Source organism: Narcine bancroftii, chromosome 6 (genome assembly GCF_036971445.1).
Source record: "Narcine bancroftii isolate sNarBan1 chromosome 6, sNarBan1.hap1, whole genome shotgun sequence".
Taxonomy (NCBI): Eukaryota; Metazoa; Chordata; class Chondrichthyes; order Torpediniformes; family Narcinidae; genus Narcine; species Narcine bancroftii.
In genome coordinates, this window is record NC_091474.1 from 71,625,705 (window position 1) to 72,180,446 (window position 554,742).

Sequence of the window (554,742 nt, forward strand, 5' to 3'; positions counted from 1 at the left end):
CCTTCCACCGATCTCACTTCCCTCTGACCTTACTGTTTCTGAATATTCATACCTCAACTCTTTCACCGTTTCCAACTCTCTGCCCATTTCTTAACTCAGGGCTCTGGCTCCTCTCTCCCCCTCCCCCATCTTTAAAATTCTCATTCCAACTGCATTCCTTTGGAGTTTGCTCATTGACCTTCATCACTCTAACCAACTCGTCACAAGGACTAACCTGATAACTATGGTGCTGTTGTCATTTGGTGAACTTGTTTTACAGATGTCTCAGATATTTCTTCCACCTTGAAGGGGGTGGCATCGTTAGCGAAACACTGTTTCAGCACCACCGATTGGGGCTTGAATCCCATGCTGTCTGTAAGGACTTTGTACGTTCTCCCCATGTCTGTGTGGGCTTTCTCCAGGGGCTCCAGTTTTCTCCCACTGTTCAAAACATACCGGGAATGTTGGTTAATTGGGCAGTACAGGCTCATGGGCCTGTATGTCTAAATTTTTTAAAAAATTAAATTTGATCAGTCTATTCCTATTGACGTCACTGTTGCCACTATTCCTTACTCTTGACAGCACATGATGATATCATTCAGCCATTAGTCCCTTTTCCTCCACTCCTGATTTCCCTTTGGATATCTTGCTGCTGTTCCACACTACCTCCAGCACCTCAACTTTTGAGAAAAGTTATCAGGCTCTTGCCTTTCCCCTTACTAATTAACCATTGCAAAAAGACCTGTCTGCACTACTGAAATGCAATTAGAAAAATCTGCATTCTTTAAAAACATTTAACATTTAAATCATGAAAATCTTCAAATATGTGAATTCATGTTTAACTGAATGAAGCAGACAATTAATAAAATGTTAATAAATACTTTATTTAAAATTGCAGGCACTTAATAAAGCTAATAAGTAAAATTTAGTGTAGACAACTCCTGGTAAAGCCACCAATGCAAGTTCTGATTGCATTGAATATCATGTACGAAGAGAATTAATAAAATCCTATCAAGCATTCTATGTCATATATTCAAAGTAGTCTGAAAAAGTTGATACATTTCCTGACTTAATTTTAACATTTGTGAATATTATATGTTGCACATTTTTTTGCCCACAATAAAAAATGCCACATCATGATTACATGATCACCAGCAAGGACCAATGCCATATCTGGCTGTAACACGAGGTACGAGTTGCCATTTGTAGACCATTACCTCTTCCACATGACCGCATTTCAGAAATCTATTCTGTAAAACACTGCTGAGCATAACCCAGTGAAATAACATGATCTTGCACTTCAGCCATGCCTTGGGTACCTGAGCATCATCCAACTTCAAAAATTAAATCCAACATTTTGGGATATGCATTTTCTAGCATGTTATGTATGCAATGGACATACTTACTAATGTAACAAAATATTAATGAGGGTGCTGTAATTATTGTCAAATTACACTTGGGTTACCCTATTCATGGAATAAATATTCCAAGAGACCAAAAACTACAATGTCACGGAATGAATTAGGTTTTAATTTCTCTTGATGTAAATCTCCATATTTCCAATTGTTGCTATATTTTTAAGCATTAATCTGTGCAGTAAAAAGATGAGCATTTAGGGACATTTAAAATGAACCAGTCATTGCCTTTAACTTTTTCTGACACTTTTAAAAATTTATTTGGCAAGGTATTTCATAGAAATGTTTTCAATGCAAAATGCTGCCGCAAAACAATTTTGTGACATGTTCATAACAAATTTTGATGCTGAAAAGACTCAGACAGGCACATGGATGAAATAAAGATAGAGGGTTATGAGGTTGGGAGGGGTTTAGTTTTTTGAGTAGGTTTATAAGTCAACACAACATTGTGGGCTGAAGGGACTGGACTATGCTGTAATGGTTCCATGTTAGATAGAGTACACTTCATTATACCATTGATTCTTGAATGCGAATGGCTAAATTGAAGTCAAATTATTTTTTTTATCTTATTCCACTGGAGGGCAATTCTGGCTGGCATTAGTTCAAAGATATATTTCTCTCTTTTACTTGGATCCAATTAAACCACTTGATATAATTGAAAATTTGAGATCTGTCCCTTCACCTATCACTTCCCAGCTTCTTTCTCTTCTCCCCTCCCTCCCGTATCCACCTAAGATCTCTTGCCTGTTGTCCTGTGCTCCTCCCCACCCCCCCCCCCCCCTCTTTATTCAGATGCCAGGCTGCATTTTGCTCATACCTTGAAGGGCTCAGGCCTGAAACATTTCTTTGGCATTATAATTAAGTTCATGTTCAGCGATCAAGAATTAGGGACTGGTATTTAATGTATGTAAAACCAGCTTAGAACTTACTCTGCAACTCCACAGTTGTGCAGCAATCCAAGCCTGTGCAGCTAGTGTCGGCAAAATCAAGCTGAACCAAAACTTTGTTCAAGATAGATCAAACCATTTATACGACTTGCCCACAAAATAAGTTCTATATCCATTTCAGCAAAATAAATCACATGTGATGTCACATTTTACTGGTTTAAGTCATTTAAGACTCCGCCAGTACTTTTTGCTTGAATGGCAGAAGATGGAGAAACTCCATGTAAAATATGTAGAGGCAAATTGGTAACAGGGTATTGAACAAATACATAATTACAATGATTCCTAAAAAGATATAAAACAGAAGTGTAAAAATACAGCTGGAGATTTTCTTAATTCTAATGGAAGTGTCATACATGCAAGAAAAATACAGTATTAATAATTAACAAAGATTCTGTGTGTCATTGAATGCTGCAATTAGAAACATTGTCAACACTAAAAAACACTGCCACTCAGTTTAACTTTACGTTCCCAGAGCACCAGATGCAAAATCTTTTACTGATCCTTTTAGAAAATGGAAAGGATCAGGCCAACTTGGTGATTTACTGATACCACGGAGTCTTCCGAACCCATCGCAGAGTGAACCCTGCATCCGTTCTGATCTTAATGGAAGCAGCCTCAGCCTCTCGCACAGTCTCTTTAACAGACTGCATCAGGTTTTGCGCATTGTGAACCAACATTTCTGTAGCCTGATAGGAAATAATAAAGAGCATGTAAATATTAGATAAAAGCAAATGAGCAATTTTGAAAAAATTACAGCAGTTTAAAAAACTACAGTTCTATATATAAGCATGCCTGCTGTTAGGAGATGGTGATTACAATATGACAGGATTCACTCTGCAGTTCGAGAGGAGAAGCTAAAATTGGATGTGTGGATGTTACAGTAAAGGTAACTGCAGAGCCATGAGAGAGGAGCTGCCCAAAGTTGATTGGAATGGGCCCCTTGCAGGAAGATGGTCGAGGAGCAGTGGCATGAGTTTCTGGGAATAATTGAAAGACAAGGGTCACTACATTCCCAGAGACAAAGATTCTATTGGGAGGTTGAGCATAATCACATCAGTGAAGCATAAAATAACACATATAAGGGAATTTCATGAGTACTATTTGTATAATTTTTGTATTCAATATTATTTTGGATATAGTACATTATGATTTAATTGTTTAATTATTATACTCATAGAATTTGATGTCCTGAACAAAATAAGTTGTGTCATAATTATGGTTATTCTTCTCATATACATTTGAGATATCAAATCACATCATAAACATGTGATATCATTAGTACACCTTGTGTAAAGGGTTTTTATTAAACAATAAAAATATTTTAAAAAGGGAGGGTGAGGCAACCATGGCTGATAAGGGAAGTCAAAGAGCATAAAAGCAAGAGAGGACACACAGCATTGAAAAAAATTAGCAGGAAGCCAGAGAATTGGGTAAATATGACAGCAAATTAACCAATAATATAAAAGAACAGATCCATATTTTTTCAGATGTATAGAGTGAAAGAGAGGAAAGAATGGACATTGGATCACTAGAAGATGATGCTGGAGAAGTGGTAATGAGGAACAAAGAAATTGTAGATGAACGGGTATTTTGCGTCTGTCTTCACTGTGCAAGATGTCAGTGATTTGCCAGAAATTCAAGAGTCAGGGGCAGAAATGAGAGGAGTCACTGGTTACTAAAGAGAAGGTTCTTGAGAAGCTGAAGGTGGACAAGTCACCTGGACCCGATGGACAAAACCAGGTTTCTGAAAGATGGAGCTACAGAGATTGTTTACACAATGGTAGTGACCTTTCAAGAGTTGCCAATGGTTCCAGAAGACTGGAAAATTGTAAATGTCACTTTAGAAGGGACAGCGGAAAAAGAATTAAAGGCCTGTTAGCCTAACTTCAGCACTTGGCAAGATTCTAGAGCCCATGATTAAGGATTAGGGTACAGGGTACTTACAAGCACAAGATACATGGCTTTCTTCATGAGAGAACTCGCCTGACAAATCTGTTGAAGTTCTTTGAAGAAGTATAGAACGTAGAACACTACAGCACAGTACAGACCCTTCAACCCTCGGTTGTGCCAACCCATATATCTCTTTAAAAAAAGTTCTAAACCCACCCTACCCCGTAAAACTCTAATGAGCAGGACAGCAAAAAGGAGAATCAGTGGACATTCTCTCCTTGGATTTCAAAAGGCTTTTGACAAGGTGCCGTACACAAGGCTTCAAAACAATATCAAAGGCCATGGTATTTTGGGAAAAATACTGGCACAGAGATTATTGGCCAACTGGCAGAAGGCAAAGAGTGGGAATGCGGGTCTTTTCTGTCTGGCTGATGATGACTAGCGGTGGTCCACAGGGGTCAGTGTTGGATCCGATACTGACTAGCGGTGCTCCGCAGGGGTCGGTGTTGGGTCCGATACTGACTAGCGGTGCTCCGCAGGGGTCGGTGTTGGGTCCGATACTGACTAGCGGTGCTCCGCAGGGGTCGGTGTTGGGTCCGTTACTGACTAGCGGTGCTCCACAGGGGTTAGTTTTGGTCCGATACTGACCAGTGGTGTTCCACAAGGATCGACATTGGGTCTGTCATTGACAAGTGGTGTTCCGCAGGGGTCGGTATATTGAGTCCGTTACTGAAGGTCCAGAGGAGGTTTATGAGAACAATCCCAGAGATGAGAGGGTGAACATACGAGGAGTGTGTGATGCCTGTGGGCCTGCACTCAATGGAGTTTAGAAGGATGGGAAGAGAGAGAGAGGGAGAAGGAAAATCTCAGAAACAATCTGAATATTGAAAGGGTCGGATAGAATGAACGCGAGGAGTTTTCCAGTTGTTGGAGAATATAAATAGAACCAGAGGATGCAACCTCAGAATAAAAGGGGATTCATGTGGAGCAGGAATGAGAAGGTTCTTCAACCAGAGAGTGAGGAATCTGCGGAAATTGTTGCCATTGACAGTTAACGAGGCTGTCATTGGATTAAAGCAGAGGTTGATAGGTTCTTGATTAGTCAGGGTGTCAAAGGTTAAGGAGCAAAGGGAAGAGAATGAGGATGAAAGGAAGACTACATCAGCCATGATTCTAATAGAGGAGCAGACTCAATGGGCTGAATTCGCCTCCATAGTTTTATGGACATGATATCTGTCATGGGGACATGAGTTGAAAACTTGTCATTATTATAAATTCTTCCATCCTTTACTTGCACAAAACTTTAGTCAATAGTTCTCAACAAAAAGCATTATGGGAATACTTTTGCCACGTCTGCAGTAATTCAAGGGCTTATTTAATGAGGGATGGCCATATTAGCTATATCAACTTCCTGCGCATGAACATAAAAATATTGTGCAAATGTATTTTTAATCAGTTATGGATACCATTATTTAATGCACATCCATAAAATAGGACAGGTGTGACTCAACTACATGGCTTGGTTCTGCAGTCAGACATCATCCATACCAAATAAGGAAGGAGTCTTGCTGTCCTCAAGGACTGGATGGGTTTCTGCAGCATTCCAGTAGATTTATCGGCAATATTCTAAAATCTAGTTGCTTCGATCTTATCTATTCCTTTCAGAAATTGTAGCTCCATAAGATCCTACTCCCCTCATCATTCAAAATGCCATTTGAGCACAGTCCCAGTATATTAAATCTCTCCTCACAAGATAATCTAATCTGGTGAACCTCCTCTGCACCATCCTTTCTCAAATAAGGAGACCAGAACTGCACACAGTACTCCAGGTATGGCCTCAACAGTACTCTGAACAGATGCAGTAGAAGCTCCCAGCTCTTAAATTCAAACCATCCAGCAATGAAGGCCAATGTTCCACTTGCGTTTTTCCATTACTTTTTGCACCTGCAAATTTACTTTTTGCGATTCATGCACAAGCACTCCCAATTCCCTCTGCAGCATACTATAATCTTTCACCAATTAATCATTTGGCTGACTTATTTTTCTTTCCAAATTGGATGATCTCACATTGATTGACGTACTCCAGATCCTTGCCCACTCACTAACCTATACATAGCACTCTACAGTTTCTCACACAATTTTCTTTTCCACTCAATTTAATGTCATCAGGCAAACTTGGTCCTCACGTCCAAATCACTTATGTATATTGTGAACAGTTGTGAGCTCAGAAACCAATCCCTGCAGCATCCCACTAACCCCTTATTGCCAACCAGAGAAATATAGATTTTATTTACAGCACGGTAGAAGTCGATGCTGCTCAATTACACCCAAATTGATCCACAGACCCATACATTTTGGAGGGTAGGAGTAAACCAAAGCACCTGGGGAAAACCCACGCAGATGGGGAGAACTTCTTACAAACAGTGTCGGATTCGAACCTGGATTGATGGTCCTGTAATAGCATCATGCTAACTGAGCTGCCAATTGTGTGCCTTTGATTGGTTCACTAATCCTCTATTCCCGCATACATTATTCCAACTCCAGGCATCCTTCCCTTGTGCAGAGACTTTTGTGTGACACTTTTATGAACATCTTTTGGAAATCCAGGTAAAGCACATCCACCTGCTCCCCTATACCCATTGCACTCATTATATCCTCAATGAACACAAGTTAGCCGAACATGCCTACCCTTCCTGAATCCATGGTATGTTTGCCTGATGGAGCTATTTCTATCCAAATGTCTTGCTCTTTCTTCCTAATGATAACTTCAAGCATTTTCCCAACTACAGACATTAATCTGATCTAATTAGCTTACTTTTATGGATGGTGACGACCAAGGTGAATTTGTGAACACAGGTAAATAATTAAAGCAAGGGAATTTTAATGAACACAATGATTTGAGCAAGGTAAACACAACATCTCTATCCATCGCTGCTGCTGGTACTGACAACAGCTATTGTTCCCCTCTCAGAAGTAGCCTGTGTTCTCATGGTATCATTTTTATGACAGGAGCATGCGACTTAAAAGTGTAAAAATAAGTCCAATTAAAATTATCTACCATATTATAAAGAGGGTATAGCAACTTTAATTAAACAAGTTAGTTTGAAGTAAAAAAAAATCAGTTGGAGGAAGTCAGTGGGTCAAGCAGCATCTGTGGGGGCAAATGTTTCCTTGGTTTCAGTCATTGAAGAGTAAAGTCTCACCTGCTCAGATTCTTCCTCACTAATGTTGGTCCTTCCCAACATTGTAGCTTTGACAGTGGAGAGAATTTTAAGTTGCGTGCTGATTGTTGGAATACGTTCACACACCTGTGATTAACAGAAGAAACCGAGGCTATGAGTAGCAGGAAAACTGCCCTACACCACAATTCCCAACTGCCTTCCTTTATTCCTGGGCAGTGGACAACATTCATTGTGCATCCTGAATGGAAAATATGCATGATTCCAAACATTAAGATCCTTCCCTTTATAAACTGTTTCACTTGTGTTTGGGGTTTGGCTCCATCAGGTTTTTCCAAAAGAACTCTGGTGATTTAACATGTCAGACGTTTTTCTAAAATGTTCCCACATTTAACTGAATTATTATCCTGATACTTCAGAGTTAATTTGGCATACCTGCAGGAGATTAGTTCTGATTCGCTTATCAGTACACTGTTTGGCAACCTCTTTTGCCAGCCGTGTCACTTCATCGGATGCCTTGGCTATATCCTTGGCACAGTGAATAAGAGCACGTTTGTTCCCGCTGCCACCGCGCACAAGTCGAGACATCTCTGCCATCAACAAGGCCATTCTCTTGGCAGCACCAATGATGTCATTACCCTGATAAATAAAATCACAAGAAAGATTAAATAATGGCCAAATTAAGATTATTTGATTATCTTCTTTTGTTTTTAAAAATTAAGTACATCACCTCAATCCTTGCTGCTGTCCTGATATACATTGTATCTTCTGATTTTGATTGTTTAAAGCCCCCCCCAACCAGTCTGCAAACCTACCCTACAAATTGACTGTGACAATAAATTATCTTTGTCATAAATAATGAATTATTAAATTTTAGTGAACTGACAGCCCAGTTTTATCTGTTAAATAGCACTTTAAATCCACAATTTTAAATTCAACTTTCAATGCTGAAAGACTAAAGAATATTGCAGCCCATACCTTCCATAGCGTCATCAACGATATCGTGGCTTACTAATAGTTTCAACCAGCTTCGGAGTACATTTGATTTCATCTAACTGTGCCAACTAACTAGAAGGTAATTTCAGAACAAAGCACATCACCTCAACAGGTATAAATTGAGTAACAACATTTGCAGAATTTGATTGCCTCCCCATGGTGAAATTACAATTTTTTAAAAAAGTTGGTGAACAATGAGAAATAAACTTCAAAAAAATTAGCTCTACCTCTCTTCAAACTCAATAAATTATTAATGATACAGAATTGATTCCAAGCCTGGGACTGATGTCAGTAACTTCATTCACCCAAGGTTACAGCAGAAAACAACAAAAAGTGTCATCTTGTGAACTTTGCAGGGAAAAAGTCACCTACATTTCAGTGATCTTTAGGTCAGGTCACATTACTGTGTGTTGAATTAAAGAACAATGAGCACAAGTGGGATTTTATCTCAGGAGGAGTCAATGGGTATAGAACAAAATCCAGATGTGGAATGGAGGACTCAGTGTCCCTTTTTTGGTTTGAGGTTTGGACAAGCAGGGGTCCTCATCTGGAGGAAGCAAGGTTGACAAAGTGGAAGTGTGCTGATAGGAGTGCATAGTGGTGCTGCGGGGCAGGAATGGGTCTTTTTCTCCTTTCTATGTGCATGTTAGAAATGTAAAACACAACCTCCAGTAATTCCTTAGATGGACCACTAGATGGAACTCAAAAACTGAATCAAACACAGCTTGTACGAGGTTGTCAAAGGAGGCAAACTGGGCTTGTAATTCTTCAATCATTCTTTATAACTTTTTAAAAGATGAAAAACTTCTGCAAGCCTTTTAAATGTTTTATTTTGCCATCACTATTTCAGTCAATTTACTTCCACCCACTTCTCTCTCCCGGCATGGGAGACAAGGTTGAGCCTGAAACAGTGCAGCCCAGGAAGTCGCTTTGGCACACCACATCTGTGCTGACCGGGATGCATCCTATCTGCCTGCACATCCTCTGTATCCCTCCACTCATGGCCTGTTCGTGTCTGCCTAAATTTTGCTCAAACGTTACTTTTGATTCTGCTTCCAGCACCTCCACTGGCAGCCTGTTCCTGGCACCTACCACTTCCTGTGCAAAAACAACTGGCTGAAAAAAGAAAACTCCTTAAAATTTTCCCCTCCCCACTCTAAAAGTATGCACTCTTCCACCCCAAGAAAAAAAAACTCTGATTATCTACCCAATCTATGTATCTCATAATTTGCACATCTCACAATCAGGTCTCCCTTCTGCCTCACCAGAGAAAATAATCTAGGTTTTTCCAACCTCTACTTGTACATAATACTCTCTGATCCAGACAACAACCGAGACCCTCTTTTGTGCCACATCCTTCTTGTAATGCAGTGACCAGAACTCCACAGAAAAATGTGGCCTAACCAAAGTTTTGTAAAGCTGCAGCACGACTTCCCAATTTCACACTCAGTATCTAGACTGGTAAAGGCAAGTATTCCATACGTTTTCTTTACCCCCCCCACCACATCTATGTGCAATGCCATTTTGAGGGCATTGTGGATTGTACAATAATGCACATATGGATCTTGCCCTTTGCTGCACGCTTTTGTCTTCCATTTGATCTCTTCTCCACCCATATTTCCAACTGCTGTGCTCTTTGAAACCTTCTTCACTATCCACAACTCAATTTCCATGGTCAGTGTGTGATTATGTATGAACAGAAGCCCTAGCACTGGCCCCCTGTGGAACAACACCAACACGGATCTCCACCCCTGCCCTCTGTCTTCTGTGGCCAAGTCTATTTTAAATCCAATCTGCCAAATCTCCATTGATCTCAAGTGCCTTAATCTTCTAGATCAGCCTATTATGAAGGACCTTATTGAATGTTTTACTCAAGTCCACATAAATGGCCTCCACTGCCCTGTTCTCATGATTCATCATCATCTCCTTGCGACTCTCTCCACCCCACTAAAACCCACATCGCATCTGTTAACCACGCTACCTCTCAGCATCAGAGATGTGTCTGATCTTAACCTCCACCGCTGTCTGCCCAAGTTTGCATGTTCTCCCTGTGACTGCATGGGTTTCTTCTGAGTGCTTTATATTTCTCACCTGACTCATGTGGGTTGGTAGGTTAACATACTGCTGTGATCTGCGCCTGGTGTGTTGTGGGTATTTGAGTCTTGGGAAAAACTAAGGAATGTAGGGAGAATAAAATAACAAATATAGACGGCTGGTGCAGTTCGTGGGCCGAAGGGTCTATTTCTGTGGTGTACCATTTCACATCCATGACTTTAGCATGTTGTCCTTGTGATTCTCTCTTTAATAACATCACCACTCAGATACTTGAATTTGCAAGTTTTTAAAAAAGTGAATCACATTTATTGGCTCAAATTGAGGCAGGATGAGTATTTTCCATAAAAGGCACCGATTAGTCAATCACCGTTACTATTTTATCAGTTTCAAAATTATGTTTCAGGGCGGATCAGTTAGTGTCGAACTAAATTAACAGAAAAATAAGTTTCTCACCTCCAACTACAAAGTTAGTAAAAGAAAACAATGGTTGCAAACACATGCAATTGAAAAGAATGACATTTTTTGGTGCAACAGGAAAGGAATTAAATGTTAATGGTGAAAAGACAAAGCAAGAATGCAATAGTTTTTTGGAAATTTTCTCCAGAAATGCTCTGTTCAAACTTCACAGTAAATCCCAAATCCTTCAATCCCTGTTTATTAATTTAAATGTTGTCATTGTTCACACTAAAAGCAAACTGAAAAAGTCCAACGTTGCACAAAATGGCATACGGCAATTGGCTTCAATCTGCAAGGATCAGGCCATCAGCTGTGCATTCCAAAGAACTACAAGACATGGATGAAATGTTAGTAAAAAGAGGAGAACCATGCCACCCACCTTCCTTACAAAACATCAAAAGCCTCTAGCACTAAAGTCAAGTAAAGTTAATCCAGACCGAATAGAGAATGAAAAAAAGTTTCATTCAACATCAAACGGTCTGTGTTAGTAAGGCTGCAATCAAAAAAGGAAGAATGTCCATAAAATATTTTGAAAAGAAAAATTATAAGGATAAACTGCATAGTTCACTCTGACTTGGCTAAACAAGACTTCGAAAATTCAAAGTTTGTAACTTCTAATGTACATCTACATTGCATCTGTAATATGGTAGCAGAGATATTTAAATTTTATGTGCTTTAATTGTTTAACGAAATCCCAAATAGAAAAGTTTTTTGCATTAAACTGGTGGATTTTTTTTAGATTTGAAATACTGTGGTTCCTACAAAAATGATAGAAATAAAATGGAGCGACTATGTGCTCTTAACCCACTCATTCTGGGTTTAAGTTGGTCTCTGCCAAGGTGCAAGTGACATGGGATGACACCAGAATTTTATCTAGAGTCAAGGAGGATTGTTCAGCCAACACCAGGCACTGCAGGCAATGTATATATACTTGGTGGTTTCTTTGGAACAAGGAAGGCCCTCTTGACATAATGGAAGAACTAAAACAATGTTTCTTCACACTGGGAACAAGGAGCAAGGTACAAGAGATTAAATATTGTTTAAAAGGATTGGGGTTAGCATTGAATAAACTTAATCAAACAATCCAAAATGAATCCAATCATGTTTCTATAAACACCACTGCAGAACTGTACCAATCCTACAATTATTTTCACTTGTGGGCTTTATTTTCACTATTCAGGATCTTGAGAACAGAAATGTTCCATCAAGTTCTATATCAAAGCATATTTTCTGTTTACATTAGCCACAGTGACAACATCACTTGTCTCAATGGATCAAGTGTTCCTGATGGCTAACTACCACTTCCCTGCAGGAAACTCTGCTCCAAAGCACAGGACACGCTGGAGATCAGATGCAGGAAGACAGAGGAGCTAAATACACTTCACATCTAATCCTTCAATGTTATGCCAGCCAGAGCTGTAAAATCTTGCACAGCTCCAATCAGTGGAAGGGGTACACAAACATTCACTACATGGTGATGTAAAGGTGCTTTGTTAAATTTGACTTTTAAATGAACACATTAGTTAAATTTATTCTCATTTTAATTTTTTTTTTTTAAAAACTCTTGAAATGTTTAGATATTTAGAAACAGTAAAACAGATCTTCCCACAATGCAGCTGGTCTGGAGGTGAAGTCTTTGTTTCCAGATGTCTGGTTGTCACTGTGGCTCACTCCAGCTCATTATTTATCATGATCCCATAGAGATTCATGCAGCTGCCCACTGTGGAAAGTTGTTGTGGCAAAGGAAGTTACCATGAGGCCTGGTCAAACCCAATCCAGCCCAATGTCTTTAGTATGTAGAGGAGAAAAAAAATGGAGAAATAATACAGTAATTCTTGTTAGATGATTTCAGTGATAAATCTGGGAAGATGTCTGTGTAAGGCAACCTGATCATTGATCCACATCCGTGACAATTCATGCCTGCTTGAATTTCAGACATGATCATGCAATTCCAATTTTTCATGAGGGCCAATTAAGATATAATCAAACAGAATGGCTGTTTTATACATATTTATTCATGTATATTTAAACATTTAGAATCCTTAACACCTGAGATGCTGATAAAGTTTATCTGAATCATGAGAAAAACCAAACAACACTTAACAGGCAAGGTTCCAAATTAATCTTAAGAATTGTTGTTAAAATTTGTAAAGTGTCTTCCAGAATCTCTCTAAATTTGGAAACTCCCAAAACATATGGATCAGAGAAACTACAAAAATTTTACACTTCTCACATAATGGATCAATACCTGCTTAAAAACAAAATAATTTAAGTTTGGACATATGTGTTCTGTGTTCCACCTTAAATTGCACAAAATGAAGAATCATTAATCAAGCTGAGAGTAGAGAACCAATTTTCATCTGAAAATGTAAAGTTCATATCTCGTTCCCAATCGCTCTTGATCCCAGCCAGGTGAACTGAATTTAAATCCAATAAATTCATATAAGTAAATGATGTTAATCCACCATGAAAATGTTAGAAATTTGTGAAAAATCCAAAAGCTTTGGTTTTTCTCATGATTCAGATAAACCCATATCGGCATCTCAGGAAAAAGCTTTAGCCGATGAGCCAGATGAGCAATTTTATTGAAATGGAAAGATAATTCATAATATCAGTGGTTTTATGACATCATGTCTTATTTTAGTTTAGAGAAAATTAGATACAATATTAAAGATAGAAAGTTTCAATTTATGAAATTGTGGGCAATTTTTCTTATAATTGGAAGAATTAAGTTATTGAATGTTCTGGTCGTTCATTGTCCGTTCTCCGTGGGTACCCAGTGGTTCCACATAATTTACTTTTTAAAAAATTTATAAGGTAACCTTGATTAGAGGGAGGACATAGATTAGATTTAGTTTTCATATTTTTTCTCTTTTTTCCTTTATTTTATATGTTATTTCAACAAATGGGTTTAACTTGGTCACATAGATCATTTCAATTAAATGTTTCTGAGGTTTTATAAACAATTATTGATGTAGTTTTATCTACTTTTTTTCCATTGGCTTTTTTTTGTGTGTGCTTACTTGTATACAAATGAATTATTATGTAACTGTCAATTCTGTATTTATGCTTATGTTAAACTCAAAAATATGTTAAAAAGAAAAGAATCTTCAACACCAATTATTTCAGTCAAATGGAATTAAATTGACTTGTTTTGATTAAAGTTTAAGAGATTACATTTTAAAATCTTGGATAAAACATTATATTAAACCATTAGATAAACCAAAGTGGTTCATAGAAGAAAGTGATTTCTACCCATGCAGAATCTAGCCATAGTTATCTTAAAACCATTTTTAAAGACATTCCCAGAGACAGTCTTCCTCAATGGTTAATGCTAGCCAAATCTCCATGTTTATATTCATCGCAATGGCAGCCCTTGGGAAGAAGCAGCATAGACAATTTCAATGACTTAGTGAAAAATGGTTATGACGTACAGTATTTAGAAACTGGAAGTCATTCAGAAACTGTCATCTATGGCTTCACAGGCAATAGAGAAATAGCAATGTTCAAAGTTGCTAATGGAGATGTTCATGTATTCTTGTTAGCCAGTGATTAAAAATGTTTCCAAATGCATCAAAATTAACTTTTTATTAACTGCTGACCTTGAGCCATGTGAAGCCAATTTCAGATCTTCAACAATGCAGACAGACATTTTACTTAAGGCTCACAAAATCCAGCAAGAATCTAAGGTGGTGCAAATGGGCCCAATCTTTGAAAGACTGGATGCAAACGAACCAACTGCTATTGGGAAAAACTGAAGAGTACCTTACTAGACCATTTTCTTGCTTCTCGATGCAAAGACTGAGCTGCAGCCAGAATTGGCTGGTTAACTGGCTGATTTGGAGGCATTAAGAGTAGCTCAGGCTCGTACTCGTCTTCATTGTCAGAGGGAAGAGTCAACTCAACATCATCGTCATCCTCATCATTATCATACACATCTACATCAGCCTCAAGTGCTTCACTTGCCTCAGCAGTCCCATCAGGCTTTAATGGAACCGCGTGCAGAGGGAGGATGGAAAGACAGCGAAAGAGTTAGTGAAAGAGACAGGAGGAGGAAAGAGGATATGTACCGAGTTATTTCAATAATTGGGTATCTTCACATTCTGCAAATGAGGAAAGGGCAAAAAAAAAAGTTGGGAAAGTCATCAAGGAGAGAGCAGTTTTTTTTTTTGTTTGTGACTTAATACTGCTAACCCCGAAAGAACAGATAAATCAGACTCAAAGGATTTTTTCCCATCAGAAATCCCTTCTCCAACCCACAAAAAAAAGCTTTAAAAATTCCTGTACATTCACTGTTGTGAAAATTCGAATACAGGAAAGAAAACTAGAATAGTTATTACATGTACAATAGCAGACAGAATGCAAAGGCAAATAAAAGTTAGGACACTCAAAGATTGGAATGATGAGACCATGAGGAGGGTGAGGGAATTAATTAACACATTCTTAAAATAATGTCAAAAACAAATAAGATACAGAATTTAATTACAATTACAAAATTGCATTTATCCTGTACTACTTTTACCCTAAACAACCTCTGAAGCTTCTCTACAGTGTAGTCAGTACAGTAGTGTAAGAACCTTGGCAGTACAGGCAAGCTCAACTGCTCTTAGGTTTTGATTGACGAATGAAGGTCAGCCAGAACACCCAAGATGCTGAACTAAAGCATTGACCATTGCTATCAATGGATGCCTCCTGACTCACTGAGTTCCTCCAGCATCTCATTGTTTGTTCAAGGTTCCAGCATCTGCAGGTTTTGTGTTTCGCAAAAGAAAACTCTCCTGGTTATCTTTAGAATAGTACAATGGGATCTTTTATGTACACCCAGGCATCAGATGGGGCCTCAGTTTAATATCTAGCTGGTGCATCACTTCAAGTGGGATTCAACCTTTGGATTCAAGTGAAGGAGGGACCTTTGATCTCAACCAATGGAATCTAGGAAGGAAGACATTTCACTCACATCTTGGCCTCAATTTTGACATCAGCAAATTTTAAAAATATAGTGCATGTAGGATGCAGTTCCTCTCATTCCCCACCCATGACTGAACCAAACCAAACTATTTTTCAATGAAATTAGACCAAACTTAATGAAGTCATCAAAATAAACCCAAAATTTTAATATTCAGAAGTCACAAGCCAAATACAATTTAAATTAAACAGATTATAGGATAACTGGCTTCACACAACTCATGAACATTATTCAACTTGCTATCATCAGTAATCCTTGAGAAACAACAATTGCAGAAGTTCTACCCACAGACTTCACATGAATGGCCACTGGCTTTTCCAGCCCGATCACAGGCTTGAACTTGCCTTCATCTCTGCCACGTAAACCTTAGCGAGACATGGGCGTCCCTACAGAGATGCCAATAACTACACATGTCACAACGTATTGTTCCCATCTGATGGCCAAACAGTCAATCTGGTCGGCGACCAGATAAAAACCAACCTTAAATTTGACCCTGGGAACAAAATTGGGAGAGAGGTTTTGCAAAAATCTAGTCTTCAGTATAGGCATCCCACCTTAGATTTCAGAATGCAAGCCACACATATTATTATTCCAAATAGATAGTTTGTACCCAAATTCACCTTATTAGTTCAAAATTCATTGGAAAAGAAAGTTTGATCATTTACACCACAAATGTGTCAAGTAAAATCTTTCTTCAGCACTGAAAACAGAGAATAGAAAAGAAAGATTAGGAAAGAAAAGTGAAGGATTGTATGCATTGTTATTGTAAGCTTAGATTGCCATGAGAAACAACACTTCTTATTTCTAGACTAGACCATCATTTTAAATGCAAAATTCTTTTTCTTTCCTAATTTTCCTCAAACTTTACACCATATTAAAAAAAAGGCCAACAAACCATTTATTTTCTTCACCGCCTGCAGTAGCTGGATTTGAACCTTCAGTGACTGATGCACTATCGGCCTCAAATCGCACTGCGTCTCCCCTTTTTCTTATTTCTTGCCATTTGGATAAAAATCTGTTTTCCTATTATAGCCACCAAAGTGGATAATAATAGGAAAGCACACAAACCTCAAGTATCCAAATCGGTGGTCTTCAAACTTTCTTTCCACTCACATTCCATCTTAAGTGATCCCTCCCTCAGCCATTGGTGCTCTGTGATTCGTAAGGGATTGGTTAAGGTGGGATGCAAGTGGGGGAAAAAAAGGTTGAGAACCACTGGTCTAGACCCAATTGTTACTGAAATATTTTGCTTGAGAAAAATCGTCATTGGTCCCTTTCCTTTGGAGTTATGAAACCATGCACATAACGTGTCAATTAGGTACAACTGAAACAGTGGTTTTCGAGCTTTTTTTCCCCCCACTCACAAACCACCTATGGCATAGGGATTACCCAAGGTGGTCTGTGAGTGGAAAGAAAACATTTGAAAACCACTGATCTAAATGCTACTGCGTTTGCTATATATTTCCCCAGGCTCCCAACCTGTTCAAGTCACCTTGCAGCCTCTTAAACCTTCTTCACAGCTGGCAATGCCACCCGGCTTAAGATCACCAGTAAATTTAGAGATATTATATTCAATTCCTTCATCTAGCTCATCAATATACATTGTAAACAGTGGGGTCCCAGCACCATTTTGCCATGTAATTGCCTGCCAATCTTAAAAGGATCCATTTGTTACAACTCTCTGCTTCCAGATTGCTATCTATGTCAGTATCTCAACTCCTGTACTACTTTCTCTAATTTTGCAAGCCAATCTCTTATGTCAGACTTGATCAAAAGCCTTCTGAAATCCCAAAAACACCACCTCTTGTCTTACACATTTCAAATCAACAACGAAAAGCTGGTCGAGTTACCATTTGAACTTCAAATAAATTTACTAAATGCAATTTGTACGATCAGTGACCAGATTTCTGCATGTTACCTGTCTAAACGTCAGACTCACAAATTATATGTTTACATGAAGTTAGAACACTCTGAAAACATTACATTTTAGAAGGATGGAAATGTGTACTTTGAATCAAGAGACTTCAACAGGAATAGTTATTTCAAGTAACATTCAAATTGGACTGCTTTAGTTTTCAATGGAAATCAATGACCTGATAGAAAATTAAACCGTCAAATTAGAATAAACATCAATGTCACCTGCTGTTTATTGAACATTCCCAAATTATGAAAAATGTGCTTTTGATTTTTTTTTTTTTAAAAGACTAAGATCCTCACCTTGCTAGACCACTTCCGGGCTTCATCATGCAATTGGCGAGCAGACTCCATCATGGGCTGATTCACTGCTTCTCCGGCTTTCATTTCAGGGAATTCCTCATCTTTTTCCTCAGGAGGTGGTGGCCTTGGTGGTGGAACCTGACCCTCAGGAAGTGGCGGTTTAGGAGGAGCAGGTTCATCATTCAGCTGAGGGTAATAGATTAGATGGTCATATTCGAAAGCTCAAATTTTCTTTGTAATTGCTGCCCAATTTGATGATTAATCTGAGCATTTTTAAATAATTGAAAGCCAAAATTGAAATAAAGTGAATGTAGTATAAATCTTGCTAATTACCAGTAAACAAATGAGAGATTGAGTTGCCTAGGACTGTACTAGCTGGAATGATGAAAGGGAATCATATATAAATGTATTAAAATTATGACATGTATAGATAAGATAGAGGTTGGTAAGTCATTTCCATTGGTGGGGGTGACTAGAACTAGGGGACATAGCCTCAAGATTCAGCATAGTAGATTTAGCACAGAGATACTTGGAAATCTGACTCCCCTCAACAGATTGCACCATGAAAGACAGAGATGAACAGTTGTATACCTATGGAAAAAAAAATCACATATAATATAAAGAACAAATGTGATTGTATTTATAAAAATATGGCAATCATATTTGGATTATATAGGGGCCCAAATGTAATAAAAAAGGTGCTGCTATTATAAAAATATAAGTGACCTCTCCAATGAAGATTTTCCTTTTTTAAACCCAACTGTAAGCCCTGACGGTGTATGGATTTATATTGGGGGGGAGGGGGTTTTGTAGTGTTTTGCTTTGTGTTTATATATATATTATATATTTTTATTTTGAAAATGGAAAGTTTTGATATGCATATTTATGGGGGAAAAAAAAAACCCAAAAAATTTAGAAAAGATTGCCTGGCCTGCAGAGAGCGAAGTGTGGAAATAAAGGGGTCCTTTCTGACAGGCTGCCGGTGACTATTGGTGTTCCGCAGGAGTCAATGTTAGGTCTGCTACCTTTCACATTATAATGTTAACGATTTAATGATTTTGTGGGTAAGTTTGCAGATGATACAAAGATTGGTGGAGGTGCAGATAGTATTGAGGGAACAGAGTCTGCAGAGGGACTTGGACAGGTTGGGAGAATGGGCAACCAAGCAAGAAGCAGATGGAATACAGAGGAGGAAAGTGTATGGTCAGGCACTTTGGCAGAAAGAATAACAATGCAGATTATTTTAAGAAAGCAGAGATCCAAATGGACTTTTTTAGGCCACGCTTTTAAGGAAGGATATGTTGGCGTTGGAGCAGGTTCAGAGGAGGTTTATGAGAATTGTCCTGATTGAGAGGGTTAACATGAGGTGCATTTGCTGGCAATTGGGGAAGAACTGTGAGGGAAAGGCAGATGGGACCACATGGATCCAAAGAGTGGAGGTAGGGGGTGAAAAGGGAAGAATCCAGAGTAAAATTGGATTGAACCAGAGAGGGAGGTTGCTGAGAATGGAAGGGAAATTGAAACATTCATTCTTACTACTGAGTTGTAAAATGCCCAGGTGAAATAGGAGGTTCTGTTCCTCTAATTTATATATCAGTCCTCACTCTAATAGGAGAAGGATGGACAGGTTGACATGAAAATCTGAAGAAGAATTGAAATGGCTTACAACCAGGTTTTACAGTATGCCCATTATGGACAGAGAGCCAATATTCTGAGAAAGTGTCCCCATGTCCGTGCTTCATCTCACCAATTATAGATCTCATCAAGTAACTTTGCCAGTTTTTAAACTTACACATTGAACTTCACTGCTGTGAAAAGCAGTAATCCAAAGGCTATACACTCAATTGCAATACTACATCTTGGGAGTAATTAATAAACTCACATTAAAGTAGTGATGCATTTCTTCTACACGCATTTACATTATTAATTTAAATATTCTGTTCATAGTTTGACTTCATGCCATATTATGTGCATTTTCCCAGTTTGTCGAAGCATTGAAAGTTAGTTACATTATATAAACAAATTAAACTATTTACTATCCAAAATGGACAAACCTGAAGCTGATCAAGATCAGGTGGTGGAGGAGGAAAGTCTGGCTCCTGAGGCTGGAAAGCTTCTCGAACCGTAGCTACAGCACCGAGAATCCGATAACCACAATCCAAGAAGCTCTTCTGCAGGCCTGAATCAGAAAAGTAGACATGCGCTTTGCTAGAAAAATTAAATGGCAGACTATTTTCTAAATGCAAGAAAATTGAAAATTCCCAGATGCAAAGTCCTCATACAGGTTAGCCTAAACTTGCAGGTTGTGTTGGTGGTGAAGAAGGCAAATACAATACTGGCATTCATTTCAAGATGAATAGAATCCAAGAGCAGGGATGTGATGTTGAGGCTTTATAAGACACTGGTGAGACATCACTTAGAATATTGTGAGCAGCTTTGGGCTCCTCATTTAAGAAAGACACGCTGACATTGGAGAGGGTTCAGAGGATGATTCCAGAAATTAAAAGGTCTTCATCTGAGATGTGTGATGTGGACACGTTCCAGTTCGCCTATCGCAGCAACAGGTCTATCCATCTCACTGGCTCTTCACAAAGATGCATTCATCAGGATGCTCTTTATCGACTACAGTTCAGCATTTAACACCATCATCCCCTCAAAACTGATCACCAAACTCCAAGACCTGGGCCTCAACACCCCACTGTGTATTTGGATCATGGTTTTCCTCACCTCCAGATCACAATCAGTGAGGATTAGTAAGACCCAGAGCACCACAGGGCTGTGTTCTTAGCTCCCTGCTCTACTCACTTTACACCTACGACTGTGTGGCTCGGTGCGACAATAACACCATCAACAGATTTGCCGGTAGTGGGTGGTATAAAGAAAGGGGATGAGCCAGCACACAGGATGGAGATTGAAAACCTGGCCGTATGGTGCACCAACAACAGCCTTGCACTCAATGTCATCAAAACTAAAGAGCTGATTGATGACTTCAGGAAGGGAAAACCAGAGGTGTACAATCCAGTGATCATTAGGGATCAGAAGTGAAGAGGGTGAACAAAGTTAAGTTTTTGGGGAGTCACTACCTCAGAGGATCTTTCCTGGAGTCAACACACTAATGGCATCGTGAAGGAAGCATGCCAGCGCCTCTACTTCCTCAGGTGTTTGCGGACACCAGAAACCCTGGCAACTTTCTGCAGAGGTGTGGAGAAAAACGTGCTGTCCAACTGCATCATGGTCTGGTATGGGGATACCAATGTCCCAGAGTGAAAAGCCCTCCAAAAGGTAGTGGACAATGCCCAGGATATCACGGGGAAAACCCTTCCCACTATTGAGAACATCTACAGGGAGTGCTGCTGTCAAAGAGCCTCACCACCCAGCATACGCTCTGTTCTTGCTGCTACCATCAGGAAAGAGGTATTGGTGCCACAAGACTCGCACCACCAGGTTCAGGAACAGCTGCTACCCCTCCACCATCCGACTCCTCGACAACAAATTCAGCCAGGGACTCAGTTAAGGATTCTTACTTTTGCACTTTATTGATTTTTTAAATTCTCTCTGTGTTGCAGTCAGTTTGTTTACATTCATTATCTGTTCACAGTTCTTTATTGGTTTACACACGTACAATTTTTTCTGCACTACTAATAAATGGTAATTCTACTTCGCCCCCAAATAAAGAATATCGGGGTTGTATGTGATGTCATGTATGTACTCTGACAATAAATCTGAAATCTGGTCTATTTGACAGCTCTTGATCTATACTCATAGGAATTTAGGAGAATGAGGGTCGGAGGGGATCTCATTGAAATATTTCAAATGTTGAAAGACATGGACAGAGTCGATTTTGAAAGGTTGTTTCCCATGGCAGGACAGAATTGAAGGGTGTCCACTCAGAACGAAGTTGTGGAGGAACTTGTTTTAAGCCAGAGGGTGGTGAATCCGAGGAATTTGTTGCCACAGGCAGTTGTGGAGGCTAGGTCATAGAGTGCATTTAAGGCACAGATTGATAGGTTCTTGATTGGCCAGGACATCAAAAGTTATGGGAAGAAGGCCGGGCAGTGGGAAGATGGATCAGCTCATGATTAAATGGTGGGCTGAATGGCCTATTTCTGCTCCTATGTCTTATGGATATTAGATTGGGACTCAACTTCAGCTAGGGCTATATTTGCAATAAATGAAGCAAGGACAACATATTATGCATTCCTAATTAGTGGGTCCATTTCAGTTTCATCTTCAATTGATGAAATCCATTGCCCCAATTAATGTTCGTGACATACATTGGTCAATCCTTAAAGGTGCCGGTGCTGAAAAGTACTGAACATAATTGTCAATGATTATATCCTGTTTAATTATCTCCTCCACAAAACATCAACTCCAATGATGTAATATGGAGAAGAGATTTATGCTTAATAAAAGTGAAATGATGATCTAAATGGCTGATGAGCCTCCCATGAGTAGGGAAGCTACTGGAGAGGATACTTGGGGTTAGGATTTATGCACATTTCGAGAGCCAGTCAGCATACCTTTGTGTGAGGCAGGTCACTGAGAATTTTGAGAAGGTGACAAAGGTGGTAAAGTGGATGCTGTCTACGTGGACTTTAGTCAGGTATTTGACAAGGTCGGCTGATCCAGAAGGAACAGATGCATGGCAAGTTGATCGTCTGGATTCAGAATTGACTGGAGCAGAGAGGACTGAGGAGAGTAGTGGAACCACGTTCTGATCGGAGGTCTGTGACAACTGCTATCTCACAGGGATTGGTGTTGCGACCCCTGTTTGCAATCTATATAAATGACTTGGATGAAAATGTAGGTGGGTGGATTAGTAACTTTGCAGATGACACAAAAATGGCCGGAACTGTTGAGTGTATAGAGCTATCACAAAGTACAACAAAATATAAAGCAATTAGGGACATCAGCAAAAAAATGGCAGATGGAGTTTAATTGAACCAAGTATGTTGTCAAGTACAAGGGGAAAGTAGAAGGGCCCCTAACAACATTGATGTACCAGGGGATCAGTGGGTCCAAGACCACCGTTCCCAGAAAATGGACGTGCAAGTGGATGGAGTGGTAAAAAAGGTGCATGACATGCTGAACTTCATTGGGCAGAAAAATGAAAATATGAATATTTGTAGTGAAATTTGTAGTTTTCTTTTGGCCTGCATGCAGTTCGATGGGATGAGGCAGAATAAATAGTTCAGCATGGATTTGATGGGACTAAGGGCCTGTTTCTGCACTGTAATGTATATGGTTCTAAGAAGCAAGTCATGTTATTGTAATGTAAAACTTTGGTTGGGGCACCCTCGAGCATTGTGTGCAGTTCTGGGAAGGATATGCAGACTTTAGAAAGGGTACAAAAGAGTTGTACCAACATGCTCCCTGGATCGAAGTGTCCAAGTTACAAGAAGGGGTTGCACAAATTTAGGTTGTTTCTCTGGAGCATCAGAAGCAGAAGGGGGGAATGGACATAAATTTATAAAAACATGAGAGGCAGAGATAGGAAAAAGATCAGAATCTTTTTCCCAGGATAAAACTGTCAATCACTAGGGTACATGAATTTAAGGCGAAAATTTTAAGGTGTGTAGAACAAGATTTTTTTAAATAAAACAGGGTTGGATGCCTGGAACTCACTGCCAGGGTAGTGGTGGAACCAAACACAATAGTAGCATTAAAGCAGTTTCCCAATAGACATGCAGGAAATGAAGGGATATGGATCACATGCAGGTTAAAGACATTTAGTTTAATTCAACATCGTGTTTAGTCCAGACATTACAGGTCTAAAGGCCAATTCCTGTTCTGTTCTACGTATCCAAAACATAACAGGCTGGTTTTGGTAGAGAAAAAATAAAATGAAATCAATGTGTACAGTGTTGATAACAAGCTCACCTCTGTCAGACTACTATTCATCGACTACAGTGTCAAATAAACTTGTACGGAACGTTTGCGAACATGGATCATGATTCCTGTCACACCAGCTGCATTCAGTGAGGACTGATGACAGCACCTCCTCCATGATCATCCTCAACAATGGCGTTTCACAAGGCTGTGTACTCCACACCCTACTGTACTCCCTGTACACAGTTCCAATTCCATCTATAAATTTGTGCTGGACACTAGGGTTGCAGATAAGATCTCCAATAACTAAGAGCTGGAGTACAGACAGAGGAATTAATAGCTTGGTGCAAGGAAAACAACCTCTACTTCACTGTCAGCAAGACCACACAGCTGATCTTATTCTTAGGAGTGGACCTCACTCTTAGAACCTTAGAACATTACACCACAGAAACTGCCCCCTTCGGCCCTTCGAGTCTATGCCAAACTTTTTTTTTGCCTAGTCCCACTGACCTGCACAGTCCATTGCCCTCCACAACTCTCTCATCCTCGTACCTGTCCAAATTTTTGTTAAATGTTAAAATTGAGCCTGCATTCACCACCTCAGCTGGCAGCTAGTTCCACACTCCCACCACTCTCAGTGTGAAGTTCCCTCTCATTTAAGAGAGGGAAACCCTTTCACTCTTAACCCATGACCTCTGGAGTGAATCTCAGCTACCCTCAGTGGAAAAAGCATATCTACATTTACTCTGTCTAGCCCCTCATAATTTTTAATACCTTAATCAAATCTTCCCTCATTCTTCTACACTCCAAGGAATAAAATCCTAACTTGTTTAACCTTTCCCTGTAACTCAGTTCTTGAAGTCTGGGCAACATCCTAATTAATCTCTGCACTCATTCTTTCTTATTAATAAATTTCCTGTAGTTGAGTAACTAAAGCTGCACAGAATACTCCAAATTTGGCCTCACCAATGTCTTAAACAACTTTAGCAAAACATCCTAACTCCTATACTCAATACTTTGATTTATGATGGCCAATGTGCCAAAAGCTCTCTTTACAACCCTATCCACTTATGATGTGACTTTCAGGGAATTACGTATCTGTATGCCCAGATCACTCTGTTCGACTGCACTCCTCAGTGCCCAATCCTTCATGCATGTCCTTTCTTGGTTTGTCCTTCCAAAATGCAACTCCTCACACTTGTCAGCATTAAATTCCATCTGCTCCAGATCCTTCTGCAGGCTTTGAAAACCTTCGCTGTCCAAAACACCTCCAATCTTGGTCTCATCATCTGTCTGCTTCGACAGTTTATTATTTTTTTTCCACACTGTGAACCATATCAATCAAAATACATACAAACATTTCCCTCTTAAATATACAGAGTTGCATTTTCTCCCCTTTTTTCCTCCCTTCCTTCCCTCCCCCCTTCAAACCCATTAAACGTTCAACATATACAATACAATAAAACCATTCAACAATGTAATCACACAATGAAAATAAACAAGAAAATTGTGTCATCTACACACTGGATCAAGTCATTTTGTCTTATCATTTTATCATTTTAGGGGATGGAGGTCCAAGGCAAGCTCTCTCTGTTATGTTCCATGTATGGTTCCCAAATTTGTTCAAATAATGTGACTTTATTTCTTCAATTGTATGTTATTTTTTCCATTGGAATACTTTTATTCATTTCTATGTACCATTACTGTATTCTCAGGCTCTCTTCTGATTTCCAAGTTGACATTATACATTTTTTTGCTACTGCTAAGGCTATCATAATAAATCTTTTTTGTGCATTATCCAATTTGAGGCCTAATTCCTTACTACATATTACTTAGAAGATAGATCTCTGGATTTTTTGGTATGTTGCTTTTAGTGATTTTATTTAATACCTGATTTAGATCTTCCCAAAACTTTTTCACTTTCTCACATGCCCAAATTGCATGTACTGTTGTTCCCATTTCCTTCTTACAGCGAAAACATCTATCTGATAATGTTGGATCCCATTTTTAAAAACTTTTGGGGATGATATATAACCTGTGTAACCAATTATACTGTATCATGCTTAACCTTGTGTTTATTATATTTTTCATAGTTCCAGAGCATAACTTTTCCCATGCTTCATTTTTTATCTTTATGTTTAAATCCTTTTCCCACTTTTGTTTGGGTTTATAGCTTATTTCATAATTTTCCTTCTCTTGCAGCTTGATGTACATGTTCGTTATAAATCTTTTTATTATCATTGTTTCTGTAATCACATATTCAAAGCTGCTTCCTTCTGGTAATCTGTCTGTTTCCCAATTTATCCTTTAAGTAGGCTTTCAGTTGATGGTATGCAAATATTGTACCATGAGTTATTCCATATTTGTACTTCATTTGTTCAAATGTTGATAAATTATTTCCCAAAAAACAATTTTCTATTCTTTTGATTCCTTTTCTCTCTCATTCTCTAAAGGAAAGGTTATCTATTATAAAAGGGATTAGCTTATTTTGCGTCAATAATAACTTTGGTAGTTGGTAATTTGTTTTTTTTTCCTTTCTAAGTGAATCTTCTTCCATATATTGAGTAAATGATGCAATACTGGTGAGCTTTTATATTGCACTAGCTTTTCATCCCACTTATAAAGTATATGTTCCAGTACCTTCTCCCCTATTTTATCTAGCTCTATTTTAGTCCAATCTGGTTTTTCCCTTGTCTGATAAAAATCTGATAAATACCTTAATTGTGCTGCTCTACAATAATTTTTAAAGTTTGGTGACTGCAAACCACCTTGTTTGTACCACTCTGTTAATTTATCTAACGCTATCCTCGGTTTCCCCCCTTTCCATAAAAATTTCCTTATTATTCTCTTTAGTTCATTGAAGAATTTCTCTGTTAAAGGAATTGGTAACGATTGAAATAAGTATTGTATCCTTGGGAAGACATTCATTTTAATGCAATTTACCCTCCCTATCAACATTAGTGGTAAATCTTTCCAATGTTCTAAGTCTTCCTGTAATTTCTTTATTAATGGTTGATCATTTAATTTGTACAGGTGGCTTAAATTATTATCTAATCTAATACCTAGGTATCAGATTGCTTGTGTTTGCCATTTAAATGATTTTTTAAAAATTCTGGGTAATCCGCATTACTCATTGGCATCGCTTCACTTTTATTTGCGTTGATCTTGTACCCCGATATTTCTCCATATTCCTTCAATTTCTTATGTAATTCTTTTATTGATATTTCTGGTTCTGTTAAGTATACTATGATGTCATCTGCAAATAAACTGATTTTATACTCCTCCTTTATTTTTATCCCTTTTTTTATTGCTTCGACAGTATTGAGGTGGTCTACTATGACAGGATGAAGATCCTAGGAATAAACATCTCCACTGACATTCAAGCAATGACCAACACGTCTACTTACCTCAGAAACCTGAAGTAATTTGTCACCTGTGCTCCTTAACAACTTCAACAGATGCACCATTGAAAGTATCATGTTAGCATGCATTACTGCATGATGTGGGAACTGTTCCTTCCGAGACTGCAAGGATCCCCAGAAAGATGTGTATGCATCTCAGTCTATCACATTTCCACCCCTCAACTCTATCGATACTTCCCATTGCCTTGAAAAAGCAGCCAACATATTAAAATCTTCCTTCCACCCCAGACACACTTAGTTCACCCTCCTCCTGCATTTTGGAGAGTTTTGTTCCATTAGCTATGTATGGACTGTTCCTCACATTAGTAAAATCACAATGCTTTGGCTCCCTGCTAACAGCTCTTTCTCTTAACTTTGCACTTTTGTATCGTACTATGTATGGGATGACTGGTTGGACTGATCACAAAACAAGCTCTCTTTCTGCAGTTCAGTAGGTGTGACAATAAACTTGAACTAATGAAACACAGTTTTGCCTTACCAGGATCTGAAATGTTTCCAGCTACAGCTTTTGCTCCCATAACCATGGGTGAGATGGTTTTGCTTAGTTCATCAGATGCTGCCTTCACAGATTCACGAAATTTTGGGTCTTCTGAGTTTTCAACTTCCCTTTTAGCAACCAGAAGAATTCTGTTTGCACGACGAGCAATGCTCGTTGCTCCAGCAACCAGCATTTGAGGTTGTACATTGGCCATTGCTACCTTGCATTTATCTATATCTTTCTTGATGGCTTCCTCAGAGGCATCCAATAAGGACCTGGTATCAATAGCTTCATCGACTAAACCTGCAAGATAAATTGATCCAGCATCAAGTTCAAATTTTCAATGTGGTCATTCTATTCTTGCTGGTTGCAATAGTCATTAATGATCGTGATGTGAATGTTGGAGATATTTGGAAATGCAAGGGCTCATTAGGGATGGCTTTTTGCATGGGGCGGGGGGGGGGGGGGGAAAGAAAAAAAAAAAATCACATTTCACATATTTGACTGCATTTTCTGAAGAGGTGACCAAGAAGGATGATGAGGGCAGAGACTAGATGCAATGTGGACATCAGCCATGCCTTTCACAAGTTCCTGCACAGAAGGCTGGTCTGAAGGTCAGATTGCACAAGATCCAGGGGGAGCTGGCAAATTGGATAATTGGCTTGATGGCAGTCAGAGAGGGCATAATGAAGGGCTGTTACTCTGATTGGAGGACTGTGGCCAAGGGCGTTCCACGGTGCTGAGTTCACTGTTGTTCCTCATCTTTACAATTTGGTAAACAATATAGTTGACAGTTTGCAGTTGACATCAAAATTGGTGGTCTCATGGTCAGTAAAGGAGAGGGAAAGATTTAAAAGCGACCAGAGTTGCATCTTCTTCATACAGAAGGTACTGTATATGGAATAAGGTGCCAGAGGAAGTGGTGGAGGCATGGTCAAATGCCACATTCAAAAGACATTTAGACAAGGACAAAACTGGAAAAGATTAAGGGATAAGGGCTGAATGCAGAAAAATGGTAAGAGCATGGTTGTCTTGGGAAGTTGGGCTGAAGGGCCTGTTTCCATGTTGTAGAAATCTAAGACTCTACGATTAATACATTTTCAGATGACGCTAACTTTGTGGAGCTGTTGATAGCGAGCAGGATAGCCTTCAGTGACAGAATATTAATTAGCTGTAAGATGAGTGGAGAAATAGTATTTTATCCTGTTAAGTGTAATATTCATCTTGGGTATCACCCAAGGATAGTACATATACCATGAATGGGAGGGCATTTTGAACTATGGAACAAATGAATCTTGATATACAAATTCAAAGATGCCCCAAAAGTGGCAGTGTGTGTTAACAGATTGGCGATGTGGCAGACCTGATGCTTTCTTCCATTGCCCAGACATATAAAAAGAGCAGGGAGATCATGATACAGCTTTATAAAAGGTTGGTTAGATCAGTCATAGAGTTGTCGGGAATAGAAGTAGCCCATTCGTCCCAACTCCTCTATAATGACTGGTGAGCACTTTTCCTTGTTAATCCCATCCCCCAGTCATTGGTGTAGAGTTTTCAACAGCAATGAAAATCAGGTACTCGTCTGGTGCCGCTGAAATGCTATCAACATCCCAGCTTCAAGCATTCATTCAAGCAGTGCATTCCAGGAACTCAACCCTCCCCCACCCACCCACATACACACTATATCCCCTCTGAATCTCTTTGCCCTTACCCAAAAGGCATGCCCAGTTTGACAGACACTGATATATGGAAAAGTTTCCTGCCGTTTATCCTATCTATCCCCCTCACAATTCTGTATACCTCAATGGGCAGGATCAGAGGACGAATTTTTTTTACCCTCTCCCAGAGGGTGGTGAGTTTCTGGAATGCATTGCCTGAGCAGGTACTCTCACATCTAAGAGGCATTTGGAAAGGCATTTGAATTGCCAAAGCATAGTCGACTGTGGACTAAAATGGAATTAATGCAGAGAGATACTTGATGGCTGGCATGGGCAGTCACCCAAATGGCCAATTTGTGAACTGTACGTCAAAAGCCACTACAAACTGAGAATGTGGAATCAAAGCATGTGTATTAAATTGGAAGTGATCATCTAATTATTTTTTTCCCCAAAAAATGGATTTCACTTTCATAGAATTTTCATCATGACTAGATATTTAATTAAATCTGAGATTATTTCTAGTGAGGGTTTGTTAAAAGATTGCCTCGATACTTAAGAATTTGAACTCACTGTCAAGTCGTGTGTTTGGAAATATCGTTTAGGAGAGTTAACTCAAAAGGATTTGGTCGCTCCATGAAACAGAAACTATTTGCTCACCAGTCATTTTCTCAACATTATCAATCCACTGATTCTTCATGGTTTCGAAATGTTCATAGGCAGCCTGGTTATCAGGATTTCTCAGTAAGATACGAGCAGCGGATACGACCTGTACAAAGAATTGAGTCATAGTCAAATTGAACATTTGGTAGAATTTTCATCTAGAGGGGGATTGGGAAGAGTATAGTTTAAATATTTTAACAGCAAAGACAATCCTTCCACAATCACATTAAGGGCTTACTTCTGATCATATCCCCATTTCGTCTGAAAATTGTCGGATAAAAATAAAACAGGACAAAAATAAAGACTAGTTAATGACTCAATCAGCTGATTCAAATAACCAGATTCATTTTTCATCAGATAATCAATGCATGACGGTACATTGACAAATTGCTCAGTTTTCAGTTCATGTGAACACCTGCGGGAAAAAAAATCAAGGATCACAATATATGCACATATATATCAATCTTATAATGAAAGTTAAGAAACTTGGCCGGAGAAACCTGCTATCCAGGAAAGTCCCGCAACCATGGGCCCTTCAGGGTGTGAAAAGAAAAAAGATAAAGTTAAGAAACTTGCATCTAAAATGAAACTAATGGGGAGAGGGGAAGAGAGAAATGAGAAAGTTATAGAGCAAGATATTTAAACTTGATTTGAATAATTACAGAAAGTACCTGTGGTGTTAACTCTCGGGCAGATTTCACAGCTGTTTGTATACCCTCCACGGTACTTCTGTTTGCTGCTCCAACAGCAGCAGCTTTCTCTGCTGTGGAACCCAGTTTAACAGCATGATTCTCAAAATAACCTGCCCTCTCCTCAAACACCTGCAGAAGAAAATACATTTTAGGTTTAGATCCATTAATTACAAAGGAACAGTACACATCCTGTCCTGATGTTGGGTCTCAACCATCCCTTTATCTCCATAGACGCTCCCAGACATAACAGCACAGTACAGGCCCTTCAGCCACAATGTTGTGCCAACCAACAAATCTGCTCAGCAAAATGAACCCCTACCATACACTTATAATTCAATTATAATCCTTTTTTTTGTATCCACATGCCTGAAGAGTCTTTCATATATCCTTCTTGCCTGAAGAGTCTTTTGTATATCCTTCTTGTTGTAGCTTCCACTTGGCAAAGCATTCCAAGCACTCACTATATACTGTGTGTAAAATAAACCCACCCCCTGACATCTCCCCTAAACCTTTCTCCCCTCACCTTGCACAGATGGCCTCTGGTGTTTACAACTCTCACCCCCGGGAAAAGATGCTGGCTGTCACCTCTCAACCTTCTTCTCTCCAAAGGAAAAAGCCCTAGTACTTGCCTCATAAGCCACATCCTCCAATCCAGCAACTCCTCAAACATCTCCTCATCACCCTCTCCATAGTTTCCACATCTTTCTTGTAATGAGGTGTCCAGAACTAAACACAATATTCCATTCGGTCTAACCAGAGTTGTATAGAGCTAAGAAACACATTTCTTGACTCCTGAACTCATTCCCAGACTACCAGACCACAACCCTACTTAACTACCCTATCAACCCATTCAGCAACCTTGAGAACTAGGATTTGGACCCCAAGGCACCTCTGTTCCTCCATGCTGTTAAGTATCCTACCATTTAACTCTGTACTCTGCTTTCCAAGTTTAACCTTCCAAAATGCATCCCTTCACACTTATCCAGATTGAACTCCATCTGCCACTTTTCTGCCCAGTTCTAGATCTTGTCTATATCCTGTTGTAACCCTTCTTCACTAACCACAACACACCTCCAAACTTCGTGCCATCTGCAGCAATTTGCGTTTTACTGTAAATATCTATATTACTCTCTGAATCACAATGTAAAATTTGTTGGCTCCAGAGGAAAGATTTCTTTACCAGAAATAAAATTTTTAAAACTCCATGTAAACCTATCTCTGTCATGCCACAGATAATGCATGCATCAGGGATGGAGGGAATGAACATCTCAGGTGGTACCTATCTAGCAAGTTGATTTATTCTGGATGACGTCAAGCTTCTGTTAGTTGGAGTTGTGTTGATCAATGTAGGCAAGACGTATTTCAACACACTCTTGACCTGCATCTTGAGTAGACACATTCTTATTTGGATGGACTTCAATGTCTTGGTATATCAGTATCACCAGTTTCATCAGCCACTTTTGCTGATGGAAAATGAAGTTCCCTACTCAGTGTACATTTAAGTGCTTCATCCAAGGAGAGTTCAGCAATTGCAATGATGAGATTTTAACCTGCCACTCCACACTCTAGATTATCAGTCTGAGACCATTCTTAGTGAAAAACAATAAAGCATCAGGACCTGATGGGATATCTAATGAAATACTGAAAGCAGCAAGAGAAACACAGATAAATAAGCCTCAATTAATGGACCTTCAGATCTGGTGCAATGAAACTTACAACCTTGCATCAGAATTTTTTAAAAGGGTGATGGATCTGACAGCATTCACTATTGTGGCATTGTCCTCATCTCCTCTGAAAACGCTCTTTCCAGAATCTAACCAAATTACCTGCTCTCACTTTCATAAGTACTCCCAGAGTCCCATTGTATATCCAGACCATTACAAGGTAAGATAGACTGACGGATCCAGAGTTTCAATGGAGAAACATTTGACCTTGTGGTTTTAATTCTGTCAATCACAAAGCGATGTGGAAAATTACATCAAAGTATTTCTATCAAAACAAATTTACCATCGTTATACGTTCATGATCAGATGACTATCTCCGACCTTCATAGTTGATGTACATCTGAATGCTTTGTTTTTTGATCTGGATAAAACAGGGTTATTTGCTGCCACCCACCACCACCTGTTTTTATAAGGAGCTGTGAAAATATTAATCCAAGGATGTCTGCTACATGGGGTTTTATTATTGTTGCAGATGTCTGTTCAGTTCTACCATGGGATTGAGTGGCATTAAAGGGGTATGACCAGTCTGCTGGAGGGCCTCAGTGGATCCAACAGCATCAATGGGAGAGAAAGAATTGTCAATGTTTCAGGCTGGACCCTTCCATGAACATTCAGTCTTGAAGAAGGGTTCCAGCCTGAAACAATGACAGCTATTTTTCTCCCATTGAGTTCCTCCGGCTCACTGTTTGAGATTTCAGATTCCAGCATCTGCAGTCTCCCGTATGTCTCAATGTTGACGAGATTCCCGACTTTATTGCCTCTTTAGTTTAGTTCACTTTGGATAAACATTACTTTTTTTTTTAAAAAGCATTACCTCCTCTCTATTTGGTGTATCCAGGGGAGATGTGGCTGCTACAGCAAGCAATTTAATTGGAGTGGTTGTATCACTGAACACATCAGATACTTCTTGGGTCATAACTTCTTGCATTTTTCCTTTTAGGTCCTAGGTTTGAAAAAAGAGAGACAGTTTTAATTTACTTAAACAAAATTGCACGGGACCAACATGTAAAATGAGCTTTGTTCAAATTAACGCCAGTCTACAATGGGAAAAGCTGGACACAAAACTTCGAAATGCTTAAATTTCTTGGTGGGGAGGGAAATGTCCTTTGGAGCAGAGAAAACAAAAAAATGACACAAAATACTTTGTAAATTGAACAGAATGTTCAAATATGGTTCAGCTTCTCCAGAAATGCATCCAAATAAAATTAATTCATTTTTAACATATTTCAATGCAATAACAAAAAAAAGATTCAATGGAATATAAAGAAGAAAAAATGACTGTGCAGGTCTATGCAGAATGGAATACCTGTAAAAACTGAAACTTTAGATAAAAAAAATTAGAGGAACCAACACTCAAAATGTTGAGGATGAACAGTACAACATTACTTCGTACCAATACATCAAATCAATGACAGAGACCAGAACATGCCCAGAAATTGGCCAGGAAATGCAGCAAATAGTCCAAGGACTAGGAAAAACTTAGAATTCAGCAGAGGAAGATAAAAGGTCTAATTAGAAAAGGGCAAATAGAGTACGACGGGAAATTTGCAGGGTAAAAACAATTCTATATCTATAGAAGCTTTGGCAAAGAGAAAGAGACAAGTTAAAGCAAATGAATACCCCTTGCAGTCAGAATCAGGTGAAATAATAATGGGGAACAAGGAAATGGTAGACCAATTAAACAAATTCTGGGCCTGCCTTCACTAAGATACAGACAACAATCCAGATGTACTTGGGTACAAGGGATAGAGGAGGAATTGATGAGAATTATCATCAGTTGTGCAATTGAATTAGGTAACCTGATGACATTGAAAGTCAATAAATCCCCAGGATCTAAAAATCTGCATTCAGAGTGGTTATGGAGATGGCCTTGGATATAGTGGATGCATTTATGATTTGTTTTCCAACATTGTATACATTCCAGATCTATTCCTTCCCATTGGAGGGTTGCCAAAGTGACACCATTTTTTAAGAAAGGAGGGAGAGGAACCAGAGAATTACAGACCAGTTTGACTGATCTCATTGGTGGGCAAAATCCTAGTCAATTATTAAAGCTGACGTGGCTGTGCATTGGGTGAGGATGAGAAGATCAGTCCAAATCAGCACAGAATTATGATAGGAAATCATGCTTACCCAAATCTTCCAGAATGTTTTGAGAACTTAACCAATAGGGATAACATGATTAGCGTAGCAGTTAGCGCAATGCCATTACAGCACCAACAATTGAATCCCTCGCTGTCTGGAAGGCGTTTGTATGTTCTGCAGGGGCTCTGCTTCCCTCCCACCCTTCAAAACGTGGAATTGGATGCTAGATTATCCACTTTGGTTACAATAGAAAGGCAAATTATTATCTGAATTCCTTTTTCCTCAATTACTCAACCATTAACTTACTAAATAATGACATTGATCTGTGTTTAACGACTGCAGTCACGCTTTTGAAACTTATCACGTATTGAAATAACCATGTTTAAGATGCTTCAAGAATATTCACTAAACTCTGCACTCTCAATATCTTATTAAAATTAAATAAAGAAAAAAAACGCACCAAAATAATATTTGGTTTCTCTAGTGTAGGGGAGAACACATGGCAATAAGATGTCGGAACATGAGTAGTCCATCTGACCAATGAAACCTGCTATTCGATTCAAAAAAAATCACAGCTAATCCAGTCATGGACATGGCTCCACCAATGTGCTTTTTTTATACATTGTGAAGTACACCAAATTTTAGTACAACTCAATTGCTACTTCTTCTCACTGACTGGATCCCTGGATGTGGGGAACAGAATAGGCAAAATCTTACATAGCATTTCTTCTTCAGTTGCATATAAAAATGCCACAAGGTGAGGGTTAGTAAGTGGACCAGGACATTAGAAGAGGTCTCTTTGGAATGCTGAAAAGGGATGGGAAAGATGCATCTTAAAGTGCAAATTCATTGGAGGTGATGGAAACTATGGAAGCTAATGTGGAAATTTTTTAACAAATTTTAACTTTTGATGATACATCATAGTAGAAGGCTTTCCAGCTCACAAAACCCATTCTGCCCAATTAACCCCCTCCCCACCCCCCCAACCCCGAGCACCCAGAAAAAATCCAAGCAGGTTATGGGCAGACCATACAAACTCATTACAGTTCTCCTTGCAGAGAACATATAAACTCCTGTGCTAATGTGCATTTGGTGAATGGAAAGTGAAATAACCCTATCCTTATTCTGGCTTGGAAGAGGCAAAAGCAGAGAGAATAAGATAGGATTCTTTGCTGAGATCAATAAATATTTAACAGAAAAAATGAACCTATTGTTACAACAATAACATACCACATCTGCAGAATGAAATAACTCGTTTCAATCTGTGCTGATATACTAACATTTTTCACATCATAAATTCCACAGGTAAATACTCTTCAAATAAGCATTTCGTGATCCATTAAGCAAATCAATCCAATTTTCACAAATTTAAAAGATCATGGTACAACAATTAATCTGTTCAAAATAACTGCAAGATAGGAGAACTACAACGTGCATGCTGAATTATATCAAACGCTATAATACTCCTACAAAAGAAGATTCAGTAAACCTTTAGTGCATCCTGGAGCTGTGCAGCAATGGCTCTGGCTTGAGGGCTACCTCCTTCACCTCGAGTTGCCAACTCTGCAAGTAGTCCAGCCAGGTGTTCTACTTTATCACACTTTCCAGTCAGTTCCTGGCGATAAGGTCCCATCAATGCATTGGCCAGTCGACGGCCTTCGGCAACAAGTCCACGGATAGCAGCCTGGCCTGAACGAGAAGGTAAGTCAATGGTCAAATTTTTGGTGAAGTGAAACACAGAAGTCTGCAGACATTGTGATTATATTAAAAATGCAGAAATGCTGGAGGAACATAGGAAGTAGGAACAAGAGTAGGCCAAAAATGGCCCATCGATCCTGATCCGCCATTCAATACAATCATGGCTGATCTAATTTATGACCTAACTCCACCAACCTGCCTTCTCCCCATATCCCCTAATTCCTCTATCATGTAAAAATTTATCTAACCGAATTTTAAATATGTTTAATGAGGCAGCCTCAACCACTTCCCTGGTTAGAGAATTCCAAACATTCACTCCTCTCTGGGAAAAACTATTTTTCCTCATCTCTGTCCTAAATCTACTCCCTCGAATCTCGAGACTGTGTCCTCTCGTTTTAGTTTCCCCGGCCAGCTCAAAAAACCTTCCTACATCTATCCTATCCATACCCTTCATAATCCTATATGTTTCTATAAGATCACCTCTCATTCTCTGAATTCGAGCAAATACAATCCTAGACGATTTAATCTTTCATCATAAGTCAACCCCTTCATCCCAGGGATCAACCTAGTAAACCTCCTCTGGACCGTCTCCAAAGCCAGTATATCCTTCCTCAAATATGGAGACCAGAACTGGACACAGTACTCCAGGTACGGACTCACCAGTACCTTATACAGTTGCAACATTACCTCCCTACTCCTGAATTCAATTCCTCTAGCGATGAAGGCCAACATTCCATTTGCCTTCTTAATAACCTGCTGCACCTGCAACCTAACTTTTTGCAATTCATGCACAAGCACTCCCAAGTCCCTCTGCACAACAGCAAGCTGTAGTTTTTTACCCTTTAAATAATATTCAGCTCCTTTATTTTTCTTGCCAAAGTGGATAACCTCACACTTACTAACATTGTACTCCATCTGCCAGACCTTTGCCCACTTATCCAGCTTAACTATATCCCTCTGCAGACTCTCCACATCCTCATTACAATTTGCTCTTCCACTCAATTTGGTGTCATCCACAAACTTGGCTACACCATATTTTGTCCCCTCCTCCAAGTCATCAATGTAAATGATGAACAGTTGTGGGCCTAACACTGACCCCTGCTGCACCCCATTTACCACTCTCTGCCAACCTGAAAAACTCCCATTTATCCCGACTCTCTGCCTCCTGTCAGACAACCAATTTTCAATCCAGGCCAATATACTTCCCCAGACTCCACTTTCCTGCAACTTACTGATAAGTCTCTTGTGCGGCACCTTATCAAACGCTTTCTGGAAATCCAAATATACAACATCAACCTGTTCCCCTCTATCCACCGCACCCATTATATCCTCAAAGAATCCTAACAAGTTTGTCAAACGAGATCTTCCCTTTCTAAAACCATGCTGCGTCTGCCTGATTGAACCCTTACGTTCCAAAAGTTTCACTATTTCATCTTTATTGACAGTTTCAAGCATTTTTCCAACTACAGACGTCAAGCTAATTGGCTAATAATTTCCAGTCTTCTGCCTACATCCCTTCTTAAAAAGTGGCGTGACATTTGCTGTCTTCCAGTCTGCTGGGACCTGCCCAGAATCCAAGGAATTTTGGTATATGACCACCAATGCATCAACTATAACTTCTGCAATTTCCTTCAGAACTCTTGGATGCATATCATCAGGACCAGGTGATTTGTCTGGCTTTAGTCCCATTAGTTTCTCCATCACTACTTCCTTTGTAACAACTATTTTATCAAGGCCCTCCCCAACATTCGCCTCCTTAACTCCGCACTTGGGCATGCTGACATGTCTTCCACCGTGAAGACTGACACAAAATATTTGTTTAATGCCTCGGCCATTTCCTCATTTTTTGCTACCTGTTTTCCTTTCTTATCCTCCAAGGGTCCTATGTTAACTCTGGCCACCCTCTTCTGTTTTATATATTTATAAATTTTTTTGCTTTCTGTTTTTATATTTTGTGCCAATTTACTTTCATAATCCTTTTTCCCATTTCTTATGACCCGCTTTGTAACCCGTTGTCTCTTAAAGTTTTCCCAATCTTCCAGTTTCCCACTGCTCTTTGCAGCTTTGTACACCTGCGCCTTCAATTTTATACTCTCCTTTATTTCCTTTGTTAACCACGGTTGATTTTTCCCTCTCTTGCTGCCCTTTTTCCTGACCGGAACTCAGCAGCGTCAGTAGGAGTATTTTTTTGGTCAGGTTATCAAGTCATATAGTACAAATAGATCTCACGGCCTAATTCACTTTTCCACCCAAATTGACATTTTGGGCTAGACTCACCTACCTGCATATTCCAATCCATGCACCTCCCAAATAATTTTTGAATGTCAAAACTGTGCCCATTTCTACGCTTTCCCCAGTAACATGTTCCAGATACAAACTATCCTACGAGTGAGAAAATTTTCCCCTCCAGTTCCTCCAACCTATCCCCTCTCACCTTAAACCTCAGACGAGTTGGCCCATCCAATTCAAAACTGGCTGAGTGGAAGGCTATCAGGTGACTCCCCTCATGTTCCATCATTCCAAGGAGAAAAGACAGAGTTCAGTCAACCTATCCCCAAAGCAAGCTCTCCAATTCAGGTAGGAAAAGACATTTTGACAGATATATGAATAGGAGGGGCTTGGAGCAATATGGACCACATACAGGCAAGAGGGATTAGTGCAGACTACCATATTGGATGGCATGGACTAGTTTCAAACATAGCTTATTTCCCCACTCACATAAATTACGTGACAATTAATTACATTTTATCTCAAAATGTTTGGAGTTATTTGTAAATTTTGAAAGGCCCAAGTTCCATAATCTGGACTGCTGGATTCTAGGAGTATGTTGAAAGGCACTATTTTTTTGCTACAGTTAAATATGCTATGCATGAAATAACATGAAAATGAAGATTCATCTTTGAAACTCACCCACGCCACGGTCATCAACTGTAGGATTGTCAATCCAGCGCTGGGCTTGTTCGATTTTGCCCTCCAGATTAACTGCTGCTTTCACTGGCCGACTGTTGGCCACTGCTCGGTTGGTCTTAGTCTGTAAATTCTGCAAGGTCGTGGCAATTTGCTTGGATAAAGCACGAGCTTCAGGGGTATCACCTTTGCCTCTGGAAAGCAGAAAAGGCCTTGTCACAAATCCAGAATATAAAATTAGCAAGCAGTTTAAAAACATGATAAGCTTACAATTTAAAAATAAATGTCTAACTCAGAATGTAAAATTAGTTTAAGGATTCAAGGTGAAATTTTAGTCAATTTGTGAAACTTTGTTGACATTTAAGGACTAGTTCAGGCATAACAGACAATTACAAGCCAGAATGAAACATTTATGCTATACAGGCAAGGTTTGATGAATTTAAGGCAAAGCAAAAAAACCTGATATCCTACAGTGGTAATTTTATTTATACATACTGCCTTCTCAACTCTGACAACTTTGCAGTCATTGCTCCTATTTCATTAATTGAACGCAGTATATCATCACGTTCTTTTGGATCTTCACAAAGATCGGCAATTTTCTTGGCTTCTTTTAAAACGCCACGAACGTGCTCTTCACCTTCAGGACCTCCATGTGGATCAGCCAGCCAGCTCTAAATAAAAACCCAAAGGCATGTGACACTCTGGAAACTAACTCAGGAGAAAAGTTATGCATTTTAATACTGGATCACCTTTCTTTGATCCATCCCAATGGACAGAATTCTGTTCTTTATTTTGTTGATACAGGCTGTCTATATTTAAATTTCAATAATTTTCAGATATTAATCAACAATTAATTTCATGAAGTTATTTTCATCAAATCAATTTTTAAAACATTAGCTTTACTTCCTCTGTGTAACGTAAACCATGATATTGATCAATAGGCGGAATACAAATGATGCAACAGTCCTTGTCTACTGCACTCCTTGCTAACCAAATAAAACTGAGGATTAAAAAATGTATAAATGAATCCACAGAGCTGCTCAATGATTTAATGTATGTAGACAATCTTCCATCCTAGGGAGGGAACAAAAAACAAGCAGTACAAGAGGCAATCCTGGAGAAGCCGCTGCCAGGAGTCATTCATTAAGAAGGGTCTGAACCTCCCTGCTAGCAATAAAATGCCAACAATTATTTTTTTTGTGACCATGCATTATTTTCTTTATCTGAATACCACTGCCAGTGAATTGATTCGGCAGCTTTGCTCAATACCAGAATTAATTAATGATCTGTAGGAAAGTTACGCAGACAACGTAAACTCAGATTTGGGGAAGAAAGTGAATGAATAAACATTTGCGCTGTTTTCAGGCAAGTCCACAACTGGCACATAGAACTTGTTTAAGGTCCAGAGTTAAACAAGAGAATCTGCAAATGCTGTCATTGTAGTTTACACAAGAATACTGGAAAATCTCAGCAAGCCATACCGCGTTCTTTATGTAGCAAAGATAAAGATTTTTCACTCATACCTTAATGAAGGGGTCAAGCCCAAAACATTGGTTCTGTATCTTTACCTTTGCTATATAAAGTCCACTGTTTGACCTGCTGAGTTTCTCCAGCATTTTGTGTAAACTTTTTTTTAAAAAAAGGTTTAGCTTTTTTCAGAGTCCAGGACCAGCTCGTTTCAGTAAGTAGGACATGGAAAGAGAATCTTGGATAAGAGAGGTTGTGAATGTAGTCAGAAAGAAACATGTGTAGGTTTTAAGAAGCTAAATTCGGAGAGGGCTCTTTGAGGACTAGAAAGATTGCATGAGAAGGCTCAGGCAGGACACAAGAAAGGACAAAAGAGGCTGTGGAATGCGCTTTGAGTAGGATCATAGTTTCCTGAGGCATTTATGCTTATCAAAAAACAAGAGGTCAACTTGAGGAAGGATAGGACTGAGAGAACATTTATGTTTGGAGTCAGAGGAAGTGGGCAAAGAACAATACAAGTCTTTCACCCAGGAGAAGGATATGGAGGATAGTAATAATGTACATAATGAAGAGAATGTTGATGTGTTTTGGCATTTTGAGATGAAGAAAGGAGGTATTGGATCTACTGAAAAGCGAGTGGGAAATATCCCAGATTATTAAATGAGGCAAGTTAGGAGATTGCTGGGACTTTGATAGCGATCCTTGTGTTCTCATTATTGACAAGAAAGGTCCCACAGGACTAGAGAGTAGTTAAATTTGTTATGTTCAAGAAGGGAAATAGGAATAATCCAGGAAATTATAGGCCAGTGACTTACATCAGAGGGAGATAAAGTATTGGAAAGGATACTTGGGGGTTCGGATTTAAGCAGATTTTGAAAAACATACCAGATTAGGGTAAGTCAGTAAGGCTATGTTCAGGGCAGGTCATGTCTTACAAATTTGGTTACTTTTTATTTGACGTCATAAAGGCAGTTGATGAGGGTAGGTCAGTAGATGCTGTCCACATGAGCATACAAGGCATTTGACAAGGTCCCTCCTAGTAGTCTGACCCAGGAGGTACACATTCATGGGTTCCATAGTGAACTGATCATTTAGAATGGGAATTGGATAGCCCATAGACAATGGTGTAAAGGTGTTATTCTCTTTGGAGGTCTATGACCAGTAATGTTATGCAATGATCCATGTTGGGACCCTTGCTCTTTGTAAATTATCTCAATTAATTGAATGAAAATGTGTGCTGGTGGGTAAGTAAATTTACAGAAGACACAAAGATCAGTGGAGTTGTGGATACAATAGGGTACATAGGCAGAGAAATGGCAGATAGAGTTTAATCCAGACAAGGGTGAGATATTGCACATTGGGAGGTCAAATCCAAGGGGAAAGGGAAAAGCAAATCGTTAATGACAGGACTCTGAAAAACTGAGGGACCTGGAGGTCGAAATCCATTGCTCCTTGAAAATACCCATGCAAGTACAAAGGGTGTTAAAAGAAGGTGAATGGAGTACTTGCCTTCATCAGATGGGGTACTGAGTATAAATGTAAGGAAGCCATATTGCAGTTATACAAATCTTTGGTAGGCTTCACTTAGAGTATTGCATGCAATTCAGGTTGTCCTATTAGAGGAAGGATGTGAATGCCTTGGAAAGGGTATAGAAGAGATTTACCAGGATGTTTCTTGAATTAGAGAGTACGAGTTGTGGGGAGAGGTCAGACAAACTTGAGTTGCTTTCTCTGAAGTGCCAAAGGCTGAGGGGAGACCTGATAGAGGTATTTAAAATTATGAGAGGGAATGATAGGGTAGACACTCAAAATCTTTTTCCCTACATAAAACTATCAGAGTGGAAGATGTGTTTAAGTTGAGGGAAGAAAATTTAAAGATGTGTGGGACTTTAAAAAAAAAAACACATAGTAGTAGGTACCTGGAACAGGCTGATAGTAATGTATTCTAAACAGATACATGATTTTATATGATTATACATCACGTACAAGCTGTCGTATATGTCTAATTTGGCCTCATGCTTGGTGCATATATCATGGGATGAAGACCTATTCACCATCTGATAAAGCAAGAGGCATCAAGACATGGGATTAAGAAGTTGCTACCTTGCTTAGATTTGTAGAAGATGCTCAGCTTGGATATACCAATAAAATGGAAAAACAAATAAAATCTTCTCCAGAAATATTGTTAAGTCACATATTCAAAAATTTTGATGAATATTAACTTGTCTATCTGGCAACATAAGACGATAAAATTTAGCTTCAAATAATTTTTACACCTGTATAAAATTTCAAATGAAACAGATTGCAAGAATTTTGTTAGTTACCTGAACAGCATCAATTTTCTTAGCAATAGCCTGCTTTGAGTTCGTCATGGCTTCCAGTTTCCTGGCTGCATTTTCCACTTTTGCAGTTAACATATCCAACCCTTGGGATACTTGCTGTGATTTCTGCATGGCTATCGGTGTGGTACCTTGTCCTCTACATATTTAAAAATTACATTCAACATGTGAGCCCTCACACACACAACTCAAACGTCAAGTGCATTCAGTTTGCAGGGCAATGCTTCTGTATAACATATTTTTGTCTTCTCATCACCAGATCCCAGTTTGGATTGGCAATACTACTTCTTCCTCAGAGCATAACACAGGGGCAGTGCAAAGCTGTGTGCTATGTCCCTCTCTCAATACTCATGATTGCAATCCCAAGTTCAGCTACAAAGCAATTTATAAATTAATTGTTGGCGAATCACAGGTAAAGATGAGTGAAGGCATGGCCAAGAGGCCATGCATGTCTTCATTGGTGGAATGGCAGAGGACAGAATTCACACCTTCAAGTTCCTAACCGCCCACATATCAAGAACCTCTCCTGGACCCAACACACTAAGACAACCATGAAGGTGGCACACCAATGCCTCTACTATGTAAGAAGTCTGAGATTAGGCAAGATGTTGAATATTGTTACAGAGTTCTGTGTTGTGTATTGGCCTATGTGTTGCGTGGTTGTGTGTTGGAAAGTGACAGTTTGCCTTAGAGAGCCAAGGTAAAGGTGGACTGCTGAGAGAGTGGGAGATGGACTGAGCAAGTGCAAAAAATGATCTAAAGATTTCTGGATTTGGACGATAAACCACCACTGGGGGTGTTGTGGAGTGGAAGGCGGCCCAGAGCACGAGTCATGGTCTGGAGGACAGTTTAGAATGTTGGGATTTCAAAAAGGATGAACATTCCGAAGACAGCCAAAAGGATCCGGACCAGGCCAGTGGTTCCTCTCTCTGCAAGCAACACAAGACAACTTCGAATTTTGTGCTCTCTCTCTCTCTCTCTTTCTCTCTTTCTCTCAAAAAGATCTTTTGGCTTCAATTTACCAAACAAACTGAATTTTGTTTATGATCTTTGCTTCGGTTGAGATCGAAATTTTGTGAATCTTGTGTGTTTTGTGTCTAAGTTTTTCTGTGGGATGGTTGGAAATATAACTTAGACTTTAATTACATACGTTATATTTAGGCTGGGGAATTTATTAGTTTGACACTGTTATAGAAATTGGCATAATAACCAGTGGGCATTGTTATAAAAGGGGGGATTTTGAATTAAAGTTTGAAGGTGAATTTTTGTTAATAAAATAATTGTTCATCTTTACCCCAGTGTGATATGCCTTCTTTGGGGTTGCTAGTTTGATCTTGTAACAATATTCTATCAAATATCTACAGGTACATTGTGAAAAATATACTGCCTAATTAGTTTGGAAACTCAGGTAGAAGGTTCAGAAGGCTAAAGTCTGGCACCTCCAGGTTTAAGAAAAGTTTTTTTTTTATACCCCAGCAGATATCAAGCTTTTGAACCTCTCTACTACCCTAACCAAACTAGTCTGGGTCACCAAACTGAAATAGACTTTTGTTTTGTTGCACAATCTGCAACCGTGAATATTTCTGTCCTTTTACATTTATTCTTTATTTCTCCCTCATGGCATATTGTAATAATTTAATTCATACTGTAATTGGTGTATCATACACCTGTGGGTCTGCAAGTAAGAATTGCAGTACATCGGTACATTGAACTTATGTTCATGACAAATTCTCACATTCATGTTTACATAAATTGCCATTGTACTTCAAACATACAATAATAGCATTGTAACAAATAAAGTTTAATTATTTCTACTAGGCAATGTTTACATGCATTTAGTTTGCATTACCTGGCTCGTAGTTCAGATACTTGGTCAGTCATCTGACCTAAAGCCCTGGTGGTACCCAGAATCTCCCTCCGTTCCTTGCCTGCACACAATTCTCCAACTTTGCCAGCTTCATCTAATATCTGTTTGATGGCATGCTCTCCAGCATCACCTAAATCACACAAAAGATTCAATGAATCTAGCACAGATGCCCAAAATCCTTGTTAAAAGGCTCAATTAGAATTGTTGGGCAAGAATATTTCAGAATATTATGCAAGCTAGATCTAAGTAAATTGTCTGGTGTTCTTTCTTCGTATCACCATCATTACCTGGAAGTGCATTAGGATCACGTAGCCAGTTTTTAGCTTGGTTTATCTTTGAGTCGATCAAAGCTAGAGCTCTTCTCATGGTCTCAGTGTCCTGTTCAAACAGACATCAGTTGAAATTATGCTACTTAGTTAAAGATCAGAAACCAAAGGGACAAGAAATATACTCATTGAAAATAAGGTCTTCATTCTGTATAAGAAAAAAAAATATTTAATGCTACTTAATCTTTTTTTTCCCCCCCAAATAATCAGAAATTGCTTTAATTATTTTATGTCTTAATATTCTAATTTGGTTCAACCCTCAACTGAGAAATAGAAAATTCACACTTGTGACTGAACGGTATGTTTGTGGTATAGAACATGGAACACTACAGCACAGTACAGGCACTTCAGCCCTTGATGTTGTGCCGACCCATATATTCCTTACACCTCCCTACCCCATAACCCTCTATTTTCCTTCCATTCATGATCCTAAGAGTCTTTTAAATGCCCCTAATGTTTTAGCCTCTACCACCATCTCCAGGAAGGCATTCCAGGCTCCCAAAACTCTGTATAAAAAATCTTATCCTTGATGTCTCCCCTAAACTTCTCTCCCTTCAATTTGTACACATCTCTGGTGTTTTTTTTTATACATAGATACTGGCCGTCCACCTTATCTATGCTTCTCATAATCATTTAGACCTCTATCAAGTCCCCTCTCCTCCTAGGCTCCAAAGAAAAAAGTCCCAATTCTACTAACCTTACTTCATAAAACTTGTTTTCCAATCCTGGCAACATCCCGGTAAATCTCCTCTGCACCTCTCCATGATTTCCACATGCTTCCTATAATGAGGTGACCAGAACACAATACCCCAAGTGTGGTCTTCAGAGATTTGTAGAGTTTTATCATGACCTCTCCACTCCTGAACTCAATCCCCCAGCATCCCAAAGGCCTTCTTAACTACCCTATCAACCTGTGTGACGACCTTGAGGGATATATGCATTTGAACCCCAAGGTCCCTCCATTCATACACAATTAACCAACCATTAACCCTACATTCAGCCTTCTGGTTTGCTCTTCCAAACTGCATCACCTCACACTTATCCAGATTGACCTCCATCTGCTACTTTTCAGCCCAACTCTGCATCCTATCTAGATCCTCTTATAACCATCAACAGCCTTTATTCTTGGGCAGAGGACAACATAATCAAGATCATATTCATTGTGCATCCTGAATGGAAAAATAAGCATGATTCCGAACATCAAGATCCTTTCCTTTGTAAACTGTTTCATTTGTGTTTGGGATTTGGCTTCATCAGATTTTTCCAATAGAACTCAGGTGATTTAACATGTCAGACATTTTTCTAAAATGTTCCCACATTTAACTGAATTATTATCCTGATACTTTACTTCAGAGATCATTTGGCATACCTGCAGGAGATTAGTTCTGATTTGCTTATCAGTACACTGTTTGGCAACCTCTTTTGCCAGCCGTGTCACTTCATCGGATGCCTTGGCTATATCCTTGGCACAGTGAATAAGAGCACGTTTGTTCCCGCTGCCACCGCGCACAAGTCGAGACATCTCTGCCATCAACAAGGCCATCCTCTTGGCAGCACCAATGATGTCATTACCCTTGCTTGACCACTTATGCATTTCCTCAGTTTGGAGGTTTTTAGTAACTATTAATAACAACCTCTATCCAAAACAGTTGCATTCAATTTGAAAGTTCAAACTAATTTCTAATGATTATCAATTCGTGTCAATTCAGAACTACTCCTCTGATGTAGAAGACAATGTACTAACAACTATTACCATATTTGCAAATATGTGTGGCTAGTTGCAATTTTATTTCACGAGAGGGAAACTTATTCAACAACATTCAAAAGAGGGTTTCCTTTTGCACACAAATTCATGAAAAGTTAAGTACTGAATGTATTTAATATTTAAATATTGTAATATTATACTAAAGATATCTCTATGCCAAAATTATTCATTAGCTTTAAAACCGTTCCACAGCTTTGACCAGGCAAAATTCAAGGGTAGGTCATCAGCAGGCATGCCACTTGAAGCTGAAATGCCATAGAGATGTAGGCTTTATCCCAAACAAAGAGAAGGCTTATAAAGCTCAAAAGCATCACTCGTTAACCTCTTGCAGCATGCTGCTATATTGTTTGTCCAAAACCAGATCAAGGTTAAATCACAACCTTTCTCCAATTAATAAGAGTAAAACAATCCACTCTGTTTAGCTCCCACTTTTATAAATTCAGAAGCACATATCTCTTACACTTATCACATCAATTTTTGTCAGGTTAAATGTATCCCAACCAGGTTTTTCCAAAATTTGATGGAAATTTTATTTTACTAAACATCTGCAACAAAACACAATGCACTTCCCAGACAGTGAAGTCCTGAACATTATCTCAAAATCCCTTCATCATGGTGGCTTCTGCACTAGGCATCCTTATACATAAATTTAAAAAATTAGTTTGCAGATACAGCAGGTAGGCAAAATAGAAGGCAAATGGAACACATTCAAAAGGGTCAAGAGTAGTAGGAAATGAGAAGATTGGGAAAATTTTTTAAAGTATCAAGGAGTCACTAAGAAAGCAATAAAGGAAAGATGGATTTCAAAAATAAATTAGCACAAAATATAAAAACAAATAGTAAAAGATTTTACAATTATATCAAAAGGGAAGAGAGTGGACAAAGTGAATGTAGGTCACAAAGAAGATGTGAAGAGGGAATGAAGAAATGGCAGAAGACTTGAACAACTATTTTGTATTGGGGTTCATGGTGGAGGACATGTTTAACATACCAATTAATGCTTTCAAGCATGTGATGATAGGTGAGGACCTTGACATAATTGATGAAATTAAAATGGTAATGCTAAGCAAAGTCGTGGGTTGAAAAGACAGATAAGTGCCTCAGACCTGATGGAATGAACTCCAGGGCCCTGAAAGAAATGGCAGAAGTTATAGTAGAGGTATTTGTTGCAATTTGCTAAAATTCTCTGGACCCTGGGTTAATCCTGGCAGATTGGAAGACAACAGTGCCATGCAGCTTTATGAAAAAAGCTAGTCAGCTTAATGTATGTAGTTGGGAAAATGCTTCAAGCTATCATTAAGGAAGAAATAGTGAGGAATCTGGATAGAAATTGTTATGTCAGCAAGATGGAGTATGGATTCAGGAGGGCAGGTCATGTTTGGAGCACTGAGGATAAAACTAGCTCAGTGAATAGAAGGGAACAGGTGGATCTTATAAACAGTAAAACCCTTGTTATCTGGAATTCAAGCAACTGACAGCCTCAAGCAAATGGCAAAAACTGAAAATAAAGAGGTAAAAAAAATGCAAGTTTAAAATTGGCGCACCTTATGATTAGTTCGCCAATCGTGCAACACGCAATCTCATTCACTTATTTGGCATCTACCAATCCCCATAGGTACCAGATACCAGGGGTTTTACTGTACATGGATTTCCAGAAGGCGCATGATAAGATGCAACATAAAGGACTCATGAACATAAAAGATAAGGATGCATGGAGTTAGAAGTAATATATTAACATGGATAGAGGATTGGTTAACTGAGAGAAGGTAGAGGGCGTTTCTTGGGTTGGTAATCCGTAGTGAGCAGAGTGCTGCAGAGGGCAGTGCTGCATCCATGACTGTTCATGCTAAACATTAACAATCTGGAAGACAGGACAGAGTGAAGTGTATCCAAGTCTACTCATGACAAATTAAGTGGAGAAACTAATTATGTAGAGGACATGAAGAGTCTGCAGAGAGCTATAGATGGGTTGAGTGAGTGGGCAGAGTCTGGCAACTGAGAGTACAATGTTGGTAAATGCAAGGTCATTCACTTTGCAAAAGAAAATAGATCATATTATTTCAATGGTGAAAGATGGCAGCATTGTGTTGCACGGAAAGATTTGAGGGTGCTTATGTGTGAATTGCGAAAGGATAGTTTTAAAATGGGTAAGCAAAAAGACAAATGGAATGTTGGACTTCATGACTAGAAAGAGAGCAGGGAGGTTCTGCTGCACCTGTACAGGCCACACTTGGAGTACTATGTGTCATTCTGGTCTCCTTACTTGTGGAAGGATGGACCAGCAGAGGAGGTGCACCAGCAGAGGAGGTGCACCAGGTTGATTCCAGAAACAAAGGCGCTATCTTAACGGGTGAGATTGATGAGCCTGGGACTATAATCATTGAAGCTTATAAGGATGAAGGGTCTTGAGAACAAATTTAAAATGATGAAAAGGATAGACAGTGTAGAGGCAGGAAAGTTTTTTTCCCATTGGTAGATGAGACTATAATGGATTTGGGAGAGGAGATTTAGGATGGAAGTAATAACTGTTTCTCTCACAGAAAAGTCAATCTGTGGAATTTTCTGCCCAAGGAAGCAGAAGGCTGCCTCATTAAACACATTTGAGACACAGATATATTTTTGCATCGAGAATTAATGGTTGCAGGGAAAAGGTGGGTAAGTGGAGTGGAGTCCACAGCCAGATCAGCCATGATCTTATAAAATGGCAGAGCAGGCTCAACACACCAGATGACTCACTCCTGCTCCTACTTATGAAAAAAATTCAAAACACCATAGAATTATACAAAGTTTTTGTTTAAAAAAAACTCATCGTGGATGAACTTTCCGTTATTAAACTAGTCACAAACTGCCTCTGGTAAGTCAGGGTAGTTATCAAACTCAACATGAACAGAAAATTGATTGGAACTTACAAAGTTTAAACAAATTTTCAAAGGTCTTGTATTTTGGAGAACAATTTATTTGAACTCAATTAATGAATTTTTTTTTAAAAAAAATGCCACATCTGATTCCCCAGAAACCTCTTTCAAACTTTGCCGAGCTTAGGCTGAATGCAAGCCAAAACTAATTTCTTGGTGCATCTTACAAGGTCTTTGCTTTGTCATTGCCTACAATTGCCGAGCTTTTTTTTTGCAGGCACACTCCATCTGATGATTATTGAACAAACAAGGTCTATGTACATATGTCTATCTTTTTCAGGCATGATCTTCTTAAGTCAAACATGCAAAATATTCTGTGCAAGCACTAATCAATTCACCACAACCATATCTGTGCTGTGACACACAAGCTCATCTGAAAGGTGTATCTTTAATAAAAGCGGAATGTGGAGCAGCAAGGAAACAAAGCATCCGGTTCTTTTCCCCATAACAAATTAACATATGCTGATGGAAATACTTGTGTTTACAACAACTTGATGTTCCATCAAAAAAAACAATACATGATTGCTAATAAAAAAATATAAACCAGATACTGACACAGCAGAGGAAATGTTAAAAGGAACCCAATGCCATAATCTGACAGAGGAAGCAAAATCTTATCATTTTTAGCAGAAACACTGATGCGCTGAAAAACAGCAATTGATAGTCGAGATAGCATGTGGCATAACAAGTTATTATAATGAAATTAATGTCTCCAATTGTTTCATATTTTAAGTTAAAATTGAATGCAGTAAGGTAGGCTGGGTTCAGTTTTCAATACTCCAAGTAAAATATCGGAACTAGTGCTTCTGTGTTTCACAATTATTCTTAATTTCATGACTTTTAAAGCTTTACACAAATTTAACAAAATGTGAATTTCAATCACGTGATCAGAATGTTGATTTAACTACAGCTCTACTCTCAACTGGTTGCACAGGTAGTTTACCTTTCAATACTCACCTGACCTTTGGCATTATTTTAATGCAGTTAACAATTTTACAGACTGAACCTGTTTTACATCAAATAATACCTTCCAAAGATTAGGATGACAGGAAAGTCCAAGGGGACCATGCTCTCATGACCATTGATGGCTTGACCGTTGAGATTGTCAAGTGTATCAACTTCCTTGGAGTGCACTTGGCAGAGAATCTCAACTGGTCCCTTAACACCAGCTCCATAGGCAAGAAGAAAGCCCAGCAGCCCCTCTACTTCCTGTGAAGGCTGAGGAAAGTCCATCTCCTACCCTCCATCCTCACTACATTCTACAGAGGATGTATTGAGAGCATCCTGTGCAACTGCATCACCACCTGGTTTGGAAGCTGTCAGAGGACAATGAAGTCAGCAGAAAGATCATTGGGGGTTCTCTTCCTACCATGAAGAACATCTACAGCACTTGATGCAGGTGAAAGGCAATAAACATTATGAAAGACTTCACACACCACTCATGTAAACTGTTCTCCCTTATGCCATCTGGTAGTAAGTACCTTTGCATTCAGGCCCTTACATCCAGATTGGACAACAGTTTTTTCTCCCAAGCCATCAGACTCCTGAATTCCTAGAACATATGTGGATAGTGTAGCATGGCGTTTTACTGTACACGTCTTAATATTGTGTTTAACATCTACTCTAACATATTTACGTAAATATGCTCCGTGGTCCTGGAGAAACTCTATCTCGTCTTTACCGTGCGAGCACGGAATGAACGATAAACAATGGCGACAACTTGACTTTTTAATTAAATCATAGTATCAAAGTTTAGTGCAAAATTATTATAATTTGGTTGCAATTTAAATGAGATTTTTAGTCAAGGTAAGAATTTAATATATTTTGAAGAAATCTTTCTTGAATGCATGAAAAGAAAATCAAATATGGTCAGTGTAAATAGTAAAGATACACTGGATTGCATGAATTTAGAGGCAGTTGCCAATTTGGTTTTTTTTTAAATAAATTCGGTAGGAGAAAGGTAAGGAAGAAACCAACTAAACTTGACTGCTTCACAGGGAATGGGTCCATAAACTTTAAGGAGTCCTAAGGGAGCCACAGCCAAAAAAAAAGGTAAAGAATTAGAGGCAAGATTCAGAACATGAAGTTCTGTTTCTCAGACCAAAAATCTTTGGATTTAACTTTATATTTAGCTTTATATTAACCTTTTATCAATTCACATCTTACTACACATTACTTTAGAATGTTTCAGACTGGTACCTCATTGAATGAAAGGTGCAAAAGAAAAATTAATTACTGGATCGCAGCAATGAACAACCCTTCCACAATATTTAATGGGCAGAGAGCAGCTCTTAAAATCAATAAATATTAGGACAAACATGGAAGAATAGAACTGGGAAGGTGGAGTTATTAAAAGAAGCCTGCGCATCAGTCTTTCTTAACAAAGTGACAATGTTACAGTGAAGGAAATGGAAGTGGAGAGATTGGATAGGAACAGATAAACCAAGAATGCTTATAAAAAGTTGGCAACACTTCAAAAGTGTGGATGGGATTCATTCTGTACTATTGAGGAACTTAAAAGCTTCAACCATAGTCTTCAAATCTTTCTTAAATAGGTGTTAGATAGACATAATTTCACTTGTGACAGGGCCCCAAACAATCCTACCAAGTTAAGCAACACTTCACGTGAACCTGTGGGGGTCATCTACTGAATCCAGTGATTCGGTCGTAGCCTTCTCGGTATCAGACACAGACTGGGAAATTGTTCTGTGAAGCACCTTCGCTCTGTTCGCAGCAATGGCAGGGATCTCCCATGAACAATCATTCCAATTCCACGCCGCACTCTCCCTCCAATGTGCCTATTCATGGCCTCATGCACTGCCAAACCAAGGCTAAACACAAAATTGGAGAAGCAGCATCAATATTCTGTCTGGGCACTCTTTAACTGGATGGCATTAACATCAACTTCTGAATCTCCGGTTTCCATTAGGCCACTTCCCGATCTCACACCCTTCCTCCAACTCTCCATCCACTTTCCTCTCCATTCTGAGAGTTATCCCCTCCCCGTCACCTCACCTTTTTCCTCTTGTGCGCTCTCACCCATACCAAAAGCTCAAGCCCCATCAGGCTGAGCTCTGGCACCTCAGGGCTGTGTGGACACCCTGCTGCTGTTCACACTGCTGGCTCACGACTGCTCGGTCAGATTCAGTTCTAACAGGAATCATCAAGTTTAAGGATGATTCAACAACAGTTAGTATCATCGTCAACAATGATGAGCAAGGCTAACAGATAGGTTTGGAAGGCTCATAAAAGGGTGCAAGAGCAACCAGAGTCTCAAAGGAGATGATTGTGGATTTCAGGAGGATGATGTTCAACCATTCTCCACTAGACATCAATGGTTCTGTCACGTAGAGCACAAAGTTCCTTGGTGTGCCTAAAACGAATAACCTGGACCCACGACACCTCCACATTAGTGACATAGCAGCACCTACACTTCCTAAGGAGGCGGAGGAGCGCAAGGCTGCCAGCCCCCAGCTTACCAACATTTTACAGGAACACAATGAAAGTAGCTACATTATTGCACGGGCACTGCAAAGCCCTGATCCGCAAGTCAATATGGAGCATCATCAAAAGGGCCAAGAAGGTCACTGGGGTCTTCCTTTCCTCGATTGACATTTACTGGGAGCATTGCACAAATAGGGCTCAAAGAATTATAGAAAACCCTTTCCTTCTAGCACACAGCATCTTTGGTCCACTACCATCAAGGAGGTGGTACAGAAGCATCAAACTCAGGACTGTCAGGCGGGGAAATTACTTCTCCCCGCAGGCGATGAGATTGATGAACAGTATCCTGTAACTGAGTAAATCATCCCAAAATATTTATTTTAACTTGTATCTCTATGCATATTAGCAATTATTATGTACAGTGTTTTGTATAGGTGTGTGCACCGTGGTTGAAAGTGCTATTTTTTTTTAGTGCAGTGAGGTGATAATGAACTTGAAGGAGAATAGCCTGCTACTGATGTACAGTGAGCTGTATCCATCTTTACTCTGGACATTTTTCTCTTGATTCCTCCTTCCCTCTAAAAGATATTTCACTTTCCACCTTTTCTTTTTAGATGTGAACTATAAAGAACTTCCTTGATGGTTTCAACAATATTTTATTATACGTCATTTTTAGATACACACCCTGCCAGTGGGAGCAAGCTAACTTCATTCATGTAAAAGCTCACACCAAAATATAGTTCTCACCAGATACATATGTAAATATATTTACAAGAAGAGCAATTGCTCTCTCGATAGTTTTGGAAAACTAAGGGCATCAAAAATTAACTACAGCACTAATCTAGCAACTCCTTTTTTCTGGACATAATGTTATTTAATATCATAATAGATTGGAGAAGAGTGTTTATTGGTACTACTCTGCTCGGAAGTTTTGTCTGATTCTAGTGCAGATTTTTAACTTGATTATCTTCTCAACTTTTGTGGCAATAAAACTTAAAAATGATGTTAAGAATTATGTTGAAACCTGATTAATTACTGTATGTAGTTGAAAAAGTTCCAGATACGTGACCCAACAGCAAATTTATATTTTAAATATTGTGTTCAGCACTTGCTAGCCATGACGTTAATTCAAGCAAACTGCATCACACATCAAGGCGGTAACCTGCATTCTTTCTGTACATGCTTCAGCAGAAAAGCGAAAAAAGTAAGCTTACCTTCTACAAGGGAGAATGAAGAAGAAACAAGGAAAAGGGTAAAAAAATAAGATGTTTGTAATGATCAAAGAAGAAAAAGAATGTTAAAGAAAATTTACAAAACAAGCTATCTTTTCCATCACAAAATGTGATGGAGAAGTTTACATAATTTTCTGAGATCATCATCATTTTTTCAGTAACACAAACAAATAATAACAATGGAATAAATTAGGCTGCTTGTAAAATTGATGGCTTTTTTCAAATTCATAATCTCTGGGCCAGCTGACCAATATACACCAGAAGAGAAACCATGCTACCTTGAGACAGGAACTTCACCTTCACACATCATGGGGACTTGCTATTATACTGTACTCTTCTTCCATAAAAGGTGAATAAACAGGATTCAAAACTATCATTTGTTTACAGCCCAATTAAATAAATACTTAAAAAGACAAATAAGTTGAATTTCAACAGATTATTTTTCAGTGAAACATGAAAATGAAAAAGATGGAATAATATAAAGATTTCGACTACAAAGACTCAAGTGCAGGTACATAAATATTACTAGTATCAGATAATGATTACTCTCTTAAAAAAATGACAAAGAATATCACACTTCAATAGATAAGTTACAAGCACCTCACTTGCTGAAATAATTTCCAAAATATACTTGTATTATGTTCCATTAAGAGTTTCAAACTTACCTTACTTGCCCACGCATCTTCGTCCCAAGATGTCAGCTGCAACACACGAATTATCTCATTGATTTCAGTACTCATTTTTTCCACAGTGAAGTTACGGTTCTTTAAAGCTTCTTCCACTCCTTGGCTTTTGAACTGTTTTGTAGTCACAAAAATCTTTATAGCTACAAAATAGAAATATTTAAATATGACATTTAAAGCAATACAATAATAAAATCAAGTTTATTGTCATCTGATTGCACAAATACAACTCAACAGCATTCTCCTGTCCTCAGTGCAAAACATGCAGACACAGCCAGATGCAACACACATACAGACACAAAATACAGTTACAAACATGTGTATGTGTATTGTGTTTTAAAAAATGAACACGATTCATTACAACCTTATTTTTTGTTTTGTTTTTTTCTTTTTCAATCTTTTTATTATTATTATAATTTATAAACACATACAGTTCAAAGAGATATAAAAAAATACATAGTAAGTAATGAATTAATACAGAGATATTAAACAATAATATTACAGAATAAAAATATATCATTAAAAAAAATTTTTGATCAGTTTAGGGTGTGAACTATCTCTAAAAAAAAGATATAATTAATAACAATATATGAAAAAAGAGAAAAAAAAACCCAAAAAAAAAAAAAAACAAATCTGAATTAAAAAAAACTTTAAAAAAAACCTACAAATATAGCTAAACCACGCCGATCACTCTGATCTCATCTTACAGCCCAATTATCATACATAATCATAGAAAGAAAACAGAGCCAGATCAACTCACCACAAATGAAAATATTGAATAAATGGTCGCCAGGTTAACTCAAACTTAGAAGGGGATTCAGAGACAGAGTTTCTAATTTTCTCTAAATTTAAACATAGTATAGTTTGGGTAAACCATTGGAAAACAGTGGGAGGATTTACCTCTTTCCAATTTAATAGTATAGATCTTCTAGCCATTAGTGTAAGAAAAGCAATCAAACGATCCGCAGGAAGAGATAAATAAGTCAAATCTATCATAGGTAATCCAAAAATTGCAGTAATGGGATGTGGTTGTAAATCAATATTCAAAACAGTAGATATAATGGAAAAAATTTCCATCCAATAATTCTGTAAAGAGGGACAGGACCAAAACATATGTGTAAGGGAAGCTATTTCCAATTGACATTTATCACATATAGGATCGATATGAGAATAAAAGCGATGGAGTTTATCTTTAGACATATGAGCTCTATGAACAACTTTAAACTGTATTAGTGAATGTTTTGTACATAGAGAAGAAGAGTTTACCAGTCGCAGAATTTTATTCCAATTTTCATTAGAAATATGAAGGTTGAGTTCTCTTTCCCAATCATTTTTAAACTTTTCAAAAGTCCCAGAATTTATTTTTGTAATTATATTATATAATTTAGATATCACACCTTTTGGAGGGAATTTTGAATATAGTATATCCTCTAAAACAGTCGTAGTCTCCCGATTGGGAAAAGAGGGTAAAGTCGAAACTAAGAAACTCCTAATCTACAAATATCGAAAGAAATGAGATCGAGGTAAATCATATTTCATGGATAATTGTTCAAATGACATGAAAGAGTTATCCAAGAATAAATCCGAAAAGCATGTTATACCTTTAACTTTCCAGAGTAAATAAGCTTGATCAATTAGAGAGGGATGAAAAAGGAAATTTAGTACAATAGGAGTTTCCAAGATAAAATGACTTAGGCCAAAAAATCTCCAGAATTGAAACCATATACGTAGTGTATGTTTAGCCATTGGATTATCAATTTGTTTATATAATTTAGTAAGAGTAAAAGGGAGAGCAGCTCCCAAAATAGAGCTAATTGAAAAATTTTGTATCGGTTTAATTTCTAAATTTACCCAATGGGGATTTAGAGATAATTCTGAATAATTCAACCAATACCTTAAGTAACTAATATTAATTGCCCAGTAATAAATTCTAAAGTTGGGTAATGCCAACCCTCCCTCGAGTTTAGATTTCTGTAAATATTTTTTCCCCAATCTAGGATTCTTGTTTTGCCAGATATACGAGGACAATTTAGAATCGACCTTATCAAAAAAAGATTTAGGAACAAAAATAGGTATAGCTTGGAATATATATAAAAATTTAGGTAAGATCATCATCTTAATAGCATTAATTCGGCCTATCATGGATAGGGATAATGGTGACCAATTGGTAAGTAAACTGCCGATCAGGTCCAATAGAGGGAAAAAATTAGTCCTAAACAAATCTTTATGTTTTTTAGTAATCTTAATCCCTAAATATATAAAATGGTCTCTAGCTATTTTAAAAGGTAAACTATCATAAATAGGGACCCATCCATTAAAATGCAATAATTCACTTTTATTTAAATTCAGTTTATATCCCGAAAAATTACTAAATTGGGCTAATAAAGATAAAACTGCAGGAATAGAATTTTCAGGATTGGAAATATATAACAATAAATCATCTGCATATAGTGATACTTTATGAATATCCCTGCAACGAATAATACCAGTAATATTGGGTGCTTCTCTGATAGCAATTGCCAAAGGTTCTAAAGCTAAGTTAAATAATAAAGGGCTAAGGGGGCACCCTTGCCTGGTGCCCCGAAATAAACAAAAATATGGCGATCTTTGGGTATTAGTAAAAACCGAGGCAACTGGGGAATTATAAAGAAGTTTAATCCAAGATATAAATATCGGACTAAAATTAAATTTTTCAAGAACTGTAAATAAATAAGGCCATTCTACTCTATCGAAGGCCTTCTCAGCATCTAGTGAAATAACACATTCTGAAGACTTATGTGAAGGAGTGTAAATAATATTCATCAATCTTCTAATATTAAAGGAGGAATAACGATTTTTAATGAATCCAGTCTGGTCTTCAGAGATAATATATGGTAATATCTTCTCTAGCCTTGTCGCTAGAATTTTAGAGAAGATCTTAGAATCAACATTCAACAAAGAAATAGGTCTATAAGAAGAACATTCGGTCGGGTCTTTATTTTTTTTCAAGATTAGAGAAATCGTAGCTCTGTAAAATGATTGTGGTAGTTTACCCAATGTGATAGATTCATCAAACATCTTAATCAGCCAGGGAGAGAGAGTAGAAGAAAAAGCTTTATAAAATTCCACAGAATATCCATCGGGACCTGGTCCTTTCCCCGAGTTCAGTGAGAAAATAGTATTATTGATCTCCGAATCTGTAATGGGTTTACTTAATTCTAAGTTATCTTGAGGTAATACTTTTGGGAATTTCAAATGTTCTAAAAAATTAAACATATTACTAAGGTCTTGAGGGGATTCTGTACTATATAAGGACGTATAAAAATTTTGGAAAGATTGATTTATCTCTTCCTGGTTAACAGTCAGTTCTCCATTCTGTTTGCGAATCTCCACAATTTGGCGTCTAGCTGAAATATTCTTCAGATGATTAGCCAACAGTTTACCCGATTTCTCACTATGCACATAAAAATCAGATTTAGATCTAATTAGCTGGTTTTCAATTGAAGATGTAAGTAACAAATTATATTCCATCTGCAGTTCAATTCTTTGTTTGTAAAGTTCTTCAGTAGGATCAGTCACATATTTCTTATCAATGTCTTTAATCTTCTCAACCAATAGATGAATCTTGTTTTTGATGCATTTCTTCAAAGCTAGTGAGTAAGAAATAATTTGACCACGAATATAAGCCTTGAATGTATCCCACAATATTCCATAAGAAATTTCCGTAGTGTAATTTGTTGAAAAGAAAAAGTTAATTTGTTCTTTCATAAATTTAACAAAGTCTAAATCTTGCAATAATGTAACATCAAAACGCCAGTGTTTAATAGTAGAAACAGAGTCTTTGAATTTAAGAGAGAGTTGTAATGGAGAGTGATCCGAAATGGCTATAATGTCATACTTACAAGCAGTTACAAGTGGAATAAAACGTGAATCAATAAAAAAGTGATCAATTCTCGAGTATGAATGGTATACATGAGAAAAAAAGGAAAACTCTTTATCTGTCGGGTGAAGAAATCTCCAAATATCAACAGCTCCAGAGTTAGTAAGGAAAGAGTTAATATATGTAGCCGATTTATTCGGTAGGAGCTGTGAAGGTTTCGACCTATCTAGCAGGGGATTCAGACAACAGTTAGAATCCCCACCCATTATTAAATGATATTCATTTAGATTGGGTAAAATAGTAAACAAAGATCTAAAAAACTCAGGGTGATCTACATTCGGGGCATAAACATTAACCATGACAACCTTAATATTGAATAATAACCCAGTAACCAATAAAAATCTGCCGTTAGGGTCTACAGTGATGTCATGTCGAACAAATGTAATAGAGGGATCAATAAAAATAGATACACCTCGAGTCTTAGAGCATGAGTTGGCATGAAATTGTGGGCCTTTCCAAGATTTAAAAAAAACGCAGATTATCCTCCTTCCTCACATGAGTCTCCTGTAAAAAAATAATCTGTGCTTTCAGTCTCTGGAATACTTTAAAGACCTTCCTCCTTTTAAACATGTTGTTTAGACCATTAGCATTCCAAGAGACAAAATTAATGTTTTGATCCATTACTTAGGTCAACCCTCCAGTATATAAAGGGTTAACCAAAGCAGGGACCCATGCGCCCGGAAGAAGAATTAAGATATAAGGAAGGACCGGAAATGACGACGTGTCAGCCATATCTCTAGTTCTAAAAGAAAAATCAAGAAAAAACAAAAGAAGATGAAACATAAGAACCCCTGAAGGAAAAACAAAACCCACCCCCCACCCACAAAGCCCCCCATCTGACCAGAGAGTGATCAGAGAAAGAAGAGATAGTACTAAACCTACCCCCATGTCTTCAGACGGCAGCTCCTAATATTAAGATAAGATCCACCACCTAAACTTATAAAAAGGATAACTCAAGCTAAAATCAAATACTAAATATTGAAAGAAAAATATTTAAAAAGAAATAAAAGAAAAATCGTAATTGTGTAGTACCTACTGATAAAACAAAGTCATAAAGAGTTAAATCATTTTAAAATTAGTTTATGAAGAAAGACAAAGAGAAAATGGCGAATGTAAAAAAAACATGAAAAGTTTTAATAAACAAAAGATTAAAAAATCGCCATTTTCAGTAATTCAGAAATAAAATAGTAAAGAATATAATCATATTATTAGTATAGATTCTTCTTTCTTTGGCTTGGCTTCGCGGACGAAGATTTATGGAGGGGGTAAAAAGTCCACGTCAGCTGCAGGCTCGTTTGTGGCTGACAAGTCCGATGCGGGACAGGCAGACACGATTGCAGCGGTTGCAGGGGAAAATTGGTTGGTTGGGGTTGGGTGTTGGGTTTTTCCTCCTTTGACTTTTGTCAGTGAGGTGGGCTCTGCGGTCTTCTTCAAAGGAGGTTGCTGCCCGCCAAACTGTGAGGCGCCAAGATGCACAGTTTGAGGCGTTATCAGCTCACTGGCGGTGGTCAATGTGGCAGGCACCAAGAGATTTCTTTAGGCAGTCCTTGTACCTTTTCTTTGGTGCACCTCTGTCACGGTGGCCAGTGGAGAGCTCGCCATATAACACGATCTTGGGAAGGCAATGGTCCTCCATTCTGGAGATGTGACCCATCCAGCGCAGCTGGATCTTCAGCAGCGTGGACTCGATGCTGTCGACCTCTGCCATCTCGAGTACTTCGACGTTAGGGATGAAAGCGCTCCAATGGATGTTGAGGATGGAGCGGAGACAACGCTGGTGGAAGCGTTCTAGGAGCCGTAGGTGGTGCCGGTAGAGGACCCATGATTCGGAGCCGAACAGGAGTGTGGGTATGACAACGGCTCTGTATACGCTTATCTTTGTGAGGTTTTTCAGTTGGTTGTTTTTCTAGACTCTTTTGTGTAGTCTTCCAAAGGCGCTATTTGCCTTGGCGAGTCTGTTGTCTATCTCATTGTCGATCCTTGCATCTGATGAAATGGTGCAGCCGAGATAGGTAAACTGGTTGACCGTTTTGAGTTTTGTGTGCCCGATGGAGATGTGGGGGGGCTGGTAGTCATGGTGGGGAGCTGGCTGATGGAGGACCTCAGTTTTCTTCAGGCTGACTTCCAGGCCAAACATTTTGGCAGTTTCCGCAAAGCAGGACGTCAAGCGCTGAAGAGCTGGCTCTGAATGGGCAACTAAAGCGGCATCGTCTGCAAAGAGTAGTTCACGAACAAGTTTCTCTTGTGTCTTGGTGTGAGCTTGCAGGCGCCTCAGATTGAAGAGACTGCCATCCGTGCGGTACCGGATGTAAACAGCGTCTTCATTGTTGGGGTCTTTCATGGCTTGGTTCAGCATCATGCTGAAGAAGATTGAAAAGAGGGTTGGTGCGAGAACACAGCCTTGCTTCACGCCATTGTTAATGGAGAAGGGTTCAGAGAGCTCATTGCTGTATCTGACCCGACCTTGTTGGTTTTCGTGCAGTTGGATAATCATGTTGAGGAACATACACTTATATATTTTTTAAAAAAATTCTCACAGAGGAGAAAGAAAATATATAAAAATGTGTTAAAGATGAACAGGATAATTAGAGCTATAATGATCTATTACTTTTCGAATGGTCAGAAATCAGAATCTGACTATTAACCTGAAAAAGACCAATATCTACCGCATTTTTTAATCGGTCACTCGGGCTGAGAGGTCGCGCTAGACGGGAAATTAGCCGACAGGTAGTTCCATGCTGCAGACACGGAGTCGAATATTTGACGAGCTTGGTTCTCCGGAGAAATCCTGAGCCTCGCAGGACACAGGAGTGCAGGTTTCAGTTTCTTCTCAAAACATTCGGACATCATATCTTTAAACAGTCTTCGAGCGCGTACTACCTCCGGACTAAAATCTTCATAGGCTCTTAGACTAAAGCCACGAACAGTCACATTTCCAAGTCTTCTGGCTGTACGAATCAATCTATCCTTTGTACTCACGTAATGCATACGGACCATCACCACTCTGGGTTTGGAAGCTTCAGCATTTCGGTTCCAGATATGATGTACTCTATCAAGTAGCGGTGGATCAGCAGGGAATTCGGATGGGTATGCTTCTTTTAAAAGCTCGGCAAAAAACGTCAGGAGATTTCCTTTCTCAATGCCATCAGGAATTCCAACCAAACGAATATTTTGTCTTCTGGAACGGTTCTCTGAATCAATGCTTTTCAGCTGGAGTGCTTCTAGTTGTTTAATTGCTTTGAAAAGTTTCTGTTCGACCTCAGTCAGTCTAATCTCTTTTTGTTGAACTTCAGTTTGAAGAGCTGCAATTAAGGTATGTTGTTTTTTGGTTTCAGCTTCTGAGGCAATTAAAGCTGTACGAAGTTCAGCTAGGTCTTTTTTGCGACAAACATCTTTGAATTCATCACGAAAGAATTTTAAAAAGTCAGTGAAGGTCATCTCACTTAGTTTAATGTCTGGTTGTTTCTTCTCGGCCGTTACCTTCTTCTGCCCGGGTTTTAGCTCGTGTAGCTTTTCCTTCAGTCATTTCTTCAAAATTTTCAGACTCAAGTATAATTAGAGAAATAATAAAGATCTTTCTGACTTCTGTGAAGTTAGCTCAAAGGTGGATACAGGTTAAAAATAGTATATTTTATGGAGCAAAAACCAAAACGTGTTCACTCCATGAGCACCACCTGGAGACTCCCCATTACAACCTTGATTTCACCTGCAAATTAACTAGAAATTTTAATAACTGATATCCCAAATCACTATTAGTGAGGCAATTTACTAAAACATAAATTTGATTGAGCAAACACTTATGAAAGTAATAGTTACAAAAAAAGGTATTTAGGGACTCAAATCTGATATGTTTGTCAACTGGAAAAATGATTTAAAGTTGCAGTGGATAGGTGGAGAGCTTAAAAAATTAAAATCATATGAAGTAGGAGCAGAATTAGAACATTCAGCCTATCAAATCTACTCCACTATTCAAATCACAGCTAATGCATTCTTCCTTTCAATCCCATTCTCCAGCATTCACCCCATAACCTTTGACGCCCTTACTAATCAAGAACCCATCAACCTCAGCTTTAAATCTACCCAATGACTTTGCCTCCACAACCATCTTTGGTAACTAATTACACAGATTCACCATCCCCTAGCTGAAGGAATTTCTCCTCGTCCCTGTTCTAAAGGGATGTCCTTTTATTCTAAGGTTGTGCCCTCTGGTCCTAGGCTCGCCACTTCCACCTTTCGATATTCAGTGTTTTTCAATGAAATTCCACCTCATCTAATCTTCAGTGAGTACAGACCCAGAGTCATCAAAATCTCCTCATATTTTAACCCTCTCATCCCCGGGATCATTCTGATAAACCTCCTCTAGACTGTCTGTGACGCCAGCATCACCTTCATTATATATGGGGCCAAAACTGCTCACAATACTCCAAATGTGGTCTGACGCACGTCTTATAAGGTCTCAGCATTACATCTTTGCTTTTAGATTCTATCCCTCTTGAAATAGATAACATTGCATTTGTCTTATTGACTTAACCTGCAAGTTAATTCTACACGAGGACTCCAAGCCACTTGAAACCTCCACTTTCTTAATTTTCTACCCATTGAGAAGAGTCTATATCTTTATTCCTTCCCCCAATCTGCAAGACCATACACTTCTCTACACTGTACCCCATCAGCCACTTCTTTGTCCATTTTCCCAAACTTTCAAGCCCCTCTGCAGACTCCCTGCTTCCTCAACATGACCCATGCCTCCACCGATCTTCCTATCATTTGCAAATCTGGCCTCAAAGCCATCGTTTCCATCTAAATCTTTTCTTTTAAAAATATTTATATTGAGTTTAATATAAATAAACATGTATAGTCATCAAGTAATATCATACAATGTCATACCATATACATTCCATATATCTTAAGACATCTAATTCTAATATATATTAATTAGCAATTAATCCATTTCTCATAATGTGTCCAATATTGAATAAAAAAATAAATGGAACAAAATTGAAAATCACTTTATATAGATAAAGGTGTATTTTCATCTTATTTATTAATATGATCCCTGATAACCACACATAAACCCATATTTATGTACCGTATATTTCAGCATACAGGTCAACCGGCGTTCAAGTTGACCCTCTTTTTTCAGGCTGTCTGGGCCTTCCAGAAACAACCCTAATTTTTTTTTTTAAACCCACCAATTTCAAATAACAAAGCTGTAAATTACCAAGTTTTTAAAAACCTCAGCATACCGGCAGGAGCAGCAACCGCCTACAGAGCTGGGACTCAACATCATGCTCCTGGCAGTAGCAGAAACGTTGGCCTACCAGAGAGCAGCGCGACGGTGACCTCAGGGTCTTGGGTAGCAGTTATGGTGGCACCCAGCGGTGGGGAGGTGGTGGGAAGTGGCAGCACCAGCAGTGGGGAAGTGCTTCCATCGATTTATACACTGAACTGATGTAATTTGGTTTTGTTGGTGAATTTAAAGTCTCAAAAGTATATCCGCCATATAAATTCCACCCTCTCCACCCCCCCACCTTTTTGAGATTTTTTTTTTAGCATTTCTCTACTCAACTTAAACTCAACCAAAATATGCGATATATATTCTAAAACTGTTTTTTAAAAAATCAAAATAATCTGACTAATCTAACCCCCTCCCTCTAACCAAGATTAACTTGTAGAAAATGTAAAGTTATGGATAAAATAGCGACTCCAGACAATGGATTGAGAGCCCCAGGAGCCTCCAGACTTCTTAATTTTCCCGATTATATAAAAGTCCATGAAATTCAAATTGAAACTTTCCATCTTGAATGTTGTATCTAATTTTCTCCAAGCTTAAATAAGACCTACTCTGCGTCTGAGTAGGTGAAGAGTCATCTTTCCATTTCAATAAAATTGCTCATCTGGCTATCAGTGTGGTAAAAACCAAAGTTTTCTCTTGGGTTTGCAGACAAGAGGTATATTCTGTTCTCGAGAAAAAACAAACAACACAGGCATGGTTCTATTTTGATCTTAAAAATCATTGATAAAGTTTGGAAAATATTGTCCCAACATTTTTCTAAATTGGGGCACTCCCAAAAATATGAATCAATGAAGCTTCAAAAATTTTAAACTTCTCACATAGTGGATCAACCAACATCTGCATAAAAATGAAATAATTTTGAGTTTGGACATTTGTATTCTATGTACCACCTTAATTTGTAATAAACAATGCCTTACACAAAATGAGGAATCATTAATCAAACTAAGAGTCGAGTACCAATCGTCATCTGAAAATGTTATATTCAAATCATCCCAGCTATTGAGGCTGATCTTAAATAATTTACATGCCACACGAAAAGTAGCGGATCCAACAGCCATCCAAAAAGGCCTCCTGTATTCCCATTCTTTGCCCTTTGCAATGCTCTCTCCACGCTAATATATTTCCCATAATATCATGCCTTCCTATCTTGTTTAGCAGCCTTATTTGCAGTGCCTTGTCAATGTTCTTCTGAAAATCCAAATACACAAAATACACCGACACTCCTTTGTCCTGTTCATTATTCCTCAAAGGATTCCAACAGATTATTTATCCAAGCAACATCTCCTCTGACTTTGGCCAATTTTACATTTTAACTTTAACAATAGAAAAGACACTCATTCTCGCCACTTAAAATCCCTGCTATCAAATTATACTCATTTAACCTACCAACCCCATACATTTTGAGGGTAGTAGGAAACTATAGCACCTGCGACAAACCCATGCAGGTCACAGAAGAACATACAAACTCTTTACAGACAGCATCAGATGCTGTCTTTTCAAGTACCCAGAAACTTTATCCTTAATAATGGTCCCTGCGAGGAGTCACGTGATGGAGTAGTGGCCGGTCGGGTAAAACCAGCCCTCTCCAGAAAAAAAGAAAAAGTCAAGAAAAGACAAAGCTTAACAAATATAAAGTATAAGAAATAGAAGATAAAGTTGCAGAGAAGAGAAAGAAAATGGCACCTAAGAAGGAAAAAGTAAAAACGGGAAAAAAAATAAGTCATCAGAAAAGAAAGGAGAAGGCCTTACCTGCACGAAGGAACAGGGAGCCATGGTGGCAAAGAGCGTCCGATCTCCAAGGTTGGTGTCAGCCCTGCGGAGTCGACCAATGGACTGCAAAAATGGCTCTCTGAGCCAAAGTGCACAACTGCACAATCTAAGGTAAAGGAAAAAACCGACGGGAGGGGGGCTCAGCCGAGGAGCGGGAAACCACGGCGCGACCAGCTGAGGGACGCCCGACACCAGGCCTCTCAGCTGGAAGATGAGGAAGGCAGCAGGAGAGGGAGTGAGGAACCAGGCGAGGAAGTAAGTCGACAGCGTGAACGGCAAGAGGAACCGCAATAGGAAGCCTGACAGATGAGCAGCTCAGAAGGAGAGGACCAACAGCAAGAGGCCCAGCAAGAAGAGGCAAACAACTCATCAGGAAAGACAAAAGAGACACAGATACAAAGAAGAGAAGAAGAAGACACAAACACAGGTACAGACACAGAAGAAGAGGAAGAAGACGACCAAAATCTTCACAGAGAAATAGAAGGTAAAACAGATGGACAGAATATAGATAAAGCTTTTTAGGAAGAACAAATGAGAGCATTAAAAGAATGGTTGTCATTTGAATTTAGTGCAATTAAAAGAAAAATGAAAAGAACAGAAGATAAAATGCAAAGTTTAGAACGGGTCATGACAGAAATAGGGAAAAGAGCAGAAAATGTGGAAGAACGAGAAACAGCAGTAGAAATGGAAGTAAACGACTTAAGAGGAAAATTGGAAGCAAGTGACAAAAAAATTAAAGAGACACAAGAGTTGTTAGCTCAGAAAATTGATATGTTGGAAAATTATAGTGGGCAAAACAACATAAAAATAGTGGGCCTGAAGGAGAGTGAATAAGGCACAGACATGAAGGACTTTATAAAAGGATGGATCCCGAAGGTCCTGGACATGACAGAAATGCAGGAAGAAATTGAAATAGAAAGGGCACACAGAGCACTAGCTCCGAAACCACAGACACATCAAAAACCAAGATACATCTTAGTAAAATTTTTGAGATATACAACGAGAAAATATACTGGAGCGGGCAAGGAATAAACTTAGAGAAGATAATAAACCATTGGAATACAAGGGTCAAAAAATATTTTTTTAACCCAGACATAAGTTTTGAACTCTTAAAGAAGAGGAAGGAGTTTAATTCAGCAAGAAAGAAGGTTATAAATTCATATCAAGACATCCAGCTGGGCTTAAAATATTTATCCCCGGGGAGCAAAACAGACTGTTCTCGGATCGGAGGAAGCACAAGAATTTGCAGAACGTTTGCAAGACAGGAGGAGAGATGAAGAGATGTAATAAGAATGAAGAACGGCGATAAAATATATATAAATATCTAAATACAATGCATATGTAAAGAACTAAAGAAGGAAGAGAGAAGGGAAGGAAGGAAGTAAGGGAAAAAAAGGGAGAACTTTGTTAATTGTGTAAAAAAAAGTTTTCTTGTGGGGGGGGAAGAGAATAACCGTTACTATGAAATCAGTTGACGCTTGTGAATAGGATCGCAATCCAAATGGAAAGGGGAGTTGTGTTTGCCTGGCAAGGGATAAGGGGTAACTCAGAGAGGGGGGGCCATTTGGGGTTAAGGTAATATTGGATATGGGAGTTGTTGGAGTATTTTATGTTTTAAACGTGTTGTCATACATTGAGTTTAAAAAAGGCAAAACAGAGATGAAAATGGAGAAAAGGTGGTGGTGAGGAAGCAGAAATGAGGTGTAAACAGGATACGAGATGACCACGTTCAACTATATGACTATAAACATTAATGGAATACATATCCAAATTAAAAGGAAGAGCCTATTAAATCTATTGAAAAAAGAAAAAAATAGATATAGCATTTGTGCAGGAAATGCATCTAACTGAAGTGGAACATAACAAATTAAAGAGAGACTGGGTAGGACACGTAGCGGCAGCATCATATAATTCAAAAGCTAGAGGTGTAGCCATATTAGTTAACAAAAATGTACCAATCAAAAGAGATGAGGAAATAATAGATCCAGCAGGGAGGTATGTAATGATAAAATACTCAAAATCTTGGAATTTGCTCAATATATATGCACCTAATGAAGAGGATCAAAAATATGCAGGATATTGTTTTGAAGATTGCAGATACACAAGGAAATATATTGATAGGAGGGGATTTTAACCTTAATTTGGATCCAATGTTGGATAAAACTGGACAAAAGACAAGCAAAAAGAATAAAGTGGCCAAATTATGGTTAAATCAATGCAGGAAATGAAACTTATGCATATATGGAGGAGGCAACACCCAAGAGAGAAGGAATATTCATATTATTCTAGTTGGCATAAAACATACTCAAGGATTGATATGTTTTTGTTGTCGGCCCATATTCAAGGGAGAGTTAGGAAAACAGTATAAAGCTAGATTACTATCTGATCATTCATCCTCATTATTAGCAATAGAACTGGAGGACATCCCACCAAGAACATATAGATGGAGGTTAAACTCCATGCTACTTAAAAGGCAGGAATTTAGAGAGTTTATTGAACGCCAAATTAAAACATATTTTGATATAAACACGGAATCACTGAAAGACAAATTTATATTATGGGACGAAATGAAAATCTTCATTAGAGGGCAGATTATAAGTTATGTAACTAGATGAAAAAGGACTACAATCGGGAAATAGAGCAGTTGGAAAGGGAGATAGTAAGTACAGAAAAGGAACTAGTAAAAAGGGATGATATAATGAAAAAGAGAATTGGCGGACAAAAAATAAAATACGAAACATTACAAACATACAAGGTGGAGAAGAACATAATGAAAACAAAGCAAAAGTATTACGAACTGGGAGAAAAAACACATAAAATATTAGCCTGGCAACTTAAAACAGAACAAGCTAAAAGAACTGTATTGGCATCAAGGAAAAAGGACAAACAAATTACATATAACCCAATAGAGATTAATGAAAATTTTAAGGAATTTTATGGACAATTATACCAAACTGAGAACGAGGGGAAAGATGATAAAATAGAAGAGTTTCTAGCTAAAATTGAACTGCTGAAATTGCAAGAAGAGGAACAAAATAAACTGATAAAACCATTTGAAATAGGGGAAGTACAGGATATATTAAAAAAGCTGCCGAACAATAAAACAGCAGGAGAGGATGGATTTCCAATAGAATTCTATAAAACATTTAAAGAGTTATTAATTCCTTCTCTCCTGGAAGTAATGAACCAGATAGAAGAAACACAAAACTTGCCAGATTCATGTAAAACAGCAATAATAATTACAGTAATACCAAAGACAGGGAAGGATCCATTAACACCAGCATCATATAGACCAATATCTTTACTTAACTCAGACTATAAGATAATAGCGAAATTATTAGCAAACAGATTGGCCGATTGTGTACCTAAAATAGTAAAACAAGATCAAACTGGATTTATTAAAAAAAGACGAACAGCGGATAATGTCTGTAAACTTATTAATCTAATTCATGCAGTTCAAGGAAATAAGAAACCAACAGTGGCTGTTGCATTAGACGCAGAAAAAGCCTTTGACAGGGTAGAGTGGAACTATTTATTTAAAGTATTACAGAACTTCAATCTACCAGAAAAATATATTAATTGGATTAAAACATTATATAATGGACCACTGGAGAAGGTAACAGTAAATGGATATGTATCTAACCAATTTAAATTAAGTAGGTCAACTAGTCAGGGATGTCCATTATCCCCCTCATTGTTCGTCTTAGAAATAGAACCATTGGCAGAACTGATAAGAAAAGAAAAGAAAATAAATGGGATAAAAATAAAGGAGAAGGAGTATAAAATCAGCTTATTTGCAGATGACATCATAGTAAACTTAACAGAACCAGAAATATCAATAAAAGAATTGCATAAGAAATTGAAGGAGTATGGAGAAATATCGGGGTACAAGATCAACGCAAATAAAGGTTAAGTGATGCCAATGAATAATGTGGATTATACAGAATTTAAAAAAGAATCACCATTTAAATGGCAAACACAGGCAATCCGATACCTAGGGATCAGGTTAGATAATAACTTAAACCACCTGTACAAACTAAATTATCAGTCACTAATAAAGAAATTACAGGAAGACTTAGAACATTGGAAAAAATTACTGCTAACATTGATAGGGAGGGTAAATTGCATTAAAATGATTGTCTCCCCAAGGATACAATACTTATTTCAATTGTTCCCAATTCCCTTAACAGAGAAATTTTTTAATGAACTAAAGAGAATAATAAGGAAATTCTTGTGGAAGGGGGGGAAACTGAGGATAGTGTTAGATAAATTAACAGAGAGGTACAACCAAGGTGGTTTGCAGTTACCAAACTTTAAAAATTATTATAGAGCAGCACAATTAAGGTATTTATCAGATTTTTACCAGACAAGGGAAAAACAGAGTGGACTAAGATAGAACTAGATAAAATAGGGGAGAAGGTACCAGAACATATACTTTATAAGTGGGATGAAAAGCTGGTGCAATATAAAAGCTCACCGTATTGCACCATTGACTTAATATATGGAAGAAGATCCACTCAGAAAGGAAAAAAACAAATTACCAAATACCAAAATTGTTATTGACACAAAACCCACTAATCCCTTTTACATTAGATAACATTTCCTTTAGAGAATGGGAGAGAAAAGGAATCAAAAGAATAGAAAATTGTTTTTTCGGAAATAATTTATCACCATTTGAACAAATGAAGTACAAATATGGAATACCTCATGGTACAATGTTTGCATACCATCAACTGAAAGCCTACTTAAAGGATAAATTGGGAAACAGACAGATTACCAGAAGGAAGCAGCTTTGAATATGTGATTACAGAAACAATGATAATAAAAAGATTTATAACGAACATGTACATCAAGCTGCAAGAGAAGGAAAATGATGAAATAAGCTATAAACCTAAACAAAAGTGGGAAAAGGATTTAAACAAAGATAAAAAATGAAGCATGGGAAAAGTTATGTTCTGGAACTATGAAGAATATAATAAACACAAGATTATGCATGATACAGTATAATTGGTTACACAGGTTATATATCACACCCCAAAAGTTTTTAAAAATGGGATCCAACATTATCAGATTGATGTTTTCGCTGTAAGAAGGAAATGGGAACAACAGTACATGCAATTTGGGCATGTGAGAAAGTGAAAAAGTTTTGGGAAGATTTAAATCAGGTATTAAATAAAATCACTAAAAGCAACATACCAAAAAATTCCAGAAATCTTTCTTCTAAGTAATATGTAGTAAGGAATTAGGCCTCAAATTGGATAAAGCGCAAAAAAGATTTATTATGATAGCCTTAGCAGTAGCAAAAAAATGTATAATGTCAACTTGGAAAATGGAAGAGAGGGTCAGAATACAGAAATGGTACATGGAAATTAATAAATGTATTCGATTGGAAAAAATAACACAATTTAAAAAATAAAGTTATATTATTTGAACAAATTTGGGAACCATAGATGGAACATAACAGAAAGGGCTTGCCTCGGACCGCTACCCCCTAAAATGATGGGAAGACAAAATGACTTGATCCACTCTGTAAAAGTAGATGACATATTTTTCTTGTTTATTTTTCATTGTGTGAAGACATTGTTTAATGGTTTTATTGTATTGTATATGTTGAATATTTATTGGTTTTGGAGGGGGGTGGGAAGGGGTAGGGAGAGTAGGGGGGAAAAAAAGGGAGAAAATGCCACTGTGTATATTTAATGAGAAACATTTGTATATATTTTGGTTGATATGGTTCACAGTGTGAAAAATAAAAAAATATTAAAAAAGAACTTCTTTTGTCCCAAGGTAAGACCTTTTTGGGATAATTGAGGGAACTTTTTAAGAACAAGTTACAGGCATTTTATTTCCATTAAACCCAGACTTATTCCTATTGTGGAATATAGAAGGAACAAGGCCCAAGTTGAAATTATCAATATATTACATTTGTTAAAATAGCATTAGCAGTAGCAAGGAAATGTATTGCAGTGACTTGGAAATTGGATTCACATTTAAATATGGGAAGATGGAATGCAGAAATTCAAAGCTGTATCCCTTCAGAGAAAATGACATAATTTGAGAAATAAATATGGTATATTTTTGCAAATTTGGAGCCCATATATGCAAATTTTAGGCATAAATACGTAGAAATGTTCTTCCAGCCTCTTAAGACCTGTGTCAACCTTCTTCCTTAAATTGATCATTTAAACTGTTGGAATCCAGTGTTTTGGAACATAATAACCATAATGTAATGAATGAAATTTTCTTAAATTTAAACATTTATTGTTCGGTATAATGGCTTATTAATTATAAATAAAATATTAAAAAAGAGAAAGGCATCTTGTAGACATTCCTTAAGATCCTGCATTAACCCACTTTTCCCAGATTAGAAGAACCCCATAACAGTAATATTGCCTTTCTTACTCCTGTTGTAATTTGCACCCTACATCCTGGCTGCTCAGAGGCCTGTATGCAACTAATATCATGCTTGAAAACATTTTCAAGTTCTATTCACGCTGAGAGAGTTAGATAGACAGATAAAGTCATTTCCAGGCACCTGGCAATTATCAAAATGTGGAAAAGATATTTACCTGAAATAAGTACAGGAAGAAGTTCTTTCACAGTGTTCATAGAATTGACTAGCATTACCCTGTGCTCTTGATGTGTTAGTTCCTGTTGTCTTTCATCAATCATCTTAGCCATTTTAGTCATTCCTGATTTCATGGAGCAGTGAAAGAACAAAGGCACAATTGATACATTAAAGAGATAACAACAATATTTAGACTGTTCAGAGAACAAGAAACTACAAGCTTTATCTTTTGTTACAAATTCAATGAACCCCATATACCAGGAGCAACAGAAATACACCAAAGTAGTGGTTCCTAAAACAAAATGATTTTAGAACAACAAGATCAACACTAAACTTATCGACACAATCCCTCCCCCCAACCTAATCTAAACACAAGTATGTGTAATGTGCTTTCAAGAAAGTCCTTTTTAACTGGACAATCTTCCACTGTCCATGTTTCCAAGGCTACAGTTTCCAATAATCTTCAATCCTGTGAACAGAATCAAACAGTCATTACATTCAAGCAAACCTCAGTGCTTTACTTAGAATGACCAGGAAGGAAAGTTGTGGAACATTACAGAGAGATGGTTGTTGCTTGGACACCCCAAACAGGAGCGTCTTGCAGAAGAAACGTGTCTTCTTTACAGGTTCTTCTTAGAGTTTTTTCTCCTCTTTGCCACACCAGGAAGACCAGCCACCATTCCTGATCTCCACAGACAGTACACTCAGGCTACCATATTAGAGCTCTGTCTAGTCTTGAAAAAGGAAACCTTTTCAGCAGGCTCCTCTTCCATCTAGCCTTTTCTCAGACTGCCTCCTGCTAAATGTTCTCTCTCATTCTTTGCCCCTCCCCTCCTAATGTTCCAGCACATTTTTTTGGTTTCAGTTTGCAAACGTTGCAATTTCCAGACTTTACAAAAAACACATGGCCCTAACTCTGAAAATGTTTCAGTTTCTGGGGTGTGCTTGAACATGTTGCTAAAGCCCAGAACCTCCTGTTTGCACCTGCCCTCAAACCTTGCAAGGCATGCAACCTAACAGCTAACCCAATCCCTTTTATAAGCATATTTTTAATTAACCCATTGTGTCACAATTTATCTACATGTATATACGTATATTAATTACGCTTATATTTATAGCGAAATGTACACATCTTCATATATATACAAAACATTTACACTCAAAATGATAAAATAATTTATGAAAGAAAATCATATTTGGAAAAACAATGGAGTTTTTGTGGCTGTATCTGTCAGAACAACCAAGGGAGAACCAATATATACAAGGTATTTTGATTTTAATAAGGCCTCCTTAAAGATGGGAGGAAATATTCAGGATTGCATTGTAAATTTATGGACAGATAAGAAGGAAAAAGTGGATTTTTTTCAGGGTGGCAGGAGAGATATGGGATGTCACTGGGATCAGTCTTATGACCTGTTGCTCACATTATTTATCCATGATTTGGATGAGGGAATAAAATATAATATTTCAAAGTTTGTGGACATAAAATTGGGTGGCATTGATCGTACGAGGTGAAACCAAAGATGCCCTCGGTATCTGGCACCTATGGGGATTGGTTGATGTCAGATAACTGAATTTGCTGGATGCTTGAGATTGTGTGTTATGTGGATTGGGAAAATGATCGTGGGGGGGTAAGAAGAGCCGATTTTAAACTTTCATATTTTTTACCAATTTATTTTCTGCAATTTTTTTGCCAGTTGCTTGAAATCCAGAAAACGGGGATTTTATTGCACACAGTTTGAATGGGCAAATACATGACTGGTACAAGATCGTCTCACAAATGTTGACGTGAACAGAGATCTGGGAGTCTTTGTGCACTTGTTACTGAAATTAAGCATGCATAAAGAGAAAAGCAAATGGTATTCTGCCCTTCATTCGAAGAAGTTCCCATACACCACACCTGTTGTATTTTTCTTGAATAATATAGAATCTCGCCAAGGAATGAGTGCAGCAACAATTCATCAGACTGATTTCAGGGATGATGGCTCTGAATTGATCCAAAAAAAGACAAAGTTGTCTTGGCCCACATTCAAAATTAGAGGGAATCTCATTGAAATGCACAAAATTCTGTCAGAACCAGAACTGGATGCAAGATAAATGTTTCCCCTCACAAAAGGGGAGGTGGTGGGGAAGAGTCTTGAATAAGAGTCAGATGTTAGGCTTTGGGGTGTCAATACTGAGGTAACAAAAAAAATCGTTACCTGGGAATGAAATTCACTGGAGGAATAAAAAGCAAAAGGAAACAAGAGATAGAGAATGGTCCATGATCACAATAAATAGACAAGCTTAATCAATGGAGCCAAATGTTCCCATTGCCCCTAATGATGTTCTCCATTTCAAAACACAATTGCTGTGCAAATTCATCGACAGTGGCCACCAACTTTATGAAAAGGTAAATTATGATTTTAATATAGAACACGAAACATTTATGCATCTGGTGATACAGATGTGAAATGGAAATTCAAAGATAAAAGACTTTCTTCCAATACAAATATATTTTCTTTACCTAGGAAGTCATAATTTGGTCCAAATATAAAATCCCTCTGAACATTTGGTAGAAGTGTAGCTCGGCTTGCTTTTGTCACAGTACAAATACCAAAGATAATGAATTCCTCACCTGGACCCAAGTTTTTGGTGTATGTCACCAAATCCTCCATAGTTTCTACTACTTCAGCAACTGTAAGATATTCCAAAATTCCTTTGCATACACGGATAATTTTACGGACCTGAGATAAAATTAATAAAGGCATTTTTAAAGATTACAACACAATATAAAATCCATGACAAGACAAGAAAATACACAAGCATTTTGGAAAATTTACTTCAAATGCACTGATTATCTATCTGCACCTTGAAATCCAATCTTTCTTCCAGTGTAGTTCAGTGCAGTCTTCCAATGGGAACTTGGCTTATTGCATGTTGGAGATAGGGGATAGGAGGGTGGTAGAGACACTGAACAGCATTTCTTGAGGTGTGGATGATTGCAGTGATAATGCAACCCAGTTCTTTAACTATCAAATATGGCATTTAAAAAGTAGCATATATGACATGCATAAACTTAAGGGACTTTTTTTTAAAAAAATGAATAATTCATTGAAATAGTATTTTTTTTAATATCTTTAAAGTTAAGGGTAATAAAAACCGTTTCTATGCTTTAAATGGCCAAAATAAGTGAATAAATGGAAATTTTTCCTTTTCTTTCTCCCATGGCAGACTTCACTTCAATTGGCATTGCACCTTTATTTGTATCAGCTAACCAGGATGGGTTCAACAGACAGATTTCCTGAGATAACTTGTAGCCAGCACCCAACTTTGCAGAAGGCTGGGCTGCAGATTCTGTCCAGGGTTTGGCCAGTTACAAGCATATTCACCAAGATTTTCTGCATAAGTCTTAGCACTGCTGTTTCCATTAAAAACAGAATGTACCATCGCAGAAACAGGACTTTCAGACCACATGTCTACATCAAAATGTCCTGCTTTCTCTTGATACATAATTCCTGCATGCACAGTTATACACCTAAGAGCCTCTTGAATGCTGCTATTGTATCTGCTTCCACCGCTATTTCTGGCAGTCCATTCCAAGCACTCTAAGAAAACCCTGATCCACACACCTCCCTTCAGCTTCACCAGCCCACCTTAAATGCATGTCCTCTAGTATTTTACCCAAGGAGAAAGGTTCTGACTGTCTACACTGTCAACAGTGCTCATGGTTGAGAAATACTCATCAGGTGCCATCTCAGGTCCTGACACCCCTGAGAAATTAGCTCAAGTAAGTCCACCTTGCCAGTTGCTACCCTCTTATTCAGACAACATTCTGGAAGATCCTTTCTCCAGCCTTCCGAAAGTTTCCACACCCTTTCTGCAAACTGGAAACAATGCTCCACGTATGCCTAATCAGATTTTTTATTGCTGTAGCACAGCTTCCTTACATGAATAAATTTCTAACACAGATCAAGGAAGGGTGAAAAAGTCAGATTGTCAGCCATGGATAACAGGAAGTAAAGAAATGAAATTAAAGCTAATCCATTTAAAAAAGCCGAGAGTATTGAGAAACTAGAAGATAAGGAAAACTTCAAAAAGCAGGAAAAATTGAGTAAGAAATACGCAAACCTATGTTTTGGATACACTTCCATAAACAACTTGACTGCCCATGTGGGGGGCGCGACTGTCCATGGGGGGGTGAGCAATGGAGTTGTGTACAATTAAAAATCTCTCCATTCCAGCTTTTCTTGGATCCTCGCTTCCTTTTGTTCACATAAATCTATTGATAATCCAGTTGTAAAGCACACTATAAGGATATGGGGCCAGTTCAGAAACCATTTTGGAATTTATGGGTTTTTTTCTAATTCAAGCCCTATTCTTCCAACCTTCCTTACACAATTTAGCATTTTAAGAATGGAAAAGACTGGGTATCAAGTGTTTTAAAGATCTTTCATTTGATCATTGCTTTGCATCATTTGAACAACTTTCTGAAAAGTTCAATTGACCCAATACCCATTTTTTTTTAAGATGCTTACAAATCAGACATTTTCTCCACTCTCAGATACTTAACCTTCTTGATGTACCTGATATGAACGTTGTTGATGTGTTTTTTAATGTACAACCCACTCTTAAAATGTTAATTTCCACGATTTATGATAAGGTGCCAGGTTAAGATCTACCCCTCTTGATAAAATTAAATCTGCATGAGAGCAGGATATAATCCTTTCATTGTCAGATGAGGTTTGGGACTTAGATTGTTAATTCTACATCCCTTTGTACCCATCATTGTTTTTTGCAATTTAAACATTGGCCTGCTCTCCAGTCCAGCAGGGTCTCACTTGTTGACAGTGAGAGTACAAAGATCTTTGTAAAAGTCCCAGAAATCTCCTCACTTATTTCAGATTTATTGTCAAAGTACAATCCTGAGATGCTTTTCCTTGCAGGTCAGGCAGAATTACCACTTATTGGTAGTGAAAAACTGTACATAATGTACACATGTAAACTAAGAAACAGATGCAATACAGAGAGAAAAAAAACAAACAATAAAGTGCAAAAGTAAGAGTCCTTAAACGAGTTTCTGATTGAGTTTGTCACTGAGGAGTATGATAGTGGAGGGGTACAAACTGTTCCTGGACCTGGCGGTGTGAGTCTTGTGGCAGCAGTGAGAACAGGGTGGTGTGGATCCTTGATGATGGCTGCTGCTCTTTGATGGCAGCGTTCCCTGTAGATGTTCTCAATGGTGGGAAAATTAAATAACCTGGGAAATATCCCATCCAGCCCCAGGGTGTCATGCATTTTAATGCTTTTCAAAACTCCAAGCATCATCTCTTTCTTGATTTTAAACTGTCCAAATGCATTAGCACTCTCCAGACTATGCTCCCTATCACTATACTTTGGTGAGGGGGGGGGGGGGGGGGCACGGTAAGCATAGCAGTCAAATCCAGTGCAGTTTGTACGTTCACCACACGTCTGCGTAGATTTCCTCTTGGTCCTCTAGTTTCCTCCCACCCTTCAAAAACAGACAGGGTATGTAGGCCAATAGAGTGTAATTGGGTAGCACAGGCTCATGGATTAGAAAGGCTCGTTACTGTGCTGTCTTTATAAAAAGTTCTTCTCCTGGTGAATTCCAAGGCAAAGCACTCATTTACAACCTCACCCACCTCCACGGATTTAAGCATAAATTCCCTTTAGTCCTTCAGTGCTCCTATCCTCTCCCCAAACAGCCCCTTGTTTTTAATGTATGTCTATGCAATTAATTTTGTTTTGAACAAGTACCTCTGCTTCATCAAATGTCAAGAGCAAGTCTGAAGTTCCAGAAAGAATACCCCTAGAACCATCAATGAGGTAATCACGTGCAGGTACAGCATAGGGATTGTCTTTCAGCATCTGAGCAGCCTGGATCAACTTAGTACAGGCATTTTCAACCCTGCAAACAATAAGATGGGAAATATTTACCGAGTGCTCAAGTAGCTATTATAAACAATAAATTAACTACAAATTGCAAAAGGCATTTCAACATTCAATCTACATCTCAGCGATGGGATCAGAATTCATGACCACTGACACAGGAGTACATTTGAATCCCACAATGGCAGGTGGGACACTTAAACTGATGAACATAAATCAATCTGGAATTAAAGATCACTTTCATGGAACTACTAGCCAATTATAAAAGCTCATTTGCTCCACAGCCGTGCTTCATGGAAGAAAATTTGTCATTCTTACCAGTCCATCTTACTCCTTTCTCCAGACTCACCGATGGTTATAGCATATGCTACAAGAGACTGCAGATGCTGGAATCTCAAACAACAAACCATCAGCTGAAGGGACTGAGCAGGCCAAACAGCATCAATAGGAGAAGAATAACAGCAGACACTCAGAGTTGAAATTCTTTAACAAAACAGTTTTAGTTGTGACTACCTCTCTAACTTAGGGATATTTGGGATGGACAATAAATGCAGTATTTCCAGTTAAATCTACATTCCATGAATGAAAATACAGGTATCCAATAAAATTTGACAAATCTTACTGAATGTAAAGCATAATACGAAGATGCCAGCAAAGAATTAGGTGTCACCGTAGAACTCCAAACACAGAATTATAGCATGTTTACCAAACCAGATGAAGCCATTTTGCCTGTCGCATCAACTCTGGCTTTCGAATTCAGAGCACCTCTTTCATTAGACTTCTTACCCTTTCTTCAGAACACTGCAATATTTTCACTACCATTTTGGAGGCCACTATATTTTCCATGTCTGTTTAAAAAAATGTTTTTTGAGTTATTTAAAATTATTTTACGTCCCCAATTTCTCATCTTTGACCAAAGGGAACAACCTGTCACAATCTTAACCATCCCATTAGCCTTTTCTCAAGATGAAGTCCCAGCCTCTCTCTTCTTCTACCTGCAGCCCCCAATGTCATGAACCACTCTCAACTATCTTCTGAAGGTCGAACTTGGACTTTAGGATAAAATCTCATATTTTCAAAGGAAATCAGCAGTAACTGTGGCCATTCTCCATATCAATGGATCAATGGATCCAATGGATCCATATCAATAGATCAATCATGGAGAGAGAGGAGAGCACAAAGTTCCTTGATGTGCATAACAGATGAACTATCCTGGGCCCACAACATCTCAGTCAGTAAGGTGCAACAGTTCATACTCTTCCTAACAAGGTCAAAGAATGCAAGGCTACCAGACGCAACCTTGACAAGATTTTACAGACACCCAAATGACTGTCCTGTCTGGCTACATCATTGAGTGGTATAGTAGCTGCAAAGCATCAGACCAGAATCAATACATTGAAATGGCCAAGAAGATCATTGGGGTCTGCCTTTCCTCTATTGACAACATTCTTTGGGTTTGTTGCTGAAATAAAGCTCAAAAGAATTTTTGAGGAAACTTTTCATCCAGCTCACAGTATTTTTGTCCTACCAACAAGGAGGTGGTACAGGAGCATCAAAATCAGGACTGCCAGGGTCTCTTATAAATGAGTAAATTATTCCAAAATATACATGTTCATATTTCTTTTGTCTTACATTTTCATTTATATATTGTAAATATTCATGTATAATGCATTTTCTGTATAATGCAACCCCCCCCATTTTTGAGGGGAAAAGGGAGAAAAATTTTACCCCCATTTTTGAGGGGAAAAGGGAGAAAAATTTTACCCCCATTTTTGAGGGGAAAAGGGAGAAAAATTTTACCCCCATTTTTGAGGGGAAAAGGGAGAAAAATTTTACCCCCATTTTTGAGGGGAAAAGGGAGAAAAATTTTACCCCCATTTTTGAGGGGAAAAGGGAGAAAAATTTTACCCCCATTTTTGAGGGGAAAAGGGAGAAAAATTTTACCCCCATTTTTGAGGGGAAAAGGGAGAAAAATTTTACCCCCATTTTTGAGGGGAAAAGGGAGAAAAATTTTACCCCCATTTTTGAGGGGAAAAGGGAGAAAAAATTTACCCCCATTTTTGAGGGGAAAAGGGAGAAAAATTTTACCCCCATTTTTGAGGGGAAAAGGGAGAAAAATTTTACCCCCATTTTTGAGGGGAAAAGGGAGAAAAATTTTACCCCCATTTTTGAGGGGAAAAGGGAGAAAAATTTTACCCCCATTTTTGAGGGGAAAAGGGAGAAAAAATTTACCCCCATTTTTGAGGGGAAAAGGGAGAAAAATTTTACCCCCATTTTTGAGGGGAAAAGGGAGAAAAATTTTACCCCCATACGACACACCTCCCTCGCCCGCCCGAGTCGCGCTGGCGTCCCCTCGCCCGCCCCAGTCGCGCTGGCGTCCCCTCGCCCGCCCCAGTCGCGCTGGCGTCCCCTCGCCCGCCCCAGTCGCGCTGGCGTCCCCTCGCCCGCCCCAGTCGCGCTGGCGTCCCCTCGCCCGCCCCAGTCGCGCTGGCGTCCCCTCGCCCGCCCCAGTCGCGCTGGCGTCCCCTCGCCCGCCCCAGTCGCGCTGGCGTCCCCTCGCCCGCCCCAGTCGCGCTGGCGTCCCCTCGCCCGCCCCAGTCGCGCTGGCGTCCCCTCGCCCGCCCCAGTCGCGCTGGCGTCCCCTCGCCCGCCCCAGTCGCGCTGGCGTCCCCTCGCCCGCCCCAGTCGCGCTGGCGTCCCCTCGCCCGCCCCAGTCGCGCTGGCGTCCCCTCGCCCGCCCCAGTCGCGCTGGCGTCCCCTCGCCCGTCCCAGTCGCGCTGGCGTCCCCTCGCCCGCCCCAGTCGCGCTGGCGTCCCCTCGCCCGCCCCAGTCGCGCTGGCGTCCCCTCGCCCGCCCCAGTCGCGCTGGCGTCCCTCTCCCCACCCCCCCCCCGAGTCGCGCTGGCGTCCCTCTCCCCCACCCCCCCGATTCATGCTGCCATCTCTGATAATCTTACTGATCGTTAAGCCTGGCAGAAAAAATTGTTAAAATAATAACCACATGTATAATACAACCCCCTACTTTGAGCTCGAATTTCGGTACGAAATTTTTCACATTATATACACGAATATTTACGGTATGTGCTTATTATATGTTGTGTAGTGTGTGCATGCGCACAGAGAAATACCGATAGATTTGCTTGCAAATGTACCGACAGATGATAATAAACTTGTATCTCTTATGGCTTGAATGCCTACTGTGGGTAGGCAGGATTCACCACAGCCCACAGACCAAGTGCTTTGTGCCAGGTTTTAATACTAATGTTTAAAAATTCTGTCTTACTGTTTCATGTTATTACAAAAATAAAACTCAAATTTCCTCATGGTATCTCATGTTACAACTGCACAGTCATTTACAAGAGCACATGGAGTATTGAGTGTAATTCTAGTCGCCAAGCCATTACGCTGCAAAAGATGGCGAAAGATTCATATTGTCAGAACTGAGGGCTTGCATTAGAAGATGAGGCTGGATAAGCTGAGGTTTCTCTTGATGAAAAATCAAAAGAGAGATTCTGAAGGAACTCAGTCAGTCTCACAGCATCCTCTGGACGCTGAGTTCCTCCAGCATTTGTGCGTTTTCATGACAATCACAGCATTTGCAGACTTTCACGTTGCACCCCTTTTTCATGCTGGAACATCGTAGGCAGATGGAAAAGGGCAAGTGAGCAGTTTTATGCAATGCTCAATACATACAATGGTGGACAAAGCACTTGACATCACTGTTGCCAAGCTACTGAGAATAATGCTGGGAGAGTTTTGGTGCAGAAAAGAAAAATATAGGCAGTCTCTGAGTAAGAGTTTTGATCAAGAGAATTGATTGTACTCAGATTCCTACACAAATCAGAATCAGGCATTTTTGCAGCAACCCATTTTGTAGCGTTCTGCATCACTTCTTACAATTCCTTTATTTCATTGAACAATTACCCTAACACTACCTATAACACTAGGCAGTGAAGATTTTGTTTCCTAAATATTTTTGGGTGTATTTTATGGATTTTCAACTGCTGATCACAAAAATAGTCTTAAAATTTTCTTACCATGTACCTTTTTTTTAAAGCTATAACCTATTTTTGTGATTTTCTGTCATATATTAAGTCTACTTCCAGCAGACAGAACCGTGAAGTCAAGTTTCTTGTCATCAGATTGTACAAGTACAACCTGAAGAAACATTGTTCTCCTGTCGTTGGTGCAAAACATGCAGACACACAAAACCACACGTACAGTAACACGTATACAGACAAATAATACATATGCAGGTCAAGTATTTTATCCAATAAAATAAATATTGTTTTATACAAATTATAGTCTTGGAGGGTTAGTGTGAGCAGCTCTTTTGGTCATTCAGCATTCTCTCTGCCCGTGGGAAGAACCTGTTCTTCAGCCTGGTGGTTCAGCTCTGATACACCTCTATCTCTTTCCCGACATGAGTAGCTGAAAGATGGTGCATGCGGGGTGGAAGGGGTCCTCAAAGATTCTGCGCACCCTCTTCAGACAACAATCCCGCTAGATCTCATTGATGGGGAGGAGGGAGACAACCTGTCATTGAAAATTCATTTTCTGCATTTGCACTTGGACTTCTTCCCTGCTGATCTTGGGGCAGTCAGTGAAAGGTTTCACCAGGACACTTTAACCATGGAAAAGCCATATCAGCAACTGGAATCTATCAGTGCTGGCCGACTATTGTTGGACACTGACGCAAGAAGCATCAGGTGCTGAATGCAAACGAAAATCAGCGAAAAAAACATTTTTAGGTTAGTTGAACTTGCACAATGTCAGATTTATTGTCAGAGTGCATTCGTGACATCACACACAACCCTGAGATTTTTTTTTCTGCAGGCAAGACAGAATTACCACTTATTGGTCATGAGAAAAAAATTGTAAACATATACATGTAATTAAAGAACTGTAAACAAACTGACTGTGCAATACAGAGAGAATTCTTTTTATTAAAAAAAAATCAATTAAATGGATGAGTAAGAGTCCTTCAACGAGACCCTGATGGAGTGTGTCATTGAGGGGTCTGATGGTGGAGGGTAGCAGCTGTTCATGAACCTGGTGATGAGCGTCTTGTGGCACTTGTACCTCTTTCTTGATGGCATCAGGTGAGAATCGAGCGTGTACTGGGTGATGTGAATCCTTGATGATGGCTGCTGCTCTCCAACAGCAGCATTCCTTGTAGATGGTCTTGATAGTAGGGAGGATTTTGCCTGTGATTTCATGGGCTGTATCCACTAGCTTTTGGAGGGTTTTTACACTCGGGTATTGGTGTCTCCATACCAGACCATGATGCAGCCGGTCAGCACACTTTCCACTACACATCTGTCAAAATTTGCCAGGGTTTCTGGTGTCATTCCAAACTTCCGCAAACTCTCAAGGAAGTGGAGACACTGACGTGCTTTCTTCACGATGGCATTAGCATGTTGGGTCCAGGAAAGATCCTCCAACATAGTGATTCCCAAGAACTGAAATTTGTTTACCCTCTGCTCCCCCAATGATCACTGGATTGTATATCTCTGGCTTTCCCTTCCTGAAGTCAACAATCAGCTCCTTAGTTTTGGAGACATTGAATCCATGATTGTTGTTGGTGCACCATTCAGCCAAGTTTTCAATTTCCCTCCTGTGTGCTGACTCATCCCCTCTCTTTACATGAACCCCTACCATGACATCATCACCAAATTTGTAGATGGTGTTACTGTCGTACCGAGCCACACAATGTGTCAGCTTCATCATGTGATTAAATATGCTATATTCATTAAAAGTTAATTTAATGTTTTTCCAACTTCCTTTGTGATACAGAATATCTGAAATTATCTGTGTGCTCAGCTTGAAGTCGTCTATCATAATCCTCAATTCTTATTCAGGAAGCAAACTTTTTGAAAAAGTTTGTTCTCCAGTGTAATTAAACTGATTGAATATATTCAGCATCTAGGAATTAAAGGATACCATGATACATTTTATCATTATCACTAGCTTGAAAAATGCTTTGAAAATGTATGGGATCATTTTCATGCAGTAAACCTTCTTTAAGGTTATTCATAACCCAGGGAGCCCAAGCTCTGGGAAAAATGGGAGGGAGAGAGAAGAAGCAAAGTTACTAGGTGAAATCTACAACCATTTCCAAGTGTGAAAAAAGGATCAATGACAGTTAAAACTATAACACGTGCAAGACCCATTAATAAAAAGCTTCTCTTGCACAAATGAATTGATATTGCAGTTATTCTACAAAATTACTTTGAATGAACATGAAGTCATATTTACTTAATGAAGGCCGGTGGCATATCCCGCTTCATGACTTGGTCTTCAGTAGTCTGTACAGTCTCTTTCCCAACCTGAAATCAATACATGTTGCCATTTTAATATTCAGCACATTATTTACCACCATGCATAATCTCCATACCAAATACAGTATTTCAACAATAAATAGTAGTGGCAGAGAATTGTTTCAGCAGCGATTCACCATTCTCACTGCCCGTGGGAAGAAGCTGTTCCTCAACTCAGTAGTTCTGGCTTCGATACTTCTGCATCTTTTCCCGATGGGAGTGGGTGGAAGATACTGCTATATGCGGGGTAGTAGGGGTCCGCTCTGATTTGGCGAAGTCTCTTGCAGCTTTAGTCATTAGGGGCATTTGTGCTATCCCAGATTTCCCACATCCTGCAATTGGAGCATACCAATGCTCTAGCTGCCATCCCCACTGCCTCCTCTGGCTTATTATAAAAAGACCTTACCTGTAGCAGGTCCTCAGCCTCTGCTCCCCAAAGCCTCTAAATCTCCACTCCTACACAGGGTCACTCCACTTGACCTTCCCTTCTTTTTATTTGCTGCTCGCTCTATCTGTATCAAAAGACTCCAAACAATCACCAAGGATTTTACTCCGCTTTAATTTAAACTAATCCTGAAACAAAACACAGCTTCCAACAGTCTTAGCTTTGTCTCTAACTTTTGAGGCAATCATCTTGAACCTCAACTTTCCACTCTCAATGTGGCCCTATACACACAATGGCTGCTCTACTTATACCTCTCACCTATTTGAAGTGTCCCACTTTCACTCACTCTCGCTTCAACTCCCATGTTATATCTTTTGAAGCTTTTTCTCTGCAAAACTACATTCTAAATTGATTTCAACCAGCAGCTGGTAGAATTTTCCACATAGCTGAAAGAATTGATTGAAGTAAATACAATAGAGTGGGTGCAAACATGTTAGCAATTTAAAATTATAATCCTCATTTTCCCTAACATTCTTTGAGCTGTTTGGTTGAAACCACAAAACTTCTACAAGACAATCGCAAATAGCAATTAAGGCAAGCTAAAAATGAACTGAGCACCAGTACCACCCAACCACTCACCTGATTAAAAACAGAAAATGCTGGGGAATACCCTGCAGGTCAGTCTATACATAATTTTCTATTTTTATTTCATACAGTTCTGACTTTCAGGTTACTTTTATCACAAATTCTTTTGCTACTTCAAAGTTTTCACTTTCAGTTGAAGTTCATCTGGAGAACTCATTCACATTATTGGTTTTAAATTGTTTACACATCAGCAGCCCACTCTTTACTCTCGTGTTTACTTCAAGTCAATTCTTTTGACGTGAGGCTCAATTCATCTCTATTTAGGACCTTGTTGATTGTCAGTAATTGGATCTTAAAATGCTGACGATATAGTTTTTATAACGATGCTTTTACCAATAAGGAAATTGACATTTCACATACGTCTACTTCATTGCCATGCCAAAAAAAGATGGATCCAATTTTACTGCTCCTTGATGTAATATCACTGATCAGGTTCAAGCAGCCAGAAATGGACATGCTGTCATTGATTGCAAAGGGCAATCTGGCATAATCCCCAGATGTTTTAAACCATTTAATGACTGCAATAGGAATAAGATTTGCATACGAGATTAAAAATTGTAATGTCAAATACTGAACATCAATGTAATTTCAACTTTGCTCCTTTCCAGAACCACTTAAAAGATTATGCAAAATGCTCAGGCACAATTCTAAAGTATTGTGTTAAATTATACATGCAAGAAAATCTATTCAGATATACACATGTTTCTGGTGGAAATAATAATAGAATATATTTTCTGCAGTAGCTTAAGTTTATGTATATCTGAGCAATTTTAATCAATTTAAATTCAGAGAAACCGATGTTGTTAAGTCAATGCAACTTGATTTCAAGCTGAAGCCAAAAACTCTCAAAGCTATGATCTGACATTTAAATAAAAATGTCTAGAAGAGGCTAAAGGATTGGCCTTTTATGCACCTGTTCACATCTGAATGAAATACAACTATCCATAGCTACCTCAATCAGATCTCCCACAACACTGACTGAGAGGAGCTTCAAGCCTTCTGTCTAATCTTGTGTCAAATCCTTGTCATATATGGGGAAAGAAAACATGCAAAGTCAAGTTCCCTTTCAGAATGAACAAATGTATTACGCATTAAAATTGCCTTAATATTGCATAAATTGCTAGAGGAAGTCACATGATGGAGTAGTGGCCGGTCAGATTGAACCAGCACTCTCCAGAAAAAAAGTTTAGAAAAGAGAGCTCAACGAAGATGAAACAAAGATAACAGAAGATAAAGTTACAGAGAAGAATAAGAAGATGGCACCCAAGAGATAGTAAAAATAATGGGGGAAAAAGATGAAGAAAAAACATCGGAGAAGAAAGAAGAAGGCCTTACCTGCACACATGAGAAGGGAACTAAAGTGATGAAGAGCAGCAGATCTGGTGAGTGCTCTGCAAAGTCGTGACCCCCCCCCCCCACACTCCCCCAACCGATGGACTGGAAAAATGGCTCTCTGAACCAAACAAAAGTGTGCAATCAAAAAATAAAGTGAACACCGACGGGAGCTGAGGAGCGGGCAGCTGCAACGCGACCAGCTGAGGGACACCCGACATCAGGGTGCTCAGCTGGAAGGACATAACAGCAGCGAGGAGAGAATCGAGGGTGAATGGCAACAGGACGAGCAACAGAAGGAGCCCCATCAGAGAAGACACTCGACTGGAGGCCCAACAGCAAGAGGAGGACAAAGTCATGGAAGTAATTCATCAGGAAAAGCAGAAGAGACAGATACAAAGAGAAGAAGACAAAAACACAGACACAGATACAGAAGGAGAGGAAGAAGATCAATACCTTCACAGAAAAATAGGAGGTAAAACAGATGGACAAAATATAGATAAAGCTTTTTTTGAAGAGCAAATGAGATCATTAAAGAATGGTTGTCATTAGAGTTTAGTGCAATTAAAAGAAAAATGAAAAGAGCAGAAAACAAAATGCAAAGTCTAGAACGAGTCATGACAGAAATAGGGAAAAGAGTAGAGAGTGTGGAGGAACGGGAAACTGCTGTAGAATAGGAAGTAAATGATTTAAGAGAAAAATTGGAAGAAAGTGACAAAAAATTAAAGAGACACACAAGTTGTTATCTCAGAAAATTGATATGTTGGAAAACTACAGTAGGCGAAACAACATAGAAATAGTGGGACTGAAGGAGGATGAAGGCCCAGACATGAAGGAATTTATAAAAGAGTAGATCCCGATGGTGTTGGGAACGACAGAATTGCATGAAGAAATGGAAATAGAAAGGGCCCACAGAGCATTAGTACCGAAGGCTCAGACACATCAAAGACCGAGATCCATCTAAGTAAAATTTTTTAAGATATACGACTAGAGAAAATATAGTGGAGCAAGCAAGAAATAAAATTAGAGAGGATAATAAGCCGATGGAATATAAGGGACAAAAAATATTTTTCTACCAGGTCATAAGCTTTGAACTCTTAAAGAAGAGGAAGGAATTTAATACGGTGAAAATGATTTTATGGAAAAAAAGATTAGAAATTCATATTAAGACATCCAGCCGTACTTAAAGTATTTATACCTGGGGAACAAAACAGGCTATTCTCGGATCCAGAGAAAGCACAAGAATTTCCAGAACATTTGCAGGACAGAAGAAGAGATGAAGAGATGTAACTGGAAAGAAGCAATAAAGTATATATAAAGATGTAATATTATAAAGTAAAAATAATGTATATGTAAAGAACTAAAGATGGTAAAGAGAAGGGAAGGAAGGAAGAAGGGGAGGAAATGAAGAAAAGAGAGAGCTTTGTTTTATGTATAAAAAAGTGTTTTCTGGAGGGGGCTGGGGGGGAGAAAATAACTGTCACTGTGAAATCAGTTGACGCTTGCGAGCAAGATCGCAAACCAAATGGAAAGGGGAGTTGTGGTTGCCCAGCAAGGGAAAAGGGGCAACTCAGAGAGGGGGGGGGGGGGGGGGGGAGTTGTTATTGGGTGTGGGGATTGTCAGAGTACTTCATGTTTTAAATGTGTTGTCATACATGGAGATTAAAAAGGGAAGCATAAAAGACGAAAATAGGGAAAAAGGGGATGGAGGTAGCAAGGAGGCGGAAAAGAGGTGTAAACAAGATACAAGATGGCCACATTGAACTATATGACTATAGACATTAATGGAATACATAACCAAATTAAATGGAAGAGGCTTCTAAATTTACTGAAAAAAGAAAAAAATAGATATAGCATTTGTCCAGGAAATGCATCTAACTGAAATGGAACATAACAAATTAAAGAGAGACTGGGTAGGACACATAGCAGCAGCATCATATAATTCAAAAGCTAGATGTGTAGCCATATTAGTTAACAAAAATGTACCAATCAAAATAGAGGAGGAAATAATAGATCCAACAGGGAGGTATGTAATGATAAAATGTCAGATATACTCAGAATTTTGGAATTTGCTCAATATATATGCTCCTAACGAGGAGGATCAAAAGTTTATGCAAGATATTATTTTGAAGGTTGCAGCCACGCAAGGAAATATATTGATAGGAAGGGATTTTAACATTAATTTGGATCCAATGTTGGATAAAAGTGATCAAAAGACGAGCAAAAAGAATAAGGTAGCCAAATTTATGGTTAAAACAATGCAGGAAATGAAACTTATGGATATATGGAGAAGGCAGCACCCAAAAGAAGAGGAATATTCATATTATTCTAGTTGGCATAAAACATACTCAAGGATTTATATGTTTTTGTTGTCAGCCCATATTCAAGGGAGTCAGGAAAACTGAGTATACTACAATTGGCAATAGAACTGGAGGGCATCCCACCAAGAACATATAGATGGAGGTTAAATCCCATGCTACTTAAAAGACAGGAATTTAGAGAGTTTATTGAACATCAAATTAAAACATATTTGAAATAAACAGAATTAGTTAAAGATAAATTTATACTATGGGATGCAATGAAAGCTTTTATTAGAGGACAGGTAATAAGTTATGTAACTAAGATGAAAAAGGAATACAATCGGGAAATAGAGGAAACAGATTGAAATTACCAGAAGGAAGCAGCTTTGAATATGTGATTACAGATACCATGATAATTAAAGAATTTATAACCAATATGTACATTAAGCTGCAAGGTAAGGAAATTTTTTTTTAATTTTTATTTTTCACACCATAAACCACATTGACCATGATACATACATTTTCCTTTTCAAATATATAGTGTCATTTTCTCCCCCCCTCCCTCCTCCCATCCCACCCTCCCTACCTCCCACCCCATCCATTTAAAGTACAAAATCTAAGATACATTAAACCAGTCAAACAATGTTGTCATTCAATAAATATAAACAAGAAATTCCACTGAGTCAATTCTTTTCATTTCCTTCTCCTTTCGTTAATTTAGGTGGTAAATGTCCCCGGTAGGTTTTCTCTATTGTGTTTCATGTATGGCTCCCATATTTGTTCAAATATTTCAATATTATTTCTTAAACCATATGTTATTTTTTCTAATGGAATACATTTATTCATTTCTATATACCATTGTTGTATTTTCAAATTATCTTCCAATTTCCAGGTTGTCATAATACATTTTTTTGCTACGGCTAGAGCTATCTTAGCAAATCTTTTTTGTGCACCATCCAAATCAATTCCAAATTCTTTGTTTTTTATGTTACTTAGGAGGAAGATCCCTGGATTTTTTGGTATATTGTTTTCTGTAATTTTATTTAATATTTGGTTTAGATCTTCCCAAAATTTTTCTACTTTCTCACATGTCCAGATTGCATGAATTGTTGTTCCCATTTCTTTTTTTACATCGAAAACATCTATCAGATACTGTTGGGTCCCATTTATTTAACTTTTGAGGTGTAATGTATAGCCTGTGTATCCAGTTATATTGTATCATACGTAACCTCATATTTATTGTATTTCTCATCGTTCCAGAACATAATTTCTCCCATGTTTCCTTTTTTATCTTTATATTTAAATCTTGTTCCCATTTTTGTTTAGTTTTACCATTTGTTTCCTCATTCTCCTTTTCTTGCAGTTTAATATACATATCTGTTATAAATCTTTTGATTATCATTGTATCTGTAATCACATATTCAAAGTTACTTCCCTCTGGTAACCTCAGACTGCTTCCTAATTTGTCAGGTAAGGAAAATGTTGAAACAAACTATAAACCCAAACAAAACTGGAAAAAGAACTTAAATATTGTAAGGTAAAACATCATGAGATGGGAATGTGTAAGGAGTTACCCTGTGCAGGGCTGTAACAAGATGTGAATGCATCCTTGTACTTACAAGATAAGAGAGACATTGATGGATTGAGAGGCAGGAAGCTAGCAGGGAAAGGATAGCAACAGTTTTAGTCATTGGACAAGTAATGATATGATGATGTTCTAAGCACGTATCCAAGGGTATAAAAAAATCACCATTTTGCTGATAACGGCAGAATGCATTCTCCAACTAACATTGTTAGTTGCAAGTGTTACAATCCGGTAATAAAGAACAAAGAACCCTGATTTCGACTCAGTCTGGTGTTTGTCTCACTCATTCATGAACAAAGCAGACCTAACAATTTGGTGACCCCGACGTGATGGGTGAGTGAACACTGGACGACGGTTTCTGTTTTTTCTGACAATCATCTCAGCCGGCTGATAAAAAGGTCCAGAGAAGCCTGTTTTAACAAAATTCTCTTTTTTTTTTAAAATCTTTATGATTGTCAGTAAGAACTGGAGATCGGACAAATTAGACGACCACAATTGAAGGTCGCATGCCAGGATTGTAACACGTAAGTGATTACAGACAAGATAAAAGTCCTTAAGGTGTTTGAATGACATTTATTAAGTGCTTCGCAAGAAACTACTAGAGTTTAAAAGTCTTTATTGTGTCGTTGCAAAGTCCAATAGAGTGAGAAGGTGGTCTATAAACAATTGAGGACCTGAGTTTTCTGCCCTAAACTGGTTATTAAGAGGAGAAATCTCCCACGTGAAGGTTGGGCTTTGAAAGAAAACAAAGGTTCAGGCTTATTGGCCTCAATTGTATCTGAGAGACTGACTTATAAATGTCCGGTAGGTATGATAATGTCTGTACACTTGAGAAGTTAAGAATTTATTTCCCCAATTCGCCGTGGTGGAATACCACAGCAGACACTAGAGACCTTGAGACAACAAAAAAAGTACTCAGGGACGCCTGCCTGGTGAACAAGAACGACGACAGAAGGCTGCGACAGCTGTGTCCGGATCAGGTAGGAGATATTAATGAAAAAGTTGACAAACTCCTAAGAGACACCCGGTTTATTCGAAATACTTTTGATAAGTTAAATGAGGGTATTCCCAACATCACCAAGGAGATAAAGTTACGTAAATTCATAGATTGGTACAGGGAAACAGGACAAAAGTATAGCCCAAATATTTGGTTTTCTAGTTGTAATTTAACTTTCAGACCCCTTTGGGAAAACAGAGAGTGGAAAACGAGCAATCAGAGTATACAGGACAGTCTGAAGTCAATTGGAGGACAAGACTTAGAGACTGTTCCTTTAAAAGATATTAGTCATCCAGCTTGCAAGGAGACATTTTTAAAAGCAATTTTCGTTGACATAGATCCCCTAAACGGACAAGAACCTAAATTAAAACAGGCATTAGAAAGCGGTCCCGCAGCTATGGCTGTACAGTTGCCTGCTAAGACTTTTGACCAAGTTATTAAGGAAATTAATCAGGAATTAGAGGAGCGAAATACCAGTAATGCGGCATTGGAAAAACAAAAAATGCTCCGAAAATGTGTAGACCGCTGGAGGAAGAGGGGTTGGTTACCCGGGGGCACTGAGATGTTCCTGACAGGTGAGGGAAACAAAATTTTAAAACGTAGAGTCTTAGGCAAGCTGGAAGAAACAAAACGGGACACAGAAAACAAAATCTTTAATCGCGAGTCAGAAAAAAAGAGGGTGAGAGACAAGGAGATTCAGTACCGCGATGTCCTAGCTCTATTTGAAGAATTTGGTCTCCCTGGTAACCCACCTGTTACTGCCCCTGTAGAAATAGCTTGTAGACCCCCGCCCTATACATATGTGGAGTCAAAAGGTGCCCCTGGCACCCCAGATGGGATCCTGGAGTCACGTCCCTTATATCCAGATATTGAGACACTGGGGTGTGACAAGAACCTCGGGAATAGGGACACATCAGACGAGGTACAGGCCCCTTTAATAAAAATAGAAGGGGGAGTAATAGATGTGGAGACCCCTCTGGAGTCCAAGAAAATAGAAAAGGAGTTAGAGATACAGAAATGGAACATGAAAAAGGTTCAGGATAACATTAAAAACTTAAACAGAGATATTAATGTGCTGGGGCAGATCAGTGAGGATCAAAAAGAATTAATGGTAGGTGTATTGAAGGAAGTGGAAAAGATAACTACAACACTGTCAGGAGAAATTAAAGCTGAAGGAATGGTGATAGGAGTAAAGGACGAAAAGTGTAGTACAGATGAGGAAACGAGATACGATCCACCATGGGAGGAAAGTAAAAGGAAAAGACTCGGGAGGGAGAAAAATAGACATGCCTACCTGGACATAGTTAGGACAAAAGAGAAAGATGTGAAACAACTAAACTATGGCCGAAAAGATTATCTTAGAGATGAACGTGACCAATATACCTTTGACCCTGAGACATTGGAAGCTGATAGGGACAGTGACAGTGACGAAGAAGAGTCAGAACAAGGTGGGATAAATAAATGCATGCCAAGAGTAAAGAAGGAGCAGAAATCCCCAAAATTGAGATATCAATGCCCATTACTGATCACGGGACGGGGAACTCAAAAATATGTACCCTGGTCACGAATGGACTTAGAGAGTTTAATGAAAAAACTACCTCCGTTGAGTAATGGGGCTAGTCCATGGATTTCTTGTTTTGAGCGAGAAACCTGCCAAGAACAATTAGCACTCGCAGATGTCAGAACTATCATGATAAAATTAAAGGCAGAAGGGGCCCTGAAGCAAATAGAGAGAATTGTAAGAAGCAGTAAATTGGGGGATGAAATAGAATTTAACCCACTTCGGAATAAATTTTGGGAAGCACTTAGAGAAACATTTCCTACACCCTACAGTTTGGATGCCTTGGTAACCCTTCAACTAAAGGAAGGAGAGACTGCACACGAGTATTTCACTCGAGCATGGGACTTATGGGAAACAGGGACTGGAGAAAGACCCGACCACAGCCCCTTAGGAAGGGCTCACTTTCGTAATGGGATAATAAACGGACTACCTGCTACGGTTCAAGCAAAATTAAGGGACATTGTGGGATTAGAGACAATGTCAGAGGATTTGTGGAAAAGACACCTGACACATGCAATCAAACGACATCGTCAATCAGAGCATGCTAAGTCAGAAAGTGCGTCCCAGAAGGAGGTGGACAAGACAACCGATAAATTGGTGAGAGCCATGGAACATATAGGGGTTAAATTAGCGGCCCAACAGATAGTCCCACAGGTCATGGGGCCAGTGATAAATCCGGGACCCCAAGTAAGAAATGGTTGGGAAAGACAGCTAGGTACAATGTATAGAGGGGAACATGCAGTATGCTGGTACTGCCAAAATCCTGGACACTACCAGCGGAACTGTCCGGAGGCTGGGAGAGCAAGGGGAAAAAGATTACCCTCTATTAGAGGCTATCGGGGAAGAGGAGGAAACTTAAGAGGACAAGCAAGGGGTAGGGGTGGACACATTGATGGGCCCCAGAGAATCGGGGGGTGGCAGAGTGATCAACAAGTCCAGGCACCTCAGTGTAATGACTATATTGAGGAAGGTGCTGAATTTGATTATTGAAGGTGCCCTGGAGAATCAAAAATCACGCCTCCCTGGGAGCCACCAAAAATTTGGGGGACGGTAAACGGAGAAAAAATTGAATTTATGGTTGACACAGGGGCAGCAGTTACGACAGTGATTAAAAAACCCCCAGGGAGCACATTTTCGGGCAAAACATTATCTACAATAGGATTCTCCGGGATAAGGGAAACACAGCCCTATACAGATAACATCGACATGACATTTGGACGACAAAGGGTTAAAACGCCTGTCCTGGTTGTGCCAAGTTGCCCCATTAATTTATTAGCAAGGGACATTCTTACCAAACTAGGAATAACCATACAATGTTCTGAGAAGGGCCTTCGGTTAACATACCCAGGGGATACAATAAGAAGGGGAGGACAGTTTATAGTAATGACCCCATCTAACGCTTCAGAAGACTCTGTGGAGGTTAGTATTTTCTGGAGTCGGCTACTGTATGATGAACCAGGCCCAGGGCTGATTAAACAGTTTTTTGAGTGGAGGGCCAGTATTCCTCGGTATGGGGATTACCATTATCCACTAGATCCTATGCATGTTACATTAAACTACACCATCCACCCAGACCAGGAATATGAGGAGAGGTGGGACTCTCTAAAAGAAGGGAAGACAGAAACGATACATTGTCCATTTATCTTTGTAGGTAAGGAGGGAATAGCTGCTATGGTTGTCATGACAGAAGAACAAATGGAGTGGTTCTGCTTAGGAGTAGAAAGTGTGCCTCATGTGACCTTGGGTATTGCCAAAGATCATCACGCTCGACAGCTGGGTCCGATGGTAAAGGAAGCGATAGGGTGTGAATATAGGCAGACAGAAATCCCGGGATATTCCACCTCGGAGGGAGGAAAATTTGTCAGACTGAATATTGAAGCATGGGACCAGGTAGTGAATGAGAAAGTAGAAAGAGACCGAGCCATAGAAGGAGAAAATATTGATCACAGAGACTCAGACAAATATCTTTCTAATCTGAGTCCACATATATGGACAACGGGGCCCTATGATGTGGGAGTAATAAAAGGAGAGGTATTTCTAGAATTGGCCAACCCCGGGCAGAAACCAATATGGAGAAAACAATACCGCTTGTCGCCCAGTCAGGAGGAGGGTATTAAAGGAACGATAGAAGGGTTAATGGAGTCAGGGGTTTTAAGGGCGGCACCTGACAGTATGTGGAACACGCCCATCATGCCTGTTCCCAAACCGGGTAGAAAAGACTGGAGGATGGTACACGACCTCCGGGAGATTAACTTGGCTACCAAGACCATCGGGAGACCAGTCCCAGACCCATATGTAGCACTTAGGGCTCTGAGTCCGGAGCACGAATACTATACTGTCATTGATCTGGCAAACGCATTCTTCTGCTTGAAATTAGCTGAGGAATGCCAAGACTGGTTCACTTTCACTTACCAAGCACATCGGTACACATACACTAGATTACCTCAGGGTTATAAGGACAGTCCAGGACTGTTCAATCAGGCCCTTAGCGAAATCCTAATGAAATTAAAGCTCCCGGAAGATGTTACACTGATTCAGTATGAGCAGTATTACAGATGAGCAGATCAATTTTACAGAGATCTGTACAGTATTACAGATGAGCAGATCAATTTTTGAGGAGACAGATGCTATGGACTGCGCCTTGAACCTAATGTCAGAATCCAACCCACTGAATAGGTGTCTGATATGGGAACAGACGTTTCCCATAGCTCCGGCTAATGTAGCTCCCCCTGTCTTTAGATCCACAGGCATAACTAATGTTACTTGTTTTGCCAACAACAACACAGCAGCGCACGTTTTCCATGTGGGTTGGCTGCCCAGCGACTCGTGCAGGACTCATGTTGATCTCTCACATAGCAGTAGTGCAACCCGCTTGACCCAGGCTAGGGCGGATATTTGGTGGTTTTGTGGAGGAAGAGTGCTGTACAACTGGCTCCCCGCTAACTGGGATGGTCGGTGTGCTCTAGTAACCCTTAATGCGCCAGTGCTGATTGTCAAAAGGCAGGAGGGAGACGAGGATTCCCTAGAATTGCGCCACACAGAGAGTTGGCTGTGGAGAAAAAGGAGGAGTGTAGGACTCTTGGGGCCGGGAGGAAGGAACCCTGATGGGGTATGGATTGATGCCATTGGCCAAGCCCGGAATATTCCGGACGAATTTAAATTAGCCGATGAGATTGCAGCTGGGTTTGAAAGTTTTCCTGTTTTTAGTGCAATTTTTCCCATCACTGTAAATAAAAATGTTAATAGGATCAACCTTATTCACTATAATGTCCAGCGCCTTGCAAATTTGACCAGGGACGTTGTTGAGGCAATACATCAACAACTGTCAGAAACTTCCCTTATGACACTTCAGAATAGGATAGCGATTGATATGGTCCTGGCAGAGAAAGGTGGAGTGTATGCTATGTTTGGAGATCTATGCTGCACTTCTATCTCTAATAACACAGGGCCAGATGGATCACTCACTAAGGGGTTAACGAAACTTAGGGCATTGGCGAAAGAATTAAAAGCCCAGTCTGGAGTCTCCAATCCTGTTTTATCCTGGTTACAGGGAGTGTTTGGGAGATGGAGCACATTGTTAGGACAACTTTTGCTGGGTTTGTTCATTTCTGTATCAATTTTTATCACTTGTGGCTGTTGTTGTATTCCATGCATTCGAACGCTGGTCACGAGGACCATAGAGAGAGCCTTTGCTGACCGTGATGAACTGCCTCCGAAATATCAAGCTGTGCAGGCTGTGGAGCAAGACTATCTCACATTACAGGAGGCGGAGAAAGTTGCTGAGATCGATCTGGAGTCTGAAGGGGAATGTGATGGGAAGGAGGGATTGTGAATTAGATTGTTACACATATAATTTTAACCTTGCTTGTAACCTAAATATTATAACCTTGATTGTAGAACAAATATTATAACATTGATTGTAACACAAACATTATTAATCAGATTGTAGAACAAGTATTATGAATTAGATTGTAGACCATATGTTAACTTGGGAATTTACTAATGTACGGGGGGTTAGCTAGTTTTTTGCTTGGGGGCAAATGGTATGAAACTTGTAAACGGGCAATGGGATCGGGGTGACGGATGGGGGGTGTACGCAAAGGAGGGTTGGGGGAGCCCTCGCCCACCAGCCGAACTACCCTGTGAACAGAACCCGTATAGAGCTTGGCAATAATAGGCGAACTAATGTAACGCGGTGGTAGCATAGTCAGGGCGAGATTGTCCTCTAAAGAGGACAAAGGAGGGATTGTAAGGTAAAACATCATGAGATGGGAATGTGTAAGGAGTTACCCTGTGCAGGGCTGTAACAAGATGTGAATGCATCCTTGTACTTACAAGATAAGAGAGACATTGATGGATTGAGAGGCAGGAAGCTAGCAGGGAAAGGATAGCAACAGTTTTAGTCATTGGACAAGTAATGATATGATGATGTTCTAAGCACGTATCCAAGGGTATAAAAAATCACCATTTTGCTGATAACGGCAGAATGCATTCTCCAACTAACATTGTTAGTTGCAAGTGTTACAATCCGGTAATAAAGAACAAAGAACCCTGATTTCGACTCAGTCTGGTGTTTGTCTCACTCATTCATGAACAAAGCAGACCTAACAATTTAAAAATAGGGAATGAAACATGGGAAAAGTTATGTTCTGGAACTATGAAGAATACAATAAACACAAGGTTACGCATGATACAGTATAAATGGTTACACAGGGTATATATTACTCCTCAAATATTAAAAGAATAGGATCCTACAATATCAGATAGGTGTTTCTGCTGTAAAAATAAAATGGAAACAACAATATATGCAATTTGGGCATGTACAAAAGTGAATATGTTTTGGCAAGAACTAAATCAGATACTAAATAAAATCACAAATAATAACATACCAAAAAAACCCAGAGATCTTTCTTTTAAGTAACATAAGTAGTAAAGAATTAGGCCTCAAATCGGATGAAGCACAAAAAAGATTCATTATGATAGCCTCAGCAGTAGCAAAAAAAAATGTATAATGTCAACTTGGAAAATGGAAGAGAATCTGAGAATATAGCAATGGTACATGGAAATAAATAAATGTATTCCGCTGGAAAAAATAATGTATAATTTTAAAAACAAAGTTACATTGAACAAATTTGGGAACCATACATGGAACATATCAGAGAGAGCTTCCCTCAGAACTCCAGCCCCTAAAATCATAAGAAGATTAAACGATTTGATTTAGTGTGTAAAAGTAGATGACACGTATTTCTTGTTTGTTTTTCCCTTGTGGGAAGACATTGTTTTATGGTTTTATTGTTTTGTATATGCTGAATATTTATAGGTTTTGGAGGGAGTGGGAAGGGATGAGGGAGGGAGGGGGAAAAAAAGGGGGGGAAATAACACTGTGTATATTTAATGAGAAACGTTTGTACATATTTTGGTTGATAGGGCTTACAGTGTGAGAAATTAAAAATTTTTTTAAAAACATTGCATAAATTTCTCAAGACAACATTTTCTATGCTGGCATGAGTAAGCCATGTTTGCTTTCCGGCTTTCATTGCAATAGTTATTTAAATAACCAATATTTTATTCACATTTGTGGTCAACTAATATCCCATGTATTGATTGTGAATGTAATAAATAGGAGGATGGAAGACTCTTGCACTTTTAGACTTTTTCATTTTCCTACCATAAATAGCAAAAGCTCCATTGTGAACAAATACATTTCTTTTGTTATCGGGTGTTGTAATATTTCCTGTGCTGTCATTCAATAAATATTTCAGGATAAAATTCAGAGAAAAAATATCATAAATTTAGAGCAAAAATACATCAACAAGGACAGACAAAAAAATCAAGTGGAACACATATCTGTCAACACAAAGAAAAGGCATCACACCATCAAGTTCAGACTTAAACTACAGAATTTTAAATATTTCCTTTATTTAGTTAATTCAAATTTATTGTAATTTGATTGCACAAGTACCACCTGACAAAAGAGCGATGATCTCCAGTCCTTAGTGCAAAACACACAGACACACAACCAGACATAACACACAATACACATGCAGGACAAGTATTCATCTATACAAATAAATAAATATTGTTTCATGAATACGAGAGCCTCGGAGGGTGAGTGTGAGCAGTTCCTTTGGTCGTTCAGCAATCTCATTGCCCATGGGAAGAAGCTCCTCCTCCTGATGGGAGCAGCTGAAGGATTTTGTGTGCGGGGGTGGAAGGAGTCCTAAATGATCTTACACACCCTCTTCAGACAATTACACTGGTAGATCACGTTAATGTAATGACATAGAAAGTTATACAAATAAGTTGAAGGCAAAAAAAATTCTCCTGTGCATTTGTTACCTCCCGAAATTGCAAAGGAACCTGCATGTTCAGTCATTTTATAATATAATGTTACAATAGTAGATTGTAGAGTCAGGATTTTTAAATGTTCCAATCTGTAGCATACATAGAATCACAGAGTTAAACATCATGGAAACAGAACATGGCCCCAACCTGTCCTTGCTGGCCAAACCGTTTACCTGAACTAGTCCCATTTGCTGACATTTGGCCCATAGGAATCAAGAAAGAGGAATAGTTGCCACAAGGTTCGCACCACTAGGTTCAGGAATAGCTGTTACCCTTCCACCATCAGACTCCTTGACACAAACTCAACCAGGGACTCATTTAAGAACTCATTACTTTTGCCTGCAGGAAAAAGAATCTCAGGGTTGTATTGATGTCATGTATGGACTCTGACAATAAATCTGAAATATGCTTCAAAACTCTTCCAATCTACAGTACGTGCATGCTCCTGGTGGAAAAAAAAGCTATTTTGTAAACTTTGTATCAATTACAACCACAACCCTCCATGCAAAAAAGTTGCCCTTCAAGTTCCCTTTAAATCTTTCCCCTCTCATCGTCAATCTGAATTCACCTACCCAAGAAAAAAGACTGTCTATCCTATTTATGCCACACATAAACATGAAAGTATGAGGCCACCATCTGGTTTGTCGAGCCTGCTCCACTATTTAATAAGACTCTGGTTGATCTCGCCTTGGACTCAGCTCTATCCATCTGCCTTTTCCCCATAACATTTAATTCTCCCAATATGCAAAAATCTCTCAGATACTGAACAGGGCAGCTTCTACTACTTCCTTGGGCAGAGAATTCCATAGATTCATTCCACTCAATTTTACAAACAAAAGGCTAAATAGGGAGAGAATGTTGGCTATGTGTGAAGCCACAGGAAATGTGCAAAGTCTGAAATGAATATTTCTCTGCAGTATTTACCATGGAGAAGGCCTTGACGGTTAGGAAATTCAGGGAAGAGAATAGATGTCTTGTTTAATGTGGATATGCTTCAAAAGAGGAGTTTCTAGAAGTCCTATCCACAAAAGGTGGATAAATCCCCAATACTTGACGAAATGCATCTTAAGGCATTGTGGGAAGCCAGAGAAGAAATTGCAGATAAAGAGTAAAACCCGTGTTATCCAAAATGCAAGTAACCTGCAAAATTTAAAAAACACTCAGAAACAAATAGGGAAGTTTAATTGGTATGCCTCGCCATTCGTTCACCAATCACACAACATGCAATCTCAAGCAACCAGAACATTCACTTTTCTGGCATCTACCTATCCCCATAGGTGCCTGATACCAGGGGTTTAACTGTATTTGTACCATTAGCCACAGATAAGGTAGTGAAAGACTGGAGAGTTGCTAATATTGAGCCTTTATTTCAGAAGCAAGGCAGGTCAGGATACTACAGAGCAGTAAATCTAACATCAGTGGTCAAGTTACTGGTGGGGATTCTCAGGGTTCAAGGTTCCTTTTATTGTAACGTAATGCTACATAAAATTGTAACATACATAATACACTTCAACTTTTGCCTGCCATAAGGCAAAGAGTCACCATGAGCATTGCCTGGCACCTCGAAGAATAAGAGAAGCAAGAGTCCCTTCGGAAACATTGAATATCTGTGGATTCATCTCGAGCTGCTGCCACAGCCTTTATTATCTGAAGACTCCTCTTCAATCCATCGGCATCCAAGCTCCAAATCCAAACCTCTGATGACATCTGGAAGCTATTTGGAAGCTCCTTTTGCCCTCAGCACCTTCTCAAATCCTGATTCTGATTCCTACAAGCCAGTCGCCAATAGCCCCACAGCCTGTGTGGGTCCTTCAGCTAAGCTCTACACTGGTGCTGCTGTGTTCACTTTCACTTTAGGACCATCTCCCACATTTCTCCTTCTCAACAGGGAGTGTTCTCATTTCTGGCACGTTGTGATGGTCTGCAACCCCTCGTGGTACTCTGTCCAGCACAGGCGCTGCCATCTTGGGCACAGATCTTCGTGATTGCAGGATTTAAAAACAAAAACATGATCGGCTCCTTTAACAGGCCATTTCAAGAATGTAGAGCTGTTGGCATTAGAAGGACCCTGCGGAGCAACGCTGTGTCTCCCCACTCTTCAGGGTCCGCATCAACAGCACCACCACTTTTGATAAGATTCTGAGATGCTAGATAGAACATAGAACATTACAGCATAGGGCAGGCCTTTCAGTCCTCAATGTTGGGCCAATCTATACATTCCTACAAAAAAAACTAAGCTCTTCCTACCTCGTAACCCCCTATTTTTCTTATATCCATGTACCTGTCTAAAAGTCTCTAAAATGCCCCCAATGTTCCAGCCTCCGCCATCATTCCTGATAGATTTTGACAGCATGGAAACAGACCCTTCTGCCCAAAGTGTGCATGCCAACCAAGTTGTCAATCCAAGAAGGTCCTATTTTTCTATGTTTGACTCATATCCTTGAAATCTTTCCTATCTATGGCGTCAAAATGTATTTTAAATATCACATTCACTACCATTTCTCTCTCCATGAATCCACCACACAAAAGAGTTAGAATAACACCTTCAGAACCCTTTCAAACTTTCCCTCTCACCTTAAATCCTCCAGTTTTAGATTCACCTATGTTGGGGAAAAAGGCTATGTTTATTTAACCATGTTTAGTACCATTTTATAAACCTCTATGAGGTCTCCCCTCAGCCTCCAGCACTCCAGGGTGAAAAGTACAGGCCTCTCCTTATAATTCAAGCTCACCAGTCCTGATAACACTTCTGAATTTGGAAATGCAAGGACTGATAAGACATGGTCGTCTTTGCTTTGTGGCTAAGTATCTGTCCTTCACAAATTTGATTGAGGTTTTCAAGAGGTGACCAACAAGATTGAGGAGGCCAGAGAAGTAGATGTTTTCTATATGGACTTCAACAAGACTATTTAAATGTTTCAAATGGTAAGCTGGTCCAGAAGATTAGATCACAAGGGATCCAGGGAAGATAAATTGGACACAAAATTGATTTGGTGGAAGGAGATGGAGGGTGATCATGGAGGATTGTTTTTCAATTGGAGGCCATTGAAATTGTTGCTCGGTTCACTGCTATTTGTTATCTAAAGATCACAACACGTAGGAGCAGAAATAGGCTTTTCAGCCCATCAAGTCTGCCCAACCATTCAATCATTAGCTGATCCATTTCCCCACTCAGTCCCACTGCCCAACCTTCTCCCCATAATTTTTAATGCCCTGGCTAATCAAGAACCTATCAATCTCTGTCTTAAATACACCCAATGACCTGGCCTCCATATCCTCTGGCTGAAGAAATTCCTATACTTCCCTATTCTAAGTGGACACTCTTCAACCCTGAACTTGTGCCGTCTTGTCCTAGGTTCTCCCACCATGGGAAACTTTTCTACATCTACTCTGTCCGTGCCTGTCAACATTTGAAATGCTTCAATAAGATTCCCCACCCCTACTTCACTTCATTCTTCTAAATTCGAACAAATACAGGCCAAGAGCTGTCAATGCTCCTCATTTAATAATCATTTAATTCCTGGAATCATCCAAGTGAACCTCCTTTGAATCTTCTCCAGGAGCTGAAGTACACCCCCGACCACTGCGCTGGAGGTGTCTACTGTGAGGGCGGTCGGGGCATCTGTCCTTGGATGTGCAAGGAGGGTGGCTTTGGCTAGGGCGCCTTTGGTTGCTTGGAAATCCTAGGTTTCTTCCTGTGTCTTGACTGGACCCTGCCACGTGGGGAAATAGAGGGCTCATGATGCACGCCGCTGCAGATATGAAGTGATGATAAACGTTGACTAGCAGTCCCTTCATGGTTGGGGAATGAATGGATAGCGTCCACTTTGGTGGGTAATGGCCTGGCCCCATGTGGTTAATGCAATGCACCAGAAAATCAACTGTCTTTCGGCGAACTGGCACTTGGCCGGATTGATGGTTAAACTGAACTCACTTAGCCTGGAGAACAAGTCTTAAGTGAGTGGCGTGCTCAGTACGGGTGTGGCTGGCTATTAAAATGTCATCGAAGTAGATGAAGGAAGGCGAAGTGCAGATCTGGCCCACTGTGTCCAGCAACTTCTGGAAAGTCTGAGCCTCGTTTTTCAGCCTGATTGGCATGTGGAGGAATTCAAACAATCCAAAGATGACAGTTTTGGGAATGTCATCGGGGTGGACTGAGATCCGATGATAACCGCCGATGAGGACCATCTTAGAGAATATCCGTGTTCCTTGCAGATTAGCGGTGAAGTCCTGGATATGGGGCACAGGATGTCTGTTAGGCGTGGTGGCCTTATTTAGGCAGTGGTAGTCTCTGCACAGCCTCCAGCTGCCTTAGGTACCATATGGAGGGAAGTGGCTCTTGGGCTATCAGAGAACTACACAATGCTGAGTTCCTCCATCTTTCAAAACTCTTCTCCAGCCAGGTTGTGTTTCTCCAGGGAATGGGGGGAGGGAGGGGAAGAGAGGCGCTGCACCCTGGCATGGAGTGGAGGACCCTCCATAATAATTTGGTGTCTCACCCAGTGTTTGGGGTCCACTGAGTTGAAATGGGGTGTAGTGAAGGAGGGGATTAGTAAGATTGGTGCCCTTGAGCGAGAGTGTCTGAAATGTCTGGGTGTGTACCAGCCATTGCCCCTTAATGTCAACAAGTAGCAAGTTGGCTCTCAGGAAACCAGCACCCAGTAATGGTTGTTGTACAGCTGCCACTGTAAACTTTCAAATGAATTGCCCTTCCCCAAAGTGGAAGGGAATTGTACGGGTGCCAAATCTCCAAATGTTGGAGCTGTCTGCTGCTCAAAGCTCTTGGCTCACTGCCGTGAGCCTCTAGACACGACCGGGGGGAGGGGAGGGGGGTGGGAAATGCTCTTCTGTGTCCTGGTGTGCACCAAGAAACAATCAACCCAACAGGGAGCCTTGGATGTGGAAGAGGTTATGCAGTTGGCCAGTTGTCACAGCCATCAACGATGGCCAGCCTTGTCATTTCCCTGGAATCCACACAGAGAGCAGCATCGACGGGCCTCAATATCCCACCGTTGACGATAGAAATAGTACTGCTCACCAATGGGGTGTGTCGATCGGGTGGTCGTCACTCAGTCAGCGGGCTTCCTGGCCAGGCGCTGCTGATGAGGTGCCATCACCTGTTTGAGCAAAGGGCAGATGTCCCTCTTTGCTCCCCATAGCACCTCTGCTCAGGCAGCCCACCCTCCTGAGATCGTCAAAGTCTTCCTCCATGATGAGCTGCTGGATCTCTTCAGACAGCCACTCCAGGAAGATCAGTTGGAACAGTGGGCAAGAGGTGTGGCCATCGTTGAGAGTGAGCATGTTGCTCATGTGGACGGAAAGGGCCCTGTCCCCCAAACCATCGATCTGCATCAGTTGGGCCACACACGTGCTTCGAGAGCCTAAAAGTGCAGGTTAATAGCTCCTGGATGGCCACATACTTCCCTTGCTCTGGGGGCTGCTGGAGGAAGTCGATGATGCGGGCTTGGTGTCTTGATCAAAGGCACTGACCATGTGGCCGTAGCTCATGTCTCTGCAGAGATCCAGCAAATGGCTAACTGCGTCTCGGCCTGCTAGAACCACACCCATGGTTGTGACATCCAGAAGCCCGGCAGCTTTAACGCTATGGCATTGATTGTAGGCTGTTCCTCCATCGTTGGGTCCAAAATGCCGTTTGGACCAGTTGGGGTAACCACTGTATCAAGGTCACTACAGCTATAGGTTGAGGTATAATGGGTTATAGCTCAAGGTTGAAAGAAGACTCGCACATCAAGGGAGTGTTATCGACACTGGCTTAAATGGGCTGCAGCTCTGCCTTTTATAGGCAGCTGGCCATGTCACCACCAGGACATGTCTTGAGCGAGGCCAGCTACTAATTGGCTGTCCAAAATGCACAGGCCCAGATTGGACCCCCTGCGATCCACTGGCAGTGATTGGTCATTCAACTGCTATTCTTGCGGCCTATTGGAGCGTTCATCTCATCCAGCGTGCTAGCTACCCGATCATTGTGTTCAACGGCTGTTTGCTCTGTTGGCCCGCTACAGTATTACATAGAAAGTGCAGAATAAAAATGCAAAAGACGCAGTATGGACAGACAAGGCATTTTTTCTCCTCTGGAGCATAGGAGGTTGATTGGTGACATCATGGAAATATAGGAAATCATAAGGGTGTAGAAAAGGTGAATAGGGACAGAGTTTTCCCCCAGTATATAGATTGTAAAACTAGAGGGCATCAGTTCAAGATGAGAGGGCAAAGATTTAAAGGGGACAAGAGAGACAAAGTGTTTCCACATGGAGAGTGGTAGGCACGTGAAGAGTAGAGATAGCACGTTGGAACTTTACAGAAAACTGATTAGGTCTCGCTGAAGTATTGTGTGCACTTCTGGTCCCCACACTATAGGAAGTGAAATTCTGTTGGAGGGTGCAGAGAATATTTAGCAAGTCATGAAATTTGGTGTTTTCCAGCATCCTCATAGTGCAAAAAATACATATTATAACCATCTTACAACATTACTATAAAAAATAAAATATTAACAATAATCGTACACAAAAAGTAAGGGAGTGTCTTTGGTTCATTGATCATTCAGGAATCTGATGGCAGCAGGGAAGAAGCTGTCCTCGAGCCACTGAGTGCTCGTCTTCAGGTTCCTGCACCTTTTCCCTCAATGGTAGCAGAGTGAAGAGGGCATGGCCTGGGTGGAGGGGGTCTTTGAGGATAGAGGCTGCTTTTTTAAGACACCATCTCGTAAATGTTCTCGACGGAGTGAAGTCTGATGCCTGTGATGTCGCAGTCCAAGTTAACAATCATCTGGAGTTTATTCTGGTCCTGAGAGTTGGTGCCTCCACACCAGGCAGTGATGCAACCAGCCAGAATGCTCTCCACAATACACCTGTCGAAGTCTTCGGTGACATACCGAATCTCCTGAGACACCTCACAAAATCTAGTCACTGGTGAGCCTTCTTTGTGATTACATCAACATGGGAGCTCCAGGATAGGTCTTTGGAGATGTTGACACCCAGAAATTTTAAGTTCTTGAACCTCTCCACTACAAAGCCCTCGATGAGGACCGAGATGTGTTCCCCTGACTCCCTCCTAAAGTCCAAAATCATCTCCTTGGTTTTGCTGATGTTCAGAGCAAAGTTGTTGTCATTACATCATTCAACGAGCTGATCTACCTCACTCCTATACGCTTTCTCATTACCATTTGTGATTCTGCCAACAACTGTGATGTCATCGACAAACTTGTAGATGGCATTGGAATTGTGCTTGACCACTCAATCATGGGTGACAAGTAGAGCAGTGGGCTAAGCACGCATCCTTGCGGTGTGCCTTTATTGATGATCAGTGAGGAGGAGGAGACACTGTTTCCAATTTGTACTGACTGTATAACTCACTGCTAGAGGTAGTTATGGAATCGGGTAAAATTAATGTTTAAGAGGCAGTTATATACTCACTTAGACAAAGCTACAGTTCTTTTCCAAACAAAAGAGATTGATAATAGAGGACCAAAAAGATGGATGTGGTGTGCAGAAGGGATAGCTATTGTATAGTCCAACTGTATGATTCTGAAGGAACTGCAGATGATGGAAATCTGAAACAAAATCTGGAAATGCTGGAAAAAAACAGGTCATGTAGAATCAGTGAAAAGAGAATGTCAATTTTTTAGGTCCGTGCATAGCATTTTCTAAAAAAAATTAATCATTACACTTAACAGCTGTTAAATCAACTCGCCAATGCAAAATAGTAAAAATCCACACCAAGACTATTTTAAGCACACAGGAGAAGTAGCCAGATAATCCCACAAACCTGCCACATCATTGCATATGATCAGAGCTTCTCTGCCCCAGATCCCCATACCCCACAATGATACTATCTTTCAACTATTTTCCTTCCTTTGCTTACTTCAGATGTTCCAGTTTCCACGAAGAAACACTACAGCACATAACCAGATCATTCGACCCTTCTAGTCTGTGCTGAGCTATAATTCTGCTTCGTCCCATTGACCTGCATTCAGACCTCCATACCCCTCCCATCCTTTTACCTATCCAAATTTTTATTAAATGTCAGAATTGAGACCACGTTCACCAGTTCAAATGCCAGCTTGTCCCACACTCTCACCACTCTGAGCAGTTCTCCCTAATGTTGAACATTTCACCTTTCACCCTTAACCCATATCCTCTAGTTTTTGTTACACATTATATCAATGGAAAAAGCCTGCTTGCATTTATTTTATTTATACCCTCAACTTTGTATACCTCTATCAAATCTTCCCTCATTCTACTCTCCAGGGAATATTCTTCCCTGTTTAACCTTTCCCTGTAACAAATCAAGGCCACACAAGTTTTCTCTGTTCTCTTTCAATCTTAGTAGTTGTTATGTGACAAAAACTGCAAATACACCAATTTTCCTCACCAATGTCTAACATAACATCCCAACTCCAATACTGAGTACTTGGGCAGAAATTTCCAGAGAGTGATTCCACAAGAAGAAATTTCTATATAGTTCAGTTTTAAAATGACCAAACTATGACATAAACTATGTCTTTTTATTTAAAACCGATTTCTGAAAACAACCACCTTAGAATCAAGATCTGGTATATCAACAAAATTCTCTCATTCCTCTCTCATAGATGAAGTTGAAAACAATTCAAAAAAATTTACCCTGGACCAAAACACGTGAACAAGCAATGTCATCTTTAGTTAAATGCATTTCAGGTTAATGTAAACCTATGAAATTAGGACCAAGTTCATTTGGTTTTCAATTTGTTGCCTAACATACCAATACAAATAAGATGCAAATTTTTCAGTTTAACTAACATTGTTTCAATGTGTTTTCCTTCCATCTGTCCCGCATCGGACTTGTCAGCCACAAACGAGCCTGCAGCAGACGTGGACTTTTACCCCCTCCATAAATCTTCGTCCGCGAAGCCAAGCCAAAGAAACAAGAAAAGGAACAGAATATTTCTGCACCATATCTTTTGTTCAGCTACAGGAAACTTACAATTATCATTTATTACATTTTCCCTAAAGGAAAACCACTGCATTTATTCAAAACATGATTTTACAAGGCTGAATTATGAGTCCAGCAGGGTTTCGCTGCACAAGATTCAGAAGTTCTCCTTTTAAGGCTGCCCCATTGTGAATGCAAAACATTTCCGTAAAAGGCCAAAGCAACTTTTTTTTCAGTTTGGCTTTGAAGACCAAACAGACAATCTCCCTTTTCTTTCTGTGCATCTGCTTTCAAACAGTCATTAACTTTCCACAGGACTCTAACATTAAAGTTTGCCCCTTAAAATAGACCAGCTTGAAGCTATCAACACAAGAGATATACAGTTGCTGCATGTAATAACATTTCAAGGAGTATGAAAATGGCCAAGCTGACTCAGAAACATGGGGAATATTAGCTTAAATATCATTAAGCCGAATATCAGACACTGCCACAAATTACGCTGATTTCCACATTTTGCCTCTCTTTAAGGAACATGCAGTTCATCTATTTGCCCACAAGCACCAAATTGCCAATTTTGCTTAAAACAGGTTTGACACATTAAATAAATTTATTGATAAATTGGACCCCCAAAAGGATCTACATTGTAGGATTGAGTACAAAGCAAAAAAATTAAAGAGGCCTTCAAAAAAAGACACAATTCAGATCAGGCAAAATAAACAGACAAAGATAGTAATGAGAGCGAATTCCAAATTTATTCATAATGTTATAAAACAGCTCTTGGAATCAACAAGGGAACAGTTTCAATAATGGGCCCCAACCCAAGACATTGACTGACCATTTATATACACTGACTGCCTAGTCCCTCCATTGTCTCCTTGTTCGCTCAAAATCGTAAAATCTGCAGTTTTTGAGTTTTTTCCAGGAAAAAGCCTTTTCAGATTTGCCCAGGGGAAGTAACATGGAGAAATTGGAACCAATAGCTTAGGTGCATTTAGATTTCAGATAAACATTGGAAAGATGCTCACATATCATTTTACTGCACAAGGTCAGTATCTATGCTAATATATTGCCCCAAGGCCATGCATTCGAATGGCCGATAAACTGAAATGTGTTCATGAATGGTTCGTTTTTTTTTAGGCTGAAAAGCTGCAACTTGGTGTTACAGGGCAGGGCTGAGGTGAGACCTCAACTATTTGCTATCTATTTGTTCTTTGACAAAATGTCTGTAGTTTAGCCAAATCTGCAGATATTGGGATTTGCGTTGTGAGGATAACAAAGAGGTCTGCAAATGGAGATAAAGTGGGCAAAAATTCAGCCATCAGTAAACGGTGAGCCTATCAAGAGAGAAAGAGAGAATTATAGATTTTTTTTCATCTATGAGAAGTAAAGCATTAGAGGCATCAGAGTAAAATATATTTGAGGACAAGATTAGACCTGTTGTAATGTTGTTGAGAGTTCATTGTTATTTCAACAAGTACAATGGGCAGGTGCCCTGAACTTGCTTCAGTCAAGCAGGAATGCAAAATACACACGTTTGTTCATTCAAGGGCCTTGCTGTTCAATATAGGCGATCGTGTCCCTCCATCCATCATAGATTCTGACCCTCCGAATTGCCTCTCCAGTTTCTAACCAGTATGTTAATCCATCTCTCATTTTCATTCTCTGTCTGCCTCTGCTTCTTTTTCCTTCCATCTTTCCAGTTCTAACTAAATGTTCTGTTTCTCTTTGCATGATTATGCCCAAAGACTTTTGATTGCTGTTTTCTGATTTTTTTAAAATAATGTATGTTTTATTTTCATTCTTTGTAGAACTTCTTCATTTGTTGTCCTGTCCATATACGATATGCGCACCATTCTTTAAGAAACCACATCTCTGCTGCATTGATTCTTTTATCCATTGCATTTGTGATGGCCCGTGGCTCGCAGCCACACATCAATATAGGAAGAATGTAGCAGCTGAGAGTTCAAAGGTTGATGTCCATTGCTATTTTCTAGTTCGTTAGGATGTTTCTCATGTCTATAAATGCTATTCTTGTTTTTATGTCTATTTCACATTTGCCATCAGATGTTACCCATGATCCAAGATACTTGAAGTTGTGAACTTGTTTCAGGATTTCATTTCCCAGTACAATCCTACATTTTGTATACCCATTATAATAGAATAAATCATATGAAAAATATGCCAGGACAAAAATATAAATATGAAAGGATGGATCTTAAATATTCAGTTGTAGTCAGTGCAGCAAAAAAAATGAAATTTCAGTAGTGCTGACAAAACTTTTAGTGGTCCCAGAACAGTTTATAGTTAGGATTGGAGTAGTGTGGGGAGGTTCAAGACTTGTTCCTGAACCTATTCCAAAGAGTGGAGTTCAGGGTTTTGTTCCTTGAATAGCAGAGCAGGCTCAAGGAGGCCATTTGGTCCATTCCTACTGATTTTGTATCCTCACATGCTTCAACTCTTAATGTAAACCATTTATTTTGAATTCTCGTGCGCTGCAGTTTTTCCAAGTGTTGAGAGAGAAAGTAATATATATTTTAGAATCATTTCTCAGATCATAGATAACGGCTCAGAATTTGTGGCTGGTAATATGCCACCAGTTTCGAAAGCTGATGCAATTCCTATTTCACATTTTTACATCCCCAATTAGTACTGCATTGGGTTAAGCCGAACACTGCGCTCTGCATTCCCCCCACCAAGGTAAAGTCCCACCTACACAAATCTAGTCATGTCATGGGCAAAAGAGAGTGAGGTAGGACCTCCAACCATCCAGGAGGACTGAGATGATCAGTGATTGAACACACAGGTCAATTGATTTTGTTTATTAAGAGAACTGATGTGTTATGGGATTAACACAGGAACATGGTCCAATATTAAGAATAAAATAGGATCTCATTGAATAGCAGAGTTGATATGGTAGGCCAAATGACCACTTTTTTTTTTTAAATGTTGTTCTTGCATGAAGGTTTGTCCAACATGCAACTAATTTGAGAAAATAAGTTCAGAATCAACAAGTTTCTGTGATCTAGTTTAAGCTTCACAATCAAAGGAAATGCCTTAACTAATGAGCATCAAATTTAACTCTTGGTTGCATTACACATAGAAAATTAAACAGACCCTCAAAGTAGGTTTCTGCATATTTTGTATTTAAAGATTGAGCAGTTTCATGATTTCCTTGACCCACTGTTACTTCTCATCAACATCAGTGTTCAGTATTAACTGAACTAATTATACTTCAAAAACATCAGTTAGACACTATGTTGGCATTCAATGATGCCATGACTACTCTTTGTCATCTTCTCCAATCATCTCTAGTTCTTAAACTTGAAATGTACTCACGCTTGACAGGATCATTTTAAAATATACAATTATTGGAGATGGAGATGAACTTGGTAACCATGCCATTCCATCCACTCCACCACTTCCACTACACAAAACAGAGAACTTTAGCATTTTGGTTTTTTTTTAAAATCACAATAATGTGCTTAAAATATTGAGAAATTAGGTGGAATTACAAAAAATTCTTAAATGAACCTTTCAAAATTATATTCCATGAAGTATGAAAAAGATTGTAACATCGGCCCCACGCCACCAGCCTTTCAATTTCTTTTCTGTATTGTGCCTCATCATTTGATACCTGTCTCACTCCTGTCATGCCATTGGCAAATTTGAAGATAGAGTTGGAATGGTATTTAACTGAACAGTTACAGGTGTAGAGGGAGTATAGTATGGTTATGGGGAGAAAGCAGTAAAATGGGCTTGAGAGGAAAAGTACATCAGCCAAGACTTGAATGGTGGAGCAGACTGGATTCACTAAGCTTTATGGTTACTGGTACACATCCTGAGAACCGGTATGATCGTGGAGGAGATGTTGTTATGCTTCTTCAATTACTGCAGTCTGTAAGACAAGTGAAGGATCCAGTTGTAAGGGGGCATGCTGAGGCCCGGATCCTGAAGTTTGGAAATAGGCTTGCTGTGAACTATAGTATTGAAAGCAGAGCTGTCGTCTCAGAACAATGATCGAACATTGGTGGCAGTTACAAACAACAGAGAATGCAATACTGGTTATAGTCCTCCACACAGATTAACAGTCCTCTGCCACTTTCCTTTGCCTTCTCTAATCAAGTAATGAATTTCATGCGACAGTCTTTTTGTATTAACTGATAACGGACCACAAGGACCAGGTTGATTGTTTTCCATGTAGACACCATCCACTGCCATACACCCAATCACCTTTGTTACTGCCTCAAAAGTATTAATCAGGTTGTGAGTCAAGACCTCCCCTGAACTCCAATAAGTCCATTTCAGTTGTGATGAGCGGCTGGATGCCGAGTTTGTTTTCCTTATAATGAAAGGGGCTGAGGGGATAACATAATAGTCATACAAAATTTGATGGTTGGCAAGTAAATGGGAGGCTAATGGGCCATAAGCCAGTTGAAGTCTTGAACACAATGAAGGGAAGAGCAATTGAGACAGCTCTCTCTCACTTCCACAACTGAATTGCCAATGCATTGAAGATTGTGGACCATTAACACCTGCGAGGGGTGAACACCAGTACACATTTGATGGTTGGCAAGTAAATGGGAGGCTAATGGGCCTGTTTTTCTGCTGTGCTCTTCATAGCAGGTCCTCAAATAATAAGCTAATATCTGAGTGTTCAGATGCCACTTGAAGCTTTTGTTTTACAGAATGTCAAAATACAAAAAGAGCAATCTCATTGCTCAACCAAAATTTTAAATTGGCTAAATGAAACACGTCATAACAGTTTTTTTAAAAAAATCACTATAGTAAACCACAGAATGCAATTATATCAGTCTCACCAGCTTTGCTAAAGAACTGCTACAATTAGTCTACTTCTTCATCAGAAATTTAATTATGATCAATTTTCCAAACCAGGATACAGTATCTTTGTTTATCCATCCCATCCCCCATGCCTGAACAAGTTTAATAGCTTATCGCATTGGAAATACTCTTACGCAACATCTGAAGGGAAAGGAAAAGATGTAACGTTAAGATAAACAAAGCTTCTTTCACCAGAGTCCCTGCGTGATCTGCTATTACTATCATTTTGTTTCTTTTTATAATTCCCGATTTCCAAAACCTTTCAGATTACGCTAATGGAGACATTACACATTCAGCAATTAACTGCAAATTATCTTCACTCAATTTGAATGGATGAATAATAACGAGCAAAACGTGACAAAAACCGTGAGTGACAACTGATTCCACTTGTTAACAAAAGTTGTGATGAGGGGCTGGATGCCGAATTTGTTTTCCTTATCATGAAAGGGGCTGAGGGGTTAACACAATAGTCATACAAAATTATGAATGGCACAAATGGTAGGATAGGATTTCCCAGATCTGAGGAAGAATTTCTCACCCATAAACCAGTTGAAGTCTTGAACACAATGAAGGGAAGAGCAATTGAGACAGCTCTCTCTCACTTCCACAACTGAATTGCCAATGCATTGAAGATTGTGGACCATTAACACCTGTGAGGGGTGAACACCAGTACACATTTGATGGTTGGCAAGTAAATGGGAGGCGAAAATCACATTCTATTCTTCAAAGATGATTGGTATTTTTTGAAAACGTCTACATATTTGATGCAACAACCAAGATTGCTGACTGTAGATTCATAAAAGACAACCAAAAGTTTGTTGTCCTCGAGAGTGGCAACACCTTCCGGTGTCTGTCCATCAAAGCAACCACCAAACCATCAATGCGAAACAAGAGACTTGGTTTGAAGGTTCGGGTTCTCGGGATATAGATTCCCCTAAACAGTTTTCATTCTCCTTCTCCAACTCATTTTGGAGCTGCGATTTTTTTTTAAAAGAGAGGTCAGTGGACCAGTTACAAACAAAGCCTTTCTGCGCTGTCTCATGGCACAAAAGTCAAACTACTAAATATTTACGGCGGCGAAAGTACAGTGGAAACATCAAAATCGGCTGAACGGTTTTTTTTAAGAAACTAGGAGAGGCTTAAAACAAATCCCGAAGTCACAGAGCAGCACACGCCCTGCCTTTGATGCACCTTCGATGAATCGGATCAAATCCGTGTTCAGTGAAAAGTTGTTCTCTGCATTCGACGCGAACTTACTTGGAGGAGAAATTATTGCTGCTTTGGGAGCCGGAACCGAAAATTAATTACTGAACAACTCTGATGCCTGAGGAAACAAGTTTTCCAGATGGATCAGGTCATTCTTTTCTCCTGCGGGCGAGGCAGAATCAACTCTCAAGGGTGGTGTTGAACACATGCAAACAAGTTTGGGGTCGTGAAAGAGCACTTACCCTGACTAAATTGCTGACAGCTGCCTGCACCGCGGCGACCGGGCCCGTCAGCTCGGGGATGGCCTTGCCGTCCACTTCTCCCTCTTCGTGCATGATAACCAGGTGCGAGATCTGCTGAGCCACCGGCTCCAGGATACTCTCGATGGTCTTCGTGTGAAACACCGGCATGGTGACAACTGCAGCAGGGGCCGAGGCTCGAGGGGAAGACGGCGTGGTTTCGCACCGAAAGCCTGCGCTCGCTCGGCAGCCAAACCACTTCCCTCCAGCCGACCCACCCTGCGAGGACCGTAGAGCCCGACTGCCCGCCCGCTGGCCACCAATGCGGCATGCGGCCACCCCGCGCTCCCATTCGACCACCGAGCCGTCAATCGGACGTCGAGCCTGAATTTGCTCTAAATCCCGCCCCCGACGGCGTCGCTTCCGGCTGCTTCAGGGAATAGACTTTGGCGCCGTCCTCGCCCGCCACCGAAGTGCGAGTGACGTCAGGCGCTCGTTGCCCAAAAAAGGGAATTCTGTCGGGAGACAGGGAGTGTCTGGCGCGATGTCAAGAGGGGGGTGGCGGCCTGGATGGAGTGGGTGAGGTCAGCCTTGCCCCCCAGTCCAGCCCAGCCTGGGCCGTCAGCCGCCCCGCCAGCCCTGCCCCTGGTACTTCGGGCCCATAGTGGATTTCTCCAAACAAAGCAACTCCGTGGAGGGTCAGTTCCTGCCATTGATGGTGCCAAGCAGTTTGCACTAAAATTTAACAACATTGTGGAGAAACTCGGCAGGTCAGGAAGCATCTGTGAAGGAAGAGTTCAGGAGTGACAGCTGGCTCAGTAGATCAGATCCATAGAATCTACAAATTACAGGCACAAAAGGTACCTAGGCTGGAGCAACTCTGCAAGTCGGACAGTGTCCATAGAGGGAAAAGATGTGTTTATATTGCATGTTGGCCTGAAACAACCATTCTTTCTACAGGTGATGCTTGATCTTTAGAATACTTTCAGCAGCTTTTTTTTAAAAAAACACCAAATTTCACAGTTAACTTGGCCCCAGTTATCAAAGACACTATTCCACCCTTTCTACTGATGCTGAATGATCTGCTTAATTTCCATTTATTGATTTTTAGGCTCAGTTTGTCTTAACTTGATAAGTTCAGCCTGCAAGTTCCCACTGTTAAGAACATTCCCACAGACTGGGGACTACCGCAATTAAGCCAAGTTGACATTCTATCACATTCCCTTAGTTCTACACATCGTTTCTCCACTGCAACCCCATACCTCCTGTCATTTGTAATCAACTGCACTTTATATAGCAAAGATAAAGATACAGAACCAATGTTTTGGGATTGAGCCCTTTGTCTATACCTTGATGAAGGGTTCAATCCCGAAAAGTTGGTTATGTATCTTTACCTTTGCTATATTTTTTTATTTTTCACACCATAAACCAAGATTCACACATTTTCCTTTTCAAATATATAGTGTCATTTACTCCCCCCCCACCTCCCTCCTCCCATCCCACCCTCCCTATCTCCCCCCCCCCATACACTTAAAGTACAAAATCTAAGATACATTAAACCAGTCAAACAATGTTATCATTCAATAAAAATAAACAAGAAATTCCACTGAGTCAATTCTTTTCATTTCCTTCTCCTTTCGTTAATTTAGGTGGTAAATGTCCCCGGTAGGTTTTCTCTATTGTGTTTCATGTATGGCTCCCATATTTGTTCAAATATTTCAATATTATTTCTTAAACCATATGTTATTTTTTCTAATGGAATACATTTATTCATTTCTATATACCATTGTTGTATTCTCAAATTATCTTCCAATTTCCAGGTTGACATAATACATTTTTTTGCTACGGCTAGAGCTATCTTAGCAAATCTTTTTTGTGGACCATCCAAATCAAGTCCAAATTCTTTGTTTTTTATGTTACTTAGGAGGAAGATCTCTGGGTTTTTTGGTATATTGTTTTCTGTAATTTTATTTAATATCTGGTTTAGATCTTCCCAAAATTTTTCTACTTTCTCACACGTCCAGATTGCATGAATTGTTGTTCCCATTTCTTTTTTACAACAAAAACATCTGTCTGATACTGTTGGGTCCCATTTATTTAACTTTTGAGGTGTAATGTATAATAAATCTTTAAATGTTTTATAGAATTCTTTTGGGAATCCATCCTCTCCTGCTGTTTTATTCTTTGGTAATTTTTTTATTATCTCTTGTATTTCTACTATTTCAAATGGTTCTGCTAATTTATTTTGTTCCTCTATTTGTAATTTTGGTAGTTCAATTTTAGTTAAAAATTCATCTATTTTGCCTTCTTTCCCTTCGTTTTCAGTTTGGTATAATTGTTCATAGAATTCTCTAAAGTTTTCATTGATCTCCGTTGGATTATATGTGATTTGTTTGTCTTTTTTCCTTGATGCCAATACCATTTTCTTAGCTTGTTCTGTCTTAAGCTGCCATGCTAGAATTTTGTGCATTTTTTTCCCTAGTTCATAATATTTCTGTTTTGTCTTCATTATGTTCTTCTCCACCTCATATGTTTGTAGTGTTTCATATTTTATTTTTTTATCTGCCAATTCTCTTCTTTTAGTTGTATCTTCCTTCATTGCTAATTCTTTTTCTATATTTACTATTTCCCTTTCCAACTGCTCTGTTTCCTGATTGTAGTCCTTCTTCATCTTGGTTTCATAACTTATTATTTGCCCTCTAATGAATGCTTTCATTGCATCCCATAGTATAAACTTATCTTTCACTGATTCCGTATTTATTTCAAAGTACATTTTAATTTGTCTTTCAATTAATTCTCTAAAATCCTGCCTTTTAAGTAGCATGGAGTTTAATCTCCATCTATACATTCTTGGAGGGATGTCCTCTAACTCTCTTGTCAATATCAAGGGTGAATGGTCCGATAGTATTCTAGCTTTATATTCTGTTTTTCTTACTCTATCTTGCATATGAGCTGATAATAGAAATAGGTCTATTCTTGAGTATGTTTTATGTCTACCCGAATAATATGAATATTCCTTGTTGTTTCCTCCATATATCCAAAAGTTGCATTTCTTGCATTGATTTAATTATAAATTTGGTTACTTAGTTCTTTCTGTTAATTTTTTTCTCAGTTTTATCCATATTTGAATCCAAATTAAGGTTGAAATCCCCTCCTATTAATATGTTCCCTTGCGTATCCGCTATCTTCAAAAAAATATCTTGCATAAACTTTTGATCTTCTTCATTAGGTGAATATACATTAAGTAGATTCCAAAACTCCGAATATATCTGACATTTTATCATTACATATCTCCCTGCTGGATCTATTATTTCCTCTTATATTTTAATTGGTACATTTTTACTGATTAATATAGCTACTCCTCTTGCTTTTGAATTATACGACGTTGCTGTTACATGTCCTACCCAATCTTTCTTTAATTTCTTGTGCTCCAATTCAGTTAAATGTGTTTCTTGCACAAATGCTATATCAATTTTTTCTTTTTTCAGTAAATTTAGCAGTTTCTTCCTTTTGATTTGGTTATGTATTCCGTTAATATATATTTTTTTTATTTTTTATTTTTCACACCATAAATCACAATAGCCATGATAGACACTTTTTCTTTTTCACACATTTACAGTGACTTTTTCTCCCCCCCACCCCCCGTCCTCCCAAGCCACCCCCCCACCCCCCCCCCCCCTCTCATCCATTTTAGGTATACAATCTAGGTTTCATTAATTCAGTCAGACAATGTTGTCATTCAACAGAAATACACCAGAAATTCTACAGAGTCCATTCTTTTCTTTCCTTCTCCTTCCATCAACTTAGGTAATGTTTGTCCCCGGTAGGTTTTCGCTATTGTATTTAATGTAAGGCTCCCATACATGTTCGAATATTTCAATATTATTTCTTAAACTATATGTTATTTTTTCTAATGGAATACATTTATTCATTTCTATATACCATTGTTGTATTTTCAAATTATCTTCCAATTTCCAGGATGACATAATACATTTTTTTGCTACGGCTAGGGCTATCTTAACAAATCTTTTTTGTGCATCTTCCAAGTCAATTCCAAATTCTTTATTTTTTATGTTACTTAGGAGAAAGATCTCTGGATTCTTTGGTATATTGTTTTCTGTTATTTTATTTAATATCTGATTGAGATCATCCCAAAATTTTTCTACTCTCTCACATGTCCAGATTGCATGAATTGTTGTTCCCCTTTCTTTTTTACATCGAAAACATCTATCAGATACTGTTGGGTCCCATTTATTTAACTTTTGCGGTGTAATGTATAGTCTGTGTAACCAATTATATTGTATCATACGCAGCCTCGTACTTATTGTATTTCTCATCGTTCCAGAACATAATTTCTCCCATGTTTCCTTTTTTATCTTTATATTTAAATCTTGTTCCCATTTTTGTTTAGTTTTACCATTTGTTTCCTCATTCTCCTTTTCTTGCAGTTTAATATACATATTTGTTATAAATCTTTTGATTAACATTGTATCTGTAATCACATATTCAAGGTTACTTCCCTCTGGTAAACTCAAATTGCTTCCTAATTTATCTTTCAAGTAGGCTCTCAGTTGGTAATATGCCAGCGCTGTATCTCCAGTTATATTGTACTTATCTCTCATTTGTTCAAAGGATAAGAATTTACTTCCTGAAAAACAATTTTCTATTCTTTTAATCCCTTTTTTTTCCCATTTTCTAAAGGAAAGGTTGTCTATTGTAAAAGGGAGTAGCTTATTTTGCGTCAATATTAGTTTTGGTAATTGATAATTTGTTTTATTTCTTTCTACATGAATCTTCTTCCATATATTGAGGAGATGGTGTAATACTGGAGAAGTTCTATGTTGTACCAATTTTTCGTCCCATTTATATAATATGTGTTCAGGTATCTTTTCCCCTATTTTATCTAATTCTAATCTCGTCCAGTCTGGTTTTTCCCTTGTTTGATAAAAATCTGATAGGTACCTTAATTGTGCGGCTCTATAATAATTTTTGAAGTTTGGCAATTGTAAGCCTCCTGGTTTATACCATTCTGTTAATTTATCTAGTGCTATCCTCGGTTTCCCCCCTCTCCATAAAAATTTCCTTATTATTTTCTTTAACTCTTTGAAGAATTTTTCTGTCAGTTGTATTGGCAATGCCTGAAATAAGTATAGTATCCTTGGAAAAATGTTCATTTTAATACAGTTTATCCTTCCTATCAGTGTTAGTGGTAGCTCTTTCCAATGCTCTAAATCGTCCTGTAATTTTTTTCATTAGTGGATTGTAATTGAGTTTATATAATTGGCCTAGATTTTTGTTTATTTGTACACCTAGGTATCTTATTGCCTGCATTTGCCATCTGAATGGGGATTCCTTCTTAAATTTTGAGAAATCCGCGTTATTTATAGGCATTGCTTCACTTTTATTTATGTTTATCTTGTATCCCGACACTTCTCCATATTCCTTCAATTTCTTATATAGTTCTTTTATTGATAGTTCTGGTTCTGTTAAGTACACTATCACATCATCCGCAAATAGACTGATTTTATATTCCCTGTCTTTTATTTTTATTCCTTTTATATTATTATCTATTCTTATCGATTCTGCTAGTGGTTCTATAGCTAGCGCAAACAATAATGGTGATAGTGGGCATCCCTGCCGCGTTGACCTGCTTAAGTTAAATTGCTTTGATACATGTCCATTTACTGTCACTTTTGCTAACGGTGTATTCCGTTAATATTTAAAGTCATATAGTTCAACGTAGCCATTTCATGCTTTGTTTATCTTCCCTTTCCGTTTCTCCATCATCACCTTTCCTTCTTATCCATTTCTGCTTTCTTGTTTTGAACACTTTATAAGACAACATTTCTAAAACATCAAACATTTTCCTTATTCTCCTATTTAAAACTTCTTTAACCCCATTCTCCCCTCCCCCTCCTGAGTTGCCCTTTATCCCTTGTTGGGCAACCACATCTCCACTCTCCATTTGGATTTGCGAATTCACTCGCAAATGTCAACTGAGCAGTGACCGTAACTCCTCCCCACCCAGCACCCCCCGGAAAAGATTTCAATTTTCATATATAACAAAGGTCACTCTTTTAATTCCTTCCTTATTCCCTCTATTCCCTTTCATTCCCTTATTAATTCTTATCTATTCTCTATATATTTTCCTCTAAATATGGATTCATTCATGTATACACATATATACATAAACATCTATATATATATATATATATATAATATATATATATATATATATATATATATATACCCATATACACACATACATATAGTTCGTGGTCATTTTTACTCTCATTACATGTCTTCATCTCTCTGCTTGTTTTGTAGTTGTTCTGCAAATTTTCGTGCTTCCTCTGGATCCGAGAATAGTCTGTTTTGTTGCCCTGGAATAACTATTTTAAGTACCGCTGGGTACTTTAACATAAATTTATATCCTTTTTTCCATAAGATCGTTTTTGCTGTATTGAACTCCTTCCTCTTCTTCAGGAGTTCAATACTTATGTCTGGATAGAAAAAAAATTTTTGACCTTTGTATTCCAGTGGCTTTTTGTCTTCTTATATTTTCTTCATTGCTTTCTCCAATATATTTTCTCATGTTGTATATCTTAAGAATTTTACTAAAATGGATCTTGATTTTTGCTGCGGTTGTGGTTTCGGGGCTAATGTTCTATGTGCCCTCTCTATTTCCATTTCGTCCTGTAATTCTGGTCTTCCTAGGACCCTGGGGATCCAATCTTTTATAAATTCTCTCATATTCTTGCCTTCTTCATCTTCCTTAAGGCCCACTATCTTTATATTATTTCTTCTATTATAGTTTTCCATTATATCTATCTTCTGAGCTAACAGCTCATGTGCCTCTTTAACTTTTTTATTAGATTCTTCTAATTTCTCTTTTAAGTCCTCTACTTCCATTTCTACGATTATTTCTCGTTCTTCCACATTATCCACTCTTTTTCCTATCTCTGATATGACCATTTCTATTTTATTCATTTTTTCTTCTGCACTCTTAATTCTTCTTTTTATCTCATTAAATTCTTGTAATTGCCATTCTTTCACTGATTCCATATATTCTTTAAAAAAAGATATATCCATTGTCTTGCCTTTCTCTTCTTCTTCCATTTCTTTCTGTTCTTCTTCTTCTTCTTCCTCTGGGTTGACCATCTGTTGTTTCCTTGTTTTCTTTTTACCCTCTTCTTTCTTGTTGTCATTATTTTCTCTGTTCTGCACCTGTTGCTGTGTTGCAGGCGTCTCTCTCAGCTGTGGAGATCGACTCCGCAGCTGTTCCCCCCTCCCGTCAGTGTGTTTTTTTTCATGCGCGGTTGCGCACTTTTACTCGGCTCCTCGAGCCATTTTTGTAGTCCCGAGCTCGGGACTTCCACTGACCTGAGGGAGCGGCCTTCTCTCTCAGCGGTGGGCCTCCTCGGACAGGTAAGGCCTTCACCTTCTTCTTCTGACGTTCTTTCTTCTTCTCTTCTTCCCATTGTTTTCGACTTTTCTCTCTTTGCTGCCATTTTCTTCTCACCTTTATTTTTAATTTGTTTTAATTTTTACTCTTGTACCTTTGTGTTTTGTGCGTTTTTTTTTAACTTTTCCGGAGAGGACTGGAATTCCCTGACCGGCCACTACTCCATCACGTGACTCCTCCCTACCTTTGCTATATAAAGTACATTGTTTGACCTGCTGAGTTTCTCCAGCGTCGTGTTTTTATTACAGCATATCAATGGTTTACAGGGCCATATCTGCGGTGAGAGAGAGAAACAAATTATCTGCAGTTTCTATTTGTTTTCAGTCTATTGTTGGACTACTTTCTTGCATCTAACTAGTGAAAATTTTGGAAGTCATTGTACTCAGTCTCAATAATTCCCTAAATCTGATTGACATTCTTTACACTAAAATAGAAACAGAAAATGTTGGTCCCATTTGGCAGATAAAATTATTATATTATATGTGAAAACAAATATTAAGAGGATTTAATGAGAAGGTTAAAACAGATCTTTTAATTTAAAACGGAGTTTTCAACTCACAGTTCTCAATGAGCAGGCATATTAACTGGGAAGATGAGCAAGATTTGTGTGTTCTGTGAGGCCTTCAAACCTACAGACAGTAAAGCATGAAGGAATACGAATTTGTTTCTGGCATCAATTGAAATTGGTTCCGTTACCAATGTAAGACTAGTTGTAGCCAATTTGTATGTGAGGATTCAGAAAAAAATCACAAGTTTTACTTTTAAAGAAGAAAGACTGCAGATGCTGTGATTGTAGTTTGATACACAACAATGCTGGAGAAACTCAGCAGGTGATGGAACATGCTTATCTCTTTATGTCTTCCTCTCCCTCCATCTCAACATGCTGCCTCTTCCTCTCTATATTTTTGGATACATTCTTACTACCATTGATTAAAAGATTAATTTGGTTAATATATCTTGTACAAAGCTCCTAATCTTGTTTATAATTATGGAATAGGATCTTTCACATTCACTCGAGAATGCAGGGGACTCAGCTTAATGTCACATCCAAAAGGCACCAGTTCTGACAATGTCGTATTCCCTTCCTGTTAGACACGAGTGTCATGCTGAAGTGGAAATTGAGACCACACTTCTGACTCAGCTTTCAGCTGAGGCTTATCTCACATTACTTGAAAGGTAATGCACAACTCTGAACTTGGAGTTTGAGTGGATTTACCTTGTCATTCTTGGTGCAGAGTGTAAACAATCCATGTTCTTTCTCCAAATTACTGTCCACAGATATGCACGTGTCAATTGTTTATTAGGAGAAATTTGTGACTCCTTCTCCCTCTAAACTTCTCTCCTATCCTTCACAAACATCAACACCACAAAAAAAAACTTTGAATAATGTGTAGCAAGACCTTTACAATCAAATCATGGAATAATATTGGAGTGTTAATCGTATCTTAGAAAATCCATTTTTGATCTCACAATGTCAACTTTTGTGCATTACCTTCTGATATTCATCAACCTTTTTTTAACCATGTTGCTTATTGACTTTTACTGACTTTTAAAAAGTGTCAATGGTCCAACAGCAATCAAGCTGTGTACTCATTCTCTACTATCCTACTCTCCAACTGGGTTGATGCCAAAAAATGATTAATTCTGGTGTGGGAATTGTGTTGTCTCAAGTAAAAAGAATAATCTCTTTATCTCAGAATTCACCTTCTCCAAACATTTATTAAATTCAGCTCTTTCATAAAGGCCAGAGTAGACTGAGCAGCCTTGGCCCTAGTTACTTCCTTTGCTGACTTGTCCATGAACGGATCCAGACAAAAATTGAAATTCCCTCCAATCAAGATATTCCCGCACCCCTCTGTTATCTTCAAGAATATATCTCGTATAAATTGTTCATATTCAAAATATTCATGTGTCCATGATTTGGAGTACATCTGACAGTACATCATCATGAATCTCCCAGCTGGATTGACGACCAGGATCTGGCCGTGGGAGAAAAGATCGGTGGGCCCTTTCTATTTGGAGGTTTCCCTCCACTCTTTCCTGCCCCAACATCTTAGTGATCCATTCCCTGAAGAAAGCCACCAGAACCCTCTCCTCATCTCCCTCCTTAACCCCTACAATCTTTATATTATTTTCTGGCTAAAATTTTCCATCTTGTCCAATTTTTTCCACATATTTTCACTCTCTTATTCCCAAACATCTCTATAATTTTCTATTCTCCCCACCCAATCTTCCACCTCCTCAACCCTCTCCTCCACCTCAGCCATCCTCCCAGACTAATATTTTTTTTAAATTCTGTTTTCTGAGGCCTTCACCATAGCCTCCATCAGGTTTCTTATGAAGTGTTCCAAGCCCTCCCTCTCCCCTTGATGTATCTTCTCTCTCTTCCCTGCCTGAAAATTCGGGCCACCGTGCCTGTTGACCTCCCCTCGCATCCGTACCACTCCCCGACACCTCCCCAGCACGAGGTCTGACTCAACCATGCCTAGTGGCATTGCTCCTGCTCCCAAGGCCTCCGACACGTGGCCAGGCTCACCCGTACACCGTCCCTGCTGCTCATGGGTCTCCCTCTATGTTGTAGGCAGCGTCACTCTCCCGGACCCCTGATGTGGAGTTGGGATCACCCATGCCTTCTTTGATGTCAGCATTGTTGCCGACGCTCTGCTCCCACCACTTGTGGGACACTCCTCGCACTGTAGGCAGCGTCGCTCCTGTGACACTGCCTATATACTTCTCTGGACCTGCCGATGAGTGGACCCCACCAACACCACCATCAAGGCGATCCCTCACCGATCTTAGTGAATCATCTACTCTTGAGCAGGTTCGGCCATCTCTTTCATCACAAGGCCACCTCTCTGGTCATCGCGGGGCTTCAGGATTGTCAATGTGCTAAACAAATATAGATGGTGGCAATTTGAAATTGAAAACAGGAATTGCTGTGAATACACAGAAGATCAGTGTGTCCATGGAGAAAGAAAAAATTGATCTAATTTTACAGGTTGAAGTTCAAAGTCTTCAACACCTTCAGATCCACAGATACTCTGGGGCATGGGAAGGTTTACATAAGAATTAGGAGCATGAGTAGGGCATCTGGCCCATTAAACCTGTTCCACCATTTAGTAGGATTTTGGCTAATCTACCTGCCTGTTCCTCAGAGACTGTAACTCCTTTAAGCAGTTCCACCTCTCTTCTCTCATAAATCCGCTCCCCTGAATCTTGAGGTGATGTCCCTAGTTCTGTGAAGTTTTGTTAGGTGGTATCATTTGATGGTTATTGTTGAGTTTCTGAAGATTCCTGTTGCATGCACTAGAAGCTTCCAGTGTCAACCCCAGTTAATATTGTGAGATTTCATGTGCTGACAGATAATGGAAAAAAGGTTAATCTGCTCAAGATCTAAAACTGAGGTTGATTGTGAGGAGGGATGTGTAGCAGGTTCAAGGGTCTATGGACCAGCTGAATGAGACTCCAGACACAGGACAGTATGGAAAAATGTGTGGGTATCCTTTTTATAAACAAAACAAAATGGGAATTTTCAAAATGGTGAGAAATTGAGAAATGTTGACATTCAAAAGGATGAGTGTTCAGTATATGTTACTGAAAGCTAACCTGTAGGAATAACAAGGAAGTAGGCAGTATGTGGGCCTTTACAGGCAAGTCCAAGCTTAAATATGTCCAATATCATAGTTGTGGTGAGATCACACCAAGAGTGTGACTCAAAAAAGGATGTAGTTGCTACAGGGGGAATGTTTTTGCCTCATAGGGATAGATTGAGTAGGTTAGACCTCCATTCTGTAGAATTTGAAACAATGAGAGGTGTCAAGTCTCCCATCCCACAGGAACTGCCAAGTCCAAGACTGTATGGACTACCCTGAGTTCCAGCACATTTGGCACCTCTGAGAAGGCCTGTGGTTTCTCCAGCAAGAAGAACCAGGACTGGTCTGGTGAGAATGACCAGGAGCTTCAGGACCTAATTCATTGCTAACACAAGGTATTTATGGATTAAAACTCCACTATGCCTCAAGGGAAAAGGAGAAGAGAGGAGAGGAAGTAAAAATTAGAGTTGTAGGATCCAGTGATCATTGGGGGCTCAGCGGAGCAGAGAGTACGCAAATTTATATTTTTTTGAGTCACTATCTCGGAAGATCTTTCCTGGACGCAACACACTTCCTCAGGAGTTTGCGGAGATTTGGTGTGACATTAGAAAACTTGGCAAACTTCTGCAGACATGTAGTGGAAAGTGTGCTGACCAGCTGCATCACACCCTGGTATGGGGGCACCAATACCTCTGAGCGGAAACCCCTGCAAAAGGAAGTGGGCATAGGCCAGTACATCACAGGTAAAACTCTCCCCACCATCAAGAAAATCTTCATGGAATGATTCTGTCAGAGCAGCAGCTTTCATCAAGGATCCACACCACCCAGCACATGCTCTATTCTCACTGCTGCCATCAGGAAAGAGGTATAAGTGCCACAAGACTTGTGTCACCAGGTTCAGGAACAGCTGCTACCCCTCCATCATCAGACTCCAAATTCATTCAGAGACTCATTTAAGGACTCTTATTTTGCACAATATTTATTTTTGAATATTTATTTTCTGTATAGCACAATCTGTTTACATTTCCTTCTTTGTTTGCATTTCTCTCTTTTGTATATGTATTTTTTCTTGAGTAGTTTTTAAGCACAGCCAATATGTAGAAATTCTGCCTGGCCTGCAGGAAAATTCATCTCAGGATTGTATGTGATGATATGTATGTACTCTTTGACAATAACTTTGATTCACCTGATGCTTGCCTGTGGTGCCTGTGCCGACAGAAACCTCTGCTTTGTTCCAATGTTCCCTCCTTCCATCTACCCACGTTGCATCCAGTCTGCTTCAAGTCCTTGTTTAGAATTCACCTTTTGCTTCTGTCCAACTGTGAAGCAGTTTAGGATTCTCCCCGACATCTTGGAACTCTGACAAGCAGTTGATTTTTACTCAAACATATTGACATTACTCGGAGGCACAGAATATTGAATGGAAGTGTCTTTTATTGGCTCATGTTTATACATATTGAATCCCATGTTTCCTCATAGGCAGCTTGTGATGCCTCCAGTATTTAACAGTACAAATGTTCATGCAGCATGAGCTGAGCTGAAGTTATTGCCCTGAGGTTATCTCAATTTATAGTATACACTCGTACTCAAATTTTCCAGGTCCTGAAACTCATCTTCATCGACATGCATTTGTCATTTTTCCTTTCAGCTTCATTTTACGAAGCATTTGGCGATTATTGCTGCTCACCCTTCATTTATTTAGCCATCTCTCCTTTATCCTGTCCCCAGACTTTCTCTCTAGAAGCTGCTTCTTCCTTAGTATCACTTTCTGTTGACTCTCTCTCTTTGTCTTTCACAGTTCCGGGTTCAATGGTGTTAGCCAGCTGGGTTTCCTTTCCCACACCTGATGACTCTTTCTCGGCCACTGCTTTAGTTCCTGGCTCTTCATCCTTTTCTTTTAGTTTCATCTCGACCTTCTCTTCGCCATTCACTGCTGAGTCTTCACTCTCTTTCTCTTCAACCTTCTCCTTCAAATTTTCTTCTGCCTTCTCGCCATCCTTTACTTTAACAATTTTCTCTTTTGTTTTCACAACCTCTTCAACCTTCACTTCATTCTCTCTTTCCTCTTCACCAGTTGCAACCTTCTCTTCATCCATTACTTCTGCAACCTTCCTTTCTTCAACCTTTTCCTCTTCTTTCTCTCCTGATTTGTCTTCAAATTTCTCTTCATCCTTCATTTCAGCTTTTTCATTTACTGCCTTCTGTATAGCTTTCTCTTCAACTCTTTCTTTTCCCTCCTCAACCTTCTGCTCATCCTTTCCTTCAATCTTTTCCTCTACCACCTTTGCTTCACCCATTTCCTCTTCACCCTTTCCCTCTTCAACCTGTTCACCCTTTCCCTCTTCAACCTGTTCACCCTTTCCCTCTTCAACCTGTTCACCCTTTCCCTCTTCAACCTGTTCACCCTTTCCCTCTTCAACCTGTTCACCCTTTCCCTCTGTAAACTTCTGTTCACCACCCTTTCCTTCAACCTTTTCCTTCTGTTCAACTTTTCCTTCAACCTTTTCCTCTGTCTCTTCAACATTCTCTTCATCCTTTGCTTCAACTTCCTCTTCTGCCTTCTCAACCTCTCCATCTTTTACTTCAACCTTCTCTTCCTCTTTGTCAGCGACCTCCTTTGCCTCATCCTCCTCAACCTGTTCATCTTCTCTAGCTGCTTCTTTTGATTCACCAGGCTCCTTTTCTATATCTCTTTTTTCTGCATTTGCTTCACCTTCTGTTTTTTCTTTCTGAATAATCACAGCTTCTAACTCTGCCATATCGATTTCCTTCGTGGTTGCACTGATTATTTCTTCTACAAACCTATACTGAGGCATAACCTTTGTTGATGTAGCTTTGGTCTTAGTTGTCACATAAGTTGCATGTGCTAAAGGCTGTGGTTTGTATGTATATACTGAGGGAGTGAAGTCATCAAATCTTGTCTCTTCACCTTCAAGGAGTTTCCTTTAAATAGAAAACTAATGTTAGAGCATCAGCAGGAAAAAATGTCAATGAAGCCTGGAACTATAAAAAGCACAGTTATTGAATTAGTTTTATAATGAAGAAGTGAAAATATTTATGAACTGGATTTTCTCCATTCTATGTGACTGCAGTCAACGTCTCTGGTGAAAAGTTCTGCCACCATCCCACATCTCGGGGATCTGTCATAAATCTCGACAGCACAGTTAGCATCACAGTTATCGCAAAGCTGTTACAGCACCAGCCACCTTTGAATCCCGCGCTATCTGTAAGGAGCTTGTACATTCTCCCTGTGTCTGCAAGAGTGTCCTCTGGGTCAACTGGGTGTAATTGGGCGGCACAGGCTCACGAACAGGTGACTGTGCTGTGGGTCTAAATTTAAATGTAAAAATTTTAATTTTAAATTAAAAATCTAGCTTCCAATGATTTCCCTGTAGGAGGAACAAAATGTGGGTTGAAAACTGAACTTTAAAAAAAATATGATTGATCTGTTTTGGGTTTGTTGTATGAAAGAAGGGAATAGAACGTTGACTACAGTGCTGGCACTCACTGTGGCCAATCAAGGTCATAGCTGAACAGGTCCAGCTCCCCCTTCATAAGGAGTTAAAGCATAATGCTAAAGAAACTCAGCAAGTCGAACAGTGGGCTTTATATGGCAAAGATAAAGATACAGAACCAATGTTTCATTGCTTGAGTCCTTCATCAAAGTATGAGCAATATGTAGGTAGGTGCAGGCATGTTGAGTCAGTGGCAAAGAAGGCAAATGCAATGCTGGCATTCTTTCAAGAGAATTAGATTATAAAGGCAGGGATGTGATGTGATTCTATAAGGTGCTTGTGAGACCTCACGGAGTATTGTGAGCAGTTTTGGGCTTCTCATTCAAGAAAGGATGTGCTGACGTTGAAGAGGGTTCAGAGAACATTCATAAGGATGATTCCAGGAATGAAAAGATTATCGTAGGAGGAGCATTTGAGAGCTCTTGGCTTGACTGATTGGAATTTAGGAAAATGAGGGGGGATCTCTTTGAAAATTTTTGAATATTGAAAGACATGAACATAGTACAGGAGTGGCCAAAAAGCAGCTTGTGAGCCACATTCTGCTCTTTAACTTATAATGTGCAGCTCATGGAAACATGCTGGCTGAGACAGAAATCGTACGAGCCAATGCTCACAATGGTAGTTTTAATGAGCGTGGCTGTTGCGACTCTCAAACATCCGAAATTTATCGTATGTGGCACTTGTATTAAGCAAGTTTGGCATAGTTGTTTCCCATGGTGGGAGAGTATAGGACAAGAGGCACAATTTTAGGATTGAAGGGCATCCACTTAGAACAGAGATGCTGAGGAATTTCTTCAGCCAAAGGGTGTTATATATTGGAGGAAATTGTGAAGGCCAGGTCATTGGCCAAATTGATAGACCTTTAACATTATGAATGAATTTTTTCAGAACTTAGGAAGGACATGACCTCCTGTTACCATTCAGTACGAGTAGGTGGAGTGCCTGTTGCGTTATCACTGAGATAAAAGCTAAAATTCACTCTGAGATGAAAATCGGTTGTAATTCCTCTTCTTGAGAAGAAACAAATAGAGCAATTAAGGGATATGGTTCTAATTTTACCTTTAAAATGGTTGATAAAGTTTCAAACTAATTTTTACAAAACATTTCTAAACTAGGGCAAGATATGCATCAATGAGGCCTCAAAAATTTTACATTTATTACATAATGAATCAATATCAGAATAGAAGCAAGATGGTTTAACTTTTGAAATATGTGCTCCATGTCCAACCTTGAATTGCAACAAACAATGTCGAACACAAAATGAGGATTCATTAATCAAATTTAGAACAATATCCCAGTTCTCATCTGAAAGTGACAAATCCAAATCATGCTCTCAAACACCCGATCTTAATGAGGGAAACAGTTCTCAAATCCATCAAATCACTATAAATAATTGATAATGTAAAGGTGAACGTTTATAAGATGTGGGGCCCATTTGTGGAGTATTAACTATAATTTAATGAATTAGGGGTTTGGATGCTCCTGGAACAGCAGTGTCTGGTCTCCAAATGTCATCCTTTGTTTCCCATTTATATTAGATAAGCAAGTTTACCTTGTTTAGAGGGAGGGGTTTGATTATTAGCGTTTTTTTTTTCTTTTTTGTTTTCTTTTTTATTATTTTGACATATGGGTTTGATTGGGAAGGGTGCACACAATTTGTATTATGTATGATCAAGGTTTTATTTGAAATGTACAAATTATTTGTCGTTTCTAATGTTCCAGCTTATGTACTGTATCTATATGTGTATTTTTTTTTATTTTAAAAAGGAAAGGTTACAGGGAAAAAGGCTGGGCAGGGGGGGTTGAGTGGGAAAAGGGATCAGTTCATGATTAAATGGTGAGGCAGACTTAAATGGTGAGTCTGTACGTCTTATGGTCTTGTATTTAAGCCTCACTAACGCTGAAAATAGGCTTCGGGGGAATTGTCACATGCTCTGCATTACAACACAGGATCATTTCATTAGCTGCTTGCTGTTTTGAGAAGTTGCAAATTGTGAAAGGTGCTATAGAAATGGAGGTCTTTCATTTCTGATTTTCATTTTTGAGCACCTGAACTCCTGGTCCACATGCACCATGCTACTGAAAATTCAGGTAGCAATGGACAACAACTTTGTGAAGGATTGAAAGAAAGAAAAAATTAGCAGGGCAACTCTATTAATGAAGGATGAGGTGCCAAATGATAAGATAAGGTATACAAATGCATGTAGAAGCAGATACAAAATGGTAAGGTCAAGCAAGTTGGAGGAGTGGAGAGGCCCACTAGCATTTTCTACCTTTGTGAAACCTTTGTTCAGTGACCAGTGGAACTTTGTGCTCAATTCTGGATGCCTGCTTTAGCAAATCGAGGGTGAAAAAGGGAAAATTCCAAAAATGAGAGACTTTACTTAAAAAGATAGATAGACCAGAAAAATTGGGGTTGTTCTCTGTGGAAAAGAGGAGGTTGCAGGAAGGTTTGATAGAGGTATTATGCTTATGAAGAATCCAGACAGATTAGATCGTTGGTGGAAGGGTGAGGAACAGGTGGGGAAAATTAAGTGATATTTCTTCATGCAATGCAAAGTCAGGGTTGGAATGCACATTCAAACTGCAGCATTCATAAGGGTGCAGGGGATGAATCTGAAAGGAAGAAATGTGGAGGGAGTGGGACCAACTAAATGGTGCTTACATACAGCTGCTTATTTTGGTCCACCAGGCTCTCTTTCCACCCGTAAACTCACTGTCAAACCCAGACCACCTGTAAATTGGAGGAGCAACACCTAATGTCCTCTCCAACCGGATGGCATTAACAGTGACTTTGGGTTCTGCTGTTCTCCCTCTCTTCCTCATCCCTCTGACTTCTTTCCTCCAGTTCTTCACCCGCTTCCCTCTCCATTCACAGAGCCATCCCCCTCCCCTCCCCGTTTGCTGGTGTGCCCTTCCTCCCTTATTACCTATTACCTCCTGCCTGTGGGACTGTGCTCTTCCCCCTGTCCCTCCCACCCATAATTTAGTTCATATGCTTGTCTATATTTTGCTCATGCCTTGAAGGGCTCAAGCCTGAAACATTGGTTATGTATCTTTATCTTTGACCTGCTGAGTTTCTCCAGCCTCATGTTTTTACTTCAATTAATAGTGTCTGTAGACTTTCATGTTTTACTCCTTCTCCATAACTCCCTCCTTGTTTTTTTTTCCTGATCAATCATCACCTTGTATTCAGCAGCTTCTAATTCTGCCATATTAATTTCATCTGTTGTTGCACGGATGATTTCTTCTACAAACCTATACTGAAGCATAACCTTTGTTGATGTGACTTTGGTCTTGGTTGTCACATAAGTTGTATGTGCTAAAGGCTGTGGACCTTCAAGGAATTTCCTTCAAAAAGTACTTTAGTGCTTTAACTCATGATTCTCTTATCCTCCCACCAGACACATTTTCCCTTCTCTTCCCCTGTCTGCCTTCCTCAGGGACCACTCCCTCTGTGACTCCCTTGTCTATATCTCCTTTATCACAAATTGCCCCCTTGACGCCAACCCCTGTGACCACAGAAGGGGCTACACTTGCGCCCACACCTCCATCCTCACTACCATTTGGGGCCCCAAACTGTCCAAGTGAAGAACAGTTCATTTGTGAATCTGCAGTGGTCATCTACTGCATCTGGTGCTCCTGTCGTGGTCTCCTCTACATTGGAGAGACTGGATGCAGACTGGGAGATCAATTTGTTGAGCACCTCAGCTCTGTCTTCCGCAAATAGAGTGGGTCTTCCGTGCCCAACCATTTCAATTCCCCTCCCTGTTCCCTTGCTGACAAGTCTATCCATGGTCTCATGCACTGCCAGCCTGAGACCACCCACAAATTGGATATTCTGACTGAGCACCCTCCAACCGGAGGGCATTAACATTGACCTACAGTTTCCATTAGCCCCCACTGCTCAACCCCCATCTATCTGTTTCCTTTCCTCTAGCTCTATCTCTATCTCTCCTTTAATCTCTGAATCCTTTCCCCCAGCTCTGTATTCACAGCCAAACCCCCTCCCCCATTCAATTTTCACTTTTCCTCTCTCCTGTCCTATCCATATCTTGTCTGTCTGTACTCCTCTCCCTGCCTTTTTTTTGTCTATCCTGCCTTTTAATTCAGGTGCCTGTCTGCTTTTTACTCTCACCTTGAAGGGCTCAGGACCGAAACATCAGTTTTATATCTTGACCTCCTATGGATGCTGCAAGACCGGCTGAGTTCCTCCAGCATCTCTGTATTTTTACTACACTCACAGCATCTGTAGACTTTAGTGTTTCACAGTGATTCTGTTAACTCAATCTCTGCTCCACTTGTGATTTATGGGATTGTGTCAGATCTGCGGAACTTCAGTTTTGTTGTTATGAGCAGAAGGCAATGGTAAAACTGTTAGAAGCTTGGGCTGGAGTCTCGTCTGTGAATAAAACACCTCTGTTTAGTGAACCATTTTAATCTGGTGTGACACTGCAGCCTCCCAAAGATAATTGTTTTTCCTGTAGTTCTAGCATTCGCAGAGTTAATTTATTGATTCCATGACAGTTATATAGGCCTACCGTCCACATCTAAAAGATGATGATGACTGGATAATCTGCAATTTTAACCCTTTTGCTCATCGTTCTCAGCCGGATTTGTTTTTTCTTAAATGTTTTATTTAGATTTACAGCACAGTAACAGAGCCTTTCAGCTCACGAGTTTGTGCCACCCAATTACACCCAATTGACCCATGACATTTTGAAGGGTGGGAGAAAACTGGAACACCCAGAGAAACCCCATGCAGACACAGAGGGAGAACGAACAAACTCCTTACAGTTGCTCCAGCTTTGGATGGAGATCACAATAATTACTTTGTAATTGGAAAGCCTTTGATCTTTCCACACAATGCTGGAGCAGCGACTGCATTCTATAGCATTAAGCACAAAAGTCTGAAGATGCTGTGATTGCAGGGCTGGAAGAACTCAGCCGGTGTCGCAGCATCTATAAGAAGTAAAGATATATTACTGACTTTTTGGGCTGGAGTCCTTCTTCAAGGTATAAGCAAAACAGGAATGCATCAAAATAAAGGCAGAAGAATGAATGGGGGGGGAGGCGGGGGAGGGGTGGAGCCCAGACCCACAGTTAAAAGCTATTAGTTGGATATGATAAGAGGAAGGGAGAGAATTGATTTTGGCTCTGTGAAAGGCAACAGAGGGAAAAGTGGGGAGAGAGAGCTGGGGGAAAGATGACAGGGGAAGAAGGGGGAGTTTATAGAAACCGGACAAGTCAATATCAATGCCCTCCGGTTAGAGCAGTGATTTTCAAACTTTTTCTTTCCACTCACTTTAAGTAATCCCATAGGTGCTCTGTGATTAGTAAGGGATTACTTAAAGCGGTATGTGAGCTGAAAGAAAAAGTTTGGAAACCACTGTTTTAATTGTACCTGATTGACCCACAGTTTCATGACGCCAAAGGAAATGGGCCAATGACAATTTTTCTCAAGCAAAATATTTCAGTAACAATTGGGTTACTCTGTTATTTTGTTTTCAACAGATCCTTTTTTCCCACTCACATCCCACCTTAAGCATTTGACTAATCCCAGAGCATGCATAGCGTAAGGATTACTTAAAGTGTATGTTAGTGGAAAGAAAAAGTTTGAAAAAGATTAGAAGGTTCCATTGAGAATGTGGTGACAATGGTCCATATCACTTCTCAGGAAGGAGATGGTACTTATGATTAAAGGGTTTTTTTTACTCGTTGCAGAGTTACCATGTGATGGTGGGCAGAGACTGGGGTGTGGGTGCAGGGTTGTATGCTGCATAGATGGTGATGGGGGTCACCAGCTGCCACGCAGGCAGGGCGGTAGTTCAGTGATGAGGAATCTGTGAGATCATGAATGGTAGAATTCTGGGCTCAATTGCTCCGATCTGAATTGAATACAGTTTCAAATTTTAAAACGTGTCTGTTTTATGTTTTAAGCGTTGGCTGTGAGGTAGGTATCTACTTCATAAGAAAATACCACACGGAAGAATTATTTTGTTTTCAACAGATCCTTTTAAATATGAAATCAATTCAAAGGAACAGTTATTCCTTCATTGGAATGGCTGCAGTTAAAAGCATGACTCAACAGCTTAGGGATGTGTGATTGCAATGAAATCTTAGCTGACTTGATTCTGTGGTGTATCCACACAACTGCAGCTGACAATATTTCACTGCTGCGCGGGGTCCTTCCTTGGTCGCCTTTCCCTCCAGTCATTTCCATTTACTTTCTGATCATTCATCGCATTACAAACAAAGCTCAACAAATCCTACCTGTACGAGGCGATCTCCACATCCAAGGCCATTTTGACGTTCAGGAGATCTTGGTATTCCCTTAGATGGAGAGTCATTTCCTGCTTTGTATTTTTAAGATCGTTTTCTAATTGTTGAATGACATCCTGTAAAACAAAGAGCAAAACTGTGATAAAGTAGGCAATTGAGAATGGAGTCTGCTGACGCCTAGTCGCTGCAGTTACCTGGTCGTGGATGAGTTGTCCATCGTGACGGACTTCAGCATCGTTCAGCTGCTTCTCTAGAGATTCCTTCCTCCCTCTCAGCGTCTCCAGCTCGATGTTCTTGGACTGCAGCTGGCGACTGAACTCGCTGATCTCCTGCCTTGCACTCTGCAGAGCTTCCTTATTGATTGCCGCTGCATCGCTCAGTTTGGTCACCCTGGACGTGAACCATTCCTCGGCGTGCTGCGTGTTAACGTTGGTGAACCCTTCCATCTGAGCTCGGATCGCCCTCAGGGCTCCCGCCAGATCGGGCTTCGTGAGATCTTTCATTTCCACACTGACCTGTGAAGCTTGGATCTGGGAGAACAGGTCATGTACCTCCTGATCGTGGTTACTCTTGAGAAATGCGATTTCATCCGTCAGATTCTGCGCTTTTCTTTCCAACTCCACCCTCATAAGGTTACTATTTTCTTGCTCTTTCTTGCAGGCCTGAACCCTTGCCTCAATGTCCAGCCGAATCTGTGCAGTTGCCTCGTACTTCTCCTTCATTTGTTGCAGTCTCTCCTTTAGTTGCTCCTGGTCCAGGAGTATCTGTACCTTCTGATTTTCAGTTTCCATGATAAAGTTTCGCAGATCTGACATTTCAGGCTCATAAACACTTGCGAGGCCGAACTCGGGGCTCTGCCTCTCTCTCAGGGTAGTGATTTCTGCCTCCAGTCTTTGGTTCTGCTGCTCGAGTTGCCGAACTTTGTCGATGAAACCAGCAAAGCGGTCGTTCAGCCCCTGCATCAGCAGCTTCTCGTTGAGGTTGCCTGCAATGTGGTCTTCCAAGACCGCAGACCGGCAGAGCTGCATGCTTTCTGAAGGCTTGTGAACCGGGGGGCTGAAACTTCGACTCGCAGACAGGGGACTGTGCTTGAGGGACGATGGCGTTCCTCTAGACCAGATCTGCGTGCGAGGCAGATTTCTGGTGGAGTCCAAATGCATCTTCCTTCTTGGAAGGGCTTCAAATAAATCCCAATCATAACTCATCTTCCTGCTGCAGGACTGTCTGGAACAGTGCGGAATCGCATCGTGTACCGAGGCTTTTATTGGGAAATCTAATGCTGACGAGGCTAAATTGATTCTTCGACTACCTAAAGGAAATTTGTGATGCCTGCAGCCTTTTTCTGTTTTGCATTTAAACTGGCAATGCAGCTTCCAAGTAAGCATCCTGCTCAGCTTCCCCCTCTAATGTTTAAAAGTTGAAAGACTCAAATAATTTCTTCATCTTCATTGAAATAATTGCCAAGGACAAGAGCAGCGGGCCCACTTTGAAATACTTTGCCATCGGGCGCCTAACTACATTTTGCTCACACCTTGTCGACGGGCTCAAGCCCAAAACATTGGTTATGTATCTTTTATCTTTGTTATATAAAGTTCACTGTTTGATCTGCTGAGTTTCTCCAGCATGGCGTTTTTACATTCACACCACTGGGTCTAAAGCCGGGAACTCCCAGAAAAACCAGGGTAGCATGTTCAACAGAAGGCAGCACGGATGATCTGATAAACGTCCATATAACCATATACAGCACAGAACAGGCCAGTTTGGCCCTACGAGTCCATGCCGGATAAGCATTTCCTCTAAAATTACCCTCTCTTGAAGGAGAACATCCTGGTGGTCAACATGGATCAGACACTCAACTTGACCATCCCTATGAGTACAAGGGCTGGCCAGACGCTGGTATCGCGCACCGACTCTCCTGTTCGCCTCTCAAGGCACCATCTACAAGCCACATGCAAGGGCTATGATGGAACATTCCCCATTTCCCTAGATTCTCAGCTCCAATGATGCTGAGCACCATCCTTGACAAAGCAGTCCACCAATCCCTCTGAGTTACTATCAGGGCACTCTGGCTGCAGCCACACAAACAATGCACCTCCCCACCCAGGCCGTGTGGCACCCAAATGGGGTGAGGGAAGAACAACGTCTTCAATGGCCGTTTTGGATGTGGTGCTGGTGACGGATCCTCAAAACGAATAGATTATAAAAGGGACCGCACTCGCTTTCGTTCAGCAGCGCAGCGCACTCTTCCCGGGGAAGCAGAGGCGCACCACACGGATGCTGGGGACCTGTTAGCTCACTGAGCAGCAACAGCCCAGTGGACAAATCTCAAACTTCACAGTCGCAAAAGGAGGGAGTGGAATGACTCTGATTTCGAGTGGAGTTGGGAGCAGAAGTTTCACCGGAACAATATCTTGAAGGGCTCAAGCCCGAAACGTCAATCATGCAACTTTATTTTTGCTACATAAAGGACACTCTGACCTGCTGAGCTTCTCCTGCATTTGGTGTTTTTACGATAAATTTTATCTCATTCCTCACCGGCATTGCCTGAGAATTTTTTTTGGAGGGGGTGTGGCTTAGTTGTTGAAATAAATACTGGGCTCCCATAATAAAGGAGATGGTGCAGCAGCTATGAGCGGGAGGGAGAATGAATGGGAACGTGGGGGAATAAATTGGGATTAGTGTGAAATCAATGTAAATGGGTTAGCACGGACTCCGTGGGCCGAAGGACCTGTTCTGTGCGCTATTCCTCCTGAGCAAAGTTCCTTCGACACTGGTTAAAGAACGGTGGCGATAAAGGTTTTGTCAATGCAGGAATAGACCGTTCGGCCCAACCTGAAAACTTGCCCCCATTTCGCCTGATTTGGTGAATGAATTTCAAGATTCCTCTATTGTCATGTAATACATAAAGTCTGACAACTTTGGCCTCCCTTAAAGGCACCCAAAAAGGCACCACTGGGATTGACCGGCGCCCCCAACAATAAAAGGAGACACGGAGCATAACGCATCCGCAACCTCTGTGTGCCTGGCTGCTAGAGAACAAAGGGAGAAAACAATCCTAACTCAGGCTCAACATACCAGTAGTAAAATAGTCGGGACTGTTTCAGCTCCTGGGCATATTTTGTACAGGACGCTTGAGAAGGGGCCTTGCCCCTTTAAGGATTGTCTGAGGGACCAGCTCAACCTCTGCGTTGCTGCATTGGTTCCGCTCAGCCTTGCTGACTCATGTCTTGGCTCTGGGAGCGTTTGTCTGCCGCAGGAGCTGTGTCCCATGGACAAACAGCGGGCTGGGCTGAAGATGGGGTCGCCCCCACCACCCTGTTAGGAATTAAAGTACCTTTAAAGAAATTGCTCGAGACAAAAATTGAGAACAAAGAACATTTATTACTACAACAATGCAAAGTTGGGTGCTTCCCCTTACCCTGGGAATACACACACACACTGGGGCTCACCCAACTTTTATACAGTTGATTTCAGTGTAGGAATACCCTCCCCCTTACATTCTTCTGCCTCCTGCTGGAGAGGTTTGGCATTAGGCAATCCTGCCTGCCTACGTGCAATTTCAGTATACTTGGAGAACCAGGGGGGGGGGTATCCTGTCGGTGTCCCTTCATGTCATTGTCCTTATTCACACCTTCCTGATTCTCGGGGCTACAGTCTCTTGATATGCAGAGTTGACTCATTCTATCTAGGGTTGGCTAATTTCATATGTATAAATCTGTGTATGGTTAGCTAATTAGAAATGTATGACTTGGTACTTCTGTCCAGGGCTAGGAGACCCTTATCTGATCCAGACTACCTCAACTTCCTACATTCTATTGTACCTTACCATTCCTTATCTTAGTCCTATGGTCTTGTCACAAAGGATAGAAGATTCTTATGTTAATCGTGCTGACTCTGCTTTCCTGCATCCTAAGCCCCAAACTTATCCTGTTTGAACTGGTTTCAGCCATTTTACTGATGAACTTTAGTTTCTTCCATGTTCATAATTTTAGATCAATTTTCCCATCTCTCACAATCCTCACTTTTCTTTTAGATCAGTAATACTGATCTTTCACCATGATCAGTGTTACTGATCTTTGGTTACTAGTGTCAGTGTGACTGATCCCCCCCCCCACCCCCCTCTCCTCACTTTTCTTTTAGATCAGTAACACTGATCTTTCAAGTGTAAGGTGTAGTTTTACCCAGCTGGTCAATAACCGAATTGTAATGTCTGTGTAAAGTCTTTAGGTAGGGGAGCACCATGAAGGTCAGGGGAGTGAGTCCAGCTGCTTATTAGGGTTTGGAGTATCAGGCTCCAGTTCTCAGTAAAGAGTCTAGTCCATCCCATACGTTGAAATATTGAAGCAGTGTCTTTGAAGCACACGACCTTTGTTAAGTGTTGTCCCGACGAAGTCTGTGAGAGGCGCTGCCTTCAGCAGCGAACAAGTAGCAGTCTATGAGAAGCGCTGCCTTCAGCAGCGAACGAGTAGCAGTCTATGAGAAGCGCTGCCTTCAGCAGCGAACGAGTAGCAGTAGTCAGGCGGTTCCGTTTGATTGTGGCTCGTATCTGATGTCCTCTTCAGCCCCGAACCCTAGGGCCACCGATCTCCGAAGGCTGTTTGGAGCCTGATATTAAAGTGTCAAGCAGCTCACGTTGTTGGAAACTGGTGCTCCCTTTCATGGGGTGATGAAAAGTGACCAAGCAGGGGGGGGATTGTTTCTTGTGATTTAACTGTGTGTTGCAGCTTGTCTGCTAACATTAGCATATGTATCATTGAACTTGTGAGTTGCAGCCTGTCTGTGTACATTAGCATATGTATTAACTCTCTCTCTCTCTGTTACATGTACAATCCTGACTACCATTCTGTCTGTCTTTGTCCCACCATGTCCTTTGTGCTATCGCTTCAAAACTCCTGTCTTTAATACCTGTGTAGGCTATGATACAAATTAGATGTACTCCACTAAAGCTGTTTAATTCCCCTGGTCCGTATTGGGATCCCTTATATCCCATTATGACTATACATTAAATCTATGCCCTGTCTACATTCTAAAGGAGCTGAATTGTAACCTCTGCTGCCCCTATTCCAGGGGGCTTAAAACATTAACGAACAATATTCCAAAGAAATTAGTAAACAACAATGAACAATACATGTAAAGCTCATTAAAAACAGCATTAAAATACAATAAGAACTGAATAAAGCACAATAAATGTAAAGCTCATTGAAAACTGCAATAAAATACAATAAGAACTGAATAATCAAAAGACAAGTAAAATACAACAATAACTGAATAAACCATTAAAGAAACGAAAAAAAATGTTAAATTACGGCACTTTGTAACAATCTGACTTTCCTTTGTGTTAGTGTAAAAATTGTAAAATGAAACACAAACCATATTTGCATGGGTTTTGAATATGTTAGACCTTATTAAAATGCAGTTGGAGCTGCTTGTCTGTATGGGGCACAACCCTCCAATTTGTTAGAGTGAGTACATAACAGACATTGCAGCACAAGAGCCCCTGCAAGAGAACTTGAAACATATTCAACCTTTAGTTCTGCCTTAAGTAAAATGCCTTGTGCCACAGCTCACAGGAGCTGGCCTTATTTAAAACAGTCTGTAAAACAGGCACCAAAAAAAAGTTAAAGATGTTCTTATGAAGATTGCACACACAATAATTTAAGTACAGGCTAGTTTCTATTATATTCCACTTAAAAGTTCTGCTGCATGAATCCTGGAGCTTGTGGAGTCATTATTGAATCAAGAAATATTGGTACCATGCCAATCTCATTCTAACATGCCAATTTCTCCAGTCCTTAAGTCAAGATGTACTGAATAGCATCTGGTACAAGATCTGTGAGTTCTCAATGATATTATTATTCTTATGCACCCAATTGTTCTGAACTATGCCACCAATTTAAATCATATTCCACCTATTGCAATACTCACACAGCACCATAGACCAGTTCGCAGGTTTATTTCTCCATTAAGTTGAATCCAGTTGCGCAGGATTTACCTCCGTGATTATTTACAATGTAACTTCTGCACTACCGGATTTAAATATAAACCTGATGAATGGGGGAAAGTTATCATGAATTAAATAACAGCGGCAATACAGAGAAATTGTGCTGAGGCATTAATTTCACTCCAGAGGAAAATGCACCAGAGAAATGAATGATTAAACTTATAGGAATCCCCATAGGAATCCCCAGAGGTATCTTTATTCTCCAGAGGTGGGTGATCTTTAAACTCACGGACCTTGACTGCTGAATGTGTAGAAGAAATGTATTAAATGTGTTGATAGGGCTCCATACCTCTAACTGCAAGACAAGAGCCTGAAGCCTCAATTTCAAGTGCCACAGTGCACTTAAAGGGACATGCACACTCCCCCTTCAACTGGCTGATCCAGCCACTTTACACATCAGATCCTTTCTTTATCTCACATACACTTAAAGTTAAGATGTATAGAACTCACCCTATTTGCGCAAACATTTCTCCCTGCAAATGTTATAACATCACTCAACTCTCAGGTACTCCCTGTGCAAAATCACATTTAAATACAATTTATTTCATAAATTGGAATTAACTGGTAGTTAAATTCGCTAATTCTACAGTATTGAAAAACGATCATTTATGACATTTAATTTTTAGCATGAATTTTAATCAATATTGGTCAGTGACTGAAGTGGGAAGTCGTGATTTATGAAATTATCTCTGGTCTCTACTCTCCCACTCCCTGCACTTCTCCCAACATTCAGGAGCTGGCACACAGTCCCTGCCTTTTTTTTTCATGTTACTCATCTACTATTCCTTTAACTGCTTGCATCAAAATGTTAGCCTTTGCTTTCTGCTTATCCTCAGATGTCTGGACAAATGCTTTTTGTGTGATCTGTAGAAGCTGGGTTATTCCCTGCTCATGCCAATTTTCTGTCTTTTGTAATTTTCTCTTAATGTCTGGGGCTGAGTTGGTAACAAAACCTGTTAGTACCAATTGTTCCCCTGCTGGGGATTCTATGTCGAGACCCCCATATTGTATATATATTTGGTCCCAAAAATTGGTCTAACTGTTCGGCACATCCCTGGGGATCTTCTATCAGGGAGGTCAGTTCTTTCTTAAAGTTACACACTTCAGTACTGGTCAGGGGCACATTTACCAAACCGAGACCCTCTCCCATGGGAACTTCCCGCAGTGGTCTCATCCAATTGGTTTCTGGCTTATTAGGTCTGGGTTCCTGCTCCCTGGGAAATGAATCAAAGGGTTCTGCCCTTTCTTCCTGAAGAGTCTCACACTGTTCTGAATTAAAGTTACCTCTCTCTCCTGCCAACAGAGGTGGTAATCGAGTGCTTTGTGAGCAAGTTATCATACCACTCCTGCTCTCTTCTCTCTTCTCTAGTGGTGGGGGAGGTGGGGAAGGTGCAGAAGGGTAGGTCATAGGAGGGGAAGGAAAGATAGGAGCTGGCATAGGAGGAACATAGGGTGGAGGGAGGGAATGTAACACATCCCAACCCTGTGATTCAGGGACAAGAGGTTCCTCCTCTCTCTTATCCCTGGATTCTTTCTCATTCAAAACCAGCTGTTCAATGGATCCCTTGAGCCAGCAGGCTGCATATTCCCTGCTCTCAACATTGTCTGGCTGGTTTTGATAGAGCCATAAGTTCAAAGCTTCACACATCCATTCATCCTCGGATCCGAATTTTGGCCAGTACACGGAGCTCCCTTTAACCGGGTATCTCACTCATTCATTACAACAATACCTGACCGTCGTCAGTTTGTCTTTACCGCGGGTCTTTCCTGTGCCCCACTCAGATAACATCATCCCAAGCGGGCTGTACGTAGCTATCTGGTGGTCACGTCCTGTGTCAGGACTCTCATCTCTACTGCCCGCTAGTTTGTCTTTACCGCGGGTCTTTCCTGTGCCCCACTCAGATAACATCATCCCAAGCGGGCTGTACGTAGCTATCTGGTGGTCACGTCCTGTGTCAGGACTCTCATCTCTACTGCCCGCTATTCCCATACTTAGGAACAAGTAAAATACTCTTACCGAGTTCTGGCAGTACTGCTCTAGCGCGCGTCCTTCCGCCGTTTGTTCTCAATGCCTCTTCTCGGATATCACTCGCTTCTTCCACTGACCAGCCACCCGTCGCCCGTGAGTCCAGCTGAATCAGCCGGGGTGCACCTACTCTCGTCGTCGGGGCACTCTGTCAGTGGAGGGAGTGTGATCCCGGACGAGCCCCCATTTGTTAGGAATTAAAGTACCTTTAAAGAAATTGCTCGAGACAAAAATTGAGAACAAAGAACATTTATTACTACAACAATGCAAAGTTGGGTGCTTCCCCTTACCCTGGGAATACACACACACACTGGGGCTCACCCAACTTTTATACAGTTGATTTCAGTGTAGGAATACCCTCCCCCTTACATTCTTCTGCCTCCTGCTGGAGAGGTTTGGCATTAGGCAATCCTGCCTGCCTACGTGCAATTTCAGTATACTTGGAGAACCAGGGGGGGGGGTATCCTGTCGGTGTCCCTTCATGTCATTGTCCTTATTCACACCTTCCTGATTCTCGGGGCTACAGTCTCTTGATATGCAGAGTTGACTCATTCTATCTAGGGTTGGCTAATTTCATATGTATAAATCTGTGTATGGTTAGCTAATTAGAAATGTATGACTTGGTACTTCTGTCCAGGGCTAGGAGACCCTTATCTGATCCAGACTACCTCAACTTCCTACATTCTATTGTACCTTACCATTCCTTATCTTAGTCCTATGGTCTTGTCACAAAGGATAGAAGATTCTTATGTTAATCGTGCTGACTCTGCTTTCCTGCATCCTAAGCCCCAAACTTATCCTGTTTGAACTGGTTTCAGCCATTTTACTGATGAACTTTAGTTTCTTCCATGTTCATAATTTTAGATCAATTTTCCCATCTCTCACAACCCCCTCTCTGGCTCCCCCCCCCACCCCTCACTCTGGGGGGGGGGGGTCTCCCATTTAGCTCTTACATGGGGGAGGGGAGATGGTCACCCAGCACTTTAGAGGGGAGATCCTCCATTCCTCTCTCTGGAAGTGAGCCAGGTTCCATTCCCCACAGGCTATGCCAATGTGAGCAGCACATGTTCCCTCTGCCGCACAGCCATAACTGCAGGGCATACAACCCACGCCCCCCCAGACTCTGTGTGGGGAGTGCGGAGGGCAGACACCTCCACCTCATTCTGCTCTCTAATGTGAATGAAGCAAAAGGGTGTCAGGGAACAGGAATGAAATAAGACCGACTGCAGACGCCAAGATTGTTATAAATACACAAAGTGCTGGAGAAGTTCTGCAGCCCCTGCAGTGTCCATTGGAGGCTAAGATATATAACCAATATTTTGGGCCTGAGGCCTTCTTCAAAGTATGAGCAAAATGCAAACAGGTGCCTATATAAAGTGGTTGGGGGGGGGGGGTGAGTGAGGAGGAGCACAGACCAACAGCAAAGAGGATAGGAGGGTAGGAGAGAAAAGCTGAGAATTGATCGGGAAGGCAGTCTGAAGCCTGTCTGACCCTTTAGGTTGAACACCAGGAGTCAGGGGAGGGTTGGTTGTTAGCCTTGGGAATAGGAGCCTGATTGCTGCTCCGCATTATGGGGGATGATGTTCTTGGAGGATATTTCGTGTGGAAAGTTCTCATCGGATGGTGTCTCAGTTGGGAAGGCATGGACTGATGAGGAAGAGTTGGCATGGTTCTGTGGAGGAGAGAATTGGTCTCCAAAATTTGAGTGTTTTTTTTAGGAGAATTAATGCAGAGAGAGTGGTAGATGTGGATTTCATTGAGTCTTTTTAACCAAGGTACAACATGTTAAGGTAATCCAGAAAACTGGGCACATGGTTCCAATGGCAGGTAGGTGGATAAGCCTATCATCAGATAACCCATGATCACACTGAATGGTGGAGCAGGCTCGATTGTCTGGATGTCCGACTCCTGATCTTCTTTTGGGATTCAAGTTGTACTGGTAAATTGGAACCAAAATTGACTGTGATAGGAGGTATAGGACCATATTTAAGTGTGTCTTTGTGACTGGAGGTGGACAAGCAAATAAATCATTTGCTAAGGAAAATGTAGCCAAAATGGACATGAAATATACAGTATACATGGCTTTTATTGTGGAGATGTGTGGATGTGCTCTCTGCAAAAATGGTGAGAAGCAGGGAGTGCTTCTAGGATGAAATTATGTGATATTTCTGTTCAACCTGAAGTCTTATTAAAAGTTTCTATTGCAGTTTGAACTGCTTCACCATAGGTGATATCAGTAAAAACAATGCTGGAAAAAGTTAGGAGATCATACACTTCTTCATATAGTAAAGAACAAGATCACTTTTTGATCTGCTGAGTTTCTCCAGCATTGGGTTTTTATTTCAATCATGATGTCTGCAGACTTTTGTGTTTTACCAGGTGATATCAGTTTTTTTATTCCACTTTTTAAACTATGGGAAGGAAATTCTAGAACTCAGTTCAATCAGATTCCCTAAAGACTGCAAAACACTGCTGAATCCATTCCTAGCTCAGGGAAAGATTAGCAGGCCAGTGGTCTAGGAGTCAGTTCACCAGTGTTGGCTAGTAGTTCCAATTTCTGTAATATTCCCACCCCTGTAACCCCAGTGTTAACTTGTACTGCGTTCACCTCAACAAACCCAGCGCTGACTTCATCAAATCAGGAATCCCTGTCCAAACCTGCCTCTGACCAAGGTGTCATTCATCCTGGTCTCCTTCCTACCTCTGCCATGCCTGTTCATCTATACTGCATTAAACCAAAGTTGTTGTCATTTCACATGTGGGGATTGGAAAATGTTACCAAGGAGAAGAGTTAACCATTCTTTCTGAACTGAAATTTTTTTTTTGGAAGCATAAACTGTACAGCATTATTTAAAAGAGAGCGAGAAATAATCATTTTATTTGCTTGTCCCAAACACAGGAAAGGTTTGGCACAGAATCCAATACAATTGACTTTGTCCCAGAGAAATGGCCTTGAGATACTGCGGAACACTGGATGCAGGACAGGTTGTATTGCTGGAGGATGAATAATATGACAATTCTACACTGTCAGCCTCTAAGTGGTGAGTACTCTATTTTAGTTTTAAATCAATGATCAAAATGGCCTTTCAAAAAGCTTAATATTTCATGCAGTATAAACATAATCATCTTTGTGGATGGTTTTGAATGTAAAATTCATAACATAGAAACATAAACATAGAAAAATAGGTGCAGGGGTAGGCCATTTGGCCCTTCAAACCTACACCACCATTCAATATAATCATGGATGATCAGTACCCAGTTCCTGCCTTCTCCCCATATCCCTTGATCCCCCCCTTTGCCATAAGGGCCAAATCTAACCTACTCTTAAATATTGACAAGGAATTGGCCTCAACTACTTCCACAGATCCACCACTCTCTGAGAGAAGAAATTTTTCCTCATCTCAGTCCTAAAAACCGTCCCCCTTATCCTTAAACTGTAACCCCTGGTTCTGGTTTTTCCCAGCATTGGAAACAACCCTCCTGCATCTCGTCGGTCTAAACCACACATGTAAAACTCTGGCCCGCGGGCCAAATTTGGCCCGCGATGTAATTATATTTGGCGCGCAAGATCATTTCAAAAATGTATTAGAGGTGGCCCGCTGGCCGCCACGCCAGTATAGCGCATGCACAGCTAATACTATAAATCCCAGAATGCATTGGCGTCAGCCCGCTAATCGCCCCCACCTCCTCTGTTTACGTTGCAGGGTCTCACCGTGGACTCTGGTTTTGGGGCCTGGCCGGTGTCAGGGGAAGCCAAGGCCGCTTCCCAGTACCCGGAACCGGAGGCCTCGGGCCTGACCTCGCCAGGACCATTGCCCACTCCCCCTCCCTGCCACAGGCCGACTCGCGACTCACGGTGACGGGGCCGCTGATCCGCCGAGATGCCGCCCTGCAGCGAGAGCCGATGCCCCCGCACTGTCGTTGTCCAACCCGATCGCCCGCAAACCCCGCCCTCCCGCGCACAGGCCTGAGTAAGTATTATGAACTTTAATCTCAGGATAAAACGATCTTCCAATAGTTTCATGTCACAGTGATAAATATATTCCTGGTTAAAAATGGACCTGCACCTGGATACAAGCTCATTAGGCATAAAACTTGAAAAGTGTGTAAATCAAAGGATATCTGTTCCAATGGAAAAAGGGCATGGCAAATAACCCTGCTAGAGTTCATGCCCACAATCAGTCACCCATTTAATTGTTTCAGGAATCATGTTATTCTCCCACATTCTCAATAGCCCTCAGATTTTACTATTCGACAGCACACTAGCAACATTTGACAAATCCTCTATAGAGAAATATTATTTATTGAATATTTTATTTCTCATTTGTTAATGCTTCTGGAAAGAGTTTATCCAAAACTATTATTAAACATTTATTTTAATAAGAAAAAGTTTAACATTACATATGTTGAAAGAAGAGAAAACATGCAGATGTTGTTGAAAATTTTCAATAAATATTTAGTTCGGCCCTCGACTTAGTCCAAGTTTTTAATTTTGGCCCTCCGTGAATTTGAGTTTGACACCCCTGGTCTAAACCCTTAAGAATTTTATATGTTTCTATAAGATTCCCCCGTCAATCTTCTAAATTCCAGAGAATACAAGCCTAGTCTATCTAATCTTTCTTCATATGCAAGTCCTTCCATCCCTGGTATCAGTCGAGAGAATCTTCTCTGCACCCCCTCCATGTCAAGGATGTCCTTCCTCAGATAAGGAGACCAAAACTGCACACAGTACTCCAGGTCTAGTCTCACCGAGGCCCTGTACAGCTGCAGCAGGATCTCCCTACTCCTGGACTCAAATCCTCTTGCTATTTTTTATTTTTTAATATTTTTTAAATTTTTCACACTGTGAACCATATCAACCAAAATACATACAAACATTTCCCTCTTAAATATACAGTGGCATTTCCCCCCCCCCCCCACCACCACCTTCCCTCCCCACCCCCCTCCAAAACCAGTAAATATTCAATATATACAACACAATAAAACCATTGAACAATGTCATCACACAATGAAAAATAAACAAGAAAAATGTGTCATCTACTTTTACACACTGGGTCAAGTCATTTTGTCTTCTTATCATTTTAGGGGGTGGAGGTCCAAGGCAAGCCCTCTCTATGTTCTATAAATGGTTCCCAAATTTGTTCAAATAGTGTGACTTTATTTTTTAAATTATGTGTTATTTTTTCCAATGGAATACATTTATTCATTTCTTTGTACTCAGGCTTTCTTCCGATTTCCAAGTTGACATTATACATTTTTTTGCTACAGCTAAGGGGCTATCATAATAAATCTTTTTTGCACTTCATCCAGTTTGAGGCCCAATTCCTTAGTACTTATATTACTTAAAAGATCTCTGGATTTTTTGGTATGTTGCTTTTAGTGATTTTATTTAATACCCGACTTAGATCTTCCCAAAATTTTTCACTTTCTCACATGCCCAAATTGCATGTACTGTTGTTCCCATTTCCTTCTTACAGTGAAAACATCTGATAATGTTGGATCCCTCTTTTTTTTAAAACTTTTGAGGTGTGATAATTCATTTATAATGTTTCTGATTATCACGTGTAACCAATTATACTGTATCATGCGTAACCTTGTGTTTATTATATTCTTCATTGTTCCAGAACATAATTTTTCCCATGTTTCATTTTTTATCTGTTTAAATCCTTTTCCCACTTTTGTTTAGGTTTCCAGCTTATTTCATCATTTTCCTTATCTTGCTGCTTGATGTACATGTTCATTATAAATCTTCTAATTATCATTGTGTCTGTAATCACATATTCAAAGCTGCCTCCTTCTGGTAATCTCAGTCTGTTTCCCAATTTATTCTTTAAGTAGGCTTTCAGTTGATGGTATGCAAACATTGTACCATGAGTTATTCCATATGTGTACTTCATTTGTTCAAATGTTAATAAATTATTTCCCATAAAACAATTTTCTATTCTTTTAATTCCTTTTCTCTCCCATTCTCTAAAGGAAAGGTTATCTATTGTAAAAGGGAGTAGCTGATTTTGCGTCAATAATAATTTTGGTAGTTGGTAATTTGATTTTTTTCCTTTCTAAGTGAATCTTCTTCCATATATTGAGTAAAGGTGAACTTTTATATTGTACCAGCTTTTCATCCCACTTATAAAGTATATGTTCCGTTACCTTCTCCCCTATTTTATCAAGCTCTATCTAGTCCAATCTGATTTTTCCCTTGTCTGATAAAAATCTGATAAATACCTTAATTGTGCTGCTCTATAATAATTTTTAAAGTTTGGCAGTTGTAAGCCTCCTTGTTTATACCATTCTGTTAATTTATCTAATGCTATCCTCGGTTTCCCCCCTTTCCATAAAAATTTCCTTATTATTCTCTTTAGTTCATTAAAGAATTTCTCTGTTAAGGGAATTGGTAATGATTGAAATAAGTATTGTATCCGTAGGAAGACATTCATTTTAATGCAATTTACCCTCCCTATCAACGTTAGCAGTAATTCTTTAAAATGTTCTAAGTCTTCCTGTAATTTCTTTATTAGTGGCTGATAATTTAATTGTACAAGTGGTTTAAATTATTATCTATCCTAATCCTTAGGTATCGGATTGTGTGTGTTTGCCATTTAAATGGTGATTCTTTTTAAAAATTCTGTATAATCCACATTACTCATTGATATCGCTTCACTTTTATTTGCGTTGATCTTGTACCCTGATATTTCTCCATATTCCTTCAATTTCTTATGTAGTTCTTTTATTGATATTTCTGGTTCTGTTAAGTATACTATGATGTCATCTGCAAATAAACTGATTTTATATTTCTCCTTTATTTTTATCCCTTTTATTTTGTATTCTGTTTTTATCAGTTCTGCCAATGGTTCTATTGCAAAAGCGAACAGTGAGGGAGATAATGGACATCCCTGCTTAGTTTTTTTTTATTTTTTATTTTTCACACTATAAACCACATTGATCAAGATACATACATTTTTCTTTTCAAATATATAGTGTCATTTTCTCCCTCCTCCCATCCCACCCTCCCTACCTCCCCTCCCATTCATTTAAAGTTCAGAATCTAAGATACATTAAACCCATCAAAGAATGTTGTCACTCAATAAAAATAAACAAGAAATTCCACTAAGTCAATTCTTTTCATTTCCTTCTCCTTCTGTCATTTTAGGTGGTAGATGTCCCCGGTACGTTTTCTCTATTGTGTTTCATGTATGGCTCCCATATTTGTTCAAATATTGTAATATTATTTCTTAAATTATATGTTATTTTTTCTAGTGGAATACATTTATTCATTTCTATATACCATTGTTGTATTCTCAAGTTATCTTCTAATTTCCAGGCTGACATAATACATTTTTTTGCTACAGCTAGGGCTATCCTAACAAATCTTTTTTGTGCATCATCCAAATCAAGTCCAAATTCTTTGTTTTTTATGTTACTTAGGAGGAAAATCTCTGGGTTTTTTGGTATATTGCTTTTTGTGATCTTCCCAAAATTTTTTCACTTTCTCACATGTCCAAATTGCATGAATTGTTGTTCCCATTTCCTTTTCACAGCGAAAACATCTGTCAGATACTGTTGGGTCCCATTTATTTAACTTTTGAGGTGTAATGTATAGCCTGTTTATCCAGTTATATTGTATCATACGTAACCTCGTGTTTATTGTATTTCTCATAGTTCCAGAGCATAACTTCTCCCATGCTTCCTACTTTATCTTTATGTTTAAATCTTGTTCCCATTTTTGTTTAGTTTTACCATTTGTTTCCTCATTCTCCTGTTCTTGCAGTTTAATATACATATTTGTTATAAATTTTTTGATTATCATTGTGTCTGTAATCACATATTCAAAATTACTTCCCTCTGGTAACCTTAGACTGCTTCCCAATTTGTCCTTCAAGTAGGATTTCAGTTGGTAGTATGCCAACACTGTATCTTGAGTTATATTATATTTATCCTTCATTTGTTCAAAGGATAGTAATTTATTTCCTGAAAAGCAATTTTCTATTCTTTTGATCCCTTTTTTCTCCCATTCTCTAAAGGAAAGGTTATCTATTGTAAAAGGGATTAGCTGATTTTGTGTCAGTATTAGTTTTGGTAATTGGTAATTTGTTTTATTCCTTTCTACATGAATCTTCTTCCAAATATTGAGCAGATGATGTAATACTGGAGAATTCCTACGTTGTACCAATTTTTCATCCCATTTATATATATGTTCAGGTATCTTCTCCCCTATTTTATCTAGTTCTAATCTAGTCCAATCTGGCTTTTCCCTTGTTTGATAAAAATCTGATAGGTATCTTAATTGTGCGGCTCTATAATAATTTTTAAAGTTTGGCAGTTGTAAGCCTCCTTATTTATACCATTCTGTTAATTTATCTAGTGCTATCCTCGGTTTCCCCCCTTTCCATAAAAATTTCCTTATTATTTTTTTTAACTCCTTGAAGAATTTCTCCGTCAAGTGTATTGGCAATGCCTGAAATAGGTATTGTATCCTTGGGGAAAATGTTCATTTTAATACAGTTTATCCTTCCTATTAGTGTTAGTGGTAAGTCTTTCCAATGCTCTAAGTCGTCCTGTAATTTTTTCATTAGTGGATAACAATTGAGTTTATATAGATGGCCGAGGTTTTTATTTATTTGTATACCTTGGTATCGTATTGCTTGCATTTGCCATCTGAATGGTGATTCATTCTTAAATTTTGAGAAATCCTCATTATTCATTGGCATTGCTTCACTTCTCCATATTCCTTCAATTTCTTATGTAATTCTTTTATTGATATTTCTGGTTCTGTTAAGTATACTATAACGTCATCTGCAAATAAACTGATTTTATATTCCTTATCTTTTATTTTTATCCCTTTTATTTTATTTTCTGTTCGTATCAATTCTGCTAGTGGTTCTATAGCTAACGCGAACAATAAGGTTGATAGTGGGCATCCCTGCCTTGTTGATCTGCTTAAATTAAATTGCTTTGATATATATCCATTTACTGTCACTTTCGCTAATGGCCCTATATATAATGCTTTAATACAATTAATATATTTCTCTGGTAAACTGAATTTTTATAATACTTTGAATAAATAATTCCATTCTACTCTGTCAAAGGCCTTCTCTGCGTCTAAAGCAACTGCTACTGTTGGAGCTTTATTTCCTTCTACTGCATGAATTAAGTTAATAAATTTACAAATATTGTCTTTTGTTCGTCTTTTTTTTAATAAATCCAGTTTGGTCTAGACTTACTATTTTTGGTACATAGTCGGCTAATCTGTTTGCTAATAGTTTAGCTATTATCATATAATCTGTGTTAAGTAAAGGTATTGGTCTATATGACGCTGGTATTACTGTAATTATTGCTGTTTTGCATGAATCTGGTAAGCTTTGTGTTTTATCAATCTAGTTGATTACTTCCAGGAGGGGAGAAATTAATAAATCTTTAAATGTTTTATAGAATTCTATTGGGAATCCATCCTCTCCTGGTGTTTATTATTTGGTAGTTTTTTTATTATCTCTTGTATTTCTACTATTTCAAATGGTTCTGATAATTTATTTTGTTCCTCTATTTGTAATTTTGGTAGTTCAATTTTAGTTAAAAATTCATCTATTTTGCCTTCTTTCCCTTCATTTTCAATTTGGTATAATTGTTCATAGAATTCTCTAAAGTTTTCATTAATCTCCGTTGGATTATATGTGATTTGTTTGTCTTTTTTCCTTGATGCCAATACCATTTTCTTAGCTTGTTCTGTCTTAAGCAGCCATGCTAGAATTTTGTGTGTTTTTTTCCCCTAGTTCATAATATTTCTGTTTTGTCTTCATTATGTTCTTCTCCACCTCATATGTTTGTAGTGTTTCATGTTTTATTTTTTTATCTGCCAATTCTCTTCTTTTAGTTGTATCTTCCTTCATTGCTAATTCTTTTTCTATATTTACTATTTCCCTTTCCAACTGCTCTGTTTCCTGATTGTAGTCCTTCTTCATCTTGGTTACATAATTTATTATTTGCCCTCTGATGAACGCTTTCATTGCGTCCCATAGTATAAACTTATCTTTCACTGATTCCATATTTATTTCAAAGTACATTTTAATTTGTCTTTCAATGAATTCTCTAAACTCCTGCCTTTTAAGTAGCATGGAATTTAATCTCCATCTATACATTCTTGGAGGGATGTCCTCTAACTCTATTGTCAATATCAGGGGTGAGTGGTCCGATAATATTCTAGCTTTATATTCTGTTTTTCTTACTCTGTCTTGCATACGAGCTGATAACAGGAATAGGTCTATTCTTGAGTATGTTTTATGGCTACCCGAATAATATGAATATTCCTTTTCCTTTGGGTGTTGTTTCCTCCATATATCTAAAAGTTGCATTTCTTGCATCGATTTAATTATAAATTTGGTTACTTTGTTCTTTCTGTTAATTTTTTTCCCAGTTTTATCCATGTTTGAATCCAAATTCAGGTTGAAATCCCCTCCTATTAGTATGTTCCCTTGCATGTCTGCTATCTTCAAAAAATATCTTGCATAAATTTTTGATCTTCGTTAGGTGAATATACATTGAGTAAATTCCAAAACTCCGAATACATCTGACATTTTATCATTAAATATCTCCCTGCTGGATCTATTATTTCCTCTTCTATTTTAATTGGTACATTTTTACTGATTAATATCGCTACTCCTCTAGCTTTTGAATTATATGACGCTGCTGTTACATGTCCTACCAAATCTCTCTTGAATTTCTTGTGCTCCATTTCAGTTAAGTGTGTTTCTTGTACGAACGCTATATCAATTTTTTCTTTTTTCAGTAAATTTAGCAGTTTCTTCCTTTTGGTTTGGTTATGTATTCCGTTAATATTTAAAGTCATATAGTTCAACGTAGCCATTTCATACTTTGTTTATCTTTCCTTTCCGTTTCCTCATCATCACCTTTCCTTCTTATCCATTTTTGCTTTCTTGTTTTGAACACTTTATAAGACAACATTTCTAAAACATGAAACATTTCCCTTATTCTCCTATCTAAAATTTCTTTAACCCCACTATCCCCTCCCCTTTCTGAGTTGCTCTTTATCCCTTGTCGGGCAACCACATCTCCCCTCTCCATTTGGATTTGCGAATTCACTCGCAAGCATCAACTGATTTCGCAGTGACCGTAACTTCTCTCCACCCAGCCCCCCCAAGAAAAAATTTTAATTTTCATATATAACAAAGGTCACTCTCTTAATTCCCTCCTTACTTCCTCTCTTCCCTTTCTTTCCCTTATTAATTCTTATCTATACTCTATATATTTTCCTTTAAATACAGATACACTCATGTACACACATATATACATACACACCTATATATATATATATATATATATTATATACACATACACACATATTTTATATTTATATCCATATACACACATACATATAGTTCGTGGTCATTTTTACTCTCATTACATGTCTTCGTCTCTCTGCCTGTTTTGTAGTTCTGCAAATTTTCATGCTTCCTCCGGATCCGAGAATAGTCTGTTTTGCTGCCCCGGAATAACTATTTTAAGTACCGCTGGGTACTTTAGCATAAATTTATATCCTTTTTTCCATAGGATCGCTTTTGCTGTATTAAACTCCTTTCTCTTCTTCAGGAGTTCAAAACTTATGTCTGGATAGAAAAAATTTTTTTGACCTTTGTATTCCAGTGGCTTTTGGTCTCTTATTTTCTTCATTGCTTTCTCCAATATATTTTCTCTTGTATATCTTAAGAATTTTACTAAAATGGATCTTGTTTTTTTGTTGTGGCTGTGGTTTCGAGGCTAGTGTTCTATGTGCCCTCTCTATTTCCATTTCTTCCTGTAATTCTGGTCTTCCTAGGACCCTGGGGATCCAATCTTTTATAAATTCTCTCATATTCTTGCCTTCTTCATCTTCCTTAAGGCCCACTATCTTTATATTATTTCTTCTATTATAATTTTCTATTATATCCATCTTCTGAGCTAACAACTCTTGTGTCTAACTTTTTTTATTAGATTCTTCTAATTTCTTTTTTAAGTCCTCTACTTCCATTTCTACAGCTGTTTCTCGTTCTTCCACCTTGTCCACTCTTTTTCCTATATCTGTCATGACCATCTCTAATCTATTCATTTTTTCTTCTGCACTTTTAATTCTTCTTTTTATTTCACTAAATTCTTGTAATTGCCATTCTTTTACTGATTCCATATATTCTTTAAAAAAAAAATATATCCATTGTCTTGCCTTCCCCTTCTTCCATTTCTGTATGTTCTTCTTCCTCTGGGTTGGTCATCTGTTGTTTCCTTGTTTTCTTTTTACTCTTCTTTCTTGTTCTCGTTGTTTTCTATGTTCTCTTCCTGTTGTTGTGTTGCAGCTGTCAGTCTCAGCTGTGGAGATCAACTCCTCAGCTGGTCCCCCCTCCCATCAGTGTGTTTTTATCCATGCACATCGTGCATGCGCGGTTGCGCACTTTTTCTTGGGTCCGCGAGCCATTTTTGTAGTCCCGAGCTCGGGACTTCAACTGACGTTAGAGACTGGGCTTCTCTCTCCGCGGCGGGCCTCCTCGGACAGATAAGGCCTTCACCTTCTTCTTCCGACGTTCTTTCTTCTTCCCGTTGCTTTCGACTTTTCTTTCTTCACTGCCATTTTCTTCCCACCTTTACTTTCACTTTGTTTTAATTTTTATGTTTGTGCCTTTGTGTTTTGTGTGTGTTTTTTTTAAACTTTTCCGGAGAGGGCTGGAGTTCCCCAACCGGCCACTACTCCATCACGTGACTCCCCCGACATCCCTTCTTAGTTGACCTACTAATTTAAATTGGTTCGATACATATTCATTTACTGTTACCTTCGTCAATGGTCCATTATATAATGCTTTAATCCAATTAATATATTTTTCTGGTAGATTGAACCTCTAATACTTTGAATAAATAGTTCCATTCTACCCTGGCAAAGACTTTTTCTGCATCTAAAGCAACAGCCACTATTGGCTTATTTCCTTGAACTGCGTGAATTAGACTAATAAATTTACAGACATCATCCGCTGTTTGTCTTTTCTTAATAAATCAAGTTTGATCTTGCTTTACTATTTTTGGTACACAGTTGGCCAATCTGTTTGCTAATAATTTTGCTATCATCTTATAATCTGAATTAAGTAAAAATACTGTTCTATATGATGCTGGTGTTAGTGGATCCTTCCCAGTCTTTGGTACTACTGTAATTATTGTTGTCTTAGAAGAAACACAAAACTTGCCAGATTCATGTATCTGGTTCATTACTTCCAGGAGAGGAGGAATTAATAACTCTTTAAATGTTTTATAGAATTCTATTGGAAATCCATCCTCTCCTGGCATTTTATTGTTTGGCAGCTTTTTTAATATATCCTGTACTTCCTCTATTTCAAAATGGTTTTATCAGTTTGTTTTGTTCCTCTTCTTGCAATTTCAGCAGTTCAATTTTAGCTAAAAACTCTTCTATTTTATTATCTTTCCCCTCGTATTCAGTTTGGTATAAATGTTCATAAAATTCCTTAAAGTTCTCATTAATCTATATTGGGTTGTATGTAATTTGTTTGTCCTTTTTCCTTGATGCCAATACAGTTCTTTTAGCTTGTTCTGTTTTAAGTTGCCAGGCTAATATTTTATGTATTTTTTTTCCCTCCCAGTTCGTAATACTTTTGCTTTATTTTCATTATGTTCTTCTCCACCGTGTACATTTGTAATGTTTCATTTTTTTTGTCTGCCAATTCTCTCCTTTTCATTACATCATCCCTTTTTACTAGTTTCTTTTCTGTACTTACCATCTCCCTTTCCAACTGCTCCATTTCCCGATTGTAATCCTTTTTCATCTTAGTCACACAACTTATTATGTGCACTCTAATGAAGTCTTTCATTGTGTCCCATAATATAAATTTGTCTTTCACTGATCCTGTGTTTAATTCAAAATGTTTTAATTTGGCCCAAGTATATCTGACACTATCATTAAATACCTCCCTGCTGGATCTATTATTTCCTCCTCCATTTTGATTGGTACATTTTTATTAATTAATATAGCTACACCTCTAGCTTTTGAATTATATGATGCTGTTGCTACGTGTCCTACCCAGTCTCTCTCTAATTTGTTATGTTCTACTTCAGTTAGATGCCTTTCCTGCACAAATACTATATCTATTTTTTTTCCAGTAAATTTAATAGCCTCTTCCTTTTAATTTGGGTATGTATTCCATTAATGTTTATAGTCATATAGTTCAATGTGGCCATCTTGTATCCTGTTTACACCTCATTTCTGCTTCTTCTCCACCACCATCTCCCTTTTCATATCAGTTTTCCCTTTTTAAACTCAATGTATGACAACACATTTAAAACATAATACTCTCACATCCAATATTACCTTAACCCCAAATTCCCCCCCCCCCTTCTGAGTTGCCCCTTATCCCTTGCTGGACAACCTCAACTCCCCTTTCCATTTGGATTGCAATCCTGCTTGCAAGCATCAACTTATTTCGTAGTGACAGTTATTATCTTCCTCCCCCCCAAGAAAACTTTTTACACATATAACAAAGTTCTCCTTTTTTCCCCCCTTACTTCCCTCCCTTCTCTTCTGTTAATTAAGTACAACATTTTTAAAAAAACATTTATATATACACTTTATTGCCATTCTTCATTCTTATTACATCTCTTCATCTCTCCTGCAAGCATTCTGCAAATTCTTGTGTTCCTCTGGATCCAAGAACAGTTTGTTTTGCTCACCAGAGATAAATATTTTAAGCATGGCTGGATGTCTTAACATCAATTTATAACCTTTCCCCCCCCCCCCCCCCATAGGATAAATTTTGCTGTACTAAACTCCTTCCTCTTTAAGAGTTCAAAACTTGTGTGGGTAAAAAAAAATTTTGACCCTTGTATTCCAATGGTTTATTGTCTTCCCTAATTTTATTCCTTGCCCATTCCAGTATATTTTCTCTTGTCATACATCTCAAAAATTTTACTGAAATGGATCTTTGGTTTTTGATGTATCTGCAGTTTCAGAGCTAGTGTTCTGTGTGCCCTTTCTATTTCAATTTCTTCCTGCATTTCTGTCTTTCCCAGAACCTTTGGGATCTATTCTTTTTATAAATTCCTTCATATTTGTGCCGCCTTCATCTTCCTTTAGGCCCACTATTTTTATGTAGTTTTGCCTACTATAATTTTCCAACATATTAATTTTCTGTGCTAACAACTCATGTGTCTCTAATTTTTTTTTTATGTAATCACTTTCTTCCAATTTTCCTCTCAAGTCATTTGCTTCCATTTCTACAGCCGTTTCTCGTTGTTCCACATTTTCCCTATTTTTGTCATAACCCGTTCTAGTCTTTGCATTTTATCTTCTGTTCTTTTCATTTTTCTTTTAATTGCACTAAATTCTAATGACAACCATTCTTTTAATGCTCTCATTTGTTCTTCAAAAAAGCTTCATCTATATTCTGTCCATCTGTTTTACCTTCCATTTCTCTGTGAAGATCTTGGTGGTCTTCCTCTTCTTCTGTGTCTGTACCTGTGTTTTGTGTCTTCTTCTCTTTGTACCTGTGTATCTTCTGATTTTTCTGACGCGTTGCTTGCCTCACTTTATCAGGTCTCCTCTTGCTGTGGGTCCTCTCTTTCTGAGCTGCTCATCTGTCAGGCTTCCTCCTGGTGCTCCTCTTGCCGTTCACCCCGTCAACTGACTTTCTCACCTGGTACTTCACTCTCTCTCCTGTCGCTGTTTTCATCTTCCATCTGATCCCTGGTGTCAGGCATCCCTCAGCTCCCCCTCCCATCTGTGTTTTCCTCTACCTTAGATTGAGCATTGCCCATGCGCGACTCCTCACGCATGCGCATTTGCGCACTTTTGTTTGGCTATAGATAGAGCCATTTTTGCAGCCCACCGATCAGGGGTTTGCGACTCTGCTGGGCCGGCACTAACCTCTAAGATCAGGTGCTCTTCGCCACCATGGCTCCCTGTTCCTTTGTGCAGGTAAGGCCTTCTTTCTTTTCTGGTGTCTTCTTTTTCCCCTTTTTTTTCTCTTTCCTTCTTAGGTGCCATCTTCTTTCTCTTCTCTGCAACTTTATCTTTCATTTCTATATTTTATATTTATCAAACTTTATCTTTTCTTGACTTTTTTTCTCCCTCCCTTCTTAAAGAGTGGAGTTACATTGGACACCCTCCAATCCTCAGGAACTAATCCAGTATTTAAGGAGGTTTGAAAAATTGTCACTGATGCATCCATTATTTCCTGGGCTACTTTCTTCAGCACTCTTGAATGCAGACCATCCAGTCCTGGGGATTTAATGCCTGCAATTTAACTAATACAACCTCTTGACTTACAATTATTTCCTTTATACTTTCCTTTATACCCTCCCTCACATTAGGTCCCCAATCCTCGACAATTTCCTGAAGATTAGTTATTTCCTCCTTGAAGGCAGAACTAAAGTAGTCATTCAGACAATCTGCCATACCTATGTTCCCAAAGATTAACTCACCCGTTTCTATCTGTAATGGACCCACATTGGTATCAACTTACCTCTTTCTCTTAACGTACCTATAAAAACTATTTTTTTATGTTCCCTGCCAGCTTCCTCTCAATCTTTTACTTTTCTTAATTAATCCTTTTGCCCTCCTCAGCAGAACTCTGAATTTACCCTAATCATCAGGATTTTTTTTGGCTAATTTATATGATGTTTCTTTAGATTTGATACACTCGGATTTCCCTCGTTAGCCACGGATGCGCTACCATCCTTTTTTTTATATAAACAAACAAACTGGGATGTACATTTGTTGTACTTGTTCCAATCAATCCTTAAACGATTGCCATTGCATTTCTGCCATTAGTCCTTTAAGTACCATTTGCTAATCTATTTTAGCCAATTCACATCTCATACCAAAGTTACCCTTCAAGTTCAGAACATTTATATCTGTCACATTCCATCCTAATGAAGAATTCCACCATATTGTGGTCACTCACAATGAGATTGTTAATTGAAGGAGTCACATGATGGAGTAGTGGCCGGTCGGAAAAACCAGTCCTCTCTAGGAAAATAGGAAAAATGTTAGGAAAAAGCAAAGCATAACAAAAAATAGAAGATAAAGATAGAGAGAAGAGAAAGAAGATGGCTTTCAAGAAGGAGAAAGTAAGAACAATTGGAAAAAGTAAAAAAGTCACCAGAGAAAAAAAGGCCTTACCTGCAGGAAGGAACAGGACGCTGTGGTGACGAGGAGCACCCGACCCTCAGGGTCAGTACCTGCCCTACAGAGTCACGACCCACCAGCCGGAGCACTACAAAAATGGCTCTCGGAGCCAAACAAAAGTGCCCAAGCAAAGAAGAGGACACCGTCGGGAGGGGGGTTCAGCAGAGGAGCGGGCTGTCACAGACTGAGCAGCTGACAGGCACAGAGAAATAATAGAAGTCAAAACAGACGGACAGAATAAAGATAAAGTCTTTTTTGAAGAACAAATGAGGTCATTAAAAGAATGGTCATCATTAGAGATTAATGAAATTAAAAGTGAAATGAAAAGAACAGAAAAGAAAGAAGGTTAGAACTGGTAATGACAGAAATAGGGAAAAGAGTAGAGAATGTGGAAGAGCGGGAAACGGCTGTAGAAATGGAAGTGAATTACTTAAGAGAAAAATTGGAAGAAAGTGACAAAAAAATTAAAGAGACACAAGAGTTGTTATCTCAACAAAAATAGTGGGCCTGAACGACAGTGAAGAAGGCACAGATATGAAGGAATTTATAAAAGGATGGATCCCGAAGGTCCTGGGAATGACAAAAATGCAGGAAGACATGGAAATAGAAAGGGCACATGGAGCATTAGCTCTGAAACCACAGACACATCAAAAACCAAGATCCATCTTTGTAAAATTTTTGAGATACATGACATGAGAAAATATACTGGAATGGGCAAGGAATAAAATTAGAGAAGATAATAAACCACTGGAATACAAAGGCCAAAAAATATATATATATTTTTTTTAAACCCAGACACAAGTTTTGAACTCTTAAAGAGGAGGAAGGAATTTAATACAGCGAAATCAACTTTATGGAAAAAAAGTTAAATTCATATCAAGACATCCAGCCATGCTTAAAATATCTATAACCGGGGAGCAAAACAGACCGTTCTCAGATCCAGAGAAAGTGCAAGAATTCGCAGAATGTTTGCAGGACAGAAGAGATGGAGATGTAACAAGAATGAAGAATGGCAATAAAGTATAAAGATGTAAAAACAATGTATATGTAAAGAACTAAAGAGGGAAAAGAGAAGGGAAGGAAGGGAGTAAGGTTGGTAATAAAGAGAGCTTTGCTATATGTGTTTTTAAAAAAGTTTTCTGGAGAGGGCTAGGTGGAGGTGGAATAACTGTCACTGCAAAATCAGTTGACGCTGCAAACAAGATTGCAATCCAAATGAAAAGGGGAGTTGTGGTTCCCCGGCAAGGGGTATGGGACAACTCAGAAGGGAGGAACTTTTGGGGTTAAGGTATTAGTGGATGTGGGAGATGCGGGGGTACTTTATGTCTTAAATGTGTTGTCATACATGAAGTGTAATAAGAGAAAACTAAGATGAAAGTGGGGAAAAGGGGGATGGAGGTGGCAAAGAGGTGTATGTAAGATACAAGATGGCCATGTTGAACTATATGACTATAAACATTAATGGAATACATAACTAAATTAAAGAGGCTACTAAATTTTTTGAAGAAGGAAAAAATAGATTATAGAATTTGTGCAGGAAACACATCTGACTGAAGCAGAACATAAAGAGAAACTAGGTAGGACACATAACAGCAGCATCCTATAATTCAAAAGCTGGAGGTGTAGGTATACCAGATAACAAAAATGTACCAATCAAAATAGAGAAGGAAATAATAGACCCGGCAGGGAGGTATGTAATGATAAAGTGTCAGATATCCTCAGAATTTTGGAATTTGCTCAATATATACGCACTTAATAAGGAGGATCAAAAGTTTATGCAGGATATTTGTTTGAAGATTGAAGACACACAAGGAAATTTATTGATAGGAGGGAATTGTAACCTCAATTTGGATCCAATGTTGGATAAAACTGGACAAAAGACAAGCAAAAAGCATTAAGTAGACAAATTTATAGTTAAATCAATGCAGGAAATTAAACATGATATATAGAGGAGGAAGAGAAGGAATTTTCATATTATTCGAGTAGGCACAAAATTTACTCAAGGATTGATATGTTTTTGTTCTCGGCCCATATTCAACGGAGAGTTAGGAAAACTGAGTATAAAGCTAGACGACTATCAGATCATTCACCCCTATTATTAGCAATAGAACTGGAGGACATCCCACCAAGATCATATAGATGGAGGTTAAAATCCATGCTACTTAAAAGACAGGAATTTAGGGAGTTTTTTTTTGAATGCCAAATTAAAACATTTTGAATTAAACACAGGATCAGTGAAAGACAAATTTATATTATGGGACGCAGTGAAAGACTTCATTAGAATGCACATAATAAGTTGTGTGACTAAGATGAAAGGGAGATAGTAAGTACAAAAAAGAAACTAGTAAAAAGGGATGATATAATGAAAAGGAGAATTAGCAGACAAAAAAAACGAAACATTACAAATGTACAAGGTGGAGAAGAACATAACGAAAATAAAGCAAAAGTATTACGAACTGGGAGAAAAAAAATATTAGCCTGGCAACTTAAAACAGAACAAGCTAAAACTGTATTGGCATCAAGGAAAAAGGACAAACAAATTGCATATAACCCAACAGAGATTAATGAAAATTTTAAGGAATTTTATGAACAATTGTATCAAACTGAGAATGAGGGGAAAGATGATTAAAAGAGGAATTTTTAGCTAAAAGTGAATTGCCAAAATTGGAAGAAGAGGAACAAAAAACAAAACTATTTGAAATAGAGGAAGTACAGGATATATTAAAAAAAGCTGCCGAACAATAAAACAGCAGGAGAGGATGGATTTCCAATAGAATTCTATAAAACATTTAAAGAGTTATTAATTCCTCCTCTCCTGGAAGTAATGAACCAGATAGAAGAAACAAAACTTGCCAGATTCATGCAAGACAGCAATAATTACAGTAAAACCAAAGACAGGGAAGGATCCATTAACACCAGCATCATATAGACCAATATCTTTACTTAACTCAGACTACAAGATAATAGCAAAATTATTAGCAAACAGATTGGCTGATTGTGTACCTAAAATAATAAAACAAGATCAAACTGGATTTAAGAAAAGACGAACAGCAGACAATGTCTGCAAACTTATTAATCTAATCCAAGCAGTTCAAGGAAATAAACAAACAGTGGTGTTGCTCTAGACACAGAAAAAGCCTTTGACAGAGTAGAGTGGAATTACTCATTTAAAGTATTACAGAAGTTCAATCTACCAGAAAAATGTATGAATTGCATTAAAGCATTGGATAATGGACCATTGGTGAAGGTAAAAGTAAATGGATATGTATCAAGTCACTTTAAATTAAGTAGGTCAACTAGACAGGGATGTCCACTATCCCCCTCATTGTTCGCCTTAGCAATAGAACCTTTGGCAGAACTGATAAGAATAGAAAATAAAATGAAAGGGATATAAAAGAGTATAAAATCAGCTTATTTGCAGATGACATCATGGTATACCTAACAGAACCAGAGGTAAATCCGATACCTAGGGATCAGGTTAGATAACAACTTAAGCCACTTGTACAAACTAAATTATCAGTCACTAATAAAGAAATTACAGGAAGACTTAGAACATTGGAAAGAATTACTGCTTACATTGATAGGGAGGGTAAACTGCATTAAAATGAACGTGTTCCCAAGGATACAATACTTATTTCAAACATCACCAATTCCCTCAACAGAAAAATTCTTTAAGGAAGTAGAGAATAATAAGGAAATTCTTGTGGAAAGAGAGGAATCCAAGGGGAGCATTAGATAAATTAGCAGAGAGGTATAATCAAGGTGGTTTACAGTTACCAAATTTTAGAAATGATTATAGAGCCGCACAATTGAGGTATTTATCAGATTTTTTAACCAGACAAGGGAAAAACCAGACTGGTCTAAGATAGAACTAGATAAAATAGGGGAAAGGTACCAGAACATATACTTTATAAATGGGATGAAAAGCTGGTGCAATATAAAAACTCACCAGTACTGCATCATTTACTTAATACATGGAAGAAGATCCACTTGGAAAGGAAAAAATGAATTATCAAATACCAAAATTACTATTGACGCAAAATCTGCTAATCCCTTTTACAATCGTCAACCTTTCCTTTAGAGAATGGGAGAGAAAAGGAATCAAAAGAATAGAAAATTGTTTTTTGGAAATAATTTATTAGCATTTGAACAATTGAAATACAAATATGGAATAACTCATGATACAATGTTTGCATATCATCAATTGAAAGCTTATTTAAAGGATAAATTGGGAAACAGCTTGAGATTACTCGAAGGAAGCAGCTTTGAATACATGACTACAGACAATGATAATCAAAAGATTTATAACCAACATGTACATTAACCTGCAAGATAAGGAAAATGAAATAAACTATAAACCTCAGCAGAATTGGGAAAAGGATCTAAAGAAAGATAAAAAATGAATTATGGGAAAAATTATGTTGTGGAACTATCTTCTTTCTTTCTTTGGCTTGGCTTCGCGGACGAAGATTTATGGAGGGGGTAAAAAGTCCACGTCAGCTGCAGGCTCGTTTGTGGCTGACCAGTCCGATGCGGGACAGGCAGACACGATTGCAGCGGTTGCAAGGGAAAATTGGTTGGTTGGGGTTGGGTGTTGGGTTTTTCCTCCTTTGCCTTTTGTCAGTGAGGTGGGCTCTGCGGTCTTCTTCAAAGGAGGCTGCTGCCCGCCAAACTGTGAGGCGCCAAGATGCACGGTTTGAGGCGTTATCAGCCCACTGGCGGTGGTCAATGTGGCAGGCACCAAGAGATTTCTTTAGGCAGTCCTTGTACCTTTTCTTTGGTGCACCTCTGTCACGGTGGCCAGTGGAGAGCTCGCCATATAATACGATCTTGGGAAGGCGATGGTCCTCCATTCTGGAGACGTGACCCATCCAGCGCAGCTGGATCTTCAGCAGCGTGGACTCGATGCTGTCGACCTCTGCCATCTCGAGTACCACGACGTTAGGGGTGTGAGCGCTCCAATGGATGTTGAGGATGGAGCGGAAACAACGCTGGTGGAAGCGTTCTAGGAGCCGTAAGTGGTGCCGGTAGAGGACCCTTGATTCGGAGCCGAACAGGAGTGTGGGTATGACAACGGCTCTGTATACGCTTATCTTTGTGAGGTTTTTCAGTTGGTTGTTTTTCCAGACTCTTTTGTGTAGTCTTCCAAAGGCGCTATTTGCCTTGGCGAGTCTGTTGTCTATCTCATTGTCGATCCTTGCATCTGATGAAATGGTGCAGCCGAGATAGGTAAACTGGTTGACCGTTTTGAGTTTTGTGTGCCCGATGGAGATGTGTGGGGGCTGGTAGTCATGGTGGGGAGCTGGCTGATGGAGGACCTCAGTTTTCTTCAGGCTGACTTCCAGGCCAAACATTTTGGCAGTTTCCGCAAAGCAGGACGTCAAGCGCTGAAGAGCTGGCTCTGAATGGGCAACTAAAGCGGCATCATCTGCAAAGAGTAGTTCACGGACAAGTTTCTCTTGTGGAACTATGAAGAATACAATAAACACAAGGTTATGCATGATACAGTATAATTGATTACACAGGGTATATATCACTCCTCAAAAAGTAAAAAATGTGATTCAACATTATTGGATAGATGTTTGCGCTGTAAAAAAGGAAATGGGAACAACGCTACATGCAGTTTGGGCATGTATGAAAGTAAATACGTTTTGGGAAGAATTAAATCAGATACTAAGTAAAATACAAAAAAAAAAATTTATTTTAAGTAACATTAGAAGTAGAGAATTAGGCCCCAAATTGGATAAAGTGCAAAAAAAAAATTATGATAGCCTTAGCAATAGCAAAAAAATGTATAATGTCAACTTGGAAAATGGAAGAGAGCATGAGTATACAGCAATGGTACATGGAAATGAATAAATGTATTCCATTGGAAAAAACAACAATTAAAAAAATAAAGTCAATGTTTGAACAAATTTGGGAACCATACATACATGGAACAGATCAGAGAGCTTGCCTACGATCTCCATCCCCTAAAATGAGAATGAAAATGGTAAGACGACAAAACGACAAGATTCAGTGTGTAATACATAGATGATGCATTTTTCTTGTTTATTTTCCTTTGTGTGAAAATATTGTTTTATGGTATTGTAAATATTGAATATTTATGGGTTTTGGAGTGGGGTGGGTAGAGGGGAGGGAGGGAAGGGGATAAAAAGGGGAGAAAAGATCACTGTAAATTTAATGAGATAAGTTTGTACACATTTTGGTTGATATTATTCAGCATGAAAAATTAAAAAATTATAAAACAAGATTGTTAATTAACCCTTCTCCATTACTTAGTACCCAGTCTAGAATGGCTTGTTCCCTAGTTGGTTCCTCAACATGTTGATTTAGAAATCAATCCCTCATGCATTCTAAGAAATCCTCTTCCTCCTTACCCTTACCAATTTGGTTCACCCAATCTACATGTAGATTAAAGTCACCCATTATAACTGCAGTTCCTTTTTTTGCACATTACTAGTTTCCTTCCTAATGCCATCCCTAACCTCACAGCTACTGTTAGGAGGCCTGTACACAACACCCACTAGCGTCTTCTGCCCCTTCATGTTTCACAGCTCTACCCACATTAATTCCACATCTTCTAAGCTAATGTCTTTCCTTTCTATCGTATTCACCTTTTCCCTAACCAACAATGCTACTCCACCTCTTTTTCCATTCTGTCTCTCCCTCCTGAATATCAATCACATTCAATTCATTCATTTTATTATGAATGCTCCTTGCATTGAGACACAAGGCCTTCAGACTTACTTTAGCCACATTTTTATCCCTTTTACCATTATGTAAATTGGATCTCTTTTTGATTTTCACCCTGGTCTTACCTACCAGTCATTATTGCTTTTCACCTTGCTATCTTTTGCTTCTATCTTCATTTTACACCCCTCTGACTCTCTGGACTGTTACCCATCCCCCTGCCACATTAGTTGTAACCTTCCCAAACAGTGCTAGCAAACAAACCTCCAAAGACATTGGTCCCAGCTCATCCCAGATACAGACCATTCTGTTTGTACCAGTCCCATCTGCCCCAGAACCAGTTTCAATGTTTCAAGAATCTAAAACCTTCCCTCCTATACCATTATTCAAGCCACATTCATTCTAGCTATCCTGTTATTCTTACTCTGGACTAGCTCATGGCACCGGTAACAATCCAGAGATTATTACCTTTGAGTTCTTAATTTATTTCCTAACTCCCTAAATTTATCTTGCAGGTCCTCATCCCCTTTTTTATCCCCTAATATCATTGGTACCGATATGGACCACAACAGCTGGCTGTTCATTCTCCCCTTCCAGAATGTCCTCTAGCTGCTCCAAGACATCCTTGACCCTTGCACCTGGGAGGCAACCTACCAACCAGGAGTCTTGTTTGCAGCCACTGAAACTCACATCTATTCCCCTTACAATTGAATCCCCTATGACTATTGCCCTATCACTCTTTTTCCTGCTCTCTCTCACAGCAGAGCCACTCACAGTGCCATGATCCTAGCTACTGCTGCCTTTTCCTGGTGGGCCATCTCCCCCAACAATATCCAAAACAGCATATCTGTTCTTCAGGGAGATGATCGCAGGGGACTCCTGCACTACCTTCCTGTTGGTCACCCAGTCCCTATCCTTCTCTACCCTTTAAAATCGCAGTGTGACCAACTCACTAAAGGAGCTATCCAGCAGCATCTCAGCATCCTAGATGCTCCAAAGTGAGTCCTTGCACAGTTCCAGTGCTGACACATAGTCAATCAGGAGGTGCAGTTGGACACACTTCCTGCGTACATAGTCCCCAGGGACACTGACAGTATCCCTGAGTTCCCACATAGCACAGGAGGAGCATGACACAGGTCTGAGTTCACCTGCTATGCTTGAATCAAACCCTTTGTGTCTAAATAAAATTAAATGAAAAGAATGGAAAAACTCACCCCCTCCATTATTTCTTACCTGTGCCTCTGCCTCTCTTTGTCAAAGCCTCAGGTGTCCCACTCCTTCACTAGACCACCCCTAGCCATGTTCCTACTTTTAAGTGCTGCTAGTCTGTGAAAAATAACTACTCTGCCGCCCTAGACAATTTACTCAATTTCCCTCACCTGTTCTCTCTATGTAATCACTGCCTCAACATTTAACTTGTTGTCAGATACTCAACAGTGACAGATCAATGATTGGGGGAGTGTGATGTTCAGAAATTCTCCTTAGTGGGGAGGTTCAGCAGGATGCAGGCAATGAGTTTAGAATACTTTTATGGATTACATAATTTTATCTGTGGAGCAATAATGCAAAAATGATTCATATCTCACTTAAAGAATGCTGTCAACAAATTCAAAGAGAAGAAATGGCATTAATTAGATTATTAACAACTGGTTTTGCGCAGCTCTCTTCATTTCACAAAATAATAATTCAATAAATTATCAGTCAATGGATGATTCTTATTGCTATTCTCCTTACCTAAAAACATCTAGAAATACTGCACGCTAAAATACTTGCTTAACCCTTTTGGTTTTAGTTTTGGAATCTACTGAAACTGAATAAATTCTGGAATAAGATCTTTCTGCAACCCCTGACATGTCCCCTTTCTAACCAGTGGGTTAGACAGAGGCAGAAGAGATTAATTGGTGCATTCAGGCACCTTGGTACATTGCAGTCAGGTGGAGTTTCTTGTGTACTCTTTTCATTGCCTTGGCTCTGTGTTCCACAACACATCAGCTCTCATATTGCCCTTCTTCATTGGCAGTTGATCTCCATGTTAGTTGACCATACCCGCGAACTCCTGCAGCCCCTTGAGGTTGTCTGGGCCATGATAGTAAAAAATCCATTCACTCAAAAGTCCTGTAAAAATGCAAGGATTGGCATATCATACGCTAACGTAAAAAGGAACACCATGAAATTTGGTCTCACCCTCTGCACTGCAGCAGTCCACATTTGCCACTTTCAAGTGCAGGAATTCTGCTTTATCTTCCTGAAGTCTCAGGGAGATGGAGTGAAAGGACCATGTGATAGCGCTGTAACCATTCTCCACAGTTCGGAACCCTGACGGGTTGTTCTGATCCTTGGTCTAGCAAGGAATCAGTGGATCTGTTGAAGCAATGAGAAGCCTCAGCAAAGGCCGAGTTTTACAGACACTTGATTTGATTGCCCAAATAAGGAAGATTGCTGCTTTTCTGGGTACTCGATGTGTAGAAGACTGACGACAGACTGTGATGGGGTTAGGGTGTTGAGAGCACTAGATTGGGAAGATTAGATTTGCATTATAGATAGGACCCAGTGCAGTGGAAGTGCAGATTGCATTGGAGGGTCACATTCTGCTCCGCCAGTATGTTAAATTCTAATTTAACCAGCATTGTGAAAGACATCTTTTTTGAGCCATCTTTCAAATGCCTACACTGCTCAAAGTGGAAAACGAGCACTGTTGGCCTGCAGTGTTCAGGAACACCAACTGTTAAAACTGTGATAACTATGACAGGAAAGGATTGGAAGAAGAATTTGTAACGTCAGACTCAAAGTGGAAGTTAATCTCACAATTTAGCCTGGCCTTTGTAAAACAAAATATTTTACAAATGCAACAAGTAGAGAAGCTATGTCACACAGCTCCTGTGACCCCTGGTTCAAACCTGGCCTCCAGTGCTGTCTTTGTGGAGTTTGCATGATATCCCTGTGAGTCAGTGGGTTTCCTCTAGGTGCTCTGATTTCCCTCCACATTGCATAGTCTTGCAGGTTGGGGAGATAATTGGATGCTATAAATTGTCTCTAGTGAGTGAGTAGTAGAATTTGGGTATGGAGGGGGTGTGGTGGCATGGGGGTGGGGTGGTCAATGGGAAAAATAAGATGGGTGAGGGTAGGATTAAAGTAAAAATTAGTGCATGATCGCAAGGGGCTTTTACTATATCTCTATGACTATGTTTTTAACTTACAGGATATACTGTATATATTAGTGTGTGTGTGTGTGTGTGTGTGTGTGTGTGTGTGTGTGTGTGTGTGTGTGTGTGTGTGTGTGTGCACAGTTATGTGTATATAAGTGCGAGCACACACATGAATAAATTTCTTAGGCAATTTCCCCCAATTTAAGCTGTATTGGCTGGTTGTTTTATTTAGTTGTTTGTTTCAACCTGGTTAAAGTTCATTGTGGACCTTGGGATGAGATGAAGAACTTAGATGATTGGACTAAAGTTCAGTATCACAAGTTCAAATCCTGCCATGACATCTAAACTATTTAATCTGGTAAATGAAATGAAAAGATAACATGGAATCACTGACCAGGAAACCACTGGATCATTGTAAAATGTGGTTCACTAACATCCTTCAGGGATGTCTAGTGTCACCTTTTCTCATCCTTAAATGTGGGAACCTCTAAACAGCCTTCTTCACTCAGTTAGGATAGCATTCATGAATAAACCAGAATGATAAGAAACTAAATATGCATTTGTTTAATGAAATCTAAGAAAAGTTTGGGATTCAACAGCATCTTAAAGAGTGGAAGTCGATTAGAAAGACCGGTGGTGCACTGAATTTTTCTTTTTTTTCTTCTTTTTGTCATTTTATGTTTGTCACTTTAATTGCTTTAGTTGTTTAATTTTCAAAGTTATATGGGGAGGGAGGGAAATTGTAAGTAAGCTGACATTGTGTTTGTATCTGAGAAGTGAACTATTCAAAAAGAAAGTGTAAATATGTTAAAAAGGATTTTTTTCAGATGTGTTACTGTTTGTTTTGGAAAAATTGAAAAATCAAATTTTCAAAAAAAGTTTGGGATTAAATGTTGGACAATTTACTGTGGAATAAATTTGCCTCGTAAATTAAGGATTCTGTTAAAGATGAAATCTACTTGTGATGCTTCATTTTAATGTGGGCTTGTTTTAGAGACTGAACAGAATTCCACAAACTGAAACCAAACTGGAAATAATCAATACCTGTCAGACTGCCAGACTTGCAGAATTTATTTCTGATGACAGAGAAAATGTACAATGTTAAATTAATAATGGAGGGCTCCAGCAATGCAGGGTTTTTTTGTGCAGAGGAAAACTGTGCTCTCATTGAAATTGAGATAGTCAGTGTTTAAAGGGTCCCTTGGGCATCTCGGGGAAGCCATTGGTCTCTAATGCATGGTCCCAGAACTCTCATTATTGTTGGTCTTTTCCTTCATTTCCAACATTTAGTGTGTTTTTCATTTGCTTTCCATTATAAAAGTCCCATCATTTAAAATCCTCTGACTTCGGTTTTTGCAGGTGAGCAAATCTCTGTCATGTTGTATATTTTACTTTGCCATTTTATGTCATTCTATTGCACTGTTATGTTTTTTCTTCATATCTTTTCTCAATTTACCTCTCTTTTTCTCCATTCTCTGACTTTATGTGACTCATACATGTGGTGTAGTCTCGGAACAAGGGAACCTCACCTTCATCGTTCACTGACATGAGGAGAGATTCCTTCCCCAAGATTCTGCAGGAAAGTGTAGCTGACACCAATGTTGAGATCCACTGTCATTGAAAGGCTGGGGAGAAATGGCCAATTGCTGCTTCTACTTTTCATGTTCCCCCCCCCCCCCATTATATCTTTCTACTTTTGACTTCCCATTATGTCTTGGTCTAATAATATGTTATTGCCTTCCTATTCTGTCTGTATGTAGCTTTCTCTCTCTTTTCTATCATTTCTTTTTATCTCTCATTCCCTCTCTCCCTCTTGTTCTTTCTCCTTTCTTGCTTGCTCTCACTTTCCCTCTCACTTGATCTGTTTTTTCATTCTTTCTCTCATGTTCTCTTTCTTGATCTCCCTCCCTTTCACCATTCTCTCTCTTCCTTTCTCATTCATTCTATCCCTTTCTCCCTTTTCCCCCTCATAATCCTCTCTGAACACCAGAACGAATTTAAAAGATTAACTTTTAAATCTTCCATCATGCGGTGCTGGTGCAGAAAGTGAAAAACTGGGCTTGCTGCAGGGGGTTTGCCAATTGGTGGATTTCAACTCATTTTCACTGAGTTGCAGCTGGTCAATGTTGAGTTAAGTAGCGGAACATCAGGGCAGCCAAACCCCATGGATCATATCTCCTTCCAGTATGAATATGTTGACCATCCGTACATGTGACCCAGACACTGGAGCTGAGGCAGGATTTGCTGTCACTGCTCTGCATTCAGGAGCCATGATGAAGGTTTAGGAATGAGTGAACACCAGCTCAGGTGGTGCAGGCTGACCTGAATCCATCCTGCTCACCAGCCAACATTCAGTGTAACCATTGGGAAGAGGGATGGTTGTTCTGAGAAATGCAGCCCCTTGGAAGACTGGTGTGCAGGTCATGGGGAGGATGAGGGGAGTGGAGCAGGCTCCAGATGGAATGTGGTTTTGATCAGTTCCAGTAACATGGGCAGTAAGGGCTGAGATCTTGCAAGCAGGGAGATAAGGAAAACAGTGAAATGTGCATCTTAGTCAGTGATCTATAGAAAACTCCATATAGAAACCATCATGTGGTGCTGGTGCAGAAAGAGGAAGATGGGCTGATGAATGAGCATCTGGAAAGATGGTGCAGGAGGGAGGGCTTTGGAGAAAAAGGTGGGATTGGTTTGTTCATAAAGGTCGAAAGACTGCGACAGTAGTGAGAAATGATGTTGGCTCAGAGACTCGATGTAGAATCAGTTTGGTGCAGAAGGGAAATAATAAGGGATATGAAGTCAGTGGTGGAAATGGGATGGAGGCTCCTGACAGCAAAAAGGCAGAGTTTGCATCAATGGACTGAAATAATCACAGGCGCGCTCAATCATTGCATAAATTAGATAAGCCAAGTTGTCAAGGATTCTTGCAGCAAAGCATTGAAACCAGGAAAGGATGACAATGAATGTAAAGAGATAGAAGGTGAATTGTGAGAGAGAAAAAGCAAATAAAAAAGACAATAAGAGTTTCAGCCAGCACACAGTGAAATGGAAGCTAGCAGCTGAACAAAATGTTCGATCCCTGGAGAATGAGAGTGGAGAATTAATAATAGGAAAAAGGAAATGATTGAATTGTCACAACTAATTTGGTTCTGTCTTTGTGATAGAAGACACTAAAATATCCCAATAATAATAGATCATCAAGAGGTAATGAGACAGAGAACTTGTGGTGGCATGCCACTAGGCAGGCGAACCGGCCCCGCTTGTAATCCACGCGGCGGGGCAGCCAGCCAAAATGGCGCCGTTGGGACTTTCCCCTTCTTCTCAACATCGGGTTCAGAAGCCCGTGCTGGGGGACCACGTGACGCCCGAGTGACGTCGGCACCCACCAGCGCGGTTCTCAGCCAGGTCTGGGCTGGGATTATAAGTCCAGCCCAGCAGCCAGCAATAAACCAGTTTTCTGCTCACTGAGCTCAACCCGTCTGGTTGCGTGTTCTTTCAGTAGCAGTGTAGCTGCCGCTACAATTGGTGACCCAGACTGGTTCAAACGTCTTTGAACCCAACATGAGCGAAGCTGGGATCAGTGCTATAGCTGTCAAGCTGCCTGACTTCTGGGTTCAGGAGCCAGAGACCTGGTTTGGCCACGCGGATGCTCAGTTTCACCTCTGCCAGATTTCGTCTGACACCACCAAATTCTACCATGTGGTCGCTGCCCTGGACCAGGCCACCGCCAAACGTGGGCTGCACCTCGTTCAGCACCCGCCCGCCGAAGACAAATGCAGGACCATCAAGTGAGTGCTCATCGGATTCCTCGGACTATCCAGGCGCCAGTGAGCCGCTTGGATGCTGCACCTTGATGCCTTGGGGGACATGTCCCTGGTGGAGCTGATGGATGAGATGCTCACGCTCATGGGTGATCACACCAACTGCCCACTCTTTGAGCGAATTTTCCTCGACCATCTGCCCGACGACATCTGTCCATTACTGGCCCAAGAGAGCTTTAGCGACCTGAGGAATGTTGCTCAGAAGGCCCAAGATTCCTAGAGGGCTCAGCGGTCCAGCAGGTCACAAGGCACGGGCATGACCATGCCAAGTGTGTCCCTAGCGCTGTGGTAGAACACCCGGTCCCTGCAGGGGCCACCAAGAGCCCGCTCCGGGCCTCTGCTTCTACCACCAGCACTGGGGAGCCAAGGCTCGGAAGTGTCATCAGCCCTGCTGGTTCCAGGGAAACGAGCAGGCCGGCCACTGTTAATGGCTGCGGCGGCTGGCCAAGGACACAGCCTCCTCTACCTGCGGGACTCAGTCAGCGGCCGGCACTTCCTCGTCGACACTGGGGCCCAGATCAGCATCATCCCGGCCACGGACATCGAGTCCAGGAACCAACCTCGAGGACCTCCCCTCCGTGCAGCCAATGCAACAGAGATCCGAACGTATGGGAACAAGACAGTCCACTTACAGATCAGACAGCGAAAGTTCTTGTGGGGGTTCACCATCTTGTCCCTTCCAACCGCCAGCCTGGGTGCCGACTTCCTCCTCGCCCACGGCCTCCTGGTGGATATTCGAGGTAGGCGCCTGGTAGACACCCGGACTTTTCAGGCCGTTCGCTTCGACACCTCCTGCATAGAGCAGCTGCAGATGGCCACGATCAGCACGCCCAGAGAAGAGTTCCAGCGAATCCTGGATGAGTTTCCGGCCCTCCTCAGGCCACAGTGCTCCACTGCCTCACCATGCCATGGGGTGTTCCACCACATCCCCACCCAGAGTCCACTGGTTCACGCCAAGGCACGCCAGCTCCCGCCTGACAAGCTCAAGGTGGCGAAGAAAGAGTTTTTGCATCTGCTGGAGCTGGGGATCATTTGGCGCTCCGACACCCCATGGGCCTCGCTGCTCCACCTGGTCCCAAAATCATCCGGCGGCTGCCGCCTCTGCAGAGACTATTGACAGCTCAATGAGGCAACAGTTCCTGACCGTTACCCCATCCCTCACATCCAGGACTATATGGCCAACCTGCATGATGCGAGGGTTTTCTCCAAGGTTGATCTGGTGCACAGGTATCACCAAATCCCGGTGCACCCTGAGGACATACCCAAGAGAGCCAACATCACTCCTTTCGGCTTGTTCGAATTCCTTCGCATGCCGTTCAGGCTAAAGAACGCCACTCAGACCTTCCAGCACCTCATTGACAGTGGGCAGGGACCTGGATTTCGTCTTCATTTACTTGGACGACATCCTCATTGCCACCAGGAATCAGGTGCAACATAAGGCCCACCTGCGTGCCCTCTTCTCCCGGCTGGCCGACTTCAGCCTCACCATCTAGCCAGCCAAGTGCCAGTTCGGGGAAGAGTCTATGCAGTTACTGAGACATACCATCACGGCTGAAGGAGCCACGCCTGCCACTATGGAGGTTGCCGCTATCAAGGAGTTCCCACGCCCAGACAACCTCAAGGGGCTGCAGGAGTTCGCGGGTATGGTCAACTTCTATAACCGATTCATCCCAGGAGCTGCGTGCATCATGCAGCTGTTATTTGCCCTCATCACAGCCAAGCACAAAACGCTCACCTGGACCCCAGAGGCCTGCAGTGCATTTGAGGCCACCAAGGACGCCCTCACGAAGGCTACCATGCTCGCCCACCCGTACACCAACCTGCATATGGCGCTCTCCATCGATGCCTCTGCCACAGCCGTCGGCGCCGTCCTGGAGCAGCAGGTGAATGGACAATGGAAGCCACTGGCATTCTTCAGCCGGCTTCTCCACCCATCAGAGCGCAAGTATAGCGCCTTCGACCGTGAGTTATTGGGCATGTACCTGGCGGTGCGGCATTTCCACTATTTCATGGAGGGGAGGACTTTTACCATCTTCACTGATCATAAACCCCTCACTCAGGCACTCGTGATGGCAAAGGATCCCTGGTCGGCCCGCCAGCAACGTCACCTCTCCTTCGTGTTGGAGTTTACCATCAACATTCGGCACAAGGTGAGGAAGGACAATGTAGTCGCCAATGCACTCTCATGACTTGCCATCTGCACGCTGACACCTGGCCTCGGCTTCGACCAGCTTGCCCAGGACCAGAAGTCCGACGAGGAGACGCGAGCCTTCAGGACTGCCATCACGGGCCTGCGGTTCCAAGACCTCCCGACTCCTAGTGACGAAGGCACCATCCTGTGTGATGTCTCCATGGGCACCCCACGGCCAGTGGTTCCCCAGCAGTGGCGCAGGCAAGTCTTCCATCACATCCGTCCATCAGGTCCACAGTCCATATGGTGGCAGAGCAGTTCGTCTGGCATGGGCTGCGGAAGCAGATCGCGGGCTCGGCCAGAACATGCACCCATTGCCAGATGTCCAAGGTGCTCAGGCACACCAGGGTGCCCATGCAAGTGTTCGAGCACGTCCAGGAACGGTTCAGCCACATTCACTTGGACATAGCCGGGCCCTTACCAGTTTCCTGGGGCAACTGTTACCTGTTCACGGAGGTAGACCGCACCACTCGTTGGCCTGAGGCAATCCCGATGCCGGACGCCTCAATGGACTCCTGCTCCCGAGCGCTGTTGCACGATTGGGTTGCCCGCTTCGGCATTCCGAATCACCTCACCAGCGATCAGGGCGCCCAGCTCACCTCTGCGCTCTTGGCACAGCTCGCCAACAGGTTAGGGATAGAGCTACATCGCACCACGGCCTAGCACCCGCAGGCCAATGGGCTGGTCGAGCGTCTGCGCCGCCACCTTAATTTGGCTCTTAAAGCCCAACTCACCAGTCCCGACTGGGTGGACGAATTGTCTTGGGTGCTACTGCCCATCCATTCCACGCCCAAGGAGGAACTGCAGGTGTCATCAACTGAGCTGGTCTACGGTGCACCGCTGGCACTGCCCGGTGAGTTCATCAACGCGCTTCACAACCCCCAGCGGTCGCCACATGAGCTACTTCCCCACCTCCGGGCCCACTTGGACTCCTTCGCACCCCCAACGCCGCTCAGACACGGCACATGGCCATCTTACGTCCCCAGCGAGCTGCACTCCGCAGAGTACATTTTTATTCGGTGGGACCCGCCCGTGGCACCTCTGCAGAGACCTTACGAGGGGCCGTACAGGGTTGTCCAGCGTTCAGGGTCTACGTTCATTCTGGACATCAGCGGCAGGCGGGAGCTGTTTACTGTGGACAGGCTGAAGCCAGCTCACCTCGACCCCACTGAACCAGTGATTGTGGCCCAGCCCAAGAAGGCCGCCCAGCTAAAAAAAACATTGGCGCTGGTTCTGAGGGAGGGGGGGTTGTGTGGCGGCATGCCACTAGGCAGGTGAACCAGCCCCGCTTGTAATCCACGTGGCGGGGCAGCAGGCCAAACTGGCACTATCGGGGGTTTCCCCTTCTCAGCACCGGGCTCAGAAACCCGCGCTGGGGGACCACGTGACACCCGAGTGACGTCGGCGCCCCCCCCCCCCCCCAGCACGATTCTCAGCCAGGTCTGGGCTGGGAGTATAAGTCCAGCCCGGCAGCCAGCAATAAACCAGTTTTCTGCTCACTGAGCTCAACCGATCTGGTTGTGTGTTCTTTCAGTAGCAGTGTAGCTGCCGCTAAAAACTGAACAATCTCCATCCAGAGAGAATGTTCCAGGACAGGAATGTACTGGGGCCAGTTCCCCTGTGGGTGAAAGTTTGTGCAGAAGAATATGGTGAAATATCGAGTATTAAGGTTAATTGGGACAAAAGTGAAATTATGCCCTTGGTTAAAGCTGATTATACTCAACGTAGAGAATTTGCTCGATTTAAGTGGTCAGATGATGGAATTAAATATTTGTGGATTAAAGTTGATAATGGTTTAAATAACTTGAATGAATTGAACTATTTACCTTTACTTAATAAAATTAAAGAAGATTTAAATAGGTGGAATAACTTTAGTAGGTAGAGTAAATTATATAAAGATGAATATTTTTCAAAGGGTTCAATATTTTTTTCAGTCAATTTCTTTTTGGATTCCTCAAAAATGTTTTAAGGATTTATATTTGAGTATTAAGAAGTTTTTATGGAAAGGAAAGATGGCTAGAGTGTGTTTGGAAAAATTGACCTGGAAATTTGAATTAGGAGGTTTGCAACTTCCCCATTTTAAGAACTATTTGAAATTTATTAATGTTAAATCTATGTTAGGAAAATTAAAATCCCCTACTAACACAATCCTATACTTATTACACATCTCAGCTATTTCCTTACATATTTGGTCTTCTAGTTCCCTTTCCCCACTTGGTGGTCTATAATACACTCCTATAATTGTAACCTCACCTTTTCTATTTTTAAATTTCACCACACCACCTCCCTTGACGAGTCCTCCAATCTATCATGCCTCAGCACTACTGTAATATCTTCCCCGAGAAGTAATGCCACACCACCCCCCCCCTTACCCCTCCAGTGCTATCACACCTAAAGTAGCGAAATCCTGGAATATTTAACTGCCAGTCACAACCCTCCTGTAACCATGTCTCACTAATCTCCACCACATCATACTGCCAAGTGGCTATCTACACCTTCAGCTTGTACACCTTCAGCTTGTCCACCTTCCTTACAACGCTCCTTGCATTCAAGTAAATGCATCTCAGAGATTTCCCACATCTTACTTTCTACCTACCCCCCTCTTTACCATCCGCACTATTATTTGTTACCATCCTCCCTCCCCCATCATAGCATCCATCCCTTTCCTCCTCAATCAACTGCTGTTCCACCCCCAAATTTTGTGTATAAGAGTTTCTCTTTGCTGACAAAACCTCTCCCTGCTGTCCTCCCTTACATGGACCCCTTCCCCCAACCATACTAGTTTAAAGCCCCCTTGGTAGCCCTAGCAATCTGGGATTCAGATGTAACCAGTCCGATCAGTACAGGTCCCACCTCCCCCAAAATAGGTCTCAGTGATCCAAGAATTCGAATCCCTGTCTCCTACTCCACCCCTTTAGCCACGCATTCAATCTCCACCTGATTCTATTCCTGCTCTCACGTGGCACATTAAGTAATCCAGAGATTACGCCCTTTATGGTCCTTCAGCTCCCTATATTCATTCTTTAGGACCATTTCCTCCTTTCTCCCAGTGTCATTGGTACCATATAACCATATATAACCATATAACCACTTACAGCACAGAACAGGCCAGTTCAGCTCTACTAGTCCATGCCGTAGCAAATCCCCACCCTCCTAGTCCCACTGACCAGCACCCGGTCCATACCCCTCTAGTCCCCTCCTATCCATGTAACAATCCAGTCTTTCCTTAAATGTAACCAATGATCCCGCCTTGACCACGTCTGCCGGAAGCTCATTCCACATCCCCACCACCCACTGCGTAAAGAAATTTCCCCTCATGTTCCCCTTATAATTTTCCCCCTTCAATCTTAAACCATGTCCTCTAGTTTGAATCTCCCCCTTTCTTAATTGAAAAAGCCTATCCACATTTACTCTGTCTGTCCCTTTTAAAATCTTAAACACCTCTATCAAGTCCCCTCTCAATCTTCTACGCTCCAGAGAAAAAAGCCCCAGTCTGCACAACCTTTCCCTGTAACTCAGACCCTGAAATCCTGTCAACATTCTCGTGAACCTTCTCTGCACTCTCTCTATTTTGTTTATATCTTTCCTATAATTTGGTGACCAAAACTGTACACAGTACTCCAAATTTGGCCTCACCAATGCCTTGTACAATTTCATCATAACCTTCCTACTCTTGAATTCAATACTCCGATTTATGAAGGCCAACATTCCAAATGCCTTCTTCACCACACCATCTACCTGAGTATCAGCCTTGAGAGTACTATTTACCATAACTCCTAAATCCCTTTGTTGCTCTGCACTCCTCAATTGTCTACCATTCAATGTATATGACCTATTTAAATTTGCCTTTCCAAAATGTAGCACCTCACATTTATCTGTATTAAATTCCATCAGCCATTTCTCAGCCCACACCTCCAGCCTTCCTAAATCACCTTTTAATCTACGGTAATCTACCTCACTGTCCACAACACCACCAATCTTTGTGTCATCCGCAAACTTGCTTATCCAATTCTCTACCCCTACATCCAGATCGTTAATAATGTATCAACATAATGTACCAACATGTATCACGAACTCTGGTTCATTACCCTCCTCTTTTAGGATGTCTTGGACACACGTAGTTACATCCCGGAGGCAAACCACCATCTGGTTTCCTTTGCTGTATCCGCAGAATCCTCTATCAGTCCTCCTGACCATTAATCCCCGATAACTATCACCTTCCTCTTCCTTTACCTACCTTTCTAGGCTACAGAGGCTGACCCTATGCCACAGGTACAGCTACCGCTGCCTTCCCCATCCTGATGGTCTCCCCCCCCCCCCAACAGTACTCAAGGAGGAGTAGCAATTGCTGAGGATTACAGGCTCAGGGGCTCTCTCTTGAACCTGACCCTCCCTTTCCTCCTCCTAACAGTAACCCACTGCCTCTCCTCCCATGGCCCTGGTGAGACCACCTGACTCTAATTCTTGGTTATGACTATTTATTATGTATTATGTCCTTATGTACTGACAGAGGTGCACCAAAGAAGAGGTACAAGGACTGCCTAAAGAAATCTCTTGGTGCCTGCCACATTGACCACCGCCAGTGGGCTGATATCGCCTCAAACCATGCATCTTGGTGCCTCACAGTTCGGCGGGCAGCAACCTCCTTTGAAGAAGACCGCAGAGCCCACCTCACTGACAAAAGACAAAGGAGGAAAAACCAAACACCCAACCCCAACCAACCAATTTTCCTTTGCAACCGCTGCAACCGTGTCTGCCTGTCCCGCATCGGACTTGTCAGCCACAAACGAGCCTGGAGCTGACGTGGACATTACCCCTCCATAAATCTTTGTCTGCGAAGCCAAGCCAAAGAGAAAGAGAAAGAGACTGACAATAACCACAACAGCAGTGCGAGTATGAGACAGCTTTAATAAACTAATAGGTACACTAAGAGGTCTTGTCTCTCTGCAAGATGAACCTGGAAGGCTAGACTGTAGCTCTGGACTGCTTTATATACAAGGTCACCAGGATGACCTCTGGTGACCTAGTCGTGTAATTACATATCAACACAATGATGACCTTACTCTCCCAGACCAGACTGACTCGGTTCAGTTCAGCACACCTAGTGCAGATGTGGATGTCCAGGAAGCTACAAGACTCCAGGACCTCCCCACATCTGACACTGAGAACAGCAAACCGTTCTCACACTCATCCTACCTTTCTCCCCCACCTTAAAAGAGAAAAAAAGATATATATTATATGTGACCGTCTTACCTTGGGCCCGATATGTTCGTCCTCAGCCTCTGCTTGCCTTTTGCTTCTCTCTTATTGTTAGTTGTGCCAGGGAATGCTCATGGTGACTGTTTGCCTTATATAAAGTTGAAGTATATCATGTATATTACATTTTAATGTATTATTACATGGCAAGAAAAGGAATCTTGAACCTTGAGGTGAAACCCAGATTGGATCTACCTCGATCCCACTGAAGGAACAGTGCAACTCCTCCTCCCATTGCTTGTGTTCTTAACTATGAACTTCACAACACTGACAAATAACAAGTGTGGTGATGCAGAGCAGATTGTGTAATAATAATGAATTTTAAACCAGTTTAGTTTTGATCGAGAGGAATCTTTCTCATGTTCCTTGTTCAGCTAGTGGTGTCCTTCACGTCTAAACTATGGCACCCAGGAGGACACCTGTTAGTTATTAAATAAAGATTTTGCAAGGAGTGGAAGTGCTTTCAAAGTATTAAGAGTGTTCTGCTTTGAGTTCTTTTGAAAAGATGGCAGTGTTCCAGTATTTTATCTTTTTGGATCATGTCCAAGCATTACAGCAGAGATATTTTGGACAGCTGTTTTCCCAAGGGTCATGGTTGAAGTTTAATGTGATATCCTACATCAGGAAGGATAGCAATGGAGTATGATTGAACTACTGCTCACTCATGTATTTATTTAATCACAGTAGGAATAGCTAAACTCAGACATGGAACAGCAGATGGAGCTGCAGGTCACCAGATTTCTTCATCAGGGACTGGTTTAAATGTTAAATAGGAATTAAGTCCTTATGAAGGGAGAAATCAAGTTCAGGAACTTACAATGAAATCCAAGTATCCAGTGGAGTATAATTAGATCCCAGTGAGCCCCAGAGCGGATTTGCCAGGGTGGGTGGAAGGTTTCCCAGGCTAGTTTGGACATAAATTAGAACTCTCTTCACAGAGGACAAGAGCTGTTTGGAATTTTGTTCTTCATGGGATTTGGATACTGACTTCCCTGGACACTGTGGATTCGGGGATTGGCTGAGAGAGTGACCACTGAAGCACAGGGGAAGCCTTAGGTTGAAGGCACTGAGCGACTAGTTCCTGCTCCTGCTTCTAATCGTGATTCTCACTGGTAAAACTAAGCAGAGCAAGAAACTAGCAAAGAGTCTGATTCTTTGTGTGTATTTTGCAAAATGAAGGAGGCAGGGATGACATCCAGTGGATGCAGAAAGGTCTGAGAAGCAGAAAATCCCTCTTTCCTCATTTAAGCATTTCAACATTCCCACCTTTGAACCAGCTTTTCTCTCATTTCTTTCTCCTATTTTCTTGCACTAATTATTTATGCTTGAAATGTAATTTATAGCAATATGTGCAATATAATGATGTGGCAAAACAACAAATTTTGTGACATGTTCATGACAATAAATTCTGATTCTTTTCCCACCTGTTCGTAAGGAACAGGAACACTCCTGACCCTACTCGTGGGACACTGCATATTAACTGTGTTTTGTAAATGCAGGTTGTTGCAGTTCCTCTGGTGAGTTTCTGGTGATGAATTAACTCCTTCATTTGGACTGAGAATGATAACTCAATCCCAATAGTTGTGAGAATTAAAGGTTTCTTTGGTAATTTTATTCATATTTGTTTGCAAATTATGGAGTTTGCAGCAAGACTAGCTTCTATTGTCCATCCTTCCCTGTCCTTGAGAAGGAGGTGGGAGCTACCTCCTTACACTGCTGTAGTGCCTCTGGTGAAGGTGCTCTCCCTTTGCAGTGATTTCAGTGATCAGGGTTTAGAATGAAGGAGATGCGACCAAGCCTGAAGGCAAATCTATCCCTGAAGATGGAAACTGATGCATTCTCCAATGGGAGCTTGGGAGATGAACTGGAGACTCTCGCAACTCTCCAATCTGGTTGTCATTGAGAATGGCCACCTCCCAACCTTTCGAAGTTCTAATACAGGGATGGCCAAATTAGGGGCCCCCAGGCCAACTGCAGCCTGGCCATTGCCCATTTTTAAGTGGCCCAGGCCAAATTTTAAAAATAAAATGGAATATGGCTCATTAGAACACAATCTCTAGATGTCACTGCCATTTTGAATAACTACTCATCTGATCGTTTAAATGTTATTCATCGATGAAAGCATATACCTCAGTTTAATTTTTTTTTTACCTCATTTGATAAAACCAGAGGTCCCCAAACACTTTAGGCCATCAACCCCTTCATGGAGTCGTTGATCCCTCAGACTCCAGGCATGTACAAATAAATAAATAAATTGATAGATAAATAGATGTGCAGTTTGCATATGCTTTAGTGAGGGAAACTGCATACCATATACATGATGTCTGGGCCTCCCAGCAATAATCCAAACTTTGTTACAACACCCCAATCACCATGTAACAAACCAAGCTGGTCAGATGAAAGTGAAAATTGAGTATAAGGCACAAAATATCCAAATGCATTTGGATTTAGATGAACAAAAACAAATTACATTTATCTGGTGCACTTAATGTAACCACCTTCCCAAGGACAACTCTCAAACAGACTCTGACACCCAGTCCCATCACAAAATATAAGGGCAGGTGATCAAAACTTGGTGAAAAGAGGTTTCAATGACATCTTAAAGGAGGAGAGCGAGCAGGAGATTTGGAAAAGAATTTCAGATCTGATGGCTAGGGAGGGGTAGGGGGTGGTGCAGGCATGACTGCCAGTGGTGAAATAACTAACAACCAACATGGTTAAGAGGCCTGAGTTGCAATGACATTGATACAGTTAGTGAGGTTATCTCTGTTTCACATCAATAAATCACATTAAGCAGTCTATTTTCTTGGACAAAGTGCATTTATTTGTGAATGGCAAGTTGACAGTTCCTTGTGCGTTGAATGTATTTGTAGCATCTTTAAGTTTAACAGCTCATTGAGTGTTCAAAAGTCTCTGAATCCAAATACACAATGTGCATGTATATCAATGTATTAAAATCAACAGAACAGAACTTATTCTGTTGTGCTTAATGTCATTAAAACTATTCCTCAAAGTCAAAGCTCCCCATGGCAAATGGCAATTATTCATGCAATAAATTAAAATTGAAATTATTCCCCTGAGAAATTCTTATATTTCCTGCTGGACAAACTTATATTTCATTTCTATTTTACTGAATCTCATTAAATGTCAGGCCTATCACGCAACATGCATTTCTTATTGTCTGTGAATTTAACACTTCCTCTTTGTTCATTTACTTTCCTTAGAATTGCTTTGTGGATCAGAGAACTTTTCCTTGGCGATTTCTTCAGTCACTGCTGTTTCCACTGTGCTGGTAACTGAGACTTTTGATATTCCTTCCTTATTCTCAATGGTTTTCTCTTCAATTTTCTGAATGACCTCTGTGGAGGTTTTTGTTGTTTTCCTGTCAGTTTTAGATTCCGTTTCCTCTTTGTCCACCTTGATGTCCAACCCATTTATGAGAGCTTCTGGGCTTCTCTCTCCCGACTGCGTGCTCTTGCTTTCAGGAGCACCGGCTGCCACTTTCTCTGCTTCTGGCATTTGCTCTGTTTTTTCTTCACGGTCCTTCTTATCTTCCTGGGTTGATGCTTCCTTGCTTTGATTGCCTTCTTTCCCCTCCTTCTTGCAGATATCCGGTTTTTTGTCTTCACATTTTTCCTCTTTTGCCTGGTTATTTGGTTTCCTCACCTCCCCTGACATTTCTGGCCTCTTTGCTTCTTCACTGGTTTGAACTTTCTGATTTTCACTTTCTTTTGCCAACTCCTGAGGAGCACTTTCTCTCTCCACTTTTGCTTTTGGAGGTTCTTGTGCAATGCACTCCACTTGCTTTTGATCTTTATTTTCATCTGTAACTTCAGCAGCAGGTTCTCTTTGGCTTGTTTCTTTCAACTCCTCTTGTGGTTGAGCCACATGGTCCTCCCCCTGTTCCTCAACAATACTTTCCCCCTTAGCATCGCTAGCCTCAGTCTGAGCTTCCTCAGTTTTATCTTCATTCTCTTTTTTTGCTTCTGCTCTTTCCTGCTCTTTAGACTCAACTTGATCTGTAATAACTTCTCCCTCTGGTCTACCTCCTGCTGTTTTCCCCTCTTCAATGGCTTCCCTATTTTTAAGGCTTTGCTGTTCATCCTTATCTTTTGCTTGCTTTTCAGAATCTTTTTCAGTTCTTTCTTTCTCTTCAGGCTCTCTTTCAATTTTTGCATTTTCCTTCTCTTCGTCTTTCATTTCAATGGTGTCATATTCTTTCCTCTCTTTTCCTTTGCTGGGCTCTTCTTCAAACTTTGTTGTTTCTGCTTTGGTTATCCCACTCTCTTTACTTGGCATGTCTTTCTTTTCAGATTCTTTAGTTTCAACTCTTTGTTCTTTACTTTCTATTCCTTCTTCCTCTGTACTCTCTTCTTTTGTTTCACTGCTCCTTTCAGCCTCTTCTTCATCAGAGGCTTCAGCTGTTGTTGCCTCATCCTTGTCTTCATCTTCTTCTGGTTTGGTTGATTCTTCCTCCTCAAGCTCAAGTTTCTCCCCAGACCCACTGTCAGATACAACTCTTAGAACAGAGTTGTCCAGTTCTGCCATATCAACTTCCTTAGTTGTTTCACTGATGATTTCTTCTACAAATTTGTACTGAGGGGCAGCCTTCGTGGGGGTGCCTTTGGCTTTGGTTGAGGCATAGACTGAATGAGTCAGGGACTGAGTTTGTCGGTAGGTGTAGGAAGGCATGAAATTTCCTCCAATGGAACCAAATCGAGTCTCTTCACCTTCAAGCAGTTTCCTTAATTTTGGAAAGAGAACACACTTACAGGTTAGGATTCATTGAACCAGTGATGTAAACTACATCAATTCTTTGATTTCAAAGCCACTATGATCAGCTTGTTGTTGGAAAATTCTGCCTTCCTTCTTTGCATTTTCTCTCCCAGTATCTGAGCAAGTGACTGGCTCCCTGACCCAGGTCCCTCCACATGCTAGAGAACCAAGGAGAAATAAGCAGTGCACCAATGGCTGGCTGGTGGATGTATGGCCACTTGTGTTTTCATGTAAACAATTGTTTACTCCAACTGTATTTGTTAATTAAAAAGTCCCATCCCCTTGATCCAATTGGAGAACCAAGGTGCTAACCTGCATCTTCCCAAATGGAAACCCTTTGTGGGTGACAGTATGCAGTAAGTTTATGGGAGGGGAGAAATGTGGACATGTTAGTCATCTACTCATCCGGTGTCCACCAATGTCCATTCTCCAGCTCCAGTCGCCCATTTACTCAAGGTGGTTACACTTCCCCGGCATTAACCCACAATAAAGCAATATTAAGGGGAAGTGATCTGTTCATGTGGGGTTACATTAAAAATCATTAAAACCTTCCACCCTGCACTAAGCATCTTCTAGCTACTCTGGTCGGGGAATGAAGGTACAGGAGGATCAGAGCCAGCACCATCAGGCTGAGGAACAGCCTCTTCCCACTGACAGTGAGAACGCTGAACAACTGATAACTGTTTACACTAACCATCCACCACTATTTATTTAATAATATCTATTTATTTTTTGCTTGTAAAAATGTGTGCTATGTCGATATGTGTGTGATCGCCTGGAAGTACAACCACCCCCCCCCCCCCCCCACACACACACAGATACACAACTGTGTGCCCATGGAGAAAATAGCATAATTTAAGAAATGAATCTGACACTTTTGCCAAAATATGGCAATCTTATCTCAAGCACTTTGGTGTGCAGCTGTAGCAACAGCCCACAGGCTAAAAAGCTAACAAAGTGCCTAAAAACAACAGCAATGAAGCTCCTCAAAGAGTGGAGGGAAGCTGAATTTTTCTTTTTCCCATATTTTTCTGTTTGTCGTTTTAATTGTTTAATTTTCAAAGTTCTGGGGGGAGGGAAGGAAATTGTAAGTAAGCTGACAGTGTTTGTATCGGAGAAGTGAATTATACTAAATGAAAGTGTAAATACCTTAAAAAGGATTGGTTTTTTTTCAAATGTGATATTATGTCTTGGAAAAAAATGAAAAATAAAATTTAAAAAAATTTATTGTCATCGGATTGCACAAGTACAACCTGATGGACCAGATTTCTCCAGTCCATTCAGACAGACACACAAGACACAACCCACAAAAACACATACAGACCAATAATGCAAATAAATAATTTTGCTTCATGAATAAAAGAGTCTCGGGAGGGGTGGGTGAGGAAAGACTCCACATATCCTCTCTGCCGCTCTTGCGGTCGGATCCATTCCCCTCCAGCAACCGTACCACACTGTGTGATGCAGCCTGCCAGGACTCTCTCCAGAGAGCTCCTTCGAAGGTTGACATGATGGTGGCCGGTTCAGTCTTCTCAGGAAAATGCAGTCGCTGTTGCACCTTCCTGCCAAGTGAGGAGATGCGTGTCCAATTGAATGATTAAAAATAAACGAATTAAAAATAATTCTCCAGGGGTGGGTTTACGTGGATGACAGCAGGATCACTGTCGACGTCGGTCAGGTGTATGATTGAAGGAGGGGGTTCAGGTATATTTGAATACTGACCTAAAGTAGGTTGAGCCAACTTTTACCCCCAGGGTTTTTGCCGTCTTCACAAATTTTCGCTGAGATATTCGGCACAGAACGTTCTCATGTTGCGCGAGTTTAATGTTGCGATAGTGAAAACTTGTTTGAATTGTTTTGGAGAATGTTTGACCAGATTTGGAAACGATGCCGAAGAGAGGTGATGGGATGGGGGGGGGGGGGGGGGGTGCCCTCATGGTCTCCTCCCACCCTCGTCCCGCAAACTGCAGTATCCACTGCGCCCCTTCCCCCGTAACTCAACTACCGGAGAAAACCAGGCTCAAAGCCTCTGGGTAAGATGCACTCGAACGGACACTGGTCTTTGCAGATTGTGTGCCACAGACGCGCACCGTGTGTGCACGGTCCCCGACTCTGTTCCAGTGGTTTTAACCCTTTCTTACCTCTATTCCCCGGATGGGATGACATTCACTACCTCCGCCTCTGCTAAAAACAGACGAAATGTGGGCTCGGTTTGATGTTTTGTCGCTGGAGACTGTTGTCGAGAGATAGAATTCAGGGGGAAAACTTGGCTCCGATCAAATCGGTTTAATACTTGGGAAGTAAATCCTAACAAGAGAGAAAAGGCTAAACCAATAATCCCTCCAAGTTTGATTGATACTTTGAAGGCTTAAAATCACTTCCAGAACTAGCACAGAAGTCTGTGGAGTAACAGGTCACCAAGACACATAACCGAATCCTTTCAGGATTAACGCCACATATTCTCGAGGAGTATATCTGTCCATCACCATTTAGTGACCTGGGGCGGGACAATGGGCTTCGCCTGCCCTGGAGTTGACCGTCGAACTTACCTGTAGGAGGCGATCTCCACGTCCAAAGCCATCTTGACGTTGAGAAGATCTTGATATTCCCTCAGGTGGTGAGACATTTCCCATTTTGAATTTTTGAGCTCGTTTTCTAATTGTTGGATGATATCCTGTAAAACAAAAAGGAGAAGTTACAGAGTCAGTGGGAGGTGAAGGGGAGATTGGAGCTGGCCAGCGGCTGTCTCACCTGGTAGTGCACCAACTCCGCATCGTGTCGCTCCTCGAGGTCCGCCAGCTGCTTCTCAAGGGTCTCCTTGGTTCCCCGCGCTGTTTCCAGCTCCACGCTCTTGGTCTGCAGCTGCCGGCGATACTCGCTGATCTCCTGCCGGCGATTCTGCAGAGCTTCGTTGTTGATCTGGGCGGCTTCGCTGAGCGCGGCCACTCTGCAGCGGAACCACTCCTCCGTTTCCTGCAGGTTGTCGCTGGTGCAGCCCACCATCTGCGCTCGGATTTCCCTCAGCGCCGCCGTCAGGTCGGGCTTGGCGAAGTCCTTCAGGTCCACGCTGAACTGGGAGGCCTGGATCTGAGCGAAGAGGTCGGCCACCTCCTCCTGGTGCGCGCTCTTCAGGAACAGCATCTCCTCGGTCAGAGCCTGCGCCTTCTTATCCAGCGCTCGCTTGAAGCGCTGGGAGTCTTCGGCGTGTTGACCGAAGAGCCGGGCGCTGGCTTCCATTTCGGCGCGGAGCCGGGCTTCGTCCTCGTACCTGCCTTTCAGGTGCTGCACGTCTCCGGCCAGGCGCTCCCGCTCCAGCTCCACCTGCACCTTCTGCCGCTCCATCCCCTGGAGGAGTTGACGCAGCTCTCGGAGCTCGGGCTCGAAGGCAGCGGCGAGGCGGGAGGGGGAACACCGCCGCTGCCTTAGCTCCACGATCTCCGACTCCAAGCCCCGGTTCTGCTGCTCCAGTTGCCGGACTTTCTCGATGTACCCGGCGAAGCGGTCGTTCAGCCCCTGCATCAGCTGCTTCTCATTCAGGCCGCCGTCATCGCTGAAGGAAGCGGGAAGCGTGAGTTCCAGGCTCTCCGAGGACTTGTGGTAGAGGAGCCCGTGGCCACATCCACTGCGCTTGACTGAGGGGCCGACGTTGCTGCTGCCGCCGCTTCCCCTGGCCCAGCCGTGCGGCCGCGGGACCGAGTAGGACAGGTGCGCAGCCGGATTCCGGACGGGCTCGGCGTGCACCTTTCGGTAAGGCTCCCAACTGTAACTCATGCTGGCAACCGGCGGACCGTCTATCAGAGTGCGGAGTTAGTGCGCTGCCCGCCTTTTATAGGGGCGCGGAGCCCGCATTGCTCCCTGTCCCGGCTGCTACTTGCTATTCGAGAGGGGGGTTTGGGAATGCGATGACGCACACACCTCTCTGACATTGCATTTAAAACGGCAATGATAAATATAGTCAGACTGGCGGAAAAGAAGCGTGGTGGGAAGCTGGGGTCCCGCTAACACCATCAATGCTCCCACATGCGCCGGAATTGGCAGCAGTATTATCTTTAAAAATGACTCTTAGAATAGACTTGTAGCGATGGCTCCGAACTCCGTCCTTCACTTGCACCCCCTGAACGCGCGCCTTTCTCCACAATGAACATTAAAAACTGCAGATGAAATAGTAGCAGGAACTACTATGAGACCAGGCAGCATTTGTGTGTGTGTGTGTGTGTTGCAGTGGGGGAACAACCTTGCAGGACATGAAACGTTGGTCTCTCTGCCGATGCCACCCGAGCGGCAAAATATTTCCCGTGATTTCTGCTTTAATTCTGGCGTTCAGGTCTGGTTAATCGCTGGGTACTTTGCCCAGAGATCCCGGCACTGCCACCAGTCAGTGGTTCCAGCGCCCGACATGCCTCTGACATTCAGCACATCTTAAAGATGAAAACTTGACCTTGTCCGCGCTGTTACTGTCCGCTCCGGCTGAGGCCGGTGGGGTGTCGTGACTCCACTTGCCGGCACTTTACTTGTTGCTCAATTTTAATGGAGGTCAATCTGGGTCTCGGTGAATTAGTGATGTGTTTCTGGTCGTCGTGGTAGTTAATCTGCTACTGCATCCTGTCGATCACCAGTTCCAGTGGACAGTGTGTTGGGAGGCGCAGTGAGGGAGGCGGAGAGGGTGAAGCGGTGGCACTCGGCATTTCCACAGCCTAGTGTCCAGATCTTTCTGGCACTGTCCCTTACATCACCCAATATAACCAGGGCATAAATCGCCTGATTATTTGTTTTGAACAAAATCTTGTCTGCAAGTGCATTTACTATGGGATTGAGAGGGATAGGGGCAAATGGGTACAAGCTCGGGTAGACAACTTGGCAGCATGGACCAGTTGGGCCAAAGGGCCAGTTTCTATGCTGTAACCTTCGAGGATTGATATGTCATGTGCCTCAATGCTGATGGAAGGAGGACCCATTCTTAACAACTGGCTTGGTGCAGGGTTCAGTGCTGTCACTGGCCATTGACACGGCGCTGAGACCGAAGCATTCTGTACAGAGACTGAGCGGAACCCCAAACAGAACCTGATCTCTGACAGCATGACATATATACATACATAATAACGTTTCAGATTCTAAGTGGTCTTGTACCATCAGCTGTCTTTTACAGATTGGGTTCTACTGATAGGCAATTCAGGCATCTGATTCTTCAGAATGCTCCTGTCAGTAAAAGACTTTCCATATCAATATTAACCACGCAAAGAACTCATTCAGGATTCTACCGGTTCTTGTCAATGAAAATCTTTCACAGGGAAATCAGGTGAACAAGGAATGGCATTGTTGGTTCGTCGGAGTTTTATAGAGGGAATCAGGGATGGTGGAGAGATGTGAAACACAAAAATCTGCAAACACCGTGGTTAAAGTAACAACACAATGCTGGAGAAGCTCATCAGGTCAAACATATTGTGGATTCTGACCTGATACGTTGACCATTTCTCCCCATAGATACTGCCCCCCCCCCCCCAAAGAGTCCCTCCAGCTTTAAACTGTTATCTTTAAGCTGAGACCCTTTCAGCTTGTGTATTCGGTGCTTTCTGCCAGACGCCCCCTACTGTATTTTCAATGGCTCAGAAGCCCCGTGCCATCTTGCAAATCGCAGACTATCCCGGTCCCGGAGAGTTGCACTAACCCTTTCACCTCTCCTTTCTCCAATGATCAGCGGCCCTGCCCTGCTTTAACTTGTCATCCTCCCCACGGGACAGGGTGGTAATCCCACCCGTCTGTAGTGGGTGGGAGCAGTCACCAAGACCTAGAATGGGTGGGAGCAGTCACCCAGCACAGACCAGAGTGGATGGGACCAGTCACCTAGCACAGACCTGGAATGGGTGGGACCAGTCACCCAGCTCAGACCTGGAGTGGGTGGGATCAGTCACGCAGAAATGGAGTCTGCCCATGGGCCTGGTGCCAGGTGTGGACCATGAGTCAGGAAGATTCCCTGATCGGCTGGTCTTTGTGCTTGCCCAAACCACAGAGACATTTCAACATCTCCCAAGTAACTGGAGTTACTTCACACAGACTAGGATAAATGCAGCATTCGCAGCAGGAAAACCAAGCCCCAGCTGGGAGAAACATTCAAGACAAAAACAAAAGTCTCTTGCAAAAGTCCTCGCTCACTCTTCAGCAAGCAACCACCAGGCCAGGCAACATCTGTGAAGGTGGTCAGTCAACGTTTAGGGTCGGACCCATGTGCTAAATACAAATTAATGGTCTAGTGACGGTGTCGTCTGTGGAATGAAACGAGAATGTTTGGATCAGTACTGGAGTTAACAATTATCCAAACATTTCCTGTGGTGAGCACATGTTAAGGTTGCAGGGACATTCAGTCCTGGACAGGGTTGATCCAAGACAGTTAACTGCAGCTAACACTGGGTCCCAGCAGTATGAAGGAAGGCCTTGCCTGTGGGGTAGATTGTTTAATGGATACTGACGAAACTTGTCACAGAAAGACAGGACAGGCGCTTCACTGGAGAAGGGCTCTTTTCATAACATGTTGTACCACTCAACTTCTCCAGCCTAGAAAGGCAACAATGTAAACCACAAAAGCTGTCCTGCAATTAGAAAATTGTTTTGGGGAATCAAATTAAAAAAAAAATTATTGACTCTGTTTTAAAAATTATTTCTTTCCCTTTATTTCTCTTGTAGTTGCCTCTGAATGTGCCCTCTTTCTCTATCTTTCCTCTGGATCATTCTTCAGTCTCATTGGGAGAGATTAATTGATGCCAAGGATCCAGTGCCTGTTTTTCATATTACTAAAAACTTGTGATACCGTTTCTTTCTGAACTGAAGAATGGGAGAAAAGAACTCTTGCAGTGAATACCTCCTCCTCCAACAACCACATATGCTGTGCTAAAGATGACAGAATATTACAGATCCATTGAGAACCCTTTTCACATCATTGGGCAAGGCTATTTTGCTGCAGAATCTATCAACACACCCACACAACTCATCTTTGCACAAAGCAAAATTAAAGGTAAGTTGTCACCAATGACCAGAAAATTTCCAAATTAAAGCAACTGGAAATGCTCATCATTAATAGGAGAGCCTCGATGTTAAATGTTTTCACACCTTAATTAATGAGATGTAATTATAGGATGAGGCTACAATTACTCTGGGTACAGAATATTGTGTCCATCAATGAGGTTAGAGGGGAGGAGGATCATGGTTCCCAACATATTCACAGCTCTTCAATGGTTTTGTCTTGTTGAATAATCTTCATTTTCTTTCACATATTCTTAGGAGGTAATGCTTCAGAGATGCCACAACAATCTCACATAGTCTTCTGATAAGGACTATTGCCAACTGCAGAAGAGTTGAATAGAATGAGGTTCCATCTTCAGACTAACGTTGACCCATAGACTGGAATTATATTGATAAAAGAAATCCCATTGAAAACCCGAGTCCATTATAATGTTAATTTAGAAATGCCATTTGTTTTTTTTTCCCACATTGGTCGTACAACAGAGGCAAAGCCTTAGACCAGACATTGGGCACATAGGATTTCTTCACTCAGAGACCTGCGACACTTTGGAATTCAGTACCTCAGAGGACGTTGAGGCTCAGTTGTTTAGTTAAATTGAAATAGCGACTGTTAAATTTCTGGATATGGGGGAAATTGTGGGGTGTGGGGACAGGGCAGGAGAATGGAGGTACAAGTTCAATTCAATATGCAAACGTGCTGGGGAACCTCACCTTCTCATGCAGTAACCATGGGAAGGGTAATCAACATTTCGGGCTATGGTACAAGATCATTTTGGTGGTGATGAATGGCTTGAATCACCAGGTGGCTGCTCCATTTATGACCTTCAACCAAATTTTGAGAGATGTGAACTGCATTGTTTACCATGTACAAAGATACAGAAAAATATTGTTTTGTGCACTATTCAGGTAAATCAATTCATAAAGCAGCCAATTTAACAATGACAAACAGTTAAATAAACAGGTGAAACAAGATAGCTTATCGATCCTGCAACTGTAGTAAACACAAAAATGCTGTTGGAACTAGTACACAGTGTCCATAGGAGGTCTGTTTCAGGCCTGAGCCCTTCTTCAATGTTTAATGGAGGGAGAAGGATTCTGTACTGGTGGGTGGAGAATCCTGGTAGAAGAAGTAGGATGGAGACAGAGATGATGGAAGAAAGGCTCAGGCCCAAAACATTGGTTATATATCTTTACGTCCTATGGATGATGCGTGACCTGCTGGGTTCCTCCAGCATTATATAGAGAATAGTACTTTAGAAACAGTGAAAAGATGTTCAAAGACTTTGAAACAGAAAATACTTTACCATAACTCCAAATGATGATGATACCATCAGCTTCGTGACACAAATCCAAGTGACCTGCGACCCGGAGCTTCTGTGGGCTTAGTTTGAACATGTCAACATCATAATTGCTTTTTTCTAAGCCTCATTTGTTTTGGGGAAGCTCTTGAATAATTATTTTTGCATGTAGCACATTCATTTTTCAATCAATTGAAAAATATTTCATGTTACAGGTTTACAATTTGTTCTTATCAGCAGTTTCCATGACTTGGAGATTTGGCCGTTACTTCAAATTGTTAGATTAAGGATACAATCTCCATCTTTTGAAGTTCTATTCTACTGATAAATTTGTCCAGGGCCTACACATGAAAATGGCCGACGTTGGGGTTCAAGGAAGCAAAACAATTTGTAACCCGGGCTTTGGAAAATTTAAGTAGGCCAGTTCCTGGGAAAGTGGTTGCAGATGGGAAATTCCCAACATGCTCTCCTGCACAATTACAATGGCAGTGAGTAGCTGGAATCTCTGTAATTTGGACAAGATGATCTGGGGAAAATTGTCTATCTGCCATTGTCCAGTTGGCTGACCGAGTTCCTTCCTGTTTGTCCCTTCATGGCCACACCTCCATCCACAGTGACTTCCCATATGCCAGTTCCCTTTGGTTCAGCCCCAGATTTAACCGATGCCCAGCTCTTCACCCATGCTATTCCTTGGTCACCTCATCGGAAATGCAGCCTTTAGTTCACCCATGTTGGGGGGCCTTTGTTCTTCTCTATCCTGAGCTTAGTGAGCAGAAATGCCCAATTGACTGGGAAGTCCCACACTCGTCGTCAGACCCTGTCATGAGCTTCATTTCCTCAGTCGACCCCTACCTGGGCCTAAACTAAAGTCTCCTCCCAATGCATGAGCTTCAGAGAACATCAGCAAAACCACACATCTCCACATGATGACCATATCCATTCCAAGATAAGATTCAAGATTCCTTTATTGTCATGAATTAAAAACAAAGCAATATTACATGAAATCTGCTTTTATCTGCAGTAAGGCAGACTGATTTGTCATCAGCAGAAATTGCCTGAAGCACCTCTTGAAGTCAAAGAAAGAGAGTTTTCTTAGAGACCCTGAGTATCTGTGGATTCACCTCCAGCCTCCGTAGCCACACAGAGTCCAATCCAAACCATCAGCAGCTAAAACTTCAGATCTCACCCCACACCACCCATCCCTTCTGACCTTTTCTCACCCCACCCCCCACTCCTCATCCTAGATTAAAAGTATTTTAAACCTCATTCTGCTGAGGAAAACCATGCCAACCTTGCCTTTAGAAATTAAATTCTTTATGAAATCCATCACAAGGTGCTACCGTCTTACAAAGTGAGAAAAGAAAGATGAGATCTTCAGATTTTCTGCAGACCCTCCCCTATTATGTGTGACACTTCTCTGTATTTTTACTTTCTGAAGCAAATCCACATACTGCAGTGCAAGCAGATTGAAAGATTCAGGAGTTTGCTCCCACCTCGCCTGTGGCATTTCTATAAAATTAGTTTGAGAGATGATGGTAGAAAGATTATTTTCATCTCTTCCTGAATTGAACAAAGGTGAGCCTTGATCATTGTGTTGGTGGATTTCAGCACAGAATTGATTGGTTTCCATCCTCTGTGGTTTATCAGAACATATTGAAGCACGCTTTAAAAGCTCTTCCTTGTTACAGTGATGTTGAGCTGGGTGCTGCAAGATTCCCCTTCCTGGAGAAGTGGCAGTCACTGTGAGTCACCAGTGAGTGGGGTGTTTCAGATCAGATTTGCATTCATGTCCGAGCATCACTGGTGGGGCTGAGCACAAGCTGCTGTATCTGATGGCTGACCACAAGCTGTGATTGCACCCCAAGCTGCCCTCTCCACTCTTACCCCTGTCTCTTTCCTCTTCTCCTTGCCTGCTCTCCCCAATACTCTTCTTCCTGTCTCCCTTGTTGCACGTTCATTTCTACCTCCCCTCTTCTACACTTCCGGCCACCTTCTCCACCTACACTGCTCCTCCATATCTTGCTTCTCACAGTCACTCATTTTCCAATTTCATAATTTTTTTTGACTAATGGCTGCTGTCAATTCTCTCTCCTCCTGATTAATGCTTTTTTCCTTCTCTGTCTCTCCTTCATTCCCTCCACCATTTTCTGCTTTCAGAATCTCAGTCTCTCCCTCTCTCCATCATTCTCAGCCACATCTCTCTCTCACTCTCTCTCTTGCTGCCGCAAAACACCAAATTTCATGACAATAAATCCTGATCCTGATCTCTCCTCCCTCCCCCATTCGCTCTTCCCCCCTTCACCTCCACTCTGTTCTTCGGTTTTCAAGGCAGACAGTTCTATGACCTTCGGTAACCATTATAGCCCATGAATCACCCAAACAGATTAATTGGTGTCAAATCTTCTCCATAGTGGACCCCTGCACAGAGGGAACACACTCAGCAAACTCCCCCAGGGATATGATGATGTGGGGTAGGGAAGATAATTGGGGAATGGGTGAAGTGGGGGAGGGAAGCTGATTGTGGGGTGGATGATGTGGAAGAAGGAAGATAGTTGGAAGCTATGGATGTTGCGGGGAAGGAAGTTGCAATGTGATGACAGGAATAAACTGGATGAAAGAAGACTTCATGGTGTCATCGGGGGAGCAGTGAAGAGAATGAGGGATTGAAGTGAACAGAAGTGAGTGCAGCCTTATACAAAACAGAATATTGTGGGGTAGGGGTGTGAGTTTGGGAGCATATTAGTGAGGGTCATGGGGTTTTGTGGGGGTGTGAAGGTGTTTGGGGTGGGAGTGTGAGTGGGGGTGTGAGGGGTGTGCGTGATATGTGTCCATACCAGCTTGGAGGATTTGTTGGGGTCTATGGTGGTGCATTGACCCCACCGTGGATACAGACATTGTGCCACGAAGGCCCAGGCTGGGAGAGATGGAGGTAGCAGCGTCTGATTTGTGGGCGGACTGTGGGGGAAAGGGGGAGGGTGGGGAAAGTTTAACAATTTGGTCAAAATGTGACTCTTCGGTTTGCAATGGGACACCCGGGCAATTGAAGTGAATAGTCCGGCAGTGCATGGGGTATTGCCACGTTGGATAACGCATCCTGACGATGCCGCACTCCCAAGGTTAGAAGTTACTGCCCGGACCACTCACAGGTTGGATTGAGTTCGTGCTGCTGGGTTGGGAAGAGTTAATGATCCGGGCTGCGGAGGTGGGATTTGGAGAGAATTCTGGAGCATTGCACCAACTCTTGATTCACTGCGGATAAAATGCGGATCAGCTCCTGGTGTGCAAGGGAGGGGAAGGGGGGAGCAGCGAGAGAGGCTCCTCACCCGGTTTGCTCCGCCCCTCGCCACACCCCCTTCACCCTACCTCTTACTCACGGACTACACCATCTTTCTCTCCGTGTCCCACATCTCTCACCCTCTCTACCACTTCCTCTTTCACTATCTTCCTCTAAATCTGTTCTTTTTTCTCCTGTCACCTCATCCCTTCATTTTATCCCTCTCCATTTGATTCTACCTCACTTTCTCCTTTTTACTTTCCTCTCACCATCTCCCTTGAATCTCATGTTACTAAGACGTTCACTGACATGTCAACTCCTCCAGATAATCGGTTCCCTTTCCATAAACCTCTTTTCACAGTTTTATTCCTCAAACTTTCCTACAGTATTAGGAAAGTTCTATAAATAAAATGAGATGAGAAAAACATGACAATAACCTAATTGATATTCGGATTAAAAACAAAATCCGTTTTCATGTATTTAACCATTTCTCGTCTGTTATACCCAGCAACAAGCCGTCATCAAGTTTATTTATAAGCAAGGTTTGCTTCTTGACTGTGTAACTGATGCCAGAGTGGTTGTGTGTGCAAGAATGTGTATGTGAGTGAGAGGGTGTTAATGAACATATGTGTGGTGTAGATGGTGTGTGCGTTTCTACTCATGCAGATGAACAAATTCATGGTGTCAATCTGTGTTACCCAATGTAATAGAAATAGAAAATGAAATTCACTTTTAAAATTTTTGTTTATTTGCAAACCATTGCTAAAATTGGATTACTGAACCATTCCGTGATCTGCACTACTCTAAGGTCTAATCTGACCACCTATTCCCTCTGAAATGTAACAACGCTGTTATGATAAACGTTACGGTATTCTGTTCGAGGTTTTACGTCTTCCCAGGATTATCCCGTATACCCACTTCCCTTTCAGACTCTGGGATGTCCTGGAGCTCAGTGTGAATTTCTGACTGGCCGCTTGGCTCCCTCTGTGAACTCTGCTCAAAGACTGTAGGAGGAGGGTATGGGGGATGTCACTGTAGCAGGGGTGATTCCAGGCATTTATTGCATCTCTAGCTAAGTTGCTGTTTCTTTTCTGGCTGAATACTTTAATGAAGAAATTTTTATACCATATGTTTACCTCAGAAAGCACAGAGCCATCAATGGTTAAGAGAAAATCTTTTACCTTTCAGGTCATCTGATCCTATTCTTGCTTCCAAATTCTCTATCATGGTACATCCACACATTCTAAGATGTGAGAACAAAGGAACTGTCCCCAGGCAAAGTCCCTCAAACTAAGCCCAGAGTGGGAATGGCAGAGGGGTGAGAAGGCTCATGAAACCCAACCAGTCTCCACCATCATAACCATCTCAAATGAACAGAATTCCATCATGACCTTCAATGCTCTTGTTGGACCTAACTGTAACATTGCAGATTAGTTAATTAACTCTGCAGAAGTAATTGTCTTTATTAGGCAACCATTTTAATACAGTTGCACTGAGAGGAATAATCTGCACTGGCTGAGTATTTGCAATCATTATTTTCTAAACTATATCCAAAATGGAGACATTTTGTCCAAAAAATACTATTTTAAATGTCTCCTGAGATTCAGAATCAACATGATACCTGGATACAAAACAACCTCAGTCACCAGTGGTGTAAATCAAAAAGTTCCTAGTGGACTTCCTGATGGTAGTGGATGGAAAGAGCCTTCTATAATTCCTTGAGTCCAATTTAGACAACACTCCCAGTAAGTCTAAATTTAAATGTTGACTCTAGATGAAAGGGAGAATGCAGTGATCCTCTCAAATGTTTTAATGATCCAACCATCAAGAAGGAGGTATGGAGCATCAAAATCCAGACTGCCAGTTGTGTAACTGATGAACAGTATCCTGTAACCATGTAAATCATCCCAAATATTTATCAATATTTATCTTTATTATTGATGTGATCATTATGTACAGAATATTGTGTATTTTGAATGTGTGCACCACGGTCTGGAGAGATGTTCCATCGGGTTGTTTCTGTACAATCAGACGATAATAAAAGTGAACTTGAAAATTTGATATAATCTCAGCAAACTATTATTTATTTGAAACATGTGCATGTGAAAGTAAAACTGTAAATTAAAATAATTAGATCTGACCTAAAAATACGCTCGATTTTTGGAGCATGTTGTACAGGGAGTGCAGAGAAATAGTCTAAGTCTGGTTACAATGGATACTGCCAGATCTGGCTTGCCAAGGTCACCAAGGACAGAGGAAAGTCAGGCTCACTAAACATTCTGCATACATGAACTGACCAAATGGAAAAGAGTGACTAAGATTAACTGAGTTCATCAAATTCAAATCTCTGCTGTCCCTTTGAAATTGAGGCCAAATGGAATCTTTTGCATGTTTGTATGCAAAAATACTTCTTGTTGCTAAATGTTTTATTTCATTTTTGAGCTGGGACCAGGAAAATTATGACTGATTGCTACTTGGACATTGCAACCACTGTGGCAATACATCTCCCAACATCTTATTACACTTGGGATGAATAATGCACATCAATAAAGGTGGGTTTGCTGCTGAGGGATCTTCTGTTGAGCCAATAGCCTTAAATAGCAGCTGACCACAGTTAAAGCAGAGCTTGGCATTGGTCAACAGAAGGTTGACATTGCTCCAGTATGGGTGCACCAATTGACAATGTTACCCTGTTGTCGGCAGGCTGAATGAACTGCACTCTCCCCATCCACTGATCATCAGGGCAGAAAGGAGAGATCCTTTCTGTGAATCCATGAAATTTTCACAGTACAAAATGGAATAAGTAATGGTTCTAGAGTAACATCGAGGAAATGGTGTAAAGCTAACCTACCGGGTGGAAAATGATGCATTAAATCACCACTAGAGTACAGCTCATGAAAACCTATCTTCTCCTGGTCAGATTTCTCATGACATTGAGGGGCCATTTGATCCTGTTTCCCTGCCATCTTACTTAGATTGAAACTGCCTCGCAAGCCTTTTTCAAGACGATTTGAGAAGCTGCAGATGGAACCTTCATTCATTCCTTGGAATCTTGGAACAGTGCAATATGTAATAGACCATTCCCACCCATTGGGTTGATGCTAGCATTTTCAAAGCATGAAATGGTCTGGGATGTTAGGACTTCAAGTGGAGAGGCTCCAAACTATTCAAATCCCATGGGCAGAGAAGACCTTTGGCAGGCTCTTGATGCTCCATGATCTCCTTAACCTTTGTTCCTGAGGGCAGCACCAATAGCAACTGAGGAGGATACAACAGTCCACAGCCCTGGCGGTGACTGAGGAGGTTGTGGAATCAGATGCAATTACTTGGAGATATTTAGACAGACACTTACACAGGCAAGGCTTCGAGGGATGCGGACCTAATATAGCAGTGCAATTAGTGTAAATGGACCAAAAAGGTCAACATAGATATATTGGGCTGAAGGGCCTTTCTCTGTGCAGTATGATCCTCTGACTATTACATGTTACACATGGTGGCACATCTGAGAACGCTCGTATTCACTTTTCTTGTATATGTATTGTTTGTCTGTATGTGTCTCATGCCTGGTTGTGTGTCTGCATATTTTGCACTGCAGACCAGATAACGCTGTTTCGTCGGGTTTGCACTTGTACATCAGATGACAATAAACAACTTGACTTGATCTGCAATTTGTTTGTTAATAATTGATTGGTTAATTAGATAATTGACAGCAGTCAATAAAAAGGAGTCAGGGTCAGAGAGTGGCTGTTGTTGGAGTGGGTCAGAGTAAGAATAAGGAGCTGAGGTTTTGGCTCAAGAGGCCCAGGCAGTGACAACGGTTCTTTATGAAAAAAGGTTTTAGTGCAAAGGCACAGGTAAAAACACGGGTTTATGTGGAGCTGTGCTGCAAGGACTTCCCTGTGCATGTGACAGCCTCCCTGTCTTGTTTCTCAGAGGCCTAAGATGTTTCGAGTGTCCAAAGGTCCAATAGATAGAAAAGGGCATTATAAAAAAAGTGTAGACAATTCATAATTGCCAACAAACCTGATCTCATCTTAATCTCGCCAATGTGGTAGTGATGAAGTCTCAGACTGGAGAAAGATATCTGTTGTTATTAGGTTTTCGCTGTCATGTTGAGTTGCTTGTATCACAAACCACAGAACTCAACAAATTTCCACATTTGCACAAGCGTCCATCCACTGCATTGTAAAATAATTGTGCTGTGAATATTCAAATCGTGAAGTAACAATTGTGACAGTCCGGGTACAACCTGAGCTCGACAGCTCAAAGGTATTTGTAATGTGGGAAAGAAATGCATGTATTGTAAAAGCAGCTAATCATGTTAAAAACTGAAATTATTCAACAAATTGAAAGGAGTGTTTTGAATTAATAGGCCGTGCATTTTAGACTTGTACGAATATTTTGCAGTTATTCTATTAACAACCTAGAAGGAAAGAGACTGCTGTTGTTTGGGTCAGCCTTCCCATCCCAGGGCAGAATTGTTATTCTTTTGTTGTCAAAAGGACCCTTTCAGCCTACCTCATCCCTGCCAACCTGATTGTCTACACGAATCCCATTTGCTGCGTAGTCCGCACCCCTCTACCCATGCCTAGATCCGGAAAAGGGAACGAAAGGATTCTCCTGTGGTACTGTGGCTCTGCTGGGAGTCACCCGTGTATCTTGTACGCACTCACTATGTCCTGCTGTACATTTCCACTTGATGTTCTCTCAGCTTCTGCCAAATTTGCTGATGCTTGAATGGTTGATTCTGTTTATACAGATATATCTCTGGGATGACCAGAATGTGGCATGACGCATGTGGTGGTTCAATTGGTTTGATGTTTAATTAGGCCTTGTACATTAATTAAAGAACATCATTCAGAAAGTCCCTCCTGCATTCCTGCAGAATTTGTAAAGAAGCTGCTGTATTGGATAACATTCATAGAATCAGTTTGCTTGTGCCTCACAGCAGGGCTGTGTTTGGAGAAGATGTGCCTCATTTCAACACTGTTATCTGTCTGGCACACTTTTAAACCAATCCTGGTCACTAACGTTAACCATCTTTGGGGTACTAGAACTCGCTCCCTGAACCTATCATAAAAATGCCACAGGAACTTCTGATAGAAGGTAATTAAATTGTGAGAGGCATTGATAGTGTTGACAGACAGAATATTTTCCTCAGGGTAAAAATCTTGCACTCAAGGGTAGAAATATCAAACAGCAGAGGAGTGAAGGGGGGGATGTTTAAGGGAGACATCAGGGGTGAGTTTTCTTTTTACACAGAGTTGTGGGTGCCTGACAGACATATGAAAGGAAGAAAAATAGAGGATTATGGGGTAGGGAAGCTTTAGTTTTTTTGAGAAATACAGTAAAGTATATGGGTTGGCACAATATTGAGGGAGAGGGGTTGTTTAAGGAAGAAGAGCAAGGCTGAAATTACAATGTTAAAAATAATCAAGAAAATGGCAGTCATTTCTGGAGACATCATCTACAGGAAGAAGCTGCCCCAGTGTAAACTCAAACCACTGCACACTGTGACTGTCCCTTTAAAAGCCTGTGGTACCTGTTTTTTCTCCCTGGCCCTGTCTGGGTGATTTGAGGTGACCACACACATCGCAAGTGTGTTCTAATGAGAACATAAAAACAAATTGTTGGAGGGACTCAGTGGGTCAGGCAGCATCTGTGGAGAGCTGACTATTTGGGTTGAGACCCTGCATCAGGACTAGTGCTCTAGATTCTGCTTCTGCAGTCTCTTGTGACTCTGAGTTCTAATTAGGTTGTGCCAAGCGTAGTTAAATCTGCATCATTTTCATTCTGAACTAAAGTTCATACAGCAGGATTTATTTCAAATTGAACTCTGACATCTTACCTAATTATCTTCACCATGAGCTTCTGTGTAAAATAGGCAAGGTTTGTACCACTGACTTTGTGGACCGAAGCCTCTGGAATACTCTTGCGACACACAAGGCCACCTTGGATGTTTTGTGCTTGGAAATAAATCTGCCACTGAGCAAAATGCCAAACAAGTGGCGCTTTGTCACGCTGGTCCCTGTTAACTGACAAGCTCTCCGGGGAATAAATGTCCTCTCTTCAAACAATAGTGACCTGATAAAAATCAATTGATGGCATTGCAATCTTCCAGCTGGTTCAGAAGGCTTGTGGTGAGTCAAAACCCCTGCAAAGGTGACCTTGGCTGTTAGAAGGAGCTGTTGAATAAAACACAGCAGGCAGAATACAGAATAACATGACAGATAGAATGAGATTGCTGATTGCCTAAATCACTGGGTAATATGTAATGGCTACATGTATTAACTGTCCAGAAATAAGAGCTCTCCGTAGCAGCAGCATGACACCATTACCATTTATATTAACACATCCCCTCTCGATTTATTTATCTTGTGTGTTGATGCTCAGGGACAGAATAAATAATAATGGACTAAATATATCTGTGATCTCCACCCCTCCCTCACTCTATTCCAACACTAGAACCTCCCTAAAAAGAGGACTAATTGTCTTACTGTTGCCTCTCCCCATATGGGCAGATACCCTTCATGTGTGGAACCATTCTTGTAGGTCTCCTCTGCACTTGCTCAAGGACCTTCAATTCTTCCTGAGATGAGGCAATCAAATTCTGACACAACCCTTGAATTGTGGACTCTCAGAACATTATGAAGGTACAATCATAAGGTATTCAGCTTTCCTTCTCTTAAAGAACCCCAAGTTCCCAGCTGTTTTACTCACTACACTCTTGATGCCTTCTGCCACCTTCAAAGATCCCAGCTCCGAAACCCCAGGTCCTTCTGTTCCTTCACGCTTTGGAACACTGCCTGTCTCCAGCCCTCTTCCCATAAAACATCTCCCCAGACTTCTGTATTAACTGCCACCACTCTGTCCTGTTTACAATCCTATGCCGTGATCCTTACTTCTTTGCACACCTCCAAGTTTGGGATCATCGCCAATATTAGATTTATTTTCTTTCTTCCAATATGGTGAGTAATTTCTTTATATCAAAAAGAGTAGAGATATTGTTACTATCCTTTGGGGAGCATCTTTGCCTATTGTCCTCTTGCCGAACTGACAGTTCCCACAAACTGCTATTTTTTGTTAGATGGACAATTCATTGTCACACAGACTCTCCAACTCTTGAGACACAGTTCACTCACCAGCCCTTTTATTTTTACATCAGTCTTTTATTGAGATCCACTTGGACATGATTTGTCACACTCCCCGTCCCATTGCTTCAAAAAAATTCAAACTCCTGAATGGTCAATCGCTTAAACTGTTAATTATTTTGTGATTATTATATCTAAAACCTTACCTGTTCGAGCTTTTTGACCCCCCATCTAGTTACTAAAATCTCATGGTCCTTGTTCTACTCTTGTTTTCCATATTCCAATCTTGCACCTCCCTGAAGCATCAGGATTTGTAGATGATGACAAACCTTTCTGCCATCTCCATCCATGCTCCCTTTAGCAAGCTAAATTCTCCACTTAGCCAAACTTTCCATCCTGCCCACTAATTTTCATCCCTTTCATTAGCTCTACATCACCACTTTCACAGATCCTTGTCCTCAGGACACACAGACAAACAATAAAAGCTTCTTCAATCTTCTTAAATTTATCCTGTACAATGTCATCTGCTTTCAAACATTAACATCCATTTTTACTGTAGAAATATCCATTTTTAGTTGAAATTTCTTCACATATTATTAATTTTCCCTTTCATGTCATCAAATTGATCATCGACACCTGCAAAACCTTGATTCATTTGAAAAACCATATTTTCCATTTGTTTAGCAATGTCTTCTAATATGGGATTGACAGCTTTGATTCCAGCAGAAGTAGTTTTTAAAAACTTGAGGAGAAATAGTCTTTAAAACTTGAGGCTTACGTTCCATAATTCTGGCTGCTTCCATAATTATTGCTTCTTCATCTAGTAAGGCAGGACTGTCCTCTTCTTCTTCACCTGCTGTTGTTATCAATCGGGCTGCAGGTCTGGACCACCCCCCACCCCCGCCCACACCAGGCCGACCTCATTGGCACGGCGGAGGCCGAGTCCCCCCGCCACCCAGACTCAATCGAGCAGGGTGCGCATGCGTGAGCCGAACCGCCGTACAACACTCCAAATTTAGCCTCACCAATGTCTTATGCAACTTTTCCATGACATCCCAACTCGTAGACTCAGGACTTTATGAAGAACAGCCAATGTGCTAAAAGCTCTTTATGACCCTATCTACCTGTGACAGCACTTTCATGGAATTATGTATCTATGTTCCCAGATCTACTGCACTCCTCAGTTCCCGATCATTTACTGTGTTTAGCCTACCTTGGTTTGTCCTTCCAAACTGCAACACCTCACACCTGTCTGCATCTGCCTTTTTCCCAGCTGGTCGAGATTCCTCTGCAAGCTTTGGAAGTCTTCCTCACTGATCACTGCACCTTCCATCTTAGTGTCATCTCAAACTTGCTGATCCAGGTTACAGCAGTGATTTCATGAGTGCATTTAAAAAATGATCATTACCCACAGTGTTTATTAAATACTCACCGAGGCTGAATCTTCCACAACAGTTTCATACAACAAAAATCTCGTGTGTTTGGGATGTAACACTGTCTTGTGATCTGTCTGGATAATAATGTGTTCTTTAAATGTTCCTTTCACATGTGACAGCTGGGGCCTGAGTTGGGAAATCAGCCACTTGCTGCCTGAGGGTCTCTGTGGTTAGTGGTTGTGCAGTGTGAAGCTGTTTTCAAGCTGCACTCATAGCAAACTGGCTTTCCTGCCAAGAAAAGGAAGTCAAGAGCCTCCTCTAGGTGAATCTGCAGCGTGAAACAATGAGCTGTGGTCACAGGGCTTGTGTGCCAACTGATCCTATTTCCAACTTTGCCTCCAACTCCGATTCCCCATGAATGTAGCTCTTGGTCAAAGGTCGAGATTGGGAATGGCTCCCTGAGTAAGCATTTTTTGTCATAAATTGAGCAGTCTGTGTCTCTTTTTGTGTGTCCTTTGCAGATTTGTCAGAAATCATCTGAGCCTTTTTACTTCCTTTGCCTGTTTTGAGAAGGCCTAGGCTGGTGTCCTAAGCAGCGACTGCAACAACTTTTGCTGTGGCTTGGTAACACTCCTTTGAAGTGCTGTGTGTGGAGGGAGGGAGTAATTTAACACTGCAGGTGAATGATTAGGACTAGAAAGAAGGAAGGTGTGTGATAGGTTAGACTCTCCTGGCAGACACCCTCATCACAGACCTTTCCAATTCACATCGCTCCAGTAACTCCTGCTTCATGTCATGTGGAAAAATTGCTTCTTCTTTTCTCTCTCAACCCAAGCTGCTGACTTCGGAGTATCTCACATATTTTCTGCTGCATGTAATTACAAGCTATTGTTCTGATAACTTCATCTCCAGCTTGAGGCTGTGGTAGTTGCCTGGCCCCTGCAGGAGGTAGTCAAGTAACATGAATTGGTGAGGAGTGTTGTGTTAACCATATAACCATTTACGGAGCAGAAACAGGCCATGTTGGCCTTTCGAGTCTGCACCGGTTCACTGATTTTGTGCGCCCTCTTCAGGCATTGGTCCCAGTAGATCTTCATTCAATAACAATGGGCGAATTCAATGCAGGTGGAATCAGATAATAGCAAAACTATGAGCAAACAGATTGGACTAACCACAAAATGCTGAGGATCACTGATGGAATCTATTTACATTCATTGTTATTGCTGAATATTTATTTCCTGTTTGGAACGTAGCTTTAGGTAGTGATCAAGATTAAATTTATTGTTGTATTAATAAAACAGGGTCATATTGCATGAAATAGCTTTTTGCCTGCTGCAAGACAGACAGATTTGCCACCGGCAAGAATTGCCCAAGGTTGTTCACCTTGTGCCTGCAACTGAACAAGGTTGTTTGTCAGTTACTGGCAAGATGCCACACCACTGATCCTTTATAAAACCTTAACAGTTCTAATGACACCCTGCAGATTCCCATGGGTGGGATTCTGTCAAATTTGCAATCTGGTTAAATATTTCCTCCATAAATATTAATGAGACAAAGTCCAACAGATTTTAATCTCGTGAGTGAGCATCTCCAGAGAACTTGGAGTATAGTTCCTTTACAAAATGAAGAACAAAATATATGGCACACATCTGTTATTATGACAAAATAGAGGAAATTTTTGGGTTGAAGCCTTTGAAAATTCAGCTTGCAACTTGTGGCTCAGTAACTCAGAACCTGGCCATGTACTTTAGTTGCCTGGCAAGGGGGGAGGGGTGTGAGAAGTCGCAGTAGACAGCAGTCAGACCTTCAATTCCATTCTGCCTGTGACCATAGTTGCTCCCTGGATACTGGGGATTACAGGTAGTCATGTTGATTTCAAGAGCTGAGCAGAGCATAGTGTGCATATTTTGGTCACCTGACTACAGGAAAGAAATTAATAACATTGAAAGAGTGGAGAGATGACTTACTAGGATGTTGCCCAGATTTCAGGAACTGACTTACAAGGAAAAGTTAAACAGGTTAGGGCTTTATTCCCTGGAGCATACAAGAAGGAGGGAGATTTGATAGAAGTATTTAAAATTATGAGGGGAATATACAGAGTAAATGTAGATAGGCTTTTTTCCACTGAGGGTCGGTGAGATACAAACCAGAGGACATGGGTTAAAGGCAAAAGGGAAAAAATTTAGGGGAATTACAAGGGGAACAACTTCATACAGAGAGTGGTGGGAGTGTAGAATGAGCTGCCAGCTGAAGTGGTGAATGCAAGCTTAATTTTAACATTTAAGAAGAATTTGGACAGGTATATGGATGGGAGGAGTACAGAGAGCTATGGACTGGGTGCAGGTCAGTGGGACTAGGCAAAATAATGGTTCAGCACAGACTAGAAGGGCTAAAGGGGCCTGTTGCTGTGCTATGATATAGTTCTATGGTATATTTGTTATATAAAATACACTGTTTAACCGACTGAGTTTCTTTCGGGAACCTGCCAACAGGTTACTCATAACTTGAAGGACTCAAGTCCGAAACATTGGTTATCTTTATCTTTCCTCTATAAAGTACACTGTTAGATTTGCTGAGTATCTCCAGCCTTGTGTTTTTACTTCTCCAGGGGTAGTTACAGATGACCAATAAATGATGGCCAATCCTGCAGTGTCTAAATCCATGAATATAAAATTGTGAAAAAGCTTGGAATCTAATCACAACTGAAAATAATCACTTTCTGTCTGAACTCCAAGGAAGGACAATACTGCAGCAACAAATTGAATCAGGTTTTGGTTCAAATCTGTCCTACTAAATAATTGAAAGGAATGCCAACCTTCAACATTTTCTCTGGATAATTGCATTGTAACATGGCTTCTTTGCACAAAAGAACAAGGGGCTGGCTCCCTTTATATTCTCAGGGTTCCATTTAAACCAGAAGAAGTGGCTGATTTCAAGAACTTGGACTGAAACACTGCAATGATTAATACTTCAGTGCAAAGTACAAGAGCCCAGGGAGGTGCAAGAAGTGCTTCAGGAATATGCAGGATTTCATTCCACTTTCTGGCAAGCTAAGAACCAATTAGGCAGTTTCTGCTGCTTCTCCTCAGGATATGTAAGTGACCCTGTCACCACTAAAATGCTGCTCTCCCTGCAAATGAGGGGATCTGGTTGTAAAATGGATAGTCTGCAGTGTAGAAGCTGGGTGACAGCCAGCTAACAACAACCTCGTCCTCATCAGAGAATTACAAACTCAAAACCCAACCTTGAGTCTCATTCAAACATGCATTTAATTAGTATCAGAAAAGGCAGGGTGCAAGTGAAAGATGAGTTGGAGCATTGTTGAACAATTGGGGGGCACAGAAAGTGTGGGATGTTGTCTGACCCCAATTCTGATCAGTACATCCAAGGTTAGGAATTCAAATCTCGAAGCTGGATCGTTGCACACTTGTAAATGATATAGCAGTTCCCTTCAGGATGGAAGCCCCCACCTCCAGCTGATCTGCAGAGTGGTTTTACTGGGTGGTTGGATTCCTCAGCCCCACCTCCCTGTGAGAAGTGATCTTGGAATCGTTTGGCATTGTGGTGTGTTGTTGGAGAAAGAGTTGCAGGAATTTGAGTCATTGAAGTGGTTGTGACTCGAACTGTAATCAATGTCCTTGGGATTGATGCAATTTAGGAAAATAATTCTTGATTCTCTTAAGTGTCATGTAAAAAAGTTCCAAATGGTGGGGATTGATAGATTAGGACTGTTTCTACAAGAATTCTTGCTTCATGAGGGACACACCTGTGATGGGGGAGAGCAGCAAAGGTTCCTGGGTTGGTGAGTCATACAAAATAACTGGATCCATTCCAGATTTAGTGATTGTTGTGAGAGTTACAGGATCATGTCCGGGGAACTGTGGAAGGTGGACACGATTTGGGGAGTAAGGAGGCGAGTTACTTGCCACAACTTCTGGCATGCTCTTGTAACCAACTTGTGTATGTAGCTACTCCAGTTCAAGTTCTAGTCTTTGGTGGCCCACAGGATATTTATGGTGTTGTTACCAGGCAGCCAAAGAGATGGAACATCTTTGACCACGTTTTCGGACTCAGCAGGGTTTCAAGTGTTCTGAAGCAGGAGTTGGTCCTGAAACATTGACTCCATTTACCACCTCGGATCCTACCTGACCCCAACTTCCTGTGGCAGTTTGTTTCACTGTTCAGTCTGGTGTGCAGGAAAACAGATCGTGGATGAGTCATGTGACAAAGTTAAATGCAAGCGAAGATATCAGTGATGTGACAGCCTGACTGCCCTTTCCTGGGATTCTGTGGGGTGAGAGGCTACCTTAAACACAAAGGAAGTGGAAACAATAACAAATGGATGAGCTCAGGGAGGCATCTGGGTGGTATGGAGGAGCTGGGCTGAGAGACTAGTGTCTGTGCTACTGCTGAGTCCATACAGCATGTGAAAGGTCTCAGCCCAGGAAAGTGCATCTATGGGGAGCCCTACAGCTTGAAGGCCAAGGTAATTCCATCTGCAATGCTGAGCATGCTGACGTTGACTCGGCTGTCTCTTTGGACCTTCTCGTTGAATTTAGCAATGCTCAGTGTGTCGGGGTCATTTCCTGGCCTCAGCACCTTCCCGCTCCACAGAACCTGCAAAGAAACACAGGCCAGCTATTGCACGGGGCAGTCAGGGACAACAAGGGTGAACCCATCTTTCCACCAATCAGCCAATAGCTTTTAGACAACAGAGGGTCATCCACATGTGCATAGATCAGATGTGGTGGAAACAGTTGGGATAAGCAGTAGAAATTTCAGCCAGTGCATGCTTTGCTGGGAGCGTGCACACAACTTTTGTGTGACAGTGACCCCCACCCTCATGAATGGGAGGCCTTGCGCCAGACCGTATCTGTTTAGAGCAACACCCAATTATATATAATTTCTTTGATCACACATGCTGTTGGCCTCAGTACCGCTCACTGCCAGCATCGACTCTTTAAGGGTATTGTGCACTCACGTTGTCAATAGCGATTATTCCTCCTTTGCGGATAAGTTGCAGACATTTCTCGTAATATAGGCTGTAATTCAACTTGTCGGCATCTATGAAGGCAAAGTCGAAGGTCTCAGCCTCACCTGCCCTCAGCAGCTCATCTGTTGAAACACCAGAGCGAGCAACAAATGGTCAGTGACAGGAAGGCAAAGGGGTGTAATTGGCACTGAGGGAGGGGGGATTGTTGTTTACTTGTGACTAGGCCCTGCAGTGTTGCTGTCCCTTTAGGCATGTTTTTTCCAATTATCAAGGCTAGTCATCACTTCATAAATCATCTCAGCCTTCCCAAGTAAACAACCCCTAAATACCAAACTTCCACAAATTTGAGACCTACCTACAGACTTGTAAAACACAGCTGAACCTTCTCTAGGGCAATCACTTCTTTCCTGTACATGGTACTCAAGCGGTGGTCTGACGCTGTGAGCACTTTTAATGCTCTTGTATTCTGCACCTCAGCTGATAATTGAAGCTTCCCATCAGTAGCTCTCTAACTGAGCCATCCTGCTGCCTTTAAAGATTCTGGGCTCTTCTCATCACCCTCCCTCTTCTTCCTTTTGTTGCTCTGCTACAAAAGGAAAATATCACCTTTGTTCAAATTATCCTCAACTTCTAATTTTTGTAGGACTGCAAACAACTTTGACCTGCTCTCTAAGTCTAATCATTAAGGTCTAAATTCTCTATGTCATGAAAAGTTGACCCCCCACCTCCCCCAGACCATCCTTCCAGTCACAGGCACACAGTGCCTGTCGCAGGGACGCAGCACTGTGTCCCCAACTACCCTTACAGCCACAACCACACATTGCGCCTCCCTTTGACCCCAGGACTATTGTGCCAGGTGCTGCAGACTCCACAGAGACCAACCTCTTCCAGCATGAGGGCCTCCAAACCCTCCTGGAACATCTCGGTAGGGGCTGGGGATTTACTGCGGGAATTTCCTCATCTCCGCAGCATAGGGTTTTCCGTATTGATCCAGTAAAATATCGATGTGGATCTCAACGTATGAATTAACGTGATAGCTTAAACTCAGTTGTGCTTTGTAAATAAGGCTAAAACAGAAAAGCAAAATACGGCAGATGCAAAATGCTGCAAACAGACAGCAAGTTAGGTAGCATCCTTGGAGAGAGAAATGGTGTTAGTTTCAGGTCAGGTCAATGATCTCCATTGCCTCTGATGAGACGTTATTTCCCAGGCCCTACCGAAATTGTGGGGTGAACTGAAAGTTGCTGCTGAGTAATTGGCAAGATGTTTGTGGGTAATTGGAATAATTTAGGAACACTGAGGGTCCACAGATACTTCCTGCATTGCGTTAAGCTGTGAACAGTTCCACAAAGTCCTGCTGGCTGAGATCTACCCCCAGTCATTTTCCCTTAGGGTCCTGTGCTTCACTGCACAATCTGGCAACTTGGCCCAATGGCAGGGACAGATGGGAGGTCCTGGAAGTGGTCAGGAGGGAACACTGCGAGGGAGAGTGAAGACTGTGGCTGGGAGAGGGAGGCCGGCACCACATGACAGCCAGGTCTCTGTCACCAACCTGAATATTAACCCCTTCTCTCCTTCCACAGACACTGCCTGTTGTTTTTGTGCTATTTAGTGCCAAAACCTGCTTAGCTACACTGTAGGGTGCACATCCCAGGTCCACACAGGTTCACACCTTCAACACTGCTGAACTGAAGATGATCTGCCACCCTTTGTGTTGGTCATTTGGAGTATTAAAACATTATAGTAGCGGCTCTTCAGTCATGTAAACCTAATGAATAACAATCTAATTTTAATCTACCTACTCCAAAACAATCTAATACTTCCCTACTCACCCATAACCCTCTATTTTTCTTACATCCATGTACCTGTCCAAGAGTCTTTTAAATGTCCCTATTGTTCCAGCCTCCACCACCATTCTGGCAATGCACTCCATGTTCCCATGTGGATCTTTAAAAATTATAAATAAAATACTTTAAATTAAGTAAAGATGAGTTTCTTACAGAGCTGCCTTGGACTTGAAAATATTGCTCAGTCATCGCCACTAGTGGGGCAAGGCAGGTTAGGCCAGAAGCTGGGTGGGCCTTAAACTGAAAAAGGTTGAGAACCTCTGCCTTAAACAGAAGGCCTCTGGTATTTGCTATTGTTGCTCCAGGAAAACAGTCTCAAGGGGAATATTTTGAACCAGACCATTGCTTCACTGCCAACCCAGTGGATGTTACTCACCAAGTGTTTCTGAAGCTGGTTGAATGCGAAGGTCGATTTTGTGCTCCACTCCAGCCTGTAAGAAAGACATCAATGACTGTGAATGAACAATAAAAAAAAGGTGGCCTGTTCTGAAAAGGTGAGGTCCAATCTGCACGTGTACCCTGACACCCAACAGCAACAGAGAGCTGGGCACACAGGTCTGCTGGGATCAGTTCATCTCAAGAAGAGTCTGGAGCCCAATCCATCACTCTTGTCCTTGCATCTGTAATTACACTGGACAACTTTCTTTCTCCAAAAGATTTGCAGCCTGAAAAAAAATTGGATATTATGGTAGACAATTTCAAGCTGAACACAGAAATAATTTCAAATTTACTGTATCCTATAGGAAGCTGGAGAAATATGAACTTTTATTGAATTTGGCATGTTTAATTGCATAATGATGCTGGCACATTGGGTTAGTTCAACTGACCTTAAAATGTTTTGACATTGATTTTTGTTTGTACTCAGCATCTGGGGCCTCTCATGTCAGTGTCCACTAATAGTCAGTCAGCATTGATGGATTGCAGTTGCCCTGATACCACCTTTTCATGATCGCAAATCCTGGTGAAACCTTTCACCATGTTGGTCATTGACTGCACCGAGATCAGCCGGGAAGACGTCCAAGTACGAATGAACAAAAATGATTTTTCAACGACACGTTGCACTTCATGGTTTTGGACGTTTGAAGCACATTGTCAATCAACTGGATGCAGTTTGGTGCTCTGTAGTTGCCAAGAAAATTCCCAACAATATCTTTAAATGCCTTCCATGCTTTTTTTCTCCATCCTCACTAGCAGATCTTCAAACCTGCACTGGGTGCATGCCTAAGCGTGCTTGCGCTGAGCAAAACACCTTGTTTTGTTGGCAATATATTAATCAACTTTAAACATGATAGAAAATCACAAAAAGAAGTTACATCTAAAAAAGGTATGTGACAGGAAAAATTTAAGATGATTTTCGTTACCAGCAGTCCAAAATCCATAAAATACACCCCAAAATTTTCAGGAAGCAAAATCTTAATTGTTCAGAGTAATGAGTCAGCTGGAGGAAGGGTCACCTTTCCATTGAGGAACAAGCTTACATAAAGCCACTGATTTACCACCCCTATTCCCACAGAGGGACAATTATGATTAGACACCAATAGGTCAGAATCTCAGTGTGTGGACAGAGGATTAGGGAAGGGTGAGTAGTGGGGGGAATAGAGGGAGATGTATCGTGTGCAGCAGCTGAATTTTAGTTTAATTTGGCCATTGTGTCCAGGGTTTGTTCCTGTGTTTCATTTTCTAGGATTTACTAGCTGTACCAAGATAAACAGTCCCAAAATAAATCAGGAATAATTTGAAAATAACTCAGAGATATTTCTGTTTGTTCTGGACAGTCTCATCATCTAGAGCACAAATCTAGCAGGTACTTCTTCAGAAACAGATCATTGTGTATGATGTGAAAATGAACCTTAAGTTTTGATCAAATAACTGGGCTCATAATTTAGCAGATCAGAAGGACAGCAGCAGAAATCAAACACTCACACAAGTCTTTGAAGTTGAAGAACTGAGGTGACATCCAACAACACAACATAATCTTTGAACCAAAGGACCCCCCCCCCCACCTCCCCATCACAGAACCATATTAACATGGATGTGCTAAGAGACTTCACCTGACCATCTGTACACTCAGCTTGTGCCATGGGCTCAACTAGAGCAGCTCTGGACCAAAGCCCTGGCTGCAACCACTCTCAGGCACAGCTCAGCCTCACTGTGAGGTAGGAATGGTAGAGTCAACTGCATGGGTAGGACAGTGTCAGCTGATCCTGCCAACACAAAGCCTCCTCTCTGCAACGGGAACATCCAGACTCAGAGGGCAATGAAGGCTTACTAGACCGATCCCTGGGATGGCAAGACTGATGTACAGGGTGACTGAATCTATTAGTCCTATACTCACTGGTGTCTCCAAGTATGTGACATCTTTACCCTATCTTATCCCTTTCTCTAATCATGGAATCCTCCACTTAGCTGACCTTAAAATGACCTTAATTTTGTATCACCGTGTGATACAATATTATCCATTAGAACCTGAATTGACTTGGAAATTAGTTTAAAGTTTAAATTTATTGTCAGAGTACATACATGACATCACATACAACCTGGAGATACTTTTTCCTGCAGTCCAGGCAGAATTTCTGTTTATCGATAACTGTAAACCATATTCAAGAAAAAAAGATACACAGTCCCTCCAGAATACTTGGGACAAAGACACACTTTTCCTTTATTTGCCCCTGTGCTCCACTTTTTAAATTTGTCATCAAACAATTCACGCAATTAAAGTGCACATTCCAAATTTTATTCAAGGTTATTTGTAAATATTTTGATTTGACAATGTGGAAATCACAACACTTTTTATATATTGTTCCCTCATTTTAGGGCATCTTAATGTTTGGCACATTTGACTTCACAGGTGTTTGTGATTTTGCCAGTAATTAACTGCCAATATACTGGTTAATGTGCCAGTCGGCACACAGGTGCCAGATCACCCCAGGGATGGACTGCCAAAGTAGGGTGCATCATCCCCAGGGTGATTTGACACTTGCATGCTGGACTGTCCAGTGTGAAAGGATGCAGAGAACTGGTTACCAGTGGTCCAGTGTGAACAGCAAAAATTGCTTCTTTAACCAGTTTGTTGAACAGCCAATTTACTGGTTAACCCGTGTGTAAAGGGCTTTTAATTGCTTCATTGGTGCAGGTTCAAGAGAGCTGGGCTTGCCTCTAAGGTTTTGAACACCTTTGGAGTATGTAGTTGCCATTTTTCAACATTAGGACCAGAGTTGTGCCAAAAAAGTCAAGTTTAAAAGAGCCTGCTGAATTCTGGAAAAAGATGAACCTGTGTCGGAGTGAAGACAAGAGCAAAGTGTGGAGGCGTAAAGGAACTGCCCAAGATCCAAAACTTACCACCTCATCTGTGAAACCTGGTGGTGGGGGTGTTATGGCCAGGGCACGTAGAGCTGCCACAGGTAATGGTGACCTTAACTACTGATGTAACTACTGATGTAACTACTGATGTAACTACTGATGTAACTACTGATGTAACTACTGATGTAACTACTGATGTAACTACTGATGTAACTACTGATGTAACTACTGATGTAACTACTGATGTAACTACTGATGTAACTACTGATGTAACTACTGATGTAACTACTGATGTAACTACTGATGTAACTACTGATGTAACTACTGATGTAACTACTGATGTAACTACTGATGTAACTACTGATGTAACTACTGATGTAACTACTGATGTAACTACTGATGGCAGTGGTAAAATGAATTCTGAGGTGTATAGAAACTCATTGGACAGCACTTCATCCTACAGCAAGACAATGATCCCAAACATACTGTTGAGCAACAATGGAGTTGTACAAAGCTAAAAACTGGAAATTCTGGAATGGCCAAGTCAGTCACCTGGTCTAAATCTAATGGAACATAATTTTCATATGCCGAAGAGTATAAAGTGCTGTAATTTCTCCATTGGTCAAACCAAAATGTACAGAAATACCCTTTAATCATATGTGAATTGTTTGATGACAAGTTTAAAATTGTGGAGCACAGGGGCAAATAAAGGAAAATGTGTCTTTGTCTCAAACATTATGGAGGACACTGTATGTATAAAAGAGAGAAATATAAACAAAGAAAGAAATGTCAATAAATTGAGCAATACCAAAAAAATATTCAATATTAAATAACATGCAAAGTAAGAGACCTTAAGTGAATCCCTGATTCAGTTTGTTGTTGAGGAGTCTGATGGTGGAGGGGTAGCAGTTGTTCCTGAACCCGGTGGTGTGAGTCTTGGACCGATACCTCTTTCCTGATGGCAGAGCATATCCTGGGTGGTGTGGATCCTTGATAATTGCTACTACTCTCCAAAGGCAGCATTCCCTTTAGATTTTCTTGATGGTGGGGAGTTTTCCCTGTGATGTGCTGTTTTCACTACTTTTTGCAGGGCTTTCTGCTCAGAGGTATTTGTGCCCCCATACCAGGCCATGATGCAGCCAGTGGAAATCATTGATGAAAACAAAGAAGGTAGATGGAATGGTCTGCATTTAATCAAGATTTGCTCTAAGGCAGTAGAGCAGGAGGTCAACATAACACAATGTCCATGCACCAGCCAGTATTAATGAATAAGTACACACTGCCCCCTATTTTTGCTTTCAATATAACAAAAGAACACATTTAACCATACATGAACTGAAATCTCACCTCTTTCCAAAATGATTTCCCAACGTTGGCAAAGTCCATGTTGATATCACAGGCAATGACGGTCCCATCAGCAGGTACTGCAAGTGCCATGTTCAGGGTGTTATACCCCGTGTAGACTCCTGAGCAAACAAGAGCCACTCAAACAACACAGGTAGAAATGTTTACATCATTCATTATTTACTGATAAAATTTACTTCTAAAACTGAGCAGACCTGCAGATTTGCAATCAGTCCAAACAACTGTTCATCATCTACTGCCTTGTCCTCACCTTGCGTGATGAAGCTGACTCACCCTGGTGACGGCTGTGCTCCAGAGACTGACAACTGCTCACTGGCCCAGCCCATATCTATCTGTTGCATGAGGCAGGTCAGTTCAGGCAAGAGTGGGAGCTAATGCTACTGGATTGTGTTCAGAGCCAGATCACCAGGCTCCTGGTGAAACAGTCAATGTTCCAACGTTGCTGAGAGAATATGAGGTAATACTGATAGGGGAAGTGAATGGCCCAGGATCTGGAAAAATATGAAACTGTTCCAAACATTCCAGAAATGATGAAAGGTTGCAAGGCTCAGAGATGCAGAGGATTCTGAGTGTTCTACTGCATGGATCACAAGGAGTAGTGTGTGGGTATACAGAGTAATTAGGAAAAATAACAAAACAAGAAATTGCAAATCAGGTAGAGTGATTCTAGAATTAATCTGGAGTACCATGTACAGTTCTTAAGGGAAGTAGAACAGAGAGGGTTTACTTGAGTAACACCAAGAATAAGCAGTTTGAAGAGCCTTTCTAAGAGAAATCTGGGAAAAAGTTTGGAATCCATAGGTCCAGGGAGAGATGGGAAGTGGATCTAACGGTGAACATATCAGAACAATCTTGGGCTGAATGGTGTAAGGATGGGATAACTTTGATTAATAATGCGAGGTACGGTTTGGTGCAATACAATTTTCTCCACCAATTATATTTGACTCCACAAAGATTGCACGAATCAAGGTCAGAGATATCAGACAGATGCATCCGATGTGGAATAGAAGAAGGAACATGAGGGTGTGTGTGAAAGTGAATGTTTTCTGGCAAGAGGCATCGGAAGTGTTAACTAAGATTACTGGAGTCAACTTTCCCGGTGATATAAAACTATTATCTATTGGGGAACTTCACAGATATCTGTAACCAGTTAACTGAGTTTAAAATATCATTTACTAAGATTTCTTGTCCATAGCCAAAAAATGTGTTGCAGTCACATGGAAGTCAGACATGCCAGTTTCTTTGAAAAGATGGATAGCAGAAATGGATAGTTGTATTCCCATGGAAAAGATTACTTATAATTTGAGAAATAAACATGACACATTCCTGAAGACCTGGCAACCTTATTTGAATTACATTGGTGAACAAGTATAATATCGTTGTTGCAAATGTGTGATCTACCCTCAATTTTCCATTAGGCTATCTTGCTATATTTATGTAAAGGCTATATACCAGATATATGCTTGAAAACCAAAATTAAAATTTATTTTAAAAAAAATAGAGTTTGGCTTTCGATGGGCCAAATGGTCAAATTTTGCTCCTATGTCTTTATTGAATGGTTCGACTGGCTAAGTTTGCATCCACCAGAATTTCACAATAAGAGTAAAAGAGTAAGTTACAAAGGAATCTAGTGAAAAGTAAACATCCTTGTGAAGAAGAATCAGAACTAGTGCTCACGGTTTTGGGCATTGTAGGCCCCCCCCCCACAATATAGACAGATGAAATGAAACTCTTAGTCTCACATGTCTTTGAAACTTTATTTTCCAAAGTATGATGGAAGTGAATCTGAATATTTTCAAGGCAGACATAGATAGCAAGGGCAGAAAGGTGATTGAGGCTGTAAGGAATGTGAAAATAAGATTATCCATGTCCTTATCAAATGGTGGAGCGGACACAAGAAAGATCATGGACTCCCCCTGCTCCCGATTCCTAGGTTCGAATTGAAAGGCTAACTCAAAGTTATACTATTAAACTTCCTAAATCATGAAGGGGACCTTTTAGAATTGTAGAACATTACAGCAGAGAAAACAAGTCCTTCAGCCCATCTAGTCTGTGCCAAACCATTTGTCTGCCTAGTTCCATTAACTTGCACCCAGTCCATAGCCCTCCAAACTCCTCCCATCCATGTACCTGTCCAAATTTTTTTTAAATGTTAAAATTGAGCCCATATTCACCACCTCAGCTGGCAGCTTGTTCCACACTCCCACCACTCTCTGTGTGAAGAAGTTCCACCTAAACTTTTCCTCTTTCACCCTTAACCCATGTCCTCTGGTTTGTATCTCACTTACCCTCAGTGGAAAAAGCCGATCTACATTTACTCTGTGTATCCCCTTCATAATTTTTAATCAAATCTCTCCTCATTCTTCTATGCCCCAGGGAATAAAGTCCTAACCTTTCCCTGTCACTCAGTTCCTGAAGTCTGAGCAATTTCCTAGTAAATCTTCTCTGCACTCTTTCTATCTTATTAATATATTTCCCGTAGTTAGGTGATCAAAAGTGCACACAAGACTCCAAATTTGGGCTCACCAATGTCTGAATCCCTCTATCATCATTGCTGTTTGTGTGGTCCTGATGTGTAAATCTTGTCACCACCAGTAATTAGCTCTCAGATACACTTACATTCTGCTGAATGTGTGAAAGGTCCAGATACATGCAAGTGTTCCTCTCCAAACGCTGTAAGAACCTTATCTACATTTTGTTTTGATTCAACTGGGTCATGCCCAGTGAGTGGATGGTCCACAGTGATGGGCACAGGGTAGTGGGGGGGTGGTGGGGAGGGGAGGTCTCTGGCAGGGCAACAGATGGAACTCACCGACTTCAATAACCTTCTTGGCTTTCATGTGTTTTACTAGGTTTGCCAGCAGTTGGGCTTCCTCACAAGCCACCATCATAGACCTCATGGGATCCTTCAGAGTACACTGGGAAAGCAAGTCAAAGGTTTCCATCTTCATAGAACATATAACATTACAGCACAGTACAGGCCCTTCAGCCTTTGATGTTGTGCCAACCTGTATATCTTACCATAAAAACGAAACCCTTAACTACCTTGTAACAGTCTAATTTTCTTTCATCCATATGCCTGTCTGGGAGATTTTTAAATGCCCCTAATATTTCAGCCTCCATTACCACCCGTGGCAAGGTATTCCAGGCACCCACAACTCTGTGTTTAAAAAAAAAACAACCCCTGATGTCTCCCCTAAACTTTCCTTCCGGCATTTTCTTCAGATAAAGTTTATTTGTCCATTACAGTGAGAAAGGTTCTTCTGCAAACAGACTAACAAGTTATCTCTTTACATTTGTACAGCTTTGTAAAGAGTATAATTTACACTGTAGGATTACAATGAAATGATAATTTAATCCCAAGCAAGAGCAGAACATGAACTCATTGGGATTCATTCAGGAACATTGACTGTGGCGAAGAACCTGTCTTTAAGCTGCTTTCATACCTCGAGCGTTTTCCTTGATAGGAGGAGGGAGAATAGAGTGTGTCTGGACTTTGATGGATCCTTCAGTATGTTAGCTGCCTTCCCTAGATATAGATGGAGTTTCATGGAGGGAAAGGAAGTCTGTGTGATAGTCCTAGCAGGATCTGAGGGGGTTCACTGCTGTTGCACCATTGTGCCACAGACCTCAGTTGGTCAGCACAGCCAGTTATCTCCATGAGAGTTGATATATCAGCATTGCTAAATCTGTACCTCACAACATTTCTACAGTGAGGTGAGCACTGGCCTTCCAGCTTGAATTCAACCATTCACAAGACAGGAGCTAGTGATGAAAACAGAAGTTGTGTTGTGGACATCACATACCAACACTGACCATTGAATGGAGTTTTGGAGATGTACAAATGTAGCCTTCACCAAAGAAACCTTTCCTCCCAAGTGTTGATCCTTAAACTCCCACACACCACACTTAAAGGTCAGGACATCAATCCAAGCCCAGCTGGCCACAGGAAAGGCCTGTGATAAATCCACACTCCATCTCATGCTATGTTAGCTTTTGGTTCAGTTTCTAGCTTCTTAGTCAAGTAGAGTTTTTTTTCCCCTGTGACAAAATACACCTCCCCAAACTAAGATGCATGAAAGAGCAACTCCAAACCCCATCATCCACTGTGGAATACTGTTTGGTAGACATCAGCCAGCTCTTCACCCTGGGTGATGCCATTGCTGTTTCACACAACTTTATTCCAACAGCTGCTATGAGCAAAGCCCGACTAAGGCCTCCCCTTGACTGAATATTTACTCCCATCTTCACCCAAGGTTTATGTGTTACTTCAGAGAATATTTACCTTTACTATTTTAAACTTGCATATTTTTAACCTATTATTTTATTCTTATTGATTTTCATTTTTTTTTTAAATGTATTTTCCTTGGATTTTTTTTGCCGGTTGCTTCAATTCTAGATACTAGTTTTACTGTACATACATCCAGCTACAATTTGAAAAAGTCTAGAAAACAGGCATTATGGTGAACAAAAAAGGTTTATGGCTATTGGAGGGTTTACCCCTCCCCAACAGGCCACAGACACCAGCCCAGCCCCCACATACCTTCCCGACAGGCCAGGGACACCAGCACAGCCACCACATAACTTCCCAACAGTCCAGGGACACCAGCCCCCACATACCTTCCCAACAGGCTACAGACACCAGCACAGCCACCACATACCTTCCTGACAGACCACAGACACCAGCACAGCCACCACATACCTTCCTGACAGACCAGGGACACCAACACAGCCCCACATACCTTCCCGACAGGCCAGGGACACCAGCACAGCTCCCAGTGGTGACAAAGTGGGGTGGGGGGGAAGAGGTTCACACAGACACTGCCTGTGGCCAACCTCATATCGTTTTCTTTCTCATGGAGTCGTCTTCACTGTTATTCACTCACCTCCCTCAGCTTCTTCAGCACTGGATGTTCCCGTAGGGAATTCTGCAGCACATATTTTGTTAAAGGGTCGTCTTTAGCACCAGTGTGGCTCTTGAATGACCCCGAGTAATGATGTGAAAATAACGTCTTCCCTAAAGGAAAAACAGAGAAGTAATATTCACACGTAAACACATTCAGAACATCCAGACTGTAACGTGATGCACCCATAAGATGTGCCTTGAAACGTTCACAGTCTCTCCTTCCACAGAGCATTAGTGGCATTGAAGAGACTCTGAGACAGGCACATGGGTAGAAGGAAATTAGAGGTTGACAAGGTTGGGAAAGGTTAGAACTTTTTTTAAGGAATATATGGGTCGGCACAGCATCGAGGGCCGAAGGGCCTGCACATGTTCTGTGTACTTGATCTTCAGGCATTTTCTGCCTTTATTGCAGATTTCCATTTTACTTCGAAGCCCAACTCAAAGTTTACAACATATCAGGGCGGGCCCGAACTTTGGTAATTTAGCTCTGCTTCGTTGGACGCTGCAGGACCTGCCAAGTTTCTACAGCACTATTGCGTATGGCAGCGCCTGGTTCCTTCTTCATCCCGCACCCGCCTGACAGCAGGGAGGAAACTTCATACACAGAGAACTCCCAAGGCCAGCACTGAACCCAGGCCGCTGAGGCAGCGGCTCCTCCAGTGGCGCCGAGCCGCTCCTGACTGCCCATTTCCCCGAGCCCCCTGCTGCTTACCGAGCCACAGCCCCGCCGCCAACCCAGCTCCCAGAGCCGTTCCGCACAGCGCAGCTTCCCTGAAGCTCATGATCTCGGTGAAGGGAGATCAAGAGGGAGGCGGGGACCGCAGGGTGAGGGGTCAGGGGCAGAGGGAGGGGGCTCCGGGGCGAGGGGTCCGGATTGGCGACCGCGGGCACTGGGTGGGGCGAGGTCCGGGCAGGGATCGGGGCGTTCCCGACTGGGCGGAGCTCGGCACCCATGGGTGGTTCAGCCAATTCTTGGGTCCAACACCTTGGACTCGCCTCCACAGTCTGATCCTCACTCGCGAGTTTTCCTGTGTCGACTCGCTCCTCACCAAACTGGTGGAGAGGGCTGCGGCTTCGTGCATGTCTTGTTCCGGACTGTGCCTCCACACAGTGGTGGAACGTGTATCTGACAGCTCAAGGCATTTGGGGTGAAGTCCCGGAACATCCACGCTCCCTCTCACTCCGAGCGCCGCCCTTCCGGAGTATCCCCAGCACCAACATCGGACACCCGATTCCTGGTCGTGCACACAGTGGCGGTACAGGGATCGGAACTGGCATTGCAGTTTGAGTGTGTGTGAGAGAGAGAGAGTCAGGCTGATAGTAAGTTTGCAGCAAGCACAAGTTAAAGATAATTGCCAGAGTATTCTTCAGTTGGAGAAAAGGCAGGTGGAGTTTAATCCGGACAAGTGTGAGGGGTGTTGCACTTTGGGAAGTTAAATGTAAAGTCTGTCAGCACTCTTATAACCATTCAGGTCCAGAGAATTCTTGGTGAGTATGACCATAGCTCCCTGAAATAGGTAGAGCAAGTGGACTGCATCAGGTCAGTGGAGCTCGAAGGAAGAATAATACTTCAGCACAGACTAGAAGGCCCAAAGGGCCTGGTTTCTGTACTGTAATGTTCAGTGGTTCTGTGGAGAAGGCATACTGCATGATTTGGTTGCTTTCATCTTATGGGACATTGATCATGAAAGTTGGGAAGTCATGTTGCAGCTGTTGAAAACTTTGTGAAGGATGCAGAGGCTTTGGAGAGTACAGGAGTGATTTACTGGGATGGTGGAGAAGCTCATCAGTTCACACAGGAAGTAAAGTGAGACCAACGATTCAGCTTTGGTCTGTCCAGTATAAGCAAAACCAGGCAGATAGCTCAATGAAAGGTTGGGGAGAGGAGAGGAGAGAGGAACACGGTGAGCAGATGAGAGGTCATTGGTGGAGAATAGAAAAGAGCTGAGGTGATAGGGAGAGAGAGTTGAGGGGAGCTCTCTGATAGAGGGAAGGGGTTAGGAAGCTGGAGGAAGGGAGACAGAAAGATATGGAAAGAGAGAGACTCAGGGGAGGGTCTGAAATTAAAGGTCGATGTTAATGCATCTGGTTGGAGAGTGCCAAAATGTTCCTCCAATTTGTGAGGGGCCTTGGTTTGGCAGTATGAGTCCATGGACAGATCTGTTGGTGTGGAGATGGGGAGTGGATATGAAATGATTGGCCACTTCCTGTTGCAGCAGACAAAGGGAAAGTGCTCAACTAAATGATCCCCCAGTCTGCGTCCAGTCTCAAATATAGAGAAGGCCACATCGGGAGTACCCAATGCAGTTGATGACCCCTGCAGATTCACAAGTGAAGTGTTGCTTTGTTTGGAAAGACTTTCAGGCTTTGAATGGTGGTGAGGTGGAGGTGCATTTCTTGCAGTCACAGGGACAGGTGCCAAGGGGGCAATTGGTGAGAAGGGATGAGTGAAGTCCCAGGTGAGCGGTTCCTACGGAAAACGAAGAGGGGAGCAGAAAATGTTTCTTGTGTTGGTAAAATGAGGAATTCCTTTCCATAATACAAATCTCACACCTGTCAAAGTTAATTTTTTTTTATATAGTTCATGGCTCACCTTCACAATTGATTAAAATTCTGTTGTAAATTTAAATATCCTTTCTCAATGATCACTTCGCCACCAGTTTTAGTGTCATCTACAGATTTACTCATCGTTAATTATAATGCCATCCAAATTGTTAATAGTGAAACAAAGAACGTAACAGCACAGAAAACAGGCCCTTCAGCTCTTCTAATCTGTGCTGAACTATTTATTTAGATTTTCAGTACAGTAACAGGCCATTTCAGCCCATGAGTCTGTACTGCCCAATTTACACCCAATTAACCTATACTATACCCCGGTATGTTTTGACCAGTGGGAGTAAACTGGAGCCCCCAGGGAAAACGTACACAGAATATACAACTCCTTACAGACTGCATGAGATTTGAACCCTCATCCTGATCACTAGTGCTGTAAAGGCATTGTGCTAACCACCACACCAACTGTGCCGCCCATTACCCTGCTTAGTCCCACTTACCTGCACGCATTTCATACCTCCTCCCAGCCATGTACCTGTCCAAAATATTCTTAAATGTTAAAATTAAAACCACATTCACCACTTCAGCTGGCAGCTCATTCTACAGTCCCACCTCTCCCTGTGTGAATAAATTCCCCCTAATGTTCCCCCTAAACTTTTCCCCCTTCACCCTTAACCCATGACCTCTGGTTTGTAGCTCACCTACCCTCAGTGGTACATTTACTCTGTATATCCCCTCATAATTTTAAATACTTCTATCAAATCTCCCCTCATTCTTCTATGCTGCAGGGAATAAAATCTGGGCAACATCCTAGTAAATCTTCTCTGCAATTTTATTGATATATTTCCTGTAGTTAGGTGACCAAAACTGCACACGATATTCAAAATTTGGCCTTACCAATCTCTTTTACAACTTTACCATAAAATTTCAACTCTGATACTAAATACTTTGATTTATGAAGGCCATTGTGCCAAAAGCTCTTTTTATGACCCTATCCACCTATGATACAACATTCAGGGAATTATGTGTCCATATTCCCAGATCCCTTTGTTCTACTCCACTCCTCAGTGTCCCACCACTTTCTATGTACGTCATTTCTTGGTTTGACCTTCCAAAATGCACTTATCTGCATTAAATTCCATCTGCCATTTTTCTAGCTGGTCCAGACCCTTTTGCAATCTTTGAAAAGCTTTCCTCGCGGTCTATAATAATATAAATCAACCATTCTCAACCTTTTTTTGACTATGACCCCGCACCCCCAGGACTCTCCTCAAAGTTTATGGGACTCCTCTGTGAAGCAGTGAAGTTTTGATTTCTTTCATAATTCTCTCCTATTGCCTGCATGAAAATATTTTTTTTAAATTTGTTTGTTCCATGAAGTGAAAAGAAAACAGGCTTTTTCTTTAATGTGCTGTGCCTGATCCAGGTAACAAACAGTGGTGGATTCATCACGATCCCCTGTGGCATAGCATTGATCATGAGCCTCCAAGCAAAAACATCCCTCCATGGCGAAGCCAATTTTCTATCCAATGGCCAGCTCACCTTTTTAAAAAAAAAATTATTTTTCACATAATGAACCATATTAATCAAAATACACACAAACATTTCCCTCTTGAAGATACACAGTGTTATTTTCTCCCCTTTTCCCCCCTCCCTTCTTCCCAGCTCCCTCCAAACCCATTAAATGTTCAACATATACAATACAATAAAACCATTAAACAATGTCATCACACAATGAAAATAAATAAGAAAATTGTGTCATCTACTTTTACACACTGGGTCACTTCATTTTGTCTTCTTCTCATTCTATCATTTTAGGGGGTGGAGGTCCGCAGTAGGCCCTCTCTGTTGTGTTTCATTTACGGTTCCCAAATTTGTTCAAATAATGTGACTTTATTTTTTAAGTTATATGTTATTTTTTTCCAATGGAATACATCTATTCATTTCTATGTACCATTGCTGTACTCTCAGGCTCTCTTCTGATTTCCAAGTTGACATTATACATTTTTTTGCTACAGCTAAGGCTATCATAATAAATCTTTTTTGCGCTTCATCCAGTTTGAGGCCTAATTCTTTACTTCTTATATTACTTAGAAGAAAGATCTCTGGATTTTTTGGTATGTTGCTTTTTGTTATTTAATTTATATCTGATTTAGATCTTCCCAAAATTTTTTCACTTTCTCACATGCCCAAATTGCATGTACTGTTTTTCCCATTTCCTTCTTACAGCGAAAACATCTATCTGATAATATTGGATCCCATTTATTTATCTTTTGGGGCGTGATATATAGCCTGTGTAACCAATTATATTGTATCATGCGTAACCTCGTATTTATTATATTTCTCATAGTTCCGGAGCATAACTTTTCCCATATTTCATTTTTTATCTTTATGTTTAGATCTTTTTCCCACTTTTGTTTGGGTTTATAGCTTATTTCATCATTTTCCTTCTCTTGCAGCTTGATGTACATGTTTGTTATAAATCTTTTAATTATCATTGTGTCTGTAATCATATATTCAAAGCTGCTTCCTTCTGGTAATCTCAGTCTGTTTCCCAATTTGTCCTTTAAGTAGTTTTTCAGTTGGTGGTATGCAAACATTGTACCATGAGTTATTCCATATTTGTACTTCATTTATTCAAATGGTAATAAATTATTTCCCAAAAAAACAATTTTCTATTCTTTTGATCCCTTTCCTCTCCCATTCTCTAAAGGAAAGGTTATCTATTGTGAAAGGGATTAGTTGATTTTGCGTCAATATTAATTTTGGTAGTTGGTAATTTGTCTTTTTCCTTTCTATGTGAATCTTCTTCCAAATGTTGAGTAAATGGTGCAATACTGGTGAACTTCTATATTGCACCAGTTTTTCATCCCACTTATAAAGTATATGTTCTGGTACCTTCTCCCCTATTTTATCTAGCTCTATCTTGGTCAACAATGGATCCACTATTTCATGGGCTATTTCCTTTAGCACTCTGGGACCATCTGGTCCTGTGGACTTGTCTGCCTTTAATCCCTTCAATTTATCCAACACTACCTCATAACTTACACTTATTTTCCCCAGTCCTTCCATCACATTAGCCCCACGGTCCCCTATTATTTCCTGAAGATTATTCATATTTTCCCTAGTGAAGACCAAACTAAAGTAGTTATTTAATTGGTCTGCCATGTCCTTGTTCCCCATGACCAATTCACCTGTTTCTGACTGCAAGGGACCCACATTTGTCTTTACTAGTCTCTTTCTCTTTACATATCGATAAAAACTTTTGCAGTCTTCCCTGCCAACTTGCTCTCATAATCTCTTTTGACTTTCCTGATTAATCCCTTTGTCTTCCTCTGTAGAACTCTGAATTTCTCCCAATCCTCTGGTATTCTGTCTTTCCTGGCTAGTCTATACGTTTCCTCTTTACGCTTGATACTCTCCCTGATTTCCCTTGTATCCAAGGATGTACTACCCTCCTTGAGTTATTCTTTTTCCAAACCGAGATGAACAAACGCTGTATTTCATCCAAGTGATCTTTAAATGCTTGCCATTGCCTTTCTACAGTTAATCCTTTAAGTAACATTTGCCAATCTAACTTAATCAATTCACTTCTCAAACCCTCAAAGTCACCCTTCTTTAAGTTCAGAACCTGAGTTACAGAATTAACCCTGTCATTTTCCATTCTAATGTAAAATTCCACCATATTGTGGTCACATTTGCCCAAAGGGCTTCGCACAACAAGATTATTAACTAACCTTTCCTCATTACTCAGAACCCAGTCTAGAATGGCCTGTTCCCTCATTGGTTCTTCAACAGACTGGGTTAGAAAATTATCCCATATACCTTCTAAGAAATCATCCTCATCAGTACCCTTACCAATTTGATTCATCCAGTCTATACGGAGATTAAAGTCACCCATTATTACTGCCTTGTCTTTGTTGCACGCATTTCCAATTTCCTGTTTAATGCCATCCCCAACCTCTCTACTAAGTGGGCAGCCAGGTGCAGCAAGGAGTAAAAAAGCCGAATGGTATGTTGGCGTTCATATCGAGTTCAGGAGCAGAGAGGTATTGATGCAGTTGCATCGGGCCTTGGTGAGATCTCACTTGGAGTATTGTGCTCATTTTTGGTCTCCTTATCTTTTTTTTTAAATTTTTTTATTTTTCACACCATAAACCACATTAACCATGATACATACTTTTTCCTTTTCAAATATATACAGTGCCATTTTCTCCCCACCCCTCCCTCATCCCATCCCACCCTCCCTACCTCCCCCCCCCCGTCCATTTAAAGTACAAAATCTAGGATACATTAAACCAGTCAAACAATGTTGTAATTCAATAAAAATAAACAAGAAATTCCACTGAGTCAATTCTTTTCATTTCCTTCTCCTTTCGTTAATTTAGGTAGTGAATGTCCCCGGTAGGTTTTCTCTATTGTGTTTCATGTAAGGCTCCCATATTTGTTCAAATATTTCAATATTATTTCTTAAACTATATGTTATTGGTCTCCTTATCTGAGGAAGGACATCATTGCCATGGAGAGAGTGCAGAAAAGGTTACTAGATTGATACCAGGGATGACAGGACTTGCAATATGAAGAAAGGCTAGAACGACTGGGCTTGTACTCACTGGAGTTTAGACGATTAAGAGGAGATTTAATAGAAACATTCAAAATTCTTAAGGGATTTGACAGGCTAGATGCAGGAAGATGGGGAAGTCCTTTGGACTGAGATGAGGAAGAATTTTTTCACCCAGAGAGTGGTGAATTTATGGAATTCTCTCCCACAGGAAGTGATTGAGGCTGGTTCCATAACTGTACTTAAGAGAGAGTTAGATTTAGTACTTGTGATTAGGGGGATCTGGGGGTATGGAGAGAGTGCTGGAACAGGGTACTGAGTGGATGATCAGCCATGATCAAAATGAATGGCGGTGTAGGCTTGAAGGGCCAAATAGCCTACTCCTACATCTATTTTCTATGTTTCTATGGTCCAATCTGGTTTTTCCCTTGTTTGATAAAAATTTGATAGATATCTTAATTGTGCTGCTCTATAATAATTCTTAAAGTTTGGTAGCTGCAAACCACCTTGTTTGTACTATTCTGTTAATTTATCTAGCCCTATCCTCGGTTTCCCAGCTTTCCATAAGAATTTCCTTATTATTTTCTTTAGTTCATTGAAGAATTTCTCTGTTAAGGGAATTGGTAATGATTGAAATAGGTATTGTTTCCTTGGGAAGATATTCATTTTAATGCAATTTACCCTTCCTATCAGTGTTAGTGATAAATCTTTCCAATGTTCTAAGTCATCTTGTAATTTCTTCATTAATGGCTGATAATTTAATTTGTATAGATGGCCTAAATTATTATCTAATCTAATACCTAGGTATCGGATTGCTTGTGTTTGCCATTTAAATGGTGATTCTTTTCTAAACTCTGTGTAATCCGCATTACTCATTGGCATCGCTTCACTCTTATTTGCGTTGACCTTGTACCCCAATATTTCTTCATATTCCTTCAATTTCTTATGTAATTCTTTTATTGATAATTCTGGTCCTGTTAAGTATACTATGATGTCATCTGCAAATAAACTGATTTTATATTTTTTCTCTTTTATTTTTATCCCTTTTATTTTATTTTCTGTTCTTATCAGTTCTGCCAATGGTTCTATTGCTAAAGCGAACAGTGAGGGAGATAGTGGACATCCCTGCCTAGTTGACCTGCTTAATTTAAATTGGTTCGATATATATACATTTACTGTCGCCTTCGCAATTGGTTCCTTATATAATGCTTTAATCCAATTAATATATTTCCCTGGTAGGATGAACCTCTGTAATACTTTGAATAAATAATTCCATTCTACCCTGTCAAAGGCTTTCTCTGCGTCTAAAGCAATAGTCACTGTGGGTATCTTATTTCCTTTTACTGCATGGATTAAGTTAATGAACTTACAGATATTGTCCGTTGTTCGTCTTTTTTTAATAAATCCATTTTGATCTAGTTTTACTATTTTTGGTACACAGCCGGCCAATCTGTTTGCTTATAATCTGAGTTAAGTAGAGATATTGGTCTATACGATGCTGGTGTTAGTGGATCTTTTCCCGTCTTTGCTGTTTTACATGAATCTGGCAAGTTTTGTGTTTCTTCTATCTGGTTCATTACTTCCAGGAGAGGAGGAATTAATAACTCTTTAAATGTTTTATAGAATTCTATTGGGAGTCCGTCCTCTCCAGGCATTTTATTTAACGGTATTTTTTTAATATATCCTGTATTTCCTCTATTTCAAATAGTTTTATCAATTTGTTTTGCTCCTCTTCTTGCAATTTCACTAGTTCAATTTTAGCTAAAAACTCATCTATTTTGTCTTCTTTCCCTTCGTTCTCAGTTCAGTATAATTGTTCATAGAATTCGTTGAAGTTTTCATTGATCTCTGTTGGGTTCTATGTAATTTGTTTGTCCTTTTTCCTTGATGCCAATACCGTTCTTTTAGCTTGTTCTGTTTTAAGCTGCCAGGCTAGTATTTTGTGCATTTTTTCTCCTAGCTCATAATACTTCTGCTTTATTTTCATTATGTTCTTCTCCACCTTATACGTTTGTAGTGTTTCATATTTTATTTTTTTGTCCACCAATTCTCTTCTTTTAATTGTATCTTCCCTTGTTGCTAGTTATTTTTCTGTACTTACTATTTCCCTTTCCAACTGTTCTATTTCCCAATTGTAGTCCTTTTTCATCTTAGTTACATAAACTTATTATCTGCCTTCTGATGAAGGCTTTCATTGCATCCCATAATATAAATTTGTCTTTCACTGATTCCATATTTATTTCAAAGTACATTTTAATTTGGCGCTCAATAAATTCCTGTCTTTTAAGTAGCATTGAGTTTAATCTCCATCTATATGTTCTTGGTGGGATGTCCTCCAGTTCTATTGCTTATAACAGGGGTGAGTGATCAGATAACAATCTAGCTTTATATTCCATTTTCCTAACTCTCCCTTGGATATGGGCTGACAACAGGAACAGGTCAATCCTTGAGTATGTTTTATATCTACTCAAATAATATGAAAATTCCTCTCCTTTGGGTGTTGTCTCCTCCAGATATCCAAAAGTTGCATTTCCTGCATTGATTTAACCATAAATTTGGCTACTTTGTTCTTTTTGCTTGTCTTTTGTCCAGTTTTATCCATCTTTGAGTCCAAATTAAGGTTAAAGTCCCCTCCTATCAATATATTCCCCTGTGTATCTACAATCTTCCAAAAAATATCTTGCATAAACTTTTGATCCTCTTCATTAGGTGCATATATATTGACCAAATTTCAGAGTTCTGAATATATCTGACACCTTTTCATTACATATCTCCCTGCTGGATCTCTTATTTCCTCCTCTATTTTGATTGGTACATTTTTATTGATTAATATAGCTACACCTCTGGCTTTTGAATTATATGATGCTGCCGTTACGTGCCCTACCCAGTCTCTCCTTAATTTATTGTGTTCCACTTCAGTTAGATGCGTTTCCTGCACGAATGTTATATTTATTTTTTCTTTTTTCAGTAAATTTAATAGCCTCTTCCTTTTGATTTGGTTATGCATTCCGTTAATATTTATAGTCATATAGTTCAACATATCCATCTCATACTCTGTTTACATCTTATTTCCACTTCCTCATCACCACCTTTCCCCTTTTCTCCATTTTAATTTCTCAGTTTTCCTTTTTTGAACTCAATGTATGACAACACTTCTAAAACATAAAATACTTCAACCACTCCCAAATCTAAATTTCCTTTAACCCCAAGTGTCTCCCCCCCCCCCTCTCTGAGTCACCCCTTGTCCCTTGCCAGGCAACCACAACTCCCCTCTCCATTTGGACTGTGAACCCATTTGCAAATGTCAACTGATTTCGCAGTGATTGTTATTCTCTCCCACCCAACCCCCTCCAGAAAAGACTTTTATCTTCACATTAAAACAAAGCTCTTCTCTTTTTCTTTTTTTTATACCCCCCTCCTCTTTTTTCCCCCTTCTCCCTTACTTCCCTTTTCTTCCCTCCTTTAGTTCTTACTTATATATTATTTTTACATCTTTATATGTAGTTTGTTGTCGTTCTTTGTTCTGGTTACATCTCTTCATCTCTCTGTCCTGCACAAATTCTTGTGCTTTCTCCGGATCCGAGAACAATCTATTTTGCTCCCCCGGGATAACTATTTTAAGCACCGCTGAATGTCTTAACATAAATTTATAGCCTTTTTTCCATAGGATCGATTTTGCTGTGTTAAACTCCTTTCTCTTCTTTAGGAGTTCAAAACTTATGTCTGGGTAGAAATTTTTTTTTAATCTTTGTACTCCAGTGGTTTTTGTCTTCTCTAATTTTATTCATTGCCTTCTCCAATATATTTTCTCTTGTCGTGTATCTCAGAAATTTTGCTAAAATGGTTCTTGGATTTTGTTGTGACTGTGGTTTCGGGGCTAATGTTCTGAGTGCCCTTTCTATTTCCATTCCTTCCTGCATTTCTGGGATTCCCAGGACTTTTGTGATCCATTCTTTTATAAATTCTTTCATATCTTTGCCTTCTCCATCATCCTTTAGGCCCGCTATCTTTATATTGTTTTGCCTTCTATCTTTCTTTGGCTTGGCTTCGCGGACGAAGATTTATGGAGAGGGTAAAAGTCCACGTCAGCTGCAGGCTCGTTTGTGGCTGACAAGTCCGATGCGGGACAGGCAGACACGGTTGCAGCGGCTGCAGGGGAAAATTGGTTGGTTGGGGTTGGGTGTTGGGTTTTTCCTCCTTTGCCTTTTGTCAGTGAGGTGGGCTACTATAGTTTTCCATTATATCCATCTTCTGAGCTAACAACTCTTGTGTTTCTTTAACTTTTTTTTGTCACTTTCTTCCAACTTTATTTTTAAGCCATTCACTTCCATTTCTACTGCCATTACATGTTCTTCCACATTTTCTAATCTTTTCCCTACATCTGTTATAACCAGCTCTATTCTACTCACTTTTACTTCTGTACTTTTCATTTTTCTTTTCATTTCACTAAATTCTAGTGTCAACCATTCTTTTAATGCTTTAATTTGTTCTTGAACATTTTTTTTATCTATGTACTGTCCATTCATTTTTCCTCCTATTCCTCTGTGCAGAGCTTGGTCTTCTTCTTTCTCTTCTTCTGTGTCTGCTGTTGGGTTTGTGTCTTCTACTTCTCTTCCTTGTATCTGTGACTCTTCTGACTTTCTTGTTGAGCTGCTTGCCTCAGTTTGTTGGGTTTTTTTTTCATGGCTTCTTGATGTTGGTCCTCTTCTTCTGGGCTAGTTATCTGTTGGGCCTCCTGCTTCTGTTTTTCTTTCTCATCCCTCCCTTTCCTATTGCTTTCCTTTTCTTCCAGCTGGGAGCCCTGCTGTTGGGCATCTGTCAGCTGTTCGTGCTGCGTAGGTTCACTCCACAGCTGGTCCCCCTTCCCGTCAGTGTTCTCCTTTTCCTTGTTGTGTGCATTGCACACCTCTGTTGGCTCAGTGAGCCATTTTTGCAGTCCCACAGTTGGGAGGTCGCGACCCTGCGGGGTCTCCACTAACCTTGGGGAGCGGGCTCCTCTCTCCACAGCGGGTCCCTGCATCTTCAAGCAAGTAAGGCCTTCTTCTTTCTCTTCTGGCATCTTTCCTTCTTTTTTTCCCGTTGTTTTTGTTTTTTCTTTCTTGGGTGCCATTTTCTCTACACCTTTATCTTTTATTTGTTGTGTTTTGTGTATCACTTTTTTTCACTTTTTTTCCTTCACTTTTTTTCTTCTTTTCTGGAGAGGGTTGGTATTCTCCTACCGGCCACTACTCCATCACGTGACTCCTCAGCCAGCTCACCTTTGATCCCAAGTGATTTAACCTTCCAGGCTAGCCTGCCTTGCCTTAGCGACAATGTCCGCCATCCTGCCCTCATCAATCCACTCGATCACATCTTTGGAAAGATATCGGATTCATAGTTCCTTGGCTTGTCCATGCTGCCCTTTTTAAATAATGGCACAATATTTGCCATCTGCCAGTCTATCATCACTTATCCTTCAGCCAAAGGTGATGTAAATATCTCAGCCAGGGCCTCCACAAGTTCCCAGCTTTCCACAAAGTGTGAGGATTCCCTGAGGATCTGTTCACCTTAATGCACTCCTAGGACATCAGCTCCTCCTCCCTGGTGCTTCTTGCATTCTCCAGGATGTAATTTTAAATTTAGATTAAAATTTAGACATACAGCGCAGTAACAGGCCATTTGGCCCCAGAGTCTGTGCCACTCAATCTACATCCAATTCACATACCTGGTTAGTTTCGAATAGTGGGAAGAAACCGGAGCCCCTGGAGGAAACCTAGGCAGACACAAGGAGAGCATATAAACTCCTTACACGAGATTTGAAACCAAGGCCCGATCGCTGGTGCTGTAAAGGCATTGCACTTATCACTGTCAAAAATACTACCCTAAACACATTTTCTTCAGTTCTTTGGCTACCCTGATCTTCTCCACAATAAAGACAGATGAGAAATACTCATTTAAAATCTCACCCATCTCCCGTGCCTCCACATAAAGACAGCCTTGTTGATCTTTAATGGGATTGATTCTCTCCATAGCCACCCTTTTACTATTAATATTCCTGTAGATTCTCTTGGAATTTTGCTCTATCCTGCATGCGGCTCCAGCTCATGTTTCCTTTCTGCCCTTCTGATTTCCCTCTCTATGTGGTCCTCTATCTCAGACTCATCAAGAGATCATTCGATCTAGCCTGTTTAAATGTAACATGTCCCCCCTTTTTCTTGATCAGAGTCCCTCATCAACTAGGGTTCCCTAAACTTGCCAGCCTTCTCCTTCACTCTTAATCTTGCTCCTACTTGTCAGCCACTTCCTCACCTGCAAACATCCTTTCCCAATCAACTCCTACCTAATCGTGTAAAACACAGATGTCTGCAGACACTGTGATTATAGTAAAAGCACACAGAAGTGCTGGAGGAACTTAGCAGGTTTCGCAGCGTCCATAGGAGGTCAAGATATATTACCGACGATTTGGCCCTGAGATGCCTGCCTGCATTTTTCTTATACATTGAAGATGGCCTGTGCCCATCTTCAATATATCTTAATATATCTTTACATTGGTAATATATCTTTATTTCCTGTGGATGCTGCAAAGCTGGCTGAGATACTTCAGCATTTCTGTGTTTTTACTCCTGTCTAAGGCTTGTTCCTCGATATTATACATGGGGAATATATTTACTAGCTGTGTATGTATGCAGGACATTGAATGTATTCCTGTGTTCTGACTCTCCAGTAGGAGGAGGCATTTCCATGTTCAATCCATGCCACTCAGTCCTCACTTATACATCTGTTCATGGCCTCATGTACTATCCCACCAAGACCACCCATAAATTGGAGGAACAACACTTGATTTTCCGTCTGGGCACTCTCCAACTGGATGGCATTTACATCGATTTCTCTGGTTTATGCTAGCCCACTCCCCATTCTCCCTCTCTTCCCTTTCCCCTTGTCTTCTTTCCCTTACCTCTCCACCCCTTCCCTCTTTATTCACAGAGCCCTCTCTCTTCTCCTTGTTTGCTGGTGTGCCGTCCCTACTTATCCATCTATTGTTTCCTGCCCTTGGGACCATGCTCCCTCCCCTGCCCCCCACCATTCTGTTCAGACACCTGCTGACATTTTCCATACCTTGATGAAGGGCTCAAGCCCGAAACGTTTGTTATGTATCTTTATTTTTGCTGTATAAAGGACACTATTTGACCTGCTGAGTTTCTCCAGCATCGTGTTTATACTTCAATGGGTCTGGAGACTTTCATTTTTTTATTTTCAATCCTTATTTACCTTGGTTAATGCTGCACCTACAATTTGGCTTCTTAAATCACCTGCTTTCTAAGTTGATTTCCTCCTGTAAAATTCACAGCCTTTCTGTTCAAATGTCACGTCAAAGCATTTGTCATGTCTATTGTCTCTCCTCCCAGCATTGGACCTGTGGATCCAGCCTCCCCATGGACAATGAATTGCATAGCTCAAGAATAGTCCCTCCAGCCCAACATGTCTGCGCTGAATTAACTAATCCCATCTGCTGCACATTGTCTGTGCCCCTTCATTTCCTGCTCGCTCCTACATTTGTCTAAATGCCTCGGAAATGTCACATTCAAATCTGATTCCACCACCTCCAGCCATCTACCTCTCTATGTACAAAAAAATGGCCAAAGCACATCTCCTTTAAACAATCCCCTCTCACCTTAAACGCACGTTCTCTCGTGCACATCATTTTTATGACAGGAAAAAGATTCTGACTGAAATGCATATGAATTTCTCTAGCCAGTGGGTGTTAAATCTGTGGAATTTGTTGCCATAGGCCAGGTCATTGGTGTATTTAACTCAATGAGTGACAGGTTCTTGATTAGCCAGGGCATCAAAAGTTATGGGGAGAACCCTAGTCATGATTACTTGCCCCCATGAAGATGTTTTAAATGGAGGGGCAGCAGTTAGTCTGGTGTTTCACAACTCCAGCTCACCATGTGTGATCCTGACCTCTAATGTGATGGAGTTTGTGATCTTCTCCCTGTGACCACGCACTTCCTCCGGCTGCCTCGGTTTCCTCACACATCCCAAAGATGTGTGGGTTGGTAATCGGCTGCATGAATTGCTCCAAAGTGGCAAAATGCTCAAAGGTGATGGGTGGGCATGTGGGAGAGGAACAGAGAGAGAGCATGAAGGCATAGGTCTACTGGGACCAGGCATGGATCAATCAGCTGCATGGCTTGCACTATTAGTGACAAACATTCTGCCTGTCACTTGTGCCATTAAATGCCCCATTTCACCCCACACCAAGAGTGAGGATTGTTAATATAATTGGAGCTTGGATTTTTTCCCATTCGTTGGCAGCGTCTCTCTCAGGATGATCAGATTTCCATCCTTATTCCTATTGAAGAAGGCCCTCCCCGTTCTCATTGAAAAGCAGCAGTCTGCCCACCCTGCGTGAATGTATTGTCAGACTATAGACTTTGTGATCTAGGACCCTTTCCCACAATCCCTGTCCCAAGTGTGCTCATTGACATTTCTGGCTGACCACAGTGCTGTAAAAAAAATATCGATGGGTTCCAGTTGTGTGCATTTCCTGTTTAAAAAGCACATTAACTACTTAAACTCACAGGAAGGGTTCATGGCTTTGGCCTGCAGGGCCTGACTCACCATTTCCCACTGATGGAGGCAGAGCACTTGAGTTTCATCACAAGATTCAACAAACACTCCTTGTCCCATCAGTGTAGAACAACTGGCTGACTTCTCCCATTAGGCTAAGTCCTGATTAGTTAACAGGTTACTGTCTGAGGCACCAGAAACTAATAAACAGATTATATCAGCCCTCTTCTTTGTGTTCAGCCTGACTCTCACAATGGTTTTTTCCTTTGATGCTCTTTGACTTCAGCCTTACCAGGGCTCCCTCCACACCAATGTATAAACCTCATGCTTGGCTGGGTTTATACATTATACCAGAACTGCCCTCTGTTACTCAGTTAGGCAACACCTCCAATCTTAGCGTCATCCGCAAATTTGCTGATCCAATTGATCACGTTATCATTGATATAGATGACCAACTATGTTCCCAGCACCAACTCCTGAGGCACACCACTAGTCACAGGCCTCCAGTTTGAAAAGCAACCATCACCACACTCTCTAGTCAATGTCTAGTTCACTACTTCACCATGAATATCTTGCGTCTGAACTTTCCTGACTAACCTCCCATGTGGGATCTTGTCAAAGACCTTATTAAAGTCCATGTAGACAACATCCACAGCCTTTCTTTCATCAACTTTCCTGGTAACTTACTTGTAAAACTCTATAAGATTGGATAAACACGACCTACCATGCACAAAGCCATGTTAACTATCCCTCATTTCTGACTGTCCAAAAACTTGTATATCTGATCTCTCAGAACACCTTCCATTAATTTACCTACTATTGACGTCAGGCTCAATGGCCTATAATTTCCAGGGTTACTTTTGGAGTCTTTTATAAACAACGGAACAACGTTAGCTACCCTCCAATCTTCTGGCACCACACCCATGGCTGAAGACATTTTAAATAATTCTGCCAGAGCTCCTGCGATTTCTACACTAGTCTCCCTCAAGGCCCGAGGAAATATCTTATCAGGCCCTGGGGATTTATCCACCTTTATTTGCTTTAAAACAGCAAGCACTTTCTCCTCTTTAATCTGTACAGGTTCCATGACTCACTGCTTGCTTTCCTTACTTCCCACGACTTTGTTCCCATTTCATGTGTGAACACTGATGAGAAAAAAAATTAAGATCTCCCCCATCATATAAAGCCGACACTCTGATCTTCAAGGGGACCAATTTTGTCCCTTTCTATCCTTTTTCTCTTAATATATTTGTAGAAACCACTAAGAATTTACTTCACAGAAAGTTTTCAAAGCTTGCAGAGGGATTTTGACCAGCTGGAAAAAATGGGTTGAAAAATGGCAGATGGAATTTAATACAGACAAGTGTGAGGTGTTGCATTTTTAAATTTAAATTTAGACATACAGCACAGTAACACGAGTCCATTCCGCCCAATTTACACCCAATTAACCAACAACCCCCAGTACATTTTAAAGGGTGAGAGGAAACCGGAGTCCCCGGGGTAAACAAACACAGGCACGGGGAGAATGTACAAACTCCTTACAGACAGCGCAGGATTCGAACCTCGGTCCCAATCGCTGGTGCTTTTAACAGTGTTACACTAACCCTATCCACCTGCGCTGCCTCTTTTGGAAGGACAAACCAAGAAAGGACATGCACAGTGAAGGGTCGGGCACTGAGGAGTGAGGGATCTGGGAATACAGATACATAATTTCCTGGAAGTGGTGTCACAGGTGGACAGGGTTGTAAAGAGAGCTTTTAGCACATTGGCCTTCATAAATCAAAGTATTGAGAGTAGGAATTGGGATGTTATGCTAAAGTTGTACTAGACATTGGTGAGGCCAAATTTGGAGTATGTGTGCATTTTTGGTCACCTGACTACAGGAAATAAATCGATAAGATAGAAAGACTCCAGAGAAGATTTACTAGGATGTTGCCTGGGCTTCAGGAACTGGGTTACAGGGAAAGGTTAAACAGGTTAGGACTTTATTCCCTGGAGCATAGAAGAATGAGGGGAGATTTGATAGAATTTTTTAAAATTATCAGGGGGATAGACAGAGTAAATGTAGATAGTTTTTTCCCCCCACTGAGTATAGGTGAGATACAAACAGAGTGAAAGGGAAAATGTTTCGGGGGAGTGTCTTCACACAGAAAGTGGTGGGAGTGTGGAACAAGCTCCCAGCTGAAATGGTGAATGTGGGCTCAAATTAAACATTTAAGAAGAATTTGTACAGGTACATGGATGGGAGAGATTTGGAGGGTGGGTGCACGTCAGTGGGATTAGGCAAAATATTTTTGGGCATAAACTAGAATGGTCAAAGGGCCCTGTTTCTGTTCTCTAATAACCTATGGTTCTATAAATGTAGGAAATCCCTTCAGAGACAGTGAGAGGATTAAGATTTCGCTGCCTCCTCCAGTATAGCTCCCTCCACCGTCCCCCTGACCATGGTAGTCACTGCATAGAAGGCAGGAGTAACTCCAGTGTAGGTTTGCATCCATTACGAGGGCAACCTCACCCTATTACACCTCACCAGACTCCTCTAGAAAGATGGGCAGCCAGCACCTTTTTCCCAGGGCAGGGATAGCAAACACAGGGAATAACTTCACAGTAAAGGGAGGAAAGTTTAGGAGAGACATCAGGGGTAAATCTTTTACACAGAGAGTTGTGGGTGCCTAGAATGCATTGTCAGGGGTGGAGGCTGAAACATTAGGGGCATTTAAGAGACTTTCAGACAGGCAGATGGATGGAGGAAAAATAAGCCCTCCAAAAGGTAGAGAGGGTTTGGTTTTTTTTTGGTAGAAATATATAGGTTGGCACAACATTGAGGGCCAAAGGGCCTGTACCCTGTTAATAATGTCCTATGTTCTGTGGGAAAGTGCAAGGCTGAGATTGATTGGTCCACCAAAGTTCAAACCCCACGGTGAGCTGAGTCAGCCTCGGATATTTTAAATCTGCCCCATCACTGCCTTCAACCACATCTTAACGCAAAGACAATTTGTACTATAAAATTATTTCTTGGGAAAAGTGACTAAGTAAAACATTCCAAATTGTGTAATCTACCAGAGGCTGTCCTGAGCTCCAAAAGGAGTTAACCTGGAGATTAGACCTCAGTGCCCAGGGCCTGGGGAGGTGGGTGGGAGAAGGTGTTAAATAATTAACATTGGACAAAATCCTTTCTCTCCATGTACCAAGTTAAATGCACACCCAGCTCCATTACCCAGAGGGTAAATCAGGGGTAAAGTTCAAAAGGCATTTTCAGAAAATTTGTTAACTGATGGTGTTTACCTGATCTGTGAAGCTCACAGAATGTGTTGGAATGTGCCCATACTCTATGCGAAGTCACGCTCCATTCATTTCAGGGTTACATTGGGAAAAGTATAAAACAGTTCACCAAAGAACCAGTTCAGGAAAATGATGGCTCATTAAATCTTCCTCATGCAATCTCTGGTCCCGGAAACTCAGCCACTTTGTGATAAAGGTTAATCCTTTGACTTTGACCTTTCCATGGGTTTATCCAAGGTTCCGGTGGCTGGCTATTCCCACTGCAGTGATCCAGCTTCCCTGTTTGACCGGCTGCACACTTTGACCATCTCTGTTTTATTTCAGACCTCCAGCTGACAAACTTCTCTCTTTTTATCCCCATTGAAAGCCCGAGCTTGTTATATGGGATAAAAAGAAGAGGAATCTGTGTGTTCTTACATCAGATAGTGAGCTGGATGTTGTGTGAATGTCATTTGCTCCTGTTCTTTATCCTTGCACCCACAGTCTGATCAGCAAACCACCTGACCTGAGCATTATTATAAAGTACATTGTGTAAATTAGAGGGAAAAAATTGGTGATTAATGACTATTCTAAGCAAGAAAGAAAATAAAATCAGCACTGAACATAGATACTGTATCTCTTGTATACTATGGACTTCAGGAGGAAGCTCCCATGGATCTTTTTTTCAATTGACTGAGTGATATTACACCACCAAATAGTTCTCTATCCCATCATGCCTGTCTCTGGAGATACCATCCAGTGGAGGTACCAGGTTTTGTTCTGCATTAGAGGAAGGCTATTCAGCCCATTAAGGCTCTGTTGGCACAGAGCAATCCATTCCCCACTCATCGTCCCTTAATATTAACCAATAAAACTGCTCATGGACTGGTGAGATTGTTCAGAAGCAGTAGCTTCCAAGTATGTTTTCAAACCCCCGCTGAAACTGCCATTGACTGTTTCACATTCCAAATGCTCCAAGATTTCTGATTCAGGAACAGGATCGTTAGTGTAGCAGTTAGCACAACGGTGTTACAGTGCCAGTAACTGGGTTCAATCCCACTCTGTCCATATGGAATTTGTATGTAATCTACCAGTGGGTTTCCTTCAGGTGCTCCGCTATCCTCCCACCATTTAAAATGAACGAGGATTGTAGGTCAATTTGGCTGCATGGGCTCATGGGCCAAAAGGGCCCGTTACAGTGCTATGTCTAAATTCTGACGCCAGAATCAAGGTCACCTGGTTGTCAGTAGCTGAGCTGAGCACGTGTGGGTGCGATGCTTGATGTGTATCTACTCAAAGGGCAGGCTCACAGCTGCCTGAAGCTCCACAGGTTTGGCCTCCACCAGCCTGCCCCACGCTCTCTCAGTAATCACTCCCTCTGGCCGGAGATCCACTCGCTTGAGGTAGCCAATCAGAAGTAACCGTGCATCACACTGCAGAATCTGGGTCTGTTGACTTTCGTATGCTGGGTATGTAATTCAGTGCAATTTACAGTCTCATCCTCACAATTTCCTTGCGGTCAACACATCTTTCTGCATCCTCTGTCCACTCACCCTCACAGCTGTGGTTCAATCTCTGCCTTCTGCAAACTAAGCCCCAGGTTCCTCATTGCCACTGTTTCCTCACAATGGAACAAGATTCTCAGCACAGAAATAAACAAATTAAACTTAAACCAAGTGCTAAATGGAACTGGACCTCCCCAATCACACTTCAATCAGGTTGATTGTCCATAAAGTATTCTGAGATTTCCAGAGATTGTGAAAACCATGATATAAATGCAAGTCTGTCCTGAATCCACAGAATAATTTAACTGATAAACTACAACCAACACTCACTGGTGAAAGAGCTGAACATGGAAAAAGGGGTTTTAAAATTCTCTGCAGAATGAAAAACACATACACCTTCATATCTAAGCATAAATTGATTGCCCTGGAAAATGTTCTGAGCTAAACTGGATTATTTTCCTCAGCTGTAAGAAGGTCAATGAGATTCAGCTGCTTCAACTTATTTTTTCCATTGGTTAGAGGAAGAGTTCCTGCCCCCCAATTACAAGGTTACAAAACATTTATGGTCAGTTCTGCCTGTGTGTGTGTGTCCTCACAACATCATGAACAATGCTTCAGTCACTTAAATATTTATACCTCCAATTATTGTTTAAAGAGGTTAGACTTTTGGGAAGTTATAGCCTAGAAATTGCGGACAATAACATTAATAGTCAAGGAAAACCCCCCATTGCCTTGTCTGCTTCTGCACCCCTTGCCCCTCACCACAGTCTTCCTTCAGCATGGTAACCCCTCACCACAGTAACTCCTCACCATGATAATCCCTCACCAGTGACTTCATCATGGTCACCCCCTACCAGTTTCCTTTCACCATGGCTTCCTCTCTAGGGTAACCTCTCCCCACATCCAATGCCACATGGTTTCTTATTTCACCACAAACAGACTTCAAGAAAGGACATTGTTGATTATAACATTTTTCTTTTCAATGATTTCACAGATCTGCAGAATTTTCGTGTGCACACAGCAATAAAGATCTTATCTTGTTGAAGTCAAATTCCAACATGGAGTCAGAGATATGAATACATGCCCATGAGAGTGCAGGTATGAGTTTGTAACCCACTTCACAGAATGGATTTGTGTCTTTCTTAGCTGGGCAATGTAAGCGTGCTATTAGCCTCCTTTCTGCACAAAGTTAGGGACTGCCTCTCCCGAAGTCTTGTTTCCTCAGCAACAATGTTGTTCCTCGCCTTTAACTCTTCCTTTCAATGATTTCTCAATATTAACAAAGTCAGGGGTGAGGACAGACCAAGCAAGGTATGGCTGCTGCTTGTTGTATCCTGGCTTGGCTGGAAAGCTACAATAGTGTTCTTCTGTCAGCAATTACTTGGAGCAGAGTTTGCGTGATGGGTTGCATGACTCTGTCCTAAGCAGAGACTAATCCATGTTATATATCTAGTTATATTGGCACAACAGTTTATGGTAATGGACACCATCACCGCTGGGTGTGGGCCAGTCCTGAGCTAACATGACATCCTGAGTCACTCTAACCATGAACTTGCTCTGTCCATCACATTCTGTTTGGGAGGATCCAAGACTCTCACTCAGGACAGCTGAGCTTCACTGAATCTGTGCACAGACAGCACAGTACCGTAGGGAATAGTGACCCGGTGCTCCACTGAATGCTCCATTCTCTGCTGACAGCAGGTGAAATATGGAGGGTCTTCACCACTGGCCTCTGCAAAGATTGAATGATGGGATGAAGACCTGACAAATGGAGTTTAACATAGGAAGTGCGTGGTTAGTTTAGGAAGAGGAATCAAAAGGAAAATTATTACTTAAACTCAGTACAAAAGTTGGCAGGTCTTGTTACAGATGTGTAAAACTTTGGTCAAGATACATGTGTGGGTCTGGTTGCTGCATTGCAGGAAGGATGTGGAGCTTTGGAGAAGGGGCAGAAAATATTCACCAGGATGTTGCCTGGATGAGAGAGTATTAGCTATTCAGAGAGGTAGGACACACCTGGGTTGTTTTCTCTGGAAGCTGGCTGTTGATCAGATATAAAATTAGAAGAGGCACATATTGGGTATTTAGTCAGTTTTTCCCCAGGGAGAAAATGTCAAAAAATGTCAGGTGAGAGTGGGAGGTTTAAAGGCGTTTTAATGATTGGTTCATTACAGGAAATGAAGAAGGAGCAGGATGAGGCCATTTTGCCCTTCCTCCTTCCCCACCATCAGTCAGGCCATGTCTGATCTGTTTTGTCTACACAGATGCTGCTTGATTCACTGGATACTTTTCTTATTTCTGCTTGGCTTTCAATTGTTTCTACTTGAAGAGTTCAAAATGAAAAGGACTGGAAGGCACAAACATGAATCATCCAGCAACTTACAATGGTTTTAGGGTGTTAATCATAACTTGTTAGACACCAGATTGTTTTAATATCACTGGCTTTTGACTGCATCCTTGGACCGGTTAGTCAGTGTGCCTTAGTCAGACTGTGTCAGTACACAAGGCTGAGCTTGCCTCTGGTCGCTGCTTAACAACAATTACTCTTATCACTGGGGAGAGAAAGGTTGCCAGTTCTGCTGGTGTTTCTCTGAGAGATGAAAGAGCATTACGATGCAATTACTTACCCCAAGAAGCTTTCTACTTGCACGGCCCGGGGGAAGAAGTTGCAATTAACCTTTTTTTCTGCTGAGAATTATTTCCTCAATTATTAAAAGTACAGTTAAAAATTCCTTTATTGTCAGAAGTTATCCCCTTTATCTTTAACAGCAGACACCCAATGCTTTGATTTGTACAACATTCTTCTGGCATGTAAAATTTACAACAAAACACACACATATTACACAAATACATCCAGAGGAATGTCCAGACAATTGTTATTTAAAACTTGCTTATTTACAGAAGAATATTTCATTAAAAATTGTTATTTTAGTAGTTTAATCCATATGTAAACCATGTGGAATTTATAAGATCCAAGGTTTAAAATGTGAATAAAAAGTTCAAATAAATGTCTAACAATGGGCTATTTATTGAGATTGTTCAAGGGTTCAGTGTCTGCCTTCCAATTACAATGCATGGAAGATTTAGTAAAGCTTCTCCTAGGGAGAAACAGAATTACATCATCATATTTCCAGGATTAATGACTGGAGATGGTCACAGCAATCATGCAAAGAATTTGCCTTCCGCCAAAATCCTGCTGCTTTGGTTTTCCAGGAGACAGGAAAGTTTAGAACCACTGGGTTCTCACATTCCTTTGGACAGCTGGAGATCCTGAACACCAACCAGCTCATCAAACAAAGCATTGCTGCCGGGAAAAGAGTTGGGAGAGGGAGTGGATGGAGATAAAGTCATTCGCCAACTCCTCAGCATCGTATTTCACTGTGCTCTGTCTTGTCCTTGCTGTAAAGTCTAAGTCATTCAGTAGGGCGGATTTAACCCTGTTGGAGTCTGATGCATGTAATTAACCAAACATTGTCAGGTGTTGGTACCTGATGAGCACAGTAGTGTGTGTGTGTGTGTGTGTGTGTGAGAGAGAGAGAGCAAGGACTCGGGAGGGTACCTTTATAAATAAGTATGGTGGTGATAATGATGAGTTTATTGTCATACACATTGAACAATATACATGTATGTGTCAACATTCTTACTTGCTGCAGTCCAACAAGTACTTCAATAAAAATACAACTATAATGCTAATCATTAAGTAGTATACAAAAGGAAACACAATAGAAAGGTCATAGTGCAAGAAAAAGTGGTGATACAATAGTGCAGACCATTCTTTTGTGGTGTCGGTGTAATGGATGATTAGTGTAACAAGGGGAGGTTCAAGAACCTGATCTAGCTGTTGGAAAGAAATTAACTCAAAGGCACCCAAAGGTAGCAGTGAGGAGAGCTTGTGGCTAGGCTGATGGGGTCCTTTATGATATTAGCTGCCTTCCTGACATAAGTACATTCAATGGATGGAAGGTCAGAGCCTGTGATAGACCTGGCTATGTTTGTACTACATGGTTGTGGACCAAGCCTCAAGAGCTGGAGATAGGGTGGTGGGGCAGGTGGGGATTCTTAACAGGGGTCAGGTCAGATCAGGGGAAGATTGGGTGGGGGAGGGAGAGAGAGAGAGAAACAGACAGTGTGTTTATGTATAAAGTAATACATTTATCTCACGAGAGTCTTCTTTGAACTGTCTTTTACTATAAACATGGCTCTCCCTGCAAGAAGGGTGTGCATCACAGGTTGATCGTGAGCTCAGCTCCTCAGACCCAATCCCTGGTCAGCATCTCATGTTGCTGCTCTGCGTTCTGTCCCAACACTGCAGTCATGGGCACCTACTCATTCAATAGTTGCCTGACATGTATGGGTTAAATACAGACACAATTCCAGGTCAGCTACAGATTCCAATGTGCAATCAGCTACTCTCTAGATAAGTCTGGATCCCACTGGACAGTACAACTAGACAGAATTCAAGATTATTCCTAATGACAAGTTTTATTTGTAATTTATTGGTCATCTCATGACACGAAGCTGCATAAAAAAAATCAAGCCATGTCTGCAGCAACTACTTTCACATATTAAGTAATATTAATTGATCAAGACATTTAAATAAAAACTAATATTTCAATTTTCTCAGTTCCAGAAGTAGGAAAATCAAAACAGGACTAAGACACAGTTGGCCTACGTTCTGAGGGGTGCAGTGACCCACCATAGCTCCCTGGTTGACAAGCGATGTCCCTATGCCACTTTATCCCACTGACAAATAAGCACACAGAACATGAGGTGTTTCAAAACAAAGAGTAGGGATTTATCGCACGTCTTCCCCACAGATAGTTTAGAGAATTCTTTTTGTTTAATTATGATCTCTCGTTGGCTTTCTCTTTCTTCACATGTCTTGTCAGTTCATCAATTCGCAGGTCTTTCAGCTGAACCAGATGTTCCAGTCTTTGTACTTTCATCTGCAGAATCTAACACAAATATTCATGTTGCAGCATTCACTGGAATACTTGGAGCAGCCCCACACTTCAAGCTGGGGCTTTGTTATTAAACTCAGATCATTCCCTTGATGAACCCAGGTCCAGAATATTGAGGTGTATCATTGGGACATCTATTCACATTCACTACTGTCCTCTCAGTACATGTTGGGTGTAAAGTTTACAAAATGCTTTGAAACAAACACAAATTTGCTTCCATTTGAAAACTAACAACATGAATAATTGAATGTGAATGGAGGAGCCATTATCAGAAAGTTCACAGATGACTCAAAGATCAGCAGTCACAAATTGTGTGGAGCTGGACTCGGGCTGAAATTTATGCTTTGTTGAAAAGGGCTGATAACATTCAATCAGATAACTGTGAGGTGATTCTTTTTAGGGAGACTAATGAAATGAGGACATCCATGGGGTTTAAGCAGTTCTGAGGAGCAGAGGGATCTTGGAGAACATCACAGATCACTGAAGGCGGCAGCCCCAGTAGATAACGTGGCTTGGAAGGCACATGGATACTGGCCTTCGGAAAGCTGGTCAATGAACGTAAAAGCAGAGTGTTATACTCCAACTTTATAAAACTTTAGTTAGGTCTTAAGTACAGGACAAAAGAGTTCAACAAATATTTGTTTTAGAAGGGTCTTTTCATCAAGGTTGATGATGACCATTATCAGGTTAGAGAGGGTTATTGCCGTGGATTGTGTGGAGAATTGTCTGTGTAGCCACTGAGGATTAATTTGTAACCAACAGCAACTTTGGGTTTTCCACACAGGTGCAGAGGACTCTCACTGTTAAATAGAATGGCTGAGCTTTTCCCAAGGAGCAGAGGAGGGCAGGAAACAGACGTAATGGGACTGGAGAGGGGTGAAGAGACAAGGTGGAAGTTTGTTAAACCTTGGCCTCAGCAGGTAAAAGTTGCGAAGCTGGTATGAGTCAGGTAATTTTTTATAAATATAGAGGCAATCCATGGTATGTGTGGGTCTGTTTATCCTCAACGGGGCTGCCCAAACTTTGTCCTCAAGAGAAACTAGGTTCTGTGTGTGTAAGTGACAGATCACACAGGGACGAACTTCTGTTTGAGCCCCTGTCTTCTGTACTGAAACTGTTTCTGGTGGGACTGATGTTACCTGGATGCTCAGGTTCATGTTATAGCCCTGTAAAGCAATTGTCATCTTAAATGATTTCTAGGCAATAAGGGTTATGTGTCAGATCTTATGAAGCAGAGGAAAGTTTCCATGGAGAGTTGTTTTGAGGCAGATTCAGGGTATAAGGGTTGAAATTTAAGATTCTTTTGGTGGGACAGAGAACTCTGGGGCCAGTGATGTACTGGAGTCAAAGAACTGGGTGTGAAGACTGAAGAGTGTGGTTGGACAGGTCATCTAACAAGGAGATGAGCATGGAGAACCTTTATACTGCAGAGTGGGTGAGACAGAGAGACAGACTTGGGGATTCGGGATTGTTTTGGCTAAGAACCAAATGTGGCACCAAAACTTGAGCATAGCCCTGACTGTCAGTGGACATTTGATGTTGGTCATAAGTATCCTAAGGCTTAGGTACCAGTCCAAGTTGTTCAACAAGCTGATTGTTCGAAATGAATGTATTGAGGTAGTGAGCTGGGGCCAGACCCTGAACCCAGATAATTCACAAGGATTTAAAATGAAGCAACAATGAGACAAGGTGATTGTTGAATGATTCAGAAATGCCTGGCCCATTCAGTCACACATTGGTTACAGCTTTGATTCTTGCTTTGGTGTTCAATGATACGTTCTTGTGGTCACTGTAGAATCTTTAAGATGGTGTCATCAGCTTTGGATGCCAGTTGAAAGCAGTGGGTTCACCTTCTTGCTCCTACTCCTAACTCTCCTTAGAGCAGCAAGCAGATTAATTCTCCCAGAACCACGCTGCAATTAGTATAATTCTGAGTTCAGGCATTCAGAACTTCCCGTTGAACTTTGTTTGCATTACATACACATAACTGCTTAAGACTTTTAGTCAATTTAATTTATTAAAGAAGAAGGGGAGAGCTGAAGCTGTGTGATACATTGACTCTTCAGATGCTGGGAGTGTCAGTGAAAGAGTCACACTAAAAGAATGTGAGCTGTGTGCTGACAAATGCCTGAGGTCTGAGAAGACTTTGCTCTAATGTTAAGCTACAAATAAGGTCCCATAAAATATGTTAAAAGAAGAATTTGGAGGAAAATGCTGGTATTTAAATGTAAAATAAGGAGAGCACATAGAAAGGAAATTTTTGCTGAGGCAATGATATAGAATTTGGTCTGTGCTTTCCACAACAGGGGCTGCCAATGTGAACCAGCTCTTGGAAGATTGCCCCAGGAGAGAGCAGTTATGGAAGGACATAAGAGATTGGTGTAATGTGAGGAAATGGGAAACAGTAAGGCCAGGATATTCCCAATGATGCAGAATGCTCGAGCAGAATCTGCACCAACAACCCCCTACCACCCACAGAGAAAAAAAAATCGGAGGAAATGATGAAGAAAAATGAATTAACATTTTAAAGCAGTGGCTGATATTCTTTTGAAAAAAACTGTGATAGAAATTTGACATTAAAATACATGTTCTTAAACAAATATCTCAAACTTTACATTGTATATTTTTAATACTGCATAATAAAAAGACCAATAAATGGATATAAAGGGTATGATGTTGGCTGCCTTGAGACAGCATCTCACATTGATGTCTTGAGTACCCATGATGGACTTGGATAGATTTGCTAACATCTGCAGCCTTCTCTGTTCCTCAGCACAATAGTTTTCTAGCCAGGCCGAGGTGCAAGCTGTCAGTGTAGTTTAGAGAGTACACCTCTAATGGTTTGATATCAAAACTAGAGCGTTGGTGTGCCTTTTTGATGATTACCTTAGAGTGCTAGCTCCTGGTGAGATCCTCTGATATGTACACTCCCAGGACCTTGAGGTATTAACCCTCTCAACCACTGTCTGTCAATGTAGACTGGTGTGTGCTCCCTCAACCTCCCCTTCATAACATCCACAATAAACTTGTGTGTGTTTGATGATTCAATTGACATGAGGCGTACTGTTTGCAACTGTTAGTTGGTGAACAATGAATACAGTGCAGTGTTACTTTTGGAAAGGAAGAAGTTTTTGATCATGATCACATGTATTATTTACACTCCTGACTCACTCTCACTGCATTGTGTGGCAGAATTGGGTTAGAAGGATGTGACTCATTCTCTGACCAGGAAGTCTGTTGTGCCCCCTACCTGCCTTACGTACCACACACTCAATCACAGACCAGCCCTTCCTCTGCAATGACATCGGGAAATATCTGTACCATGTCCAAGCAGATTGAATCCTCATGCATGTACCTTTGAGAAACCTTCTTATTCTCTTTCATAGTCATAGAATCACACAGCAAAGAACAGGCCTTTCAGCCCATCTTACCTATGCCAAGCATTCTGGGCTATTCTTATTTTCCTGTATTTGGACAATATCCTTACAGGCCCTTCCGGTGCATATATTTGTCCAAAGGTCTTTTGAAAATCAAAATTTCCCCCACTTCTGTAGTTTTCTCTGGCAGTTCATTCAAGATACAGACCAAACTCTGAGTGAAAAATTGCCTCTCAGCTCCCTCCTGAATCTTTCCCTCTCACCTTAAACCCATGCCCTCTCATTCTAGAATTTGGCAAAAAGACTGTCATCCTTCACTTTATCCATACTCCTCATGAATTTATAAACTATAAGATCACCCCTTAATCTCCTACTCTCCAGGGAACAAAGACCCCATCTATTCAACCTCGCCCAAAAGCTCAAGTCCTCCAGTCCCGGTACCATCCTGGTGAATCTTCTCTGCACCCCTTCCAATTTATGACATCCTTCCTATTGCTGGGTGATCAGAACTGCACACAGTGTGCTCTCACCAATACCTCTCACATTAAACCTGTGCCCCTCTTGATCTCAACTCCCCTGACTTGGGTGTGGGGCTTAAATTTAGATTAGTCATACTGAATGATAACAAGCCCTTCCAGCCGATGCTAGTCAATTACCCCCCAATTGACCTACAACTCGTGGTACTTTTTGAACGGTGGGAGGAAACTGGAGTTCTTGGGGAAAACCCATGCAGACACAAGGAGATTCAAATCCTGGTCTTGGTCACTGGCGCTGTAACAGCACTGCGCTAATTGCTGCCCTAACCATGCCACCCTATTTTTATGTGGCAAATAGATTAAGTCACTTTCTTGTTTCCTGCCCAGACTGCAGGACACCTACAACTGTGGCTTCACTGAACACCATTCTCTCTACAGGATTTCCTCTGAGCAAAGAATCAACCAATCACACTCCTGAAGAAAATACAATGGAGGAGATAAAGTCACACTGAGTGCTTACCTCCACAGTTTCATGAAGAGCCAACAGTGCTTGTTCTTTTTCCTCTAATAAAATTTGAATTTCAGGATCCAAGTGGGAATACATGGGTCTAAAACAAATGTAGCAGAAAAAGTCATTTAATTGGAAAATATTATTACCTTTCAGTAGTGCTGAAATAATGCTGAATCTTAAAGAAAGAGTTAAGGGACTCAGAATCATAATTTATTCTCACGAACGTCATGAAATTTGTTGTTTTGTGGCAGCATTAAAGGTGCTATAAATTACATTTTAAAAAATAAAGTATTGCAAAAAGAAGAGAAAGTGAGCTAGTGTCTGTGGCTTATTGTCTGTTCAGAAATCTGATGGCTGAGGGGAAGAAGCTGTTTTAGTACCATTGGCTATTGGTCTTCAGGTTCCCGTACCTCCTTCCTGATGGTAGCAGTGTGAAGAGGGTGTGGCCTGGGTGGTGAAAGGTGCTCATCAGCAGGATTATAAAGTTTGGAGCATGGTTCAGCAGCCTTCCAGTGGGGAAGAAGAGTTATGTTCTCCTCCATGATATTTGTATACTACTCTAGATAAATCAGAAAGCATGTAATATCAGCAAGAACCCTTCTCAGACCTCTTCCACTCTTCATCAAGATCACAGCTAATCTTCTACCTCAGGTGCATTACCCTGACAGCTTTTGATTCCCTTAATCTATCAATCTCTGTTTTGAATTAACATAATAATACACCTCCACAGATTCTTCGCTCACTCGTAGACTACTCAGGTATTGCTTTGCTTTCCATAGACGACCAATAACAAGCCCACGAATCACCATTGGAAAGAAGGGGTTTGACAGAAAGACAAGATCTTAGGGAGCTCAAAATGCAGTATCCAAAAGGTAGCAATCTCAGCATTACTCCCAGTCCTGTGTACTAATAAGGATGGGACAAATCAAACATGGTTGGAAGGTGTGCAAAATCATGATGGGTACAGATAAAGTAAATCAAACTGAGGTTAGGTGAGAAAAGAACTAGAGAACATGGGTTAAAGGTAAAAGGGGAAATGTTTAAAGGGAACATTAGGGGGAACTTCACGTAGAGAGAAGTGAAAGTGTGGAATGAGTTGGCAGCTGAAGTGATGAATGCAGGTTCGATTTTGACATTTAAGGAAAATTTGGACAGGTACATGGATGCGAGGAGCATGGAAAGTATGATTTGGATGCAGGTCAAATGGGACTAGGCTGAATAATAGTTCAGCATGGACTAAATTGGTCAAGGGGCCAATTTCTGTGCAGTAATGTATATAGTTCTAGGAAAAGATGGTGTCCAATAAGGTCTCATCGAGGAGAGTGCTGAACAAAGTTAGAGCAGATGGAACCTGTTTTAATGTACAGTATTACTGTGGATTCAGAGTTCGATAGAAAAGTGAGTAAGAATAAACAGGTCCACTTTTGTTTTTTTTTATTATTTTTCACACTATGAAACATATTGACCAAAATACACACAAACATTTCCCTCTTGAATATAGTGTCATTTTCTCCCCTTTTTCCCCCCTCCCTTCCCTCCCTCCTTCCCACCCACTAAATGTTCCACATATACAATACATTAAACCCATTAAAAAATGTCCTCATACAATTAAAATAAACAAGAAATTTGTGTCATCTACTTTTACACACTGGGTCAGTTCATTTCGTCTTTTTCTCATTCTGTTATTTTAGGGGGGGGAGCTCCGCGGTAGGACCTCTCTGTTGTGTTCCAAGTACAGTTCCCAAATTTGTTAGAATACTGTGATGTTATTTCTTAAATTATATGTTATTTTTTCCAATGGAATACATTTATTCATTTCTATGTACCATTGCTGTACTCAGGCTCTCTTCTGATTTCCAAGTTGACATAATACATTTTTTTGCTACAGCTAAGGCTATCATAATAAATATTTTTTGTGCTTCATCCAAGTCGAGGCTAAGTTCTTCACTTCTTATATTACTTAGAAGAAAGATCTCTGGGTTTTTTGGTATGTTATTTTTTTGTGATTTTATTTAATACCTGATTTAGACCTTCCCAAAACTTTTCCACTTTCTCACATGCCCAAATTGCATGTATTGTTGTTCCCGTTTCCTTCTTACAGCGAAAACATCTCTCTGGTCCCATTTATTTAACTTTTGGGGCATGGTGTATAGCCTGTGTAACCAATTATATTGTATCATGCATAACATCATGTTTATTGTATTTCTCATAGTTCCGGAGCATAGCTTTTCCCATGTTTCATTCTTTATGTTTAGATCTTTTTCCCACTTTGTTTGGGTTTACAGCTTATTTCATCATTCTCTTTCTCTTGCAGTTTGATGTGCATATTTGTTATAAATCTTTTAATTATCATTGTGTCTGTAATCACATTTTCAAAACTGCTTTCCTCTGGTAACCTCAGCCTGCTTCCCAATTTGTCCTTCAAGTAGGTTTTCAGCTGGTGGTATGCAAACATTGTACCGTGAGTTATACCATATTTGCACTTCATTTATTCAAAAGATAATAAATTATTTCCCAAAAAACAATTTTCTATTCTTTTGATCCCTTTCCTCTCCCATTCTCTAAAGGAAAGGTTATCTATTGTAAAGGGATTAGTTGATTTTGCGTCAATATTAATTTTGGTAGTTGGTAATTTGTTTTTTTCCTTTCTACGTGAATCTTCTTCCAAATGTTGAGCAGATGGTGCAGTACTGGTGAATTCCTATGTTGCACCAGCTTTTTATCCCACTTATATAGTATATGTTCAGGTACATTCTCCCCTATTTTATCTAGCTCTAATCTGGTCCAATCTGGTTTTTCCCTTGTTTGATAAAAATCTGATAGGTATCTTAATTGTGCTGCTCTATAATAATTCTTAAAGTTTGGTAGCTGTAAGCCCCCTTGTTTGTACCATTCTGTTAATTTATCTAGCGCTATCTTCGGTTTCCCCCCTTTCCATAAAAATTTCCTTATTATTTTCTTTAGCTCATTGAAGAATTTCTCTGTTAAGTGAATTGGTAATGATTGAAATAGGTATTGTATCCTTGGGAAGATATTCATTTTAATGCAATTTACCCTTCCTATCAGTGTTAGTGGTCAATCTTTCCAATGTTCTAAGTCGTCTTGTAATTTCTTCATTAATGGCTGATAATTTAATTTGTATAGATGGCCTAGATTATTATCTAGGTGAATACCTAGGTTGTGTTTGCCATTTAAATGGTGATTCTTTCTTAAACTTTGTGAAATCTGCATTATTCATTGGCATCACTTCACTTTTATTTGCGTTGATCTTGTACCCCGATACTTCTCCATATTCCTTCAATTTCTTATGTAATTCTTTTATTGATATTTCTGGTTCTGTTAAGTATACTATGACATCATCTGCAAATAGACTGATTTTTAAATTCCTTCTCCTTTATTTTTATCCCTCATTTTATTTTCTGTTTTTATCAGTTCTCCCAATGGTTCTATTGCTCAAGCGAACAGTGAGGGAGATAGTGGTCATCCCTGCCTAGTTGATCTGGTTAATTTAAATTGGTTTGATATATATCCATTTACTGTCACCTTCACCAATGGTCCCTTCTATAATGCTTTAATCCAATTAATATATTTCTCTGGTAGATTGAACCTCTGTAGTACTATGAATAAATAATTCCATTCTACTCTGTCAAAGACTTTCTCTGCGTCTAAGGCAACCGCCACTGTTGGCGTCTTGTTTCCTTGTACTGCATGGATTAAGTTAATGAACTTACAGATATTGTCCGTTGTTCGTCTTTTCTTAATAAATCCAGTTTGATCTAGTTTTACTATTTTTGGTACACAGTCGGCCAATCTGTTTGCTAATAGTTTATCTATTATCTTATAATCTGAGTTAAGTAGAGATATTGGTCTATACGATGCTGGTGTTGGTGGATCTTTCCCCGTCTTGGTATTTCTGTAATTATTGCTGTTTTGCATGAATCTGGCATGTTTTGTGTTCCTTCAATCTGGTTCATTACTTCCAGGAGAGGAGGAATTAATAACTCTTTAAATGTTTTATAGAATTCTATTGGGAGTCCTTCCTCTCCCAGCGTTTTATTGTTCGGTAGTTTTTTTTAATATATCCTGTATTTCCTCTATTTCAAATGATTTTATCAATTTGTTTTGCTCCTCTTTTTGCAATTTTGGTAGTTCAATTTTAGCTAGAAACTCATCTATTTTGTCTTCTTTCCCTTCATTCTCAGTTCGATATAGTTGCTCGTAGAATTCCTTGAAGTTTTCATTGATCTCCATTGGGTTATATGTAATTTGTTTGTCCTTTTTCCTTGATGCCAATACTGTTCTTTTAGTTTGTTCTGTCTTAAGCTGCCAAGCTAGTATTTTGTGCGTTTTTTCTCCTAGCTCATAATACGTCTGCTTTGTCTTCATTATGTTCTTCTCCACCTCGTACGTTTGTAGTGTTTCGTATTTTATTTTTTGTCCACCAATTCTCTTCTTTTTGTTGCATCTTCCCTTGTTGCTAGTTCTTTTTCTGTACTTGCTATTTCCCTTTCCAGCTGTTCTATTTCCCGATTTTAGTCCTTCTTCATCTTAGTTACATAACTTATTATCTGCCCTCTGATGAACGCTTTCATTGCATCCCATATTATAAATTTATCCTTCGCTGATTCAGTATTTATTTCAAAGTACATTTTAATTTGGCGATCAATGAATTCTCTAAAATCCTGTCTTTTAAGTAGCATGGAGTTTAATCTCCATCTATACGTTCTCGATGGGATGTCCTCCAGTTCTATTGCTAATAACAAGGGTGAGTGATCTGATAACAATCTAGCTTTATATTCTGTTTTCCTAACTCTCCCTTGGATGTGGGCTGACAACAGGAACAGGTCAATCCTTGAGTATGTTTTATGTCTACTCGAATAATATGAGTATTCCTTCTCCTTTGGGTGTTGTCTCCTCTATATATCCAAAAGTTGCATTTCCTTAATCGATTTAACCATAAATTTGACTACTTTTTTTTCTGCTAGTCCTTTTTTCCAGTTTTATCCATCTTTGAGTCCAAATTAAGGTTAAAGTCCCCTCCTATCAGTATATTCCCCTGCATGTCTACAATCTTCAAAAAGATATTTTGCATAAATTTTTGATCCTCTTCATTAGGTGCATATACATTGAGCAAATTCCAAAATTCTGAAGATATCTGACACTTTATCATTACATACCTCCCTGCTGGATCAATTATTTCCTCCTCTATTTTGATTGGTACATTTTTATTGATTAATATAGCTACTCCTCTGGCTTTTGAATTATATGATGCTGCCGTTACATGCCCTACCCAATCTCTCTTTAATTTCTTGTGTTCCACTTCAGTTAGATGTGTTTCCTGCACGAATGCTATATCAATTTTTTCTTTCTTCAGTAAATTTAACAGCCTCTTCTTTTTGATTTGGTTATGTATTCAATTAATATTTATCGTCATATAGTTCAACATGGCCATTCCATACTTTGTTTACCTCTCATTTCCGCTTCTTCATCACCACCTTTCCTCCTTATCCATTTCTGTTTTCTTTTTTTGAACGCACTGTAAGACAACACTTCTAAAACATAAAATATTTCCACTATTCCCACATCTAAAATTCCCTTAACTCCAAATGCCCCCCCCCCCTCTCTGAGTTGCCCTTTGTCCCTTGCCAGGCAACCACAACTCCCCTCTCCATTTGGATTGCGAACCCGGTCGCAAGCGTCAACTGATTTCGCAGTGACTGTTATTCTCTCCCACCCAACCCTCTCCAGAAAAGACTTCACATATATCAAAGCTCACCCTCTTTTTTCCCCCCTTACTTCCTTTCTTCCCTTTTCTTTTCCTCCTTTTGTTCTTACTTATACATTATTTTTTCTTCTTTATATGAAGTTTGTCATCATTCTTTGTTCTTGTTACATCTCTTCATCTCTCTTTCTGTCTTGGAGGCATTCTGCAAATTCTCGTGCTTTCTCCAGATCCGAGAACAGTCTGTTTTGCTGCCCCGGGATAACTATTTTAAGCACCGCTGGATATCTTAACATAAATTTATAGCCTTTTTTCCATAGGATCAATTTTGCTTCTTCAGGAGCTCAAAACTTATGTCTGCATAGAAATTTTTTTTTTGACCTTTGTATTCCAGTGGTTTTTTTGTCTTCTCTCATTTTCTTCATTGCCTTCTCTAATATATTTTCTCTTGTCGTACATCTCAGGAATTTTACTAAAATGGATCTTGGTTTTTGTTATGACTGTGGTTTCGGGGCTAATGTTCTGTGTGCCCTTTCTATTTCCATTCCTTCCTGCATTTCTGGCATTCCCAGGACCTTGGGGATCCATTCTTTTATAAATTCTTTCATATCTTTGCCTTCTTCATCTTCCTTAAGGCCCACTATCTTTATATTGTTTCTCCTACTATAGTTTTCCATTATATCCATCTTCTGTGCTAACAACTCCTGTGTTTCTTTAACTTTTTTATCACTTTCTTCCAAATTTTCTTTTTAAGTCGTTCACTTCCATTTTTGCAGCTGTTTCTCATTCTTCCACATTTTCTAATCTTTTCCCTATTTCTGTTATGACCAGCTCTATTCTACTCACTTTTTCTTCTGTACTTTTCATTTTTCCTTTTATTTCACTAAATTCTAGTGTCAGCCATTCTCTTAATGCTTTCATATGTTCTTGAATTTTTAAAAAATCTATGAACTGTCCATTCATTTTACCTTCTATTTCTCTGTGCAGAGCTTGTTGTTCTCCTTCTTCTTCTCTGTGTCTGCTCTTGGGTTTGTGTTTTCTATGTCTCTTCCTTGTATCTGTGTCTCTTCTGACTTTCTTGTTGAGCTGCTTGTCTCAGTTTGTTGGGTATTTTTTTTTCTGGTGTCTTGATGTTGGCCCTCTTCTTCTGGGCTGGTTAACTGTTGTGTCTCTGGTTTCCTTCTTTCATTCTCACCCCTCCCATTCCCATTATTTTCTGGATCTTCCAGCTGGGAGCCCTGCTGTCGGGTCTCTCTCAGCTGGTCCCCCGTCCTGTTGGTGTTGTCTTTGTCGTGTGGATCACGCATGCGTGATTCCTCATGCATGCGCGGTTGCACACCTCTGTTTGGCTCCGTGAGCCAACTTTGTAGTCCTGCGTTCGATGGGTCTTGACCCTGCACGGTCTCCACTGACCTCAGGGAGTGGGCTCCTCTTTCCACGGCGGGTCCCTGCTTCTTCATACATGTAAGGCCTTCACCTTTCTTTTCTGGCGTCTTTCTTTCTTCTTTTCTTCCCGTTATTTTTGGCTTTTCTTTTTTTGGTGCCATTTTCTCCACACCTTTATTTTTTATTGGTTGTGATTTGTGTGTCTGGGGCTTTGTTTTTTCCAAACTTTTTTCCTTCTTTTCTGGAAAGGGCTGGTATTTTCCTACCGGCCACTACTCCATCACGTGACTCCTCCTCAACAGGTCCACTTTCAATGTTGTGAGTAGTGGGCACTAGTAGGCACCAACCTTTCAAAATATATATCAACTATTTATCAGGGGGGAACCAATTGTAATGTTTCAAAGTTTGCTAAGGATGTTAAAGTAAGTGGGAACATGACAGAAGATGCAAAGAGACTTCAAGGGGATGTTGACAAGCTGAGTGAGAGGATAATGACATGGCAGATGGAATAACGTGGAAAATATAAAGCTACAATAGTAAAATGTGCAGTGTGGATTACTTTCTAAATGAGTTACTGGAAAGTGTCCTTGTACACCAGTCATTGACCTCTAATGTGAAGATGCAGAGACAGGTGGAAGGCATATGGTACATCGGATTTGACTGCTTCGTTGAGAGAAACACAATTACAATTTTACAGGGCATTGGGAAACCACACCTGAAGTATTATGCACCTTGTGTCCCACAACAGGAACAGCATTGGATCCTGTGGATACTCCACCCGTGTCATTTTTTCCAAAATGTCCCCCAATTCTACCCAGAGGGTCTTACCTTGGCACATAGCCAGGTTGAATGCACAAAGGTCACTACCACTAATGTTGCATCTAAAACACAATTCTGGGATTTCTTATGCAATTTTTGCAGCAGAAGGTATAGCTGGTGTGAGAAATTCTATTGCAGCTGCCTAAATCTGCTATTAATAAAGTTGAACCAGCATAGTTGAGGGATTGTGGTTCCTAAGTCTGACTCCCATCTTTACCTTGATTTATAGAGGCCCAGTTTCGGCCTCTCATTTTGAAACAGGAAGTACATAGCCGAGATGAATTTACATATGATCCCTTTTTGATCCCCACATCATTACACAATGGCAGGGCCATCGTTGGGCCTAACTTGTCCCTCAAAATAGATCTTAACTAAAGATAGCAGAGAGTTTTATTTGATAGGTCAAATTTTTTTAATTGCTCAAATGACATAAGCTGCCCCTTCTCACAACAGTCAATAGATCCCTATTCTCAAGAGAATAAGTGCATTCTTGAAATGTTTATTTGGAATATTTTATTTATGATTTCCTAAACTTCAATCAGTTATCAACATTATAGTGTCAATGTTAACAGTATCAGTATTGACTACAATTTACAATTATCCATCTTATATAGTTTTCTGCAGAGTTCAAGCTCTTTTCATCTCCCTCTCTCCCCACCCAACCCTCCTCCCCCCATCACATTTAACACAGTTACACACAATATTCAAGACACTCACAACAGAGGTACAAGGCATATATCAGGGTTTCATGGGATTGTCATGACATGGCAGCCATGTTTTCTTCTCTTGACTTTTCTTGGTTGGGATGGGATGGACCCCAACCACCGATTGAGATATAGACGAGGAAGGTAGGGCGGCGAAGTACGATGGTCCACACTATAATTGTGCTCCTATGGAATTTAGGTATGGTTGCCAAATTTTCAAAAAAAGTGGTATACTTTTTTCTTAAGTTGAAATTAATTTTCTCCAGGAGAACACAGCTTTGCATTTCTGTGTTCCAGTGACTAATGCTCATGCAGAGTCAGATTTCCAGGTAACTGCTATGCACTTCCTGGCCACGGTCAATATGATCATTATGAACTGGATTTGAAATTTGGACAGGTTCATTGTAAGTTTTATGTCTATTATGTTTCCCAACAGGAACAACTCTGGGTCCTGCAGGAATTCTTTACCTATGATTTTTTTCTAGGACTTGGCCTAGTTCCACCCAGAAGGTTCTCACCTTGATACATGTCCAGGTTGCGACATTCTTGAAATGTTCTTAGATTGGTCCAAATGGTAGTTGCAGGTGGAATATTTCCTTTGGCTGAGAAGTCTAAAACTGGGATTATAGCTTCAAAATTAGGCCATTTGGGACTGAACTGAGAAGAATTCCCAAGGCATTCTATTCATATATTAGAAACAAGAGAATAACTATGGAGAGGACAGGACTTAAGGACAGAGATGGGAATTTCTGCCTGAAGCCGGAGTTCAGTGAGGTTCATAGTGAAGGAAGGTGAGGTTAAGTGGCTGCAGAAATGTAGGAAGCAGCTGGTCATTAGACTGGTTCACTTCCTTCCTCAAATGCACTCATTGGGAATTAATGCACACAAAGCAGTTGTTGATTTTGAGCAAGATTGCTTCAGGGAATCACTTTAGTTAAACGCAATCCAAATTAGAATAAAATTGCTTCTTCATATGTTGCCTTTATGGGACGTCTCAAAGTTCTCAATTCTCAATTAATTACATCTGAAGTGTACAGTGAAGTGCACAGATCACGCCAAAATAATAAAAATGACCAGCTAATCTGGTCAGTGTCAGAGCAGCTAGAAGTTCGTCCTCTCCTGTGTATGGAAAATGCTGATTCAATGGGACCATCAAAAGTGGAGCTCAAAGTATATGTTTTGCTAATATATTTGTACAACATAGGAAGCAATTCATCCCATGGAATCTATGCTAGCTCTCAGAGAAGTCCTATCAATCCTCTTCCTCCTCTTCCTCCTCTTATTTTCCCATGAACTACTCTCTTAAATACCCATCAACTCCCCTCACCACAGTTTCTAGGGTGAATTACAGTGAACGTAAATGTCTTTGGGGTGTGAGAAGAAACCGCAACAACCAAGAGAAACCCACAGAGTCAAAGGGAAAACGTGGAAACTCCACAAAGACAGCGCAGACATTAGGATTGAACTGTGGGCCAGTGGCTCTACTCGTGTGCTGTCCTAATTCACAATCCTATTTCTACATTGGAATTAATTTATATGACAGCAATGCTGTTTGAGGAATAAATACAGCCTGTTGCACTGGAAAAGTTTGGAATTCAAAAGAATAAGGATAATTCTAGCATTATTAACATTTATTTGCAGAATAATTTTGAAATTCCATGTGCTGATACAGAAACTCACAAAGCTGACTGAATTTAGATGACTGAGAAAATTGTGTTATTTTTATATTCGTTTTCTCACACTTCGCTTCTTGGCTCAGGCCAGCATATGTTTTTAAAAGTGGAGTAGAATTTTTCCCCAACAGACAATCCCAAGTACCATGACCATATTTCTAGTTCTCGTGCCAATTATTCTCAGGGCCGTCAAACGAGTAATGAATTAAAATCAAATCAATTTCGTCTGTGCTCTCTGCCTCACTTGGGGCAGGACTGTTATTGTCAAAACATATTTAAGAAATTTAGGATTTTTCACTTGGGGTTATCCAAACATAAACTACAAAAGTAAAGAAATTAGCTTCCAGTTAGAGACACAAGAGAGAGAGAGAGATTGGAATCTGGAACAACACACATTCTGCTGGAGCACGTCAGGCAACATCAGTGGGAGAAAACAAGCTGAGCTGTCAGGGTTCCAGGCTGGAACCCTTCATCAGGACGATGTTACCTTCTAAATCAATCAAGGAAAGGAGCTTGGTGACTCAACTGACTATCAATCAATCTGGGATTCATTTAAGGACTCTGATTGGTACACTTTGCATATTTTTCTCTCTGTATTGGAGTTTGTTTACAGTTCTTTATTTGTTTACATGTGTACATTGAGTACGGTATTTTTTGAACTACCAATAAGTGATAATTCTGCCTTGCTTGTCGGAAAAAGCATCTCAGGGTTGTATGTGATGTCATGAATGGACTCTAACAATAATCTGATATCTGAATATGAAAATGTGACAGATAATTTCTATGAATATAAATTGCAACAAATAATCTAAAATACCTTTGAGTGTTGCTCCATATTTCTGGATTGAGTTGGCATCCCTTTACCAGTGTATGTGCTCTGACAGGAATATAACCTGAAAGTAAAATAAAATGACTGACAAATGTGCTTTATTATTGTTACAAAATCACAAAGCATATGTAATCCTGCTCTGGGAGGGGGGGCACACACATCCTGCTCTGGGAGGGGGGGAGAAGAACACACCTCCTGCTCTGGGAGGAGAACACACCTCCTGCTCTGGGAGGAGAACACACCTCCTGCTCTGGGAGGAGGGGGGGGGAGAACACACATCCTGCTCTGAGAGGGGAGGGAGAACACACCTCCTACTCTGGGATTGGGGTGGGAAGAACACACCTCCTGCTCTGGGAGGGAGGGGAGAGCACACCTCCTGCTCTGGGAGGTGGGGGGGAAGAACACATCTCCTGCTCTGAGTGGGGGGGGGGGAGAACACACCTCCTGCTCTGGGAGGAGAACACATCTGCTGCTCTGGGTGGGAGGAGGGGAAAGAACACACCTCCTGCTCTGGGAGGAGGGGGGGGGAGAACACACATCCTGCTCTGAGAGGGGAGGGAGAACACACCTCCTACTCTGGGATTGGGGTGGGAAGAACACACCTCCTGCTCTGGGAGGGAGGGGAGAGCACACCTCCTGCTCTGGGGTGGGGGGGGGGAGGAAAGAACACACCTCCTGCTCTGGGAGGTCTGGGAGGAGGGGGTGGATGCCCCTCCTGCTCTGACAGCTTGTTCCACACCCACCACTCTCTGTGTGAAAAGATGCCCCTCAGGTCCCTTCTAAATCTTTTCCCTCACATACTTATAATGATGCCTTCTAGTTTAAGATGTCCCCAATCCTGGGAAAACACCTTATCTCTGCCCTTCATGACATATGAACTTCTGACTGATAAAGGCAAATGTTCCAAATGCCTTCTTCATCACCCTGACTACCTGTATTGTCACTTCATTGGAATCTCTCATTCTCTCTGTTTTATAGGAACGTAGGGCAAAACAGCACAGTACAGGCCCTTTGTCTCACAATATTGAGCTGACCATATAAACCTATTCCAGCATCAAACTAACCCTTCTCAATCTTGTAGCCTTTGTTTTCTTACAGCCACATACCTATGTAAGTCTTTTAAATATCCTAAAACACACTCCAGGTTCATGCATTGTGTAGGTGTTGCCTTGGTTCAACCTTCACCTTGTACTTCTTTGAGCTATTCCTTGACCCACATTCTCAGTTCATCTAGATCAGAGAACCATAAAACCATAGAACATTATAGCCCTTCTAGTCTGTGGCAAACCATTTTCTTTTGCCTAGAGCCATTGTCCTGCAACCAGTCCATAGCCTTCCATACCTCTCCCATCCATTTACCTGTGTAAATTCTTCTTAAGTGTTAAAATTGAGCCTGCATTCACCACTTCACCTGGAAACTCATTCCATATTCCCACCACGCTCTGTGTGAAGAAGTTCTCCCTCATGCTCCCCCTAAACTTTTCCCCTTTCTCTCTTAACCTATGTCCTCTGGTGTGTATCTCACACCAGCCTATCTACGTTTACTCTGTCCATCCCTCTCATGATTTTAAATACCTCCATCAAATCTCCCCTCATTCTTCTATGCTCCAGGGAATAAACTCAGTTCCTGATATCTGGGCAACATTCGAGTAAATTTTCTCTGCACTTTCTAGCTTATTGATATCTTTCCTGTAGTTAGATGACCAAAGCCGAACACTATACTCCAAATTTGGCCTCACCAATGTCTTATATAATTTTATCATAAATTCTCAACTCCTGTACTCATTACTTTGATTTGTGAAAGCCAATGTCCCAACAGCTCTCTTTACAACCCTGCCCACTTGTGACACCACTTCAGGGAATTATGTATCTGTATTCTCAGATTCCTCTGTTCTACTGCACTCCTCAGTGCCCTACCATTCACTGTGAACATCCTTTCTTGGTTTTTCCTTCCTCAATGCAACACCTCACACTTGTCTGCATTAAATTTCATCTGTCATTTTTCAGCCCATTTTTCCAGCTGGTCCAGATCCTTCTGAAAGCTTTGAAAACCTTCTTCATTGTCCACAATGCCTCCAATCTTAGTGTCATCTGCAAACTTGTTGGTCCAATTTATCACATTATCATCCAGATCATTGATACAAATGACAAACAACAATGGTACCTGAGGCACACCACTAGTCACAGGCCTCCAGTCTGAGAAGCAACCATCCACCACCACTCTCTGGCTTCTTCCATCCATCCAGTCGAATCTACTTCACTATTTTACCATGAATACCTAGTGTCTGAACCTTCCTGATTAACTTCCCATGTGCGACCTTTGTCAAAGGCCTTATTAAAGTCCATGTACACAACATCCACAGCCTTTCTTTCATCAACTTTCCTGGTAACATCCTCGTAAAACTCTTTAAGATTGGTTAAACATGGTGTACCGTGCACAAAGCCACATTGACCATCCAGTTTTTAAAATTTAATTTTTTTAAAAATTAGACATATAGCACTGTAACAGGCTAATTTGGGCCTATAAGTCTGTGCTGCCAAAATTACACCCCATTAACCCCAGTACGTTTTGAAGGGTGGGAGGAAACTGGAGCCCCCGGTGAAAATCCATGCAGACAGGGAGAGAACATACAAAATCTTTACAGACAGCACAGGATTCAAACCCATGTCCAGTCCTGATTGCTGGTTGTAAAGGCATTGTGCTAACTGCTACACCAACAGAGCAGCCCCTACACCAACCATGCCACCTATCTGATTGCTTAGAACACCTTCCAATAATTTACCTACTACTGATATCAGGCTCATCGGCCTATTATTTCCAGGGTTACTTTTGGAGCCTTTTTTAAACAACAGAACAACATTTGCTACCCTCCAATCTTCCAGCACCACACCTGTGGCTGAGGAATATTTCTGCCAGAGCCCCTGCAATTTATACACTTGCTTTCCTCAAGGTCAGAGGGAATATTTTGCCAGGCCTTGGGGATTTATTTGCTTTAAAACAGCATGCACTTCCTTCTCTTTAATGTGCATAGGTTCCATGCCCTCACTGTTTGTTTTCCTTACTTGTCACGACACTGTGCCCATTTTCAGAGTGAATACAGTACTGATGATAAAACATTTAAGATCTCTCTTTTGTCTGCATAAAAAGCAAACCATTGTGATCTTCAAGGGGACCAATTTTGTCGCTTGCTATCCTTTTTCTCTTAATATACCAGTAAAAACCCTTAGGAATTTCCTTCACATTGTCTGCCAAAACAACGTCATGTCTTCTTTCTTGCCTTGCTGATTTCTTGCTTGAGGGTTTTGCATTTTTATACTCCTCAAGAACCTCATTTGCTCCATGTTGCCTATATCTGCTATACACCTTCCAAACCAAATCTCCAATATCATTCAAAAACTAGAATAATAGAACTATGCTGCTAACCTTGCCTTTAATCCTGACAAGAAAATAGAAACTCTGTACTCTCAAAATTTCACCTTTGAAGGTCATCTTTTTTTCCACTCACATACCACTTTAAATAATCCCTCTGCCACCGGTGCTCTGTGATTAGTAAGGGATTGCTTAAGGTGGTATTTGAGTGGGAAGGGAAGGTTGAGAATCACTGCTCAAGACCTACTGAAATATTTTGTTTGAGAAAAATTGTCATTGGCCCATTTCCTTTGGAGTTATGAAACCGTGCACATAATGAGTCAATTAGGTATGATTAAAATAGTGGTTTTCAAGCTTTTTCTTTCCATCCACATACCATCTTAAACAATCCATTACTAATCACAGAACACCTATGGCATAGGAATACTTCAGGTGGTATGTGAGTGTAAAGAAAAAGGTTGAGAACCATTTCTTCAAAATTGTTCTTTCTCCAATTTAGAACCTCAACCCGAGGCTCAGACCTATCCTCCTTAATTAACTTGAAACTAATGGCATTATGATCACTGGACCCTGTTGTTATCTCAGATAATCTTCACTGTCCACTACAAAACCAATGTTAACATCATCTGCAAGCTTACTCATCATGCTAACTACATCTTCATCCAAATTGTTAATAGCGAGGACAAACAACAGCACTGATCCCTGTTGTTCACCACTGGTCACAGGCCTCCGATCTGTGTAACAACCCTCTATCATGCTCTGACTCCCACCATCAACTCAATTCTGTATCCAATTGACTGGCTACCTTGAATCCCATGTGATCTGATGTTTTGGGCCAGACTACCATGTCGCTCCTTGTCAAAGCCCTTGCTAAAGTCCATGCAGACAATATCTACTGCCCTGCCTTCAATCTTCTTGGTCACATCTTTAAAAAACTCAATTAAATTTCTCAGAAATGATTGTCCACATACAAAGCCATCCTGATTGTCCATAATCAATCCTTGCCTTTCAAATGCATGTTAAAGTAGAGCTGTTATAAACAAGAAAAACAACTCACCCTGATAACTCACATCAGTTTCATGATTGTAATCTTTCACATCCTGCCAACATGAAGGAAATTGAATAAATACCAAATATGGTCATCTATTTAGTTCACAAGGTGTTGTGCAACACCAGAAAAAGTTTCATCAGTCTTTTCATGTCACTTCCTTGTGGTTTCTGCAGAATTACCTCATTCCTGAAAATGAATAGTATGAATCTGACATTACTTGGTCCTCAGGTTATAATGTACTCTCGAGAAGCTGCTCTACACCTCAAACTCCAATGCTGAAATAATTGCAAGATTTTTTTTCTTCCCATGGATTGGGTGTTGAACCAGTTGCACTCGTTGTCTGACCTCCAGAATCTACCAATTTCTGGAATATTCAAGCAGAGTAAAATCCCTAATATCTGGCACCTAAGGGGATTGGTAAATACTGGATAAATCAGTTGATTTAGATTCTGTGATGTGTGAATGGAGAACTAACAGCAAGGTGCACAAATTTTAAATTTCCGCATTTTTTACCCATTTATTTTCTGCAATTTTTCCCCAGTTGTTTGAGGCTGCCGGTTGATTGAATTTCTGATAACAGGGATTTTATGGTACTGATTCAGAGGGCAACCAATTTAAAGCTTATGTTGACAAACTTGTTCTGTTCATCCAGTCATTATTTCAGTTTACCAGACATCTAAAGTTCTACATTTTAATTAATACATGTCTTAGCACCATCACATTTATTTTTAAATATTTTATTTTTCACACTATAAACCATATTGATCAAGATACATAAATTTTCCTTTTCAAATATATAGTGTCGTTTTCTCCCCCCCTTCCCTCCTCCCCTCCCTCCCTCCCTCACCTCCCCTCCCACTTATTTAAAGTTCAGAATCTAAGATACATTAAACCCGTTAAACAATGTTGTCACTCAATAAAAATAAACAAGAAATTCCACTGAGTCAGTTCTTTTCATTATCTTCTCCTTCTGTCATTTTAGGTGGTAGATGTTCACGGTAGGTTTTCTCTATTGTGTTTCATGTATGGCTCCCATATTTGTTCAAATATTGTAATGTTATTTCTTAAATTGTATGTTATTTTTTCTAATGGAATACATTTATTCATTTCTATATACCATTGTTGTATTCTCAAATTATCTTCTAATTTCCAGGTTGACATAATACATTTTTTTGCTACAGCTCGGGCTATCATAACAAATCTTTTTTGTGCTCCATCCAAATCAAGTCCAAATTCTTTATTTTTTATATTACTTAGGAGGAAGATCTCTGGGTTTTTTGGTATATTGCTTTTTGTGATTTATTTAGTATCTGGTTTAGATCTTCCCAAAATTTTTTCACTTTCTCACATGTCCAGATTGCATGAACTGTTGTTCCCGTTTCCTTTTTACAGCGAAAACATCTGTCTGATACTGTTGGGTCCCATTTATTTAACTTTTGAGGTGTAATGTATAACCTGTGTATCCAGTTATATTGTATCATACGTAACCTTGTGTTTATTGTATTTCTCATGGTTCCGGAGCATAGTTTCTCCCATGTTTCATTCTTTATCTTTATGCTTAGATCTTGTTCCCATTTTTGTTTGGTTTTACCATTTGTTTCCTCATTCTCCTTTTCTTGTAGTTTAATATACATGTTTGTTATCAAAGCACCATCACATTGAAGAAACATTCCATTTACCTCAACTATGAAGGTAAAAATTTAAATCGCTCTTTAAAGAAGTTGCCATTAGCACAAGGACATATTTTCCAGGCAGGGATTATTTTCTTTGGAGCAGAGAAGACTGAGAGGATATTTAGCTGCAATGTACAAGATGATGAGAGACTGGGTGAGGAGAAAGGATCCATTATCCTTAATTATGGATCATGGTTTTAAGATTCATTGATAGAAGGATCAGAGGGAGTCAAGGTATATTTTTTCATCAAGGTATGTTTGGGGCCTGAAAAGTTAATAAAACCCTCAACATATTTGAAAAATGACTGGATAAGTATTGAAGAGCTCCAGCCTAATAACGGGAAGTGTGAGGAACTTGAATAGATAATTCTTTGGCAGATAAGGGACTTGAAAGTCAAGTGGAAATGGCTCCTTGCTTTGACTTTACTCAATCATCACCTCTGGCTATTCATTCTCCTAGTACGGTTCAGTTGGCCACCTCATTTCCTTACAGTAAACTGGTACTGCTCTTAAAATCTAACTCCTCAGCCGACTTCTTTCTATTTAATTATTAGCATCAGTCAGTCGTGAATCTCTACAATTCTCTGCCCTAGAAGATGTGGCAGCCAGATCCTTGGAGATAGATAAACATTTGAAAGATCAGGGAATTAAGGGTTATGGAGAACTGGCATAGATGAGGAGTTGAGGTCTGGGATAGGTGATAGGGATACAAAATTGTTAGTTTGAATTTAAGGTGCATTTCTAATTGAAGTAATCCTGTTATTAATGCCAGGTACAGTGAAGTTGGTTATTTGGATAATGGTAATGCAAACATAAAAATATCTGCATGGATGCAAACATAAAAATATCTGCATGGGGGGGCATGCTTAAACGTTTAGGATATGAGCACTCTTCTGATTCCAGACCTTCACCATTAGTCTGTAGAGAGAGGCAGTGTTTGGATGGCTTCACCAGCTATATGAGGAGAAACAGGCAAGAGCTTCTGCTCAGTGTCTCCCTGACAGTGCAGCTGAGATCACAATGTCTGGTATTGTAAAGATTAAATATACCAGCAAGCTGCTAAATCAACAAACTATTTCAATTAGTAGCTGTGTAAAAGGTTGTTTATTGCAATGACTGCTTCTGGTCTGGGATCCAGTTTTTATGCAAGGCTCTTTGAGATTGTAAGATAGGGCCTAGGCTGAGAATGAATAATAGTTTGCATGTTTAGTGACATCACTACAATGTTGTTTTTGGAATAAAACTCAGACTTGATTTCTGCTGAGTTGTTGCAATTACTTACATAATTCCATTGAAGAAAAGACATTTGAACATCATATCTTATGACATGTACCTGTTTATGGAGAAGTCTATTTCTTACTTGTATCCCATTGAGTTCCTCCTCAATCTTCTGTCTCAGAGTAGACAAGACTGGTTCGATAATTCCAGGAGAACTCTTAACCAACATTTTCAGTGTTTCCTCAGAAATATGAAAATGCAATTTAAAAAATACCTTCCTGTGTAAATAAATTATTGCAATATATCAATAAACAGTTTTTAAAATATTTTCTGGATGAAAAGGCAGAGTTGCACAACACAGAAGCAGATCCTTCGTGTACCTCATCCATGTCAATTGTTTGCCCATCTCCACCATCCAATTTGCCAGCATTATGTCCATATTCTTCAAGGTGTTACTTATTGAATCACCTGCTTAAATAAATACCTCTTAAACGTAGGATTGTTTCTGATTCCGCCACCTCCAAAGTTTTTCCTAGAGCGACAATAGCAAATACCAGAGGATGTCTGTTTAAAGTGAGTGGAGAAAAGTTAGGGGAGTTGTCAGAGGTAGAGCAGTGGGTGCCTGGATTGGACTGCCAGGGCCAGAACAATAAAGGCTTTCAAAAGTCATAGATATGCACGTGGATAATGAAAAATAGGGGGTTATGGATGTGAGGTAGGGAAGGATTAGATTGTTGTGGAGTAGGTTTACATAGGTTGGCACAACATCATGGGCCAAAGGCCTGTACTATTCTGTAATGTTCTATATTCAAAATCAGTGGTATTCAACTTACCACTTTAAGTAATCCCTGTGCCATAGATGTTCTGTGATTAGTAAAGGATTCCTTAAGCTGGTATGTGAGTGGAAAGAAAATGTTTGAAAATCACTGTTCTATATCAATGGCAAGAAAAACAAAAATAAAATGCAGATGTTTGGAATCTAAAATATTTCAATATATTTGAAAGTCATTATTGTATTTCACTTAATTATGCAATTTAATATTCTGTATAGGATATCTACATGGGAAAATTGTGTAATATGCAGGGATCGGTGAAAAATATTTTTCTGTATGTTTACATATAGCAGAATGCTAAAGAGTGTTTGAGTAATTTCTGTCAATGAGAGAAGAGAAAGCAATGATAAGTTCTTCAGAGAGACATGGCAATATTCTTGGGGTATTCACAATGCAGTAAATAGAAGCTGAGTTACTGGTTCTTTTTACTGCACTATTGGGAATATACAGTTTTTTTTCCCTCGGAGTATGATTGTTTTGGGATAATGCTAGATTAATGGGTATCTTGTCAGCTGCTTTATTCATTCTGAACATTCAGTGGAAATCAGTTCCAGTGCAAAACATGGGGAAAATGCAGTCGCTGTATACATAAATTTAAAAGTGGTAATCTGCAATTCATTGTGGATAGCATGAGGACTGGCTCTGGTATATGGAGGGCAGGCAGAACAATCATCTTCCTGTGAATGCATGATCTATGATGGGACACCAAAGGTCATAAATGTATCATAAACATAATTTTGGATAAACGTAGACCACCATATATGTAATCTGCATACAAGAGGTAGATTGAAAACTTGGCTGAATGGTGCACCAACAACAACCTTCCACTCAATGTCATCAAAACTAAGGAACTGACTGTGACTGCAGGAAGGGAAATCCACTGATCTTTGGGGGATCAGAGGTGGAAAGGGTGAGCAAATTCAAGTACTTGAGAGTCACTATCTGGGAGAATTTTTCCTGGAGTTAAAACACCAATGGCATCGAGAAGAAAGCACGTCAGCACTCCTATTTCCTCAGGAGTTTGTGGAGGTTTGATATGACACCAGAAACCCTTGCAAATTTTTACAGATATGTGGTGGAAAGTGTGCTGACTGGCTGCATCATGGTTTGATATGGGGTCACCAACACCCCTGAGCATAAAACCCTCCAAAAGGTAGTGGACACAACATCACAGGCAAAACCCTCCTCACTATTGAGAAGAACATCTACAGGAAACACTGCCATCAGAGAGTAGTAGCAATCATCAAGGATCTACGCCACCCAGCACACGCTCTGGTCTCACTGCTGCCATCAGAAAAGAGGTAGAGATGCCACAAGACTCCCACTCCCATGTTCTGGAACAGCTGCTACCCCTCCACCATCAGACTCCAACAACAAACTCAATCAGGGACTTATTTATTCTACCTATTGCACAGACAGTTTGTTTACATTTGTTATCTGTTTACAGTTCTTTATTTGTTTACATGTATTCGCTGCATACAGTTTATTTTTGCACTACCAATAAGTGATAATTCTGCCTCACCTGCAGGGAAAAGAATCTCAAGGTTGTATGTGATGTCATGTATGTACTGACAATAAGTCTGAAATCTAACATTTGCTTAGATTCACCTCACCGGTGATCCCGGAAGTTATGATTGAATAACTTGTCGTCAATTCTGTAACATTCTGAATAGTAATGAATGGGTAAATATAATGCGACAATTCAGGTGATAATCAATAAGGTGTACTGGCACAGAAAGGTTTTACATACACATTTCATGATAACAAAATTTAAATGATACTGTATGGACAATGTCTGTTTCTACATTAGTACTTTTCCAGGGACCGGCAGAACGAAGGAATGATTAGGTCAAAGCAGGACCACACAGAGAGTGACATTGGGTCACTGTGCTGTCCTTGCAGAAGTTGCTGTGCAGTTCCTGATCTAATTCAATTTATTTTCTGTAAGAGCCTGTGGTTATATCTGTACCGAGCTGTGAAAAGAAAGTATTACATTTACATAGTGCCTTTTAAAGAGCTGAAAAGATTCCAAATAATTTTGAAGTCAATGGCATTACTGGTACACCACTCAGTGTTACCCTACAGAGCACTAACTCATTATGGTGCTTTGCTCCTCCAGTCCAAATATCCACCAGAATATACATGCTGTCCTTTAAAAGTACCTCCACTCTGGCTGTCAGGGACCTGCCTGTGGGAAGGGGCTAGAGAAGGAATTTCTGCCTGTGAGAAGGGGATATGAAGGGAATTTCAGGCTGGAATCTTGAATGAACAAAAAGAAGCTGGCCGGACTCAGTGGGTCATTCAGTATCCATAGATTGAAATGGTCAATCAATGTGTTGGATCAGGACACATTAGAGAGCCTGTCTGTGGGAAGTGGATGGACAGGGCCTCAGTTTAATATTCCAGTCAATGATGCAGCATTTAGATCACCATTATTTGTCAGATTTTTTTAGTAAATGGTGTAAGGCACACATCAGGTACAGTACAAACACTGAAACCCTTTCATCTTAAATTTAAAATTTTTAAATTTAGACATACAGTGTGGTAACAGGCCATTTTGGACCATGAGCCCGTGCCACTCATTTACACCTGATTAACCTACTCTCTCCACACACACACAGCACAGGATTCGAACCTGATCGCCAGCGCTGTAACAGCCTTGCTCTAACTGTTATGCTAACCGTGCCACCCTTCACTCATTCCTCTCCACCTCTGATTCCCCCAATTATCTTTGGATCATACATCTCTGGTTTTCCCTTCTTAAAGTCATATGATTATGGACTCCTTGATTTTGGTGACATTGAGTGAGAGATTGTTGTTAATACACCAATCAGCCAAGTATTCAATCTCCCTCCTATATGCTGACACATTGCCCCTTTTTATCCAGCCCACCAAAAAGTGTTTGTCTGGAAAGTCTTATTCACAATTGACAGGTAGTGTCGCTGATAGTACATTGTGTGGGAACGGGGCTAGGCCCATCCTTTGCAATACCTGGGACAGTTAAAACTTAGCACACAGCTTCTCATATGAAGTTCTCTGCTGAGCCCTAGTGTCACCACATCATCATTTGAAGTAGATAACTTGTACCTTGCTATACCTTTGAAATAATGCAGCCATTGTCATTGGGGCCATATGGCCCCCTGAGGGCGACAGCACATTTAAGGGGATCATGGACTGAAATCATATTTTTAAAGTTTTATGTGGTCGATAGGAGAGAAATACAAAAGAAACCAACTAAACTTAACTGCTTCACAGGGAAGAGGGCCCATAAGCTTTGAGCAGAGTCCCAAGGAGTCCAGAGCCAAAATTTATTTCAGATGTTTGGATTATCAGGCAGGAGGAAATGGCTTATTTAAGATTATCAAGCAGTCAACAATAAAATGGGGAAGAAAGATGTAGGTTCGAATAAAATGTTCCAGATTTAGGCCTTGGGTAGCTGAAAATGCAGATACTGATGTTGGTCTGCTGAGCTATCTGCCATTCAGTTTTGCAATCAGCTGATGAGTAACTTTCCACATGGTGTATCACACTCGTATGCATTTCAGAGCCCAAGAATCACACTCACAACTTCTTCCAAGGGAGGTCAATTGCTCAACCCCCCCCCCCCCCCCCCACTGCTGTTGCTTGGCCTACCAAGTTCCATAGTGTCTTGCAGACTTTCATGTTTCACTCCTCCAGCAGATTGTTTTGTGTTCCACAATCCTGAAACACACAAAAATGGTGGCACTGCTGGAGCTGCTGTAACGGCAGCACTGCCGCTGGTGCAGACACACAGTGCTCCCCCGTGGGTTTCAACCGCCCAGTCCAACTGCCATCAGCTCTGTACAGGCTTTAAACGGCTTGCGAAAGGAGATGATGGTGGTTTTATTTTAAAATCCCACGACCACGGGGTCTGGGTCCAAGATGACAGCGCCTGTGATGGCAGCAGCCACAAGGGGTTACAGACTCCAGGGAAGCAGGGAACTGACATAGGGCACCAGAAAATGGTGAGACCACATGCCCATTTGAGAAGGAGAAGCAGAGGAGATGACCCACAGGACAGTGACCACAGCAGCAAACCAGAGAGGGGCACTGAGGCTGAAGTACGCACAAGCAATGGGCTGTTGATGACTGGAGGAGAGGAAGTCACGAAGGCAGTGGACTGCTGGAGACTGGTTGAAGGGGCACCAGGTATTTGAACCGAGATGCAAGAAGGTGCTGGAGGCTTCCTGGTTGTGTTCGAGTTCGAGTTGCTGATGGTTTGGATTGAAGGCTGTGTGGATGCGGCAGAAGCTGTGGAAGAGCTGAAGGCAAATCCATGGACATTCAGCTACTCTGGGGAGAACTTTCTTTTGTTTCTCTTTCTCTGGCTGTAAGGGCACAGGGAAATTTCTGATGATAACAAATCTTTGTCTTTGAAATTTCACGTAATATCACATTTTCTGTTTTATTACATGACAATAAAATAATCTTGAATCTTGAAAGCCAAGATCACAGGATCAACTCCAGTTTCCTGAGGCTACCTGTGCAATGTAGTCATTCACTCTTGAATCATTATACTCCAGAGCTATCAGTGAGCAATTGAAGGAAGGCCAACAAAATAGTGATTTTATCACAATGTGGTTTTGTTAAATATTTATTAATGAAAATGATTTACAGTGGGTGGGAAATTCTGCCACCACTGATTCCAAATGACTTTTCTTTTACTTGTGTGTGTTCAATTGGAAAGGACAAAATGGGGCTCTTCTGCAATGCAAAGCTTGTTTGTAGCAGATAGTGACGTGCTAATTATCAATGCACTTGCCTGTTCAATAACTGCCAGTTACTCAGTTTTTGCTGGGTAGAGTTTGCTGGAATATAGTTGTGCATATCTACCAGTTTGGGCAAAAAGTGCTTCACTACTTCAGCAACCATAACTGTAGAGAAAAAAATGAAAATCAACTGATAGTTTTTTGATTCCGAACAATTAACACACAGCTAGTTTCATTGTTAACAGTCACATCTGTATGAATCCATTTCTTTGCCCTGAATATGGGTGGTTAATAGGGCTGATTGTATTGGACAACAAATTTTTCAACAAGTTTGCTTCCTGAAAAAAATTGGGATTGATAGGCAACTTCAAGCTGAACACAAAGATAATTTCAGATTTGCTGTATCACGTAGGAAATTGGAGAAATATTAAATTAACTTTTCTTGAATTTAGCATGTTCAATCGCATCATGATATGACCATATAACAATTAAAACACAGAAACAGGCCATCTCAGCCCTTCTAGTCCGCACCGAACCAAGTACTTTCCTCTTGCCCCACCGACTGCACCTTGCCCATAACCCTCCATTCCCCTTCCCATCCATAGACCTATCCAATTTTTCCTTAAATGACAAAATGGACCCTGCCGCCACAGCTTCTCCCGGAAGCTCATTCCATACAGCCACCACTCTCTGAGTGTAGAAGTTCCTCCTCATTTTACATCTAAACTTTTGCCCTTTAACTCTTAACCTCTTGTTTCAATCTCTCCTACCCTCAAGGGGTAAAACCCTATACACGTCAACTCTATCTATCCTCCTCATAATCTTAAATATTTCTGTCAAATCCCCCCTCAACCTTATATGCTCCAAGGAATAAAGACATAATCTGCTCAATATCTAGATTCTGAAACCCAGGTAACATTTTCGTAATTCTTCTCTGCACTCTCTCTACCTTGTTAATATCCTTCCTATAATTTGGTGACCAGAACTGCACACAGTATTCCAAATTTGGCCTCACCATCACCTCCCAACTCCTGTATTCTAAGCTTTGATTTATAAAGGCCAGCATATTAAAAGCCCTCTTCACCACCCTATCCTCATGATATTCTACCGTCAGGGAACGATGAACCGTTATTTCTAGATCTTTCTGCTTCACTGCATTCTCAATGCCCTCTGTAACGGATTATAGATATGTTTTTGGGAGATAAATTGGGGAAGATTTTTTAGTGTAGGACACATAAAAACACTTTAAAACAGATCTTATTTAAAATACTGGAGCTCTGCTCATGCTAGACAGGCCAGCTCCAAGAGTCTTTGCAAAAGCTTTGGAGAGTACCCGAGACTTCACTAATGGATTGTTGTTTACAAAAAGGCAACAGATGAAAGAACTCATCAGAGCCGCAGGCTGTCTGGAGCGGAACTTGCTGTTCTAAGAGGGTCATGTGGTTTTGCAAGCAGAGAGAGAAAAACAGGCTTTTTATCTGTGAGAGAGAGAGAATTCAGTTCTGCAGTGCTACAGTCAGCAGCAGCTGGGACTGGAACAGGACAAGCAGGAAAGCTTGTGGAAAAACCCCATTTGGAAGATGAGTTGTGACTGTTTAGTTCAGCCTGGTCAAAGTCCTTGTGGTTCATGCAAGAGGAGAGGACTGGCTGCCTAATGTTTCACTTGAAATAGGAGAAACAAAAAGGAACTCTGTGGTGAAAGAAGGAGGTTATCATCTGGAAAACCTTGATGGGGAAAGTTTCTTCGGCAAGACATTGAAGTAGCTGGTTACAAGGAATCAGCTGTGGGTTTCCAGTGAACAACAAATCTCTCTCTGAAAACCGACAAAAACCTTCCTGAGCGGTAACCATTTACCTTTCAAGCACCAAAGTCCAGTGAACTTCATAAATGTTAAATTCTGTGCACAGTATAAGAATTGTCTGCAACCAGTGAACGTGGAGGAATGAGAAGTGAGATTGGATTGTGAATCAAAGAACTTTTCTGAGCTTATACACACATTACATACACGTGCGCTTAGAATTAGAAGGGAGTTAAATTAGGTTAGTTAATAGTGATAAGTTAAAGTGTGATTCTGTTTTCATATTTAAAGATAATTAAAAGGAACTTTTGTTTAAGTAATCATTTGTCTTGGTGAATATCTATTGCTGCTGGGTTTATGGGTCCTCTGGGCTTGTAAAACTTCCCATTTACTACGTATGTTCTGTTTTGATTATCCCTTCCAAAATGAAGCACTTCACACTTCTCAGCATTAAACTCCATCTGCCATCTTTCAGCCCTCTCTTCTAAGCAGTCCAAATCCTTTTGCAATCTTTGAAAACCTTCTTCATTATCCACAATTCCACCTATATTAGTTTCATCTGCATATTTACTTATCCAATATACCACCCCATCATCCAGATCATTAATTTAAATGACAAACGGCAAGGGACCCAATACAGAAACCTGAGGCACACCACTTGTTACTGGCCTCTAGCCTGACAAACAGTTATCCACTATGACTCTCTGGTATCTCCCTTCCAGTCACTGTTGAATCCATTTGACTATCTCAAAGTTAATACCTCGCGCTTTACCTTCCTAACTAACCTTCCATTAGGAACCTTATCGAAGGCCTTACTGAAGTCCATAGAGACAACATCCACTGCTTTCCCTTCATCTACATGCTGACCTTTTGGATTAGTTCAACTGACCCAAAAATGTTTTCCCATTGATTTTTGTTTGTACACAACATCTGATGCCTCTTGCGTCAGTGTCCAACAATAGGCTTTGTTAATAAGTGCAGTCATGCTGCATCTTTGAGCTTTAAGCGTATACTCGCCACAAATGTAACAGAATGTATCGCAGCTGTTGTGGCATTGACAGACATTTCTGTTGTATTGAATCTTGCTGAATACAATAAAGCTATTTTTAACTACACGCAATATGCTATTGCCTGAAGGAAGTACATCAATACGTTCAATCTATAATCAATGTAATGCACAGCATCAGTATATTTATAGCCTGTCTGCATCTATCCTGACTTAGTGTGACCTGGCCTAAGACAACATTTGCATAGCACCTGCAATAATTCATGCCCAGGTGTGCTTGCTTTGTTGTCAATATACTAGTTGAATTAAAATATGACAGAAAAATCAGAAAAATAGGTTATATCTAATAAAAAACAGTATGTGAAAGGAAATATTTAAGGTGATATTCTTGATTAGCAGCCCAAAATCCATATAATACACCCAAAAGAGTTCATGAAACAAAATTTTCATTGTCCGGTGTTACCTAATTTTCACAGCTATTAATAACTTTCCAAACAGTAGCCAATAGGCAAGACTCCATGTCATCAACACACTCATATCCACCTATGATCTCTTGCCTGTACTCCTCCCCAACCCCTTCTTTCCTCCTTTTCTCATCTCCTCCCCCCCACCACCTTTTCACTCAGGCACCTGCCTTTTTACTCAGGCACCTGCCTGCTTTTTGCTCGCATCTTTACGAAGGGCGCAGGCCAGAAACATTGGTTATATGTATAGACACTGTGTGACCTGCTGGGTTTCTCCAGCACTTTTGTGTATTGCACTACAATCCCATCATCTGCAGACTTTCATCTTGTATTTGTCAAATGCCAATCATTTAAACCTAATGCTCGGCTATAAAATGTAATTAGATGGCTAATTGAAGGATAGTCTTTATCTCAGCTTGCAGGGACACCAAGGCTGACACAGGAGCTAAAGGTCATTATGTATTTATGTGTTAGAATGTGGGCATCCTCAACATGCCTGGTAGTTTTTGGATATAGCTAGTTGCTATTGAAGTGAAGGGCATGAATAGCCATTCAGAAGGTATTTAAAAGTCAACCACTTTGTGGGTCTGCAGTCTCAAACAGGCCAGATCAGCCAAGGAAGGTGGATCCTACTGAAGGTTACCCCTGAACCAGATAGGTTTTATGACAATCTAGTGGATTTTTTTGTGATCATCAGCAGAAGTGATTAGCAATTTTTAGGTTACATATTCTGAGCTGAGTTTATATATAATTTTTGAGTTGTGAAATCAGCTATACACAGAATCTTCACAAAACAGCATTTACTTCATCATGAATGTTGCTGGGATATTCAGTGGCATTTTACAAATGTCTAGATGTCTAGAACTGAAAAATGCCACTGGACTCTTCTCAAACCTTGAGTGGGTATTTAGATCGGCGGTCAGATAGCATTCCAATGTAGCCATTTATAACAATTCTACACTGCACTTTACCACCATCGCTCCTGCTATTGTTATCAGGAGGGACAGACAGTCAGGAACTTTCATATGGTTAACATGGAGTTACAGTTTTAGTGAAAGTAAAGGCTGAGGAAGAAAGATAGAAGATGTTGATGAGAGCTATTTTAGCAGTTTCAAGTCTATTTTAAAATAAACAATGGGAACATTTGGACAACAAGTTTCATTTGGATTAGTTCAGTCATTTTGTTTTAAATCATGATCTATTTTTTCCTACCTTTCCCTGAACTGAAATGGCGAGCAAATTAGGGCGGCATAATTAGCGCAATGCCTTTACAGCACCAGTGATTGGGACTGGGGTTCAAATCCTGTGCTGTAAGGAGTTTGTACATTCTCACCGGCACTGCATGGGTTTTCCCTGGGGGGCTCCAGTTTCCTCCCACTGTTCAAAAACGTATAGGGCATGTAATTTAATTGGGTGTAAATTGGGAGGCATGGGCAAAAATGGCTGTATGTCTAAACAAAAAAAATTGAAGTAAAACATCAGGGATGATTTTGTTAACTGTAATCTTTGGGCATATTTAGGTGAGAACAATAATTTGTGCACTTACTGCTGTCTCTGCCTGTCAGTGTATCCTGAGTCAGTTTATTTCAGTTTGAGAAACAAAAGGAGCAATTCAATTGGGCAAAGAGGACATGGTTGGCATGGAGGCAATTCTAACCCTCAATACCAAGTGTCTGTGTGTGGAGCCAGGAATGGGCCAGGCTGTAGTGCTACCATTCCCAGCATTTGGTCAGGTTGACCTTTGAATGATTGGAAGTCCAAAGGAACAATTAATCTTCTTGGTTGCTGGTATAAACAACCTGGGAGAAAATTCCCAAGAACATTAAGCAAGGTTATTGTCATATGCTGTGTATGATATAGAGAAAGGCACCATTCAAAACAGTGCAAGGGCATCATCTTTTATTAATGAGGTAACAGTTTAAGAGGCTGATAACAACAGGAAAGAGGGCTGTTCTTTAAAATGGTAGTTCACATTTTCAAGCTCATGGATCTTCTGCCCAATGGAAAGGGGGGAAGAGTGCACCCACAATGGGATGGGATCAGCAAACTCTTAAGACCTGGGGGACAATAACCTACTGTGTAATTGGATCATAGATTTCCTCTCCTCCACAATCAGTGAGGATTGATAAGAACATCTCCTCCACAAACTCCATCCACATCAGAGCACCATAGAGCTGTATTTATTCTTAGTCCCCTGCTCTACTTACTACACACCGACGACTGTGGGGCTCGGTTCGACAACACCGTCTACAAATTTGCTGATGGTACCATGGTCGTGGGTGTAGGAGGGGGATTAAAAACTTGGCTGAATGGTGCACCAATAACAATCTCACACTCAATGTCACCAAAAGCAAGGACCTGAGTGTTGACTTCAGGAAGATAAAACCAGAGGCGTACGATCCAGTGATCACTGGGGGAATCAGAGGTGGAGAGGGTGAGTCAATTTAAGTTCTTGGGAGTCACTATCTCAAAGGATCTTTCCTGGACCCAACACACTAATAGCATTGTGAAGGAGGCACGTCAGAACCTCTACTTCCTCAGGAGTTTGTGGAAGTTTGGTGTGTGTTACGAGCCCAGAGGACCCCAAAACTCAGCAGCAATAGATATTCACCAAGACAAATGGTTACTTCAACAAAAGTTGCTTTTAATTATCTTTAAATATGAAAACAGAATAAACTTTAACTTATCACTATTAACTAACCTAATTTATCTCCCTTCTAATTCTAAGCGCACGTGTATGTAACGTGTGTGTAAGTTCTGAAAAGTTCTTTGGTTTCTCCAAGTTCACTGGTTGCAGGCACTTCTTATACTGTGCACAGAATTTAACATTTATAAAGTTCACCAGACTTTGGTGCTGGAAAGGTAAATGGTTACTACTCAGGAAGGTTCTTGTCAGTTTTCAGAGAGAGATTTGTTGTTCCAGGACATCCACAACTGATCCCTTTTTAATCAGCCACTCCAGTGTCTTGCTGACAAAACTTGCCCCCTTCAAAGGTTTTCCAGATGATAACCTCTTTCTTTCATGTCACCATGGAGTGCTTTTATGTTTCTCTTATTGCAAGTGAAACATTAGACAGCCAGTCCTCTCCTCTTACATGAACCACAAGAGCTTTCACCAGGCTGAACAAAGCATTTACAAACCTGTTTTCCAAATGGGGCTTTCCACAAGCTTGCCAGCTTGTCCTGTTCCAGTCCCAGCTGCTGCTGCTGACTGTAAAACTGCTGAACTGATCTGTGTGTGTGTGGTGCACTGTTAGCCAGAATCAGACACACACAAAGATAAAGACTGTACAACAGGCTTTAATCCAAAAAGACTTCCACAGAGCCAGGCTGGCTGTGGCTGCAGCAACTCTGAGTAAAGCCTTGGGAGGCCGGTGCAGGCTTATATCCCGGAGGGTGATTGACAGGCGACCAGGTGGGGCTTGATCCATTCAAGCCGACTGATTGACAGCCAGCCAGGTGTCGTCCTGTCCCCTTACACTCCTGCAGGTACAGAGGTTGCCCCCTGCAGTAGGCTGGTGGTGTACCACCACATTCATCCCCTTCTTCAAAATTGTCCCGGGGTTGGGGGGGGGGGGGGGGCAGTAACAAGGAATCGCACCCACTATGTACATACAATATTTACAGGTTGAGACGATCCGGCGGCTGCCAGGGTCTCTGTGACCGTCGTAGGACTGGCTCCTGGTCACAGGTGAAGTGGGAGGGCTGGTGGCAGGGGTGTGTGTGGCTGGTGTGGTGCCGCGCGGAGGGGTGGCCAGGGTCATCTTGGATGGGTGGGGGGGGCAGGTTCGTCTCCTAAAGTTGAACCGGGCCCCTGGTGGTCAAGGGGGCCCTGCATGCCCCATAGCTGCCTGGGGACAGGGATGTATGCCCGGTCAGCATCATCCTGGGTTGGAGGGTAGTGTGGTGTGGTGGGTACTCCTGCTGGTGACAGGTCCCTGGTTGAGACGGTGTCCTCCCTGCCACTGCCGAATCTAATGTAAGCGTAGTTATGGTTTGAATGAAGGAAGAAATCCTGCTCTACCAGGGCTTCGGCCTTGAATGTCCGTACATGCTTACGCAGAAGCACCGGTCTCGGGGATGTGAGCCATGCCGGGAGTAACATTCCAGTCGCTGACCTCCTGGGGAATGAGAACAGACATTTGTGAGGGGTCTCGTTGGTAGCCGTGCACAGCAGTGACCGAATGACATGGAGCGGCTCAGGTAGGGCATCCTGCCAGTACTCAACAGCCCACCCTTTTGACCTGAGAGCCAGGAGGACTGCCTTCCAGACCACCCCATTCTCGCATTCCACTTGCCCGTTGCCTCTCAGGTTATAGCTTGTCGTGTGACTGGTCGCGATCCCCCTTGCCGTCAGGTACTGGCGCAGCTCGTCACTCATGAAACTAGATCCAAGGTCGCTGTGGATGAAGGTGGGGTAGCCAAACATGGTGAAAATCTGCCCCAAGGCCCTGATGACAGTGGCCGTGGAGGTGTCCGGACAAGGGATGGCGAAAGGGAAGCGTGAGTACTCATCCACTACCGCGAGGAAGTAGACGTTTCGATTCGTGGAAGGCAGGGGCCCTTTGAAGTCCATGCCGAGATGCTCGAAAGGCTGAGTAGCCTTTACAACGTGGGCCTGGGGGGGGGGGGGGCGGCGGAAGAAGCGGGGTTTACACTCCGCATGGCCTCGGTCATGTCCCTGACATCCCTGATGGTGAATGGCAGATTTTGGGACTTAACGAAATGGTACAACCGGGTGACGCCCAGATGGCAGAGGGACTCATGCAATGCCTGCAACCTGTCGTCATGCATAGACATGCAGGGGCGAGAGAGGGCATCAGAGGAGTCATTAAACTTCCTGGGGTGGTACTGAATGTCGTAGCTGTAGGTTGCTAACTTGACTCTCCAGCGCAGGATCTTGTCGTTCTTGATCTTGCTCTTGTGGCATGAACGCCACGGTCTGCTGGTCTGTGAGGAGCATGAATCTCCTGCCGGCCAGGTAGTGGCGCCAGTGGTGGACTGCTTCCACAATCGCCTGGGCTTCCTTTTCCATGGAGTCCCGGAGAAGGCAGCGATGGGGCGCCCCCCCTTGTTTGAGGGTAGCAGCAAGGTCCACCTCGGAGGCATCACTCTCCACCTGAAAGGAGGAGTCCTCATCCACAGCCTGCATCGTGGCGTCTGTGATGTCTTGCCTGATGCGGGTGAAGGCTGCCTGCACCTCAGGTGGGAGAAGAAAACTTGTGGCTTGGGCCAGTGGGCGGACCTTCTCCAAGAACCGAGGGACCCACTGCAAATAATAAGAAAATAGGCCTAGGCACCTGTGGAGGGCCTTTAGCGATGGGGGGGGTGGAAGAGTAACTCCATTAATGGGCACATCCTTTCCGGATCTGGCCACGATGTACCCCAGGATGGTGAGGCGGGTGGTGCTGAACACACACTTCTTGATGTAAGTGAGGTTCAGCTCCGTGGCCGTCTGGAGGAATTTTTCAAAGTTAGCGTCGTGGTCGTGCTGGTCACGGCCGTGGGTAGTGACGCTATCCAGATATGGGAATGTCGCCTTCAGCTTGTGCCAGTCTACCATGCAATCCATCATCCACTGGAAGACGGATACCAGTTCATGACCTCAAAAGGAACCCGGCGAAAATGGTACAGACGTCCGTCCGCCTCAAAGGCAGTGTAGAGCTTGTCCTTCAGGTGGATAGGGATTTGGCGATACGCAGGCTTCAGGTCAATCGTGGAGAAAACCCGGTAGCAGGCTATCTTATTGACCATGTCTGCGATCCTTGGCAGGGGGTAGGCATGTAGCTGGGTGTACCGATTAATGGTCTGACTGTAATCCATGACCATCCTTGGCTTACTTCCCCCTTTGACCACCAGCACTTGGGCTCTCCAAGGGCCGTTACTGGGCTCTATAACGCCTTCCGCCAGGAGTCGCCGCACCTCCGCCTTGATGAAGTCCCAGTCTGCGGCGCAATAGCATCTACTTCTGGCAACGATCGGCTTGCAGCATAGTGCAAGATGTGGGAAGAGCGCCGGTGGGATGATGTGCAGTGTGGAGAGGCTGCAGATTGGCCGGGGCTGGTAAGTTGGCGTGGTGTGCAATGTGAGTGGAGGTTGGGGCCCCCCCGAAGGCAAAGGTGACACTCTGCAGGTGGCACTGGATATCCAGGTCCAGGAGGAATGGTGCTCAGAGTTTGGGCATGATCAGGAGCCTAAATCCTGTGTTATTCTCCCCTCCCAACATTATGTCTACAGTGCAGTGCCCGAGGGTACCAACAGTCTTATCCTTGGCAGCGAGGGCGATCGAGCAGGTGGTGGGGTGGAATTTTAACCTTGGGGAGTGGGCCATGCTCGGGTGAATGAAGCTCTCGATGCTGCCACTGTCGAACAGGCACTTTGTTACCTGCCTGTTGACTCGCACGTCCTTCATTAAGCACCCGAGGTCATGGGGGATGTCCCTGGTCAGTGTGGTGGCAACCAGGACCGTCTCAGAGACAGAGTCGTCGCTATCCGGAGGAATGGGGAGCGCCAACAGGGCAACCTGGTCATCGCCCGTGTTGACCATGTCGACATCGGTCATGAGGTGCTGCGTGCGGTAGCCAATGGCCTCCGGAGGCGTGGGGAGCGTCGGTAGGGTGGCCTGGTCATCGCCCATGCTGACCACGTTGCCGTTGGTCGCTGGGTGTGGCGTGCGACAGCTGATGGTACCCGGAGGCGTGGGGAATGTCAGTAGCGCGGCTTGGTTATCGCCCATGTTGACCACTTCGTTCTCAGCTTCATTGGGGCCCTTCCATGTTGGTCGCTGCCTGGCCCAAGATGGCGGCGGCATGTAGGGGGGCCACTGCGTGGCTCGCCTCCTTCCCCAGCCATGTCCACTGCGCCAGGGGAAGTGATATTATCATGGCCAGCGGCAGTGACGTCATTTACATCAGCCGGAAGTGACCACGTCGTGAGCCGGAAGTGACTTCACGTCGTGAGCCGGAAGTGACTTCACGTCGTGAGCCGGAAGTGACTTCACGTCGTGAGCCGGAAGTGACTTCACGTCGTGAGCCGGAAGTGACTTCACGTCGTGAGCCGGAAGTGCCGTCGCTGTAGTTCTCAGCGAGCATCGATGGCAAGGGCAGGGGCTGGTGCAGATGTGTGGGGCACACACTGCAACGGTCGCTGGTGGGGTCGGATGCTGCACGATCGAAGTCGGGGAAGGCGGAAGTCATCGTGGGAACAATGGCGCCGCCCGGCATCTGGACATGGGGGGGTCCGCAGAAGTCATCGTGGGAACAATGGCGCCGCCCGGCACGCGCACATGGGGGGGGGGGGTCCACGGGGGAGGTCATAGAGGGCTGCTGAGCTGCCGGCAGGTTTAGAGAGGCACGCTTTTGCAAAGTGGCCTTTCTTGCCGCGTCGGAAACAATGCTGTTTCCTAGCTGGGCAGTTTTGGCACGATCGTTGATTTTACCCACACCAGGACCCACAGTACTTACAGGGGCGCCGGGCGCCTGTTGCAGTGATGTTCTCCTCCCCAGCTCGGCCTTGGGCTGAAGCTGCAGTGTGAGAGGGCCATGAGGAAGCCTAGGGGAACCTGGAATCGAAGGCTTCGATGTGCAGGGCTGCTGCTTCCAGGGTTTGGACCACTTCCACAGTCCTGGTTAGGGTATAGATGTGGTCTTCCAGCAGCTTCTGCCGGATGGCCCTCGAGCGTAGCCCTTGGACGAAGGCATCCCAGATCAGCCTCTCGACCTCCTCTGCACCTACCCTGGGTTCAGCCAGACACAGTTGGGCCAACTCTTACAAGTGTCCCAGGTAAGACTCAGTCATCTCCCCGGGTTTCTGGACTCAGGTGTTGAGGAGGTATCTTGCACAGACTGCATTCATGGGGGGCTTGTAAAGTGTAAAAGTCCATTGCGCTCCTGTACGTGGAGCAGCCTTTGGTTACCTGGAAGACGCAGGGACCCAGCTTTGACCGGAGTAGGACTCCAATCGGAGTCCAGGATGTCACCCTTGTGTGCCTCGATGATTGTCTTGACCGCGTGCTGCCAGATCTCGAAGCATGCCTGGCTTTCGGGTGGCATGGATCGACCTCGAAGCTCCCTGCACACAGGAGTTTTTCCATAGCTGCCGTGGAAAAATTTTGTGGATTAAATTGTGGTGCACTGTTAACCAGAATCAGACACACACAAAGATAAAGACTGTTCAACAGGCTTTAATCCACAAAGACTTCCATAGAGTCAGGGTGGCTGTGGCTGCAGCAACTCTGAGTGAGGCCTCGGGAGGCTGGCGCAGGCTTATATCCTGGAAGATGATTGACACCCAACTGGGTGGTGCTTGATCCCTTCAGGCCAACTGATTGATAGCCGGCCAGGTGTTATCCTGTCCCCTTACACTCCCTGCAGTAGGCTGGTGGTGTACCACCACAGTGTGTGTTTTTCTCTCTCTCTGAGAGAAAGCCTGTTTGACTCTCTCTGCTTGCAAAACCACATGACCCTCTTATAACAACAAGTTCTCTTCCAGACAATCTGCGGCTCCAACATGATCTTTCATCTGTTGCCTTTTATAAGCAACAATCCATTAGTGAAGTCTCTTGAGCACTCTCCAAAGCTCTTGCAAAGGCTGTGAGGCCGACATGCCTAGCAATAGCAGAGCTCCAGTATTTCTGTTTTAAAGTGTTTGTATGTAACCTACTCTAACAAACCTTTCCCAATTTATCTCCCAAAAACATATCTCTATACTCAGTCACATGTGACACATTGGAAAGCTTGGCAAATTTCTACATAGGGGTGGAAGGTGTGCTGGCTGTCTGCAACACGGTCTGGGTCACCAATAACCCCAAGCAGAAAGTCCTGCAAAAGGTAGCGGACACAGCCAGGGCATTACAGGCAAAACCCTCCCCACTATCGAGAACGTCTACAAGGAACGCTGCCATTGGAGAGCAGCAGCAATCGTCAAGAATCCACATCATCCAGCACATGCTCTGTTCTCACTGCTACCATCGGGAATGAGATCTAGGAGCCACAAGACTTGCACCACTAAGTTCAGGAACAGCTGCTACCCCTCCACCATTAGACTCCTCAACAATAAACTCAATCAGGGACTCTTACTTTCAGGAGTCTTACTTTTGTATTGTTTTCTCTCTGTATTGCAATTTGTTTACATTTCTTTATTTGTTTACACGTGTACGTTGTGTAGAGACTTTTTTGCACTATCAATAGCACGATTACATCATTAAAAAACACTATTTGGCTCTCTACCAGTGCATTTGTAACATTTTATTGGTTAGCCATTTGAATTTATGGAATTTTAGGAAAAAGATATTGCTGTTGAAGACAAAATAACTGTCATCTAATCCAAACAGTGCTCTGCAAAATTGTTCATGTTGCAGAATGTTAATTCCACCTCACTGCCCCATCACATGTACTGGGAGTGCAACCCAGATTCCACTGAAGTTGAGTGCAGTTAATGCCAAGGTTTGGTTGTGATGGACTGCGGCCAAGGCTCCAGCACTCTGGAAACCCCCAAACTGAAGCTTAGATCACCCCAGGGGTGCCAATTGTGCTGAATGTTACAAATGTGCCAACACGACTATGGTTAGATGCAGTTACATAGAATGTTGAATTTTGCTCTGTTCTGTTCTCATCCCACTGCTTCTTCTCTTCCCTTTACTTGTGATCTCTGACCCTCCCTTCAGTTGAACTTTAGAGTGCTGATCATGGTTCATCATTGCTTATAAAATGTTTTACATAATCCCTTACTAACCAGACAGCATAGGATGCCATCGCCATTCTATGGTTAGAAAGGGATTACTTAAAGGGATTGAGAGAAAAAAATTGGAGAGTTCTGGACTGGGTGCAGGTCAGTGGAGCTAGAAGAATGACAGTTTGGCAAAGACTCGAAGGGCTGAATGGCCTGTTTCCTGTGCTGTCGTTTTCTATGGTTTGCGAACCACTAGTATAGAATCAAAGGTGGAGATGCCAGGATGCCATCTCTGCTCCCGGGCTAATATTTATCATTTCCTCTCTGCCTTGACTGGATTGAGAGACACAACGCGGAAACGGGCCGGCTCTGCTTCCACTCATTTCCACCCCATATCTCCCACTCCCTTAAAACCAGCCCGGGGCACGATGGGGTTATTGAAGGTGAACTGTGAGTGGGACCGCTGACAACTCCATGAAGAGTTGGTGAAGACTTGGCTGCAGCGAGGCCTTCCTTCCACGGGCTTCTCGCCCCCCCGCCCGCCCCCCGCGCATCGTACCCCCGTCGCTGAAGTCTCGGGCGACGTTCCTCTTGGGCTTCGACAGCGGGATCTGGTCGATCCAGGCATACAGCTCCTGCAGCGCGTCCTGGCTCAGCTTCATGCTGGGTACTCCGACCGAACGCGCGGCTTAATCGTGCCGCGTTGCTGTCGGCACTACCGCCTCCGTCTGTTGAGTGCTCCGTTGCCTGGTTACGGCGGGGCGGCACCACATCTACGGCGTGCGAGGAGGAACAGGAGGCAGCGCCTTTCTGCCCAGGTCGAAACCTCCAGCTTCGCTTTACATGTCTCTCTGCAGTTTGCAGGATTTTAATCAGCTTTCGTAGAAACAAAACTGAGAAATACTGAGATGCAACCTGACCAATCTGTTAGATTGGCAGTTTCTGCAGCTTTTTATTGTTCAACACAACTCTTAATAATGCTCTATAATTCCAATGAGGGTTGAACAGTTGTTCTTCCAATATCTTTATTTCATCCAATTAAAACGACATGTGAACTCAATAGAAACTTACCAAAGGAAAAGATCAATAAGGGATAAAAATACACGACTCAGAGCAGAGGTAAATATATCAATTATACCCTGTACCTGAATTGTAGATCTGTGTTCAGGCATGTGTAAATCAGGGCTATTTCTGAAGAAAATTGTCCCTGAACAATTTCATTGTTACCAATGCTGAATTAATTTATATTGAGATCCACGTGATAAATGTACTTGTTACATTTATCAAGCCCTAAGGACTAAAAAAAACAGCATTAGCACAAATTCACAAAATCAATTTTGTTTAAGTAGCCATTGTCTTCATCTTCTTAACAGAGAATAAGATCAATATTTAACTTTTTCTCTATAACTTCCTCCTAATTCTAAATGTGTGTCCATTCATTTACTGTTCACTTCTCCAAGTTCACTGGTATTAGGCACAGAATTAAACAGTCATTACATTCCACAGGCTCTGGTACCTTAACTTAAATTGTTACCAGTCAGGAAGGTCTTTGATGGGTGCAGAGAAATGTTCTTGGACATGCAAACTGATGTCCTTCAATCAGCAACTGAAGTGTCTTTCCAAAGAAATGTGCATTCTTCCAGGTTACTGCAAAGAGTTTTTCTTTTCCCTTATTTCAGGAGAAACACCACAACCAGGCACTTCAGAGTTTTCGATTAGGCTGAACTCCTAACTCAAAACCCTTCTTGAAATGGGGTTATTCACAACTGCTGGAGCTTTTATCTTCTCTCCTCTCTCCTGTTTCTGATCCTGTTTTTGCTTCTGTTTCTGAAATGGAATGTTTGCTTGTGAAAAGAGACCTAAACTACCTAATCTTATTCCCCCTTTTAAATAAATATTTTATTAACTTCTTCCATTCCATGCTGTTCTAACATCTCTTGCCCCATGCAAAGACTTCCCAGGTACCCAGCCTTCCAAAAAGCTATTGGTGCCTTTGGAACTACACCTGAATGTGAGTCACATATTCCAGGAAAGATAATCCTGATTTTAAAAAAATATAATTTTGGCCTAAACTCTTGGTTATAGTGGAAGTTCTATAATATACCAACATTCCAAAATAATGATCAACCTCAATACAAGTAGTATGAAATAGTCTGAAATGGAAAGATATGTACAACTTCCAAAATAACTGCTGAATTCTGGTCTTTAAGAGCACAATTTTGTTTTAAAGTATCGCTCACTTTTAAAAGAAACACCTCAGCAACTTGAGTCCATTTCTTTTTGTGTGTACTTGAGGAAAATAGATGAACAAAAGCAATAGAATTCCTCAGACAAACTGCAATACTGTTGCAATAAAATATAGATTTATTTGCCAAAAGAAAATAAATAACCCATTTCACACTGAAATAATTGTTCAGGCCAGCTGACAAGTGCATACAATGTAGAGACATATCCGTGGAATTAGGCACATTGGATTTCAATTCAGGTATTTAAAATAGAATAACACATTGTAATTCACCAAATGTTGAGTGTCTGATTAATCATGCACCACATGAAAGCAGGAGCAGCTGTTTGGTGTTGATTAAAATGGGATAGAGATAAAATGACATATTATGCAACAAGAATTGTCCACAAATATGGCCAATAACATTGTTCACTTTCTGAGATAGATATTCTTGCAAATGAGAATAGCAACTTATGAAGAAGTACCTGAAGCAGTGCAAATTAAAAAGTGATGATACTTGTCCTATTCACTAGCACCTTTTGAAAAGAATAAAGATCTGAGTAAAACCTCAAGATTTCCACATACCATAATAGCTAGTAAAAAAGAAAACACTAGTTTAATTCAGAAATGACAACAATTTTTACTACATATTTAAATAAACAATTAAATTCAAATGCTACTTCAGTTCATGGTTTGCACACTAGATACTGAGGCTTATTTTCCCCCTGAAAACTTTCATTCAATATTACACTGTTTGAACTTTGTGTGCTTAATTGTGAATGCCAGCCTAGAAATCAGAACTTTAACAAACACGAACCACATTCATCTTCCAAAAAGAAAACAAAACATGGGCAACAGAAGCAGGTAAAATGCATGTTTCTTGCAGAGGAACAGATAGAAGATCTAATAACTAATGTAGATTGAATCACAAATTCATTTTATTCCTACCTACCAGACTTTTTATATTTAAAGCTTTTGACATGACATAACCAAAGATATCAAGCTGACAGGTCTAGCATTACTAGATGAGTTCCTCTTGGACCATTTAGCATTAAAGAGTTCCAATATGAGGCAGATCATTGATAGTGACAGGCATCTAATTGTGTTGCAGAGCATGTGAGCATGTTGTGAAATGTGAGCACGTTTGGCAGTTCCAGCATTTATTGATCCTGGTTGACCAGAGCCTTACCAAGCCACCTCAGAGTTGTATGTTAATCATACTCAGCTCCAAGCTAGGCAACTGATTTCCTTTGCCAAGAAACATTAGTAATCCCATGAATACGATAACCAGCAGTTTCATGGTCCCTCATGAAAGATTTTAATTAAATTGAAATTCTCCTTGAATTTGTGTCTTGGATCATTCGTCCTAGCATTTGGATTACCAGTCAGGTAGCAGGCTACAGTTACTGCAGATTTCACTGAACATGGTATTGGATAGAGAATCTCGTGGTCCCCCAAGTCCAACTGGCCTTCTTTAAAAAAAGCTCTGTCCTCTGAAACCAGCCACATTTCATTTCATAAGACGTGTGAAAGTTCCCTGTTGGATCAGTTCCAACTCAGAAGTGCAACTAACTGTAACGTTGCTGAAGACAAATGTGACAACATGCTTTCTCATTCACGCCAAGCTGAGAACTTTCTGCAAGATCAAATCAAAAAATGCAAACATAATCTTTTATTCAGTTTCTTTTGTCATTTTGTGCTTTTCCAAGTAATTTGTCTTAGCGGAAGGGTTACTTGACAAACTGCATCCCATCAGTATTTGCAGCAGAATAATTTTAATTTGTCTCATAAAAAAAGTCCTAAGTTCCGAAGCAACAGGATGATGAAAGCAGCATCTGTGGAGTCCCAAACTAGCCAATACATTTTTGTTTTGTGTTTCTCTCCCACTGCTTATTGTAAAATGAATATGACAAGAAACCAAAGATACTTTTATCTTCTTCCTGACAGTAGAAAGATGACTCCATAGCTGTGCCTCTGTAGTGCACACTTTCTCTTCATCTGGACTGATTTGGTGGCTTTAAGGCAACTTTTGGCTTGTAACCAACCTATTGAGATCAAGATAATACTGGTGTTTAGTCACATTAATCTTAGATTTCAACTGCAATGCAATGTGTTCTGCTTTAGTCGGTACACTGATTCTTTCCTCTTTGTGTATGCAGCATGGTGGTCCAGTTGTCTACGCTGCAGCCTTGCAGCTCCAGGGACTAAAGTTTAATCAGAAGCTCGGTGCTTCTAACTGTGATCACATGGGATTCCATCACAACCAAAAGATGAGCAAGTAGGTTCATTAGCGACTGTTAATTACCTCTTAGATGATAAATGCCAGAAGGATAGAAAGAGGAACTGGTGAGAATGTGAAAGGGAGTGTGGCAGGGTGACAGGAAAATAAGGGGGGGAGGAATAGAACTGATGGAAGCTATCATGTATTCAATGGGCCAAATGTAGTGGTTAGTGCATCACCTTTACAGCGCCAGTGATTGTGACCACGGTTCAAATCCCGCACTGTCTGGAAGGAGTTTGTACATTCTTCCCATATCTACGTGGGTTTTCTCTGGAGGCTCCAGTTTCCTCCCACCATTCAAAACATACTGGGGATGTAGGTTAATTGAGTGTAAATTAGGTAGCACAGACTGGTGAGCCAAAATGGCCTGTTACCATGCTGTATTTCTAAATTTAAAAATGTCTTCCTCTCCCATTTGTGTACTCACTTATGCCAAAAACTGCTACCAATGGGCAAATTCAAAATTCAAATGTGCAAATTCAAATTTAAAAAATGGCCGCAACTCTGCAAACAGCAAATTCAATTCTTTCAAATTAGAATCTGACTCTGTACATCATTCTCCACTTTCCCACAGGCAAGGGGATTTTTTTTTTTTTTTAAATTTTCTTGGTCATCTGTGTACTCTCGCTCATCTTTCACAACTTCATCTTTCACATGCTTAGGTTAGCCTCTGGGTCATCCAGGGATGAAGGGCTTAAGGCTGAAACGTTGGTTATATCTCTTTATCTTTGCTATATAAAGTACACTGTTTGACCTGCTTGGTTTCTCCAGCGTTGTATTTTTACTTGTGGGAAGGCATCTGTATGGAAGGTGGTAAACAGCTAATCTTTCTTCTTGAACAGACATGACCATCTGGTGAATGGCCTGCCCATGATGGCTACTTGATAATTAAGCATCACCCTCACCTTATTTAATGTAACAGATAAATTAGTCAGTTGATTAATATTTAACTTGGGGGAAAAATAATAACACATTTGAATTACATTTTTTTAAGAATTGGCACGCAGTGATTAGAACATTATTGGTGATCCAACTCTACAATTCCAAAACCATCTGTGCTGATTAAAACAAACAACCAACTTATATGTCCATAAAATCTTTCTTCAGGTTTTTATAACAGAGACAATTAAAATTGAAACAAACATTCTATCCTACAAGTTATTCTGCAATGATTTCATTCATCCAAACTTGGGGATGCAAGAGATTGCAGATGCTGGAATCTGCAGCAAAAAAAAAATTGATGGAGACATCAGTGAGAGAAAAAGAATGGTTAATATTTCAGACTGGAACCTCTCATTGAGACAGGTCCTGATGAAGGGTTCTAAGCAGAAACATGGGCCCACTGATGATGCTGGGCCCACTGAGTTCCTCTAGCAGATGTTTTATTTATAGTTGGGGCAGGTGTTTAAATTGCAGATGTTGTAAATAGTGACCTTCACCTCAAAATTACTTCAAATGTCACAGACAGAACATTGAATAGCCTGAATATTAACACCAATACATGATCAGGGGTCTTGCCCTTTAGCTGTCAGAGTGAGCCAGCCTGGGTGAAGAGATTAATGCCTGTTTTGAAGACAGTTCATGCTGGTCCCAGCAGTTTGAATGAGAGACTTACCGGCACAGGTTTAGAGGATGCAGTTTGAAGGCCTGGTTTTACAGGAGGTTGTGGAGGCCGACACATAGGCTTCACCACCTGAAACACAGAAGCTAATTTTACTACCCTGTAGAATCTCTAATCATTTCCTTCTGCTTTTAGTATCAATTCTTGCAAAATACTTCAATGAATAATATTTTATCAGGTACTGTAGATGCCACTGGAAGTGAATTGCACCATCAGTAGCTTAGATTAAAAAATGTAATGACTGGAAATTAACAAAAAATAAATTTGCACAAAAATACATTGAGATACCTCTACACGTCGGTGTACACACATATAAAATCATGTGCATAAATATCAGGAATGTTCAAGTTTATCAAGACAGTGCTCAGTTTATTTTTCTTTGTGTCAACAGTGGAAAAATAAACAAAGTGGAAAGGAGCCAATTTCTTCAAAATTATCTATTTGAGAAGTCAAATCTTGTCACCACTTGGTGCAAATTACTTGACCATTTGATGGGTTTCACTATGACTCAGTGTTGATGGGGGAACCAGTCAGAGCACAGAAATTGACCCTTTGGCTGACCACATTCATACCACATTCTTTACTGCACAGGCCACATTACTGCACTGCAAATAGAGTGAATGGTATAAACAGTAGAAAACTTACTGATTTAGCCTTCAGTTCTGGCAGTGGTTTTGATAGGGGAGGAAGTGGTCGAACCTGGAGGGGAAGAAAGTTTGTTTGCAAAAATGTTTTGATTTTAGTTGCATTAGTGTAATATCTTTTAATTTGTATTTATGCATTATCCTTATGGAATAATAAAGTGGTTACACAGTTTTTATGTTGAATGTCATACAAGACAATAAGATATTGCAGCAGAAATAGTCCATTCAGCCCATTGAGTCTACCCCACCATTTAATCAAGAGCTGATCATTTTCCCCCACAAAACCACTGCCCAGTCTTCTCCCCATAATCTTTGATGCCCTGGCTAATCAAGAACCTATTAATCTCTGCCTTAAATTCATCCAATGATAGAGGAGTCATGTGATGGAGTAGTGGCCTCTCCAGGAAAATAGGAAAAAAGTTAGGAAAAAGCAAAGCATAACAAAAAGAGTACAAGAAATAGAAAAATAGAAGATAAAGATGCAGAGAAGAGAAAGAAGATGGCTTCCAAGAAGGAGAAAGTAAGAACAATTGGAAAAAGTAAAAGAGTCACTGGAGAAGAAAGAAGAAGGCCTTACCTGCAGGAAGGAACTGGATGCTGTGGTGACAAGGAGCACCCGACCGTCGAGGTCAGTACCTGCCCTACAGAGTCACAACCCACCAGCCGGTGCATGACAAAAATGTCTCTCTGAGCCAAAAAGGGCGCAAGCAAAGGAGAAAGAGGACACCGGGGTGAGGGGGGCTCAGCAGAGGAGTGGGCTGTCACAGACCGAGCAGCTGAGGGACACCCAACACCAGGGCTCTCAGCTGGAGGATAAGGAAGACAGCAGAAGAGGCTGCGATGAAACAGACGTTGAAGACAGACGGAGGGAAGATCGACAAGAAGACCAACGTCAGGAAGAACAACAGACAAGCATCCCAGGAGGGGAGGAACAGCAACAAGAGGCCCAGCAAGAAGAGACCCGACAAAGAGATACAAGCACCTCATCAGGAAAAACAGAAGAGACACATACACAAAGAAGAGAAGAAGACACAAACACAGATAGACACAGAAGAAGAGGAAGAAGAAGACCAAGATCTTCACAGAGAAATAGAAGGTAAAACTGATGAACAGAATATAGATGAAGTCTTTTTTGAAGACAAACGAGATCACTAAAAGAATGGTTATCATTAATGCAATTAAAAGAAAAATGAAAAGAAGATAAAATACAAAGGTTAGAACTGGTAATGACAGAAATAGGGAAAAGAGTAGAGAGTGCGGAAGATCGGGAAACGGCTGTAGAAATGGAAGTGAATGATTTAAGAGAAAAATTGGAAGAAAGTGACAAAAAAATTTAAAGAGACACAAGAGTTGTTATCTCAGAAAATTGATATGTTGGAAAATTATAGTAGGTGAAACAACATAAAAATAGTGGGCCTGAAGGAGGGTGAAGAAGGCACAGACTTGAAGGAATTTATAAAAGGATGGATCCCGAAGGTCCTGGGAATGACAGAAATGCAGGAAGAAATGGAAATAGAAAGGGCATATGGAGCATTAGCTCTGAAACCACAGACACATCAAAAACCAAGATCCATCTTTGTAAAATTTTTGAGATACACGACAAGAGAAAATATACTGGAACGGGCAAGGAATAAAATTAGAGAAGATAATAAACCATTGGAATACAAGGGCCAAAAATATTTTTTTTACCCAGACATAAGTTTTGAACTCTTAAAGAGGAGGAAGGAGTTCAATACAGCAAAATCGATTATATGGGAGGGAAAAAAGGTTAAAATTTCATATTAAGACATCCAGCCGTGCTTAAAATATCTATACCCGAGGAGCAAAACAGACTGTTCTCAGATCCAGAGAAAGCGCAAGAATTCGCAGAACGTTTGCAGGACAGGAGAAGAGATGAAGAGATGTAACAAGAATGAAGAACGGCAATAAAGTATATATAAAATGTAAAAACAATATATGTAAAGAACTAAAGAGGGAAAAGAGAAGGGAAGTAAGGGAGTAAGGGGGGGGTGAATAAAGAGAGTTTTGCTATATGTGTTTAAAAAGTGTTTTCTGGGGAGGGCTGGGTGGAGGGGGAATAACCATCACTGCAAAATCAGTTGACGCTGCGAACAAGATCCCCATCCAAATGAAAAGGGGAGTTGTGGTTGCCCGGCAAGGGATATGGGGCAACTCAGAGATGGAGGAACTTTTGGGGTTAAGGTATTAGTGGATGTGGGAACTGCGGGGGTACTTTATGTCTTAAATGTGTTGTCATACATTAAGTGTAATAAGAGAAAACTAAGAGATGAAAAGGGGGATGAAAGTGGCAAAGAGGTGGAAAAGAGGTGTATGCAAGATATAAGATGGCCATGTTGAACTATGTGACTATAAACATTAATGGAATACATAACCAAATTAAAAAGAAGAAGCTACTAAATTTATTGAAGAAGGAAAAAATAGATATAGCATTTGTGCAGGAAACGCATCTAACTGAAGCGGAACATAACCAATTAAAGAGAGACAGGGTAGGACACGTAGCAGCAGCATCCTATAATTCAAAAGCTAGAGGTGTAGCCATACGAGTTAACAAAAATGTATCAATCAAAATAGAGGAGGAAATAATAGATCCGGCAGGGAGGTATGCAATGATAAAGAGTCAGATATACTCAGAATTTTGGAATTTGCTCAATATATACACATCTAACAAGGAGGATCAAAAGTTTATGCAGGATATTTTTTTGAAGATTGCAGACACACAAGGAAATATATTGATAGGAGGGGATTTTAACCTTAATTTGGATCCAATGTTGGATAAAACTGGACAAAAGACAAGTAAAAAGAATGAAGTAGACAAATTTGTGGTTAAATCAATGCAGGAAATTAAACTTATGGATACATGGAAGAGGCAACACCCAAGAGAGAAGGAATTTTCATATTATTCGAGTAGACACAAAACTTACTCAAGGATTGATATGTTTTTTGTTGTCAGCCCATATTCAAAGGAGAGTTAGGAAAACTGAGTATAAAGCTAGACTACTATCAGATCATTCACCCCTATTATTAGCAATAGAACTGGAGGACATCCCACCAACAATATATAGATGGAGGTTAAATACCATGCTACTTAAAAGACAGGAATTTAGGGAGTTTTTTTGAATGCCAAATTAAAACACATTTTGAAATAAACACAGGATCAGTGAAAGACAAATTTATATTATGGGACGCAATGAAAGCCTTCATTAGAGGGCAGATAATAAGTTATGTGACTAAGTTGAAAAAGGATTACAATCGGGAAATGGAGCAGTTGGAAAGGGAGATAGTAAGTACAGAAAAGGAATTAGTAAAAAGGGATGATATAACGAAAAGGAGAGAATTGGCGGACAAAAAAATAAATACAAAACATTACAAACGTACAAGGTGGAGAAAAACATAATGAAAACAAAGCAAAAGTATTACGAACTGGGAGAAAAAACACACAAAATATTAGACTGCCAACTTAAAACAGAACAAGCTAAAAGAACGATACAGGCATCAAGGAAAAAGGACAAACAAATTACATATAATCCAACAGAGATTAATGAAAATTTTAAGGAACTTTATGAACAATTGTATCAAATTGTGAACAAGGGGAAAGATGATAAAATAGAGGAATTTTTAGCTAAAATTGAACTGCCGAAATTGCAAGAAGAGGAACAAAACAAACTGATAAAACCATTTGAAATAGAGGAAGAACAGGAAAAAAGCTGCCGAACAATAAAACAGCAGGAGAGGAGATGGATTTCCAATAGAATTCTATAAAACATTTAAAGAGTTATTCATTCCTCCTCTCCTGGAAGTAATGAACCAGATAGATGCCAACACTGGCTGTTGCTTTAGACTCAGAAAAAGCCTTTGACAGGGTAGAATGGAATTATTTATTCAAAGTACTACAGAGGTTCAGTCTACCAGAAAAATATATTAATTGGATTAAAGCATTATATAATGGACCATTGGCAAAGGTAACAGTAAATGAATATGTATCAAACCAATTTAAATTAAGTAGGTCAACTAGACAGGGATGTCCACTATCCCCCCTCACTGTTCGCTTTAGCAATAGAACCATTGGCAGAACTGATAAGAACAGAAAATAAAAGGGATAAAAATAAAGGAGGAGTATAAAGTCAATTTATTTGCAGATGACATCATAGTATACCTAACAGAACCAGAGATATCAATAAAAAGAATTACATAAGAAATTGAAGGAATATGGAGAAATATCTGGGTACAAGATCAACGTAAATAAAAGTGCCAATGAGTAATGCGGATAATACAGAATTTATAAAAGAATCACCATTTAAATGGCAAACACAAGCAATCCGATACCTAGGTATTTGGTTAGATAATAATTTAAGCCACTTGTACAAATTAAATTATCAGCCACTAATAAAGAAATTGCAGAAGACTTAGAACATTGGAAAGAATTACTGCTAACATTGATATGGAGGGTAAATTGCATTAAAATGAATGTCTTCCCAAGGATACAATACTTATTTCAATCGTTACCAATTCCCTTAACAGAGAAATTCTTTAATGAACTAGAGAATAATAAGGAAATTTTTATGGAAAGGTGGGAAACTGAGGATAGCATTATATAAATTAACAGAGAGGTACAACCAAGATGGTTTGCAGTTACCAAACTTTAAAAATTATTATAGAGCAGCACAATTAAGGTATTTATCAGATTTTTATCAGACAAGGGAAAAACCAGATTGGATTAAGATAGAGCTAGATAAAATAGGGGAGAAGGTACTGAAACATATACTTTATGTGGGATGAAAAGCTGGTACGATATAAAAGCTCACCAGTATTGCATTATTTACTCAATATATGGAAGAAGATACACTTAGAAAGGTTAAAAAAAAATTACCAAATACCAAAATTATTATTAACGCAAAATCAGCTAATCCCTTTCACAATAGATAACCTTTCCTTTAGAGAATGGGAGAGAAAAGGAATTAAAAGAATAGAAAATTGTTTTTTGGGAAATAATTTATCAACATTTGAACAAATGAAGTACAAATATGGAATAACTCATGGTACAATGTTTGCATACCATCAACTGAAAGCCTACTTAAAGGATAAATTGGGAAATAGACCGAGATTACCAGAAGGAGGCAGCTTTGAATATGTGATAACAGACACAATAATAATTAAAAGATTTATAACGAACATGTACATCAAGCTGCAAGAGAAGGAAAATTATGAAATAAGCTATAAACCCAAACAAAGGTGGGAAAAGGATTTAAACATAAAGATAAAAAAATGAAACATGGGAAATGTTCTGGAACTATGAAGAATTTAATAAACACAAGGTTGCGCATGATACAGTATAATTGGTTACACAGGTTATATATCACACCCCCAAAATTTTTAAAAAAAGAGGAATCCAACATTATCAGATAGATGTTTTCGCTGTAAGAAGGAAATGGGAACAACAGTACATGCAATTTGGGCATGTGAGGAAGTGAAAAATTTTGGGAAGATCTAAATCAGGTATTAAATAAAAATCACAAAAAGCAATGTACCAAAAAATCCAGAGATATTTCTTCTAAGTAATATAAGTAGTAAGGAATTAGCCCTCAAACTGGATGAAGCGCAAAAAAGATTTATTATGATAACCTTAGCTGTAGCAAAAAAAAGTAAAATGTCAACTTGGAAATCAGAAGAGAGCCTGAGAATATAGCAATGGTACATGGAAATGAATAAATGTATTCCATTGGAAAAAATAACATACAATTAAAAAAAATAAAGTCACATTATTTGAATAAATTTGGGTACCGTACAGAACATAACAGCTTGCATCGGACCTCCACCCCCGAAAATAATAAGAAGACAAAATGACTTGATCCAGTGTGTAAAAGTAGATGACACATTTTTCTTGTTTATTTTTCATTGTGTGATGACATTGTTTAATGGTTTTATTGTGTTGTACATGTTGAATATTTATTGGTTTTGGAGGGGGGTGGGGAGGGAAGGTAGGTGTGAAAAAAGGGGGAGAAAATGCCACTGTGTATATTTAAGAGGGAAATGTTTGTATGTATTTTGGTTGATATGGCTCACAGTGTGAAAAATAAAAAATTATTTTTTAAAAAAATTTAAAATCGGATTTCACATTATCACATAGAAGTTTTTGCTGTAAAAAGGAAATGGGAACAACATTACATGCAACTTGAGCATGTATGAAAGTAAATACATTTTGGGAAGAATTAAATCAGATATTAAACAAAATTACAAAAAATAACATACCATAAAAAAGAGATATTTCATAAGAAGTAGAGAATTAGGCCTCAAATTGGATAAAGTGCAAAAAAAATTCATTATGATAGCCTTAGTGATAGCAAAAAAATGTATAATGTTAACTTGGAAAATAGAAGAGAGCATGAGTATACAGCAATGGTACATGGAAATTAATAAATGTATTCCATTGAAAAAATAACATATAATTTAAAAAATAAAGTCACAAATGTTTGAACAAATTTGGGAACCATACATGGAACAGATCAGAGAGAGCTTGCCTACGACATCCATCCCCTAAAATGAGAATTAAAATGATAAGACAAAACGATGAGATTCAGTGTGTAATAAATAGATGAAGCATTTTTCTTGTTTATTTTCCTTTGTGTGAAGATATTGTTTTATGGTTTTATTGTATTGTATATGTTGAATATTTATGGGTTTTGGAGGGGGGTGGGTAGAGAGGAGGGAGGGAAAGGGGGAATAAAAGGGGAGAAAAGACCATTGTGTCAATTTAATGAGATACGTTTGTACATATTTTGGTTGATATAATTCACAGTGTGAAAAATAAAAAAATTATATTAATAAAATCATCCAATGATCTGGCCATCACAACAGATTCCACAGATTTTCCATCCTCTGGGTGAAGAAATTCCACCACATCTCTGTTCTAAATGGACTCCCTTCAATTCTGAAGTTGTGCTCTCTTGTACCCCCACCATGAGAAACAACCTCTCTAAATCTACTCTGTCCACGGTTTTCAACATTCAAAATGTTTTGATGAGATTCCCCCCTCATTCTCCTAAATTCCAATGAGTACAGGCCAAGAGCCGTCACACTCCTCATACGATAACCTTTTCATTCCCAGGATTATTCTACTGAACCTCCTCTGATCCCTCTCCAAAACTGGCACACCCTTTTTTAAATGAGGAGCCCAAAACTGCTCACAATACTCCAAGTGAGGTCTTATCAATGGCTTATAAAATCTCAACACCACATCCCTGCTCTTATATTCTATTCCCCTTGAAATGAACGCCAGCGTTGCATTTGCCTTCTTCACCACCAATGCAACCTGCAAGTTTACCTTCAGATTGTTCTGCATGAGAACTCTTAAGTTCCTTTGCATCTGGGTATTTTCAATTGTTTTCCCCCATTTAAAAAATAATCTGCCCATTTACTTTTTCTACCAAAATTCATGACTGTACACTTTCCGATAATGTATTAAATTGCCATTTCTCTGCCCATGTTTCCAATCTGTCCAAGTCCTTCTGCAGCCTCTCTGTTTCCTCATCACAACCTACCTTTATATCACCTGCAAGATTGGAGCATCAAAATGAAAGATACACTCTGTCGAACACCTATCTGAAATATCACATATTACTCAGAGTTACAGGCCCAAAAATAGATGAACACAAAGTTTTCTCAATATTAGAGAAGTAGATATATGATAACTCCAAATAAAACAGTGTGAAGTAAATCTGAACTTTCACTTCTTAGTTTCACTCCGTTTTGGATAAAATTTCTACACAAAAGGTGGATTTTATTGAAGTTAGAACATGGAATTGGGGGCAGTATATGGTCATCAGATTAGATAGGTTAGATTGGAAGATTAGATAGATTGGAAGGGAAAGAGTGGAAATAGTGCTTTCCGTAGGGATTGGGGAATGGACCCAGCTTTTCAATGTTACTTCACTGATTTAGCCGACAGTAAGATAGTCATAGTCCCATATTTGCACACGATACCGAAAGAAGTGAGATTGTGAGTACAGTGGTGTAAAGGTGCACAAGGAAGACAGACAAGATGAGTAAATGGACAATAGGTGGCAGATGGATTATCACCAAGAAACATCCACTTCAGTGTATGTGATTGAAATGAAGAGTATCTGTTAAATGCTGAGAGATTAGATAATGTTGATACTTGAAGGCAGCTCGCTGTTCTTATATGCACTAGTCCCTGTAGGCCACATTTAAGTGCAGCGAGTAATTGGGAGAGTAGATGTAGATTAGGTTTTATTACAAAAAGGGTTTGATTTCAGGAGTAAAGAAATCTTACTACAGTTGTTCAAGTTCAATGAGATTTTATCTAGGAGTACTGTTTAAAGTTTTTGCTTTGTTACCCAAGAAAGGATATGTTCATTATAGAGGGAGTGTGCGGAAAATTCATGAGGTAATGGGAAGTAGCCACGCCTGCTGAGATTTGATGTTCACAAGTCTAAATATTCCCAAATGATTGTAGCATAAAAAGTGTTGGAGGAACACAACAGGTCACGCAGCAGAATTGTGGTCACAATGGTTTTGCAAAAGCTGTATGTGCTTCATCAGTAACTTATCAGGACAAAACTAACTACCAGCTTACTTGGAAGTGAACAAGATATGTGCAGATGCTGGGGAACTAGTACAATACACGATTCATTGACTGTATACTGTTTTCCATGTACGGTCTGTGACCTGTAGACATCTTGTTTACCTTTATTCCCAAATGATTGTTATTCTTACCCCCCCCCCCTCCCCCAACCATCACACATTGAAAAGCCAATAAGAAAACAAAGTTAAACAAACAGGTTTGACATTAAACACTCACTGGTGCACGTTGAGTTGAGACTGGTTTGGAAGGAGGGATCGGAGGAGGCACACTTGGTTTTACCATTCGGAGCTAAGGCCAGAAAACAGATTAAATTCCCATTCTGATTCGTCCAAGGACTATTGAACACGATAAAGCTTTTCAAATGCATGATTGTAGCCAAAAGGATCAGACATTTTAGTCAGCCTTGTGAAACATCCAGTTTGATTTTGTTGATTTGAATGAAACGTTTGGGCAGCGCAGTGGTGGTGGTGCTGCGAGCCCACACCTCCACTAGCTCAGCTTCATTGGTGATCTCGGCTTCTGTGTGGCAGTGGAATGGGTTTCCTTGCAGTGCTTGGCTTCCTCCTACATTCTAATTAGATGCCGGTTGTAGGTTAATTGACCACTGTGAATTTCACTTAGTGTATAGGTGAGTGGTAGAAGCTAGGGGCAAGGGGGTGGGTTTGATAAGAATGTGGAGTGATACAGATTAGGGTCATCATAGGATTAGTGTAAGTGGGTACTTGCTGCTTATGGCAAACCTGCACTTTAGGATTCTACAATGCCATGTCTATTGAAATCACAGTTTCACTTCAGAGAATGTTACAGCACAGTACGGATCCTTTGGCCCTCAATGTTGTGCTGACCTATGTATTCCTACCAAAAAATATTAAACCCTCTTAAGAGTCTCTTATATGCCCCTAATGCTTCAGCCTCCACCACCATTCCTGGCAATGCATTCCAGGCACTTACAACACTCTATGTAAAAAAAAACTTCCCCCTGATGTCTCCCCTAAACTTTCCTCCCTTCACTTCTTGATGTGTTTTGTGCTGCTGGTCGGGGATAAAGGACCAAACATATGTGGTTTCATATCTCGGATAGGTTGAGAGGGAAGTGCAAATGAATTGCTTCGATATGAAATCAGACAGGCACATGCACAAGCAGGGAAATGGAGGGATAGAGACCATGTTTAGACAGATGGGATTAGCTGGGACTGACATCATGGTTGACAAAGACATCATGGGTTGAAGGACCTGTTTCTGTGCTATACTGTTCCAGGTTCTACGAGAGGAGAGTTCTAGTCAATGCATGGAGAATAAGCACATGAAGATTTCAGATCTCAGCTGCTTTAGCCATCCTCATCGGCCCACATTTAGGATCCATTATATCAAACTCAAAGTTTAGAACCTTTAATGTCCATTTAAATTCATTGAGAATAATGAATTTTCAGCTGGCCACAAAACTAAACTCACTGACAAGTCCAAATGATCAACCAGAGTTAAAACTGGGTCATACCATGACATTTCTGGGATGTGTTTGGAGTTTTATTTTAATTTTGCCATGGTGATTATAGATTTGATTAGTTACTGCAGAATAATAGAAATCTGATGAAAAGTCATTCTCTCTGTTCACAGATACTGCCTGATATGAATAATTTAAAATTTGCATTCCGGTAAGTTTATTTGTTAAACTGTGATTATTAAGTTAACCAACAGTAACAGCTACTCTACATTTGTAACGAGTTCAGAAGTAAGAGCATTAAAATGTAACATCTTTTACCTGCGGTGACTTTGCTGCCGGGCTCGGAGTCAAAGTCTTGACTGGATCTGGTTTTGGAGGCTACATGGAAATAGAATAAGAGGAAAACTATTTGGATGAAGTTTATACCTAAAATTCCTACCACCAACATTTACCTGTGAAAATTTTATGTAGATTAATAATTTTAGGTATGTAGGATATTATTTGCACACTTCCTACCAATCACTACTCCTCTGAAATTTAAGAGAGCACGAAAACCTCGTGTCACATTCACCCATTTCTCCCAAGTGTGAGCAGTAGCAGTTTTCTAATTACCAGTTGCCCTGTTGAATTGATGAAAATGCTTTAACATAACCCACTAAGATGGATATGCAATCACACCGTGTCAACAGAAGCAACTATATTTTTCCCCAAATCATTAACTCTTCTGTAAGTGTTGAGATGGGAGTACTAAATTAATGTTCACCAATTATTTTCCAATGCTTCTTAGCAATACTATTTCATGCATTTATGATGGGACTATAGGAATTTATCCTATTTTAAAACTATGGGATAATGAAGCTACTTCAACATATGCTAAGTAACAGAATGTTACTTGTTGCCTGCTCTCTTTTGAAAGATTAGAATGCAGCAATGACCTCAATGACCTCACAGCAATGAAGCAAGGATTGAGGGAAGCTAATTGGGACATCAAACCTGTTTTTTTTGCATATTATTGTATGCAAGGAAGAACCGCTGCCATGGATGTCACCAAATGAAAAGAAAGTGGCCAGGAGAAGAGTTCCATTGCCACCAATCCCATTCTTTCGTCAAACACTCTCAACAGCCATTTTGTTCACTATGTTATCAATGAGAGTGAATTTGATCAATAAACCCCACAACATCTCCATCAAGAGTGGCACGGTTAGCGCCACACTGTTACAGTGCCAGCGACTGGGTCTGGGGTTCGAATCCTGCACTGTCTGTAAAGAGTTTGTACGTTCTCCCCATAACTGCATGGGTTTTCCCCGGGACTCCGGTCCCACCCTTCAAACTGTATGGGGGTTGTAGGTTAATTGGATGGCATGGGCACGTGACCTGAAATGGCCTGTCATCGTGCTGTAATATTTAAAAATAAATAAAGATAGATAGATAAATAGAAAGAAAGAGAGCACCCAAATCCACGTTGCTCTGGCCTCAGCCACCTGCTGCTGAATCACATTCTTCTACGTCATTGTTTTCCAAATGACCTTCCCATCTTTCAGCTCTTCCATCCATACACAGAATGATCTAGAAAAAAACCATGTCCTAACAGCACATTGAATGTACTTTCAGCAAGCAGGATGCAGAGGTTTATGATGGTTGCTTACTGTCATCTGCTCAAAGGCAGTAAGTACTGGCCTTACTGGAAACACACACATTCTATGGCTGAAAACACTTAACTGTGTTCTGAGAAAATATTGGGTAAAAGTGATTCTGGAAACAACCTCTAACTAAGCGACTAAATGGAATGTAGAAAGATAGATGGACTTGGAGCTTGGTGGCAGGATAACAACCTCTCCGATAATGTCAGCATGTCGAAAGAGCTGGTTATAGATTTTCAAAGGAGGGGAAGAGCTCACTCCTACGTCCACAGCAGCAGCGCTGAGATGAAGACTGTGAAGAGCTTTAGGTTCCCAGGGATAAACATGTCCTGGTCCATTCATGTCAATGCAACAGCCATGAAAGTGCACCTTCACCTCTTCTTCCTCAGAACTTAAGCAAACTTAGCAGGTCACCATCATCCCTTGACGACTTCTACAGATGTACCAGTGAAGGCATCCAATCAGGGCGCAGTATTGTGAAGGACAGGAACTGTTCCATCCATCTTGCAACACCAGTTTCAAACACAGTTTCTTTCCTGCCATTAGCAGACTCCTGAAGGAACTCTAAAATAGTAAAATTAAGTGATCTTTGCTGTGTACTAACCATTCTCTCTCTGTAACGGCACTTTTGTACTGTGTCTTGTACTATGTATGAGATGCTTACTGGTCTTCCTAACAACATCTATCACTGCATTTTTGATACGTGACAATAAATTTGAATGAGAAAATTAGAGGCGAGTAGTAGTGGGTTTACCAGAGGGGCTGGGCGGCTGGGTAGGACTGTAATCTGCAATCGCTGATTTTCCGCCGAGGCAGCGAGTAACAAATGTTTTACACGAGTACTCCTGTCGCTAGGTTGCATGACTTTACAGTTTCTGTTTCTGTCCTTTCCATCAACAAACATTGGATTTGACAAACCACATGAGCTGGATTTGATTGGTCTGCAATTAAATTGAAATGAAAAATAAATCATTCTTAAGATTTAAAGTCAAATCACCAATGATCAATCTCCAGTTTTAACTCTGATCTCTGTTGCTGTGTTTTGAAATAGCACCAAATCCCAGCCCCTTGCTTAATGACTACAAGATCACAGACATCCAGTGACAGTGGGGGACATAATTGGTGACTGGGGTTCAGGCAGCAGATCCCAACATCCATCTCCCTGGCTGTCTTGATGGCCTTTGACAGCTTGTTGGGGCCTTTATTTTCAGATGTTTTAAAACAACTCAATTATTTGAATTCTTTAAACGTAAAAACAAAATAGATTTGGTAAATCACCTTTGAGTAATAAAAATTACACTTAATATTTTAAACTAAGTATAAATTTTAGGAAGCACTTACCTGCAATGAGCATTTCCTTCAAGATTAGCTAAGGTTAGGGCAGCAGTGTAGTGGTTAGTGCAATGCCGCTACAGCGCCAATGATCAGGACTGGGGGTTTGAATCCCACGCTGTCTGTAAAGAGTTTGTACATTCTCCCCAAGTCTGTTGGGTTTCCCCGAGGGTTCCGGTTTCCTCCCACCCTTCACATTGTAGGCTAATTGTGTGTAATCAGGTGCCATTGCCTTGTGGGCCGAAAAAGCCTGTAACAATGCTGCATGTTTAAATTTAAAAAATATTAAAAAAGACATTGCAGTCCATGAGGACATGGCTGGTGCACAACTAAGGGGCTGGATACAAAATGCAACGAGTCCCTCAGCTCATGACCTCCACCTCATTCCCATTTCAGATTGGCATCCCTATCTGTTATATTGAGGCTGACCCAGACAACCAGCAGCCAGGGAGTAGCATGCGCCATTCAGGCAACGCTGCATTTTAACAAAGGTATTATCTCTGTGACATCAGATCAATAATGTTATGATGGCCAGATGATTTCCCTCCTAGGCCAACACTTTACATTAAAATTTTCAATGCATCTAAAATAATGCTGGAGAAAAGATGTAGACCACACATTACTATTAAAGGCTAACCACTTCTGGCTAATTGGAAAAAAGATAACTTTGATCAATAAATAAAGTTAATAAGCACTATTCTTGGATTCTTATCTCAATTTGCAAATTTATATCCATTTCCATGTGTATTTTGTTCATTTCGTACCTCTACAATAACATGGCAAGATGAAAAGTGTTGATTGTTTTGTACATTCAATTTCATTGGATACTGCTTACTAATGATCAGTGAAACGTTGTTCTAGAGAGAGGAGAGTTGTGTGATCAATTTGACTGACCAGATTTACTGTTCCAGGAAAGTAGATAACAGGTACCAATAAGTTGGTCCAAGAGGACACATCCAGGACAAGCAGAGTTAAACTACCTCATCTTGTGAAACATCACTCATCATATCAAAGTGCACGAGCATGCTGGTTGAACAGGTCTAAAGCTACATTTGAATAAGTAATGCCAGGTATATTCACAAAAGAATATTTGTTGAAAGGAAAAAAAAATTGAAAATTTCAGATGTGGTCATTATTCAAGTATTTACACCTGTACTTGCCTGCGTACAATGAATTTTTGCAAAAATAAGTGAGGTGGCCACAGTGGTTTTGCAATGACTGGTTTATCAGTAATTTCATCTGGATAAACTTCCATTTGCTTGGTAAATAAGAAGACTACAGATACTGGGGACCTAGTTAAAACAAGATTCATAGAAGGCGCAGGCTGAAACATCCGTGGATTCTATGGGACCTGCTGGGTTGCTCCAGCATTTTTGGTCTTTTGTTTTAAACAGAATCTATTTCCTGTAAATGAACCACAGAATTTTAAAAACAAAATGACCCTTTGGGCCTCCTGGTAAAATGGAGAAGCAAAGATCAGTTTACCTTGTTTCAATGCATCAGGATTACTACTAGATTCAAACCTAATTTTATAGATTGAAATTCACATTTTATATTGAATTCCTGAATCACTACAAATCGTTCAAGTGGAATCTTTGGGGTTTTCAAACTACTTGGACTATGAAGGGTCAATGACTAAGTTCATTCACAACTGAGATCAATATATTTTGGGAACTGAATGATGTGGGAGTGTGCAGGAAATGGTTAGATGCAGATGGCACAATCTTGTTGAGGATAGAAACATGTTCAAGAGGCTGAATGGTCTTCTCCACAACTATTTCTTATCTTCTTCTGTCAGATTGGGATACATTAGATTAAGAACTCATAACACCACAGAAATACGACTGGTGATATTTCGTTGAATTGCCCACTTCATCAATTTAACCATATGCAGATTATTCCTGAGTCCAATATGCAGAGATGTACTTACAACAATAAAACCGGTTTCACATGAGCAATATATTTTAAAGTACAAATTGTGTGGTGGAAAAGTGTTCAAGAACATTGAGTGATTTAGGGAAGAAAACCAGTACTCACACTTTTTTGGTATATTTTTTCATTGAGCTCCGTTTATAATATAGAAGTCCGCCACTGATTAGGATCAGTAATATGATGAAAGGGAGAAGCACTGAGAGCATAATGGCTATGGCATTATCTCTCACTGAAAGGGAAATTACAAATCAACTTTTCAGTATTAGCTTCTCTGCTATTTAAGCTATTTCTGCTAGAGAAACAAAAGGACAGTAAAGGCCTCAATGACAAAACTCACCGGATCTCTTACAAAAAACTAATGGGATGGTAAAACTGAAGTTTACTTCTGATTTCTCATGGAATTAACTTCCAATTAGTTGAAACAAGTGCAGATGAGGTTCATGAGCATGTTTACTGGATTGGTGGGCTTCAATTACAAGGAGAGACTCGGACTTTTATCCCTGGAGTGCAGGATGCTAAGTTAGAAGTTTATAACATCTTGAAAGGCATAGATAAAGTAAACAGTGATTGGCTTTTTCACAAGAGTAGGGGAGCCTAAAATTATAGGGCATGTATTTAAGGTCAAAGGAGAAAGATTTAAAAAGGACCTGAAGCAAGTTTTTCTATAGAGGGTGGTGGGTATAATATGGAACTGTCAGAGAAAGTGGTGGAGGCAGGGACAACTATAATGTTTAAAAGATACTTAGACATGTCATGGAAAGGAAAGGCTTTGAGGGATATGCATTCAACACATGCAAATGGGACTTGGCCAAGATGAACAAGTTGGGCCAAAGGGCCTATTTCCATGCCGTAAACTGCTGACTCCATGATTCTAAACATGAGAGGAAGGGTGAAAATACTGACACAAACGCTGTGAGCGGGTTGGGAAGAGAAACTAAATTGGTAGAAAAGGAATATTTTTCCTTGGAAGTCTGCCAGATTAAGAGGTTAACAGTTGGTTCTGCCCTGTTCCTAATTCACATTCAAACTTTATACAACAATCAAATCACCAACCAAACACAGAAGCTCCATCAGAATGTGTTGCCAACAGCCACCAAGATCAGTTGTGAAGAAATCTAAATCACAGGGTGCTATTGGTGTCAATTCCAATACAGACATTAAACTACATATAATTAACAATGAACGAAGTAAAATCTCAAAAATATTCTTTTAACATGGGGAAAATGTGCCCAGGGTACTGTATTCGGTTGAACTTAACATCACTGAGGACTGCCAACTGTCTGCAGCTGGACAAGAATGGAGATGTTTAGCAATGACATCTTTCCCTCAAAGTCCATGTTGGCATCATGGGGTGACTGTCATCCAAACAACTAGGTGGTTAAACATAAATGAAATATTCTCCAGTTTCTGTGGACATTTACAAAATCATAGACTCCACTTTGCATTGGAAGTGCATTGTAATTGCACAGAAAGTTAACAGGTTGACAAATTTCAGTTATGTGTAGAGACTGCAGAAGCTGGTTCTGTCTTCTGTGGAGCAGATGAGGTTAGAAGGGAATATGGTTGAGGTTTATAAAATATGAGGGGAATAGACAGGATAAACTGCCCCCCCCACCCCTCAAAAAAAATAACAGTGTACAGATTTAGGGTGAATGGCAAAGGATTTGGAGGGGATCCAAAGGGGACCATTTTCGCTCAGAGTGGAGAGTACCTGGAATATACTGCCAGAGAGGGGGGTGGAAGCAGAGTTAATGACACGATTTAAAGAGTGTCTCGATGAGCACTTGAATCACCTAAGCATTGAAGGCTACAGAACAAATGCAAGGAGATGGGATTAATGATGCCCTACAACTCCATGGCACTGATTGCTTACAGTGAAACACAAAAGTCTGCCAATGCTGTGATTGTAATAAAACACAGAAATGCTGGAGGAACTCAGCCGGTCTCGCAGCATCCATAGGAGGTAGAGATATATTACCGACTTTTCGGGCCCGAGACCCTACTCAAGGTACAAGCAAAAAGCAGACAGGTGTCAGAATTAAAGGGGGAAGATAGGGAGGAGGAGGCCAAAAAGGTGTCAACTGGATATGATGAGAAGAAAGCTGCTTAATCCATTTATGGGTTTATGACGCTGTTACTTGTAGGGATAAATTACCACGCAACTCAACATGGTTGGATTCTTACCTGCTAAACCACCCTTCTGAGTAGCACAATATGGCTTCACCCATCCAGGATCACAATGGCATTCTCCCTTGTGATTGCAAACCTTAAAAGAAATTCAGATTAGTAAAACGGGGATCATATCCAACATGAAAATATTCATCTGTGTAATGCACTGTGTTCCGTAGATGTGGAGTGCTTCTCAGTACAATTGTTATTCTCAATAAAATGGACAAAGCAAACTGCTGAAAGGGATTCAGTTATTTGCACATAGGCTGCACTGTTGAAAGAGCCTGTACAAATCACCCACTTCCCTGCACTTCCTCTAAAGCAAACAAAATGTGTTCCAGATGGAGAATTGTCCAAAAGATTGATGAAAGCAGATTGCATAATAACTTCAAATATCACAGATCACAATGCATGCTGTAAAACACCTTATTTCTGCAGCCATTTGTCACTTGACCTCTGGCCAGTGGAAACAATTTCCATTCAAACCCTTCATATTTTGAACAGATCAGTAAATTTCCTTTTAGCACCAAATGCAAATCATAGCTTTTAGTGAAGAGAAATAGAAGATAACCATACCCCATGGTTGTTGCATTTACTGGAACAATTTCTTGATCCATAAAGGAGGAGGCTCTGGCATCGACCATTGTAGCACACCTGTTCAGAAAATATTTTGCATTTAATGCAAGATCCAAAACTCAATAATTCAGTTGCCAATTTGTCCACAGCATCACCAGTCAAATGATTCCAGCTAGCATTGACTGAGTGTGGAACATTTTGCATAATGCCAAATAACTCCCTTAGTTTTCTTAAAGCAATGCCCTGTGACTAACCTGGCATTTCCAGGAAGGTCACTGAGATAGCATAGCTTTCTATTGCTCATGGAATGACACAGAAAAGTCTGCAGATGCTGTGATTGCAGTAAAAACACAGAGAAGCTGGAGGAACTCATTCGATCTTGCAACATCCAAAAGAGGTAAAGATGCAGTATATTACTGATGATTTTGGCCTGAAACGTCAGTCATATATCTTGGACTCTGTGAGATCTGCTGAGTTCCTCCAGTATCTGCTTTTTCTTCTCCAGGAGTTAGATTGTATTTGATCTGGCCCAATGCAAATCCTGTACATTTCCAGTGACCTAATATTTTGCTGTCTGTAATTCCAACCAACTGGAGGGTTTGCTATGAAGTAATATTGAGTCTTGCTCACGTACTCGAGGCTTAATTTCTATTCCCTCCCTCAGCAGACCACCTTTTGACAGCTGGTTTACAGGAACCTTACAAATGTACCTTGATTTTGATTATCAGGTCTTTAAAACCAATTCAAAGAAGAATAGACAAGTTAAGAAATAGGAGCAGGAGAGGGCCATCTGGACCATTGAGCCTGCTCCTCCAATCAATAAGATCATGGCTGATCTGGCAGTGGATTTGACTTGATCTACCTGTCATTTCCCCATAAGCCTAAATCCTCCTACTAAGCAAAAAAAGCTCATTTTGAATTTTATGAAATTAAAATCCAGGTGGTTGAAATAATTCAGAAATATCAAAATAAAAAGACACATCATCTTTCAAGGTTGGCAATAAGTTTTTTTTTAAATTTTTTATTTTTCACACCATAAACCACATTGACAAAGATACATACATTTTCCTTTTCAAATATATAGTGTCGTTTTCTCCCCCCCCCCTCCTCCCATCCCACCTTCCCTACCTCCCCCCCCATTCATTTAAAGTACAAAATCTAAGATACATTAAACCAGTCAAACAATGTTGTCATTCAATAAAAATAAACAAGAAATTCCACTGAGTCAATTCTTTTCATTTCCTTCTCATTTCGTTATTTTAGGTGGTAGATGTCCCCGGTAGGTTTTCTCTATTGTGTTTCATGTATGGCTCCCATATTTGTTCAAATATTTCAATATTATTTCTTAAATTATATGTTATTTTTTCTAATGGAATACATTTATTCATTTCTATATACCATTGTTGTATTCTCAAGTTAACTTCTAATTTCCAGGTTGACATAATACATTTTTTTGCTACGGCTAGAGCTATCATAACAAATCTTTTTTTGTGCACCATCCAAATTCTTTGTTTTTTATGTTACTTAGGAGGAAGATCTCTGGGTTTTTTGGTATATTGTTTTCTGTAATTTTATTTAATATCTGGTTTAGATCTTCCCAAAATTTTTTCACTTTCTCACATGTCCAGATTGCATGAATTGTTGTTCCCACTTCTTTTTTTACAACGAAAACATCTGTCAGATACTGTTGGGTCCCATTTATTTAACTTTTGAGGTGTAATGCATAGCCTGTGTATCCAGTTATATTGTATCATACGTAACCTCGTGTTTATTGTATTTTTCATAGTTCCAGAGCATAACTTCTCCCATGTTTCCTTCTTTATCTTTATGTTTAAATCTTGTTTCCATTTTTGTTTAGTTTTACCGTTTGCTTCCTCATTCTCCTTTTCTTGCAGATTAATATACATATTTGTTATAAATTTTTTGATTATTATTGTATCTGTAATCACATATTCAAAATTATTTCCCTCTGGTAACCTCAGACTGCTTCCTAATTTGTTCTTCAAGTAGGATCTCAGTTGGTAGTATGCCAACACTGTATCTTGAGTTTTATTATATTTATCCTTCAATTGTTCAAAGGATAGTAATTTATTTCCTGAAAAACAATTTTCTATTCTTTTGATCCCTTTTTCTCCCATTCTCTAAAGGAAAGGTTATCTATTGTAAAAGGGATCAACTGATAATGCGTCAGTATTAGTTTTGGTAATTGGTAATTTGTTTTATTCCTTTCTACATGAATCTTCTTCCAAATATTGAGCAGATGATGTAATACTAGAGAACTCCTACGTTGTACCAATTTTTCATCCCATTTATATATGTTCAGGTATCTTCTCCCCTATTTTATCTAGTTCTAATCTGGTCCAATCTGGCTTTTCCCCTGTTTGATAAAAATCTGATAGGTATCTTAATTGTGCAGCTCTATAATAATTTTTAAAGTTTGGCAGTTGTAAGCCTCCTTGTTTATACCATTCTGTTAATTTATCTAGTGCTATCCTCGGTTTCCCCCCTTTCCATAAAAATGTCCTTATTATTTTCTTTAACTCCTTGAAGAATTTCTCCATCAAGTGTATTGGCAATGCCTGAAATAGGTATTGTATCCTTGGGAAAATGTTCATTTTAATACAGTTTATCCTTCCTATTAGTGTTAGTGGTAAGTCTTTCCAATGCTCGAAGTCGTCCTGTAATTTTTTCATTAGTGGATTACAATTGAGTTTATATAGATGGCCGAGGTTTTTATTTATTTGTATACCTAGGTATCGTATTGCTTGCATTTTCCATCTGAATGGTGATTCTTTCTTAAATTTTGAGAAATCCGCATTATTCATTGGCATTGCTTCACTTTTATTTGCGTTAATCTTGTAACCCGACACTTCTCCATATTCCTTCAATTTCTTATGTAATTCTTTTATTGATATTTCTGGTTCTGTTAAGTATACTATAACGTCATCTGAAAATAAACTGATTTTATATTCCTTATCTTTTATTTTTATCCCTTTTATTTTATTTTCTGTTCTTATCAATTCTGCTAGTGGTTCTATAGCTAACGCGAACAATAAGGGTGATAGTGGGCATCCCTGCCTTGTTGATCTGCTTAAATTAAATTGCTTTGATATATATCCATTTACTGTCACTTTCGCCAATGGCCCCTTATATAATGCTTTAATCCAATTAATATACTTCTCTGGTAAACTGAATTTTTGCAATACTTTGAATAAATAATTCCATTCTACTCTGTCAAAGGTCTTCTCTGCGTCTAAAGCAACTGCTACTGTTGGTGCTTTACTCCCTTCTACTGCATGAATTAAGTTAATAAATTTACAAATATTGTCTGTTGTGCATCTTATTTTAATAAATCCAGTTTGGTCTAGATTTACCATTTTAGGTACATAATCTGCTAATCTGTTTGCTAATAGTTTAGCTATTATCTTATAATCTGTGTTAAGTAATGATATTGGTCTATATGACGCTGGTGCGAGTGGATCTTTCCCTGTCTTTGGTATTACTGTAATTATTGCTGTTTTGCATGAATCTGGTAAGCTTTGTGTTTTGTCAATCTGGTTGATTACTTCCAGGAGGGGAAGAATTAATAAATCTTTAAATGTTTTATAGAATTCTATTGGGAATCCATCCTCTCCTGGTGTTTTATTATTTGGTAGTATTTATAATCTCTTGTATTTCTACTATTTCAAATGGTTCTGATAATTTATTTTGTTCCTCTATTTGTAATTTTGGTAGTTCAATTTTAGTTAAAAATTCATCTATTTTGTCTTCTTTCCCTTCGTTTTCAGTTTGGTATAATTGTTCATAGAATTCTCTGAAGTTTTCATTAATCTCCGTTGGATTATATGTGATTTGTTTGTCTTTTTTCCTTGATGCCAATACCATTCTCTTAGCTTGTTCTGTCTTAAGCTGCCATGCTAGAATTTTGTGCATTTTTTCCCCGAGTTCATAATATTTCTGTTTTGTCTTCATTATGTTCTTCTCCACCTTATATGTTTGTAGTGTTTCATATTTTATTTTTTTATCTGCCAATTCTCTTCTTTTAGTTGTATCTTCCGTCATTGCTAATTCTTTTTCTATATTTACTATTTCCCTTTCCAACTGCTCTGTTTCCTGATTGTAGTCCTTCTTCATCTTGGTTACATAACTTATTATTTGCCCTCTGATGAACGCTTTCATTGCATCCCATAGTATAAACTTATCTTTCACTGATTCCGTATTTATTTCAAAGTACATTTTAATTTGTCTTTCAATGAATTTTCTAAAATCCTGCCTTTTAAGTAGCATGGAGTTTAATCTCCATCTATACATTCTTGGAGGGATGTCCTCTAACTTTATTGTCAATATCAGGGGTGAGTGGTCCAATAATATTCTAGCTTTATATTCTGTTTTTCTTACTCTATCTTGCATACGAGCTGATAACAGGAATAGGTCTATTCTTGAGTATGTTTTATGTCTACCCGAATAATATGAATATTCCTTTTCCTTTGGGTGTTGTTTCCTCCATATATCCAAAAGTTGCATTTCTTGCATCGATTTAATTATAAATTTGGTTACTTTGTTCTTTCTGTTAATTTTTTTCCCAGTTTTATCCATATTTGAATCCAAATTAAGGTTGAAATCCCTTGCGTATCTGCTATCTTCAAAAAAATATCTTGCATAAACTTTTGATCTTCTTCGTTAGGTGAACATACATTGAGTAAATTCCAAAACTCCGAATATATCTGACATTTTATCATTACATATCTCCCTGCTGGATCTATTATTTCCTCTTCTATTTTAATTGGTACATTTTTACTGATTAATATAGCTACTCCTCTAGCTTTTGAATTATATGACGCTGCTGTTTACATGTCCTACCCAATCTCTCTTTAATTTCTTATGCTCCATTTCAGTTAAATGTGTTTCTTGCACAAATGCTATATCAATTTTTTCTTTTTTCAGTAAATTTAGCAGTTTCTTCCTTTTGATTTGGTTATGCATTCCGTTAATATTTAAAGTCATATAGTTCAACGTAGCCATTTCATACTTTGTTTATCTTCCCTTTCCGTTTCTCCATCATCACCTTTCCTTCTTATCCATTTCTGCTTTCTTGTTTTGAACACTTTATAAGACAACATTTCTAAAACATCAAACATTTCCCTTATTCTCCTATCTAAAACTTCTTTAACCCCATTCTCCCCCTCCCCCTCCTGAGTTGCCCTTTATCCCTTGTCGGGCAACCACATCTCCCCTCTCCATTTGGATTTGCGAATTCACTTGTAAGCGTCAACTGATTTTGCAGTGACCGTAACTCCTCCCCACCCAGCCCCCCCGGAAAAGATGTCAATTTTCATATATAACAAAGGTCAGTCTTTTAATTCCCTCCTTATTTCCACTGTTCCCTTTCATTCCCTTATTAATTCTTATCTATACTCTATTTATTTTCCTCTAAATACGGATACACTCATGTACACACATACACACATATATACATACACATCTATATACACCCATATACACACATACATATAGTTCGTGGTCATTTTTACTCTCATTACATGTCTTCATCTCTCTGATTGTTTTGTAGTTGTTCTGCAAATTTTCGTGCTTCCTCTGGATCCGAGAATAGTCTGTTTTGTTGCCCTGGAATAACTATTTTAAGTACCGCTGGGTACTTTAACATAAATTTATATCCTTTTTTCCCACAGGATCGTTTTTGCTGTATTGAACTCCTTCCTCTTCTTCAGGAGTTCAAAACTTATGTCTGGATAGAAAAAGATTTTTTGACCTTTGTATTCCAGTGGCTTTTTGTCTTCTCTTATTTTCTTCATTGCTTTCTCCAATATATTTTCTCTTGTTGTATATCTTAAGAATTTTACTAAAATGGATCTTGGTTTTTGCTGCGGTTGTGGTTTCGAGGCTAGTGTTCTATGTGCCCTCTCTATTTCCATTTCTTCCTGTAATTCTGGTCTTCCTAGGACCCTGGGGATCCAATCTTTTATAAATTCTCTCATATTCTTGCCTTCTTCATCTTCCTTAAGGCCCACTATCTTTATATTATTTCTTCTATTATAGTTTTCCATTATATCTATCTTCTGAGCTAACAGCTCATGTGCCTCTTTAACTTTTTTATTAGATTCTTCTAATTTCTCTTTTAAGTCCTCTACTTCCATTTCTACGATTATTTCTCGTTCTTCCACATTATCCACTCTTTTTCCTATCTCTGATATGACCATTTCTATTTTATTCATTTTTTCTTCTGCACTCTTAATTCTTCTTTTTATCTCATTAAATTCTTGTAATTGCCATTCTTTCATTGATTCCATATATTCTTTAAAAAAAAATATATCCATTGTCCTACCTTTCCCTTCTTCTTCCATTTCTCTATGTTCTTCTTTTTCTTCTTCCTCCTCTGGGTTGGTCATCTGTTGTTTCCTTGTTTTATTTTTCCTCTCTTCTTTCTTGTTCTCGTTGTTTTCTATGTTCTCTTCCTGTTGTTGTGTTGTAGCTGTCATTCTCAGCTGTGGAGATCGACTCCTCAGCTGGTTCCTCCTCCCATCAGTTTTTTTTTTGGCATGCGCATCGCGCATGCGTGACTCCTCGCGCATGCGCGGTTGCGCACTTTTACTTGGCTCTGCGAGCCATTTTTGTAGTCCCGAGCTCGGGACTTCACCTGACCTTAGGGAGCTGGCTTCTCTCTCCGCGGCGGGCCTCCTCGGACAGGTAAGGCCTTCACCTTCTTCTTCCGACGTTCTTTCTTCTTCTCTTCTTCCCGTTGCTTTCGACTTTTCTCTCTTCGCTGCCATTTTCTTCTCACCTTTACTTTTACTTTGTTTTAATTTTTATTCTTGTACCTTTGTGTTTTGTGTGTTTTTTTTCCAATTTTTCTGGAGAGGGCTGGAATTCCCTGACCAGCCACTACTCCATCGCGTGACTCCCCATTGGCAATAAGTTGAGGGACAGAGGTGAAGAACCTCTGTCCCATCAGCCCAGGAAGTTGCTGCTCAACTCTGCAGCAGTTCCAGCTGGGGAGCAGGTTTGACCATCTCCTTCCCCACCTCCACAATGCAGTCCACCAATTCAAGGCCCAGTGATGACCAGTGCCAGGTATGGCAGTGCAAGGTCATTCCCTGAACCCAGACTTGCCAGTCGTTGGCACTGATTTAAGTCATCTCATAAATTCTTGTGACAACATTGCTCAAAATGATTTCTGTCACATTTCCTTACCATCTCATCTCCACATTTTGTTCCTGTGCTTACAAGTCCTGGGTCAAACATGTCTTCACTCTGTTCATTCACTGTTGCAATCTTACAGATGATCTTGTTGAATACTGTGAGTTCATACTTTGCTTGAGTGATAGGAAACTTGTTCCCTCCAATACAGTGCATTTTACCGCATTTTATATCTCTGCAACAAAAAAATAACCTTGAGGAATCAAACTAAACCAGATAATTTCTAGTGCTATTTGAAAGTCTAATTAATCTAACCTTAGAACTCAGCCTGTTTCTTATGAACATGCCATCCATTTCTTGAAAGGGATGGCATGTGCATGGGTGAGCATACCTTCACAAGCTATGTAAACCAGGTATTTTTTTCCTGCCATTACTGTTAGCTTGCTGTTGAATGGTGTGAAATTGTTGGCAGCTGTATCCTGGTTAGTTTTCTTAGTGAACAACACCATGGGAACCTGGGGATGAGTTTGTGATGTTGTTAATTAGATGACTGGTAGGACTGTGACATAGTGAGGTGTTGGAGAGTAAGGGTCTCTGGGCAAAACAGTGTTGCAGTTAGGCAGTGGACATGGAGAAGTTGAAGATCTCAGCGCAAAGAATGAATATAAATGTTCCTGAGGTCTCGGGAAAGAGCACAGACATCGGCAAAAGAGAAAGGCTCATGAGGACTCTGTGTAAACCTGAAAGGGACATGAAACCCAGTACCTGCAATGTTTGCCACACATAACCAGGGACCAGAGCAAACAGTGGCATGCAAAGACTGACCAAAGGCTGTGGGCTGGCAAAAGATAGAATTCAAACAAAACTGTTAGATGTGGTGTGGTTTGAAGTACCTGTGGCATAGGCTTCAAGAAAATGGCACCATGAAGAATGGTCCATTTGTGATCCTGTCTATAAACTCCTCCACTCTGGATCCAGTCCATTCTCACCAAACCACTGCATTCAAATGCACCCCGCATGCCAGACAAGTATATTGTACCATCTTCACAACACCAGCAACCAAGAGGAAGCATTTTGACTCGTGCTCATCAACAACATTAGCCTGGATTCCCACAACACTCTGAACTTCCCCAGCAGCAGAGACAAAAGAAAGGGTGTCCGGAAACATGATCAGACGCTTGGTTAATGAGCTGATTTTTTTTCTGGATGGAATTCCCAGCAGCAGAATGTGCTCACCTTGTCTGGCAGGGAACATGTCCATAGCTAGTTGTTCTGCAATGGAGATATTTGTTTCCTCTCACATTCTGCTGAAAGCAGTGATTAGGGGCCACCTCTGCATCTGTAACCGTCAGAAAATAATTTTTTATTCAGCAAAACAACAGATTAATTAGATCCAGAAAATAACAAATTAAATGTCCTGGAGATTATTCCATTTTTGAATACAGCTTGGTGCATATGCTGTAAGTGGGTAGAGAGATCATTACAAGAACATAGAAGGCAGGAGTAGGTGAGGCCATTCATCCCCTTGAACCTCTGCTGCCATTCAGTAAGATTATGGCTTTCCCATTCTCTCCCCATATTCTTCATCTCCACTGTGACAAACATCTCCAGTCTCCACCTCAAATACATTCAGAGTCTACCTCCACATTTACTCCAGGGAGTGAACTCTACCACTCTCCAAGTGAACCAATTTGTCATCTGAAATGGGCAATCCCTTAATGTATTCCAAATCCGTTGTTCTGGAGCAAGTTTGACTACCATGCAGTCTCGATATCCTTCTTGCTTAACCTAGACTGTAAATAGATGAGGATCAAGGGTGACTGGACTCCCAATCTAAAAATGATTAATTTATCCTGACTGCCTGCTCGCTGTTCGTTAGGCAATCCTCTCTCCATGTTAATGTATTGCCCCTACACTCTGCTCTTCTGAAGCGACCTTACTTTGGAATGGTGCCTGGTTGCAATTCTCTTTGGGGCGTTTCTGTATTCGGTCAGCCAGCTGCTCAACACCCACAGTGGATGGATTCCACAGCAAAAGGATCTCCTCTCAATCATTTCCCTGATCTGGTCTTGTCTTGTAGTGAGAAATTCCTTTGGAATTTACTCCATTCTTGCAACATCACCACAGTCCCGAGTTTCCTGTATTTTGAGGACACCTCCCTATTCTGGAAGAATTTCTATTTTACTAATTATATCCAAGAACCAGGTTCATTCATGAATCCTTCCTACTGCAACTTTCAAATGCAATGAATAGGGGTGAGACGGTTACCATAGTGGTTGGTGTGACACTATACAACATCAGCAACCTGGGTTCGAATCCCACGCCATCTGTTAGGAGTTTGTACATTCTTCCTGTGTCTGCATGGGTTTCCTCCCACCCTCCAAACCATACTGGGTTGTAGGTTGATTGGGGTATTTGAGCAGAACAGACCATGGGCTTGAAGGGCCTGTATGTATAAATTTAAAAAATATATATTTTGAGAATGGAGGATTCTTGTTCATGTCAAGGGGTCCAGTGGTTTCAGGCACATTATTCATTGTTAATACCCATTTCCAAAACTAAATGAAGGATATTTGGTCCTCAATTTGTCTCAAAGATGCAGATTGACACAGTATTGTGAACTAATTTATTATGCTTTGGGACAGGGCAATGGTAGAGGAGGTGCAACATTTAGTGGTTAAGCGACAATACCAACAGCTATTGCTACCGAGACATGTTCAAATCCCACTTAGAAATTGGGGAATTTAAATTCAAGTAATTAACTCTGGAATAAGAACCTCGTTAATGGAGTTGAATAAATCCCTGAAGCCATACCAAGTGTATCATAGGATACTAGGGAAGCAATTACTGGGGCTCTGGCAGAGGTATTTGTTAGGCTTGGGCAAGGTATCAGAAGACTGGATAGTGGTTTAATATCATACAACTATTTAAGAAGGGCTACAGACAAGCCAGGAACTATAGGCTGATGAGGCTAAAGTCAGTGTGGGAAGGATCAGAATTTACTCTACTTACAGAATCAACCAGCATTTGCGAAGTCAAGGATTGATTAGGGATAGTTGGGGTGTCTTTGAAGAAATGACAAAGAGAATTGAGAAAGGCAGGATGGTGGACGTTGTCTATGCAGACTTTAGACATTCCTTTGACAAGGTTCCGCATGTTAGGCTGGAAGGTTGGATCACAAGGGATTCAGGATGAAGGGTGAACGAGCCAATTGGATACAAAATCAGCTTGATGTTTGGAGTCAAAGGGTGGAAGTGGGGGTGTTGTGATCAGTCTTGTGCTGCAGAGATTGGTGCTGGGTCCACTGTCATTTTTCATCTAATATGAACTTTGATGACAATGCAGTTAGCAATAGTTAGGAAGTTTGTGAATCATACCAAAATTGATGGCATGGAGAAAAATGAATAGTTATCTGAGGATCTAGATAAACTTAGAAAGTGGATCAAGGAATGGCAGATGGAATTTAACATTGACAAATTAAACTAGGGCAGGATTTAAAACTGTAAATGGCCATGGAGAGTGTAGCAGAAGAGGGACCGAAGGGTACGTGTACATTGGTACCTGAAAATGGTGACACAGGTCGACAGTTCCTGCAGTTAGAGCTCTTGCAGATGAAAGCACTACTTGGCAAGAGCTCTAACTGGAGGAACTGGGTCATGTTGCATTTGTACATGACATTGGTAAGGTCACACCTGGAGTAACATGCACAGTTCTGATTACCCAACTGTAGGAAAGTTATCATTAAGCTGGAAAGGGTGCAGAAAAAAATTCCTGAAGGTGCTAATGGACTGAAGACTTACATTATTAGGAGAAGCTGGATAGGCTGGGACCTTTTCTCTTGTGTACAGGAGGCTGAAGAGTGGCATTATTGAGGTCATCAAATCACAAGGGGCATAATGCTTGTAGATTTAAGGTGAGAAGGGAAAAGGGGCAATTTTTTTCCTCACACTGGGTAGTTGGCATGTGGAAGGAGCTACCTGGGGAAATGGTATAGGCAAGTACAAGTAAAGCCATTCAAAAGACATTTGCACAAGTATATCAATAGGAAAGGTCAGAATGATATGGGCCAAACTCCGTTAAAATGGGATTAGCTTGTACAAGCAATTTGGTCAGCAGGAATTAGTTGGGCTGAAGGGCCTGTTTGGTGCTGTAAAACTCTTTGAGAAGCTACCTACCCCTGGTTACAGCAATTACCGTGGGTAGTGAATCACGCATCAGGTTCCTCAACTTTCCAACTCAGAATTAGGATTAATTGCCATGAACAAGTCATGAAATTCGGTGTTTTGCGGCAGCGTCACAGTGTAAACATTCATATTATAACCATCTTACAACATTACTATAAAAAATGAAATAATAATGACAGTAATAATCGTGCCCGAAAAGTAAGGCTGTGTCTTTGGTTCATCGATTATTCAGGAATCTGGTGGCAGCGGGGAAGAAGTTGTCCTTGTGTCACTGAGTGCTCATCTTTAGGCTCCTATACCTTTTCCCTGAAGGTAGCAGAGTGAAGAGGGAATGGCCTGGGTGGTGGGGGTCTTTGAGGATAGAGGCTACTTGTTTTTGACACTGCCTCAGGTGGATGTCCTTGATGGAGTGAAGTCTGGTGCCTGTGATGTCGCAGGCCAGGTTAACAACCCTCTGGAGTTTATTCTTGTCCTGAGAGTTGGAGCCTCCCCACCAGGCTATGATGCAACAAGCCAGAATGCTCTCCACAGTACATCTGTAGAAGTTTACGGGAGTCTTCGGTGACACACCGAATCTTCTCAGTGAGCTCACAAAGTATAGGTGCTGGCGAGCCTTCTTTGTGATTGCATCGACATGGAGACTCCAGGACAGATCCTCAGAGATGTTACCACCCAGGAATGAGAGGTTCTTGACCCTCTCCACTACTGACCCCTCGATGAAGACTGGGTCATTTTCCTCTGACTTCCCGTCAATTCATCCTGTGTTCCCATGACTTCCTCCTGTCTCCACACTGTCAGAAAGAACACTTAAAACAGGAATACGACAATCCCTCCACTGAATTTTAAATCGACAACCAACACCAGCACGATGCTGGAAATTCAGCAGAGAGCCAAGCTGGTCCCAGATTTACACATGGATTACCTGGTCCCCATAGAACGGTGCACTGCCTCCGATGGGTGGGGCACTGCCCATTATAGCAGTAGCCCTCCCCGTTGCTGCAGGGAGAGCCATTCATTTTGAAGGAATCTTCTGGACACTGGTTGCTCTGGCCATCACAATAGTCGGTCAGATCACAGTCATGTTGTGCTTTCCTGCAGGGTTGTCCTACTGGCTGGATCTGAGATTAAACAAGAGAGGATTTGATGGAGCCACCAGAGACATTCAAGGCTCAGGAATGGTGGAAAGTTCCATTAAACAAATGATTGAACATGCATCAAGGGACACTAACCAATGCTAACTGGCATTTCTTCCACTCTCTCAACGGAGCACCACCTCAATTCTTTTGTCTGTCCACGAGTTCCAAGTAAGAACCTTTCCTCCCTCAATGCACAATTTCTATCCCAAGACCTGTCCATCCAATTTGGGCACTGGGTTTAATTTTGGTCTCAGGACTTGGGCAACTAAGTGTCCAGATGGAAGTTGGGTAGGTTAGGAAGGAGGACATGCTAGATACAGGGTCCACAAAGGTCTTCTGAGTTAATGGAACAGGAGGCAGTTGAAAATCTCATCTGTTCCACAAACTGAGCCTGGAGTTTCTTTTCAGAAAGATTTTTGGATAGACATCATTTTCAGATGAATTGAATATCAAGTGACAGGAGGTTCTGCTAATTGGATTGGGAACTGGATGCACATAGCTAGAAAATTCTGGTCTACCATTCTCCTCAAAGTAGCGACCAGGGATCTCCTCAAGCACGTTCCATGTTTCCAAACTGTTCTTTTCCCCAAGATATAGGACTGGATCCAAGATCAAATTAATTTCCATGGGGACTTTTGGAAATGACAACAGCTCATTGAGATAGTCCTTAAAGTCAATGTTTCGGGTGCAAGGATAGAACATAGGATAATGTAAAATATTCTGGAACTTCCAGAACACATTAGGAATTGGGTTAAGTGTGTCCATCTGCAGCTCCTCCAACCAGTTGGTGCATTAGATGGTCTCACTAAGAAGGAGGCAGAGAGGGTCATAAACAGGAGTTTCAGTGAGCTGGGCACATCAAAGGTCCTTCCAGGTTGATGGATAACCACCTGGAGGGGCAGAGAAGGTGCTGGAGTCCCCCTCTCAAACAAGTATACCATCTTGGATACTGCTGGGGGGATGGTAGCAACAGCAATATCAGAGACACCACATCTTGCTATGTTGAATGGCCACAACCTTTTCCCCAGGGTGGTAGGATCTAAAACAAGAGGCACACATTGAAGGTAAAAAGGGAAAGATTTAACAGGGACCTGAGTGGAAACTTTGACCACACAGAGGGTTGTGGGTATGTGGAACGAGTTGCCAGAGGTTGAGGCAGGCATCAGGGCAAGAGCTTGGATAGGAGATGTTTGCAGGAATATGGCTGAATGTAGGCAGATGGATTGAGTTCAGTTAGACAGCTTGGTTAGTGTGGAGGAGTTGGGCCATGCTATCTCACTCTGAGGACCAAAGAGCAAAGGGCGGCACTCATGGTTACCATAGCGAGGGTAGCATGGTGAGTGTAGTCATTAGAGTAAAGCTGTTACAGCGCCAGCAACCACGGTTCAAATCCGGCGCTGTCTATAAGGAGTTTGTACGTTCTCCCAGTGTCTGCGTGGGTTTTCCCCAGGGGTTCTGGTTTCCTCCCACCATTCAAAATGTACCAGGATTGTAGGTAAATTGGGCGGAATTGGGCAGTATAGACTCTTGGCCAAAAGGGTCTGTTACTGTGCTGCATGTCTAAATTAAAATGACATTTAAAAACACATTAAAACTACTCCAACTTTGAATGCAATTTGGTCTAAGGCAGCTCAGTCAATCATTGAACATATTGCTGAGAAAGCACCAAAAGAACTCCGTTCTACTGATTGTGAATGTTTAATATTCTCCTGAGCATCTGGTTCAAGCCTTGTAACAAGATACCTCAGTGGTGCACTAATTGGACTAGATCTTGCCTCATATCTCAAGATCAATATTATTTTTCTAGAGTGAAGACGAGAGATCCTTTGCATTGTTACCTTGCAATTCCTGCAGCATTCTCCATTTGAACACTCCACTCCCTCCTTCAGTTTGCAGGTTGTAGCATTACAACACGGATTGGTGCATTCCTGAAATAGCAACATCAAGCCAGGATAACACACACCACTAAAGTACTGTAACAATACAGTCCTTCAGTAGAATTTCACCCACTACAGATTCAAAGGGGATTTCAGTGGGGATAGATTGCAAGACACAAGCAGTTTGTGAAAAGAGCAGCCCAATTTTGCATTAGAATGAAAGAATCTGCTAGTGTCACAGTTGATACTTAAGCTCTTCATACAGAGTCCTGAGAACTATGCTCAAGTTCCTCAGCACCACAGTCAATCTAAAACTTCCCCAAGTGTCACAGTTCTCAACTCCTCCACCTGACAGGTCCCAGACAAACTTCACATGATCTCACTTCTCTTCTCAGCCATAGTCTCATGGTGAATATCAGAAACTTGCAGATGACACAAAGATGGGAGGTGTTGTGGACAGTGAGGAAGGTTTTCAATTGCAGAGCAATCTGAACCAGATGAAAAAGGTATGCTGCAAAGTGGCAGATGGAATTTAATGCAGACAAGTGTATGGTGTTGCATTTTTTGAAGGAAAAATCAGGGAAGGATATAACATGGTGAATGGTAGGGCACTGAAGAGTGCGGTAGAACAGAGGGATCTGGGAATACAGATACACATTTCCCTGAAAGTGGTGTCACAGGTAGGTAGGTTTGTAAAGAGAGCTTTTGCCCTTCATAAATCAAAGTATTGAGTATAGAAGTTGGGATGTCATGGTAAAGTTGTACAAGACAATGGTTCAAGTTTATTGAAGCCACATTTGGATTTTGAGAATTGTGTGCAGTTCTGGTCACCTAACTACAGGAAGGATATCAAAACGATTGAAAGCGTGCAGAGAAGATTTACTAGGATGTTGCCCAAATTTCAGGAACTGAGTTACAGGGAAAGGTTAAACAAGTTAGGTCTTTATTCCTTGGAGCGTAGAAGAATGAGGGGAGATTTGATAGAGGTATTTAAGACAGAGTAAATGTAGGTAGGCCTTTTCCTCTGAGATCAGGTGAGGAACAAACCAGAGGACATGAGTTAAGGGTGAAAGGGGAGAGGTTTAAGGGGAACATCTTTACAGAGAGTGGGTGGGAGTGTGGAACAAGCTGCCAGCTGAGGTGGTGAATACGGCCTCAATTTTAACATTCATGGGAGGGGTATGGAAGGATGTGGACTGGGTCCAAGTCAGTGAGACGAGGCAGAATAATAGTTCAACACAGGCTTAGAAGGGCCAAAGGGCCTGTTTCTATGCTGTAATGTTCTATGGTGGGTGAGAGAATTAACTCGTCTTCCTTGTCTTGGCTCAAGTCATTGCAACCATGAAATGTTGCAGCTTTTTAGGTTGTGAAGGTATTGCTTGTAGAGATTTGACAGTATTTATTAATAAAGAGATGGGTGCATAACAAAAGGATCTGTGATTCACCTGGACAGTGCCACAGTCACACTCCTCTCCACGCTCCAGGAATTGGTTGCCACACTTTGGGTTTCCATATAGTTCCTCAGCTCTAGGGCTGTTCAACAGACAGTTTGTCATCTCAGAGGCCAGGAACATCTGCAACTCCTGCTGACTGCAACTGCTGAAGCTCTTTGGAAACACAATCCTGTAAACCATTAAAGGTAGGCGCAACAGGTTAGTTTGAGTAGATTGGCACATGATTCAAAGTCATCCCTTCTTCACTGGAGTTCTAAAGCCAGAATACTCGAGGACGAGAGCAGCAGTATGACAGTCCAACCCTTTATCCTCATGCAGAAAATATCCCCTTGCAAGACTGTGAGGGGGATTTATCACCAGAGGTAATCCTCCAGTCAACAACACTAAACAGCTTATTTGGTCATTATCACTTACTTTGTGGGATCTTGCTGTGTGCACCCTGCTGCTCTATTTCGGACAGGGCAATGGGAACAACACCCATGGGTTGTCAGCAGCTCTGAGGGCCATGAATGGGAGTGGAGGTGGTTGATAAAAGCAGAAAATTGTATGAAACACAGAAGTTTGAGGATGCTGCAATTGTAGTGAAAACACAGAAATGCTGGAGGAACTCTGCAGTACTTGCAGCGTCCAGAGGAAGAAAGATATGTAACCGATGTTTCAGACCTGAGCCCTTCTTCAAAAGCAGAGTCAGCTGTGCTGCATCAGTTTAAACACATAGCACTGAAATCCATCCATCAATAGCATCAATGTCATTGGGGGCCTATCTTCATATATACCCTCCCTAGTAATCTTTAATCAATGTTGCTGAAGTCATCACCATGCCGGATTTTGACACCACGGAACACCAGGCTCCGATCGATAATTTGGAGATTCCACAGATTCACCTTGGAACTCTTGGCTCTGGCCTCGTGTTGGGGGAATCCGTGCATTGGACTTGTGGAATCAACCAGAGGATGTGCAACTTAAGGACAAAAAAAAAATCAACCATTTCACTCTCCCACCATGCAGTATAATTGGAGTAATATTGTCGTTCTGTCTCACCCGGTTTTCTTTGCCATGATACATCCACCATTGCTCTTCGATGCTTCACATCTACAGTACGTGTTGTGATCTTCATCATGTGACATGCCCAGGTTGTGACCCATCTCATGGGCAATTGTTGAAGCCAATCCAATTGGGTTCCTGTTATGGTCCTGAACATAATTTATAAATGATTGCCAGTGCAAAGATCACTCAAAGTAAAAGATTTGTGTTAGAGTAAATGCAGAGGCCCTTTCTCCCACCAGCCTTCCTCATGTCTGTGTCCAGCTTCCTTTGGTGCTGGCCTCTTCATCCACTCCTGGGGGAGCAAGTAACCACCCCAACCCCTCTTGGTTTCAGTACAATTCACAAATTAATTCCTCTGGTTTAAAAACTTTTACTTTGTTCCCAAAAATAATGGTGACCCCCCCCTCATTCCCCATCACGTGTCCAGTTACAGACTCTTCTTCTGGGGAATGTTGCTTGCTGACTGCTGCAGACCAACATGGACACCTTCCTGTACCACAGGAAACTCCTGCTGTTTTCGCAAAGAAAGTTGGACCAAGTTCTGTTGTTACTTGGATTGTTAACTGAGAAGCCAAGGTGTTGACACGGACTGGGTACATTGAAGGTCCCTGCAGGGATACCGTACCTCATTCACTCCTCCAGACTGATAGGAGCACATGGCAGATTTAGTTGCCAGCCCAACAGTTGTTCCTTCGAAACGCATGCCACTGTAACAATAAACACCTCATCTGAGAACATTCACTTGGCAAATATGAACAGATACAGACACTGAAAAATGTTAAGAATTGTTAATTCAATAATACAGCAATAAAAGCCACAGAAACGATCTCTCATTCACACTTTAAAAACATCAGACCATTCAGCCCATCAGCTCTACACGACTCCTGGAACAATCCCATTCCCTGCTCCTTACTTTTTTGTGGCCCTTCTGCCCCACAAGCCCGTGCCGCCCAACTTCTCCAATTAACCTACAACCCCAGTATGTTTCAAACAATGGGAGGAAACTTACACAGACACGGGGAGAACGTACAAACTCCTTACAGACAGTGCGGGATTCGAACGAAAATCCCAATCACTGGCACAGTAAAGGCGTTGCTCTAACCACTACACCAACTGTGCTGCTGAGATGGCATTGAGTGGAATGAGCCTTTTGATCCTCAGGGCGAACTGATGTTTATCAGCACTGCTCTAGTGTTAAACACATCGACAATCTCTCATCCCAATCTTGGTTATATGCCAGATCTTGGATCTACGTTGACTGAGGGAATGGGGCCCGAGCTTCACACCAGTTTAGTGTCAAACAGAGGGCCATGTGTTTAACAGAAGATTCGATTCATCCATGGACTGGCACAATGAGACGGCAGCAATGAGCAAAGCTCCCAGGGCTGCTGCAAACCACCCACACAAAGTTCAGACTAATGGTCGCTTCAGAATAGTTACAATGGAGTTTGAACTAAATCACAAGGAACAAGGCAGTCGGTTGATGGATCTTGGGAATTCCATCTTTACATAAATTATGTAAAAACCAGACAATTTTCAACCCAAAGCAAACCCACCCCCACCTGGTTGCGCACCGCCATCTCACCCACCTCCGCAATGCGCCCTGGCCTCTCCACTCGTCATGATGCTCCCTGACCAATCCCCCACAATGCACCACACCTTCCCACCCCCAAAATAGTCCCCACCTTCTCCCACTTCCATCTCCACAATTCTCCCAGCCTCCCTGCTACCCTCCACAACACAACCTTGGAGACATTGACATTGGATGAGTTACAACACTCCCGGAGCTCACTGCTCCTATCAAGCACGTACGTACGTGACTAATTGTGCGTTGTCATGTTTCTTCTTCAATAGCAGCTCTCTTTTACGCCAGCGAAGGAAATTATCCAGAGTGGTGTCAGGATTGGAGCTGACAGCAATTTTATCAGAATGGGTCCACACTTCCAACCCGACCAAAGCCACGCGGATATTGAGCGATCTGTACAACTAAGGAAGAGAGCAGGAAACAAGGTGAGCAAAGAGACCAAGGAGGGTTTACAAGGACCATCCAATTTTCTGAAACCAACACATGATAATGTAAAATAAAACAGCCCTCAAATTCTAACTCAAGGGCAGAGATTCACTCACATCCAGCTGCTTCCTCCCTCTCTGAAAGAGGCTCTCAGTCTAGTCCAGATCGGTCATGCCTACATTACTCCGCCTTTTCCCAGTCACCATCTTCTGAGAAACGCAATCTAATTTACACTTGAGCTGAATCCAGTGGAAACTGGCCAAGTGTGAATCTCATCAAATGCTTCAAACAAATAGAACATACTGGAAAGGATTTACCTTCAGAACTTGTAAAGCTGAGTCTAGAAATAGTGTTTTATTAGAGTTAAAATACATAATAAATAACTGTGTACATTTGTAGCGTAAAACATAAATTTTAAATGAATATGTTATTAAAACCAAGGCTGTATCGAAGAAATCCATGAGAAGAGAAAAAACATTTGTGCTTGAGATTCTTTTGCCAAATTAAATCTGATGATTTCAACTGATCCAGAACAGGATCGTGGGCTGCCTGACACAGATCATCCAGGAGGAGCCCTGTGGCACAGGGAATGCACGTCAGCCTGTGAAACTTTGTTGGGTAGGGTATCTATCCTAAGGAGTGGGTCCACTATGTGGCACTGACACTAGGAGCTCAGGCCAGACTCCCATCCCTCCATAACCTTTCTCCCACCGATGAATTCAGATCACACTACACAATTGTAGGATGATCTCATGATATTGCAGACTTCTACTATTTCCTCTCTTAGCTTCAGGGTGAAACCATGCCTACCTTATCCACGTGATTCACTATTTCGAACATTCGCCGGCGTATTGTTAGAATCTCCTGGTTGTAGTTTCGATACTGAAATGAGAAAGGTTCCACTGGTCACGACAACAAGTTTTTACAAAAACCCGAATCCAAGTGAACCTTCTCCAGGTTCAACAGCAAACCTCAACCGTAATCAGATTTTTGAACCTCCTCGAACTATCCTATCCACAAGCTACTCCAGGACCACCAAATCATCTCTTCACACTCTTGAAAATAAAAACCCAACTGCTACTGTCAATAATTACTTACCTGTCGTTTTATGGCACATTGGTGTTATTTAATGTTGTTCACTATTGTTGTTGGTGTAGCTTTCTGTGTGACTGCAGCTGGTGCAACAATGCACTTCCATATTGAGCAGAACACTGATTGAACTTGATCCTTGTCTTCCATGTGCCTGTTCCTTCACAAAGGAGTTGTGGAGTTGTCCAGTTAAGGAATAAACCTTTCAGTCACATATCCATGCTGACCCATTTGGAACTATACTATCTCTGTAGCCCACATTAGGACCATAATCCAATATTTACCAGTTTGTGTCGGTCTAAATGCCTCTTAAACATCATAGTAACTGTGTTTAATTCCAAGACCTCCTCTGGCAGTGAGCACCAGATAACAATCACTCTGTGGAAAAAAAATCCTGTCAGATTCCCTTTAAATCTCCTTCCTCTCTCTTTAAACTTATGCTCCCTTCTTAACCCTTCTGCTATGAGAAAAGATTCTGATTTTCTACCCTATCTATATCTCGTACCTTTATCTACTTTTTATTAGGTTTCCCTCACCAGAGAAAACGAGCCCAAACTGTCCAATCTTTCTCCATTACTCAAGTCCTTCAATCCAGGCAAATCCTGGTGAATCTCCTCTGCACCCTCTCCAACACAGCTGGGTGTTGGCCAGAACTGTGCACCATAAGAGTTATACAGAACACAAACAGGCTCTTTGGCCCAAGTTGTCCATGTTGACGAAGGCTCCTTCCTGAGTGGGGCAACTGTCTGTACTTGTCCCATGTTCTTCAAATCTTTCTTGTGTATCTGACCAAAAGTCTTTTAAATGCTGTAATTGTCCCCACCTCTGGCAGCTGGTTCCATGTGAAAACAATGCACTCTTTAATCCTTTCTCTCTCACTTTAAACCTAATTTTAGGGTCACCTACTCTGGGGAGAAGACTGTGACCATCCACCTTATAATTTTATGGGTCACCCCTCAGCTGCCTTCAGTACAGGGAAAACCTCCAAGAGAATTCAATAACCTTGCTTCTCAATCTCCCCTCACTATTTGTATCTATGAAATTTGGGAGACATTTTCAAACTGCAGTGGTCATTGATGTTTAATGCAATCTGTGAATGTGTGGGAAGTCCAGAGGGGAGGAACAAGGCAAACGTTTGAAATCATTTATCGGAATGGTCATTGGTTGACCTGGGATCACATACGGGTCAGACTGGATAAAGGCAGCAATTTCCTCCCCCCAAGGACACTGGTAAGATGCGGGAGGGCTCAATAACTTACAGAATGAATCCACATCAATATTATAGTAATGACAAGAGTCTTCACATGAATACCATACAATGGGGAAACTCAGACACAAATCGATTACGTATTCTTTAGAGGCTGGACTATATTTTTCAAGATTATCAAACATTAACAGATTTAGCAATTCAATCCCACTACAAACAGTGCACAAGCACAATGACGTCTGTAGAAATTCTCTATAACAAACTGCTCAGAAACTACCAGGATACCTATTGGCAAAGATGCTGGAATTTCACCACAGTTCAGGCAACAACCTAGAGAGAAAAAAAATTTCAGATCTGGTGTCCTTTATTAAAAATTATGGAAATTTAGGAAAAAATACACTAAAATTATTATTTCTGAACTTTTCTCAAAGTTCAGAGCAGATGTTTGAAGCAGTCTGTTTTAAGTTTCTGAGTTCTGAGGGAAGATCAGACCTGAAATACCAATCGCTGCCCTCCCCACAGGCACTGTCTGTCCTGCAAAATAACTCTAGCATTTATTTTGGGTTTCCAGCATCTGATGGATGGATGGATCTGTGCAAATTGAAATCAGATATGACAAAACTTGCAAAGTTCAAAGTGAGGTGTAAAAAAACAGGAGATTTATTTTAGAAGTAAAATACACAAGTCTGCACACGCAGTGGTTGAAGTAAAAACAATGCTGGAGAAACTCAGCAGGTCAAACAGTGACCTTTATCGAGCAAAGATAACCATAACCAATCTTGATGAAGGGCTCAAGCCGAAACATTGGTTATGGATCTTTAGCTTTGCTACATAAAGGACATGGTTTGATCTACTGAGTTGCTCCAGCATTATGTTTTTACATTAATTTTGGCATAGGTTACCTCGGTATTGTCCACCACCAGGAAGAGTTCCACATATCTTGTGTTTTGTGCATGCCGTATTGATCCCTAAAGTGAGAGAGAAAGAGACAACAAGAACTCAGTAACTAATGATGAAAATTATTTGCATTTATTGCACCTGTTGTGACGAGCCCAGAGGACCCATAAACCCAGCTGCAATAGATATTCACCAAGACAAATGGTTACTTAAAACAAAAGTTGCTTTTAATTATCTTTAAACATGAAAATAGAATCACACTTTAACTTATCTCTATTGACTTAACTAACCCAACTTAATTCTAAGTGCACATGTGTGTAATGTGTGTGCAAGTTCAGAAAAGTTATTTGGTTCACAGTCCAATCTCACTTCTCATTCCTCCAAGTTCACTGGTTGCAGACAATTCATATACTGTGCACAGAATTTAACATTTTTGAAGTTCACCAAGCTTTGGTGTTTGAAAGGTAAGTGGTTACCGCTCAGGAAGGTTCTTGTCGAGTTTCAGAGAGAGATTTGTTGTTCGCTGGACACCCACAACTGATTCCTTGTATCCAGCTACTTCAGTGTCTTGCTGAAGAAACTTGCCCCATCAAAGTTTTCCAGATGATAACCTCTTTCTTTCAGGTCACCACAGAGTTCCTTTTTGTTTCTCTTATTTCAAATGAAACATTAGGCAGCCAGTCCTCTCCTCTTGCATGAACCACAAGGGCTTTGACCAGGCTGAACTAAGCAGTCACAACCCGTTTTCCAAATGGGGGTTTCCCACAAGCTTTCCAGCTTGTCCTGTTCCAGTCCCAGCTGCTGCTACAGACTGTAACACTGCAGAACTGAATTCTTTCTCTCTCTCTCACATAGAAAAAGCCTGTTTTTTCTCTCTCTGTTTGCAAAACCACATGACCCTCTTAGAACAGCAAGTTCCACTCCAGACAGCCTGCGGCTCCAACAAGTTCTTTCATCTGTTGTCTTTTGGCAAACAACAATCCATTAGTGAAGTCTCTTGGACACTCTCCAAAGCTCTTGGAGCCGGCCTGTCTAGCATGAGCAGAGCTCCAGTATTTTAAATAAGATGTGTTTTAAAGTGTTTGTCTGTGACCTACACTAAAAAATCTTCCCCAATTTATCTCCCAAAAACATATCTATAATCTGTCACGCTGTAAATACATCATAGTCGTATAAAATTGAAGTACCCTGACAGGAGGTTGATAAAGTGCTGCTGTTCTTGGTCCATTGTCATAAAGTGTGTAGTTGTGTGTGCTGCAGGACCCGCATTTAAACTTCAGGTGCTCCTGCCGATACACTGCATGTTCGCCAGCTTGAGATCCTTCCAGTGGTTCGATCAGGTAGACCGTAGGTCCGGCTGTGAAAATCCCCCTGCAGAACCGCACAGAGCAACGTCAATACACCATAGTGGTTGTGATGCTTGGTTTCACAGGCAGCAATTGAGGAGGTTTCACTGCCCTCTTTACAAACCAAGTCTAATGTTACTTACAATTCATTTAATGGGCCAGCAATTCCTTGAATGCCTCCAGCAAAGGCAATTCCAGAAAGGATGAAGACAAATGAGGAGGAGACCAACTTCAAACTGGGATCCCAGGAGGTTCTGGGACCCCTGATGTCCGGCTGAGCCACACCCACTCAAAGGATGGCTCAGTGTTTGCACCAGCCCAAGGGCACAACTGGATGGTTACATTGCAGGAGTGGGTGCTCCCATCCCACACTTACAGAGAAAGAGATCACATCAACATCATCACATTGCAGGAAGGGCATCGGGAATCCCCAGGAGATGCACTGCCGCTCAAAGCAGGTGAGGTTAAAAGAGGCAGGAGCTTGCATTTATAAAGAAGCAGACAGTCCCAGAGAGCAAGGAAGCAGACCCTTCGACTCATCAAACATTCTCTTACCCTAATCCATCACTATTCACCACCACATCATCATCAACTTTCCCAGACCCGACCACTCATCTACACTAGGTGCAGCCACAGGGATAACATGAAACTCCACACAGGCAGTACCAGAGGTCAGGATTGAACCCAGGGTACTGGAGGTGAAAGGTAGCAGCTCCACTAATGTCTCACAGTGCTGCCAACTCTGAACATTGCAGGACATGTCAATGCATTTCACAACCACTGCACTGCTTCTGAAGTGTGGTAATGTGGGAAAGCAGGTAACAGAGTTGTTCAAAACCAAGAGAGTAATTGGTGATAAGGAAGTTCCCACTTACAGCTGGATTATACAGAATCTGTATAATGGCCAAGAGGGGACAAAGAAAGGTCTTAGTGCAGAATATGGTCTTGATTTAAATGCATACTCTTCCCAACAAACTCCAGGACTAAAGCTTAATGGAATAGAGTTTTCACAAAGGGTTAACAATGTCCAGTCCTGTATCATTCCAGAGGATTGGAGGGTAGCTCATATTGTTCTGTTGTTTAAGAAGGGCTCCAAAAATAGCCCACAAAATTAGAGGCTGGTGAGCCTGACATCATCAGCAGGCAAGTGATTGGAAGAGAATGGATAAACAAGAGTTTGGATAGTCAGGGACTGATTAGGGAAAGTCAACATGACTTTGTGTATGATGGGTCATGTTTAACAAACCTTATGAAGTTTTTCAAGAGGGCTAACAGGAAAGTTGGTGAAGAAAAGGCTGTGCATGGTCTTTAGTAAGGCTTTTGACAGGATCCACATGGGAGATCGGTCAGGAAGTTTCAGTCGTTCAGTCTTCGTGGTGAGGTAGTAAACTGAATTCAACATTGGCCATAAGGGAGAAGCAGTGAATAGTTGTGGATGATTGTCTCTCAGACTAGAGGCCTGTGTCTAGTGGTGTGCCTCAGGGATCAGTGCTAGGTTATTGTTGTTTGTCACCAAGATCAATGATCTACACCAGCCATCCTCAAAGGGGCCCCTACGGCCTCCCCAGGGGCCAATAGCACATTTAAGTAAAAGCCTTGTTTTATTTTCACCTCATGTAACACAAATATTTTTTATGTTTTTATGTTGTCGGTCGGAGAGAAGTACAGAAGAAATCAAAACTTGACGGCTTCACTGGGAAGAGGGCCCATAAGCTTTGAACAGAGTTCTGGGGGGGGGGGGGGGGGGCGGGGGCATAACCAAAAAAAGGTTGAGAATGGGTGCTCTAGACGACAATGTGGTCAATCGGTGACACTGAGATTGGAGGCGTTGTGGACAGCGAGGAAGGTTTCATTGCTTGTAGAGGGATCTGGACCAGCTGAAAAATGGCAGACGGAATTTAATGAAGACAAGTGTGAGGTGTTGCATTTTGGAAGGGCAAGCCTAGATAGGACGTACACAGTAAGTGGTCGGGCACTGAGGAATGCAGTAGAACAGAGGGATCTGGGAATATAGAGACATAATTCCCTGAAAATGGTGCCACAGGTAGATAGGGTTGAAAAGCAAGCTTTTGGCATAATGGCCTTCATAAATCAAAATATTGAGGATAAGATAAAAACACAAAATGCTGGAGAAGCTCTGCAGGTCAAACAGAGTCCTTTATGTAGTGGTGGGGGACAGTCTGGGGCCCCAATCCCTCCTCCTCCATCACGGTCCAGGGCCCCAAACAGGACTTTCAAGTGAAGCAACACGTCGCTTGTATGTGCACCAGACTTACTGCATTCAGTCCTGCCTTTGAGACATTCCCTACATGGGAGAGACTGGTTGCAGGCTGGGAGATCGCTTTGCTGAGAACTTCCTCTCTGTCCGCAACAACAGCGACCTCCAAGTAGCCAATTATTTCAATTCCGAGTCACACTCACAGACTCACATCTGTCCATGGCCTTTGGCACCATCCCACCCAAACCACCCGCAGATTAGAGGAAAATCCCTTATTTTCCGTCTGGGCATTAACATGGACTTTTCTGATTTCTACTAAACCTGCTTACCTTTTCTTTCCCCTCCCCTTTTCCAGTTCTCCCACCCACCCACCCCTCCTTCCTCGAATTGCTGCTGTCCCCTTTCTCCACCTACCATCTCCTGCCTTTGCCGCTCCCTCCCACTCTTTTGTTCGGGCACCTGCCGACATTTTTCTCATACCTTGATGAAGGGCTCAAGCCTGAAACGTTGGTTATAAAGTATGTAGCAAAGATACATAACCAACGTTTCAGGCTTGAGCCCTTCATCAAGGTATGAGAAAAATGTTTTTATTTCAACCACAGTGTCCAGATTTTCATGATTTACTATTGAGTATAAGAGTCGGGATGTTAGGGTAAAATTGTACAAGATATTGATGAAACCCAATTTGGAGCAGTGTCTGCAGTTTTGGTCACCTATCAACAGGAAAGATTAATAAGATTGAAAGATTAAACAAGTTAGGACTTTATTACCTGGAGGATCAAAGAGTGAGGGGAGATTTGATAGAGGTATTCAAAATTAAGAGGGGGATAGATAGCATAAATATAGGTAGGGCTCTTCCACTGCGGATAGGTGAGATGCAAACCAGAGGACATGGGTTAAGGATGAAAGAGAAGAGGTTTAGGGAGAATTTCTTCACACAGAGAGTGGTGGGATTGTGGAAGGAGCTGCCAGCTGAAGTGGGGAATGCAGGATCAAATTTAAACATACAAGGACAATGTGGACAGGTACATGGATGGGAGAGCTTTGGACTGGGTGCAGGTCAGTGGGACAAGACAGAATAGTTTGGCACAGACTAGAAGGGCTGAAGGGTCTGTTTTCTGTGCTGCAATGTTCTACAGTTCCTAGTCTCATTTTGTTTTGTTAATAATAGTATTTTTTTTTTGAATTTTTTTTTTCACACCATAAATCACATTAGCCATGATACACACTTTTTCCTTTTCACACATATACAGTGACATTTTCTCCCCCCCCCACCTCCTCCCAACCCACCCCCCCCCCCACCCCCCCCTCCCATCCATTTAAGGTATACAATCTAGGATACATTAAACCAGTCAGACAATGTTGTCACTCAACAAAAAAAAAACACCAGAAATTCTACTGAGTCCATTCTTTTCTTTCCTTCTCCTTCCATCAACTTAGGTAATGATTGTCCCCGGTAGGTTTTCGCTATTGTATTTAATGTAAGGCTCCCATATTTGTTCAAATATTTCAATATTATTTCTTAAACTATATGTTATTTTTTCTAATGGAATACATTTATTCATTTCTATATACCATTGTTGTATTTTCAAATTATCTTCCAATTTCCAGGTTGACATAATACATTTTTTTGCTACTGCTAGAGCTATCTTAACAAATCTTTTTTGTGCATCCTCCAAATCAATTCCAAATTCTTTGTTTTTTATGTTACTTAGGAGAAAGATCTCTGGATTATTTGGTATATTGTTTTCTGTTATTTTATTTAATATCTGGTTGAGATCTTCCCAAAATTTTTCTACTTTCTCACATGTCCAGATTGCATGAATTGTTGTTCCCATTTCTTTTTTACATCGAAAACATCTATCAGATACTGTTGGGTCCCATTTATTTAACTTTTGAGGTGTAATGTATAGTCTGTGTATCCAGTTATATTGTATCATACGTAGCCTCGTATTTATTGTATTTCTCATCGTTCCAGAACATAATTTCTCCCATGTTTCCTTTTTTATCTTTATATTTAAATCTTGTTCCCATTTTTGCTTAGTTTTACCATTTGTTTCCTCATTCTCCTTTTCTTGCAGTTTAATATACATATTTGTTATAAATCTTTTGATTATCATTGTATCTGTAATCACATATTCAAGGTTACTTGCCTCTGGCAAACTCAAACTGCTTCCTAATTTATCCTTTAAGTAGGATCTCAATTGATAATATGCCAGCGCTGTATCTTGAGTTATATTGTACTTATCTTTCATTTGTTCAAAGGATAAGAATCTATTTCCTGAAAAACAATTTTCTATTCTTTTAATCCCTTTTTTTCCCCATTAATAATAGTATTTTTAAGTAAACATTAACCTGGAAGATATAGTAAAGCAAGATTTCAATTTGCTTTGAGTAATACTGATGGATTAAAAATAACTAATTAAAGCAATAGTTTTACAAAACGCAAGATCCAAGGAAAGTAAAAGTCACTCCATTTAAATGCTCTCCGTTCTCAGAACATCTTTTAGTATTTTTAAAATAAAATGTAACCACCGACAGACTTTCTCCTGCTTAATTATTTCATCATTTCTACTTACACTGCCTGTTATGGAGATTTTTTTTTCCTTATCTGAAAGGTCGTAAATGAATACTTCTTTTCAGAAAATTGCTTTTGTTCACTGTTGGGTCAGTTTTGGCAAAGAGCCACAAGTTGTCAGCAATTGGTGCCTTGCACAGATTTGTTCACTGATCCAGACATAAATCTGGGTTTGGGATGATCACAATTTTCAACAAAGCCAGTCAAGACTTCATAGTTCAGGACAAGAGGACACAACTTCAGGATTGAAGGATGTCCGCTTAGAACAGAGATGTGAAGGAATTTCTCCAGCCAGAGGATGGTAATTTGTTGCCACAGGTGGTTGCAGAGGCCAAGTTATTGGGTGTATTTAAGGTAGAGATTGAGAGGTTTTTAATTAGCCAGGGTATCAAAGGTCATGGGGAGAAGCCTGGGCTGAGTGGGGAAATGGATCAGCTCATGATTAAATGATGGGACAGACTTGATGGGCTGAATAGCCTATTTCTGCTCATATTTCTTATGGTCTAAGCAGTTATCATTTCAAAAATTAGTTCACTTTCTGTTAAAAACATAGGTCTTTCTTACCCATGAACTTTGTGAATGAAAATATTAACTGATCAGGATTATGATCTTCCACATATTGTTATAGGTGGAATTGCAATCGATTATTAATCAGATGCAGCACCATTGCTGGAAGCAAGTCTCAATGGGGTTGGAAAGGCTGCGAGATGGAATTTCTCCAACCAGAAAGAGTGAACACTTCCATAATCCACTGCTTAGAATGGATCTTTCCCTCAACCTTCCATCAGATCCATATCTGTCAGATCCATTTGTGAAGATGCCCTGATTATAGGTTCTGGTATGGATCAAGTCCCAGAGAAACACCGTGGGATAATTAGCAATAATGAGAAAAAGCTTTGGGTAGATTACCTACCGGAGTCCAGTACAGGTGCTGACGCTGACTGATGAGTCTTTGATGCCTTCAATAACTCCATGATAATAACAATGATCCTGTGAGAAATCAGACCATCATACATTAAAATATGGCAGAATCATGTTTTTAAAAAGAAACCAGGGTGAAGTAAATGCACAGAAATACCTGGAGCTGTGGTGAATCTACCACTTCTGTTCCGTTGTCCAAGTAAAGAGTTTCTGAATAATGTCTGACCAGCAGATCCCTGTTAAAGCACAATATAAACCAATGGAATTAGACGGAGAGAATTTGGTCAAGGTGGTTTGTTGATAATACTGGTGAGGTCTCTCCAACCATGTACTGGGCATTTGATTTGGTCAGAGAGTAGATAATCTTTAATGTGGAAGGTGAGGGAACTGATATGTAGACAGATTCTGGAAGGTTACAAAGCAAGAGTTGTCATAGAGGGAGGCTTTAATTTCCACAATACTGACTGGGACATCCTTAATGGCAGGTGTTTAAATAAGGCAGGATTAATTAGGTGCATCCAGAGAGTTTGTTAAAGCAGCATGTAAATAGTCCAACCAGGAAGAGAACATTGTATTGGCCAATGAGCCTGGCCAGGAGATTGGAGAGCATTTTGTGAATGACAATAATACTTTCTTAAGTTTCAAGAGATCTATGGATACAGTTAAGATTGGACCTGTGGGAAAATGCTAAATCGAGGGAGGACAAATTCTGAAATGATTACCAGGAGCAAGGGAGAGCAAGCCGGGAGCAGCTGTTATCAGGAGACAACTGACGTATGAGACCAGGTAACAGGAGGCCAGGACTGGTCAACATTCAATAAGTCTGGTTCAGGATGGCTCATCTAAAGAGGGCTGAGGTTGTGGAATTGTCATGCCAGAGGTAAGAGGAGCACTGAGCAGCAATGGTATGACAGGGATGAGGAGGTGCTTCACACAGGCTCGTGGGTGAGAGAGTCTGATGTACATCTCCACATGGACGCTTCTCCCCAAAATCCTGGCCAGGGCATTGCTGCAAAGGGAGTGGTCACAATCTCTGTTCTGCAGTTCTCAATGTGACTGGGGTCAGTCAAGACTTAGTCAGAAAAATGCAATCTGAGCCAGTGAATGGATAGAAGAGTTATCCCGCTCTGTCACCACCCCCACCACCCAGAGCTGCTCTCCCCACCTGGCCCACTCTGTTTACTTCCCCTCCCTCTCCATTTCCTTGAGTGTTTTCACACCCAAGTCCTGTGGCTCTCTGCTCATCAATCACATTAGTTTCCCCACCCGTGCCTATACCCTCTGCACAGATCCTGCAGGGTTTAAAACAAAACTACAGGGAAATGCTGAATGAATCTGGCACCATCCCTGGAGAGTAGAACAGAATTGAGGCCTTTTCCCGGATCTGAAACATCAACTCTGTTTTTCTAGCCACAGAGGCTGTCTCGTCAGTGGGAAATTTCCAGTATTTTCCCCTTAGATTTCCAGCATTTAAAAAAATGTTTTGATCACTCGATATATAGGACTTCACTTCCCAAACAGCAGTGGTAAACTGTTTAATGCTTCATCACGGTGGCCTCACACAAACTGCCTCCCAATTTCTGTTTAGTTCACCACCACATATCCTGTTTTCTAACCGCCTTCCTCTTCCGTCATTATCTCTAAAATATTGCACCCAACAGGGCACTGTGGCCACAGTCAACACACTCAAACTGAGGCAGAGAATGGTGGATGGTTAACATGACGAGAACAACTCTACCCTTTGAATCATTCTCCTCGTGAAGCACCCATGCCTGCAGATCTCATGTGACCCTTAACTCTAATAAACACATGGCAGCACAAATTCCTCATGCAACGCATACAGATCAGCATAAGGACTCATGGCTTCCATCATCAGAACCCCAGACTCCTGAAATGGTGCCAAAGATGTGAAATTCACTTCCATTTTAAACTTATTCTAAGCCACCTCATACTTGGGATTAAATCATTACTCTGTCATTCACACAAGAGGAGCAGGGAGAAAGTCAGGAGGTAGACTTTGTGCCTGGAGGGCCTGGAACTCCATCACCGTGAAGTGGGTGCATCAGATCTAGCAAAGCAACTCAGTCCTGCAGCAGGAGGGGCAAGTGGGAGCACCAGAAACACATCAGAATCACAAGTGAGACACAGCTGCTACAAAAGCTTTGGATTAATCTCTGCATGTACTAGAAGTTCCACCTCATTAGGTGACAGATTGCTCCTTTAAGACAGTAATAACAAAGAGCATCGTTACATCAAAAACCAAGTCTGTGATCCTCTGACAGAGTTCTGCAGGGAGATGCAATGCAAAAGGAAGCCTTATCTTACCCATTCCTTTCCAGATTAAGAATAAACTCATCCTCTTTTAGACGTATAGAATAGCTGATTTTTTCTGGATAGGCAATCTGCAAAGAAATCAGAAGAGACTTTTACAAACATATTTTGGACCACAATAGGATGTAGCAGAGCATCCTATCCAACACCTCCCCTATCCAACACCTCCCCTATCCAACTCCTCCCCTATCCAACACCTCCCCTATCCAACACCTCCCCTATCCAACTCCTCCCCTATCCAACTCCTCCCCTATCCAACACCTCCCCTATCCAACACCTCCCCTATCCAACTCCTCCCCTATCCAACTCCTCCCCTATCCAACACCACATCCCAGTAAAACAGCTGAATCCCTGCACAAATGGAGATTTAATCAAAATTCAGTAGATTCAAGTATTTCACACCAGCTGTAGTTCATAAACCATTCTGAATGTTTAACCCTCTCTTGCCTACTCTCCTGCCTCCAGTGTACACAAGGCTCAGTGTGTTCATATGTTTAAGCCCCATTCTCTCAGAAAATTCTGTCAGTCCTGAGGGAGCTCATGCTTGCCGAAGGCCCATCTGGGACAGAGAGATGGACTTCACACTTCCTACACACAGAAGATGACCTTGACCAGGAAGGGTGGAACCACCTGCCCATCCCTGGAAGCACACTGGCCTGATTACAACATTCCCACCACTTCACCAGGACTGTATTGTTGCACTCTGGGTAGTGCTTTGACTTCACACCCTGTGGTGGTATGAAGGTGTAATCTCAATCCACAAACCCCTGTGGAGCTCATCACAAAGCATTTCTACCCAACGTGTCAGACCAGATACCCTTTAGAAATATCTGACAGTCTCCCAACTTCATCCGTGTTTTTCTGGGTAACAAATCTTTTTTTTTTAATCTGATATTGGAGCCTCTGAATTTTACATCGTGTTTAGTCCAGATAAAAGATCCCAACCTGGACATTGTGTCACCCAGAGCCCCTCCAGCTTCTATCTGTCCACTCGTTTTCAGCTTCTGCATTTCTCATGTTTCTCCAGCGTTTAGTCCAACTGCCTTTTGAAGGGAATGCTTATACACTGATGGAAAACACATTCACACCCAAAGGCATGTGACGATTGTTTTCAGAGTCTCTGCAATTTTCTCTCCATCCGCTGACTTTTACAACAGAAATGAGCCCTTCGGCCTAACTTGTCCATTCCAACCAAGAAGTTGATCCAATTTAGTCCCATTTGCCCTCATCAGGCCTAAACCACTAATAAACCTTTCCACGGATCTGCCTGAACAATGTTACAGTGGTCCCACCAGTGTGAGAAGAAATTGTCCCCCTGATCTCCTTTGAATCTTTTCCCTCACACCATTGCTTTAGTTTTAGATTTTTCACGGGGGGGGGGGGAACGTCTATTTAGCTTATGGATGTCCTTCAACAACCCATATCAGCCCCCCCCCCCCAGTCCAATCCTGGTGGGATTCACACAGCCCTATCCAGCTGGGAGTCACAAGGCCAAGTGATTGAACAATTATCTTTATCAAGTGTTGTTTCGTGGCTACCTGCAGCCGTTTCAAACTCCACACGAGAGCTCCTGTGTGAGTGAAGGAAACAGAAGTTAAACAAGTCCAATCGGCAGATCCGCATCTTGTCCTCCCTGAAGCCTGAGGCCACTTGGCCAACCAACACTGATCTGCATTAACTCTCTGGGTCCGTGACTTGTGCATTTCCTTCATTCCAAGGTGCGGGGGTTCACATTCATGGAAACCGTTCACACAAGCGCCTCCTCACCTCGGACTCGGGCAGATCCTTCTTCGCCGGCGTGGAGTCGAGGAGAAGGGGTTTCACGATTTCATGTTGCTCTACATCAGAAAGTGGTCCTGACGAGGGCGAACACCCAGCTGCGGGAACAGCGGGGGCAGGTTAGAAACGATCGACACGACCGTGCTTGAAGGAACTCAGCAGATCAAGCAGAGACTTTGGGAAAGCTATTTCACCCACGTTTCGGGCTTGAGCCCTTCATCAACATGTGGGCACGCGCGGGGGCTGCGGACTTTGCTACATTAAAGTTTCCCCAAGGTTGTGTTTTCACTTCAAATGATCAACCCCACAAAAGCAGAGACGAAACTGAGAAGGTGAGCGAGCGGCTGCCCCGTCCCATCAATTCCTGCTTCACCCACCCACCCAGCCCCAGAACGGGAGAAAACCGCTGGCCCGGCCAGTGCCCGAGCTTCAACACATTGCAAAAGTACTTTGGAAATTACTTTTCCAAGAACCAGATCTGGATTAAAATAGAATTTTAATCGATTGGGTTTAAGGAAGTCAGTCTTGGGAGTAACTTTACATATTACACCGGGTTAAGTTTTTTTTTCTGTCTGATGAATGACCCTGAATCTCAAGAAGAAGTGCAAGTTATCACGTACCTTGCGCTAGAAGCACGAGTATGATAATAGGTACAGGAGGAGGCCGGTGCATGTTGACCCAGAGCGACGCTTCCCCGGAGTGGGCAGGCGGTGGTGGACGGGAGAGTCGCCGTGACAAAGGCCGCCCCGTTGGAGGCTGGCAGAAACAGGACTCCAATCAGAGACGAGCCCCGCGGGGAGGTGGGGTCCCACGTCCCTCCGCAAGTTCTCCCTCATCCGGGCTGGAGAGGCGCTCCCGGGGTGAGATGGGTCCGGGGTCGGCGAATCCGTCACTTCAGCCCCGGGAGAGCGGTCCCCGAGTCCGCGCGGGAGGAGGCGTCTCGCTGCTTCCAAGCGCCCGGAGCTCGGGGACCAGACAGGGAGCCGCCACGCTCAGTGTCCCCGGCAGATGGTCCGTGTCCCCACCGCCGTGGGTCTGGACTCTCAGTCTGGAGCAGGGTTGAGGGAGCTGGGCGTGGATGTTCAGGGGAAGCTGCCGAATTCTGCAAATCGAAAACTTGGCAAAACTTTTGTTCCGGCAAAACTGCAGGCAAAAACGATTCTTGCCGATTGATTTTCATGTAACATTTCACATGACGGCAGGGAAGGGTCGTCTCAAACCTCGTGGACATTTAGATGCGCTCAAGTCGACGCGGGCCACGTGCTCACTCGTCGGCGAGTCGCCGCCCTCCGGCCACCCGATAAGTTGCACCAGTTGGAAGTCATTTGGACCTTTTGTCTTTGAGCCTGGGTTTCATTGAACCAGACAGTTATCGCTGTTGGTAACAAGGCTGGGACACAGGCGGTGGCTGGCCCGTTGGGAAACCCCTTGTCAGAAGCTCCAAAAGGTGGTTGAAGTTCTTGCTGAGAGTAAAAAGACTTGATATCACTTGGATGTCATTTCTTTCCTCTTGATCGGGGTGATAAACTGGCACCTCCAAACTCTAAATGCAAGAACCCTGGAGATCCCTGGACACAGTCTTTTGGACCCTCCGCCTCACAGAGCACCAGTCACAGCAGAGCCGAGGCAAACTACAACATCCTGGATGTAATATAGGACAGGAGCAGGCCCTTCAACCCATGGCTACATGGACCATGATGCCAATTTAAAGTAATCCCACCTGCCACTTCATGTCCTCCACCCACTGCCATTCATGTGTCTGTCTCAATTCCTGTTAAACATTGCCACCTCCCCTGCTTCCTGTTCACTCTGGTGAACCGGAGAGAATGCAGACTTGCATGCCCAGATCTGGTCAATCTCAGTCCCAGATCCAACTCCTGCACGCCCTGACTGTGTGGAAAATTGGCCCAGTCCATCCTGGCTCATTAATAATCAACCCCATTACAGACCAGATTGTGGAAAGTATTGTTTAGTCACTTTTCGTGCAATGGGTCTTGGTTAGCAAATTGGCTCGCACATACAAGGCATTGAAGGCTAATGTTCAAAACAACAACCTAGTCCTCAATGTCAACAAAACCAAGGAGCTGATTATTGACTTCAGGAAGGGAAAACCAGAGGTGGACGATCCAGTGATCATTGGGGGAATCAGGTGGAGAGGGTGAGCAAATGTAAGTTCTTAGTGGTCACTATCTCAAAGGATCTTTCTTGGACCCAACACACCAATGTCATCGTGAAGAATATACATTAGCACCTCTACTTTGAGAGTTTGTGGAAGTTTGCTATGACCCTGGCAAATTTCTACAGATGTGTGGTGGAAAGTGTGCTGACCGACCGGCTGCATCACAGTCTGGTATGCACCAGAGTGTAAAGCCCTCCAAAAGGTAGTGGACACAGCCCAGGACTTCGCAAGTAAAACCTTCCCCACCAATGAGAACATCTACAGGGAACGCTACCATTGGAGAGCAGAAATGATCAAGGACCCACACCACCCAGCACACGCTCTGTTCTCACTGCCACCATCAGGAAAAAGGTATCAGTGCCACAAGACTGGCACCATCAGGTTCAGAAACAGCAGTTCCCCGCCCCCCACTCCCCCCCCCCATCAGACTCCTCAACGACAAACTCAATCAGGGACTCTTGCGCAATTTTTTTTCTCTGTAAGGCACTATTTGTTTATAATTTTTATTGGTACATTTTTGCACATCTAATAAGTGGTAATTCTGCCTCACCTACAGGAAAATGAATCTCAGGTGAGATATCACGTATGTACTCCGACAATAAATCTGAAATATGAGATAGAACAAATGTTATAAGCTCCAAGTGTTGAATCCTTAGTTGCAGCATCTTGTCAATAGGTTCTTCCTTCACCCCAGGTAAATACCTCGCCTGCTTCTAGGTGTAGTACAACATCCTCCAATCCAACAGGTGGACTGACCGTCCCAGCACTGGATTGATGGGGCAGTGGAAGAGGGAAAGGGTTGGAGGCTGGGCAAAGAATTGCACTGACAAGCATTTTCTGAAGATTCTGCTGTCAGGAACACTGCAGGTGATCCAGAGACCAAATGGAGATTTTATTCAGGATGAGGGTGTGCAGGTCCAGGTGTAGATTGGATTTTGGGTCTATACCAGTTTATCTCAACCAGGTAAGTTGCACTGAAGTAAAACACAAAAGTCTGCAGACTCTGAGGTTGAAGTAAATATGCAAGCTGGAAAAACTCAGCAGGTCAAACAGTGTACTTTATATAGCAAAGATAAAGATACATAATTGATGCTTCGGGCTCGAGTCCTTCATCAAGGTATGGAAAATGTAGGCAGACGCAGGCTACATTTTGCTCATGCCTTGATGAACATTGAAGGGCTCAAGCCAGTTTATCTCAATCAAGTAGGCTGGAACACACTGACTGCAACATCCCCTCTCTCTTTCTGCCTGTCTGGGCAAATGAGGCAATTTCTCATTTGATCGAATCCTTGATGAGTCTAAACTGCACACTGAGTATCAATTACAATTTAAATTTATGTAATGGAAAGTGTTTAGTCTTTAGATGGATAACTCACATTCTGGCGGCTGCCTTGACCTGAGAATGAATGCCGCTGACTCATTACATGGAGGACACTGCCACCACGTGGAGCGATGCAGCACTGCAACGATCGTTTCCTTCATTAATTTGGAGCAGAATAAGGAAATACTCTGCATACGGTATTAAACCGGACAGTGGAAGCAACTATCAGCCCATGTGGGCCTGGTCCAGGGAGCAGGGTTGCCAAGGCTGAGAAAAGCAACCATACATCCTGACTGATTCTCCTTGCACTCAACCTTAGCAAAACCACGGAGATGATTGTGGAAGCAGAACACAAACTAGTCCTCATCCAGGTCTCAGTAGTGGGCAGGGTCAGGAATTTCAAATTCTTGGGTGTAAATATCTCCAAGGATCTGTCTTGAAGCCTCTATGTCAATGTAATCAAGATCAACTCATTACAGTATCTGACTTCAAAGGACAGTCCAATTACTGAAACAGTGGTTCTCAACCTTTTTTCCCCACTCGCATACCACATGAAGAAATCCCTTACTAACCACAGAGCACCTATGCCATCTTAACATCTGAAAGGGGGACTCGAGGCATCAGAAAAGGTTTTCCTTTGTGCTAGAAAGCACTTCACTGGCTCCACTAAACCTCTCACATTTCCTCAGATATAGGAGGAGGCCATTCGGCCCAGGAAGAAATGGTTGCAAATGAGCTTCCTGTCAGCCATTCCTTCATACACCTCCGGTAGCCGACTCTCGTGTGGTCATCAACTCCCTGGTTTTGGTTGCATCAATAAACGATGGTTTTAAACACGTCACATCCACAACTGACCACTGTCTGTGCAGGAAAGTGAGAAAAGTTTGCAGTTAAAAGATAAAGCACAATTCTGCAAATTAGATACATTTCATATTGAAATATTTATTACAGATTTGTAAGTCAGATTATACTTCAGATAATAAAAATTGAGTACAGTGTTCAGATAAATTGAAATGATTGAAGGCACTATGACTTTAAAATAAAAATCCAAAATTATTCCCAGTCAGTCTTTGGGAAGAGACCAACATCCATATCCACATTCTTACATTACAAAACACTCAGAACATTTCCCTCAATCACTTTCCTTGCCCTGTTTTTATGGTGTTAAGTGGACATGTCCGCCCCTAGGCTTTGCTTCTCCTTGAACTCTGGGGCCAGCAAGGTTCTGTTTCTCCCTTCCTCTCTTCTCCCAGTTTCCCAACAACTGGTTGAAGAACAGGGTATCCTGGGGAAGGTTGAGCAAGAAGAAGGGATGTAGAATTTTCCAAGTGCTGGAATTCCAAACAACCTCCGATCATTGCACGCACTGTACAAAAAATAATTCCATTTGATTCTTCCCACAGCTCGCTGTAAACAAACAGTATTAACAAAAGTAAAACAGGAAGGTTTGCAGACACCGTGGTTGAATTAAAAACACAATGCTGGAGAAACTCAGCAGGTCAAACAGTGTCCTTCATCAATTTTCAACGAAGTATGAGCAAAAGACAGGCGGACGGCTGCCTACATTTTGCTTATACCTTGGATGAAGGGCTCAAGCCCAAAATGTTAGTTCTGTATCTTTATCTTTGCTGTATGAAAGACATCGACCTGATGAGTTTCTCCAGCATGGTGTTTTCACTAAAAGTATTAACAAATGAATCTTATTTACAACAGCTTCAAAATAATCTACTTGGCTTGGTAATTATACTCTTGTTCTTTGCAGTTATTGGTGACTATGATGGGAGATTTACAAGACCTTATTAGTATTTCATTGTGCTGTTAATGGTGTTCTTGTAACAGTGCTTTGCTGAACTGGTCGTCTACTTCTTTCTGCTGACATGTGTTCAAGACGTTCGGTGTAAAATCCATTAAAATCTAACCTGCAATGCACAAACACAAAAGCAGTAAAAAAAAAAATTACCTGCAGTGAGTTCAATAAAAATACAATTGTCATACCCTCGGGGATTGAGCAGACTCGTTCAGTTACATGTGGGGTCATGCTGAAGTGACTAGATCACAATAACTCTGGATGAGCATGGGTCAGAGCTTCACAAATCCCAAGTTCCAAACAGTTCATTACAACACAGCACAACAAAAGAACACCATAAAGCTTTGGTTGGGGATCATACCCATTGAAAACAAATTGCCAGGCTTCCTCTATTATGCATATTCATGAATTATGTAAATTATACACAAGGGAATGCTCTTGGAGCACCAATGCCTTCCTTCAGTTCCATGCAAGAGTGAATGCCAGAAAACATCAATAAGGAACAAGGTTTAAAATGGCAGATGGAATTTAATGCAGACAAGTGTGAGGTGTTGCATTTTGGAAGGACAAATCAAGAAAGGTCATACATGGTAAATGGTCGGGCACTGAGGAGTGTGGTGGAACAGAGGGATCTGGGAATACAGGCACATAATTCCCTGAAAGTGGTGTCACAGGTGGACAGGGTTGTAGAGAGGGTTTTTGGCACATTGGCTTTCATTAATCAAAGTTTTGAGTGCAGGAGTTGGGATGTTATATTAAAGTTGTACAAGACATTGGTGAGGGAAAATTTGTAGCCTTGTGTGCAGTTTCAGTCACCGAACTACAGGAAAGCTATTAATGAGATAGAAAGAGTCCAGAAAAGATTTACTAGGATGTTGCCTGGGCTTCAGGAACTGAGTTGCAGGGAAAGATTAAACAGGTTAGGACTTTATTCCCTGGAGCGTAGAAGAATGAGGGGAGATTTGATAGAGGTATTTAAAATTATGAGGAGGTAGACAGAGTAAATGAAGGTCAGCTTTTCCACTGAGGGTAGGTGAGGTACAAACCAGAGGACATGGGTTAAGGATGAAAGGGGAAAAGTTTGAGAGAACAAGAGGGGAAATTTCTTCACAGAGAGTGGTGAGGGTGTGGAATGAGCTTTCAGCTGAAGTGGTGAACGCAGGCTCAATTTTAACATTTAAAAAGAATTTAGACAGGAATGTGGATGGGAGAGAGATGGAGGGGTATGACTGGATGCAAATCAATGGGACTAAGAAAAAAATGGTTTGGCACAGATTAGAAGGGTCGAAGGGGCCTGTTTCTGTGCTGTTGTGTTCTATGGTTCTGAGAAATTCAAAAACAAAGATGTGGTCTGATGGATGATTTTCTCTCAATGAGAATGCCTCACAGGTGTGTGGTTCACAGGTCATGGAATCGTGATTGCAAGAGAGAAAGGGGTATTTTAATTAACTAGCGGTGGACAGGATTACATTGTTTGATAAAGTCCTGTTTTACCATGATCAATAGAAGAGACTGCTGTATTAGTTTCGACAGCAAATCTCATGAGAATTGGCAGCTTGTGATATTGTCCTTGGTAAATGAGTTCAATTCCCTGTGTATTTGGTTTATTTTAACAAATCCCATGAGGGAATTTTTAGTACACATACAATAAAAATCATGAAGTCCAGATACCATAAATCCGGCCCACCCGAGAATCTTGACTTGTCAAAAACTTCCAAACTTTTAAAATTTAAAGGGCCACAGATTTTTTTTTATACTTCATTTATTAACAAAATATTTTTCATTAAAAATACATTCAAATTTACCTGTTCATCTCTTCTTTATTCCTCAAATTTGAATTTTAAAACTACCGTACTGCCAGAGAATCCAGATTGACCTAATCCATGAGCAGTCCAGATTTTTGGACTATTGGCATAACAGTTAACACAACATTTTTATGGCACCCTCCGGTTTCCTCCCACCCTTCAAAAATGTACCGGGGGGGGGTGTAGGTTAATGGAGTGTAATTTGGACAGCATGGACTTGTAGGGCCAAATGGCCTGTTACCGTGGTGTATGTCAAAATTTAAATACTGTATTTTGATAGTGATGTGTGAATTCTGCAAGGCCAGGTTGTAAATATCTGAACTCAGTAACAGAGAGACCTTCCACTTGTTCACAAATCACCCAGTTAACAAGCAATTAGGCTGGCAAATGATACGCTGTCTTTATCGAAAAAGCTGAATTTAAGAGCAAAGATATTTTAATGCAATTGTCATTGTTTTACAAAAATTACACAGGATCTTGGTGAGAACCTGGGAAGCGATACCAGGTTTGATACCTCTAACAGCCATCATGCGTATGATTGAATTGAATATTGCCACTGCACTGAGATACAGTAAAAAGATTTGTTGTGCATAATTCCTAGACAAGTCAAGTCATACAGCAGGTTGGACAATAAGAGCTTTACAAGATGCTTCTAGGGTTGGAGAGCTTGGATCATTTTCCAACTGGGGACTGAGGGGAGACCATTATAAAATGGTGTAAAGAGTGATGTATGTCAAAATAGTCCAAAAGCATAGTGCACTATATAGAGAAAAGTACAGTTAAAAATAGACACGCAGCGACATCAGCTTTTGCCAGGGAATGATCCATTCTGGAGATTGATAACAACAGGAAATAAACAGTCGTGGAATTTGGAGATGGACTCTGACAATCAATCTGGATCTCACAAAGGTCTCCGGTCTTTCTATTTATTTATTAATTGGTAGGAATATATGGGTCAGCACAACATTGAGGGCCGAAGGGCCTGGACTGTGCTGTACTGTTCAATGTTTTCACTTACTTTACAGAAAATTGGAGATGGTGCAGTAAAGTGCAAGCGAACTCAGCTACAAAAAGTTTCACAAAAAATAAACTGTGACTTAAGATTTGATTTTCTCTGAACTGTCATCTCAGCACAAAGTCTTTGATGAGGTACTTAATCATAAAAATAAAAGACAAATAAGAATTGAATTCACCACCTCCCAACTCTTCTCTGTAGAACAATTAAACCAATTTAAATTCGGCACAAGTAGAAATGCATGTTTTTCAAAAAGAAAATGGATGACATGGTTGGTGTAGCGGTTAGTGCAACTCCGTAATAGAGCCAGCAATCAGGTCCGGGGTTTGAATCTCACACTGTCTGTAAGAAGTTTGTACTTTTTCCTTGAGTCTGCATGGGTTTTTCCCGGGGGCTCTGGTTTCCTCCCACTGTTCAAATCGCACCGGGGCTTGTAGGTCAATTGGGTGTAATTGAGCAGCATGGGCTGGTGGGCTGGAAGGTCCTGTTACTGTGCTGGATGTCTAAATGTTTTTTAAAAATGTGAAGACCGAGCCAATGGCTTACCTATATATAATGTTGATCATACTGTGCTCGCAGTCATTCGTACTGGAGATGCTCAATCTGTCCAGCAGATCAAGCAAGTTGATGGAAAAGTTGCTGTCAAATGTATTGATGGTTCCCTCAAATCCAGATGTTGAATGCAGTGCATCTGCGTGCTCTGCTGCAAACTGAGAACAGCCAATGTTTAGAAACTTAGCTAAAAGGAATCACAAAGGGTTCATGGTTTCTAATTCAACATGAATGAATCGACTAAACAATACAGAGAAGCTATGGAAGAATATATTGTTGAATGCTGAGTAGACCAATCCCCAGTATCAGCATCATGCACTCCCATTCACAAACAAGACTGGATGGTCTTCCAGGAAGACACGAATATCGGCAGAAGCTGGGTCCAGCACAGTGCACACTCAGCAGGCCACACAGCCCCATGGATGGAAACAGCAGCCGATGTTTCTGGCCTGAGCCTTTCTTCCAAAGCATCGACTGTCTTTTGCTTTCTATGGATGCTGTACTCCTGCTGAGTTTCTCCAGCACTTGTGCTCTGCATTCTGTTAACGTTCCCATTTTCTGCATCACCCAGTTATTCTGCTAAGATTCAAAATGATCCATAGTTTTCTATGGGCCTGCATTCTTCATTAAAAATGACATTCACAAAGGGGAAACGTATTTAAACTGCTGGTCCAAAGGTCAAAGGACAAGTGTTATTCAGTTATCATCAGTTGGTGTATTTGTTGCCAGAATGTTTCCAGGGCATGGGATTATTCACCTTTTTGGTGAGCTTTCTCTTTTCAGTCTCTTCAGAACGTTCTAATAGAGTTGGCGGGCCCTTCATGGTGCCATGTTCCAGAGTCGGCCGCATCATCTCACTATCGATTTTTATGCTTTGAGTGAACCTCTGAGGACACAATGAGAAGTTAGAATATATAACACTTAAAATAAAAGCAAAAATTAGATGTAGTGAAGCAGATGAAAGATTTGTCACAGACAATTCTGTTGCTTTGCTTGGGGCCAATAGTCCTCAACTACTTGCTGCCATCTTTTTCCAGTGTGTCCTTATTAGGGAAGAAAAGGAAATGGAGCAGTCCTCTTGTTTGAATCTCCCCTACTCTCCATGGAAAAAGCCTGTCCACATTGACTCTATCTGTCGCCCCTCATAATTTTCAATATCTCTGAAAAAAATCACCCCTCAATCTTCTATGTTCCAGGGAATAAAGTCCCAGCCTGTCCATCCTTCCCCTGTCACTCAAACCCTGGCAACATTCTTTTAAATCTCCTCTGCACGCTATCTCGTTAATATCCTTCCTATAATTCGGTGACCAAAACTGCACATAATGTTCCAAATTTGGTCTTATAGCAAAGATAAAGATACGGAACCAATGTTTTGGGCTTGAGTCCTTCATCAAGGTATGAGCAAAATGGAGGCAGGCACCCACACCTGAGTCTGTCCACATTTCACTCACACCTTGATGAAGGACTCAAGCCCAAAACATTGGTTCTGTATCTTTACCTTTGCGATATAAAGGACACTGCGGACTTTCTCCTGCATTGTGTTTCAACCACAGTGTCTGCAGACTTTCGTCTTTTCCTACCTATACTTCTAACTCAATGATTGTTTTATTGTAGACTTGGTTGATTTCGTCCACTGTCTGAGAAATGACCGGAATTAGATTCTAGCCTAAACAAAAGTGACAAACAATGTCAGTGTCCATTAAATACCTGGTTTTAATCCTAGTTATACATTTGATTACATGCACTATTTTAAATCAGAAATGGCTGTGGAAGTGAGTCCTAGGTTCATGATTAACTAGTTGTAAAACCGTATCTACTATGAAGTGACAGAGACGTGAACCTTCAACCGATATCTTTCCTCATGAACAGAAAAACCTTCAGTTTGTATGATGTCCTCCTTGACCCAAGGACTCTGAGGTTAATGGGGTACATTTGCACAGTCTCTGTTGTAATGTGCAGGACTGAAGTACAGCTGAGTGAGATTTATGCATTTTCACCCTGTCATGGATCTCAAGACTCCAGTTTAAATTCCACCATGACAACTGAAATTAATAATGAAATAATAAGTCTGGGATTAAAATTCAGCATTCAGTAAAGTTGATGATAAAACAACCAGCTTGTACAGTTCTCCAGGGAAGGACTCTATCAAGATATATAGTCCAGTGTGACATCGGACACATTAACTCAACAGCCCCTTGTGAGTAATCCATCCTGGGGCAATTCAGGAAAGGCGACAAATGCAATTAGCTGGACACCATAGTGCTGGGGGAACTCTGGTATTGGAAATGTTTGGGCTGGATACAACGAATAGGCTCACCTGCATACAGTTGGTAAACATGACGCACACTGACATAAGTTTTGAAAAGATCTTCAGCAGTACTGTGTTAGTTAACATGCAGTCCTTCATACAGTTGTCAAGAAAACTGGTGTGGTAGTTTAAAACCTCATCAATGTTGGATGCCTGACAAAACAAATATTTGCATAAATGCTGAAACATGAAAGTTTGCCTCAAGTGACTTTGTACATAAATTTTAGTTAAAAACATTGCAGAGAAACACGATTCTGCAAAGGCTGGAATCCACTGGAGGAACTCAGCATGTCGATGCATTAATGAGCTAGAAGTGAATGACTTCTGGATCGTTGGGAGGAGTGGTTAAAATGGGCAGCAATTTAAACATGCAAAATCTGCTGGCTCCAGTCACAAGAAACCTGAGGACCTAAACCATCAGTTTTGTTATGTACTAGTTTAATAAATGTGGTTCAAGTGCATCTTCAGTGGGAGTCATTTAATGTGGAACAGGCCCTTTGGCCCTACATGCATACTGACCAAGTTGACATTCAGGGTTTGTCCTATTTGTGGGCATTTGGTCCCTATCAGAGCACGTTCTACCACTCCATATATCTGTCCAGGTGCCTTTTGAACCTTTTAATTGTACTTGCCCCTATTGCTTCCGAGAGCTTATTCCAAACGCTGCCCACCCTATCTGGATGAGCAGATGCCCCTTTATTCCCTCCCCTCCCATCATATACCTATGCCCTCTAGTTCTAGAATCATCCATCCTGGAAAATGGTCATGAGTTTATGAAGTCTATGAGATCACCCCTGCTATGCTCTAGGGAGAAAAGATCTCCAGGCCATCCAGCCTCTCCCTATAACTCAGTCCTTCAGTTCCTGCAACATCCTGGTGAGTCTCCTCTGCAAACTTCCTGATATTCTTCCTTCAGCTGGGTGACCAAAACTGCACCCAGTACTCCATCTCTGATCCTCGATGGCATGGAAGTTCAAGTGACTTACTGGTGGAAGCGCCGAAGCGATCACGTGAACCTCAGATGAAATCACAGCAAATGGGAATGTATCTTCTGGGTGGAATAAGGGAAGTCAGATCTTTACAACAGAGAAACAGGCCCTACAGCCCAACTCATCCATGCTGACCAAGTTGATTAACCAAACTACAGTAAAATCCCCATGATCTGGAATTCAAGGAACTGGCAAAAAAATTGCGGAAAATAAATAGGTAAAAAATACTAAAGTTTAAAACTGGCGCTCCCTAGCAGCTATTTCACCAATCCATGCAACAGGCAGATTCACTTATCGGACATTTACCAATCCCCATAGGTGCCGGGCACTGAGAACTTCACTGTCGTTTCATTTGCCTGTGTGTGGCCCACATGCCTCTCAACCTTTCCTATGCCTGCGACTGTCTAAATGTCTTTTAAAATTACACCTGTACCCACCTCTGGCAACTCATTCCATATACTCCCCACCCTCTGTGTGAAAAATGATCCCCTTCATGCCCTTTTAAAATCTCTGAACTCTAGTTTGTGATTTTCCCATGAAAAGAGATCAGATATACAGATTAATGACAGGAATTGGAAGCAACTGAAAAATGGGGTTCATTTCAAAGTTCAGCTACTGTAACGGAGAAAGACGCTGAATTGAGGCAAGTGGCAAATGCCAGCAAAATAGAGAGGGGCAGAAAACGGATCAGGAACACAACCCTTGGTTTTGATTTCCTTCCAGAGGATGCCCCCACTGCCGAGCGTTTGCAGCATTTTGTTTTTTCTCCTGCGTTTGAATATTGCAACTTTACAAATTTACCTGCAAACAAAGTAGCATTAAAATGACAAATCAAATCAGAATTTAGAGGTACCTTCAGCAGCCATTTAGCTCATTAAAACCCACCCGAAGTCTATGCAGAACAATGCAGCCAATGCACAATCACGTTCCACTACAGTTTTTAAAAACTCATTTTCAGGATGCAGGTGTCAGTGACCAGAATGGTATTTATTGTCGTATACTTTGATAATTTCTCCCTAAAAATGTGTTGCCACCTTTAAATTCATGCAGACGAATCCCAGCTCCATTAGTTCTGGAATACCAACTCTCCCCATCCTTTTTTAAAATGCACAGCCTCATAGCTTTTTAGTAAGTCCAATCTGTCACCCATCCGTCCATTTTGCTGATCTGTGTCCTTTTGTAAACAATAACCATCAAACAAATGAGTCCTTTAAGATTGGTATCAATGGAAAATTTATGCATTTAACTCTGCATTTCTCCACCCAGGTCAGTTAATAGCAAGAGGCAGTGGAGCCAGCGTGAAGTCACAATGACTGCCCTCTGTCTTCCTCCCTGAACAGCTGTATTCAGTCCTTGAATCACAATTTTTAATCTAAGCTCACATAATCTAAGCTCCTTTGACAAGAGTCTCAAATTTTGATAATCAGCTCTTTACGTGGTAAAATGTGAAATAAAATTAAACCCATAAATGAGTAAATCCAAGACGGCTTCTGGTTGAGTATGATGTTCAACACAAGGACAATGTGACTGTATCAGACTCTTCACACGAGTAGAGGCAAACTGCAGTCAGAAACCCTTTCATATTGCCACAACCCCTGCATTCCACTGACAGTACTGGATCTTGTATTAGGCGTTGGCCTTGGCATCTGGTACAGTTTTCTCAGCATTTATTTTCTTAAAAAAATTAGACCTATAGCACAGTAACAGGCCATTTCTGCCCATGAGCCTGTGCTGCCCCAATTAATCTACATTCCCCTGTACATTTTAAATGGTAGGAGGAAACCAGCGCCCCCGGGGAAAACTCTCACAGACACAGGGAGAACGAACAAACTTCTCACAGCTAACATGGGATTCGAACCCTGTAACAGTGCCGCACTAACCGTTCGCTAACCGGGCCGTCCAAAATGAAATATTTCAAAATCTAGCTGAACACAAAGTGCCCTGCACTTTTGGACATTAAAGCTGATTCACTCCCCTCAGCCTGTCCCATTCAAGTTGGCCTGTTTATGCACAAGCACTCTGTCAATTTTCTGAGCAGATATAGCTTCAGGATAATATTATCCTAAAAACTGTGGATTGAGTTTGGCCTAAACAACCAACTTGAAGCATCAAAATCCCAAATGCTCCCATCCATATCACTCTCCAAATTAACAATGAGCAGCAGTTCTGCAATGTGTCCATCATTTAAAATTAACTGATCCGATTTCCCAACTGACCTCCATACTTCCTGATAATGTGTCCAGAAATCAATCGCATCTCTGAATACATTCAACAACCAAGCATGGACAAATCTCTGTGAAAGAGAACCCCAAAGATCAAGTGTTCTGGTTAAAGCAGTTTGTCCCCTCAAACGGCCAACTCTTTTCTGAACACTTTGTTCTCTAATCCTAGATGACCCCGTTCTGGGAAACAGCCTCACAATTTTAATTCTGAATACCTCACAGAGTTGTGCAAGTCTCAATGAGATCATCTCACATTTTCCAAATCTCAATTCTTCTCAGCATGATCTGCTTATCAGAGTGCACCCAGTAAATTTATGCTGCAATTACCAAGTAGACCTTTCTACAGATATGGAAAACAAAACTCCACACAAAAGCCCTGGAACATGCTGCTTGGGTGAACTTAAAGAAATAGATAAAATGACCAGAGCTCAAACAAACTTAATAAAAAATCTACTGCACTCAAAGTGAAAACATTCAAGATAAATCTTTATCCCAAATATTTCCACATGCATTAACAGAATACACACTATATCTGCTATTAATGAGTATAAATAACGATGAAATCTAGTACTTAAATTTCTTAATAATTACCATATTACATGACAAAAATATGACTAGTATACATTTTGATTTCATTATCTGTCTCTACACTAATGTCTTCCACATTTAGCTTTTTTTTTTCAATTTTGGCAAAAGGTTTACTTGGGGTAGTCAGTGAGGAAAATAACAAAACATTCAGAGTACTCATTAAAGCTAAAATGCTTTCAACAGCAGTTAATTTATATTTGCTAATGTAATTTAACTCTTGATTATAACTGGAAAAAAAATTCAAAGGTAATCTTTTCCATATTGACCAAGAAAAAGGCTGCACAACATTAAGTCCAGTAACAAGAGCACAGCAGGAGACATTACATAAATTTGCAATATTTTTCAATGGAAATGTTAGAACAAAATATTAGACAAGGAGGAAGTTTCTGAAAATTGTTATTCATCGAATTTGACATTTTTCATTGCTCACCGATTTTAAATTATTTTCCATGATGTGCCAGTTTGGTTCCATAACCTCAAACATCATATAATATTGAATGTTCTGCACAAAATTCAGCATTCGCTGTCTCAAGGCGAATGCAGTCGCAAACCTGAAAGGATAAAGTAATTGGAACAGTGAACTTCTGGATCCTGAACTTTCAAATCCTACAAGCGTAACCTACAGGTCGAGAGCAGACAGAGATAGGCTGAGAACTTTCTCCCCATTATTATTATTATTTCCTCACTAAATCTGGCATGATTTAGGATTCTGAAATTTTCTTCCTCAAACTGTCAACCAAAATCCAAAAGGATTGCAAGGAGTTACCAGAATTATTGACATGTCTGTCCATGGCCTCCTATGCTGTCAAACCAAGACCACCCATAAATTGGAGGAGCAACCCCTAATTTTCCATCTGGGCCCTCCAGCCCAGATGGCATTAACATCAACTTCTCCATTTCTGCTGGCCCACTCCCCATTCTCCCTCTCCCCTCTGTCATCTTTCTCCATTTACAGAGCCATTCCCCCCTCCCAGTTTGCTGCTGTGCCCTCCCTCCCTTATCCATTTATTACCTCCTGCCTGTGGGTCTGTGCTCCTTCCCCTGCCCCTCCCCCACCATTTTGTTCAGACACCTGCCTACATTTTCCCATATCTTGATGAAGGACTCAAGCCTAAAACGTTGGTGATGTACCTTTATCTTTGCTCTATAAAGGACACTGTTTGACCTGCTGAGTTTCTCCAGCATTGTGTTTTTATTTCAATCATGGTGTCTGTAGATTTTCATATTTTGTTTTTATCACGTGTAGTGAACCTGGCTTCAACGGTAACATTCCCACCTGGATCTGAAGTTCATGTCCCAAGTGAGAGGCTTCATTTCCTAATCCCTGACATCTGAACACCTGGTTATCTAACACCAACAAATGATGGAAATGAACCATCTTTCTCTCCCCCCCCCCTCCCCCAACAGAAAAAAACAGGCTCTCCTGCAAGGAGTTTGGTCAGGGTCATATCCAGAAAAAGGACTCCATTTTCACTGAGATGCCAGCGGGGTACAGGAATTACATAACAATCTGAATACAAGATGCATGTTAATGCTCGTTTTTCATTTCAATTCTGAATTCATGTTTTTCTTTTAATAAAAGCACATAATATAGCAGTCCAGTTATCAAATGTTTAAAAGCTTTACAAACAAATACTACACATTGAATTTGATACCCTTTAAAACTCTAAATAATTGGTAGCGATACTAGTATTCAAAATAATGGAATGTTCAACATTTAAAGGGCAAACAAAATTCTTCAATTTATTCACTGAACCCAGTGATAAAACTATTTGAAATAATGTGAAATGGATAAAAATTCCAGCATATACACCCTGTGCCATGTGAATATATAAGCTACACCTGGAGTTTGGAGTTTGTTCAATATTTTGGGTGTTATTGCAAGTTTCTCAATGTATAATACACATGAGCAATTATATTTTCATGCATTTTTTAATAATTTTAAAAAAAATTTTCACACTGTGAACCATATCAACCAAAATATGTACAAATGTTTCTCATTAAATTTTGTCTTTTCTCCCCTTTTTCCCCCCTTTCCCTCAGTCTCCTCTACCCACCCCCCTCCAAAACCCATAAATATTCAACATTTACAACACAATAAAACCATAAAACAATATCTTCACACAAAGGAAAATAAACAAGAAAAATGCGTCATCTATTTATTACACACTGAATCTAGTCATTTTGTCTTATCATTTGAATTCTCATTTTAGGGGATGGAAGTCGTAGGCAAGCTCTCTCTGATCTGTTCCATGTATGGTTCCCAAATTTGTTCAAACATTTGTGACTTTATTTTTTAAATTATGTTATTTTTTCAATGGAATACATTTATTCATTTCCATGTACCATTGCTGTATACTCATGCTCTCTTCCATTTTCCAAGTTGACATTATACATTTTGTTTTTGCTAAGGCTATCATAATGAATTTTTTTTTTGCACTTTATCCAAATTGAGGCCCAATTCTCTACTTCTTATGTTGCTTAAAAGAAATATCTGTTTTTTTTGGTATGTTATTTTGTAATTTTATTTAGCATTTGATTTAATTCTTCCCAAAACGTATTTACTTTCATACATGCCCAAGTTGCATGTAATGTTGTTCCCATTTCATTCTTACAGCAAAAACATCTATCCGATAATGTTGGATCCCATTTTTAAAATTTTTCAGGAGTAATATATACCCTGTGTAACCAATTATACTGTATCATGCGTAACCTTGTGTTTATTGTATTCTTCATAGTTCCAGAACATAACTTTTCCCATACTTCATTTTTTATCTTTGTTTAGATCCTTTTCCCACTTCTGCTGAGGTTTATAGTTTATTTCATTTTCCTTATCTTGCAGCTTAACGTACATGTTGGTTATAAATCTTTTAATTATCATTGTGTCTGTAATCGCGTATTCAAAGCTGCTTCCTTCAGGTAATCTCAAGCTGTTTCCCAATTTATCCTTTAAATAAGATTTCAAGTGATGATATGCAAACATTGTACCATGAGTTATTACATATTTCCAGTATCTGCAAACTGTTCAAATGTAAATAAATTATTTTCCAAAAAAGTTTTCTATTCTTTTGATTCCTTTCCTCTCCCATTCTCTAGAGGAAAGGTGGTCTATTGTAAAAGGGATTAGCGGATTTTGCGTCAATAGTAATTTTGGTATTTGATAATTTGTTTTTTTCCTTTCTAAGTGGATCTTCTTCCATGTCGATGCAATACTGGTGAGTTTTTATATTGCACCAGCTTTTCATCCCACTTATAAAGTATATGTTCTAGTACTTTTTCCCCTGTTTTATCTAATTCTATCTTAGTCCAGTCTGGTTTTTCCCTTGTCTGGTCAAAATCTGATAAGTACCTTAATTGTGCAGCTCTATAATAATTTCTAAAATTTTGTAACTGCAAACCACCTTGATTATACCTCTCCGCTAATTTATCTAACACTATCCTTGGATTCCTCCCTTTCCACAAAACTGTCCTTATTATTCTCTAGTTCCTTGAAGAATTTTTCTGTTAAAGGAATTGGTAATGATTGAAATAAGTATTGTACCCTTGGGAACACGTTTATTTTAATGCAGTTTACCCTCCCTATCAATGTTAGCGGTAATTCTTTCCAATGTTCTAAGTCTTCCTGCAATTTCTTTTTTAATGGCTGATAATTTAGTTTGTACAAGTGGTTTAAGTTATTATCTAACCTGATCCCGAGGTATCGGATTGCTTGTGTTTGCCATTTAAATGGTGATTCTTTTTTAAATTCTGTATAGTCTGCGTTACTCATTCGCATTACTTCACTTTTATTTGTGTTGATCTTGTACCTAGATATTTCTCCACATTCCTTCAATTTCTTATGTAATTCTTTTACTGATACCTCTGGTTCTGTTAGGTATACTATGATGTCATCTGCAAATAAGCTGATTTTATACTCCTTTATTTTTATCCCTTTTATTTTATTTTCTATTCTTATCAGTTCTGTCAAAGGTTCTATTGCTAAGGCGAACAATGAGGGGGATGGTGGACATCCCTGTCTAGTTGACCTACTTAATTTAAAGTGACTCGATACATATCCATTCACTGTTACCTTCGCCAACGGTCCATTATACAATGCTTTAATCCAATTTATATATTTTTCTGATAGATTGAACTTCTGTAATACTTCTGTAATAGTTCCACTCTACTCTGTCAAAGGCTTTTTCTGCATCTAGACCAACAGCCACTGTTGGTTTCTTATTTCCTTGAACTGCATGGATTAGATTAACAAGTTTGCAGACATGGTCTTTTCTTAATAAATCCAGTTTGATCTTGTTTTACTATTTTAGGTACACAATCAGCTTGCTAATAATTTTGCTATTTTCTTACAGTCTGAGTTAAGTAAAGATACTGGTCTATATGATGCTGGTGTTGATGGATCCTTCCCTGTCTTTGATATTACTGTAATTATTGGTGTCTTACATGAATCTGGCAAGTTTTGTGTTTCTTCTATCTGACTCATTACTTCCAGGAGAGGAGGAATTAATAACTCTTTAAATGTTTTATAGAATTCTATTGGAAATCCATCCTCTCCTGGTGTTTTATTGTTCGGCAACTTTTTTAATACAACCTGTACTTCCTCTATTTCAAATGGTTTTATCAGTTTGTTTTGTTCCTCTTGCAATTTCAGCAGTTCAATTTTAGCTAAAGATTCCTTTATTTTATCACCTTCCCCCTTGTTCTCAGTTTGATACAATTGTTCATAAAATTCCTTAACATTTTCATTAATCTCTGTTGGATTATATGTAATTTGTTTGTCCTTTTTCCTTGATGCCAATATCGTTCTTTTAGCTTGTTCGGTTTTAAGTTCCCAGGCTAATATTTTCTGTTTTTTCTCCCAGTTCGTAATACTTTTGCTTTGTTTTCATTATGTTCTTCTCCACCTTGTATGTTTGTAATGTTTCGTATTTAATTTTTTTTGTCCACCAATTCTCTCCTTTTCGTTATATCATCACTTTTTATTAATTCCTTTTCTGTACTTACTATCTCCCTTTCTAACTGCTCTATTTCCCGATTGTAACCCTTTTTCATCTTAGTCACATAACTTATTATCTGCCCTCTAATGAAGGCTTTCATTGCATCCCATAATATAAATTTGTCTTTCACTGATCCTGTTTATTTCAAAATGTTTTAATGTGGCATTCAAAAAACTCCCTAAATTCCTGTCTTTTACATAGCATGGAGTTTAATCTCCATCTATATGTTCTTGGTGGGATGTCCTCCAGTTCTATTGCTAATAAATGGGGTGAATGATCTGATAGTAGTCTAGCTTTATACTCAGTTTTCCTAACTCTCCGTTGAATATGGGCTGACAACAAAAACATATCAATCCTTGAGTAAGTTTTGTGCCTACTCGAATAATATGAAAATTCCTTCTCTTGGGTGTTGCCTCCTCCATTTCCTGCATTGATTTAACCATAAATTTGTCTACTTTATTCTTTTTACTTGTCTTTTGTCCAGTTTTATCTAACATTTGGCAATCTTCAATAAAATATCCTGCATAAACTTTTGATCCTCCTCGTTAGGTGCATATATATTGAGCAAATTCCTAAATTCTGAGTATATCTTACATTTTATCATTGCATACCTCCCTTCCGGGTCAATTATTTCCTCCTCTATTTTGATTGGTACATTTTTGTTAACTCGTATGGCTACACCTCTAGCTTTTGAATTATAGGATGCTGCCATTACGTGTCCTACCCAGTCTCTCATTAGTTTGTTATGTTCTGCTTCAGTTAGATGCGTTTCCTGCACAAATGCTATATCTATTTTTTCCTTCTTTAGTAGCCTCTTCCTTTTAATTTGGTTATGTATTCCATTAATGTTTATAGTCATATAGTTCAACATGGTCATCTTATATCTTGCATACATCTCTTTTCCACTTCTTTGCCACCTCCATCCCCCTTTTCCCCATTTTCATCTCTTATTACACTTAATGTTCGACAACACATTTAAGACATAAAGTATCCCCGCAGTTCCCACATCCACTAATACCTTAATCCCAAAAGTTCTCCCCCCTACTCTCTGAGTTGCCCATACCCCTTGCCAGGCAACCACAACTCCCCTTTTCATTGGGATTGCGATCTTGTTCGCAGTGTCAACTGATTTTGCAGTGACAGTTATTCCCCCTCCACCCAGCCCTCCCCAGAAAATACTTTTTAAACACATATAGCAAAGCCCTCTTTATTCTCCCCCCCCTTACTCCTTTACTTCCCTTCTCTTTTCCCCTCTTTAGTTATTTACATATACATTGTTTTTACATCTTTATATATACTTTATCGCCATTCTTCATTCTTGTTACATCTCTTCATCTCTTCTCCTGTCCTGCAAATGTTCTGCGAATTCTTGCGCTTTCTCTGGATCAGAGAACAGTCTGTTTTGCTCACCGGGTATAAATATTTTAAGCACGGCTGGATGTCTTAATATGAATTTGTAACCTTTTTTCCCCCCCATATAATCGATTTTGCTGTATTGAACTCCTTCCTCCTCTTTAAGAGTTCAAAACTTATGTCTGGGTAAAAAAATATTTTTTGGCCCTTGTATTTCAATGGTTTATTATCTTCTCTAATTTTATTCCTTGCCCGTTCCAGTATATTTTCTCCTGTCGTGTATCTCAAAAATTTTACAAAGATGGATCTTGGTTTTTGATGTGTCTGTCGTTTCGGAGCTAATGCTCCATGTGCCCTTTCTATTTCCATTTCTTCCTGCATTTCTGTCATTCCCAGGACCTTCAGGATCCATCCTTTTATAAATTCCTTCATGTCTGTGCCTTCTTCACCCTCCTTCAGGCCCACTATTTTTATGTTGTTTCACCTACTATAATTTTCCAACATATCAATTTTCTGAGATAACACTTGTCTCTAATTTTTTTGACACCTTCTTCCAATTTTTCTCTTAAGTCATTCACTTCCATTTCTACAGCCATTTCCCGCTCTTCCACATTCTCTACTCTTTTCCCTATTTCTGTCATTACCATATCCTTGCATTTTATCTTCTGTTCTTTTCATTTTCCTTTTAATTACATTAATCTCTAATGACAACCATTCTTTTAATGATCTAATTTGTTCTTCAAAAAATACTTTATCTATATTCTGTCCATCAGTTTTACCTTTTATTTCTCTGTGAAGATCTTGGTCTTCTTCCTCTTCTTGTGTCTGTATCTGTGTTTATGTCTCTTCTTCGTGTCTGTGTCTCTTCTGTTTTTCCTGATGAGCTGCTTTGTCGGGCCTCTTGTTGCTGGTCCTCCCCTCCTGGGCTGCTCGTCTGTTGTGCTTCTTGACGTTAATCTTCTTGTCGGTCATCCTTCTATCTCCCTCGTCTGTTTCATTCACTCCCTCTTCTGTTGGCTTCCTTGTCCCTCAGCTGCTCAGTCTGTCACAGCCCACTCCTCTGCTGAGCCCCCCTCCCGCCGGTGTCCTCTTTCTCCTTTGATTGCCCATTGCGCACTTTTGTTTGGCTCCAAGAGCCATTTTTGTAGTGCACTGGCTGGTGGGTCGCAACTCCGCAGACAGGCACTGACCTCGAGGGTCGGGCGCTCCTCGCCACCACAGCGTCCTGTTCCTTCATGCAGGCAAGGCCCTCCTCTATCTTCTCCGGCAACTTTTCTATTTTTTTTCCAATTGCTTTTACTTTATCTTTCTTGGGAGCCATCTTCTTTCTCTTCTCTGTATCTTTATCTTCTATTTTTTCCATTTTATTTTTGTTATGCTTTGCTTTTTTCCTAACTTTTTTCATTTTCTTGGAGAGGGCTGGTTTTCCTGACTGGCCTCTACTCCATCACGTGACTCCTCTTTCATGCATTTTTAAAGGTTGATTTAAATCAGCTATATATTATTCAAATCATTATTCAATTCATACACTATTGAAATAAAATGTGGAAAGAAAAACTCAGCTGGTAGCTGTGCATTGATCTGTATAATTTCATCCACTCTTAAATAGTCAAAACACACTTTGCAGATTATAAATGCATTGATTTAAACAAGTTTAACCACAATGAAAGACACTGCTCAGAACATTGAACTGATGGCCTAATTTTGCGCATTCTACATAAAATGGAAAGATGACTGAATGTGATTTTAATTTAGACATACAGCACAATTACAGATCCTCTCTGACCATGAACCAGAGCTGCACACCACAACCCCAGTATGTTTTGAATGGTGGGCTGAAACCAGAGCATCTGGAGGAAACCCATGCAGACATTGGGAGAATGCACAAACTCCTTACTGAAAGCACTGGATTTGAAACCCAGTCACTGGCAATGTAACAGCTTTGTCATAACCGCTATGCTAACCAATGCTGGCCCATTGTGTGAATGATGAACAACTCATTTAATGACTACAAATTATTATTATTAACAGAAATACAGAAAATTCAAAATGATCTGAACTGGCAAACCTCAGAGACAGGTTCATAATTCTTGAAAATACACTGTCGTGAACAGTGTCATAAATGCTTGGTTGAGAATGTACGACAGACTTAAACACAGTGGAAATAGTTGAAAATAATCATCTCACCATCGAGCAGAATGTAATGAATACTGTTTTGCAACTTTATTACTGATCCACACGTTGCACAGCTGCCGATCCACATGCTTGCAGTAAAACATATGTCTGAAGAGCATTTGATACCTCGTCAAAGCTTTTCTATTGAAAAATAAATAAATAGTCATCTCACAGAAGTGCAATTCTAGAACTTGAAATAAAACCTTGACTGGCAACATTCATTGCCATTACATAATGCCTCCTTTGCCTGGACTGACAGTGTATCTATGGCATTGCATTATGTACTGTATACACAATTTCAATCTGCAGTGGTTTGTAATCCAAACAAAACACAATCTACCAGAATAAAAATATTTAGCTATTTTTGCTCCATCTGTTCAGCATCTTGCCACACTTAAAAAAAAAAGTATTTTAATCCATGATAGGTCACACTAACTCTTCAACATATAATGTAATGGAATCAGAATTTGAAGTTAAAAATAAAGCTTCTTAAAATGTTATATTTATGGCACTTTTATCATTTTAAAAATGTATGTGGTCTCCACATTTCTTGACTATAGCTATTATTTTTGATCCAAAACCCTATTCCATGCCCAATAAGATGAAAATTGGGATACAAAATCCACTGAAAAAATACTTAGAAAAACACGAAAGCTGGACATACTGTTATCGAAGCAAACCAAGAATTGCTGGAGAACTCAGCTGGGGTGAAAGCAACTGTTTGCAGAAATGGTCAGTCAGTCAACATTTTGGTATGAATCCTTTATCAAGACAAGTACAAATGTACAGACCATTGTGGCTTCTATAGTTTTATTCAGCCACTTGTTCAGAGCAAAAGTGAAACCAACAAAGTCAGAGATGCACAGGAACTGCACATAGAGAACTTCCATGGAGGGCAAACACGAGTAGAAATGCTCAGCCAGCATTTCAGGTCAAACCCCTTTATGAGCCGATTGATGTGATATTTACGTAGATAAAGGATGACAGAAGCTGGGGGAGAGGAACCGAGATGATAGGTTATTGGACAGAATGGAGTGACAGGTAGAAGGAATGACCACTACAAAGACAGTGGCGGGTGGGGGGAGCTCGAGAAAAAAAATACCGGAGGAGGTACAGGTATAGTCCGCTTTACTAATACTCAAATTATGAAAATTCTATTTTATGAAGAAAGCAGAGTTCATTTTTACGAAAGGTTTTCACTTTTACAAAAAGGCAGCCGGCGAGGCTGTCAAAACATGCTGTCTTCCTGATTCTGGTGAGTGAAATTACCGTCCATATGTTATTTCTACTTTATATAAGCTATGTAGTTATCACACCATTCCTGCTTTTACTCTATGTTAGTATCATTTTAGGTTTTATGTGTTATTTGGTATGATTTGGCAGGTTATTTTCTGGGTCTGGAAACACTCAAAAATTTTTCCCATAGAAATCAATGGTAATCGCTTCTTTGCTTTACACCATTTAAGCTTACGAAAGTTTCCGTAGGAACGCTCTAGTTTCGTAAAGTGGGGTATACCTGTAATGTTAAAAGGGGAATTAGATGGGGTGGGGGGAGATGCGGGTTGCATAAAATTGGAAAATTCATGTTTAATAATGGCATGAATATTGATTTTTCCAATTCCAGGTAGCCCTTACTGACATCTGGTACCACTGTTTTCATCTCTACCAACCTAATTATTTTCCTCTAATTTTTCTTTTCGCTAAACAACTTTGGCTGTAAAACAGACTTAAAAAAAAACAAGTCTCTTTCTCCCCTCCCCCTTCATTTGGTATTAGGGCATCTGCCTGATTTTCTGCCCTCCTGTAGAAGGGCTCAGACCAGAAACGTTGACTGCCTTTTACCTTTTGTGGATGCTACATGGCCTGCTGAGTTTTCCCAGCACTTTCTGCATCATGCACTGGACCACAGCATTGGCAGATTTTCTTGTTTACCTTACAAATCAAGGCTGCTTTGGAGTGGAGGACTGGATAGTAAGGCTTAGACAAGGACTTTTCATAAAAAGTCATCATTTTGATTTGATTGCTTAGATACCTTCCATTTTTGACCAATTAATGAAAAATTACATGCCAATAAATATTATAATAGTTTAAAATAAATGGACATGAAGTACTTTAAGGAAATATGTTAAACAACACTTCCTTCTTTCTACCCAATTTTCACATCACTGCTGTGATTGGTCTACTTTGTGTTGCTACAGAATCAACACTTGAATTTTTAATGTCGTCAAAGCATTTGCAAGTTAAAAAAAATTCCAAAATCTCACTGTAAAAGCCTGTGAAATGCATTGCACACAAATTTTTTTTACAGAGAACTCAACTTTGGGCAAGCATGAATGGCAAGTTTCCCAGGTATGTTTAATGGCCTTTATTTGCAATGAATATGAGCCAAGTGAATTTCCTGCCAGACAGAAGATTACTGGCAATATGAGTTCCAGTGAGCCAGGTGACAGATCCTGCCTGTAAATCAGTCAAGAAGCTGAAATGTCACAGTGTAATGGGCTGTGGTAAAAAAAATCCTGGCAATAGTCTGATTTTTTTTTCCACTGATGTCATAGTTGTTCAAAAAAATGATTAAGATGTTAATAAAAATCTAAATACCACTGGCATGAGTACCTTCTGACTAGCCTCTATGTTATTTCATGACAAGGATCCATTAGATCTGCTATCCAAACATAAATCTCCATTTCCTTAAACTCAAATGGCTGCTCAGATATGACAGACCAGTCAGAAGCAGCATCATTTTCCCAAATACTGAGTTCACTTTCCAAATAATGAGTGCTTGTTTTATGATTAGTCCTGGAGCCTACAATAGCTGATGTTAGGAACTGTATCTGTTCGTTATTGTCTCTCAATTTTCTCACAAACCATGGAAAAACCCATCATCAAAAAATTAGTTTTGTCAATCTCATCTTTTCATGTGGTTTGTACTCTCAATGATTTATCAGTCAGGAATTGAATAAAATGTGGGATTCTGCTCACACATGCAAGTTCCACATTCTACCCAAAAATAATCCATCAACCCAGGGATTCCAAGAGGACTTTGCAAAAGTCTGTCAAGTCAATTATTCCTTTATTTATAGAGTTGTTGTCTAACATCTAATGTTTAAGTGGCACAAATCTATGGCTGGAATCAGCTTCTTCCATGTTGTTTTTGGTTCCATCTATACCTCTATCACTAAATAGACAATGAAGTTCCATTAATATTGCGGAGAGGTCACTGGAATCAGGACTAAATATCTAAAACTAAATGCATTACTACAGTCAAGGTGGCAAGAGAGGTTGTACAATACAAAGCACTTCAAAGAAAGCTAAAATCTGTACAACTTTTAAAATGGGGCTTGCAAACTCTAAACAATTAAGCAAGACAACGAAAGAACTGTAAAAATTATAAATCACCCATTCCTTTCCAGAAGGTTCACATCTATATTTGCAAACTTGCCAAGAGTGCCATCCAGTTACGTCTTCATAAATTGAAGACTAAGTACTCATGCAATTTAATATTAAATGTTAGACTTCAATTGTTAATTTTAGTAGTTGCAAATATTTTGGATTATTTTCATTTAAAAGCATCAATATTAAGATTTTTTTTTACTTTTAGTAATCAGTTAAACTCAGGAAATTGGAGTTTCTTATTAAGTCATCAAAATAAACTAAATTTAGAACTTTTTTTTAAAATTTTTTATTTTTCACACCATAAATCACAATAGCCATGGTATACACTTTTTCTTTTTCACACATTTACAGTGACTTTTTCTCCCCCCCCCCCTCCCTCCTCCCAAGCCACCCCCCCACCCCCCCCCCCCTCATCCATTTTAGGTATACAATCTAGGTTGCATTAATTCAGTCAGACAATGTTGTCATTCAACAAAAATACACCAGAAATTCTACTGAGTCCATTCTTTTCTTTTCTTCTCCTTCCATCAACTTAGGTAATGTTTGTTCCCGGTAGGTTTTCGCTATTGTATTTAATGTAAGGCTCCCATACTTGTTCGAATATTTCAATATTATTTCTTAAACTATATGTTATTTTTTCTAATGGAATACATTTATTCATTTCTATATACCATTGTTGTATTTTCAAATTATCTTCCAATTTCCAGGTTGACATAATACATTTTTTTGCTACGGCTAGGGCTATCTTAACAAATCTTTTTTGTGCATCTTTCAAGTCAATTCCAAATTCTTTATTTTTTATGTTACTTAGGAGAAAGATCTCTGGATTCTTTGGTATATTGTTTTCTGTTATTTTATTTAATATCTGATTGAGATCATCCCAAAATTTTTCTACTCTCTCACATGTCCAGATTGCATGAATTGTTGTTCCCCTTTCTTTTTTACATCGAAAACATCTATCAGATACTGTTGGGTCCCATTTATTTAACTTTTGCGGTGTAATGTATAGTCTGTGTAACCAATTATATTGTATCATACGCAGTCTCGTATTTATTGTATTTCTCATCGTTCCAGAACATAATTTCTCCCATGTTTCCTTTTTTATCTTTATATTTAAATCTTGTTCCCATTTTTGTTTAGTTTTACCATTTGTTTCCTCATTCTCCTTTTCTTGCAGTTTAATATACATATTTGTTATAAATCTTTTGATTAACATTGTATCTGTAATCACATATTCAAGGTTACTTCCCTCTGGTAAACTCAAATTGCTTCCTAATTTATCTTTCAAGTAGGATCTCAGTTGGTAATATGCCAGCGCTGTATCTCCAGTTATATTGTACTTATCTCTCATTTGTTCAAAGGATAAGAATCTACTTCCTGAAAAACAATTTTCTATTCTTTTAATCCCTTTTTTTTCCCATTTTCTATTGTAAAAGGGAGTAGCTTATTTTGCGTCAATATTAGTTTTGGTATTTGATAATTTGTTTTATTTCTTTCTACATGAATCTTCTTCCATATATTGAGGAGATGGTGTAATACTGGAGAAGTTCTATGTTGTACCAATTTTTCGTCCCATTTATATAATATGTGTTCAGGTATCTTTTCCCCTATTTTATCTAATTCTAGTCTCGTCCAGTCTGGTTTTTCCCTTGTTTGATAAAAATCTGATAGGTACCTTAATTGTGCGGCTCTATAATAATTTTTGAAGTTTGGCAATTGTAAGCCTCCTTGTTTATACCATTCTGTTAATTTATCTAGTGCTATCCTCGGTTTCCCCCCTCTCCATAAAAATCTCCTTATTATTTTCTTTAACTCTTTGAAGAATTTTTCTGTCAGTTGTATTGGCAATGCCTGAAATAAGTATAGTATCCTTGGAAAAATGTTCATTTTAATACAGTTTATCCTTCCTATCAGTGTTAGTGGTAGCTCTTTCCAATGCTCTAAATCGTCCTGTAATTTTTTTATTAGTGGATTGTAATTGAGTTTATATAATTGGCCTAGATTTTTGTTTATTTGCACACCTAGGTATCTTATTGCCTGCATTTGCCATCTGAATGGGGATTCCTCCTTAAATTTTGAGAAATCCGCGTTATTCATAGGCATTGCTTCACTTTTATTTACGTTTATCTTGTATCCCGACACTTCTCCATATTCCTTCAATTTCTTATATAGTTCTTTTATTGATAGTTCTGGTTCTGTTAAGTACACTATCACATCATCCGCAAATAGACTGATTTTATATTCCCTGTCTTTTATTTTTATTCCTTTTATATTATTATCTATTCTTATCGATTCTGCTAGTGGTTCTATAGCTAGCGCAAACAATAATGGTGATAGTGGGCATCCCTGCCGCGTTGACCTGCTTAAGTTAAATTGCTTTGATACATGTCCATTTACTGTTACTTTCGCTAACGGTCCCTTATATAATGCTTTAATCCAATTAATATACTTCTCCGGTAAACTGAATTTTTGCAATACTTTGAACAAGTAATTCCATTCTACTCTGTCGAAGGCCTTCTCTGCGTCTAAAGCAACTGCTACTGCCGGTGCTTTATTTCCTTCTACTGCATGAATTAAGTTAATAAATTTACAAATATTGTCTGTTGTGCGTCTTTTTTTGATAAATCCAGTTTGGTCTAAATTTACCATTTTCGGTACCTGTTCTGCTAATCTGTTTGCTAATAGTTTAGCTATTATCTTATAATCTGTGTTTAGCAGAGATATTGGTCTATATGACGCTGGTGAGAGTGGATCTTTCCCTTGTTTTAGTATCACTGTAATTATTGCTGTTTTACATGAATCTGGTAAGTTTTGTGTCTCATCAATCTGGTTGATTACATCTAGGAGGGGCGGTATTATTAGATCTTTAAATGTTTTGTAGAATTCTATTGGGAGTCCATCCTCTCCTGGTGTCTTATTATTTGGTAAATTTTTTATTATCTCTTGTATTTCTACTGTTCCAAATGGTTCTGTTAATTTATTTTGTTCCTCTATTTGTAGTTTTGGTAGTTCAATTTTAGTCAAAAATTCATCTATTTTCCCTTCTTTCCCTTCGTTTTCAGTTCGGTATAATTGTTCATAGAATTCTCTGAAGTTTTCCTTAATTTCTTTTGGATTATATGTAATTTGTTTGTCTTTTTTCTTTGTTGCCAATACCATTTTCTTAGTTTGCTCTGTCTTAAGCTGCCATGCTAAGATTTTGTGTGTTTTTTCACCTAGTTCATAATATTTCTGTTTTGTCTTCATTATATTCTTCTCCACCTTATATGTTTGTAATGTTTCATATTTTATTTTTTTATCCGCCAATTCTCTTCTTTTGGTTGTATCTTCCTTTATTGCTAATTTTTTTTCTATGTTTATTATTTCCCATTCCAACTGCTCTGTTTCCTGATTATAGTCCTTCTTCATCTTGGTTGCATAACTTATTATTTGTCCTCTAATGAATGCTTTCATTGCGTCCCATAGTATAAACTTATCTTCCACTGATTCCGTATTTACTTCAAAGTACATTTTTAATTGTTTTTCAATAAATTCTCTAAAATCCTGTCTTTTAAGTAGCATGGGGTTTAATCTCCATCTATACATTCTTGGAGGGATGTCCTCTAGCTTTACTGTCAGTATTAAGGGTGAATGGTCCGATAGCATTCTCGCTTTATATTCTGTTTTTCTTACTCTATCCTGCATACTAGCTGATAACAAAAATAGGTCTATTCTTGAGTATGTTTTATGTCTAGTCGAGTAGTATGAGTATTCCTTTTCTTTTGGGTTTTGTTTCCTCCATATGTCCACAAGTTTCATTTGTTGCATTGATTTAATTATAAATTTGGTTACTTTGTTCTTCCTGTTAATTTTTTTCCCCGTTTTATCCATATTTGGATCCAAATTCAGATTGAAATCCCCTCCTATTAGTATGTTCCCTTGCGTATTAGCTACCTTCAAAAAGATATCTTGCATAAACTTTTGATCTTCTTCGTTAGGTGAATATATATTAAGTAGATTCCAAAGCTCCGAATATATCTGACATTTTATCATAACATATCTCCCTGCTGGATCTATTATTTCCTCTTCTATTTTAAATGGCACATTTTTGCTAATTAATATAGCCACTCCTCTTGCTTTTGAATTATACGATGCTGTTGTTACATGTCCTACCCAATCTCTCTTTAATTTCTTGTGCTCCAATTCAGTTAAGTGTGTTTCTTGGACAAATGCTATATCTATTTTTTCCTTTTTCAGTAAATTTAGTAGTTTCTTCCTTTTAATTTGGTTATGTATTCCATTAATATTTAAAGTCATATAGTTCAGCGTAGCCATTTTATATTTTGTTTATCTTCTCTTTCCGTTTTTCCATCATTACCTTTCCTCCTTTTCCATTTCTGTTTTCTTATTTTCAACTCTTTACCAGACAACATTCCTACAACATCCAACATTTTCCTTATTCTCCTATTTCTATCTTCTTTATCCCCAATCTCCCCTTCCCCTCCTGAGTTGTCCTTTATCCCTTGTCGGACAACCACATCTCCCCTCTCCATTTGGATTTGCGAATCCACTCGCAAGCGTCAACTGATTTTGCAGTGACCGTTCTTTTCCCCCACCCAGCCCCCCCCAGAAAAGATTTCACTTTTCATATGTCACAAAGGTCACTCTTTTAATTCCCTCCTTATTCTCTCTATTCCATTACCTTCCCTTATTAATTCTTGTCTATACTATCTATGTTTTCCTCTAATTACAGATACTTTCACGTATGCCCATTGTCTCTATTCTCTCTTATACCTCTTTACCCGCATACATATCAATCGTGGTCATTTTTACCCTCATTACCCGTCTTCATCCCTCAGTCTATTTTTGTCTTTACCCACATACATATCAATCGTGATCATTTTTACTCTCATTACCCATCTTCATCCCTCAGTCTATTTTTGTAATTGTTCTGCAAATTTTCGTGCTTCTTCTGGATCCGAGAACAGTCTGTTTTGTTGTCCTGGAATAAATATTTTCAATACCGCAGGATGCTTCAGTGTAAATTTATATCCTTTCTTCCATAAAATCGCTTTTGCTGTATTGAACTCTTTTCTCTTCTTTAGGAGTTCAAAGCTTATATCTGGATAAATGAAGATTTTTTGCCCTTTATACTCCAGTGGTTTGTGGCCCTCTCTTACTTTTTCCATTGTCTTCTCCAGTACCTTTTCTCTTGTAGTATATCTTAGGAATTTTACTACAATAGATCTTGGTTTTTGTTGTGGTTGTGGTTTAGGGGCCAATGCTCTATGTGCCCTTTCTATTTCCATTTCTTGCTGTAGTTCTGGACATCCTAGGGCCTTAGGGATCCATTCTTTTATAAACTCCCTCATATTCTTGCCTTCTTCATCTTCCTTAAGGCCCACTATCTTTATGTTATTTCTTCTGTTATAATTTTCCATTATATCTATTTTTTGGGCTAGTAATTCTTGTGTCTCTTTAGTTTTTTTATTAGATTCCTCCAATTTCTTTTTTAAGTCTTCTACCTCCATTTCTGCTGCTACTGCCCGCTCTTCCATCTTGTCCATTTTTTTCCCCATTTCTGTTAAGGTCATATCCATTTTATTTATTTTCTTTTCTGTGTTGTTTATTCTTCTTCTTAAATCATTGAATTCCTGTGTTTGCCATTCTTTAAATGACTCCATGTATCCTCTAACAAGAGCAAGTATATCCTTTACCTTGCCTTTCCCTTTATCTATTTCACTGTATTCTTCTTCTTCTTCTTTCTCTGGGTTGGCCATCTGTTGTTTCTTTGATGCCCTTTCCTCCTCTTCTTTCTTGTTTCCATTGTCTTCTGTGGTCTCTTCTTGCTGCAGGTGTTCTGCAGCTGTCGTCGTTGCCGGCTGTGGAGATCGACTCCCCAGCTGGTCCCCCCTCCCGTCGGTGTGTTTTTTTTCATGCGCATCGCGCATGCGTTGCGCACTTTTACTCGGCTCTGTGAGCCATTGATGTAGTTCTTTTTCCACCGACCTGAGGTAGTGGGCTCCTCTCTCCACAGCGGGCCTCTTCGGACAGGTAAGGCCTTCACCTTTTTCCTCCGTTGTCTTCTCTTCCTCTCTTCTTTCCGTTGATTTTGATTTTTCTTCTTTTGTCTCCATCTTCTTTCCACCTTTATACTCACTTTTCTTTAACTTGTATTTCTGTGCCTTTGTATTTTTTTTCTTGTTTTTCCCGACTTTTCTGGAGAGGGCTGGAGTTCACCGTCCGGCCACTACTCCATCACGTGACTCCTCTCCAACTAAATTTAGAACTTTGAGGTGCAGTAAGCTGCTGTGTGACTGTGGGTGAAACCACATCACAAAACAATCGGTCATCTGTTCATTTGATTTTTTGATGCTCAATAATTAATATTAGACACTACACCAGAAAAAAAAATCAGTTCTCATTTGAACTCTGCCAAGGGATCTTTTGTATCCTGTTAACAAAGCCAATAGGGGTGTAAAATGCAGGTTCCAATAATGCAACATTATCTTCGTTTTGCAGGAATGATCAGTCTACGTTTTATGCACATTTTTGCAACCGGTCTTGAAATTTAACCTTAGAGTCGGGAATAACTACGTGAATATGATCATCCTGTCTTAGAAATGCAGCACCCGTTGGCATTAGGTGTAAATTCTGGAACTCCTCACTCAACACCACTCTTGGCGTGCTTTCACCAGAAGAACTACAGCTGTACAAAAAGACATGCTCACCATTTTCTAAAGGCAAAACTAAATGGTCAAGAAATCCGGATATTGTCAGTAACATTCACATGCAATACATCCCAAGTTTCAAATTGACATTGCTCATTAAATGGCAAGCAGAGGTTAATTGAAATTCTCGAATTCAAGTTCAGTTCTAACAAAATACATGGGTTTCCAACACCAGAATTCCACACTTCCTCAAACAGGCAATGTTTGTGTCCTAGCTACATGAGTAAGCTACCAGGAAGGCTTTGCTGATAGGTTTGCATTGCTGTAGTGTAGTTAGATAAGAGCACTTACCTATTTATAATCAATGACAGTGGCCATTTCACAACATAATCAAAGGAGAAAGCTTCCAGGCCACTAAGGGCAATCTCTGTCGGATCTGCATTGATGATGGCCTTTTCCTGTTTGGTTTCAATCGCAAGAACCCGCAGGAGCTGAGTGATGAGGTCATGTGGCATAAGGTTAATCTACAGAAGAATAAAATTGTTTTATTTACTGTATCCAAAGTGACATCATTAACTCAAAAGACCGTGAATAATTTAGGATTTTGAATAACATTATAGTAACATGAATCCGCATTCATATTGTCACATTTAAGACAAGTTATTGATGGATCACTTGGAAACGTTGTACACACAATGGATCTCATATCTGGGCAGACATTGTGCATAGATGAAAAAAAGTTCAAGATTTTGGGATGGGTGTTATTTCTATATCTATTTAAACACATGACCAAAGTTCAAAGATTTTTGGGCTCCACAAAGCTTGGAATTTGTAGAATACAAATTCCATGTTGTTTTGATTCTATCTGTACCTCTATCACTAAATAGACAATGAAATTATAAGAAATTCCATTAATATTGCAGAGTGGTCACTGCAATCAGGACTAAATATCTAAAACTAAATGCATTACTACAGTCAAGGTGGCAAGAGAGTTTGTACAATACAAAGCACTTCAAAGAAAGCTAAAATCTGTACAACTTTTAAAATGGGGCTTGCAAACTCTAAACAATTAAGCAAGACAACGAAAGAACTGTAAAAATTATCATCACCCATTCCTTTCCAGAAGAACTACAGCTGTACAAAAAGACATGCTCACCATTTTCTTTGAAGTACAGAATTTTATGACAAGGAATAGAATTAATAGTGACCAGTTAGTTAATCCAATTACAGAATCACGAGCTGGGGGGGGGGGGGGGGGGATATTCAAGTTAGCCGCAGTTCTCTGTATTTTGCCAAGATTACCTTCTGGTCACCTCATTCAGAACATTTACCCCTAGCAACTAAACAAAATTCTTAAAATGGACTTTGCTTCAGCAGAGTTCTTGATAACCATCTACGTTTTCGCCTTGCTCCTTCCCTTTCCAATTCTTTGCAATGCTCTTACATTGGTGATGTCATTCCTCAAACCCTGATTTACTTTGTCATAAATCTTCAATAACATCAAGAACAAATACTCATTGTATCTAATAAAGTAGCATCCACCCTTTCAACTGGAGCATCAGAATGGTAATGTTCAAAATTATCCAGCTGACAATCATGCAATCAATTACATTTTCAAACCACAGCTACGTGTACCACATATCCCACAAGGCCATTTCCTGAAGTTTTACATAACCTCCTTACAATCTGATATTATGGGAGAAGGCCAGGCAGTGGGTCTGAGTGTGGAAAATGGATCAGCTCATGATTGAATGGTGGGGAGGACTTGATGGGCTGAATAGCCTACTTCTGCTCATATGTCATAGTCTTAAGATTAAAATTCAGGTCACACAGCATGGGAAGAGAGGCATTTAACATTTCAGGTCAAGGGATCTTCTGAACCAAGAAGAGAGACAAATTAGTACAGGTAGCCAAGAAAATGGGAGACGGAGGATAGTTGGAACAAATGGAATTTCTGGGATGGGCAAGAATAGTAACTTTGTGTAACAGTTAGTGCAATGCTGTTGCAGTACCAGCGACCCAAGTTAGAATTTGGCACTGTCTATAAGGAGTTTATATGTTCTCCCCATGTCTACATGAGTTTCCTCTGGGTGCTCCAGTTTCCTACCACCCTTCAAAAAATGTACTGTGGTTGTAGTTAATTGGGCAGCATGAGCTCGAGGGCCAAAAGAGGGCCTGTTACAGTACTGTATTTAAAATAAAATTCTGTGTAACGTATTCTTATTGTTGTGTAGTCTGTGCAATATCATTTAGTTTGTGCACACACACACACACACACAGTTATTGGAAGTTGTAGAATTTTATATTGACACTGACATGCCAGATGGAAGAGGTGTTTGCGTGGAGTTCCATTGTAACAATACAGGAGGTCATATACAAATAAGAGTCACTCCTGCAGAGTGGGCACAGGTACTCCAAAAAGTCATCACCCAATCAGTGTTCAATTCCCAAGCTCAAATAAGAACATAAGAAATAGGAGCAGGAGTCGGTCATCCAGCCCGTCAAGCCTGCTCCGCCATTCAATGAGATCACAGCTGATCTGATCGTTGACTCAACTCCACCTACCTTAATTCCATTTTTTATGTAAAAATCTATCTGACTGAACCTTAAATATGTTTAATGAGGTCACCTCAACTGCTTCCCTGGGCAGAGAATTCCACTGATTCACTACTCATCTCAGTCTTAAATCTACTCCCCTGAATCTTGAGGCTGTGTCCCTGGTTCTGGTCTCACCTACCAGTGAAAACAATTTTCCTGCCTCTATCCCTTTCATAATTTTATATGTTTCTATCAGATCTCTCATTCTTCGGAATTCAAGTGAATATGATCCCAGGCGATTTACATAAACTGTAGCTTGACCTTGAACCCAACTTTCTGCCATTTGTCTGGGAAAGAGGGTCGCAACCAGAAACGATTGTTTGTGCGTTTCTCTGCATGCACGCCACCCAACCTGCTGAGCTTTCTTTGCTTTGAGTAATTACAGTCAGTTTAAAAAAACCTATTCAGCAGTTGTTTCCCCCGATGTACAACAACTATTTCAAGCTGCAAATTTTAATGGATTCTTTACATTAGTAGCTGTGAAAATTGGGTAACACAGTTAATTCACAACCTTGTTATGTTTAATTTAATTGTTTCTGACACAGGACTCAAGTCAGAGACACAAATGAGTCATTTCTTCACCATCACTGGCTCCCACAGTGACACTAGGAATTTTGTTGCAAACTGCCAGAGAAAGGAGCAAGGAGTGGGGCAAAGGCTTAAAGATGTCAACGAGCAATAGAATGGCAATCAATTCTCCTTGTTTTTACAATCATACACTGCCACCTGGATAATAATTAAAAGGGTGATGAGTACCTTAAGAAAAAAAAGTTCCATCACTCATATTTTTTGTGTGTGTTTCAGGGTATTGGATGGGTGGGGATGGCATATTAACCAGGTTACAGGCTGGGTTTAAAAAAAACGATTTGGCCATTAATTCCTTGCTAGCATTGAGCCTTTAGTCTCAATGTATTTGCTTCTGAGCTGACAAAGTAGCTGCGAATGCTATTCCCCATTCCATTCTGGGTCTTACACTAAACACAAGAGCCTCAATGTTCCTCAAATGTTGCAGATATTTCTGTACAGAATTTTCATTATGCTTTTCAGAACATTATAGGTAAATTTTCTTATATTTACTATATTTTTAAAGACATAAAATGATGGCAGTTTTCTGAAGTCATGACAGTTAACACTTCTCATACAATTCCACAAATTATTTTTAGAACCTAGAAACATATCTATGCTGAGCATAAAGCCAATCTCAACTTATCCCATCTGCCTGAACATGATTTGTAACCTTTCATGTTCTGTCCAAATGCTTCCGAAACGCCATTAACCAGGCACCCACCACTGTGTAAAATGCACCTTGCACCATGCCTTTAAACATTCCTCTTTTCATACTTAGGCCCTTGAGTATTTGTTGTGTGTGGAAGAAACGTGGCCTCCCTGCCTGTCTGGAATGTGTATATTGTGGGTAGTCATCTGTCCTCCCCATCTGAAACTTATTTGGAAGTCACATCACCTGTCAATCAAGGTTGGACTTCGGCCACCCATTAGGCACACCTTGCCGTAGGCTAATTTAAATGACCTAGGGTCATTATTGGCTAGAAGCACAGATTAGCACTGTATATGATACCAACGCACAGCACATTCTCTCTCTGCCTCATGGTCCAAGACCTGGACACTGCTCCATGCAAGGTCACTACTGTGGACATTGCTGGAAGTGTCGTGATTAAGGTGTGCACTACACGAAGCTGAGCTGTTCGTATTGCAATAGATCAGTACTTGCAGAGAGCTGCACCCCCATTGGTACAGGTGTGTGTAAGAGTCTCTGTTTGTAGTGTGTGAGTGTGTCAAGTATAGGTTCACTATTGTTAAGTCTAACCTAGGTCCAAGGTGAATGTCTATAGTTATTGCTTAAGTGAAACAGTAATCGAGTACAGTTTAACGTTCTCCCATGTTAATTAAAGTTTCATTTGTGTCCAGACTCTTCTCTCTGTGAACCCACTGAACCTGATACCCTTCCCAACATGACAATATCTAACATATGCTCCCTCTGACTAAGATTCTGATATCCACCCTATCTGTGCCTCTAATTTGTATACACCTCATATGCCACCCTCAAGCTCCGATGCTCGTGAGAAAACAAAAGATATACAGGGTTTATTTTTATCCAATTCAGATAACATCCTGGTGAACCTCTTATTCACCCTCTCCACCCATCCCACATCCTTCCTGTGAACTACACACAATAGCGAACATGGCCTAACCAAGTTTTATACAGCTGTGATACAATTTGCTGCCTTTTATACTCAACAGTTGGACTAATTAAGGCAAGCATCCTGCATGCCATCTTGACTTGTGTGGCCACTTTCAGGAAGTTGTTTATGCAGCCCAAGATCTCTCTGTGCTTTAATGCCCAGGGTCCTACCATTTGCTGAATATGTTCCTCTTGTTTTCAATCTGCCAACATGCAGATTTCCAATTGGCTGTATACTTTGACAACCTTCCCTTGCTACCCACAACTTCAATGTTAACGTCTAAATTTCCATCAATTCTGTTCCTACCCACCTTTAAATCATCTTTAAATGGGTCAGTGTTTGCTGTGCTCATGCGCAGTGCGAGCTCTAGCAGGGCTTCCAGTCTGGTGGTGATGATGTCATCCACCGGCTTTTTCAGTTCTTCTTCCGTAAGGTCCATGAAGTGGACAAAGAAATCTCCCTGGTCCATCAGGAAGTAGTGCTTTATTGACCTGCAGAAATAACAATCAACATAGCAAACATTTTATTGCAGAACCATATGTCAATTTTATAGTGCAGGACAGGATAATTAACAACCATAAAGCTTGTCTAAGGATGACTTAAAATACACATGGAAACAATTTAACCAGCCTTATTTTGTTAGCACAGAACAAGTAATGAAATACAGCTTGTGTCAATATGCATTAAAATTAACTTGCACCAAAAAATTCTTTTGTCTCAGCCAGACAACAGTTTAACATTTAAATAACGTTCCAAAGAGAATAGGCATGATTAAAACAGGATGAATAATATCAATCACACAGGTAAACTTAGAGTGACAGACTCCATCGGAGCAAGTGAATTCACACAACCAAATTTCTTCTCAAGCCTATACAATACTACAGAAGTGTGCCTAAAATGGTGCTTTTACATGTTGTATTAACAGTGCACATCTTTCAATTGAAAGTAAATAACTTCATCTGAGTCCTTCAAAATGTTCCTTTTTATTGTGTACACAAATTGAAGTATGGCCTTCACTTTCGAAAACACTAAAGCCCTTCACAATACATATTGAAGTAAAACAGGAAAGTCTGCTCTCACTGCAAATGAAGTAAAAACAATGTTGGGAGAAACTCAGCAGGTCAAATAGTGGACGTTATACGGCAAAGATAAAGGTACAGAAGCATTGTTTTGGGCTTGAGCCCCTCATCAAAGAATGAACAAAATGAAGACAGCCGTCTCAATAAAATGGTGCAGGGGGAGGAGCAGTCCCACAGGCAGGAGGTAATAGGTGGGTAAGGGAGAGAAGGCACAGCAGCAAACGGGAAGGGGGAGATGGCTCCGTGAAAAGAGAGGGAAGGGGGTGGAGAGCTAGAGAAAATAAGACAAAGAGAAAGGGAAAGGAGGGAGAATGGGGAGTAGGCTAGCAGAACCAGAGAAGCCCATGTTAATGCCATCCAGCTGAAGAGGGCCCAGACAGAAAATGAGGTGTTGCTGCTCCAATTTACGGTTGGTCTTGGTGGGACAGCACATGAGGCCACGGACAGACGTGTCAGCATGGGAGTGGGACGCAGAATTGAAGTGGTTGGCCATTGGGAGACCTGGTTTATTCAGAAATGTTTAGAGTACTAACCACTTTAAAGATAATGGGTTTCACCAATTCTAATATTTTGTCGCAAATAAACAAACTCGTTAACGTCATTTAACGATGCTACCAAGGTTGACGGAGAAAAACCGATGCATGTTGAAGCAGTCATGAACAGACGGAAGATTCAAGACTGAGTGGCCTACTTCTGATGGTCTGAGCAACACTATCCACCAAATCTTCAAACATTTGACAAGTGTCTGCTTGTCATACATGACTGATTAGGGGAATAAGGTTTTCCAATAATAGAGTTGAATAACATACCTATATTATTCTTTGCAATACTATTTAAAAACCTCATACATTAACTTGCATTGTCACATTTTAACTTGTTAAAAAGTCATTCAGAGATTCTGCCAAAGTAGCTAACTTGTGCACAAGTGGAAAAATGATGAACTTCTCTTACATACTCATCATCAAAATTTCAAGGGGACTGATGGTATTAATACATTTTTAAAATAACTCCTCACACTGCTAATAAAGCTAGCATGCTTCCCAAATATACACCCAGTTAACCTACCAACCCTGTACGCCTTTGGACTGCGAGAGGAAACTGGAACACCCGGAAAAATCCCATGCAGACACGGAGAGAATGTGCCAACTCCTGACAGACAGCGTCAGATTCAAACCAGAGTCATTGGGTGCTGTAATAGTGTTGTGTTAACCACTTCGCTAACCGTGCCGCCATGATGGAAAGTAATGTTGACAAAGAGCTTCCTGAAGATCACTTCATCAAATGAAGATCAACATACATTTGAATGCTTCAGGCTAAAATAGAATGTATTCTGAGGTTATGTTATGTGGGGTAATAAGTGTTAATTTGCAAACAAGAATTGGTTTTAAAAAACAAATTCAATTAACTATGATGTGGAACTAAAGGGATGGCAGAAGACTTGCTTGCATTGCAACAGATGGACAAACATTGTGTAATGCTTTTTTTTTTTAAAAACCTTATGCATTAAACCAAAGAGCGGGAACTTTAATTGTGCATCCTTGACTCTAATGAACCACAGGCAGTTTTACAGCTAAATAATCCAGTGATATATTTCTTTATCCCTCCAATGAAGGCATTGCAAGATATGACTTATATTGAAAAGCTTTCAATGGGGTTAAATGTAGAATTCCTAATGATACAAGTAAATCCTAACAGGAAACTCTGGGGAAAAAAAACAAAATTTAATTTGTGGGAATAATCTAATAAATGGCTTAATAGTTTAGAAATTATCTCATGGGATTATTTTTTGACTGTCTCATCTACTGGACTGCACACTGCACAAAATCGTATCATTAAACCAAATAAGGAAATTAAGAATCATTTTATAAAAGTTACTGTGTGCAATAAATAGAAGAAAACACGTACTTTTTCAATAAACCATTGAAAACTTTGTACCTGAGTCGTGCCAGGAGCTCTTTTTCCTTCATTAAGAAGTCTAACAGAACCTTGCTGGCATAGTTGTAGGACTTTTCAATTTGTTCCACATATGCTCGTTCCTTCAGAGTGTAGATCACTTCCTTAGCATCAGGGCATGTCACATCACGACCACATTCTCGAACAACATTGAGATATTTTCCTGCAAATAAAAAGAACAATGTTCTTTATTTCCTCCTACACACTAGGGCTGCACCCTTGGCTGGAATGAGAGAAGATAACTAGTTACAATATCAGGTAGTCCTCAACTTGTGACCGTAATTGGGACCGGAGGATTGGTTGGAACTCAAATTTGTCGTAAGTCAGGATTACTCCACTGTGCACGTCCAAAGCAGGCCCCAAGGCAATTTTTCAAAAAACATTTTAAACAAATTAAGCTTTAATGATGATTCTCAGCGTATGTATATTACAGAACTTTAAAGATACACAACATATGAACTTCAAGTAACCAATACAACATACACTGTATTCAGTACTTTTCTTTCTTTCTTTGGCTTGGCTTCGCGGACGAAGATTTATGGAGGGGGTAAAAAGTCCACGTCAGCTGCAGGCTCGTTTGTGGCTGACAAGTCCGATGCGGGACAGGCAGACACGATTGCAGCGGTTGCAAGGGAAAATTGGTTGGTTGGGGTTGGGTGTTGGGTTTTTCCTCCTTTGCCTTTTGTCAGTGAGGTGGGCTCTGCGGTCTTCTTCAAAGGAGGTTGCTGCCCGCCAAACTGTGAGGCGCCAAGATGCACGGTTTGAGGCGTTATCAGCCCACTGGCGGTGGTCAATGTGGCAGGCACCAAGAGATTTCTTTAGGCAGTCCTTGTACCTCGTCTTTGGTGCACCTCTGTCACGGTGGCCAGTGGAGAGCTCGCCATATAACACGATCTTGGGAAGGCGATGGTCCTCCATTCTGGAGACGTGACCCATCCAGCGCAGCTGGATCTTCAGCAGCGTGGACTCGATGCTGTCGACCTCTGCCATCTCGAGTACTTCGACGTTAGGGGTGTAAGCGCTCCAATGGATGTTGAGGATGGAGCGGAGACAACGCTGGTGGAAGCGTTCTAGGAGCCGTAGGTGGTGCCGGTAGAGGACCCATGATTCGGAGCCGAACAGGAGTGTGGGTATGACAACGGCTCTGTATACGCTTATCTTTGTGAGGTTTTTCAGTTGGTTGTTTTTCCAGACTCTTTTGTGTAGTCTTCCAAAGGCGCTATTTGCCTTGGCGAGTCTGTTGTCTATCTCATTGTCGATCCTTGCATCTGATGAAATGGTGCAGCCGAGATAGGTAAACTGGTTGACCGTTTTGAGTTTTGTGTGCCCGATGGAGATGTGGGGGGGCTGGTAGTCATGGTGGGGAGCTGGCTGATGGAGGACTTCAGTTTTCTTCAGGCTGACTTCCAGGCCAAACATTTTGGCAGTTTCCGCAAAGCAGGACGTCAAGCGCTGAAGAGCTGGCTCTGAATGGGCAACTAAAGCGGCATCATCTGCAAAGAGTAGTTCACGGACAAGTTTCTCTTGTGTCTTGGTGTGAGCTTGCAGGCGCCTCAGATTGAAGAGACTGCCATCCGTGCGGTACTGGATGTAAACAGCGTCTTCATTGTTGGGGTCTTTCATGGCTTGGTTCAGCATCATGCTGAAGAAGATTGAAAAGAGGGTTGGTGCGAGAATACAGCCTTGCTTCACGCCATTGTTAATGGAGAAGGGTTCAGAGAGCTCATTGCTGTATCTGACTAATACTGTAGTAAATATGTACAGTACCCATACTGTTCAGTGGTTTTAAGACAGACTGTCAACTTCATCTGAACTTGATCCCATCACTGCCGTGGCTCCTCATAGTCGTCATCTTCTTCTTCATGGGTTGATAGGCAGGGGGTTTGAAGAACATGCTTAAATTCATTTGCACCATTTGTTTCTTTTTTTCACCATAAATTTGATGAGAACTTAAAACATCCTGAATTTGGTGATCAATCTTGGCATATCTTTCAACATTCTGGCCATTGCTTTCAAACTCAGCAAGGCCTTATTCATTTGTGAAAACACACTGCACAGCCCCTTAATGGTGAACCTCTTCTGTGATTCCTCATTTCCCCCTTTTCCTCTTCCGCAATGCATTCTTTTTCTAATTCGATCAAGTCCTCATTAGTTAATTCCTTTGATTCAAGATCCAATAACTCTTCCACATCTTCAACGTCGACTATCAAATCAAGATCCATTGTGAGCGTCATAATGTTCTCTCTAATCTAGTCAAGCACATCCTCCTCATTCAAGCTTGTGTTAACATAGTGTTTGAGACATTTTTTTCCAAATTCCATTCATGCATCTTCCTGTAACATTCTCCCATGCTACCGCGATGCTCTTGATGCAATTAAGAATGCTGTAACCTTTCCAAAAATCACGTAACAATGTCAGTTGCTGCTCTGGCCACAAATGTTAAGAGAAGGTAATGAGCTTTAAAAGTCGCAGTTACCCCTTGCTCATAGGCCGAATAAAAGAAGTTGTGTTTGGTGGCAAAAATTCATGTTAACATCGGGATTAAGGTCAGACAAATGAGTTGGATGTGCAGGTATGTTATCCAGGATTAAAAGGACCTTGAAATTACAACTATTTTCTAAACAATACTCCTGAACATTTGGAATGAAAGAGTTAGTGAACCAGTCTTCAAACAAGGCCCTAGATGTCCTGGCTTTGGGGTTGGATCAGTAGTGGACAGGCAGGTGTGCTTGTTAATGTTTTTGAATGCACATGCGTTCTCGGAGCGGTAAATCAGGAAAGACTCGTTTAAATCCAGCAATATTTCCTCCTAGTAACAAGGTCACTCAATCTTTAAATCCCAGCATCATGCAAACTTCTTTATGGATGTACGTTCGTTCCGGCATCCTCTTCAAATAAGTCCTGTGGTGTCAACATTGAAAATGTTCTGGTTGTTAACTACCATCACGGATCAACTCATCCAGACTTTCAATGAACCTTTTGGCATCTCCCTCATCGGCACATGCTGCTTCACCTGAGACTCCTACATTGTGCACGCTGTACTTCCTTTTAGATTGACTAAGCCAGCCATTACTTGTGGTGAAGGTACTCCTCTCCTGCTCGCTCCTTCAATGCCTGAAAAAGACTTCTCGCCTTCATCTGATTGTCCTTAATTTTGGTGGAATCAGGTCTTCTAACCACACCATTAATAACATCTCCATCTCGTTAATGGGGCCTCGCCATTGCTTAGTTAAAATTGTACTCGTCAAACTTACAGCCTCGTGCATTCTCTCTGCATCCTTTAAAATCGTCGACATGGTGTAATGCGACAACTGTAGGCTGCGTGCAATATCACTGATCTTTCTACTTGGTCATGTTGATTAATGACTTTCATTTTTACCTCCAAAGTTACAGTTTTCCTCAGTCTCTTAGCAGCTCTATCAGCAAGGGATAGGTTTTTCCCCTTGCTTGCCATGTTTCTAGCGTGCCTAGAGAATGGCGACTGCACACGATCCTATAACGCTATGTTGCGCATGTCCAGATGCTGATTTAAAAATAAATTTCAGTCATACGTGCAGGCGGTCATAACTGGCATAGGTTGGAAGTAGAGGACTACCTGCTGAATTAAAGGTGTTTGAAATTCACAAAGCAAATAATATTATTGTTGCATCTCACTTAAAACCATATTATGCAATGTTTAATCTTTGCTATAGAAATTAAGATAATTTCTTTAAATTAATATCTAAGACATTATATATACTTGGAATTCCAAAACAAACTCTAACTGCACTTTGGAATACATTTTTTAAACAGAAACTTTGCTTTGGAAACAACTGGCAATTTAGACACAAACTCTGACCACAGTGCCATTGCTTTTAAAATTTTTGCCCCTCAAGTTTCAGTTTGAAACTACTCGAAGATTGCGAGATTTAGCAGAACTGGAGGAAGCATTCAAATGCATTTGTAAATCGAGTTGGGATGGGGAAACTTTTTCATCACAGTGGTAGAAATCACAAAGGCCAACAGCTGCAGCTTGCAAATATATTCAAAATGTAATTTTCTTGGTGATTCCAGCAGCTTTTCATAAACAGAGGAATAAATAAATCTTGTTTATTGAATGCTTTATCAAGTGGAACTAAACTCAAAATTGAAGCTACATCCCAAGATTCCTTGTCCAAAGTAATATTTGCTCAGATCATCAGACAAAACATGGAACTACGTAGTCATCAAGTTAGTTATCCCTCGCTTGGAATGGCAAAAATAATGCTGCTACATAATATTAAACTTGTACTGTATAAACTCCTACCAGGAAATCATTCTCCACAGCAAGATGATATGGGACCTCTTTACCAAGATCATTATTTTTCACTTCGCTATTCGCAGGGTGCGTTTATTTTTACATCTCCTCTACCTCATTATTAAATTTTAGATAGAAAATATTTAAGTTTCTAGGCTGTGTATTGTAGTTGGACATAAAAGGATATCAATGAATATCCTCAGGCAAGTACATCCTGCATGCAGCAAATTAACTTTCACAGTAGAGAAGCCGCAACAAACTTACATGAAAACAGTTTAAGTGACCACAGCTTGTGCATTTTTTAATGAGTGTTTCGACTTGAAATAAAAAATATTAAGACAAATTAATTCACTCCAACACAAAGGAAAGATTTCTTTTTATAGAGTAGTGGAACAACAAAGCAATAAACATACAAAGGGTAAAGTCAATAGATAAAGTATAAAGGGTAAAACCTGTACTAAGTATCTTATCAGCCAACTTCTGCAGAAAGGAAGGGATTCGGTGCTGGATGATCGTGTATCTCTGATCCCAGTACTTGTCATTATAATCCTCCTGAATTTTCTCCTTTTTCAGTTCATGCTCTTCCACCATGAACTCACTGCCAGTTACAAAAAAAAATTTCTTTAATGATAGAATTACAAAGCTAAACACAATTAATCTAATTCTACAAGCAAAGTTCATGTAATTTCCTACAGACTGTATCATCTTCCTAATTATCTGCATTTTTAAAAGATTTAGTATCTGGCTTTCTACTTTAAAAAAAAGAATCTCAATACTTCCTAAATCACTTGAAAAGGAACACAAGTCAAAAATCAACATTTAATCTCCTGGAGTAACAGCAGTATCAAGCAAGACCAGTAAAGTTGCAGAATTTAGTTAAGAAAGAAAGAGCAAAGCTGTCAGTTCTCAATGAGATAAATAGCATTGATGGATTGGGTAGAAAGCAAGAAGAGTGCAGATTTCTGTAACATGGTTGGACTAGAGAAGCTAGGATTCATTCTTGAAGCAAAGAGGGTTGTGAGAGGATTTGATAAGGACTTCCAAGCTCATGACAAGTTTAGACAGGTCAAATGGAGACAGTTCAAAGAACTGGGGTTAAGATATGGCACAGAAGATTCAAGGAGATACAAAGGAAAAACTCCAAAGTGGAGAGGTGGTGGAAACAGACTTTCTGAAGGGAACTGGATAGGGATGAGAGGGAAAATGATTTGCTGGAAAATGGGACTGTCTGGATCACCCTTCCTCAACTTTTGTTTTTGGGGATGGTCCCATTAGGACTCTACTCAAAATTTATGGGCCCCCTCCCCTGTGAAGCAGTCAGGCTTAGTTAGTTTCTTCTGTACTACCAAATACAAAAAAAAATGATTTCAGTCCACAGACCCCTTAAACATACTGTGTCCCCTGTGTGTGGGGGTCAGGTGGTCTTCAAGAATGGCTAATTTAGGTTGCTCTACAAAGAGCCAGTATGGAATTGATGACCAGAATGCCATCCTTTTGCACCATAGTAATTTTTTCAATTCTATGCTCCTGTATGAATTGAGTATTTCCAATAATAAATGTTTTACCTGTAAGGATCTTGTATAATGCCCCTGTAGATCCATTTCTCTAAAATTTCAAAGTACGGGACACTTGCGGCTTTAGTTAGGTAGAGACACAACTCCTGTGCCTGACTGTCTCCTGTGTAGTTAAAAGTTCTGTCATGGAGTACACTTAGCGTGGATCCTCCCATACATTCTCCTTTCTCCACCGAGGTAGCTGCCACAGAACACAAGACAGAACAACCTGTTGACATCAGTTACTTTTGTAATTGTATCTCTTTCCCTCATCCCTCTGTCTCCCTTCCTACAGCTCCACACCCCATTCTTTCACATCAGAGAGCTACCGTTCTAAGTCCTCTCCCCATCACTTCTTTTGTTTCTACCCTCCCATCGATATCTACCTATGACCTCTGACTGGTGCTCCTCCCCTTCTCCTTCCTATCCCTGCCCTTTTTATTCAGAGGTCTGCCAGATTTTCAGTACCCCTGAAGGGAACAGGCCTGAAACATTGACTGCCTTTTACTTTCTATGGACACTGTGTTTCTACAGAACTTTTGTGTACTGCATGGGACCCCAGCATTTGCAGTTTCTTGCTTAGCTATCATTTGTACTTATTTTGATTGCATTTTTTGCAGAAAAATATTACAATTTACAAAAAATAAAAACTGTTGTTTATGGATTCTAAGTGGGAAGTATTAAATGCTTCTATATTACAATAAGTATTATCCTCACTAAACTGCAATAATTCTTTCTAATTATGAATGTTTTAATAAGCAAAAACAATTTTCTACTTGTATTTGATGCAGTTAAAAATCTCCATGCATAAACTGGGTCCTTGGTTTGTTTTCAAGGCATTTGAAGCTTGCCTTCACATGGAATCTACAATTATGCCAACATTTTAAAATATAATACCTATTGATGCCAAAATTTCCATTGTTCTAATGGTTGGTTGAACATAAAACCAAAGTTTCTGTAATGAGAGCAGGCCTTGTCTCTGCAAGTGTTCTAGTTGTGTCACAAGGATCATGTACTCCTTCACAAGTGTCCGCATTGCTGCAGCTAATGCATGGTTTACCTGACCATGTTCAAATGACGACTTATCTTCAATGAACCTGCAGCAACATAAAACAAAATCATCAAGGCTGGAAAAAACATTTATGGTCAGTATCCTTGAGAGTTTCAGCCTCAGGCACAGCACGTTCCATTGGTTGGCTGGAGTCAGAGCTATCAACTATTTTACTTCCGAGACTCCATTTAACGCTATAAAAATTCCATGGATCCTCTACAGGTGATCTGCCTGCAACCTTCATGCTCAGAGTCAACACCTGGCCGTGCTCCTATCTCAAGATATTTAGAAGCAGTGAATCAGAATATTGTGGCCAATCCACAATGTTAAAAGGACTATGGGGAGGTGACGACAGAGAAACCGAGGCACTAAATGGAGGAACTTCTGCCTCAGAGAGTGTGTGAGCCTTACAACACGAGTGATGCAAGCCCGAGTGGTTGAAAATATATGTTTCAAGTGTTGGTCTGGGCCAAAGCAAAGCAGGGCAAGGCAAGACACCCAGATCAATAGTGATATACAAGGAGGAACATACAGCCAAAGACAAATGCCAAAATGAGTGGATGGGAGTTGAAGGGTCCAGGCACATTGAGGCTGACTAATGGGCGGCACGGTTAGCACGATGCCATTACAGCACCAGCAACTCAGGTTCAAACCCTGCACTGCCTGTAAGGGCTTTGCATGTTCTCCTGTGTCTGTGTGGGTTTTCCCCAGGTACTCCGGTCCGAGTTGTAGGTTCATTTGGATGTTATTGGGTGGCATGGGTTTAAGTGGCTGAATCGGCTTCTTCCCTGTTGTAAATTTAAAATTTTACAATTTTTCAAAAGGTAAATTTAATGGACTTTGGCAGCCCTCATGCTCAACCTGTCAGTCTTGGCTCCTGACTGGGAATGCCTGTTTACAGTACACCACAGCTTGAAGGTTAATAAAATCTTTCAATATTAGGTTCTTAACATCTGTGAAGTTGCTTACCTAGTGACAGAGGAATAGCTTGCTGCTATTGGAAGTATCCTATTCACAAGTTCTTTGACAGACATGTCCAGTGTGGGGTCAACTGTAAAGCAACGGCTGTGCCTTCCCATTAATGGTTGGGCTGTGATGTACTTCCCATCGATTCCAATCAAAACATAGAGCAAGTCTTCCACTATCATTTGTTCTTGTGTGGCAAGAGGGACTGTTCCTAATGGAAATAAGGTTTGATATTAAAACATTGCTTGGTTTTAATTATCATGCCTGCTCTAAAAGATCTGATACCAAATTTTTCCAAAAGATTTACCTTAAATCTATAAAAAATGAACTCAGGATAAATCAAAAAGGGGAATGGATTTCTAAAATATTATACATCAATGAAATTCAGAAATAGATTTTTCTGGGTGCCCACATATTCGAAGACCCCAAAGCCAGCACAGAGGGAATCGTGAAGCCAGCACAGCAGCATACCATCGCCTCAACTTTCCAAGGTGATTTGAATGCTGTGGAGTATTGAACTCTACATGTGGACTACACTGACTGGTTGCACCATGTCCTGGTTTGGAAACTGGAATGTGGAATGCAGAAGGCTACAGAAAGTGGCAATCCTAGCCAAGTCCATTACAGGCACCAACATCTTGCTGACAGGTCTGTCCATGGTCTCATGCACTGCCACCAGACTGAGACCACTCGCAAACATGAGGAACAACACCTCATCTTCTGACTGGGCACCCTCCAACCAGATGGCATTAATATCAAATTCTCTGGCTTTTGTTTAAAACCATCCCCCCCACCCCCAACCTCTTCTCCTGTCATCTTCTCCAGTACTGTCTCTCTCCCTTTTCCCAGTCTCTTTTCACAGACTTTCTCACCTCTCCCCTTATCATATGCAGTTAACACCTTTTGTTGGTCTGGAGTAATCTCATGTTTTCTCGAAGACAATCAACATAACTAACCAGATCATACAGTGTTGAGCTTGGACTCAAATTCAAAAACTTGCCTGGCAAGGTTAACATAGTGCCATATGCTAGCTCTGTTGGTGAACATCAAAGATCTGCCTCAACGGCAGTACACACTCCAAGGAGAATGTTTGCTCCACTTAGATGCATCACCACCTGTTGTTAATACTGCCTTCAATTGTCAAAGGAAACGGTCAACGAGGTCGTTGGCCTGTGGATGATAAACCGTTGTGCAAAATATGGGGAGGCCCAGAAAATCAGTGAGAGCTCGGAACAATGCTGACTTGAACGGAGACCCTCGATCTGTTGTAATCGAGACCGAACATTGAAAGGTGGAATCCAATGATCCACGAAAGCCCTTGCAACCGAAACTCATACATGCTGAAAGGGGTAATTACTGCAGTCTTCGCGACATCAGAAGGCTCAACTGGAGTCTGATTGTAAGCACATACTAGATAAATTTTCACAAATACATGTTTATCGTGGAGGTTTGGTGAAAAGTCTTGTAAATTGGGGATGTTGTATCAGTCAGGCACTGAAGAATTATTTAGGGTACGATAATCAACACAAGGTCGCCCATCCCCAGGATATTTCTTCAGAACAATATGCCACAAAGCCCAGCAGCTGTCAGTTCTACGGAATATGCCCAATTCTTCCTCGATTGAGAAGGTGCTGGCGCTTCACAATGCACAGTAAGTAGCTGTTCCAGTTTCATTTGCTCCTGTCCACCAGGGAAAGAAGCCAACCTTTCTAACTTCAATGCAGAGGTCGTGGACATAACAAGGTCCACATGATCCTCAAACTGATTGAGGGTTGACATTTGAAAGACACTCACCAAATGCTCTTGAACATGACGAGGTAAACTTCGAAAGAACCTGTTTCCAAAAATCACTTTCGTCAGGATCTATTTCAGCTGGCCCATGCCACCCCCTCAACATCTGTGACAGCTGCCTATCGCTTTGGCTGTCACCAGGTAATTTGGCATACATGTCTCCTTAGATGGCTGAGTATACCGCAGAGTAGCTGCCTTAAGCAGGTCTTAGAGAGATTACCATCCAGATCCACCAAGACATCCTCCATTTCACAGGGAACCTGCTCTGGAAGATGCTCCACAAGTAAACCGTACTTTGTCTTATGACCTCGTCACACTGAGGGCAGAGAAATGCGCTTTAAGGAATATGAACCATGCTGGTTCATTATTATTAAAAAGGGGGGGGGTGGGGAAATCTTTAGTATAACCTCCCCAACTGTTCCTGAAAGGGATTTACCCTCATCACTATACATTTTAAATTAGAAGGTATCACTTTTAATGGCTCTAATTTATTACAAACAAATAAAGAATACACTCACTTGTTTCTTCTAGCACACCATGAAGTCGACTTTCTTTTTTTTTTTTTAAAAAAAAAATTCACTAGACACAATATTGCGTTCTTCAACTCCCCAAACACCACCCAGCTAAACTTCTCTGACCTTCTCTGACCATTGTCTCACTGCCACATGGGTAATCCCGACACTCTCACTCTCCTCCTCCCGAAGAAGGCAAGTATGTGACCATCACAGTCTAACCAGAGCACTACTCCAGAATCAAAGATATTTTAACATCACTTTTTTTTTGCACTGACTGAAACCAATATTTAGCTTTTTTTTTATACATTTATTATATCTTTTTACTTATAGTTTAGTGTGTTTCACAAACCTGCAGCAAACAATTTCAGTGCATTTGTACAATCTACATGTACATGATAAAAAATTCCCATCAAATTTAATTATCAATTATTGCAGGGGGACAATTTAGAGATTAAATGCTCTGTCAATTGGAGCACAAGTGGAATGGCTCATCATATTAAAGTTCTTCCAAATGAAGGCAGCTTTCAATCTGGAGTTGACATATCTCAGAAAACGAGCAATGTTACATCAAGATACGAACAACAATCTTCATGCTACATAAATCCAAATAAATTGCTGAATAGAGATGCCAACTTAAGAATAAAACAATTTCAAGGATGGCTCCACAGCAAATCTTTGATCAAAGGGCACTTCAGGATGTTTTCTTCACAGCACCCATCATGAGAAAGGCTGACCTGATGAGGGTTAATATTTATCAACTCTTGAATCAAAGAATTAATTAGTGTCATTTTTGCTGGAGGAAACAAACCAAAGTCTTTTTGCAAACCAATATTGCCACAACATTTTAGTGAGGTACAATGAAGATGACATGGGCTTTTTGCAATTAAAAGATACCCAAAGGCTTCAAAATATAAAGGTCAAGGTTCCATTACTGTCACGTAATACTACATGTAGAATGTAACATAAATGAAATTCTTTGACTTTTGTCTCCTGTAAGGCAGAGAGTTGCCATTTTTTTCCAAGTGCCCCTACAGCACCTGGTGTTCCCAGGCACTCTCCCCTCCAAATATTGACCATGCCTGAGCCTCGCTTAGCTTCCAAGATCAGACAATCTCAGGCGTATTCAGGCTAACCTATTTGAACAGAACATTTAAAAATTTAAGTGGGGGAGGTAATGAAAGTTGGCAAGATCAGTAAAATAAGAATATGCATTTCAGTGTAAAATTATACAAAGTTCATATTGATGCAATGAAGGAAAAATCTCATTTTTGCAGATGAAGCAAGCTTGGAATTTCGTGCCCCTAGAACAAGACAGCATCATAAATATTTCATTTTCAAGTTTGACGTTGACCTACCAATAGAAACTACAGTTTCAGTGATTGGACTGGAGCTGTTTACGAAGTCCCCCAAAAGTGCTGGCCTCTCGTATACCCAGGCTGGGAAATGCGGGATGATCAGCCCTGGATTTTTTTTGCTGTGCTTGTCACGAAGGAGCTTTCGAATTACTTCAAGTGGCTAGAAATTAAAATTCAAAGTACTTAGGATGTGAGTCAATTTACTAAAAAGTACAACACTTTAACCAGATAAATTAAGTGATGTAAAGCACATCGCTTAATTATGGAAGAAATCATTTCCCATCTTAATTAAGCCCTCACAATTCACAATACTCAGTAATCCACAATGATAGGGAATCATCTGTTTTGAAACATTTGAGTTGTGGAATGATATTGATAATGAAAGGTTTAATAAATAGGAAAATGTCTAACCAATTCTTGAGGAGTTGGAGACAGAAGGGTGTTAAGAGGATTGAGGATTCTTTTGAGGATGGGAGATTCATAACATTTGAAAGAATGAGGGAAAATTTTAATGTACCTAGTAATACTTCTCTGGAAAAATACGTTCTACTTTGACATTACCTAATCAAAGTGAATTAGAATTACTGATTTGTAACACTATTGTAAATAAATTTATTTCAGTAATGAATAACTTACTTCAAATTAAGGCCCCCAAAACTGGGGTGCATATTTTAAGATGGGAAATATATTTAAACACACAAATAAGTGAAAAGGATTGGATGGATGACTAAACATAAATTTAAGGAATAGATAAATTATATTTGACTCCACAAAAAATTAAATAGATTAAATCCTGCCATCTTAGATTTAGGTTTTAGATGTAGATCTGAATTGGAACTTTTTAGACAATTTTGGTAAGGGGTAGGTAATTTTTTGGAACAAATTACTGGAGTCAAATTCCCACAGGACCCTATGTTATTTTTATTGAGTAATATTACGGTTATAAGACCAAAATGAAAAATTTATCAAATTGAATTTGTGTTCATTGCTTCAGCAGTTTCTAGGAAATGTATCGCAATATCATGGAAGTCAGAAATAGATTGAGGCATGGAAAGATGGCTCAGAGAACTTCGCAGCTGTAGACCATTAGAGAAAATTACTTCTAATCTGTGATATAAATATCACGTACTCTGGAAAATATGGAGTCCATATTTACAAAATTTTGATCGACTCTCTGAAGACCTCACCTTGGTAACCTCCAATAGACTTTGTTGTATTAATGTTTTATTTTCTTCCCATTCTCCAGTTTTTTTCTTTCTTTCTTTTCCTTCAGGGTTGCGATGATGTGTATAATTTCTTTTGAAATAATTTAGAATTGAATGCAATGTAATTATATTCTGGTTTAAAATTTTATAAAGAAAGAATTAAAAAAGTAATCCACGATGATCCACAATCTTAATCATGGTTGAAAATAATTACTGTGTGTTGAATAAAATTGAGTGCACAGAACCAGCAGAGATTCATCACATCTCAATGACCTGGTTGTTTTGCTGTGCCTTGAAAAATACCATAAATGTGTAAATATTCAATTTCCCACCTGTTGTGAAGTTGAGCTTGTGGTGACGCTACCAAGCTGTTTTCGGAGTTCTTCAAGTTCCTGCAGAGAGAGCTTGGCAGTAGTTGAAGGAACACTGAATGCTGCAGCACTGCTGGCCACGATGTTGGAGGAGTGCTCTGCTCTGTCCTTCGCATTCTGTTGCAAGTACTGTAGGGTCTAGCGTAAAATGAAAGTTTATTTTCAATATTTAAATTATTGAAACTCAATTACGGGCTTATAATTATTAACACTACGAAAGACAATTTGGCTTTATAGTCTAGAACAGTGGGTTTCAAACTTCTTTCCACTCACATACCTCTTGAAGTAATGCTGTACCATAGGTGCTCTGTGATTAGTAAGGGATTGCTTAAGGTGATATGTGAGTGGGGGAAAAAGGTTGAGAACCACTGCTCTGGACCCAATTGTTACTGAAATATTTTGCTTGAGAAAAATTGTCAGTGGCCCATTGATGAAACAGTGCACATAACAAATCAATTAGATACAATTAAAACAGTGGTTTTCAAACTTTTTCTTTCCATCCACAAACCACCTTAACTAATCCCTTACTAATCACAGAGCACCAATGGTATACGAGTTACTCAAGATGGTATGTGAGTGGAAAGAAAAAGTTTGAAAACCACTGGTCTAGAAGGAATAGAGCTTTAGTTTTGTATCATTTCATTTCTTGCCTGAAGCTCCTTGTGTTTCCAAACGCAGAGGAAGTAATTCAACTGGAACTTGTTGGGAAATAGAAGTCATGAGGCTTGGGATGCGTGCAGAAACATGGGAATTCTGATCTTTCTGGCATCTTTACAGCTGTGTTTCCCAATGCACAATCACACTGCAAAGCCACAGTAATTCACCTGGGAAATCTACACTTTGGATCCATGCCAAGAATAGCCACCATATAATTAAATGCAGCCAAACTGCTGTGAGGGAGAGGCAGTCAATAAACAGAAAATTTTTTAAAAACTGCAGGATGTGGAAGGCTAAAATAAAATTGAAAATACAAGCAGAGACACTTGCATAATCTTGAGCCACATGTAAGAGGTAATAACAATGGTCAAAGTGTCAGGTCAAGACTGATGCAGATTTCAGTATTTGCATTAGCTCATGTGTCATCAATGGTAGGAAGGTTACTGGAGGGGATTCGGGGAAACAGGATCTACCTGCTTTTGGAAAGGCAAGGAATGATAAGGGATTGTCAGCATGGGCTTGTGTGCAAGAAATCACACCTTACAAATCTGAGATTTTTGGAGGAGGTGACTGAGAAGAATGACGAGGACAGAGTGATGGACATCACCTTTATGGAGTTTGGCAAGGCCTTTGCTGTGGTAGGCTAGTCCAGGTTCGAGCATGTGGGAGCCAGAATGAGCTGGGGAATTGGATTCAAAGTTCACTTGGTGGAAGGAATCAGAGATCAGTAACACTGGGTTGTTTTTCAGATACGAGGAGGCCTCTGACTAAAGATGGGACTTGGGGATCGGTTCTGGGTCCACTAGCATTTCTGTGTTTTTACACATCATCTATTGACTTTCATGTTTCTCCTCATTTATGTGTCATCTACTTTAACTATTTCAATGAGAATGTAGATAGCATGATTAGCAAGTTTGGTGGGATAGTTGAGTGAATAAGGTGGGCAGTGCCACTCAAACAAGTGGCATATATTGGCTTTGGTAAGTGAAACAAAGTCTGGACTTGCACAGTAAATGGTGAGGCACTGAAGAGTGAGAGCAGTAAGATCAAAGGGTAGAAGTACTTAGGTGCTGAAAATGGCTGCACAGATGGTGTTTGGTACTCTTGCCTTCATTGATCAAAGCACTGAGTATAAGAATTGCAATGTCATGTTACTGCTGGACAAGATGTTGGAGAGAGTGCAGTTCTGGTCACACAGTTCGAGGAGGGATGTCATGAAGGATGAATGAAAAGATTCAGAAGGATGCTTCTGGGACCAGAGGGCTTGAATTATAAAGAGGCTGAGCACAGTTTTCCCCAAGATCAGAAGAAACCAAAGGATGTCATGAAAGGCACAGATAAAGGTAAATGGTAACATTATTTTTCTCAGCAGAAGGGAGACTAAAACTCGAGAACAGAGGTTTAAGATGGAAGGGAAAGATTTAAATGGGACCTGAGGGGCAGTGTTTTATATGGAGTGTTGAGTATACAAATAAGCTGCAAGAGGAAGTGGTAGAGGCAGACACAATTAAGATGGATAAAAGGCATTTAGAAAGCTACATGGATAGGAAAGGTTTAGAGGGATATGGGCCAAAAGCCAGCAAGAGGGACTAACTTAAGTAAACAACTTGGTTGGTCATGAACATTAGGTCAAAGAGCACTCTAAGTGCTTAGGAGGTCAATCCACATCAATGCAGCCGGACCCCCGAGTCGTTCTTTTTCAAATTTGAAATGTTAGTTTATTTACATTATTTGAATTTAATGACTTTGGTGAAATGTTTTAATTTATACTGAATTTTAAAGTTATTTTTAAACAAAGTATAAAATCAAGAAATCATTTTTAAGTGCTCCCAAGCACAATCATTAGCTTTAACAGTTTTATTTTATATAAACACAATGAATGTGACTCAGATGGCCATGGAGCTTTGTCCCCCCCCCAACACCCACCCCAGTTGGTTTCAGTGTTTCCCATTGCAGTTTCCACAAATTGGCATTGCACTTCTCTGCTTCAGACAGCAAATGACAGAGGATGATCTGCAAAAGAAAACTTCATTCTTGCCTCCTCAATTCATTATATGGATCTGCACAAACATGCCAAAAGTAAAAGAAATCTGCCCCAGTTAAATATTGTATGGAATTCATTAAAATTCACAGAAGCTTAAAAGCAGCTAAGGATTGTTGCAAAATTATCATCTTGAAGTTTTAAAATGACTTGCATAAACCAGTTAACAGAGCACATTGATAGCATTTTTCTGACCAGAACGTGACACAAACAGATATTCTGTTCATTCCTTAAAATTCTAAAATATGCATTTTTATAATGTGGTCGTTCACTGTTTTTGCCTCATTCCCAAACTCTATCTTCCTTTAAAATAAGTAATCCCATGCACAATTTCAGCATTAAAACTCAAGACTACTTTGGATAATGCAGATCGCTCATGATCCAAGTAGCACAACTGCAACTTTTTCAGAACAGGATCTGAAATGATTATATAGGCCAGTTTCAGCACCTCCTTTTAATAGCTGCCTTCAGGACAGCATTGGAACAGGTCTAAGAGCAGGGCATTTTTGTCAGAGAAAGCAGGTAGCAATAACAGAAGGTCTAAGACAGTAGTTCTCAAACTTTTTAAAGTTTGAAAGCTTTAATCTTACCTGACTGTTCAATTTTGGGTGAGAAATAACCAATTAAAAATGACACTCTTTTGACAGATTAGACAAAAAAAGTGGATTGCTATATCAAGAAGGAAACCAAATACATTAAGGTAACAATGTCATCTTCACAAAACGCAATTGTTTTGTTAATAAAATCACATAGTGTTGGAATGATGTCAGCAAAATTGGAGATATTTCTGATATATGCCTGATATTTCCAGGTTTTCTGATCTTATTTCTAATCTCCAGCATCCAAAACGTTGAATATTTTGAAAACTTAGTTCTACAATTTGAACATGCATTTATTCAGACCAATAACCTTCTATAATAAAAATAACTTTCACTTGGGGTTTCCAAAATGAACTTTGACTGCTAGAAACCTAACAATGTTGCAACATTTTAAGATGGTATAATTAATTTTTAAATTTAAATTTAGACATACAGCACACGAGCCTATGCCGCTCAATTACACCCAACTGACCTACAACCCCCAGTACTTTCTGACGGTGGTAGGACACCGGAGCACCCAGAGGAAATCCACACAGACATAGGGGAGAACATACAGACTCCTTACAGAGAGTGCAGGATTTAAACCCCGGTCCTGATCGCTGGTGTTGTAACAGCATTATGCTAACCATGCTGCCCAAATTCACGCAATTCAAACCTGTATCTCTGCAACAACTTGTTTACATTTATTTTGTGTGTTTCGTGCAGCAAACTATCTGAAATTTTCACTGGAGATCTTATTAGCTGAGTCTATGACCAGGTTTCTTCAACATGCAAAAATCACAAAAAAGTTTCTAAATTTGTGAGCTATATAGATTCTGTCTTTGATTTTAATCTTCAATCTTTCATTATGCTCAGCTCAAGAGCTAATCTTATTACTTTGTTTGATTGCATATACTTCCTTTGATAAATCTTAAGGTTCGTGCCTTTATTGTTTACGCTTTATAGTTCAACTTCTCACTTATAAATCTCTTCATCTCCCCCATAGTAAAGTCCATTGATGATTTTGCTTCATTAAAGTTGAATAAAAGTTGGTGAAAACTATGCCCCTGATAATTTATCACACATCCTTGTAGTTACAAAACTGGGGAATGAGGGAAAAAATGTTTGAAGCACAAAAGACAATCACAATATGTGTATTGAATAACAATGTGTTTGTGTGTGTTTCAGCTCTGGTCATTTAAAAATGTGTTTAAAGTTACTAGTGATTTGAAGGAAAACTCTTGAGTGATGCACATCAGTGTCAAATAGAACCAGGTAACACAATAAAAGTGGACTCTAAGTCTCTGAACGAAAACACATGCAGTATTATCAAGGGTTCCAATGACTATTTCAATAAATGCAATCTCAATGAGCAGTAAAGGAGTTTGTACTTTCTCCCCTTATCTGTGTGGGTTTTCTCCAGGGGCTCCAGTTTCCTCCCACCCTTCAAAAACGTACCAGGGTGTAGGTTGATGGGGTGTAGTTTGGGCAGCATGGGCGTAGGGGCGAATTGTCTAATAAACCCTTACTGTGAAAAAGTTTTACAAAAAGCCACATCAGAAATTCAACAAAAGGCTGAACATTTTAAAATTCATACTTCCTTATCTTCAGTAAGTTTTGACAACAGATAAACCATTGGATCCACATTCCGAATGTTTATTGACTTCAGCTCATCATATTTTCTGAGAAATTCCTCTGGCGTTCTGGAGAATTCAGTAATTTTTACCTGGAAATATTTAACAAACAAAACTTTAGTTTTTATGCAGTGTGTATGCCTCATCAATTTTGCAGCCTTCTCTACAACCACCACTCTGGTCTGAGTTGAAAATAATGGCATCTTTCGTCACACTGCCCTCAAAAATAGCCAGACTCCACTCAGCAAGAGTGCACGTTAAAAACAGTTTTCACTCATTAGAGAACAAGATGTTGTACTGCACAAGTTGACACATCATCCCTTTGGTAGCTCTTGAAAAGGACTCTCACTTTAATTCTATTCCCTTCAACTCCGCAATTTATTGTACCTTCATCCAATTCAACTTGTGAAAGATGATCACATCTGTTTTTGTCAATCTTTAGGCAGTGCCTTCTAGACTTTAATGCATTTTAAATGCAGCAAATTCATTTACCAGAAATGAGTGGGTACATTACCTTTGCACTGTGGGAAGATACAGTGGTAGTGACATATGGAGTTCTATTTCTTTGAAGAAGGTCTATGTACACTTCAGCTCCATCACCACCACGAACCCGAAGCAAACACAGTAGTTCATTCACATCATGATGGATTCGGAATTCACTCATGATTGCTTTCCTGAAAAATGAAAAGCTGCAAGTTTGTGGAAATATAAAAAATTCCAATCACAGCAATGCAATAACACCTTTCAATATATCCAAGTCCACTATTTGGCAGCCCTCTCTTCATTAAGGCAACTTGTGTGGCCTCACAGATCTTTTCAAAACTAAAATTCAGGAGTGGCAGTCGTGGCCAATAACAGCAGCGCTCAAAACTTTTTTAAATTTCAAGTGGGCAGTTTAAGTAAAAGGCAAGCTCGTCTTTAAACTTGTTTTATGTAGATTAATTATTCTGGACAAGCAAATTTTGGCTGAAAAGATTTGAACTGTCAAGACTTTCTGAAAAGAATCAAAAACTACGCAACTTGTGTAGGTCTTTTCTCATACTTAAATCTCTGACATGAAACTAAACCAGACCCAACTGAAATGCATGGATACCAAAAAAATGCACATGCTAGGAGTGACTCTTAAATGGAGGAAGGAAATGATGGAGGAAACACTCAGAAAGTCAGGCAGCATCTGCGGATAAAGAAACAGCTAACGTTTAAAGTTCAAGTCCCTTGGCAAAGAGGTTAATTTTCAATATCACAGAAATTGGGTAGAACAAAGGGAATATTAGATAGGCAAGATCAAACAAGTTGGTGGAGTAGTTTGATATCAGATTGTACTTCTTTGTCGGTGTCATACATCGTTAAAAGCAAGTTTAAGGGACATGCCCAGCACAAACATTAAACGTTTTCTCTTTTCACACATGCTGTCTGACGTGCTGAATGTTTCCAGCACTTTTATTTTATTTATATTAACCTCCATAAAGTATAACTAAGTTCTGTAGTATAATGAGTTTCACCTTGTATTTGCAAAATTTGGTTAGTAACATGCGGTAATGCAAAGGTAAAAATTATTTACGTATTCAGATGATAAATTACACATTCCAAGGTATACAAGTAATCTGTCGATGCTGGGGTTTAGTACAGTACACAAAAGTGATGGAGAATTTCAGTAGGTCAGGCAGCATTCATTAGAAAGCAAAAAAGTAGTTGACATTTCGAGCCTTCTTCTCCCCAAAAATTGGGGAGTCACCCAAATAAGAAGGTGAAGGGGAAGGAAGGAGGAAAGTGCAGAGGCTAGCAGGCTATAGGTGAAAGGGGGAAAGAAGAGAAAGGAGCTGATTTAATTGGGGAGAGGGCACACGACTGAAAAAGATATCTCTGATAGGAGAAGGAGAAAGAGGCTGGGGAGTCGACAGTCTCCAATCAGATGGCATCAATAACAATCTCCAATTTTCTCTAACCCCTCCCTCGATTTTTCACTTTCTCTCATCCCATTCCTCCAACTCCCACTGATTTTCTCTGGCATGTTTGCATACAACACCAAACTTTCTAAACTCACTACATCTTATTAATTACACATACAAATAACTGCAAATTTAATGAGCTGTAAATGCATTAGATTTAACTCGTCTCTGTGGTAGGGAAATAAACACTTCCACAAAACATTTTTTCCAAAGACCACCAACTCCAATAGTCCATATTTAAGCAGAATTAAAAACAACTCTGCAATTAACGTGTGAATTATATTTTATAATCAGTTTTTTTTCAGCCAACACAATTAGAACTTTCTCTAAATATTCTACCTTTAAAATATTTTAATGGATGCAACACTAAAAAAACTTTGCAGATAATTGCACGCTGTCATTTCAACATCAATAAATAAATTACTTGTGGGTCCCGAGCAATGTTTACCTCAATGACCTCGTCCACGGAGTTCAGAATGCAACACTTATTGTAAACAGAAATGGCGTGTGCTAAGCAGGGAATATAGGAGTGTATTTTTCAATGTTGGGAGAATCACTGTCTCTTGCCTCCAAAAATCAAGTTCCCTCGTGTCAATCTCTTTTTGCTGCTATCTTCAAGCAAAAGATGCAGAAGCCTAAAGTCCAGCACCTCCAAGTTCAGTATGTTTTTATTCTTCCCCCAACAGCTCCTGAACGTCCCCATACTAGTCCAGGGCCATTAAAACACCAACTGCAATGTGATAGTTGTCCACCCTAAAAACACACAGAGATGCTGGAGGAACTCAGCCAGTCTCACAGAGCCCTTCCTCCTATCTTGAGATAACATATTTTGACCTCCTATGGACCCTGCAAGATCGCCCGAGTTCCTCCAGCATTTCTGTGTTTTTACTACAATCGCAGCGTCTGCAAACTTCCATGTTTCACTCTATTTATCTACCCTTTCATGTTTATTTTCACTTTTTCTATCTCACATGCATATTAATTTGTACAATTGTTGCTGCATCTTACATACCTGACTGCAGTTAGGAAAAACTTTGGTACCTCTCAAGCCCAAAATATCGGTTGTGTATCATCATCTTTGCATTGTGAAGAAAGCACGTCAGCGCCTGTAGTTCTTCAGGAGTTTGCTTTGGTTTGGTATGACATCAAAAACCCTAGCAAATTTTGACAATGTGTGGTGGTAAGTGTGCTAATGGGCTGCATCACTGTCTGGTATGGGGAACAATACCCCTGAGCAAAAACCCTGCAAAAGGTAGTGGACAGAGCCCAGGACATCACAGGCAAAACCTTCCCTACTATTGAGAATATCTACAAGGTGCGCTACCATCGGAGAGCAGCAGCAAACATCAAGGATCCACACTACCCAGCACATGCTCTATTCAGGAAAGGGGCATCTCTACCACAAGACTCACCCCACCAGGTTCAGGAACAGCTGCTACCCCTCCACCATCAGACTCCTCAACAACACACTCAATCAGGGATTTAGTAAAAACACAACAGTGGAGAAACTCAGCAGGTCAAACAGCATACTTTATATAGCAAAGATGAAGATACATAACCGACATTTCAGGCTTGAGCCTTTCATCAAAATAAAATGAAGACTTTTGTGTTTCACTTTTATTTAAGGGCTCCTACTTTTGCAATTTTTTTCTGTGTTTTGCAGTTTGTTTACATGGGTTCGCTGAGTACACTTTTATTTTGCACTGCCAATAAGTGGGAATCCTGCCTCGCCTGCAGAAAAAGGGTCTCAGGCATGTACCCTGACAATAAACCTGCAGCGCACTGTTTGACAAGTTGGCTTCGGGCACCTGCCTACATGTTGCACATCCCTTGCTGAAGGGCTCAAGCCCCACGACCGTGTGTTGTGCAGCTTTACCTTTGCTGTGTGACCTGCTGAGTTTCCCCAGCATTGTGTTTTTACTCACTGTTCTGTCCGTTTCCCCGCTCGGGGCGGGTTGAAGCTCCTGCACCCCCCGCGTCGGGCTCCCTGCGCTGTCCCGGGGCATCGCCCCCTTGCACGGTCACTGAGCCGAGTATCCGTTCCGGCACAGCGCCGCACGGAGCCGGCTGCCCAGGGGACGGGAGGGCAAGACCGGCGGCACCAGCCGCTCCCCACCGTGTGGCCGCAAGACGGGCACCAGGGCACGGGGCGCAGGAGTGGGAGCGGCCCCACCACTGGGCCGGGGAGCAGGCCTCTCCCCGGGCTCCCGGCGCGGGGCAGGATGCAGGCCGGAGCCCGCCGCCCTGGGACCCCAGTGCCCGCGCTCTCCCCTCCCCTCGTCGGAGGCCAAAACAAACCATACGGTACCTCCGGCACCTTCCTCCGGGAAGCCCGCGGCTCCCTCGCCCGGTTCCGCTCGCTCCTGGAGACAAAGAGCAGACTCGGTCTCAGCCAGCAGTAGGACCCTGCGGAGCCGACACACTCCCCCCCCCCCTCCCCTCAACGGCAGTTATCTCTCCCACGCATGCCGATTGGTCGGCCGGTTGGCAGTTGGCTCGCCCGCGCGTGCGCCTCCCGTGCCCGCGGATTGGTCAGGGCGGCGGGCGCGGATGCTGAGCGCCGGTGATGGCGGCGGTGGGTCGCCGTTCACGTTCCACTCCGAGCGCATCGTCCTGCTGAGGGACGCCGAGTTGTTCGAGGTGGGGTCGCGGGGCGGGGGGTCGCCCTGGGGCAGGGGGAGTCATCTGGGGGTGGGGGTGGTGGGGGGGGCGGTGTCATCCTGAGGCGGGCGGGTTAACCTTGGGAGGAGTGGCACCCTGGGGCGGGGGTCACCCTGGGGTGGGGTGGGAGGTGTCATCCTGAGGCAGGGTGGGAACTGTCACCCTAGGGTGGGGGATCACCCTAGGGGGAGGTGTCACCCTGGGTTGGCAACACATGGATATTAGCCACAATAATATCCTAGGGCCACAGGGTACATTTTCCCGGCAGTAAAACATGAAAGTTTGCAGACTCCGTGATTGAAGTAAAAACACAATGTTGGAGAAACTCTTCAGGTCAAACAGTGTCCTTTATATAGCAAAGATAAAGATACATCACCGATGTTTCATACCTTGATGAAGGGCTCAAGACCGAAACGTCAGTTATGTCAGATTTCAGATTTATTGTCTGAGTACATCACATACAACCCTGAGATTCTTTTATTTTCTGCAGGCACGGCAGAATTACCGCTAATTGGTGCAAAAAAGTACACAATGTACACGTAAACAAATAAAGAAATGTAAGCAGATAAGGAATGTAAACAAGCCAACTGTGCAATACAGAGAGAATTTTTTTAAAAAGTGCAAAAGTAAGAGTCCTTAAATGAGTCCCTGATTGAGTTTGTTGTTGAGGGCTCTGATGGTGAAGGGGCAGCAGCTGTTCTTGAAGCCGCTAGTGCGAGTCTTGTGGCACCTATACATTGTTCCTGATGGTAGCAGCGAGAACAGAGCATGTACTTGGTGGTGAGGGTTTTACTATCCGTCTCCGACGGTAGCGTACTCTGTAGATGTACTCAATAGTGAGGAGGGTTTTGCCTGTGATGTCCTGGGCTGTGTCCATTACCTTTTGAAGGGCTTTACGCTCAGGGGTATTGGTGTTCCCATACCATACTGTGATGCAGCCAGTCAGCACACTTTCCATTACCCTTCTAGAAATTTGCCAGGGTTTCTGATGAAGTAGAGGCACTGACATGCTTTCTTCACGATGCCATTGGTGTGTTGGGTCCAGGAAATATCCTCCGAGATAGTGATTCCCAAGTACATAAATTTGCTCACCCTCTCCACCTCTGATCTCCCAAAGACCACTGGATTGAACACCTCTGGCTTTTCTTTCCTCAAGTCAACAATCAGCTTTAGTTTTGGTGACATTGAGTGCAAGTTGTTGTTGGTGCACCATTCAGCCAAGTTTTCAATCGCCCTCCTGTATGCTGACTCATCCCCTTCCTTTAAAAAACCCACTACAGTGGTATTGTTGGCAAATTTGTAGAAGGTGTTGTCATACCAAGCCACACAGTCATAGGAGTAGAGCAGGGGGCTAAGAATGCAGCCCTGTGGTGCTCCGGAACTGATGGAGATTGTGGAGGAGATGTTCTTGCCAATTTTGTAGTCTGGAGGTGAGTAAATCTTTGATCACAGTGGGGTGTTGAGTCCCAGATCTTGGAGTCTGCTGATCAGTTTTGAGGGGATGATGGTGTTAAATGCTGAACTGTAGTCAATAAAGAATGAAGATAAATGCATCTTTACTGTCCAGGTGTTCCAGGGCTTTGTGTAGAGCCAGTGAAATGGCCATGCTAGATGAACTGGAACGTATCCATGTCACCATTCAGACAGGAGTTAAAATGTTTCAACACCAGCCTTTCAAAACACTTCATCACTGTTGATATAAGTGCAACTGGTCGATGGGATATATGTACTGTATCTTTATCTTTGCTATATAAAGTACACTGTTTGACCTGATTGAGTTTCCCCAGTACTGCATGCTTACCTGGTGACAGCATTTTCTGAGAGTCTCGTTGTAAATCAGTTAGTCCTGTAATAGCAATTAGTTTTGGTGGAAACTGTAGATAAAGCAAACTTGATGCATCATAGAATTCTAATAAGTACATAGTTTCATTCGGGAATGGTTTTTTGTGAGCCCAGTATGGGTATGTTCTTTATTTGGATTAAATAGTCAGCAGAATTATTGGCAAAATAGATAAATCAAACTCTTAGTCATTCTCCATGAGAAGCAGCCTGGCACATCAACGAAAGATAACAATTGACTTGAATTTTGAAGAATGTGAAATGAGCAAAGTAAAGTTTGAATTTTTTGTTTTTCTTTAGGATGGTGATATTCGTCGACATTTATATCTGCGAAATGTCACATTCAACGTGGGAGAAGTGGAAAAACCCAAGTAAGAATCTTTTTCCAACTATATTAGATTGCAACCATTTGAAATTTCCTTTTTTTTTTATTTCCCCAAGTACTAACTTGTTCATATTCAATTTAGAGTCTCTGAATTTTGTTGCCACGTAACAGGCTGCAGTCAACTATTTGATACCCTGGAAAACTATGAACACCATTATAATACCTTCCACCGCAATGTCTGCAGCTCCTGCAAGCGCTCTTTTCCATCCAGTCACCTGCTTGATATTCACATCTTGGAATGGCATGACTCACTTTTCCAAATTTTGGCAGCAAAACAGAACATGGTAAGTTGCGGTGGGGAACTAGAAGGGTTATGTTACTTTACTTAGATCCTGAGGAATGAGTTGAAATTTCACTATTGCAATGGGGTAATTTGATTTTAAGTCATTAAGTCTGAAATGAATGAAGCTGGTCTCAATAAGTTTCCACCAAAACAAATGGATTTTTATTAGAAGCTCATCTTGGTCACTAAGGTCCATGAGATGAAGGACCTTATTCAGTCTGGCTGAGATGTCTCTTCAGACTAACATTGTAGTGGAGTTTTAAGTGTTTCTTCAGGTGAGGCGCAGTTGCAGATGGATAGTAAACATCAGTATTGACAACAGTGGCCACTTCCAGTTTACAAAGTTTTAAGACAGAGTTCCATGAAGATCATTTATATTTCTTATACTTCTCACTCTGTTTTTTTGTGTTTTTATAAGATTATATAGTATAGAGCTCTGTTGGACATTCTCCCTTGAGTGGGTGATCACTCATTCCAATCTCACCCCCTTGGATCTCTCCGCACCAATCCAAACCTCACCATCAACCCTGGAGACAAGGATGGCATTATTTTTGTGTGGCGGACTGACCTCTATCTGGCTGAAGCCAGACAACATTCAGATACCTCCTTTTACTTACCCTCTCCAAAAAGACCCCACCAAGTCTCTTCAAACCACTGTATCATGCACCATCTCTGAACTCATCATCTGGCTCAGTCTCCAACCTTATTGTTTCCAAACCCCGTACCCACCCAGTTCTACCTCCTACCCAAGATTCACAAACTCAATTGTCCCAGCAGGCCCTTTGTGTCCATGTGCTCCTGCCCCACCAAATTGGTCTCTGCTTACCTTGTACCCCGAGTCCAGTCCCTCCCTATCTACATCCAGGACACTTCACACACCCTCCATCATTTCAACGACTTGCCGTTCTCTGAACTCAATTGCCTCATGTTTACCATGCATATCCAACCCCTATACACCTCATTTTCACCATACTGAAAGCCTCAATGACTACTTTGATGCTGCCTCATGTACCCATAATGAGCTCGTTAACTTCATTGACTTTGCTGCCAATTTTTACCTTGTTCTCAAATTCACTTGGTCCATCTCTAGGAATACTTTCCCTCTTCTCGATCTCTCTGCTCCATTTCAGGAGACAAATTCTCGATAGAATCTTCTATAACCCCACCAACTCCCACAACTATCTCAACAACACCTCTTCCAACCCTGTCCCCTGTAAGGATTTCATTCCATTCTTTCAATTCCTCTCTCTCTGTTGTATCTGCCCAGGATGAGAACTTCATGCCAGATCCATCAGAGATGTCCTTTCTACCACCATCAACTCGGCGCTCACCCACATATCCTTCATTGCCCGCACATCTGCTGTGGCCCCCTCTGCCCCACATGAAACAGCCACCCATTTCATTTCCCCATCCCATTCCATTCCCTTACCAACATGTCTGTCCATGATCTCATGCACTGCCAGACTGAGACCATTCATAAATTGGAGGAACATCACTTTATCTTCTGACTAGGCATCCTCCAACTAGATGCCATTAATATTGACTTCTCTGGCTTTTATTTAAACCCCCCCCCCCCCCACTTCCCTAGTCATCTCTCCATTCCGTCTCCTGTCACACAAACATGATACTTTCTTACCTTGTCCCTGATCATATCCAATTCCTTCCCCCATTGTCTGAATTCTGAGACTTCCTGCTTCTGGTTTATTCTGCTTATTTCTTGAAGGCTCAGGCCCATACCGTGAGCAATATAATTTTGTCTTCCTATAGATGCTGAAAAGACTGGCTGAGTTCCTCCAGCATTTCAGTGTCTTTTTACCTTGATCGTAAGTGCTCCCTCATTCTTCTCAATTGTATTTAAAACCATAGCACCTGGGATAGTACCAGTTTTTTTTTCCCCAGAATTGCTTCCATATAATCAATTTATGCTGGTATCCCAAAATTTCAAAACCTGTATGTTTGAAGCACAAACACTTTTTTTTTGTCTTTTAGTATCAGTGTTTGATTGAGAGTTGTACAGAAAAATTCAAGAGTTCCTGTGACCGCAAAAAACATTTGATGAAAGTTCATGGTTATCCATCTGACTTTAGATTTGATAAGCCAAAGAAACTTAAACGGTAAGTAAACTGTTTTCTGCAACATTTTTCATAAAGCTCTGAGGGTGAGGTAATAAACTGACCAAAATGTATTTTACCTTTCAAAACCCTGGGGCCATGCTCCTTATGGTCACCAATATTCTTTCCTTGTCCTGCCAGTAGACACTTACCATTAAACTTGTGGCATGACTTCTCCATGTGAAGTAATTGAATGCTAGGGATTTTGTCATCCAATGGATGCAGTAACACCCCTGATGTCTGGCACCTATGGGAATTGGTAGATCCAGATAAGTGTATTATCTGGTTGCTTGAGGCTTGCTCTTGCAATGCCGAACTGATGCACCTGCATTAAGAATAAACAATTTAAACCCCGTCATCCTGGGTTACGCCATGTTATTCAAACATCTGCTACAGGCAAAGCATGACCAAGGGTGAATATTTGCTCCCACCTTCACCAAAGGTTTATGCGTTACTTCAGAGAACATTTATGTTAACAATTTTAAACTTGCGTACTTTTACCTATTATTTTATTCTTATTCGTTTTTATTTTCCTCGTTTTTTTTTTGCCAGTTGCTTGAATTCCAGATACCAGGGGTTTTCCTGTAACATGATAGAATGATGCAGCCCGGAAGAGGGTTTTTGACTCTTTGAGCTGTAAACTGTTTGCTAGAAGTATATAATTGATCTATATTTATGTTCTTTCTATCAAGAGATTTAGATTTATTCTTTCTTTAAATATTTATCCAGTTCTATTTTCTGTGTTACTACTGTCTGATTCCATCACTACCACTTGTGCAAAATATATTTTAACACCACCACTTCTTATGCAAATCTTAATGGTGTGTGAAGCAGTTTCTCTTTAGGTTAGCTACTTAAAAAATCAACCCGACTTCTCAATTTTCTTCATATAGTTGAAGTTCCTTGTCCTGATACTCTTTCAGGAGGTCTCTGCACCTTCTCCCAGTGAAGCACCTTGGACACCTTTCCAAAAGAGAGTAATGATAAGCTGGAAGGAACAGTTAGTCCAAACTTTCAAGGGGTAATTGGTTTGACAGAAGGGGAAATAACCAGTAATGCTGTGGGAAAATGGGAATAGGAAGAGTTTTAATTTTAAAAATATTACATTTGTTTTCATATCATAGAATGAGCTTACCTCTTTTTCTCTGCACTACTCTCCAGTTGTATAACCCTTCAAGATACTGTGTTTCTTTAGTGCCAATCACCTGAGCATTCAAAAATCTGTTGGCAACTGTCCCTTTTAGCTGTCAAGGCCTCAAGCTCAGGAAACACAAAGACCACAAAAAGCAGTCTGCTGGAGGAGCCCATTAAAAGGTGTTGGCCTAATATCTCTTCATCTGTATTGGCATCAATTCTTCGTTCAATAGAGGAGTCACGTGGTGGAGTAGTGGCCGGTAGGAGAATACCAGCCCTCTCCAGTAAAGAAGAAATAAAGTGAAGAAAACGCAAAGCTCAAGAAACACAAAACACAACAAATAAAAGATAAAGGTGTGGAGAAAAGAAAGAAAATGGCCCCAAAGAAGGAAAAACCAAAAACAATGGGAAAAAAAGAAGGAAAGATGCCGGAAGAGAAAGGAGAAGGCCTTACCTGCATGAAGAGGCAGGGACCCGCCTTGGACAGAGGACCCCACTCCCCGAGGTTAGTGGAGACCCCACAGGGTTGCGACCTTCCGACCGCAGGACTGCAAAAATGGCACACTGAGCCAAACAGAAGTGCGCAATGTGCACACCAAGGAAAAGGAAAACACCGACGGGAGGGGGGCCCAGCTGTGGAGTGAACTAACACAGCGCGACCAGCTAAGAGATGCCCGACAGCAGGGTTCTCAGCTGGAAGAAGAGGAAAGCAATGGGAAAGGGAGTGATAAGAAAGAAAAACAGCAACAGGAAGACCAACAGATAACTAGCCCAGAAGAAGAGGACCAACAACAAGAAGCTATTCAAAAAAAACCCAACAAACTGAGGCAAGCAGCTCAACAAGAAAGTCAGAAGAGACACAGATACAAGGAAGAGAAGTAGAAGACACAAACCCAAGAGCAGACACAGAAGAAGAAGAACACCAAGCTCTGCACAGAGGAATAGAAGGTAAAATAGATGGACAGTATATAGATTAAAAACATTTTCAAGAACAAATGAAAGCATTAAAAGAATGATTGACATTAGAATTTAGTGAAATGAAAAGAAAAATGAAAAGTACTCAGAGCCGGTCATGACAGAAATAGGGAAAAGATTAGAAAATGTGGAAGAATGAGAAATGGCTGTAAAAATGGAAGTGAATGACTTAAGAAGAAAATTGGAAGAAAGTGACAAAAGAGTTAGAGTCACAGGAGTTGTTAGCTCAGAAGATGGATATAATGGAAAACTATAGTAGGCGAAACAATGCTGAAGAAGATTGAAAAGAGGGTTGGTGCGAGAACACAGCCTTGCTTCACGCCATTGTTAATGGAGAAGGGTTCAGAGAGCTCATTGCTGTATCTGACCTGACCTTGTTGGTTTTCGTGCAGTTGGATAATCATGTTGAGGAACTTTGGGGGACATCCGATGCGCCATGCGCATCGGACATCCGATGCGCGATCCAAGCCATGAAAGACCCCAACAATGAAGACGCTGTTTACATCCGGTACCGCACGGATGGCAGTCTCTTCAATCTGAGGCGCCTGCAAGCTCACACCAAGACACAAGAGAAACTTGTCCGTGAACTACTCTTTGCAGATGATGCCGCTTTAGTTGCCCATTCAGAGCCAGCTCTTCAGCGCTTGACGTCCTGCTTTGCGGAAACTGCCAAAATGTTTGGCCTGGAAGTCAGCCTGAAGAAAACTGAGGTCCTCCATCAGCCAGCTCCCCACCATGACTACCAGCCCCCCCACATCTCCATCGGGCACACAAAACTCAAAACGGTCAACCAGTTTACCTATCTCGGCTGCACCATTTCATCAGATGCAAGGATCGACAATGAGATAGACAACAGACTCGCCAAGGCAAATAGCGCCTTTGGAAGACTACACAAAAGAGTCTGGAAAAACAACCAACTGAAAAACCTCACAAAGATAAGCGTATACAGAGCCGTTGTCATACCCACACTCCTGTTCGGCTCCGAATCATGGGTCCTCTACCGGCACCACCTACGGCTCCTAGAACGCTTCCACCAGCGTTGTCTCCGCTCCATCCTCAACATCCATTGGAGCGCTCACACCCCTAACGTCGAGGTACTCGAGATGGCAGAGGTCGACAGCATCGAGTCCACGCTGCTGAAGATCCAGCTGCGCTGGATGGGTCACGTCTCCAGAATGGAGGACCATCGCCTTCCCAAGATCGTATTATATGGCGAGCTCTCCACTGGCCACCGTGACAGAGGTGCACCAAAGAAAAGGTACAAGGACTGCCTAAAGAAATCTCTTGGTGCCTGCCACATTGACCACCGCCAGTGGGCTGATAACGCCTCAAACCGTGCATCTTGGCGCCTCACAGTTTGGCGGGCAGCAGCCTCCTTTGAAGAAGACCGCAGAGCCTACCTCACTGACAAAAGGCAAAGGAGGAAAAACCCAACACCCAACCCCAACCGACCAATTTTCCCTTGCAACCGCTGCAATCGTGTCTGCCTGTCCCGCATCGGACTGGTCAGCCACAAACGAGCCTGCAGCTGACGTGGACTTTTTACCCCCTCCATAAATCTTCGTCCGCGAAGCCAAGCCAAAGAAGATAGTAGGCGAAACAATATAAAGATAGCGGGCCTTAACGAAGATGAAGAAGGCAAAAATATGAAAGAATTAAAAAAGAATGGATCCCAAAAGTCCTGGGAATGGCAGAAATACAAAAAGGAATGGAAATAGAAAGGCCACACGGAACATTAGCCCCAAAACCACAGTCACAACAAAAACCAAGATCCATTTTAGTAGAATTTATGAGATACACGACAAGAGAAAATATATGGAGAGGACAAGGAATAAAATTAGAGAAGACCATTGGAGTATTTTTTTACCCAGTCACAAGTTTTGAACTCCTAAAGAGGAAGGAGTTTAACACAGCAAAATCGATCCTATGGAAAAAAGGGTATACATTTATGTTGAGACATCCAGGTGTGCTTAAAATAGTTATCCCAGGGGAGCAAAACAGACTGTTCTTGGATCCGGAGAAAGCACAAGAATTTGTAGAACTTCTGCAGGACAGAAAGAGAGATGCAAAAATAATGTATAAGTAAGAACTAAAGAAGGGAAAGAAAAGGGAAGTAAGGGAGAGGGGAAAAAAGGAGGGGGGAAAAAAGAAGAAAAGAGGGTGAGCTTTGTTAAATGTGAAGATAAAAGTCTTTTCTGGAGAGGGTTGGGTGGGAGAGAATAACAGTCACTGTGAAATCAGTTGATGCTTTCGAACAGGTTCGCAATCTGAATGGATAGGGGAGTTGTGGTTGCCCGGCAAGGGACAAGGGGCAACTCAGAGAGGGGTGGGACACTTGGGGTTAAGGGAATTTTAGATGTGGGAGTTGTTGAAGTATTTTATGTTTTATAAGTGTTGTCATACATTGAGTTCAAAAAGGGAAAACTGAGAGATGAAAATGGGGAAAAGGGGAAAGGTGGTGGTGAGGAAGCGGAAATGAGGTGTAAACAGAGTATGAGATTGCCATGTTGAACTATATGACTATAAATATTAATGGAATACATAACGAAATCAAAAGGAAGAGGCTATTAAATTTACTGAAAAAATAAAAAAATAGATATAGCATTCGTGCAGGAAACGCATCTAACTGAAGTGGAACATAATAAATTAAGGAGAGACTGGGTAGGGCACGTAACGGCAGCATCAAATAATTCAAAAGCCAGAGGTGTAGCTATATTAATCAATAAAAATGTACCAATCAAAATAGAGGAGGAAATAATAGATCCGGCAGGGAGGTATGTAATAATAAAGTGTCAGATACATTCAGAATTTTGGAATTTGGTCAATATATATGCACCTCATGAAGAGGATCAAAAGTTTATGCAAGATATTTTTTTGAAGATTGTAGATATGCAGGGGAATATATTGATAGGAGGGGATTTTAACTTTAATTTGGACCCAAAGGTGGATAAAACTGGACAAAAGACTAGCAAAAAGAACAAAGTAGCCAAATTTATGATTAAATCAATGCAGGAAATGCAACTTGGATATATGGAGGAGACAACACCCAAAGGCGAAGGAATACTCAAGGATTGACCTGTTCCTGTTGTCAGCCCATATCCAAGGGAGAGTTAGGAAAACGGAATATAAGGCTAGATTGTGATCTGATCATTCATCCCTGTTATTAGCAATAGAACTGGAGGACATCCCACCAAGAACATATAGATGGAGATTAAACTCCATGCTACTTAAAAGACAGGAATTTAGAGAATTTATTGAACGCCAAATTAAAAAGTACTTTGAAATAAATACGGAATCAGTGCAAGACAAATTTATATTATGGGATGCAAGGAAAGCCTTTATTATAGGGCAGATAATAAGTTATGTAACTAAGATGAAAAAGGACTACAATCGGGAAATAGAACAGTTGGAAAGGGAAATAGTAAGTACAGAAAAAGAACTAGCAACAAGGGAAGATACAACAAAAAGAAGAGAATTGGCGGACAAAAAAATAAAATACGAAACATTACAAACGTATAAGGTGGAGAAGAACATAATGAAAATAAAGCAGAAGTATTACGAGCTAGGAGAAAAAAGCGCACAAAATACTAGCCTGGCAACTTAAAACAGAACAAGCTAGAAGAACTGTATTGGCATCAAGGAAAAAGGACAAACAAATTACATATAACCCAACAGAGATCAATGAAAACTTTAAGGGACCATTAGCGAAGGCGACAGTAAATGGATATGTATTGAACCAATTTAAATTAAGTAGGTCAACTAGACAGGGATGTCCACTATCTCCCTCACTGTTTGCTTTAGCAATAGAACCATTGGCAGAACTGATAAGAACAGAAAATAAAATAAAAGGGATAGAAATAAAGGAGAAGGAGTATAAAATCAGTTTATTTGCAGATGACATCATAGTATACTTAACAGAACCAGAAATCAATAAAAGAACTACATAAGAAATTGAAGGAATATGGAGAAATATCGGGGTACAAGATCAACGCAAATAAAAGGGAAGCGATGCCAATGAATAATGCGTATTACACAGAGTTTAAAAAAGAATCACCATTTAAATGGCAAACACAAGCAATCCGATACCTAGGTATTAGATTAGATAATAATTTAGGCCACCTATACAAATTAAATTATCTGCCTTTAATGAAGAAATTATAGGATGACTTAGAACATTGGAAAGAATTGCCACTAACATTGATAGAGAGGCTAAATTGCATTAAAATGAATGTCTTCCCAAGGATACAATACCTATTTCAATCGTTACCAATTCCCTTAACAGAGAAATTCTTCAATGAACTAAAGAGAATAATAAGGAAATTCTTATGGAAAGGAGGGAAACCGAGGATAGCGCTAGATAAATTAACAGAATGGTACAAACAAAGTGGTTTGCAGCTACCAAACTTTAAAAATTATTATAGAGCAGCACAATTAAGGTATCTATCAGATTTTTATCAAACAAGGGAAAAACCAGATATGACCAAGATAGAGCTAGATAAAATAGGGGAGAAGATACCAGAACATATACTTTATAAGTGGGATGAAAAACTGGTGCAATATAGTTCACCAGTGCAGCACCATTTACTCAACATATGGAAGAAGATTCACGTGGAAAGGAATAAAACAAATTACCAACTACCAAAATTATTATTGATGCAAAATCAACTAATCCCTTTTGCAATAGATAACCTTTCCTTTAGAGAATGGGAGAGAAAAGGAATTAAAAGAATAGAATATTGTTTTTTGGGAAATAATTTATTAACATTTGAACAAATGAAGTACAAATATGGAATAATTCATGGTACAATGTTTGCATACCACCAACTGAAAACCTACTTAAAGGACAAATTAGGAAGCAGACTGAGATTACCAGAAGGAAGCAGCTTTGAATATGTGATTACAGAAACAACGATAATAAAAAGGTTTATAACAAACATGTACATCAAGCTGCAAGAGAAGGAAAATGATGAAATAAGCTATAAACCCAAACAAAAGTCGGAAAAAGATTTAAACATAAAGATAAAAAATGAAATATGGGAAAAGTTATGCTCTGGAACTATGGAAAATATAATAAACACGAGATTACGCACGATACAATATAATTGGTTACACAGGCTATATATCACGCCCCAAAAGTTAAATAAATGGAATCCAACATTATCAGATAGATGTTTTCACTGTAAGAAGGAAATGGGAACAACAGTACATGCAATTTGGGCCTGTGAGAAAGTGGAAAAGTTTTGAGAAGATCTAAATCACAAAAAGCAACATACCAAAAAATCCAGAGATCTTTCTTCTAAGTAATATTTTCTTTGGCTTGGCTTCGCGGACGAAGATTTATGGAGGGGTACGTCCATGTCTGCTGCAGGCTCGTTGGTGACTGACAAGTCTGATGCGGGACAGGCAGGCACGGTTGCAAAGGTGGCAAGGGAAAATTGGTTGGCTGGGGTTGGGTGTTGGGTTTTTCCTCCTTTGTCTTTTGACAGTGAGGTGGGCTCTGCGGTCTTCTTCAAAGGAGGTTGCTGCCCGCCGAACTGAGGCGCCAAGATGCACGGTTGGAGGCGATATCAGCCCACTGGAGGTGGTCAATGTGGCAGGCACCAAGAGGTTTCTTTAAGCAGTCCTTGTACCTCTTCTTTGGTGCACCTCTGTCTTGGTGGCCAGTGGAGAGCTTGCCATAGAACACGATCTTGGGAAGGCGATGGTTCTCCATTCTGGAGACGTGACCCACCCAGCGCAGTTGGGTCTTCAGCAGCATGGATTTGATGCTTGCGGACTTTGCCAGCTCGAGTACTTCTATGTTGGTGATGAAGTCATTCCAATGAATGTTGAGGATGGAGCAGAGACAGCGCTGATGGAAGCGTTCTAGGAGCCGTAGGTGATGCCAGTAGAGGACCCATGATTCGGAGCCGAACAGGAGCGTGGGTATGACAACGGCTCTGTACACGCTGATCTTTGTGTGTTTCTTCAGGTGGTTGTTTTTCCAGACTCTTTTGTGTAGTCTTCCAAAGGCGCTATTTGCCTTGGCGAGTCTGTTGTCTATCTCGTTGTCGATCCTTGCATCAGATGAAATGGTGCAGCCGAGGTAGGTAAACTGGTTGACTGTTTTGAGTTCTGTGTGCCTGATGGAGATGTGGGGGGGGCTGGTGGTCATGGAGGGGAGCTGGCTGATGGAGGACTTCAGTTTTCTTCAGGCTGACTTCCAGGCCAAACATTTTGGCAGTTTCCGCAAAACAGGACGTCATGCGCTGGAGAGTTGGCTCTGAATGGCCAACTAAAGCGGCATCGTCTGCAAAGAGTAGTTCACGGACAAGTTGCTCTTGTGTCTTGGTGTGAGCTTGCAGGCGCCTCAGATTGAAGAGACTGCCATCCATGCGGTACAGGATGTAAACAGCGTCTTCATTGTTGAGGTCTTTCATGGCTTGTTTCAGCATCATGCTGAAGAAGATAGTAAAGAGGGTTGGTGCGAGGACGCAGCCTTGCTTCACGCTGTTGTCAATGGAGAAGGGTTTGGAGAGCTCATTGCTGTATCTGACCCGACCTTGTTGGTTTTCGTGCAGTTGAATAACCATGTTGAGGAACTTGGGGGGGGTAATATAAGTAAAGAATTAGGCCTCAAACTGGATGAAGCGCAAAAAAGATTTATTGTGATAGCCTTAGCTGTAGCAAAAAAATGTATAATGTCAACTTGGAAATCAGAAGAGAGCCTGAGAGTACAGCAATGGTACATAGAAATGAATAAATGTATTCCATTGGAAAAAATAACATATAATTTAAAAAATAAAGTCACATTACTTGAACAAATTTGGAAACCATACATGGAACACAACAGAGAGGGCTTACCGCGGACCTCCACCCCCTAAAATGATAGAATGAGAAGAAGACAAAATGAACTGACCCAGTGTGTAAAAGTAGATGACACAATTTTCTTGTTTATTTTCATTGTGTGATGACATTGTTTAATGGGTTTATTGTATTGTATATGTTGAACGTTTAATGGGTTTGGAGGGGGTGGGAAGCTGGGAGGGAAGGGAGGGGGAAAAAGGGGGAGAAAATGCCACTGTATATTCAAGAGGGAAATGTTTCTGTGTATTTTGATTGATAAAGTATGAAAAATTAAAAATTCTTCATTTAATATTATTTCTGAAATACACCATGAAATGTTTATGTTGTGTTAAATATGTTTTATAAATTAATTATTTTATAATTCAAGCATGAATGTATTTTGCATTTATTTGAAAGCAAAATATATTTTGATCTTAAAATTTTAAATGGAAGTCTTGTTGCATTTCCAAAATAAGTGTTATGTTCTGTCTTCTTTACCCACAGCAAACAAAAGACTCAGGAGAGGAGTCCTCATGATATGGAAGTGGAAGCCACTGTTTGTCAAAATAAAACAAATGATATTTTTTGCCCAATGACTGTTGAGTCAATGGATCAGGAGTCAGGAGAAACAATGGAGGATGAGGGTGCACCTCGTCCCGAGTATAGTACTGCCACGGTGCTACCACGATCTTCCATCTCCCGCAGGTAACTGTCCATCTAACAATCCTTCCATACTGTGCAAAAGCATGGGAGCAGAATTTTGAGCAATCAATGTACTCAGCATCTCCTTAGCTCCTTAATATGTACATAATAAATACAAGCAGATGTAGTTTGTAATATTAAATTACCAACAATCTTGTTGGTATATGTTTAAAATTGTTTAATAATAAAAAATTGAAGGATTCTAATTTAAAATTTTTAAAATTTAAACAAAACACCAAGGTAGAAGCCATTTCAGCTGATTAAATCTGTGTTGTCCAATTAACCTACTGGCCCTTTGCATTTTGGATGGTGGGAGAAAACCAGAGCACCTGGATAAAATCCTTGCAGATCATGATGACAACATACGAACTCCTGACAGACAGGACCAAATTCGAACCTCTGTCGCTGGAGCTGTGATAATGTTGCGCTAACCTCTACACTAACCATGCAAGTGTGTGCGGAACAGGTGGAAATCGTCAAGATTCAGAACTCAAAATAGTGAAAGGAAATATTCAAGCATGAAAAGAAGGTGCAGTTTTGTGTAGTTTTATTCATTTTGGTCCAGTGGTATGGGTTGAGGCTGTCCTCTCCTTATGCTATCTGTAATGCCAAGTAGTAACAAATAAAAATAATGCAGGGGGATTTATTTCCTATTCTTGATATTACCCCCGTCAAAGAAACTTTGTAAGCTGGGCATATTCATTCTAAACGAAAACTGCACGGTAACTTTGCTAAAGTTGAAGAATAACTGCCTTTGGTGAAGAAATGAAAAACCACTATGCATTATGAATGAATGAAGACAAGTGCCATGTACAGATGCAACAAGAGTCTTGCTTGCTACAGCTTCCAGGGTATGTAATACACATTAACGACAATTTAAGTATAATGCACATGTAAGGTAGCGTGGTGAGGAAGAAACGATAATAGAATCAAATGTCAGTAGATATAGTGAAAAGTTCTGTGTCAGAAAAAATAATGTGAAATGGGATATTAAAAAATTTATATTTTAATACAATTTCAAAATAATACAACCTATTTTATCACCTTCGAGCTGCAACTGCAATTTTTTAATGCCTTTACTTAGCACCTTTCCTCATCTCGGGATGTCCTGAATGGATTCTTAACGTGTAATCAGCTTTGTAATGCATGGAAAATGGTAGCCAATTTGCAAGCAGCACGATTCTTCAGAGAGTGGAGTTGGTGAACCACTTGTGTTGGTGATATTGATTGGTAGATCATTTTGCCCATGATGCTAGGTATAACTTCCCTGGTCAGCTTCAACAATGTGCCTCTGACTGTGGGAGCAGAGATGTTTGGGTATGAAAACAGCTGAGTGTGAGAGTATGTCATGGGAGTGAGAGGTGACCATGCAGAATCTGGAGGCAGATCACCCATACAAAATCTTGACTTTTCTGTTTAATCCCTGTTAAATTCTAGTGTAAAAATCTCTCTACATTTTTGTGACTTACCTTCAACTGTTCTCAAGATTCACAAATATTTGGGAAAAGCTTCCCCTTGTCTTAACTCTGTTGCCCCATATTTCATACAATTCTTCTTGACATTGTTGCTCTTGTTGAGATCTAGAATCCCAGTATCCACAAGGGGTGAAGCTTGATTCAAACAGGCATCAATTGGTGCCCAAGAAGAGTGTAGTAACCTGCCTTAATGACTATCGACCAGTAGCACTTACATCAACATTGATGAAATGTTGTGAATGGTTGGTGATGAAGCATATCAGTTCCTGCCTGAGCAGAGACATGGATCCATTCCAGTTCGCCTATTGTAGTAACAGGTTTATGGCAAATGTTATCTCACGGGCCCGACACAAAGCTCTGGAACAAACTCAATCATGGACTCATTTAAGAATTTTCTTTTTGTTCTCTCTGTATTTCAGTTTAAATTCCTTATCTGTTTACAGTTCTTTGTTTACATGTTTTAAGCTGTGTAGACTTTATTTTTTTCCACTACCAATTAGTAGTAATTCTGCCGTGCCCATGGGAAAAAAGAATCTCAGCGTTGTAGGTGATGTCATGTGCAGTGTGTGCTCTGACAATAAATCTGAATATGATTGTGCCTTATCTCTTGTATTCTTCTGTGTTTCTTTACAGAGTGCCAGCAACAATTTGTTTTGGACATGGATCAATCCGTGGCTTCAAGAACCCAAGGAGAAAGAAGTAATATTTTCGTGAATTGAGTAGTCACTAAATGGCTGGACACTGTTCAGTAACAAAGCCATCAAGATGTGGATTTGGAAGAATGTGCCACATTTTCCCCAGTCAAGTGGGATAATTTTAGTCTCCAGGAAACATCTGATGCAATTATCAGCCAATGAATCACAATTGTACTTTTAAAAGGAGAAAGATATTTCCATTCAGAAACTAGTAAAAATTAATTCAGTACATCGTTTGCATTTCTGGACTTCCAGGAAAGACCTTTCATTTCCAAGCAAGTCTCTGGAATTTTGAAGGATGACGTGAGTAGGTATTTGCCTTCTATCATATTGCTTGTGGAAATTAATCTAAGACCAGTCAGCATTAGAAAGATCTAATTTATTCAAGCCCATCTTTTTTGAATGATTCCCTGACTAGCTGAAACACAAAAACAAGCTGGAGTTATGTAATTTACTGATTACAATGGAATAATTGATACCATCTTCCTACAGCAAAGCTAATAAAATAACTAATTATGCATCTAGTTTTACAGGTCAATGGATGAGTGAATGGTAGGTGTTTTTTTAATATGGCATTTCATATTGATGATATTATTTTGACATAAGAAACAAGAGCACAAGTCGGCCATTTGGCCAATCAAATATGCTTCGTAATTTAATAAGAACACGGCTGATCTTGCCGTGGACTCGTTTCCATAAACTGCCTTCACCTAAATTCTTAATTCTCTTACTTTGCAAAACTCTAGCTGTGTTTTAAATATATTCAATGAGGCAGCCTCCACTGTATTCCAGGACAGAGAATTCCACAGATTCACCCCTCTGGGAAAAGCAGTTCATCCTCATTTCCATCCTAAATATACTCCCTCAAATCTTGAGGCAATGTCCCCAAACACCAATCTCAATTTGCTATAATGATTAGTTCCACTCAGTGAGAATTTCTGTTGTGCATTAATGTTACCTTTTTGCTAAGTGCCTTGGATGGTAATTTGTGTCTACTTCACCCTGAATACAAAGCCTCTGTACCCTGAGCGGCATGGTTAGAGTAGTAGTTAGTGCAATGCTGTTCAGCGCCAGCAACCGGGAATAGGGTTCGAATCTGGCACCGTCTATGAGGAGATTTAATGTTCTAATAAGTGGGCTTCCTCCAGATGCTCCAGTTTCCTCTCCCCCTTCAAAATGTGCTGGGGTTGTCAATTGGAATAATTGGGCGGCATGGGCTCGTGGGCTGAAAGGGCCCGTTTCCGTGCTGTATGTCTTAAAAAAGGTTATTTGGGAAAGCTGAGGACCTCAGAAACTACCACAACTGCTCTTGAGCAATTTTATGTTAAAAATTAAATTATGGAACAAACATTTATCTATTATAAGAGTGACCCATGTAACAGATCATGAGGTTGGCAGTCACATCAAATTAAACCTTAAAAATCATTCCATGAAATATAATTAATGTTTGGCTGTCTACACCCTCAGTTTTCTAATTCATCATCAGTTTTCTGACACAACACACCAAGGATGATGGTGTGGAGGCACAGTGTGCTTTGGGTTGTTCATTCTGTTGCTTTAAGGACTTTTACTCTGACCAACCTTATTAAATATTGCTATACTTTCTCTGAACTACAGTACAACTCCAATTATCCAAAATAGTTTGGGACCGGGTCTATTTCGGATAAACAATATTTTTGGATAACAGGCCATTTTTTCAAAACAGCCCAGTAGCAACAGAAAGTCACTTTTAACTGTGTTTTAACAACAACAAACAACAAAGGAAGGCTTTTTAAGCTTGAAATAATGTTTAATTCTCAACACAAAAAACAACCTGAACAAAATAGGATAAATCCAACACCAAAAACTAAAAGTTTTACTCAGAGGTTTTTCTAAAATTCTGAATTTTTTTTTAACCTGTGACGTCAGTTCAGCTCTAAAAAAAATTTTTTTCTGATAACTGAGGATTTTTGCTTGTTTCGGATATCCTTATCTGAAATTTTTTGGATGCAAAATTATGCCATTTCGGCTTTGAAATTTTTTGGATAAATGAGGATTTCTGATTTTTCTGAAAACCTCAATTATCTGAAAAAAGTTTTGGAGCTGAAGAGACGTCACTTCCAGGTCCAAAGATTTTGGATAATCCGAGTTGTACTGAATATGAAAACAGCAAAAGTAATCAGTTGGGACAGTGATGCTCAACCTTTTCTTTCCACTCACATACCATGTTAAGTAATCCCTTACCAACCACATAATACCTATGGCATAGATTGAGAACCACACTGAGTTGGGCGAGAGAAAATAGTGAGCTATTTACTGGTTTCAACTATTTATAATTGAATACTTCAATCCTTTACTTTACTTTCTATCTTCCGCCAGTGTGTTTTGTTGTACAAACAGCAACAAATTATTTAGCTGTATGCATTCTTACTTCCTTGAACCCAGACATGGGTTTCATGCTGGTACTAAAAATGTGGCTGAAAATAATGGATTATTGGAATGATCACCAGACAATTAGAATGTCTTTCCATTCTCCAAAGCAAGGCTTAAGCTGTTTATAATTATCATCTGATGTCTGAAGTCATGCTGAGACTTGAGCTAAATTTACAGCCTATGCACGCAAGTTAGCTGAGAGACCTTATTTTTACCCATGAGGCATCACAAACACACAACTACTTGTGCATGAAGCAAAGAGAGAGGAGCTGTACCTCATGTTGTAACTTAATTTGACACTAGGTTATAGCATTCCAAGTAACTACTCTGTGTTAACCTAGGTAGGGAGCATCGGAAGGTAATTGGACTTTTATCCTTTCCTCTCCTGTTGTATCTTTCTTCAACATGCATAAAGTTTTGTTTTGTATATATTTCGATATCAAACAGGAAATTTCTATCCAGACTTGGAGCTAACCAAACACAATTCCTTAATTTCTTTATTTTTTTTTGAGAACTGTGCACTGTTCTTGAGGTGGTGGTGGGCTGCCTTCTTGAATTGCTGCAGTCCTTCCACCAAAGATACCCAATGTATTGTTGGTAGGGACTTCCGGGGTTTAGACCCCGTCATGATGAAAGAATGGTGATTTTTTTTTATCACCTTGGTGTGTGATTTGGAGAGACCCTGTAGATTGTGGTGCTCCCGTGAACCTCCTGCCCTTGTTCTTGAACGCGAAAAGTGCAGGTTTGAGTTTCTGGGTGAGCCAAAGTACCTGATCTAGTCCTGCCACTGATGCCATTGATTAATTCTGTACAGGATGGACAATTCATCTTTGTAATTTGTGGAACTTTGACTATTTTACAGCCTGTCATAGAGGAGCTGTCTTGAAGCACGGTTATTGGCTATTCAATTGTTGAGCATTTAACACAATGTAAACGTGCTATTCATCAGAAATTAATTTGTTTTTTGGATCTTTATGGGTGAAATCTGGTAAATGCAACTCCAAGAGCACTCAAAAATCTAAGGCATTTTTTTGTCATATCATCATGGTCTAATGAGACTTTGGCCAATAGACTAGTAATTCAGAAACCTGGAACTCTGAAGTTCAGATATCAGGGCAATTGAATTCAACAAACAAAATATTCTAGAATAAACAAAACAGGCAAGAATAATGGTGACCAGGGCCCTTGGACTGCGGTGGTTCAGCAGTGTCTTCCTGAGAAGGAAATCCGTCATCCAGTCAATAGGGTCGAACAACATTGCCACAGCAAGCTATTCAGTTCAAAGGGATGGACAATAAATGGCAGTAAATGGCATGTGAACAGACACAAGGACTGAATGGCTGTAGATCACACTGGGAAAGCAGCAGAGCCTTTGAATGTCACAAAATTATGGTCATTGGTTATCTAGCTGGAATGTACAGACTTCCTTTGGCATTGCTCAGATTCTGTTGAAGATCAAACTGTTCCAGTGTGATTGTGTTCATATACATAGCAATTTAGAGTATTTGTAAGAACTCCTGCCAGAAATGTCCTCAGTAAATGAAGTTGTTAGTGGAGACCAGCTGAATCGTATAGTGACCCTGCATGGAAAGCCCATTCAGTCTCTACACCCTCGGCTGGTCTTTGTTCAAGTTACTCAGTTAACCCCATTCTCCAGTTCCTTCTGCATATTACTGTTTACTCTGTTTCAGTCCTCCTCTCAGGAAGAATATTGCACATCATCATACAGTACAGTACTGTGAAAAGTGTTCATCGTTGGAAGTTGTGATGCCGGTTCAAACTTTATCTCTCAACTAACCTCATTGAAACATATTTCACATTAGCAATCCACTTGCAGGGCAGCACGGTTGGTGTAGCAATTAGCTCAACGCTTTTACAGCGCCAGTGATCATGATCAGATATGGGTTAAAATCCCACTCGGACTGTAAGGAGCTTGTACGTTCTCCTTGTGTCTGCGTGGTTTTTTTCCAGAGGCTCCAGTTTCCTCCCACCCTTCAAAAACATACCAGGGTGTAGGTTAATGGGGTATAATATGGGCCGCATTAGCTCAAAGGGAGGGATTAGCCTGTTACAGTACTTACGTCTAATTTTTAACAATTTTGTCATGAAAACTTTGAAGTTTGCATACAAACTTTGAAACAAGCAGGAGTTGTTACCAGGAAATACTCAATTGGGTCCTCATCATCACATCCTGTGTTCACTATGAAAAATCCTCCTGTTTCAATATCAATCATTTTAAGGGGAATGAGACTCGATTCATATTGGAGTTAAAACAGAGGGGAGACGTTTAATCCCACTGTACCGAGGAAACTCGTGTGGTAGAGCTTGGAAACAGACCCTTCTGCCCAACTCACCCATACCAATCAAGTTGCCTACCTGACATTCTCCCATTTACGTGTGTTGGGTCCATACCCTTTAAAACTTTTCCTGTCCTTGTACCAGTTTTAAATGTTGCAATTGTACCTGGCTCTGCCACTTCCTCTGGTAGCTCATTCCCAATACTCACCACCCTCTCAGTGATAAGCTTGCCCTTCGGAACCCTTTTTAATGGTTCCATTTTCACCTTAAACCATCTAGTTTCAGACTCACCCTACCCTGGATAAAAGACAGTGACCATTCACTCTATGTCCCTCATGATTCTATCAGGTCACCTCTCAGCCTCCCACATTCCAGGGAAAAAGTTGCAGCTTATCCAGTCTCTCCTTAAAACACTCCTGTCCCAGTAACATCCTGGAGAATCTTTACTGCACCCTTTGCAGCCTGATTACATTCTTTCTTCAACTAGACTACCAGAACCACATACAACATCTTGTGGACCTGTGACAACTTAATACTCTGATCATTTAAGAAAAGTATGCCACTCTCTTCACATATGCTGATACTTTCAGGGAACCAGGTTCCTGTACCCAATGTCTTGCTGTTCTACCACATTCCAGGAAACTGCTATTTGCTATGCAATTTCTTCCTGGTTTAACTTCTAAAAGTGCAAGACTTTCACTTATTCAAGTTAGATTTCAATTGCCATTTCTTGGCTCGATTTCCCAGATGATCTGGTCTTGTTGTGCTCTTAGATAACATTCTGTCACTCCACCAATTTTAATGTCATTCACAAAGCTGATAACCATGCCAACTACATTCTAATCCAAATTATTAATATTGATGTCAAACAACAGTTGATCCAGCAATGATCCGTGTCACAGGCCTTCAATTTGTAAAACAACCTTCCACTACCACCTTCTGTCTCCTGCATCAAACTATTTTTGTATCCAATTCACGTTAACTCTAGATATCGTGACCTGATCTTCTGGACCAGCTTACCATGAGGGATCTTGCCAAAGATCTTGATAAGCCTCATGTGGACAACATCTGCATCAATCTTCTTAGTCACATTTAAAAAAAAATGATCAAATTAATCGGATTTGATTTCCCATCCACAAAGCTATGCTCTAATGATCCATAATCTTTCCAAATGCATGTAGATCCTTCAGTAACTTTCCCACCACTAACGTTAGGCTCACTGGCCCGTGGTTCCCCAGCTTGTCCTTGCAGCCCTTTTAAATGAAGGCACATTAGCCACATCCAGTTGTCTGTCACCTTGCGCGTGCAGATAATTTGAATATCTTTGCCAGGGCTCCAGTAATTTCTTTCCATAATGTTCTGGGAAGCTACATTGTCAGGTCCCAGGTATATATTCACCATTAATGTGCTTTAAGACTGCAGACATCCCCTCACAATGAAGTGGTTGGAGATTAACCAGGAAATGGAGGGCAGCAATGGTGCTGAAGTGGAGATAAGACCATAAGACACAAGAGCCATTTGGCCCATCAAATCTGCACCGCCATTCCATTATTCCATTATGATTTACTCACCTGTGGTGGTGGAGAGCTTCAGGGTTTTTTTTTGCAATAGCTATCACAGCAACCTTAGCACTGGTCCAACCATGTCAATACCATGACCAAGAACTCTACTTCCTCAGAAGCTTGAGAAAATTCAGCATGTCCAAGATCTCTCACCAGCTTTTATAGATGCATCATAGAAAGTATTCTGCCTGGATGGATCACAACTTGGGACAAGAACTGCAAGAAACGGAGTTGTGAACAGAGCTCAGGCCATTACACAACTCCCACCTTCTCCCTTCCAGATTTCCAACATATATAGGAAAGTTTCTTCTTCCTTCTGTTAACACACCTGTCGATGGTAAAAGATGATGCACTGTTTTAACCGCACCTTTCTTCATGTCTTTATATTCCACAGTTAGTCTTTGTTTATAATGAGAGGTTAACCACTTCATCTTTGATATTCAATGGACAAGGCACCAAATCCTTCACTGACAAGTTAACGGTTGAATCAGCCTTATGAAGACTGTGGCTGCAAGAACATCTTGGGTTTTGGATATCTTGAGGCGTGATTAATTCCCTGATTCCCCCGCCCCCAATCTCCCATCCACAACGCAAATGAGGAAGGATGGAATATTCCCACTTACCTTGATGAGTGTTTGCCTTTCCAGAGATCCCAGATCCACTAACCATGCATCAATGAACAAAACTCTTTGCTGCTCTGCCAATAAATGAGATGATGGGAGAGTGTAAACAGTAGCTCAAAAGCCAGAGTAATCTCCGTGTGAATAGTTATGTAATTACTGTTGCCGTGACCTGCAGTCACTCCCGCCTCAGGAGAAACTGGAAACGTGGCAGCCAGCAGAGATAAGATTTATAAACCATTGCAGATGGAGGCAGGGAACAGGATGGTGATGTTGCTGCAAGACCAGTGTTATTTGTCCCAATTCTCCAGCTTCCATCACCACACTCCTGATGAAAGGGCTGTTGTAAACGGCTGAGCCGCTTGCTGACCATTTCAGAAGGATGTCGCTGTTACTTAGAACCGAACTCAAAATCAACTCTGAAAGAGAATTAAAAACCATCTGCTAGAAAAACTCAACAGGCCGAGCAGTATCTGTGGGGGTCAAGGGACAGAAACATTTCAGGACGCGTTGAACAATTCCTCTGGCTCCATAGATGTTCGGCTGAGTTCCTGCAGCACATTGTTTTTCCTCCAGATTCCAACGTATTCAATCTCTATGTATCGGATTATTCCTCTGGCAACTCCTTGTGAACGCGCCACTGGCCCCGTGTTTGGCTTGGCTTCGCGGACGAAGATTTATGGAGGGGTAAATGTCCACGTCAGCTGCAGGCTCGTTTGTGGCTGACAAGTCCGATGCGGGACAGGCGTGTTTAATGTTTGACGAACACACCTCTGCTCATTAATGAAATGACCCCGGACAGGTGCCCGATCCAAGGTTCTTCCAGCTGACAAGCGGAGAAAATCCCAGCGAGATGTGCTGGGTTAGTTTTTCTCAACCTGCCCCATTCACTGAACAAAGATGTTGCAATTGTAAATCGATACGTCATCTTGAACCTTCTGACACACAATGGGTGGGGGAGTGTGGGGACATTTGGGATGTCCGGTGATGTCAGACTGTCAAAACGAGCTGATGTGTGTGCCTAACAGCGCAAAACACATTTCAAGGCGAGTTAGTGCCTCGAGAAAGGAAAGGCATTTGAGAAAGAATACAGCCATTTGGTTCAGTGATGGTTAAAATAATTCATTATGGTCTTTAATGCAGTCAAAACAAAACCGAAAGGTCGGGATGCATGGGAAAATAGTTTTAAAAACACAGAAATACTGGAGAAACTCAACAGATCTCACAACGTCCATAGGAGGTACAGATTATTACCGACATTTCGGGCTTGAAATGTTCTTTAAGATATACCAAAAAGCAGGCAGGCTTCTAAATAAAGACTGGGGGAGAAAGGGGAAAGGGTCCATGTGATATAGAGAATTTAGGTTAAAAAGACTTAAGTTAAAATGTGATGATTAATCATAAACAGGGAAGCCAGAATGGACAGAGAGTTTACTAGCAGTCAAGGACAGAAGGAGCTGCTGAATATGTTTTTTTTAAACCTATCTTTTCATGGTCATAGTGAGAGACATGCAGGAGACAAAGGATTGATAAGAAGTGTGAGAAACAGAATTCAGTGAATGTAGAGTTCACAGCGTACGTAACGAACGTGATAATTAATAATGCAGTTATACTTAGAATGTTTTTGTAATACTAACCAATTAAAACAGTATTAATAAGAAGGGGAAGGGCAAATAATAAAGGTATAAAAAGGTATAAAAATCAATGCACTGTATGTATCGGGGCTTAACTGGTGAGAAACCAGTTGAGTCCAACTCTGCAGACTTGTAAATAAAGCTTGTCGTGTCATCAGTTTTAAAGAGACTCATGTGTGAGAAGTTTTATTTCTGACAAATGGGGGCTCGTCCGGGATCTACACTCCGGCCGTGAGGGGAGGCGAGAAGAGGGACATCGGAGGCGGTGCACCCCGCTGAGTTCAGCGGCTCCTAGTCCCTTGCTCGTCGCTTCGGGCGGCTTGAGCGAGTGGTATCCGGACAGGGTGACACGACAAGACGGAGAGGAGAAGGGTGACGGTTCAATTCCCGGGAAGACACCGGTAAGTGACGACTTACGATTGTGGTGTGGGGATTGGGTAACAGGTGTAACGGGATACACCTGTTTGGATAAAAACCTAACGGAATAGATTAAGTATAGATCTTTTGTCGTTGTGTGAGAACCCTGTCGCGGGACTCTAGGATAGACCCCAGGGAAACCTCGGCGGTAACCGAAGGAGGGACAGCACCTCCGACGAAGTGCCGAGAAGAGAGGGGTCAACCCCAGGAAAACCTCAGCGGTAACCGAAGGAGGGACAGCACCTCCGACGAGGCGTCTGAGAGGAAGGGAGTAGGGTCCAGAGCGAGAGGGTCCTCAGCAACGATAAACAGATCTAGGTGGGAAAATGGGAGGATCAAAATCTAAGGGCTCGTCTGAAAATTCAGGACAATTCCTGGGAGTACCCCTTGACAGCCCTTTGGGGAGAATGTTTGAAAATTGGGATAGTAAAAGATATCGGGACAAAAACAAGAAAAAGATGGTCCAATATTGTCTCCTTTGGTCAAAACAACCTATTAAAGGTTCCTCGGTCTGGTGGCCGAAATTTGGATCTGATGAGGATTGGGTTAGACAAGCATTAAACATATATGTAAATTCGAGACCAAAGGTGAATCAAGAAGAGTCAGCATATGCATTTTGTTGGGTTCCCTGGCCAGGATCCTTAACAGAATGTTTTAAATTGAGAGTGGCAGGAGAAAAGAAATGGGAACCTCTGGACAACCTTCCCCCTCCTTATATTCCCCCGGTGCCTACTGCGCCCGAGGAAAGCTTATTACCGGAGGGGAAAGGTGATGAATCTGATTGCCCCGAAGGGGGCCGGGATAAAAAGGATGAATTAAGGGAGTCGGACCCTAAACTTCCACCGGTAAACCGACCCTGGACAAGATCCCAGACTGGTCCAGGACCATCAAAGTTTTCAATAAACCTAAATCCCCTGAGAGAAGTTCCTATGGGAGGACCGGGAGGGGGAACGGGATATGTGAATGTTCCCCTAACTAGTACAGAGGTGCGGGGATTTAAGAAAGAAATGAAAAAGTTATTGGAAGATCCTATAGGACTGGCTGAACAGCTTGACCAATTCTTGGGACCAAACACATATACGTGGGAAGAGATGCAGGCAATAATGGGAACATTATTTTCACCCCAGGAGAGGCAGATGATTCGACGGGCTGCCCTCCTCATGTGGGAATATGAACAACCTGGGGACCCTAGACCCCATGAACAAAAATATCCCTTAAATGAACCCAGGTGGAACAAACGAACACCCGAGGGATTGGCAAGTATGAGACAATATAGAGAGTGGACAATTAAAGGGATACGGGAGGCTGTGCCAAAGGGTCACAATTTTACCAAGGCATTTGGGAACCACCAGGGGAAAGACGAGTCCCCTACTGATTTTTTGGAGAGGGTGAGAAAGAATGTCCAACAGTATGCTGGTGTGGACCCTAGTACACCAATGGGTGAACAGCTTATTCGAATTGAATTTGTTTCCAAATCATGGCAAGACATTAGAAAGAAACTAGAAAAGGAGGAGGACTGGAGTGAAAAACCCCTAAGTGAACTGTTAAAAAAGGCACAAAAAGTATATGTGCAGAGAGAAGAAGAAGATCAAAAGAAGGCGACAAAGGTTATGGTACAGACTATCCGACAGATGAATGCTGAATCCAGAGGGGAAAGAAAACAAAACCTTCCTCTAAACAATCCAAAATATCCAAGAGAGGGAAGACCCCGGAGATTTGTTAAATGCTATTACTGCAATGAGGAAGGACACTTTAAGAGGGAATGCCCCCGATACAAGAGGGAATTGCGTGCCCTCGAACTTATGGAAGAAGATTAGGGGTGTCAGGGGTTCCAAATGTTAGGGACCAAATATAAGAGGGAACCCCTGGTAAAACTAAAAATTGGTCCCAAGGGAGAAGAGGTGGTGTTTATGGTGGACACAGGAGCGGAACGAAGTAGTGTAATAACTGTGCCAATCGGAACTGAGCCTATAAAAAGTAATTTGACAATTTCTGGGATAGAAGGAGCTCCCAGAATGGTATCAATAATTCCCCAAGTAACAGTGAAACTGGAAGAAAGAGAAGGGGTACAAGACCTCTTGTTATTACCTTCGGCTGGATTTAACCTCCTAGGAAGGGACTTACAGGCTCTCCTAGGTTTGGGTGCTCTCCCTGTGGACGGAGAAGTGCGAGTCCACCTCTGCGCTTTAAAGGAAGAGGATGAACGGCAGATTGACGAGAGAGTCTGGTATAAGGAGGGAAATCGAGGAGGTCTGGACATCCCACCTTTACATGTCACATTAATACCAGGTCATCAGCCGGTAAGGAAACGTCAGTATCCTATTTCTTTGGAAGGGAGAAAAGGGCTACAGCCGGTAATTGAGACTTTAATACGAGACGGACTATTAGAAGAATGCATGTCACCTTATAACACCCCTATACTCCCAGTAAAAAAGTCAGATGGATCCTATCGCCTAGTTCAGGATCTAAGAAGTTTGAATGCTATTGTTCAGACCCGCCACCCAGTGGCGCCTAATCCCTATACTATTATGAGTCGGATTCCCCCAGACCATGAGTGGTTTAGTGTTATCGACTTGAAGGATGCCTTCTGGACTTGTCCGTTAGAAGAGGAAAGTAGAGATATGTTTGCGTTTGAATGGGAAAATCCATGGACAGGTAGACGGAGACAGTTTCGGTGGACTGTATTGCCCCAAGGGTTCACTGAATCTCCAAACCTGTTTGGACAAATGCTAGAACAAATCCTGATGGACTATCCACAATCTGATGATTCCCAACTAATGCAGTATGTGGATGATTTACTATTATCAGGACCCAAGGAACAAGAAATGAGGAGAGAGACCATTAGACTCTTGAATTATCTGGGGAAAAAGGGTCTACGAGTGTCCAGAAACAAGTTACAGTTTGTTGAGAAAACTGTGATATATCTGGGATACCAGATAAGTAAAGGACAGAAACGAATTACCCCTGAACGAATTGCGGGAATCACTAGAATGCCTTTACCCCGTAATAAGAAGGAAATAAGACAATTCCTGGGACTCTTAGGATACTGTAGGTTATGGATAGAGGACTACTCAGCTTTGGTGAAGTTTATGTATGATAAACTGATAAATGAAAATGACTATCCATTGAAATGGACCCAGGAGGAGGAGGGATGGTTCGAGGACTTGAAACATCGCCTAACACGAGCCCCAGTGCTCACTCTGCCCTCTTTAAAACAGCCCTTCCAGCTATTTGTCACTCATAACCAAGGAACAGCTGTGGGAGTTTTAACACAGGAAAAAGGTGGTCAGCGACACCCAGTGGCTTTCCTTTCCAAAATGATGGACCCAGTGTCTCGCGGATGGCCGACGTGTATCCAGGGAGTAGCGGCTGCTGCTCTGTTGGTAGAGGAAGCACGTAAACTTACTTTTGGAGGAAAGATGACTGTGTACACCTCCCATTCTGTGAGTGTTTTATTAACACAAACTGCCCATCGATGGCTGACTGATTCTCGTATATTAAAGTATGAAACCATTTTAATGGTTGGAGAAGATTTACAGTTTGCAAAAATTAATAGCTGCAACCCAGCTCAGTTTTTATACGGCAGTGAAACAGAGAAAGAGGTGGAGCATGACTGTGTCGAGTTGACAGATCTTCAGACCAAGACCCGAGAAGACCTTTGCGATACTCCGCTGGGAGAAGGATATGAATTCTACATTGACGGCTCCGCCAGATGTGTTGACGGAATGAGAAGAAATGGGTATGCTATAATAGAAGGAAATACTTGGAAAGTAATAGAATCCACGAGACTACCCGGAAGCTGGTCAGCACAATCCTGTGAACTATATGCCTTGCAGAGAGCCCTCAGAATACTGGCAAAGAAAATTGGAACGATTTACACAGATTCCAAATACGCATACGGGGTAGTGCATACCTTTGGTAAGATCTGGAAGGAGCGTGGTCTAATTACATCAAGAGGAAAGGAATTGGCACACGAACAGATGATTACTCTGACTTTAGAAGCCTTAACATTACCCCAAGAAATAGCAGTGGTCTACATACCAAGCCATCAAAGGGGAGATAACCCGACAGCAATTGGAAACAGACTGGCTGATGAAGAAGCCAAAAGAGCAGCCATGCAACAAGAAGTCCGTTTGCTGACTTTAATCCCAATAAGGCAAGGCATAAAGACAGCTCCCATTTTCACTGCTAAGGAAGAAAAGAACATGGATCAGCTGGGCGCAAGCCAATTACCTGATGGAACATGGAAAACACCAGATGGAAGAACTGTTCTAAATAAAGAAATAACTCGCAACATTTTAAAACACCTGCATCAACAGAGCCACTGGGGCACTCAAGCCTTATGTGACACAGTGCTTCGAGAATATGTGCGTAAGGGAATCTACACCTTGGCCCAACAAGAGGTGCAAAATTGTTACCTATGCACAAAAATTAATAAGAAGATAATGAGGACAGGGACCATGGGAGGTCAACCATTAGCCATACGCCCTTTTCAACGTATCCAGATCGACTTCACAGAGTTACCTCAAGTTCAAAGATGGAAATATCTGTTGGTGATAATAGATCACTTTACCCGATGGGTAGAAGCCTTCCCAACAATAAATACTACAGCCTCTACAGTAGCTCGCCTCCTCCTAGAGCAGATAATCCCCAGATATGGTATAATGGATTCTATAGACTCAGACAGGGGTCCACATTTTTCTTCAAAAATCCAGCAATTGATTTGTGATGCATTACAGGTCTCTTGGAAATTACATACCCCTTGGCATCCACAAAGCTCAGGGAAGGTCGAACGTATGAATGGAACACTAAAAATCCAATTGACAAAGTTAATGGTGGAAACTAAAATGCCTTGGATAAAGTGTCTGCCCCTAGCCTTATTAAGAATTCGTACTGCCCCACGAAAAGATGTAGGGCTGTCCCCTTATGAAATGATGTTTGGGCTTCCCTTCTGGAGTACAGTTGAGGGGTGTCCCACCTTGGGGGAAGGGGATATATTTGTTAGGAACTATTTACAGGCACTGTCACGCTCTCTTACAGATTTACGAAAGAGAGGACTATTGGCACAAACACCGCCTCTAGACTTTTCTTTACACAAAGTGGAACCAGGAGACTGGATTCTTATCAAGACCTGGAAGACTGAAAAGCTCCAGCCCCAGTGGGAAGGTCCATACCAAGTTCTCTTAACTACAGAAGCTGCAGCACGAACAAGAGAGAAGGGGTGGACACACGCATCCAGATTTAAGGGACCTGTAGAGGCGCCACAGGACCCTGATACGAACTCAGATTGGACTTGTATTCCTGGAGAAAAACCTCTTACCTTACGATTTCGCAAAAAGACTTAATTCACAATGTTATTGTTATGTTTTGCATACACCAACGTACTGTTCCAATGAAAAGTTACACTCCACACTTGAAATTGCCTGTCCCTTTAAGACAGCCGGACTTAGTTCGAGTCCATCCAAATAACCATGTAAGTTTCGGTAATGCAATTGGGGGAGATAACCTTTTTGTAGATCTGGCAACTAAAATTGCAGGAACTTTTAATGTAACTAATTGTTGGGTCTGCGGGGGTCCACGGATGTCAGAACAATGGCCTTGGTGGGGAGAACCTCTCAATTCATTGACCATGATTTCCCGCATTTGGACAACTAACCGAACGAGATCAAGAGAAACCTGGTCTCTCTCTAACGTCCCCTCTGGTTTTTATTGTCTCTCACGAGCCGGCAAATACCCAGTAGGAGAAAGTCCCTGCAAGGCTGTATGGATTCGCATTTCACCTGGTGTTTTCACTTGGTTTCCTAAACCTCAGACTTGGTTCTTATCCACTGTTTTTAAAACTAATTGCCTACCCCTATCTAATAGCAGTATTCAGTTTTGGAATTGTACCACTTCCACCATCACAGGACCATACCAATCAAATCCTGTTCTTAAAAGAGTTTGGGAAAGGGGGTATGGAGTATCCCCAAATGGATTATTCTGGGTATGTGGTAATAAAGCTTATACTTGTCTTCCCTCACAGTGGAGTGGAACTTGTTTCCTAGGAATAATCCGCCCAGAATTTTTCCTTCTACCCCACGATCACGGTCATAAATTAGGCGTGAAGGTCTTTGATACATTACATCGTGAACCCCGCTCTACCACGGTACATTTGGGAGAATGGAGAGATGATTGGCCTCCAGAGCGCATAATTCAATATTATGGTCCCGCTACATGGGCTCAAGATGGATCTTGGGGTTATCGTACTCCTATATATATGTTAAATCGCATAATTCGCTTACAAGCAGTGCTTGAAATTGTTACAAATCAAACAGCTATAGCCCTGCAATTACTTGCATCCCAGCAAGGTCAAATGCGCTCTGCTATATATCAGAACCGTCTAGCCCTAGACTATCTCCTAGCCACGGAAGGAGGTGTATGTGGCAAACTTAATTTGACTAACTGCTGCTTACAGATTGATGATAATGGAAAAGCCATTCGTAAAATCGCTGATAATATTCGTACATTGTCCCATGTACCGGTTCAAACCTGGCATCCTTTCCCACAATTTAATTGGATGGACAAATGGTTTGGAGGAACCTGGTGGCGTACCTTCTTGTGGGTCATCGGAGGTATTTTATTCCTCCTACTTATTTTGCCCTGTATTATTCCCTGTCTACGCAGCCTGGTGATTTCCATGGTCGAACAAGCTATGCAACCAGGGGGGATGGGAGACCCTGTAAGACTTTTATTTCAGCGTGAGATTAATGTATCATAAAACATTTCTCTTCCCTAGCTTAGAATCCCCATTCATATCTATACATATATTCAACACATTTTAAAGAGAGAAAGGGGTGGATTGTGATATAGAGAATTTAGGTTAAAAAGACTTAAGTTAAAATGTGATGATTAATCATAAACAGGGAAGCCAGAACGGACAGAGAGTTTACTAGCAGTCAAGGACAGAAGGAGCTGCTGAATATGTTTTTTTTAAACCTATCTTTTCATGGTCATAGTGAGAGACATGCAGGAGACAAAGGATTGATAAGAAGTGTGAGAAACAGAATTCAGTGAATGTAGAGTTCACAGCGTACGTAACGAACGTGATAATTAATAATGCAGTTATACTTAGAATGTTTTTGTAATACTAACCAATTAAAACAGTATTAATAAGAAGGGGAAGGGCAAATAATAAAGGTATAAAAAGGTATAAAAATCAATGCACTGTATGTATCGGGGCTTAACTGGTGAGAAACCAGTTGAGTCCAACTCTGCAGACTTGTAAATAAAGCTTGTCGTGTCATCAGTTTTAAAGAGACTCATGTGTGAGAAGTTTTATTTCTGACAGTCCAGACCAATAGACAGGTGTTAAAGGAGACAGATCTGAAGGGAAGAAATAAGTTGAGTTGGACTCTGCAGAAATGACTGAACGAAGCACGAATGTCTGCAGACGTGATTGTAGTAAAACGCACAGAAATTCTGGAGGAACTCAGCCGGTCTCAGCGTCTACAGAAGGTAAAGACCTTTCGGGCCTGAGCTCTTCTCCAAGGTGTGGCATCGGCTTCACAATTTCCTTCTTACTTTTTGGTAAGCCAGGCCCAGTCTGGCTCGCGCTGCTTCCTCAATGAGGCTTGAATATTACAGATGGGGTTTGTGGAGGAAGGTTGGAAAGTTTGGAGCACAAGATACTTCTCTGCTTCCATTTATGTCGGTAACCTAACTGTCTAGCTTTGTGATTGGCAGAAAGATGTGTCATCTGCAGTTAATCCTAAAAGGAGCGTCAATTTCGGAAAACTTGTCCAAGCCCTTCCACAGGTTAAGAGAGACGCAGGATAGACCAGAATATGGAACAAAACACTCTGCCGGAGGAACTTGGGGGGAGGGGGAGAAAGAGTTGAATCGCATCCGTGGGGAAAATTACTGGTTAACGTTCCCTCCTCCCGCAGTAAAACACGAAAGTCTGCAGACACGGTTTGAAATAAAAACATGATGCTGGAGAAACTCAGCAGGTCAAACTGTGGACTTTATACAGCAAAGATAAAGAAACAGAACCAACGTTTCGCGTTCGAGCCCCTCAGGGTATGAACAAAATGTAGACGGGCGCCCGCACCTTACTCAAATTTTGATGAAAATCGATGAAGGGCTCAAACACAAAATGTGGGTTCTGTATCTTTTCCCTTGATCACTGTTTGACCTGCTGAGTTTCCCCAGCCTTGTATTTTCCCCTCCTCCAGCTAATCGTTTTCGCTTCCGAAAGCGATTGCCACGGTGGGAAGATCAGCGTGATTTTTAGGGGGATAAATTTACCAGATGCTGGGAATCTCGGCCGTGGGAAGTGCCGCTAGATGGTGGTGTTGCCTTGGCCCTCTGACACGGAGCCGAGCAGAGAGCGCCCCCGTCAATCATTAAACTTTCCGCGGTATCCCGGAGCTTGCTGAACAGGGGTAACACTGTAGTTATCGATAATAAATATCAAACTCAGCACAGCGAAGCAGCTCACGGCAAGTTAAGCGCAGAGAGGGAAAGAGAAAGCAACGAAAGATTTAAATGTCGCCATACCTTCCGCTCCACGCCGCCCAAATACCCGATTCATCTACAACCCCGTTTTTGGAGCATGGAGGGGAAACCCACGCATACACGGGGAGAACGTACAAACCTCTGGCCACAAGCCTCCCTGCACCCAAAACGTTTCTTAAAATAAACGTTTATTTCAGCAGGTTTTTGGGTGTGAGGTTTTAACCAGCAGGTGACACAAGAGCGATGCCGTTTGGGTTCAGTGATGTGACTTCTTCGTTCGTCTCTAGAGTTAACTGAAACGCCAGTCCTTTTATCCAACGTCGGCGGCCAGAACTTTGTAAACATTAGCTGTTTTTAATCACCCTCATTTGTGGGGTTTTGAAACCTGTATTTCTAATTCGATAGAAGTAGGTGGGACTTCTCCGTCGCCTCCAACTCTCGGTGAACTCACTGGAGGTCGCCGACAAAGACTCGACAAAGTTCGAAGTTTTGTTAATTAAGAAAATGAATCCCTATTCTCTTATAATACTGCGCAAATGAACGGCGTTTCCTCGCACTGAGCACCCCCTCGCCGTTGCAGTGTCCGGGAGAGCGCGGCTGACACCAAAGGCATACCCCGTTCGACAGGGGCAAGAATACAATTTGCGTCTCAAGTGTTTAGCGAATCATTTTGGCCAGCTTCGGTCTGTTTGCATCAATTATCAGAGGGAGTTCAAAAGAGAAGAGTTTATTGAACAATATACAAAACAGGAGGATCCTTGATTCATCTGTACACTATTTAAGAAAATGTAAACAATTCTTAACGTTTTTAATGCACTTAAAATATATATTTAAATATTGGCAAACAAGTGCTTGGTGGGCCGTTCAAGCGGAGACAGCGGCCCCACCGTGCATTCCTCACGAATCAGTTTTGTTCGCATGCGAGATGAAAACTCAGGAAAATTCGCCTGCAGGCCGTGGTCACAAAGCAGCGTCTCTGCAGCGACCGCGTGGGTGAACGGGTGGCTTCACCTGCCGCCGCGGAACCTGCAATGTTCCTGTGTCACTCCCAGCGCGAACCCCAGGCACCACCGCGTTTTGCAATGTCGGAGGTTTATTTAATCGAACTCCTTTGGAATAATTCTCATTTCTAATACAAATCATGCTGCGTGTTCGATATGGTTGGACGGGCGAAGCTACCGATTCCCTCTGAAATGTTTCCAACAGGCTGAACCTAACCGCCAGCGAATGGAAAGGCCGAACGGCCACGCTGGGGAGTAGGAAGATTCCCCGAAGGCCTGCATGTTCAGGATGCCGCGTGGTTGCTGTTTAGCAGAGCCTATGATAGATAATACATTCCGTACGTGACAGGGGCAGTGAACAGCCCGGGGATGGGCAGCCCTGGGCACTGGAAGGCATTTGACGGTCCGTAGAGCGAAGGCACCGTGAGCTGCGATCCCAGCGGGATGGGCAGTCCGAAGGACGGGAGCAGCGGCTTGGCGGACAGCTTGAGTTTTTCCAGCTCGGCCTCCTGCAGTCTCTTCGCCTTGGCCCTGCGGTTCTGGAACCAAATTTTGACCTGAGTCTCGGTGAGGTTGAGGGAGCTGGAGAACTCGGCTCGCTCGGCGATCGACAGGTACTGTTTGTGGCAGAACTTTCGCTCCAGAGCCAGGAGCTGAGAGGTGGTGAAGGGTGTGCGGGGCTTTCTGTTGTTCTTGTGCTTCCTGAGGGTGCAGGGAGGAGGGCTGGAGTTCCCTGCAATTAAAAGCGAGCAATGAACGGGCGCTCTCAGTTAACACCCAAACGAGCACTCGGCAGCACAAGGACAGCCTCTCCCATCCAAATTCTGAGTGGACAATGAACCATAAACACCACCTCAATTTGTCTTTTTCATACACTGTTTCTATTTATTATGTAAAGTGGTTTTATATAAATGTTTGCTCGGTGAGGCTGCTGCAAATCAACGAATTTCGTGACTTGTTCATGACAATAAATTCTGAATCTCGATTTTTTTGTAAAAACAATGCTGGAGGAACTCTGCAGGCCAAACAGCGTACTTTATATAGCAAAGGTAAGTTTAGTTCAGGCACCTGCCTACATTTTGCTCAACCCTTGATGAAGGGCTTAAGCTTGAAATGTTGGTAATGTATATTTTTTACCTTTGCTGTACAAATTCCACTGATTGACCTGCGGAGTTTCTCCAGCAGAGTGTTTCAATCACGGCGTCTGCAGACACTCGTTTTACTCCGCAATCCCCCCCACCCCCACAACAATGGAATCGTACCGGCAATTCGAACCTTCCAGAGCAGCCCCGATGTCGTGTTGGGGTTCAGCTGCAGATTTATCATACTGGGTTGGCGAATGCAACATTCGGACAGATTCCAGCGAATGCATTTTGGGGGAAATTTTGTTGGGAGATATTTCCCTCACCCATGGTGGGGGGGGTGGGGGGGGGGAAGAGAGTGAGGAACAAAACCCTTCACCATATGGGCATTGGGACGCACGGAATCCGCGGGAGGGGTGTGGCGGTCCATCAGGTCAGAGGCGGGCGAGGAAAGTTAAGTCCCTCCCCAACACAGAGTGTAAACCTTCGCGCTTGTCTGTGCAAAGTTTTACTGCATTCAATCCTGCTTAGAACCCGGGTTACTCTATCAAGGGGCAGGAGGATTCAGTGGAAGTTGACGGCGTCTTCGGGACACCCTGTTGGATTTCTGCCCTCCCCCCCCCCCACCCCACCCCACCCCACACAGCCTCCCGCCTCTGCAATGCAACAAGTTGATTCTGTCCATTTGCCTGAACGTTCAGGCCTCGTTCGTCAATCCTATATTATACAATTAAAACACGAGAGTCTGCAGACACTCTGGTTGAAGTAAAAAAACAAAGCTGGAGAAACTCAGCCGGTCAAACAATACCCTTTATATTAGGAAAGACACGATAAAAAATAAACGCGCCTTTATCTTTACTAGATAAAGTTCACTGTTTGACCAGCTGAGTTGCTCCAGCGTTGTTTTCACTTCCCATATTTTTTAGATGGATTTGGGTAGTGGTTCGGAAATGGGCCTCCGACCCTCGGACGGAATGGGGATGCCCACGGTTCACACCGATCCTGAATGTGGGTTCATTGAGAAGCCGGAGGGTCGCAGCGGGTCGGTCAGCATCCATGGGTGATTAGTGAACGTTTTAGGTCGTGACATATTAGTTACCGGGTTCACACAGACAACGGGCGTCACGTTAACACGCGCCGGGACCCCTGTCTCCCAGATATCTCTCTCCCGGGCGAGAGCGGATCGGCCCGGCGGCCCCGACATCAGGCAACTGCGGACACTTACTTGGTGGAGAGTATGCTCCGTTCGGAACCCAGGCCGACACTTCCCTGTCGTTCGGGCTTTCCGACCGCTGCGAGGGGTTCTCGGGGAACTCTTCGGCAGAGAGACCTTGACTTGGGTAATCAGTCCGGGAGCAGCACTGCTCTTTGGGGGTTATAGGTGGGACAGGGGGCTCCGAAGGGACAGCTGGCGTCCTGGGGAGCTTCCGATCAGATATGAGAGACTCGACACTGAAGGGGAGGCTGTTGATTTTACAGCCCTTCGATTCGGCAACGGCTCTGTCGCTGCAGTCGCGCTCCTTTCGTGGCGTTTCCCAGCCCTGCTTCGGCCCGTCAGAGTCCTGGGTGTGGAGTGCGGGAAGCGTGTTCATCGTCCGGGAGGATGGGGCCAGACACATTTAGAAATGACCTCGTCTGACTCCCGCTCAGTCCGCCGCCTCTGGCATGGGAGCGTCGCAGTCAATCAACTCAGACTCAAGAGGCCAAACTCGCTGTCCAACTTTTTCTAACTTGAGTCCAGATGCTCGCTTTAAAGTTCTTGGGTCCTTTCTGTCATCCGAACGACCTCCAATCAGATGGTCCGCTCGGGGTTCTGACGACGATAGGACGGCGCCGATTGGTTTGTCGAATCTAAAAAGGAACAATAATCATTTTGAAAGCATTGAGCAGTTAATCATAGATTCCTTGCTGGGCACGTTTATTGATAGCTCGGGGCTGTAATCCCGGACGCACACGGCCACAAGCGCAATTGCAACGCAATTAAGCTGTAAGGAAATCTTCAGCAAGGTCCCGTTCCCATTATTGCCGCTTATTGAAACCAGGAGACAACTCGCCTCTGATTTAAAAGACCAATATGAGAACTCCATCAAACATTTTCTGCATACTTTCACTGAAGACAATATTTTTTTTCTTGGGAAGTGTGGCATCTCTCTCATACACGTATATTCACACACAAACACAGAGACACACACAAAACCCCTCCTCCCAAACTGGGCTTGAGCTAAAAACAGTGCAATTCTTCAAGATAAGTCAAGGCATTTAATAGGCAGACAAGTTATGCTATGGACGGCGCCGGCTGCGGTCAGATCAATCAGTGAAGCTACCTCAGGGAGAACAGGCAACAGTTAACTCAACGCAGCCAATTGTCCTTAGAACTTCAATGTCTCCTGAACGTCTTTCTCCGATCACTCTCACCCCGTGACTGTAGACATTCACTCAACTCAAAGTATGATTTGAAAACGCTTCCTGCACTGCACACATCATCATTTATATATCAGACACATTTTGAGGGCAGACTCCTTTCCACTTTAACTTTCATTGGACATATGTGATTAAAGATCCGAAGATATGACTTTTTGATCTGCGGAATGTCTTAAAATGTCTTTTCATTCTGTTGTTCAGATCATAAAAATAGTGTGGAACCTAGAAGCGGCCTAGTGTTCTGGCAAGGTTGTGTTAATTAGAATAAAACTCGGCGAAAGCATAAATCAGTAGCTTTAACGATTCGCTGAAAATAACTGGATAAGAATCCCCGGTCCCGTTAGGGTCACCGCCAATTCCCGGTTCATGTTACCGGAGCCGCAAATATTTCACAACCCACAACATCCGCACATTGCGGGGCAGGGACACTCTGCACCGTGGACCTCGTCCCACGACATATTTTACTCGTCGCTGTCTCGTGGGGCACTTCGCCTAGAATTCTGCAAGGGGTGCTCCTGGCCGACATCGCGACGCCTCGGAGTGCCTGGTGAAGCCTTTCCCATGTAAGAATTGTTAAACTGTAATAAACCTATTTTATTCCACGGTTGCCGGTGTCCCAGCGGGAGGGGGGGGGGGGTTTGCATTAATCACCGCGATGGTTACTAACGAGGGGAAAGACTGAGAAAGTATCGCAGACGTCGGTGGTGAGGCGTTGCGGTCGGTAAAAGCCCCGAGAGAGGTCATCCCGCGACATCGCACATCACGGACAAAGGCCCCTTCTCCCCTCCCCCAAGGTTGGCGAGAAAGGGGGCTGCGGGGGTCTCAAATCATCTCCGCTTCATTGGGGCATTATTGAACGCAGGCTGCAGTAACTTGGAGCCGTTGGCAAGAGGATGCCCGTGGACATGTCGCAGGGAGCCCAGGAGCACATTTTCTTGAAGCAAGTCAGCATCGTCGGGGCTCTGCGTTCAGACATCTAAAAGTTCCAAAATAAACGAGAGCTGCCTACGATTTATTGAAATATTTGCTTTTGTTAATTCAAAACTGGCAAATGTTAAAGTTTCTATGGGTGGCGACGATTTACAGTTGAATTATCACCTTGTATTTTGGCAGACATTATAAATTATCCGCACACAGTGGCCTGATATTTTGCAACATTTAACATCAGTTATACATTTTCTCTGGAGTAGAATCAAATAGTTTTTACCACACATTGAAAGACGTGGTTTGTACCACGGCGAAAACGGCCATACCAATATATCCATATCTTTCAATCAAATTATTTAAAAATAATCCCCGTTTCTGTTTGACGCGCGCAGTAATACCTGGTCCGGGAACAGCATGTTGCAAACATTTGGCGGTCTGCGTTATTTTTTTTTGTCTCGCCGCCTGTCCTTTTTGGAGACTAAATGTATGTTTTTGGGTAACCTGAGAGTGCGGTGGCAACTTCGCCGGCGCTCGCTGTTCACATCCAAACATCTTGAACTGATTCCGGTCGAACTTGCTGCACTGTCCTGACATTTCAGAGCCTTCAAAGCAAGTTTGCTGGGTTACGGATCCGTCTTAATGCAAATGGCCGTAAGTGTCAGGGGGAAAGGCATTTTCTGAGGTCATAAAATGCCTTCAAGGGAAAATCAAAACGTCGCAATAAATTAACGATCATTGGGATAAGGTGCAAATGGAATTAAAAACAAACAGAAATTCTAGATTTCAAACTATTACTCGTTTTCAGACAGGGCACCTTCTTCATTTTGGAGGGTCGACTGAAGTTGTCGGCCTTTCTTGGGGTGTATTCCGACTGGCTAAAATCATCCACCGAATCCTGTCGGTTTATGATGTTCCTTTACTTCATGCATCGCTGGAAACTCATAATTGTGGAAGGAGGAAAGGACCTGAAAAGTCTTTATAAACCATACATTTGCACAAAATCATAAACTTTATTCTGCGTCATCCGCGGACAGAGAATTTCGAACCATCTCAGAAAACTTTGCAGATCTGATCCCGCATAAAGAATTGTTGCGGGAAGTATCTCGGTATCACCGCCGATTTTTATTTCTACCGGCGATTAACGAGCCTCTCCTGTTGGCGTGTCAAACGAATTTGGCACTAAACCGTTTATAACTACTTTGGTTTAGATCCGGAGACCTGTAGGTACAGAGACATCAAGCCAAGGCATCTCTCTGCGAGTCGATAGACGATAGATAGCAGTCGGTTGTGTGAATTTTCTACAGTGTTAGTGTGTGTGTGCACAGTGTGGATAAATGATTATTGCGTTTGTTTAGCATTAACTGAGGACAGATTGCAGCGCGAATTGGTTCACTCCCATTCAACATTAGATGTGTTAAACTCGATTAAAGAAGACTTGTTTCAGAATTTCTGCCTCCGTGACGAATTAACATGCACTTGAAAATATCTCATGTTTTAAATTTCTCGAATTCATCTAGAAACTGATCGAATTAATTAACTCATCAAGCTTCAGAAACGCTTGCGTTGTCTGGCGGAGCCTTGGTCCTTCGGCCTCAGCACCCAAGGAGTCGCCAGATTCCGGCTGACGGCGCCGGGTTCGGCGCATTTGCATCGTTTGACTTTACTCCAGTGTCCTGTTGCGGCAGTTCCCAGTCCAGCAAAGAATCAGAAGGAAGAATTGTGGTCTGCAGTAACCTCAATATTGGGAGAAGTTGGCAAGAGATATTTCAACACCTCGAGGGCACGAGAAACGAAACCTTCGGTGAACCACGAGGACGCAGAGAAGTGGTTGCCTCGTCCGTGACTTCCTTTCATGTACCGAGCAGAAGGAGGAATTTTCGATTTTAAGGGAAAAAGAATTGTCCTGAAGGAACTCAATGTACCTGAGTGACCTTCACCCTCGCTCGCCGCTCGGTCGGCGACTGAACAAATATTTAATTAATAATATCTCGTGTCAACAGTTCAAAAGAGGGATGGGGCTGTTGAATTTGAGTTTGTAATTATATTCCTAAAGAGTCCCCCCCCCCCCTCCTCACCCCCCCCAAAAAAAGCTCTGGGTTTCAAAAGGGGGTTAAAGGCAAACTTCTCCAACCTACTTACACGGAACTGAGCCAGGAATTTATTGGTCTTCTATGACTGTCCCTTAGTATTTTACAGATTCGACACAAGTATTTTGTTTGGCTGTCCTGAGTGTCAGAAGGCGACGGAGGTTTGGAGCCGGCGAGGGACTCTCCCAGAACCTCTTTGTAGTTTGACATATGTTGTCAGTAATTAATTCAGCTCAGCCTTATGTCTGATCTTTAGGATACTGTTAATTTTAAGTTGAATCAGGCAGTGGGTAATACTGCCGTTGACATGCAGACGCCGCAGCTCAACACAACACACACTTGAATTTAGAGCTGATGGTGTGGGTTAAACCCATCGGAGGCAATTGTAAGGATTGTTTCGGCGCGGCTCCGGCGCTGCAGACAACAGGAATCCCACGGACGGCCTCTACAAATGTTTCTCGCCCCTCTCCAACCGTGGTTGCACTTTAACGCAGAACATTGCATGGATTTTTCGGCCACGAGTGCACTTTGCGTGTAAAAAAATTAGGCCACTGCGTGCGGATTCTTGATGGAGAGGTTCTTTTTGGGTGAGAGGATTGGGTTCAGGCCGCTAGTCATATCGTCCCAGACCAGGTTACCAAGCCGTAGGCCGAACCCACAACATGCACTGACTGGCTGATAAACCAGCTGGTATTATGCCGTGCTGCTGGATTTAAACGAGAATTAAGGAGAGAACAAATTAGAACGCAGCCCGGACACTCTCCTCCCCGCACACGCGCCTCGACATATCTTTAAGAAACCCGGACAACATGAATCGGAGACATAATTATCAATGCGCGCAGTATCTGAACTCATCAAGACTCTGTCACAGGGAGAGAGGAGGAATTAAGATCAGTGTATATGGTCTGGCCAATGGCACACAGTCACACAAACAAGCATTATATTCAAAGTACACAGAATGAATTTCCCCACCACCAGCAATACAAGCATCTTAGCTTCATGTGCGGTTCCTCGGAATAATTTGTGGAGATCGATGTAACAACGCTTTGAACTTTCTCCACCTCTCACACATGCCCTGTATCCTGTCTCCTCTGCTCCCCCCCCCCCCCCACAGCTTCCTCCTCCTTCCTTTGTGTATTTCGCCTTTTTTCTTGATCCCAAACGTTGACCCGCTGTCTGCTGCTTGGTTACCCCCACATCTCACCCTTCTCTGGGGAAATCCGTTGGAGAAGCCCAGCACAGTCAGGAAGAGCAATCTCTTATCGTACCGTCTGTACACGTTGCAGCCTTCCGGGCCCCACGGTAAATTCTTACACCCTCAAGGACTTCATTTTACTGTCTGTTTACAGGCCGTTTTGGCCTCTCATCTTTTTGTGGCTTGGCTTTTCTCTCCAGTCTGTTCCACTGGATCCATACTCTCTCTGAGATGTCACAGTGGTTCCTCCCCATCTTCACTGCTGCTGAAAATTTGCTGGGAGCTGTCATGTTAATTTTATCTCCCTCCACAGGTGCTGTCGACCTGCTCAGTGTTTCCAGCATCTCCTGTTTTCATCAACAAAGTTTAAGGACAATCCAAAAGGCCCTGGGCACCCTGTAGGCTAATAAATCACTGAGAGAGGATGGATTTCCACCTGAGTTTTATAGACAATCCCCCTCTTAATGGATGTCATGGACCAAGCTGTGGAAACACAGACCCTCCCAGAGTAATTCTCAACTGCGATTATTACAGTGTTATCAGTAAAGAATAGTGTCCCACCAAAAACTTCATCGTACAGTCCAATATCCTTGTTAAATTCTGATTAGAAGATACAAGCAATAGGTTAGGACAATATTTGCCACAACTGATACATACAGACCAAGCAAGATTTGTTAAAGGAAGGCATTCTTCAAATCATCGGAAGATTATTTAATATAATACACATGGCTAAATCTGAATGACATCCAAGTATTACAGTCTCCCTAGATGCCGAAAAAGCTTTTGACCATTTGGAATGGCCCATTTTATTTAAAACAGTGGAAAAACTTGGTATAGGCCGAACATTTATAAAATGGATAAAAACTTCATACCTTAAACCATAAGCTCAAATAATAACAAATAATCAGAGGTTGGCAGTGTTCCATTTGAGTAGACAGAGATTCCCCCTGTCTCCAGCGCTTTTTATTTTAGTGATTAAGATAATAAGAAGCGATCTGGATATAAAGGGCTTCAAAGTCAGGTAAGAAGAACACAAACAAAATCAATCTATTTGTTGATGATGTTCAATTGAACTTATCAGAACCGGCTAAATCTTTGGAAAAATTACAAGGAACACAAGAAAAATATGGAAGAATATCAGGATACAAAATTAATATGGATAAAAGTGAGATAATGCCATTAACAAATTTTGAATATGAAAGGTACCAAAAAGGAAGTAAATTTCAATGGAAAAGAGATGGAATAAAATATCTTGGAATAGCAACTGACAATAACTTGCAAAATCTGTACAAACTAAATTATCTTCCTGGAAAGATAGGAGACCTACAAAAATGGAGAGACTGACCGATTACTTTGGTGGGAAGAATTAAAAGTGTGTAAATGAAAGTGATGACAAGATTTCAATATCTTTTTTCCAATTGCTGCCTATTCCATTACCTAAAAACTTTTAAAAGCTACTAAACAACCATATTAGATAGTTCCTCTGGAACAATAAGGTACCAAGAATTGCATTGAAAGAACTGACATGGGACTACAGGCTGGGAGGCTTAGATTTCCAGATATCAAAAATATTACCTAGATGCACAGGCTAGATTTCTTGCACCCTTCTTCACTGAAGACAACCCCCCCATCTTGGGTTCAGATGGGAATGTACTCAATGGAGGAGGGGAAGCAAAGGACTTTATCTATAAATAGATTTCCAAATCACTAAAGAAAAAGATGGAAAACCCCATTCCAATACATATGATTAGAACATGGCAAGAAATTAATGAATGTCTATAAAAAAGTAGGGATTTCAATAAAAGCACCATTGTGTAAAAATGTGCTGTTGCCTATGAACATGAACAGTAGAATATTAAATTTGTGATATGACCAAGGTATAAGATATATTAAAGACTGTTACACAGAAGGAACTCATGCTCTTTGAACAATTAAAACACAAATACGGAGTGGCCAATGGGACCACCTTCTGTTTTCTCCAGCTTAGATCGTACTTCAGAGAAAGATGGGGACCAATGATGACCCCATCTGAAATTAAATGAACAGTCTGGATGGGGAATATATCAAGTTTATAACAAAAATGTACTCTGCTCCCAGAGCGAAAGTGCAAAACCAGGGTTGCAGAGGTCAAGGGAAAGAAAGGAGATAGATTTGGGGGTGGTGATTTCAGAAAGAAGCTGGTCAGATTGGTGTAACGACAGTATGACATCAATTATAAATGCAAGATATGGATGGGTTCAGAATAATTCTTTACACCAATTTTATCTTACCCCAGATCAAAAGCCAAAATTTCAGAGATGTGTTTCAGATTTGGGACTGAGACAGGAACTTTTCTACATGCGTGAAAGTGAGGCCATTTTGTCAAAATAAGCAACAAATTGACCAAATATCAAATCTCATTTATAAAAATAGCACTGGCGGTAGCAAGAAAAATGTATCACAATCACTTGGATCAGACTCCCCTCTACTTATATCCTGATGGACTATGGAAATGAACAGCTGTATACCTATGGAAAAAAATCACATATAATTTAAAGAATAAATATGACCCTTTTGTAAAGATCTGGCAGCCAGACCTGGACCACATAGGGGCCCAGACACAATAATAAAAAGGAACAATAAAAGGGCATAAAAGTAACTATTATATATACAAAAACATAGATTCTGCAACTGTACTTTATACATTTAAAGCTCTGATGGTGATCGGATCTGTATGTATAGGGGGGAGGCATGGACTGTTTTTTGTTTGTTTGTTGTGTTTGTGAGAAAAAGCTTAATATATTCTATATTTTAAATGTTACTATGTATATTTTTGAAAAAGAGAAACAAAAATATTTTAAAAAACCCAGAATTTAGCTACAACCTGCTCACTGCACAGGTGAATGGTCATGTATCAGGAATGCAAGATTCCCATTTGATTTCATCCTGCATTGCAGTGGTGCTCATTGGATTGTATGATATGGACAGGGCAAACCAATTACCTGTTTCCTCTCCTGCAGAAGATCTGAGCTGATAATTAAATAACTAGAAATTATTCAAACCTTGCAGAAATGGCAGGGAGTTCTTTGAGTGAATCGGAGACATCTCCAGTTCATTTTCTTGATATTTTTGCCTCATTGTATAATTTCATCATTATTTACTACTCTGGGATTCTGCGATACATAAAGAGAATTTCGCTCACATCCATAACAGAACCAAGTGAAAAGTAGAACGGTTAACAATTTACAAGCAGCCACTCTGCAGAATTTGTCTGATTGGCTGGTGGATTACAGGTTCATTCATAACCATCAATATAGAATGGGACAATTAATTACAGCAGGAGCAGGCATCGGCCCCTCATGCCTGTTCCACTGCAGAATATGATCTGTCCCAGACATCATCACCTTTTTTGTGTCACTTCCCTGAAGCCCTGAGTTATCTAGGTTTCAAAAATGTATTCACCATCTCTTCGAATATCTCTGACGATGCAGCTTCCACAGTCCTGCAGTTAAACAATTGCTAACCTAGTCAGAGAGTCAAATCTCTTCAATTTGATCCACTTCCTGGGAAAGGGCAAGGAATGGGACAAATTAGAGAGTTATTTCAATAGGCTCAGTACATGCACAATGAGTCAAATGGCCTCAGAATTTTGCCTAATATATGAGGGCAAGGGTTGTATGTGTGCAGGCTTCAGGATGAATGCTCAGTGGATGCCACTTTGATGAAGTGACAGTCACTGCCACCTAGCACAAGAAATTCACTTCTTGAGTAAGACAACAGATGTGAGGCGAAGCATTGCAAATAAAGGGGTGCACTTTGTGGTTCTTTACTTCAAGTTTATTATCATCTGATTGCATAAAGTCTTTCTTTTTCTTTGGCTTGGCTTCGCGGACGAAGATTTATGGAGGGGGTAAAAAGTCCACGTCAGCTGCAGGCTCGTTTGTGGCTGACAAGTCCGATGCGGGACAGGCAGACACGATTGCAGCGGTTGCAGGGGAAAATTGGTGGGTTGGGGTTGGGTGTTGGGTTTTTCCTCCTCTGCCTTTTGTCAGTGAGGTAGGCTCTGCGGTCTTCTTCAAAGGAGGTTGCTGCCCGCCAAACTGTGAGGCGCCAAGATGCACGGTTTGAGGCGATATCAGCCCATTGGCGGTGGTCAATGTGGCAGGCACCAAGAGATTTCTTTAGGCAGTCCTTGTACCTTTTCTTTGGTGCACCTCTGTCACGGTGGCCAGTGGAGAGCTCGCCATATAACACGATCTTGGGAAGGCGATGGTCCTCCATTCTGGAGACGTGACCCATCCAGCGCAGCTGGATCTTCAGCAGCGTGGACTCGATGCTGTCGACCTCTGCCATCTCGAGTACTTCGACGTTAGGGATGTAAGCGCTCCAATGGATGTTGAGGATGGAGCGGAGACAACGCTGGTGGAAGCGTTCTAGGAGCCGTAGGTGGTGCCGGTAGAGGACCCATGATTCGGAGCCGAACAGGAGTGTGGGTATGACAACGGCTCTGTATACGCTTATCTTTGTGAGGTTTTTCAGTTGGTTGTTTTTCCAGACTCTTTTGTGTAGTCTTCTAAAGTACAACCCCACAAAACAGCATTCTCCCATCCTCACTGCAAAACACGCAGACACTCAACCAGACATAATACGCAGGACAAATATACACAGATAAATGTCTAATAAATATTAGAGTGTCAGAAGTTTAGTGCAAGACATTTCTTTGGCGGTTCACCATTCTCATTGCCCGTGGGAAGAAGCTGTTCCTCAGCCTGGTGGTGCTGTCTCTGATACTCCTGTATCTCTTTCTCGATAGGAGCAGCTGAAGGATGTTGTGTGTGGGGTGGAAGGAGTTCTCAATGATTTTGTGCGCCTTCTTCAGACAACAATCCCAGTAGATCACATTGATTCGGGGCGGGGGGGGGGGGGGGTGGGGAGAGGGAGACTCCATTGGTCCTCTTTGGAACTCAAGGTCCTGTGATTGACCTCTGACCAATGCTTTACAGCACTATATCACCACCACCACCACAATGTGTGTGGACGGAGCTAATAATGGCAGAGTTCTGTTTTCTGCAACAAGACCATGGGTGAATGGAAGGAACTAGAACCAGACCTATAGGCTCGCCAGTGACTATACTATTTGAGAAGATTTAGTATGTCACCAAAGACTCAAAAACTTCTACAGATGCACCATGGAGAGCATTCTGCTTGATTGCATCACTGTCTAGTACGGAAATGCCAATGCTCAGAACAAGAAAAGACTCCAGAGGGTTGTTAACTCAACCTGCGACATCATGAGCATCAGACTTCACTCCATCGAGGACAGTGACAAGAGGTGTTGTCTTAAGAAAGCAGCCTCTATCCTCAAGGACTCCCCACCTCCCCACCACCTTCTCTTCACTCTGCTACCATTGGGAAAAGATACAGGAGCCTGAAGACGAGCACCCAGCAGCACAAGGACAGCTCTTCCCCGCTGCCATCAGATTTCTGAATGAACAACGAACCACAGACATTGCCTTACTTTGACTTTTCATGTACTATTTTTAATTACTTTGTAAGGTGGTTTATTTAAATGTTGCACTGTGACGCTGCCACAAAACAACAAATTTCATGACCTGCTCATGACAATAAATTCTGATTCTGATTCACTCTATAGGATACAAAGATCAGGGTCATCAGCTTTGCATGAGGTAGGTCTGGGTCGTCTGGCTGGTTTCATTATCAGTTTTACCAACACCAGTTTTACTATTTTCAATTTTGCCATTACTAGTTTCCTTGTTGAGCCAAAGAGACATCTAATCTAGTGCATTCCCTGTACCAGGTATAATAATGACTTCCTCCACATGTTCTCCCTCGCCGCGGTCCAGGGCCCCAAAACAGGCCTTTCATGTGAAGCAACACTTAACGTACATCCAGAGGACTTATTTACTGCATCTGGTGCACCCTTTGTGGCATTCTCTACATCAGAGAGACCGGACACAGACTGGGAGATCGCTTCACTCAGCAACCACAGTGACCTCCCAGTGGCCAACCATTTCAATTCCAGGTCACACTCCCACGCTCACGTCTGTCCAGGGCCTTATGTACTGTCCCACCCTGACCATCCACAGATTGGAGGAACAACACCTTATTTTCTGTCTGGGCTCCTTCCACTAAACCTACTCGCCTTTTCTTCCTCCTCCCCCCATTCCCTGCCTTTCCAGTTTTTTCACCAACAGAATCTTGCCTTTCCCCTCCTCCCTCAGTGTTGCTGTCCCTTCCCTCCCTTCTCCACCTATCATCTTCTGCCCTGCCACACCCCCTTCCACTCTTTTGTTCTGACGCTAACCGGCAACTTCTCATACCTTGATGAAGGGCTCAAGCCTGAAACATCAGTGATGCTTCTTTACTTTTGCTACATAAAGGACACTGTTTGACCTGCTGAGTTTCTCCAGCATTTTGTGCTTTTACTTGCTCCACCTGTCCCTCCTTGCAGGCATACCTACAGTGACTCACACAAGGAAAACACCAGTTTCTCCTACAATACAGCCCAGACAATTAGTCTGTCTGCCAATTGCTTTGGGAGCCTTTCCAGAAATGTGACATTTAATAATACTTTAAGCTCCGAATTCATTGGCGAATTGGTGCATCCGGAAATGCACACGTGGTGCAGACCCCAGTTTCTTGGCACACGCACATACAGATGGGTTTGGTCATAGACACATGTTAAGTACATGAGGCTGGGAAGCAAATTAGCATTAAAACTAAAAGGGAGAAGATAAACTTTGACATCAGGATGACAAATTTATAAAAAGATGTTTTCTGGCTTCCTACAACTTGTCTATAGAATTATCTCCCTCAATCTCTACAGCCATCACCAGCAGTCACATAGTCTACAGTTAACACCAGCAGTCACATGGTCTACAGTTACCACCAGCAGTCACATGGTCTACAGTTAACATCAGCAGTTACATGTCTACAGTTAACACCAGCAGTCACATGGTCTACAGTTAACACCAGCAGTCACATGGTCTACAGTTAACACCAGCAGTCACATGGTCTACAGTTAACACCAGCAGTCACATGGTCTACAGTTAACACCAGCAGTCACATGGTCTACAGTTACCACCAGCAGTCACATGGTCTACAGTTAACACCAGCAGTCACATGGTCTACAGTTACCACCAGCAGTCACATGGTCTACAGTTACCACCAGCAGTCACATGGTCTACAGTTACCACCAGCAGTCACATGGTCTACAGTTAACACCAGCAGTCACAGGATTTTATTAAATGTAGTATTAAAAGATTTTCATCTAAAGAGTGATGTGGGTGCTGAAAGGCTGAAATGAAAACCGAAGAATGGGGAGTATTCAACAGGCCGGGCAGCATCTGTGGAGAATAAATTAGAACCATCAAATAGTTCTGTGGAAGAGTCACTGACATGAATCATTAACCCAGATTTGCTCTGCACAGGTGCTGTTGTGTTTACAACATGGATGCTTTCCTAATCTTTGATCGATAATTTTTGTACATTTTTATTGCTGTTTAGATGTAGGTTCTTATTCCATCTTCAGCATTTCAGGGAATCAGGATTAGTTAATTCATACCTTTTCAAAATGAATTCAAAGGCCACCATTGAGGGAGGTGCAGCATGTCAAATATTTTGAAGGTTGTCACACTGTCCAACCCAAATATAAGACGTACAGAAAATACCCATCAGAGCTCGCTAGCAGTTTCTACCCTGTTAGCTCAAAGCATTGGTTCAGTTAAATATGGTTTTACTTTCCTGTAAAGACTACAGTCATCTTTGATCTTATTACATAAGTCTTAAATCTGAAAAAGCTGCTTCAACCTGATCAAAGTTGTCACTGAGTTCTCTGATCTGACTCTAATGCAGAAATGTTGTGTTCGGTGAGGCTGGTCTGGGCTGAGACCTAACACTGAGTTCTGGGTATAATTATTCAACATTGATGGAGCTAATAGAGGGATAAACTGGGGGATGAATGCTATTACAGGAATGTTTGTGCAAAAAAAAACTAGGACTGGGAAACATTTATCTCCCTTTTTCTAAAGTTCTATCCAATTCATGGCCTCCTGTGTATCAATGATCATATGGTCCTGGGTTATGCACTACTGAGCCCCCTCACCGATGCATTGTGTCGAGAAGCCAGTACACGGAGCCACTGGGCCATATTTGCAGTGGAGCCTAATCAAAACACCTCTGACTAAGATGATTGATACCTGACAGAAGACATATTAGCAGATCTCTCGTGTGGACACTTTTCCTTTGCTCTCTCTCTCTTCATTCTTTTTGTTTTCTCTTGTTGATCAGAAGAGTGCAATCCCAAACCTGTTCTTAATTTCCAGGGTACTTCGTGATGCTGTGGCTCGATTCTTCCTTCTGTAATGATCCCCCTATTAGACTTTAACATAACTGGTGAAATTCTGCACAGGGTAACCTGAGAGTTTTGTATCAGGTTCACCAAAACATCAATTGGTTAATTAAATTGCAGAACCTGAGCTTCATAGGAATGGTGACATTTCCTCACCGTATTCATCAAGTTTTACCAAGTGATTTTAAATGCATCCCAGGAAAAAAATCCCCGCTTTCCTAAGCAATTCAACAGCGTAAGAAATTGACTTCATGGAGTAGAGTTTCTACAATTGGGAAATTTTACCCCAAATAGCCTTGAAATGAAGCAGTTTGGATTTGGTTTCTGTGTCTGCTCAATTCCATTCACATGATCACAACTGTGGAAACCTACTGGCAGCTTGCCCCTTCAATTGAAGGCAATGTTCTTGTTTTATTTAAGTTTGGTAAATGAGTGGCAGCTTTACTCAAACCACTGCAAAGTGATACCTCAGCAAAAATAAGCCCTTCACGTCATTCAAAAACACTGAACATGACAAAATATTCTGCACAGTTTTACGGTTTCATTGCTCCATAATATATTAATAAATAAAATCTTTTCAGACAGGGAAAATCTTTACTGGTATCAACCAGAACCCTAGAGTGTCAAACCTTCCCTCACCAGCAGAATCCCACCTTGGAGACATGGCTGATTTTATTGCGAAGTATGTTGAGTGCTGGACTAATGCAAAGGCTCATCAAAAGCATGAAGGATAACAATATGGGCAGTGGGGGCTAAAGTTCCAAAATCTAATAATGTACAATATGGCAAAATTGAGATTGATAGGTTCTTGATTAGCCAGGTTATCAAATGTTATGAGGAGAAGGCCAAGCAGTGGGGGTGAGTGGGAAAATGGATCAGCTCATGATTAAAAAGCAGGGCATCTTTGATGGGCTGAATGGCCTATTTCTGCTCCTATGTCTTATGGTCTTCAAATCACATTGATATTAGTGGCACAAAGCCCAGAAACGCAAACCCTGGCCCTGGTGACACTGATGTTTTGTGATGGGATTTTATGGCTGGAAAGAAATCAATCAGAAATGACGCTTTGTTGTTGCAAAGTTGGAAACAGCTACAAGGCAAAAACCGCCAGCCTGGGTCGAGTTACGAGATGAGTGGTCTCAGTGAGATTCAATAATACCTACAGGAAAGTCAAGCTCATTGTTACACTTCATTGACAGATTGACAGGGATCTTTTTTTTCCATTACCAAAAAATAGTTTGATCTTAAGTGATATTTGCATCTGTTCATATCTTTGGTGAGTAGACTATTTGAATGAAACTCTGCTTTCCATTTATGCTGAGCTTATTGCATCACATCTGTTGGACACAGCCCAGGAATCGTCCCCACCATCGAGAACATATATGGGGAAAAGTGCTCGTGGGGAACAGCAGCAATCTTCAAGGATCCACACTACCCAGCACATGCTCTGTTCTCACAGCTGCCCTCAGGAAAGAGTTCTAGGTGCCACAAGCCTTGCACCACCAGGTCCAGGAACAGCAGCTATCCCTCCATCATCTGATCTTATTGCATCACATCTGTTGGACATCACAGGCAAAGCCCTCTCCACCATCGAGAACATCTACAAGTAACACTGCCATTGGAGAGCAATCATCAAGGATCCACATCACCCAGCACACGCTCTGTTCTCACTGCTACCACCATCAGGCTCCTCAACAACTAACTCAATCAGGGACTTATTTAAGGACTCTAACTTTTGCACTTTATTGATTTGTTCTCTCTGCATTATACAGCATTGATATTTCTTTATTTGTTTACATGTGTATGTTGAGTCCAGTTCTTTGCACTCCCAATATGTGTTAATTCCGCCTCGCCCACAGGAAAAGAATCTCAGGGTTGTATGTGATGTCAATAAATCTGAACTTTAAACTTTATTGGTATTGGGAACTGTCAATGTGTTGCTCTCATCACCTATTGCTTGGTACTGAGCTCCTTTGAAACTAGCCATTCTCAACAGGGGCCAGAGCACAATTAAGGGGGGGTCATGGAGTGAAATCACAAAATATATTTTATGTGGTCAGCAAGAGAAAAGTACGGAAGAAACCAATTAAACAGCTGATAAACTTTGAGCAGTCCTGAAGGGGCCAGAGACCAAAAAAAGGTTGCGAATACCTGTTGTAAAGAAACATATGAACCATCCAGGCTGCAGGACACACACCAGAAGATGTTCAGTCAAAGATCCCTGCAGTGCAGAACAGAGGTGGGAACTTCAACATCTGCTAAGGTGAAGGAGGAAGGGTTTCCATTAACTGGATGAAGGCAATACAGCCCATCATTGGGAGGTGCATGTGGAGAGAAATACTGGGTCCTTAATGATGGCATGTTGGAGCACTGCTGGAAAATGCACTACATTAAAGACGGTGTGAACTCCAGAAATGTTGAGGTTTACAAATTTACTTATGATACAAGAATAGGTGGAAGGGCATGTTTGTAAATAAGGATTGGATACTTCTGCATGAAGATATAGAGAGATAGAGTCTGTGGACTAAAAACTGGCAAACAGAGCTTAATGTGGGGAAATGTGAGGTCTTCTTCAAGGTATAAGCAAAAAACAGGAAGGTGTCTTGAACACTGGAGAAAGAGGGAGGAGTCCAAGACAAAAGTCAATTGGTATAAATTGGATCTGACAAGAGGAAAGTTGAAGATTGATTGACAAGGAATGAGGAACCAAAAGGTGGATTATTATCTAAATAATGCTTGACTGCACAGGAAAGAAGTTCAGAGCACAGTGTGTGATTGCATGAATCACAAAACAATTGCAGACAGCAAGTGGTTCAGAAGGCCTGTAGCAATTTGGCCATGGATGCAAAAACGGCTAGAGTTTAAAAATAGGGAGGCTTTGTTGCTGTTGCCCAAAGTGTAGCCGAGGCCTCACTTGAAATACTATCCCTGACTTAAAAAAGGACATTCCAACATTGGAATGCCAAGGAGATTCGCCAGGTTGATTCCTGGGCTGAGAGAGTTGTCCTTTCATAAGAGACCACAGTTTGCGCCTGAATTCCTTGAATGCAAGGATCGACAATGAGATAGACAACAGACTCGCCAAGGCAAATAGCGCCTTTGGAAGACTACACAAAAGAGTCTGGAAAAACAACCAACTGAAAAACCTCACAAAGATAAGCGTATACAGAGCCGTTGTCATACCCACACTCCTGTTCAGCTCCGAATCATGGGTCCTCTACCGGCACCACCTACGGCTCCTAGAACGCTTCCACCAGCGTTGTCTCCGCTCCATCCTCAACATCCATTGGAGCGCTCACACCCCTAACGTCGAGGTACTCGAGATGGCAGAGGTCGACAGCATCGAGTCCACGCTGCTGAAGATCCAGCTGCGCTGGATGGGTCACGTCTCCAGAATGGAGGACCATCGCCTTCCCAAGATCGTATTATATGGCGAGCTCTCCACTGGCCACCGTGACAGAGGTGCACCAAAGAAAAGGTACAAGGACTGCCTAAAGAAATCTCTTGGTGCCTGCCACATTGACCACCGCCAGTGGGCTGATAACGCCTCAAACCGTGCATCTTGGCGCCTCACAGTTTGGCGGGCAGCAGCCTCCTTTGAAGAAGACCGCAGAGCCCACCTCACTGACAAAAGGCAAAGGAGGAAAAACCCAACACCCAACCCCAACCAACCAATTTTCCCTTGCAACCGCTGCAATCGTGTCTGCCTGTCCCGCATCGGACTGGTCAGCCACAAACGAGCCTGCAGCTGACGTGGACTTTTTACCCCCTCCATAAATCTTCGTCCGCGAAGCCAAGCCAAAGAAGAAGACAGTTTGCGCCTGAATTCCTTGAAGTTTTGAGGAATGAGAGGCAACGTTATTTGAGCATACAAGATCCTAAGAGGGCTGGACAGGGAAGATGGTGGGATGTTCTCACTGGTGGGAGAGTCACGAAGAAGGGATGGGTCGTTTCAAGTGGAGATTCTCCATCTCAGCGGGTGGTTTAAGCCGGATAATTGAAAGTATTTAAAGTGGAAGGAGATAAGTCTGATGATTGAAGAGGCGTGTGGAAAATGGGCAGAAGAAGCCAGTGAAGATCTTGGATGGCGGGGCAAGGTCGAGAAGCCGAGTTTAGAGAAGTCTCTGTCGGCCAGGAGAGGGACACCGAGAGCCCGGCATTCAAGAATGGAGAGGGAGGACGGTGTTGCAATCGGAAGGGGCACCTAATTGCAGGCAATGTAAAACAACAGCCCAAACACTGCCCACCCTCTGAGAGCTGATTACCTGAGCATTGCGCTTGGAGAGGGAACAGTCGCTGGTGCGATCATCAGGGAGACAGAGCTGAGAGTGGCCGCCGCGAGTGTTGGAGAACAACTTGGATCCTTTCAGTTTGGTTATTTGTCAGCGGTAGGCAGATCCCGCCGTTCATGCTATTCGCCATTGAATAGAAATTTAATTTTAAATTCCGTTTGACCACATGAGCAACTCTCTCTGCCAGGCAGGTGTTAAAGTGATGAAACATTTGGTGCTGTTCATACCGTGTTGGCTACCGGGCACGTTGACGGCCGCTGGCCTGTGGTGGCTCCGACATCACACCGATGACGCGGCCGTGATTTGCTTTTGTAGCTGATTTGACATTTATTTTTGTTTCTTTCTGTTGTCTCTCTCTCTCTGTGCCTCCTCTCTGTCTTGTCCGTCTCTCCCTCTCTCTTTTCTTTCTCTCCCCTCTATGTCTTTCTCTCTGACTGACTCTCCATCATTTAATTAGCTAGAAACTCAGCAAAAGCAGCTGATTTTATTGGAAAGAATCCTTGAAAAAAAAGCAGGCTGTTCTTATATTTTTGTAAACCACCTGATTTGAAGATTTCCCTGCACATGTCCCGTTTTGCCCCTGTCCACAGTATCCCTTATTAGTCGCCTGATGACCTCAGTTTGAACAAAAGTGTTCGATGGAGCGACTCTTTCTAGTTAATGCTATAATTAGACTCTAGGAGTCTGAAGAAAGGGTCATAACGCCTTTTTCCTTTACCGCTGTGACAGATGTTTATGTGATTATGGGTTGACTTTGATTAGCCAGAGAAAGGTTAGAACAAATAAGTGGGCTCGATTGTCCTCGAACCACAGTTTGGAGTTCTTCCCATCCCCGGGAACAGTAAGTGGGAGGATTGTTAAAAGGATCCTGAATAAACAAGCATTAAATTTTCTTTTGACAATGAGCTGCTCAACTCTGAAAGGAAGTAGAGCTCGAGGAATATACGTGGGGAAGAGGCAGGCTTCTGGGGGACGGATGGAGGGAGATGGTCGCTCCGTGTATTTAACTCTGCCGCTGAGCGCCGAGCAGAGTGTGAACGGCTTTGTTGTACTCCTGTTTAATGAGGCGGAAAATACAATTGCACTTCCCTCGCTGTGAAAGTTGCTTTGAGGGCATCATAAATTAGCTGCTGTGAGATACTTAAATTGATTTGCCTTTGTGTCCCCGACGCGGGCCTGTGACCAGCCGTATCTTGCCGCAGGCGCACTCAACAAGCCGAGGGATCAAAAGCCAGGCCATTCCCATTGGAGTAAAACACGAAAGTCTGTGGATTCCGTGGTTGAAGTACGAACATAGTGTTGGAGAAACTCAGCAGGTCAAACTGTGTCCGTTATGTAGCAAAGATAAAAGATACAGAACCAACGTTTCGGGCTTGAGCCCTTCAGCAAGGCATGAGCGGACTCTTGCCCACGTTTTGTCCATACCCTTGATGAAGGGCTCAAGCCCGGAACGTTGGTTCTGTATCTTTTATCTTTCCTACATAAAGTCAACTGACTGACCTGCTGAGTTTCTCCAGCATCGTGTTTTTTTATATACTTTCCCACTGCAGACTGGTCCGTCCCGGACGGGGCAACGGGGCTGATGGAACCCTGAGTGGAGCGAATACTCTGTACCCCAAGTGCACCGAGCTCCACTTGCGCCGATACCCGGTTTGGAAATGCCAGGGCGTGGAAGCAGCGAGTCGCGGCGTCGCAACCCGCAGCGGCCACTCCCGCAACCCCCAACCCCCCCACACACCCTCTCTCTCGCAAGCTTGGCACATGCCTTCTGTAACTAAGTGGCCTCACAATCAACAAGCTCTCATTCCTATTCGGCCTCCCACTAACTGCCGAGACTCACAGCTGGTCGCTGGTGAAAGCCTTTAGACTCCTCTCGGCAGGTGAACCCTGGCCGCCGAACCCGTTTCCAATCAAAGCCTCTTTCAGAGCCGCGCATGGAATGTGACTTTGTTTTGTGCCATGGCTCAGAGTCCCGCCAACAATGGGCGCTCTCACTCAGTATGCAGGTCGTACCGAGCGCCGCATTCTGCGCTCTGCTCTGCAGTGGGAGCTGGGCTCTGGACGCTGCGCTCTGTAGTGGAAATCGGGCTCTGGGCGCTGCGCTTGGTGACTATCCGGGCCGGCCAGAGCACGCGCTCTCCTTGCCGCAGAGCCCGTGGCTGGCGCCCCACGCTAGGTTATCGCTTTGCCAGGGTCCGTATGAATGTGCACAGTCGCGGTAATTATCCCACCATTCGCCCGCTCCCACTCCCTCCCACTCTGCCTGACCCCGGATGCGGCGCGCCTCCCCACTAAGATCCACTCGGCCCCACCCGTTCCTGCTCATCATTTAATAAGATCATGACTGATTCCATAAAACATAGGAGCAGAAATAGCCCATTCAGCCCATCGAGTCTGCCCAATCATTTAATCATGAGCTGATCCATTCTCCCACTCGGCGCCACTGCCTGGCCTTCTCTCCATAACCTTTGATGCCCTGGCTAATCAAGAACCCATCAATCTCTGGTTTACAGACATCCAATGACCTGGCCACCACAACCACCTCATTGTAACATTCACATTCCCATCCCCAATAACCCATCACCCTTGCATATCAGGAGCTGTTTACCTCTAAACCACATAAAGACCCAGCTTTCACCATGGAGGAGCAGTCCCAAATACCTTAATATAATGTTGGGGTCCTCGTTGAAGCACTGATGTGATGGGTGAAGCTAGATTTGAGGAGATTGAACTTATTGAGGTGGACTGGGGAAAATAATCTCTTTCATGAAGAGCGGTTGGACAGGCTGGGCCATTGAAGTTTGGAAAAGTGAGAGAGAACTTGAAGGAAACGTTAGATCCTCAGAGTCTCGACAGTGTTGGTGTGAAGAGGATGTTTCCCCTCATGGGAGAATCTAGAACTAGCGGTTATTTTTTTTTTAAATGGGGCATCAATTTAAGGCAGAAGGCCCTTTTATAATTTAAAAAATTGATTGTAAAGACAGATATTCTCTAAATCACTTCACTTACCTCCATAAAAGGTCTGAAGGAGGATTGACTGGTTGAACTTGCTCCATCTACCACCTGCCAAGGGGGAGAGACTCAGAGGTGGTGTGTTGTCGCTCCACTTCCTGTGTAAAAGGATTGCCGCTGAATGCAGCTCCAAAGGGGAGGGCCGTCAGCCCACGACCCAAGAGCGCAAATTTTAAAGAATTCATATGGTCAAAAGAGGCGGTTACGTTACGCAGGAGATCTGCCTGAGCCCTAAGATCTCCACTAGCGTGCATACATGCTCTTCAGTTACCATCTTCAGTATAGGCTGTCTTCCCTTCCCGGCGCATATGTTTGACGTCACAGTGGTGGGCAGCACTAATACCCCTCTCACCCCACCTCCTTCAGCTTTGGAAGCTGGCTCGCGATTCACCCCTGCATAAAAGCACCACACAATCCGCATTTTTGGACATCAGCATAAAAGGTAAATTCACCTTTTTTTAAAAAAAAACTTGAGCGGGCGATTACTCAACTTTGTGTTTAAAAATCCCTAGTGATAAGACCATAAGATCGAGGAGCAGAAGGGGCCCATTTGGCCAATCTTTTTTTTCAAACTACAGAAACATAGCAGACAATATAAAAATAGTTAAAGAAAGTTTTTTGTTAGTACCCATCCCCCCCTCCCACCCTTACAGCCAGCTCCCTGAAGGGAAGCAAAAAAAAAATAAAGAAAATATTAATTATATATAAAAAATTTTTTAGATGTTAACATTTCAAAGTATATCTAAATGCATATATTTCAAATACAGAGACCACTTACTAACAAAAGAAGAATTATTATCATGTAAAGTATAAGTAATTTTTTCCATAACAACACATACTTTCAATTCATTATGCCAATGAATTATATTAATCTCAGTATAATCTTTCCAAGTACTAGCAACACCTTTATGCACTACTGATAATACCAAACATACAAAAGCAACTTGAATTTTATCCAATCCCATTCCTCTTAACCAATATAAATTTCCCAACAAAAAAATTGTTGGATCTAACGGTAGTATAAAATTATATAATTTTTCCAAATCTACTTTAATTTCTTGCCAAAATGATTGAACTTTAACACAATTCCATACAGTATGTAAAAAAGTTCCAATACATGAACCACATCTAAAACAAGAATCCGAATGACTAAATCCATATTTTTTAAACTTTTCTGCGGTCAAATATAATTGATGTAAAAAATTATAATTGACCATTCCATATCGCACATTGGTCAATTGAATTACATTGTCTTGACACATACTTCTTCAGGAAAAATAAATACTAAATTACTCTCCCATTTAAGTTTAGATTTCTCCCAATCTGGCTTATCCATACTATCTTGTAACAAATTATACATAACCGAAATATAACACTTTTTCAATATAAAGGAAATCAAAGATTCAAATCTTGACAAAGTAGGTAAAATCATCTCTCGACCATAATTATCTTTTATCAAAGCTCTAAATTGATCAAATGCAAACAAAGAATTTACAGGTATATCAAATCTTTTTCTCAATTGATTAAAAGAAAGAAATTGCCCCTCTACAAAACATTCTTGTGTTGTCTTTATACCTTTAGAATCCCAAATCTTTAAATGATTGTTAAACATTGAAAAAGGGATAAGCTGATTATTATACAGTGGAGTTAAAATAGATAATTTATCTTTTGACCCTAACACCCTATTTTTTTTAGCCAAATCTTTAATAAATGTTTCAATATCAGCATATTATATATGCTGTAACAAATTCAAATTCCAATGAAATATAAATTCATGTATTTCAACCCAAGGAATACACGCCATCTCCACTTTAGCCCAGCTAGGAAGCTGATCTAAATCCATCAATCTACTCATAAACTTCAACTGGGCCGCTTCATAATAATTTTGAAAATGTGGTAGTTGTAATCCACCCAATGTATACTTTCATGTAAGTCTATGCAATGCCATTAGAGCTAATTTACCTTTCCATAATAAACTCTCACTGCTTTATTCAAATCTTGGAAAAAAAACCCTTAGAAAGTAAACGTAGTGACTGGAATAAATATTGAATTTGTGGAAAAATATTCATTTTAATACAATTAACCCGACCAATCAAAGTTAATGGAAGATCTTTCCACTTTCCAATCTGCTTTAATCCATCTTAAGATAGGTACATAATTTAAATGATATAATGATTGATAATTTGTATCCGTAAACACACCTAAATATTTAATTTTATTTGTCCATCTTAATTTTGTAATTGTTTTAAATTCAGAATAATCTCCCTCTCCAACTGGTAAAATTTCACTTTTATCCCAATTAACTTTATATCCTGATAATTCTCCAAATTTCAACAAACACTCTTGCAATTGTTTCAATGACCGTTCCAGTTCCATCAAATATACCAATACATCATCCGCAAATAAATTAATTTTATTTTCTTCATTCTTAACCCACATCCCTCTAATTTCTTAATTTTGTCTAATAGCCTGAGCTAACGGTTCAATAACCAATGCAAATAAGGCTGGTGACAATGGGCAGCCCTGTCAAGTAGAATGAGTCAATTTAAATGGTAAAGAAATCTGTCTATTTGTCACCACCCTAGCAATCAGGTTCATATAAAAAGCCTTAACCAACCAATAAAAAAGGGCTGAATTTAAATTTCTCTAACACCTTAAATAAAAAATCCCACTCAACCCTATCAAAAGCTTTTTCTGCATCTAATGCAACTAGGTTACTTTCGATATGCATTAACCAAAGTAATTAATTGAAATATATTGTCTGATGCATTTCTATTTTTAATAAAGCCTGTTTGATCAATATGTACCAATTTAGGCAAATATTTAGCAAGTCTATTAGTTAATACTTTCGCTATAATTTTATAATCCACATTTAATAAAGAAATAGGTGTATATACAAAGACACTTTTAATGGATTTCTGTCTTTTTTTTTGGAATGAGAGTTATTAAAGTACTAGAACATGAATCTGGTAGCTTCTGATCTTCAGTAACTTGATTCAACAACTCTCCAAATTCATTAGATAAATCATCATTAAAAAATTATAAAATTCCACAGGAAATCTGTGTCTCCTGGGGACTTTCCATTTGACATTTCCTGAATAGCTTCCTTAATTTCAAAATCCATAAATGGAGATTCCAATTCCTGAACATCAATTCCATCTAATACCGGTAACTTTAATTTAGATATGTAAGAATCAATAAAACCATTATCCTGTTTCCCCTCAGAAGTATATAATTTTTGATAAAATGAAAAAAATTGGTCATTAATTTCTTGAGGCTTATGTTATTATTGAATTCTTCTTAACAGCATTAATAGTCCGAGATGTCTGTTCAGCTTTCAATTGCCAAGCAAGTACCTTATGAGCACTTTCCACCAACTCATAATAACATTGTTTAGATCGATTAATTAAACGCTCAAACTGATAAGTTTGTAGTATTATAACGCAACTTCAACCTCTCCAATGCAATTTTTTTTTATCTTCTGTTACCCCTTTCTGAAAGTCCTTCTCTAACTCAGCAATCTTATTTTCTAACTCTAAACTTACTGCCATATATTGTTTCTTAACTTTTGTAGAATAACTAATGATCTGCCCTCTCAAATAAGCTTTTAAAGCATCCCATATTACAAAATGACTATCCACAGAATTAACATTTTCAGTCAGAAATAAAGAAATCTGTTCTTTAACAAAAATAACAAACTCTGGTTTTTTCAATAACATTGCATTAAACCTCCATGTAAATGATGGACATACTACCTCTGAACTTTCACAAGAAAAAAGTAATAATGAATGATCTGATATAACTCTACTTTTATATTCAGCTCGTAATACTCTACCTTGTAAATGCGCTGATACCAAAAGTAAATCAATTCTAGAAAACTAATCTTGTCTCAAAGAATAAAAAGAAAAATCCTTCTCTGTAGGGTTAACTTTTCTTTAAATATCCACCAAGTTTAAATCTTTCATTAACGCATTAATTTGTGTTGCCATCTTTGATTTCCTTATACTTTTTGGATTTCTATCCAATAAAGGGTCGAGAACACGATTAAAATCACCACCAACTAAAACATTTTCATTAGCTTGAGTTAACAATAAAAAAGCTTCTGAAATGAACCACTCATCATCTATATTAGGGGCATAGAGATTCAACAGTCCATGATTCAGCAAAAATTTTACAATTCACTCTTAATACTCCACCAGCATACCCCTCTGAAGATTCCAATTCAAAGGGTAAATTTTCATGATTCAAAATTGCTACTCCTCTTGCCTTAGAATTAAAAGAAGAAGAGAAAACATGATCAACCCAATCCCTTTTCAATTTCAAATGTTCTTTCTTGTAAAAAAGCAATATCAATTTTCATTTTTTTTATATAGGCCAATATTCTCTTTCTCTTAATTGGATTATTTAACCCCTGCACATTAAAAGTTGCAAAATTCAATTAAGACATTTTTTTTTAACTACTAATATAATTATACACTATAAAATAATGCTCCCCTCTACAATTCTTCCAAAAAAGAAAAACTCCCTCAAAAAAGAAAAAAAAATAAAGTAAAAATAACAAAACAACAACAAAAAAAAAACAAAAAACCCCACCCAAAGGCAGTAATACCCTAAAAAACTGGGTGTGGTAAACCCACTCATGGCAGATGACTGTCAAAGTTTTCAGTCATCCACCACCCACCCCCCCCAGCCAGATACATATTGATTATTTAATCAAACACAATCAAATATAGTCCATATATTCAACCCAATGATTCCAAGCCCGGATCTTCAACATCAAGAAGACTCTGTGTCATCTCTTTTCTTTCCATACTTTCCATTCCCATGTCCATTTCAATTTCCATTCACTCTCCTCTTAGGACACACATGACAAACTCTGGCCTGCGGGCCAAATTTGGCCCGCGATATAATTATATTTGGCCTGCAAGATCATTTCAAAAATGTATTAGAGGTGGCCCGCTGGCCGCCGCGCTAGTATAGCGCATGCACAGTAATACTACAAATCCCAGAATGCATTGGCGTCAGCCCGCTAATCGCCCCCACCTCCTCTGTTTACGTTGCAGGGTCTCACCGTGGACTCTGGTTTTGGGGCCTGGCCGGTGTCAGGGGAAGCCAAGGCCGCTTCCCAGTGCCCGGAACCGGAGGCCTCGGGCCTGACCTCGCCAGGACCGTTGCCCACTCCCCCTCCCTGCCCAGGCCGATTCACGACTCACGGTGACGGGGCCGCTGATCCGCCGAGATGCCGCCCTGCAGCGAGAGCCGATGCCCCCGCACTGTCGTTGTCCAACCCGATCGCCCGCAAACCCCGCCCTCCCACACACAGGCCTGAGTAAGTATTATGAACTTTAATCTCAGGATAAAACGATCTTCCAATAGTTTCATGTCACAGTGATAAATATATTCCTGGTTAAAAATGGTCCTGCACCTGGATACAAGCTCATTAGGCATAAAACTTGAAAAGTGTGTAAATCAAAGGATATCTATACCAATGGAAAAAGGGCATGGCAAATAACCCTGCTAGAGTTCATGCCCACAATCAGTCACCCATTTAATTGTTTCAGGAATCATGTTATTCTCCCACATTCTCAATAGCCCTCAGATTTTACTATTCGACAGCACACTAGTAACATTTGACAAATCCTCTGTTGAGAAATATTATTTATTGAATATTTTATTTCTCATTTGTTAATGCTTCTGGAAAGAGTTTATCCGAAACTAATTTATTTAATAAGAAAAAGTTTAACATTACATATGTTGAAAGAAGAGAAAACATGCAGATGTTGTTGAAAATTTTCAATAAATATTTAGTTCGGCCCTCGACTTAGTCCAAGTTTTTAATTTTGGCCCTCCATGAATTTGAGTTTGACACCCCTGTCTTAGGAGATAACAGAGGAGAAGATCCATTTCTTTGCAATTCCAGCAAAGAGATGGCAAAAACCAAAGCATCATGATCATTCTCAAAAAATTGAGATTGAAAATTTCCATAGAAAGCCTTCAAAATTGCAGGATATCGAAAAGCAAACTTGTAACCCTTTTGCCACAAAACGTCTTTAGCCGTATTAAATTCTCATTGTCTTCTAATGGAGATCGATTCTATCTTGCATTCTGTACTGCCATACGTAAAATCATTTCACGATCTTGATATTTTAAACAACGAATCAAAACTGCTCTCGGCACTTGGCCTGGAAGTGGTCTTCTTCTCAGAGCTCTATGAGCCCTATCCAATTCCAAACCTTCAGGGAAAATCTCTTTGCCCAGCACCTCTGGGATCCAGTGCTTAAAATTTTTTATAGGGTCAGCACCTTCCATATCCTCTGGAAGATCAACTATTTTCACATTATTCCTCCAACTTTGATTTTCCAACGAATCAATCTTCTTTATTAAATCTCTTTTCTGAATCCCCCTTTTTACAAAAGAACCTTCCACTTTTTCCACTTTTTTTCTATTACATTCTACCTGAGTTTAACACTCAGAAAAAGTTGTTTCAATTTTCTTAAAATTATCTTGCACAGTGTCTACTGAATGTATACATTTATTATTATCACTTTTAACTAGTCATTTCCTGTTTCACAGTTGACATTTCATCACACAAAGTATTCTTTTTTATTTTCATCTCCATAAATCCTTGAGTCATTTGAGTTGATATTTGTTTTGACGTATTATGTATTTGCTGTATTTGACCAGCAATCCTTTCCAAAACAATAAACACTGAATCCAGTCCAGATTCCATTTCCAGTTTTTGAGATTCACTCTCTTTAACAGCAAGCTCTTCCTCCTGGACATATTCCAATAAGGTAAGTTCCTCTTCTTCCTCAGTCAGCACAGTTCCTTTAACTGAACGGCTGCGGGTCTGGACATCCAACGCCGGCACCTCGACCTCTTCGGGATGCCGGTGCTCAGGTTCCCCCACAGTGCTAATTTTTTCCAGCAGCTCCCGGGCCCGCGATGCCACGCGCAGGCCAGGCGAAGCCGTCGGATGCGCAGAGACGTCTTCCGACGCTACCCTGCACACTACCGGGCCGCCCAGCGGGATCGCGTGCTCACGGGTCCCCTTATCGGCTGTACCACCCGCGCGCACGATTTCACGTGGACGCGGGTCGGCAACGGCCGAACTCACCGATGTGCCGGCGCCATCTTGCGGATGCAGGATTGGCGCCGGAGTCAAAGTCGAACGGGCTGGAGTCCTCTGAGGCTTGGAGACTCCCAGCGACGACTCTGTGGATTCAGCTATGCAGGTAGGCCTCAATTCTTCCGCACTTTTATAGGGATGTTTTTTCTGAAGCTGAGGTTTGAGCTTTTTCATATTAGATGCCATCATAAAGCACTGTTATTTAAATAACTGTAAATCTTATTTCTAATCACTTTTATACTATTAAAAAACTGGGTATTTAATGATCCAGCTGGGGAGAGATGGAACACACGTCTTCCTTCTACACCATCTTGCCACGCCCCCCATTTGGCCCATCTTGAGCTGATCCATTTTCACATTCAGCCCCACTCCCCTGCCTTCTCCCTAGAACATTTGAGGTGAATGTGTTAAGTTGAAGAGATTCTTGATAAGCAAGGTGGTAAAAGTTACCAGCATTAAATGATGTGAACTTCAGGTTACAGCCAGATAGGCCATAGCTTGACAGAATGATTGAGTTGCCTTGATTCCTACGCCTAATCACATATTCATATGGCTCGCTATTCTAGTTCTCCCACAAGAGGAAACATCCTCTACTATTTACACTGTCAAGACCCCTCAGGACCTTCTACATTTCCTTCAAATTTCTTTCACTCTATGAACCCCCAATGGACATGATCTAGCCTCTCCAACTTTACAATCCAACCATTACAGGTATCGTTTTACTAAACCATCTTTGAACTGCTTCCAGAGCATAAACATCCATCCTTAAACAAGGAGACCAATTCTGTACACACTTCCCCAGATGTGGTCTCACCAATGCTTTAGATAACTGAGGCATAGCCTTGCTACTTCTGTTTTCAATCTCGCTAACAATAAGCAGTAACATGCTGTTAGCTTTCCTAATTCCTTGCTGCACCCACACACTAGCCTTTTGTTGGTCCCACTGCATTTACATAATATACTTTTCCTGCCAAAAGTATAATTTCAAATTTTCCCACATTACACTCCATTTGCCAAAACTTAGCCACTGATGCCCTCTATGCAACTTGCAGCTTTCCTTGTGTCATATGGCAGTCATGCCTCCAGCCAGCTCGTTTACAGAAAAGGTCAAATGTGGAGGTCTCAGAGCTGATTTCAAAGGTGCCTTCCTACCATCCAGAAGTCCTATTTCTGCTTGTTTTATGGTTCCAGTGTCCACTCTCCAATTCACAACAGTACTGCACCTCATGAATCATGCAATACACCTCATCAAACACCTTCTGGAAGTACAGGTATATCCATTGGTTCCCCTTATCCTCTGTTCATGTAACATTTTCCAGAATGCCAGTAGATTTATCAAACATAACATGCACTTCACAAAACCATATTGATGTTCCCTATATTGTATAAGTGGTTACTGATTTCTATTTTCTATCTTGAAAAATGGAGTTACATTTGGTATTTTCCAATTTTATATAACATTCCCCAAATATAGGGAATCCTGATAAAATAAAACTGATGTTTTAACCATCTCACCAGCCACTTCTTTTAAGGCGCCAGGATGAAGTACATCAGGACCTGGGAATTCGACAGCCCACAGTTTGCTTGATGGGTAAGGGAGAAGTCAGAGGCCATTCAGCCCTCAAGCCTGTTCTTGTTCATGGCTGATTGGTACCTTAGCTCTATCTACTGCCTTAAATAGGGTGGTAGATATTGTCCAAATGGACTTTAGTCATGGATTTGACAAGGTTGTGCATGGTACATGGATCCAAAAGGTCAAGGAGCAGGAATCATTGGGATCCAAGGAGAGCTGGCTAAGTGGATCCAAAAGTTCCTTGCTGATTGAAGGGTAGTGGGGGTAGGATGCATTTCTGATTGGAGGTTGGTGACCAGTTCCGTATTACAAGTGTCAGTGCTGGGACAATGGTTGTTTGTGATAGGCATTAACAACTCAGATGTGAAAGTAGGAGGTATGGTTAATCAGGTTGTGGAGGACATGACAACTGGTGGTGTTGTGGACAGTGGCACGTGTTGTCTAACAGGTTAGAGATTAAATAGAAATTAACAAGAGAGACAACTGGAAAACTGAAGCAATTCACAGCTGGAGGAATTCAATAGGTCAGGCAGGTCCTCGGAAGGCGATAGATGATCTGTTTCAGGCTGATTCCTTCATCTCCCCCCCTTCAAAGGGTTCAGCTCCCAATGTTGACACCTTTCAGAGATGCTGCCTGACCTGTTGCTCCAGCACGTCATGTGTGAGCTCGGATGGAAAGCTGGGGAGTGTGCTGACAGGTCAAATTTAATCCCTGCAATTGCAAGCTGATGCATTTTTGGGAAGATAAATGAGAGCGGGGGCATAAACAATAAATGGTAAGGGTTAAATGATGTTGATGAACAAAGTGAGCTTGGGGTTCAAGTCCAGTGTTTACTGAATGTGGTAATACAGATACATGGAGTGGTGAAGGCACTGTTTGCCTTTATAGCTGGGGTATTCAATATAAAGTTGGGCATTATGTTGCAATTTCAAAACACTGGTCGGTCACACTTGGAGTATTATGAGCAGCTCTGGTCACCACATTGTGAGAAGGATGTGGTTACACTAGGGAAGATTCACCAGGATGTTGCCGAATTGGAGGACTTCAGTTGAGCCAGCTCACAATGGAACTTCTCCCCAACCATCCTCAACCTTCTCTTGCAGTGGGTGAACAGGTGAACCATCTTCCAATGAATGCACTCTGATTCGTCTCAGCCAGACCTCAAAGTTTGTTTTGAATGAATCAAAAAGAGAACACCAGGTGTTCCATGGAGAGCATTCTGTCTTGTAGCATCTGTGTCTGGTTCAGAGGCGCCAACGCTCAGGACAAGAAAAAACTCCAGAGGGTTTTTAACTTGGCCTGCGACATCACAGGGACCAGACCATTCCATCAAGGACATCTACAAGAGGCAGTGTCTTAAGAAAGCGGCTTCTATCCTCAAGAACCCCCACCACCCCAGCCATTCCCTCTTCACTCTGCTACCCCATTGGGGAAATGGTACTAGAGCCTGAAGACGAACACCCAGCAGCAAAAGGATGGCTTCTTCCCCTCCGCCATCAGATTCCTGAATAAACCCAGACACGGGCGCTGTCTAGTCTTGGAATATGTGTGAGAAAAATTGATAACATCTTGATAAAGAGTAAATTATGGAGTGATCGCACTTGTAAAACTGATGGTGACGAATAAATATTTTCTATTATATAATTTGGAAATTTTATGAACAAAGAATATTTTTCAAAAAAATGTCCAGGAATGCAGAAGACTACAAAAAACGGAAAAACCCAGGCACTGAAACATCTACGTGAGACTCTGGCTCAAGAAGGCGGCTGACATTTTATAACATTTTCTCTACATTGTACCTCAGTTCGATCGACCTTCCCATTTGGAATCTTCAGAACTAATGGAAAATTGTCCAGTCCACGGGGTCAACACCAGCTATTCTCATCGGGGGCCAAACAGCTCCCCTGAGGGCCACAACACATTTAAGGGCGCGGCACGGAATGAAATCTTAAAATATGTTTTTATATTTTTATGCGACATCAATAGGATGTCGATAGGTAGTCAATAGGAGAGAAGTAGGGAAGAAACCAAGTAAACTTGACTGCTTCACATAAACTTTGAGCAGAGTCCCAAGGGAGCCATAGCTGAGAAAAGGTTGGGAATGGCCCAGAGCCATGACTCACCCAAACCTCTGGAGCTGAACTTCAGTATGCAGACAATGCTTGCATTTGTGCGGGTGTGGACGTTGAGATCCTAATGAGGATGAACCTTACAATTAACAACAGTGCTCTATCCACCCACCTTGGCTTTCCAGCAATAAACATTCACAGAGCAACCCTGGAAAATATCTTGAGAGGCACCTCTGAAATTACATCTCACATGGATGAGGAAGGACTTTGCTCCCTCACCTTGACTTAGGTTCACAATGGGATCACGAACACTTGAAATCAGGCCATTCAACACTCTCCAGGACTAAAACCTCTATTTTTGTGAAGCCAGGGATTCAGTTCCTAAAGCATCTTTGGCAAAAGAGCTTTGTTTTTCTGTGAACTTGTGTCCTGAGAATATCAACAATTCTGCTGTCAACTCCTTATTATAATTATTATTGCAATTAGAACAGATAATATTCGGCTTGTGCAAGGCTTCAAGTCTTCAAGGATTGACTTTCCAGCAGCCTTTCCCTACAGATTCTGGGGCTGTGAATCAGAATCAGGTTTGTTGTCATAAACATGTGTCATGAAATTTGTTGTGTTGCAGCAGTATTGAGCAGCACAAAGGTGTAAAAATTACTTTAAAATTACAATTATGTCAATACAAGCTTTGACCAGATATGTTTCTCCAGCATTGTGTTTTTACTTCAGCAGACTTTCATGTTTCACACCATAAAACACAGGAGCAGAAATAGGCCATTCAGCCCATCAAGTCTGTCCCACCATTTAGTCATAAGCTGATCCATTCTCCCACTCAACCCCACTGCCCGGACTTCTCTTTTGATGTTCTGGCTCATCAAAACCTACCAATCTCTGTCTTAAATACACCCAATGAGCCATCCTCCACAACCAACTGAGGCAAAAAATTCAACAGGTTTACTACCCTCTGTCTGAAGAAATATCTGTTCTAAGCGGATGCCCTTCAATCCTGAAGTTGTGCCCTCTTGTCCTAGTCTCTCCCACTGTGGGAAACAACCTTTCTATGTCTACTCTGTCCACACCTTTCAACACCTAAAATGTTTCATTGAGATCCCCCCCTCATTCTCCTAATTTCCAATAAATACAGGCCAAGAGCTGTCAAACGCTCCTCATATGATAACCCTTTCATTCCTAGGATTTTCCTAGTGAACCTCCTCTGAACCCTCTCCAACGTCAGCACATCTTTTCTTAAACGAAGAGCCCAAATCTGCCCATAATTCTCCACGTGGGGTCTCACCAGGGCCTTATAAAGCCTCAACATCACATCCCTTTGAGGCTCAATTCCATCAGACTGAATTGAAATTCAATTTTTGATCTGAGTTAATCCACTGGATGGATTTTTAATTAAACACTAATCACCAGGCTCAAACCAAATGTTCCTGATCCAATCTTTTTGCAGTCTCACACTCTGGGAATATAGATGGCATCTGAACAACAGGCTATTTTCTGCTCCCTTTGAGATAATTGTTGAATATTTCTGGTGTTGATTGTGCAGTTAGAATATTTTGCAAACGCTTGATTATTTCATCCCTGGAGTTTTGTTTTCTTACTCACTGTGAGGAAGCCAACCCACAATAAGAACTTTTTAATTATATTTTATTTAATTTTTAAAGAAAGGAATATATTATATACACACACACACACACACAAAAAGGACTCAATGAATGTACATACAAATATATTAGAAACTTGTTAAAACACAATGCTGGAGAACATTTGACCTGCTGAGTTTCTCCAACATAGTGTTTTCACTTCAATCATCATGTCTGCAGACTTTCCTGTTTCACTCCACGATGGAAACTTGTTGATGGCTGCATGCTTCCAACTATGCCACCAGAGGGAGATGCTGAGCCAATTTCGGTGCCCACATCACCTTCTGCAACCTGGGCACATTGAACCTACCACAAGTGAAAATCCATAATATTAGAGCAGAGACCGAGTGTCCTGCGGCAAGAGCCTCACCCCTTGACTCTCGAAGATACATTGAGTGACTGATGGAATAGCCTGGACGTGCCTGGATGTCACGTCGAGTATCTTTCTATGCAGCACCACTTGTTCACTTCATGCCCTGCACAGTGGCCGCCGCATGCTTCATCAAATCAGTTGCAGTCACTCCAACACGTCTCTCACAACCTGAAGCTAAGACGGGCAAGGAATGGGTGCTGTGACTCTGATTGGGAAACATGTCACCTCTCCTCCTTGGCATCTGTGTCTAAGTCCTGCACTTCCCAGCCCTACCGCAATGTGGGACATCTTCACCAGAAGGTGCTGCAATAGTACAAGGAGAGGGCTCAACACAGGGCAGTTTGAGCCGGTGATAAATGCCTGGACACTGAGAAAAATTAATAAAAATGGGCTTCTCTACAGCTCCTTGTTCTTTGGCTTGGCTTCGCGGACGAAGATTTATGGAGGGGTAATGTCCACGTCAGCTGCAGGCTCGTTTGTGGCTGACAACTCCTATACGGGACAGGCAGACACGTTTGCAGCGGTTGCAAGGGAATATTGGTTGGTTGGGGTTGGGTATTGGGTTTTTCCTCCTTTGTCTTTTGACAGTGAGGTGGGCTCTGCGGTCTTCTTCAAAGGAGGTTGCTGCCCGCCGAACTGTGAGGTGCCAAGATGCACGGTTTGAGGCGATATCAGCCCACTGGCAATAGTCAATGTGGCAGACACCAAGAGATTTCTTTAGGCAGTCCTTGTACCTCTTCTTTGGTGCACATCTGCCTCAGTGGCCAGTGGAGAGCTCGCCGTAGAACACGATCTTGGGAAGGCGATGGTCCTCCATTCTGGAGACGTGATCTACCCAGCGCAGTTGGATCTTCAGCAGCGTGGATTCAATGCTGTCGGCCTCTGCCATCTCGAGTACTTCGATGTTGGAGATGAAGTCGCTCCAATGAATGTTGAGGATGGAGCGGAGACAATGCTGGTGGAAGCGTTCTAGGAGCCGTAGGTGATGCCGGTAAAGGACCCATGATTCGGTGCCGAACAGGAATGTGGGTATGACAACGGCTCTGTATATGCTAATCTTTGTGAGGTTTTTCAGTTGGTTGTTTTTCCAGACTCTTGTGTAGTCTTCCAAAGGCGCTATTTGCCTTGGCGAGTCTGTTGTCTATCTCATTGTTGATCCTTGCATCCAATGAAATGGTGCAGCTGAGATAAGTAAACTGGTTGACCGATTTGAGTTTTGTGTGCCCAATGGAGACGTGGGGGGGCTGGTAGTTATTGCTGACCAAGTTATTGTGTGTGTACATAGTGTTCTCATCTCTCCTCTTCAGGGGCTATTGATTTGGAGCAGCCATTCTCAACGGGGCCCTGGGGCTACAGCACATTTTCTTTACATCTCGTGTAACATAAATATTCTTAATGTTTTTTTATGTAGTCAGTTGGAGAGAAGTACGGAAGAAACCAAAACTTGTTTGTTTCACAGGGAAAGGTCAAGATCACTGGGGACAGAAATAGGTTATTCAGCACATCGAGTCTGCCCTACCATTTAACCATCACCTGATCCATTTTCCCACTCAGCCCCAATGCCCGGTATTTTCCCCATAACCTTTGATGTTCTGGCTAATCAAGAACCTGTCAATTTCTGTCTTAAATACACCCAATGACCTGGCCCCTTCAGCTGTCTGTGACAACAAATTCCACAGATTCACCATGTGGCTGAAGAAATTCCTATGCATAGGGTTCCCATAAACTTTGAGCAGAGACCTAAGGGGAGGGGGCATATCTAAAAAGAAGTTAAGAATAGCTGATTTTGAGTTTGATCAGATGGAGAATATTTCCCCAGAAAGTGGTTGGAATCTTGAACGCGCTGCTTAAGGGAGTGTTGGAGGACAGTTCTTTCCCAACATCTTAGATGCATCCAGACAAGCACCTAAATTGCCACGGTATTCAGGCTATGGACCAAGTACTGGTCAATGGGATTAGGTCAGATGGAGACTTCCTGATGGGTCTGAGAGAAGTGAGCTGAAAGGCCCACTTCTGTGCTGCACTGAAATGGATCAGAGGTCAATCCACAGGACCATGAGTGGCAGAGAGGATATCTGGAGCCTCCCCCCGCCCCCATCGGCATGATCCACAGGTATCGTTGTCTAAAGAGGGTGTGTGAAATCATTGAGGACCCCTACCACCCTGCACACAGCATCTTTCAGCTACTCCCATTGGGGAAGAGATCCAGGAGGATTAGAGCCAGCACCACCAGGCTGAGGAAATGCTTCTTCCCACGGACAGTGAGATCACTGAACGGCCGAAGGAACTGCTCAAACTCACCCTCTGAAACTCTCATATCCATGAAACAATATTCATTTATTTGTAAATATGAACACTTGTCCTGCAGATGTAGAGTTGGTCTGTATATGCGTTGTGTCTGGTTATGTGTCTGCATATTTTGCATCGAGGACTGGAGTACACTGTTTCGTCGTGTTGTACTGTACAATCAGATGTCAATAAACTTGACTTGGCTATGAATCTCCCCAAATTAATTCATACATGGTTTTACTCCGTTTAATTGCCCAGAATGCAGTTGTTCTTTCTGGGAGGCCTGGTGGACCAATTGAACTAGTTATTTGTCAAAACCATGCACAGTACAAATTGACAGAGCATGTTTTTCCCCGAATTGATGGAATATTTGAATTTCCCTTGACCACATATTCCACATCTTATTTAACGACATGTCTGGCATGCTCTCTGTTGCACAATACATTTGACAGGGCACTTGGTCCAAAGGCTGGAAATCTTCAGTGTCAGAACACAGCTGTAATGGAATGTTGTGGTTTCCATACTGGCTTTCCCATACAGTGATTAAACTCAAATTAATTCTGATATGCAGTGAGCTTGGAATATGTGGTGCTGCTTAGAACAAAATACAGTGGTTAAGAAAAGCTGCCAGTTGCTGGCTGACCATAGCCTGTGAATGTTTATGCAGTTAACCTCTCGTCTGTTCAGCCTGTAATGTGGGGGGAAGAGTGGACCAACCTCCAGGCCTGACAGAAGCAGCCAGGGGTTTTGAAATAGTGCTCCCTCCGTAACTTTACACACTGGCCCTTGGTGGTTGATAATCCTGTTTCCAGCCATGTACACTAGGCCTTATTCATCACATCACCACTGAATCTGCCTTGAGCTGCTGTAACCACCTTCCCCTTCCTTCCAATCGATCCTGATCTCCTCTCGACATATAACACCTTTGGTCACATTTTCAGTATCTCCTCTGTGGCTTGGTGTCCATTGTTGCCCAAGGGCATCCTTGAAGCACTCATGGAGGTCTCCATGATGCCCATCGCAGCTGCAGCTCCTGGTGTGGTTATGATGTGTGGTCATTCCCTTCCGTTCACCAGTTAACTCCTTTCCCATAAAGAATAGTACTCTGATATAAACAAAAATAAGATCAAATCTACAAAGATCGAATTTGTTTTCTTTGGCTTTTTTCAAAAACAAGATTAAAAAGATATATTTGATTGGGCAGATGTGGTTTTAACATCAGACAGTGGTAAAATTCAGGACATCAAAACAAAGGGTTTGGAAACACTCAGCCAGCAGGTATTATCCGTGAAGGGAAAAGTGAGAAATAACAGAAGTTTTAATTGCAAAGAGATGGGGAAGGCAGAATCTCTTGTGGTGAGAGCAGCTGCTCATGGCAGTGCTTATTGCTGTAATGGAGTTTCCACGCTTTGCAAAGTGAATTAAAAAAAAGTCTGCAGCTGCATTTGCGTTTGTTTAATCAAGCTTCATCAAAGGATCATCAGTATCGCCGCTCTCAGCTTCGGGGCCCACAATGGGGTGACCGTGGTGGGACATTTGTTGGCCATTGCTATAATGTTACTCCTCTCGCATGTGTTGAGAGCTGATGGTTGAAATTATCCTTCCCTGAAACAATCTGCTCAGATAGATGTAACGAGCCATTTTCAAGGGCAATCCTGTGACCAACACAAAGAGAACAAACAGCCAGCTCACGGTGGGTGGTCACACTGGAGATGTGGTTCAGAAACGGACAGGTCCCATAGCACATTCATGTGCATATTAACCCAATGCTCAGACAATAAGATTATTTTAACTGAACTATCTCAAAACATGCTAGAATAGCTACTTTACTGCTAACATACAAAACATGGCCAAAATCCTATTTTCTCTAGGCTTTTGCCCTAAAGAAAACTTTTAAGTCATACATAGGACGTAGATTGTCCAAAATATGTGTTTAGTTATTCAAATTTGGTCTTGTCAATTAAGATGCAAAATGATATTATATGGTATAATTTGTGTCCACCAAAATGTTTGGCCGCCCGTCTGCATTTTGCTGAAACCTTGATGAAGGGCTCAATCCTGAAACTTTGGTTTTGTATCTTTATCTTTGCCACATAAAGTCTGTGGTTTGACCTGCTGAGTTTCCCCAGCACTGTGTTTTTACTTTTACCACTCTCTGATTGTAGTTTGGTATGGGAGTCTGAACCCACTCAGAGACCGTTTCATGTGAGCACTGTGCAGGAAGTAGAGTCACCAGGAATCCTGCTGCCTCATGGATCCTCACTGATCTAACAGTACTCGCAGTTTGCCACTTCAAAGGCAACAGCATGCCACAGGCTGAGTAAACAAGCCCTGCTATCTCCATGAACCAGGCAGCAGACAGAATGGTGGGGTTAAAGGACGCAGATGGCAGAGAATCAATACTTCTCTCAGAGTCACTTCACATTGAGCTAAGATATTTTCAGTTCAAACAATGTCAATAAAGCATCAATTACTTTTTGTGAACAGAAGGAATCTGTTCCTTTGTAATTCTGCAGAATCTGCCTTAAATCTAGAGGTAGGAGAGTGTGGGTTGTGAGTTCTGTGTACTACTCTAGCCACCTTTCCCCAGTTTGGACCACGAGGTGGATTTCATTAGTTTGGCTGATTCCACTGGAGCGAACCATGGGAGAGTGTTTGGTGCCTTCTCCTGTCGACTGGAATAGAGAAAGAGGGAAATGCACTGCTGGTATAAAGGAAAATTGGACGCAGGGAGGAAGGTGAAGCAAATTGAATAACAAAACACCTCAGTTTGGCTATCACCACATGGGAAGATCCAAAGATAACAAGATTTAGGAGCAGAAGTTGGCCCACTGGCCCATCGAGCCTGCCCTGCCATTCTAATCATGAACTGATCCATCCTCCCACTCAGCCCCACTCCCCATAACCTTGATGCCCTGACTAATCAAATACCTGTCAATCACTGCCTTAAATACACCCAATGACCTCGCTTCCACAGCCACCTGTGGCAACAAGTTTGACAGACTCACTACCCTCTGGCTAAAGAAATTTCTTCGCATCTGTTTTAAATTGACACCCTTTTCTTCTGAAGCTGTGCCCTCTTTTCCCAGAATCCCTTACCTTGCGGAACATCCCTGCCACTTCTACTCTGTCCAGACCTTTCAGCATTTGAAATGCCTCTATGAGGTCCCCCTCATTCTTCTGTACTCCAACGAGTTTAGTCCAAAAGCCGACAATCGTTCCTCAGAGTTAAGCTGGTGCTATCTGCAACTCTGCAAGAATGAATTCAAAGTTCTGTGTTCTGTCATTTCACCCGACTATCTTGGCTAGCAAGACACAAGGGATTCATGGGCTGTCATTGGCCATGATTCGGTGGGGGGAGTGAATGCTTGTGGCCTATATGAATTCCTGGCAATTTGCAAGTGGAAGTGGGAATCTGTAAAGCTTTCAACTTCAAAAAAAAACCAACAAATTCTCATCAAATATAGTTCTAACTTCAAAACTCCTCAGCTGTGGCTGTCTGATATTGTCAACATGCATTAATTCTGCAACAGGCCCAGAGCTTTGAAAGTTATCCAATCCTTGGACAGATTGCAGTGCAATGTGGAAGCACAGAACTGAAAAACGATAATACAGACCTGATCCTGGAGCTGAGCTCTGTATCTTGTTCTGTATCACTCTCCCACCAGTATCAGGGTCCAATCTAAACTCCTCACTCTCATTCCATCTAGTTTCAATGCCCTGTCTGATTCTCTCGCCTGTTCCTTTCTGAGGTTGCATGCGTACACATAAAACTAACAGGTACAGCCAAGCCTCTTCCGAGAAACTGAGGGGGTTTGGAGAGCATTGAACCCAGGCCATCATTATCATCTGAACCAGCTCTGTGCCTGCTAAATCTCGACTTCTCTTTTGAATTCTGAAGCTTTTTATTGTGAATGTTTGGCAGCTGGAAAAAATTAACACATCTCCAATTTTGTTTTTGAACTGTTTGATTCCATGGTGAGACCAGTTGATTTCCTGTGAGCTGGACACATGCAGAGTACATCGGGAGAAAGGCAGAGAGATGGGCGGATTTGACAGCACCCTCATTCCCCCACACAATGGAGTCTGGTCCCACCTTGACGTACCTCAGCCACTGTAGAACAAACAGTGAGGGTGGAAGAGATGTGGACTCACTCAGGATTAGTTTAATATGTGTGAATGAAGTGTGTAGAATACAGGAGCAGAGAGGTGCAGTGACAGTGTAGCAGGCAGAGACAAGAGTTCAAACACCGCCATAGCAACTCGAGATTTTAAATTCAAGGAATTAAATTAACCTGGAATTAAGAAAAAATCTAGTTTCAGTAAAGGTGGTCTGAAACCACTGGACCATTTTTGAAATACATCTTGCCTGGCCTATATGTGCTTGATGTGTAGGATGTTCTATCTCACCAAGACCACACGTAAATTGGAGAAACAACACCTGATTTTCTGTCCGGGCACTCTCCAACTGATGGCACTTACATCACTTATCCAGGTTCTACTCGACTACTCCCTCTCTTCTCCATCCCTCTGTCTTCTTTCCTCCAGCTCTCCACCCACTTCCCTCTCCATTCACAGAACCCCTCCCCCCATTTGCTGCTGTGCCCTCCCTCCCTTACCTCCTGCCTGTGGGACTGTGCTCCTCCCCCTGCCCCTCTCCACCACCATTATGTTTGGGTGCCTGCCTACATTTTGCTCATATCTTGAAGAAGGGCTCAAGCCTGAAACATTGGTTATGTATCTTTATCTAAAGATTCACTATTTGCCCAACAGAGTTTCTGCAGCATTGTGCTTTGACTACATGTGACTCCATACCTACCAATACACATTACTTTTAGCTCCACTTTCACTCAGGAGTAGTTGGAGAGGAACTAGTAGATACTTTAGTTGTCAGCAAATTCTGAATCAGGGAACAAACAAATGAAAAGAAAATAGGTACAATTTTAGTGGATTCTCACTTCAAGAGCAAGAGCTCGTCAACTGTAGGAATGATGGAATATCCTGAATGTTCTTGCTTTTCATTTCTGCTTAGCTCTTCATATTTGCAGGAATGTATCTGGAGGATTGTCTCTGATGTCACAGTGCTCAGGAAATTACATCCAGGTTTGCTCCCTGACCTGTTGACAGTGGGATCCCGGGTTTAGATGGAACACAGACTGATGTGGAAAGTCTCTGCTCTATGCCAATAGTCAAGGTTCAACATGAGGCTGTTGCAAGCCCGGAGGTGCAAAAACAAGTGTGGCAGCTCTCACCTGGTCAGCAGTATTTGTGGAGAGCAACAGGTGGAGAAGGGAAGGGTGCTGACCAGTGGAGAGGTGCTAGTTGGGAGAGGTTGGTTGAAAACTCACCTTCCCCCACCTCCCTCCACTGATTCACCCTCTATCCAAGTTTGATTTTTAACTTTTTCTTTTTCTAATGATAGGTCAAAAACCTAAAATATTAGCCCTGTTTTTCTCTCTCTACAAACACTAAAGAATAGCTTCTTCCCACAGGCAGAGAATGCTGAACGACCAAAGGAACTGTTCGCACTAACCATCCAATACCCTCCTATTTCTGAAACATTTATTTGTAAATACGAATATTTCTCCTCCATATGAATTGTTTGTCTGTCCGTGGTCCCATGCAATGCCAGACTGAGACCACCCACAAACTGGAGGAACAACACCTCATCTTCCACCTGGGCACCCTCCAACTAGATGGCATTGACATTGACTCCTCCAGTTTCCATTAAACCCCTCCCCCTATCTTTCCTCTAGCTCTGCTTCCACAGAGCCCCAAATAATTCCCCCCCCACCAGTTAATTCCCCTCTTTCCTCTCTCATGTGTCCCATCCATATCCAATTAACACTTTTTGTCTGTTGGTCTGTTCTCCACCCCCTGCCCTTTTAATTCAGGCACCTGCCTCCTCTTATTCCTTGAAGAAGGGGTCAGTTACATATCCATACCTCCAATTGGCGCTGTGAGACTGGCTGAGTTCCTCCAGCATTTCTGTGTTTTTATCATTGCTACCATTGGGCATCAGCATCTCTACTCCTGATTTTGAAAGGATCCATAAACCTTTAAAAAAAGTGATGAAATGGAGTAAAGAAACCAGGGTAAGGAGTCACTGGGCTGGAAAGCAGGAGAATGGGGTTGTGTGGCCATGATGCGAATGGCAGGGCAGACTCAAAGGGCTGAATGGCCTAATTCTGCTCCTATGTCTTTCCCTACCTAAGGGATATGCATTACGTGGAGTCCTGCAAAGGATCATTAGATTGGCCTTTGAGTGGGAGGGGTTGACCAATAAGAAGTTAAGCAGATTGGGCCTGTCCTCTTTGCAGAGAGATGGTCTGAATGAAATGTACAAAGTGGTTGTGGGCTCAACTGGCAGATGCAGGGATTGTCTCCCCTAAAGGAGGCATCGAATACCAGGGGTTGGAGTATCAAAGAAAGGGGTAATCTTTGGATGTCTCTACCCAAGAGGGATGAGGAGACTCTCTCAGTAAGTAGTAAAAAGAGGATGTTCAAGGAACGAGGGATAAGGTCACAGAGGAAAAGATCACCTTTGATCCCATTCAATGGCAGAGAGGGGCTAAATGGCCTCCATCTGTTTCCATTGGCGTTCATAAATCAAATTATTGAGTACAGGAGATGTGATATTATGGTGAGGTTGTAGAAGACATTGGTGAGGCTAAATCTGGAGTATTATCTCCAGGAAGGATATCAGTAAGATTGAAAGAGTGCAGAGAAGATTTACTCAGATGTTGCTGGGTCTTCAGGAGTTGAGTTACAGGGAAAGATTAAACAGATTAGGACTTTATTCCTTGGAGCGCAGAAGAATGAGGGGAGATTTGATAGAGGTTCACAAAATTATGAGGGGTATAGACAAAGTAAATCGAGTAGGCTCTTTCACTTAGATGGGGAGAGTTATGGGTTCAGGGGAACTTTTTCACTCAGAAAATGGTGGGAGTTTGGAATCTGATGTGGTGAATGCGAGCTCACTCTTCTTCAGAATAAATTGGATAGATGGGAGGGGTCTGGAGGTTATGGTCTGGAAGGGCCGTAGCCAAATTCTAAAGTTAGGGGGAGCAAGCACGTAAAAAAGGCACCTCGACATATGCCAGATCATTTTAAATTCATTATGCATTTTTATTTGAACACAACATCAAAACACAAGGAAGATACAGTTTTAAAGGAAGTCCATAATTGTTATTTTGTACTTAAAATCAAAACACAATAATAAAAATGTTCTTAGTGTTTTTCTCCATGGCATTCCTTATCAGAAAAAAATCCATGATAGTTTTTCTAGGCAATATTAACAGTAGACATATAACACCCTCAAAATAAAATGAAAAAGCAGCTTAAACCTGCCTTGCAACACATCCACAGCGAGATTATCGAAGAAATGTTTTTTAAGCATCACCTACTGTTTTTTGAGCGATGCCTTCCTATTGATCACGGGCACAAAACTGCTGGAAGTAAACACTTCAAAGATGTGGCCAACTGGCTGCACCTGCTAAAGTTCGGAACGGTTCAAGTAGCGTTAAAAATACCCTCTCTAAAGCTGTGGTTCAAACTGTTCCTAGTAAATCTACGATACCTACATGCATTATATTTTATACAACTAGATTTAAACTAAAACCTTGCTCTCTATAAAAAGTAAACGACTCCGACTGTTGGTCTGGCCATGGCTAGAGCAAGGAAAGTGTATTGGCCAGGCTGCAGCTCCATAATGTGATGTCCATTCTGCCAACATTATATTATTTTATCACTAACTTATAAACATTTTGAAAGTCAAGGAGTAAGTAAAATACCTTCGGAGCTATTCCTCCCAACCATACTCAACATTTCTCCAAACCCTTAGAATATTAGGCTATAGTATATATTGACAAAGTTGTAGCTGGCCCACGATCAAACAATGACCCAGACAGAAGTAAATTTACAGTTTGACACAACACATTTTCCAACAACAAAAATAGTTCAGACATTGTAAGACACTTTCCTTCTATGGCATTCTTGGTGGAAATGCTTTGTTTTCGAGTTATAACCAGTTTTATATCCGATCGCCCCATAAAAATTATAATGGGCAGTGGTCGACCATTAGACGATTGTAAATTCTATGCAGGTGTTTTATGAGGTGGCTGTGTTGTAGCAGAAGTTCATGAAGCAATTATATGTTTGTTTATGACACAACAGGAAGTATCAGTGTGTGACAAGAACATATAATATTTTGATTTGGGGCAATGATCCTTGGTTCATCCTTGACTTTCGGTTATCAACAAATGAGTTATGTAAACACACGCTCATTTCTCTTACATTACACAAAATATTACCAAGCCATAATATAGATCATTGTATTCTACATTCATTAATTTCACATTTCAGTAATGGTGTCATTATGTATGAAAATTATATCTATCTAGGGTGGTGACTTATGACATGAAAAAGATGATATTCCATGGGATCATCCAGCATCAGGGAGGAGGTGGTGGTGTCATCACAGTTTGTTTTGGTTCCCCAGATGCCAGCAGCTACCAGTGCATCACAGAAGACCGAGCACACAGTTCAAAACACCGGGAGGTTGGTCGAATAAAGTTATGAATCCAGAAAGTTCTTCCAAGGCCATGCAAGAAAGTTAAAAATATGAGGCTCGACTTTTCTCGCACAAGGGAACTAAGAGTTAAAAAATTGTTGAAAAGGCACCACTTTTGAAGAATGATGTGCGAGGGAATCCTCTGCTCCCCCTCTAGCTAAGCCACTGGGGAATGGGTGCAGGTCAGTGGGACTAGCAAAATGATGCTTTGGCACAGACTAGTAGGGCTGAATGGCCTGTTTTCTGTGCTGTAGTTTTCCATGGTTCTGTGGTTCCACGGTTCCACTTACTCCTTTATCAAGGATCCACAATTGAGCGACTAATTTTCTTTTTTAAGTTTGGGATTTTTTTTGTGAATTCAGTGCCCAAACATACTTGCAGCAGGCCAAATTACATCATGTTCCACTTGAGTTTGTGTGAGTTTAGTTATAAAAATAGATGGCATCTGAGGCTAATGGAAATTCAGTGATAAGTGCTGGAGCAGTTTCCTCAGTACGACGGTGTTTCGAACTGACAGCTGGTTTTAATTCATTTTAGAATCACAAACCAGTTATGTCCAAAACCCCAAGTAATCCACAATTCAGGCAAAGCCCCATCTCCTGACAGTGCATAATTATGTACTATGGACTGGCATCTCAAATCTTTATTTGGAAGAATGTTTTATACAGTTTTAGTTGAAATTTTAGCTGCATGATTAATGAGTTGTTTGATCAAGAGGAACTTTACAGATTATTGCCCGGGGCAGTGGGCAGAGATCTAATGTGCGTTCCTTGGCCAGTTTCTCCACGAGAGCCCTTGGATAAAATAAGATGAGAAACACACTTTGTAACTAACGCCACATAAATTCAAATTATTGGATGTGTTCTTTTATTCTCTGCATTTGTGTGTGTGCTTTTTTTAGCTCACCCATGGTGCAAAGGTTTCATGTCGATAGTCCCAAGTCTCATGTCAATCCGTTCCATTTTCTGTGTCTCTCTGAGGAGTGCTCAGGGGTTTCTACTTAACTGCATTTGGACAAGGCTCTTGCAGTTATTCAGAGCCATTACCTTACAATTAGTTTGGTCCATTGGACTGAACACAGCCAATTCTTTTGTATGGATGGTGGCCATAAGAACTGTTACAACAGAACAGTTCTTTCTTCCTGGGCACAGAATCCCGACCGCTGAAGCTGAAACTGTTTTAATTTTGGAAAGGATGAAAAAGTAGCATATTTTTCTTTCTAAAATTAATTTGCAAGTTGACTTTTAACAATCTAGTCTGACATGAGTGGGCTTTTCCCAAATTTATGATTTTAGCAAATGTGAAGGAATTTTACCCTAAAAAACCTATAACCACTTTGATGGGGATTAACATGTTGCTGAATTTAAAGTATTTATTCCATGTAAGTAAGGCATACAGGGAGGTTTGCATACCAATTTCAGATTACTCTGCCAAGCAAACCTTCACACCGTTTCAACCTCTCATATGCAGATCCATGCCAAAAAAAATCTTCCCAGCTGTGTTTGTGTTGAACCTGCCCCAAAAAATTCATTGCTGGAAATGTTTTGCAATTGGGACTTGAAATTATAATGCATGTTACCATGGGCATAAATACCATCTTATTATGCTAATTCTTTGAAGACGAGGTAACCCAGTGCAGCTTGTAAATGGAATTTTACATCTCTGGTACTCTGGTACCAGAGGGGAGGAAATTAATATATTTTGAGCTACTTAAAATGAAAGACTTCTCAAAGGGAAGTTGGTGGCTGTAATTGCGTCACAATGAACAGAGGCCATAATTCTGTATTTTATATTAGCACATCCAGAACTGCTGGAAGACCATTGACTCGATGACAGACACACTTTGGTCTGACTGAAACTTGTTGGTCTTTCACCACACTGATGTCGGTGAGTGAATACTGTTGAATGGCACATTCCAGGCTGCAGGAGTACATGATGAGGGACACACTGAGGCTTGGTGCAGCCAATGCAAGGGCGTTGTGGGGAAAGTCCATGGTCTAGAGCCCTCCTGTTACCGGGCACTGAAGGAAAGTCCCTCAAACAACAGAGAGAAAGTATACATTTGGGAAAAAAAAAGCTGATGTGCCTTCTATTGTCGGGCTGGAGGTGCCTCCTGAGGCTTTTGGTTTGGACTTGACTGTGAGAATTCACTTTGATCTCCCACACCAAATGACTGGGATTAACCAGCAGCTGCTTGATCACAACTCGTTTCCTGCCATTCCTGGGATCCTCCCCCATTGTTAATGCAACCCCGGATGATTCCTGAGCAAGGTTTTAGGCTTTGCTGTGTGGGCAAATCCTTTCAAACATTACCACCCTCAGAGTGACCCATCACTTCACCTCTGAGACACCTTTCCAATGATGGATCCGGAATTGTGACACCAGTGATGTGCGGGAGCCATTAAACTCTCAAATCTAATCCAATGGACTAGAGTTTGTGCATCTCCCACGAGGCAGTATTTATGTAGCTGTCTGATTCTTGGTAAACAATGGGAGATTATTGTATAATCAGAAGCACAGAAAGATTCTGGGAAACCTCCACGGTCTATATTATACTGGATTTTGCATGATATTGGATAAGTAGGTTTCAGCCAGAGTGTCCTGAGATTGAAGCTGTTGGAGTAAGAACTAATTATTTATGTAATGTATTTAATTTCATTTTTGGACCTGTGAGTAATCTGGAAATGAAACTCATCCTTGTTTGCTAACATGAAGCAGGTGACATGGGGACAATCTGTGGCCTTTAATTATCATTTCAGTGCTTTCTGTTACCAATGAGTATAACTTGACACGAGATCCAGCAATCTGTGCAGCATAAATATCCAATTCTGATGCCGACTCCAGATCACCATGATACAACATGTCAGTTCCTGTCATCTTATCAAACCATTCAAGAGCCAATCGCAATCACAGAGGCCACACAACAGGAAGCAAAGATTGAAACACATGGGTATGAAGAGGGCAGAAGCTGAAATATTATAAATATCTTGTTAAAATTATTTTAACCTTATTATATTTTGAAATAATATTCAGAGAGAATTTTAAAACATGTTAAACTGTTTTCAGCCCATGAGGTTTGCTAATCGACGATACACATTTCGCACATAGACCCTGTGTATAGACAAGAGTTTCAGGATATTTTATTGCAGACCATTACCAGAGATCTGCTTTAATGTTGGAGAAAGCAGGAACCTAAACAAAATTCCTTGTTAAATTTCATATGCTTGATAATCCAAAATTCTTGGGTTTCAAAGAACAATAAGACCATATGACCATAAGGGATAGGAGCAGAAATAGGCCATTCAGCCCATCGAGTCTGCTCCACCATTTAATCATGAGCTGATCTATTTCCCCACTCAGCCTCATTACTTGGCCTTCTCCTCATAACCTTTAATGCCCTGGCTAATCAAGAACCTATCAATCTCTGACTTAAATACACCCAATGACCCAGCCTCCACAACCACTTGTGGCAAAAATTCCACAGGTTGACGACCCTCTGGCTGAAGAAATATCTCCGCATCTCTGTTCTCAGTAGACACCCTTCAATCCTGAAGTTGTGCCCTCTTGTCCTAGAATCTCCCACCTTGGGAAACAACCTGTCTACATCCACTCTGTCCATATCTTTCAACATTTGAAATGTTTCAATGAGATCCCTCCTCATTCTCCTAAATTCCAACAAATACAGGCCAAGAGCTGTCAAATGCTCCTCATATGATAACCCTTTCATTCCCAGAATCTTCCTAGTGAACCTCCTCTGAACCCTCTCCAATGTCAGCACATCCTTTCTTAACTGAGGAGCCCAAAACTGCTCACAATCTTCCAAGTGAGGTCTCCCCAGTGCCTTATAAAGCCTCAACATCACATCCCTGCTCTTGTGTTCTATTCCTCTTGAAACGAATGCCAGCATTGCATTTTCCTTCTTCAACACCGACTCAGCCTGCAAGTTTACCTTCAGGCTGTCCTGCACGAGGACTCCCACGTCTCTTTGCATCTGGCAATTCCACAGATTCACCACCCTCTGGGAAAACGAGTTCCCCCTGACTGGATTGAAGAAAATAGGAAGGAAATTTTTATGGAAGGGTAAGAAATCAAGAATAGGGCTAGAAAAATTAACATGGAGATGCAAACAAGGAGGGCTGTAGCTACCACACTTCAAAAATTTCTACAGGGCAGTGCAGCTAAGATACTTATCAGATTTTTATCAGAGGGGAGAAAAACCGGACTGGACTAGGATAGAATTAGATAAATTGGGAGAAAATGTCCCGGAACATGTACTTTACAAATCGGACGAGAAGCTGGTGGAATACAACAATTCACCAGTATTACATCATATACTTAAAATATGGAAGAGAATACATCTGGAAGGAAAAAAGATAAATTATCAATTACCAAAAATGTTATTGACACAAAACCCATTAATCCCTTTTACAATAGATAATTTATTTTTCAAGGAATGAGCTAGAAAGGAATCAAGAAAATAGAAGATTGCTTTTTGGGAACTAATTTATTAACATTTGAGCAATTAAAAGATAAATACAGAATAACACAAGTTACAAAATTTTGTTATTTACGTTAGGTGGTTCATATAAATGTTTGCACATGTGATGCTGCTCTAAACAACAAATTCTGAGACTTGTAAAGTCTGATTCTGGTTATGATTCTGGTGCCTTGCTTACCTTTCTGATCTCTTCCTCCTGGGAAACTAACTCATCTTTTATAAACAAAGAGAACAGCTGATCACCTGGAATTGTTGAGGTTTGGCTGTATGCTCATTCCTCTCATTGGGATATTTCACCCAATGCCGTGTAACATTGTATCTGAGGGCATTTATAGGACATTTTGACGCTAACGGCATTGCACATGTGCTTGTGCATCCTTCCTGTGCCGACCGACATAAACCTGCCCCGTAAACAATCTAATCCTTCCCTATCTCACACTCGTAACCCTCAATTTTTCTTACAAATGATCCAAACAAAACCCACACCTTTCACGAGTTGCTGGAAATGCCGACTTTATTTCACAGTTTGCCTCCTCCTTCCCTCTCCCTGCCACTTAAAAAAAGAGTTCAAATTAAAGTTTATTGCTTGCTTTTGCTCAGGGCAACAGACTACAGAGGTTTGCTGGTGTTTAATAAACCGATACCTGTGAGGATTGCAACGTCACTTCAGCCTCAATTACTCTCCAGAGATTACAGTCAGTGACACAGAACTCTCTGCTTTGAGCAGGGCTGGGCTCCAGATGAAGGGTGAACTCAGATAAAAGGTTGCCCGCCCCTCAGACACCCAACAGGGAGGAGTGTCCATGGCTCAGATCAAACATTCCATCTGTGGTCCTTCACCAGGACTCTTGGAAGTTGACACCTGTCTGGGCGCCAGGCTGAACTGCAATTACAGGATGATTCCACAGGAAATTACACCCCAGGCAGCTCCAGAAAGCTCAGCTTCAATTTACCCTCAGTGGGAATCAATTACGTCAAAGAAAGGATGAAGGAGAACAAAAGCAAGTCTTAGGTAACTGAATCCCTTCAAAATTCATCTTCTGATCAGCTCCAATTAAAGGTTTTTAAACCATCTCACATTAAATAACGAGGGAATCTGCCTCTGGAACAGAGTGAAAAATGAACACCTGCAGATGCTGTGATTGGAATAAAAACACACAGATCCACGCAACAGTGGGGATCTCCCAGCGGCCACCCATTTCAAATCTCCATCCCATTCCTTTGCCGATATATCTATCCATGGTCTCATGCACTGCCAGACTGAGACCACCTGCAAATTGGAGGAACAGCCCCTCATCATCTGTCTGGACACCCTCCAACCAGATGGTATTAATATTGACCTCCAGTTTCCCTTAACACTCTCTCCCCCTTCTTCCCCATCACCTTTCCCCCCAGCTCTCTCTCTCTCTCTCTCTTTTCTGTTTGCTTTTCCCTTTGTCCCCTTTCACAAAACCAAAATCACTTTCCTCTTATCATATCCAATTTGTTGGTCTGGACCCCTTCCCCCAGCCAGTCTTCAGTCTTATTTTGACACTTTTCTGTTATTTGCTTATACCCTGAAGAAAGAACAGGTCTTTCAGCCCAACTCATTGATGCTGACCAAGTTGGCATTCTGGGTAAGGCCTATTTGCCTGCATTTAGTCTGTATCCTTCCAAAACCTTTTGAACATAACTGTTCTCACTTCTACAATTCCCTCTGACAGCAGCTGGGCATCTCATTTTCCCTGGTACGCACCTTAGATTTACACAAGAGAATTTTATGTGTAGGGTCGTCATGAAATTAAGAAGATTGCATATTTTATTAATTTGAAAAGTTATTATGTACACAGAGAAATAAACTCAATGTAACTGTAATACAAGCTTCAATTTGATTTCCTTCCTTGGACATTCACATTCACATCCATAGAAGTACAAAGGAAACCAAAATGCAATAACTCCACTGCACCGTCCCTGTGAGCTGCTCTGGATGAGTGATCATTTGAAGGGAGGAGGTAACATCGGAGGTGTCAGGGGCTCTGGCCTGTGAATTTGAAGGTTTTTGAAGGCATGGATTGTGAAAGTTTTCTGTCTCTATTGGAGTTTGCAATGCTCAGACCTTGACCTGCCTGCTTTTACCCAATACACCCAAGGTTTACCCAATGCTTTCTCACAAACATCGACTGAGCAAATGTTTATAGATGGCAAGCACAACATCACAATGTAGTCACGTGGAGGTTTTATTTCCAATGCTTAGAATCAGTCCACTTGGTAAGAACATCTGAAATCTGATGTTGTTTTGCTTTGTGTCAGAAATTTTTCCTCTGTGTTAATGCCCCTTTGCAAAATATGTCTTGCATTAGGGACTGGCTTATCCTCTGCTGTGATAGGACTGGGTGGGGTAGGTTTAGATTTCATTGGATGGCAACCAAGGCCAGGAATCTGGATGGGGTGTTTGTATCTTGAATCAGGGAATTCTGGGGCCTCTTGTAATGTTTGGATTCTTCACAAATGGAATTAGCAAAAGCACCATTTCCCACAGGGAGATTCCCTGAGTGATTCTTCAGGACGTGTAATGGCAGGTAGAAGGTTACGTTCTCCATTCCTGCCTGCTCTAATGCTGCCTGGCTGTTTCCATTCACTGTCATAAAAACAAAAACCCCTGGGGATTTCCAAAACGGAGCCAGTTTAATACACTCTGCTTTTATTCAGGAAGCTCTCTAGGGTCACATCCTGAAAGTTGTTTCACTCAAACTTAATTAAATATCAGTTGGAAGGATTTAATGCAAATTCTTATTCATATGCATTTAGGACATATGCAGTTAAGGGAAGGGTATTGAGGTACACAGAGGAACAGAGGGAACTTGGAGTTATGGTACAGAGTTCATTGAAGGTGGATTCCCATGTTGATAGGAAGACATATGGTATGCTGGCCTTCATAAATCATAGCATTGAGTATAGGAGCTGGGAAGTGATGCTGTGTCTGTTTAAGGAATTGGTGAGGCCAGCTTTGGAGTATTGTGTTCAATTCTGGTCTCCAAATTAAGGATATAGATAAGGTGGAGAGGGTGCAGAGAAAATTTACAAGGATGTTGCCTGGCTTACAGCATCTAGAGTATGGAGAGACTGGGACTTTATTCATTGGAACGTAGATGGCTGAGAGGGGATTTGATAGAGGTATTTAAAATTATGAAGGGAATAGATAGACTAGGCGTAAATAGACTCTTTCCCCTGAGGGCAGGGGAGGTTAAGAGTAAGGGGGAAAAATTTTAGGAGAAATGTTAGAGGATGCTTTTTCACTCAGAGAGTGGTGGCAGAAAGGAATGATCTTCCAGAAGAGATAGTTGTGGCAGGGCCCGTTTTGTCATTTAAGTGAAGGTTGGATGTGTACATGGATGTGAGGGGGTTAGAGGGTTATGGGCGGAGAGCGGGGTGGTGGGGGGAGTTAGTGGAGTTGTTCAAGTGAACCGGTGCAGACACGAAGGGCCGATATGGCCTGTTTCCACGCTGTAAACAGTTATATGGTTATATTTTCTTCAGAATCAGAATCAGAATTTATTGTCATGAACATGTCCCAAAATTCATTGTTTTGCAGTATAATCACAGTACAAATATTTATATAAACCACCTTACTAAATAAATAAAAAATAATGCAAGAAAAAAACCAAAGTGAGGCAGTGTCTGATCCATTGTCCATTCCGTGATCTGATGGCAGTGGGGAAGAAGTTGTCCTTGTGCCGCTGAGTACTCATCTTTAGGCTCCTGTACCTTTTTCCCTGAGGGAAACAGAGTGAAGAGGGCACGGCCTGAATGGTGAGGGGTCCTTGAGGATAGAGGCTGCTTTCTTAAGACATCACCTCTTGTAGATGTCCTCGATGGAGTGGTGTCAATGGATGAGTTAATGACCTCTGAGCATTGGCAACTTTGTGCTCGACAGTGACGCAACCAGCCATGATACACCCATTGAAGTTTCCGAGAGTCTTCAGTTACATACCGAATCTCCTCAAGCTCCTCACAAAGTTTGGCTGCTAACAGGCCTCCTTTGCGATTGCATCGGAGATCCTCAGAGATGTTGGCATGCAGGTCTTGATCCTCTCCACGACTGAGGCCTTGATGAGAACTGGGCCTTGTTCTCCTGACTTCCTCCTTGTCCACAATTATCTCCTTGGTTTTGTTAGTGACAAGTGCAAGGTTGTTGGTGAGACACCACTCAACGAGCTGATCTATCTCCCTCCTGTACGCTTTCTCATTGCTGCTTGTGATTCCACCATGGTGTCATCAGTAAATTTATAGATGGCATTGGAATTGTGTCTAGCCACAGTCATGGTATATAACGAGTAGAGCAGTAGGCTAAGCATGCATTCTTGGGGTGCGTTTGTGTTGATGGTCAGTGAGGAGGAGACGTTGTTTCCAATTCGTACTGACTGTGGTCTTCCAATGAGAAAGTCAAGGATCCAGTTGCAGAGGGGGATGCCGAGGCCCAGGGCTTGGATCTTATTGACCAGCACTGAGGGAATAATGGTATTGAAGGCCGAGCTGTCGTGGATGAAGAGCAGCTATATCTATGAATTGGCTTTCGCAGTGATCCAGAGCTGAGTGGAGGGCCAGCAATATTGTGAATGTCTAGACATTTCTGTTCTAAGAAGAGAAATTGAACTTCCAACACTTGGAGTATATGTTAAAGTCAACAGTAACGGGAGGAAAACTTGAATAAACTGAACCCCTAAATACAGTAAAGTTTCTGGTATCCAGAATTCAAGCAACCAGCAGCCTGAAGCAACTGGCAAAAAAAATAGTGGAAAATAAATAGGTGAAAAATACAGAAGTTTAAAATTGGCTGTACGTTCACCAAATCAGGCAACACGCAACCTCAAGCAAATGGAAAATTCACATCCAGCATCTACTAATCCTCATAGGAATCAGATACCAGGGGTTTGTGGTAATTAATGGGTCCAGAACCTGGCCACATGGGATTTGTGCAGGAAGTTGATGCAATCACGAAAAAGGCCGCCAGTGGCTATACTTTGTGAGGTGACTGAGGAGATTGGGTATGTCATGAAAGACTCGCATAAACTTCTACAGGTGTACTGTGGAGAGCATTCTGGCTGGTTGCATCACTGTCTGGTTTGGAGACACCAACTCTTAGGACAATAATAAAGTTCAAAAGGTTGTGAACTCAACCTGCAACATCACAGGCACCAGACTTCACTCCATCGAGGACATCTACATGAAGCAGGGTTATTCATGCTCTGGCTTACAAAAATGCCAAGATTGTATCATTATCAACATGTGTACAATGAGTTGCATTGCTAAAGTCAGCATGTTATACCACGTTGTGTTACGTTCCAAGTGAATTTATGTTGTAGCTCAATGTTCAAAGTCATTTCACAGAGAGTCATACATTGGTTGACTTGAACTGGGAGACTAACCCCTGTTGAGGTTCCCTGCTCTTCTTTTGTGTTGGCCACAGGCCCGAAATTTTGGTGCAGTGTGGAATATATCACCTATGGACATTGCGAGACCGGCTGAGTTGCTCCTGCATCTCTGCGTGTTTTTACTATCTGCATCACTGGGAACTAGAGGGGGAAGGGGCAGAAAGCCTAATTTGGCATGTGTCTGAGCTCTGGCAGAGGAGGAGTACAGGTTTATGCAGATCCTCATTGCAGCCACCCAAGGAACTGTCAGAGCCATCCCACAAAAAACTCTCTCAAAAACGCATGAAGTTGCCAAACTTTCTGATTGTAAAGTAAAGTCACAGACTGACATCTGGTGGTTTAATTTTCAGCGTCAAAGTGTAACTCACTAGTTGGGTCAGAAAAATCTCTGACCATAGTTGAAGTCTGAAAATCCAGACTGCTTGGGGATTGAGTTGGTCCGGATTATCGCATTGACTGGATTCTCGGGCAGTACTTTTAACATTCAAATTTAAGGAGGAATAAGGAAGAGATGAACAGGTACATTTTGAAAGTTCATTCATTAGCAAATACAACGTCCTTCATTTATCAAACAAGCAGTTTGAAAGAAAAATTAAGTGGTCGCTTGTTGTCGCTATGCAGCTGTGGCACTTACGCACGCACACAAGAAGCACCAAATTTAAAAAGTCTGAGAGTTTTCAAAAAGTTCGGATTCTCGGGTGGCCTGGATTTCTGGCGTCCGGATCTTTGGACTTTACCGTAGTTGGGTTAGAAAGTGTGAAATCAAATATAGTCTTCATTTTGTTTTGTGCCATTACAATGTTTCTCTGTTTTAAGCTCCTTTTGCAAAACCTGGTTTGAATTATTCGCTGGCCTACCCTCTGGAGATCTGGCAATTATACAAAATGAGTCCCATACTAAGATCTGATAATCATACTGATGAGTCTGCTCTTGAACACAAGTGATCTTCCCCCATCAAAAGATTGAATGGATAATAGAAATTAAATGAATAATCATTGATAATCACAGGCCTGAATTATATTTTGAATGTAAAGGAACAAACAATGGCAGAAATGAATGAAGAGTTTGGAGATTTAGAACTAATTTACTAGTTTGCAAGAAGAGTGGAAGCTTTCCGTCTGACACATATTGGTTAAAGATGTTTGTCCATTGTTCGAGCTGTCTGTACACATGTGGAAAGTTTAAATTCTGGGTTCGTTCTTACAGAGACAAATAAGCAAAATGCTATTGGCTGCAAGTTTAGAAGTCGAAAGCGACAGCATGTCCTTTGTGGGATAATGAAATACAAAAGCAAAAACATCCGCTGGGAGAGTGCGTGAATAAAGCCATTCAGGCAGGCTGGCACTGTGTCTTCAGCAACGGCTGAGAGGAACTGACTGAAGTCAACCATTCAATGCCCCCTCAACCACTCACCCATTCTAAAGTGGATGTTGATATGGCCATTTCTTCAGTCTGCCACTGTCTACACTCCTTGTGGCAACAGACTCACTTCTCTGGGAAGCTTTGTTGTGTGGGTGGCAAATATTCTATGTGTGCCATTGCAGTACATTGAGAGTGACGCAGAGATTGTGATATGTGCTAGTAATTCCATCAAAACGAAATTTATTCCAATTTTCATCCATGACTTGTCCTGCAGTTTTGTACTTGTTTTCACATGAGTGGCTTTGCACTGATCAATACCTGATGTTTATTGCATTTATAGTGTGAATCCAGGCTGTAAAGTGGGAAATCGTATCCCAGAAAACTACTAGAGAAGGGCAGGGGTGGTCATATCAGCAAAACCATGTCCACAAAACCATGTCCGCTCATCTCCACAATGCTGTTAATGAGATCCTGTTGTGCATAACTCAATGCCTCACCATGCCATTAGCCCAGGCCTCTTCCCAAAGCCCCACCATAGCACTGGGCAGGGCCTCTTCACAATACCCCACAACAACACTGGGTAGAGCCTCAACCCATAGCCTCACCACAGCACTGGGTAGTGCTAACCCTTGTGAAGTTAATGAATAAACATATTTGTTTCATTAATGCATGAAATAACAGTTGTATGATCCATATGGAAGAATTTAACATTGGTTCATCAACCATCTCTGACATTAAGGTCCAGGCTCTACCAGTTCACCTTGTCGAAGGGCTCAAGCCCTGTAACTTTATCTTTGCTATATAAAGGACACCGTTTAGCCTGCTGAGTTTCTCCAGCCTTGTGCATTTACTCACCCAGTCTCTTTTTGAATGGTTTAGTTGAAAAGGTGGGAAGGTGGTTGTGTGTCAGGAGCCATGTTGTAAGAGAAAGGAAAGATATTTTATGAGAAGATGAATATTGAGGCGCAGTATTCTTTTCAAATGGATGGCTTCGCAGATTCAATACCCCACCACAGCAGCACTCATTTGCAGTCATATCAGTAGATTCCTAGCAGGATTGCTCACTTCTAGTTCAGCACAGGATGATCCCACAGACAGAAAGCTAGGGACACAGCTTGGGCATGTAGTGCATGGGATGTCATGTCTGCTGTCTGCCATGGGGATGCTGGTTCACAGTCATGCCATGAGTTTCTGAGTGCCACATCAGAGTGATTTGAGGTGGGATCTGTGAGGCCAACACAAAAAAAAAGAACAGGGAACTTCAGTGGGTGGAAGCAGAATTGTCGTCCTCCCAATTTAAGGCAAGTTTCTTTGCCTTGGATTCATAGAAACATAGAAAAATTGGAGCAGAAGTAGGCCTACACTGCCATTCAATATGATCATGGCTAATCAGTACCCGGTTCCTGCCTTCTCCCCATACCCCCTGATCCCCTTAGCCACAAGAGCTAAATCTAACCTACTCTTAAATAATGACAAGGAAGCGGCCTCAACTATTTCCTGTGGCAAAGAATTCCACAGATCCACCACTCTCTGAGAGAAGAATTTTTTCCTCATCTCAGTCCTAAAAAACATCCCCCTTATCCTTAAACAGTGACCCCTGGTTCTGGTTTTTCCCAGCATTGGAAACAACCTACCTGCGTCTAGTTTGTCTAAACCCTTAAGAATTTTATAGTTTTCTCTAAGATCCCCCCTTAATCTTCTAAATTTCAGGGAATATAAGCCGAGTCTATCCAACCTTTCTTCATATGCAAGTCCTTCCATCCCTGGTATCAGCCTAGTGAATCTTCTCTGCACCCCCTCCATGGCGAGGATGCCCTTCCTCAGATAAGGAGACCAAAACTGCATGCAGTACTCCAGATGTGGTCTCACCGAGGCCCTGTACGGCTGCAGCAGGATCTCTGTACTCCTGTACTCAAATCCTCTTGCTGTGAATGGCAATATAGCATTCACCTTCCTCACCGCCTGTGTCTGATTCTTCTCCTGTGGAAGTGCCTTTGTTACAACATAAATTCACAATTTTTTTCCCTAACATTATTGCTAAGAAACTGTTTCAAATTACAAACTTGAGGCAAATACAATTGGTTTTTGGTTGTTTGGGGATTGAAGCTTTGGGGAGGTTGTAGACAAGATTTACAGTAAGGCTCCTAGAATTCAAACAAATGGCAAAAAAATGGAAAATAAATAAAAATTCAAATAAATAAGATTAAAATTTAGGTGAAAAATATGTACCGGTAAGTTTAAAATTGGCGCACCTTGCCAATAGTTTGCCAATCCACCACTCGCGCTCTAGGCGACACCTGCAATCAGTTCTTGCCTTGTGGCCAATGTAAACTAACAGAGATTCCATTTCGTAGCACATTATTTTGGACAAATTTCCTTCCATGCTGAAAGAGAAAGAACCAGGCAGGTGTGAACATATAGTGCCCTCCCTTAAGCAGAAGATGGGGATATGTAAGAGACTGGAAAAATGTGACAGTCGTACAATGCTTCCTTTCCAATATTTTTTATTGAGTTTTTATATAGATAGATAACAACAAAAATTCATATCCAACAAAGTAAATATATATTAACAAATATTTGTAAACAACCTATGAAAGAGACAAAAACAAAATGTATATAAAACAAAAACTATTGTAATAATTTAACCCTTGTGAAGTTAATGAATAAACATATTTGTTTCATTAATGCATGAAATAACAGTTGTATGATGCATATGGAAGAATTTAACATTGGTTCATCAACCATCTCTGACATTAAGGTCCAGGCTCTACCAGTTCACCTTGTCGAAGGGCTCAAGCCCTGTAACTTTATCTTTGCTATATAAAGGACACCGTTTAGCCTGCTGAGTTTCTCCAGCCTTGTGCATTTACTCACCCAGTCTCTTTTTGAATGGTTTAGTTGAAAAGGTGGGAAGGTGGTTGTGTGTCAGGAGCCATGTTGTAAGAGAAAGGAAAGATATTTTATGAGAAGATGAATATTGAGGCGCAGTATTCTTTTCAAATGGATGGCTTCGCAGATTCAAGATTCATCAGCATATCCAGACACTAGACCTGTCTGGTGAGCAGAAATCAGCAGATTATGAGGCAATGGTTATATTTTAATTAGGCATGAAGCATCTAGAACATACACTTATCAGGCATCTACCAATTCCCATAGATACTATGAGTTTTACTGTACCAGGATGTTGCGTGGATTGGAGAAGGTGACTTAAGAAGCAAGGTAATCAGAGCTAGAGCTTTTTCCTTTGGAGCAAAGAAGGATGAGAGGAGGCTTAGTAGAGGTCTACACATTTATGAGAGGCATAGACAAGATAGACAACCAGCGCCTTCTTCCCAGAGCGAGAATAGCAAAAATCAGAGGACATGTGTACAAGGCGAGGGGAGGAAAGTTTAGGGGAGACATCAGGGGTAAGGTTTTCACACAGAGTAGTGGGTACCTGGAATGGCTTTGCCAGGAGTGATGGTGAAGGCTGGTACAATGGGGACATTTAAAACACTCTGACACAGGCTCATGGCTCATGGGTGCAAGAAATACAGAGGATTATGGGAAGGTTCATATTGTTGAGTTGGTTTATATAGGTCAGTACAACATCATGGTCCGAAGGGTTTGTACTGTGCTGGAATGTTCTTTGTTCTTATTCACCTGGAAATGATACTTCCTCAGGGGCCCTGAGAAAGTTGCATGGCATTTTGAACTCAAGAAGCCCTCATGAGGGGTCCCTGTCCCTGACCTCATTACACTGTTTCCTGTCTCATCCCTTCCACCTTGTCTGTATTATTCTGCCACCTGTCCCATCCCTCCCACCCTGTCTGTATTACTCTGCCACCTGTCCCATCCCTTCCACCCTGTCAGCATTACTCTGCCTCCAGTCCCATCCCTCCCACCCTGCCATTACTCTGCCTCCAGTCCCATCCCTCCCACCCTGCCATTACTCTGCCTCCAGTCCCATCCCTCCCACCCTGACCTCATTACACTTCCTGTCTCATCCCTCCCTCCCTGTCTGCATTACTCTGCCACCTGTCCCATCCCTCCCACTCTGTCAGCATTATTTTGCCTCCAGTCCCATCCCTCCTGCCCTGCCATTACTCTGCCTCCAGTCCCATCCCTCCCACCCTCTCCTCTTTACTCTGCCTCCTTTGTTTTGATGAAGAATTTTGCCTTGAAACATCAGCCTTTTTCTCTCACTGATGCTGCTCAATCCTCTAGTTCCTCCAGCAGATTGTGTTTAGCATCTGGAGTCTCCTATGTGACTGTTGCTTATTGAGAATTTCTGAGTACAGGTTACGAGGCTCCACTGGCAATAATTGTTACATCATGCTGTGGAGATGGGAGTTTAGAAAGCTGCCTGGTTAATTGGGGTTTACTTAATGCATCTCATAACCGAGAGCTATTTCCCAGTGCACTTTTGGTTCTTCATAACCTCATTTTTCAGAAGATAAAGTTATCTAAAGACGAGGCCTTCCTCCCAGCTGGAAACAACGGCAGTGTAAACACAACTTCAAACACCAGGACTGCTTTTATGAGAGTCTCTGCGGTGAGAGGTGGAAATAATAAAACTGTCAAAGGCTTTCCAGAAAAAGTTTGTAAAACTCCACAATAAACTTTCCAATAAAGTGCAAGTCACTTGGCCAAGAATAATTTTTCACTGAACATCCTGTGCACAAAATGGGCTTTGTGTGGATGGGGACGCCCAGGAGCTCTTCACTTCTTTCTTCCAGCTCTTTTGTAGAGCGTGCCTGATGTATACGTGTCTGCCAAGATCCCATAAACCTGCCTGTTTCAATGCTAAAGTAGTGCTTATAGTGAACCATGTTTAGGATATCTTTATGAAATGACAGTTGGCATTACTGTTGGACACGCATGCAAACAGACACACAGTAACAGGCCATTTCGGCCCACAAATCCGTGCCACCCAATTGGTACGTTTTGAAGGGTGAGAGGAAACCAGAGCCCCAGGGGAAAACCCTTGCAGACACGGTGAAGACGTACTAACTCCTTCCAGAGAGCATGGGATTTGTATCCAGGCCCTAATCGCTAGTGGTGAAACAGCATTGTGTTAATTGCTCCATAACCAGCCGTGCTATGGTGAGCATAGTTTGTTCAACTAATTCAAATGTCATTCAGAGCTCTGTGTTCCAGAACTAGACATGGATTGTTTTGAATATTTTATTTAATCAACATATATAAGATCATAATATAAAAAAATAATAAATCACCATATTACAATCTTGACAAATATATGCTGAAAATATATAGAAAAAAAACTAGAAACTAAAAACAACCCTCCCTCCCCCTTAAACCTAATGTAATCCCATAACTAACATACATAATATCATTACTACATATTGATTGATTTGGATTGCAACAGAAGGATCCCAGAAATATCATAGAGTTATTATTCATTCAGGGAAAACTTCACTGGTCAGGAGAATTTAAAAATAATATAATTTTAACCTCATAATTCTAGCATACGGGCTCCAAATTTGTAGAAATAAGGAACATTTTAGGTCATTTTTTTTAAAAGAAATACAACTTTGAATATCTAATGTTAATTCAAACAAATGGCAAAAAAATGGAAAATAAATAAAAATTCAAATAAATAAGAATAAAATTTAGGTGAAAAATATGTACCGGTAAGTTTAAAATTGGCGCACCTTGCCAATAGTTTGCCAATCCACCACTCGCGCTCTAGGCGACACCTGCAATCAGTTCTTGCCTTGTGGCCAATATAAACTAACAGAGATTCCATTTCGTAGCACATTATTTTGGACAAATTTCCTTCCATGCTGAAAGAGAAAGAACCAGGCAGGTGTGAACATATAGTGCCCTCCCTTAAGCAGAAGATGGGGATATGTAAGAGACTGGAAAAATGTGACAGTCGTACAATGCTTCCTTTCCAATATTTTTTATTGAGTTTTTATATAGATAGATAACAACAAAAATTCATATCCAACAAAGTAAATATATATTAACAAATATTTGTAAACAACCTATGAAAGAGACAAAAACAAAATGTATATAAAACAAAAACTATTGTAATAATTTAACCCTTGTGAAGTTAATGAATAAACATATTTGTTTCATTAATGCATGAAATAACAGTTGTATGATGCATATGGAAGAATTTAACATTGGTTCATCAACCATCTCTGACATTAAGGTCCAGGCTCTACCAGTTCACCTTGTCGAAGGGCTCAAGCCCTGTAACTTTATCTTTGCTATATAAAGGACACCGTTTAGCCTGCTGAGTTTCTCCAGCCTTGTGCATTTACTCACCCAGTCTCTTTTTGAATGGTTTAGTTGAAAAGGTGGGAAGGTGGTTGTGTGTCAGGAGCCATGTTGTAAGAGAAAGGAAAGATATTTTATGAGAAGATGAATATTGAGGCGCAGTATTCTTTTCAAATGGATGGCTTCGCATTTCCATGTTGCAGTGATACATTTCCTTGCTATAACCAAAACTAAATTAAGAAATTTTAATTGAGAATCTGACAAAAGTAATTTGGAGTAACACTTTCAAAATTCCCTACCAACAATAATTCAGGGTTTAACGGAAAAATCACTCCAGTAATTTGGTGCAAAAACTTAGCAACAGAAACCCAGAAAGAATTAACCTTCAAATAAGGTTTGGACATGGATGAGGGGTCCTTTTGCACTTCAGTACTTCTCCGAATGGAGGGAAGGAGTGCCTCGTGCTTTTCATCGGATTGACATATCTTCAAGTATGTTCAATGTGATGACTTTCCAGGTTCCATTCTCTGTGTCTCGTTATGCACACAAAATACACAAAGATCAATTTCTTTTGTTTGCTCATAAAGGCACGTGGAGGCACTCATCCAGCATATATCAAAATGAAAAAGAGAAGCAAAGGAGTTCCTTCAGAGACACCGAGAATCCTTGGATCCATAATCTCTTCCAATGACACCGCGTCCTGTACCCCCATAATCTCTGCTGCCACACTGCCCATCCTTTCTGGCGATGAACCCAAGCTCGAGGCATCCAAATTGCCCTCCTTGGCTCTTTGATCCAAACCCCAGTGATTAGGAAGCTTTCATCACCCTCATGGATCCTGTTCCTGATACCTGGTTCCCAGGCACCTGTCACCAGTCCACACCCCTCCTGTTTCCACCCATACATTTCACCCACTGGATCTCCTCCCCCATCTGCCACCACCACTCCTTCACTCTATCCCCACTCTCCCTGCAAAGCTTCATTTGTCAGGTCTTCACATCTGACGAAGGATCTCTGACCAGAATCACTACTTTGTGTCCACTCCCACAGACTTGCTGATATTTCCAGCAGTTTGTTTTTCTTTCAGATTTCCCACATTTGCAGATTATTTTGTTTTTCATCATTGCATATTATTGAAAAGTTTCATGACACCCCATGCTTTGCTTTGGAATCGGTCAGGCCATTTGGGCCACAACTGTTCCCGATTAATTCTGATTGATGCGTTGTATGCTCCATATTCCAGCCAAAAAGAAATGGCAGTGCTGTTGGAGCAGCAGTGATGGCTGTGCTACTGCTGGTGCAGACCCAGGAGAGTGGGGAGTGGAGCCACAACCCTGCTCCACAGGATTCTACTGCCAGTCCTGATGTCACCAGCTTCATACAGGCTTTAAATGGCCTTTTAAAGAAGCTGACGGTGTTTTTATTTAAATCTTACAACCATAGCAGATGCTATGATGATGAGGCAAAGATGATGAGGCCTGTTCTGGGCAGCGTCCCACAAAAGGTTTCAGTCTTCAGGAGAGCAGCGGACCAGCACAGGGCACCAGAAATGAGGAGAACACCCCCAGTTTTTAATTGTAATTTAGACACATAGCACAGTAACAGTCCATTTCAGCTCACAAGTCTGTGCCGCCCAATTTACACCCAATTAATCTACACCCCTGGTACGTTTGGAACAGTGGGAGGAAATCAGAGCCCCTGGGGAAAACCCACGCAGACATAGGAAAACTCTTTATAGACAGCATGGGATCCAAACACCAGTCCCAATCGCTGGCACTGTAAAGGAGTTGCGCTAACCGTTATACCAACCTTGTCGGAGTTGTGAAGGAGAAGCAGAGGAGGTGACCCTATGGGACGGTGACCATGGCAGCGGACTAGCAAGGGGTTCAGCGGCTGAAGGACTTACCTAGACTCCAGATGACTTGCGGTCAGAGACCTACATGGGCTGCAGGCTGCTGGAGACTGGCTCATGGGAACCAGATATCGGAACTGGATTCGACAGGATGCTGAGGGCAAGAAAGGCTCCCGAAGGGCCTTGGGTGCTGAAGGCTTCCTGATCATGCTGGAGGTTTGGATCTGGAGCTCGGGTGGCCGGTGGATCGACCGATATGATTCTAAATAGTAATGCCACATAGAAACAGGCCCTTTGGCCCATCAGATCTGATCATTAGTAATCCTTTGTACCAATCCTATGCTTAGAGAACCATAGAGCATTACAGCACAGAAACAGGCCCTTCAGCCCATCAAATTGAATTCACTCTGCAAGTTCTCAACACTGCATGTGTCTTGTAGCCTGGGTGAGTTACCCTTGATGCATGAACATTGAAAATGTTGGATGTGCTCAAATTTATCTGGAGATATCCTCAGAATGAAAATGTTTTGACCAGGATGTGAGGGCCTCTTTGTTTGTATCCTAGATCCTTGAGGATAAAACATTAACTCTATTCCAGCAGGAATCTATTCCACAATCTATTCCACTGTCTTCTTAACTGAAGTGTAAAACTCTGACCCCGTCGGTGGACCAGCAGGAATGATGCATGACTGCTGCCTCACTGCTTCTCAAGGATAGTGTGTGTCAAAATAGTCTTTCATCTACCAGAACACATGAACACTTGCAGCTGGAATGTCAGCTGTTGGGTGACTCTGCCTTGAACTGGCATTACATGCACTCTAACAGCAGCAGATTATAAAAAAGTCCATTTTAAATTTAGATGTACAGCACGTTAACAGGCCCTACCGGTCCACAAGCCCATGCCGCTCAAATACTCCAAATAACCTACAATCGCTGAATGTTTTTGAAGGGTGGGAGGAAACCGGAGATTGTTAAATGTGAACCTTTTTCGAGACATTGGAAGACAGACCTGGTGGCAGCTAGACAATGACACGGTAGTCTAAGAGAAGACTACCTAAACTCCAAAGGTCCAGCTGTTTAATTGAGAATTTCTGGTGCTGTCTCTGCCTGTGTTCACACACTTTGTGCCTGTTTGTGCAGAGATGTTGGGGAACACGCTGTTACTGTTTGAGACTTTCTTACCCAGACACTAACATGGGCAGACAGCACTTCCCTGGGCCCTGGTACTGAAAGCTGCACTGTAGTTAGCTCCCGAGTGCCTGTGAAGTCATTCTTTAAATTAGGAACAGAGACAGGAGTTAGTTACACAAAACGGTTCCAGGATGTCTTGTCTGCACATGATTTGTTGCGTATGAGCAGAGTATAACAGAATGGGCAGCTCACAGGCATAAATCAGGCAGGGCGGCAACACTCTGTGGAAGTCATTCTCCGCACATTGAAACACTTGATCTGAATTACCTGACAGACCCCTGCTCTGTGAGGCAGGCTCTTGTGAAGCAACGCCTCTCTGTGTTAGTGCCTGCTCTCACAGCTAACATTTGTCATTAAACCCACCTTCTTGAGACTCCCTTACGACCATTTCTTTTGTGGACTTCAATCCTGATTTAAGGCGGCCAGTTCTGTTTGAGAGGGGTAAGTATAACAAGTCTCCTCCAACCCCCACAGCTGTCATCAGGTCTGTGCTATGTCACTGTGGCCCTGATCAGTTACCAGCCCGACTGTAAACAGTGGTCCACACAAATTAGATGAAATTGCCATCAGCTGATGAACCTGTCAGCAAATAGTATATGTTTCAGCGCCATTCTGTATCGTGATAAATAGCAGCAACTGCCAACAAAAGAGATCATTACCTCTGGTGCCAGGTGACTCTGTGACCCAGACAGTACTGGCCATGTAGGCAATTCAGCATGACAGCTGGGTGCTCTGGAGGTTCAAGGTAATTCTACAGTAAACAATGGGTAAGAGATAGATACTCTCGATAGCAGGCAGGTACAATCAAGGCCCATGATACAGGCTCTAGTCCCAGTGGCGCTTCTGCTGTGAGACAATAATCACAGTTATATCTGTGTGAGTCTGCCACTGAGGCAAGTTATCTTTTCCTTTTCAAAAGGGCCAACCCTGCTGCTAGTTGCTAATGGAAACAGTTCATTGTGGAGCGAGTTAATGAACAGATGCAGTTTGTTATGTTGACTTTCAGCTGAGGTCATTGTTTTCAAACATGCATCAAGGCTAGATTTCATCAGGCTCATCAAAATGTAGAATAATGCAGCATTATGAGCTGGAGTGGAAGGCTCGCCAGTCAGATGGAAGACCCCAGGGTCCAAGCACCAGCCTGGATTGAGTGAAACACGAAAGTCTGCAGACACTGTGATTGTAGTAAAAACACACAGAAATACTGGAGGAACTGAGCTGGTCTCGCAGCATCCATGTGAGGTATGGATATTTCACTGACATTTTAGGCCTCGGCTCTTCTTCAAGGGATAAGCAAAGAACAGGAAGGTGTCAGAATAAAAACTGAACACTGGCAGGGCAAAGAGTCCATACCAACAAGAAGATATGACAAGAGGAAAGGTGAGAATTGATTTTGGCTTTGTGAAAGGAAACAGAGGGAAAGGAGAGAGAGAGAGAGAGAGCGTGAGAGCAAGATTGGGGCAAGGCAACAAGGGGAAGAAGAGGGGATGGAGGAGGCCAACAGAAACCGGAGAAGCCAATATTAATGGCATCCCTGCTTTTATATTCAATCCATCTCAAAATGAACACTTGCAGTTCATTTGCCTTCCCTACCACTGACTTACATGCAAGTCAATCTTCAGGGAATCTTTCACGAGGACTCCCAATTCCCTCTGCGCCTCTGATTTCTGAATTTGTTGCCTGCTTAGAAAATAGTCTGCGCCTTTATTCCTTCCACCAAAGTGCATGATCGCATTTCCATGCACCTCTTTACACTGCACTCCATCTGACCTTTCCTTGCCCAATCTCCTAACCTGTCTCAGTCCTTCTGAAGGGTCAGTAGTTCCCCAACACTACCTGCCCCTCCTCTGATCTTTGTATCGTCCGCAAACTTGGCCACAAAGCTATCTCATCCACCATCCAAATCATTGAGAGGAATGCAGAGAGACTTTAAACTTTGCTCTATTACACAGACACAGCGCCTTTGAAACATTCATTAAGTGGCGTCAAGGTATTAAAGCAAATAATCATAAGGCCACCAAAACCAAAATGAAACATTGGCCCTTAACGTGTTTTTCAGATGGGTCTTGATTCTTTGAACTTAACACAGCCAGATCTTATTAACAGGTATTAGAAGAGACCTTAAGACAGATGCTTCCATTTATGTGAATTACCTGATAAGTGAAGCTAAGCAATGGAAAAACTCTCTTACTCTTGTGCCATTTGCTGAGTTAAATGAATGGAGCCATTTTTGGTTGGATGTGCCATCATGGTCCCAAACTTACAGCCTGTCATACCCTTCACATCAGCTCCTCTTTGGAGCCACTGTAGTGTCAGACAACTTTGTTTCTTTCAGGTGTACAAAGAGTACGATATTTCATAAAGGGTACTGAAGGTATGCGGGCTCATAGGCGGTGATTGCATAGGTCAGAGAGAGCTGGAGGAATAGTGAAATCGGTTCTTTTAAGACACAGCGACAACCCTTTAACCACATACTTTGTCCCACCCTTGGTAATCCCTGGCTGGTGCACACAGTCCAGGCTGAATTAACTAAGTCTGTAACCTCAGGAAGGTCCAATGAGCCCTGACATTCTGTTGTTGAATGCTGAAGACTCCTGGGCTGCTTCTACATCTTGTATCTTCCTAAAGGATTTGTTCCTCTCATTTCTTTTCAACTCGTCTCTCTTTTGTCCGATCTTGTTCAGTGCAGTGGATGGTCTACAACTGACAAGTGTAACCTTCAGGTTTCTCATCACGGTGACTCACTCTGGAATCAGACGTGGTCTCCATGCAAACCAGGGCAGACGGCAAATTTGATGCACAACAGGCTTGGAAGAGGTATGATTGGAAGCTAGAGGCCAATGGTGGACTCTAGTCTGTCTCTGTATGACAAGTCGAGTATGAATATAGAAGTTTCGAGTTGACATGAAAATTGACATTAAAGTTCGGCGGCATGAGCAACACTGTTACAGCAATCGGGTCGGGGGTTCAAATCCCACGTTGTCTGTAAGGAGTTTGTATCTTCTCCCCATGTCTGCATGGGTTTCTTCCGGGGGCTCCGGTTTCCTCTCAACATTCAAAATGTACCAGGGTTGTAGGCTAATTGGTGTAACTGAGCAGCACAGGCTCGTGGGTCGAAAGGGCTGAATGTCTAAATTTTTAAATTAAAATTTTTAAAAATGTAAACATTTATAGTTTAAATGTAAAACAATAAATTGACAGTGTTGTTGAAAGAGGAGGATAGTTGTGGGTGACAGGGAGATAATGACCAGTTGGAAATATGGGCAGAGTAATGGCAGATGGAATTAAATCCCGAGAAGTGTGAGGTGATTCACTTTGGATAGATTAATGAGGACAGGCTCCAGAAAGAACAAATATGGGGTTATCGAGAGTATGGGGGAACAGAGTGACATCGCTACACAAGTCGAAGGATCCTGAAGGATGAAGAAGGATACTTGAGGCACAGAATGTAGGGTAATGTAAAGCCTTATGAAACAGTGTGATACCACAGCTGGGGTAGTGGGCACAGTTCTGCTCCCCACACGGCTGGAACAATGTGCCTGCACCGAGAGGGCATAGAGGAGCTTTGACCGGGATGAGAATATGGTAGATAGGCTGGGCTTGATTGCGACATTCCCCGCCATCCAGTCAACGCAGCTTGCTGAAGTTAACCTCAGCCTGGCCTTTAGCTTTATCTTCATCTTTGTGCGACCTGCTGAGTTTCTCCAGCATTGCATTTTTAATTTCAACCACAGTGTCTGAAGACTTTTGTGTTTTACTCAGCATGGTCACCTGCTGTACTAAAACTCTGGATCCTGCCCTGTGGTTGAGATCACCTTGAGTAACACTAACAACTCCCTATCTGGTGCCTTTCCAGATCAGGTGTAATGGCCTTCCCCTTGTACAGTTCTCACCTTCCCTGGAAGAAGGCCCAATGGTCTAAGAATCTGGGGCCTCCCTCCTGCACCAGGCTTCTAGCCACTCTGGCTGTGCTATTCCTTGACTCACTAGCACAAGGCACTGAGAGTAATCCTGAGATTATCACTGTCCTTTAATCTTGCTACTAACCTTCTTAAAGTCTCTGCAGGACTCTCTGTCTTCTTGCCAATGTTGTTGGTACGACCACAACCTCTGGCTGTTCATTCTCCCCTCTCACAATGTCCTGAGCTCACACCGAGATATCCTTAACCCTGGTACCAGGGAGACAACTGTCCTGAGGTCCCACTTATGGCCAAAGAGAAGTCTGTCTGTGCCCCTCTCACTATGGCTGGTCTAACCTGATTGACAGCAGAGCCACATGATACAGTATGAGAGTTTCTGTCATATACATAAGTAGTGTAGCAGATGCACTGAAATTCTCACTTGCTGCAGTCACTCTCTGATCCACTGGGGATCAAACACCTCCCATCTCTCACACACACACAGACACACACAGACAGACACACACACACACAAGAGAACACAAACACACAAGAGGAACACACATTTGCGTGCACACACAGCACATACTGGTGCACAAACAGGCACAGAGATACACACATTTGTTGGTATACATGTGTACATCCATACATTTACTCTTTCTGTTTCAGAATGTGTATGTGCATAAATGTGTGTCTGCGTGCCCGTGTTTGTGTGCATGTGTGGATGCGTGTGAGAAAGTGTGAGTGTGCATCTTAACAGAATGTATAAAAGCAGCATTTGAACGAGTCATGTTCAGCAATTAATCTTGCCGTAGCATCAACTGTTGAGTTTAATGTGAACCAGACACCATGATGTTACAAGTGATCTGTGCACGATCTCTGGATTGAATAAGCATGTGCTGCTAGTCTGGATTACCCTCTGCAGGTTTGGACTTCACAGCTGTGTGACTGTGTACGAAGATCAAAGCCCCTGCTGACTGATACCTGGATCGGTGTGGCAGAACGGCTCTATGTGGAGGAGGGCTGATACTTCCCAAAGCTTGCTAACTCTTGCTACAATGTCTGTCAGATTAGCCATTACCTATGCAACCCACTGTGATAATGTAGGCACTTTTATGATTGCATCAGCAATCCTGGAGGATCAGTAAATGTGGTGCCATGGGAGCTACAGTGGAGGATGTGAGAATGGCTGCAGAAAGATGCTGGACTGAGACCACCCGTAAATTGGAATTCATTGCCACATACAGCTGTGGAGGTCTGATCATTGGGGGAGTTTAAAGAGGAGATTGATAATTAATCAGAGTATCAAGGGATACGGGAAAAAGGCTGGAATTTGGAACTAGATATGAGAACATTTAAGCTCAGGGTGGATTTGTAGAGCAGGCAGGATGGCCTGAATGGTCCTACTTCTATTCCTTTATCTTGTGATATTCCAAATCGGCTCCCTCCAACCAGATGGCATTATGTATCAACTTCTCACCCCATCACCTTTCCCTATCTCTGTCTCTCCATTTCATCTCTTTTCACACAAACACAACTTTATCCTTGATCATATCCAATTCACACCTTCAGTTGGCCTGGATTCCTCCCCCATTGTCTGAATTCTGAGACTACCTGATATTTCCTGCTCTGTCTTATTCTACTTTTTCCTCAAAGAAGGGGGTCAGGCCCGAAACGTCGACAATATATCTTTATCTCGAGGGTGAGTTCCTCCAGCATTTCAGTTTGTTTTTGCAGAAAGATGAAACATGTCAAACTTTACTGGTGTCCTGTCTCCACTTGGATATTTCCTTCTCATTTTGAAAAGTCACCATGTTCCTCTCTCCTGATCGTAGGGCCCTGCACCTTCCACCAGCAGTGCTGGTGTCCCCAGGACCTGTATCTTCATCCACCATAAAACAATAGAAAGCTCTACAATAACAGGCCTTTCGGCCCTTTTAGTCTGTGCCAAACTATGATTCTGCCTAGTTGCACTGACCTGCACCCAGTCCATATCCTTCCATACCTGTCCAAATTTTTCTTCAATGTCAAAATTGAGCCTGCATTCACCACTTCAGCTGGCAGCTCATTCCACACCTCCACCACTCTCTGCATGTAGAACTTATCCCTAATGTTCCCTTTAAACTTTTTCCCCTTTCATCCACGCCTTCTTGATTTTATCTCACCTAAGCTCAGTCAAGAAGACCTACTTGCATTTACTCTATCTTTACCCATAAATACCTCTACCAAATCTCCCCTCATTCTTCTATACTCCAGGGAATAAAGTCCTAACCTGTATAACCTTTCTCTGTAACTCAGTTCCTGAAGTCCAGACAACATTCTGGTAAATCTTCTCTGCACTTTTTCCAATTTTATTGATATCTTTCCTGTCATTCTGTGACCAAACTGCACACAATTCTCCAAATTTGGCCTCACTGATGTTTTATACAACTTTATCATAACATCCCAACTCCTATACTCAATACATTGATTTACAAGTATGAAGCCCAATATGCCAGAAACACTCTTTATGACCTTACGTACCTGTAACATCACTTTCAGGGAATTATATATATATATATATAGATATATAGATATCTATATATCTATATATATATCTATATATATATATATATAGATATATATATAGATATCTATATATATATATAGATATATAGATATCTATATATCTATAGATATCTAGATATCTATATATATACATATTCCCAGATCCCTCTGTTCTACTGCACTCCTCAGCATTTACTGTGCATGTCCTATCTTGGTCTGTCCTTCCAAAAAGCATAACCTCACATTTGTCTGCATTAAATTCCATCTGCCATTTCCCAGTCCTTATTTCCAGCTGGTCCAGACCCTCTGCAATCTTTGAAAACCTTCCTCGCTGTCTACAACGCCTCCAATCTTAGTGTCAGCTGAAAACTTGCTGATCCAATTTACTACATTATCATCCACAGATCATTGATATAGACGACAAACAACAATGATTTCAGCTCCAATTCCTGATGTACCACTAGTTACAGGCCTTCAATCATCTCCCACCATTCTCTGGCTTCTCCCATAAAGGCAATGTTGAATCCAATTTACTATCTCACCATAAACATCAAGTGACTGAACCTTCCTGACTAACATCTGATGCAGGACCCTGACAAAAGCCTTACGAAAGTCCATATACAAAGCATTGTATTTTATTTTATGAACTTTTATTTTATTTAATGTCCCTTTTTTTTAACTTTGTCATATAAAAGACACTCTTTGACCTGCTGAGTTTCTCCAGCATTTTATGTTTTTACTTAAACCACAGTGTCTGCAGACTTTTGTGTTTTACTCTTGTTAAATATATTGTATCCGCCAGAGCCCCTGGAATTTCTCCATTAGCCTTCCTCAAGTCCGAGGGAATGCCTTGTCAGGCCCTGGGGATTTATTCAGACAGCAAGCACCACCTCCTCTTTAATCTGTGTTGGTTCCAGGACCTCATGACTTGTTGGCCTCACTTCTGTGTCAGTTTTCGGAGTAAAAATACAGATGCAAAAACTTTACCCTGGTGCAGAACCTTGCACCTTCCACCATTACTGCTGGTGTCCCCAGGAGCTTGCCTGGCCTGCTTCACATCTCCCTTAGACCACCTCTTCCCAGAGAAGGAGGTCGACTGTAGAGGGTGGAATGTTGAGTAAACAATGAGAAGCTGGAGACACCCAGCAGGTCAGGCAGTGTCCACGGAGAGATATGGACAGTCAATGTTTTTTCCTCGCGACTCAAGTGGGGAGATATGAAGTAATAAAAAGGTGATAAGGGCGAGAGAGGGGCTGAGGTAATGGGGAAGGATGGTTGACTGAAAACAGGAAGGAGCAGGTGAAGGGCAGATGGAGACTGGGACTGGATGGAGGTGGGATTAGCGGAACTTGGTGTGGGACCCCCGAGGCAGTACACAAAAGTGCTCAAGAAGACAATATCGATGCTGTCTGTTTGGAGACGGAGGAAAATCGCACTTGGCATTTGAAACCTGTTGCCAGAGGTTAACCCAATTCACATGCCGATCTAGTGAAGGTATGTTGCCCCTCACTGGTTTCAAATCTGAGTAACAAAGCCCCATTACCTCCTTCCCTCCCTCTTCTACTATTACGCTAATTCTGTATCTGATTGGCCAGACTAGCCTTCCATTTGAGACCTTGTCAAAGGCCTTGCTAAAGTCCAGGTAGACACCATCTACTGTCCTGCCCCATCAATCTTCTTGGAAATCACTTCAAAAAATCCAATCAAATTCATGAGACATGATTTCTCACACACAAACCATGCTGACTCTTCCTAATTAGTCCATGCCTTTCTATATGTCCCTCTGAATCCCCTCCAGTAACTTCACCACGTCTGACATTAATCTCAGCAGCCTGTAGTTGTTCTAACAGCATTTTTTTGTTAAATAAAGACATGATGTTATCCAGCCTCCAGTCTCCATCCTGTGCCACTTCCCCTCTCCTCCAGAACCCCAACTTTCTTATTCAAGCACCTGCTCAATTTTCAACACTCTTGAAGAAGGGCTCAGGCCAGAACCATCAACTGCCTTGTACTTCATGTGTATGTTCTGTAACAAGCTGAGATTCTCCAGCACTGTGGTGCTGCCTGTCCATTCCACAAGGTAACTATTCCTTCCCATAATGCTTCCTTCTACAAGGAATACAGAAGTAATTTTATCTGGATGGTCAATTAGGCAAATGTTTTACATTCCTCCGTCATCTCCTCTGAAAACAGACTTATCCCTCCAACCACTTGGCAATGCCATAATGGAAAATGCTGGTCTTCATACTGCTAAATTCAGGAATTACAATGACCTAAAAACTGCACAACTAGCACAAAGCTTATTTCCACGTGGCATGGATGACTGAACATCTGTAAGCTCACATTCCTTAACACCTGTCAGCAATGGAAAGCATTACCCTGTCTGTTTGAACATGCCCTTCAAAGCAAGTACAGAGCTTTCCCCAGAGAAACTATTGGCTGGAGTCCATTTTATTTCCGCAGTATGCTGGCCCCTTTAAGTGGCCTTGTGTGAAGAGGATCAACTGAACTGAGTGAAACATGAAAGTCTGCAAACGCTGTGATTGTAGTAAAAACACACCGAAATGCTGGAAGAACTCAGCTGGTCTCGCAGCGTCCATCAAAAGCCAACATTTTTGGCCTGAGCCTTTCTTCAAGGAAGGTCCAGGGTTTGTTCACCATCTGCCTGGTCAGCTCCCTTCGTTGCTTTGAACAACTCAGTCAGGTCACTCCCCATTCTCAGAGACCTTGGGCCAATTTACCTAGTCCCTCAGAGTGAACAGCTTGCTCCCTGTGGATTCTCAAGGAAAGAAGGTACAGAAGCCTGAAGCCCATCACCTCTAAGTACTTTTCCATGGCTATCAGGCTCTTAACTCTCCCTATGTGACCCGAACCATAAACCACTCCAGGACCCCAAAAGGTCTATCTGCACTATTTTTCTTCCATTTACTGTAACTGAGAATATTTACCAAGCTATTTATTATCTATCTTTTATATTTATTATCTCTTTCCATACTGGGGTAATTAAATGTTTACAATTGGAGTTGTTTCTCCTACAAACTGCCCGTTTGGCTGCAGGGTAAAACTTGGAGAGAGTCTGTACTTGGGGGCAGATGAATGGGGATTTCAGAGTTTACAATGTTTAGTTAGTGATGCAAGATTTTAGACTGGAGTTATATATAGGTTATTCAGCCTATATCCACAGGCACTGTCTGACTTGCTGAGTGTTTCTTCATCCAGGAAAACACCCAGCCAGAGTTAGCATTGCAATGCGGCATGAACTGTTTGCAGAAAGGTGCACTCGTGGAGCAGGGCATGACTGCCTGGGTCTGCCATTGAGAGGGATACCATTAACTTTAACATTGGGAAATATTTCTGTTCAAGGGGCAGGCAAGGCCTCTGAGGTACAACCTTTGACCAGTGCTGGTGCTTTAACATAAACATTTGATCTTATAGGCACAGGATCACTAAATATCCAGTTTCCCTCAGGTTCCCATATTACCTCTCCAATATCTCCTCCACTTCTTTTACTGGAAGCAACTTAGCTATCTCAGGTATCAAATACAGCACAAAACAGGCCATTCAGCCCATCAAGTCCATCCTGAACAGCAACCACCCACTTACACTAATCCTACATAATCTAATCTTCAGATTCTACCACTCACCTGTACACTAGGGGCAATTTTCAATGGCTAATTATCTATTAACCTGCACATCTTTTGTATGTGGGAGGAAAGCAGAGAAAGTCATGACAGAGAACGTGCAAACTCCACACAGATGGCATGTGGGGTTGTATTGAACCTGGCTCTCTGGTTCTGTGAGGCACTGACTCTGCCATCTGCACTCTTATGCCGCTCCCTTGCATCGATGAGGATTATGATGTTCAGGAACTCTTATTCATTGTAACCACACGTGTTCTTCCTAGGTTACAAATCCAAGCCTATAATGTAAGGGACAACGCTCAGCTATTCGGTCATTTGGGAACCAGAGAGCTGGATCAGCTCTCGATTCACCTTCACGACTTCATCGCATCTCCACGTCCGAGTCCCTGCCCTGTTTTCCTGCTGATTGTATCGACAACAGTCCAGCTCCAATCAGTTCACTGGTGCTGGAGGGCATTGGCTATTGCTTTCAAATGCTAGTCACATAAATAGGCAAATCCAATTGTGCCTGCCCTTTGATGGACACAACCAAGAATGTGCATTAGTGTTGCCACCGGCTTTGTTTTCATTAACTGTATTATCAGATAATTACACTCTTTAAAGTGACTGACGTCCACATTAATAAAGGTCTGAACATACATTCCTGAAAGTCCCTCCAATATAATCAGCTTTGTGCTTTGATAGTCTGCTGATTTCAATTACATCACTCATTTTTCATCTGTTAATGGTTATCTTTATAGCATCAGCCATCTGGTTTATTTTTAGTACTTTATTAGAATTATTGTAAACATTTTCTTCTTACTGATTAGGATTGGGTTTGAAAATGCTATAAATTAGTGCGAGGCCTGCTCACGATTTTCCTGTATCCGCTCAGAGCAGCCTCTGTGGCATGTATGTGATCTCTTCACCGAACCATTCTGTGCAGCTTCTTAAATGGACTCTGGAGACATTTCCACTTCACATGTGTCCATCTGTACCCACCAGGCATCCTCTTCCAATCATTAAACATTGTTCTCTGCGCTGACACCGACATCCTTGAGGATCTGGGCATCACGTGGTACATCACTCGGATACTGCATCATGCTGACTTCTAAGTCAGAAGCCAGTGTACGACCCCCTTCTCAATACAATGGGAAGATAATAATCCATGGCTATTTGAGGGAGAAGGGAACTCTGAATGATTACAACCTGAATCAGATCAGGAGCGACAGCTGAAGAATTCAGAAACTGCTGAGCTTTAGGGGGAAGACTATCAATGAGACAATCTTTTCAGAGTCAGAACATCTACAGAGGTGAGTGACCTCTGTGGATGTTCGAAGGAAATTGTTGCCTCTACCGTTTCCTGCAGCTCCCATGCGGTTTTACGAATGGAGTGTCCATGTTCCAAAGAGAGATGGACCACAAGGTGGATGATAATAAATTAAAATCCACATATCTGTATTTGGATAGTGTCACCATCTGTGAACATAATCAGGAGGAACACGACGCAAACCTGCAGAAGTTCCTCACCAACGCTAAAGCCCTGAACTTAATATACAACCAGAAAAAGTGTGTGTTCTGGCTGAGAGCGATGGGAGGTGGTCATGGGGCACTGCTGCTGTGATTGAGCCGTTAGTGGAGCGGGAGATTGGTGGCACGTCTTAAGATGGCAGCGCCCAGGGTAACCATGAGGCGACAATGCTGTCGGACAAGTAAGCCTCCATATTCTAGAGAGCCACCTCCACATACCTGTCAGCTCATATGCTCTCCACAGACTGAGCTCTCCTTGCTCCAAGAGTCTCTGTCAGATGTAGTTCGACCCGATCCCCGCGACATAGGTGTCCTGAATCAGGTCCTGCGTATACTCCGTGGCGGGCTCAGCCTTGCATTCATAGGCCCTGCTGAGAGCTCACAGGGCCCAAAGATATTCGGCAATGGACTCACCGGGTCGTTGTTTGCAGGTCACTAGCAGATGTCTGGAGTAGACAACATTGATCTTACACAGTTACTGTCCTTTAAGTATGTCCATGGCTTCCTGGTACAATGTAGCATCCCTGATCATGGAGTGGTGGAGGAAGCCTGCAGCAATGCTTCAAAATAGTGCAGCCAGAGCTCAAAGTTGGTGGATGCCTCAGGCGATAGAGGGTTAATCTCCAGCATTTCCAGCCTCAGCTCCACTGTAAAAAAAAACTAAGTGAATAAAATTGATGCACCATCAATTACTCAAAAGACTGTTGTTGAGAAATCAATAAGCTTTTATTCACGTACTGTTCAACTGTCCCGCACTGAGGAGGGGGGATGTGGAACAGTCACCTTTATACAGGAGCCTGTGGGGAGAAGCCACAGGTACAATCGGCCAATAGGTGAGCCTGACCAGACAAGTATATGCAACAGTGGTTTATCACACCCTTGTTACTCTTGTACTGTGGAAACACTTGATAGTTAGTCGTATTGCACATATCTACAGGCCAGAGTGGGAAAGGAATTTCTTCCCTGAAGGCCTTTGTGCATTCTGATTGTTTCACGATCACTGCTACTCATTAAACTTTAATATGGATAAATTTAAATATTAATTGAATGACACAATCAACTAGACACTAGATCATCAATAATTCCTCCTTGCAGGACTCTTTAGCCTCTGATGTTAGGTGGCTTCCTGCTTCTAGATTCATTCTTTCCACCACTTCACCAGTTCCCAGTAATATGACAGATGCAGTACAAGAGCATCCCCTCGGCTCCTGGTGGGGGTGTAGATATCTGACTGAGGCAACAGACTGGAAAATTAACTAGAGGCAAAACAACATTAATAGAGAAAGCACGGAGCAAATGGAGTCTGTGCTTGGTATATCTGGGTTAGCACAACATCATGGGCCAAAGGGTCTGCACTTTGTTCAATCTATGAAAGGTGGGAGCACTGACCCAGACTGTCAGATGCACTGAAAGCTTCATTTTCCTTATAAATTCATCAGCATTTGTATGAGAAGAGAGGGATTTTGTGTCGCAGGCCCCGAGTTTCAGAATATTCCCATTATTGATCGCTGCACACTCCGCACTCATGGGAAGATTTAAAAGATCTTTTCTTTCTCCTACATCCAAAAGACACTGCCCAAAATGCTCAGCATTTAGTCTTAGTTTACCGTGTAAAGCCCAGGTGTATTCAAATAAACTGCCAAACTAAACAATATGAAACATAAGTTAAAAGTAAAAGCCAGTTTAGAAGTTGTAATTCCCACTCCCTATGGTACATCATCCATCAGCTTCTTCCAATGGTTCTCTGGCAATTTGTGCATCAGTTTTTAAACAAAACCAGACCCAAGTAGCAGAACTGAAAAAAGGGCATTTCTTTTACTGCTCTTTCATTATTATTAAAATTACTTTGGAGCCGGTGTATATTTTTCCAATTCTCAGTCATTGGAATGACCTTAAGTCTCTCTTTCAAAGGGAATCACTTAAAGCCCTGGGTTTGCCGTCTGAAGAACAGACACTGATCTCTCCACAGTGGGGCTGTAGAGCCTGCACTGCTAACTTTGATGAGCGTCGGTACCCGCAGGTGGAGAATCTGCAGCATCCACTGCGTCTGGTTGGTTTGTGCCCACTGTACACCACCACGACTGTCTCGCTGTGGCAATGTCTCTTTCTAATAAGTCCACCTCAAGAGATTAATTTTTAATTAATTAAAGATAAGGTTTCAAGATTCCTTTATTGTCATATAATGAACGATGAATATGGCCTGCCGTGCGGCAGACAGAGTTACTGTTAGTGTTTCCCACCCCCTTACATTAAGAGAGAAAGAGGAGCAAAAGACAGTCCCTGCAGTCACTGCGTGTGTTTGATACAGCCCAGTAACAGGCCCATGCTGCCCAAGGACACCCATGTAAACAATTAAGATTCTAACCCCCATATGTCTTTGAACATGAAAGGAAACTCTGACAGGTCACAGGGAGAACATACAGACTCCTCACAGACAGCATCAGATTTGAATCCAGTCGCCAGCTCTGTAATCGCATTGCAGTAATAGCTACTCTTAATTGATTTTACTAATGATATGGATGTATTGGCTGCTCCCAGTTGCAGATGTACAACAAGATTCTTCATCTCCCCTTTCAGTCATTTCACACTTACAGCAACACACAAGGAGGCCATTGGGTCCGTTTCAGCTCCCAAAGGTGCAATCTCATTCGTGCCAGTTATCTCCCCAGATTTCTGAGAAACAAATCCCCTCCAAAGTCTTCCCACCATTAATCTACACCAGGGATATTTTGTCACAACCAATTAACCATCTGATTTGTGGGCCGGAACCAGACTGCCCAAGGAATACCCACGTGATCACAAACAAAACCTACAAACTCCATGCAGACAGCACTGGAGGTCAGGATCAAACCTGGACCAGCCGTATTTGTGTTTCAACGGTGGTGGGGCTCAAAACAAAGCTCCGTATTTTTCCCGTGCACATTTGCAAGAAATTACAATTAATTCAAGACTGGAAGTTAAACAAACAGCTCGATGATACAAAGAAGATAGAAGAGAGGTGGTGCTAGGACAAGAGATATCTGCTGTAAGCCAATTGGAGGGAGATGATGTTGCTGGGCCAGTTTTTAGATAAGGGAATGGATAATTGTTCCTGGAGCCAAAGTCAAGAAGGGAAGGCTTTCCTGGGCTGATATCTACTTTGGATTTGGACTGCCCAGAAGATTACTTCTTTAGCCAAGAGTAGTTATGTATCCTGCAGACCACCAACAGCAGTGGGAGATTGTGGAAGGGGAAACTTTTGGACAAGGTGGGGAGATGGACCTCAAGGATCTTAATTCATGAAAACATGGAGACAGGAAATGAAAAGAACTGCATGTAAAGGTGTGTGCCAAAGTGGCTTCCCATGGCTCCGTTGATAGGATGTTGGTAGGTTCTGCTCTAAGACATGGGTGAAAAGGCTGCCACCCTCAATCACAGCATGACAAGTTCAAGTTCAGAGAGAAAGGACGAGTATAAGAGCCTTGGTACTGGGCAGATTTAGGAAGATAAGCCAGTGGAGATGAAGCATGATTCACCTCTCATTTCTGTTGGGGAGATTGCTGAGCAGATATTTATTGTGTGGAGGAGATCAGTGATGACACATTAAAAGTCACCGTCTGCCTATGAAATGTCTGGGGCATTATGGGGATACATAAATGTGGAATCTCCTTTCTGAGGGATGATTTTTTGTTCATGTTTATATGGTTTGATTGAGAAAATGGGACATATCCTGAGTGATGAACACATCTGGAACGCTTCCAGGACTTTGCACGCCAACACATTGCTGATTTTCTATGGATTAGGTCAAAGGAACTAATGTGGGAATATCTCATGATACCAATTAAAAGGTGTAACAAATGTAATTTCCCACAGTTTTAGAAAAACAACGTATCTTGGATGAACAAGGACATCACTGTTGCTTTATTAAACCCCTTTGTCTTTCCAATCGCAGTGTGCTGTTTCTGTTTAGCAGATCACATGGTGTTTCTGAATCCAAATATTTGAACTAACTTGACTACAGGAGCAGATATAAACAGAACATTAATTTGATGGCAAAATTTCTTTTGCTTTTCATCTTTTCACAGATGAACAGAAGTGGACACAATCATACGCACTCCACACAGAAATCTGTGCCTGAACACACTAACTCTTGGAAACAAAAACTGAGAAGGACACATTTCCACAGTCCCTGTCACAACCTCAGGATGTCCCAAGGTGCCTGGACATTCTCTGGAATGTCAGAGGTGGAAGGGAGACCTGACAGAAGTGAGAGGCGTTGATAGGGTGGGCAGTAGAAACTCCCTCCGCTGGGGTTAACGCCACATACTGGAGGAAGTGAACTTAAAGGGAAAGTTTGAAGGAGATGTGTGGGGCAAGTTGTTTTTTTAAACATGGAGAGTGGTGGATGTCTAGAACAGAGTTCCAGGAGTGGAGATGGAATAGACTCAATAGTAGCTTTTAGTAAAACACAAAAGTCTGCAGATTTGTGATTGAAGTAAAAACACAATTCTGGAGAAAATCAGCGGGTCAGTGTCCTTGATACAGGCAGTCCCCATGTTAAGAACATCTGACAACCTGTACTTACGAACAAATTGTTCCCCAAATCCCATTCCCATTCGCAAAACATCGATGGAACGAGAGTAAGTGTTAACTTTAATCATGATCTTTTATCTTACGATCAAATTGTTACCCAAATCCCATTCCCATTCGCAAAACATCGATGGAACGAGAGTAAGTGTTAACTTTAATCATGATCTTTTATCTTACGATCAAATTGTTACCCAAATCCCATTCCCATTCGCAAAACATCGATGGAACGAGAGTAAGTGTTAACTTTAATCATGATCTTTTATCTTACGATCAAATTGTTACCCAAATCCCATTCCCATTCGCAAAACATCGATGGAACGAGAGTAAGTGTTAACTTTAATCATGATCTTTTATCTTACGATCAAATTGTTCCCCAAATCCCATTCCCATTCGCAAAACATCGATGGAACGAGAGTAAGTGTTAACTTTAATCATGATCTTTTATCTTACGATCAAATTGTTCCCCAAATCCCATTCCCATTCGCAAAACATCGATGGAACGAGAGTAAGTGTTAACTTTAATCATGATCTTTTATCTTACGATCAAATTGTTACCCAAATCCCATTCCCATTCGCAAAACATCGATGGAACGAGAGTAAGTGTTAACTTTAATCATGATCTTTTATCTTACGATCAAATTGTTACCCAAATCCCATTCCCATTCGCAAAACATCGATGGAACGAGAGTAAGTGTTAACTTTAATCATGATCTTTTATCTTACGATCAAATTGTTCCCCAAATCCCATTCCCATTCGCAAAACATCGATGGAACGAGAGTAAGTGTTAACTTTAATCATGATCTTTTATCTTACGATCAAATTGTTCCCCAAATCCCATTCCCATTCGCAAAACATCGATGGAACGAGAGTAAGTGTTAACTTTAATCATGATCTTTTATCTTACGATCAAATTGTTACCCAAATCCCATTCCCATTCGCAAAACATCGATGGAACGAGAGTAAGTGTTAACTTTAATCATGATCTTTTATCTTACGATCAAATTGTTACCCAAATCCCATTCCCATTCGCAAAACATCGATGGAACGAGAGTAAGTGTTAACTTTAATCATGATCTTTTATCTTACGATCAAATTGTTACCCAAATCCCATTCCCATTCGCAAAACATCGATGGAACGAGAGTAAGTGTTAACTTTAATCATGATCTTTTATCTTACGATCAAATTGTTACCCAAATCCCATTCCCATTCGCAAAACATCGATGGAACGAGAGTAAGTGTTAACTTTAATCATGATCTTTTATCTTACGATCAAATTGTTACCCAAATCCCATTCCCATACGCAAAACATCGATGGAATGAGAGTAAGTGTTAACTTTAATCATGATCTTCTATCTTTTTTTTGCATAGAAAGGTTAAAAAAAAGTGTATACTGAATGTTTGTACTCTATACAATGACTAAATGACTCTAAATAAGAACCATTCCGACTTAGCTACAAATCCAACGTAAAGACAGATTTTGTTTGTAACCTGGGGACTGGCTGAATAACTAAGATGAAAGCCCCTTTCTCACTGCCAACTCTCCCAGGAAACGGGAAAATTTGCGGGGCACGCTGACCCCTGGGAGCCTTTCACACCGCACCATTATACGCAGGTAATTCTACAACTCACCATTTTAAGGGGAGTCCCGTCTCCAGCGGTGACAATGAGAGAGCAGGTTGTGCTTTCACACTGCCAGAAGGCGATCGGTGAGTTAACTTGGCCGGATTCTGACACTTGCTCCCTCCACGTATCAGAACCCGGTTGAAATCTACTCAGCCTGCCCGATTATGTCATTTCACACCACAATTTGTGTGATTTGACCCGCGATATTGGCAGGTTAACCAGGTGTAATCGGCGGTGTGAAATGGGCTAATGATACATAATATGAGCCCTTCAGCAGGGAATGGCAGACGCCTGCCTACATTTTGATGAAAGGCTCAAGCCCGAAACATTGGTTACGTATCTATATCTTTGCCTCATAAAGTACGGTGTGTGATCTGCTGAGTTTCTCCAGCATCATGTCAGTAGTAGCATTTCATCTATTTCTAAATGTACACATGAATATACAGGGAATGGAAGGATATGGATTGTGTGCAAGTAACAGAGTTTTAGTTTAATTTGGACACCATGTTCAGTGCAGTCATTGTGGCTGAAGGGCCTGTTCCTGTGCTGCAGTGTTCTACGTTCTCATGACATCGATGCAGGGCCAAATTAAGGTCAACTGACGCCCTAAGCACAGCCCAACGATGGATCCCCTTGACCCGTCCATTGTCTAACTGACAAGACAAAGATTCAGTAAGTGCTGAATGTGACATTGTAGAGCTCGTCGAAAGAACCAAAGACTTGTTGATCCAAACCAAGGCTTTTATTAGCAAAAGACCGGAGCTCTTCACAGGTGGCCGGAATGATCCGACCTGGCTAGGGACACAACCCTTTAAGGCCCAGACAATAGGCGTGGCTTAGCTCTCAGCCAATCGCTGTAAGCACAGTCTAGATACAGTAACTATATACACTATGTCCATTGGTGATAGATCTGTACTATCACAGAAATAATACGTAAAAATTCAGTTTTCTTCCAGGCCGGATCCCACAATGATATTAAATATAACCAGTGGTTTATTTTTCATTTATTATGGGGCCCTAGTACAGCTGCATCATGGTAAACCTGGCACTGGAAAAATATTCTGTGATGCCCCCTTCCCCTGGTGTCCTGAGCACCTGCTTATTTTGCTTAATGGTTAATCCAGGCCTGCATCAATGGGCTGACTAGAGATGAAGACCTGTTTGTTTTGAGCTTCAACACAGTGAAAAAGCACAGCAAGACTTCAGAAAGGGAGGAGGGCCAGGAGGGCATCTTGGTCGACATATCAGGGCAGCCCATTGTCACAAGCCAAATTGTAGGTTGCTGAAGTTCATCCGCTGGAGGTGAATCCATGGACACTTGGTTACTCTGGGGGGACTCTCTTTTGCTTCTCTTTCTTTGAATGTAAGAGGCACTTCAGGCAATTTCTGCCGATGGTGAATTTATCTATTTTCCGGCAGACTGAAGAAAATTTTGTGTACTATTACACTGTCTTTATTACATGGGCAATAAATTGAACCTTGAATCCTGATTTTAACATGTACAGCAGGGAAGAATGGAAGATGAAACTAAATATTCGCAAGAGACGTACATGGAAAAATAGTGCCATGGCTTTATTCTCCAAGTGGTGCTTTCATTGATATTGAGGAAAGGCCAGGATGTGTGGACAATGGTTGCTGACCAGGTATGCGGAAAGACTGCCTTCCAAAAACCCAGCTCTGCTAAACATCTTCTGTCTGGGCCCCCTTCAACCAGATGGCATTGACATTGACTTCTCCAGTTTCCATTAGCTCTCCCCCACCTCTCCACCCATGTCCCTCTTATTCTAGCTCAGTCTCTCTCTTCCCCTTTCCCTGTCTCTGCATTCACAGCCAAACCTACCCTTGTCAATTCTCACCTTTCCTTTCTCCTGTCCTCCTATCCATATTTTGTCTGTTGGCCTGTTCTCCTCCTTTTGCCCTTTCTTTCCTTCTCCCACAGCCTTTTTATTCAGACACCTGCCTGCTTTTTCTCATAAAGGGCTCAGGCCTGACATGTTGGTTATCTCCTATGGACGCTGTGTGATCTGCTGAGTTCCTCCAACATGTCTGTGTTTTTTTTCTGCTAAACATCTTTTTATTATTATTTGCAAAGAAGCCTCCCCCCCCCCCCCTTTTGTTTGATGGACGTCTCCTTGGACTCATCCCCTCAGTGCCCAGAAATGGGAGGTCTCTTGATTGTGGTCCTTCCCCACAGCGCCCTCACATTGGCTCTCCCAAGCCTCAGTGCATCCCTCAGCATGTACTCCTGCAGCCTGGAATGTGCTAGTTGGCAGCATTCCCGCACTGACATCTCTGTGTGCTGAAAGGCCAACAAGTTTCGGGCAGACCAAAGGGCGTGTTTCATCGAGTTGATGGTCTTCCAGCAGTTCTGCATTTCTGACTCTATATGTGTGTCACCCGAACAGCCCATCGATCAGTGAGTCCTCTGTCACAGTGCTGCTGGGGATGAATCGTGACATGGACCGTTCATGCTTCTCCACACACTTTGTGAAATTGCATTCAGCAAAGAGGTGGGCAACTATCTGCACTCCACTGCAGTCATCCTGAGGACAACGTAAATGGAGGGTGATGTTCCAGTTGTACAAGAAGCATTTCTGCTAAACACTGAACTCCCACTATGCCTTGTTAGTCTGGTGGCAGAGGCCAGTTCATGATGTGATTGTCAGGTGGGATTCCACGAAAGCACAGGTTGAGGATTGTGCCTGTAGCTTTACTTCCAGAATCAAGTCATTTGTGAGCATGTTCATATAGTGGATTGTGCTAAAAGTTAATGAAGTTTGGTGAACATTTGGTATAATTACCATCTGCCATGCAACTCCTAAATCTGTTCCAGCTAATTAATTAATGGCAATTGTCTTAGAGTTTATACAAACGTTTTGGGTCTGTTTTGTTATTGCCTCATTTAATTTATGTCATCTTTTCAAGATTCAGTTTACAGCAGGAACATGCAGATGAACTCGTTTAAAACAGAAGTTTGATGTTTTTTGTGGTTGTGGAGCTGGTTATCTTTCAGAACTGAACCTTTTGACTAACCTTTGAAAGAGAAGAGGTGCTGAGAGCAGGAGGGAGGATCTCAGAGTGGGTGGGAGGGAGGTGCTTGGAGTGGGCAAGTTCCTTGGTGATAGGTTCCCCATTCCAGGTTCCAGCAGCTGTAATCTTCCTGTTTCCATCATAATGCAAAATGTAGTTTGGAAAAATGATCAAAGCTCATTAATTGCAGACTTTTTCTTATTTAGGATCAATTCTAGACCTGCCGGAGGTGAAACCGTGCACATAACGAGTCAATTATGAATGATTAAAACAGGTCTTCAAACTTTTTCTTTCTACCCACATAATCACAGAGCACCTATGGCATAGGGATGAATTAAAGAGGCATGTGAGTGGAAAGAAAGAGGTTGAGAACCACTGTGCTAATGTCATTTGTCAGCATTCGTGTCTTTGGAAGCCTGAAATAGATTGGTCTGGATTCCAAACCACACTGATAAAAATTTGGGGAATTGAGAACTAGGATCAATAAATTAATAGAAAGGGATATTTTTCTAAAGTTCCTGGACTGAACACAAGAAAGACAGGAATTGTTGGAATAATTAATTACCAACTAAAATCTCAAATTATGGAGGTGCCATTACACAACCCAAATGTAATAAAAAATACCATTAATGTTCGAGTTTAGACCATCTTTGTGGCCAATAGTGAAATCCAACTTGTATCTTCTGGCACAGAATAAGGAAAAAGAGAAAATTGGCAATTAAAATAATTTTTCATTTTGCTTTACCTTCAAAAGAACTCAAAACAAGGCTGCATTGCCAAAAAGGTTGATTTGAATCTGTGCACCTTGCTGAGGGGATGTTTGTATGGGTTTAGTAAAATGTGACATGACTGCTTCTTTGAGATACTGTTTATTCTGTTTATTCTGTTAATGCCAAAACCTAATTCATGCACAGTTGTTGATCTCAGTTCAGTTGTATTACTGAAGATCATGTGGACGAGGGCTGGTTGATAGAAAGGAGATGGTAACCAAAGTTCAAACACTGGAGAGACATATGCAGCAAAGTCACAGCTGAATTGCCATAGCACCTTTAGGTCACTCGTAACACTTTACTCTTAATGAAGGGAGTGTGAACCCTTGTATCCAATGTTGGATCAAATATCAAACGGCCCTTACCTAATAACAAGTTCCCACAAGAGCTACTCAGCCCTTCCAGAAACCATGGGGTGGCAACCTGACTGTTCAAATCCTGTCGTCTTTCCCCCCAGGTCTCTCTCCCCTTTTCCCTCTGACTCTTTCTCAGAGCCAAAATCAATTCTCACCTTTCCTCTTATCATATCCAATTAACACTCTCTGTCTGTTGGTCTGGACTCCTCCCCCTCCCATTCTTCCCATTTTCTCTCTCCCGTTTTTATCCTAATGCCTTCCCGTATTTTGCTTATACCTTAAGGAAGGACTCAGGCCCAAAACATCAGTAATATATCTTTATATCCTTTGGACGCTGCAAGACTGGTTGAGTTTCTCCAGCATTTCGGTGCTTTGTCCAAATCCTTATTCTTCACATGACCCGAATGTAGACAGAGGCTGAACCCTGTTTCTGGTGCGTGGCCACAGCATGTTATCACGAGGATATCCCCTCATTTCAGGGATCGATTAGTGAATCTGCTCAGCACGATTTCCAATCCCATTCAATTCTTCTTCAGCTAACTATTATTAGGAACACTTCATCAAAACAATTTCAGCCAAGGCTTCCTTCAAACCATCATTAAATTAAAAAAAACCCATGAAATTTATATTAATAATGTGAATTTGTGTTTCAAGTCCCAACACATCTAGATTTCTCTGTATACAAACTTTCCTGTTTTCCTATTATTCAAATAATATTTTGCTTTTCCATTCGAATACCGTTACATTTTCCCACTTACTTCTGTCACTTCCTCGCCCATTCATTCCACCTATTTATATGGTCCTTTTGCTTACTCTTGGTATCTTGAACACAGACCATTTTTTCTTTGGATAGTCTTTGGTGCCACGGTTTTCATCGGGTGGCACAATTGGCGTAGTGTTTACAGGACCAGTGATCGGGACCAGACCGTGGTTCAAATCCCGCCCTGTCTGAAAGGAGTTTGTATATTCTCCCCGTGTCTGCATGGGTTTTCTCTGGGGGCTCCGGTTTCCTCCCACCGTTCAAAACGTACCAGGGTGTAATTTAATGGTGTGTAAATTGAGTGGCACAGACTCATGATCCAAAATTGCCTGTACCGTGCTGTATGTCTAAACTTTTAAAAAAAATTAAAAATCTGAATTTTGTTTGTAGATTTCAGATTTTTTGTTTGAGTACATACATGTCATCACATACAACACTGAGATCCATTTTTCCTTTGGGCGCTTAGTAGTAGTGGAAAAAACTGTACCCAATGTACACATTTAAACAAATGTAAACACCTGACTGTGCAATACAGAGAAAGAAAAAAAATCAATAAAGTGCACAAGTCAGACCTTAAACGAGTCCCTGATGGAATGTGTCGTTGAGGAGTCTGATGGTGGAGGGGGAGCATCTGTTCCTGAATCTGGTGGTGTGATCTTTCCTGATGGAAGCAGTGAGAACAGAGCTGGGTGGTGAGGGTCTTTGGCGATTGCTGCTGCCCTCTGACGGCAGCGATCCCTGTAGATGTTCTTGATGGTCGGGTGGGTTTTGCCTGTGATGTCCTGGGCTGTACCCACTACATTTTGCAGGGCTATATGCTCAGGGGTATTGGTGTCCCCGTACCAGACCGTAAATTATAATTCCATATCAATATAGAAAGGAAATGCAATGGCTCGGTGGAAATGTCTTTTCCTCATACTTCAGACACAAAACAAAGCACATTGAAGGTTCGATAGTACTTTAGAAACGTTGTCATTGTTTAATATAGGAAGTGCAGGTGCCATTTCAAAGCTCCCCAACATCACTGCAAGTAGAATAGCATAGATATTGGTGGAAAAATTACCTGTTCCTCGTCCAGGTACCACCAGGAGATGTTGTACAGGACCCGAAAGGCAACACTTGTGTCACCGCAGCACCCAGAGTTGTCTGGGAACCTCTCCCCACTCCCCGAATGTCATGCTGACTGTCATGAGACCGGAACGGGACGAGAGGAGAGTGCATGTACTGATCCTGCACCTAAATAAGCCCCTCAAGAAAATGAACTCTGTTACCTGAATCATGTTAGTTGATGAGGCTATGTCTCCATCGTTATTTACAGGGACCCAGTGGTCAGTAATCGATGAGATGCAAATCTGTGCTTCCAGCATCTGGTGCAGAACAAATGAGGTCCAATTGATTTCTCAGCAAATATCCTGTTTACTGAAAACAGCAAACGACACTTTTTTTGCTGTGTCTTGGATCATCTGGTAAATCACATAACACATGTGCTGTGAAATATCATTACAAGCTGTTTTTGATCCTTAAATGGATGCCATTCAGCACTTAAGCCAACAGCAAGATGAGATCATTAAGACCAAATGTCACAAGATTTCAATGCTTGAATGGATCCCTTTCATGACCCACTTCACCGCCTTGCTCAGAATGCACATCCAAGTTGTTCTGCACATCCAATTACAGCCAAAAAGATCAAAGTATGGAGGTACAATGACCTTCTAGACACACATGTAACAACAGGAAGTGCTGCAACCTTAACCCGAACACCTGAGGAAGGGCTCAGGCCCAAAACATCAGCTGCCTTTTACTTCCTATGGATGCTACATGACTTGTGCACTGGGAATTCCCAGCAAGTCAAAAGCTGAATGTGAGGAGTAAATAGATTTACCGTTTCAGCCTGAAACACGCAGACAGTTTGCGACATTGCAGCTCCTTCTAAGCCCGCTTAATCCCCAAGGTCAGTTACATTGGCAAGTTAGGTGGCACTTTGAGCGAGAGGGAGCATGTTTGCCCACTCCTCAAGAAACGGATGTAACTCATGAACGTGATCCAGGATCCGCACCCACTGAACTTGGACTAGGGGAGCAGTAAACACTCAGGTGTTCACCAAGGGTGTAGGGGCCACAAGACTCACCCCACCAGGTTCAGGAACAGCTGCTCCCCTCCACCATCAGACTCCTCCACAACACACTCAATCAGGTACTCATTTAAGGACTCCCACCTGTCCATTTTATTGATTTTTTTTCTCTCTGTATTGCACAGTCAGTTTGTTTACATTTATTTGTTTACATGTGTACATATCTTCTTGAGTACAGCTTTTTACACAACCAATAGGGGGGGGGGGGTGAATTCTGCCTCACCCACTGGAAAAGAATCTCAGGGTTGTATGTGATGTCATGTATGTTCTGACAATAATTCTGAATCTGGCCTGAAAGTTTTCTCTGTACTCTGGTTAGACAGTTGGTGCTGATCCTTTGAACTAGTTTCAGTAAGAAGTGTTTTGATATGGAAGGATTCACAATAAAACTGTAAATAAAAGTTTTAAGCACTGACCTCATCTGAGAGTCCCATTATAGTGGACCACTGACAGTTACTTTCCAATCTGACTTACTGGAACTTAAAATCTTTTGCAAACTCCGTTGCTGCAATTATACTTTCTTTCTTGCAACTGTTTTGAAAATAAACCAGTGATTCTGGTGGGGTGTTTGTGTGTGAGCATTCATATATTGCTCAGATGGTGATTTGTTGAAGAAACACTGCTAACAAGTGTGTGCCAATGTAACTCCCATGTCATCTTCCAGCAGGGGAGGTCGATAGATCAGCCCCGATGCAATGACTTGACCATGTGATAATATTGCACTGCACAGCGCTCAGCATTTTATTCTGCCACGAGATGGACTTTGCTTGAACAAATTTCTTTTAAAAAAAGCCTGGCCTGGTTGGACTGAGTGAGGATACAGTAGAAGTCCAAAATAGGGATGCCAGAGAATCCATACTTTTCAAAAACTCTCAAACGTTTTAAATTTAGTGAGTTTTTGTGTAGTGCGTGTGTGAGCGCCACAGCGGCAACAAGCGACCATGCTTCATACTAGGAATCTTATCACAAAGAAACTCATTGTAGACTGTATTTTTTCTTTTACAATGTTCATTTTAAAACATCATTTCAAGCATTACAGGGTCTCTTTTGTAATGAAATTTTTTTATGTTTAAATTTTTGTCAGGTGTTGACTTTATTTTTATTTTAAACTGCTCATGTTGGTAAATGAAGTGTGTTGTATTTGCTAATAAATAAACTATCAAAATAACCAGTTCATCTCTTCTTTATTCCTCTTTAAATACAAATTTAAAAAATACTGCCTGAGAGTCCGGAAATTCCAGACCGACCCAATCCCCGAGCAGACTGGATTTTCAGACTTCTACTGTAGTTTAGGTTATTCAGAACATGTTTAGGAGAAATGGGGGAATTGGAGAACCAAGAATGATTACTGCATTGGTAAATGAAAGTTTAAAAAAAAACCCCACAGATGCTGGAAATCTGAAGCAAAACACAAAATGCTTCAAACACCCAGCAGGTCAGGCACCAGCAGAGATGAAGAAATAGACTCGTTATCCAAATCTCATCCTTGACCTGCAACATTGACTTTTTCTCCCTCCTCAGATGTTGGCTCATCAGTATTTTCAACATTTTCTGATTTTATTGCAGTTTTTCACTGGTTTTATCTTGTGAAATTTTGAAGTTCTTTAGAACGTGGATAAAAACTGGATGAGAAATGTGCCCTTGCGTTCTGACCTAAAAACCGAGAGCTGAAATTGTTCCAAATATTTACTTACAACATGAAAAGATGTTGGCAAAGATTCTAGGAGCAAAATGTCAATTCTTGACCCAAAACTTTGAGTATTTCTGATGTTGATGAGAAATATTAAGAATAACAACCCAGAAATTGCCTGCCAACTTCCAATTATTATAGTTTTCAGATGTCCTTTCAAACCAATTGCTCTATAAATCTAGACTTCTGGAGAACTTAGGTCTGCTCTAAACAGTAACTGTAGGGTGTAAAAAGAGCAGTTGGTTCCATTTGAGTGATTACCTTCAGTTGAATGGAAATAACCACTTGCCAATCTCAAAATGGAAGATGTGCACATTGAATGTAAAATCTCTACCACAAACATTCTCTGGGTGTGAGCAACTTGCAGTGGTTCTGCTTTCTTTGGTTATTTGACATTTCCAAAGTTCCAGAGTCTTGAGAGAGAGGAGCCAGCCAGAGAGAGTGGATGGTGGTAAATGGTAATGTGTCACAGGCTAAATCCCCAATTTCAGTTATCCATCGATTTCCATTAAACTCCAATTGTCCTGTGTCCAGAGATGCACCAATGGAATGAAATAATAATGGAACTAGGTGTGGATGCAAAACTGGACAGAATCAAGTCAATGTAGAATGAGCAAAACTAGCAGTCCACTAATCATTTGAAAGCAGAAGCTGTCACACTATGTTGGCCATGGTGCTGTGTGATATAGGAATCCTATAGAAATGTGGGGTTCACATAATTTGTCACCCAATCATTTCAGTGTACGGTTGAAGGGGTAAGGCCTGAAACATTGGTTATGTATCTTTATCTATGCTGTATAAAGAGCCCTGTTGGACCTGCTGAGTTTCCTTTTGCTCATTCCTTGATGAGGACTCAGGCCCACAACATTGGTTATGTATCTTTACATAAAGTGGCATGTTGGACCTGCTGAGTTTCCTTTTGTTCATTCCTTGATGAAGGACTCAGGCCCACAACGTTGGTTATGTATCTTTACATAAAGTGGCATGTTGGACCTGCTGAGTTTCCTTTTGCTCATTCCTTGATGAAGGACTCAGGCCCACAACGTTGGTTAGGTATCTTTACATAAAGTGGCATGTTGGACCTGCTGAGTTTCTCCAGGGTTGTGTTTCTATGTTTTTTCAGTTCAGTGCACCAATCATTGAGTGAAAATTAGACGTACTGGAACAAATAAACAAAAAGTTGGAAAATTGCCACTGGTTTGGGTCGCATCTGTGGAGAGAGATGTTGACTCAAGCCACCCCTCAGCAGACAAAAGTCCTGGCATTTATGATCAGTTGCTTGCTCTCACTGTTGACCTGAAAAAGGTATGAGGTTAAATCCTCTGATTCCTGACTGGGAACCGATGTTCTGTGGCGGACCAGTTCCCTGAGGGCAGCAAGCATCACTGAGGAGAGAGATCTCAGGCAGGGGGGCGTGGGGGTTGGGGGGGGGGGGGAGAAAGGCCACAACTTCTGTCAATCCCTCTAACCTCTGAATGTTTGAAACATTAATTATATTTTAATGCCCCGAAGCGTTGAGTGATAGTGTTTCCCACAGTCACCATGACTGCTTCAGATTTCAAAATTCAAGATTTAATTTATTGTCATAGTAATAAAAGTGTCCTAATTACATGAAACTTCTTTTTGCCTGCTGCAAGGCAGACTGATTCACCACCAGCAGGAACTGCCAACGTGCCTCTTAGAGTCAGATCTACAGTCAGAGAGAGGGAAGAGTCTCCACACACCCCACAGCCACACAGAGTCCAGTCCAAATCACTGGCCACCCGAGCTACAGATATGAACCTCCGACATGGTCAGGGACCCTCCAGCACCTCCACGCATCCCGGTTCCAATACCTGGTAACCAATCCAGCCAGTTCGAGCCAGTCTCCAGCAATCCACAGCCCGGCGTGAATCTCCCAACAGCTCTTCCTCTCCTCGAGTTGTCAGCAGCCCACTGCATGCGCTGGTCCCTCAGCTGCAGAGCCCCTCACTGGTTCCCCGTCCCTGTGGATCCTCAGTCTTTATCAATGATCCTCCAGTGTTGCCCACAGTTTCCAATCTGGAATGGAGCTTGAGTTAGTCCCAAAAGAGAAAGGTTTCAGATTTATTGTCACATTACTTACATGACATCACATACAACCCTGAGATTCTCTGTTTTGCAGGCAAGGCAGAATTACCACTTATTGGCAGTGCAAAAAAAACTGACTCAACAGACAAGTAAATAAATAAAATATTTAAACAAACTGAGTATGTAATAGAGAGATAGAAAAAAAATCTATAAAGTGCCAAAGTAAGAGTCCTTAAATGTCCCAGGTTGAATTTGTGTTGAAGAGTCTGATGGTGGAGGGGTAGCAGCTGTTCCTGAACCTGGTCGTGTGAGTCTTGCGGCACCGATACCTCTTTCCTGATGGCAGCAGTGAGAACAGAGCATGTACTAGGTGGTGTAGATCCTTGACGATTGCTGCTGCTCTCTGACGGCAGCGTTCCCTGTAGATGTTCTTGATGGTGGGGAGGATTTTGCCTGTGATGTTCTGGACTGTATCCACTACCTCTTGCAGGACTTTATGCTCAGGGAAATTTTTGTCCCTGTATCAGACCATGAGGCAGCTGGTCAACACTTTCCACCACACATCTGTAGAAATTTGCCAGTGTATCAGATGTCATACCAAACCTCTGAAATCTCTGAGGAAGTAAAGGTGCTGACAAACTTTCTTCACTGCCATTTGTGTGTTGGATCCAGGAAAGATCCTCTGTGATTGTGACTCCAAAGAACTTAAATGTGCTCCCCCAATGATCACTGGATTATATATCTCTGGTTTTCCCTTCCTGAAGTCAACAATCAGGTGCATGGATTTGGTTTTGACTTAATTGAAGAGAGTATTGCATGGCCATGTTTTCATGAAGGAAATTCTCATGGTTGTGCATTTGTGGGCTGATGGTGACCATTCAACAATGGGAACATCAAGCTCAGTTATCCATTGCCAACACAAACACCACTTCAACAGGAGGTTAGCCAATCTTTTCTTTCTCCCATTGATCAAGAAAGCACCCAGCTGACACTGTTATCATGAGCCCTCATGCCCCAGGACACCCCCTCCCCCAAACTCATCTTGTAATTCTATGTCAAGCTATTTTCTAGCTAATTATATCCCTCCAAATGTACAGTGACCAAGACTGTGCACAGTATACCAAGCACCATCTCACCACAGCCCTCAACTTGAAAGGCCAAAGGGCCTGTTCTCTGTGCTGTATTCTATGGATCTACCACTGCAGCAATCTTCCCTCCTCTAGTGACCATCCCCTTTCATGAAGGCCAACGTTCCACTATCTCCCAATGACTTGTTAACTCCCGACATTTTGAGTAACAGATTACCAAGATCGCCCTGTGCACTAATGCCCACATTTACAAATTTCTGCACTGTTCTCCTCTCATTGAGATGAAATCTCTCCTCTATTTCCACAGAAACTCTTTGTCACAGAGTTCTGCTCAGAGTAATTTTTCCTTTACATTTTTACCACTGCCTGTCCTTTCCCCCACAGCAAAATCAAATCATTTTGTTTTCTACCCACGCTGTTGTTTTAATATCCCCGAGGTTAATTTTATCCTTTTTACCTATGATGTACAAATTACCATTAAAATCTGGGCTGCTGCAGTCTCTGCACTTCCAGTTGAAAGTGTGTTTGCATGACTTCATCCATTTGGCACGAGTTACCTCCAGAACACAATTACTCTCAGCTAATCTTGACAAATCTCGTCAATTCCACACATGAAGCCAGATTCCTGTTTTCTGTTGAATGTGGAATGTTTGCCCCAGGCATCGTCCCCGAGAGATTCAGGACTTGCTTGGTTTTATTGGCTTCTCTTCCTGTGATCCAGCCTCATGCTCCCCCTCAACATGGGGCTCCATCATTAAGTCGTGGAGACACTGGGGCAGGAAACCTGCTTTACGTTCAGTTCCATCAGGTGCCATTGTAACCAAAGGCACGCCCTGCCTTCCACAGTTAACTCACAACAAATAATAAAAATTGTAACATATCCTCCTGCGTTGTCTACAACCCAATAGTATGAACGATGAACTTTCCCATTTCTGGTCACCTGTTCCCTCCCTGTATTTCCCCTCTCCAATCTGGACCCACTGTTTTTGTCCTGTCTCATACCCCTCTCCCATACCCCAATATCCATTTTCTTCCTCTAACCCCCCCCCCCTCATTTCATCCACCTACCCTCACATTTCACCCACTGGATCACCTCCCCCAATAGCTCCAACTACTCGTTATCTCCCTAATGGTTCTCATTAACACCTTCCTTCCACCTTCTTACGATTTCAGCTTCATCACACAACACCTTCCTTCTTTTCTCCCTCTCCTTCGCACCACATGGTTCCACATGCCTCTCTCTCTTTGTCAGCCAACTTCTGTCTATCTTCCACCGCCCTTGACACCCCACTCCTCTTCCATATAACATTTACAGCATGTCGGCCCTTCAAGTCCGTACCGGCCCCACCTGGCTCCATCTGCCCCTCATCCTTCAGCCCTCCTTCTTCCACCCATCGCCCCCTAGCCTGTTTCACTCCCCTTCATGTTGGCTGTTTCCCCATTCCACTCTCCTTACTGATGCATGGTTTCGATACAAAACACCAACAATCCCCCCTCCCTCCCTCCACACCCCCCCCCCCCACCACTGGCGGTCCTAGCCAGTTGGATCCCTCCAGCAAATGGCGAACAGAGGGAGGGGAAAACACAATGATAGGATATGAAAGTCAAATAGTCAAGAAAACAATCTGCTCTTCCTTGAAAAAAGCCAAAATAACAAACAAGTTTATTCTACCCTGAGCTTGACTTAACTTTCTCAACATCAGGAACAAAACTGCTCAAGGATCATCCATTCAAGTTATTAGCCGACATGAAAGAGTCTTCTCAAATTGAACTTGCTCCTTGGGGAGGAAATTATAAATTAAATGGAAAGAAAATTGAGGAAATACTTCAATAAACCGAATGAACAAGGGAGGAATTTATTCTCCAAGAGGACTAATTTCAATGGAATATATGTTGATTTCGGGTTTCTTGTACCGTGCCCTTCAGTGAGTTGCTGGTGCTACAATCTCATGCTTTCTGTTGTTCACTGAACGCAATGCAAGAAATCGAGCCAGTATTTTACAATAGTTAAGCTTTTCATCCCAGACCAACTTGGTTGAAAAGCATGAGGAAAGGAACTGCATATCAAACTCAAAACCACCAAGGGCTCAATAGGACCAGTGACAATTTGCAAAGGCCAAGAGAGAAAGCAGAGTGCATTTGCTCGACTGTTCAATATTGCAGTAAACTCAGGGCACTTTCTCCTGGACACGAGTTTGTTTTCCTCGAGGTACAAGGCAACCAACACAGTGATGTGGGCTGCAGATACTCAACAGATCAGGTGGGGAAATGAACATCAACACTTTGAGACTTTGGTGAAGTAAAACACAAGAGTCTGCAGACAGCGTGAATGAAATAAAAACAAATTGCTGGAGAAATTCAGTGTCCTTTATATTGCAACGCCTCAAGCCTGAAACGTTGGTTAGGTATCTTTATCTTTGTTGTATAAAGGAAAGTGTTTGATCTACTGAGTTTCTCCAGCAATATGATTCTATTTTCAGACTTTGGTGATGGATTATGAGAACTGATGGAAGCTGAGCTAATGCTTTTCAGGAAAGAAACTTCCCAAGGGAAGTTTGAAAGGTGACAAATTGAGAGAAACTACCGACTGAAAAGTCAATAAACACGTGTGATGTAATTCGATGTGTTGGCGGAGGGATGAGAGATGGAATGAGAAATGCTGCTCAAGTATAGGACCTCCACCCATTGAGTCCAGATTCAAAGGGCAGGTTAGATCTGAGGCAAACTGAGACTGTGAAGCAAACTGTCCAAGTTCGATCTGTGTCCTGTTGTCAATGAGTAGGGTGTGTTGAAGTTGACCAGGACTGCCAGAGTACAAGCGTTAGAGTTTGTGATTACAAGTGGGAGTACCTGACCTGGTCCACAGGGGTGGCAGGTCATCTCCCTGGGCTGGGGGTACCTGAATGGTCCACAGGGAGTGCAGGGCATCACCCTAGTGTGGGGGCACCTGAAGTGGTCCACGGGGGCACCTGAACGGGTCCACAGGGGGTGCAGAACATCTCCTGCTTGAGAAAGCTCATGACGATTACAGAGTTACCCCACCAGACATTATTTGTGCACGGATACTTTTATCCAGCAAATCCTACTCACGATATCAACTGATGCTTCTCGTCCCATTGTTTAAAAGTCAGTCAGTTATTGAGGCAGAAAACACTCCTTTGACTTCCTAAAACCACAAAAATAAAAAGCTAGAGTATGAAAGGAAAAAATGGAGGTAGAAATGATCATACTTTAAACATTCGGATGCACACATCCCCGATTGCCAATTACTTGTGCTACTGTTGGGGTGGTGGTTGGTGTGGACTCCCTCCCAACTAATAACCTGGAGAAATTAACCAAATGCAGTCCAAATGGTAATTCATTTCTATTCTGTTAAACTAGTTCCAATCAATTAATTAATGGCGACCTTGAAATTGCTGGATTACTGGGATGGGGGTAGGGGTTCTGGGAGGGGGAGGGGATGCCTGAGGAGAGGGCCCTGGAATTGCTGCCCTGAGGAGGGTGTTCTGAGTTTGGGGAAGGCGGGGTAGGGGACCTGGAGGTTTCTGGGGTAGGAGCAGGGACTTCAGTATGGGAGGGTAATGGGGAAAGGTTGCGATGGAAGGGGTCCCAGGGAAGGGGGGCCTGTGTTGGGGGTGGGGCCCCCAGGGATGGGTGTCCCGGAGAGGGAAGGGGTGGAGGCTCCAGGGTGAGAGCCATGGAGATTGGAATCCCAGGGAGAGAGAGGGGATGAGGACTTCAGGGTAAGAGCCCCAGGGTGGGGTTCCTTCCTTGGAAGGGTGTTGGGGTTGAGGGCCCTGGGGTGGGGGTCATGGGGAGGGAGGTGGGTGGGGGTGGCAGTCCCAGTGAGGGAGGTAGGTCTGATGGCCTTGGGGTGGGGGTCCCGGGGAGGGAGTCCACCTCTGAGCTTGAACGAAGCAGGAGGAGGAGAGATTGCGGTTGGTGGGCTACGGGGGAAGTTTGGACTCGGTAATGGGACTGCTGCAGGAGATCGGGCTGTGGCAGGCATGGAGAGGGAACAGTATTCTGTTTCATCTCATTCACAGCAAGCTTTGCAAGAGTGAAAAATCTGGAATATTTGTGTATTTAGATAACTTGTGTGAATATCATGGCTTCACATATCACTTCTGTCCCTGTTAAATCAAAAGGCAAGCTGAAACTTTAAAGCGGCAGGAGATGTTATCATCAGACGGCTTTGGGCTTGTATCAAATTGCACTGTCTGGCATCTTAATGGAGGATTTAACCAGTTCAGTTAAATGGGTTAATAAGCAGGATGAGATGAGGGAGGGCAACTTGATTAAACAGCAGAATTCATTCCCAGAAATTACAGACAACAGTCTTTAACTCTAATTATCTTCCAGTCTGCATCAAAATTCAAACCCAAGCCCTGCCCCAAGAGAAACCCCAGTGTAGAGTTTCTTGAGCTGTGTGTAAGTGAACTTTGTCCAGACAGGCTTTCTTTAGAGGCCACAGGATCTGTGAGAGGAAAGGACACAGAGAAAGGAGGCAAACCATTCAACAGGGGATGTATAAGGGCACAGTTACCGCAGAGGAGGGTGTACCTGGGTATGGTTACTGTGGAGAGGGCTGTCCCCAGGCACGGTTACTGCAGAGAGGGGTGTACCCGGGTACTGTTACCCTGGAGCGGGGTGTCCCTGAGCACGATCACTACGGAGGGGGTGTCCCGGGCACGGTTACCGCAGAGGGGGATTTCCCAGGCACGGTTACCGCAGAGGGGGGTGTACCTGTGTATGGTTACCACAGAGGGGGTGTTCCCGGACACAATTACTGTGGAAGGGGTGTACCTGGGCACGGTTACCACGGAGACTGACATACCCAGACTTGTTCCACCATCTGACTTGTACTTGGTGCCTGACTGATGAAGGCAAACATGCTCTCCTCCACCTCTCCCACTCCTATTCGTGTGGTCACTTTTACCCCAAGATCCTGAGATACATCAGTGCACCTAATGATCCTGTCATTCACTTTCCTTTTAAACTTGAGATTGCAGTCACTCCCAGTAACTCTGCTCAATGTAAAGGACATCACAATCCGATGTCTCTTGAAATATTTGAGTCAAGAAGTCGGAGCCCATGGTTCACAGCCCAAAGTCAGAGTGGTTTCCCAGGGAGAGAGAGGCAGGCTTGGTTCATCTGGTGGATTTCAGCAGATTATTTGGGACTTCGCAAGAACAGAATTGCCATAGTTGGGTGAAGAAGATTCACTTGGAGCAGGGACACCAGTGATTGAACTCAGCCTGGGAGATGAGGGCAGCGGAGGACCAAGCGTAGCAGTTGGCCACTTCCATTGTGCCACACTCACAAGGTTACCACATCTTGTGGGAAGTGCCATTAGTTTCTTGTTAAGCATTAACAGCTCGTCAGCCTGTAACACTGACAAGGAAGTCCAAGTCAGATTTATGAGAGCAAAAGGCGCTCATAATTTTCTTTTCATTCCAATAACTTTGAACCTCCCTTGTTATATGAATGAGGGACTGCTCCGACACCGTAGAAGGACTGTCTGCACTGTTGCAAAGTCACTTTCTTTTTTCACCAGGATAGCCGTGAATATTTATTATCTATCTTTGTATGTATTGCCTCTTTTTCATTAAATTGTATAATGTTGTAGTTCTTTTTTTAAAACAAAATAGCTGTTTGCCTGCACCATTGAAGAGAATTGGTGCACATTGTACATACACGTATTAGTCGAGTTTTGTGGAACAAATTTTAGGGTAAGCACCTGCATCATTCGGGGCATCAGTTGCTCGGATGGGTGGGCAGCCGGGTAATCGGGAGCTTCGGTGGGCAGGCAGCTGGGGTGTCAGGAGTTCGGATGGGCAGGTGGCCAAAGCCTCGGCGTGAGACCATGGATGGGGTGTCGGGAGCTCAAATGGGTAGACGGCTGGCCCTGGATTGGGGGGTGTGGTGTCCGCAGTCGGGACATCGGGAGCTTGGATAGATGGGCGGCAGGGGCTATGTGAGAGTCCATGGTAGGGGCGTCTGGAGCTCAGGTGTGTGGGCAGTCAGGGGCCAAAAGTGGGGATCAAATTTTACACTGCAACGACTGTAATATGCGTATATAACCATTGTGCTTAATGCATATGGACAATAATCACATTACATATCTTAATCAAAAATCTCACTCCTGTTGGCTGCAGATTCTGGTTGGAACCTCACAGGGATGTGACACCTTTCCAGCACTCCTCAGAGTTGAGATCAAGTTGATAGACCACTTCTATTTGAGCTGGCTGAACCTACTCGCCTTCAGAAAAGCAGTTTATAAAACTCAAGATATGAAAGGAAATCTCAATTAACAAGGTGTACCTTTTCCCAGTAAATCTGCAGCCCACAGGAAGTCTTTTGAAGTCCAGTGTGCAGGTTTCAAAGCACCTTTTTACCGCCTGATTATACAGGAAGCAAGTTTCCTTGACTTTGAAGGCATGCTGATGGAGGGGGGAAAAAATCTCATTAAAAGCTCAGAACAGACCTAATTCCTGCTGTAGGAACAGGGTCTGAGCCACAGTGCAGTGGTGTCAACAGCCTGTCCATGAGCTCTCCAGGGTAGGTACCACCTGTAAACTCTGATTATTTAGCTCTGATATTAGGCACTAAACACACGCACACATTGTTACTCAATCAGCTGCACATTTCCTGCACCTTCTAATTGCCTCTGTATATGTTCACAGACTTTGCTCAAATGTTCTCATCAAGGAAATACACTGTGTTCTTAAGGTGGGTACAGTGGCATAATATAAGGCACCCCCCCCCCCCCCACCTTTTAGGAACACAGTGTATTTCCGTTTTAAAACATTGAGCCAAGTTTGTGTGGTGTTTTGGATCTATGTTATATTAATATTTAGGTTAAGGTTTAGCTATATTTCTTACAAAAATGTCTTAGTAAAATAAATTATAGAGTTAAAATATTGTATCTGTATTCTGAGTAAGTTAGTTGTGGGCCAGTTCAGGGTCACACACAGGTTGCAGCACATTTATAAAGAACCATTGTACTCAGAGAAGAGAGTTCATTCTCAGAGTCGCAGCATCTTGGAAAGACCGAGTTAGTAGATCTGAAGTGATTCTTAATTATTCAAGAACAATGGAGTGTTTGCTTCATTAAAAACTGAAGAATCTAAGTACTCAATAAGAACTGCTGAGGAGGCCATCTGTTTTTAAACCAAACCACTTAAGGCCTCTTGAACAAGAAAAATGAAATTTAGAGCCATGTGTGTGACATACTTAATCCTTTGAAACAGAAGTGAGGTAATCTTTCGGAGTCGCGTCATCTACAAGACAGAGGTATGAATATCACATGGTTTACAAAAAACTAGGGTTTGCAACTGTTTAAAATTCCAGTAAATGATCACACAATTTCAAAGAATTGGGACTGACCTCATTGATGATGTAACTGTCACATGGTTTGGAGAAATATATTATTGAATTCAGACATTTTTGGATCAGTTCAGTTTGCAGAGTACAGAAATCAAAACTCTGTGACACATTCAGGGGTTGGAACCTTGTGAAAGACTGGGTTGAGTTACAGTAACCAGAATAGGTGCTGCTATGTGTCACTCCTGGGAAAAGGAGAACCTTTTAATGGCTTTTAAAATAAGGAAGACCACCTCACTGTCTCTTTGGAAAAGAGGACAGAATTTTTCTTTGTTTAACCCTTGTCTGAGTTTGTTAATTCATCGTGGAAGAAAATAGTCACATTCCCTGTCTCTTTGAAAAGAGGGCAGAATCTCTATGTGAGAAAATAGATTCCAAAATCTTCAGTAAAAAGATTTGATCCTGGGAAGACAGGAATTGTATTCTCCTTTTCACAGGAGGTACATTGGTGGCTCAAAAGATGGTCACTTCTACTTAAAGAATATCTCTCAAGACATCTCATCAGAAGAATTGTGAGTAAAGAGGCCTGAAGATGTGATGTTTAAAAGCTTAGAATTTAAGACCTTCAAGCAAGACTAAAATTGACTTTTCAGAGTGGGACTTAAATCACACACATACATACTACATTTACACATAGAGGGGTTAAATTTAGAGTTAGGTTTAGAGATAGTAAGAATGTTATGTCATTGATAGTTTAATAAAAACTATTATTTTGAATTTACCATTATCTGGTGAATTTTTCATTACTACTCCTGTGTTAGTGCTAACAAAGATGCTTTAGTCCCAAACAAAAAAAATTAAAGGGGTTGTTGGTTTGTAACAGTGTGCAGTGGGTAGTCAGAGGTAATGAGAGCCGCAGGACTGAGCAGGAATGCGTGTCTGACCCATTCTTGGCCTCAAGGTCCTTTTGCACACTCTCCGATTTCAGATTTATTATCAGAGTACATACAGTACACGACAGCACATACAACCCTGAGATTCTATTTCCTGCAGGGTCTGGCAGAATTACCACTTTTTTTAAAAAACTGTACTCAATGTACACATAAAAACAAATAAACAAATGTAAACAAATTGTGCAATAAAGAGAGAGACAAAAATTCAATAAAGTGCAAAAGTAGAAGTTCTTACATGAGCCCCTGATTGAGTTTGTTAAGGAGTCAAGTTGATTGTCTGATTGCACAAGTATAACCCCACGAACAACATTCTTCAGTCCTTGAAGCAAAATATGCAGATGCACAACTAGACATAACTCATACATACAGACAAACAACATATCCAGGACAAGAATTTTATCTCGAAAAATAAATAAATAAACATTGCTTTGTATAAATGAGACAATCGGAGGGTCAGTGTGAGCAGTTCCTCTGGCCATTCAGCATTTTCCCTGCCTGAGGGAAGAAGCTGTTCCTCAGCCTGGTGGTGGAGGGGTAACAGCTGTTCCTGAACCTGCTGGTGCGAGTCTTGTGGCCCCTTTACCTTTATCCTGATGGCAGCAGCGAGAACAGAGCGTGTGCTGGGTGGTGAGGATCCTTGAGGATTGCTGCTGCTCTCTGATGGCAGCGTTCCCTGTAGATATTCTTGATGGTGGGGGGAGTTTTGCTTTTGATGTCCTGGGCTGTGTCCACTACCTTTTTCAGGGCTTTACACTCGGGGGTATTGGTATCCCTGTACCAGACCGTGATGCAGCCAGTCAGCACACTTGCAACCTCACATCTGTAGAAATTTGCCAGGGTTTCCAATGTCATACCAAACTTTTGATGCCAGTCTTCTGCGATACATTCAATGACTTTGACTTTTGTACCTTTGCAATGGGCCAATTCTGCACTACGTACCTCTTTTTGCAGCTGTGCAGTCTGGTACGATTGAAATGAAACACGGGATCTGGTGTAATCTGCTGCACCAAAAGATCTTGTGTAATAATGAGAGAAATTTGTGTCAGATGATAAGAAGGTGGTCAGGTTCCTCGCTGGAAGAGCAGGGTTCTTTCTGGATTCCTCTTCATCGAAGGTGGCCACCTCTACTCTGCTCTCTCAACACCTTCTGCTCCCATTCCTTCACTGAAGTGCGGCCTGAGGTTGGAGAGAGGAGAGCTGAGACTCCGCAACTCTTGAGTGCTTGTTTCTGTAGGCCTTCTCTTCAAGCCAACTTCACGTTGGTGAAGAGGTTGTGGCTGCTCCTTCTCTCCCACTTCATAAATCCAAACCAGGAAAGGATTGCTGATGAATGGAACATAGAATACTGGCCCTTCCACCACAGCACAGTACAGTACCATGCACAAAGTGTCTCAGTCTGGACTTCCATTCCATTCTTGCTGCAGCCACACAAGGTAAGTGAGATACTACAACAACAACAGTACGTCATGAGGTTAAAAAAAAGGTAATAAACATAAAAGGAGAGAGAAGTAAATACTCACACTTGCCGTGACTGCAAATAAAATGTGATGTTTCAGTAGTGCAGAGAGCTATTTTGGTGGCCTTAAGTCATTCATGATTATAGGGTTAGGGAATAGCTGTTGGGAAAAAATCTGCTCTTGATCCAGGTGGTGGTGGATTTCAGGCATCTTCCACCTGAAGGTAGCGTGAGAAGAAATTCAAAATCCAAACACCCAAATTCTGTCAAGGACAACAAATTTTGTTCAAAAGGTTTGCTTCCTGAAAAATAAATGGTGTTTACGATAGACAACTTCAAAATGAACACAAAGATCATTTCAGATTGGGTGTGTCACAAAAGATGTTGGAGAAACATTAAATTAACTTTTATTGAATTTAGCATATTTAATAACATAACGACGCTGATACATTGCGTTAGTTCAACTGACCTAAAAATATTTTGCCACTGATTTTCGTTTGCCCTCAGCATCTGATGCCTCTCGTGTCAGTGTCCAACAATACTCAGTCGGCATTGATGGATTCCAGTTGCCCTGATTCCCCTTTTCCATGGTCTCAATGTCCTGGTGAAACCTTTCCCCATGTTCATCACCCACTGCACCGAGATCAGCAGGGAAAACGTCCAAGTGCGAATGCAGAAAATGACTTTTCAATGACATGTTGCACTTTGTGGTTTTGCTTGCTTGAAACAGACTTAAAATGTCAGGAAATCACAAAAAAAGGTTAAATCTAAAACATGCTATGTGATCGTTAAATTTTAAAGGTGATTTTCATGCTCAGCAGCCCAAAATCCATAAAATATTCCCAAAAGTGTTCAGGAAGAAAAATCTTTATTGTCCCTGTGATCTTGCCTATGTTATAAATGCAGGAAG

General features: G+C 41.2%; 9 protein-coding genes and 3 long non-coding RNA genes across 37 annotated transcripts; 2 read left to right on the forward strand and 10 right to left on the reverse strand.

Moving 5' to 3' along the window:
* Window positions 1-844: 844 nt before the first annotated feature.
* On the reverse strand, window positions 845-115,764 carry LOC138736186 (vinculin). Of its 2 annotated transcripts, XM_069885265.1 has the most exons (22): window positions 115,418-115,764; window positions 84,991-85,061; window positions 78,602-78,752; window positions 75,462-75,570; window positions 72,846-72,968; window positions 55,274-55,434; window positions 45,214-45,304; window positions 44,909-45,056; window positions 43,045-43,198; window positions 39,749-39,924; window positions 39,257-39,447; window positions 36,138-36,337; window positions 33,378-33,506; window positions 30,819-30,968; window positions 30,145-30,253; window positions 27,830-28,132; window positions 20,155-20,279; window positions 18,101-18,286; window positions 14,683-14,901; window positions 7,846-8,049; window positions 7,435-7,539; window positions 845-3,027 (listed from the first exon to the last, which is right to left on the reverse strand). In XM_069885265.1, exons 1-22 carry the CDS (start codon window positions 115,583-115,585, stop codon window positions 2,881-2,883), a joined length of 3,420 nt encoding a protein of 1,139 aa, XP_069741366.1. In that variant the 5' UTR covers window positions 115,586-115,764; the 3' UTR covers window positions 845-2,880. The 2 variants fall into 2 exon arrangements, with proteins under 2 accessions (XP_069741366.1, XP_069741365.1); XM_069885264.1 differs by lacking the exon at window positions 14,683-14,901 and having other exon boundaries at window positions 115,418-115,760.
* Window positions 115,408-334,231, forward strand: LOC138736198 (uncharacterized). 5 transcript variants are annotated; one of them, XR_011340147.1, is made up of 6 exons: window positions 115,408-116,374; window positions 147,196-147,337; window positions 245,232-245,335; window positions 294,892-295,010; window positions 307,513-307,550; window positions 333,696-334,231. It is a non-coding gene; the product is annotated as an uncharacterized lncRNA (long non-coding RNA). The 5 variants fall into 5 exon arrangements; XR_011340145.1 differs by having other exon boundaries at window positions 115,408-116,274; window positions 333,696-334,228; XR_011340146.1 differs by lacking the exons at window positions 294,892-295,010; window positions 307,513-307,550; window positions 333,696-334,231 and adding exons at window positions 249,983-250,118; window positions 251,505-251,768 and having other exon boundaries at window positions 115,408-116,274.
* On the reverse strand, window positions 127,478-137,559 carry LOC138737526 (neurofilament medium polypeptide-like). Its single transcript, XM_069888205.1, has 3 exons — window positions 136,464-137,559; window positions 136,261-136,385; window positions 127,478-129,415 (listed from the first exon to the last, which is right to left on the reverse strand). Exons 1-3 carry the CDS (start codon window positions 137,472-137,474, stop codon window positions 128,167-128,169), a joined length of 2,385 nt encoding a protein of 794 aa, XP_069744306.1. The 5' UTR covers window positions 137,475-137,559; the 3' UTR covers window positions 127,478-128,166.
* LOC138736184 (uncharacterized) lies at window positions 166,645-182,809 on the reverse strand. The gene is made up of 3 exons (XR_011340135.1): window positions 182,562-182,809; window positions 167,394-167,432; window positions 166,645-166,927 (listed from the first exon to the last, which is right to left on the reverse strand). It is a non-coding gene; the product is annotated as an uncharacterized lncRNA (long non-coding RNA).
* Window positions 185,366-191,160, reverse strand: LOC138736183 (alpha-internexin-like). Its single transcript, XM_069885254.1, has 3 exons — window positions 190,092-191,160; window positions 189,890-190,014; window positions 185,366-187,308 (listed from the first exon to the last, which is right to left on the reverse strand). The coding sequence occupies exons 1-3, from the start codon at window positions 191,109-191,111 to the stop codon at window positions 185,772-185,774; spliced, it is 2,682 nt and encodes an 893-aa protein (XP_069741355.1). The 5' UTR covers window positions 191,112-191,160; the 3' UTR covers window positions 185,366-185,771.
* comtd1 (catechol-O-methyltransferase domain containing 1) lies at window positions 210,644-225,018 on the reverse strand. 2 transcript variants are annotated; one of them, XM_069885289.1, is made up of 7 exons: window positions 224,790-225,018; window positions 223,785-223,915; window positions 221,711-221,816; window positions 218,881-218,999; window positions 214,610-214,664; window positions 212,375-212,508; window positions 210,644-212,010 (listed from the first exon to the last, which is right to left on the reverse strand). In XM_069885289.1, the coding sequence occupies exons 1-7, from the start codon at window positions 224,884-224,886 to the stop codon at window positions 211,861-211,863; spliced, it is 792 nt and encodes a 263-aa protein (XP_069741390.1). In that variant the 5' UTR covers window positions 224,887-225,018; the 3' UTR covers window positions 210,644-211,860. The 2 variants fall into 2 exon arrangements, with proteins under 2 accessions (XP_069741390.1, XP_069741391.1); XM_069885290.1 differs by lacking the exon at window positions 224,790-225,018 and adding an exon at window positions 224,517-224,697.
* On the reverse strand, window positions 246,955-291,277 carry spef1 (sperm flagellar 1). 8 transcript variants are annotated; one of them, XM_069885298.1, is made up of 9 exons: window positions 291,068-291,276; window positions 277,624-277,735; window positions 272,150-272,285; window positions 269,123-269,165; window positions 264,684-264,759; window positions 262,712-262,810; window positions 259,031-259,098; window positions 253,572-253,659; window positions 249,011-249,192 (listed from the first exon to the last, which is right to left on the reverse strand). In XM_069885298.1, exons 1-8 carry the CDS (start codon window positions 291,168-291,170, stop codon window positions 253,616-253,618), a joined length of 681 nt encoding a protein of 226 aa, XP_069741399.1. In that variant the 5' UTR covers window positions 291,171-291,276; the 3' UTR covers window positions 249,011-249,192; window positions 253,572-253,615. The 8 variants fall into 8 exon arrangements, with proteins under 8 accessions (XP_069741396.1, XP_069741399.1, XP_069741394.1 ...); XM_069885293.1 differs by having other exon boundaries at window positions 272,123-272,285; XM_069885294.1 differs by lacking the exon at window positions 249,011-249,192 and adding an exon at window positions 251,024-251,111 and having other exon boundaries at window positions 272,123-272,285; window positions 291,068-291,277.
* Window positions 292,850-349,640, reverse strand: adam8a (ADAM metallopeptidase domain 8a). Of its 5 annotated transcripts, XM_069885273.1 has the most exons (25): window positions 348,839-349,640; window positions 348,207-348,316; window positions 346,434-346,510; window positions 344,266-344,344; window positions 344,101-344,177; window positions 338,233-338,416; window positions 337,051-337,116; window positions 334,663-334,734; window positions 333,658-333,827; window positions 332,467-332,548; window positions 331,836-331,987; window positions 330,786-330,963; window positions 329,302-329,391; window positions 327,250-327,445; window positions 323,380-323,482; window positions 322,198-322,378; window positions 314,989-315,066; window positions 314,428-314,509; window positions 312,349-312,472; window positions 309,734-309,920; window positions 307,658-307,717; window positions 306,115-306,186; window positions 297,280-297,333; window positions 296,629-296,706; window positions 292,850-294,777 (listed from the first exon to the last, which is right to left on the reverse strand). In XM_069885273.1, the coding sequence occupies exons 1-25, from the start codon at window positions 348,888-348,890 to the stop codon at window positions 294,727-294,729; spliced, it is 2,655 nt and encodes an 884-aa protein (XP_069741374.1). In that variant the 5' UTR covers window positions 348,891-349,640; the 3' UTR covers window positions 292,850-294,726. The 5 variants fall into 5 exon arrangements, with proteins under 5 accessions (XP_069741374.1, XP_069741373.1, XP_069741375.1 ...); XM_069885272.1 differs by lacking the exons at window positions 348,207-348,316; window positions 348,839-349,640 and adding an exon at window positions 347,978-348,200; XM_069885274.1 differs by lacking the exons at window positions 306,115-306,186; window positions 348,207-348,316; window positions 348,839-349,640 and adding an exon at window positions 347,978-348,200.
* Window positions 349,641-350,864: 1,224 nt separating this feature from the next.
* On the reverse strand, window positions 350,865-416,796 carry tubgcp2 (tubulin gamma complex component 2). 6 transcript variants are annotated; one of them, XM_069885267.1, is made up of 20 exons: window positions 416,774-416,792; window positions 411,651-411,705; window positions 407,908-408,067; window positions 407,357-407,485; window positions 402,445-402,621; window positions 400,908-401,067; window positions 397,250-397,457; window positions 396,127-396,326; window positions 395,242-395,431; window positions 394,129-394,274; window positions 389,383-389,563; window positions 386,679-386,859; window positions 381,921-382,093; window positions 371,539-371,667; window positions 363,435-363,555; window positions 359,215-359,358; window positions 357,655-357,783; window positions 356,892-357,055; window positions 353,514-353,637; window positions 350,865-352,579 (listed from the first exon to the last, which is right to left on the reverse strand). In XM_069885267.1, exons 3-19 carry the CDS (start codon window positions 408,055-408,057, stop codon window positions 353,526-353,528), a joined length of 2,694 nt encoding a protein of 897 aa, XP_069741368.1. In that variant the 5' UTR covers window positions 408,058-408,067; window positions 411,651-411,705; window positions 416,774-416,792; the 3' UTR covers window positions 350,865-352,579; window positions 353,514-353,525. The 6 variants fall into 6 exon arrangements, with proteins under 6 accessions (XP_069741368.1, XP_069741367.1, XP_069741370.1 ...); XM_069885266.1 differs by lacking the exon at window positions 350,865-352,579 and having other exon boundaries at window positions 352,641-353,637; XM_069885269.1 differs by lacking the exons at window positions 350,865-352,579; window positions 411,651-411,705 and having other exon boundaries at window positions 352,641-353,637; window positions 416,774-416,796.
* znf511 (zinc finger protein 511) lies at window positions 411,850-442,499 on the forward strand. 4 transcript variants are annotated; one of them, XR_011340137.1, is made up of 7 exons: window positions 411,850-411,982; window positions 414,143-414,213; window positions 414,310-414,511; window positions 416,500-416,624; window positions 426,060-426,260; window positions 428,366-428,730; window positions 442,411-442,499. XR_011340137.1 is itself a non-coding variant. In XM_069885291.1 (6 exons), exons 1-6 carry the CDS (start codon window positions 411,893-411,895, stop codon window positions 428,433-428,435), a joined length of 759 nt encoding a protein of 252 aa, XP_069741392.1. In that variant the 5' UTR covers window positions 411,850-411,892; the 3' UTR covers window positions 428,436-435,086. The 4 variants fall into 4 exon arrangements, 2 of the variants coding, with proteins under 2 accessions (XP_069741392.1, XP_069741393.1); XR_011340138.1 differs by lacking the exon at window positions 442,411-442,499 and adding an exon at window positions 435,094-437,122; XM_069885291.1 differs by lacking the exon at window positions 442,411-442,499 and having other exon boundaries at window positions 428,366-435,086.
* Window positions 442,500-446,577: 4,078 nt separating this feature from the next.
* msx3 (muscle segment homeobox 3) lies at window positions 446,578-449,819 on the reverse strand. Its single transcript, XM_069888206.1, has 2 exons — window positions 449,175-449,819; window positions 446,578-447,600 (listed from the first exon to the last, which is right to left on the reverse strand). Exons 1-2 carry the CDS (start codon window positions 449,566-449,568, stop codon window positions 447,185-447,187), a joined length of 810 nt encoding a protein of 269 aa, XP_069744307.1. The 5' UTR covers window positions 449,569-449,819; the 3' UTR covers window positions 446,578-447,184.
* Window positions 449,820-461,818: 11,999 nt separating this feature from the next.
* On the reverse strand, window positions 461,819-467,530 carry LOC138737528 (uncharacterized). Its single transcript, XR_011341000.1, has 3 exons — window positions 467,195-467,530; window positions 462,778-462,937; window positions 461,819-461,925 (listed from the first exon to the last, which is right to left on the reverse strand). It is a non-coding gene; the product is annotated as an uncharacterized lncRNA (long non-coding RNA).
* Window positions 467,531-554,742: the final 87,212 nt, after the last annotated feature.

Bases quoted from the DNA above. Each gene is read 5' to 3' on its own strand.
- comtd1 (XM_069885289.1), bottom strand. From the start codon at position 224,886: ATGCACGAAGCCGCAGCCCTCTCCACCAGTTTGGTGAGGAGCGAGTCG. The intron at 223,916-224,789 runs GTGTTGGACCCA...TTTTTCCTTTAG, and splicing joins ACTGTGGAGGCGAGTCCAAG to GGAAGACGTTATTTTCACAT. The intron at 214,665-218,880 runs GTGAGATTTCAG...TCTTTCTTACAG, and splicing joins GGAAATCATTTTGGAAAGAG to GCTGGAGTGGAGCACAAAAT.
- msx3 (XM_069888206.1), bottom strand. From the start codon at position 449,568: ATGTGTCTGGCCCCATCCTCCCGGACGATGAACACGCTTCCCGCACTC. The intron at 447,601-449,174 runs GTAAGTGTCCGC...TTTTAATTGCAG, and splicing joins CGGAGCATACTCTCCACCAA to GGAACTCCAGCCCTCCTCCC.
- spef1 (XM_069885293.1), bottom strand. From the start codon at position 291,170: ATGAAGCTGAGCCAGGACGCGCTGCAGGAGCTGTATGCCTGGATCGAC. The intron at 264,760-269,122 runs GTGAGTTGTTTT...TTTTACTTTCAG, and splicing joins AACTGATGTGAGTTATCAGG to GTTATATTCCTGTCAGAGCA. The intron at 262,811-264,683 runs GTATTTTAGATT...CTATAATCCCAG, and splicing joins ATATGGAGCAACACTCAAAG to TTTTAGACTTCTCAGCCAAA.
- LOC138736186 (XM_069885265.1), bottom strand. From the start codon at position 115,585: ATGCCGGTGTTTCACACGAAGACCATCGAGAGTATCCTGGAGCCGGTG. The intron at 43,199-44,908 runs GTAATGCAAACT...TTAAATATGTAG, and splicing joins GTATCTGAACTACGAGCCAG to AGGACAAGGTACCACACCGA. The intron at 14,902-18,100 runs GTGAGGATCTTA...GTTCCATTAAAG, and splicing joins CCCGGAAGTGGTCTAGCAAG to CCTGATGGGACTGCTGAGGC.
- adam8a (XM_069885272.1), bottom strand. From the start codon at position 348,151: ATGAAGGAAATGCACAAGTCACGGACCCAGAGAGTTAATGCAGATCAG. The intron at 344,345-346,433 runs GTAAGATAAGGC...GTGCTTTAACAG, and splicing joins CTTAATCTGGAAAGGAATGG to GGATCTGCTGGTCAGACATT. The intron at 314,510-314,988 runs GTATGGTTATCT...ATTTCTTTTAAG, and splicing joins GTAAATGCAACAACCATGGG to GTTTGCAATCACAAGGGAGA.
- tubgcp2 (XM_069885267.1), bottom strand. From the start codon at position 408,057: ATGAGTGAATTCCGAATCCATCATGATGTGAATGAACTACTGTGTTTG. The intron at 357,784-359,214 runs GTGAGCCTATTC...TTGTGTCCTCAG, and splicing joins TGTTTACCAACTGTATGCAG to AGGTTCACTCAAAGCATAAA. The intron at 353,638-356,891 runs GTAAGCCATTGG...TGTGCATTGCAG, and splicing joins ATGATCAACATTATATATAG to GTTAGATTTTAATGGATTTT.
- LOC138737526 (XM_069888205.1), bottom strand. From the start codon at position 137,474: ATGAGTTATGATTGGGATTTATTTGAAGCCCTTCCAAGAAGGAAGATG. The intron at 136,386-136,463 runs GTAACTGCAGCG...TTTGTTTTACAG, and splicing joins GACAACTCATCCACGACCAG to GATGTCATTCAACAATTAGA. The intron at 129,416-136,260 runs GTAGGATTTGTT...TTCTATTTAAAG, and splicing joins GTGGAGATCGCCTCGTACAG to GAAACTCCTTGAAGGTGAAG.
- znf511 (XM_069885291.1), top strand. From the start codon at position 411,893: ATGCTGAGCGCCGGTGATGGCGGCGGTGGGTCGCCGTTCACGTTCCAC. The intron at 411,983-414,142 runs GTGGGGTCGCGG...GTTTTTCTTTAG, and splicing joins GGGACGCCGAGTTGTTCGAG to GATGGTGATATTCGTCGACA. The intron at 414,214-414,309 runs GTAAGAATCTTT...TATTCAATTTAG, and splicing joins GGAGAAGTGGAAAAACCCAA to AGTCTCTGAATTTTGTTGCC.
- LOC138736183 (XM_069885254.1), bottom strand. From the start codon at position 191,111: ATGAGTTACAGTTGGGAGCCTTACCGAAAGGTGCACGCCGAGCCCGTC. The intron at 190,015-190,091 runs GTGAGACAGCCG...TTTGTTTTACAG, and splicing joins CGGAGTTGGTGCACTACCAG to GATATCATCCAACAATTAGA. The intron at 187,309-189,889 runs GTAAGTTCGACG...TCCAAAATTAAG, and splicing joins GTGGAGATCGCCTCCTACAG to GAAACTGCTTGAAGGTGAAG.